Below are 508,063 nucleotides of genomic sequence, written 5' to 3' on the forward strand. Positions count from 1 at the left end.
AGATATTTAGCATATTTGGCAACAACTGATGCTGCTAATAAATTCAGGGATATAATACACGTACATTCAAAGTTTCGTTGGCAGACATTCTTAAAGTACAGTTATAACACGTCTTTATAAACTAATATGCTGTTTTGATTAGCAGTCCTAAAGAGTCTAGATCTTCAATTATATTGTCCAAGAATAAAACGTTTTTAAAAAATTTAAATAAATACGTCATCATTTTAGTAGATTTTTTATCAAGTCATAGTCGGCAGGCGCTTCGCTTTGAAGAAAATCTTTATATGAGATCCTTAAAGTTTCCCTGCACTGAGAAATAATCCTGGATCGCCATACTTAAAATACGTAGCAGACACTATTATGCTAGTAGCCGGCACCATGTTGTATACAAGCTCCATAAGTAACATGGTGTTGCTTCTAAATGGTACAGTAAGCTGCACCATTACTAAGTATACGGCATCTATTTTACGTATTCTGCACCCGTAGGAAGAAGAGTTTTGCAAGCACCTTCAGGAGGTAAGTAGCTAAAGTACTTACTGAGGTAGTTTTTCTCACTGTGAGATATGTCCATATTTCTCATAATATGCTGAAAAAAAAAAAGGGAAGCCCTTGGTACCTGCTCCCTCCCGGAGTCACGACAATTGTCTATCTTTGCCTACCGTACTTACCTATGACAGATGCATAGACTGAACACACACACACATACACTTATGATCTTATTATTTGACAGCCTCCGTTGTATGCGCGGTGGATTTACAAGACGGAGGTCCTGGGTTCGATCCCCGGCTGGACCGATTGAGGTTTTCTTAATTGGTCCAGGTCTGGCTGGTGGGAGGCTTCGGCCTTGGCTAGTTACCACCCTACCGGCAAAGACGTACCGCCAAGCGATTTAGCGTTCCGATGCCGTGTAGAATCCGAAAGGTGTGTGGATTTTCATCCTCCTCCTACCAAGTTAGCCCGCTTCCATCTTAGATGGTATCATCACTTACCATCAGGTGAGATTGTAGTCAAGGGCTAACTTCAAAATAATAAAAAAAATCCCTTGTTCGTGAAGAGGTTGAAAAATGGGAGGATGATACAATAAAACAATACATCCAATCACGCATATCATTTATTAAGTCGAATGCAGCTAGACTCCCCTCTACACCTCATTAGTTATACATAATTGACAATTAATATAAATAATTATTCTTATGTTAAAGGTATAAAAATAAAATGTAAAAATCGCTATCTACAATGACGTCACCGGTGTATTACAATGTTCAAGTCACTAAATTGCGTTGTAATATAAACTTGATGGAGAAACAATTATCTATTTGACAGTATATAATTATAATTTAATTAATATACAATTACAAGTAATTATAAATTAATTACATTATGTTATATTATTTAAAATTTCATACACTAGAAAATTAGCAACAACTTTTAGATACATACGTAATATTTTTGTTATAAAAATTTATACTATATAATATTTATTTTAATCGCAAATAGTATGTTAAAATTTATATCATTTAAATTCAATATAATATTAATCATTTAAAAAGCTATGCTTGTGTCAACATAATATAAATAGATACAAATATATCAATACAATGTATAATTAAGTTATTTTAACAGATTTTAAATTTTACATGTTTATTTCATTGATTAACTTAAAATAAAATAGTTAAATAAATACTCAATTTAATTTTATATAACTTTTAAGTATCAAAACCGTATAATATTATCATTTAAGTACATTACATTTATTTATATCCCAAAACATCAACGCGATTCATTCCTTACAAGTATCTTGAAAATAATAATATATTTACCTTTGAATTTCAGCTATATTGTCAAAATAAATTATAGTAGTCAGGGATTAATTGAACATTTTTTAAAACTGAATTCTATAAAGTTAATTTTTCGTGAGTAGCTTCGTCTCGATGAGACGATCAACTTTTAAATTTACGAAAATTTTTGATTCTGGTAGCTAACTGAGTAACCAGGAAATAAAAATTTCTGATCGTCGAGACGAGTACGAGATAATGTACCACACAATTTATTGGACATTGTGGCTGTTAAGTTGTAAATAATAACTAAACAACAGTAAAAAAAACAGCTGGTTAATTACAAAATATAAGAACCAAGTTGGCTCCTCCATGGGTAGTTTATCAAAATTAGTTACTAACCAGACGTTTTATTTACTGTTGAATAATTGAGATGAAGCTACTCACCAAAAATTAACTTGATAGTAATCTGTTGTACGAAATGTTCTACGGATCCCTGACTATAGTATCTGCAATACTTACAATGTTATTTTGGCATGATCTAATATTATGTTGATAATCATCATATCATGATCATAAACCTATATAACTAATATCCTATTTCTGAATAGACCCAAATTATGTCGTTTCGAGGATTAAGCATGTTCATTGTTGACTATAAAGGTCAGAAGTTATTGATAATAATAAGAACGATAATTTCCCGAAAAATAAATCAGTGATTTTTCAAGAGTGACTCAGAGTCCAAGTCAAACCAAGAGTTTGGAACTAAACTCGAGACTTGATTGATTTTTTTATTTATCGTCAATTTAATAATTCAATTCTCAACTGATTTCAAGTGCCGATGCAGTCAGTAGAATTCATAGACGTTGCATAATTCACCCGCTGAGTATCAAATTCTCAAACAAATAGAGGTTAAATTCGACACTCAGTGGCTACGAATTCGTCGTCGTCTATGAAATCCATTGTAAGACGGTATCGTGCTTAATTGGAAGGAGTACCTACCTTCAGATTATTTTTCGAGTTTTTTATACACAATATCGTACCAGAAAGTTAAATCAGTTGGCGTTAAATTCTCGTAGAGTACTCACCACTAACCCTACCGCCAGACCGGATTTTAGTTAATTTAGAAATCAATAAATCCTATTTTCATAGCGGAAATCAAACCTAGGGCATGTTGTAAACCAAGACATTGCCAATTATTACATAATTTATGTTTATTACCAACTGAACCAGAAAGTTAACCGTTGGTAACACTAGTGACTAACGATATTATATTCACAAAGGACACTATCCGATTACATTATATTAGTATTGTAGGTATCTATCTAAACATCAGTTACAATCCCTATCAGTCTGTGAACAACAATAATGCTACATAATGGACTCTTAGCTCGTGTGTAGAATCCTTAATACGTATTATAAGATATATACAATATAATATCGTGTCAACTTAATATTCTTTAAGTTATTACAAACATCAACAGTTTAATGAAAAAGGTCACGAAAATTTGCTTGTCCTAATTTTATTATTTTTTAATTTTAGCGTAACATGTACAATACAAGATATTTCATTACGTTAGACCTTATAAATTACATTTCTTACACAGTTTTTGGAACTGGATTAATTTATAAATTAATTTGGAAAATGAAACAAAATTAGATAGTGAGAATACCTCTGTATTACATATACTAGTAGTATATATTTGTAAGTAATATAAATCAACTATAAAATTAATTAAAAGAAAAATGTTTTTTAATAGAAATAAAAGATCTTCTCTGATAATTTTTGGTAAATCTTTGGTAAATTGAAGTTAAAGTTACTTAATGAAATTATATATCTGTTTTTAATTAAGTCAGATTTTGATGATAAGTAAGTTTCAGTCTAAATATAAATCAAAAATTCGTCAGTAGGTCAGTAGGTCTGTATGGACGTACCCTTAGACTCGACTGCAATATTCTGATCGAATAAAGAAACCCAGTCACAATTTTTCCCAGACCCGAGAAAACGTTTACAAAACTCAAGGCAACCCTAAATCTCTAAACCGCTCTCTATTGGCTGTTACAAATAAACATGCTTATCTGTTCGTATACACTATACATATTTTAACTTTATGCCTTTACACATAGCACGATCTGTTATACGTTCATTTTATATAAATGTTGTGGCGCTTTCAGTATGAAACACTGTGCTACAAATTTTAAAATGCAATATTTTTCGAAGATTTCAGTGCTGGAGATAGCGGGGTTTGGCTGCGATCCAGACCGAAATACAGTCGGCAATATCTCTGATCCTAATTCACAAAGTATATTGCGCTGTTGTATTTAACAACTGTGAGGTTTAGTATACGTCGCATCAAGGCTTCTGGCATCGTTTTTGTCCAGTGACGATCTTGGATGTGTCATTGTTTTAATTAACCTTTAATTAATTATACTCAATTCAAGTGCACGCTGTGCATGCAAATTAAATGAACCCGCATACCAGAAACTTTGGCGTGAGTTGTATGTACTTACAATTTATCCAATTGTGATTGAAATATAACACTGTCGGAATTGTTATACAACATTATATTATGTATTGGTATGTAAGTTAAAATTATTAAAGAACATTATATTTATAATGAATAATTTACTACCTACTTTTAAATTAAAGTCAACTTTTTTGGTGTTTGTTATTAATTGAAATTAAAAATAACTAAAAGAAGAAATTATAATAAATGAATGTGATAAAAATTCAATACGATCTTTAATTATTTATTCACATTAATTATTTATGTTTGTATTATAGTAAATATAATTTTTACATTAGTATATTAGTATACATTCGGTTCACTCGGTTCTTATTAATTTACAAAAACGTACGAGTATTTTCATTTGAAACTTTAATTAATAAAATAAAGTCCAGTATAACGTGACATCTAAATCAGGACATTTTTATAAATGTAAACTTATAAATTGCTGCAACGTGTGTCTTAATTTTAAAACAATCATATAATATGTAAATTGTAAGTAATTATTATAATAAACTGCCACATGTAATCAAATGACACAAAGTACTAAATTGTAGACAAATAATAATTTAAAAGGAATTCCAGGCGACTTGATCATTATAAACTACCTAAAATATATTAAAACAATATGCCATATTATTAAATTGTTTTATACTTTAATATTACTATATTATATCATTATAATCTAATATATTACACTACTATATTATAACAATCATATTTATTGTAAGTACACATTAGGTAATGCAGTAAAATTAAGTAGTTAATTTATAACAGAACTTTTCAAGTGTCCCAGTGTAATTTCACTAAAGGCGGGTTATGCACTAAATAGTTTTAGTCACGATACTACTATCACTTGGGCTCGAACTGTCCTCCAGCCTTTGGTTTTTGAGGTCCTGTAACAAATACATAGTTTTATTTCTTAAATACAACTTTTTTATAGAACGCTAAGCAAGACAGGGGTTGCTTGGTAGAGATTACTTATAGTAATAAGGCCGCATTTGCATGCTAAGTTTAGATTATTTTATATTAATTGTTTTAATGTTTTTATTTATTATTGTATTTTTGTGTGCAATAAAGTATTTCTTCTTCTTCTTCTTCAAGAATGTAGTAGGTAGGTATATCATTTAGGTTTATATATTCAAAATCCATTCACTATAATTCGTTTCCGTCCTTTGTCCTAACAATGACTGTTCTAAGAGGAGAACGCTTTCAATTACGAGTATCGTCTGCTTGTTCCATTAACGATTTTATTGGATTATACTAAAGTTAGTATCATCCACTATTTGTGTATACAATGTTTCTCTATAGTTTCATCGACTATTTGTATGTAATGTTTCACTATTGTTTCACCAACTATTTTTACGTAATGTTTTACTATATTACTTCTATCAACTATTTGTATGCTATGTTTCTTTATATTTCCATTAACTATTTGTATGTAATATTTGACTATAGTTTCACCAACAATTTTTTCGTAATGTTTCACTATATTACTTCTATCAACTATTTGTATGCTATGTTTCTTCATAGTTCCATTGACTATTTGTATGTATTTCACTATAGTTGACACTATAAATGGTGTCAAATGGACGTGATCTAAGAGAATATTTAAGACATGATGTGTGAGGCAAGGCATCGGAATACACATAATTAATTCCGTCTCGGTATTCAGAGATGTTCTAGATGTACCAGGCCATTATGTAGGGGTTCACTATACCTAAACAGTTAAACTAATAATATACAAGTACGTCTAAGCCGACTTTTACTGATAAGAAATAACACATAAATGTGCGTGCGGTCTTTATAAAAATATTGATATAATTGCAATTTCAAATCAATAAAATGCAAATCGAAAAAGTACAATTAGCACATGTAAAATGAAAAATAACTTAGGAAGTGTAAATAGAAACTGTAATCCGCCGAAAATTTAATTTACCTTGGAATAATTCAATTTGTGCCTGCAAACTTTTCAATTTTGCACGTTTTCAATGTTTCCTATATTTTATTGCATACAATATTTTTTACCGTATTTTATTTCGTATACCGTATGTATAAAAAAATCATATTTAATTAAATAAAATAAACTTTAATTGAGTTATTTGACCTAGCAATTTTTATTAGTACACTTTACTTATTTTCATATTAAAACCGAATTCGAATATTTCAAATAGGCTAAACCTTTGGAAATTTTGCATTTCCAAAGGTTTAGCCTATTTGAAATATTCGAATTAACCGAGAATGCTGAATTTTGAATATGACCTAGAAAAGCTGAACTACAAATTCTCGACGAAGATTTCCAAAAATGCACATAGTAAATCTTGGTCGAGAATTTGTAGTTAGGCTTTTCCGCCATCTTGAAAAAACGGTTGAATACAGTTTTTTTTTTATAATAACTCTGTTCTTCGACGAGACATAAAGATTCAAAACTTTTTAGTTTGTCTTTTACGCTCTACCGATCCGAATGGAATGTTTTTGACTTATCTCAATAACTTTCTTTCGATCGATGAATCTCAAAAATGATGATCGATAAATGATTAATGTAAAGAACCTTAATTATAGAGCTTAGCAACAAAAAAGTGTGGAAATAAAATGTTCGTATCTCAATGAAGAACCAAAGTAACTTTCAAGAAGGTAAAAAATGCACTCGATAAATCTTGATCGATAATTCGAAGTTGAGCTTTTTAGGCATTTTTAGGCCCAATGTCATATGTGCAGTAGACTGATAGCCAGACAAACCTAATTTTATAGAAGTCTAAAGGTTTTTCAGCATAAGTATCCTGCTTATAAGCGTATTTTTTCTCGGCATACGAGTAATGTGAGATGTCATGTCCCCGATTCACTTACTTTCCTCTCCAGTCCAGACTCCAGTCACTTAACTTCGTGGCAACCCTCCGAAAACACCGGTATTTTTTTCAAAACAAAGCACCTTGGGACTCAACGTCCATCGGCTCTTTGAACTATGTGGCCTGCCGATTGCCACTTCAGCTTCGCGACTCGCTGAGCTATGTCAGTGACTTTGGTTCTTCTGCGGATCTCCTCATTTCTGATTCGATCACGCAGGCAAACATTCAGCCTTTTTAAAATGTGGCATATCTGGCTCTCGTAGATATCCGGTCCATAGTAATCCTAATACTTGTTCGGCATTTTTAAATCAAGCCTTATTAAATTCTCTCGAAAAATAACACATTATTCACGTCCCAATATTTCAGAGGAACGATAATGTCTTACAGGATTTTTTATCGAAGAGAAATAGCTCGAAAATGAAGGCCTTAAAGAAAATTCGCTGAAACCATTCGCACGTGAAAAGGTTTAGCTACACCGTGACATGTAAATAGCCGGCGTCGGCATGTTGTTCAACTTATAAACGATTTTATGCCTATGTTCTTAAAGTGTAATTTTCATTGTCTTGTTTTTTTTAATACAAGACTTTATTATTTTAAGGATTAAGATGATTGGTTTTGTATGTACACTTTTTTCTTTACATGTAATGAAATAGTAGTGGTTGAAAGTAATAAAAAAAAAATAAAAAACAAGCAATAAATCTTTCTAACCGACTTCAAAAAGGAGGAGGTTTTCAAATTGACCGGACATTTTATTTTTTTATATATTGATTTCGATTACTCGAAACGCCTGAACTGATTTGAAAAATTTTTATTTTGTTGTATAGGGTATACCTCCCCATGTGGTTCCATATTCATCATGTCAGGAAATGATGATGGAAACCTGGAGAAATCGAGGGGAACTGTCAATAATTGTATGGATGACTAGTGTGTTCGTAATTTTTTTTATTGAGAATTTTTATGCACTACAATTTAATGAAGGTTTGAAATCGATCTGATTATGGAGCCCAAATACAAACGAGGGAACTCCTCAACGATTTACAGCAAGCCTTGTGTTAGGGCTTGATTAATTTGTATTGCTGAAAACTTTCCACTTAGATGGGTTGTACCTGTCATTAGGAGTAGTGATGAAGACGAAGGACAGTTAAAGGAACTCCTCGTCGGTTTACGAATTTTCGAATTTAATTTGGGGAGGGAATGGTAGGGTGTTAATTCTGTATATAAAATTTTAATTAAAAATATAAAACCGAAACTTAAAAACCTAAAAACGTACCCACTAAACGGCTTAAATTAATACGACACCGGCTTAGCGTCGTCATCAAACTGATCAGCGGGTAGAACATAATAATATTATGTGATTTTTCGCTTTTTAGCGTTTTTAGGTTTTGCAGTCGGTTGTATTTTTTTTATTGTTTTTTTTTTATTTTCAAAATGTAAGTATGTTCTATATAAAAAAATCTAAATAATTCGTTCTGTAATCTACAGACTCATAGCTTATGCTTGTATTAACCCACATTTTACCAGATATTTTTCCGTTTTCCGCGACTAATGACTTATGAAACTTTAATAAGGATATAAGTCTGACTTCAAAGGGTCCGTACGCTTACCGTAATGTATAAAGCCTTGCCCTTCCAAATAACTTTTTTGTTTTACCTTTCTGTTTGATTCGAGGATTTTTTTAATATCTCCTAATACTCTTAATAATTACTGTGACAAAATGGACCCAAATTTTTCCGACTTTCGCTTTTATTTGGTGTTATTATTCATCCATACTTTCACAAACATAATCGCTCAGTCAGTCTGGCTAGTAGGAGGCTTTGATCGTGGCTAGTTACCACCCTACCGGCAAAAACGTACCACTAAGCGATTTAGCGTTCCGGTACGATGTCGTGTAGAAACCGAAAGGGGTGTGGATTTTCATCCTAATCCGAACAAGTTAGTCCGCTTCCATCTTAGATTGCATCATCACTTCATTAGTCAAGGGCTAAGTTGTAAAGAATAAAAAAAAACGAATAGCCACAGTCCTCATAGTATGAAGGGTCGAGCCCTAGATCTGTTTTTCCAGATCTAAGAATATTTCCAGTACGGAGTATTGCTTACGGATGATCTTTTATGGTTGATTCTAGTAACTTAAACAGCGAAACTAGTATAACAGGTGGGAATCAAATTCTAGATCCCGCGGACTTACTTCTAATTCATAGCTAAGCGACGCTACAATGTTTGGCTATTAGTAAATTCTTGTACTTACTCTAGATGTGGCCATCCGTTGTACAATGATTTCAAGTCTGTCTCCAGCAGCAGCTATGAGTGGAACTGTTAAACAGCAGTCGTAGTCTACTGTCCGCGTACCGTTCACCTGTAAAAATAGATACACATCTTAATTAAGTCAGGATTTAAATACATTAAAAACCAAGAAAAAAAACCAAGTGGTAAAAACATAAAATTCCAAAAAACCAAACTCTTCTAGTCACTACACAGGCGTTTTCGTCTTAATATAAGTGCAAAATAATTGTCAACTGTCGATTAGTACGAATGTACTGCTAATATGTTCGGAAGAGTATAGTTATTTTTGAAATTACAGGTACATGACGTTTAACATCTAACCTTCTGTTTCAGGTAGCGCCCTATAGGACATGCACCCTTCTTTTCGAGGAAATTTCTTTTGGACCACTGGGAAGAGAATGTCTGATTTGATGATGTATTTGCACTTACTAAACGATCTCCACTTGACTCCAAAGTTAGCATAATACTGTGAAGCATTTCTATTAGCCAACTCTATAGCTACTCTACGAAGTATTGCGCTACGATTGGTGAGATACATTGGCAACCTGTGACTGGTTTTATAAGTAATAGTTTTCCGCTTGTTCCATTAACTATGTAATAATACTAATATTATAAAGGCGAAAGTTTGTGTGTAAGTGTGAAAGTGTGTAAGTATGTTTGTTCCTCCTTTACGCTGCGGCTACTGAAGCGATTTGGCTGAAATTTGGAATGGAAATAGATTTTACTCTGGATTAACACATAGGTTACTTTTCATCTCGGAAAAATCCATGGTTCCCGCGGGATTTGTGAAAAACTTAATTCCACGCGGACGAAGTCGCGGGCGTCCGCTAGTATTTGAATAAAAGTAAGAAAATTTTGAATATATACCTGCAAAATCCTATCATAAGGCCTCAACAAACCAACAATGTCGGCAGGGCCGCCCTTCCTTATCCGATTGATGTACACCCCCCGCTCGTACAATCCGTCCGAGACTGAGAAGCCGTAGTCGTCATAAATGGCGTCTTTGTACAGGATCACGTGATGGATGGAGCCGCGCGCGGGGGAGAGCGTGTCGCTGCTGTAGAGGCCTGGAACGTATTGTGATGTATTATAATGTATCGCATAAAGGGATACAATACACATTAATAATAATGTCTTTGTGAATACAAGATGAATTCATAATACATCTGTGTGCAAAAAATTCGACCGCGATTTATCTTTACGTTCAAATCTTACATATACACAGAGGCACAATTTATCCGCCCACTTTAATATACTCGCCTCATTTTAAAATAGGCGTATAATTGTGCTGTGTTGTATTTTTTACAGCTATCTCACCAATGTTTAAAATAGGGCGAATTTTGTAGACGGTTGATAACAGTTTCAACGCGACGTCGAGGTAGAATGGTGACTGCTGACTAGCCACGGCCAAATCCTTCCACCAGACCAGACTTGAGCCAATTAAGATAATATACAATCCTAAATTAACCTGAGCTGGGAATTGAACCCAGAACCTCTGTGTAAAAACCACATCATTATAAACCGCACCATATAGGCGAGATGTTGTCAAAAAGGTTATATTTTATTGGCATTCTTGTTTTTTCTTTAAAAATCTATGCATAGCAGTGCAACATTATGTTTCTATAAATATCGTTCTAGATCGCGATTCGAACATTTAGATGAAGTTCTTAATTAAAACTTGTAAATTCCCAAATGATTTGGAGACAGAATCAAATCTTAAGGCCGCTGATAAAAGTAATCTAAAATTCATTATAATATTCATTTCATTCATTACAATAAGGAAAATTGGAATATAAATTTAGCCGAAAATATAATATTTCTGATATCAAATATACAAAAATTGTAACTTACTTGGCACGTCATTTTCATAAATAGGACTCGTGGAAAATTGAAAACTCGTGCCCGGTATATTAGGTTTGTGGGGTGATTTCTGGGGCGTCGTAACGGTATAAATACCGTTATTCAAATAGTCGTTATCCCAGTTCGGTCGGCGGATTTTCGGCGACACTATACCGTACGGCCCCATCTGCACGTAGTCGCACTTGCACGAATTTTTTTCCACGTTGTGTAACTGGCAGTCTTTCATGTTCGTAGTCAATATTTCTATTTGTTGGACGTCGTCCTCTCTTGTGATGTTTTGTTTGTTCTTCAGCGTGTTCTCGGGAATGATGTGGGTGTTCTCGTAGTGGAAGGTCTTGAGGGAATTGTTCAGTGAGTAGTTGGGCAGGGGTAGGTCGTGGACGTTGTATTGCGCGTTGAAGCTCGACGCCATGAGTTTGTCTTCATCGGTAGGCGAGTATGGATGCTTATCAATTATTCGAGTTTTGTCTGGCACCGCATATTCTATTACCTCGGAATTACCTGGAAATTGAACACGGAATGAAATATACATAAATGAAAAGGTAACGACGATTCACTTTGGGATAACGAATTTGTTTCCATAAATATCAAATGTTTTATCTCCATTTCTATTGAAGTTTATTTTCTTATACCTACGCAAAGGTACGAAAATATCTCCCAAAATCTATGTTTGTTGAATCTGGGTTTCTATAAGACAAGAATGAACAGGCATTGTACAGGCAAACTTGTTCCACCTTAAATCAGTATCAGTGGAAATTCAACTATACTAATATTATAGGAGATAAAGTTTGTAACATTGTTGGGGGTAATCTCTAGATCTACTGAACCGATTTTGAAAATTCTTTTATCACTAAAAAGATACTTTATTTGTGAGTGTCACAGGCTATATCTTGTGCCAGTATTTTACGGGGACGGAAACTACGCGGGTGAAACCGCAGGGCGTCGGCTAGTCGCCTACAAACAGACCAAACTTCGCAGGGCATGCAAGGAATACGTCCTATACCTAAAATACCAGTCTGTCTCAAAACTGAGGCGTGAGTGTTATGGTATGTGTGTGCCATTGTGCCAGTAAGCTATACGGTTTGCCAATGATTCTGTGGCAACCGTATAGCTTACTGGCACATGCTCTTCAGACCGGAACACTGTATTGCTGCTTGGCGGTAGCAATAATCATGGCCTTATTACTTCCCCTTCCCAGGTCACAAAAAGCTCCACTACCCATTCTGCAGTTTATTTTTTAAATAACAAATAAAGAGATACACTTCACCGGAATAGCAGTTCTGAGTTAACATTTGATTGCCATAGCAAAATCGAACTATGGGAATATAAAAATCAGGCCGTATTTTAAAAATCTCACAAAAAAGACAACAACGTATTTTGTTGACTATATGGGTATCGGTTACAAAGCTTCAAGGAGAAGTTGATTTACAAAAATAATGGATCCATTTTGTAATAAAAGTCCTTTATAAAGCGTATATACTCAGAGATATTATTACCTATTCAAACCTGGACGAAAATGAAGAATTCATGAGCTCATCTTTCATCTTATATTGCCGGCGAATGCATGAAGAATTTCGGAAAAATTTCATTTGCAAGTATTATTCGGATTACAGAAGAGTCAGTGAGCGATAGAGAGAGATATTATATAGTCTCTAAATGAAGAATAGGGAAATCCGTTTACGAACTACTGTAACGATTGACGTTAGCGCCTATACTGGGTGATACAAACTTATCACATCAAAAAGTTTGATATATTCGTATTAGTCTATTTGAATGGCTTGTTCCAGGGTAAAACTTTTGGAGCTTAAACCCACAACGCTGCTAAAACATGAATATAAGGAGACAATGTTTAATGAAGTGACGATCAGCCCAACTGAATTACCTACCGGTTTCTCGGAAAAAATTAAACTTTTATAGCTTGAATGAGACCTCAAACTGCAAGTAGAAGGAGACAAGAGGAGAGGAAGGCTACAAAAGAGATGGTTGGAGAGTGTGAAAGAGGATATTTGTGTAAAATGAGTAGATGATACGAGTAAGTTGACGTATGATAGAATAGAAGCGAATGGAAGAGATTGACATATTTTGCAGACCACAATCACGTGTGATGAGGAAAAGGAGATGATGATGATAATGAACATACAAAGGTACATTCGTCGTTACGATGAAAAAAACAATGTTAGTAGATCGAAAAACAAAAAAAAAATCACTGTCAATAGATGTAGTGGATAGTGTTTTGAATCGTACATCAACTGCCTAGTAGGTACCTACAAATAAATGAGAAAAACAGGTATCCAACAGGATTCTATCGACTGATATTAATTAATCTTTGTTATTATGTCTATATCTATTATTATTTTATCTCATGAACGGCTCTTGTTGCGATCCCTACAATACCGAATGGCTATGGTCTTGATTAAAATAATCCATCATCACAATAGCAGGCAATGGGAGATGGAACACGTGTTATCCTCTTGTAATTACAACAAATATACAAAAGGGTAAATGACACGCAACCTTTTTTAATGATAAGTCTTAATATTCTGCTAAAAATCTGAAATAATATTCTAAATAGGACATAATGTTTTTTTGTTTTTCAATAAGGCTATCTATATCTATCTACTAGATTTTAGAATTAAGGTGAGGTGGTTATCGTGAGTGTTATTCATAATAATTGATTATGAACCCATACGGGGCCCTTAGTCATGAGCTGGTTCTTGCAACGCAGCACGATGTATTTAGTATTTCCAAGGGAATGGGAATTGCGCGGGTGAAACTATGGGGAGGGAGTTTATAAATAAGTCTCTCATCACGAAATTTCGAAAATCTTGACGTACTGAGGTAGTTTATAGTTAGCAGACATCCGGTAAAATGGATTTTGCGACATGGCCGGATTAAGAAGGTAAGAGGACGGATGAAGTCGAGACCGTCCGCTAACATTTTATATAATAGAATAGTTTTCAACAGACTTCAAAAAAAGGAGGAGGTTTTCATTTCAACGCGTAGGTATGTTTTTATTTTAATGTTTGTTACCTTATAACTTCGTCATTTATTAACCAATTTTGAAAATTCTTTTTTTTTGTTTGAATGAGTAGGTATACTTCCCCAGATTGGTCCCATATAATTTTTATGAAAATCTTTAGTACTTTTGTGTTAAATCAAAATAACTGAAATGCGTTTTTGAAGTACCATTTTTATGTTAAAAAGATTATTATCAAACATACTTATATACGACTCTTAACTTGGAGACACCCATATTGTAGGTGGTAGGGATAACGGAAGCTGGAAAGAATAGTTACTCACCACAGTTAGCACTGGTTCGTACTGGCGTGTTCTGGTCCCATGACTCCACCGCACTGTCGTTAGACAACCCTGGACTAGACGTTGAATGACTGGAGTCTCTTACACTAGACTCCGCACAATCTGAGGAACCTGTGAAACAGTACAAAATTTATTCAAGATACTATTCTCAGGTGAATTGAGCATTATTATCAGCAGGGCTATTCTGTAATGATGATTTGTCTAATCCCAAACTAAGGATAGACAGAGATCGTATTTCCTAGCTGACACTTTGATTTTTTTTTATTCCTTACAATTTAGATCTTGACTACAATCTCATTTGATGGTAAGTGATGATGCAATTTAAGATGGAAGCGGGCTAACTTGTTAGGAAGAGGATGAATATCCACAACCCTTTCGGTTTCTATACAACGCGGAAACGGAACGCTAAGTCACTTGGCGGCACGTCTTTGTCGGAGGGTAGCCAGATCAATAAAGAAAACCTCAATCGGCCCAGCCGGGGAACGAACCCAGGACCTTCGTCTAGTAAAGCCACCGCGCATACCACTGCGCCACGGAGGCTGTCAAACATCGTTACAGAATTACAAAAAAATGTTACAGAACAGCGCTACAACTATTTTGATAGAGCAATCTATACTAATATTATAAATCTGAAGATTTTGTTTGTTTGTCTGTTTGGGTGAAACCACGCGACGTCAGCTAGTGAATTTATAAAAGCACTAGCTGACGCCGCGCGGTTTCACCCGCGTGGTTCCCGTTCCCGTAAGAATAATGGGATAATATATAGCCTTTCTCGATAAATGGGCTATCTAACACTGAAAGAATTTTTCATATCGGACCAGTAGTACCTGAGATTAGCGCGTTTAATCAAACAAACAAACAAACTCTTCAGCTTTATAATATTAGTATAGATTAGGTATTACGAGCATAAATCGATACTAGCATAAAAGCAAGTTACAAAAACGTTCGTATATTTGAATAAAGTAGCACAAGTATTAAATTTCATATATTAACTTCTTCGCAACATCTTGAACAGTGTACTGTTGAAGTTTGTCGGTTGTTGTGCCAATATCGCGACGTTGGTTGACTTTTTGTAATGAAAAAACTTAAATTGTTTGACCGCGTGTCCCAATGACTCCCAAGTAATCACGGCTGCCTCGTAACTTTTATTACCCAGCGAAATGAAAGTCATTATATCAAGATTACGTTTGATAACACCGAGTTGGCAATCAAATATGAAAACGTAGTACGCGCGCTAAGTAAAAATTATTGATTAGAGGTCGACTATTCTGTTCTTCGACGTGTGAGCCTTGTTAGCCCAGTGGGTATAATCTGAGCTTTCGACTTTGAGGGCGTTCAAATCCGGTCAGGGATATGCACCTCTAACTTTTCAGTTAAGTGCTTTTTAAGAAATCACGTGTCTCAAACGGTGAAGGAAAAACATCGTGAGGAAAGCTGCATACCTGAGAATTTTCTTAATTTTTTGCGTGTGTGATGTCTGCCAATCCACATTGGGCCAGCGTAGTGGACTATTAGCCTAAATTTGATATGAGTCAACTACCCTATTATTTACAAATTTACTGATATAAGAGAATTAATAAAAGTTTTCACAGTTAAATACTAATCAGGTTCCAGAGCGTAGCTAAATAAATTGCATTGCTCGTAGTAAGTACTAAAAGCCACCATTTTCACAAGCTTACATTGAAACCTATTTACCTGTTACTTTCCTGCACATTTGCAGCTGGACCCGCATTCCACTCTGCTGCAGTAATTTGATTGCTTCAGACAACGGCTTGTTTAGCACACTTTCACCGTTTATACTTAACAATTCGTCACCTATTGCTAATTTGCCACATTTTTCTGCAAGACCACCTGTGGGCACACCAAAGTTAGGTTTGAATAAGTTCATAATGAGTAAACTTGTAAAACTAGCAGAACATTGATGTCACTGAAATGATTTATACAATCGCATTCAATTCAATAAAGTTCTACTGAAAAGCAGTTATTTGTCGACGACACCGATTATACATTCATATGCCTTTAATTACACAGGCGATCAACCGGAAAATAACTAGGAGTATGTTCCTTGCTAAAATAAGCATGGTATAATACCATCCAGGGTGAGCCAGGAAAAGCTGTTCTGTCCCGCTGAAGTGTATATTTAAACCGTTTCTACACTGATTTAGGGAAGATTTTTTTTTATTTTTTACAAGTTAGCCCTTGACTACAATCTCATCTGATGTTATGTGATGATGCAGTCTAAGATGGAAGCGGGCTAACTTGTTAAAAGGACGATAAAAATCCACTCCCCTCTCGGTTTCTACACGACTTCGCATCGGAACGTTAAATCGCTTCTTAAACGTCTTTGCCGGTAGGCTGGTAACCAGCCACGGCCGAAGCCTCCAACCAGCCAAAAAAATTAGATAGATAAACTAAATCGATTTGAAAATTTCTGTCACCAATAAAAAGCTAAATTATCAAATATTGCTGTGTTTTTTACCCGTGAATGGGAATTCATTGGGTATTTGCTAGTAGTAAATAAAAAAAAGAACTTACCTTCAATAAGACCACTCAAAAGTATAGGCTGTGTAACATCCTCACTACCAGCAATGGTCAAACCGAGTGGTCCATTTTCTTGTCTAATTATTTCGACCATAAAAACTGCAGTATTACCATTGTCACTACCATGACTTCTTTCACTCTCTTTAGCACTATTATTTGGACTATCCGTATGGTGGCCGGAGTCTTCTCCACTGTGTACAACCGCTTTAGTTTCAATATTACTGAAGCTTTGTAAAGTTAGCTTTGCGTTGTGTTTGTGGATGTTGGACCAGTCCTCTGTGAGGTCACGTTTTCGGATCTTCAAAGTTATAATATCTTCGGGGGAGTTTTGGAGGATATTGAAGGCTGTGTCCTGTAAAAGTTACTCAATTATAATTTGAAACTTTTTTAGTCAAATTAAAATTTGCCAAATTGAATTGGAAACTTTGTCTATGTCATTTGAATTACACCAGAATATTAGTTCATATCATTTGCTGTCAGGTAGGTACGCACCGAATGTTTCAGTTACAACTATTACACAGACTGGCTAACCTTGCAGACTGCAAATCTGTTTTACTTTAAGCATAAATTTTCTATTGATGTTTCCTTCAGTCTATTTTATGCGCACTTGAATATTTTTTCTGCAAACGTGGAAGTTACACTATAGCTTAGTTTAGGTATTTTTTTAATTCTCTACAAGTTAGGCCTTGACTACAATCTCACCGGATGGTAAGTGATGATGGAGTCTGAGATGGAAGAGGGTTAATTTGTAAGGAGTAGGATAAAAATCCACATTCTTTCGGTTTTTACACGATATCGTACCGGAACGCTAAAGCACTTGGCGGTACGTATTTGCCGATAGACTCCCAATTAAGAAACCTCAATCGGCCTAGCCGGGAATCGAACACCTCCGTCTTGTACATCCACTGCGCACACCACTGCGCCACGGAGGCCGTCAAAAAGGTATGTGTAGATACAAGGACTTCGTCGTATTAGCGTATTAATGACGTGTTAATAAAAGCTATTAAAGGCACATCCAAAATAAATTCATAGGTAATTTTATTATTCATTAGCTCTTCAAATCCATTGTCCCAACATTTGTGAATTAGCCAGAATGCGCCTGAGTACTTTAGAATCCATCACAGATTTCAAATCTAAGAACCCCAAGTACATACGAAACTGGGCGTGGACAGATTCGAGTGATTCGAGCCATAATCATATATTTTTAGGCTTACGTATAAGTAAATCTATACTTACTAATGATAAGTTATGTAATGGTTGTCCGTTGATTGCTAGGAGCTGGTCTCCGGGAGCCAGGGCGCCACTGCGATGCGCTACGGATCCCGGCTTGATATCTGATATGACCATCGGTTCTTCGTTACTAAGAAGTTTTTGTTTACAACCTGTATGAATATAAACATAATATTAAATATTATAATATTAAATATTACTGTGACATTATTTTAAACAAGCTTCCAGGCAGCTTGATATTTCCGACACATCCAACATTTCAACAATTATCGTCATATTTCAACTAATTTACACAAACCCTCAACAAATCACACACGTAAGCCTTCCTCGTGAACCACTCTATCTATTAGGGAAAATTACATAAAATTTGTTAAGTATTTTAAGTTTATCGTTAGCAAACAGACGGAGAAATAAGCAGATAGATTAGTACCAGTAGGTTTATCGGTATCCTTAAAAAATATGCCCAGCCCACTGGAATGGATCTACCTTTTATTAGGAGATCGTAGGTTTGAATCCAAACAGGAAGATTGCACCTCCAACTTCTCAATTATGTACATTTTAAATTATATATTACTTGCTTCAAACGGTGAAGGAAAAACATCGTGAGTAAGGAAGGAAAAACACCTCAGAATTTTCTTAATTCTTTACGTGTCTGAAGTCTGCCTGTCCGCATTTGGACCACACCCCTCTCATTCTGAGAAGAGACTCGAGCTCAAAAGTGAGTTGAACATGGGTTCTTAATGATGAAATAAATATTAATTATTGTACCTGTAATGGTAACTCCAAGCCCAGCCGTCGTTTTCGCTAGTTTAACATTGAATACACCACTGGACGCTTCTATTGTGTTCGGCATACTAAACTCTACGTTAAGGGTCAGATACTTTGGATTGTGCGAGTCATTTCTTCTCTGAAGTATTTCATTCGCTACGTCCACTGTCAGGTTCTCGTGGCCGTTTATTGACATCACTCTGTCTCGTGTTTGCAGGCAACCGGACCTAAGACAAACAAAAATATTGTTTTATTTGTATCATTATTTAGCTTATTTTGACGACCTATTAAACATATATTAAAGAAATTTGAATTCCAAACAAAAACAAAAATGTAAAAGAGCCAAGTTCTACACATGTATTTGGGATATGTGTTAATGACGATCAAGTGTTTAATTTTGTTATTTTTTAATTATTTTATTCGATATCGAAACAGAATGGCATGTTTATTTATATAGGGCCCTATTTTATATGTTACATTTTAGAGTACCTATACCATTCTGCAGTCTACACAATTTTTGTTACATAGCTCTTGTAAAAAATAGTAAACCCAAAAACATTTTGAAATATCAAACTGGTCAAAAACAAACAAAGGGTCGAGTAAAAACATCATTTTGAAGGGCGACAATTTACTTGTATTAACAGTATTGACTACATTGCTGCTGAAAAAAAAAAATCACCGATGTAATAGATACATGTATCTATATATCAGGGACGATTTTTTTATAGAATAGTCTTCGCGTCATTCCAGCTATATGAAACTTACCGATAGGCAGTCGATTGAGGGGCAACGTGGGAAATGATTAACGCAGCGTTCTCATCGTGCACCGCCAGTCCGCTGGTCTGTCCAGGGGGTACTTCTAGTTGGATGTTCAAGGATTCAGTCCGACAGACCCCCATGTTCATATGGTTCTGCTGACCATCTGAAAGAAAAACATTTTCAAAGCGATGGGACCACTATACGAATATGTCCAATAATAAAGGACTTGGATTTTTTTCAATAACATTTTATCTCCGTTCAATATTAATGTAACAATATTATGTTATAAGCTTAGTGTACCCACTTGTAAAAAATTAAAAAAAAATCAAAAAAACTTCCGTAGGTCTAGATAGATTGATATTAAAACAAAAAACCGGCGTGTTGATCGTTTTTGTACAATATTTATTTATCTAATATAATCCAAATACATTCATAGGCTTTTGAGTTCACAATTCTAAATAAATAAAATATTGTAGATAGTTATTAGTTAGTATATAAAATTTACTATATAAATCACGACACAAATAACTTTTTACGCGACTAATTTTGTTCGCGAAGTCCAGTATAAAATTTTGTTGTTTAACTACCCTCACGAACTTTAATTTACAAGAGTTCAAACCAACACCCAAAGCCGCCCTGATCCCTAACTAAGTGTACTAAACTACAGATTTTAATGAGAACACAGAGACAGGGGGCCCTAAGCTAATATTGTCCCGCCCCTAATCCGAGGCCTTGTTTCCGTAAAAAAAATATTTGCCTATTGAACCGAAGCGTTGAGGTTTACAAACACGGCTTTTATGCTACAGTAAATTGACTTAATTGATTAATTTTGTTGTTTCTTTTTAACAGATGTCCTACAAAATGACATTTTCGTTAACTGCGATTCAAAGACACCAGTAAAGAGAGTTAAGATGCACAGCAGTGTTCAGTAAAGTTCGGATGAGAACATAACAAAAATAAGTAATATCTAAGAACCCATACAATACAAATACATAAATATAAATTCTAAAATACAAATACACTTTAAAATGTACCAGTATTTAATAAATACTGATACAATCATCATCATCATCATTTTCAGCCGATGGACGTCCACTGCTGGACATAGGCCTCTTGCATGGACCTCCAAGCATAACGATCTCGAGCCGCCAGCATCCAGCGGTTTCCTGCAATCCGCTTGATGTCCTCTGTCCACCTAGTGGGGGGTCGACCAACACTGCGCTTTCCGGTGCGGGGTCGCCATTCCAACACCTTGGGACCCCAACGTCCATCGGCTCTTCGAACTATGTGGCCTGCCCATTGCCACTTCAGCTTCGCGACTCGCTGAGCTATGTCGGTGACTTTGGTTCGTCTGCGGATCTCCTCATTACTGATACATTTTAAAGTAATTTCCAAAAAAAAATATCTTATACGATCTCAACTCATATTCGGTTCACTGTTGAGTGAGCTGCTCTCAAAATGAGAGGGGTTAGGCCAATGTCCACCACGCTGGCCCAATGTGGATTGGCAGACTTCACACACGCAGAGAATTAAGAAAACTCTCTGGTATGCAGGTTTCCTCACGATGTTTTTCTTCACCGTTTGAGACACAAGATATTTAATTTCTTAAAATGCACACAACTGATAAGTTGGAGTTGCATGCCCGGACGGGATTCGAAACCACACCCTCCGGAATCAGAGACAGAGGTCATATGCACCGGGCTATCACGGCTCAAATATCAACATTCATATACATCATATTATATTTGGAAACCATTATAAAAGGTCATACCGATAAGAATTACTGTTCTAAGAAGTTACATTTACCATAGTCATCTTGTATTCCTAGTTTAGGCATGGAGCTCTGTCTATAGTTTCTTTGGCGATGTTTCTTCGGATTCAATGTGGAAGCACCGGACATCGAGTTTTCTAGAAAATAATTGACAATTAGTAATTAAAATAATAAACATATATCAGATATCTTAATTCTTATATCAGAATGGTATGAATAAGAATTTAGACACACCGACCAGGAGTCTTGCTAGTAGTAGATAAGTGCTCTTATTTTCTATACCCTGACTAACGGCCAGTTACTTCATCGCAAGTAACAGTCAAAGTAACGTCATAAATCAAAAGTGACGGTCTTATTCACTGAAAAATAAAATCTTCTTTACTAATTACAACTTTTACTGTTACTTTAGCTTTATATGAAGAAACTGGCTGTAAGACATAAAGACATTAACCCGATAGGGCTTTAAAAAGAGATCAGGATTGACGGCTTTGTTTTATCTCGGGACGTGTCAACCAAATTCAAAGAGCTATGGTCTGGTAGGAATTTCATTTAAAATATATAAATGCGAAAGGTCATTCATCACAAAATCTCGAAAACCGCTTGACGTATAAAGATGAAACTTGGCAGGGAGGTAGTTTATAGTTAGTAAGTATCCACTAAGAATGCATTTTGCGATAGGGATTAAGGAGTTCAAAGGGCGGACAAAGTTTTTTTATATTTATCTAATGCCAAATTAAACAGTTACTGATTAAACATATTAAATAACAGTGTCCAGCCATTAAACATCTTAATAATTTTGCTCCTTTTTAACCGAATTCAAAAAAAGGAGGAGGATCTTATTTCGACGCGTATGTTTAATAATTTCGTATTTTTTGTTGATACTTCCAGATTTGCCCCATTTCATTTTCATGAACATCAGTTTAGTAATTTTGTGTTAAATCAAAATAACTGAAATACGTCTTCAAAGTCGGACCCATTTCTATGTTTAAAAGTAGGTTTCTATAATAATATTAAAAAGGTTGAATAGTACTGTAGCGATTTGGCTGAAATTTGGAATGGCAATAGAATTTACTCTAGATTGATACATAGGCTTCTTTTTATCCCGAAAAAATCCATAGATTCCCGAGATTTGCGAAAACCTGATGATTTTGATGGTATGAATATTTATTACTCTTTCACGCCTCGGCTACTGAACCGAATCACCTGAAAGTTGAAGTATAGATAGACTGTAGTCTGGATTAACACATAAGCTACTTTTTATCCTGAAAAAATCCATGGTTCCCGAGGGATATGTGAAAAACTAACGCGGACGAAGTCATGGGCGTTTGCTCGTTATTACATATTACTGTTTTCGTTGGAGTGAAGCTTAAGCATGAGTAGGTTACCACGTCTAGCCCACTTTATTAACAGAATCTCCAAAGAGGCAGTATTATCCACGTCGGGAAAATTAAAGCTTATTAAACGAAAATGATCGAAACTTTCCGAGCATAATCCTATTATGATGGAGCACAATATTGGCTACGAGGGAATACTAAAGACGGGGAAAGAAATATTTAATATCATTATCCCATAAAAGACAGACATGGCATTGTGGAATGTGTATCATAGGAAACAATATTACTTTTCTATCACAATATTGCAAAAATATGTCCCAATATGCCTATATAAGAATATATAAATATTCTCTAGTGTAAGAGGTTCAAGTTCTATTCCCAATTAAAGCTTTTATTAGCAACTAGCTGACGCCGCGCGGTTTCACCCGCGTGGTTCCCGTTCCCGTAGCAATACGGTGATAATATATAGCCGGTAAGTTTGCATTGCTCGATAAATGGACTGTTTAACACTGAAGGATTTTTTCAAATCGGATCAGTAGTTCCTGAGATTATCGCGTTCAAACAAACAAACAAACTCTTCATCTTTTTAATTTTAGTATAACCCCGCGAAAATCGAAAATTACAAGTCGTATTTCACTGTAAGGCTTTCGAATTGTTGTAAATTTATCTCCATCCCCCCTTCGTAACCACCCCCCTTCCATCTAACTTCCTAATTTGTCATAGGTCTTCGTAGCGTTCGGATTTGTTAAGTTTATTGGGATCAACAACAACTATGCGAATAATCTGTTTTTGGGTTCTACCATTTATTTTCTTGCAGGTGTTCTTAATTACTTTTAGCTTCGAAGTTAAGAAACGTAGTTCGGTAAGTTAAATCCAATTTCCTTTTTACGGCAGGCGTCCACAGATCCGCTTCGTACGTATCGGACGCATCGCATCATACGGATTATAGTATTATTTGTGTAGAACGTCATACAAGTGCGTCCACTGATCCGCATCGTACGGACTGCATCGAAAAGATTTTATCTACCGTAAAATTAAAAATCCGTTTGATGCGATGCGTCCGATAGGTACGAAGCGGATGAGTGGACGCCTACCATTGACCCCCAACGAAAAAAGGTAGGGTAGGGTAGGCGTCTGTACGTTTGTGGAACTTGACGGGTTTAACCGATTTAGACACGGTTTTATTTATTTGGAAGCTGGTTTTCTAGTAATTGTTCATATTATTTATCAAAATCGGTTCAGTCATTTATAAAATACCAGCGTGATTTCGTCCGCTCTTAGACCGGCCCTGTCACAAAATTCGTTCTTAGCGGACGTCTACTAACTATACTCAGAGGCACAATTGTCCGCCCATTTTAATATAAGATTTTTGAAAGTTACCCTCGATTTCTTTAGGATCCCATCATCAGATACTGACATGCTGACAATGGATCATTCCGAAAGTCTGCCTTACCCTTTACCGTATACCCTTTCGAACAAAAAAATATTATTCAAATCGGTCCAGGCGTCTTCGAGTAATCGAGTACCATACACAAAAAAAAACATAAGACTCGAATTGAGCACCTCCTCCTTTTTTAAGTCGGTTAAAATGACTCTTTAGTAGTGAGCCGTTATAATAGGCTGAAATAGACGGCACAGTACACACCTCTCGTGAATCTTCCTCCATGAGCAAGCACATGTCTCGGAGCGATGTGGAGCCTGGTGAAGCCGGCCTCGCAGTTCTCTAGATAGCACATGACCTCCTCGGCGGTGTAGTTGTTCCCATCTATCACGTGGTCGTCGAAGGCTAGCAGCTGGTCACCGGGGTGTAGAGCCCCACATCTGAAAAATATTTTATTTTATAAAAGTGAACTACCACACGGAAACCAACAGTCGGAAAATAGAATCTGCTCCTTTTTGAAAGTCGGTTAAAGGTAGATAAGGTTGTGATTTACTTTTTCAATCGGTGTCATGCAGGATCGGATATGGAAGGGAGTAATTGAAATTAAAATAATCTCACTTTTGTATTTAGAGCCCTAACCACTGGTTGCTTGGGCAACGGATAGATTTTGTTTTATAATTTTTATTAGTGTTGTGTATTTTATAAAAAATACTTATTTGACTTTTGTGTACTTCTTCCCTATTCCTACCCTTTACTACCCTACTCCTATCCCTACCCTACCCCCAGTGGCGTGCACTTCATAGAAGCAAAAATGCACTGCCTCCCCTAAGAACTCAATACAAACCTATGTTATACCACAGAATACATAGTTCAACAAGGAATTTTCTAATTTCCACTTATAGTGCGTACCCTAGTTAAAACCCTTGTGCACACAACTGCCTACTCCCACCCTACTCTGAAAAAAGTGTTAATATACGACATATAAAAAAGAGAGAAAAAATGGTGATGCTCCAAATTTTATGCTGGGAAACTCTGAATAGTTAGGTATTAAACAGTAACCTAATTCGGCGTAACTGACTAAAACCAACAGTATTCCTATTATGCCAATCATCACACACACACAAAATACCAGTTGGAACACACACACACAAAACATCAGTTGGAAAGCTTATTTGCATGTCATTAGATGAATTTCGACTGCCAAATGCAGGTTAGTAATTGGATCTAACTAAACTGAACTTTAATTTAGTTATACTCTACCTTCGTTAGAGTAATTTAGTTATGAGAAAGGTTAAATTAGTTGATTTAACTATATTAAACTATTTTGTGAATGATACCTAGTCATAAATAATTAATAATTTGTTTATTTTGCTAAAACCATTCGAATTCAACGCAACGGAATCAAGCCGACAACCCTTTTATCCTCTAAGATTAATAAATAATATAATATGACGATATTCTGTAAAATAACGCCTGCTTCTATTCAATAGATTATCAAAAATAGAAAAACCAAATTCAATTTGAAATGTCTTAAACATACCTACTAAAAAAATTGATTATTTTTATTAATGTTTACAAAATGCTTTTAAACTAAGCTTGTTTGAAGGAAACGAATTACAATTGGATTTTAATAAATTCGAATTAGATTTAAGAAAAAAAATTAATAAACCCAAGCGACAAAACTGTCTTGACTGACATGGATTCCATTTCCATGGATATGAATGTTTGTTACTCTTTCACAACTCGAAGTAGAGATAGATTATAGTCTTGATTAACACTTAAGTTACTTTTTATCCCGGAAAAATCGATGGTTCCTGAAGGATTTGTGAAAAACTAAATTCGACGCGTACGAAGTCGCGGGCGTTTGCTAGTACAATATTCAACTACTTGAACCTGGGACTTAGCCCGTAGCCACAAAGACTCACCACAGAACCAACGAGGCAGTTCAACATTATAATTAGTAGTGTTGCTTAAGTAATCCTGTGTTGAATAATAAACGATGTTAGATAGATTAAGGTGTCAAGTTTCCAATTAGAATACGAACATGTGTTAGAATACAATATAGTTAAATCAATATGTAATTATATCAATGTCCATACAGTGTACCTATTAATTGTAATTAAGTTATGATTTAATGTAGTCATTAATAGACCAAGCGCATAAGTATATAATGATTTATTTATTTTGCTATTTTTGTGTCGTTTTCGACCTTTGCTTCGTCTTTTATAGACCAAATGGTAGGTGGGGCAACTCAGTTAGCTACCAGAATCAAAAGTTTTCGTAAATAAAAAAGTTGATCGTCTCATCGAGATGAAGCAACTCACGAAAAAATGACTTGTTAGTAATCAGTTTACCTTTGTATAACATAATTCACTCACCTGTCACTTATACTAGCGGGCAAAATACTATCAATATAAATTGCGTTACACGTTCCAACCCTCTGGTAGGTGTCCGACCCTGAACTGTACACGTCGTCGGAGTACCTCTGATTGGTCAAGAACAACCCCAAGTCCTCATTGCACGGCCGTTCGATTTCGATCAGTAACGGTCCGGTAGCCAGTTTCACTGACTCCATGATTGACACATCGTACTCTATGGTTAGGCTGGTCACTTGCGGACAATTTTGGAGGATTTGGTGGACTTCTGATAGGGTTTTGTTTGTTAATGAAATCTGAAATATTTCGAAATTAGATTAATTTCAAAATTTAATAATAATATTATAAAGTCGTTAAGTTAGTGAGGTTGTAGGGGGTAATCTCTGGATCTATTGGACCGATTTTGAAAATTGTTTTTCCAATAATAAACTGGAAGTTCTTCCTTTATTGATAGCGTTATTAACTTGCTAGATATTTTACTTCTCATTATTACTATTAATACAAGATAATCTCTATATAAGACACAATTCTTTTTCTTTTTGTTATTCAAGAACTTTTTTTTATACAAAAAGGATGTTATAATAGACAAAAGTGTCTATACTACAGCCTTTCTTGATAAGTACTGTTAACTAACAAACAAATTAAAAATGAGGGTATAAATCACTAGTAATTTCACACCTAATAATAACTAAAATTAACTTGTTCGTAAATTACTAAAAATAAATTTGACTAATAAGCTTAAACAATTAGATATGGTTAATGTAACATTTTAAAAACAAACCATACATACTTAAAAATAAATAAGTTATGAAATGATAGACGTTTTCTACCTTCATTTCTAATTTCTTTGTTGGTAAACAGTACTTATAAAGAAAGGCTGTAGTATAAGTATATTGCGGAAAATATTAAAAAGTATTTTAAGTGTAAAACCATAATGTACCTATTATTTTATTCAGAAGAAAACTAAACTTGCATGAGTATTTCAAATAATGAGACTTACATGATCAACCTTTAGTAACCTATCTCCAGGTTTTATCCTGGATGTGTTATACGCCGCGCCCCCCGGCCTCACATGCGTGACCACCAGGGGCAGGGCATCCAACGACCTGCTGTTGAGCACCAGGTCCGCACTGGGGGCCGAGTTGTCGGGCAGACCCCCTCGTATGGTGACCCCCAGGGACCCGCTCACTTTCTCAACTGGAACTTCTGCTAGCTTTGTTGTGATGTATAGTGAATTTTGAGAAGCTGAAACAAAGAGATTTTGTTAAACATCATTGAATACGAATCCATATGTACAAAAAAAATCGGTACAGATAAACGTGAAAAAACTGCCTCTGAACTAATAGTCACTGAGCTACAATGATTATTATTATTAAGCCTATGTGGCTTCTGATCGTGAGGTAGCTTACTGGGTATGAAATACTGAGCTTCTTTCTTTCTTCTAAGAAATTTTCAGTAAAATAACTCAGTTAGAAAGTTGTTGTTGTTGAAATGGTGTGACACATTATGCCCCAGAGAGCACGTTACGCCGTCGGTTTGAGACACTATCATTAACATCGGACGAAAGTGATCGTTAAATATATTTATAATTATAATTAAGTATGTATAACACTATCGCCCCGACCACACACATCAGAGCAGTGTAGTGGTTTTAAGCTAAGCTACGTATTATCTACTAGCTGACTTCGCATGTTTCATCTGCGTGGTTCCCGTTCCCACAAGAATACGGGGATAATATATAGTCTATAGCCTTCCTCGATAAATGGGCTATCTAACAGTGAAAGAATTTTTCGAATCGGACTAGTAGTTCCTGAGATTAGCGCGTTCAAACAAACTCTTCAGCTTTATAATAATTAGTATAGATAAGGAGGGAGGTCTTGTCCTGTAGTAAGTCTTTAAAACAGGCTGATAATGATGATAGATCATAGACTTAAATAACATACAAAGTTTTTGTATCTATTCTAACATACGATAGTAATCATGTTAGCAACGTAAAACTTGTCAACAAAGCCCGCATCCTACAGAACGTCTGCGGAACACAATGCCACAGGACCGCAGAAAAATAAAGGGAAGTAAGCAAACAAAATTCACGGAGTAAAACCCTAACATCCTGTCAAAAAGTTACCAAACCCAAAAGCCGCACAAACAGACATGTTACACACAAGTTAATGCGTTTTATTTTGAGACTTTGTTGGCGGTCTCCAGCTTGTTGTGGGATTTTTGTACGTTTCCTTTTATCAAGTTTTTTCAATGAAATATCTTTTCGACGCGTGATAGTGTAGTGATGCAAGATGCGTGTCTAAGATGGAAGGTATAGAATGAGAAAATAGACATAAAATGAAAACTAGCACTTGCGTGATAAACAAAACATCGTTATAGAATAGTTCTCCAAGTGTCTTCGTATGGGTGAAGTCTAACAGTCAAACTTATAAAAATACCATTTTAAAAAAAATTATGTTGGAGGGGGGGGCAAAGAATAAACGCTTTAGGCTGCTGCTACAGAATTTGGTCGAAATTAGAAATGGAAACAGATTTTACTCAGGATTAACACATGGTTACTTTCATCCCAGAAAAATCCATGGTTCCCGCGGGATTTGTGAAAAACTGAATTCCACGCGGACGAAGTCGCGGGCGTCCGCTAGTTCGTAATATTTTAAGTAATTACTAACCATAATTAGGCATGTAATACTCCACTTCCAAAGACGCTCGTTCCTCGACATTGTCAAGCAGTCGCAGCACCTCCTCATTGGTGAGCCGCGCGGTGGAGATGCCGTTGACACTGCAGATACGGTCCCCCGGCGCCAGGCGGTCCGACTCGTGGGCCACGGACTCTTTGGTGAAGCCCACTATTGAAGGCACTACTCCTGGCTCGGAACGACCTGTGGGCAAACAAGTTTATATTTAGTTCATTCAAATGAACACGACTACTTTGCAATTTGACGGCCTCCGTGGCGCAGTGGTATGCGCGGTGGATTAACAAGACGGAGGTCCTGGGTTCGATTAAGGTTTTCTAAATTGAAAGCTTCGGCCGTAGCTAAAAAAGGGGGCGTATCGTCGTGTATTCATAGCAAAATACGCCAAAAAACACTCGCTACGCATGTCAAATGAAATTAAATTCATTAAGGCAGCACTTTTAAAATGTCTGAAAAATCAAGTCTCTCAGTCTCTAGTAAAGTTTGAGAAGGGAATGTCTTTGTTTGCTAACCCTTCTCAATTATTTATTAAGTTAATACTATGCAAATTCTCAAATTACTTTGTGCACTCAATAAACTTTAAAATCATAGAAATATGTATGACCGAGCTTCTGAGAAGTCTGGTTTACAAACAATTTTTTTTCGGATTCAATGCGTTATATTGTACCAACTCGCATAGGAGCAGCGTGGTTGGTCTGAGTTACATTTCCCTTCTTCTATAATGAGAGAGGCCTGGCCCTGTAGTAAACCGTTAAACATTTACTTAATCGAGGTTACTACACAATTGATGAGTTCCATATTGATAAACATGCTTGAAGGCCATTGGATTATCTTCACACAAGAAGTAAAACTAAAAGAAATTTTAATGATGTTAACTATTATAAATTATTGTAATAATGTATGTTTTTTTTCTTCAAAAGAGCAACTGTTGAGTTTCTTCGCGGCTCTTCTCAGCAGAACCTGCCTTCCGATCCGATGGTAGTGTCTTTACAAAGTTGACGTTTTAAAAGTGCTTGTAAACTATGCCTACTTGAAATAAATGAATTTTGAATTTGAATTTAAAATAGGCTATATCTTAGTATTTGCGTCATAGTACATACCCTACTAAAATTGAGTCGAAATGTTTTATTTAATTAAAGTAACGGGACATTTTTGTTAAATAAATCGTAAAAGAAACTAGATCAACCGTTCACAATGTAATAAATGTGCTTCATAAAAGAATTACGATTGGCCGTAAATAAGAAATAAGACATAAAATTGTACTTTGTGCCCGTATCGCCTTAATTTAAACTGTATTTTACGCTGTTTTTAACTTTAAGGTAATGCAGAGAGTAAAAGAACAATTTCGAGTTATCGTAGAGATTGTTATTTTCTTTATGAATCTAGGAGAACATTTCTTGATTACTTTAAAAAACAGTTTTAAACTAAATTATAAGAAGAATTTTATTTCACCACTGGCTGATCTGGTGATGAAGGATCAGGCTGTCCAGCGGGGAAATGCATTATTCTTGCCACCATTCAACGTGGGCAAGATTTGCATAGTTATTAGGATAATTCAGCTTAAGTTATTGTTTATATATATATTGTATATATTGTTTCACAATAAAAAAAAATATAAGACGAGAAACTAAATGCTTTTTAATTTTAGTTTCTAGTTTAGTAATTAAGAAATGTGCAAATAATTTGACCACCAAAGTTAGAATTCACCTGCCCAATCCTGCCCACATCACAACAAATCTAGCCACAATAATCAAAATTATAGTTGCCTTTTTTTTCGGACAGGAAATATCTTTGTGAGATACTTAGTAATGTGGCAGGGACATGGACAGACAAACATTCAGCTTTTATAAAATTAGGAATGTTCTCACTTTAAATTGTCGTTTTTCAAAGAATATTATTAATCCAATCATCTTGTATATTTGCCTGGAAAGTTTTCCAGGAATTTTGAAAATGGGTATATTTCTAAATTAAGTATTACTAATTATCAGTTTGAAGGCGGTGCCAATCCAGTGATGTGTTTTAATTAAAGCTGTTTCTGAAAGAACCACAGAAATTTTGTAGTTTAAACGGGTTTAATTAAAACATCATTGGCTTGGCATCGCGTTCAAACTAATCAGAAGGTAGCACATATACAAGAAGTTATTTTTTGCTTTTAAATTTAAGTTAATTTTTGAGTTGGAAGTCGGTTGAATTTTTTTTATTAAAATTTTATGTATGTACATGATTTTGTCGCCCCGGTATTTTATTACCTACACCTACTATTATTATAAAGAGGTAGTCTTTGGTGTTGTATGGAGTAATCTCTAGATCTACCTACTAAAACAACTTTGAAAATTCTTTTACGTTTTTCTTTTCTTTACGAAAGCCACGTTATTTGTGAGTGTCATAGGCTATATTTTGTCTCCGTATTCTCATGGGAACGCGAACTACGCGGGTGGAACGCGGAGCGTCGGCTAGTTCATTATAATTTACGTACGGTACGTCATTTAGTAAGTACCTACCAATGGCGCGGCGAGTGGCAAAAATACGAGGTGGCAAAATGAAAATTCGAATCAGCACCTCAAAGTCAAAGTTTTCTCATTTTCAAAGCTCACAAATCTTTCCAAGTTATACCCATTTTAGCCATACCAAATGAATGTATTATATACAGGATGCTCGGGAGTATTTCCCATAACTTCAAGTTGTTGACAAGTCCACATATAGAAGACGACCTACATAACTAATATTTTTTTTTAACTAAAGAATAAAAACTTTTTATGTTTTCATACAAAGTAATTCAAATAGTTTGGAATATCCATGTAACACACCTTTATCTATCCTTGCATTTTAAAATACGCAAAACTTGCCTATTACATAATCTACTATATAAAAATAAGTCGGGTTTTCCTTCCTGACGCTATAACTCCAGAACGAACTAACCGATTTCCACGATTTTGCATTCGTTGGAAAGTTCTCGGGCTCCGTGAGGTTTATAGCAAAGAAAATTCAGGAAAAATTTCAACGTAGGGTAGTGTAGGGGTAGGGTAGGGGTAGGGTAGGGTAGGGGTAGGGTAGGGGTAGGGTAGGGGTAGGATAGGGGTAGGGTAGGGGTAGGGAGGGGTACGGTAGGGGTAGGTGTAGGGTATGGGTAGGGATAGGGTAGGGGTGGGTACAAGTAGGGTAGGTGTAGGGTTGGAGTAGGGTATGTAAGGGTATGGAAGAAGTGCACTAAAGTCAAAGCGAAGCTTGACCGGGTCCGCTAGTATTACATAATTACAAAGATGCATATAAGGGAAACATTTTAAGATCTATTTACAAAAGAAATATTGTATGTGTACCAGATCACTCTTTCGGGCAGCAGTGAACAAAGTGAAATTAGCCTTAATGATTGCTGACCTCTGATAGGATTATCATAAGAAGAAGAAGGCATTATCAGAAGAAGAAGAAGAAGAAAATAGATACAGATAAACACATTACGTTATTGATACTAATATCTATTTATTATCGTGTCGTACAGTCAAGTTTCATTTCGCGCAAGGGTTTGATGAGGGTCCTAGAAGACGTGCCGTTTTGCATAGCCATCACATATTCATGTTTTTATGGAGGCAAACAACTTTATTTATTCAGCCTATATATTGTTACCCCTTTGTTTTGAATAATCAGGAAGCTCATGAGAGGGTATATAAATATTTATTATTTAGGTGTGCTCATTCTATCCAGGTCAATAGCTCGACTTAGTTCTAAGTCCAAGAATTTCTATGATGACACTTTGTTTTACTTTTGATTTTTCATATTGAGTTGTTAATCGACTTATAAAAAGGAATATAAAAACTTATCATTGCAAAAATAATGTCACGTGGTCACCGCCGACGTAAAAAGGTGTTTTTTGACATGTTTGTTTGTTTTTGATATCGTAGTTTTAAATCAATAAATAGAATGGAGCTCAATACAACCCTTCACCTTATACTTCCGTACTAATATAATAAAAGTAAAAGTAAGTCTGTTTGTCTGTTAATGGCTAAACTGAAAAACCATAAGGATAAAATTTGAAATAGAGTCCAATAAAATGGAACTGGCTGAATTTAGGCTACTTTTCATCCCATAAAATCCATGGTTAACGCGGGATTTTTAAAAACCAAATTTCACGCGAACGGAGTCTCACCGAGCGCTAGTTCTTTTTTATAAAAATAAAATAAAAAATCCTTTTCGGTTTCTAAAGATGTGACATTTCCAATCTTCTTATATTTATGTAGCTGTTCCAACAAAGTAGTACTTAAAAAGTAATTATAATTCAGTGGAAAATTTTCGGGGCAAAACAAATTGCTGAAATATTTCGCTCAGCCTTAAATTTCGTACACGTCTAGACAGGTTTTATTAGAATCTGCGAAAAATACGAAGGAAATTTCGTCAACTGAGAGAGACATTTGGTATTTTCGTCAAATTAACAAGACAGAGTAAAAGCTTCTTAATTACATAATATCTTGAGTACAAGTGAGTTCAATTAATATAACACAAGCATTCTTTGTTTTATTAAATACCCGTTTTGTTTAGGTTGATTTGCGAACGATAATGGAATTTTCCCACGGGAATAGAACTTTGGACTGGTTAGGGAATTCTATAGTTTTCTTTCCTCTAGGGATGATTTTCATCAACGAAATGAGGGTAATCGACCAAACCACGAGCAAACCACATTTCGATAGCGCAGACCTGCCTAGAAGTCAGAAGATGAAACCTTGACAATGGCTTGGCACAGACACTTACTTGCACTGGGCGGCCACGGCCACGGCCTCAATAATAGTTGCTATCATAGACCTTGTCCAGAAAGGGCGAATTCGTCGCGAATAGTATCGCACAAATTCATACGGGCGTTGTCGAAGTACTAGACATTAATACATCGCGTCCACAAGCATCGCACGAATTCCCGAAAAATACTACACTACGCCAGACTCTCGACTCGCGCGTGATTCGCGCGTATTGCGCGTGAGTCGAGATACTAGGGACGCCTTGTTGCGTCCAGTTAACGCGTGAATTCTAGAGCGAGTGCACGGTCAACTCCATGTTTTGTACTGAATTCCTCCTCAAAGTTCGCGCGTTGGTACGCCCCTTGTGGACGCAACGGTCTCGCGTAATACGCGCGAGAGAATCGCGGCGAATTCGCTCTTTATGGATTAGGTCATAGATTTACGAGTCGGTACAAGTATGCTAAATTGTGCACACCAAGATTAAATCAAATTAATACGAGAAGTATAAGAAGTGACGAATCGCATTACCTCGCATGGTCTCCGCTTTTCAGTTGAATGCATTCGAAATACTGCTTACGAGCTTCGCCCGTGTCGTAGGTACATTGACTGGCCGGTCGCTTGTATTCCAGCTTTTTCGTAACTACCGTCAAGTTGTTGAATACTGTATCTACCAAGATTAGGCACTATAATTAAAATATTTACGAACACATAGAAACGACATAATTGGTCATATACACCTACTTACTGTGCTACTATGCTGTGTGTCTGGATTTGGTTTCAGATCAATTTTTCAATCTCTCTCAAAATTCAATCTCAAAGCTTCAATTTTTGAATTGACGCTAATCTTCTTTGCTTCGGTAGGTACCTACGCTTCGGCTGCGATTAATTAATACCCTAAATCTACTAATAGTTGGGTATTTAATATTTTAATTTATTTATGTATATTATACCGCATTTGAAAAATCAGATTCCCTACTAATGCGGACTGAATTTCTTAGTATGGTAGCCGAACAAAGTGTAATACGAATAGGACATACCTACAATATGAGAGTAAATTCTCATGTTCATATTACTTTTAAAGTCGAGCCAAATTTAAAATTGAAACCATTATCGAGTAACGAATTGAAAACGGATATCCGAAATGTAAAACATTCTCCACAAATCGATACACGTTGAAATGCCATTACATGTCATACATTGCTTGTTATACTCGACCGAATCACGGTTATTGCGAGACCATTACGTCGTGAGCACGCTTTGGACGTGCACCAAATAACGTTATGTTTACACGCCGATTTACGGCGATCAATTGCCCCTGCATACCGTCCAATGCTTATTGTATTGGACGCAATCGCTAATATTACGAGGCTGTTACATTCTGAGCCAGCTTTGGATGTGTACCAAATAGCTTTGTCGAACGATGCATAAAGCCGTTGCGACCACAAACTGGGCCTGAGAATAAAATGTTGCCTCAATATTGCAGTTTTCCTTCTTAAATGCTTTAAAATGAACCAAATACGACGAAATTGTTAAAAAAGTATTACTTACAAATAGTACCTGAGTTAAAGAAGAAATTATGTAAGAGAAATCATGGAATCTAGTGCCCATTTAATTTTAAACACAATTCAAAATATTCAGTTATTGGTCTCAGATAATAATTATGGACGTATATTTTTAAAACATCACAGCATTTGATCAAACCTATGTTTATAAGTTGAACCATAAAGACAGTCCTCTGTGCAGGTGGAATTATAAACAAAAAAGTGTCAGACGTACATAACTGGTTTTGACAGCCTCCGTGGCGCAGTGGCATGCGCGATATATAAATCGGAGGCCTTAGGTTCGATCCCCGGCTGGGCCGATTGAGATTTTCTCTATTGGTCCAGGTCTGCTGGTGGGAGGCTTCCACCCTACCGACAAAGACGTACCGCCAAGCGATATAGCGTTCAGTTACGATGTCGTGTAGAAACCGAAAAGGGTGTGGATTTTCATCCTCCTCCTAACAAGTTAGCCCGCTTCCATCTTAGATTGCAAGCATTGTCACTTACAATGAGAGAGAGAGAAAAAGAATGACAAAAGAAGAGAAGAAGAAAAGAGTAAAGGGGTAAATAAAAAGGATAAATAAATAAATAAAAACGGATACGTAGGTAAATTACCTAATATAAGAAGATTAGCGAAACATTCTCGACATATTCAAACGATACTTAACTTAACCACGATATAATAATCGCTATGGGAAACTCGGCTAATAACAACGAATGTCAGCAAACAGCGGAGTTACGCTGCCGACCGATATTAGCGCTAAATGAGCGCTAATAGGCCATTTGCTCGCTAACAGGCCATATGGCCCGCGAGCTGTGATCGTAATTTCATTATTCCACGTATTGTGTATATTAGTAACGCGTTTCAATTTTAGTTTGTTCTAATAATTAAGTAATTATCATTATTATACATTGTTAGATAGAGGCGGGACAAATAGTTCTATGAGCCAAAGGATATGAGGGCCAACTGGCATGGCAATCCTACATGGGAAAATCTCATACAAAGTGGACCGACGACATCAAGCGGGTTACAGGAAGTCGCTGAATTCCAACGGGTCAGGACGGTCGAAATCTAGCTAGCTGTGGACGTCCATCGACAAGCAATAAGCCGAAATTTTGAGAATTTGCTATCAGACACTCGTTAGAAGGTGGTGCTGGTGAAACCAGCCGTTATTTTAGTATCATAATCCTATTAAAGTATACCAACATTGTACATTCCTACGTGTTCATCTGTCTACAACAATTCGAATACTAAGTGAAGGTTAAATAAACTAGCAATATGTTAAATAGTCTATTCGTAAAAAATAAAAACAATTGAATTTTTGACAAATAAAAAAAAAATTGACTACAAGTCCAAGATTCTGATCAGTTATTTTTGCTTTGTATCAGATAGAAGAGCCTTTTTTCTTAGATATCGATTCGTCTTAACAATTGTATTTCTTTCGAATGGAAAAGAAACTCACTGGCTCACATTTCTATTGAGCACAAATTACAATGACTCATGAATGACATAATAGGTTCTATCTCTTCCCGATGCAGCCTGATTTACACAACAAACGTTATAGTCGAAGAGCTGTCGATATTTTACATAAGTGGTCATTTCATCGTCATTTATCAGCACATTTTGAGTTATCATCATTATCATCATATCAGCCGATGGACATCCACTACAGAATATAAGCCTTTTGTTTGATTTCCAAACATCACGATCCTGAGCCGCCTGCAGCCAGCGAATCTGCGAATCGTCGACCAACACTGCGATTTCTAGTGCGGGGTCGCCATTCAGCACCTTGGGATCCCAACGTCCATCGACTCTTCGAACCATGTGCCCCCGTCCATTGCCACTTCAGCTTCGCGACACGTTGCGCTATGCCGGTGAGTTTAGTTCTTCTCCGGGTCTCCTCATTTCAGATTCGATCACGCAAAGATACTCCTAGCATAGCTTGTTCCATCGCCCGCTGTGTGAGAGCCATAGTTAGCGACAAAGTCTCAACTTGTTCGACAAAGTCTCAACACGCACTGTTCGAAGACTTTTGTCTTCAATTGTTAACTATAGGGCCAATATATCACTATAGAACAGATATCTGTGGCGTTAACACAGTTTTTAAGTAGACACTTTACATAAAAATTGTACTAAATCGAAAACTCTATTTCTAATACCTCGGTGGTGAGACAAGAGTACAAACAAGTTTCCAAATCCATACTGCTTCCGAATTTTTTTTGAAATAAAGAAGACTCAATACTTCGTAGCTCAACCCTGTACTTGAAGCAGGTTAATCAAAAGCTGGTAGGATAATCAAAAGGATCTGGATCAACAAGGCAATTGTATAGCGCAGACTATACATATAAAAGTTCTTAAAATGTGTGTCAAAGTGTTGTAAAGTACAGCCTCGAAATTTCCCACGAGCTCTGACGCTACTATCTGACACACATCTTAAAATATTCAGGTCACAACCGCATTTGCATTTGAAACGATACCCAGTTGATGCATTGATTGCAGTATAGCATATCTATCATATGGAACCAGTCGTAGCTGTATTAGTAGTAGCTACGATTGAGCTTTTGTCACGTATCTATTGAATCATTTAGCATCTATGGTCTTCGTTTCTATGGTGAAATGCGAATTTTAAAAATGGAACGATAAAGCCAGTATCAGTTGTTGATTGTATTGTTCCCTTTTTACTTCGATTCAAGTCGCAATTTCACATCTATATCGTGCATGTGTATTGTAGTGAGAATATCGATGCATAATATTATGATAATAAGTACACTAAGAAGTACAAATGGAAGCTATCGCCACAGAAAGAACTACAAATTGGAAAATCTAGTGAAAGGCGTAGATATGATGCTAAATACCTCAAATTATGATAAAATGGAGACACAAGTAAAAAGATTAAAGGAAGACCTAAAAGAAGATCGCTAGATTGTATGAAAAATGGGAAAATTAGCTGTAAAGGAAATATTTTAAAGAAAAGATAAAAATGGAGAGAGTGAAAAAGGAAAGAGTCCAAGACCGACATAGGGATGTAATTCCGAAGGAAAACGAAGGAGAAGAATATTATGATGATAATTAATACGTATTTATTAGCGGGCCCTTAAAAATAAGACTGAGAGCTTCGGCTTCATAACCGGGTCTAACAAGATAAAGAAAAAGTGATAATCCTATACGTAGCATAGCGTAGATGGAGCGTAGACCTATCACACTATTTTAAGGCGGGTCGGCAGGTTTTCTTTAATATTTGTTGACTGTACGTACAATGATGAAATTGGCAGGGAGGCAGTTTGTAATATGTAGGTATTTGCTAAGAAAGGATTTGGCAAAAGAGTCGGATTAAGGAGGTCTAAGAGTGGACGAAGTCGCGGGCATGTATAAGGGATTTCCAGGCGTCTGTTAGTGATAGTATTATATAACGTCATAAGTAAATACGACTAAGTGGGTACGTAGGTGGGTACTGGATGGGTTGATAGATTTTCGATAAATTGTAAATGAAACAGAACAAAGGAGGCGAAAGTGGATTGTCTAACGCCGATCGCAGTTCTATACCAGAATGCATTAGAGCCAAGCACGTTTTCGAATCTACAGAACAATTTAGAAACACTATTTTATTCTTACAGTCGTAAGACTGTCTTGGTGAATACACATTTTTTTTTTCTCTACTGGGTTTATCTGCGGTTAAACTAAAAAGTTCCATGAAACTTCGCTTTTCAAGTAATTTCTCCAGTGAGAGCATTTAATTTTCATTTCATTTATTTCATATTCAAGCAATACCGTACTTTTTACGTTATCTACATCTATACTAATATATAAAGCTGAAGAGTTTGTTTGTTTGTTTGGTTGAACGCGCTAATCTCAGGAACTACTGGTCCGATTTGAAAAATTCTGCATTTTAATTTTTCATCAGGTGAGATTTCAGTCAAGGGTAATTTGTCATTGAATAAAATAAAAATAGTAGTACTATCTTAGATAAGCTCTGCTATAAACTATTTTTAACAAAAAAATTGAACCGACTTAAAAATCGCACAAATAAACTAAAAAGCGAAAAATAACATCGTATGTGCTACATTCTAATCACTTTGAAGGCGGTGCCAACACGGTGATGCATTAACTAAAGCCGATTAAATCCTAAACTTTTAGGATTTACAGAATGAAAATAACGAAATGGCCCTAAAGCGTCACAGTACGGGCCATTTCGTTATTTTCATTTTAACACAAAACCACTCAACCAATTTTCATGAAAATTAAATGACACCAATCTAAAAGCATACTCTTTCAAACAAAAAAAGATTTTTTAAAATTTGTTAAGAAATGACGTAGTTATGCGGTAACAAAATTGAATAAAAAATAAAACATACGCGTCGAATCCGCTCCTACTTTTTTCATGTCGGTTAATAAAGAACGTTATCATCTAAAAACCTTTCCGCATTTATGTCCAATGGGAAACTTGAAAAAGATCAGGATTTAAAGTATTGTGAGATACGTGTAAATATCCCAGCAAATTTCACATTTCGCGCGAGTAAATAAAAACATTCGTAATTAACAAAGTTACCGCTCATTATCGTAATTACTCGATTTAATTGCGCCAAAGTTCACTTGTTTAATATTTACAACACAAATTAAATACAAAATTCGTTGAATTATCAGCCTATAAAGCTGTTATAAGTACCTATTATGTGTAAATATTATGTTATGTTATCATCACGAAATATCGAATACCGTTTGCCGTAAAAACTTGGCATGGGGGTTGTTTAGTTAGTTGGTACGTCTATAAATATCCGGATTTTGCAACAGGACCGATTATGGAAGTCTAAGGGCGAACGCCCATTAGTCGAGTATGAGTATAACTGCCTTGCTAGTTTGCCAGTGGTTACTTTAGAATGAAGTCTAATGAATGAGTTCTAAAATACTAAGTAATTTTCCGTAAATATTCTGTCTCGAGTTGGGAATTTGCGGGGCCTGTTAGATCATCAGGCTCGGGTTTATTTATTGCAGTCTAACATTATAACCCTAACCCCGCCAATCGGCAACAGCGTGGTAGGTCAAAGCTGCATGTCTCCTTTTCTGTAATATGACCTGTACCTAATGATAGTGGTAGTTAAAATAAAAAATATTGATGTGAAACATCTATAGCCGCACGTAAAACCAATTTCTGGCGTGACGACACTAATATAATAGTATAATAGTATATATATAGTCTATATGCAGTAGTGTGTACAGTGTGGCGACGCGTCGCCATGCGCAATCGCTTGTGCGATTCTCTTCCACTCGATCCGGCGTTAAGCCATCTCTCTCGCTACACTTAGCTCGGATACCTATACTATATACTCCGCAGTGTATACAGTGTTGTTTAACTTTTACAAAATAATGTCGATGTTTCACATTTGCCAGGTGTCCCGTGACGGCTCACATTTTTTTTATTATTAGTTTCTTATTGATTTTAATTTTTAATAATTTTAAAAATATTTAGATAACGTAAACCTTGTCTTGTCTGAAGTCTGCGCTAACCTTCAACGGAACGTGAACTATCTTTAATTCAAGGAATCCACTTAGCCAATGTTCTTTCTAAGAGAGCATTTACAATTTAAGCTGATCGACTTTAAAGCGTTTAACTCTTATTTATCACCATTTGGTTACTTTTAAATGCAAATACAGTTAGCAGTTGTGGTCAATTACGTTGGACAAAATTAAAATGAAGAAGACATTTGTGGATTTTATGATTAAATAAATAAGTTTTTATACTTTTAAGGTGGAAACATGATATTTCCAAAAATATAAAAATAATGTTTTTTTTACAAAATCGATCGATACACGTCTAAAAGCCTCAATAGCTCATCGGTAAGAGCGGTTGGACTCATCACCGAGGGGTGGTGGTTCAATAATCACCCCGTTGGTCTATTGTCGTACCCACTCCTAGCACAGTCTTTCCCGACTAGTTGGAGGAATGGGAATATCTATTGTTTTAAACAAATAAAAAAAAATGTTAAGGTAAACAACCAGAAATACGTGCAAATAAAAAAAATATATAAATTCGTTATTATTGATCCAAACTGAACATCGATCACAGTATTTTTAAACAGCACTACGCTGGTACCTACATTAAAAGATGATAATAAAAAAATCTTTAAGCTACTGCCCACCGGTGATTCGTTCTCGGTAGATTCCGGAAATCCGACAGCAATCAAACCGCCGAGAAAATGTCAAAAGAAAAGATAGACGATCCTATTTGATTTATACGTATGCATAACGTTGACATCTCATAGTACATAAATATCCAGAGAAAAACAAATTCCCACAAAACAAATATGTGAGATCTGACTATTTTTTTTTAAATGCGTTAAACTTAAAAAATCCTATGAAGCCGATTTTCATACGATATTTCGTAATCCTCACCTCACCGTCTTTAAACTTTTGTCTCTAAAAGCTCAATATTTATGTCTATTTGGTAAAATTAAAAGCGAAATTATTTTTTACATAAAAATTGTATACAAAAAAAAAGTAAATAAAAAGTGTTTACAAAAAAACGTTCATAAATCCATCAGAGCTTATTGTTTTTACATAATTCTCAACTTAATATTTTATTATGCTTACAAAAGCACTTTAAATCCGCTTAGACGGGCCTAGGGTGTTGCCGAATTTTATTTCGTAGAAGAATTATATTTATTAATTTTCAACAAATATTAACAAAAAATACCCTGTAGTATTTTTTCTCGACAAAAGAGTCTAGCGGAGGGACTGATATTAGAAACACCCAGGGGACTTACCAGTAAAATCACAATACGCTATTTTCGAAGAAAACTCACAAATATATTTATACAGTGCCTTTTTTTATAGTTCCATCATAATATACTATTTGAAAAACACTTACAAATGTTATTGCTAATATTTATTATGTTTTATCTGTTATGGTATTATGGCCTTTTAAGGGTTTGGTTTCATGATCAATGATCATGATCCTTGAATAAGAAACCAAATTCTAAAAATATCTTATAGTTTTGTTATGTCAATCTGTGTGTCCGTCTGCGATAGACGAACTCTTGAGACTTTTAGTATGAGAATCTTAGAAAACTAATTTAATCTTTTGCATGATTATTACTAATGACAAATTGGTTCATCCGTTTATGGGATGCGGTGCCACTGACAGATATACAGAGCAGTTAAGAACCCCTGAAACCTCACTCTCCTCCTAACAGAGGTTCTCTTGGCTGGAGGGGTTAAATAGTTGATGAATTGAATGCAGTTAGCTGTTGTCTGTATGTAGGGCGATAGGAAGTGACAGGCCAGTGGACTGACGTCACTAGGAGAGCGCTTAGTTTCAAAATTCTATATTCGTTTTGCTTACGAATATTCAAATTTCTCGAATGACTTAGTGCTTTTGCTTTTAGTCACTCGACAGAATCAATGAATAACATTAGCGGGAAACATAAAGTGAGTGAAGATACAGAATTTTCCAACGTAAATTCGAGTCTCTCAGATGAACAAGATTAGCACTAAGTATGAGAACCCAGTGTTCATTGCGTAAAGAGTGCAAAGTATAATTTCCTAACCATTATACTGTTATTTTTACTGTAAACACTTATGCTGTGTTTCAGCATTCTAATACATAATTCATTTGTAAAATGTATAATTATAATTCTCTCATAATCATTCTTCATCTCATAAATATGTGATTCTCTCTCCACTTATAATTTTTAAGTTCTCGTTTAAATTTTTTCTTTTGGTTTTTGTTAAAATGTGTAAATTCAAATTTATATTTTGTTTTTTTCTTTCTATTTGTCAATTTTAATTCCTATTATTCGTACGACCTATACTTTTTGCATGCTGTGGCTACCTATAAGTAAAATTATATGTGTTATGCTACCCTTATTTGTAAAATATTTTTGATGTGTTCATATAATTTTGTTGGTGGTCCAAATAAATAAATAAATGCCCCCCGGCCCGCGCGGGCCGGGGGGCATTTATTTATGCCGGCCGGCATGTAGTTTATGATGTTGCCAAGTTATACAATACAGTTTACCTCCGCCAACAAGTCAAAGTTTAAGTCGAAATTCATTTATTTCAATTAGACTCAACAAGCACTTTTGAAACGTCAGGTAATTACATAAACTGAGCCTAATTTATTTATTGTTACTAGATAGTGGTAAAAATCAAAATTGAAAACTTAAAATTAATGTAAGTATATTAAGACTTATGTCCGTCTGGTATTTCACAAAGCCAAAACAGAGCAATGTTGCGTGATGTTAGCAAAAAATAGTAATTGTAATGAGCCGATTGAAAGAAAATACACTTTATTGTACACCACAAATAATACAATACTACGGATACAAAAAAAAATACAAAAAATTGACAACAGGCTACCTCGTAGATAATAAGAAACAATGAACATGTAAGAAACGAGCTAATAAGCTACCTAATGAAGAAACTTAATAATAAAAATCATAGGAACAATCATACAGAAGTAATAGAGAAAAGGAAATAAAATCCACAAATAACATAAGAAAAGAAAGTAAATAGTTAAATAAGTCCAAACTACAAAATAAAACTACTTGCAATAAAAATCGTTAAACATAAAAAAATATATAATTGGGCCCGTTTTTTGGAAAAAACTCACTTTGTGGAAAAAAAAAACCAAAGTTTCCTTGGCTGAAATAACTATTTAAAAATAATTAGAAAGTATAAAATCAACGCCTAAGTAATTTTTCAGCACATGGTACGACGAAACTGCACTGAAGGTAGGATATTTTGTATTTTGTACAAAAATCAATATAACTTAAAAACCGCAAAATTTCGGCTAACATATTTTGCGTTATTTTAGTAGGCCTTGATAATTTATTATATGTTGTAATATTTACGGAATACCCTGTATACAGGGTCATTGGAAACGCATAGCGATCCCTTCAAGACTCGACTGACTCGACATTGATAAGAAATGTATCCAAATTTTCTTTTTAACTGGCAGTATCGATTTGCCAGTGTTCGCGTAATCTCCTTAAGCTCACCTATCGTTCGCTCCAGGAGTGTGAGCTGCTGAATTAAAGATAGCACACGTCCCGGCGTCGGTAGCGAGTGATTCACTAACTTGACTTACAAGTGCTCACTTGAGAATTTATTCTCTTTGCATTGCCTAAGTGTACAACTCGAAATGAAACGTTTAGAACTGCTTCGTTAGTCCAATGGCTAACTATGTGACTCAGGGTTCGAGTCCTGGATCGGGCACTGTAATACTGAGCTTTGCTTTCTTCTAAAAACATTAATAATTAAAAAGTCTATCACGACTCAATTCGAGGTATAGGGTTGCTACAATTTATTTAGTTTTCTTCTCACTCGCTTGAAATTGCTAAATTTGTAAGTTTGTGGTTTTATCCAGCTAGTAAAGACGATCATGATGATGATGAAATATCCTTACATAATTTATTTTGAAGTAGCATCAACAACGTTTGACGACCTCCGTGGCACACTGGTGTGCGCGGTGGAATTACAAGACGGAGGTCCTGGGTTCGATCCCCGGCTGGGCCGATTGAGATTTTTTTCATTGGTCCAGGTCTGGCTGGTGGTTGGCTTTCAGCCGTGGCTAGTTACCACCCTACCGGCAAAGACGTACCGCCAAGCGATTTAGCGTTCCAGTACGATGCCGTGTAGAAACCGAAAGGGGTGTGGATTTTCTCCTCCAGCCCGCTTCCAACTTAGATTGTGATCAATGGCTAACTTGTAAAGAATATAAAAAAACCATTTCTTGTCTGGAATATATTGATTACTACGAAGCGAAAAAGCTCCTTTTTTGTATCCTACTTCTTATTTCCTGATTGTTAAGTATATTGTGTGTTTTGTGGTGTACAAATAAAGTGTATAATTAATTATATTTTAATGACAATGCTAATTTTATAATGGGTAATGGACCAATACCGTGAAAGAAATATTAATAGCCCACTAAATTCATACCTAACGTTGTTTAAACAAAACAATAATGTGCAGTGTGTTATTAATTAATAAAATATGAATATTTGTATGAAAACGCGAATATTTTAGGTAAATTAATTAAATTATGTGTAGCAAACATCTGTATTATACACTTGTTGATATAGTTATAAAGCTTAGTACAAAATACTGGAGCAATAAATAGCATATAACATTATTTAATTTCATAATTAGATAATAATATAGTATTATTTTGTAACTAATGGTCAATATTCAATAATTATTATTATTTAGTTTCCCGTGAATGAAAATACATTTTGATGTTTCTCATGTATAAAGTGCATCTAAAAAGAGTCATTAGTTTTTTAGTACAATTTAGTACTTCATTTAAATCAAAAGCTCAGGAAAATTTAATTTAATTTAATTTTTTATGAAAAATATGGGTATGCATAAAGTAAAGGTAGGTAATCATGTTTCACTCAAAGGTTTATTCGATAAATTCAATCTTTGTTTCATTTAGTATTTCACTTTTTGTTTACGTAAAATGCTATTACGTATACGAATTTCAATGTTGCTATTTAAATAATATTTCAAGTGATTTCATTAATTACGGTGTTTTAGAGAATATCTAATTCAATAATGACAGTCGTATTTTCGTATAGTTCAAAATAGGTTTAAGGCTGGTTTTAGAGTCACGCTGATAAGACGCTGAACGTCGGCGCTGACAGACGAAATGTATGAACTTCTAGGGAGCGTTTCAGAATAACGCGTAGCTATCAGCGTATGCGGTGATCGACGCGCTACGCGCTGATCAGTCATCGCCGACGGTCAGCGTCCGGTCAGCGCGACTCTAAAACCAGCCTAACTATTTCGAACTATACGAAAATACGACTGTCATTATTGAATTAGATATTCTCTAAAACACCCTAATTTATAAATAAAAGCTATAAATACGACAACTTAATTATTCTCGACCCAGTCAACCCTTATCACACCTAAACCTTGCGACCTTATACCTGGGCCACGACAGTGTCACCGAGACATTCGAGACATTTACTTGCTACTTGCGTCTTCTCAATGCGTCAACATAAGCAAGTCCTATAAAGACTGAAATTTTCGTACATTTTTTTTACATAATATTATAATGTTCTTAGTTAACCAACCACACACGTATGTGTCAAATGGTTCCCATATAAAGGATTCCATAGAAAATTAGCGCTGCAGCTTTCTGTTACGTTATAAAAGACCTTTTTGAGTTTTTCACATCACTATGTTTTCTTTTTCCCTTATTGTAGCCCTTGACTACGGTCTCACCTGATGGTAAGTGATGATGCAGTCTAAGAAGGGCTAACTTGTTAAGAGTTGGATGAAAATCCACTCCTCTTTCGGTTTCTACACGATATCATATCATTATAGGAATCAAAAATATAGGAATAAAAAAGAACATTATAAGAATTTATATAGTACTGTGCTTCTTCTAAATCCTAATAATCCAGACATTTAAGCTTAAATTAGGTAAGATTCTCGGAACTCGAGATACCCAGCTGTAAGGCTGTAAATACTTGTATATAATCACCCTAAAAGTTGCCTCAAAACCTACATATGGCAGGGTGTACGCAACTATTCAATTTCAAGGTCAAAGGTCACAAAAATCGATTTGTTGCTCTTTTTTTGTAAATATCTTGATTACTACTATCATATATAATGAGTTTTTTGCTATTTGTATTTATCATCAATATTGTAGAATACAAAACTCTCTACAAATTTTGTTTAAAATTTTTTTTTATACGGTGAACCGTTTTCGAGATAGAGGGCGGAGAGCGCGCGGTAACCTTATTAAACTTAATAAACCTGTGCAGCTTTCAAATATTCCTCCAACAAGTGCAGCTGCTCATCAACATTTCAAACGTGTATATTGTCAAGTTCAAACTTGGTTAGGGCATGATGTGGAACCCCAGGTATGGGGTTGAGCAATGCAAAACGATTTTCCCTACATCATGACAATTTTACCACCTGCTCCAGAAAATTTGCTAAATACAATTTTCTGTACTGCAAGAGTACAATGCATGAAATGCGGATGCATGAAAGCAGGCTTGCAATGCTCTTTAGCTTGTGACCAATGTAATGGCCAAACTTGTCTCAATGCTCAACCATATCAGAGAGACATTAAAAGATGGAACCTTTGACCCCGAAATCATGGAAGAACTTGAGACAAATGTAGTTGAAGACGATAATGAAGGCTACTTTGAAATTTACCAGCAGACGGAAGATGACGATGAAGAGGAAGAAGATGATAAAAATTACAAATTGTAGTTTTTGTACCCTTTATTCGGGTTTTTTACTTTTAATAAAAATAAATGCAAAAAGTCCAAGAAACATATTACGAAACTTTTGTCTTGCATATTTCAGACAGTAACTTGATACGTGTTACTGTCAATAAATCTACAAAATAGTCTCTACTAATATAGTCAGTCAACCAGACCTTCTGTTTTTGACGCTAAGCGTTGACGCAGCACAAAGTAATTTTTGTTTGAGCGTCACGCAATCCTGTGGCCCTCGTGTTGGACCACAGATAGAAATAATTGAGCCCAAATTTTAGTAGTTGACCACTTGGACAGTTATCTAATTCATTGTTTAGGGATACCCGTTCAGTTAATGTTAGTTTCTCGAAATTAACGTGATACTAATTTTATGGAAAACGGGTTCAATTAAAGCCGGGTTTACTTTTATACGTATAAACTAAGTTTACTAATATTTCAAATACCTACAAATCTTTCCTTTGCTCAAGAAGCGACTGGATAAATGATGATGCAGAGCATGGTAACTTAAGATAGAAATAACCACATATATTATAGAGATAAAAATATTACAAGCACCATGACACCACTATGTATGTGCATAAGTTTGAAAAACTATTAGCAGCTTAGCTTAGCTCAGCAATTATTTAGCTGAAATCGCGCGCGTGGTTCCCGTTCCCGTAAAAATATGAGGATAATATAACCAATTCCTTCCTCGATAAATGGGCTGTCTAAAACTAAAAGAATTTTTGAAATTTGACCAGTAGTTCTTGAGACTAGCGCGTCAAACAAACAAATAAATTCTTCAGCTTTATAATATTAGTATGGATATGCTGCAATTGTAAACGTGTGAGCGCTGATTTAATGACGTAATACTGAACTGACCCAGCCTATTATTGGCCTATTATGTCTCTGAGCAGTTTTTTTTTATTAATTTTTTTTATTATCTACAAGTTAGCCCTTGACTACAATCTCACTATTGGATAGAAGCAGGCGTTACTTTGCGGAAGTTCATCATGATTATATAATGATTTATTTATTTTGCTATCATCCGCGAAAATTCGGCGAACCCATGCGACAACGTCACCCAGGTCCGACAAAATACTCTCTACGTACGTTTCACCCCGAAACCGGAGCATCCTCAGGAGATGTTGACTCTACAACGTGCAATTGCACGTTGTAGAGTCAATTTTCGCGGATGATAGCAAAATAAATAAATCATTATATAACAATCTCACTTGTTGGTAAGTGATGATGCAATCTAAGATGGAAGCGTGCTAACTTTTTAGGAGTAGGATGGAAATCCACACTCCTTTCGGTTTCTACACGACATCGTACCGGAACCTAATCGCTTGGCGGTACGTCTTTGTCGGTAGGGTGGTAACTAGCCACGGCCGAAGCCTCCCACCATCCAGACTTGGACCAATTAAGAAAACCTCAATCAGCCCAGCCGGGGATCAAACCCAGGACCTCCGTTTTGTAAATCCACCGCGCATACCACTGTGCCACGGAGGCAGTTAACGAAAAACAGTTTTTTAGTACCGATCAATAAGTTTAACGTTAGTATGACACTCGTATCCCAGTGATAGTTTCATAGTCGGAGCTCTGAAAGGATTATCGGCTCGTGTAAATTAGTTTTTTGATTCAATGGACTTTTGGTATTCTGTAAACGAATACACGTTTATTATAGTTGACAGAGGATGGAATAATTTTATGTTCTTTTTCAATTTCATTTTAATAAATATTTGTACCAAAACTCTTTAGGATTACCTTTTTAGGATTTACAAAAAATTCTAAAATATTTTAAATTAAGTTGTATATTTAAATAGAAAAAAAATAAGTAATTTTTTTTTTGCAAAATAGTTTTCCAAGCATCTGGCATACAAAGAACCGACTACACAACGTAATAATAATATTAAAATTTTAACTTCAATAAAGTGCAAAAAAATAAAACAAGCTTTTTTACTTTTTTACACTTTTTGAAGTTAAATTTTAAAGTAAAAAATAATACGACGATAATAAATAAGACGATATAATAATAATAGTATATCGTCAGTATATCTTTTGCAAAAAAAAAATGAAAAAGTGTTTTAAGTTTTTAATGTGCCTCAATCACCTGCCGAAAAATGTTGACCAGCTCTCGGTCCACTTCTTCAGAATCTGAAGTAGTATTCAGATTACAGAAGTGTATTCAGAATCTGAAAATTCAGAAGAACAGATTCACATACAAAACCCACCTATTCAACGTATGTATGTAGTTTAGTAATTTGCACCTAAAGCCAAATAAATCTACACTAATATTATAAAGCTGAAGAGTTTGTTTGTTTGCTTGAACGCGCTAATCTCAAAAACTACTGGTCCGATTTGAAAAACTCTTTAAATCAAATCAAATCAAAATTAATTTATTTCAAGTAGGCTCAATTTACAAGTACTTTTGACACGTCAGTTGACTATTTGTAAAGATTCTACCACCGGTTCGGTTCTGCTGAGAAGATACCGGCAAGAAACTCAACAGTTGCTCTTTTGAAATGAAAAAGTCATACAGTACTATAATTTACAATTGATAACAATTACAATTTCCTATAGTTTTACTTCCTGTGTGAAGGTGGAAGCTGATCCAATGGCCTCCAAGCACCTTTATCGTTAAGGAACTCATCATCTTTCAGTATTAGATAGGCCATGGCCTACGGAAATAAGAACCATGCGGGTGAAACCACGCACATCAGTTAGTACCAAAATAAAATTTTAAACTTCCTACAACTACTGCACATGTATAAATACAGTAAATTAAACACAAGTAAACACAATTAGCGTTCAGTAAAAGTTAATTTCATTTGCAATCGTTTCTAACTTCATTAATACAAAGCCTGGACATACGAGTACAAGCACAGAAACTTATATTTTCGTTCCTTTCACGATACAGATTCGCTGGTTTGAAATAATTGGATTCAGTGTGCATTTTATCCGTATTTTCACATGACTGAATGCGAAAATAAAAACCTAACAAGATTATAGTCTAAGAGTTAATAATATTAACACAAAGTAAATTAACGCTGAAAAGTATTAGTTATTTAATACACTTATTTTTATTGGCTTTTCCGTAGTAATAGAGATGGCTTTGAATTCAGAATACAAGTTATTTCAAATTTCAAAGCGGTTGTGTTGTCTGGGCTATTGTTGGTATTGAAAAAAAAAACACAAATTTTACTTTTTCTTAGTCTTAGTCTCTCGGCGGCGGTCGATGGTGGTCGCCGACTGCAGTCAGCGACGTCTTGGTGGCAGCCAACGGCAGTCAACTGCAGTCGGCAACGTCTCGGCAGCAGACAACGGCGGTCGTCTACTGCAGTCGACTCTCGGCGACGGACGAAGTCGGTCGCCGACTGCAGTCGACTGCGGTCCTCGGTAGCAGTTGCCGCTCGTGTAAATGAACCCTTAAGGTGAAAGTATTTTTCTGATGATCAGTCCATGGTTTAAAATTATAATGACCGGCACCGACGGCTTTCCGTGCTCTACGAGACACGGTTGTGTATGTAACTCCTCAAGTGTAGACAATTTCGTTGAAAATGTTTATTGTGAATTTCTTGGAATAAAGAAACATCCGAAACCAAGCTATTGATAACCCTGCCTGTATTAACTCCTATACCCCCTCCCTCCCCTCCTATTTAAACAACAAATTAAAGTTTCAATGCAATTACAAATTTTGAAGGCGTCCGTGGCGCAGTGGTATGCGCGGTACATTTACAAGACAGTTCGATGCCCTGTAGAGCCTATTGAGGTTTCCAGGTCTGGCTGGTGTGAGGCTTTTGCCCTAGCTACCACCCTACCGGCAAAGACGTACTGCCAACCGATTTAGCGTTCCGGTACGGTTTTGGGACATTGGGACTCGTTGAGCTATGTCGGTGACTTTAGTTTTTCTACGGATCTCCGCATTTCTGATTCGATCACGCAGAGATACTCCGAGCATAGCTCGTTCCATCGCTTGCTTTGTAACTCTGAGCTTTCTTAAGAGGTCCATGGTTAGTGACCAAGTCTCGGAACCATAGATCATCACTGACAACATGCACTATTCGAAGACTTTTGTATTCAGGCACTGACAAATTTCGGGCCTGCGTAAGGGTGACTCTATTCCTAAACAAATTTTACATACACTCAAGTCAAATTGACAGCAACAGTTTCAAACAAAACTTGACGCCAGCTTTAACTTTTGCAACAACAGACATGTCGTTAATCTTTATTAAGTCCTCCTCGCCCATAAACAAGTTTAAACGTTACACAGTGTTAACTGCAATCTTACAGAATTCTTATTGGCGAAGTTTTAAGAGCCCATAAATAATGGCGAAACTTCCTTCAACCGCGCAAATATGGCTATTAAGAATTTCTTAAATATAGTGCTTGAAGTTTGAGTTAAACATTACTCCCTACTAATGTTCTCTCTTCACAGAATTTTAAAACGTATATTTTTGTTAATAGACCAAGCAGATGGCCCATCTGACAGTAATAACCATTTCTCTGACGCAGTTGGTAGTGCTGTGGTTCTCAATAGAGAGGTCCAGGGTTCGATTCATTGGCTATCTCTCATCAAGAGATATCACAAGTAATACGTAATAGTATCACAAACAATGTTTTGGTATACCTGATTATTCTGCATAATCCAATGCTAATATATTATTTTAGCAAATCAGGTCAAACATTGGCTAAACACGTTGTGTGATTATTTAATAACGAACGATCATTTACAACTGCCTATTTGCTAAAACCTAAATGCTTTATTAAATAAAAGCAAAAAGCAACGCGGATTGCTAAATACAAATACGTTCCAAATATTGTAAAGAACTGGGCCACTGGGTCAACAAAATAGAATTACGTTTTGATCATAATATAAATCGCTTCTTAAAATTGTACATCTAGCTACCACTAGGTACCTAATTTCCCTATTTTGTTACTTAGTCGTGTACCCATGGTGTAATCTTTGCACAATTTGGACTCAGTTTGTGAGTAATTTATAATGACAATTTTATTCAAATATTTAATAATGATGGAACTATAGCGAACTGTTGTCCAGACAAATTTTGAGTGTTAAAGCAACGCAAGGCCAAAAGCCAGATTTGATTTGCCGCAAAATCGCTGTGTTTATCAAACTTTTGTCTACTCTTAAGCGTGTTACTTTTCGACTATTAGGCGACGTAATTAATAAATATATTACCGGAAATAGTTTGCAATTAATTAAAGTAAAACATTCGCGTTTCAATTAATTTTGATCAATACAGAATGGTTACGTGGTTTCGCGCGTAATATAATCACGGTTTTGGAAGCGATATTTTGAATTAGCTTACCTATTGTTATTAATTATTGAAATTTAGCTAATTTCTATCTATAAGTTGTTTATAAGTAAAGCCAGTTTTTCTGGTCGATTGCAAGCAAGCAAACTCTCTGGTAACGGAGAGATTTGGACCTAAGACTGACCACACAGTTTCTATCCAGAATGGTTGGCTTGGAATGTTATAATGTATGACTCTGTACTCAGTGGTGATGACCGATGACGTGACCTTAAAGACGTCTTTTAGCGTTCTTTGAAGCGTTAATGCCAACGACTTTTTAACTAGCTATTAGTTGAGGTAAATACTAGGATTGACAGCTGTTTTCTCCGTTTAATTTTTACTGAGAAAATCGTTAAAGAAAGAAAGCTCAACATTTTATATCTGGGACTTGAACTCAGGACCTCATTATCTGAAACCGAATAGACATACCACTGGACCAATGAGGCAGTCATAAAAGGAACTTCTGGCTGTTACTGAGACTTTCTCAGAAAGAAGAAAACTCTAATAAATCATCTTTAATCGTACTCGATCCATGAATCAATTTCATAATATCGGTCAGCTAGACTTATTGACTTGACCAACAGGCATGCAGTTTACAATTTTAGTTGGAATGATTATTATTAGAAAACTAGCGGACGCCTGCGACTTCGTCCGCGTGGAATTTAGATTTTACAAATCCCTCTGGAACCATAGATTTCTCCGGGATAAAAAGTAGCATATGTGTTAATCCAGACTATAATCTATCTCTACTTCAAATTACAGGTGATTCGGTTCTGTAGTCGAAGCGCGAAAGAGTAACAAACATTCATATCATCAAAATCATCAGTTATCGCAAATCTCGAGAAACCATGAATTTTTCGGGATAAAAAGTAGTCTGTGTTAAATTTCAGCCAAATCGCTTCAGTAGTAGCAGCGTTAAAGAATAACAAACATCTAAACAAATATCCAAACATACATCCAAACATTCATACAAAACATAAAGTTTAAAATATTAGTAGGAATGATTATTAGTATTAGAAAATAATTTAATTTTAAAACACAATGAATCTTGACTCACTCCATGCGTGAGTCCTATGAGTCAGTCAGTGAGTTGGTTAGTTACGATAGTCACGCGAAGTCGCTTATTAGCATATCGTGACTTTTGTTGAGTCAATCAGTAAAAGGGATACCACCCCTTTCTTTTAGTAAATGAAGACTTTTTTATTGCTTTATCCATGATAGCCCAGTGGATAGAACCTCTGCCTCCGATTCCGTAGCGTAGGCTGGCGTAGGTTCGAATCCGGTCCGGGGCATGCACCTCCAACTTTTCAGTTATTTGCGTTTAAAGAAATTAAATATCACATGTCTCAAACGGAAAAGGAAAAACATCGTGAGGAGGTATATTAAACTAGCCAACGCCCCGCGGTTTTCACCTGCATAGTTCCCGTTCCCATAATAATATGGGGATAATAAACGTGCCTTTCTAACGGTAAAAGAATTTCCAAAATCGGTTCAGTAGATTACCCCTTATAACCTCATGAACTTTACATCTTTATAATAACGTTATGACGAAGATCAACCTCTCAATTAGTTTGACCCCCTAAGCAAGAACATTTTGAGGCTGTATAGATTTCTGAGCCAGTTAATATATTTTTTTACAAGTTACCCCTTAACTACAATCCCACCTGATGGTAAGCGATGATGCAACCTAAGATGGAAGCGAGCTAACTTGTTAGGAGGATGATGATAATCCCCTTTCGGTTTCTACACGACCTTGTACCAGAACGCTAAATCGCTTGCTAGTACGTCTTTGTTAAAACTTCCCACTAGCCAGCCAGACCTGGACCAATTATAAAAACCTCCATCGGTCCAGCCGGGGTCGAACCCAGTCTTGTGGATTCACCGCGCATACCACTGCGCCACGGAGATCGTCAAAAATGATAAAATATAAAGGTACGACTATATTCCAATACTATAACTTAAACAATGCACTCTTTGACAATCTCTTTCCACACGCACTACCAGAGTAAACATGCAAAACCAATCTTGTTAAAGCAGAGATGAAACTCGATCATTTCCTTCATTTTTCAATCCGCCCGCGCCTGCATTTAGCCCGGACAGACGCTGTTAGATGGATATCCCCCGGGCGAGGGCTAGATCTGAGTTACCAGCAATTTCCCCTAAAAGGGTGCAAATTGAATCTCTCCGCTGCGGCTGTTCAATTTAGATGGATTATTGAATATGCACAGAATTATATCTAGACTCTACACTCAATAGACCTATACGATAGTATGTATGTTCTACGTAGTTAAGTTACACTTTGGTTTGGACTATGCATTTTATTGAGTTTTAACCGCGTGGTAATCAAAGTAGTGAATATGTCACTGACGCGTCGAAACTGAGGTGCACAGTGAGGTTTTCTTAATTGGTCCAGGTCTGGCTGATAGGAGGCTTTGGCCTTGACTAGTTACCACTCTATCGGCAAGGATGTACCGCCAAACGATTTAGCGTTCCGGTTCGGTACCGTGTAGAAACCGAAAGGGGTGTGGATTTTTGGATGAGATTAATCAAGGGCTAACTTGTAAAGAATAAAAAAAGGTAAATCTCAAAAAGTTAGCCTTTGTTGTTAAACAAATTGAGCATCAAAACCAAAAATTCCGAAGTCATCACAGTCCACATTGGCTACTATACTTACTCACGTATGTTAGTAAACTTTTAGCCTTCCTAAAATGAGGTATGCACAATTGCACATGCATACGTTCAGTTTGGTGCCTGATCTGATCTTACTAAAAGTCAAAAAGTGAGATGGTCACGAGCCTCACACATAAGGAACACGACTTATACATGGGCATTTTATGCCTATATTATTAAATATGCAATATATTATGCAACTGCATTAAAAGTTTGTTAATAAAGTTTCAAAAGCTGATTACGTCATATATTTTCTACCCATTAAATTAATAACAGCGAACACTTTGTCAGAGCTTTTAATAAAATACATATCGTTCATCATTTACGCTGTGCAAAAGTCTTTATAAAATATTCCTCTTTGCATAAAATTGCATTGAACATTTTTGTTTAAGCATTTTGCAATAAAAATGTTTAATATTAAAAATGCATGAAAAATTATTGATGATTGATAAATGATTTTATACAGCATTTGACTACTTCAATAGATAGTGATATCATAATATTGGAAAAGTAAATCGCATGGCAAACCTTATTTTATCAATTCAGGATTTAGACGATAATCTTTTATTTTTATTCATTGGCCGGTTTTTTCATAAACGGGTTTTGAACTCATCACATTATTGAGGGAAACCCACTGTTAAATTGTAAATAATAGTTATTTAACAACGCCTTTCTGTCGTTTTGAAATTCCCAAGGTAGGTACGTTACTTGTTACGCTACACATCAAAGTGAGTTAATGCATTCAGTCTAATCTGATTTTCTATTAAAAAAATCTTACAGAGATCTTGAACTACTATAAAACGTTAATTTGCAGGTTTCATTTATTCAAGGAAAATTTCTGACTGAATACTTTGCAGTTTCAATTCGATTTTCGGTTAAAATCAATTGAGGAATCAATAATTTGTAGATGCCCACGCAAAAACTAAGCAGCCATTCTGTATCTTTATGTTTTCCAAGTAGGCTAGTACGTAACTTTGAAAATATATATTTTCCCAAAATACTTTTCCTACAACTATCACGCTTGACTCGTGATTATGTATTTTATTTTTATTTTGGTATTTATATTTGGTAAAACAAATACTTTATTCCCTTTGATCAACATACATGTTCAATTCTTTTGTTATATAAAAGTTATTAATAAATTCTAGTATCAACATTTTCTGAAAAATAAAATACCTATCTATATTAAAAAGTTAACGTTTAGATTATTCCCGCCAAAACAGTTAATATGAAAACTAATAAAACAATAAAACAAAAACGCAGCTAAACAATAAAAACCAGAGAGTAACTGATACAAAGGAATTTTCCACATTTTCGCATTTTGTTCGAACACATTTCAAAAATAAATTCTCACAAAACAAACGCGTTAATTATACATTTTTTGTGTTAAAATATGTATTTGAACGTTGTTTTTAATTAAAATTCGTGCGTTACAAAAATATTACATATTATAGAATTCATAGAGCCTGTTACAAACGATACATTGACAACATGGGCTTATAAAACAGAACGCTCGGATAGTATCGACCTAATGCACTTTTTTACTAAATACGCCTCGTGCGTTATTGGATTTAGTTTTACATTTGAGAATCGTCATCATCTTTATCAACCCATATTCGGCTGCTAAGCTCAAGTCTCCACTCAGAATGAGAGGGGTTAGGCCAATAGTCCACAACGCTGGCCTAACGCGGATTCGTAGACTTCACACTCGCAGAAAACTAAGAAAATTCACAGGTATGTAGGTTTCCTCACAATGTTTTTTCTTTACCGTTTTTTATTTGCTACAAGTTAGCCCTTGACTACAATCCCACCTGATGGTAAGTGATGATGCAATCTAAGATGGAAACGGGCTAACTTGTTTAGAGTAGGATGAAATCCACACTCCCTTCGGTTTCTACAAGACATCGTACCGGAACGCTAAATCATTTGGCGGTACGTCTTTGTCGGTAGGGTGGTAACTAGCCACGGCCGAAGCCTCCCATCAGCAAAAATCTCACACAACTGAAAAGTTGGAAGTGCATGCCTCGGACCGGATTCCAACCCACACCCTCCGGAATCGGAGGCGGAGGCCGTGATAGCCCAGTGGATATGACCTCATAAGCTCATAATAAAGACTATTTCGGCCAATTTCATAATAAAATATTCCATACAAAATATTCCATATTCCGTATACACAGGTTATTAATGTTCCTCTTTAAATTGACTAGTATTCCAATATGGTTCCGTACAATAAATTACGTGTATGCCACACGTTAACTCACCCTTCACGCGTGTTTCGCGCACGCAATTACCCATTTCGCATAATTATGCCGATATTGGCGCTGTTATTTAAATAAGCTTATGTTTTGATTAACTACCTCGTAGGTGCAGTGGTAAGCTTATGTCACATTGTACCACTATGTCCTATTTCAAGACTTTTTATTTTTATTTTTATTCTATACAAGTTAGCCCTTGATTACAATCTCACCTGATGGTAAGTGATGCAATCTAATATGGAAGCGGGCTAACTTGTTAGGAAGAGGATGAAAATCCACACCCCTATCGGTTTCTACACGACATCGTACCGGAACGCTAAATCGGTTGGCGGTACGTCTTTGTCGGTAGGGTGGTAACTAGCCACGGCCGAAGCCTCCCACCAGCCAGTCCTGGACCAATTAAGAAAACCTTAATCGACCCAGCCGGGGATCGAACCCAGGACCTTCGTCTTGTAAGTTCACCGCGCATACCACTGCGCCACGGAGGCCGTCAAAAAAGACTTATTCAAGAGATAAAAGTCCTGGGTTTGATTTTAAAGTATAACTATTTTATCGTCTACACATTATTCAGCATAAATTCATGCTAGAGTAGAGAAGTCGGTGTTTTTACACCCATAGACCTCGGAGAGCACGTTAAGTTTCGGTCATAATCTATACTAATATTATAAAGCTGAAGCGTTTGTTTGTTTGGTTGAACGCGCTAATCTCCGAAGCTACTGGTCCGATTTAAAAAAAAACAGTTTTAGATAGCCTATTTATCGAGGAAGACTATAAGCTCTATAATATTATCCCCGTATTCTTACGGGAACGGGAACCACGCAGGTAAAACGCGCGGCGTCAGCTATTCATTATTGACATGACGCCTCGACTTATGAAACGTCTTCGCTGCCGTTTGCGCTGCAGAAACGTGAGAATAATTGACCGTCAATGGCTGACTTAATCATTACCGAATCAAACATCCTATGCCCGTCAACCCATTGGAGTGGCGAGCGGGTGGGTCTAAGGTCTAAGGTGCAAATCCAATCTTCTAAAAAGGAAATTTGGGCATGGGCAAGCATTAATTAATCAGGAAAATTTCTTAATTATAAATCTATTCTTCACATAAATACACGCAAACTTCAAATGAAGCAAGTTTAGAAAGCGAACACCTAACTACCAAATTAATTTCCCAGTTATTCGTGAGAAATTAATTATTTCAGAACCCCCTCAACCTTACATTTCCAAACTTTATTTCGCTAATCACTTATACAACACACAAGTTAAACGTCTTTACCAACTTCAACAGTAGTTAGTACAATCGGTTTTGGGCCGTCAGCTGCGTTCGGTTAATTTAGTACCTACGACTCCTGTGTAGGGTGGCAAGATAATATGAACATTCCTGAGACACAGAACTCTATATTTTATAAATGCAAAATGTATATTTAACCTAAAAACTCAAGCGAAATCTACTTTCTGAACCACCAACAACGGCAGAATAGTCACCTCAAAAACAACAACATTGACTTGAAAAAAATATTTCTACTTGCTTACTTTAATGCAATTTTATTTCTATTCAAATGCGAGTTGTATTTAATGTAAAAATATATAATTATGTAGCTGATAGTGTATGTTATTGTGATAAGGTATTAAGCGAAGCTGACGCATTTCATATTTGTTGCGGTACAAATAGCAGAAGAGACCTTATGTCCTGGACTGGAAACCACTTACAAGAAAAACTACGTAAGAAGGCTGGAATCTTTTTCATCTGAGAAGTAAAGTTAATAATAATTAATATTCATCATTAGCTAAGCTTGTATCAATGATATATCTCTTGTGACTGTGTTACTCTCATTATAAAAGAGTAAGTATTAAAGAGTTTACTGTGATGTTGTTGTAGGAAGCTGCCAGCAAAACGCAAGATTTTTGTACAAAATAGTATAAAGATAATTTGGATAAACGTAGGCAATGAGATAATATCTGTTAAAAAGAAAAAAAAAATATATCGACAAATAATATCGGAGTTCGAAGATTGCTCTTTCTTTCATCCCAATGAAAGAGTGAGCAATATTTTGATTCCTGCTATTATTTGGTCGAACCTTCTCGTCTCGTGATATTATATCAACTTGCGCATCTTGGCTACTGGCATGATCAAACGAAAACCTAGTACAAAATTAAATAAATTTACATCAAAAGAGACCTACTTAATAGTTGTATCGTGTGGTAACCCTCTGAGCCTTTGGTTCAAAATCGAGTGCCTAATTCACATCTAAACGGTTGAGCAAATTCAATGCACGAACAGAGTCAAATATCTGATTTACTAGTTCAGCTAAATGGTTTCCTAGCAATCATAGTTTAACAGTTAACTTAAACAGGTCTTGGAGAAATAGAGAGATTTCATGTTTATTACGTCCTGATTTTGCAAAATTGCTTGACTAAGCCTATTTAAAATAAGCGATTTTCATTTGAATTCATTAAAGAGTTTAGAGGAAAAAAAATATTTTGAAATGCGATTTATAATTTTATAGTAAAGGTCAAGTAATTCAAGTAATCAATATATTTGATTCTTAAACGTGGTCAGAATAATTACTTCATAAAAACTTTTACTAAGAACAGATTTAAAAGCCTTGTTTTTAAGCACCTATTTTAACTTTTCGAGATGAAACTATTTACCGTCGTTTAAAAAAAATACAAATCTCCGCCAGGGATTTTAATAAAGGCTTTAAATACCTACACAATAATTTTACAAATTACGCTATTAAAAACCGTGAAGACACAGCTAGTCCAGTAATAATCGCTTTATTAAACACTAGCGGACGCCCGCGACTTCGTCCGCGTAAATTTCGATGTCAACTTTACTACTACCCCTACCCTACCACTACCCCAACCCTACCCTACCCTACCCCAAACCTACCCCTACCTTAACTACACCCTACCCCCATCCTACCCCTACCCTCCCCGTACCCTATCCCTTTCCTACCCCTATCCCACCCGTACCCCTATCTTACGCCTATCCTACCCCTACCCTACCACTTCCCTATCCTACCCGTACCTCTACCCTAGTTTAGGGTAGTGGTAGGGTAGGGACCCTACCACTACCCTAAACCCGGCCCTAAACCTACCCTACCCCTACGCTTCCCTACCCGTACCCTACCCTACCCTGTAACTTCTCTATCTTACTCCTACCCTTAGCAAAATCGGTCCAGTCCTTCGAGAGTGGTGGTATGACCAAGAGAAATGGAGACCTCTATGCTAATAATATAAAGAGGTAAAGTTCGTGTGGTTGTAGGAGGTAATCTCTGGATCTACTGGACCGATTTGGAAAATTGTTTTATTAATAGAAAGCTACGTTATTTGCGAGTTTACGATGTTTGATCCCCATATTCACACGGGAACGGGAACTACGTAAATGAAAGCGCCGGTCGTCATATAGCGGAATTTCTGCGTCTTTTAGAAATTTTGTATTATCTCCGAAACTATTTAAGTAATTAACATACTGTAAAGGGCAAATCTTATCTCCATAATATTTTTGTGATTATTAAATAATTTATTTTGATAAGGATTTAAGTTAAGTAGCATAAATAATGACGCAAACCTAAGTATATAAAATTTATAATTTTTAAAACACAAAAGGTACTATATCTGCTAATATATAGAAGATAGATATATAGTGTCGCAGACTTTTTTGTAGAACTTTTAAAGATACATAAAGTCTCCATACATTAATTTCAATTTTAAACAATAGTTAAGGCAGCGCATGCGAATAAGTCTGTTTAAGAGGATTTTCAGTCCGACCTGTATGACAAAAACTGTGATAACTCGGCTAATATATATGATACCAATATAAAATATAGCCTATAGCACTCCCCGATAATGTAGCATTCTACTGGTGAAAGAATTTTTAAAATCGGACCAGTAGTTCCGAAGATTACCTCATTTAAAAAATGTGACAAACTTACAAACTTTACCTCTTTATAATATTAGTATAGATAAATACTTATACATCAAAATCTATGACAGGAGTTGGCCTGACTCTTATTAGTTTCACAATCAAACAACGGTGGTTGAAGTAGATACTGACAATCGAAGATGTCAGTAAATGCCGCAGTGGTATTCCAACCTGTCAGTTAATACCCTCGGAAGGCTGTTAGACGCAATAATGAAGATAAAGTTTGACGTAATGGTAAAGCAACGCAAAATTTGTCAAACGGTTCTTCAACGATTAGCCAACCGGTACGATGCAAATTCGCCCAAGTAATCTGAAAAACCTAATCTTTAACAATTTATTATATTATATTGACAAAGTTTGCTTTTTCTTTGTATCAAACGATAAAAAGAAAAAGCAAACTCTGTCCATATAACCTATTTTTGGTAATAAATTTATGTGCCAACAGAGAAAGGGAGGTTTCGCGAATTTAGGTTTATAAAACTGAAAACTGAATTCTGTACAAACTTCAAACGTAGGGTTCCCACACTCTTTATTACATATGGAGGGTAAATTTAAGCTGGGAAGGAATGGGGAATTTGCATTCTAAAAAGGTATTTGCAATATGGATGGTTTTAAGCTAGGAAGGATTGGGGAAATGTTTCCATTATAAACAGGGAAAGTTGTGGTCAGGAGGTGAAAATTTTGGGTTAGGAGTTAGGACAATTAAATTGAAAAAAAAAACTAAAAATTAGCAAAAAAATGACTACTAGAAGAAATTAAACAAGCCACCTACGGTGTTCAATTGTAAATTAACAATTCAAGGAACGACTAAAACAAACGAAAAAAACATCAGCAATATCTGTCCAACCACTACGAGTAGGATGAAGATGAGGGTACATATATTTTTCGATCGTGTCTTCATATAAATAGACAAACCAACATGTATTTCAAGCTGGAATAAGTTTCTATGGACACTGAAAAGACGTTAGCATAATATTTCACGTTATTCAAAGAATATTTGTTCAACGGAAGAATATGCAGGACACTGGCTGCGATAGTCACAAGATGGTTTCAAATCCCACCGGTCCTACAAATTCGATGTGCATTTTAAAACTTATTTTGTTCAGTTTGTATCCCACGAGATATAAAGTAAACAAAATAAGTTACAAATGTCTTCAATTTTCAAATACATGTTCCAAGTTATTTAAAATAAAAAAAAAATATTCAATAAGTAGCAACGTAGGGTAAAATGTTATGAAATAAAATATACTGACTTAAAAAAAATTAAAAATGCGACAAAAGCCAACAATAACACTAGACTAAATCCTGATCGGTTTGAAGGCAAGGACAATAAAATCCTTAAATCACTTATCATCATCACCTACCACTCCACATTGGAGCAGCGTGATGGGTATAAGCTTCATATCCCCTATATAAAGTTCTGAGCCCTTTAATGAGCCGTTAAAAGCTGATAATCATGACTAGATACTTATATTTATTTAAATAATTATAAAATCGCGGTCGTTCGCTCATTACCTCTATAAAAAAGGTAACTTTAGTAAGTAAAATAGCTTAGATTATTCGAGATTAGCTAACACGTAGCCATTATACCTGAGAAACTTAATTTCAAAGCACAGCTCCAACAAAAGAGATGCCAACTAACTACGGGGGTAATTTTAAAAAAGTTCACCGTATTAAGTTTTTTAATTTCGCTAAGTACACTATGCAATTTCTAGTTAATCTGGATTATCATAATTCATTTTCGCACTGGCCGTAAAAAATAACTGGCCGAGGCAATGGTTGGGTGCAGACTTCATTACCATAAGCCCAATTACTTACAATTCGTCCTAGACCGAGAGCCAGTGATGGCCAGACATACCTGATTTTAGCTGGAATTTTGTCGGCCCATGCTCCTACCATAGGCAAGAAAGGTACCCAATTATGGAGTTAGGACCGTGGTGACTATGGTATGTAGTAGGTTTTAAGGCTCTAGATCTTCTATTGTCCAAGTTTATGAGGTTTTTTAAATATTAAAAAAATCAAAATCAAAATTGATTTACTTCAAGTAGGCTCAGTTTACAAGTACTTTTAAAACGTCAAAATCTCTACCACCGATTCGGAAGGCAGGTCCTGGTGAGATGAGCCGGCAAGAAGCTTAAAAGTTGCTCTTTTGAAAAATTAAATGATACAATAATAATTGTTAACTTTCTATAGGCTAACCCGGCGAGAATCGGCTTGCATGAACATGAAAAAATTACTTTATATACTTGAAAAATTGAGGATTCTCCTTGAAACCTTCGAAAGTCACCACAGTCCAAACTCAATCAATGACTAAGGTACTTATGGTAGAAAAATAGCCTGACTTATAACTTTCATTCTTCCAAAAATGTGATTTGTCTGTCTGTCGCTGGCTCTTAGTCTATTACAATTCGTTCCTTCTGAATGCGATACGGAGTCGCTGGGTGAGAATAATTGGATTCAGTATACATTCTGCCCGTATTTCTACCTGAATGGGCGTGAAATAAAATCCACTGACAACAAGATTAATTTAATCTGCCCAGTGCATTTTAATGCAAAAAATTCGTGTCTTTTATATATTACCTGTGTGTAATTCGAATTGCAGTTTCCAATAAGCGGTTTTTCAATTAACATGATTCGAGTGTTAATTTTTTTTTGTTCAGGTAAGGGTTGTCAACAATTTTCTATAATTTAGGGTATTCAAAACATACTCAATATGCGATTAAGCCCAAATTCGCACGAGAGTTTTTTTAACGGACGTTAAAAAAGCGTTCAAATATAGTATAAAGTTAAATGAAGGTCTATTTCCAACGCCCAAAAATGAAAATGCAACACTGCTCGAGAAAAAGCGTCGTGTTTTAAAAACGCTGTCGTATGAACAAGTACTTGAGAATGCATTTGGTGTATTTGAACGCTTTTTGACGACCGTTAAAAAAGCTCTCGTGCGAATGAGGGCTTAGCCTACGTATTCGACAAATTTGCCACCACAAGGAGAGTTACGTTTTAACTTCAGTGAATACCTTTTTTTAAAGAAAAGCTAACTCGACTCCATACACCGGACTCAAATATAAACATACAATTTCATCCCAATCAATCTAGCCATTTAAAAGGTAGTGTTAACTAGTAACTAAATATTATATGTCCAAAAGAGTTATAATGTATTTAAAGACATACAGAAATCAGTAAAATTAGACATTTCTTTGAGAAAGTTTATTACGAAACGAAATAATTGATTTATTTTGCTATTCTCTGCAGAATAGCTTTTTTTAGAAACGTCACCTAGTTATAACTAAACGGACTTTGCAATTTAATCGAAGAGTCAACATCAGAGCGTTCTTTGTCGGATGGATGACGTTGTCGCTTAGGTGATTTGTCAATTTTTCGCGATGAATAGCAAAATAGCTCAATTATTCTTTACATATAAAGAAACCGTTCAAACGTTTTCTCAGTGTTTGCTACAACTAGAAAAACTATTTTCCTAACTATGAATATAATTACTTTCCCACGAGCGATTGAAAAATCAGTTTCACTCTTTTTGTGGGACTTTCACACAACACTTGCACAACAAATTAACTGCTAAACACTCATCATATTCAAGCTATTGTTCTGTGTAAAATAATTGTTTTATTAGAGTTAGTTGCTTGCCTAGTATCTTGCAATATAAACTAATAATGTATGCAAATAAGCAAACCTGACGTTTTAAACGCCTAATTAAAGTAAATGAATTTTGAAAACACTTACGAGTATATCTATTGAAAAAGTTATAAATTGCTTCGTGCATTTACCTATAGTATGCGCATTATCATCTGAGTCGTCCGGTCATAAAAGTCAAAAAAGATAGGAATGTGCAGCGCGCCTACCTGCGCACCCTAATTATCGATAAACGGCTACCTGCGCACGTGCTAATGATGAGTCAATAATGATTTGGACGATTCTGATTGGTCGGTTTCTAATGTAATTGCATTGCGTATTTTTTTTGCTATAAATGTGTTTACTGCAATTAAATAAATACATTCATGTGTTACTCGTTGCGCACTATGGATACTAATATATAATAAATTTGGCAGAAGACGAAGATTCTGATGATGAAGACTCAGATGAAGATTAATTTTATTTAGTTAATAATTATATAATATGAAATATGTATTATATTAAATCAAATATTGTTAATTTTTTTAATTTTGTGAACAAGATACGATAATAAACTTTACTTATCGATAATATGTCTTTCATTGTTACACCCTTCACTAGACGGCTCCATAAGACCCATAAGTGCAAGCGAGATAGATATAGAGAAATGATTTATGGCCCTAAGACTCAGTTGTTAATGCTATTAGTATAGTTGGTTTAAGTATTAAATGTTCAAAATCATTAACCCTCAACTAATCACGCTAAGAATCAACTATTAATCATTTAATATGTATACGAACCTCGTTAATTTAAGGAAACAAATTAAAAGTTTTTATCCTACAAATATTACAAACGCGAAAGTTCGTTTGGATGTATGTTTGTTTGGATGCTTTAACACCGCTACTACTAAAGCAATTTGGCTGAAATTTGGAATGGAAATTTTACCCTGGATCAACACATAGGCTACTTTTCATCCCGGGAAATTCCATGGTTCCCGTGGGATTTGTGAAAACTGAATTCCACCATATTTGTATAGGGTATTAGCAGCGTTTTACCTGAAATAAAACGCATATTAAAATACTTACCTCACTGGAAACTTTATATTGAGAGTAGCATTTCCGTTTCCGTCGATTTCATACCAGTTTTCGTACTTTTATTGACGTCACGTCGGGCTATGTGGCGCCACCTGGCGGTGTCGGGCTCGGGAAGTTTCGTAAATCGCTGAGCGCGACTTTAGCTCATTGGCTCAATATATCACCAGGCAGGAATTACTTAAAGTTTCCAGTGAGGTAAGTATTTTAATATGCGTTTTATTTCAGGTAAAACGCTGCTATTAAAATATTGACCGTAACTGGAAACTTTATATTGAGAGCCTGTTTGTTTTCGCCTGGTGACGCCACATTATGGTATTATTTCGCCAATGTGATTATTAAAATAAAACTTTTTATAACAATATTATCTCTAATTCGATTAGGCTTTATTTAGAGAACAAACTAGTAACGAAGTTTGACTTACTGTGTCTGTGCATAATACAATATTCCATTTTGTTGGAATGTAGCAAAAATACATGTCTACGGTACAATGGTAGCCAGTAATAAGTATCTATTGTCTGTGGATATTATTTATTCAAACTGTCAACTCTTTGACATTCAAGTGTCATTATATGTCATCAGCCATTTACTATATTTTACAAATATTAATAAATAGAACAGTTAGCAGTGCTTAACGTGTTTTCGTTCATCTCGCGACTCCAACTCTCAGCACATTCAAAAATAAATCAATGAACTATAAACATACCATACATTTTTTGAATTGGAGTTCAATACTTTTAATTTTAGGGATCATATAATTGATATTCACACTAAATTATTTAGGAAAAACACTGCTGACCGATATAGTCGTTATGAAGATTTCTTACGTGACGTCTTTACTCATTCTGCTATAACCATATGCGGGGCGGTTTTTTTTAAAAAAAAAAAAAAAAAAATTTATTACAAAGAAATTAATATTAATTCTTGCTGCATTTAGTCGTAGTGGATAGTTATTTTATTTAATAATGAAATAGACTTATTATTTCCTAAAGAAAAATTATGATAGTGATTATTTTATTTACAAATAATTTCCAGCCAGAGTAAATACTTCTATCGGTTTTTGAGCCAAATTGCGGCCAAAATTGAATAAAATCATCAGATTTTATACTATGTTATCCCTATAATAAGTAATGTTAGGTCATATACACGCCTTTCAGAGTGTACCCACAAAAATATAACTATTGAAAAAATAACTTATTAAGAAGTTACTGACATTCCAAACTGGTGGCATGGAATTTTTAGGCTTTATTAACAATTTGGTATGAATTTAAGGATATACTTTACAAAGTTATTGATCTCTTAAGTAGGTTACTTGAAGATTCTAGAAACTAAAACTGAGTCAGTTCTTAGACATTAGGTCATATAATGTACTAAAACTTTTACTTTTACACAAGCCGATTTTTAAGTTTTGACAGGAAATTAAAAATAATTTCAGGTGTTCCCATATTTCTTGAAGACTCCCTCTAACAGTTTTGTAACTGCTAAGTCCGTTGTCGTGATTATAATAAATTTGTCTTCATTCTATAGAATTATCGGTACTGCTAGCACTCGGAATCTGAGAGAGATCCAAATGACATAAGACTTACTCTTATCAAGGCTATTAAATATATTCCTGTCAACCGATTCTGATGATTCTCTGAGAATCAGTGTAAGTGGTGGCGATACCATAAAGCAAGTGGGAAATTCCCTATACACACTGTACACATCGTATAAAACAACATGAGCGTAAGTTACATCTCGGGATACGTACAAGTAATCATGGACTACGTGTACCTTATTTAATGAGTCAGATCAGAATAGATCAGTCACCGACATACCCTATTTCACAATCACTTTTTCTATGCTACAGTAATGAAAGCGCCAAGTATGGAAGATGGCGATGTTGTATAACAAGTGATTTGCATGCTTGTTGTTCCTGCCGCGTATACTATTGTGTACTGTTGTGAACTTAGTGATAGTCTAATTAAGGTTACTAGACAAAGATCTTGCAATTTTAACTGTTATATTCTATATTTAAACTCATTTCTCTTTTCCTCCGTAATATGTAACGGCAGTCATTTTGTCCAATTGAATGTTGCTTAGGAGGTGAGTTTGATTCTAGGGACATATACGAGTAGTATGACATACATTTCCTTTTTATTGGAATGCAGTACCTATTCCTCTCGTGACCATGAATACCTCAGAGGGTGAATGTTTAGTAACGCTGCCCAAGCGTGGTCAAAGGCATCTGCTACTAACAAAAACACTGGCTGAGGGTGTCAGTGAAGTAGGTAGCTAGCAGTCTGATTATATTAAACAAGGTCATTCATTCATTCAATGGTAACGGGCAAGTTTTCGATATAGTCTACATCTACGCTTCGTATTATTTTCTTAGTAAATGATAAAATTGTCTATTCTTAATTCTACATATCTCTTACAAAACATGCTGCGAATTCGATAGCATTGAGAAAGTATTTGAGAAAGAGACATGCATAGTTCAAATGACAAGGAAGTAATGTCCAACAATTAATTCCCTGTATACAAAACGTAGGAAGCACCTTTGGGATTTTATTACATACACATGCAAGTAGGCTTGTGTCTATTCTTCAAACTGAGTTTTTGATGCTGTGCGTATTTAGCAAGTGGAAATGAGGTTAAATATTGGTCCGGCTTCAGTATTAGCAACGGAGCATGGTGCTTTTATGATCCTTTGTATTTCATTAAGTAGACAATTGTTGATATTTCTTCCAAAACAGGAGTGTGGAACGATATTCCATATAGATTAAGAAAAACACGAGGTTATTCGAGAGAACGGTAGGAGATAACCTCAGATTAACCTCTGTACGTTTCTGGTGCCACCATTTTCTCCCATTGAAAAAGGTGGTGAAAAAGGTGGCTAAAAAGACCGCTTGAAATGAAGTCTATCTCAAAATACTTTATGTTTTCTGGATGCATTAAACTTTAAAGCATACATAATACCCATGATGGGCCTCGAGCCCCTGAAAAAGGATTCATTTAGAATCCTTTGTTTTAATAGAAATTTATATGTTACCGCTTATGCGTTTTTCTACATTTGCTAGGTGACGGAGGGTATCATAATATGTTTTACCTTTTCGTTTGTTTCTAAGTTTTATGAAACCTGGAGTATGGTTATAAATTTTGCAAATAATAAACTGTATACATCCAGTAATACCTTTAGAAAACTTTGATGTATTCGGAAAAATAAGTTTCCTGCCTTTAACCTCTATACCAAAATGTACATGATGTTTTAATCTGACGCTTTCATTCATCAGATTTTTACGCCATTGTTACAAAGTAATTAATTCACCCATTGGTTACAAATCTAGTTGGCCTATTCACTATTTTGGTCTTTATTATCAACCTATATCAATTGGAAAAATGTCATTTACCTACTGTGGGATATTCACGAGTAAGCAATAAATGACATTTTTACATAGAAACTCAATTTTGTATATGTCAACTAGCAAACGTAAAGATAGTGAGTCAGCCTGCAAGGGCTTTAGGACATTAGTTTCTTGTACATTGCTGATAAACACCCTGCGAGAGTGGATTATAATGATCATACAAGCAAGGCTGCGCAAGCGTTCCAAGCGATGGAATCTTAACATTTTTCATGCATTACCCTCGCGAGGGGTGGCGATCACACACACACGACATCGACAAGGGTATTTGAATAATTTATATAGATAGATAAGATATTCGTATCCATACATCATTGATAAACACCCCGCGAGGGTGGATTGTATTGATCATGCAAGCAAGGCTGTGCATGAACGTGTGTGCATTACAGATATGTATATTCCGTGTTGTATGTTCCACGCGATGGAACATTACTCTACATGCATACGCCCGCGACGGTGGCGATCAAGGACACCGGTATTTGAATAATTTATATAAAGAGATAAACACCCCGCGAGGGTGGGTTGTAATTATCATGCAAGCATGGCTGTGCATGAGCGTTTGCGCATTGTATGTATATTCCGTGTTGTGTGTTCTACGTGATGAAATTTCAACACTATTCGTGCCTTGCCCATGCGAGAGGCGGCGATCCTCAGTATTTGACTGGAAATACGTCTAGGAATGTTAACACTTTCTATAACCTCGTCCCCATGAGGGGCGGTAATCTATTAGTCCGGTATTTGACTGTGCAAATACGTCTAGGAATATTTAAACTTTCTATACCTTACTCAGTAAGTTGGTTTTGCAAATACGTCCAGGAACGTTAAAAAACTGTGTATACCTTGCCCCCGCGAGGGGCGGTAATCTATTAGACCTATATTTGACTGCAAATGTATCCAGCGACGTTAACAGTGTCTACGCCTTGCCCCTGCGTGGGGTGGCGATTTATAAGGCCAGTAATTTACATCCAATCAAAATTCCTGTGCTAAATTCTGGCGGGATTTGTGAACCTTTTTTTCAATGCCGGTTTGAATTGGAGTAACAATATGTTTGAGTAACTTCCAAAAACTCTTTGTCTAACTTGTCTTCGAGCATTCGTAATTTATGTACTCCTCTGAAACGAAAGCCATTGGCCACGCGTTCGTTTTGCAGTATATATGTTAGACAACAGTCTATTGCTAGAACGTTCACTTTGGTTTCTGAGTTCACATTTTTAGGAAGCCCGCTGGGCCCCGCCACTTTTAATACTATTTTAACTGTTGAAAAATAACTACAAAGAAAATATTATTACACGCAAGTACGAAAACATTTGCAAAAAAGCAAGACTTTCAAACACATGAAGTAGTGATCCGAACGGAAAAACCGTTAAAATAATGATCACGTACTATTTTCAAATGAAATTTGAAATTTTTACATAATTTAACGTCAAATATAAAAAAAAATAAGTAAATTAACTAATAACTTGCAAAATGTAAAATGTCAGTAATTAATTAAAAATAATTGTATTAGTAATCAAAATAAAAACTTAAGTGACTTATATTGTTATCTTCAATTATCCGAAATAATAATAATGACTAAGTTGAATTCCATTCCGTTAATTATTACTTACTTACAAAGTTAACATTCCAACTAAGAATCAACTAACTTATGCAGTTAGATCGCTTAGTTCTAGCCTTCAAACGTTTAGTTTATATAGTAGAAGTTGTAAACCAAGTTCACAAGTAACATACCTAAACCTATAACTTTCCTGTTCTCTAATAAACAAAGAATCATTAAATTAATCTATACAATTATTATGGAGTAAGAGCCGTAGACATCTATACTAATATTATAAAGCTGAAGAGTTTGTTTGTTTGTTTGTTTGATTGAACGCGCTAATCTCAGGAACTACTGGTCCGATTTGAAAAATTCTTTCAGTGTTAGATAGCCCATTTATCGAGGAAGGCTATAGGCTATATATTATCCCGGTATTCCTACGGGAACGGGAACCACGCGGGTGAAACCGCGCGGCGTCAGCTAGTATAAACATATACATCGATGCTGAGATCATGTCATAGCCAAAAATACCTCAGTTTATAAAGGCTAAAAGTTTGTTAGCCTGTGCTCCTACCCAGTGGTGTGCTTAAGGCTTTTAACAAGGCTACAAGCGTACAACTATAGTATAAACTGAAAATGTATTTTCCAGTAATAATGAATGCTTAATGAGTTCTGAGGGTAGACAGTGCCTTTTGAATGTATGTAAGTACGGTAGCCAATTATAGAATCCGGATGACTGGGAGGGACTTAGGAGACTTAGAGTCAAAATACTCATTTTTAAAGGAGCATTTAACCGTATTTATGTATAATTAAAATTATAATTCATGCTACGTAAATATTAAAAGAAAAAAAATATTTATAAATATACAAAGTAACCGTACTACGAGTATATTCGTAGCAACACAGGGGATTTTTCTCGTCATAAGCCAGTTACGACCTGACGTGACAGTTCGTAACGAACATGTACACGTCAAAACCACCGAACAGGACAGACTGGTGACATAAAGGTTTTGAAATTTTGGCTTTATTCGCAATGCTATGCGGAAGACCAGCCTTAATAGGCCAGTCGATTCAGAGAAATAACAAGCGATAAAGCCAAGAAAAGCATCTGTCAACAGCGCAAGTTAAATGGAATTCGTAAAAGAATAATTTATGATAAAAGGAGTTTCAGTATGAAGAAAGTAATAATGGCTCATGAAATGAAAAGAGAAAAAGATGAAAAAGTAGCTAAGGCTAAGTTACAAGACATCGAGTCACTAAGCGGAAAAGAGCAGCTTTATGGGACAAAGAAATTCAATTGAATTTGTGTAAGGCAGTAATAACATTTTTCATGTTAATAATAAAAAAAAATACTGCTTGGAGTTAGGCAGTCAAATATTTGACTATGTCTTCCTAGTCCAAGGAAAAGGAAGAAAAAGGAAAGGAAGGAATCAAGGTTTCTAGGTACAATATCCCTCTGTTGTACCATTCTCTCAGTAAAAGATAACATGGTTACCAATTTAAACAAATGAGGTCGATGGTTTTTTAAGAAAATTTCATGTAGGTATATATACTGCCTTATTCTCTATTCTTTCTTTATTCATAAAAAACACATGGAAAATTGTTGCAAAGTAGTAGAAAGTGACCTAAAAGGTTAAAGTAATAAAACCTATAAACCTGCAACTCCTAACAATTCTTCACTCCAAACGTAAGCCACTGTGACTATGTGAGCGAGCTAAGCCCTCGCCGACATGCACACAAGCGTATTTATAGTAGCGTAGCGATACGTCAAGGGCTCCCAATTCGGGGCACATTAAACGGTTTACGAATACTGCGATTACACACTATCTATGTGTTATAAATCTATGCTTGTAAGACACAAACCCAGCATGCAAACTTAAATTTATAGTAAATTTTGTATAGTTGCCTTATTTTTTCAGTTAACAGATGTGGCTTTAACTCATGAGGTCCTGAGTTCAAGTCCTAGATTGGGATATGAAATATTGGTACCTTTTTTCAAGAAACTCTCATTAAAATTGTGAAGAGAACTTGAACTTGAAGAGAACGGGGTAATTTTTATTTTGTAAATAACTATTACAAAAGCTAACCTTATCAGCTCTCAGCTTGCCAACCCGAATTGGAGCAGTGTGGTAGGTTTAAGCTCTATAACTCCTCTCTCAAAAGGATGGAAGTATGCCGTTAAAATAGGCTGATGATAAATAAATAAATAAATAAAATAAAATAAAATAGCCTTTAATAATGAAGATTTTGTACATTTAAATTATGTCCTAATCTCATTGTGCCTCATGGCAAAGGCCTCCTCCAGCTCCCGCCAGTGTTTCCTGTCCAGAGCTACTCTTCTCCAGAATGGGCCAGCTGTAAGCTTCAGCTCGTCTTTCCACCGTCTATGCTGCCGTCCCTTTTTCCGTCTCCCATTGCGAGGGCACCATTGTGTGACAAGGGTACTCCACTTTTCTTGAGGATCCCGAAGCATATGACCTGTACATCTCCACTTAAGCTGGTCCATCCTGGTTAAAATGTCGGTAACTCTGGTCCTTTTCCTTATATCAAGGCTTCTTATCCTGTCTCTTTTCTTTACTCCCACCATGCTACGCTCCATTGCCCTCTGGCATTTCTGAAGGCCTGTGGGCCCTGTTTAGCGCCCAGGTTTCAGGCTGATGATGATATATTGCAATTAAATGAGAACTTATACATGGTAATTGCAAATAAAGCCAATAATCCATAAAATGGGATACATGGAACGTAATAAAATACACAGAAGTCGATGATATAATATTTCATCCGCAGAATTCAATCAGGAAAGTAAGTGGCAATACTTTAATACTTTTATCTCGCGTATATCGTTCTCATTTTCCTGAAGGTGTTGACGCGTACATACAAGGAGTACGGGGGCGGAATTTATTCGGGCATATTTTGTTAGGATTTCAGGGCACGTCCTATGGGTCGTTTGTCATGGGCCAAAAAGTTGGGCTAAGGGTTTTTGGGCCGCATGGTCGTACGGCCTGCTGGCTCTTCCGAATCCCTTACCTTTTGTACGGACTTTATGCACCAATAAATATGATAACGGATATCATACTAATATATTTTTTTATTCTTTAGTTAGCCTATGACCCACGATTATGGTTGCACGTTATCATTGGTTACTTGAGAAAATATATGACCAAACATTAGTAATTATCAAATCGTTAATTCTTTTACACAAATGCACAGTTTTTAATAAATTGTGTAATTGATTTGTGTCTGTCGGTCACATTTGACCATGAATGTCATGTTTTACGGTATATTCTGGGTTTGATTCCCAATTCTTGATTGATTATTTTAAATATCATAAAATATTTCGTATATAGTATGTCGTTATTTACCGCTAGATCAGAGATAAATGTTTGAGTATGATTGTGATGGTAAGTGATAATACAGAACATGATAAAAAGCCTTTGCTGAGAATGCTATACTGTAAACTTAATGTGATGGAAGGGTATCTACATAATAATATCATTGCAGTGTGCATCGAGTTGTGTGCAATTTAACATCGAATCGATAATACTTTTTTTAAGTAAAATAAAAATATATAAACCATAATTATAACACTTGGCACTTGGTAACCAATCCCAGAAAGACACCGTTTCGTGGAATCACTCAATGACAAAAAGCAGTAGGTACATTCGGCCACTGAAATATTTATAGCCCACTAAATAAAAGTTGAGGAATAAATTCATTCAACACTCGGACGATAAGCGGTTTTCACGACATTAGCCAAATGCGTCACCGCGCCGTAAAATTATTTCCAGCTAAAGTACAGGTTGTATGTACAAAGGCAGGTAAACAAATTGTTTGCGACCTAGGGAAATCCACTTTTCCCAAGCGAATACAAAGTAATAAACAGACGCGTTGCGATCGATAGATTAGTGATTACTTTTATGACAAGCTTTTAGTCGATGTGACTAAAGTGACAATCTACGAATGAGTCATCCAGCCGTAGATTTCCAATTAAAATTCACGTCGTAAAGAAAACATTACAACCTAGGGAAATCCACCTTTTCCCTAAACCGAGGGACAACTTTTCATTGATGCCCTTATAGTTTTTATCTTGAACATTCTGCCGTACGTTTCTTCTCTCGGGCCCGCTACATTCTCCGGCTACGGGTTGTTACAAAGCTACTGACATGTACTGACAGTACCTGGTGACTGAGGCAAAAATGAAAGATACTTGGTCAATGATCGATAAGTATCTTTATCTATGTATGTATAAGTTTGCCTACCTTTGATACGATTGGCTAACAAACTCTCAGCTGTTCAACACAATAGGCGACAAAGATTTATCAAACACGACGCCTGCGACTTCGTACGCGAGGAATTTACTTTTTCACAAATCCCTCAGGAACCATGGATTTTTCCGGGATAAAAAGTAGCCTATGTGTTAGTTTATACTATAATCTATCTATACTTTAATTTTCAGGTGATTCGGTTCAGTAGTCGTGGTGTGAAAGAGTAACAAACATTCATACCATCAAAATCATCAGTTTTTTGAAATCTTGGAAAACCATAGATTTTTTAGGACTTTGTGTTAATCCAGATTAAAATCTATTTCCATTCCAAATTTCAACCAAATCGGTTCAGTAATTGCGGCGTTAAAGAGTAGCAAACATCCAAACATACAAACTTTCGCGTTTATAATATTAGTAGGATTTAAACATTTCTTAAAGATTTAATTGTTGGCCTTGGTTGATTTATTATAATTATACTACAAGCAATATAGTTAAGAAAATAAATCAAAGATTTACGTCTGTTCGGGATAAAAAAATGACAAAAGACCAGACGCGAAAAAATATGACAGTGAGGTATTCTTAAAACTGAGTTCCGAGACTTCCTCTATTTGTTTACGTGGCCCTGCCGTGCCATAATTAGGGCCAGTTACGACACGTTCTAAATTTAAACAGCCCTCAATGGGTTTAGAAGAGATTTAAGAAGTGACTTTGTAATTGAACGGTGTCAAGTCAACATCTTAGAACGCACATAACAGAGAGAGAGAGAATCATATGCTGGAAGTATGTTTCAATAACTTTGCCATATAAATTTTTAAATTAAAAAAACTAGAAATTCAAGCGAGCAAAATTGGCGAGCCTCCTACGTCATTAAGATAGTTAATTAATGAGCAATACTTGATCTTAATTAATATGTGGGATTAAAATAATGCAGTATCTGTTGTATAATTGGCTAACGCTTAAGTAGAATCACGAATAGAATGGCTGGTATTTTTCAAATACACACATAACATTAAATTAATATATTGAGATATACGAAAGCCAGATCTCTAAGAGGGGTTATTAGGTCAACACACGAGGAGGCGCTTAGCATTGACTGCTGTTTATATTTAATTTAAAAAGGCACTCATTACAGAATAGTAGGCCAGCTTTAAGTGTGCGCTGGCCAGCGGAAGTCGTGCATGAAATCAGCTAAAGAGCGTACCACTTATTTCAGTTTTAATAGAAAAAAATCGAATGCAATGACGTGATGAATATAACCGTTGGCAAATTAACTCTAATGCAAGCAATTAATTAAATAATTTGTAAATACAATGTAGAATATACTAAATATCACGGTATAAATGTAATTAAAAAGATTTGTCATCCGAGTATGTTTGTCTGTATAAACTTGTAAACTAGTAATTTCGACTTGTAACTTAAACTATGCTTTAAAAGTCTAAAACAATGAGCCGCTGGAGAATCAAGCGTCTCTTATGCCTGAAGCAATGCACGGATAGCGTACCCTTAATAATCGCTATTGGTTTATTTTGTAGAATTTATTTGACATTTTGTTTATTTATACATCTTAATATATAAACTGTTATTAGTGTATCTATTTTGAACATATTCGAGTACCTATGTGTATGTATTAACAAAATTAAACAAAACGTACAACGAGAGAAATATTGCTGTGTACTTTATGAACTGCTTTTGAAGTAAGTTTGTTTTGGTAAGATCTTATAAAATTTAAAATTATAAAACATTTAGCCCTCATTCGCACGAGAGTCTTTTTAACGGACGTTAAAAAAAGAGTTTAAATATAGAATGAAGTTAAGTTAAGGTCTATTTACGACGCCCAAAATTTAAAACTCACTGTAACGGTCATCACTGCTCGAAAAAAAGGTTTGTGACATATGAACATATATACATATGCATTTGTTGTATCTGAACGCTTTATTAACGTCCGTTAAAAAAACTCTAGTACGAATAAGGGGATTAGGGTAAACAATCATAATATTAATAAAAACAATCTATCATCTGAATAATACTCAATAAACGCGTCAGATTAAATACTAGCTAAAACATGTGTTTGTGGGTTGCAACTTTGCAACCTTTCCTTCGTAATCCCAAAATCTTATTTTCGGATCTTCTACCAGTATATGCTATATCGAAATCACACATACATTAATCGTATTTTAAAATAAAGCTCTAAACGTAGGCGTCCACAGATCCGCATCCTATGCATTGGACGCATCGCATGAAACGGATTGTAGTATTCTTTGTATACAAAGTCATACAAGTGCGTTCACTGATCCGCATCGTACGGATCGCATCGAATGGATTTATCTAAAGTAAAATCAAAAATTCGTTTCATGCGATTCGTCCAATACGTACAATGCGGATATGTGGACGCCTACCATTACAAACCTTAGAGCCGCAAGCGATTTCGTAGTAAGTCTTAAGTTATCAAATACAGTACAACGAACATGTCTACACATGCCACCGAACATGCTTCCGGTGATGTACTCGACATCTCCAACCATGTTACACTGCTCTAAACAACGTCGGCTGTTCCCCACCCTTTTGATGTTAACAACTTTGTATGCTAATCATTAATCTCCATAAAAACGTTTGTTTGTTTGTAATTTTTTTTCTAATTATTTTAGTTGAAAATTTTATTTAGATAAAATTGTACAGTTAAAACTGCGCAGTTTAAACTGAGGGTCAGTAGCCCGCATTACATGGCTTGTGTAGGAACTTTGATTATCATGTTTTTTTCATTATTTTACTATGTTTAATTTAATTTCTGAAATCTCAAATCTAACTCAAATCACTATAGAGGAATAAACTTCCAATTCGTTTTATTAACCGACTTCAAAAAGGAGGACGTAATCAATTCATTGAATCTTGAGAACTGCACCATAACGATTCAAAAGTAAGAGAACAACAGCAAAATGCAATTCTTTATAAATACATACATTTCAAAGAACAAAATGGAGTTATGTAAGAATGGAACCTATAAACAAACATCAAAATTAAAAAAAAACATGATGTTTAATTTAAAAAGAAAAATTATGTTTAAAATTCTAGAAACCCTTAACATTGTAACACTGCGACGCACGCAAGCACATGGCGGCCCTATAAAATTAGTTGTTTACAAATACATTTACACTATTTATATCTTCAGGAACTCATAGTTTATTGATAGTAACAGTAGAAACATTTATATCAAATGCAAATTGGACTATTAAAGAAGCTCTCTCTCCGCGTCGTGTTCCCCATTACTGAGGGTCGTGACCCCTATCACACATTCACGACTTTTTCCCGCACGATGTCACGCCATGCGGCTCGGCTTTTCGCGACTTGTACTTTTGTATCGAGAGTGGTGCGGATTTGATCTGACCAACGCATCGGGCTACGTCCCTGAGGTCTTTTCCCTTCCACTTTGCCAGTGATAACAAGTTGATCTAGGTTATCTCCTTCTCTCCTGGCAATGTGACCGAAGTACTCGAGGATCCTGTGAAGACAGGTGGTTGAAAGTCTTTTCGAGATGTTGAGTTGTTTCAACACCGATGCATTGGTCTTATGCGCTGTCCAGGGAATACGGAGCATTCTTCGCCGGCACCACATCTCAAAGAAGCATTTAATATCGAAACGCTAGTTTGTGTCCAATCTTCTAGAAATGATTGTCTTCAACATTGTGATACTACGACGGTGCGAGCACGTGGCAGCCCTATAAAACGAGTTGTTTACAAACACGACCTATTTATATCTCCAGGAACTAATAGTTTATTGAAAGTAACAAAATTCTAGTTACATTCTTTAAAATGTAGTTATCATCCACTTATTCTAACACACGTAAATATTATGCCTAGTTATCAGATTTCTCAATGATAATAATTTCATTATTATCAGCGGGTGGACGTCCACTGCTGGACTTATGCCTCTTGCATGGACTTGCAAACACAACGGTCTCGAGCCGCCAGCGTCCAGCGGCTGCTTGCAACACGCTTGACGTCCGCTGTCCACTTAATGGTAAGTCGACCACGTCCATAGACTCTTTGAACTATGTAGTCTGCCCATTACCATGCTATGCTGAGGTATGTCAGTGACTTTAGTTCGTCTGCCGATATTCTAATTTCTGATTCGATCACGCAGAGAAACTTCAATCTTAACTCGCGCCATCGCCCGCAGAGTGATTTTGAGCGATTTCCAGATCGATTTTTTACTTTTATGAAGTAACAAAAAACATAGTTGTATTATAGGAAGATGAATGAAATTAGTTAGTAATTCTCAAGTTATGGCCAAAGGAAACGAGCATTAATTTTTTTATATATTTCTAGCAGAGTACCACAACTTGTCTCACTTTGAACCGTTCTAACTTTCTTTCTAAAGTTATCAACAATTATTATACATCAATTATCATACATATAATTGATACATCGTGGATCACTCTATCTATTGTTAAAAATCAGACGGAAATCCTTTCAGTACCTCGGCGGACAGACTGACAGACGACGCGAATGATTTTCTTTCATAAAAGTATAGTTATAGAGAGTAGGAAGGTATTTGGCAGCAATTCTGTCCCAAGAACTCCACTCACACGCGTAGGTACACATAACAAGGACACCGCACCCTAATATAAAGCGAGACGAACTTAAGCATTCGGCACATCCCATTAACGAGTCGTCTAATCCGAAGTTCGCGGACCAGCTCATTAGACGGTGTTTACTGCCAACTTTCCTGTCTTTGATGTTACCGCCACAAAGTGGGGGTCCTTAGCGCCTTGGGTTTCACGCTTGCGTGGCAATTAATCTTTTCTAACCAAATCTATTTGATCTAGTCCAACTTTTACTATAGAACATCCAGACAAGGATGCATCATTCTATTAGGTCCTTTTTATTCCACGTTCTGAGTTGTGACTCATACGAGGAATGACATGTTCTTCTTAATCGTGCACTTTTATGAGAGTAGTCGTAGTTGCTACTATTTGCGATGACAAAATAATTTTCTACTTTTGGGGGTAGAATGTGCTGTGGGAACATTTGACTATTCATTTGAAAGTTATTGGTCCTTGAGCCGAGGAAAAAAATCATGACTTGCTCATTCAGGCTCAAATTTTATATTAATTATTTACTAAATACCGTCTTTTATTCATTTACTTTAAAAGCAACTTAATCTGAAATCATAGAAACTGTCATACTAAGAAATCATAATGAAATTTAAAGTCAAGCACTTCTTTAGAACTATTCACAAAATTCAATCATCAATGCAATTCGGTAATAATAACAGCTGTCGTCTTATCTGTTTTCTTTTTTTAAAATTTAGATTGGATAAAAACAAGATTAAAAAAATACTTTTACATCTAATAGGTACTTCTAAGAAGATAAAATTTTCTATTCTAGCTTTGAAGCAATTCAAAAACCTTACGTCTTTGATGTTTCCTCGACAATGTGGGTGTCTTGGGAGGCTTAGAGTGCGACCTGACACTCCTGTAGCAATGGACCTCCTCTTTCCCCTTCTTCGCCAGTTTGAAGCCGGAGAACATTTCACAACAACACAACACACACAACACAGATCACTGAGAACACAGACACACACAAATCCATCTTCATATTGTGTTGGGTACGTGCGTGCGCGCAGACGTTTCAGACGCGATTCCATACGACGTGCGTTGTTTTGTCGGCACGCGTTCGTTATATATAGAACTCCGTCGGTCGCTACGTCCGTTAGATATTTTTTTGTTATTAATAAACAAGTAGGCAAAGTGATGGTGAACTGGATTTTTGGGTTAAGCTTGCGTTACATTTTATTGTCATACGACTATTAGTTTTGATAATATTTTATTTATTTTTCTGTTTGTATTTTTAGGGTTTTTATATTCAGTTTTATATTACATTTTTACGATCGGAATGGAGATATTTTATGTCACAGCATAATATAGAGACTAGGTCAGAGGATAGACTTAATTTTAAACACAAATTTTTGTTTAACTCTAGATAGCTGCCTGCTATGCCATAGAATTTAAATTTAAATATATTTCAGTTTACTTTGCAAGTGTTTTTGAATCATATAAAGAAACTTGAGATAAAAAATCACTTTTTAAATTTTCTGTGCGTATCGGGTAGGTCTGAAAATCGGCCTACATCTATTTTTCATACCCCTAAATGATAATGGTGAGCCATCCCAAATTTTATTTTTCTTCATGAACATCCAATTTATAATATCAAATTAATAATAACCGTAAGTTTCGTATTCCGTAAAGCCTATTATCCATTATCCATAGCATTCTCTATGATAACCACGAAGGGTTGTCAATAAGCACCAGGTGATATTTTTTACCTTCAATTTATTATTTTATCAGTTAGCATTAAAAAATAGTGAATACGAAATCACGTGACTTAAAAGTTAATAGCCTGTTGGTAAATTTCGCATATGTCCACTAACATACGTCAAAGTCAGTGAATTGGCCTGCAGGTGTTACAATAGCACATAAGTCATTACACATATAAAATCAGGGCAGTAGCTAATAACGGCACAATATTCCCTTCATATCATGACGTCTCAATAAAAGAACTGAAACAGAAACGCGGCATGCCCGAGTAATAAATTCATACAAAAACGCAGCGTACGAATGTTTGGTTTACGGTAGTGTATAAATGTTGGGATAATAAAATATGATGGACGACGTAAGGCAGCCTTTCATGTCTGCTCCGAGCAGCGTGTTTGTTTGGTTATTTAGAATAATAAATAATTAATACACTAGATAAATATACGCACATAGACAGAGAATAAAAACTTTCAAAACCAATTTCAAAACTGTAATTTAAATAGTTCAACCGCCCGCATAGAAGCCACGTGGTTAGTTTAAGCTTTAAATGGAAAGTAACATGGACTTATTTTAGTGATTGGTGGTACAGGGCCAAGTCGACCAACCAACCCGTTGGGCGGATTCAGTCAAGGCTGCATATATTCACTAATGATGGAGTGTTACCACATTGCAGTCAATCTCCAACAGTGGAGGAATATTGCTGGAATGACGACGACGACTACTATTCTGCCAAAAGAGAACGATTAAGAAGAAGAATATTTTATTCTCGTATTTCCACGGGAATTTGAAATACGCTGATGAAACCGCACGGCATCTGCTAGTTAAAAATAAAAACGTGCCACTATAAAACCACAGTTATTCCGTAACTATTAATTCGCAAATTAAAACAATACCAAAATATCTTGGACTGAAGGAAACTAAGGAATGTCTCCTTGCAAAAGGAGAATTCCGGTAACATTTCCCGGGATAATTTAGTTTCGTCTCGACGCGGAAAATCTTGCTCCCAGTCAACTCAAGACCGAATTGTGTAGACAAGTCGGAGTGATGGATGATGCTTGGACTACTGAAACACCACAGTATCACATGAATTACAATGAGATTTTTCACCTCTTTGATAATACCTTCACTAAAGCCATATTCTATGCACTGTTTACCAACAAAAAAATTTGTATTTAACCGGATTGTGCAAGCTTTTTTGATTTGACTAGTTAGATACAATCTTACTGATAAGAGCTTACTGTTCTAGTGCGGTACCGTGTAGACTAATATTCATCATTATCATTATCAGCCGATGGACGTCCACTGCTAGACATAGGCCTCTTGCATGGACCTCCAAGCACAACGGTCTCGAAGCTTCAGGATACAGTGGCTTGCTGCAACCCGCTTAATATCATCGGTCTACCTAGTCGAACCAAAATTGAACTTTACTCCTTAAATTGGGTTTAGCTTCAAATCCATCTGCAAATCAGTTTATACTTTTGGAAGCTAAAATGCCTAGAGAATGTTACGTTCTAAGTAAATAATATTTTGTGTCTGAATTTTTTATTTATTTTCAATTTCGTTAAAACTTATGCGGGCTACAGTTTTAACTGTACAATCAAACGGTTTAGTTAAATAATTCATGTGCAAACTGAGAAAAAATTTACAGTTTTTTCTAATGACTTTGATTAGGATTTCGATTAGATAAAACTGTACAGGTAAAACTGCACAGATAAAACTGTAGATTAAACTCATCTGAATAAAGTTTAAAGAAATATTTGATATATATATAAAATAAATTGACATAACAGGAATTTGAAACAACAAAACCATTATTAACATATTCGAAAATCTCAGGGATCCTGGAATCACTTCTGGCTAATCCTAAAATTTCAGAATCGAATTCCTGCTATCATTTTGTCTATAACTGACTTTTATTGGTCTACAAAACTTTAATACTAAAAATAACTAAGCAGATACCTCAGTATTGCCCAGTTGAATGTTCGTTCACTTAGAAAAGAGATTAAATTATAATATTTCCAAGTAATTTATCAGGATCACAAGAAAACCTAATAACTGAGCATACTTTAATAATAAAATGTTTTATTGAATAACTAAACTGAAAGAACTTGTGGAATTGGAAGAAATACCTTATTTTTATCAACAATTTTATAAAAATTTCGTAAAATATTACAACTGACGTTAAGTGACGATACGCGCTGACTTCTAAAGATACAGGTTTATTTAACCCACAGTCCTGACTGCTTTTTCACGACATCATAATGTCATCCAGGCTTCGATTTCCAGTTGAGGTTACATACATCATAATATATAAATTCGAAAGGTCCTTCATCAAGATATCTCTAAAACCGCTTGACGTACAAAGTTGATTGAATTTGGCAGGGAGTTAGTTCATAGGTAGTAGAGGTCCTACTAACAACTGATTTTGCGAGAGGGCCGGATTAAGGAGATCTAAGGGCGGACAAAGTCGCGGGCGTCCCCTAGTAGTATTATCATTATGCCTCATTTCCGAAGAGAAGACGTTATTCCACCTGCTGCGATCCTTGCATGTATATACCTTGCTAGATCCATTCATCATCATCATCAATCCATATTAATAGGTTTACTACTACTGCCTACTACTCTTGATCTGCCTCTAAACATGTTTAGGGTTTGATTTGATTCATACATCCTCTTTACCATACCAAACCATACCAAGTAGGTATAACGCCACTAGATAGACTAGACAGTAAATAATTGTTTGAAATAAACTCGGAATGATTCTCATCATGTAAAAGTAGAATGAAATGGTTCTCATAAAAGGAGATTGGTACCAAACCAGTAAGAGGGTTTCAAAGTTATAGTTTCCAAAGACATACCATTTCCCGCTAGCTGAAAAGTTAGTACAAAAGTCGGGATGTACATAAACTAGTCACTACGGTCATAGCCGTAATGGGAGATCGTTAAGAGCGTAATTAAAGCCTACCGCACGTCCCGTCCATTGCCGTCCCAAAGCACTGAGTGAAACGGAAGGTTGTTTGGCAACATACGGACTTGGATTTGCTGCGTTTACGCTTCTAATTGGAGTAAAAATATCGGGATTATTAGATTCGGAAATGGAGTGCAGTTTAATGAATAATAAATAATCTAAATATATACAAGTTATTGAGGACAAAAATACTTATTTATAATGAGTTTAGCAAAAAATATAAATATATTGAAATTATTTAAAAATAACTGAGCCTTTCTCTCCTTCAAACAATCGTAAAGAGTACGTTTGTTAAGTGTGAAAAAACAAAAAACAAACGGATGGGACTAGAAGTCATGATCTTTCAGTGTAAATCCAGGCCCCTAACCTCATCCTATTGAGACTCTTATTCGGTAGGTATTCGAAGAATTTATTCTTTATATTCAGTTTCGGTTGTACTATTTTTATTATCCTATAAAAGGAAATTATAACTATCCGTGCACTGTAGCATAGTTCGGATGACAGTTATCTTATGACGTTCATAATGCGTATTATTGTCGTGAATTGCGGTAACATTCAAGAATTAAATTAACTGTCACCCGCACCATGCTTTATAATTCTTGGAAATGATAATATAAAACGCCACGTTTATTCGTCCCCCGTATGTTTCCTAAGCAGCCTTACCTGCGAGTGTAATGTCGGTTCGACCACGGCCCCCGTGTTACGGGTAATGAATGCTTTTATTGCAGCATTGTAAAGCCAGCGTCAAGAATGTACCCCTAAGTGCTTAGGTAAATGTTGCTGAGTGAATGGAGGCGTACTCTTTACACGGGATACCGGAAAATGTATGGTGAATGTAACATTTGTAATTCTGATACGTATTTTTTGTATCATCATCATCATCATGTCAGCCGTAGGACGTCCACTGCAGGACATAGGCCTTTTGTAGGGACTTCCAAACATCACGATCCCGAGCCATCTGCATCCAGCGAATCCCTGCGACTCGCTTGATGTCCACCTGGTGGGGGGTCGGCCAACACTGCGCTTTGTAGTGCGGGGTCGCAATTCCTGCAGCTTGGGACCCCAACGTCCGTCGGCTCTTCGAACTATGTGCCCCGCCCATTGCCACTTCAGCTTCGCGACTCGTTGAGCTATGTCGGTGACTTTGGTTCTTTTGCGGATCTCCTCATTTCTGATTCGATCACGCAGTGATATTTTTTGTATAAAGCTCTAATATTGTAAGATCACGCCGTTCAACTTTAATCATAACTTAAGCTTGAGTAGAGGTGTCGCTTTTTGCAAACTAATAATTTATTTATTTATAACTTAAGCGACAAGGTCACCCGGACTGACAAAACGTCCAACTTCCAAGACATCCCAGTTGATCATTGTAGGACTTAGGAGTAAAACATTTAGACTTTGGAATTGGTGAATATTTTCGGTTTAAAATTGTATGTAGAGGATAATGTCGGAACTGGATGACGTTGGCGCTTGGATTCATCGGGTTTTGTCAGAAAGTATCGCAATAAATAAATTGTTCACTAACTTAACTATTGCAGTATTTATTTAGTTAAAACGAAAATTCGGTCCTATATTAACTATTTATTATTTATTATCCTATGATCTACAAAATCTAATAGATAGGCCTCTATGACGCTCAATCCATGGCACATCGTAGGCAAACCATTTTTTTTTATTCTTTACAAGTTCTTGAATACAATTTCACCTGATGGTAAGTGATGATGCTATCTAAGATGGAAAAGGGCTAACTTGTTAGGAGGAGGATGAAAATCCACACCCCTTTCGGTTTCTACGCGACATCGTACCGGAACGCTAAATCGCTTGGCGGTACGCCTTTGTCGGTAGGGTGGTAACTAGCCTCCCACCAGCCAGACCTGGACCAATTAAGAAAACCTCAATCGGTCCAGCTGGGGATCGAACCCAGGACCTCCGTCTTATAAATCCGTCGCGCTCACCACTGCGCCACGGAGGCCGTCAAACCACCATACCTTATTATTACCTTGTACACATTATGTTTCTGTGCTGTTATGAAATAAAATATACATTTATAAATATCTGCTACGAATTTAAACCTATTGTTACGCTTTCAAAGCACCATTTACTAGTTCATTTCAATGAAAGAGATTTACTTTGACTTCCCAATACCCACTCGACTGAGAAATAAATATTATTTTCCCATCACACGTGTTAAATTACACTCGATAACCTCCCCGAGGATACTTGTACGTATAAAAAAGATATATTTAATCGGAAAACTTGGTAACGTGTTAACCCTCTCAAGCGAATATTCAAATATTTTTCCGAGTAACAGCTTTTAGGGTTAGACAGCCAAACAGAAAACCCTTGGGTATAATTTCATCATGGCATATGACACACGCCATGATGAAACTATGCCCTAGGGATTTAACTATATCTACCCAATACTAGGGATGATGAACGTCCCTATCAATATATTTTATCACCACTTTCTGGATAATGGCTTATTATTGTAGAATAATCACAATTACAATTATTTGCTATTATCCTGCTCTGTAAGCAGCTATATTTATAAAAATAATAGCAAATACTATAATAGATAATTTTGTTTTTTTTAAGTTATTTTATCCAGTAAATGGCTTCTATGCTAGCGATATAATTTTTATTTAGGACCAAGTATCCGAGAATTTAAACAGCTCAGAAAATCACTCAATCAATCAATCAAACATTCAATAAAATCGGTCTAGCCGTTTAGAAATTCAATGACATAACATACATTAAATACTTGAAAACAAAAATAGATACCTATTTAGGTATAAATTATTCATGAAATGTGTGTTCTATCACTTTATAGTGTATACTTCAGGTATTGTACGTAGTTATTATTGTTGCCTGAAAAAAGTAAAAATATAGAGGGTAAATTTGAAAAATCTTACAATTTTGTTGTTTCTACCCTCACTGTTCTCCAGCTTTTATATGATACGACGTAAACCATGACGTCGCTAACGAAGTTTAAGACTCGGTAATTTTAGCTGCTGTAACGGCACCCTAATATCATAACCTTACACAAATATAAAAGCACTTGCGCTATACCATTTCTTTCTTTATTCCCATGGTAATAAAGGTTAAAGCGAAAGAATAGGGTTGTTGACAATTTTATCGCGCAAGCTTCGAGTGCTTGTCGTTCGCAAAACCTGCTATTTCCACAAGTTTTTGAGCTTTTTTTCGTAAACAAACTTCCGGCGTTTGCTATGTTAATACGCCTGATGAGATTTCTCCTGTGTTACTCAAAGTTCGCATAATGTACTCTGTTACAGTATGTTTTTTCTGTATATGGAGTAAACAAATAAAACTATTTCATAACACAAGCTAGCTATTGCTTGCATGAATAAGTTTTTTCTATCCCTCGAGAACAAATACATTCTAGATCGGCCGTGGATAGTTACCACCCTACCGGCAAAGATGTACCGCCAAGCGATTTAGCGTTCCGGTACGATGCCGTGTATAAACCGAAAAGGGTGTGGATTTTCATCCTCCACCTAACAAGTTAGCCTGCTTCCATCTTAGACTGCATCATCACTTGCCATCGGGTGAGATTGTAGTCAAGGGCTAACTTGTAAAGAATAAAAAAAAAATCATTGGTTAAAAGACCGAGGGGTGTTTTTAATTTTATGAACTGTGTCTAACTACTTTGACTATATATCACTAGTCCAAATGGCTATGTAGAACTTCATAATTATCAACCCATGTTCGACTCATTGCTGAGCTCGAGTCTCCTCTCAGAATAAGAGGGGTTAGGTCAATAATAGTCCAACGCGCTGGCCCAATGCGGATTGGCAACTTCACACACGCAGAAAATTAAGAAAATTCTCTCGTATGCAGGTTTCCTCACGATGTTTTTCATGTTACACATGATATCTAATTTCTTAAAAATTGGAGGTGCATGCGCCGGACCGGATTCGAATCCACACCCTCCGGAATCGGAGGCAGAGGTCATATATGTAGAACTTAGTTGAAATTAATGTACGCTTACTGTCTGTATGTACCTATTTCCGCAATCTCATGTCCAAATGTCTTTGTACCGAAGATTCAGCCCTTTTATGTGTCGACTCATTCCCTAATCTCGAGTCGAAGCGCACAACAAAACATCGTACCCAACGATCCGGTACACTTAACTGCCGTTATTCAAATCCTTCATACCACATATCTTGAACTTTCCTCCCCTACAACGTTTACATAAACCTGATTTATAAGTGCGCGCGCTAAAACAGTCCGCCGTTCTTTTAGTCCAATGTGGAGCGCATTTACATAATATATTTCGCGTGTAATATATTGTGTTTTATTCACAAAAGAGGTCTATACGTTACGTAATAATGCAGACGTGTATAAAGGGCATTAATGTATTTTTTTCGTACGCGTTACATGAAAAAGACAATGATATACTGTTTTGCAGGAATGTAATGGAGAGATAATGTTCGAGGAATTTTGCAATATACATTTTTAATAACAGACCTGGTATCCCATTGGATATGACCGCTGCCTTCGATTCGGAGGGCGTAGGTTTGAATTCGGTCCGGGGCATGCACCTCCAACTGTTCAACTATGTGCACTTTGAGAAATTAAATGTCACGTCGTCTCTAACGCTGAAGGAAAAACATCACGAGGATACCTGCATATCTAAGAATTTTCTTAACTCTGTGTAAAGTTTGACAATCCGCATTGAGCTAGCGTGGTGAACAGTTAAGACCTTTTTATTCCCTTTCATTCTGAGAGGAGACTCGTGCTCAACAGTGAGCCGAATATGGGTTGTTAATGATGAATACTCTTACGGACATATGTCTTTCAGCGACAGCAACCAGTCTTAACTGCCTCGTTTGTCCAATGGTTAGTATATAAGGTATCAAATCACTAGGAACGGAGTTCATATTCTGGATCAGGCGATAGGTATGAGATGCTAGAGATTTTTTATCTATACTAGAGAGTTGGGAAGTTGGTGGAGTTACACCCCAATAACTCGCATAGCAATGAACTAAGCATTGTGCTTAGGGTGACTAAGCACCCGTGCAGTGCGTTGAAGAAGCCTGGTGGGTCTAAGCTTAATAATTACGCCCTCTCCTATAAGAAAGCCTGACCTTGTAGTGACCAGTCTAATCCAGAGTTGAGTGAGTCCCTTTAGTATTGTTCGTAATAGGTTCAATTTCAGCGGGCGATGGAGCGAGCTATGCTTGGAGTTTCTCTGCGTCATCGAATCAGGAATGAGGAGATCCGCAGACGAACCAAAGTAACTGACATAACTCAGCGAGTCGCGGAGCTGAAGTGGCAATGGACAGGCCACATAGTTCGAAGAGCCGATGGACATTGGGGTCCTAAGGTGCTGGAATGGCGACCCCGCACTGGAAAGCGCAGTGTTGGTCGACCCCACACTAGGTGGACCGAGGATATCAAGCGGGTTGCAGGGAGCCGCTGGATGCTGGCGGCTCGAGATCGTTGTGCTTGGAGGTCCATGCAAGAGGCCTATGTCCAGCAGTGGACGTCTATCGGCTGATAAGGTAAGGTAAGAGCAACTTACCATTAAAAATCCAATATTGCTGGAATTTATACACTTTGATTAAAAATATAGATAGATAGATTGATATATTCTTTATTGCTCATAAAATATATATAAAAACTACAATATCCTTCAAGAAATAAAAAAAAATGGCAGAAAACAAAGGCGGTCTTATCGCTAATGGCAATCTCCTCCAAACAACCCGCATTTTAAGATTCAAGCTAAAGAAAATAGATAAAATAATTATAAATACCTAAAGGAAAACTAATGTCTGTCGTTAAAATATAAGTGTGAGTAGTTTTACAGATAATGTTAAATAGCACACAATAGCTAACAGATGAAAAAACTTCAACCTATAGCTCTTTTAAAAAAATACTTATATGTTTTTATTATTTACATTTTCCTAATTTTCTATAATCTCTCGAGTATTGTACCTAATAAAAGCTAAATATCGTATTTCATCTTGGAGTACTTTGTTATGCCACGTTTCATCACGTTGTTTATTAAATTGGAACCTAAGCTTACTTGAGTTGATAGAAGATCTATTAATATAATTCTATTAAAGATGCCTCTTAAATTCTTAATGGTCCAAGTAAAGATACGAGTACCTTTAGGCCTAAGATGCGTGCCACATTTATGTCGTGAAGTTATTTATTTATTTTTATTGATTTACACACTACAGTTTCAATGATACACAACGTACACGTAATTATTGAATGATGATTATTGAATGTCAACTTTGACATTAACATTCATTAAAATATAGATTAAATTTAATAATTTATTTTATTTATTTATTATTCAACAAACAACACATTGAAATTAAGCCTAACCATAGTGCAACACAAACCACAGTTAGTTTTACTTCTTCTTCTTCTTAAAGTGCCTCTCCGACTAGCGAAGGTTGGCAGTCAGATTCTTGAACTCGTCTCTATCTTTCGCGAGGCGAAATAATTGTGCGGCGCTCGCGATCCCGGTCCACTCTCTGATGTTTCTCAGCCAAGATTTCTTTCTGCGACCAACGCCTCTTCTACCAGCAACCTTTCCCATCAAGATGAGCTGTAGAAGCTCGTATCTCTCGTGTCGTAGCACGTGCCCTAGATACGCGACTTTTCTCGTCTTGACGGTCTGCAAAAGTTCACGCTTCTGATTGACGCGTCGCAGAACTTCGGCATTCGTCACTTTGTGAGTCCAACTGAGTTAGTTTTACTGTGCACTGGTTATTATTGCATAATACAATATTTAGGAACAAACAGAACAAACACAAACAGAAGAGGATAAATAAACAGATTAACAAACAGAAGAGGATAAATACCAAGAATAATCATTATAGGGTAGTTAAATAAAAGTGTGAGTGAACCGGTGCTGCGACGCTACACAGGCTGTCCCAAAAAATAATTCTTTAGTTTCCGCTTATGTACGTTCGTGAGTATATTGGTGTCTTTTAGAAGATTCTTTACCGCATCCGGAAAATCGTTAAAGATTGTTGGAACAATATATTCCAGCCTTCTCTTACCATACCCATTTATTAATTAATTATATCAAATATCGACTACTAAGCAACCACTATTCTACGATTATTAGTTCCAATCAGTAAAATGGCAAGTGCAACTGTCACTGAAATGTCATTTTACTAGTAAAATTTTACTAGAATAATAATTTTAAAAAGATCTATGCATCAGACTCTAAATGCGAATGATTGTTAAGTACGTCAAACGTCAGCCAAACATAAATCCAAATCAAACTGACACCAGAGATCCCCAATCACAATGTATGCACTAAAATGTAAGGTTGTAATAAATCGAATTCAACCAATAAATTCCCAAAAGGCATACGAACAAATCGTGATCGTCCCGGAGTCGTCACGTCGTGAATCAAACAGCGCCGGAAGTCAACCGGGGGATCTGTGGCGTGACTTACGACCCACATCCGCCCGCCATATTTGCTTTACTCACACGACTTCCGGTATTGGTTTTGTAACCGATGGTAATGCTTTCTAATCGTTACACGATTTGCGTGGGAGGCTTTATTATCCTTTGTGTAATATACTCTTAGTATCTATTTAATCATTTCAACTAAAACTATTACTTACTCAAATAAACTTATTTACTCTTAGCATTTATGTGGAACCATCTGGAAACATGGCAAATAACCTTCCTTATGAAACACTAGAAGTAACCCGCAACTGTGTGTTTTTCCGCGTTCGCGTGTCATTGAGTTTGAAGTAGCCTATGTTAATTTAGGGTTTAATCTATCTCCATTTTAAATTTCAGCCAAATCGCTTTTATAAGCTACGGTGTAAAGGTACAAACATACAAAATTTTTGCCTTAATAATATTAGTGTTATTTAGCCTATTGATAAACAACGCATGAAAACTTTTATTGAACATCAAGTCAATGTTATGGGCAAAAAAAATGTCTGTCGAAACGGCTAGTATAATTGAAAAGCGAATTTCCATTCCATTTAATTATCCAACTAATAGAAACAAGAACATATAACCCAATCCATGCAGATTATTGCAAATAAACTGGTAAACCGCAAAATAGCTCTTTGTTAACGGATTTAAAATAAACCGCATATTGTGAATTATCTATTCCAATTTATATACAAACTACATTTCGCTAAGCCCCTAATCCGACGAGACAGACGGCTTCAAAACAAGTCAATGCTCTCATAACCAAAACGTCATCCAAACCTCAAAACGATTTAGAGCTAAAATTGAAAGATTTATATTCAAACTCCTAAACTTTGGACGTTGATTTACATTGTTTTCATCCTAACTCCCCAGTCTTTAGTGATAGGATCTTCGGAACGACTGTTTTCGAAATTTTCAAAACGATTTCACCGCTCACCTATCGCTTACCGACAGGAGATTGGCACTTGCAAATAACATCGACGTTTCGGTTGATAGCGATCTAAAAATTGAATTACGGTAATATAGTTTGACGAGTCGCCCCTAAAACTTGCTATCAAATATATTTGACTCATATAATATAATAAAATCCTACTATTCCTATTCCTGCTAGTCCTACTAGTATTATAAAGGCGAAAGTTGTTTGTAAGTGTAAGTATGTTTGTTCCTCTTTTACGCTGCGGCTACTGAAGCGATTTGGCTGAAATTTAGAATGGAAATAGATTTTACTCTGGATTAACACATAGGCTACTTTTCGTCCTGAAAAAACCCACGGTTCCCGCTGGTAGGGGTAGGGTAGGGTAAGGTAGGGGGTAGGGTAAGGGTAAGGTAGGGGTAGGGTAGGAGTAGAGTTGGGTAGGGGTAGTTGAAAGTTATATCGAGTTTCATGCGGACGAATTCGCGGCGTCCGCTAGTAATATTATAAATACGAAAGTAAGTTTGTCTGTCTATCTGTTTGTCTGTTACCTTTTCACGCCCAAATGGCTGAACCAATCAAGATGAATTTTGGTATAATGGTAAATGAGACCTTGGAGCAAAATATAGGGTACCTTTTGACCTTAAAATAAAAATAAAAGGCGGTGAAATAGGGGTTGAAAGTTTGTATGGAAATTCCTTCAATTTTTGGAGTTACAGTTTTAAAAATTTGTTTATAAATAATAAAAAAAACGTAATATAACATTATTGAAGAATTTTTCAAATTCAACCTCTAAAGTTTTTTCTGTTTTTTTATCACTGTTCGACGTTTTTTTTTATTTTATTTTTTTGAAAAGACTAAACAATTATTTGTCTTATTCTATATAGTGGTGACGTGGTCGCGGGCGTTTGCTAGTTTACTCTCATGTAATATTAATATTCATTAATTATCAATATTCCTGTTCTAACGGCCTCTCTCTGGTAGGAGAGGAACTTAGGATCGCAACGCTGTTTTAGTTTGGGTTGACGACTTAAAATAAGCTATTGAAGATGATAACCTATGGACCTTATTAAAAAGCTCAAAGCCATTCAGCGGGCGATGGAGCGAGCCATGCTAGGAGCTCTCTGCGTGATCGAATCAGAATTGAGGAGACGAATCAAAGTCACTGTCATTGCTCAGCGAGTCGCCAAGCTGAAGTGGCAGTAGGCAAGCCACATAGCTGAAAGAACGAAAAGCCGATGGACGTTGGTGTCCCAAGGTGCTAGAATGACCCCGCACCGGAAAGCGCAGTGTGGGTGGACTTACTGGTGCACTAGGTGGACCAAGGATATCAAGCGCCGTCATCCGGCAAGAAGCCGCTGGATGCTGATGGCTTGATACATTTGTTCTTGGAAGTTCATGCAAGAGGCCTATGTCAAGCAGTAGACGTCTATCGGTTGATAATGATGATGATGTTGATTGATGACCGAATCACAAAGCGTAATCAAATCTATAAATTCTAAAGACTCAATTATAAAGCGACACAAATTGCAACTTTTGACATAGTCATTAGTCTGGTCGTGATACTGATTTTTTAATTTTAATATTTTCCACAGAAAATGATGAATGAATAAAATTAGTTTTATGAGTGATAAAAGTTACTATTCATCGACTCGGTAATTATGCTATACAATTTTTCCCGCTAACAGCGAAAGTAGGTCACATGCGGGCTAGTTTTCAGAGCTATCTGGCACGTGAATGTTTTTCAGAAAATAATTTATAAAATGTTTTTTTTTTCCAAAAGATTTATGAATAAATATTTTATTTACGATGAGTATGCTTGTGTCTAACAAGGCAAAGCTTGCGCGTGTAGTTCATGGTATCTATAGATATTGATTTCATTTTTGGCTGGTAGGAGGCTTTGGCCGTGGCTAGTTGCCACCCTACCGACAAAGAAGTACCGCCAAGTGATTTAGCTTTCCGGTACGATGTCGTGTAGAAACCAAAATGAGTGTGGATTTTCATCCTCCTAACAAGTTAGCCCGCTTCCATCTTAGATTGCATCATCACTTACAGCCTCCCACCATAAATGAGCTATCTAACACTGAAAGTATTTTTCAAATCGGACCAGTAGTGGCTGAGATTAGCGCATTCAACCAAACAAAGAAACAAACAAACTCTTCAGCTTTATAATATTAGTATAGACGTATAATATTTATATTATGGTAATTATGGGTAATTATTTATCATCAGTGGCGTCCACTTCATAAAGGCAAAAATGCACTGCCTCCCAAAGGACTCAATAAAACCCTATGTTGGACCACAAAATATATAGTTGGACAAGGAATTTTACAATTTTTACTTATAATGCATACCCTAGTTCAAAACCTTATGCACGCCACTGTTTATCAGTTATATAAGCAAAACAAGCTACCCTTACATTTGGACTAGATAGCAATGTGTTTTTTGTCCAAATATGTATGTAGACGAGACATACAAATACTTTGTGACGTCACAACAATCACAGTATCCCTCTACGCTTCTCTAGTACAAAATTGAGCTATGTTGACCCTATAAGTTTAGACATATTGGTCCCACGTATAGTGGACCACTTTCTACCGTAATCCCTGAGGGACCACGCGGAGTTCGGGCTATAAATCCATCCCATTGTAATATACGAGTGAATAATTCTCTCCAAGAATAAATTGCCCAAAAAATTGCCCATCCCACACCTCGTTAAGCAAACAGCGCGGAAAAACAAGCAATCTGATCTTGTAATATTTGCGTCTGTGCTAAGAGATTGTTTTATGTTATAGATAGGCTATTTGCAACCCTTTGTTTTAAATATTGGTTATCTATTTACCATATTCGTACATTATCAGCATCATCATCATCATCATCATCATCATCATCATCATCATCGTCTTTTTTATAAATAATGATTAATGTAACAAATCTTCTAGTTTTAATATCAACGCATAGTAGATATTGAGTCATCATGAAAATATACAAGTCGGTTCTTTATACAGCAGATTAGCATTAAGCGAACTTTTTGATAGATTTTCTCTGTCTTTATAGAGAAAAATGGCCAATAGACTTCATCTTCACCGTGTGCAGTTTTCTCCTATCTGTGTAGAAAAAATGTTTATATTATATCCTTGTTAGTGTGTAATTTCTCGTGCGTTATGCACCCGGGGGTGAGATTACAAATATGTTTGTATGTTTGTTCTGCGGACGATATTTATGTTAAATGTAGTTTTTAGACTTAAGCCAAATGCGGAACTTTCTATGAGATTTGATAAATTTTACTTGGTTTTCTAAAACTAACTGTTCATTTTTTCGATTAAATAAAACAACACTCTGGTAAAATATTATTTGGAAAAGCGTTAGCCATCTTTATGTACTGTAAAGTAACAGTAAGTTTATCTTCTATAATATAATAAATATAAAATTAGAAACTAGAACCGAATGTCTCTGAGTACAACTCCCGAAAATTACATTACGTAGAGCGAAGAAGAAAAGTGAAGAAAATAAAATTCAAATTTTTATCTTTTTGTCTATTCGCGCTAATCTCTAGGACTACTTAATGGTTACACGACTATACAAATGAGGTTGAAAGTAAAAAATAAATGTTAAAGAAAACAGGATTTTACTTATCTGGGCGGGAGTCATGGGTATTCGCTAGCTAGGAATAAGTAATGCGATAACCTCATTAGGTAACCTCGCATAATCCCCGGGTGTAGCTGATTCTGCAGGTAAAGCCGGGTGCAAACCTTGTACTAAATACGGGGCAATGGAATTCCATTATTAATGAAATTCCATTTTGGCCCCAAAAAAGCTGTAGGTACACAGAAGGGATAAGCAATGTAATGACGCCTGTAAAGTCGTTTATCCCTGGGATTTAATATCACCAGTTTATTGTTTACCTGCCGACGTGAGCGCTCGGCTCTCTTTTATTTGTGGGTAAAAAATGTACCCGCCGGGCCTAAAGCTGCCTTTCTACCGTGCGAGCGAGGGGATGCTAAGCATGCAACTTATTCGTATATGCGTGTACTATTATTAACCCTTTACATACATTACACTTTAAAAATGTGTTTTATCACTTTACGAATCATCCATACCAATATATGGGAAATAAATGGGAAATTTCATCTGTATTTAGCCATTCAAGGTTAACCGATGAACAGTATTATTTGTTTCGTATCAATGTCCGGAATCCATCTTGAGAGAAGCACCCGTCTTTCCTTGCCGGAAGTCAGCTAATATCACCTCTCCAATGGTGGCGCCCCCTTGCCGCAACCTAATACCTATGTACAAGTGACCGTAGCGAGCTGAGTGAATGTTCGCCATTAAGCGTCGTTTTTTCACGCCGTTCACAAGTCAGCCATTGTGATCACGGAAAAAACAATTTATACCTACATATTAGGTGCACATTTTATATTTTCTGTGAGAATAAACCTCTCCGAAAATGGAGAACGTAAGTGATTTTGTTAAAAGTGAAATGAAAACGTACACGTTCTCCATCGTCGAGTTCCAGCGGCAGCGGCGGTAGTGATCCTACGAGAAGTCGCAAAGCAGAGCATGTAAGGCTTTGCAAACCGTGAGTTACGTACAGTTTCAATTGTATTACAACATTTTATCACATTTTCAACAAATCCTATGAATAGAAATAGTGAAAATACGTGTACAATTACAGACAAAGCGACGGTAGTAACGATTGATCTAGGCTTAAGACGTCTGCAAATTAGTACGAAATTGTTGCTACTTTATAAGAATCTATTTACTAAGGCGAGTGCTAATCCTCATGAATTTATTTAAACATCGTTTTAAATACGAGTATTGAAAAACTATATATTGTTGATATGTTCCTTTGTTACGAATTTTCTTCACTTAAAAGAAAAATGTGGGTACCCACATTTTATCATTCACACCCGGAGTTAGTACGAAAGAAAACGTTTAGAGGTACATAATTATGAAAGAATTGCATTCAAATATACTGGAATGTTCTTTCGCAACTTTGTAAAACTTCTCAGGTTGCCAACTAGTTGTTTTACAAGAAAGCGTGACAAATATTAGTAGACTTTAGACTTATTACTCTGAAAGGTCATCTATCCATACAAGTACAAAACAATGGTAGGTGAAATGATTTTATCAATTTATTTTTACGTGAAATGAAAATTTTAAATATGATGTTTTGTATAAAATTCCTCCCAAGTGCAAAGCGATTTTCAAAACAAGGGGGCGGGGGCTAAAAAACTTACCCTTGATACACTTAGTTCCAGAAACAGAGCAAAACTGTCTTGTTTCTTCAGTGTGACATTTTAAGAACAACATCTATTATACTTACCGATAATTCAAGCTAACGTAACGAAAATATTTTTACATTTTAAGACGGACGTTTGAAAAAATTTGAGATTTGAAATATGTGGTGGTATATTTTTAAATGGTGTTCATATCTTCAGACCATATCGTATACCTATTTCAGTTTTAGTTTCTACTCATGTAGCGTTTCAGAAATAAAACGTACACTGTGTATGTATACTAAATACCTATTAACTTTTGCTACACAGGTATACGTACGTATGTTTATTTTAGAACTGGCGCAACACAGCTTTGTCCATTTTGGTTTTGGTACCAAGACTGAACCAAACATTCCGACCAATCCTAAACTTGACTTAACTTAACGCAACTGATGGAAAGAGAAAAACCGCTTTCGCCTATGCAACCAATTTTGCACCGCATATTTCTAGGGCTCGATTAGCACTGAAGATTAGACAAACAGCAGCTACTTCAGCTGGCCCAATTGACATTAGGTCCATGAGCACCTAAAAACCTTTGCAATAACAACGAATTAGGTTGCACGATTACGAGAAATCGAGGAACAAGTGTACCTTTTCTAGAATACACCCTTTAGATTGTAAGTCGGTCCTGGTACTGACACAATACCTCGGGTTTGTCGGCATAACTTGGATACAAGCAACGTAAAGTCTTTGTAGGAGTCGTATGTGCTTAACGCTATGCAAAACACTTGAGCGACATCTTCTTAAACGTAAGAGGTAAAGCAATGCTAATCTCATATGGACTGGACTGACCCTTTCACAATAAGGACTGTAAACATTAGGATGGATAACCAGCTCCAAGAAGTCTGTGCTGACTCCGATACTTTGCCTAGAGTTTCCTTGGGACGCAAGACGCAACGCAAAGTCCCCTTGTCGGAGTCGAAGTGCTTAACGCTACGCAACAGCGCTTCAGCAACAGCTTCTTAGTCGCAGGTGGTCTCTCTTTCCAATATCAATCTCTTAAAGAGAGGCTGACCTTTGCGACCTGTGTGTGTTGGGCCACAGTCCTTCGAGCAGCTAAGTCAACAGGTTACGTTTACAACACGCCTGTTGCACTGCCTAGGACGGATAAGCAGGCTACACAGTTGGACAATGCAATACTACAATCGACTGCTGCCGATAAGTCAACATAGGTGTAGCAGGGCGACTATTCCTATACCGTTGTGCCCAGATATAGATTGATAGGTCAAGAATACCTATAAAACACATGGCAAAATAGATCCGGCAAAACACCTATTGGCCATGCCAACACACACTCATATTGGCTTTTAGATGTGGATTGAAAACGCAATTCAATGACATGAAATTCACGATGTCTTGGACGAATGACTCGCATGGTACGCACACCACAAGAAATTGTACTGCGATACTTTAGCAGCATTGTCGATTGCAAAGTGCTTAGATGCTTCTTCAGATCTATAACCGATACGTGGATTGCTTATATAAACAGAACAGAATTATCTAGCAGTCACATCAGGTCCTAACAAAATTAGACAAATAAAATATTTATATAATAGCTCAATATTTCCTGGACAGGTTTAATACAGAGTTGTCCTCTCGAGTCAGCAAACTTAGTCAGAATGATTTTTCTTTTTGACGTGCGACAGCTATATTATTTCAAGTGTGAGACACGCCCAAAACAAGCGTCTTGTGTAGGAACTACTCATGCTGAATGGCCTTTCAAGAGCAGATGATCAAGACTAGTAAGCCTTATACACAACAACACGTTATGTGTACTAAAGAAGCACAACTGGTTGTCTCTTCCACCAAACCTCATCGTACATGGCCACCGGAATCATTCCAATCATTTCGAGCGAAAAGCTATTAAATTTTAAATTTTTAATCTGGCGAACACACTCACACCACAAAACAAACAGATGCACATGCCCCAGTGATTCAAGATTATAACTAGTGAGCCTCACCGATTTTGAGTGACTAGAAACGTTGATCGATTGACCTGATCAAGGGCAGCAGTTATCAATATCCAGCCGGCGCTACAATCATATGATAAAGCCAGTTTGAGACAGATGTAAAGAAATGGTGTATCCCACAAACCATTGAATTTATATTCTACAATGTTGGACAAATAATTTGCTATCTGTCTTGGATGGCAAAAGTATGCCAATACAGAAATCGGTACCTAATATTAAAAAAAAAAAAAATAATAATTCGACTAGTAGGTGAGATGGGCTTATAATAATGCTTCTTCACGTTGGTATAGATACCCAAAGCTATTTCAAGATCCGAAGAGAAGTTAATTTGGTATCCTAAACTTACCACCGTATTATATAGTTTCACATGATCCTGACAAAATCAGTAATTTCTACACCCAGCTTAGCAAGGGCTTCTTCACCGTTGAACATGGATTGTCATAATTTTATCAATCAAGTTACTAGTACAATGAACAGCAGTGACGTGCACCTCATACATGCAAAGGATTCGCTTCTACCGGACTCATTTACCGTCATCATAATCGGCCGGGCCTGCCTACTTATGGGATATGGAGCTTGAATCCACCATGCTGCTACAGTGAGGTCTCACTACGAAGTCATCAACTATTGGAGAAGAAATATTGCACTTAAATTAAAATTCATTCATCGCCAGAATGATGAATCTAATGATATTAAATTACATTTCGATGTGGCACAATCTGTCTGATGGGTTGTGGTAAGTAGATTATTTATAGGTACATATCCTAGTTCCTGGGCGTGTCACTGTTGGCTAACATATTTGAACTCTAATAAAGTGCAGAGTATCATTAAGAAGCAACTCGTATAGAGTTTTGAAATATAATCGGTAAAAAATCCAAGTATGGTTTATGGGTTTAGGCAACTGCTTTGTATTGCTGTAACTGAATGGCAAAACATAACTAATTTATTAATATTAGGAGCCATGTTACGCATGCATTTTGATCAATAATAGGCTAAATAAAATTGTTTTACAAGATCTGTAAAGCAAATCTTTCATCAGATTCTATCCATTTCTAGAAATCCGGACGGATTTGGAAGTCAGATTTAAGTACATTCTTTTAAAAATTACTAACATCTAGAATTCTACAAAATCACTGATTATGAATTCCAAAATAGGTATACATAACTGGATTACCTAGTGCCACTATCAAATTCCTTAATTTTAAAGTCCTTAGTTTTAAAAGTCAATATACATATTAAGAGTATATTTGTTCTTCAAAATTGAGAATTTTCATTTATTCAAAAATACTTTTCAGTATAATTCACATTAAAGCGTCAACCTTGCGAGCACCAGGTGATAACAAACACTTCACTCAAGATGGATTCCGGACATTGATACGAAACAAATAATAGAGAGTTTTAACTACCAATAAAACTTACCTATTATTTTTTCATCAATGTCCGGAATCCAGGTAAGGCCTACCTGGTGCATCATGAGTATAATAATGGCGAACATTCACTCGGCTCGCTACGGTCACTTGTACATAGGTATTAGGTTGCGGCAAGGGGGCGCCACCATTGGAGAGGTGATAGTAGCTGACTTCCGGCAAGGAAAGACGGGTGCTTCTCTCAAGATGGATTCCGGACATTGATGAAAAAATAATAGGTAAGTTTTATTGGTAGTTAAAACTCTCTATTTTTATAAATTTCGGTTCAGTGATACATAAGACCTTAGAGCAGGCTACTTTTTAACTGACTTCAAAAAGGAGTCAAGTTGATAGGTATGTTTTTTTTACCTTATCTTAGAAACATCCATGGTGCCTACGAGATTTATGAAAAACGGAGATTCACCGTGTATTTTTTTAAGTTTGTTTAATATTATTGTAATTTTTAAAACTTTAAAATAAAAATATTCATTTCAGTCTTTTAAACGTGATAGCCACAAAAAAATATTCTAAAAACGTACTAGTAGATATTATATTATTAAAAATAATATTTAATTTTGACTCTCCTTGCGACGTAGAATTTTTCATAATTTACCTGTAACAAAGAAAACAATGCATTAAAAGTTTTGTCCCTAATATAAAAGTATTAATTATTATTTCATTGTAAATAAATGAATGAAATTGAATTACGAAATATTCTGTGAACATCACCAATAACTCAATCGGTATTGATACACCCTCTCGAGTAACATGTGAATTGGTTTTACGCCTGATGACTTGTGTGGTCATGTGATTTTGAAAATTTTAACTGTGTTTCATTTGTGCTCAATAACATTTGTCTAGATTACTATTCTTGCTATTCTATTGGGGCCAAATTCGATGGACACTGTGTAAATTAAAGTTACAAGTAAGTTTACGCAGGTGCAAAAATCTCGGAAACCGTGTTGTTTGATTTGAGCACCTTCAAAATAAAATTAACTACAAAGAAAAAAACAAACTAGCACAAACTTAAATGACTTTCCATTGCGCACGATTTTAGTACTCGTACAATAATTGATAACGCATCAGTATACCCCCACACTATAAGTAAACTAGTAAAAAAAAATTCACCCCTACTTTACATGTAGGGGAGATACCCAAAAAAAATACTTTTCAAGATTTATTTTACGTGTTTATTCACATTTTTAATGTAGGTACACGCTCCAGCTAATTTAAGATGGTCATGGCGCAACTATAAGGGTTCTTTGTGGACTACGAAACCCTATAAATAAAAATATAGCATTGCTATCGTAACGCGTTTAATGTAGCTACACCTCAAACTCCGCCTTCATAAAATACCACGTACCGCCCCTCCACCTTGTCTACCATTTACGCGTGGCAGTTATAAAGTTACATTTTTTTGCGAAACCTGTCATTTATGGAAAACGTGTTTGATACAAAGGTTACAGGATTTCTGCCTGAAAAAAATAATGTGATGGGAAAGAAAATTACTTACAATGAGCAAAATATATACCTACTAACAACAAACCGTGGTATCTATACTGATATTGTAAATAGGTAAAGTATGTAGTTTTTTTGAAAAATCTTTTACCACTAGAAGCCCACGTTATATGTGAGTGTCATAGGCTATATTTTATACCCGTATTATCACGGGAACGGGAACTACGCGAATAAAACCGCTTGGCGTCGGTTAGTATTGGCACTTGGCAGGGCTTTCAAATATTTATTTACAACATAATAAGAACGATTTATGACAAGTTTAAACTAACTTCGAGCCACCTGGGAAATATATTTTCGTGTGTGTTCACTCGTATATTTCGGAATGCTGACCAAGTTTTTTTATGGGAATTATAAGCAAAAACGTGTCCACCTGTACACCTGAAGGTAGAATATAATACGATCACCTAATTATATTAACCATTCGCTGCCCGCGAGTATTTTATCGGTGAGCCCGTCTACGTTGAAGAAGCCGACAGTCAGGGAATGCGGTTTTAATCTACCGTTGTGAGCCATTTAAAAAATCTTTATATTCTGCTCGCTCTGTGCTCGCCTATTGCCCTTAGTGGGTTTTTTTTATTTTACATGTCACGTAACGGATACGATGGACGACCGGTCGTCCATTTAAGAGTCAAATGGACAAACTTGTCACAAATGTCATTAAACTGAGAAATTACATTCTACAATGATACGAGTGCGAATGTTCATCCAAAGTTGAACAGGTAGCTTCAATATTATGCAAGTTTGTTGACTCGCGGAACTTATGCAATGAAACTTCATACATACAAATACCTTACCTGCTTGAGAATCTCAATTCTCATTGCTTCGCATTGAACAAGGTATTTAATTGGGATGCGGAAGTTCGCGACTACTAATTATCTTATTGTTTTGCCATGTCCCGTCTATCCATCCGCGGTTCATCTCTATTATTAGCCGAAAGCTTTTGGTTGGTGAGAGGCTTCGGCTGTGGCTAGTTACTATCCTAACAGCAAAGACGTACCGCCAAGCGTTCCGGTACGATGTCGTGTAGAAACTGAAATGGGTGTGGTTTTTCATTAACAATTTAGTCCGCTTTTATCTTAGATTGCATTATCACTTACCATCAGTTAAGACTTTAGTTAAGGGCTTACTTGTAAAGAATATAAAAAAAGCTGAGTCTTAAATAGCATACGCCAACAAATAAAATTAAATCTAAAATTTTGTTTTGGGTACTTTCCTAGTGGAGATAAAACATCTCGTTTATTCGATAGTAATTGGAAAGGTATTTAAAAATATCACAAGTAGCACAAAATCGACAATATCCGACTTCCATTCCGTTTGTAACCCTCAACAAAACATACATTTTGTACGATTAGTAACTAAAGTGTTTTTCAGATAGCATGGGTACGGTGACAGTTCGCTTCACTCTTGAAAGTTGCCGCGATTTACGTTATTAGTACGTATTATGATTATGAGCATCATAGGGCAACTATCACCGTGCCCATGCTAAAAAACACTGTACTTACTACTACCTGTGCTTCCCGAATTTTTAGAATATAGAACGATGCAGTCGTAATTATCTTGTTTTGATTAAATGCGATTTGATACGTCAAAGATCACGTTCAAAAAGCGAATTCCAGCTAAATCACCAAAGTTATAGTGGGAATAAAACTGCATCCCGGTAGATTGAAAGAGCAGCCCACACCAAGCGGCCCATTTGCACCGTGAAATTTACTGCATCTCGAAACTGTACAACGGTTTTTGAAACACTGGAATGGAACTCCGCACTGATCCAATGTCCCTTTTGTGTGCGTTCGCTGTATGCGTTATTGGAAAAGAAAGAACAAAAAAAATATGGTCGTGTCGCGGACCTATTAATTATTTACCCTTTTTGTATCGCGAAATAACCCAGTTCTGGTTCTTTTAGCATAGCGAGTACAATGGTGCTTAAAATTTTAATTGAAATAGGGATTATTTTGTATTAATATATAATGAAAAGCCGTGATAGCCCAGTGGATAGGACCTCTGCCTCCGATAACGGAAGGCGTGGGTTCGAATCCGGTCCGGGGCATGCACCTGAGACTTTTCAGTTGTGTGCATTTTAAGAAATTAAATATCACGTGTCTCGGTGAACGGTGAAGGAAAACATCGTGTGGAAACCTGCATACCAGAGAATATTCTCAATTATCTGCATGTGTGAAGTCTGTCAATCCGCATTGGGCCAGCGTGGTGGACTATTGGCCTGACCCCTCTCATTCTGAGAGGAGACTCGAGCTCAGCAGTGAGCCGAATATGGGTTGATAATGATGATATAATGTAACACGGCTTAAACTTACGAAATGCACCACGTCGCAGTTTGGATCGTGCCGCGTTGCAAGAACCAGCTCATAACTAAGGGCCCCAAATGGGTTCTAAACTATTCGGGCATATTCCGACGTAGTATCGATGTGAGTTTTAGCCGTGTTTTTTAATTAATATCAATAACACTTACAATAGTTTAAATTCTAAAAAAAGGGATTATTTTATTTTATATCTTATTCTTATTCCAATTCAAGATAAAACTACATGGTTAAAGTATTTTTTCCTATTCCCGACTAAAATGCTCATGAGCTGGGAAACGTCAAACTGTCGTTTGCTGAAAAACAGCATTCGGGCTAGTCTAAAGAAATTACTTTTTATTTTAAAAATCAGTTATATATGCTAAAATTTGCAAGGAATGGCATTTTTTACTTTTTCATTTTATAAAATTACAATTATTTGCGATGTTTGCAACCTTTACATTTTTGTGATGATACATGGTGGTTCGATTTTTGTTTTTTCGTGCCATTTCCCGAGCTCTCACCACTTCCTCTAGATCACGTCTACCACGTAAATAACTCATCATTCAGCTGAAATCTTACCATCAACAACTCTTTCACAGACAGTTAAGGATTGTTTCCATTAGCGCTTGCAGAATATATATATTTTAGTCTACAACTGCCACCGCACATAATAGAGGCAACTGTCTTACGGTTTGCGGTTAGAATTAACTGCGCCAATTATATAACACTACAATTTATTTCTGACCAGTATAGTAATCATTAATTTATACTTGTCATTCAAATAATTAACCCATGAATATATTATCATTTTACAATTAATACATCAGTTAAAAATAATAAACTATTAACAATATGTCCAATGTGTTTGTGCTATTTGTTTGCGCCTGTAATGTACGAATACGTTAATTTAATTTTAGAAAAATCCATACTTTTCTTCTACATTTTTAAAATAAGCTTAATTTTTTTTATATAACTTTCTAGTGTCGTTTGCGGTAAGCACTTGTGGCTTACACTCGTTTTGCAATTAGCTTTACCGCTTTGTTAACACAAGCAATAAATATTCAATTACCAATCATTCAAATTAAATACGACCACCATTCGACGCAACTTCTGCGGTTGCGGTATGTAGTCAATAGCCTACTATCTTTTGTTTATACTTTTGAAATAGCGATATATGCCTTTGATCAAACGATGTCTAGTTGATGAAGACTATAGACTCTACTACTGCGGTCGCGGTCTGAAACTGCTTTTTTCAGTTCAGTTTTCCAATTTCAAAATCATCTTTATTAGCCTTTTTAACGGCGCCATTAAGTATAGCCAGGCCTCTTTCCTTATAAAGAGAAGGGATACAGAGTTTAAACCACACTACTCCTAGATGGGTTGGCGGGCTTAGGGTGATTATGTTTATTTAACGGCCATTATCAGACGTTAATAATAATGACCCGGATGATTTACGAGTTTTTCAAGGGCGTAATACCAACAACTTTCCAACTCCGGACTGAGAATTCAACTGAAAATTACTTAAAAGAAAGAAAAACTCGGTAAATACTTGCTTACAACCGTTTAACTACACGCGTTGACTAGTGGTGATGGTGACAACTCGACTTCTGCCGTAGCGATTGTAGTTGATAGTCCTGTCATCGAAACCGTACCTTTAGTCTCGTTTTTAACACCTCCCAAAATAGAGGCGTGCAACCGTTGACGTATAAACGCGGCGAGCAATAACCATTATTTCCCAACCACAATTTCGCACAGGAAGTCGTTACTCAGAGACACCGCCGCCATTATGGTCTGAAATTATACAAAGCTAATTACAGTTAAGAACCGCTTATAAAGGGCTGGCTCTAGCTCTTAAATAGAGTTATTTGCACCTAGTAAACAAAATTAAGGAGGCTCGTAGGGCGGTCGACTAATGAAGATGTCGCACGTTTCTAAACTGCGGGGACTTCCCCATATACTATTATTACGATTTTGGGTTATTGTCTGAGTAACTTTGTTATAACGACCCTTCGTGCCTCTTGACTACGATGAATTATCTAAGAAAAAAGAAATAATTAATTTTTACTTTTGACTACAATTAGCGTTACTGAAAGAACTGTCGAAAAACTAAAATTAACAACTTTAACTAATACTGCGCTTTACAAATTTTACTTTTGAAACTATCAAAAGAAAGCGCTTTCGATGTTATTTTTCCCTTTCTATACACACGTAGCACATACAATTTTTGTGTTTTTTAAGTCGGTTAAATTATTTTTTTTAAGTTTTTATTAAATTGTTAGATACAGACAGATGTTTTAATTTTTCAATGTAGATATTTAAATTTCATACAACGAAACCCTAATCTGGCTCACTGTGGACACTCCAAGTTTTAATGGGATATTAAACTGAGCAAAGTATGATTATTATGAGTTGGTCACGAATTTTTGGGGGCCTTTTACGTGTTATATTTTACTTTCCGCTTTATGAAAGATACACAGACATTATTCAGATAACATTTTGAATCTTATTTATAAAAGGAGGTCCTGTATATTTATTGATGTATATTGTATTCACTTACATATACATTGAGTTGAGATAAATTATCAAAGACTACGGATAAGTAGCCTTACAAAAAACACATTAGGTATATGTGAAAAGTGAATTTAATTATAGTCTGTAATTTATATTTATTAAAACGAATTTAAATAAGAAATTTCAAACTCACGCCTCCGTTAAGCAAAATGTCTCGATTACCTATTAAAAATTCACCTTAAATATAAATTTTGTTACGTCCAAAACATACCTACTTTTAAAGCCCTAATATTATTATGAAAAGGGCGCGCTCGCCTGATGTTGATATAGAATTTCAGAGACTTTATTAAAATTTATGAGAAGTTTTGCATAGCTTATGGTTGCTTCTCACGGCATGAGATGCGACAAACAGCTTCCTACAGTTCTGGAACTTTTTGTTTATGAATAAGTACTTTCTATAATTACCTTTTTTATGCTCTACAAGTGAGCCCTTGACTACAATCTCACTTGTTGGTAAGTGATGATAAAATCTAAGATGGAAGTTGGCTTACTTGTTAGGTGTAGAATGCAAATCCACACACACCCCTTTCGGTTTCTACACGACCGGCTGAAATAAGTCAAGAAGTCCTATAATTCTGATCATTCAGATCAGAATTATAGAAAAAAGAATAAAAGACAAATTGAATTACTAAATTTGAAACTCAAAAATTATAAAATTAGACATAATTATTCGGACGTGACAAAAACATGTATAATTTTATACTAGCGTTTTTATCGTTCTAAAATTACAAGTACAAGTAAGTGGCTCAAGTATGTCTCTCTGACAGAGAGTTACATATTTGTACCTTTTGCCGTGGAGACCCTTGGGCAGTTGGGTGGGAGTCGCAGTGCCAAAAAATTTTACCGTATCATTTCACCGCGGCTAGTTGCCTCGACTGGTGACAGAAGGGCTGGCTCATTTTTTGCGCAAAGGATCAGCCTGGCTGTCCAGCGCAGAAATACAGCCAGTATCCTTGCCACCATTCCACGTGGGCATGATTTTTATAGTTATTAGGATAAGTTAGCTTAAGTTCCTTATTGTATTCTTTCTCAATAAAAAAAAAAGTACAAGTATGTATTTACGGCAGCTAATGGATTATTTTCTATTAATACTTATAGAATTGAGTAAGCATAGCAATGGTCATAGTAGTAATGTACGTACTGTTTTACATATGTTATATATAAATTAATAAGTTCACTGAACGCCTAAAGAGCGATATGTAGAATATAATCTATATCCATTGCAGCTCAAACTTTTCAAATAGTTAAATATTAAAGTAACACCACAAATGAAGCCATGGGCAATGTTTTTTTACAGATTAACTAGCCAACGAAGCATACCACCACACTATAGTCAATTTACAAAATAATAATTCCTAAATTGACCCTAGTTAAGCCTCAAACCGAAGATTATAAGGCCAACTAGCGGGCGCCCGTGACTTTGTCCGCGTGGAATTCAATTTTTCACAAATCCCGCGAGAACCATGGATTTTTCCGGGATGAAAATGAGCATATGTGTTAATCCTGAGTAAAATCTATGTTCATTCCAAATTTCAGCCAAATCACTGCTAAATTGACAAACTTTCATACCCTATTTTATCCCCTTGGGGGTAGAATTGATCATAATCCTTTCTTAGCGGATGTCTACGTCATAACATCTGCCTCTATGCCAAATTTCAGCCCGATCCGTCCAGTGATTTGGGATCACTATGTCAGTCAGTCACCTTTGAGTTTTACATAGGTATTTAGATGAAGCATTGTTTATATTAAAGACCGTCACATTCTGAAAGAGGAGGTTCATATAATCAAACATCGTGAGAGACCACCCTAAGAGATTTCATACGGATCGAGTTACAAAAGTGTCTACTCTCTGAGGCAGAGTTTAGTGGAGGACCGCGTGTGTAGTTAAATATGATAATGGAGACCATAATTTTTAAATTAAATTATAATGTGTTTCATGTCTGTTTCAGATTAGATAAAATGTTTAGCGAACTCAAAATTTAGGTACTCGTAGATACGTATTTTATACTTTTGTGTTATGTTTTAGAAATTTAAGGGGCAAATATTTAATATTAGAACCGAGTATTTCAAAAAGTAATAACAAATCCCTTCGTGACAGGGCTCGTAGTTCATTAAGCTGGTCTAAGAAAGTACTACCACCATGCTTATTGTTGATAGCAATAAATTGACACACTTAATTATGAGGACACCTAATCTTTATAATTAGTCTAACCATTACTAATAAAAATAAAAAAAGTCTCTATTATCGTGTAAGATTGTATCTCCAGAGATGGGCGGTAATAACTGCAACACGGTGTTTCACTAAGGCAGTTTTATCGAATATAATTTAGGTTGTATATTGATGCACAATGTCATATTATTTTATATAGATTTTCTTTTGTTTTTTGTGTTAATTATATACTCGTAGTTAGACAATCAAATTTTCACAGATGATGTATTTCTTTCGTCGTTATAAGAACAAATACTTAACAATATAATACAAGTAAAATAAATATTTAAGCCTCCTCCCACACAGCAAATTTTATGCCGTTTTTTAAAAATAATTCATTCATCATCATTTAGAAGTATTTAGATAAAAATCTTAGTAAAATGATATTATCATTGGCATAAGATGTAGAACGCAAGATACCTTACAATATTAGATTTACCACATAATATGCAAAGGGGATTGCACCGGTGTCGGCGCTTGGTGCTCGGATAAATTTTGGTTTCCGAGACTCTTCCCCCAAGAGCATGCATTTGCATATGCAGCACGGAGGATGCACGTAGACGTATATTGAATCAACTTTCATGCCTTTTTGTTTTCGTTTAGATCCGAACACGTTCTACCTGAATGTTTCGTTTACGAGTACATTACAGGTCTTACGTTCGATGTTCTAAAGTCTTTTCTGGCACACACTGAGTGTTACGTACTTACTCAAAAATAAACCCTTGATCACTTTGTTGTCCGTCTTTCTATCCGTTTGTCTGTCAAGGCCCTTTATTTCAAGAGCACTTGGAGGTATCAAATCTACAGTCCCTTAACCATAACCATTTGACTCCTAAATGGACGACCGGTCGCCCACGCTATCCGTTACGTGACATGTAAAAAAATATAAAGTAAACTAAGGGCAATAGGCGAGCACAGTATCATGCTCCGCGCGATAGAGGAATATAAAGATTTTTTAAATGGCTCACAACGGTAGATTAAAACTGCATTCCCTGATTGTCGGCTTCTTCAACGCAGACGGGCTTTTCGATAAAATACTCGCAGGCTGCGAATGCTCGGATGCTGTGAAAAAAATCGAACTTCGTTGTCGTAAAAAAAACAATCGGCTTTTATACCGTAAACAACAGATATTTCGACCTTCTCAATGGTATCCATTGTGCTAAAACTATGAAATCTGCCAAGTGCTTAATAGCATTCTACTATTTTTCATTTGATTGTTGAAATAGTAGTTTAACAATGAAGAGCGCGTATCCTGAGATACAGGTTTTTCAAAATTAATTTAGGGTCCTCAGTACTATTGTAAAGAGACTTATTTTTTAACAATAAGTAAATTTCATTTTCATTTTTATAAAAGAAGAGATTATAGAAAAAAGTCTGAAATTATACCATATGTAATTCAATCATAAACATCGACTTTATATTAAGAACGTAATCAATCATTGTGTTTAAGCAAATATGTAAATATTTGCGTGTAATATATATTTTTAATGGAACCCTTGGTGGGCAAGCCCAACTCGCACATGTTTGGTTTCTATTTTTACGTTTTATTAAGGTATTTTAGATTGTGAGCCAAAGTTGAGGGTCTGAAAACTTGGAACCTGAAAAGGGTGCAGGTTTCAAGGTTCCACAGCCTCAAGTGCCAAAATTGAAAGCTGCCAAATGAAGCATATCTTTTATATTTCTCTCTCTTAAAAGTTCTATTAAGTTTATATGGACGCTGAAAATTCCTCTAACTAAATACATTTAAATATCAAACGGTTTGAATGCGTTGATCTTAACAAGTTTGTCTAATTTGGTTCATCAAATCAAGGATTGCACAGAGCTGTTAAATAGAGCTTAATTTAGCCCCTTGAGGAGCTTGCGATCTGCATTTAGCAGCAATATAGCCTTGCCTGTATCCTGTTCAAACACACCTAGGCGATATACTCATTGCCGGATGTATCGCTGCGTTATACGAGTGAAATCCTCGCAGTGATAATAAAACTAGATTTCTTATATACTTATAATGGAAAAAAGGCATGGTTTAATAGAATACCGCTTTTAACTCTACACTTCTACTATACTCGCTAGTTCTACTACAATGTTCCTGTGCTACCATTCTGACATAGTTATTAATTACGTGCTTAGGTTAGGGATCTAATGAACCACATGATTATGATAATATGATCATCATAAAATAATATAGTTGCTTACAAATATTTATTTAAACGAATACTCCAAATTAAACATACAACCGCTATTGTCAGAACTAGGCATATTTTTTATTATATCAAGTAAAGCTCATCTATACAACTTATATTGATAAAAAAAGGAAAAAAAAAGTTATGCGTAATAATAATATTGTAACTTTGAAATAAAAATACATAAATACTTATATTTTAAATACGTAAATAAGTCTGCCTATCTTTGTCTTTCACGGCTGAACGCTGAACGAATTTAGATGCACTTTGGTAGTGATAAATAGGACTAAGATTTTTTTTATTCTCTACAAGTAAGCCCTTGACTACAATCTCACCTGATGGTAAGTGATGATGCAATCTAAGATAGAAGCGGGCTAACTTGTGAGGAGGAGGATGAAAAATCACACCCCTATTGGTTTCTAAACGACATCGTACCGGAACGCTAAATCGCTTGGCGGTACGTCTTTGCCGGTAGGGTGGTAACTAGCCACGGCCGAAGCCTCCCACTAGCCAGACTTGGACCAATTAGGGAAACCTCAATCGGTCCATCCGGGGATCGAGCCCAGGACCTCCGTCTTATAAATCCACCGCGCATACCACTGCGCCACGGAGGACGTCAAAATCAGAGCGTAGATTAACTTTTTATTCCAGACAACATTGATGATTAACAGAATTTTACGCGAACAGAATCGTGGGCGTTTTAAACGGCTTGTTAAATTAGTAAATATTCATTTAGTCACTGCAATCATCTAAGATTATTGTATTTTTTATTAAACGTTTTAATATTTATACACAATATGAAAATCATGGTCATGAAAATAAGAAACGTTGCGTTTTCTACGCTCGTGAAGACACTGCCCTATGCAGAGCACAAGCCTTGTGTAAGTCGTAATTGAAACTGTTCCCTTTGCATATAAAATGATCCGCAACTCGTAGCATTGTTCTGCGATATTAAAGTGCGTTTGCATATTCAAGCAACATACATTGTGTGTATTATTTCAATGCAAATAACATCAAACAGCTGTATTGATATTAAAGTACAGCGTAAACTACACTATGTTAATTATTTTTGAGTAATTTTCATAACTAATAATGGTTTATTTTTATTATATTTTATTGTTATAAAGAACTAAACGATTGTCACATTGGTTCAGGGGTAAGTAACTAGGGATCAAAACTTTAGAGTCTGACTCAGTCCAACCGCTTGTACGTGAAAAGTCGACGGTGCTAATATAAAACACGAGTAGTTTAATTCTAAAATCAAATCTAAGTTTAAATCTACATCTAATAAAAAAATCACATAAAACATTATGGCGGAAAATTCAACCCTGTGGTTGATATCGACCAGAACATAAAGCACAAAGCTGCGCTTCTTATATCCGTAATCGCAACCATATCCTAACGTCCAATGATACCAAACTCAAGTGGCCAACCACATCGCAAATACATCGTTGAGTCGAAATCAAAGACGTTGGTCTTGATCTGTTTGCTAACAACGACTAGTCACAAAACCACTACGTGACCACTTCGTAACTACTAGAGACAGAGTTGATGATATCCTATCATCATAATCATCATAATTATCAGCCGATGGACGTCCACTGCAGGCCATAGGCCTTTTGTAGAGACTTCCAAACATCACGATACTGATATACGATTGCCACTTCAGCTTCGCAACTCGTTGAGCTATGTCGGTCACTTTGGTCCTTCTGCGGATCTCCTCATTTCTGATTCGATCACGCAAAGAAACTCCTAACATAGCTCGTTCCATCGCCCGCTGTGTGATATCCTATAATATGAAAGAAATAACATTTATTTTAAAATTGTGCACATTTACCACTTTAAAATAAATGTTACTTATTAGGACTAACCTAAAATTAAGTATGTACCTACCACAAAATAAAAAATAATAAATAACAAAGAATAATATAGTTATGATGAAGATTTAGCTTTAGTTATAGTACATTTTGTAAGTGTAAATTGATAGAACTGTTGTGATACTATACACACGTATCAGTTTTGATCACTGTTTGATCATTTTTGTAGATAGTTTGTTGTGGTAGTGGCACGTGTGAATTTTCCCCTCAGATGTTTCCTTGTCATTAACTAAGCCGATGCTCGCTTTTAACGTTAAACATGAACTGGGCTTGTCATTAGTTTCAGACCGTTCGTGTTACACTTTGTAAATTAGTGTAGAACACTTACTATTAAAGTTAATAAAGACAATAGGTACAACTCTTTGATTTTTTATTAAACCATAGAGTTACACCTACTGTCTTAATTTATATATTATGTATTTATTCTACTTTTATAATGAAATCATTACATTATCAAAAACAGTTTGCTACAACGTTTGACGACATTTTTAATTAATCTTTAACTTATCCACAACGGGGAGAAGCTGAGATCGTTGACTGACAGTCTGAGTTTTACGATATTTTTTGAAGACTTATGATAGATTTGTTTGTTCATTTTCTTGTTTTTTAAGCTTGTTGGTAACAGAAAAAAAATAGTTTTACGAAGCCAATTATTTAACTAGATATTTATTCATCACTTTTATACGGGGGTATACCTGGGTTTCCTGGGCCGACGTATGGACTGGTGACCATTCCCCTTTGGTGTTATCAAAAAGTTATTCGAAAACGCAGTAAACTGTGTAATGCTTTCTTTGACACAGGCGTGAGTAAACGCTTGTAGCTTATAGGATCACTCGTTCTAACGACCAGCGATGTATCACCTAGTGCCTGTTCGAACATTGTTATTGTATTAAAACGTACGCCCTAACAGCCTGCGGGCAAGTAAATAAAATTAGCGCGAGTTCATCGGCGATAAACTTGTTCCACCAAATTGCCGACGTCACATCAAGGTTCCCGCGGGAGCGAATTTGAAATTCTGATGCGGATCCCTTGTTTACGACGTTTAAAAGGCTCGTTTTTATTTCGTAGGCATCGTTTGTCATTTCGATGCTATTAATTTTTTACAACTACCTCGGTACCTTCGGCTCTGGATCATAAGGACTGGGCACGACTGAAAAATACTAAGCTAATTTCTTTCTTCCAAGAAATATTCAGTAAAATTTCTCAGTTGTTCACCAAGTTGGTGGTACTACCACCCTTGTCCAGTATCATCATATTTTCTGTCTTCCGCAATACACTTCACTTCACTTCCGAGGCATGCACCTCCAACTTTTCAGTTATGTGAATTTTAAGAAGTTAAACATCACGTGTCTCAAACGGTGAAGGAAAACATCGTGAGGAAACCTGCATACCAGAGAATTTTCTTAATTCTCTGCGTGAGTGAAGTCTGCCAATCCGCTTTGTGCCAGCGTGGTGGACTATTGGCCCAACCCCTCTCATTCTGAGAGGAGACTCGAGCTCAGCAGTGAGCCGAGTATGGGTTGATAACGTACGAACCCTAATCCCGGCAACTCGCATTTTAACAGCGAGGAGGTCTAAGCTCCATAACCCGTCTTCTATAAGAAGGGAGCCCTTGTAGTGTTTAATATTGTCTGGTAATTATTTCATTACTATTTAAGTACTTCATCATAATTAAGTTTATATGAACTTCGATTTGAAAGCAAGAGTTGGCCTGAATTCGAGCAGAATCGCTGGTTCCAAAATGCGAACTTGAAATGTGTCTTGCTCTAAATAAGTGGTTGAAAACGGTGTCACATTTGAATTTCAGATGTAGTTCACTCTGTTAGTCTGTTTGTTTTGCGTCTGCGCTCAGTGTGATTGTGTTTTGAGCACAATTGTTACTTGTGACAGAAATGTCTCTCATCACTCCTCAGAATACAGAAAACCACCAGAAGGAGTGATAGCGCAAAGAAGTGAAGCCATTTAAACTACACATTTTACGATTACTCACTCTGTGTTTGTCGTGTTGTTTGACGTGCTATACAGGTGACAAATTTAATTAAATTAAGCCGTCTTGTGCTATTCCTTCGTGTAAAAATGCCGTTGGTAAAAAAAAGAAACTGAATAGGATCACATTTCACGTGTAAGTAGCACAAATAAATATTCTTATGATATAATAATGAATAATTTTTACGTGAATTTAGTTGTCATAGAAACCGATGACTTCATTTTGTAAGTGTTGCCAATGTAATTGTTTTGATTTTCCCTACTTTTAATTTCAATTCAAGGATTTATTATTTATGTAAAATATTAATCAACTAAATAGGTAGGCATAGGTTCCGGCAATTAAGTTGAAATAAAATTGTGGTAATCAGCGCAGATAAAGAAAGTGTAAAATAATCTTAAAGCTTTAAAATTTTACAAATAACAATGGCGTGCTATATTATAATAAGTTCGTTCGTTCTTGTCTGTTTGTGTGTTTGTTTGCACATTTGTTTGTTTTCGTGTGCCTGTTTGGTCTTTTGTTTGTTTGTGTACCTACTTGTTTGCTTGTTTGTTTGAGCAAGAGGATTAAATAAAATATTTTTATCTTCAAAACACATTCTTAAAAGATATTAAACCAATTAAATGGCCTTATTTATACTTGAATTTTAAGAGACATAAAAATTAGAGAAATAAGACGAGATAATAATAACTGTGCACGCGATTGAAATACATATTTATAATAATAATATAATATAATTATATGGAATATATAAAATTATTATTGTAAATATGTATTTCTTTAGTTTGTTAGTTGATAAGTTTTATAATTATCGTCTTATTATATCTATTATTTATTTGTCCTTGTCTTAAATTTTTTAGAGTTCATTTTCTTGCTGACTCTTAGCAATCACTAGAAAACCGGTCCCACTGTTTTTATTGTTTACCATACAAGTTAACATTTAATGTGATGAACTGTACACTTATTGTTTTCCTTTTAACATTATAAATTTTTACCACAAAATAGGGAAAAATTTAACAGCCTCATGTACTAGCAACATTACGCGGGTGAGAATTGCGACGAGTGCAGGCTGTTGTGTACAATTTTTGGACACACTGCGCACTATAGAATGACATCTAAACGTGGCTTCTGGTGGTTTTCTGTATTCTGAGCATCACTCTATTAATGGTGTTCTTAAACATGTTCTGTGTATTTTTATACTTTCATTCTTGTTTTAAAATCAATTAAGTATTTCATTTATTTCAATTAGGTTTAGTTTACAGGCTCTTTCGTTGGAAACGTCCAGTTATGTCATGATGGTGGTAATTAAAGTCGAAAACTTAAAATTAAAGTCACAAGGGTTCAACAAACAAACAAAGCCAAGGTTTCTTTTTGTTTAAAAACACACCTTCAATAGTGTGTTGATAATAATATTAAATGAATTAATAGTTTTTTACCCGGCCGCAAGAAGGGTTATGTTATTTCGCATATCTTGTATTTATGTATGTATGTATGTCTGTATGTATAATTGTATGTATGTATGTTTGTAATATTCTTTATCACCTCATATCTTCCAAACCGCTGAACGGATTTGCGAAATTAAGATAACGTTAGATTCGTCTTAATAGATTAGATAGATTATAGATTTGTGATTTCCTAAGAAGTGGTAGTAAAGTAGTATTGTAGTTGAAAAAATTATTTTAACTTTAGAATAATAATTAAAATAAGAGGGAGGATGGGGGATTTCCAGTCGCACGCTACGTTTCCGTTTGTGTAGCTAAAGCTACGAAAGCGTAGCTAACAAACACATTCAAATTTCAAATTAACACTTCTAATTAATATAAGTTGGGATTTTTATCTTATTACTGGGTCCCACATTGTCTTCGCATGCACTGTGAGCTTCTCAGAGTGAATACAGTTAAATACACGAACAATTAGAAGGCCCCACACGCCTCAAACGTGCGCAGTTTCCACCCGGATGTAACTATTGTTCCCACACGGTAGCCGTATAACCGGATTATAGCTACCTGCTTAACGAGACCGGGTGTAGGGGTACACTAACTATATTATTGCATTGCACCGCAAGTTCACTCCGGTTACGTAAAGGTGGGTACAGATTGGTGCAATGCAACATGCAATGCAAGAATTTGACGTCCACATTGCTGCAATGTATCACGAATGCTCGTGGTTTGGACGCCTCGCGCGCACGAACTGCGCCTGGGTCGCGCACGCTCCGAGCGTTACAACTCATGCGCGGTTCGATCCGAGATTTGTCGGTTTTTGGTACGAACACAAAGGGGCGCGCAGTGTGCGCAGGACTGAGCCGACTGATTCGTAGTCAATGCGCGTACCGCGCGCGCCACACGTCCAAGGCAGCAGGGAACATGCAATGTAAGGCAGAATATTACATTACACGTTGCATTGCACCAATCTGTACCCACCTTTAGGTTACCTACCTACGAGTACGTACAATAACATAAATACAATGTTCTGGAGCTTGACAGTGTTATTTACTCTATTTAAACAGTTAAAGTTAAAACATAACAGATATTTTTTAAACGTATAATAATAATTTTAGGGTGCCGTAAGCAAAGGGTAAAACCATCCATCCATCAGGCTGTCTCGTGGACCGTGATTTTTTAATATTTTTTTTTGTAATAATATTTCAACTGTCTAACCTGGTAGTTAGACGATTGAAATATTATTCAAAGATAATGTATTTCTGTTGCCCTTACTACAACATATACTAAAAACAGAATAAAATAAATATTTATAGGGGCGCTTTCATACAACAAAAGTGATAGGTAAATTTTTTGCTGTTTCTATTGATATTAATCGTAGGGAACCCTTTGGGCCGGTTTTGAAGCCCGCCCTGCTTATGTTGACCACACAAATACATGTAGAAAATATTTATACATAAATAAATACGAGTATCCTTAGATAACAAATAGATCCTTAAACTACACGATCATTAGAGCCTCAATAGCTCAACGGTAAGAGCGCTCGGACTCATCACCGAGGGGTGGTGGTTCGAACCATGCCTCGTTGGTCTATTGCCGTACCCACTCCTAATACAGTCTTTCCCGACTAGTTGGAGGGGATTGGGAATATTCGTCTAATTTGAAAGATATAGCAAATATTCTTTTTTTAAAAAAAGAAAGGTACTACGCCAAAAAATAGTTGAGCGTATTCTTCACGGTCTAATAAAATTGCAGCCAACCAACCAGTGTGTGTAAAATTAGTCTACTCGGGCGTAAGTATCCCTACCCAATAGCTGTATGACCGGATTAAAGTGGCATCTGCTTAACTAGACTGGATAAACGCTAACTTTTTTGTAGTACTTTTATTTACGTTAGTCTAACATAATAGCCGTAAATAGGATCCGTGGAGTTTTTTTTAAAAATTGATTACTATCAAGTTAATTTTCCTTGAGTAACTTCATCTTGATGAGACGCTCAACTTTTATTTTTACTAAAATTCTCCATTCTGGTAGCTAACTGGGTTACCAGGTAATGAAAATTTCTGAGCGTCGGAACGAGAAAATGTCCCACACAATTTGTAGGACATTATAGCTGTTAAGCTGTATCGTCATCAACCCATATTCGGCTCACTGCTGAGCTCAAGTCTCCTCTCAAAATGAGAGGGGTTAGGCCTTAGTCCACCACGCTGGCGCAATGCGGATTGGCATTTCACACACGCAGTGAATTAAGAAAATTCTCTGATATGCAGGTTTCCTCACGATGTTTTCCTTTACCAATTGAGACACGTGATATTTAATTTCTTAAAATGCACATAACTGAAAAGTTGGAGGTGCATGCCCCGGATCGGATTCGGACCCACATCCTCCGGGATCGGAGGCAGAGGCATATCCACTGGGCCATCACGGCTTTATAACGACACTCTAAACTAATAATAATTAGCTAACGTACTTTTCTATGGTACTTAGCACAGGCTCATTAAGGAGGTTAAAGAAAGAACACACATTGTCATAGAAATTACTTCATGAAACAAATCTAATTTTCTCTAAATAGAAAAAAGAAATTATCCACTTCACTTTGTTTATAAATAACAACAAAAAAAAAACAACTTATTATACAACACGCAATCCAAGCAATAACATTTCCATTGTACTCTTCGTCCGTATAATTTGACCGTACAAATCCACAGTTTGCTCGGAGGTAACTATCGTCCCGTCTAACCGGATTATATCCGTACCTGCTTAATGAGACCGGGTGAATGCTTAAACGTATTGCCTGGATGTAATGGCAGGCGTCCACAGATCCCCGTCGTACGCATCGCATCAAACGGATTTTAGTATTATTTGTATGGAAAATCGTGCAAGTGCGTCCACGGAACCACATCGTTTAATACGATGCGTTCGATACGTACGATGCGGTTAAGTGGACGCCTATGTTAATAGTTAGGTATGCCTCGAAAAACCTTACACATTTGTCAATCTATTTATTTTTAAATTTTAACTTTAACGGTGTTTTCGTTGGGTTGCTCGGGTCTGAGTGACTGGCGTAGCTGTGATAGCCTTGTAGAAATGACCTCTGCCTTCGATTTGGGGGGCGTAGGTTCGAATCCGGTACGGGGTATACACCTCTTAGTACACATAATGTGCACTTTAAGAAATTAAATATCACGTGTCTCACACGGTGAAGCAAAAACAGGTGAGGAAACCTGCATACCCGAGAATTTTCTTGATTCTCTACGTGTGCGAAATCTATCAAACTGCATTGGGCCAGCGTGGTGGACTAAGGCCTAACCCCTCTTATTCTGAGAGGAGACTCGTGCTCGTGGAACGGGAACCATGCGGGTGAAACCACGCGGCGTCAGCTAGTAGTTGATAGAAGCTTAAGTCCCCCGTGTAGAGTCCACTATTACACAGTAACTCAGACAAGCAAGCCTCTATCCAACACAGGAAACAAAAGCCTGAAATACGGTTCACTGTACGAGTACGTGCAGTATCTAACTCGATTCAGGAAATGCAAATGCTTCCGCTCAAGGAAACCTTCTGGGACACCAAAATTTATCCAGCCACTAAAATCTGCTTTGAAATTTCAACGCTGCGTCAACGATGCGCGATTTCTAGTTTGTAGAATGAAATTGATTTTGTAATACGTTTAAATGGTAACTTGACAAATATTTATATCACAGTAATTTTGAGTACCTACTTACTAAGTTGCTCTTCTCGGACCAAGGCGCGTTTGGAACCCTCGTAACTTTAATTTTAAGTTTTCGAATGATTATTATCACCATTATCTTAAGTTTAATATTATTACCTGACGTTTCGAAAGAGCTTGTAAACTAAGCCTATTTGAAATAAATGAATTTTGACTTTGGATTTTGACTTTGACTTTGACTTTAAGAATTTTAATAAAATTGGGATTGCATATGATATGAGTAACTTATGAATTACGAGTAGAATATTTTTAATCATAAACTATCTGACCCAGCAAACGTTTTTTTGCCTTATTTTGTAAAAAATAAGTATCAATGTAAAATAGTTGATTGCCGATTCTCAGGCCTAGCATATCGGCATCGGCATATCGGCACATAAAAATCCTAAAAATCCGTTTCATAGGACCTAAGTAACAAACATCGCGAAACGAGAATTTTATATATACATATTTTATATACGATTTTTATTATCATTGTTATATTATGATTTATTATGAATTTTATATAGGTATGTAGAATTTTATATATACTAAAGTATAACTTAAACTTTAACCCAAAATTATGCATAGTCAATAGGGTAAGTAAATATGAAAGAGTAAAAACTTTTTTTTTTAATATGACCAATTGCTGTTCCTCTTCAACTAGTCGGAAAATACTGCGTTGTGAGTGGGTACAATCATAAAACGCCAGATTTGCGGATACGCCAAAAGCAGATACACCTGGCGGGGTACGAGGGATGAGTCCGGACCCCTTACTACTGAGTTATTGAGGGATTTTCATTTCAATAATCGCAGCATCTACACGAATCAAACAGCAGAGCACATCTGGATAAAAATCAAGTAGGTAAATTATTTACTAGTCGAAATTGAATCAACATCGGACGACCACTATGATAAATAAATTACACCCACAGATGTCTTAAAACATAAACTCCAATTTGAATATTCTACGCCATCAGCATATTTTGTGTCGCACGGAACCGACGTCACCTCAGGGAGTTAACACTTTTGCAACTCTATCCCTATAAAATCGGTAAGCTATGCAAAACTAGTCATAAATTTTAATAATGTCTCCGAAATTCTATACCAACATTGGCGCGAGAGAGCCCCTATGATAATATTATGGCTCTTAGAATGTATCTGGGATGTAGAGGCTTCTTTACTTTTGGAAATCTATGTATAATGTAGATTTGGTCGTGACAATGGAATTTTAGGCTCGTCATATGAAGGGTCGGTGAGCTAGATACAACATGCTTTGTATATTTATAACTATACAGAAAATAACAATAAAAATAAAAATATTTATTAACGTAAATACATATACAGTACATTAGTTTTATTAATTGCTCATTGAACACAGGCGTGCGTTTCATACATGCATTAAAGTACTGAATACCCTTAGATATGTTTTTAAATAAAAAATATTTAAAGTTATATAAAAAAATAATGAAAATGCAGTTTTACCCAGTTTGGTTAATTGTTCGAGTGCCATAACCCGATCGACAGCATTACGCACGCCATAACTATACAATTGTTATATAATCTACTATATTAGTTAGTCTCCAGAATACAGTACTACCACTACTGTGGTACTACCTTGTTGGTCGAGAGGTTAACATAATATGCGTCTTTGGATCTTAGATTTTACTGAATTTGTTTTTGTACAATTTTGTTTTTTGGGTGTAAAAAGTGTTTTTATTGTTATTTTTTGATTTGTGATAATGATGATGATGATGGTATAGAGTATATATATATATATATATATATATAGATAAACGCAATGAGTTATGCGTATTGCGTAACAACATCGAGCCTTTTAAAGGGCGAAAAACAAGGGAACCACATCAGAATTCCAAATTCGCCGTTCCCGCGGGAACTTTGATGTGGCGTCGGCAATTTGGCACAACAAGTTTATCGCCGATGAACACGCGCTAATTTTATTTAAATCCCCTGCGCTTGGAAAATGGTTGCCACAATTGTAATCTATACAATACTCGAATTTTAATATATTTTCAGCTGACGGTGACGGTAAAAACTCGCATTTACAAATAAATTTTTATGCTCAAATTAATGAACTTAATTAAAATAAAAAGTTATGTATGAAAAAATATAATAGCTGGCTAAGTTAAAACACGTGTCACTGTTTGAGATTCACTTCGTTATATTTGCAAAATGCACTCTTATATTCTTTAACCCATATGATGCAACCATCCATAATCTACAGTCGGTATTATACTGATTCAAATGATGTAGTTATTTAATTAAGTTTATTTATTAAGAGGGGTGTAAGGGTAAGGTAGCAGTCAGTCTCCCCAACTGCCAGCCTCACCTGCTCGTGGTGCACCCTGCAGATGACGAGGCTCTGGCGACTGACTAATGGCGGTATAACCATTGACAATGGCTAGATTTTTTAAATGGCACAGACCGGTGTCGGGCAGCAGCGACACCGGTGCGAGAAATCTAGCACTGCGCTGACCAACCCGCATGCCCAGCGTGGTCCAACAAAATATGTTTGGAAGTCCCTACAAAAGGCTTATGTCCTGCAGTGGACGTCCATCGGCTGATAAGATGAAGATGATGATTTAATTAAGTACCTACGTAAACCTACAACATAATATGCATAGTCTCCTAAGAAATGACGGCCTCCGTGGCGCAGTGGTATGCGCGGTGGATTTACAAAACGGAGGTCCTGGGTTCGATCCCCGGCTGGGCAGATTGAGATTTTCCTAATTTTTCCAGGTCTGGCTGGTGGGAGGCTTCGGCCGTGGCTAGTTACCACCCTACCGGCAAAGACGTACCGCCAAGCGATTTAGCGTTCCGGTACAATGCCGTATAGAAACCGAAAGGGGTGTGGATTGGATGGGGTGGTTTTCATCCTCCTCCTAACAAGTTAGCCCGCTTCCATCATAAACTGCATCATCACTTACCATCAGGTGAGATTGTAGTCAAGGGCTAACTTGTAAAGAATAAAAAAAAAACGGGTTTGTTTTCAATAGTAGTTTATGAAACAACAAAACAGTATTAAATGCTTGAGCTATCATGATTTAAGTCAAGCGTATACTGCCATACAGCTTGCTATGTACATATGAACAAATAAACAATGGAACCACTCCAAAACTATTGCTCTGCAATTATAATACTACAAAAGTTAAAATAAAATATTAATACTGCAATAATTTTATTTTATATACAAAAGCGATCCATTATTTTTATATGAAACGAGTGGAAGTTCGCGACTTCGTCCGCGTGGAATTCAGTTTTTCGCAGATCTTGCAAAAATCCAGGGTATTATCTATCTTCGTTGTAAATTTCAACCAAATCGGTTCATTAGTTGCAGCGGTATAGAATAACAAACATCCATATAAACTTTCGCGTTTATAATACTAGTAGGATGCCAATGTGAGTTTGTTTGTTATTTTTTCTGGAAAGCTGCATTATAAACAAGTAACATAGACTATATGTATGTGCTTCTAGGTAAGCGCGCTCCAACTTAGACCGAATTAAAGCTTACCATCAAGCTTAATTGTTGTCAAGCACTAACCTATATTGCATAAAAAAATGAAAAAATATGTCATCACCGTTTCCCAATAGGAACAGAAGCAAAGCGAGTAAAACCGCAGGGTGCCCTCTGTTACTAGGTAATAAGGAATTCTAATATTTTATTATTCTAATTTAATAACAATTTGGGGTTTAATGGTAACTATGAGAATAAATAAACGATTTTTAAAGCACTTATAGTGAACACCAGCTAATCGACAGTACACTGGAGGGTTAAGTGCAGTAAAAGCAAACTTTAGTCCAAATTCAATTACCATTCGTTCCCAAGTTTTAGTTTATCCCAGTTTTTCAGTGGGGAAATCTTAATTAACGCCTCGTTCAGCCGCGGACCGACAAAGGGTCTCTTTTTGTTTGCGGAACTCTAATGGGTATGACTTTTTGGAGCTTTTATTACTCCACGCCTCGTGTAATTGCACTAAGCAAATTATGTTTTTTTTTATTATCTTCCGTTAGCTATTTTAACAACGTGATCTCGACTAACACGTAGGGTTAGGAATAAAAGTAAAAAAGAAAATATATCTTTGATGCAAGCAGATAGTTCATAAAAAGACGAAGAGTTTAAGTCCTAAGCTAGTATAGATTATTATTGTCATATAGTTATTCTCTAGTAGTATTATTGACCTGCAATAACCAGTTACACCTCATTTTAGAAATGCTGGAAGTTTGTCCTTACATAAATACTCCTTTCATACATAAATAAGCCAAAAAAGGACTGTGACTTTGGAAGTCACAGTCCTTTTTGGCTACCGTATTTAGCAAGTTTCAAGCATCTAGACCCAAGTATAAACCGTAATTTTTTGTTATTTTCTAAAAGACATCATGAGAAATCATGTCTCTACTCAGTTTTGACCGTGTTGGCTTTGAAAGCTAGCAGATTTTAAACTAAACCCTTTTTGGTGTAAAAAAAAACACGAAGAAAAATGCATAAACAAACATTAAAATGTATAAGTTATTGTGATTTATACATTGACAGGCATATTCTACACAATAAAACCAAAATAGAATCTTGTTACAACATCATCTTTTGATCATAATTTTCAGAAAATGTCTCTCTTATAAATTCCTGAGTGTCGATGTTTAAATTATTTTCTGAAAACTTCTCATTCTGCAGGGAAACATGACAAGGAGGGTACTTCAAAGAGACTTCACTTGGACGTTTTTGGAGGGAAAATATTTTCATGTATGCAAAATACGGATAAAGGTGCTTTTCCACTAGACGTCAACGAAAATGAGGAACAAATGAAAAATATTCTTGGATAGAAGCAGGCGTTACTTTGCGGAAGTTCATCATGATTATAATATAATGATTTATTTATTTTGCTGTCATCCGCGAAAAGTCGACGAACCCATGCGACAACGTCACCCAGGTCCGACAAAATACTCTCTACGTACGTTTCACCCCGAAACCGGAGCATCCTCAGGAGATGTTGACTTTGCAATTGCACGTTGTAGAGTCAACATCTCCTGAGGATGCTCCGGTTTCGGTTGGTAGATAAATTTCATTTATCTACCAACTCCAACGTCCATCTTGGCTCTTTGAACTATGAGGATGAGCCCCTTCAATCGCTAAGCAGCTGCTGCTCTGTCTGCTTTGCTACTCATTCTTTAGTCCTTCTGTGATTCTTTCTATAACTCTAATTCCATCACTCAACGATACTCCGAGTACAGATCGCTCCATCGCCCGCTAGTACTAATTAAAGTACTAATCTACCCAAGGCAGACATCCAGCGTCCCTCAGCGGGTAAGAATGACGCATAATAAAAAAAAATGTCTCCGGTGGGTACGTCAGCTTAAGCCAGCGATTCGGGGTGTTCGCAGCGTGTCGCGGGTAATGGGTGTATAAAGAGACGTTTGAGAGTACATAAGAGAACGCCGTCTCCGGCCGCTCATATGTGGCGGAATCGAGTTACATTGCCCGTTACGTGCCAAGTATGACAACTTATGCGAAAGTATCGAAAATTAGAGTTCGATCGCACTCAACAGAGTATCCTTAGGCTTGCCACACACACACAATTGGATTGTAAACTAGCAAAACCTTACATTCATTTACGTAGTTCCCATTTCGGAAGAAGTGCGGGACTAAAAGCCTATGTTCTTTTTCTTTTCCACTTTACAAGTTAGCCCTTGACTACAATCTAAGATGGAAGCGGGCTAACTCGTTAGGAGTTGGATGAAAATCCACACCACTTTCGGTTTTAACACGACATCGTATCAGAACGCTAAATCGCTTGGCGGTACGTCTTTGCTGGTAGGGTGGTAACTAACCACGGCTGAAGCCTTCCAGCCAGACCTAGACCAATTAAGAAAATCTCAATCGGCAATCGGAAAATCTAATGCGGATTGAACTCATAAGCGTGATACAAGACAGACTACAGCCTTCAACTCCGCCTCATCGGCACTATGGTTACTCTCTGATAATGTGGCTTTATACTAGTGAAAGAATTTTTTAAATAAGTCCAGTAGTCTTTGAGTTTATTTGTTACATACAAAAATACAAATCTTTTCTTTTTATAATAATACCTACCTATACCTAAATGTATAAGCGTAAGGCTTAAGCCGTACCGGAAATCATTATCAACCCACACTCGGCTCACTGATGAGCACGAGTCTCCTCTCAGAATGAGAGGGGTTAGGCCAATAGCCCACCACGCTGGCCCAATGCGGATTGGCAGACTTCATATACGTAGAGAATTAAGAAAATTCTCAGATATACGGGTTTCCTCACGATGTTTTTACTTCACCGTTTGAGACACGTGCACACAACTGAAAAGTTGGAGGTGCATGCCCCGGACCGGATTTGAACCCACACCCTCCGGAATCGTAGGCAGAGGTCATATCCACTAGGCTATCACGCCTAAGGAAATAATAATAATATTTGATTTTAGGTAGCCATACCTAACATAACTAATATCTGATTTAATTGACAATATCATCTTAATACTCGTAAAGGGTGTCCGCAAACGAGCAATAATATTATCAATATTGACCAACATAATACGACCAAGGACTCGAACCCAGGACCTTACGATCCGAAGCCAAACCAGCGACCAGAAAACTTAATCGCATGTATTTAAAATATAAACTGCGTAACCATAGACATTGTAAATCTGAATCCGCGCTATATAAAAGGTAAAGTTTCTGTTATTTTAATGCATTTTCCATTATAACTGCAAACGCAAACCGACCGCAATTATTATCCGAGACTGGCGGATCAGTTTTATAAAATAAACTAGTAGTAATTCCGACTATTAAAATGCAGCTGGGAAATAAATTTATTAATTAAATCGTTGTTGTATTATTGGTGACGAATTGATGAAATTCTGCGCGGAATTAAGTTCTCTTTCGAATCTGCACGCAAGATATAATGATGATGAAAATATTTCAATCAAGGTAGGATTAAAATCTTTTCGGATTATGTGAAATTGTACAATGAATTAACATGGAAAATTTTTGATTCTGCTCTTTAGGTTTCGAACGTACCTACGTGCGTACAAAAATGAAACCCATATCAATCGCGTTATATTATTAAATTCTATATGTTTCTCTGTCTGATAATAATATTTGTAAGTGAGCTTTAAATTGTATAATCACGCAATAAAGAGATCCCTTATTAGTACTAGTAACGATGGCCCAACATTAAAATAGCTGAATGAAGAAATGGGAAGTCCAAATTCTGAACCAATGATTGAGAATTTCTCTCCGATCTCATGATGTACATAAAACGGGTCGGTCGTTTGTAAACGTATGACGTTCATGAATTTGTAATAAGATACAGGATAACCGATAAGCCTTCCGGCGAATCAAAGTGGTGGCTCATGCATACAAATTCCTTCCTACGGTGCAAAGATTAAATTTATTGAAGAATTTGCGTTTTTGAACTTTTCTTGAGCAGTCCATTGGGCCATAATATTGTATTGCGTATGCAAACGTTTGTATGTAAAAAGTGCAAGTAAATGTTTTGTAATATTTGAATAATTACATACTCGTATATCTAAACTAAAACTAATAATATTGTACTAATAAATAAGTCAACAGATGTACAATTACATTTATCTTGAAGTGGGAACATCCTCTTCAATGTTTATTTTATTCAATGACGCCTTGACGCTACGACCTCACCGAATGTTAAAGTCTCCCAACTTCATCAAGTATTAATAATTATATACTGGCTAACAATGTCACCTAGGATACATAATAATTAAGCTATCATCTACAGTATACACCCTGTATAAGATATTTTTCAAAATCTAACTGGTAGTTCCAACTATTCAGCAAACATACAACCTCTTGGACCTCTCGTCTCAGACTCATTCTTACCAGATTGCATTTAGTTGCATAGGAAAGCGGAAAATATGAGAAATTGGAAAAACAACAAGCTATTCATTAGACCAACAAGGCATTCAAAGTAATATTGTGGAGAAAAGCAGACCATTATCAGACCGGACTTATAATTAAACATTTCTATAGTCTCTCATTAAGCAGCTTTGCATCTTGTTATCAAGACGTTCCTTGACTTAATAACTTTCAAGATAATGAAGCAATACTTAAATATCTAGCCAGCAAATTAATTCAGACGGTCATTGGTCTTTTACTTTTGGCTGAAGAAATATACTTTTACTTAATCATCGTCATTAGACTGTTATAATGACCAGCCGGACAATTCACTAATTTTTACGTATGTTAACTACCTAATATTTTTTTTTCATTATTTTCAAGTTAGCTCTTGACTACAATCTCACCTGATGGTAAGTGATGATGCAATCTAAGATGAAAGCGGGATAACTTGTAAGAAGTAGGGTGATAATCCACATCCCTTTCTGTTTCTACACGAAATCATACCGGAACGCTAAATCGCTTGGCGGTACGTCTTTGCCGGTAGAGTGGTAAGCCTCCCACCAGCCAAACCTGGACTGATTAAGAAAATCTCAATCAAAAAAAGGTATTTTTTGGAGTTTACTGCTTAAGAATCGATTTTTCATATACAGCGGTATGAAAAAAATGTGGGCAGTAAAATTCGATGAACGAATGACAGCGTTAAGTTTATGTGCGCAACCTATTTATTCTGCGCACCTTTCAGCGTACTACCGCCAACAGTCGCGCCCGTACGCATGTGCAAGCTGTAGGGGGGAGCGCACGCCGCGGCCTGTTGCTCCTAGTTTGCGCACCTTTCACTTTTCAGGCGTGGGTATTCATAGTACAACAGGGCAACATACGCCTATTTAGACTGCTGATCTGAAAGAGTAAACTCTCTTCATGCGTTGGAGCTGAAACACACTTCTTACCTTAAGGCAGTTTCCTAGCTATTTTTATTAAAAAAATATTTTCACTTTAAAAGAAAATCTTGTGAAAAATTCATTGTATTTAGAATTGTGAAATTTAGCATCACACTAACCAATGCCAATTTTTTTAATATAAATTTCTATTTTCCGTGCGCGTGGGGGGTATCTTTGTATAACAATAAATTTTCTGTAAACACAGATATCATAAAAAACATAAACAGTAGTTTCCTCTAACGAAGTTTGTAGCAAAGACTCTTCGTCCATTTGTTTGACAAAACTTGGCACTGTTCTGCGAGTGATAATTCTTGCTGTCACGATAACTTACTGCCTGGTTTACTTTTCCTTCACGAAACTGTGCTGGCATAATTTTGACCGACCTAAAAAATGGGAGGAGACTGTCTTTTTATGCGTTTTTCCTATAATTATGTGTAGACGTTTATAGGTTAGCTATTTTTTTTTATTTTCAACAAAGGAATCACCACAAAGATACTGAAAATATATGTCAACTCAATAATTTCAAAGGATTTGTCATTGTATTCAGAATAAGGCCTCACGCAGACGACACATAATTCGTTCAAGCGTTCTGAGTGCTGCGTTCTGCGTAACGTTGGTAGCTTAATACTACCGCACAGATCGCGCTGCAAGCTGTCAGCGCGGAACTATGAAATAAATACACTACAGAATACGCGACGCGGAACGCAGAATACAGGTTTTTTTTTATTTTTTATAAGCAAGCGCTTAGCTGCAATCACGCCTGATGGTAAGCGATAATGCAACCTATGATGCCTATGATTATGAAACGCGCTTGCCTAGAACATGCCTATTCATTCTTGACTTGAAGATACCCATATTGTAGGTGGTGAGGAAAACTGAAACTAGGAGAATGAGTATTCCACATTATTGCAGTGCGTATAAGGAAAGACGAACTAAACCGCTTAGTACTCGTCCGAGGAATTAAAAGGCTGGAGTGACTAAGTAACTCCAACGTGAGTTCTGCGTGCAAGAACCAGCACAAACGAACGTCCTACGTAACCAATTACGGAAAAAGCCCAGAAAAGAAGAACACGCAGAGCTCACAACGCCTGAATGCATTCCGTCTGCGCGGGGCCTTATTCTTCCTAAAATCTAAGAATTTTCTTTTGTATGTGTAAGCACCTACGCTAAGGACTCAAAATATAACTTTTATGCATACAACTATCCAAAATCAAGTTAAAAAATCGTTCAATGAAACTGTAAAAAGAAAGAAATGTGCTCTCAGGAAGATAAAAGTGTAACAAAAGTGAACATTTTCGATACTCTTGTATTTCCAAGAGTAAATCCTTACATTTCCTATCGACATACGTGTGAAAGGTTCACCGAGTTCTTTCCCAATAAAGAGGCCCGCATTCGGTCAACATACCGCATAAATATTAATCCTTATGCATTCGTAATACGGCACAGTTTCGTCTGATATAAGTTTCGTATTACGATAGCGCTGCTATCTTACAGATTTTTAAATGCACTTTATCGTTATTGCAGCAAGATTCAATTTTGTTTGCCAAAATCTGTATTAGGTTAGGACTGCATCTGAATTTTAGATCGAAGGGCCAGTTTGGACGCGTGCCAATGTTCGTGGTCTTTTTTAGTTAATGCATAGATTGGGTGCTAGTGATTCTAAGGCGTGGAAAATTGAGAGGGAAGAGCTTTCAAATAGAATATCTATTCGGTGTAAAGGATAAAAGTGGTGGTGTTTAACGAATAATATTATCTCTATCTACCTTTAGAGCGCAATAGCAATTATGTGTATTGGGTTCCGTAGTCCACAAGTTGTATTTTGCTTTCAAAATGGAAGGGTCGTAATTACTCGTAATATTCAATTATGCATACATCATCATCAATATCAGCCGATGGACGTCCATTGCTGGACATAAGCCTTTGCATGGACCTGCAAGCACAACGGTCCCGAGACGCCAGCATCCAACGGCTCCCTGCAACATATTATGCATAAATAACGTGTTTTATATAAAACGGAACGGATAACAAGTATTGAAAATATTGTTTCATAGAAAATACCTATTATACGAAAGTGAAAGAAATACACTTTCGTATACTTATAGGTATTTGTATTTGAAATCATGTCCCGTTGCCGTTGCATATGACAAGAAGTAAGGACACAGAATACTGTGGTAAGGACGCCCAAGTCCTAACTTCTTGTCATATGCAGCGACATTTTGTGTTTTTAAATATATATGTCAGAAAATGATTTTAGTGACTTTACCGTAGGGGCTGTTGCTACGATTCTTTCCAAACTGGAGCACATTTGCTTGATCGCCATTTGACGTATAAAAGACTAGCGGACTCCTGTGACTTCGTCTGCATGTGAATGTCGTTTTTCCCCGTTTACTAGGGTACCTACCTAACTAGAGTTACTAGAGGACAAGACGCTTTTTTATACTTATAGAGAAATGTTTCTGTCTGTTCTATGCCGTAAAGACATACCGCTTTTGGTCATTCCGATTCTTCTTCGGATTTCAGTTTCGCTCGTGCCAATTTTAGTGATGCTGGATCCCAGATGTATTAGATCCCAGTTTTGCACAATTTCTAAATTCAATAACCTAACTAGATTCATTAGGAACCATTCAAAACTTATATGATCCCCAGAAGCACGGGCTAACATTTGGACCAACGAAACATCATCATCATCATCATCATCATCATCATCATATGAGCCGATGGACGTCCACTGCAGGACATAGGCCTTTTGTAGGGACTTCCAAACATCACGATACTGAGCCACCTGCATCCAGCGAATCCCTGCGACTCGCTTGATGTCGTTAGTCCACCTGGTGGAGGGTCGGCTAACATTGCGCTTACTAGTGCGGGTTCGCCATTCCAGCACTTGTCGTGCACCAGCACGAAACAACGAGGTAGTAAAATATAAAAAAATGGAAAAGCTGAAATTCGTAGTGTAGGAGGTAACACATAATTACGTATAACAGAAGATTATGTTCTACCGTCACATTGGTTATAGGCACGCCTGTTACGTCTGGACTGTGAAGCCAACTGTGAATACAATAGCTCTGTTGATACGGAGACTACGGTCTATGATACGTTTGACTGTGTGTTTGAACAATGGTCTAGTAATGGAAAATTAAATTAATTACTATCCGACTGACGAAGGTGGGTTGTTTACCGAGCGAAAGAGAGTATATTCTTGATTTTTAACCAACTTCCAAAAAGGAGGAGGTTCTACGTTCGCCTGTATGTATGTTTTTTTTTTTATGTATGTCCAGCGATAATTCCGTCATTTCTGGACCGATTTTGAAAATTCTTTTTTGGTTTTGAAGAGTTTGTGTGCAGGGTGGTCCCATTTTTTTTTTGAGAAATGTACTAATATTATAAAAAAGAAAAGTTTGTTTAGTTGTACGCACTTAGAAATGAATCAAATTGATTTTTTTTTTTTCATTTTGAGGAAGCCTATATGATATTATAACATGACGGCCATTAGCAGAACATCAGTGAGAAGAACGGGAATTGAGTGCTTCTACTTCATGAGTTACGCAAAAATCATGTATCAAGGAATAACCATGTATTTTAAAAAGTTCTAAATGGCCGAAAGCGCCATGTCTTAGCTGCATACGTGAAAAGACAGAAATATCTCTTTAAACACTAAAAAGCGTCTTTTCCATGCATTGATCTTTCCACTTATGCAGCTTAGACTTGGAAGATCCAATCAGCTGATCGGTATTACCACAGTACTGACATCTAACATACATGTAAGTTTCTCGAAAAGGCTGGACCAATTTTTATGAAATTTTGTGTGCATGGGTAGATCAGAGAACCGGCGAACATCTATTTTTCTTATCCCTAAGTGATATTATTTATAAGGCAAAACAACGTTTGCCGAGTCAGCTAGTAGATAATATTATAAAGTTCTGAAGCTACCAAATATGTTTTCCATACAAAGTTTGTGAAATTCTCATACTATATGCCTTCCAGATTTAAATATCGACTATACATTGGGAGCGGGCCAATACACTTCCTTTATCGATGTTGTCATAACGCAGTTGTGTTTGTTTGGAGATGTTCGGGTAAAATATCCCCGTAATAGGAAATAACGGCCTGGGATACTCTGAGAGATTGGGCTACGGGTGAAGGAAAGATGAAAGGAAACTGTATGGTAGTCAAAATAAACGCAATTTGTATGCAGATTACGCGCAACAAATCATTGCCAACAAACTTAAACGTGGTGTAACAGAGACAAAATGAAAATATCAACCAAGTCTGACATGCAAATATGGCATTTGAACCGTGGTAGATTTGGGACTTGAGAGGAAACAGGTTTCATGGCTACAACCATGCAACTATAAATATTTTCTTCGGTATAATATCTATAAGACTCAGCAAGCGATGGAGCGAGTTATGGTGGGACTTTCTCTGCGTGATCGAATCAGAGAAGAGGAGATCCGCAGATGAATCAAAGTCACTGACTAAGCTCAGCGAGTCGCGAAGCTGAAGTGGCAATGGGCAGGCCACACAGTTCGAAGAGCCGATGGACGTTGGGGTCCCAAGGTGTTGGAATAGCGACCCCGCAACGGAAAGCGCAGTGTTGGTCGACCCCTCACTAGGTGGACCGAGTACTTATGACTGAGGAGTTGCTGGCGGCTTGAGACCTATGTGGTTGGAAGTCCACGCAATAGGCCTATATCTTGTTATATCTACTGTGCCTATATCCAGCTGTGAACTTCCATTGGCTAATAATGATGATGATGAATATCTATAAGAAATTATGTCCAAAACACGTGGCCAAACTACTACTAAATAATGATAGCTAGATTGCAAGGCAACCTATAACTCGCAATATAAAATATTTTTAACATACTAAAATGTTATTTATAACACTTTTCATCCATTAAACAAGAATTGCTCTCATAAATAATATTAGAAACCAAAACGAAATAACAAGCAACGTTTAAATAATAGTAATTGGGAAACGAAAGGGAATCGGTTTAACTTTGAGCGAGTTAAATTCGGGGATGAAAAATTACGAAGTACGTTCCCGTCAACGATTTATTATTCTATTATGACAATGCAAAGAGGAATTGGGTCTCGTGGAGGCCTGCTTTGCCACCATAATTGGAAACGCGGTAAGGCTTTATATTCTTTCGCCTTTTATGCAATTACGTACAGCCGGGTTTTTGGTTTAAAACTATACAAAGCTTCGGAACAGCTATGACAGTCTATAAATTGAGAGCCTTTAGTCAGATTTTTGTGATTTTATAAAAGCTGCAAGTCTGTTAACCATATGCTTTTACCATAGATAAGGCAACTAGAGCTTTAGAACCTCAATGGTTCAATGGTAAAGCGGTCATCACTTCATATCACGGAGAGGTGGTGGTTCGATCCCGGTCTCGTTGTGCTATTGTTGTAACCATCCTTTCTTGAACGAAGAATTCTTGAAACCTCCTTCTGTCTAAGTGTGAAACGTAATTTTTATATATATGTAAAAAGAAAACCTCTTTAATATTATTTCTTTTTGGTAATTTACTTTTTTTTTTCATGACATTGTCACATTTTAAATATTCGAAACATTATTATTGACTTAACAGCAAAACATTAAAATTTTTATTAAAATATAAAGTAGATGTAAATAATAGCTTTGAATGTTGTTTTTATATTTTATTTATAGGTAAGTTTTAGTTTAGTATTTAATTTAATAATTTAATGTAAAATATTGTAAATAACAATTATATTTTATTTATAGAAACACAAACAAGCTTTTATTACTACTATCACATTCATGTGAAATAATTATCATTATAAAACAACATTTATGCAACTATTTTACGAAAAATGGAGAAACTGAGGTTTGATTTTGAAGTAAAACCAACAAGTGATGGAAAATCAAACGCAATATGTGTAACTTCGATTGCCACACCTGATGGTAAAACTTTCAGTATACCAGAGGAATATCAGCCGGTAAATCTCCACCAAACAATTTATAATACTCCAAACTTTATTAAGGTAAAAAAATCCTTGAATAAAAGATACCAAACGAGGAAAGTCTGGATAACCTTAACTAAGGAAATAAAAGATATTTATTTGGATGCGGAGCAAAATGTACAATTTTATGATTATTATCTCGAAGAAATTCTAAACTATTCTGAAATTATACCTAGTAGTTCACATGGAGTACTAGAAAAATTGTTAGAAAAAATGCTTGAAGAAAGACATAACAAACCTGAAAATCAAAATTTAGGGAATATTGCAAAAGATTTCATCATTGAAAAATTCAATGGTAGAAACTCAAAAGCTTATCAATGGCTAAAGGATTTTAATAAAGAATGTGAACGTTTTGACATAAAAGAAGATATAAAGAAAATTAAAGTTTTAAAAAATTTTAAAGAGCAATCTAGTGTCGATTTGTATAGTTGTATGATAATGAAACATACAATAGAATCAAAATGGGACAAATGGGAAAAAAGTTTTTGTGAAACATTTGCAAACAAAGAATTGTCACCCATTAGATATGCTCTGTCCTTTAAATATCAAACAGGTTCATTACTTGCATATGGTTTAAAAAAAGAAAAACTTTTACTGGAAGTAAGGAAATCAATTGATACCGAAACACTTATTGACCTTATAGCGGTTGGATTACCGAATTATGTGGGGGATCAGATTGATCGAGCAGCTTTAAAAAGTACTGAGGATCTTTATTATGAAATTGGGAAATTGGAACACCTTGTAAGAAATAATAAATATGATAATAAAAACAGTATTTGCTCTGACACTAAATTAAATAAAAAGGAACAAACAAAACCATGCCCCATATGTGTGAAAGAAAAAAAGGGGAAACGTTACCATTTAATAGAAAATTGTTGGTTTAAGGATAAAGATAAAACAGGAGTTGTTAAAACTGTAAATAACTCTGAATTGGAAGTTGAACTGAATGAAGAGAGTCCAAAAAACTAGATGTGCCACCATTAATAAAAGTAAAGTTACTATTGAATGATACGTTAGATATTTCTGGAATTTATGATTCAGGTTCAAATGTATCATTGATTAATGCAAAATTGTTAAAAATACAGAAAAATGAAAATTCAAAGAATACACAAATAGTAAGCTTGAAAACTATTAATGGTGAGAAGAAAACAAAAGGTATAATAAAACTTAAAATAAAAATATACAATATTGAAAGAGTTATGGATATCTTCATAATAGATAATGAAAATTTTAATTATGACTTTTTGATTGGACTAGATTGTATTAAAAACTTTAAGTTGATGCAAAATGAACAACTAAAAATCGTACAATTTAATGATCCAAAAGAAAATGAAGACATAAATAAATATGAAGTGAATTTCAATGAACATATTGACACGGCAAATTTTGAAATATTGGTAAATCATCTTGATTTATCCCAACAATCAGAAATTGATAAGTTGGTAGAAAAATATAAACAAGTGTTTGCTAAGGATAAATATGATATCGGCACTGTACGGGATTATGAAGCACATATTGATTTAAGTGTAGATAAATATTGTTGCAAACGTCCTTACAGATGTACAGCTGAAGACAGAATAGAAATAGAAAGCCAGATATCAAAACTATTAAAAAATAATTTAATTGAGGAATCTTATAGCCCATTTGCTGCCCCAGTTACTTTAGCATATAAAAAAGAAGACGGTAAGAGAACAAGGCTATGTATAGATTTTAGGGAATTGAACAAAATTGTTATTCCCCAATCACAACCATTTCCGTTGATTGAAGATTTAATGATCAAAGCTGTGAATTGCGAATATTTTTCTACTTTTGACATAAATTCAGCCTTTTGGTCAATTCCTTTGAAAATAGAAGACAGGTACAAAACTGGCTTTGTTACACAAGAAGGACACTTTCAATGGACGTGTCTTCCGTTTGGATTAAAGACTGCGTCAGCCATTTTTCAAAGAATATTGGGAAATATTATAAGAAAATACGAACTTTCTGGCTTTGCAGTAAACTTTATAGATGACATTTTAATTTTTTCTAAAACTTTTGGAGAACATATATTACACATATCTAAGTTACTTGAGGCAATACTAAAGGAAGGCTTAAAACTGAAATTTTCAAAATGTACTTTTGCGGAAAAATACGCAAAATATTTGGGTCACATAATAGAAAATAATTCAGTAAGGCCTTTGAAAGATTATTTGTCTGCTGTAAAAAACTTTCCACTTCCAAAAACAAAAAAAAATATACGCCAATTCTTAGGAAAAGTTAATTTTCATCATAAATTCATACCACACAGTGCAATTATTTTAGATCCATTACACAATTTATTAAGAAAAGATGTGAAATTCATATGGACTGCAGAATGTTAAGAAGCATTTGATAAAATAAAAACATTATTATGTTCAAAACCAGTTCTAAATATTTTTGACCCAGAACTACCAATATACATTTATACAAACGCTAGTATAAAGCGTGTAGGAGCGGTTTTGAAACAAAAAGATAAAAATGAGGATATAAGACCAGTTGCTTATTTCTCAAAAAAGTTAACTGAAACTCAAAAAAAGAAGAAAGCTATATATCTAGAGTGCCTAGCAATAAAAGAATCTATAAAATATTGGCAACACTGGCTTATGGGAAAAGAATTTATTGTATATTCAGATCATAAACCATTAGAAAACATGAACATTAAATCAAGGACTGATGAGGAGATTTGATGTATTATTTATCTCAATATAATTTCAAGATAAAATATAACCCAGGAAAATCCAACCAGGAAGCCGACTGCTTAAGCAGAAACCCAGTTTTAGAACCACACGAAAACAGAGATGATTGTTTAAAAGTTGTAAATTTAATAAGTCTACAAGATATAAAGAATGACCAATATAGAAATCAAGACCTACAAAAACAAAAACTTATTAAGAAAAATGGAATTTACTACAAAAAGAATAAAAGACGGGAAAAGATTATATTATCAGAAGAGATGAGCATAAATCTTATACAAGATGTTCACGTTAGTTATTGTCACATTGGTAGGACCAAGATGATAAATAAATTAACACCATTTTATACAGCAAAAAATTTCATCAAAAACATTAAAGAAATGTGTGATGAATGTGAAACTTGTATTAAAAACAAATCAAGGAAGAAATCAAAATATGGTTTAATGTCTCATTTAGGTCCTGCAACACAACCTTTTCACATTGTATCAATTGATACCATTGGCGGTTTTGGAGGATCTAGAAAGAGACAGAAAACTAGCTCTGGAAAACACACTAAAATCTCACAATTATAATAAAAAAATATTCGACCAGAATAGGCAAGAATATAGATTGAAAATAGGAGATAGAGTATATGTAGAAAACGGAAATCGTTTAAATAGAAAGAAAACCGATGAATTAAGAATTGGACCGTTCAAAATTGTACAAAGGATTTCCAATTCAATCTATGAAGTTGATACCGGCCACAAAAAAGCGGAATCAAACTTTTATCATATCACAAAACTGTATCCTGTTCTTAATGAGAGAACAATTATAAATTAGAGAACATTATTTAGATAAAGTTCTTTTTTAAGGGGGGGAGATGTAAAAAGAAAACCTCTTTAATATTATTTCTTTTTGGTAATTTACTTTTTTTTTCATGACATTGTCACATTTTAAATATTCGAAACATTATTATTGACTTAACAGCAAAACATTAAAATTTTTATTAAAATATAAAGTAGATGTAAATAATAGCTTTGAATGTTGTTTTTAATTTATAGGTAAGTTTTAGTTTAGTATTTAATTTAATAATTTAATGTAAAATATTGTAAATAACAATTATATTTTATTTATAGAAACACAAACAAGCTTTTATTACTACTATCACATTCATGTGAAATAATTATCATTATATATACAGGAAGAAAATTTTTTTAGTGCGGATATTTTTATATTTTGTACATAAACAAAATTTAATGATCACGTATTTTTTCTTTTTTTTTTAACTCAAAAATAACAAAATTATCGTTAGCTAAAGTTATTTACTTTTGAACAGAATTTTAGGGTCTCCCTATTGTGCGTTTATTTTATTTTCGTTTGATACCTAAAGGACGTCACCAGATCACTTTTAAGCTGAATATATCTTGTTTAGTAATAATATGTACATTATTTTGTTATTTTAGAGACATAAATTAAAAAAAAAAATTACATAAAATGTATCGAGCTGTTTGTAGATTTATATTCTATTAATGATACAGAACCACGAAAAAAAATATCCGCACTAAAGACCGAATCACCCTGTATAATATATAACTTAAAACCGTCGATATATTATATCGGTCATAATGAGAGAAATCATTATATTTGAAATGACCCTAGTTCCTAGACGTAGCTTCATGGCAAACTTTCGTTGCATTAACAACCCATATCATATGGTTTGTTGTAATGCGATTGAATAAGATGAGTCAGGCATTAGTCTAATGTAACCCGTCGCTGATTGGCAGACTTCACATACGAAGAGAATTGAGATCATTTAATAAGCAAGGTTTCCTTCACCATTTGAGATACGTGATATTCAATTTCTTAAAATGCCCATAACCGAAAAGTTAGAAATGCATGCCCCGGACCGATTTCGAAACTACGCTGGCCGAATCGAAGGCAGAGGTTACATCCACTGGGCTATCATGGCTCTTTCGTTAGAGTCTGTTATTGATATAATATCGGATGCCCAAAACTCAATTCGCGTGAATTTCTGTATTACGTATGAATCAGGTTTTATCCGGCGTAAGTAACTTATGTTCTGCTACAATGTCCAATTTATCTTTAAACCAAAATTGTAAATAATCGGTTCAGCCATGAGAATTTGACAGGCAAATGGACGTTCGCATTTATAATATAGATTTTTTTCTTTTTTTTTTATTCTTTACAAGTTAGCCCTTGACTACAATCTCACCTGATGGTAAGTGATTTTATAAGTTAGCCCTCGTCTACAATCTCACCTGATGGTAAATGATGGAGCAGTCTAAGATGGAAGCGGGCTAACTTGTTAAGAGGAGGATGAAAATCCACACCCCTTTCGGTTTCTACGCGGAATCGTACCGTAATGCTAAATCGCTTGGTGGGACGTCTTTGCCGGTAGGGTGGTAACTAGCCATATCCGAAGCCTCCCACCAGCCAGACCAGGATAAATTAAGAAAATCAAAATCTGCCCAGCCGAGCATGGACCTCTGTGTTTTAAATCCACCGCGCATACCACTGCGCCACGGAGGCCGCCATAGTATGGATAATACTAAATTAGTTGACCTTTTCGAACTGATAATCGATTATTCTATACGACTAGGTAGCTAAATCTGATGATCTAGCGCGATGCCATTTCAAAATCTTCCTCACTCTAAATTCAATAAATACAAATACACAAACAACCTCTCCAGTTTCATCGTATTAGTACTATTATTAAAGTATAAATACAGACACTCGGCTCCTACAGTTTATTATAAGTACAGGTTTAAATTCAGAAACAAAACAATTTCCACCCATATTAAGGCGAATTTCCTATTAAATTCGCCTTGGCATTCAAGCTGGCTTAGAGTAAAGAACTTCCAGCAAACAGTATAAACAGCGCTCCTGAGCTGCTAATCTGCTTAATAATGAAGCTGAGAGACGCCTGCAGTGAGCTGATATATACGACGAAATTAGGATAATGATATATTGAGATATCTGTAGTAGTAACTAGAATACCTACTAGAATAGTGTGCCAAATTTCCTAGAAGGGATTTACTACTTCTATTTTTAATCTCTCATTTATGTTTTTGTCCATTTTTTATAATTTTGTTTTATAATTTATAACAATGTCAATATAAAAATAATACTATACAAAACACTTAAAAATTGGCAATAGGCGGGGCACATAGTTCGAAGAGCTGATGGACGTTGGGGTCCCAAAGTGCTGGAATGGCGACCCCGCACTACAAAGCGTAGTGTTGGTCGACACTCCAGCAGGTGGACTGACGACATCAAGCGAGTCGCAGGGATTCGCTGGATGCAGGCGGCTCTGTATCGTGATGTTTAGAAGTCCCTACAAAAGACCTATGTCCTGCAGTGGACGTTCATCGGCTGATATGATGATGACTTAAAAATTAAAAAAAAAAAAACCCTCCCGCGGCTGCGGCACATTTGAGTGCCCAAGCAACCGGCGATCAGGGCTCCAGAGTAGAAACCTCCTCACAATACACGCCGTCTCAAGAATCACTGCCTTCTGTATCAGACTCTTGATCCAACAGTTAAGTGAAAGCTTCTAAAGATGTTGGACGAAGGTTTTTGTTATAAGACCACCATCCCGCAATAATGCAGCGTGGTAGAGTCTGACTCGATTCCAGAACCTCGTCATCTGATAACACATACTCGTAGGATGAAGTATGTGAACTCTGCCTATCCGCATTGGGCTAGTGTGGTGGAGTTAATTAATAATACTACATAACAGGCACATTGTCCTACAAATTGGGTAGTATGATATCTCGTTCCTACGCCTAGAATTTTTTATTACCTAGTAGCCCTTCAGTTAGCTACCAGAATCAAGAATTTTCTTTAATATAAAAGTGGAGCCACTCATGATGATGAAGCTAGCCACGGAAAATTAACTTGATGTATAGTCCACCCCAGCCCAGGACTCGAACCCTGGATGTAGTGATCAGAAGCCATAAGTAGTATTGGGGCTATCGCAGAGTCCGAGATCAGTAACAAACTCAACTATAACGGTAGTTCCAGACTATAGCCTGACTCAACGCTATTTTATATTCTGATCCTTTTAAACGATCTGGAGAACTAAATGACACAATTACATCTGACTTTGTTTTATATAAAACTAGCGGACGCCCGCGACTTCGTCCGCGTGAAACTCGATGTAAACTTTCAATACCCCTACCCAACTCTACCCCTACCTTTTCCTGAATTTTCTTTGCTATAAACCTCATGAAGCCCGAGACTTTTCCAACGAATGCAAAACCGTGGAAATCGGTTCGTGCGTTCTGGAGTTATAGCGTCAGGAAGGAAAACCCGACTTATTTTTATATAGTAGAAAGATATATTATAATTAATATATTAAATAATATATATTTAATATATATATAAATAAATATATTAAATATATATTCATAGATCACATTCGTCAAACCGGATTACTAAAAACAACAGGTGGCGAAACATGCAAAAACTGTTGTATTGTTGTTGCCGAAAATTCTAAAAAAAATGCATTGTATATTTTGAAGCTCGTCGCGTTTCCACAACTTTCGCGACGGAGCGGAACGTGTATTTAAAAGTTTAAAAAAATACGCGACGCAAATTGGCAATTATAGCAGTCGGTGCGAAATTTGCATGCGATAACGCCGGGGACCGCAAAAACTGCACGAATATCGCAATTTTCGCGAATCGGACAGCCACTTGATTTGTAGCCGTAGGAATCCACAATAAATCTTTTGCTTTCTCACACGTCGTATGGTCTAATCGCTGCTGCGATGGCGGTTAACATTTTATATTAAAAAACGGAAATCTGTTTAACTCTCAGACCAATCATAGAAGGACCAGAATCACACCCAAATTCACGAACAAAATTGTCTGTAATTTTATGAGGAAAACGAACTCAGATTTTTGATAATTTATTTTATACTAAACCAAAAGTTGTTGACCATTTTCTACTCCATTCAACTAAACAAAAAGGTACCACTGAACACGGTTACAATTATGAAACATCGATTCTATAGAGACAGTTTTTATAATCGCATTAGATCGTTGATCATATACTTTAACAGAAAAGTATCTAACGTCTAGCGAGGCAGGTCCTATCCTATAATTGGTCTGAGGTTTAGCTAGATCAGTTAAATTATATATAAACTGAAAGTTTGTCAGATGATAGCGAAGACACAGCTCAGTGAGTCGCAAAGCTGAAGTGGCAATGGGCAGGCCACATAGTTTGAAAAGCCGATGGACGTTGGGGTCCTAAGGTGCTGGAACGGCGACCCCGGCATCATAAGGTAGACTAAGGACATCAAGCGGGTTGCAGAGAGCCGCTGAAAGCTAGCAATTCGAGACCGCTGTGTGTGGAAGTCCATGCAAGAGGCCTATGTCCAGCTAACCTCTATCTATGATGATGATGATGACTCCTAATAGATAAGGTACTATGAAGTTTCGATCGAGATGATGTTAGGATGTAGCAGGTTTTAATCGTTCAGACCCTCAACATTCTAAGTTTAAAACGTATTTTTTTATATTTCATCATAGAATAGAAATCGTGTCCCCCAGTCTTGTGTCAACAATCGGCTTCAAAACCTAAAAACTTGAATAGTTGAGGACCCAAAAGATCCTTGGTCCTGTTGAACTGATGTCGTACTTCGAGCATATAATAATATATTAACAAAGAAAATAAGAAATATTGTATGTAAAAGAGAATAATCCAATAACTTTCTATTAACTAAACGGCCGGAGGCTAATGCATTGAACATTAGCCTATGTTTTTGGAATAAAAGAAAGCTTTGTAACCAGCTCAAAGTCGGCCTCTAACTTTCTTGTTACAAGAAGGTCTTGTTTCTTGAAATCGCTTCTCTTTTATAACTTGTACCTGAGTCTGAGGAAATTCCCATTGTTCTGTGCGGCGATGGCGAGTTTATTATTAAAGCATTATTAGATATTCGAGGACAAGGCGGGCGTGCGCGGAGGTTTTACTTCCCAGAACATTTTCTTGTTCTAACATTGATATACGAGTGTTTTGATATATGCGTCCGTGGCGACCTGCGCAGAACGATTTTTATCTTTTACCCACATGAAAAGATGAAATGCGGAATGCGTTATTGATGTTGGTTCTTTTACGATTGGAACACCTTTTAAGGGATAATTCAATTTATGGCAAAGAATCATTGAGCTTGACAAAAAATGCAACTATCTATAAATGAGTAGATTGCATATCATTACTGAGTTTAAGAAAGGAAAATACCGATTCTGAGTGTCGATTGTCTACTTACTGTTTCTTTTTATGCATGTATTTGCTGACAACATTGAAAAAACACTGTTCAAGATCAAACATTAAGGTTCTATAGTGTCTATTCATCATATTCCGCACACTGTTGAGCACGAATCTCCTTTTAGAATGACAGGGACTTAGGCTAATAGTCCACTTAATAGGCCCAATGCGGATTGCAGACTTCACACACGAAAGAAAATTCATATGTATGCAGGTTTCCGCACGATGTTTTTCCTTCACAATTTGAGACACGTGATTACATCGAAATAAGACATTATTGCATTCATAAAGTTGCCTTTCAATTAAATAGAAAATTGTTAAATTATCACGCAACACAAAACCGAAAAGAGAAAATCATAAAAGAAAAAGTACACAATAATGCGAACTTCGCTCGCAAACAATTCACAACTCAATTTTCTTACGAAACCCGGCAAAGGACAAGTTTGCTTTGAAAACTAGGATTTGTTTATCACTACCAAAAAAGCGTAATTAGATTTTGACTTTCATATTTTTCGACTGTTGGAATTCATACTCGTATTTATTAAAATAGTAGCTCGGGTCAAACATTGTGCTACTGCTGTGCCATATGCATCAAATATATAAAATTCTCATGTCACAATGTTCGTTTCCATACTCCTCCGAAACGATTCTTTGTAAGCATATTCAGTAATCGGCTACTATGTATTTTTCTAACCCCTAAGTAATAAGGGGTGCACCCCAAAAAAATGTTTTTAGGATAGGGGTGGGATTTGGGTAGGGTAGGGTAAGTGTAGGGTGGGTGTACGGAGTAGAATAGGATAGGCAGGGAATGAGTCAAATTGAAGATTGACAGGGTCCGTTAGTTTCTATTAACCAGATATTTTTTTATTAATTAAAATGCGTAGAACTTAACAGCCACAATGTCCTACAAATTGCGTGATACATTATCTCGTTCCGACGCTCACAAATTTTTATTTCCTAATAACTCAGTTAGCTACCAGAATCAGAATTTTCGTAAATAAAAAAAGTTGATCCTCTCATCGAGTTATAGCTACTTGACAAAAAATTAACTTGATAGTAATAGTAATTAAACAGTAATAGTAAAAAATAGTAGTTAAACAGTTGTACAGAATATACTACGGATCCCTGACTATACTCGTAGTAGTATCACTCTCTTACTCGTCTCGTACTTCTAAGAATGCTCCGGTTTTGGAAATAAACGTGCGTGGAGTCGGATAGAGCTAGCGCGTAGCGTTACCTTAACATGTTCAGCTCATCTTCTAAAAATTGTAGTTAAAGTCACATATAGGCAGACATAGAACCTCTTCTTTTTAACCGACTTCAAAAAATACCTCAATTTTATGGTAACCATACGTCGGTTTTTCGAAAAACAAATCAGTTATTCATTATCCATAACGAAATTCCATAAATTCGACTGTTTCTATTAAATATCCATAAAGTTCCAATTTAAAATTGAATATTTCCTCGACAACATCAAGGTGTTTTATAAGAATATAAGAATAACGTTTCATATTTCGCAAAAATATCGTTTCAAAATATCTCCGAAGCAACATCGCTCCCCGGTTTGTTTGCGCTGCAGATCCATTTCGCAATATATTGGGATTCCGTCGCGTTCAAAATGGCAACCGTTTTCACTTGGGTGCCCTTTTTTCGATTTGTCTAAAGACTATTTATTGCGTAAATTTCATCATGCTACCTTTGGGAAATATTAGAACGATATTTAAATTCAGTTTTTCCAGTAATAACAGAATTTATTACAACCTTCTAATTACTTTGACTGACTGACTGCAACATCACTTACCATCAGATGACATTGTAGTCTAGGGCTCACTTGTAAAGAATAAAAAGCGAATTATAAAAACATTCTTACCGAGTAGGCTCTACTGTTTAGAACTGAGTTTTATTCATTTACTTAATTTTTTTTTCATTTTGAATAAGCAAGCGCTTAGCTGCAATCATGCCTGATGGTAAGCAATGATGCAGCCTATGGTGGCACGCGCTTGCCTAGAAGATGCCTATTCACTCTTGACTTGAAAATACCCATATTGTAGGTGGTGGGGAAAACTGAAGCTGGGAGAGCATTCCACATCTTTGCAGTGCTCTCTGCGATGCCTAGCTGTCCTATGGTAAAAAAACTTCACTGCTATTTGCGCGTATGTTACTTGATTATAAAGATACTGAAAAAGAAAGGCTTTTTAAGACATTATGCAAAAGTTAATAATGTAATTATGTATTATAACAAAAGCATTGTCTTTACCATAAAGTTTACTAATTTGCTTAAATTAGGTAAAGACGCTTAACATTCTCCGACAGGATGTTCTGGAGACCTTTCTAACTAAGTTAGTTACTTTTAATTGAATTTTTGGAGAGTTAAGGTTAAGAGTAAAGTCACAATATGCCAGACGTTGACACAAGATATTTACAAACAGATTTTTTTTTAAAACTGATTGCTTTTTCATGAATGGTGATCGGATTTTAATGAAAGTTTACTGTAATAGTTGTTATTTACCAGCTGTTTTTTTTTTTACAGTTGCTTAATTAATAGTTATACAACTTAACAGCCACAACGGACTACAAATTGCGTGGACCGACGCTCAGAAATTTTTGTTACCTGATAATATGCTTTAAGTTCAGCGTCTCTTCTCAAATTTGACCACACCAGATAATTGATACTAGGATTTCCTTACGCAAAAAAAAACATTTTTTTTCTCATAGGAAAATCTTCGTTGATGCATTCTCACCCTAGAGATACAATGTAGGGCTCCCTTATCGCTGAGACTTGCAAAATAAATCAATTATTCATTGTTCATAATAAATATTCACAAGGTAAGTAATTAAATGCCTGCTCCTATTTAAAAATGGTAAAAAACATTGGTGTTTTGCTGATCGTATTGCCTGAGAACGAAAAAGGTGTAAATAACACAGCGCTAATGAAATTAGTCTTCTTTATACCTTCGGCGTTAGCAAAAAACTTTTCTAATTATACAAAGTTTTTCACTTACCACTGGCGAGTTGTTCGTGTTAATAGTTTCGGACAGTTCGCCTCACTACATGGAATTACTAAATAAAAGAGTAGACATCGAATGTGTTTACACTGTATAAAATAACAATAAATATGTAATGAGGCGATAAAATAGAGTGAATTAATGAGAATGAACACATATTTTATGACGTGACAACGTCTTATAATTCGATGGAGCCGGCTGCACACTCGAAAAAAGATGACGTCATGCGTCGTTCCCTCGCTCTACGGTTGCCAACTTTTTTGACGAGGAATAAAATATATTCTGGTCTATGAAAATTATTAAACAGTATTTTAGAAAAATTAACATTTTCTTTTGAAAAAATGCAACCATTCCATCAGTATTTTCTTATGACGTCACGTTCAACTATCGTCAGTAAGCCGACTTTACAGACAACCAATTTATTTTTAATTCATTTGACTAGTTACTAATAATATCCGATTCTTGAATCGGATATTATTAGTAACTAGCGGACGCGTAAAATTAAAATTTTCACAAATCCCGCGGGAACCATAGATTTTTCCGGGATGAAAAGTAGCCTTTGTGTTAATGCAGAGTAAAGTCTATTTCCATTCCAAATTTCGCTCTTGCAGTAGCAGCGTTGAAAAGAAATAATAAAAACATCCAAACTAACATCCATACAAACTTTCGCGTTTATAATATAAGTAGGACGTATTTTTTTCAAGTTACAATTTGTGTTTTTTTTTAAAGTTAGCTTTTGATTACAATCTCACCTGATGATAACTGATGATGCAATCTAAGATGTAAACGAGGTAACTTTATATGAGTATAATGAAAATTCAAACCCCTTTCAGTTTCTACACGACATTGTACCGGAACTCCCACCAGCCAGACCTGCACCAATCAAGAAAATCTCAATCAGTCCCCATCCGGGGATCGAATCCAGGACCAGGTTTTGTATATCCACCGCGCCACGAAGGCCGTCAAACCGTTTATTGGATGAATTTTTAACTTTTTACAGGTTTAGGTTTGGTTAGTACTATATTAGTTACTTAAACTTTAGAGCGAGTATCGACCTATATTTTAGTTAGTGAATATTTTGATGAACAAAATGTCAACAGCACTATTATCAGAGCACACCAGACGTGTCTCCGTATAAACCGATTAGCGGCTTAGCTACTACGCCTTGAATGTTTTACTTATCAAGTAACTTCTGGATACAGTTATACTATACTAGCCCGCGGTTTCACCCGTGTAGTTTCCGTTCCTGTGAGAATACGGCGTATGACACTCACAAATAACGTGACTCTAATGGTAAAATAAATTTTCGAAATCGGTTTATAAATATGAATAAATTAATAATAATTAAGATGTCAAGAATAATAATGTCAAAGAATAAAATGAAAATTTAATTTAATGCTAATTACGAATTTTTAAAAATCATGGTATAAGAATAATAATGTATATATATACTATATTTAAAATAATTATAAACGTACCCACTGAATTTAATATTTGAGTCAAACAACTCATAAATACTATAGCTACCCACTATCCGCGACCAACACACGATCAGTTTTATCGAATGTCAAGCCGTTAGCGCTGCAGGCATGTGGGCGTATTGGATGGTCAGTGGCCTACCAAAAGCAAAAGTTATCTAAACGCGAAATGAAGGGACCAAATAGAGGTAGATGAAATCGCAGATAAAAGCTTCTGTTTTAATTATCATTAATAGAGTATAATTTACTCAAAATATTTACACTGTAACTTGTTTCACTATGTGTTTACAAAACAAATTGCGTGATTTAAAATCACCCTGATAAAACAATGTTGTCGTAATGAGTTTGAAACGTGGATTAAAACTAAATAATCATTGACACAGCACAGATTATTGTTGATTAATTTGGTATAGCGGTCAAATGGTGATCATTTATATTAATTACTATAGCAATAACATTATGCAGAATGGTAATTATTCAGAAACGAGTTAATAGGGTAACAGTAATATTTGACAAAATTATTAACTGACCGACCTGGTGGACTTTGAAACGCCTAATAGGTATACTGAACGATATCCTATCTTATGTGAACTATTAAATTTTCATAGATAATCATTTTAACCCATATTCGGCTCACTGACGTTAAGTGTAGATGTGACATAAGAACGCGCTTGCCAAGAAGAATCAATTCAATTCAATTCATTTATTTTGCTGAGAACACATACAATCTAATGTATTTAGCCATTTGTGGCATACAACAATTTATAATACAAATACTATTGACAAAATATAAAAAAATAAATTCAATAGCAGATGATCAATCAAAAAATAAAAATTAGAAAAAGTTAAAAATTACAATCTGTGCAGGTACGAGTACTTATGTCAAATAATAATAATTAATAATATAATAATAATAATCTTTACAATGTCATTGGATACACATAATTAATAAATATAAACAAAAAAAAAATGAATATTAAAAATGTCACAATACATAGTTTTTTATTTGCTTTTATAATTAAAAAAATCTCTAGTTGAATAAAATCCATAATTAATGAGCCACTTTCTAAGTGCAGGTTTAAATTTTTTATAGGGCAATAATTTCATGTTTTCGGGCATAGAATTAAATATTTTAATACCCATACAATGGCAACTTTTTAAGTATGTTGCAGTTCTGGGAAATCTGCCCAAGACTATTTTTTGGGGATATCTTAAGTTTCTATTGCTTTGCCCAGGTTGCAAGAATTAGGAAGCACTGATTTCGGAAGAAAGTTCCATACTCTAGCCATGCGTATAATAAACGAAGAAGCAAACCGCTTCGCACGAGTTCTGGGGATATCAATGATATAGGAAACCTACCGTGTAAAAATGTGACAGTGGTACGAGCTTAAATAGCTCCTGCGCACACTCTCCTTTACTGCGCTCTCCGATTTGTAGACTTTATTAACATTAAGTGAGATCGCAGTAATGAATAGCTGAAAAAACTAAAAAACACACTTGATACCATGGGCGTGGATTTAAGTCACGTGACTTTTTTGTATTCCTGACAGCAAACCCTTTCATTTGATATCCATATCATGGGGTGGATTTCAAACATCCAGTCCGCCATCTTGGGGAGGCCGCCTTATTAGATTTGTAATGACGTTTCTTAGCTAGTCACGTATTGTGATCAGAACTAAGAGGTGCAAAATTTCATCCTAATCGAAGACCGGAAAGTGGGTCAAATTAAGATTCCAAGATTTTCTTACATACATAGTTGTGTTAAAAAGCATTTTCCTTTTCGGGGCCGAGAAATAAAAACCAATTACCCACTCTAAGCACAGCCTAGGAATAGTTAGGCCCGTTAATCAAGGGATTAAGAACAGGACAGCTGTCGTGGGCCACTGAGACGAATAAACCTTCGGCTTTGTCAAAAGGCCACGGCTTCGTGGGACACTCATTTATTTTATCTCTAGTATACTCAGTAGTATTATGTTTAACTATCCCATTGGTGCAATTTGCCGTTTTCAAGTAATTTAATCCATCGTTCAAAAATAGGTGACCCTGGATGCTAACAAAGGAAATCAATTGACTATTCTGTACATTGGTGAGTATATAGTCCCAAGCGTAATAGCATTTATTTTACTTCTGTATAGATATTTTTATAAGTCTACAATATCGAATGAATCATGTATCACAGTATGAGTAGTTTCTACACTTATTTTGTCAAGGTAACTCAGGTAGTCAAGTCAAGCATCTATTTGAGGTTAATTTCCAGTTAAAAAATCCTTTTTACCTCAGCATACTAAATTTTCTTTCCATTTTCTTCTCATTTTCGAAGGCAACATTTTGGTAAAAACAAAAAGAACATGGCTGCCATAAGCCGCAAAATATATAGCCTTAATCAATATCACCTCGAGAATTCGCCAAAACATCGTTCCGAGTTCCCTAAGCACCTTTATAAGTCATACTTTTTTAATAAAAAACACTTTTCCGCGCTAAGAGATTTACTCCAAGAGTAACGTAGAGAGGCTCTAGGGAAAATTTTCGTGCTGAAATATTGATGTAATGACAAATTATTATTTTTTTCTTTATAAATTACTAGCTGCCTCTCGCGACTCCGCCTGAAAATTGTGTTCTTTTCGAGATAACTTTGTTTCATAATGTAACTAGCGGACGCCCGGGACTTCAGTTTTTCACAAATCCCGCGGGAACCATGGATTTTTCCGGGATTAAATGTTGCCTATGTGTTAATCCAGGGTATTATATATCTTTATTTTAAATTTCATCCAAATCGGTTCAGTAGTAGAGGCGTTAAAGAGTAACAAACATCTGAACATACATCCATTCAAACTTTCGCGTTTATAATATTAGTAGGATAGGATAAGAAGTAAAAAAGTGATTGCAGATTAACTTGGAACAAAAAAAATCGAGCCTGAATGAACACATCCTACAAGCCCTGTGCTAGATAACCTGATGCATAGGTAAAATCATAGGTATACCTCAGGTTACCCTGACAATAATTGGAGATATCTACTCGCCTATTATATTGCAACCATACATTTACAACAAACACAACAATAACGTGGTAGTATAAGCATACGTTAGTAGTAAGAGTACATCCCCTAACGAGATTTTCAGCAAAAATTTGGATTTAGGAATAGCCGAAATTAAGGAGGGAGGGAATAGTAAAGCATTAATTTTGTGTATGAAAGTAATTTTTTACTTGTACACTAAAAATGGAAAAATAATAAAATTTTAATAAAAAAAAAATACAACATACTTCAAAACTACCATTACCAACTAAACTAAAAAGCGAAAAACATCATACTATGTTCTACTTGCTGATCATTTTGAAGGTGGTGCTAAACCGGTGTTGTGTTAATTTAAGCCGTTTCTGAAAGAACTTCATGAAAAAGATTGTCTGAAAAACCTTAATCTTTACGATAGTCTTACGAGTACATGCTTGAAATGATTCATCACCGGGTTAGCACCGCCTTCAAAGTGATCAGGAGGTTGAACATAGTAGGTATAATGTTATTTTTCGCTTTTTAGTTTAGTTGGTACCTAGTTTTTAGGTTTGAAATCGGTTGTATATTTTGACGTGACAACGTCTTATAACTCGATGGAGCCGGCTGCACACTCGAAAAAAGATGACGTCATTCGTCGTTCCCTCGCTCTAATATTGCCAACTTTTTTTTACGAGAAATAAAGTATATTCTGGTATATGAAGATTATTAAACAGTATTTTAGAAAAACGAACATTTTGAATACTACCAGTGGCGAAGGATGGAAAAGGATGAAGGAAAGCTGTCCCAAGGAAAAGGAAATTCATACAGCGTGATATAAACTCCAGTTTCTCATTTAACATTTCTCAGTATACAACAATGAGTATAATATATGGATTTTTGAAGGTAACCCAGCGGGAATCGGCTTTTATGAACTCTTCGCCGCTAGATACTACATACTCTGGTCTATTAAAGAAAACGCCATTCTGTTTCTAAACAAAATTGATTAGAGCCGGATTAAATGGAACATCTGTGTTGATTGTACCAGATAATTGAATTTGCGGTGATAATTATCGCGTCCCCACGCCCGCTGATTGTGATCTACTACTGGCATTTTACTGGCATTTTTCTGGCATTCAGTTGGCAGAAACTTCAATAATAATACGCTATTTTATAGCATCGTTGAATGAGCGGCCTAGTTCTTGTTTATACTAATCAATAATTGGATGTTTTTGAAGTTTTAATTTATTAGAAATTATTGGTATAAGAGTAATAGGTAATATCTTAGTCATTTTGTACTAGCTTTGGTAGATTGTTAACCTATTCTATTATCATTGGCGAGTGCGATATTTATAAAGCTTGGACCGTGAAGACTTTGGGAGTTTTGAGGTTTTGGCAATATATCGATTTTTTTTATATATATTTTTTTTATATTTTCATTTACGCGCGGATTCAGACCTTTGAAATAAACCACAGTTGCCTAACGTACTTATGGGAGGAAATTCAAAATTACATACCCTAAATCAAAGAACGAATATTTTCTTACAAAATCGTCTCTCCTCACTCAGTTTGATTTGATATTTCCAAAATTTTTTTTTGATCCATTTACTTGATATTTAAGAAAATCCTGACTTGAGTTAAATTTCAGTATTCTAGCCTGCTTCGGGGTATGTGTATGTGTTGAGCATTAGGACAACGGCCTTCTTACAGTGTCACAGATATAGTAGTGTGCTCAGCGATAATTAGATCGCCTCACACTACGTCTGATCGTGCCTCACACTACGTGTCGTGATAATGACCCTCGAAGCAATGTCTTGGATTACAGCGATGATGAATGAGGGACGCTCGTGAAAGGAACACTTTCCCTTTACGGTTTGGTAGAAGTTGTGAGGGACAGCGAACATTAATAACGGACCTCCTCAAAATTACTTTAATTATTATTTGGAAAACTTTCTACTAAACCCCATTGAAATCGATTCAATATTCTATTCTGAAATGACGTTTTTAAAGTGTGAGTTTCTAATTTATACCGCGCTTACACAATATCATAGATATTTGTAGAAAGAGGTAGATACGGATTTGAAGGTCATAATGTCGAGTTTTAAAAACATACTTACAGACTATCATAACTGGATGGCATTCGTCTGTTTTGCATAGAAAAGGCAAAGAAAATTTATAGATGAGTGTGCGATTTTCAACAAAAATGCCTTTCTAAACGACGAACCAGTCTTAAATGAGACTTTTGTACTTGAAATCATCTCGCTTCTTCAATGCAATGAAGCGAACTTAATAAGGATCAAGGTGATAAAGTTTACTGTATATAAAATTTAATGATTACTATCTAACTTATGTCAATCCGTACGTCCATCAAAATAATTATGCTCGTCTTTATAATAATTATCAGTGGTCTTAATAATAAAAATTTTAATAAAAAAATACAACCGACTTCAAAACCTAAAAACGTACCCACTAAACTAAAAAGCGAAAAATAACATCATAATATGTTCTACCTGCTGATCAGTATGAAGGCGGTGCTAAGCCGGTGATGCATTAATTCAAGCCATGTGAGAATATCTTACTGATTTAGCTTTTGCACACAGTGTTGTTTCATGTGGTCCTGTCAGAAATGGCTTAAATTAAGACAACACCGGCTAAGCACCGCCTTCATACTGATCAGCAGGTAGAACATATTATGATGTTATTTTTCGCTTTTTAGTTTAGTGGGTACGTTTTTAGGTTTTGAAGTCGGTTGTATTTTTTTATTAAAATTTTTATTATTTTTCCATTTTTAGTGTAAAATTTAATCTCAAACGAATACATCAGACCCCTAATGACAGTCACAACCCATCTTGGTACGAAATTCTCAGCAATACAAATTAATCAAGCCCAAACACAAGGTAGCTACCGTAAACCGTTAAGGGGTTCCCTTAATTGACCTTGGTCTTCATCATCAGACCCCTAATAACAGACACAACTCATCTAGGTAGAAAGTTCTCAGCAATACAAATTAATCAAGGCCAAACACAAGGTAGTTACTGTAAACTGTTAAGGAGTTCCCTTAATTGTCCTTGGTCTTCATCACCAAACCCCAAAATGATAGTCACAACCTATCTATGTGGAAAGTCCTCATTAATACAAATTAATCAAGCCCAAACACAAGGTAACTGCTGTAAATCGCCGAAGAGTTCCCTCTTCTGTTTTATGGCTCCATCATCAGATCGATTTTAAACCTTCATAAAATTGTAGTGCTTAAAAGTACTAAATGGAAAAGTATACGAACGCACTAGACACCCATATAATTTTCGAAAGTTTCCCTCAATTTCTCCAGGATTCCATCATCAGATCTTGACATGATAGCAATGGGACCAAATGGGGACTATACCGTTTCAAACAAAAAAAGAATTTTTGAAATCGGTCCAGGCGTCTTTGAGTAATCGGTGTACATACATAAAAAAAAAAAAAAAAAAAAAAAAAAAAAAAAAAAAAAAAAAAAAAAAAAAAAAAAATACCGACCGAATTGAGAACCTCCTCCTTTTTGAAGTCGGTTAAAAAATAAAAGAAGCTTTCGCTTAACTGTTGGATCAACAGTCAGATACAAAATTCGATAGTCCTAGAAACGATAGATTTTATTAGTGTTTATACATTAAGTATTTTATATTAAACAAAAAGTTAATTTTAAAAAATTTATCGTCTTCAAAAAACTTTTCTTTTGTGTCGTCTTTTAAACTGATTTTGAGCTTTTGAAAACGAGCTTACTTTGAAATTGTTCCACTTTCAATCCGACCAATAAACATAATAGTACGTAGTAGTAGTTATTTTTTGTATTTTAGTGTAGATAATGCCTACAATATCTTTGAAGTCGGTTCATTTTTACTGGCAAAGGGATTTTATAAGACCGCAGAACATAACAAACTGCGTACATCCAATGCCAGTTTTATTAATGTTCCATAACTCAAGCCAAACCCTAATTTTCCGGGCAAAAGGTGTCGACATCCATCTCAGGGCTTATCCGACACCGTAATAAACGTCTATAGGGAAATTAAAACATGCTTAGCCACTCTTTTATGTGGACGCATAATTTTATGGCCCCTCTCTTATATTGTTATTCATGACAACATCAGCTATCAAAAATCTTTTATGATAATAGAAATCACACTTTTCCATTAAACATAAATTCCATAAAAATGCTTCAAACATAAAAATCAAAGCCATGTATTTCAGTATCGACAAGGCGCATTTGGAACCCTCGTAAATTGAATTTTAAGTTTTCGACTAATTATTATCACCATAATGGTGATATATTATAATGTTAATACCTGATGTTTGGAAAGTGCTTGTAAACTAAGCCTAATTGATAAAAATGAATATTGACTATTAACTATTGACTTGTTTGCCTCAAACGGTAAAGGTAAAATATCGTGAGGGAACCTGCATACCAGAGAATTTTCTTAATTCTCTGCGTGTGTGAAGTCTGCCAATCTGCATTGGGCCAGCGTGGTAGACTATAATTGGTCTAACCCCTCTCATTCTGAGAGGAGACTTCAGCTCGGGAGTGAGCCGAATATGGGTTGATAATAATGATAGTGATGACTATTGACTATTTGCTAGAGTAGTATAATAATAATTCATGTAAAGAGAAAGTATCGTTACGATTTTACCATTGCACTTCAAGACATCGCATAGATTTTCATTTATGTTGTCGATCCTTAAAAGTCGTGCAAAGCAACGCAAAGGTATGGAACTCGCTACCGAAGTCCGTGTTTCTTATCTAAATGGCAAAGTACAAATGAAACCACGGCACGCTAGAGATGCAAAGAACAAAAGTTCGAATTAAATATGTTCAGATTCGAAACCAAGATCTGATTATACGAAGTCACACAATCTAACAATTGGACCGATAAGGTCATCAATAAAATCTTTTTAACAAAAAAATTAACCGACCTCAAAATCGCAAAGTCTTTAGTTAATGCATTACCGTGTTGGCACCGCCTTAAAAGTGATAAGAAGATAGCACATACGATGTTATTTTTCGCTTTTTAGTTTATTTTTGTGATTATGAAGTCGGTTAAGTTTTTTGTTAAAATATTTTCTTTTTCTGTTTTTATGTTTTTAGTGTGTCCTAGCATTTAATTTTCATAATAATTACTGAACCGACTTTAATGAAAATAAAATGGTACCAATCTGGAAGTATATTCTTTCAAACAAAAAAAAATTAAAAAAATGATTAAGAAATGACGAAGTTATGCGGTAACAAACGTTAAAAAAAACAGACGCGTCGAATTGAGGACCTCCACCTTTTTTTGAAGTCGGTTAAAAACTAAAACAATTTCTAAAAATAATCATGAAATAGTATTTGAATAAAAAAAAATCAATCATAAACACGACAACCGAAAATTTGAATATCAAAAGTTTAACACTTACATTTCAACTTGGTACGAGTGCCATCCAAAATTTCTGGAATTGGGGCATTACAATATTCCGAATATCTAAAATAGGCTGTTTCTCGAGCCGAGAGCGTTCGAGTTGGGACGATGCGAAATTGTGAAGAGTCCTCAACGATCCGCGGAGTTTGTTATAGCTGACGGCCAACCTCTTGAGCTTAGGCTCTGTTCACGGCGAGCGCACTTCGCTTGAGACTTCGATCCTAACTTGTATACTTGTCAACTTATTTCGGTACTTACACTTGAAACTGAAAGCGAGTGCTAAGTTTGACTGGTCAACTTGAGTATTTCGATATGAAGTCTTTAAAAAGGTTTTTAAATTTATTGCGATTGTTTACCTCTGAACCTAAGCATGTTCAAGTGTATCTAAATAACTTACCTGATGTAACGAATGGATGAGCCACCTAATACAATTGCTGTTAGTGACATAACAAACAAACAAATAACAAACCAACTAACCCTTTTACTCCAGATTAGTTTTTATCAAGGCACTAGCCTGCATTTTTTAGATTATCACACAAATATTAAATTTCAGGTGACTTTTCTTGGTAGATTATAACTTTCTTGCTTGCTCTAGGATGAGATATTTTACAAAGAGGACTGTTACATACATTGTTTACATATTATTGATTTGAAATCATGATCTCATACAAAATCATGATTTCAACTCAATAATATGTAAACATAATACTTAAGTTTTGGCCCATTTTTTGTTCCGCTTTCATATCTCTTTCTTTTACTTCTCTCAGGCTTTCGTTTCTTTTTTTTTCTCTCTAGCATGTAACGAAATTTTCGTCGATAAAAATATACTTCTTATTTCTATTGATATTATTTAGAGTTTAAAAAATTGCTGTCTAAGAATTTTCGTGTTAAAAACTACGACACAAAAGTCTAAAATTAAATGTAACACGTGACCGAACCTTTACGTTCCTTCAATAACGTCATGTACGTCGAGAAACTATATACTCGAGGAGGCAGTTAAGTTCACCTACATTCTAATTAAGTGATGTTTTGTAGAGGCCTTGGGAACCTCGTTTCTAATTATTATGTAGAGCGCATTCGCGGAACTATACTATAATTAATATTATGTAATGTTAAATTGGGTCCCAATTATTAATTCTACAATATTATAACTAACAACTTTGTTAATGTTACCCTGGATATATCCACCTAGCTCACTACTATTATCAGTTTTTTAGTGGGCTTCAGGGCTACGAATCGCTTAATATGTATGCTCTTTAAGGCAGGAGCTTTTACATAACTAACTTCCCAACTGCTGAAGAATTTTCATTAAGAATTTTTAAGTAGAAAAAGAAGTCTGATATATCACCAACCCGAAACTAGAACCCAGAATCTCACATCAGCTGACCATTGGACAAACGAGCCACTTTTAGCTCCGCTAATATACCGCGTAAAAATCATGAGGATGCATGACTGAATACCTCGTGTAGGTGTATTAACTAATATAATATTCTTGTGTAACAGGGAAACCACGAGAAGATTAACATGTCCTTACGAAGAAAGTATAGTTGCGGGTTAACAGAGAAGAACACTCTCTGTTGTCGAACTTATGTAGCAAAGAAGTTATTGATAACGATCATGTTTAAGGTTATCGCTATCGTTTCACTTATTAAATAATTAAGTCTTGCAGATAGTTTTTGGTCCAGACAGTATCTTATGCAAAAAGTAGGTGTAGAAAACACTTTAACGCATATATCTGTGCACAAGTGAACTTTCTGTTCTATATCATAGTCCGATTGCCCGGACCGTTACTGATTGTCACTATTTTCCTTGGTTTGACTTAACAATCGAATCCTAGAACTTAATATTTGTACCAAATGGACAATTGGAATGGTAGTAACACTTACGTAGTAACTACTAGTCTGCTACTGCGTTGGAAATTACCTGAAATAGAAATAAAATTTAAATAACAATATGTACCTAAAATATAGTTCATGGCAAATAATAGGGATGATGACAGTTTCTTAAATTGTATATAAATTAAGAGTATACTAATAGCAAAGCAATTTTGTAAAAGTAACAGGGTTCAGGGATCTGCGATCATTACTTTCGGATCTACAGCGATTTAAAGGGTCAGATTTGCGGCGCAGCCGCGGATCCCTGGAAAACGCCCCATACAAAATGGTACGAACTTATGACGTCGTAGGCAATTAATGATCATTAGATTTGTATGGGCGTTTAAACAAAATTACTAATATCTTTGTTATTTGTGCGTTTATGTTTATAGTTCATTTATTAAAAAATGTCACATTTAATGTAAGGAAGCTAAAACTGTATGAATTTTCATCTAATTACGATAAAATATTTTTAGTAGATTTTGAAATTTTATAATCTTATTTATTTTGCAAATATCCATATTGCATGGTCCATCTTTGCTTTTTATATATAAATTAGTTAACATTGACCTTATTTACCCGAATGTATCATAAAAATCAATATATTCAAACCTAGTCATCATCCCCATTATAATTCTCGTTTTACAACATGTTCGTCTTCTGTATTTCTGATAACTTCGCGTAATTCTAATGAAACTTTGGTGCATTTGTGCGCAGGTAAAACTGACCGCAAGGTCTTCAACTTCTACAAAGGCTATAAATTATGTACCCCTGCTCTTAAAGGGGTAATCCCTTTCAAATTTGCGATTCGTTGACCTATTTCGGTAACTTTAGACTATGACCTTGAATTATTGAGGCGTCATGGTATGACGCCTCAATAATTCAAGGTGATAATTATGACATAATATGCATATTATGTCATAATTATCAGCGTATTTTAACGGCTCCAAAAAACCCGGCCTCCCTCCCAACAGAAGAGGGGTTGTTATATATATATATATATATTTATTAGAGGCGTGCACAAGTTTATTGACTAGGGTAGACATTGTACGTACAGGTTGAATAAATTGAAAAAATCTTTAGGTAATACATTCGTAATGAGATCTCAGGATAGGCAGTGCATTTTTGCATCTTTGAAGTGCACACCACTGATATGTATGTACCAATGGCGAAGGATGGAGTTTTGACGAAGGTAAGCCGTCCCAAGAAAAGGAAATTCATACCGCTTCATACAAACTCCGGTTTCTCATACATACACATATACATATACATTAATTACAATAATTAATATGTACCTATGTATAGATTATTAAAACGGTAACCCAGCGGGAATCTGCCTTTATGAACTCTTCGCCGCTGGTATGTACTTGAGTATCAACATACTGTACAAGGTAGATTCGTTCCCGTAAGCGTACTATCGTATCGTTAATCTGTATCTCACGAGGCTATCAAATCCTCAACATCAGCTTACGTAACAAAAGTCAAGAGGACGATTCCCAGCGTCGCCGAAACGCTGACGCGGCGACATCGCGAGCTCTCACCTTGAGTGCACTCGACGTCGCTCGCGCCGCATCACTCGCCTCGACGTATTGATCAAAGTGGGCTATTTTGAAACGGAGACATAAAAGAAACTCGATTCCGTATCTCCCATTCGACAGTTTACGAGTGCGAGTTACCCATTGTGATTCGGTTTACGACTTACGAATTATATCGCCAGTTTGATGACTGTGTTGAATGGATCGCAGCGTTCATACTTAGGTGATATTCTATTGGAATGGTAATTTTGTTTTAGTGTCGATGTGTGTTTGAAATTGCTTGAAAGTCAAAACCGTCAGCTGTATACCAATCAATCAACAAAAAACGCCTGCAGAGTGTATCCACATTTGCGACTTTATGCGTCCAGCTGATTGCCAACATGCGTCTAAATGCTCACATCTCGGTTCTATACGCGTAATGTTGTGTCATCATTATCAACCCATATTTGGCTTACTGCTGAGCACGAGTATCCTCTCAGAATGAAAAGGGGTTAGGCCAAGATTGGCACACGTAGAGAATTATGAAAATTCTCAGGTATGCAGATTTCCTCACGATTTTTTCCTTCACCGTTTGAGACACGTGTTTTTAATTTCATGAAAATTGTGAATTTTTTCTCACTTTATTTCTGGTTTTTCAATTCCTTAAAAATTATTCAATTCGACAGATCCGTACAGGATCGTTTTTGCGAAACGTGTAACAAATCGTAGTTGCAAGTCTATTAATCTTGTGAGAAATTCAATTTCTTTGCATTGCGCTTTCTTGTTGTAAAAATAAAACTGGTTTCGTCCCCGCTCGCAGTTCTGTAAATGTTTCGTACAAACCATCGCTACAAATTGAATCACTTGTACAATTGTACAATGTAAATGCAGTGAAAATATTTGAAGGATATATTTTGTTACAGTGTGATGAATTTATCTCTCGTGCAATGGCAGCGCTTGCAATATTAGAAACACTAGGATTTGTTTGCTCTAGTAATCTCTGAATAAAATATTTGAATTATCATACTAATATAATAAAGGCGAAAGTTTGTGTGTAAGTGTGAAGTATGTTTGTTCCTCTTTTACGTTGCGGCTACTGAAGCGATTGGGCTGAAATTTGGAATAAAAATAGATCGGGAAAATTCATGGTTCCCGGGGGATTTGTGAAAAACTGAATTCCACGCGGACGAAGTCGTAGTCCGCTAGTTTCACATAATTTCCTAAGCACATCACTCGAATTTTGTTTGTTAAAAAGCAAACGTTTGTATAATGCATGTAACTATAGTAGAGCCTTAGTCCGAAAACACACGATGTAAAAAAAACACTAATTATCATAAATAGGGTTGTCAAATTAAAAAAAAACAAACATTTTTTTTTATAAAAGTGAATAAAATTTGGACAATTGTGACACACCCATCCACTGGTGCCGTAGCTAGTTACCAGCAAAGACGTACCGCCAAGCGATTGCCGTTCCAGTAAAATACGGAGGCCCATCAGAGATATCGGTAGAGTAAGCATATATCTTTTCAAAATAACCGGCTTCCTTATTAGACTGCATCGCACTAAACTGTTACATAGGTAAGCAAACATCCATTTATTATTTCAAGCACCTAACCTTTATATAAACATCAGATGAGCTCGCAGTCAAGGGCTAAGCCCTCATTCGTACGAGAGCTTTTTTAACGGACGTTAAAAAAGCGTTGAAATATAACAAATGCATTCCCAAGTATATGTTCAGACGACAGCGTTTTTAAAACACGACGTTTTTTGTCGAGCAGTGTTGCATTTTTAATTTTGAGCGTTGAAAATAGACGTTCATTTAACTTCATACTATATTTGAATGCTTTTTAACGTCCGTATTACGTAAACGACAAAATTGCTTGGAAATGAAATGTATTACATGACAGGCTACTTATATACCTATTGTTAAATGGTGATAAACTAAAAAAGGATAAACCTGGCTGAGTTTGTTGTGGGATCTTTTCGGAGCAAGGCGCATTTGGTACCCTCGTAACTTTAATTTTAAGTATTCGAATAATTATTATCACCATTATCTTAAGTTTAATATTATTACCTGACGTTTCGAAAGAGCTTGTAAACTAAGCCTATTTGAAATAAATGAATTTTGATTTGATTTGTTTTAAAAATGTTATGAGGGTTTAATATAGAGTAGAGACAAAGTGTGTAGAATATCAAAACAGACAAATCAACACCATAAAGATGAACACGTACACATATCTGCAGCACTTTATAAACAATACCCCGCAGAACATTCCGAGCGGTTGTAGAAAATCAAAATGACTTTGTCCTATTCAGCTAAAGAATAAAGGATCGTTTCCCGCGCCGTTGTATTACCACGTAATTACATTGTTATTAAATTCTTTTCGCAAATTAATAGAACAATGAACCCCGACCCAGACGGGTGAAATGCCTCACGGGATGAATGCATTTTTTCTTTATTTAGTCAAGTGTTTCATGCCCAAAGAGACGGAAACATTAAGGGTCTCGTTGATCCAGTGATTTTTCAGACCCTATGATTATTAAGGGCCCCAATAGCTTAACGGTAAGAGCGGTCGGACTCATCACCGAGGGGTGGTGGTTCGACCCCGCCCCGTACTATTTTTGGTCTATTGTCGTACCCACTCCTAATACAGTATTTCCTGATCAGTTGGAGGGGAATTGGAATATTGGTCATATTTAAAAAGATATGGCAAATATTCTTTATTAAAAAAAAAAACAAAAAAAAAAAGTATCAGGAGGTACTGAGTGCGAGTCTAATAGGCAGTGTTGTGCACTTCATAGCTGCAAAAAGTCTGGCTTCCCCGAAACAGAACAGATGGAAGCGTGCGTACTTGGATACATACTTATGATGGTTTTTACGCGGCATCGTTACGGAACACTTAATCAGTTGATTTACGTCTTTGCCTATACTGTGGCAACACCAGATCTGAGTCAATTTAGAAATTATAATATTTAAAAATGGTTTTGGCGCTCACGTCATAAAATTTGCGTCGAACGAAATGGGCAGGCCACATAGTTTGAAGAGCCGATGGACGTTGGGGTCCCAAGGTGTTGGAATGGCGACCCCGCACCAGAAGGCGCAGTGTTGGTCGACCCCCCACTAGGTGGACCGAGTACATCAAGCGGGTTGCAGGGAGTTGCTGGCTGCTGGCGTTTCGAGTCCATTGTGGTTGGAAGTCCATGTAAGACGTCTATGTCCAGCAGTGGACGTCTATCGGCTGATGATGATGATGAAGCTGATTTGAACAGGGAATCGAACCCAGGACGTATATCTCTTAAGAACGACAGCACTATTAGCATTAAAATACCTAACTTGTCGCATATAAAACAAATAATCTAATTAAAACTTTTGAACTTCTAAGAGTTTAGTACAACTTTGTTCGACTTCAGTGATTTAAAAAGATTCATTGTAAAAGAATTCGACAATCGAATCGAAGCGCATTCTAGTCGATTTTTTACAGATTCGGTTTCAGTCTCCGAGCCTAACAATGACACAAAAGAATCCCCGATTTCGGATTTCATTCATCTGACGTTTTTATTCTGTTCTATTGAGACGTACTTTTGAGTCAGCATGTCTTTTGAAATGTTATAACATAAAAGTATCTTTAAAAAATATCGTTTTTTGTTCCGGGTATAAAAACTATGGAAAAGCCATGAATTCATAGATTTTTATATCAATAGGTACTTTGTTCAACAAATAGATATTTTTTAGCCATTGCACTGCTTTTATCGCGGGCGTTGAGCGCGGCGACCCAATCCAGAAATTCCGTCACGAAAATAAACCTAACACCCAAGCCATGCATCAAGTGAACAACACATTTCGACGTTATCATATCGACTCAACTGGACAAGTGGTGTGAAACGAAGGGGCAAAACTTATTAAACCAGAGTTCGATTCCAGCTCAACGTAAGGATATTTTTTTTTAATAATTTTGAAAAAAAAAAATTCAATGAAAAAAATCTGTGCAGTTTTAAAACTGCACGTCTGTTTTATTATTCTTTAGCAACAAAAAAAAAACGAAAGTGACATAAGTAACTTTTAGTTACTCAACTCTAGTTTGGCTAGAACATCTCATGATTGTACGTTCGCAGAACGTTCAATGGACGTCATGCGGACTTTAGGTGCGTCAGCTTTCGTTTCAGATAGCTGTCGGAGCGAGAGGTTTCTTTGAAGATTAATCACCTTAAACCAAATACGGCCAGAAAGGTATTTTTGTGCAGAACGTTTTATTAAAAGTGTCCTTTGAAATCTGTAATAACAAGATTTTCTTTTAAAATCTTGTGTAAGGAAAATTAATTGGTAACATTAATTTTAAATAAGATTTTCTCATGTTGTTATCAGTGAGCATTATCATATAGCGTCATATTGTCATAGATAGAATATATAAAAAATATTCCCAAGCGTTCCACGATACTAAATTAATCAATTGATACATCAAACCTTCAAGGTTTTTGACCAATTAGAACGTTCCAATTCCAATTTGCCAAAAACCTAAAGGTTTGATTCAATTAATTGATATGAATATTATAAATTAGTTTGAAAATGTGATTTGACTACATTATGCAAAAACGCTTTATAGATATTGGTCCATACATTTAGAAGCTACGATGCTACAAACAAACATACAGACACGCAGGAACGCGTCAAACTTATATCATTCCTCTTCTTCTAAGTCGAGTATTACCAATAACACTTCAAAGAAATGGGGATGATGGCTTGTTTATAGAGCATATTTAATTTCAAATGATCAACATTATAAAAAAACATACATAATAAATTCAATATAAACATACATAATAATATCGGAAAACAAGGGTTTTAACATCAGAATCGGTTATCTGCTTAACACAATTATTGAATGAAAGTCTGTCAGGTTTAACTATTCCCACTAAGTTACCAATAAACCCTGAGTAGCAGAGAATGACCTTGAGTGGAGTCACGCACTTGTGAACGATGTGTGTAGGGTTAAAGGCGCCTTTGAAAGATATCTAATACTCCCCTTTACCACTCAAGTTACTATCCCCGCCTAACCGATACGATCGAACGCCACGACAAGAAAGAACTAGACCTTTTTTTTCTGTCTGAGTAGGTGCCGATAGCTCCCTGCGGAACCACTATGGCGTCACCGGGGGTATGGGCGAGCGCAGAAGCATTGCCTGATGTGACCCGTAGGCTGAAAGAAAGATAGAGGTCGGAACGGCTTTCTAAGGGCGTCTCCTATGAGACTCGGATCTCGGCTTAGAGGGCCATTCGGGAGGTGAGCTAGATCGCCCGAGCGGTCGCTTATATCGCCAGCACTCGGTCTCCCAAGACTCCCCACCTAGCATTAGACTATATCGACTCATGACGACACGAGCCGATCGACCAAATAAATCACTCGCGCCTACATATATAAATATTATAAGTCTTATATAAAAAAATTAACAAAAAAGTTTGAAAAGGAAAAAGATTCCCCTTACCAACAAAAGCCTGAAAGTTTAACCGAATTTTATAAAATTGCGACGAGAAAGTTGGAAGCGATTGAAGATCTCAGACATCCGGACACATCCCCGACGAGCTTGTGATGTTTCTCTTTTAAAAGAAAAGTATTTAAACTTTGTTTTAGGTTCGAATATAATACCCAAAAGAAAAGTTCGGTTTTAGTGTTAATTGAAAAAAGCTAAAGAAAAATATTGTATTAGGAACAACCCTACATAATACATAATATACCCGCTAATGATTTGTTTTCTTTTTTTGTTTGTTTTTAGTTTTTAATATTGTATTATTAATTATAATAAGCAGTGCACAGTAAAACCATGGGTTATGTTGCATTATGGTTAGACTTCATGTTACATAATTAATAAAAAAATCGTATTACTTCACTATAAAATTACCAGATATTTGAGTTGAAAAATTATTATTATTGACATAAAGTTATTATTAGAGATATAAATAATTATTTAAATAACTATATATAGCGTAGGTAACTATTTAAATAACTATGTGTAGGTTTTATACAGCACACAGACAGACTCATACGCCAACTGTGAAACTGCTGAACAGATTTTCATACAGCTTAAACAAATGAAGAACAGTGTGAAACCACATTAGGCTCTATTAAAAACACGAACATCTCAAGCTTCCAGTACACAATGGTTTGTGATGGGCCATGCTTTCCAATGCACAACTGTAGGCCACGATCACTTGGTGTTCACACGATGGCGCATGGCTCATTGCTGCCTGACAAAGCACTTGCAATGGACTTGGATGACCGCGACTATTTATTTAATACCTACTGCCTACAAGTACTATAGAAGAGTGCACCACCACAAAGTTATTAAAAAAATGGCGGATAAGGCGATAGTGGATGCTGACTATTCACCGTAATAGTATGTAATATCCCGATCAGCGGTCGGCGGCGAACTAAACAAAGGGCGATTGTGTGAACACCAACGATACGCCACGATTCCTTTGAAGTGTGCCCGAAAAACCGACAACTTGCCAATTGCCTTGCCTTGACTTGCCTGTACACAATGGCGATTGCCTGTAGTGGGCCAGCATAAGCTATTGTGTACTGGACCCTTTAGCATTCAACAGATTCATGCAGCGCAATTCACCATGTCCATCATTGCATAGAGAAACTCCGAGCAAAGCCAGAGTTGTGATTCGGGTTAAGGAAAATAGAATAAAGGAGTTCTTATTTTATCAACAAATCCTTCTCGACTCTTATTGTTCTCCGTGCCTCAAAGCCCAATGGTAGGTTCCATACTAGTGCAGCTTTAGATACCCAATGCCAAAGTCTAAGCGAGTTATAGAGATAGTCACAACATAATATAGGTAGAATAAAGAAATCCGATAAAAATTCACAATATAGGCATAGCAAATTCTGCATTAAATAAAGAGAAAATAATGAAAAAGATAGCTTTTATACGAAAATTAGTCTATACACCTACCTACAAAATTAATTATCAACTACTACTACTTCAATTAACTAAGTTTTGTTTTCCAAATAAGCCTTCGAAACCAACAAAGTAGATTATTGCCAACAAAGCTCCTAAGACTATTAATTAATCACTAGATAGCAAACAAAACAAGTGTCGTAGAAATACGTCTTCGGTCGACTACGAACTACGCTAGCGACACCTACAGGGTAAGTATCAAAACTTGAGAAGTTAGAAATATACCTATTATGGGAATACTGCTTTTTTTCTTTCTTATAATTTGTCTTTTTTTTAATTTTAACAATGTTAATAATATACAAAACCTGAGAATAAAAAAATACGCGTGGCACTCGCTTTTTATCAATTTATGCAATTCTAATTTATTTATTTATTTTTAAGAAAAATAATAAAAATAAATAAATAAAAAATTACTTTACGATGAGCTGCAATCGAACTCTGGTTTAATAAGTTTACCCCTTAGTTTTACACCACTTGGCCAGTTAAATCGATATGACAACGTCAAAATGTGTTAACTTGATGCATGGCTTGGCTGCTAGGTTTATTTTCGTTACGGAATTTCTTTTTTCGGTCGCCGCGCTCAAGGCCCGCGATAAAAGCCATGCGATAGCTTAAAACCTTTAGACACGCAACAATTTTTTAAAACCAATTTTCCTAACGTAAGTCACTTCTGTGACTATGTGAGCGTAAGAACTAAGCTAATTACACTCACCGACACGCGCACAAACGTTTTGGGGGCACATAAAAAACGCTAATAATTAATTTATAAAAAAAAAATATTCAACCCTCCCGCTGCGGGACATTAATTGGGTGCCCAAGCAACCTGGTAGCTGGTAGTAATGGTAGTGGAAGTACTAGTACCTCTTGCTTCGAAGACCACGTTGAGCCGTCTTGTCTTAAATGTTAAATTATCAGCCTAAGCCTGCCAACACTTGTTGGTGACAAAGCGCATATTAGCAGCGTGGTGGATCTCAGCTCCATAACCCCTCTCCGATAAGAAGGGATGTGATGATCTGTATTAGTACATTGGAATAAGATGGTAATAACAGAATAAGGTGGTTTAAACCACTGCCAAGTCTAGGAGGAGACTAGACATAAATCAAGTTAAAAATCTAATCAATCTGAATTGATCAAACCCGGGATTCGAACACAGGACCTTTCAATTCAAACAAAACCAGTTCGAAATAGCAAAGACGTTTTCACGTCTTCAACATGATTGGCTAGTTACTACTAGAATTGGATTACTTAACTACTTATAATATTTTTCCCACGAAAATTTCTTCTTTGCGTCGTTGCATAACCTCCTCTACACTGTTACTATCTCTTATTGTTATAGTAATAGAGTTCATATCCCATTAACTCAAACGACCCGTTAAATTGGCTCACACTAACTTGCGGGGTCTTATTACTTGAGTCGTAGAATACAATTTTGTTACCACGTAAATTGCTTTTTCAGGGTTCCGTCGCAAATTAATAAAAACTTAGCCCCATATAAGATTACGAGTATATGGGCTTGCTATATTTCGCACAATATCAATAATGTTTATTTGTACAAAATTATATTATGTTTGCATTATATTTTTTTGGGACGTTGGGGTCCCAAAGTGCTGGAATGGCGACTCCGCACTAGTAAGCGCAGTGTTGGCTGACCCCCCACCAGGTGGGCTGACGACATCAAGCGAGTCGCAGGGATTCGCTGGCTGCAGGTGGCTCAGTATCGTGATGTTTGGAAGTCCCTACAAAAAGGCCTATGTCCTGCAGTGGACGTCCATCGGCTGATATGAAAATGATGATGATTATATTTTTACCCAACTACAAAAAGGGTTATATTATGAACTGGAAAGCTTAGTGAATAACCCCCAAATGTAGAATGGCAACATAATATGTCCCAGAGGAAGTTTATGGTTACAGGCGCTGCTGCAGGATCGATGTGGAAATAAATCACCATTTCAAGAAAGTGTGTCCTACAATCGCTTAAAAACACAGCTAATACTGTCCTTGCGCGACAAATTGAAATTAATGAATTATTATTTGGTTGTACACAGACATACTTCTTAGTGCATTTTGCTTAGGGTTAGAATAAAAATACATGGATGAATTGGTGATGTAACTGCTTTATTGTTGTTTCTGTCATGCCCAGGCAAAGAAATTCATGAAAGTTTTGCATAATTTTCTTTAAAAAAACAATCAATATCTATCATTAATCTTTCAATTGATTATTCAGTCACGTGATTTAGTATTCAATATGAATTTATTGATAACTGATCAAAATAACGAACCAGCGTGTTTGACATTTCGTTTAATGTTGGGCTTTAGTAATATGAAGTGTTATTGATTTGATGTCTATTATATTAGGTTGCTAATAGACCAAAGTTACTGAATAGGCCACCAGGTAACCAAATGTCTATGATGATCCAGCGAACCCTGGACCTATAGTTGTTAGCCCGGCCCGTTAACGTTTGAGTTGTTAAAGAGTTTAAAAGTTAAGCTTGTTTTTAAAACTATAGTAACATTTATCTGATCGACGGAACCCTCAGAGGATAAAGTGTAGTTGTTTTACCCTGTTTTTTAATAACGTAATTATTACGTAAGACAATAGTGGAAACGTTCCCTTATCGTAGTTTCTTAAGCTTTTTGCGGAACAAAGGAAGTCAATTTTAACTTTTGTACAACTAGTCGGGGAACGAATCTCAGGTGCTTTCTTATTATTCTAAAGCGAACACATTGTGGGAAAAGTATAGTCTTTGGTATAGAGAATTTTGTTTTTAGTAGATATTATACTCTATTGAAAGTTTAAATATAAAGTAATCAATCTTAGATTGCATCATCACTTACCATCAGGTGTACAAAACTAACTTGTAAAGAATAAAAACCAATGGAGCTTACCTTACCTCGCAAATTCAATGCGAGTTTGCAGGCGTTTCAAATTAGTTCTTTATCAACCCATATTCGGCTCACTGCTGAGCTCGATTCTCCTCTCTGAATGAGAGGGGGTTAGGCCAATAGTCCACCACGCTGGCCCTATGCGGATTGGCAGACTTGACACACGCAGAGAATTAAGAAAATTCTCTTGTATGCAGGTTTCTTACTTAGGTTGTTCTCCTTCACCGTTTGAGACACGTGATATTTAGTTTCTTAAAATGCACACAACTGAAAAGTTGGAGGTGCATGTCCCAGACCGGATTCGAACCCACACCCTCCGGAATCGGAGGCAGAGGTCATATTCACTGGGCTATCACGGCCGGCTTCAAATTAGTAGTATTACATAATACCTTTTCTTTTTGAATTTGAATGTTACGAGAACTTACGATTTATCGTATCGCACCCTATCTCGTACAACAAAAACAAAAATAATAATATGAAGAAACAGTAATATTTCCACACGAGAAGAAATAAATTGTACGCAAAAATCCCCCACTACTGAGCACTTATATCTCCACATCAATTTACGATGCTCCCGTACAATGATGGATGCAAGAATATTAGGGTGAATTTATAACCAACGTTGTTTCTCTGTGAATGAACGCGTAATGCGTGCGATACACACGGGCGGTACCGATACTGAACATTTATTTTTATTATATATTTTTAGCAGAAGCTTCAAATGTGGATTAAAAAAATTTGAAAACCAATGTTGAACAAAGGTCTCACAATATTTGTCAGGACAACTTAAATCAAATCATCACCAAAATAAGACCCTAGAATGGCAGAGAATAACCTTAAGTGGAGTCACGTACTTGTGAACGTTGTGTGTAGGTTTAAAGGCGCCTTTGACAGTTAACAAACACTCCCCTTTTCCACTCAAGTCACTCTCCCCGCCTATCCCCAAGTAACCCATAAAAAATTACTATTACATAATAAATTACTGAAGCCGATCGTACGACGAGCGCCTTGTATCGCAAGTTGTTCCCGCCATTTGATCGCTACTCTTCTCTAACTCCCTACTCTTTACGGAAAAAAGTCGCGCCACCTAGCGTCGGCAAGTGTCAACACGAAATCGAGCGACGTCATATCCGTCTCAGACTACTATTTCTTACAATCTAATAATAGATATGTCAGTCTGTCTGTCTTTCTGTCTTCAATTTTATTTATTGAAATGCGGACACGACCTGCAGCAGTGAAGGCAATGAATAAGAAGAAGAATAATAGATCTACAAATTCTAAATATAAAAACAAAAAAAAAGGTTAGGGCCGGCCGCATACACTCGTTTTTCTTATTCGTTCAGAAAACAAAATGCATGAAATCAATATAAAATACATTGTATGTACGTTTTTTAACGAACGAAACAAAATTCGCGCGTACGTAACGAATGTGAGCTCAATCGATAATATACATTTCGAATGAAGAAAAATGTAGTCTGCAGTAGTCTCACGGAATTCCAAATCGAAATAACGCAACAAAAACGAATACGGTAAGCGAGTGTATGCGGCCGGAATAAAAGTTATATCTGTCAAACAATTATCTCCTTGATCTCGTGGTTATCCTATGCGGTTGTAGATTCACTAGTGCAAGTCCCGGTTGAAAATGAAAATTGAGTATTATTTGTCCAAAAAAATCTCAGTAGCAAGCAGCTCGAAGTATGGACGTCGATTGTTTAACACTATATTTTTGATAATTTTTGTACCTTTTTGGACAATGAGATGTATCTAATAATGATTTGATAATCACAGTGTATGCCCGACATAATTGACAATGAACGAAATCACCCCGTAGTTTAAAAAAAATCATATTTCACTAATTTTGTGAAAAAAAATGGTTATTTAGAATCGTCAAGTCAAATTAATTGTTTTTTTTATATTACATAATAGTAAATAATAAGTAGTGTAGTGTAGAAGGTGACCCAACACCTATAGATATATCAGTAAAAACAAAAATCATACCTTATGGTTTTGATAAATAGCTAGAACCAACAGTACAAAGGTTACAGTTGCATATTAAAAACATAACATTAAATTAAAACATTGTTCACTACCAACTAGAAGCACAATATTAATTCATGAAACAACTTTACCGGGACCTTGTAACAAGTATATGCCAAAGGTGAACCTTATAAAGTGAACCCTACAACATTAATACATCAGACGTCTCGTATTTATTTACCATTATTAATGTCCCAGTATTTTATGTCAGGGATAAACATTAAACTTAGTCTCACAGCGGGAGAAAAGAAAACATTTGATATTCTGTACACACGTTTAACGTATATTTTACATGCCCTAAAGGCTCACCGCACGAGACAGAAGTCTGTCAGTAACAACAAATGCTGTGCAGACATAAGACTCTTCATGATATTTCAAAAAAGACGAACGCGCGTGCCTTAACGTCCAAGAACTTTGGTGGACAATTCCTTAGTTGAGTTACGAAATCAAAAAATAGTAAATTTACTCTTAGCTGTCAGTCTAATTAAATGGTTATACCATATTCATTAACAAAAAGTCATGTTAGTATTTGGTTAGGCAGAGAAATTATTTGTTTAGCACTAACCTATTTACATAATAATCAGACTCTCTATTTTTATAATTTTTCAGATACAATTTCGTTAGTACAATATGCATTTACATGTAGCTATTATGCATACCCATTTGTAATCCCTACATTTTGTTATAAATTAATTATGTATCTACAGACAAATTTCTATAACTTAAATGCAATCGTTGTTGCATTTAAGTTTGCTAGAGAGTATGTCCCATTTTCAGTAACGGTCAGACGTATGACTGAATTAAACACAAATTGTGATTAAATCTGCCTAATTTCTGCCCGTTATGCTGAATAACGTATACAACCAGACCAGAAAATGGGACATACATAAACATGAATCTATATCGACAGTCGGGCTAAAATACCGCTTAATTATTGTGTAATAAAATAAGACGGTCGGTATACACAGTCGCGAGTCTGCAGCCCCCCATAATAATGGAGCGTTCGCATAATAAATGATCCTAAGGTAAGGTCGCTCTTTCATTTTTCGCACGCTCGATTAATCTTCCCAGTAAGGTATGCTCGTAGAATATCGACAAATGTTCCGCGACTTTATTGGTTTTTGCGCTATTGATGGGCAGGAAGACTGTTAGACGAATATACTGGGCTACGTGCTGTGTTTGGGCAATTGTGTGACGTGTGTGACAAATACATTGTCAAGGCGTACTTCTTCTTCTTCTTCATTATCGGTTAGGTAATATATTACCATATAACAACGAAATACGACGACAATGAAATAATTAAGAAGTAGATATACGAGTATTCTGCCTTCGATTCGGAGGGCGTAGGGCGTTGAATCCGGTCTGAAGCATGTACCTCCAACGTTTCAGTTATGTGCATTTTAATATCACGATTTAAGTGTCTCAAACGGTGAAGGAGAACATAGTGAGGAAACCTGCATACCAGAGAATTTTCTTAATTCTCTGCGTGTGTCAAGTCTGCCAATCCGCATTGGGCCAGCGTGGTGGACCATTGGTCCAACCCCTCTCAAGAGATGAGACTCATGCTCAACAGTGAGCCGAATATGGGTTGCTAATGGATGAATTTATTACTTTATAACTAATAATGAAATAATGGAGAAGTAGGTTCCAAAATTTAACATTAGAACTTTAAAGAAATTCTTATTCAATAACCAATTAGTTGAAATAGAAATAAACTTGTATGTGTTTTGTTATTGATTAACATATTATATCTATATACATTATTTTGAGTAATCAATACTTCCTAACTAATATAAACATAATATTGCGAAAGTGGGCCCAACCCTTCTCATTATGGGCGGAGAAAAAATTCTTCTCCAGGAAACTAACATTATTACCGTTTATTTTATCCCCTCATTTTAACGGAAATTTGAAATTACGCGGGTGAAACCACGGGGTACTTCTTGTATTAAATAAAAGTACCTCTGGCGTACTATTCTTTTTTATTTTATTCAATTAAAATAGACATAATATTTATACATACATATAAAAAAGTTGACATACTCGTAGTTTCAAAGAGTGAAAAACAACCGTCAAGATTACCAGACTTTCTCATTTGATATTATTAACATTTGAATTATTAGAATTTTTCGACACGGTGAAAGAAATAAACAGTTCTTATAATTAATTATACCTAGAATAAGCTGAAGAATCGATAGAGTATCATCATCCGAATGTGAATGAAATGTCAAGAAGGTTCATTAATGAAGACACGTGGAACCTAGTTTATTACTATTCTCGTAAAAACACTGTCGGTAATTTTCATCTTATTTAAAAACAAGGCGAGCAGTCTCTTTGTTATAATATGCACGAATAGACACCGAGTGTATCCAACTTGGAGTACGCTTCGTTTAACTAACTTCCAGTATTGTAGTCCAAGAGCTAGTGAATGCCTTGTTAGGATGCTATAGATGTCTAAGGATAGTTTATTTTGTGTAATTATTATTGTTGTATTTACTATACAGAGGGCCTAGTGGCAGTTTGATACTGTTACTATCGCGTTAACGTAAACGCGAATGTCTAAGGAATTGAAACAGCGCCATCTAGTGGCACTACTACACAACTGTTTCAATTCCATATAAATTTGCGTTTACGTCAACGCGATAGTAACAGAGTGAAAATATTGAAAACTCCCACTATGCACACTGAAGGCACTCGTAACAGTTAATTTCAGTCAGAACTTCCAACAGGAAGTTCTGACTGAAATTAACTGTCGAAAACTTCAGCATTTTGGGCACTTCACGAATTAGGAGAAATAGTGACCTTTAAAATATCAAAATATATACATACGTACACAGCCGAAGCCAAAAATATGGTAGTAGTAGCTTTACGGTTGGATTTTTATTTTGAGAGAAGTTTTATTAAACACTTTGATATCAAAAAAGGGGTATTTTGTTCTAGTAGATACTGATTATCATAAAATGTCAGCTCTTTCTTTTATTGGAAACTTTTTCTGTAAAACTGATCTAAAACAATTGTATAAAAAAGCTCTACGAATAAATCGTTTGGCATTTCTCAGTTTACCTTTATTTCACGCAAATAATTTCCACTCGGAGAGCTAAAATATCTTTTGTTATTCAATTTAAAAGGGCACCGAGTAAATAAATATTATTCCGAGATTTTCTGTGAATTTGGTTACCTCGATAACGTCTACGAATATATTATTTGTATGAGGTTCTTGACAATTGAATCAGGAAACGAAATTGAATATTAAAATATTAGACTTGATAATTAGATATTAAAATATAGAACGTTTGTGAAATTTACTACTACGTGTTTTATAATAATAATAGTTTGTATTTTAATTAAATGGCAAATAATTTTTAATATGGTCTTTATAAATCTTAATACTTATATATAAATGCGAAAGGTCACTCATCACAAAATCTCGAAAACCGCTTGTTGATGCAATTTGCAGGGAGGTAGTGTAGGTTTAGTTAGTAGGTCTCCACTAAGAATTGTCACTGGCGTCCACTGGTATAGGTATATGTATAGGTAGTGTGATATGTAATGTTTCTAATCTGTGGCATCAAATCTGAGATATTTTACTTTTTTAATTATTATTTTGAGACGTCAATAACAGAAATAGATTGATTCGAATACCACGAGATCTTACATAGAAACCAACCAAGTTCTAGAAGATTGTCACTTGAGCTTTGTAAACTATACAAAGCTCAAGTGACAATGTTTATTATAATATTGCAAGCAATCTGCACCGGCAAACGGTGTATTTAAGGCCAAATCCCGATAGGTGAACATAGAATATAAGACGCAGAGCGGCTGGTTAACCCGCAGCAGGAAACTGGCCACTCATAATGATGATGATTTTTGGCATCAACTTCTGTAGGAAAATTTTTATACGACCGAACTTTATACCACTGAACGAACAAGCGGTGTTTGGAACAAGCGATATTTGACTGCTTATCCGTGGTCACCTGCTCTTGTACTATAAGTAAACATCAAAAGTTTTAACGTAATCCTAAACAGTGCATTTAAATTCTACGAGGAGCTGCCAGAAACTTGAGCGTGCCCGGCTACGTCCGTGTCAACTCACTCCACACTGTTTGTCTGTCAAATTTGTCACACACAATCGCGAGTTTAAGATAAAACGGTGGTGACAGTTTCAGCGGGTAACTTTACTGCGGGAATATAATATCCTAGGGAATAGCGGTTCTAAAATGAATATTTAAAATTGTATAAAATGACTACCTAACTTTTAATAACCTTTTGTTGGTGTTTACTCCCTAACAAACCATTTTCATTTGAGGTGCCCGGTATGAAAATTTGGGGGTAAAAATCGTTCCAACAATACCAAAAAGCGGAGCGGAGATCAAATCTTAGACTTTTCATATATGAGTCTGATTATTTAATGTGAAAATTTAAGCTTCAAAATTATTAGGTGGAGTTAAGTGCTACGAGGTAACGATCCATCGAACAACTATTTAAATTTTAAACAAAAAATTAATGTGTTTATGTGACTTTGTTTATTTAGATTGGAAATAAAGAAACAAGTTAGTACAAGCCAGGCAAACGTCCGTCCACAATTTAGCTATAGTATATTCTCAATAAAAGTAAATTTATTTATTTATTTATTTGGTCCACCAGTGACTGTTGCAGCATTTACACAAATACAATCTAAAAAAAATACAAACACAAAGCTCTGCACAATCAAATGAAGGTAGACACGGCATGCACATTTCCGTAATATAAAAATAAATTAACGATTATATAAAATCAATTTACATAAGAAAAAAAAATTACATAAATAATTTGAGTTGAATAACACTGAAACATTTCGTAACTATCTCTACAATGCAACGAATTAAATTAATATCGCGGTCAATGCGGCCACACTCGAACTTTCCCAAGTATTAGTAATCCCGGGAGGACTATTGAAACAGCCGAACAGCACTGACATCGGACTATTCAAATAACCGCACACTAGCGCCTGAGGACTATTCAAATAACCGCACAGTCTATGGGCTCTCTTTAAATATTTCATTAGCGCGGCCAAACCATTTGTAGTGGAACTCATTAATTTGATTACACTCTAAAGGCTAATTTATGCTAGCCTGGTGATTATAAATCGCATTATAAAGTTTTGCCTTTGTTTGGGGTAAACTCTAAAAGTGGATTTTAGAGTATTTGTTACTGACGCAGCGCCTTTGTGGGCTGAGAGTCTACGATAGTCAGACACACCACATTTTATAAAGGTTGTCGGCCCATACTTCAGAGCAATTATAGAAGGACTAGTATCGCACCCATATTCTCGAACAAAATTGTCTTTCTTTTTTTGAGGAAAACACCACATTTCGAACGCGTCAGTACGTTTGCGGTCAGCAGATCTCAACGTCCAAGTCCCATAAAAGAAAATGAAGAAGACGACAAGACGTACTTCTTCTTTATTATCGGTAAAGTAATATATTACCTTTTAATGAGAGAGAGTGGGATTAATTAAACTAATAGTCCACCACGCTGGCCAACTTCACACACGTAGAGAAATAACAAAAATCTCAGGTTTCCTCACAATGTTATTCCTTCACCGTTTGAAATGCGTCAGGAGATATTTTATTACTAAAAACGCACAAACTTAACTGAAAAGTTGGAGATACATGCCCCGGACTTAATTCAACCCTATGTCTTCCGAATCAAAGGTAGACGTCATATCCACTTGGCTATTACAGTTCTTATAGGCAAGAATGGTAGCCAATTATGAAGTTTGTAATTATCTAGAAATACCCCGTGTTGTATTGAGGCAACTTCAAAGGCCTCGCTGCTACCCGAGTCCCACAATAGGCAACTGTTAACGATGATGAATCACAAGTAACAAGTGCTATTATCTGTAGTAACAATTATGTGTGGTTACGAATTTGGGGGCCCGTCAATGGGAACTAGTTTGAAGCGTTTATTTAATTAGTGAATTGCGGCGCGGGCGGTGATAATTCGGTTTGGCTACTTTTGATGTATGCGCCGTAATTTGGTGCTCTTTAACCCTTTGGGAGTTTGAGCCCGTTTTTGGGTTAATATTATTCGTCTATATTGGTTAGAACCTCAGACCAATTATAGAAGGACCTGTATCGCACTCATAGTCACAAACAAAATTGTCTGTCATTTTCTGAAGAAAACGAGCTTAGATTTGGTATATTATACTAAACTAGAAGTTTTTGCCGGTTTTTTTACACAATTCAATTACATAAAAAGGTATTTTTACGGAGCTCTTTAACCGACGAACACGATTACAACTATTTAACATCGATTCTATAGAGACAGTTTTTATAATCGCATTAGATCGTTGATCATATATTTTGACAGAAAAGTAACGTTTAGCGAGGCAGGTCCTATACAATAATTTGTCTGAAGTTAGAACTTCCTCGTTGGACTAGTAGTTAGTCTATGTGGCTTGGGTCCCAAGGTCTTGGGTCCGACTCTTGCTATTTTCTTTCCGCTTTGTCAGCTCAGAGTGCGGACGTTGGTGGAGCCTCGGAAAGTACTTTAAGCCGTCAGTACCGGTCGTTATCTTTAACAACAGCTGATAGGTAGAGATCGTAAAATAGTTTAGCACTATAGCCGTCGAAATGTAACATTTCATTTATGGTGACAAGTAAAACTTGTAATCAATTCTCCAGGACTACCAATACAGCTGCAGGTACAATTTTGTAATAAAAATGTATAATAAATAACAAATTTACGGATCAAGTTATAAAAAAATACGATCCAAATGTCCTTGGTAATATTCCGATATAAACCAGGGTTAGGAGCGGGTAAGGTGAGGGTTGTTTGCATCTTGGAATGAGCACTACTTGTTGTAGAAAATACTATGGGCCTCCACTTTTGGTAAGTGACTAATAACTTATTCGTGATACGAGACGTGATAGACCAATGAATATGACCTCTAACCTTCGATTCGGAGGACGGAGGTTCGAATCGGGTCCGGGGCATGCACCTTCAAATATCACGTGTCTCAAACGGTGAAGGGAAAACATCATGAGGAAACCTACATACATGAGAATTTTCTCAATTTTCTGGGTGTTTGAAGTCTGCCAATCCTAATTTGGTCAGAGTGGTAGACTAAGGCCTAACCCCTCTCATTCTGAGAGGAGACTCGTGCTCAACAGTGAGCTGAATATACATTGTTGATGATGAAGTTTTGTCTTTACTACTTGACAAAAAGTATAAGAAAGTTGTGGTTATGTTAATCAATAATTAGGTATAAGAAAGTGGTGAAACTAGCCCTAAAACACTGAGCAGTGGGAGTGTAGCTTTGTGTTTGATATTAGTTTGAATTGCGTTAGTTTATTGTTCTCTCATACTGTCCCAGTCCACGCTTAAACCTTTTTTGCAGCAGCGTTTCCGAGAGACTTGAGTACAAAAACTCTATAAGTCTATATCGAGGGTTAGACGAACACGACGAACGAGAAAAAGAAGGGCTTCTCCTGTCAGTCTCGGACCTTGGCTTAGAACGTTGGAGTGGCGCCTCCAGCATTTGTGTCTGTAATTTTTCTTATGCTAACAATACAGCAGCGTCACTAGGGTGGAAGATAGGCTCTACCAAAGTCGAGCTTTAGGGCTAGAAGAAAGCGACGAAACGGAAAGAACTAAGGGCAGCTCCTTCGCGTTCCTTCTAAGTCTGGTTTTGGACGTTGAGACGGCGATGCTATTGGCCAACAACAACAGGAGCTGATAAATGATGTGAAGTGTTTTGGATTCCGATAGTTAATCTAAAGGCACCATTTTTTTTAAAGAAGATAGAACCATGAATTCATTGACGTTGTGAGGGTCACCCCAGGTTATGGTTCACCCGCTGTGTGTCGAATTTAAACTCTATGCGTTTGAGAATTCGACACTCAGCGGGTGAATGGTCCCCTGGGGGTGCCCCTTACGTCTATGAACTCCACTGTAAGAATCTCTAGAGTAGGGTTGTCATGGTATTTTTATGAGAAGATTTTAACTTGACTTCTTGTTGAGACTGGTACAGGTTTCTAAGAATTTATGGATGTATTCTCAATAGAGAACCTTATTAGTTTAGTACTACAGAACTCACTGAAACTCGCGGATTTTTCCTTTTATTACATTCACAGTACAAGTCTGAAGTGTGGAAAGCTACAACTTATAAACATCAAAATAATTTTGTAAATTCTACGTATTTTTTTGACATGTTAGTCTTAGACCGCGGTCTCATCTGATGTTAAGTGATGGTGCTATCTAAAATGGAAGTGGGCTTACTTGGACGATGTGTATATTTACTCAAGCCATCATCTATCAGCTTCAATCATCACACCGTAACGTTAAATCGCTTGGCGGTACGTATTTAACGGTAAGGTGGTCACTAGCCACAGCCAAGCCTTCTTCCAGACTAAATCTGAGCTAATTAAGCAGATATAATATCCTACATTGAATTTTTTTTTAATTGAACCCAGGATCTCTCTATTGAAACCACAGCAGTACCAAATGTCCCAGAGCGGTCGTCGGAACCAAAGTTACAACTTCGAGGTGATTAATACTCTCACCGGCCATTCATTACACTAATAATGTTTATCTTTTGCTCTTACAAAAGGATACTTCAGCGAAATCTTAAGAAAAGAACCAAACAACTAAGACCGACTTTGAAACTCGGACATTTGCACTATAAGCTATTAAATACACGCTTTTATATTAAGGAGGATAAAGTTTACAATCGAATAGCAAGAGTGATATGGATGTTCATGTAAGCACGTTTCCTTGATCCTTAACTTTATGGATTCGGAAACTTTGTGAACATGTAGGTACAGTCACTGAAGGATAATGTTCGAAAATCTGTTTGCTCTCCACAACTCTCTGGTACAGCCGACTACATATATTACCTGGGACTTTAGTAGACAGGTTTTAAATTCCAGCTATATATTCTTGTTTACCCTTGCCTTTTGCTTGTCATGCTAATATAAACGAGTTATCACTTCCCTTGCTCATAAAATCTGTGATTGAAGTGTACCATGACCGGTGCAAAACATGATAGCTTTGAGTGGAAAAGGTTTATTGGAATTTAATCCTTAAGAATCGATATTTCATAAATAGCCCCCGCTATGAAAAAAATGTGGGCAGTAAAATTCGATAAACCAATAACAGCGTTACGTTTTTGTGTACCTATTCTGCGCACCTTTCACTATTCAGGCGTCAACATTGAGGCGTACATAGTGTGTGCTGCGGGGCAACATACACCTATTTAGACAGTGATCTGAAAGAGTAAACTGACTGACTGACTGACACACACTTTTTTATTTTTAAATGTGACAAAACAAAAAAATATGACTATTGCAGCTGTTGTAGTAAGTGTTCATAGAATTTTTAATTAAATGAAATTTTACATGTTATTATTAATTTCTCGCATTCGCAGACTACACGACACAAAAATTCCAATAAAGTAAGTAAAAGTCAAGTAAGTACCTCTGCCTCCAATTTCGTAGGGTGTGAGTTTTTTTAATTCTCTGAGTGTGTGAAGTCTGCCAACCCGCAATGGGCCAGCGTGGTGGAATATTGGCCTAACCCTCTCATTCTGAGAAGAGACTCGAGCTGAGCAGTGAGCCGAATATGGGATAATGATGAAGTAAAAGTCGGTTTCTATACATTTACTTTTCGGTAAAGCTCGGGAGTAAAATTACCTCGTATTTTTTTTATCAATCTTACTCGGACTCGGACTTACTCATCGATCTGTGCTATATATACCTCAATTTTTTCTTTGATTCGGTTTGATTCGCTTTATTCACATTGTTGCAATTCAATTTCTTGTTAGACAGACAGAAAGGCTAAAGTTATTTTATCATACCTAAGGAAGACGCATCTACTCCCTTTTGTTATAGCAGGTAATTAATGATACTTAATTCTGTAAAAATAAACGAAGAAATAATACTCTAACATAATAAAATTAATATGATAGCTAGTTTATAGTTATTAATAGGTGAAGAGAAAACTTTCATCATATTGCGTGCACCGAGGAGTTTGGAATTTGGTATAGGTAGTTAAAGTTTTAATGAGGTAAAGTAGTACTGAGAGCTGTGTATATACCATATTTATGTACGAAAAACAATGGCTTTAATAGAATATGATCCTCTTGTAGTGAATCTAGGAATACGATACGCCTAACAATGCATTTTCCTGTATATCTATCTGAGTTTATGGCTCTATTTAAGTTAATACTAACTTTTGCCGTCAAAATTGATATTGCAATTGCAAAAGATACCTATCTAATATTTCTGTGAGCAATATAAAATTTGTCCAATCTATTAACTTTATAAGATGCTCCTCATACGATCCGCAGTAGATTTTACACAGAAATCCAAAGTTTTTTGTGGCTGCACTAACAATACCAATTTTATGTCAGATCATTGCGTTTTATGATCATAGATTTATCCCCGCCAATAAAACGGCACATCTCAGGCGGACAACTATTACTCGAGGCGGAATTAGGGCACTTACATCCAAAGCTATTACTATTACTAGGGTAAGGGACGGACGCCCTCGAGTGTGTTGCGAATGTGATGAAATTACTGTAAATCTTAGCCGAACTTAAGGGTCATCAGAATGTCATGGGTTATATGGGTTGCAATGGTTAAACTCTAAACTGGTCGACCGAGCTTTGCTAGCGTTTTAGGTGTTTTAACCCCCACGCAAAGAGAGGAGTGTGATGTTATACTCATAATTTTGACCGATCTGTCTTTCTGTCTGTCTGTATGTGGCACCATAGCACTTAAACGAGAGAACCGATTTAGATGCAGTTTTTATATTTGAAAGCTGGTTTTCCAGCAATGGTTCTCAAATACGTTGATTCAAGGTCAGATCAGATGTTTCTAAGATGAGGGTGAAAGTAACACAAGCACAATAAAATTCAAATCAAATGTATCCGAGTGGGGGAAATCTCATGTAACATGACAACCGGTCATAAGCAATGTATTATCTTACAATATAAGTAGCTCGGTTTGTCGCCAATAGCTTTTTTGTTTGTCAAAGCAAAGCTTGATTGGGTCCGCTAGTATGGCAAGCTGGTAGAAATCGCCTCAGATCATTATGATTTGCTTAGAAAACGTACATAACTGAAGAATGATGTAAACCAGTATAGAATGTAAAAGAACAAACTACGAGTATGGAGCCATAAGGTCCAAAATGTCTTCAATAAAAATTTGCACAGATACAGATTTTACTCCCCTTAAGTCCAAAGAAATGGGATCTACGCAGGTAACATAAAAGGGGTACAGTTAGTAATTAATAAAGCCTTGTAAAAAATAAGCTTCAAATAAAGACGTTGACGAATTTCAGCCAGTCAAACAGTTCTTAGAACCAGACTCGAATGTTAATCGTAAAGTAATACAATTTCGCTGTTACCAATAAATATAATATTACAAATTTCATAAACTCTACAACAATGGGTCTAGAATTTGATCGTTCATACAATTTCTCTGAGTCTGGTATCGATGAATGGTTCATATTAATCTGTACTGGATTGACATTTGAATTACAATGGGATTTCATGCTCTGGCAATTTTGCTACGAGGAATTTAGTCAAAAGGCTCTACCTCTAGATTATATGGTTTCAGTGAAACAGGTATGGATGCATAAATCTACTGGATGCAAGTATTGTATTGAATATTACAGGATGGCCGTTATTTTGTCTATAGTTTATAGTACAAGAGCCAGAAATATAATGCAAATTTTATAATGAAAGACAATTAATTCGCAAGTCTATCGTCCAATAATGAGCAAACACTCCCCAAGATCTATCACACGCTTGACCGCTTACAAATCTCACCTTCGTCATACCCTAATTCGAGACCACAACATTTAATCAGAATATAACCCACGTTCCAATGAAACGGATTATACAGAGGCGGTTTTGGAAACTATAATGTGCTAAAGTTCGTATCCGTATAATATCAGATATATTCAAAAACGGCTGGATCGATTTTTATGATCTGTGATTTCTTGGATTTGCCTCTGCTCCGAATCATTCATCATCATCATTATCAGCTGATGGACGTCGACTGCTGGACATAGGCCTCTTGCATGGAGCTCTAAGCACAACGGTCTCGAGCCGCCAACATCCAGCGGCTTCCTGCAATCCGTTTGATTTCCTCGGTCCACCTAGTGGGGGGTCGACCAACACTGCGCATTCTAGTGTGGGGTCGCCATTCCAACACTTTGGGACCCCAACATCCATCGGCTCTTCGAAATATGTGCCCTGCCCATTGTCACTTCAGCTTCGCGACACGTTGAGTATTGCCGGTAACTTTGGTTCTTCTGCGGATCTCCTCATTTCTGATTCGATCACGTATAGCATATACTCCATATAGCTCGCTCCATCGCCCGCTGTGTGACTCTGAGCCTTCTTATGAGGCCCATAGCGACCAAGTATCGGAACCATAGGTCACCACTGGCAACACGCACTGTTCGAAGACTTTTGTCTTCAGGCACTGAGGAATTTTGGACGAAAAGATATTGCGACTTTTCCCAAATGCAGCACAGCCGAGTTGGATTCGGCGGTTCACCTTCTCGAAATTGGAGCTACCTAACTGGACCATATGTCCTAGGTATATGTATTCGTCTACGTCCATAATGTAAACAATATAATAGCATCTTAAATTAAGACATTCACCCATTCTCATGCGGATGAATATATTTATCGAAACTATTAAAGTGTATAAGTAATCCTATTCACATTCAAATATAGTTTCTAATCTTGATGAAATTCGTCGGGGTCTCAAATTAGTTGGGGATGATGGAGGTACGACCCGCGGGGCGACCATGCGTGCGGCGGATCTTCGCAAGTATTAACTCATTATTGGACGGCAGACTTGCGACTTGTTTGATGTTTGGGAATATTTTGACGTATAGGGTCTGGAAAATGTGCAGTTTACAGTTTACCTACTAGACAGCTGGCTCATTTTTTGCGCAAAGGACCAGCCAAGTTTTTAATAATAATAAATATATAAATATAATAAATATACTTAAACAATACACATCACTATCTAGCCCCAAAGTAAGCATACAGAGTAGCTTGTGTTATGGGTGCTAAGATACTTGATATTATAATATTAATATACAATTATATACTACATATAAATACTTATATAATGTATAAATACACACAGACACTGGAAAACACTCTCACTACCCACTGCGTTACGCGGCCGTCAGTTGTCTTACGCGGAAAAACCGCCAGTGCTCTGTGTATCTAGTGGGAGTTTTCAATATTTTCATACTGTTACTACCGCGTTAACGTAAACGCGAATTTATATGGAATTGAAACAGTTGTGCAGTAGTGCCACTAGATGGCGCTGTTTCAATTCCTTAGATATTCGCGTTTACGTTAACGTGATCGTCACAGTATCAAACTGCTACTAGGCCCTCTGGCCACCAGCACAAGTGGGTATGGTAATATGTATTATGTATAGCTATTAGGATAATTTAAATTCAAGTTATTAATTTGCAAGAATTGAAATTACATAACATTTAAAAAAATTAATAGTGTGCAAATATTATAGGCACATATTATTATTATAATTGAAAAAACAATTATCTACATACTAAATAATGATTAAAAATACCAACAGTTTCAAAATACTTGATTATGAATTAAAATTACAATTACAAATTGGAATTATGTAACTGAAAATTATGAGATTTTAAATTAGCTTAAGTTTCAATATAGGTTGTACGACTTTCACTATCTTACACAACAGTTTTTTATTAACTTTACATTAGATGGACAATTAGTCTTTCAAGTCTACCTCTAAAATAATATTTATTAAATAAGTAGCAAGGTTCGGTATCATGGACTGAATTTACTTGGCTGGTGGAAGGCTTCGGCCGTGGCTAGTTACCACCCTACCGACAAAGACGTACCGCCAAGCGATTTAGCGTTCCAGTACGATGTCGTGTAGAAACCGAAAGGGGTGTGGATTGTCATCCTACTCCTAACAAGTTAGCCCGCTTCCATCTTAGTTTGCACCATCACTTACCATCAGGTGAGATTGTAGTCAAGGGCTAAACTTGTACAGAATATCACGTTTTGAAGTTGTAGTTTCATTTAAAGTTGTGTTTGAAAAAAAAAGGAATTAGTATTTTTTTCTCCATTAAAACAACTGCACACTAACAACTATTCTGTAATTTCGTACCTCGGTTTACCAGTTCAGTTTTTTCCAGTTCCCCGGGTAAACTTTTTAACACTCTAGTAATGTTATTTTTTAACAAAACATGTATTTGTATACGAACATTGTTAGTACAAATGCACCGTTAAACGGGGAATCATTTTGCTGTAATGAGTTTTCAAAAAGAAAGAGGAGAGAAACAAAGAGTTATACACTTTTTCCATGACAACAAGTGCTGGGAAAACAAAGCTTGGCTAAGTTGTTTTGCAGTTTTATTTAGTTTTATAAAATGTGCAGCTATCGCTCGAGTTAACATAAATGTTTTGAACTGGGTATTTTAACGTAAATGGTAATATGAAACATTTAAAAGAATTCTTCTTCTGATTGTGCCATCTCCTATCGGAGGTCAGCAATCATTAAGAAAGAGTGATCTGGTACTCATATTAAACCATTGGCGTAAGTTCTTGATCCAAGATGTACGTCTACAACCAGACCTTCGTTTCCCCTTTATCTTTCCCTGGATAATAAGCTGGAGCAGGTGATATTTGGAGTTTCGCATTATATGACACAGGTATTCGAGCTTCCTCCTTTGGACTTGTTGCAGAACTTCTGTTGGCTTTCCCATTTTTTGCAGCACAGTAGTATTGCGTACACGATCCCTCCACGATATTCGCAGTATCCGCCTGTAAACCCACATCTCAAATGCCTCAAGCTTACTACACATCGCTTTAACTTTAAGTCAGTATTTTGAAATTATGTGTGCTATATAATTAATATCATAATCACCTACTTTAATATTTGGTTTTTACTTTTTAAGTTCGAGTATTTGTTAAGCATAGATTGTTAGTAAATATAATTTTCACTTCTCAAATGTTTCAATGGCTAGTTCAATGTTTTGACAAGTTATAGGAACTTGTCCCTAGCTTTCATCAATATCATCATCGTCATCGTCGTCGTCGTCGTCGTGGTCGTTGTCGACATCATCGTCGTCATCGTCGTCATCATTATCAGGGTCGTCATAATTCATCATTATCAACCCATATTCGGCTCACTTCAGAGCTCGAGTCTCCTCTCAGAATGAGAGAGGTTAGGCCAATAGTCCACCACGCTGGCCCAATGCGGATTGGCAGACTTCACACACGCAGACAATTAATAAAATTCTCTGGTGTGCAGGTTTCCTCACGATGTTTTCCTTCACCGTTTGAGATCAGGGTCGTAGTTTGTAGTATTACCAACTTTTTTTCGAATAAATCTATATAATAGGACATCATAGTTAGAAGCTACATAAGCTAATCACTGAGCTGAGACAGTTCCTTGTTTAAGTCCCGAAAAACCATTTTCCTCAACGAATTGAATTATACAAACAAAAACGGAATGACTAATAGCTGTGGCGATGCAAAAGGCAAGTTAATTCTTTACAAGATTTACCGTTGGTCACGTCAAAGAAACCGCCGCTAAATCCTGCACCACTAACGTGTAATTTTGGTTTTTACTGTGAAACGTAGTCCTTTATAAACGAAAGCTCTGTTTAGTTGGAAATATTAATACGAACCGGGCGAAATCTTTTACATAATATTTTATTCCTTCAGACAGAATGAGATTTACTTGCAACAACGGAGGTACGCGTCTTTGTTCGCTTCCGGAAATCGGTGTAAAATTTCAACCCCTATTTCCTGACCCCTACCCCTTTTTCAAAAATATAACACGATTTGAATAAAACAATAATTTCTAATAAATTAATTAATTCCATACAAACTTTCATCCCCTATTTCACTCCCTTCTGATTTTATTTTCGCAACAAAATTATCTTATAACCTAATGCGTATTATGATCTTAAATCGTGCCAAGTTTCATTTGAATTTACTCAATACTTTTAGCGTGATGCCTGATCAACACGAAAACTGGACAGACAGACAAAAAAGTATATAGAAATAAAAACACAGAACAGACAGAATTGTACAATTGAATTTGACCTATTACAATTATTATAAGTATAGATAGATCATTTTTTGATACTAACAAGTAGAAACGGAGAGAAAATCAGCAGGTGTTTTTTTTAAAAGAATGCTTTAATAAAACTTTAAATTTCATGTCGTCCTGTGTTGTGTGCAGATGGGAGAGTGAATTGCTTCCTAGAATCTTTGTTAATAAAAACCTTATTAACTTTATAGTAAACTCGACAGAATAAATTTTCAATATCCTTTCGAATAAATTAAAAAAACTCGGGAATAACTTTCAAATATCTGTAATTATACGTGGAATGAAAGCAGCGAGGTGGGTTTCAGCTCCATATTTCGTTTCTTATAAGGAGGTCTGGCTTTGTAGTGGTCTATTTAAATGACTGTACGTATACATACATACGAATAATTAGCTAATATAAGAATATCTTCTATACTAATGTTGTCATCTATTCTTCTATACTAATGTAATAAACAGGTAAAGTTTGAGGTGTTGTATGAGGTAATCTTTGGATCTACATAACCCATTTAGAAAATTATTTTACCACTAGTAAATTACGTTATTTGTGATTGTCATAAGCTATATTTTATCCCCGTAATCACGGGAACGGGAACTACGCGAGTAAAAGAGCGAGAAAAACTACGGAGCGTCGTCTAGTAATCTATACTAATATAATACAGAGGAAAGATTGTTTGTTTGTTTGATTGAATAGGCCCTGAAACTACTGAACTGATTTGATTCGTTTCACTGTTGGAAATCTATATTAATATATATTATATATATTTGACGGCCTCCGTGGCGCAGTGGTGTGCGCGATGGATTTACAAGATGAAGGTCCTGGATTCGATCCCCAGCTGGGGCGATTGAGGTTTTCTTAACTGGTCCATGTCTGGCTGGTGGGAGGCTTTGGCCGGGCCGTGGCTAGTTACCACCTTACCGACAAAGACGTACCGCCAAGCCCTTTTGCGTTCCGGTACGATGTCGTGTAGAAACCGAAAGGGTTGTGGATTTTCATCCTCCTATTAACAAGTAAGCCCACTTCCATCTTAGATTGCATCATCACTTACCATCAGGTGAGATTGTAATCAAGGGCTAACTTGTAAAGAATAAAAAAAACCCCCCCGAATGCTATAGGCTATATTTTATCCCGTATTCCAACGGGAGCCACTCGGATGAAACCGCGCGGCGTCCGCTAGTAAGGAATAAAATTATTAACGCGCTATGAGGGAAACTTGACGACGGATTTACAACGTCAATTAGTACCCCACCGGCGAGGGGAGCTAATTTTATACTGGGACAAAAATAGTTGTGTGTCTTTGACTGAGTCGGGCTTTTGTAAGGACTTTTAGATGGCAATCATAGAGGTGAAACTTTTTATGAAAAGCTCTTTGGTCTGTTAGTGTTATTTGGGCGTAAAATGCTTGTGAGATCTAACCATTAGATACGAGTATTTATAGAATCACTAGCAAACTCAGCAAACGTTGTTTTGGCCTAAAAAAATCGGGGTGGGCCACCCTTATCACTTAGGAGTATGAAAATAATTAAAATTCAAAAAAAAGAATTAAAAAGAAATATTTCAAAAGAATAAAAAAAATATATAAAATAATTGTCAAACATTATATCCATGTGAATAATTATACATAATTCGTACGGTTTACGTACGAATAGCTTTTTCCAATGTTGGCTAATTCTCAGACCAATAAGCACACAAAACTGCAAAACAATCGATGGAGCCGTTTCGGTGGAGTTATATATTTATGATGTTTAATAGAATTTAGTGATGATGTCAAAGTTGCAGTGCGCTTATCTAGAAGATACCTGATTTTTTGTCTTGAAGGTGTTCAAACTATAGCAGACAAGAAACTCAGGCGCCGGAGGGCCTTGTCACACTTTTGATGTAGAAGTAAGAAATAAACATGCAAAACACTAATTTGCACAAACTAGTTGCCCGGATTTCCACCACGTTAAAGATGGGTCATCTTACTGTTCTTTGGTAGAAACGGAAATGAGGAAGAAGGTGGTGGAGTTTCTGTAGAAACTCTTCATACCTTTAATAATCTATCAAAAGTACAAAGCATACATATCGTATCAGAATACAAAAAAAAATAATAAAAAGAAATCAACCCACTTCGAAAACATAAAACGTACTAACTAAAGTAAAAAGCGAAAAATAAAATCATATGATCCTGCTGCTATACTGATTGATTACCTGCTGATCAATTTGAAGGCGGCAGAGGACTCGAATGGCGAACCTACTCCTTTTTCTGAAGTCGGTTAAAAAAGGCTAAGATTACTTTGGTTTAGGAGCTTCTAATGCCACCTTCCGACTTCATCGGAACCATATTATAAAATACATAAGTTTACCAAATTCGATATGATACTTAACGAACTTCAAGAAATGTGTAGAATTTATCTTCCAAGATTAATCCCACACAGGGCAAGTTAAATAAAGGAAATAAGGGCTTACAACAACAAGTATCCTTAAGGTCTGCGTAAAATTTGACCCCTATTTACTTGTATTTACAAGCCTCGAGCATTTTATGACTTTAAATGTTTGACTTAGAGGCAGTGACGGAAACTTTTCTAATTAACAGAACTTACAGAGTAAGCAACACTGTGTTTAATACAGTCGTAATAATATCCAATATCAACTGAAATCTAAAGTCCCCCTGCGGGCGTTTCTCAAAGTTCATCAAATCAAATACACGTTAGCGAGATTTGTATATTTTGGAAGCGGAACGTGTAAGTCTTGTGATTTTCAGGAAACTCTACAAAGTCTTAACTTATTTCTTTTATTTATATTTATTCAGCTAATTCATTAAAAAAATCTGAAATCAGGAAGCTCAAGAAGCTACAAATGATACCGCTATGCGCCTCAAAGCTAAAGTGTGCATGATTAGTCACATACTGATACTCATACTTAAGTAACGGATGGACTTTAAAGTCAGAAGGTGTTAGAAAGGATAAAGAAAGTTGGTCAACCTTCGATTAGGTGAACTGACGACACAAAATGTGTGGCAGGATGCCAACATTTGATGGTTTGAAGCAGTGAAAGACAGTTGTGTTTTAAAGGCCTAAAAGTCAGAAGTGACATCAGTTAATAAATAAATGATAATGATGATAGGATGACAAAATTTACCTCACTGACAAATTGTCAAAGAATCGCATTGCAGTGGTACAGGATCGAACATGCTTTTCAAATAATTTGGTCATATGTGTGTAAATTCTTTGAGGCGTTCGTCAATTACCCATATATACTACTACTAGTATTAATACTCGTTAAGTGTACAAATCGAAGTAATCATGATTTTGAACCAAATCTTTACTTTAATTAAACCTCTTATTCATTTATTATTCTGTTAGTGTAATTATTACTCGTAATACATAAAAGTAGAACTATTTTACTTTCAACGAAAATGGAAATGAAACCCAAATACGAACAGTAAAAAGCAAATAAATCTTACATTCTAAACGGAGCTAAGGTATCGTAGGCAATTAACGCCCACTTAATTTCAAATCAATATATTATTTAATGAAACAACTGTATTAAAAAACTGCTTAGAAAAATAGTTTTATTGACAAAAAATAAACACAAAAAAGTAATACTTAAGTGCTATAAGTCGTATAAAATTATGTAAACAAAGAATTTTTGAATACCCTGTCATGGGCGTTATTGAGCATACGGTTTTTAGTAACGCCCACATAGTAATTTACAAATTATCTTAATAAACAAAAATATTTTGACTTATAGCCGTACAAAACCAAAAAGTATATTCTGTTGTCTTTTATTAGAAAGAATCATAATTGTCATAAATGACCTACAAATACTACTATATTTAAATTTTGTAACACGTCCAACATATCTCGTATTTTCTATTTAATCATCTTTAACAAAAATATCTCACTTCTAACAAGTTTAATAATTATAGAAAATCAACATATATATTTTTTTTTCATTAAAAACAAATTATTAAAAAATGCTTATTGGGCGCTATAAAACGTAGATGGCTAATGACGCCCCAGAACAGTGCGCCAATTAACGCCCAGAATTAAGTACAAAGCTTAATTAATGAGATCAATAATAAACTTATTATATCCTAAGAACTAATCAAAGTACTTATCAGTAATCAGTCTTACAGTCATTTGGAATTGTAGTACGTTTTATATTTATTCGCAATTTGAACAAATTAAATATTCGTCATGTATAGAGAGGCCCACACACTCACACATGGTACCACTTCATGCAAAATTTACATTGTCTCATGTCCAATTTTGTAGTTTCATGACATGCATAGCAGTACCAGTCTTCCGTATCGTCTTTTTTTTTTATTTATCTTTTTCTTATTTTGTTGTTTCTTATCCTTTGTTTTTATTACTTTATTTTTTGATTTAATCTTATCTTTCTTGTTTTTCTCTTTTTTTTTGGTTTTGGTATTCTTTGTTTTATTTTTATCTTCATCGTTTTTGTTAAAGAGATCTTTAGTAATACGTTGACCTTTATAATTGATAGCCTTCTTTCGTGGACGTTTTGTTTTAGTTATAGAGTAATTAGGAGTAGGCAAAAATTCATGAAATTCTGTTCTGTTACTCTCTTTAAATTGAATAATGGTATATTATCTTCATCTAGTGAACCAGACTCATCATCATCAGAATTTACTGTTTGCTTTTTAGGTGTTGTTTCTCCTTTATTTATGACAGTTAAATTTTCATTTTCTTCCTCTGATAAATAACCATAAACGTCTTCAACTGAATATTTTAACTTATTATGCGATGGCTTGATTATGTAACTATCTATGTCAGACGAGTCAGAGCTGTATTGTCGGCACATAGGTCGTTGCAGACCTGAACAACTGGGAATATCAATATCATTAGAGCTTTCTTTGTTTGCAGGCGCTTCTGGTGGTGCTTCAAGCACATATAGATTTTCAGAAAATATGGATGGTGAAGCACATAAGCTATGGACTGAATCATGAGGTGTATTATTATGCGGAGCTTTTTCCAAATCATTTTCAGAAACATCAGTAGATGAGCTATAATCAACAATACTAGAAATTTTTGCTGCCCTTAATCCTGTTGATTTAGGCAAAACATTCTGAATATTTTGACACTGTTTAGAAGAAATCTCTTTAGGTGGCGTCACAGTCAGGTAATCGTCAGCATCAACATCAAATCTATCAGGAGTCGAGTCCCGCCTGTTTGATGTGTTAAAATCAATATTAGGCTGATTTTCATCAGAGTAAGTGTCAATATTAGAATCAGATTTAGGATTCTGCACTTGTTTGTTTTGATTTTGAGGATATGGAATTTCAGATAAAACTGATGGAGCAAATGCTTCTTCCGGGATTGCTTCAGGGTTATAGGGATACAGACCAGTCGCTTTGAACCCATTCACTATATTTGTATGTGTCATGCATTTGGGCCACACTTGCGAAAATATTTTATTGAAATCGGCTTTGTTTAATGTCCTATCAACTTTGACTGACAAATAATTCATAACAGCTTCATCCCAGTGATGTTCATAGGATTTATTTACCGATTTGTCTAACGGTTGCAGCTCGTGGGTCGTATTTGAAGGAAGGCAATAGAGAACTACGTTATTTTTATCAGCTTCTTCTAGCGCCTCAATTGACAAATGACACTTTGCACCATCAAAAATTAATAAACATTTATCAGCGACTTTATGTTTTGCCAGGTGTTGTATAAATTCTACAAATAAGTCTGAAGTCATGCTACCCTTCGGTGCCATTCTAACTAGCGTTCCAGCTGGTAGATTTTCTATAAGATCTGGTCTTTGTCTTTGGCCTTTGAAAATTATCATAGCTGGAATCGCCGTACCTATAGCATTCACACACATTGCTATGGTCACATTTTCTGCATGTTCCGGAGCAATGAGATGAACCCTTTTACTCCCTTTTGCTGCCAAAACTGTGTGCTGTTTATGCACAGTTATTCGACATCCTTTCTCGTCCATATTATATAATCTTTCTGGATGTCGCAGTATATCTAATTCATTATATAATTTGCGGATACTTTGAAAATGTTGTTGAACAATAACTTTATTTAATTTTTGTGCACGAGCTGCATTCATCATTTGCGGTTTTCGTTGGCTAATAGATGGATTTCTTTTCAAAAAGGATCGCAACCAGTCGACACCGGCAATCCTTTTCGAACTATTAAAATTATTTTTGATGTCATGTCTCTCGCAAAATAAGAAAGTTTGTTTTCGAATGAATTTAGGTGTTAGTGGAATTCCTATGCTTGCAAATCTTTTAATCCGCGAAACTAAATCTTTTTCTTGATTATTCGTTAAAACAGGCTTTCTGCCCAAACGTTTCATTTCTTCACCCGTTTTTAAATGATCTCTCAAAGTTCGCGGAATATTATACCTTGCTGCTGCTGATCGCTGAGTCAAATGTCCTCTTTGCACAGCATTCATGGCAGCTTTCATGGTATCTTCAGTCCACAACTCCCCTCTTTTCTTGCGTGTGGAATTAAATGGTGTCATTTCCCCGATCTGTAAAAAGCAGATCATTATGATACACAAAAAATACCTTGTTTATATACGCCCACACTATGGATAATAGCGCCCATACAGGCTATTAACGCCCAAACCTGACTTTACGGGGCGTTATTACCCAATTAGTACCTTCTATTATTCTCATATTTTCACACATAATAACAAACAAATCAATGAAATCTTCAATGAAATATGGAATAAAGGTATCTTTAATAAAAGCTAATCACAAAATAAGAAATAGATAGGTAGAAAAATAAACTGAAACTTACCGATTTGTCAGAGTATATTTTATAATAACAGCGTGCACTGTCGGCCTCCTTGCGGTGCGGTTCGCAACTGAGAATAATCGTGGCGTGATCCATGCCGCGCCGCGTCTGAGCTCTCTTATTGGTTTAATCTATGTGTGCGTGAAATGTGTCGTAACTCACGTGACTTTAACTACGATTATTAGCATTCGGGCGTTATTACACATTGGGCGTTAATTGCCATACCTACCTTACAAGTATACTCGTAGTCCATCGATACCAACGTTCAAATGTAATACTCGATTGGAAACTTGGCGAACAATTGCAATAACACAATATTATCTCCGTTGATCTAAATGGGTCTACACGCTCCAGGCATTCGGCGAAGTTCGAGCAATAGATACAGTCAGAGAACATTTGCCTGCAAAGGCAGGTGGAACTTAATTCGCTTTGATACTGGCTCTTTGATGTATGAAACCTAAGACGTATGAATACATACATGTATGTAGTTAAAATGGGTTTGTGATGATTTCTTTGGTATCTGTTATCTATTAATACTGTAGTAGGAGAGTAGAAGCTTCTTCTTGGTCTATGTGGTTTTTTCTGGCTCGGGCTAAATGAGATTCTGTGTCCCCCCCCCCCTGACCGGAACACAGCAATGCTGATTGGAGACAGAAATAGCATGGCATAGTACTCTCCCAGACGAGCTCTCACAAAAAAAGCACCAGTACAAGTATTCCGTGTATGCAATAAACATTTGGTACGCGTGATCGCACCTAAAAGTTGGATATCGATTAGCACCGCATCTGTCGTCGGTATCCAATAAATATGTAAATTGGGGCCGGATTAACCGGGCAGGGGAAGAATTTGCGCCCCGTGTAAACTGGGGGCGGGACTTTTTATCAATATTAAATTCGCCTTTGACTTAGATTGGGGGCAAGTAAACATACTGAGACGTGAGCCACTAGACCTTTGAAACTGATTTTTCAAAATTTAATTCTTTATTTGAACGGCATGTATGTCTGTGATATATTATTGTCTTGTAGTAGGGCCATGACTATAGACGAATATTTTACCAATCGATGGAGTCACCGTGCGGGTGCCGGGTCCGTCGCGTGGTAGAGAGAAAAACTTCGAGCAAAGTCCAGGACTTGTGATCTGGATGTAGGGTGAAGGAATTCCTTGACAATCCATTAACACTCTCTTCCTCCGTTCGTGTTCTCCTTGCCTAGCCAAATTTGGTAAGATCCCATTACCGCACTAACCGAAAAGACGTAAAGTAGGTTACAATGTTTTGATACTCGCATAGAAACTTTGAAGGTTTTGATATCTAGTCAACTTATGGAAGTAAGGGCTTCCTTTCTTCTAACAATTCTCAGTAGCGACCTGAAGGTGGTCATGTTGGAATCCTGTGCTTTGGAGAAAACGTTAAGAAAATTGACCATTTATGTTGCTTTTCTAGTTTATCTAAAGATAAACTAGAAAAGCAAAAAAGCAGAAAAGTTTATCTAAAGATAAACTAGAAAAGCAACATAAATCGGGAGTATATAAATTGCAATGTTCTGAATGTAATGCAACATATATTGGTCAAACCGGTCGGAATTTTGATACACGTTACAAAGAACACATATCCGCTGTTCGAAATGACCGTCCACAAAGGTCGCACTTTGCAAAGCATCTCCTAGATACTGGCCATAAGCTGGCAGATAATCATATGTATGACATTTTACACACTTGCAATAAAGGCCTACGACTATGCGTTTTGGAACAATTAGAAATAATAAAACATAATAAGTCAGGAATTACCTTATTAAATGAACAAATAGAGTTATCGAAGTCACCACTAATAAAAATGTTTGAATGCGATGCGAGATAAATCGCTTATATTATGAGTATCTTGGCAACGCCCACCTCTTGCCCCACCTACTTTTTGGTCTATAAAATATGAAGCAAAGGTCGAAAACGACACTTTGCAATTGCACGTTGTAGAGTCAACATCTCCTGAGGATGCTCCGGTTTCGGGGTGAAACGTACGTAGAGAGTATTTTGTCGGACCTGGGTGACGTTGTCGCATGGGTTCGCCGAATTTTCGCGGATGATAGCAAAATAAATAAATCATTATATAATCATGATGAACTTCCGCAAAGTAACGCCTGCTTCTATCCGACAACTTGTTAGCTTGACTTGATGACTTCCCAAAATAGATTGACTAAAATCAGAACAACGTCAGTCGCAAATTACGTGTCAAGTGTGCGACAACCCTGTAATATTCCGATTTTCGAATTCACAAAGTGAGTATTTTGATTCCAACAAAGTTGCTTCGTTGTTTGAATTTTCCAGTGTTATTGTATCTTTTAAATACGTTTGACTTTCAAGTTATTTTTAGAGTACACGTGGATCTGTAAGAAGAATTCCTAGTTATTTAAATTAAAAAGCCTCAATGGATAAACGATTAAAAGGTGGACAGTTAAGATTGGTTCTAGTTTCAAACTCCACTGAAGTATTTTCGTATTAACGCATACTGTTTGAAGGCAGTGCAGTACTGCCTGCACAAAACGGTATGCGTTAATCCGTATGGCAAGCAACCAGAATATCTAATAAAGCTCAGAGAACCTCCATCCTAGTTGGAATGTCAAAAGATCATCCGAGCTGCTACTGAGAAATCTAGGATAGAGAACCTCAATATTTCGTCACTGGAACCACGAATCGAATCCAGGACCTTATATATATTTTTATGTTATCGAGGAGGATGAAATCCCTCAGGACTTCGGCTAGTTGGCCAACCTGCACGGACTAAAAATAACCTCCTCTGTACTCCGTGGTCAGCGTGGAACCGCTTGGCATTTCTTCGCACTGACCTTTCTGATATTACCGTTAGCTCTCTCGCTATTCTTCTCTTCTTTTCACCTTGGCTCGGAGCATATGGGAGTACTTTGCCACTCGTCATCGCTCGACAGCATGCGGGTTATAAGGTTTGCCGCGTTTACCTCGTCACTTGTTCCTTTGGCCGCAGCTCATAAGTCTGTGCAACCTGAGCACTCGAATAGTGCGTGCCTAGGAGTATCTTCTTCGTCGCAAAAGTAGCATGTTTCGTTGTGCGCCTTTCCAATGGCGAGAGACTATTGTATGTTGACTCCACAAAGTTTGCAACAAATTTTATTAATTATGCCTGCCTTCCAAATACGAACCTGTACAAGGTGATAGTACAAATATTCAAACTAGACATTTAAAAAATCCTTGTAAATTTTGTAAATTTGCCTACTTGAAAAAAATTAATTTAGAATTTTTTTTTTATCTATACTAATATTATAAAGAGGTAAAGTTTGTAAGTTTGTAAGTTTGTAACAATTTTTTGAAATGGGGTAATTAATCTTCGGAACTACTGGACCGATTTTAAAACTTCTTTCACCAGTAGAATGCTACGTTATCGGGGAGTGCTATAGGCTATATTTTATATTTCTATCATATATAACTACTGAGATATCGCGGGTTTTCTCTTACAGGTCAGACCGAAAAACTTACTTATTCGCATGCGCTGCCTCAACCATTGCGTATAACTGAAATAAATGTATGGAGGCTTTTAGAACCTTTAAAAGTTCTACAAAAAAGTCCGCGACACCATATATCTATCTTTTATATTTTATCAGATATAGTACTTTTAGTACTTTAATAAATTATTTAAATTTTAAACTAAGGTTTACGTCATTATTTACACAACTAAACTTAAATCCTTATCAAAATAAATTATTTAATAATCACAAGGATATTATAGAGATAAGATTTGCCCTTTACAGCAGGGCTAGCACGGGCAAGGGAGAAATTTATCCACGGGGAGAGGATAAAACGTTTATCCCCCACACTCGTTTTATCCACTCACCGCGCATGGGCACGCCGGTGGATAAACGGAGGGAAAGACTTGTCAACCCATTTGTATATATCTTATAAATTGGCATTAGGTATATTAATAGTCCGAAATAAACGTAAATTTAATAATATTTGGTTATTTTGTGCATATTATTTATCTGTTTTCTGTTGGCATTGTTTTGTTTGGTGATTGTTTTTTGCGGTGGTTTGTAGTAGGTATCTATAGTATCTATCATACTAGCGGACCAGGTCAAGCTTCGTTGTGACATAAGTGCACTTATTCTCTATCCCTACTCTACCCTTCTTTACCTCTACCCCTACCCTACCCCTGCCCTACCCCTACCCTACCCCTGCCCTACCCCTGCCCTACCCTACCCCCACCCTACCCCTACCCTACCCCACCACTACCCCACCCCTACCCCACCCCTACCCTACCTCTACCCTACCCCTACCCTACCCCACCCCTACCCCAGACGCCCCGCGGTTTCAATTACGTGGTTCCCGTTCCCGTATGAATATGAGGACCAAACATAGCCTATGTCACTCGCATATAATGTAGCTTTCTATTGGTAAAAGAATTTTCCAAATCGGTCCAGTAGATCCAGAGATTACCCCCGACAACCACACAAACTTTACCTCTTTATAGTATTAGCATAGAAGTCGCTTGGGAAATTATAGTCTTTTGGTCATTGCACCACGCACAAAAGTCTGGACCAATTTTGCTGAGGGTAGGGATAGGATAGAGGTAGGGAAGGGGTAGGATAGAGGAAGGGTAGGGGTAATTTAGGGAAGGTGTAGGGTAGGGTAGGGTAGGGTACGGATAAGGTAGGGGTAGTTTAGGGTACGGGCAAGGTAGAGGTAGGGGAAGGATATGGAACGTATAGGGTAGGGGAGGAGTAGGATAGGGGTAGGGTAGGGTAGGAGTAGGGTACGGGTAGGGTAGGGTTAGGGTAGGGATAAGGTAGGGGTAGGGAAGGGTTAGGGTTAGCGGTAGGGTAGGAGTAAGGTAGGGGTAGGGTAGGGGTAGATTAGGGGTAGGGTAGGATAGGGTATGGATAGGTTACGGGTAGGGTAAGGTGGGGGGAGGGAAGGGTTAGCGTTAGAGGTAGGGTAGGAGTAAGGTAGGGGTAGGGTAGGGTAGGGTAGGGTTGGGTAGGTTTACGAGCAGGGTAAGGTAGAGGTAGAGAAGTTTACATCAATTTTTACGCGGACGAAGTCGCGGGCGTCCGCTAGTATAGTATATATTGGCTTACGCTTGACCACAATCAAGCCTGATGGAAAGAAATGATGAGGTCTAAGATGAAGCGCGCTTGCCTAGAAGATGCCTATTCACTCTTGCCTTGAAGGTACACAAATTATACGTGTCAGGAAACACAGACGCCAGAAGAGCATTCAATTTTCATTGTTAGCTTTTGTTGTTTTGTTACTATTCATTGTAAACTTGCATGCAATTGAATTGTTTATGTCGACGCAGAGTGTTGAAACACTGGGTTTAGAATGAACATTTCAGAAGTCAGTTTTGCTATTAAAGCCTGCGGTCGGCTCGTCTGATTTATGTTCCGTTCCGAGGCTCAAATGACATAATCATCAGTTTAATTGCGAATATGAACTATCGTGGAACGGCTCGTAATTTGCGTAATGTACTGTGATCCTCGGGTATTTTAGTATGAGAGTAATGAACTATGAAAGTAGGAAACTTATACAATGTAATTGAACGAAAGCCTGTGGTGGTACCAGACTTTCCTCATTTAATAAAAGGAGACAGTTTGTTAGGTCAAACCCTGTGGTAGGTAAACTTGGTAATATACCGTTTAATGCACCCGATTAAAGTTTGGTCTCTTGCAAAGGGACATTGCCGCTTGCTTGACATCGCCGGATGGATGTCGAAGCTTTTAGTGTCTGGCGATTAGGTTTGATTAGAATGATGTGATGATGAAATTACATTTTATATTTGAGGTTCTGGATCCCTAAAAACTGATAGCTTCCGAAGCCACCATGACCAAAAATCAATAGAAGCATGTGCTCACTAACTTTCAGCGTAGTCCATAAGAATCAACAGAGAGGTGAGACATAAATAAACAAATACACAAAATATAGTGAAGCCAAAAGTAACATCTGTAACGGAAGCGATGGGTTTCTGAAGAAAGGGAAGAGGCTTTGTAATTCTTTCCGTTTCATGCTAGGTAAATTTTGGTCTACAAAACGTTAGTAGAATCACAACAAACAAGTATCTAAACTACTGACTATTCTTTATTGTTTTACATGATAGGTTGAAAATAGCCTACCTACTTGGTGCCAAAATATTTTTTTAGTTGAATCAAGACTCCATATCTCAAAATCTTGAAAGCCAGAAAAACGAACAGGACTACAACAAAGCTTACACAAATACACGATTGCACCACAGAGGTCGTCAAACACATTAAAGTACGATTAGATATAATAATACCATAATATAATTATCGAACATTACTACTTAATGCGAATTCACGATAGTAGGTATAACAATTCATTATAGAGCGTGCTATGACCTAATTACTACTTTGTATACCTAACAACCACGTAAGCTGCATTGTTATTGTGAACAACTTACAGTAAAATAAACTTTCTATAAGCTTTTATTTAATTTGCCCTGTTAGTATTTACATACATAATAACTTTGAATAATTTGTTTATTTTCTTTAAAGATTTCATAAAATATGATTTACATAGCAGTATATACCTAGTCAGGAGAGTTCGTTAACGACACTCCCATGATATGCGGGCAACGAGGGGAAAGACAACGCGAGTGTGAAATTGTGCTTGCGGGGAAGAGAAGTGCATCAGTCGTCGGCCCGCGCGCTCCATCGGAAGTGTTACGAACGAAGTTGCCAAGCTATAAGTTGAACACGGCGTTTAATTTTAGGGAATTAGCACACCTAGTCGGAAAGAGATCGGAGAGTGGGGCTCCTGTTTCCGTAGGAATACGGGTATAATATATAGCCTATAGCCTTCATAGATAAATGGGCTATCTAACACTGAAATAATTTTTCAAATCGGACCAGTAGTTTCTGGCATAAGCGCGTTCAATCAAACAAACTCTTTAGCTTTTTAATATTAGTATTGATATCATCATCATCATCATATCAGCCGATGGACGTCCACTGCAGGACATAGGCCTTTTGTAGGGACTTCCAAACATCACGATACTGAGCCGCCTGCATCCAGCGAATCCCTGCGACTCGCTTGATGTCGTCAGTCCACCTGGTGGGGGGTCGGCCAACACTGCGCTTACTAGTGCGGGGTCGCCATTCCAGCACTTTGGGACCCCAACGTCCATCGGCTCTTCGAACTATGTGCCCCGCCCATTGCCACTTCAGCTTCGCAACTCGTTGAGCTATGTCGGTGACTTTGGTTCTTCTGCGGATCTCCTCATTTCTGATTCGATCACGCAGAGATACTCCTAACATAGCTCGTTCCATCGCCCTCTGTGTGACTCTAAGCCTTCTTATGAGGCCCATAGTTAGCGACCAAGTCTCGGAACCATAGGTCATCACTGGCAACACGCACTGTTCGAAGACTTTTGTCTTCAGGCACTGAGGAATTTCGGACGAAAAGATGTCGCGAAGCTTCCCGAATGCAGCCCAGCCGAGTTGGATTCGACGGTTCACCTCTTTCTCGAAATTGGACCTACCTAACTGGATCATATGTCCTAGGTATATGTATTCGTCTACAATTTCGAGTGCAGCGTTCTCAACTATAACTGGGTGGAGCGATACATGAGCATTACACATTATTTTTGTTTTGCCCATGTTCATTTTCAGGCCCACCTGTTGAGAAACGCTGCTGAGGTCATTGAGCATGGTACTAAGGTCATCCAGAGTCTGTGCCATGATGACTACATCATCCGCGAACCGCAGTTGAGTGATGTACTCGCCATTGATGTTGATGCCAAGTCCGCTCCAGTCCAGAAGCTTAAAGACGTCTTCCAGTGCGGCGGTAAATAGCTTCGGAGAGATCACATCTCCCTGACGCACTCCTCGCTGCAACTGGATTGGCCTCGTAGTCTGATCCTGAATACGGACTGACATAGTGGCGTTTTCGTACAAGCACTTCAACGCTTGGATATACCTGTAATCAATTCGGCATCTCTGCAATGACCTTAGCACAGCCCAGGTTTCCACCGAATCGAAGGCTTTCTCATAGTCCACAAACGCTAAGCAAAGTGGCTGGTTATACTCGTGAGTCTTCTGTATAACCTGCCGCAGCGTATGGATGTGGTCTATGGTACTAAAGCCTTTTCGGAAACCGGCTTGTTCGGGAGGCTGGAAGTCGTCAAACCTATTAGCGAGACGATTCGTAATGACTCTCGAGAACAATTTGTAAACATGGCTTAGCAGCGAGATGGGTCTGTAATTCTTCAGCAAGGTGTTGTCACCTTTTTTGAAGAACAGAACCACCACGCTCCTATGCCACGCCTCAGGCGTCGTGCCCTCGTGAATGACGGAATTGAACAATCGCTGAAGGACTTTAAGTATCGGTTTTCCACCCGCTTTCAGGAGTTCTGCTGTGATTCCGTCCTCACCTGGCGCCTTATTGTTCTTCAGGTGTTTGAGAGCCACACTAATCTCGTATAGGCTGACGTCCGGGATATCTTCGGTATAGTGTCGGGTCAACTTGGCTCTGGGGTCTTTAGCCAAATTGGCAACAGGCTGCTGAGTAGTCGTGTATAGCTGTCCATAGAACTTCTCGACCTCACTTAATAACTCGGGCTTGGAAGAAATTAGATTACCGTGTTCGGTCTTCAAACGCGTCAGCTGCCTCTGTCCAATAGACAGATCTCTGGCGAAAACTTTCGAGCCTCGATTATTTTCAATCGCATTTTTAATACGCTCGGTATTGAAATTTCGCAAGTCGCTGGTTTGCGACTTAGAGATCTGTCTACTGATTTGTCGGTATTTTGACGCATCTGCTGAAGACTGTAATCTCATTTCTTGCCTCTCTTCCATGAGTTTAAGTGTTTGGTCCGAGAACTTTTTGGTTCTTTTCGCACGGTGGGTCTTATAGAACTTAGACCCAACGGAATGGACAGTTTCCACGAACCTGTTGTTCAGATCGTCCACAGTTTCGCAATTTGCTAGGCAATCAAAGCGGTTCTGCAGTTCTAGTTGAAAGGACTCGGGGTTTTGAATATGGGCACGAGTAGGTCGGAGCGTAGACTTCACCAGTCGATACCGTTCCAGCTGAATGTTGATATTCAACGTGCCTCTAACCATTCGGTGATCGCTACCGGTTTTCACCCTATGGATCACAGAAACATCGTTGAATATTTGCCGTCTGGTAGACAAGATGAAGTCGATCTCGTTTTTCGTGGAACCATCGGGGCTCATCCAGGTCCATTTCCTGTGTGGTGGCTTCTTGAAGAAGGAGTTCATCATAAAGAGGCCCTCCTTCTCCATGAAGTCAGCCAACATTTGGCCCCTATCGTTCCGTTGCCCATATCCAAATCGTCCCACTTTCAACTCTGAACCGCTACGTTCGCCCAGCTTTGCGTTAAAATCCCCCATCACAACATTGTAATAAGAGTTTGAGGCATGTATGGCTTTAGAAATATCCTCATACAATACCTCTACCTCCTCGTCGGGATGTGTCGAGGTCGGTGCGTAAACCTGTATAACCTTCAACGAATACCGTTTGGTAATTCGGAGGACCAGGAACGCTACCCTGCTCGACACACTCTCGACTTTTACAACATTGTTCACGAGGGACTTGTGAACGATAAATCCGACACCACCCTGGGACTGTTGGTCGCCCTCCCGGTAGTAGAGCATGTTGCCGGATTCAAGGATTATCGAGCCCTCCCCCTCTCTTCGGACTTCAGACAATCCTATGATATCCCAGTGCAACTTGCTCATAACTTCTTCCAGCTCGATGACCTTTTCGTCGGACCTCAAAGTGCGTGCGTTGTATGTTGCCAGGTCTAGTCGTCGGGGTTGGCAGCGGAATCTCTGCCGGAGATTCTTAACACCCCTTGCCCCGCCGTTACCATAACCGCTGCCAGAGCCAGGAATAGCGGGGCTGCCGGGGACTAGGGGCTGTGTTTTGTTTTTGCCGTCCATACAAAGTTTTGCCCAGTACTGACCACGCTGGGCATGCGGGTTGGTCAGCGCAGTGCTAGATTACTCGCGCCGGTGTCGCTGCTGCCCGACACCGGCCTGAGGCATTTCGTAATCTAGCCTGTGGGAATGGATATACCGCCATTCGTCGGTAGTATTGATAAGTTGAGATTAAAAACAAAATAACAGAGAGCTTTACTAAATATGCACTGGCCTTAAAAGACTTCCCATTGGAAGTACGCGTATATTTATATAAAATATTACCGCGGATGTTTTCAGTAAGTACCTCAATCACTCAACCAACTACCTAGCTTTACCCGTGTCGGAAGTACTAAAGTATCCCTTACTGGCAAGAAGTTTTTAGACGAACATCCTCTATCCTGTGATCCTTCTTATTTTTTATTTATCATCCAGTTAACGTTGCTCTGTGATATCCCATAATGTTAAGTGGTATATGCAGAGAGTCGTAGCTACCGCCGTATCAATGATACGGGGCCCCCGAACTACAGGGGTCCCTTACGTGTGAAAGCAAACATTAGTAAAATGTAAGTAATCTACAATCTCTTTTTTCCCCTGGTAAAGCATGTGCCCAAAAGTTGGAATCATCATACATAGGTTAAGTCACTAAGATATTTATTAAGCAAGCATTTTTGTTTCTTTTGTGAGAAATCTTGACCATTCATTTGGGCCCCCAACAAATTTTGATACAGGGCCCCTCGAAGGCACGCTACGCCATTGTATATGCACGTTATGCAGTTGACTGCATAATGTGTCCTGCCAACTTGAAACGAGTATCTATACAGTAAACTTTTTTTTACAATAATTACACAGCTTGGACACATACATTGTCGTAACAAAACAGTAAATCCACTGGTTGAGTCTTGTACTTAATATAAAATCGCTTTAACGTAGAAGAACTCTATAAGTGGTAGCTACACCAGCCTACTAACTTAAATACTATCAACAGCAAATATTTTTAAAACAAATACAAAAAACCTAACAACTAACCATAAACGAATAAGCAATAACGTACTTGCTAATAATGGTACTCTACCAATCAGCATTGGGCCAGCGTGGTGGACTAGTGGCCTAGCCCCTCTCATTCTGAGAGGAGACTTGTGTTCAACAGTGAGCCGAACATGGGTTGATGATGATGATGAATGGTAATAAAGTGTACCATACGTACAAGTATTTAAAAAACCGCGAAAAATATAGGCATTGGAGATTTCTTACTATAACTTCGCAAGGTATGAAAAAAGCTATTATTCCATAACTTTGTAAGAGTAAAAAGTTAATGACCGTAAACCGTACAATGGTGTATTCAATGTACTCTTAGCTCCTAGTGACCGACGTATAAACCTCGGTGCCCTCGGAGGAATGTCGCGGTCAAGCAATTTATGGCGCCGAGCGATTTATGGGCACACGCTTTGATGTTACGCATTATAATACTGTGTTATTTGGAGAGTAGACACATTTATGTATTTCCTATGATGTCATTTTAATTTAAATTGATGAACGTCTCATTTTTTAAAGAATAAACAGAAATATGCCTGTCCGTTTTCTAACACGTGCGGGACTCTGTTTAAATACTTAGAAAAATAAGCTCCTTAAATGCTACTTGTACAGAGCTTGCAAATCACTAATTACTACGGGTCAAACATACTTAATTTAAGTAGTGCTGTGTACTTATAGTAATGGTGCAGCTTACTGCTGCGCTTAAAAGCAACACCATGTTACTTACAGAACATGGTGGCGGCTACAACCGTAACAGTGTCTGGTTTGCTACGAATTTTAAGTGTGGCGGTCCAGAAAAAAAATCTTAGTGTAGGCAATGACTTGATGAATGATTAGACTTTTTGAATGAGTAGACTTCTAGTGATGTGACATTTACCTGCCATCTTCAATGATTGACTTTATGCTATTCATTCATAATTTCATTAAGAGGTCACTAGCGGACACCCGAGACTTCGCCCGCGTGGAAATCAATGTAAACTTTCAAGCCCTATTTCACCCCCTTCTTATTTTATTTTCGCAACAAAAAGTAACCTTTAACCTTCTCCGTATTATTGTCTTAAACCGTGTCAAGTTTCATTTGAATTCATTCTGTAGTTTCAGCGTGATGCCCGAATAACAAAAAAACACGGACAGACAGACAGACAAAAAATCGAAAAAAATATTTTTAGCTTCAGTATCGATTAATGCCCCCCAGCAAAAATTTTCAAAATATCTTCAATGTACAGAATGTACAGAATTCGTAGTATAAGTATAGATTCTAGATGGCGCTAGTAGTAGTCTATGCCACGGTAACGTTTGTTGTTACAAATGCTATAAATAAAATCTCGAATTGGAATAAATGTATAAAATTCAACCAGTTTTATTATAAGTATAGATATAGATAGTTTTATTATAAGTATAGATTTACCTGCCAGTTTAAGGCCGATGCGCTTCCCCGGCGGCTTGAGCAGCTCGATGTGAGTCCGCCTCAAGCCTCGCTCCGTGCACAGACCCGAGTCCGTCGACAGCGAGGTCTGAGATTTGAACACTGGAACAACGAACATTTTGTGTTATTATACCATAAAAAAATACGTGTCTCAAACTGTCTAGGAAAAACACTGTGGAGAAACCCATGAAAATTTTCGTGCCAGCGTGGTGGACATTAGTTTAACCCCTTTTTTAGGGGTTCGAAGTCACTATCGTCCGTAGGTAGTACCCCTGGGTAATGCTAAATTAGTGAGATTTCTTGAGGTGGTAAACTTTGGTCGTGGCTTGAAATACCACAATGCGATCAAAGCCGATTGTCGCAGATAACTGTCTCGATTAATCGTGTTCCGACGCGTTGGTCGTAGTACCCGTCATAAAGAATTGGGATTTGGGCTTGTATACATATATGGAACCTCTTTTTTTGGAGGAATAATATTATAATTCATAGTCTGATCAAAGACAGCAGGACTCCAAATCCAACTCACTAATCGAATGGCTTATGCTAATTATCATAATTTAGTTAATCAATATCATAAACGAAGGTATTACGTAAGCTTCGTAATGGTTAGCTAAATGAATGCTACCGCACTTTATTTCCTGAAAATAGTATACAACACACACCGGTAACGGAAAACCGATAATTTCTAAATCAAAAACTGCACCACATTGTTATTTGCAATTGTTTCACGTTACAACTGCATTTTTTCCGCACTCCATTAATTTAAATCCGCACGCAAAATTGTCCGAATGGTGATATTATTTTAAAAGTTTACGCTCTGGTACTAAATTCCGCACAGCTTCGCGGTTACATCACAATATGTCTATACACAGTAGCACTGTTTTGGAACGATGTTTTTATAACTCCATAGATGTTTGACGACCTATTTGGCATAGTTAGTATATCATCATCAGCTACTACGCATCCATTGCTGGACATAGACCTCTTTTAAGTAGCACCAGCCTGATAGATCAGACCGCTGTAAGTCAGCAGCGACGTTGAAGTCTGGCTTTTTATCGCTAACCTACATGACCAGCGTTGGTACATATTGGTTAAATATTTAGTCAGCTCAATCAACAGTCAGTTTAGAATTTTATATTTACTAAATCGTCTCAGGTAATCGTCTGGTCTGTTCTGGTGGTAGACATCGGCTGTAGCTATTTACCATGACGGCCTCCGTGGCGCAGTGGTATGTGCGGTGGATTTACAAGAAGGAAGTCGTGGGTTCGGTACACAGCGAACTTGTAAAGAATTAAAAAAAAAAAAACCGCCATAGACGTACGGTGCCGCGTAGAAAATCTTAACATGGGTAGAATAATTAATATTATGAAGGCATAGCATCTTAATTCGTTTTAGGCAGAGAGAGATGCCATTACGAACATCCCTGGTCGAGTCCACAAAGATGTGGTAAAACCGGTCTAACACGTAATAATTAATCAAAAGACTAATAATATTCCACTACCACGGAAATCGAATTTTCAGTTCAAGTGGAGGACTTCAATTTTTAAAACGTACTCGTAGTTATGACATGAAATGTTAAAACATAAAATTTCTAACAGTAAAAGGCTTTGAAAAATGACATTAAAACATTCCAAAAAACGAACTGTTTTAAACCGCTTGCCGTGCCTAGTCCATTAGTCCCAAACACCGCACAACGTAAAAAAGCCGCAGCTATATTGTCGAATGGTGCTATTATTTTAACAGTTTATGGTGAAATTCACAGCTGCCTCTGTGTATATGAGGTATCTGTATAATTAAGAGTATATTATACTAGCTGACGCCGCGCGGTTTAACCCACGTTGTTACCATTCCCGTAGAAATACGGGGATAATATATAGCCTTCCTCGATAAATGGGCTATTTAACACTGAAAGAATTTTTCAAATCGGACTAGTAGTTCCTGAGATTAGCGCGTTCAATTGTAGTACTCGTAAGTACTACTTAGTTTAGGAACTCATGCTCTGCCTAGACCACAAGATGAGCAACACAGCCTTGATTTCACTATTTCTAATAATATTCAAAGAGTTTTAATAGAATATTATAAACAAAGTAATTTATCATCATCATCATTATCAGCCGATGAACATCCACAGCTAGTTATAGGCCTCTTGTATGGACCAATATTCCAAGCACAACGGTCTCGAGCCGCCAGCATCCAACGGCTCCCTGCAACCCGCTAGATGTCCTCAGTCCAACAAGTGGCGGGTCGACCAACACTGCGCTATCCGGTGCGGGGTCGCTATTCCAGCACCTTGGGACCCCAACGTCCAACGATTCTTCGAACTATGTAGCCTGCCCATTGCCATTTCAGCTTCGCAACTCGCTGAGCTATGTAAGTGACTTTAGTTCGTCTGCAGACGCGGGAAACTCCAAGCATAGCTCGCTCCATCGCTTGTTGAGTGATTTTGAGCTTTCTAATAATAAATTAATTATCATAAGCAAAATCAACAATGGGTATAAGCGGCGGTCACCATTCCCTTTGATAATAATACATGTTAATTAATTATCTAAAATTATACCAGCAGTTCACAGCATAATTAGTTTATTTCCTGTCGTAATAAACTAAGCAAATTAAACTGGCCAGTTTGCTTTGTAATTCCGCTAAAACAACACAATGTTATATGGCATAATAACTTCTGAAATAATAGACCGTCGCAGCCTGGCCGGCCGTTGTAAAGCGGAATAGTTTGAAATAACAACCTTGCCTGGTAAAAATAAACTCGCTTTGCTTGTCACTCGTTCATTCACAAAGAATTCAATCGACCTCCAAATAGATTAAGATTTTTTTATCAGTTCTATGGGTGTTCTTTTGTTAGTACCCCTACATGAAATCGATTTTAGTATTTCAGTAACGTTTTATATTGTAAGTGGTGACTGCCTAAGGTTAGCATGAGAGATTCGAGTTACCCCGTCAAACATTACTGTGGGCATCGGATCAAGAGGTACTGGATTCGAGTTTCTCCGTCAAAAATTATTACTCCAAACCACCTACCAGCATTGAAGTAACATGGTGAGTTTAAGCTCCGAATGCCTCCCCTCTATACGATTGTGGAGTCTAGCAGGCTAATTCACTAACTTTGACGTATGTTACTTGACATATATACGAAATTAAGAATCTAAGTAACAAATGTCATCCGGTGCCTACAGACAACCCTACGTGGATATCATACAGTGGGTAGATAACATTTCTCTATTGATTTAATGTTTATTTTAATTTGTAAATAAAGATTAGTGAATTAGTGAATAGTTCAGCTGTACCTTGCATTAGGCTATTGAAACTAGTGATCAATTAAAGATATATCTGTACTACAATAAAGTTTTATTACTACTCACGTTATTTGCGTCGAAGAGTGTAATGTGCGAACAGCGCAGTATTTTGTCTCTTTCCAATTTTAGATGGACCATTTTGTTATAGCAAATTGCTTTTCTGTTTTTCTTTGAATGCCATTCGGAATGATTAATTATATTTGTTATAATATTATCGTCTGTCAGTTACAAAACCATCCCTCAGCTTTTATTAACTTTTTATTGCCATTTTAGAATTTAAATAAAATACTTTTTTGTGCCATATTAATGGTATTTTAATTATTTCTGTCTATGTGTCTGTAATAACCTATTATTTTAAGTGAATTTCTGATCATCTTCAAGGTGCTGTAACTTTGAACCTGCATCTAAAAGCGCAGTGCTATTTAAGCCCTAGGTGTTAAACAACACCTTTCCACCACCATAGCATCGACATTAAGGGAGTTACAGACAAGCGTATCCATGCAGGTGACTCAAGATCACATTTATAAGAGGTCTAGGGCCAGCTGCTGGCTTATTCACTATTTTGGTGTTTATTATCAACCTGTTAAAATAAACAGTCATCTACCTATTGTATCATATTCACCAGTAAGCACCGGATGACATTTGTTACATAGAATCTCAATGTCGTATATGTCAACATACGTCGAAGTTAGAGAATTAGACTGCTGTTATGGTCGCTTATCGGTTGATAATGACAATTAAGTGAGGATAATGAATAATCAATTATATAATTAATGTTATAACACGTTAACTATAAATTAAGTTGTACAATAATAAATTTAAATTTTATTTGTGGGCTACATTTAAATTAAGTTTCAATCGATTTGGTCAATTTAATTAATTATTTATAATCATATAAAATTGATTGCTGTAAATTACTTACCTGAACCGAAAAACGGTTGTCAGAAATACAATCGTGAAACATTCTATTAATGCAAATCTACTAATTTTTTTTTTTATTTAAATGTTGTTTATTAATTTAAATGACATGTTGATTTTACGTAGTACGTAAGTGCTACTATAAAGGTGAGTATTGGATATTATTTCTTCATTATAACTTCAATTTTTAACTTCACCATAATTTCTAAATTGTAATAAAACATAACATGTCGTTAGCTTCCGCATTATCTATGATCTGTCGTTAGAATCATACTCCGAATGTCACTGCCAATTTTTAAAAATATAGTCACCTTTTTTACTTAAAGCTTTTTATTTCGAAACAATAGAGTAGGTACATTATAATATAATAATAATAATAATTTTTATTAAAGGTAAGGTCTACATATTACATATTGATATAAAATAATAATAATTAATAATACAAATAGGTTTTAAAACTTACATACTAACTGGGAAGGTTAAAAGACTCTTCCCAGGCGTCATTCTAGTCCGGAGTATAAACTCTTTCTTATTATTGTCTTGATGCACAGATAGCCAATATGTAAACAAAGGGCTGGGCATCCCGTCGCAAACTGTCCTGAGGATGCTGTTACGCGCTGTTCTGAGTCTCTCCCAGAAGGAGGCCACGCGTGTTCTCATAACAGCATAAAAGTCAGGCACTCTCGACTCGGCAAACATGCCAGAGGCACTGCAATATCTAGGCAGACCCATCAAGATTCGAAATGCATCATAAAAACAAACAATTCTTGCATAGATATCAAATGCATAATAAGACCATATTATAACAATATTTCCGTAATATCCCGAATGAATTCGTGAAAATTTTCAACGAAATAATTTATAACAAGTGTACAAAATAATGATTTCGAAACCGTTCCTTTGACTCGCAGACAGAAATTAGCCGACATTCCTCGACGAATCATTTATCAAGGCGGGAAACAAGAAGTACACGAGTGAATCGCGAGACCTCGTTGTTGCTGTGATTTTAGGTCCCCATTGCAAGCGGTTCTATAAGTGGAGCGTATTTATTTTTACAATCCTATTTAAGAGTGTGTAATATGTAATTTGGTGGTTAAAAATGGAGCCTGATATTTGGGTAAATGATATTTCAAAGTGTTAGCTTCGTTATGACTATACAAAATACACAATTTAAACTTTTCTTGAGAGTTTATTTTTTTGAAAAATACATGTACTGCTCACATTTTGCTTTCAATCTCAGGAAAAGCAAACTTATTTTCTTAAATTTTTGTTTTGTATAGACAATTAGGTATATATCTTGAACATGGCCATTTTGTTTTTCGTTATGCTGTTTAATTTACTTACAATTAGGTAAAAATGGTTTTGGCACTCACGTCATAAAATTTGCGTCGCGCGTCAATCGCTCCGTGCTTTTCACTCACGTGAAAGTCATAATTCGGCGTCTCGTTTGCGCTTCGAATTTTATCCATATCGTACCGACGCGCTGCGCGCTCTTAACTAGTTCTTTGATTATGTGTTGGTGATATCCTTGACGCTTAACCCATTCCTCAGGTTAAAATAGATGTCAATTTTGTTACTTACGTATTATCGGTGACACCACAATAGGTAATAACAATATGGTGAATTTTCTGATAATGGAGGCAGATAGTAAAAGGTAAGGTACTTCTAAAGTGAACAAAATGAACTCATCGAATTTTGCATCATTTGATTTGTGAAATAACAATATTAGCTGAGGTTAAAAATGTAAAATCTCTGTAAATTTATTTTGGCTCATGTTTGGTCGTACACCGAGATACATAATTACCCTGTGTGTGTGTTGCGATGAAACAAAACGGTACAGCGATACGTAGACAAACATAATTAATTATTTATCTCGTTATCTTGTGGTATCTTTTAGTCCAACTGGTCGTTATCATTTACATCTGACGATCGTTACGGAAACGTAAGAACCCTAAGCCCGTAAACCCTTATTAGGGCAGCTTAATAGATAAAAAGAGATGTGTGATCCTTCAGTATGTGCAATTATCACGCAGTAGCAATATTATAATCATCATCATGGTCGGTGATGATTATGATCACTTCTTAAATCATAAGCGTAATTTTGAGTCTCATTCCCGCTAGAACTGTAGCCACACTTTCAGCAAAAAGCACAAGAATCAAGCTATCCGTCGGGATGGAATTCAGGGCCGTTACAGTAAAACAAGCATTTTACGTTTCCGCTGTTTATTTATACGTCAATTATTTACTGGGATTGAAGACGGAGTACACCGAAACGCACTTTGCTGAATGAAAAACAAAGTAATATATTGTCGGTATTATAACATGGATTGTATTATTGGGATTGGTGAAAGACTGCGGTGACTTACATCTGGAAGGTTGGGTGTTCGATTCACAAAAAGAAAATAAACTTGATTCTGATTTTGATTTTAGTGTGTGTAAATTATTAAGTAAATCATCATCATCATCATTGAGGGATTAGGCCTTGGTTTACCACGCTGGCCAAATTTGGATTGCGTAGAAAACACACGTAGAAAATTAAGAAAATTCTCAGGTATGCAGGTTTCCTCACGATGTTTTTCCATTTTGCCCATTGCCACTTCGGCTTCGCAACACGTCGAGCTATATCGGTGACTTAGGTTCTTCTGCGGATACCCTTATTTCTGATTCGATCTTGCAAAGATACTCCTAACATAGCTCGTTCCATCGCCCGCTGTGTGATTTTGAGCCTTCTTATTATATAAGTAAATACTCATTGAAAATGGGTATTTATAGTATGTCCAGTAAATTTTTTGTATCATCTAAACAATTCTTTAGATATTACACATTACCTATAAAGTAATACAAGTTCTATAAGCTTGCGTAACAAATACCTTGTATGTAATATTACGAAGATTTCCAAAACCCACCACATTCTTTACAAATAATATTAAAAATAATATTCTTTATACGTATGAAAATAGAAAGTATTTTCGTCTATATTTTTTCAGCGTAAATAAAACAACAAGAGCCGGTCTCAAAGAGTCACGTGTCTCATGGTAATGTATTACGTGACCTCATGGCTATTGGACCAATATTGTATTGGTATCCGGCTTCCTGACTCTTATATATATTTTTTTATATTGTTCATCTCAGTACTTACATTTCTCATGTAACAATACGGATATTAATATTTAGCAAATTAGTTTTCAGATGGTTTTTGTACTCGTAGTATAAGACGATATTACTTGCCTTTCAGTTACCTAGTTTTAGGTATTCGGAAAGTTAGAATGTTTTTTGGAGCTTAAAGACCGTATCGGCCTCGACGGCCTCCGTGGCGCAGTGGTACGAGCGGTCGATTTGCAAGACTGAGGTCCTTGGTTCGCTCCCTGGCTGGGCTGATTGACGTTTTCTTAATTGGTCTAGGTCTGGCTAGTGAAAGACTTCGGGCGTGGCTAGTTACAAACTAGCCACGCCCGAACTCTACCGGTAACGAGGTGCCGCCAAGCGATTTAGCGTTCCGGTACGATGCCGTGTAGAAACCGGGTGTGGATTTTCATCCTCCTCCTAACAAGTTAAACTGTAAAGAATAAAAAAAAGGATATCTTATTTAACTTCATTTATAATTTTCAATTATTCACATTTAATTACAACTCGAGCTAAAGGGTTATGAAAAACAGACAGACGTAAAATAATGTGATCTATAATTTATTTGTTTTTTTTTTCGTTTTGATGTACATTCATCATCATTATCAACCCATATTTGCTGCTGAGCTTTCTTCTCTCAGAATAAGAGGGGTTGGGCCAATTGGGTCTACCACGCTGGCCCAATTCGAATTGGCAGATTTCACACACGCAGATAATTAAGAAAATTCTCAGGTATGCAGGTTTCCTCACGAGATGTTTGTCCTTCACTGTTTGAGACACGTGATATTTCATTTCTTAAAATGCACACAACTGAAAAGTTGGAGGAGGCAGAGGTCATATCCACTGGACTATCACGGCTATAATATAATATATATTTTGATGTACGGAATCTTAAAAATTATATAAAAGTTAATAGTGAAAATGTCAAGGCCCTGACCTAGAAACAGAACAAACAAACGTCGCATCTACGAGTAGTATTGTATAACAAACACATGAAACCACTCTAACAAAAAACTTACAATAAAGTATGCAATGTCTCAGCTGTCACTAGAAATATAATACAAAGATTGGAAGAAACAAAAAGGAATGGCTTTTCCGTTTCCCGTCTTGGTCTGGTCTGCTAAATAAAAAATGCAACTTTTTGATGTCACGTAACTTGTAGTTTGGTAGCAAACAGAACAAAGCAAGTTGTTTGTGCTTACATAATTTCTGTGTCAAAAGGAGATGATAAAAGATCCCTGTATTTTCATGTTTCAACCAACTTTTGACGGTGAACGAAGTTTTGCAACTGAAGTTACACATTTTTTTTATTGTTTTTAACTCCCTACGTTAAAAGAGGGGTTATTAAACGCCGTCCCTGTACCACTCGAATTATTTCTACGTGCTAAAGTTCCTTTGTGGCATCGCATCAAACGGGTTTTTAATTTTACGGTGGATAAAACTCATTTGATGCGATCCGTACGATGCGGATCAGTGGACGCACACGCACTTGTATGACTTTGTAAAGAATACTAAAATCCGTTTGATGTAATGCGTCCGATACGTACGATGCGGATCTGTGGACGCCTGCGATTAGTTCAGGTACACACAGAAAACCAAATTATTTTTCTAGAATAGCAACCTATAGCAGTTGAACCACTTTTCATCTTTCGTAAGCGAACCTTATAATTTTCTTGCCCTATAAATATATACTGAAGTATTAAAATTTGTTATCGTGAAAAACATAAAAATGCAGAACATTTAAATTTTCTCGATGTTACATTCCTTTTTTACTGTTAACCGAATAATGGGCTAAATACAAAATCCGATTGGATTTAAAAGCGTTGACAGCCAATCTTGAAAGCGAAATGAAGATGGATTGAATATAATATTACATTATTATATGAGCCGAGAGGAAATCGACTTTCTATGCCCTATTTCTTCATTTCTAGGGTTCCGTAGTCAACAAGAAAGCTTTTTAATTTGCCATGTACCTCGGGGGTCGTTGGATAGGTCTTTCAAACATATTGTAGAATTTTGTTGTGGTAGATAATTATGATTCTTGGATCGGTTTTGAAATATTAAAAAGTTAATTTATAAATATAGTGCTAATTTTTGTTAAAGCTGTGTTCACCCCTGCCCATCAAAATTATTATTTAGAAAAAAATCAATGTAGTAGTATATAATACCTACATATAACAAAGTTGAAGGAAAAACTCTGGTACGCTTTACAAGTTCAAGAGTTATAGTCGTCCAACTATACGAGTAACATTTACAAGGAGAAGGAAAATTTATCACTTGAAAATAGTCATATAAATTTAGTAGAACCATATTGTTGGTTCCAGATAAATTTGTTACAATTCACAAAACCAGAGTTCCACATTAGAATACTTAGAATCAAACAAAAACCATTTTTCTGAGGTTGGCATTTATTACGCGTAATTACGGAACCCTACAGTTTCCGTGATCCCACTCTTGGTAGGTTTTTCTATCTCTATGTTATATAATAATAATCTAATATCAAATATAGAATCTCGAAATACTCGTAGACAGATCTATAAGATCTATAAGATGCTATTATTTATTTCTAAGTAATCTGTACCTAATCTTATATTCCGTATAATAGAATGACGAATAAAATATATAAATTAAAACTAAGAATTACGCAGTATATTACATTTAAATTTTTATTAAATAAAATAATTATAACAAATACACCGCTCTTACCGTTGAGCTATTGCGGCTAATTGCCGATCACTTGTTTGCGAACTTTGCGAACAGTAGTATCACAGTATAACCAGTAGGTGGACTTCATACTAAAGGTCGAAACGCGAGCTATACCTACGCACCTCGTACGTGGGGTGATCGTGGGGTGAAGACCGTTGCGACTGTGCCGCGGTGACGAACGCAGTGTATTGGATTTTTTCATTATGACGACTAGGAAAAAAGTTATTATTTTTATAAAGTTTGATTAATATTTTGTATTCTAAAGGCATAATTTAAAAAATATATATATAAATAAATGCTTAAATGATAAAATTGTGTAAATAGGTTAATGATGTAAACGGTAATATAATATTATTAAATAATTATTTATTAACTTCTTCATTTAGGTTGTTTTCTTTGATTATTATGTAATACATAGATTTAAATCTTATGACATGTATGTTTTGTATACCTGTATTTTAATGTAATAAAGAAGTTACGTAAAGAAGTTGTTTGAATTTAACAACATTATTGTGTTGCTCATACTTTAATGTATTTGAATAAAAAGAGTAAAGAGCCAGCTGATATTAATATACCTATTCAGATTTTTTTATTAAACTACTAGCGAACCCGGTCAATCTCAATTTGTTTTTCGTAGTTCCTTCCCCACATGCTAAGTCAGGATCAATTTTATATCGTCTATTCTATAGTGTGGGGGTATCGTTATCGGTATTTTTGTGCATTACATAAGGGATTAAAGTGCTAACATAATCTACGGAACCCTACACTGCGCGTGGCCCGACACGCACTTGACCGATTTTTTATTATTTGGTCATCTAGTGTGGTGGTAATACCTAGATGGCATCACCAAAATAAATATATGAAGGTCCTTCAAGATCATTGATTAGTATCAGCCTTATTTAAATCTACCAATCAAAAAACAACACGCATTTTATTGATCACTTCCTATTTTACTACAATTTACAAAGTATTGTATTTGTTTATTTAAAAAAAGTATATTTACAATCACATAACTAAATGGAAACACAAAGTTGGCAAATGTAATTAAAAAGCTGGAGGCAGGCAGCCCTATCACATGTTTACGGAGCGCGCGGCTGTAGGTATTTATTTCAAAAATACGGCCGAGTTATTATACTGCTTGTAATATATCTACTGTGGTAGTATTCTGTACAAATGCTTAGTTAATCTTTGACTTACAAAAGTACGTGTAAAAGCCTACTTGAAATAAACGGATTAATATTTTTAACGGTACTTTTATATAAATATACAATAAAAATCATAGAGACATTGGACTGGTTCCGGGACTACCAGGCGGATTTTTATTTAGTAATAATTAAAAAAAATTTGTTTTAGTAATAGCACATGGCTGCACACGAGTGCTACGTACCGCAAAGGGACTTAGCGTTCCGGTACGATATCGCTTTGAAACCATCAGAGGTATAAGCTGAATAAAGTTGTAACTCTTTAATTCTTCTTTGCCAATTTAGCTCACTTCTATCTTAGACAGCATCGTCACTTAACATCATTCAGGTTAGATCGCAGTCCAGGGTAAACTTGAAATTGAATAAAAAAATTTAGATAAATACTAATAGGTGTTATGTTTTGTCTATGCTCAGAGGCGTAGCTAGGTAACCAAGGGCCTTGGTTAGGTTTTATCAAGTAAAAATATTAAATACTAGCGGACCGCAACTTCGCGCGATTCTTCGGGATGAAAAGTGGCCTATGTCACTATGTCCGTCCCAAATTTCAGCCAGATCGGTTCAAAACAACCATACAAACTTTCGCGTTTATAATATTAGTAGGATATACAAATAAATAAAAATGATAACTTACTCATCATCTGTTATTTTTCGTTTTCGCAATTTTTCAAGTTCAGTTCGATCGCCATTCTGGTAAGGATTCCAGGGCCCCCTGAGCTTGAAGGCCCCGGGGCACTACGCCATTGTCTATACTACAATATACTTTTATGGCGTACCCTCACCCGTTGCCTTCTGCCAACCGGGACTCTTATATATTTTCTTTACTATATTACTTATGTACTTTTTTACATATATTCTTCCTGTAGTATCAAACTGCATTTAAATCCGTTGAATACTTTAAAAGATCTAAAAGCGAACATACACCAGAAGCAACTTCATTTAATATTATTACTTATATTACTACAAACGTTACATATGCATGTAACGATGGGAATGTTTCTTTTACTTTGAGGAAGGAATTAGGTATATGTATCTTGTTATTTTTGTTTATGAATACTTAGAATTATTTAAAGTTATGAACAGTAGGTAAAACTTTCATCGCCTATTCAACCCTTTTACGTGAAATATTTTCAGAAATCCTTTCGCAGTGCGTCTCTAGGGCATCCAAAAACATTTCCTTGAAATTTCAAGTACCTGTTCCCAAAAGAATTTGCTCAGTAAGTCAGTGTTCTATTCAATCATTCTCAAACATACCTACAAAAAAATAACATAAAATTAATATAGATATATAATTACTTATAGGATCAATGGTCTTAATGGTCAACAAATACTATTTTTTTTTCAATGCTACTATGTCTGACAAATTGGTCCATGCGTCAGGTGACCCAAGAGCTGGCGCTAATTTGACCCAAAGCCTTGCTATCCAGAGGGGTAATAGCGCCAGCGTATTGGGTACCTTGCCTCTGGGTGGACAATTAGATGTAAGAGCGGTCGGACTCATCATCGAGGGGTGGTCGTTCGATCCCCGCCCCGTTGGTCTATTGTCGTACCCACTCCTAGTACAGTCTTTCCCGACTAGTTGGAGGGAAATGAGAATATTGGTCATATTTAATAGATATGGCAAATATTCTATAAAAGAAAAACTTAATTACACTAAATTCAAGAACAATTATTTTGATTTCATAAATAAAATAAAATTTTAATTAAAGTTTAATGTGGTTCATTCATTCGAGGTTTTAACTTAAATCTAAAGTTTTACTACAGTATGTTTATTAGGGCATGAAGACCACAGAGCGTACTTTAAATTAGGTTTTCACATTTGAGTTGTTTCAACTTAAAATCTATTCCTCAAGCTTTTTAAGACTCCTATTACTAAAATCGGAACAAAAGACACATTTCTTTATAAATTATCATTATTATCAGTTACAGTTAGTTGAACAGCCTATTCACTTAGGTATTTGGCCTTTATTATCAACTTATTAAAATAAACATCAAATCAACTGAGAAATGTCATCTACCCACTGTATGATATCCACGAATGATATCCACTGATTATTAATTAAAATCCTATTCAATGGTATATCGCATGTTGTTATTGATATTTAGGCAGGCCGGTTCTCCTTTATCCTAGCTGATAATCGAACACAAGACCTCTCCATCAAAAACCAGAAGTTTTCCAGACAGGTCGCCAAACATCACACAAATACATCCAAGTTTGTCGGGAACATAATGGCACGCCAAAGTTAACTTTACGCGATGAAAGTTGCCAACGAAAATTCCTGTGATATACCCGTCGTGTGCTATCAAACTCTAAATTTTCAACATTCGGTTTTAATTTATTCCGCATAATATTTTCAAAAAACTTCCTCGGAACTTCCCACTCAAGCCACTCGCAGGATAATTCTCTACTAAACCACTGCGGAGTTTTAATACACCACTTTACTGGGAAATTGCTTCGGGCAGGATATTTTCAAAATTTGTTGGTTATACCATTAAATGTTCGAGACTCAGGGTGGAGAATTTTATAAGAATTTCACAACTTTTGGGATTTGTGGCCTTAAAAGTATGTTTATACTTTTATTTTTATCCTCTGACACAAAAAGAGGGTGCTACAAGATTAACAGTTATAGCTTGGTAGCTTCGTTCGCAACACTCGGTCGGGGGGCATGTAGCGATGAATGAAAAACCCACGATTTCACACCCGCGCAGTCTTTCCCCCTGTCGCCCACATATCATGGGAGTGTTATCAACAAACTTGCCATCGAATACCGTGTATATTGTCTCTATTTGTCTGGCTATTAATGATAGGCGTCCACGGATCACATTCAATGGAGATTATTTACCGTAAAATTAAAAATCCGTTTGGTGCGATACGTCCGATACGTACGATGCGGATCTGTCGCCTGCCATATGGATGCATTTTTGGTTGGTTCTCATATGTTTCATCAAAATCAGGTTAGTATTTAATAAAAATGAGAGATGAAAGTGTATGTATAAATATATATTTTATATTTATTCACAAGTTACAACAGTTTTTTTTACCATACCATGTTTCAGTTTTGTGTTATACTACAGATATTTAATAAAATGCAATGGAAATTTTTAATCTATAATTTATGAGTTTCAAAGAAAAATATTGTTGCGAACACCGGAAGCCATTTGCATTTCCCTGTAATCTTTTTGCTATTCTAAATTTGTTTTTAAAGCTGTTAAATTCAGTCACGTCGGCGGCATTAAGTGTTGGAAATTGAAATTACGCGTTGAAGATTTATAAAAGTCATAAAAACGTCACGCAAGCCCTTTGTGGAGTTTACAGGCGTTTGTTATAACTGGAACATGTGTCTGGTGAAAATAAACCGCGGCTTACGTTATATGACTTTGGACGAATGGATGTTTTTGGATTGATCGTTTGGTAGAATACATGAATAGTTTAAAAAACTAAAAAAACACGCTTGATACCCATATCATGGGGGTGCATTTCAAATAGCCTGTCCGCCATCTTGGACGTCTGTCATATTGTATTTAAGACACGTGACTATTTTTTTCGTATTCCTGACAGCAAACCTTTTCATTTGATATCCATATCATGGGGGTGGATTTCAAATAGCCAGTCCGCCATCTTGGGAAGGCCGCAATATTGGATTTTTAATGACGTTTCTTAGTTAGTCATGTATTGTCATCAGAACTCAGAGCGTGTGCAAAATTTCATCCTAATCGAACACCGGGAAGTGGGTCAAATTAAGATTCCAAGATTTTCTTACATACAACAGTTACAAATTAAGCTAATTTAAGCGTGTTAAAAATAACGTTTTTTCAAACCTCCACGGTTAACGCTACTCAAGAAATCCGTGGGTGGGATTATTGTCGTACCTACTCCTACAATTTTTCTATTCAATTGGAGAAAAATAAAAATATTGGTAAGTGTATTAAAAAGATAATATTAAGACGAATTTATACCCTTTTTCTAAAACTAAACATTTTTTGTTTTATATAATCCTTTCTTTCTTTTCTAACGATTTAACCGGGCGGAAATTATGTTAATTTCTTACACTTTAATTTGCATAATAATTCACAATCAGGTGAGATCTCGGTCAAGCGAGAATCTGTCAAAGATAAAAAAATCGTCCATTAATTTCTCTAATGTAAAAGCTGAACCGCGTCTAATTTAATGCTGTTAGCCCGTGAAAAGATGAAAGGGAAGTTAAGGGAAAACCAATTTAGAATATTCCGCAAACCCCCTACTCAGCGGATATCTAAGAAAAGAATTAATAAGCGTTACCTTTATTCTAGCTCTCAGGATCAAACAAGTTATTACCCAGCTAAAGGGTCTTTGAAGGAAATTATTTAAAGGTTAAGCGATGGTTGAATAATATGTAACTATGTACATATTGGATTTCGTATAAGTTATGTGTAAGTAGGTACGATTAACGACAAATATTATAATGCTGAAGAGTTTTTTTGTGTATTTCAGTGTATAATTCTCGTGTCGTGGTGTTTGTGACCAAACTCCTCCGAAACGGTTGGACCAATTTTTATGAAATTGTGTGCATTTTGGGTAGGTATGTGAATCGGCCATCGAAACAGTTTTCATATCCTTAAATGATAAAGGTGACCCCTGAATATTTATTTTTTTGTCAAAATTTATTTTTTTATTTTATTATGATGTGGCGTTGAAAAATACTTACATACAACTTTAAATCCTTTGATCCTTCTACCATCAATCCTCATTAATTTTTAGTAGCATTAAGACAAAATGACGTTTACCGGGTCAGCTGTTTTTGTTATATAATTAAGAATGAATATTCCGGTTCCGGATATCAAGCGGGTAACAGGGATGCAGGCGCAGGATGCAGGATGAAGACGCCTCAAGAAGGTGGTGTTTGAAATTCCCTACAAGAGACCTACATCCCGCAATAAGCGTTCTTCGGCTGCTAATGATGATGATGATGCTTGCTCTGAAGTGTAAGTGAGAGATTACAACTTTACATTCATGTTTTTATATTAATAATCGGCGTAATTAGCAAACAGATGACATTCACTACAAAACCATTAAGCAACGCGTTGCAAAGCATGTAATATTTTTATTACTTTTGGTATTCATCTTCACTACCACATTAACTATTCAACAAAAAAATCACATTAATATAACATGTCTAATCATTTAAAAGCTACGATATTACAGACAGATACCCACGTCAAATATTAATTGGGGGTCGAAAACAACTTTATCTATGTTTGTAACAAGATTAATTCACTCCACCAAAACTAGATGGCGCTAACTGTAGATTGACCCGCGTTATCGGTTGTCGCTGGGCGAAAGGCATCCAACTCAAGTCTCATTATGATTAATCATCAATCATCAAATCTCTTACCATTAGAATGAGTAGTGTAATAAGTAGTGCTTCCACCTTTGATGGCACACTATTGAAAGCACCACTCCGTTATACAGAATGTATTTAAACTTTATAATCGGCAAATAGCGCTTCCACCGCTGATGGGACGCTACTGAAATACCTCAACAAGTTGTAGTAATATAGAATCAATAAATAAATTCCTCTACATGTTGTTGCATTTTTAACCATCATATTTAATGACAGTGATTTTTAGCCCACAGAGCTGATATATTATACTATGTGTTAAGTACATTGGAAACTCAATCAAATTTTTCATATAAATAGAATGTAAAATAGGCAGCACTCTTAAAAAGATATTTTCTTTTGTACAACGGGCATGCAAAAGTTTCCGTTGGTTCCCCACAAAAGATAGAACACAAAAAGACCGGCTCGGGAAATGTCGCATGTCTTCCTAAATTCTGGGTTACTGGTAATATTTTATAATATTTTAAAGCGGCGGGCGACATATTATTTTCTTTGTTAGATCACATCGTCTGACTCACAGTCTTTAAATGTTTATCCAACATTCAACAAATTGTAAGAACTTGAATACAGCTTAAGATTAAGCCTGGCGGAAAGTTGATCCTTAAAATAAATTACAGACTACAGATTATATTACAGTATTTTGTTTTTATACTGTTACCAACGTAAACAAAAGGGTTTTATAAGTTTGAATTGCCAGTCTGGGTGTCTATCTGAGACATCGTATTTTTTAACCAAATAGACCGATTATGACGTGACGACATTTTTTAAACATTGTATTAGATACTTTCTAATATCAATCGTATAATTATAAATACGACTGTAAGTTTGTCTGTCTGTCAGTTCCTTTTCACGGCTAAACCACTGAACTGATTTGAATAAAATTTCTTATAGAGATAAACTGGCCCTTGGAGCAGAATGTCTCGTCCCATTAAAATCCATGGTTCCCGCAGGATTTGTAATAAACTAAATTTCAAGTCGCAAGTCGCGGGCTTTAGCTAGCAAAAATAACTAAAGCGTGACAATATTACAATTAAAAATAAATCGCTTAGTTAACTAATTAAAAACAGTAATATTCTTCCGCCTACTAACCTAAAAGATTAAATTTCAAAAATGAAAAACTTTACAGAATATAAAAAAAATGATTATTCCTCAACGAAACAAAACAAAAACCACAGCTCCAAAACTTTTGTTTTTGTACAACACACGTTATTTTATGAAAAAATATTGTTTTAAATCCGCCTACCTACTATTAAAAAGTACAGGCTGACCCAAAAAAAAAACATAAGCCTACAAAGTTTAAAAAAATATTCGGCGTGTAATTTAAGCCTCATTTTAGTCTTGTAAAAACAAGCAACAATTTTTGAGGCTAAGCCATGTCCCAAGTTTATACGATACTTTGTTAGAAGGCCGGCTTTACCTTCGATACATTTAATTAAAGTAGAGGCTCTGTCCCTCACGTAACCTATAAAATGAAGCCTGCGACTTTATGAGCTTGTGTACTGATTGAAAAATGTATGTCGTATGTAACGGCCGACGGATGACGTAACACGACCGGGAGGTTAAGATAATCATGGTAGCTATAGAGTAGCTATAGCTATTCTGTTTCGTAACGACGAATATGTTTTGTATGTAGTACTACCACGAATGCCTTCGTGTGTAAACTAAAATAACGTCAACACAACAGAAACGTGTTTTTAAATTGCGGATATACAATCTACATGCATATTGAAAACGAAACATTATTTTAATGTGATTTGAAATAAGGAAAATACAAGAAAAATGTAGAAAAACAATACAAAAAACCTAAATTTTAAACTTTTTCCGGCCTAACTTTGATGAAACCAAATTAAAAAGAAGGAAGTTTCTCATCAAAAATTACGTCGCCATTTAAAATATTCCAAAAAGTTATCAAAATTATTTTTTCATTTATATTTTTATTTCGTTAGTATGTGTTGGTTTATGTAAAGTAAGAAATTAACTTTTTTTTCACGAATATTGTAAATACGGTCGGAAGCCGGATATCAAAAGTGTTTTAACAAATTGACATTTAAAATCTGATTTACATGAAAAAAAAATTAAAATGCTGTCTTTCGAGGTGTTAACTACTTTGTAATAGACAATGATTTGGCACTTTATATCAGATGGGCTAGTTCCAACAACTTTTAATATAAAAACATATTTGTAAAAACTTTCGGAAAGTTATCCATTACCCCGCACAATAAATCAAACAATAAAACCTCAGGAGAGTTCCTAACTTACGATCAGAAACGGACTACAAATTTTGTATTTTGTAGTACAAAATACCGATCGCTTAAACAAATGGCTACGAATCTACATCTATACTTATAATAAAACTGGTCGAATTCTATAAATTTATTCGCAATTTTAGATGTTACTTATACCATTTGTAACACCAAACGTTACCGTGGCATAACGGAGCGCCATCTAGAATCTATACTTATAATACGAATTCTGTATATTTTGTACATTCTATAAACTTCAAAATTCACTTATTTTCAGTTAGTTTACAAGCACTTTCGAAATGTCATAATTTAATTTAATCTATTGGTAATAATAATCGAAAACTTAAAATTAAGGTTACGAGGGTCCTAAACGTGCATTGGTCCGAGAAGAGCATAAACAAGAGTACCTAAAAACCTAAATAACCCAAATTAACATATACCAATTCCATGTACTCTATTCTCTATGCTTTTTGAAGGCCCTTTTTAGCGCATTTGGTAATGGTATAGTTTTCAATGGAGATTCGGAGATGGTTTTGGTTCGGTTCCAAGCTCTGGTCAATTTAAGATTTTATATCTTCTAAATTGGCTCATACGTTTGGTGGTAGACATCGAAGGGCTTAGTGGCAGTTTGATACTGTTACTATCGCGTTAACGTAAACGCGAATTTCTAAGGAATTGAAACAGCGCCATCTTGTGGGACTACTGCACAACTGTTTCAATTCCATATAAATTCGCGTTTACGTTAACACGATAGTAACAGTATGAAAATATTGAAAACTCCCACTAGGCACACAGCTGTTGTCAAGACGAACCGCCAGGCGATTTAGCGTCCCAATATGATGTCACGTAGATACCGTTTAAGGTATAAGTGGAATAAACTTGGGTCTTTAAAATAGTAATCCCTTCTAATTTTATGAATTCGACATTGTCTTCTTTATTTATTACGCATTATTTACTACTGATTATCATCAAAATTTACCTTCAGGTTATAAGGAAAAACGTAGGTACTGCTCCCGGGGGATAGAATAAACGTTTCCGAGCCGTATTACTTCAATGATATCATCAAATATGCACCTTTATAATATAATATGGTGTCTTGAAATATTTTTTTAATTAATAATTTTTTTTATTAATCACAGGGCAGTATATACAAAGACAAAATATAATATTTATTATAATAATATTATAATACGTTGGTGAATTAAATTTAATATGAAATTTAGCATAAAACTCGCATATTTCACAAAATAAACAGTTGAACGGGAAGCGGCTACGAAGATTTATGGAAATGATGCTATTTTTCCAGACTCTCTCGCGGAGAACTCTTAATGGAGACGGGAGAGCCGTGGGTTTTATAATTGCGCGATAGAAAGATGTTTCAAACGTATCACTCAGAGAAATAAATTTTAAATACAAAAAAAGTGATATTGTATTTGCTATTTTTTATTTAATAATTGTTTTATATTTTTTAATAATATTGTGTGTTTTATATGTTTTAATAATGTAAACAAAATTCAAAATGCCTATAATACAAAAAACTAAAAAAAAATCATCCTTTCCGATGCGGAATATTTGATTACGCAAGCAACCGGTGTTCAGGGTTCCAGAGTGAGGAACCTCCCAAGATCCTTGTTGATCCTATTATTGTTCCTATTACACTACTATGTTAGTGTATTGATTTTGATTTTTATTAATTTGGTAAGGTTTTGCTTCTTACCCGACTACGGCGAAGCCAAAAGTAAGGGCATTTTAATTTTAAGATTTTGGCAGTCTATGTTATGTATGTATGCTGGAGAAACGGAATAATATTACAAAAAAAATAAAGTTTAAAAACTATAACTCGAATATGTAAAAAAGGTAGGACCGATTTTTAAATAGTCGGGTTATAGTTATTTACTAGCGGACGCCCGCGACTTCCGCCGTCCGCTTGGAGTTGAGTTTATCACAAATCCCGCGGGAACCATGGATTTTTCTGGGATGTGTGCCTATGTGATAATCCAGAGTAAAATCTTTTTCCATTCCAAACTTCAGCCAAACCGCTTTAGTAGCAGCAGCGCAAAGGAGGAAAAAAGTTACACACAAACTTTCGCATTTATAATGTTACTGTGAAGTGAAGAAGTGAAGAAGTAGTATAGAATTTTTCTGTAACTCGTAGAAAATTAAAAAAAAAACTTCTAAGCAGAAAAAATCCGTAATAACCTATCCTACTTCCTACTAATACTATAAACGCCAAAGTTTGTATGGATGTATGTTTGTAACTCTTTAACGCCGCTTTACGTGGATTAACACATAGGCTTTTCTTCCCGGAAAAATCGATGGATGGATTTGTGAAAAACTGAATTCCACACATACTAAGTCGCGGGCGTCCGCTAGTTTTAAAAAAAAATTCAGTTTGTCTGCGTACGAAGTATAAAGAAGGCTGGCCGGGCGAAATTGCCGAATCATTGCAATCTCAGACATTGTTTCGTGGGTTGGCACAATATTGGATTCCGGAGTGGTAACGAAAAAAAATTCATTGCCAAGATGTCGCCGAAAATATTTGACTTTCATATAAGCAAAAAAATATTTCTTCGATTTCCATGGTTTATAATAACTTAGTTTCGCATCTTATGTTGAAATTGTTAAGTTATTTATTTACAACTAGCCGCGCCTTGCTATGTTACCCGTGAAAAGTATTTACAGAGTACATGTATGTATATTTAATTTTAATTACCTACTTCAAAAAAAGGGAGTAGATTCTCAATTCACCGCGTACGTTTCATAGCTCCGTCATTTATTAAAAATTATGATAATTTTTTTTTATTTGTTAAAGGTGCATTTGCGCAACTTGATCGGATCCGTTTAACATCAAATTCATTGCATTATTTGTATCACACTAATAATTTTTCTATGAATTTCAGATTTATTTGACATATTTTGTCAAATTATGCAAAAAAAAACTGTAAGTTTCACAAAGTTAATACATAGAATGAATTTACCGTCAAACGTATCCTGACATTGATGTTCACATACAAAAACAGTGCGCATTTTCAAAGACAGCCAATGTCAATCAGTGAAATACCTACGCATTTGTAAAGATGGATATGCATGAAAAAAATGAAATCAGCTCATATTCCCCGTTGACCAATATTATTTCGTCTTAGATTCATATGGAGTTTTTAATAATAAATACAAGATTTTAAGTACATTTTTCTTTTGTATCGTTCTGAGGAGTGGGCGCGATTTCGAACTTCTTCTGTCGGCTAATTTGGTTCAGATATTTAAATGAATTCTTTAATTTTATAAGATCTATTTAATAAAGCTATAGTAAATAGGAGTTGGATTTCTAATTTCTTAATCCTATTTACTTATGTAACTTCTTGGCTGAATAAACTATCTACTGAGTGTATTAGCCTACCTCCGAGCTTAACCGCAAAATCATAGCACTGAAATAGGAGTTCTGTTCTGTTACACAGGGTGTTGCGGAGAATTTCCCGTAATTTCAAGGTGTTGACAAGTCCACTTAAAGGAGCCGAATTGCATAACTATGTTTTTTTTTTTAACTAAAAAAATACCTTCTCGTGTTTTCATACACAGTAATTCAAATAATTTCGACTATCCATGTAACAGACCCCTTTATCTATCCCTGCATTTTAAAATACGTAATCATAGTGGTAAGACTGTCGATATCGACAAGATATTGCTACTGGCACTTTGAACTTCATTAGTAAGCTACTTCATGATATTTATCAATGAATAAGTTTGGCTAGAACATACTTACCATAAGGATGTGAAATAGGGGATACAATTGAAGATCTATTTATAAAAGAAATATTATTTACTCCGAAAATATTCATTTTCCTTAGACATTGTCAATTAATTTTTCCTATAGAAAAATTAATTGACAATTTCCTACTCCTCGGGAGTATTTCCCATAACCCTACAGTTATGGGAAATACTCCCGAGCACCCTGTATATTGACTAAACGCAAATGCTTTGAACTATAACGAACTGGCTTATACCAGCAAACTGATAGTCGTAGTGGAGTTAACAAGCAAATCATTATAATTATCGATTCTCGAAAATGGCTGTGTACATTTATGCTGCTAACGTGGTGTAACTATAAACGTCAAGAAGTCTGGCTTTTTAACCGACTTCCAAAAAGGAGGAGGTTCTAAGTTCGGCTATATGTATGTTTTTACGTTTATTCCTTCCATATCGGACTGTTTACGTACTCTGAATAGGTTTTGGCTTAATGGTAACTAATAAAATAAGAAAAACTCGCTTTTAATTTCAATGATTAGCAATATCAAGCAAAAGGAGTTAAGCCTTTTTGGCAATTGTTATTGCAGTTGTTATTTTATAAATTTTACAATTATTTTCTGGATCTTGTTCTTCCTGAGACTTCACATCATCTCTAATTTTTAATCATATCTTCATTTAACATTTAACCATAATTTCATGTACAAACAAACAATACTCAACGAAGCAACCAGATGATTCCTTAAAAGTGCACAAATAATAATTATAATTTTATCTCTATCCCAAGCCTTTTCAGGAAATACAAAAAGAAATGGCGATCATAACACAAGTATCGAGACGGGTCAAACTCGATAGTCAAAAAGCACCGAGTCCCTCGTCGAAGCAATTCGTTCGGTGTTAACTGAGCATAATTGGGTCTTAGCGAAACAATAGTAGAGGACGAAATAACAAAAGCGAAGAATAAAGGGTGTTTTGTTTTTGGGGCGGGCTTTTTGTTAAAAACTGTGGAATTCCTGAAAGGATCCCTCGTTGGATACATTGAATTAAATCGAGCGTTTCACTTATTCGAAAATTTTCGTTTCAAAAGGATAACATTTACCACTTTTGTTTTTGTTTTTTGGACTGTTCCGTTTTTGTGTTGGAAAACTAATGGTTTGGCGGAGAAGAATGGATTTATACCCTATTTCATTACCTATTTCATGAGACAAATAGACACTTATTTTAAGTAGTAACCGAGTTTATTATTGTCATATTATAAATATGATGAAAGAACCAATATTCATTTCATTTAGAACCATCGCGATTTCTTATTCAACGACAAATTGACAAAAGCGGTAACTTGGTAAAGGTCTTAGTAAAAAGTACGTCAATTGCTTGTAATGTTTATAATGTTTTTTTGTATTCCTTGTATGTACAATAAAGATTTTTGAATTATTTAATACTTATTATTAAAATCTTTAGTTAGCTTGGATAAAAATTCAGTGACATTGAAGCCTACAATGATAGTGAGCAAACTTTTAATAATAGGTACAAGTGATAATTACCTTCAACCAAGTTTAACAACAGAACACACATCAATGTAGAAAATACAAATCTTACAAGATTTCTAATCTACAATGTTTAAAACACAAGCCGGAGTAACCTCAAATATTTCACCAAAGAGCTCCAGCCATAACAAAGTAATAGTCGCTACACAAACACAATAGACGTAGTGTAAAATCTAGATGTTTTAAAGCGTCTTAGTTTTATCCTGCGAGCAATTATGAAATCCGCGGGCTCCCCATTAAGCGCCGCTCTCACGGAGTCGGGAAAAATGGCGGCCATTTTCATAAATCTTCGTAACCGCTTCCTTTTCAACTGTTTACTTTACTAAAATATGCTGAAATTAACATTTTATGTTACGTTTGGACCATTTTTTGTGTCTGCTTAAATTATAATATAGGTAACTGAGCTAGGCTTTTATTTTTCGCTTTAGTTACCTCTGTAGTTATAAGGCCGCGGTGTGCTAACTATGTTATTATTTTTTAAGGAATAATTAGCTTGAATTTATGAACATAGCTAATTAATTCATTTTTCTTTAACTGATGAACAACTATGTCGGAGAAGCTACCAAAATTGTACTATGGATTGAAATTAAAAATCTTTAATTTTATGTAATATATGACATTACATAAAATAAAGATTTAACTGTCATATATTACACTAAAAAATTATGTATTTTTTAGTGTAATATATGACAGTGCAGACTTGATTTATGACTACCTTTCATCATGTACATTTCACATCTAGTACAAGTATATATCAGATGTGGTACTTGCAGTACACAATAAAGATTTCCTGGGTTCGTTTTCCAGTTTTGATCAAATTAGGGTATTTTAATTTGTTCTGAATTGGTTCAGGTCTAATCTGGTGATAAGCACCGATCGTGGCTAGCTAGCTTATCGCAAATCAATTTAGCGTTATGGCATTATACCACGTAGAAAACGTCAAAGGTATGAGAATGAACTTTTACGTTTCGTACCCCTGTTCCATCTTAGAGTACATCAACACTTAACATCAGGTGAGATTGCAGTCAAGGGCCTTGACGGTGAATATAAAACCAGTTCTCATTGAAGCTGCAAACAGCCGGATAGATAGCAAAGTACCTTAAATATTACAAAATGCGGTAAAAAGCAGTAATGCGAGTAAAAATGCATGTTTTTATGCATTCAGTCCTCCACAATTACATTATCTATAACAAAAATTAGTGTGATAATGGCGGATTGATGACGCTTTCAATGCAGTAATCGATTTGACGTTTGCTGTCAATTATCATGTCATAGTTGCTTTATGGGCGTCATCTTGATATAATTCAAAAACTTAGGTTTTAATATTATTTATTTTTTTTATTTAGTTACATTTATTCACTTTAATAAATTTTAATAAGATCCTTGTATTTTTTAAATTTTAATGATACGGTGTACAAGAGTGGACCTGAAATGGACCATCTCCTTTAATTTAGTTTAAATTAAACCTAAAGTTATGTATCCTGTGTGAACTTTAGTTATTGCATAAAAAAACAAACAGACCCTCTTCTTTCAGGTTGGTTAAAACAAAGAGACATAAATCAGAGTTAGTGAAGCCTTTATCTGGCAGCCAGGTGTGGCGCTTAAATACGTAACTAACTAAAAAGTTATTCCATTTAAAAGCTTTTTAGTAACACTATTCCAAAATTTACAACAACTGAACTAAGTGCATTAAGAGTTATTTTTTCTAGAACTACCCCCCAGTTATATCCACCTTAATTTGAAAGCTTTTAGATGTAGAGCTGATTGCGTAGCTTAACTTCTCTCTTTTAGTTGGGCTTTGTTTCAGTTTAATTAAGTTCAGAGTTAGATAGAGCTTTAAATAGAGTAACATACGGGTAGCATAGGTTACAGGAACAGTTGGCTACAATACATTATCATGTAAACTCGAAAACTGTACCTATACTTAAGCCATACCTATTTTTAATTTTATTTGTAGTACTGTAGAAGTATTATATTTTTTTTTTCTGATTGTGTAAGTGCCGGCTCTTTATGGGACCTCAGCGGCGTCACCGGGGGGTTTGGGCGAGCGCAGAAGCGCGCCTGATGGGGCCCGAAGGCAGAAGCAGGTAGATGGGCGGAACGACTCTCTCAGGGCGTCTCCTCTGAGACTCGGGCCTCGACTTAGAGGGCCGTTCGGGAAGGGTGTTTTGGCCTGAGTGTATCAGTCCGGGCGCCCCCGAGATCGTGAGTTAAAAAGCCCACGTCTGGGTGACGTCAGATATCGGGGACCTCGTCTTCGCCGGCGAAGACGCTGAGTAGCTTGTGTTTGTGTTGCCTGGGAAGCATTGTCGTTCGTTATGTCATCGTCAGGATCGTAAAGGACGTTTTTTGGGCGTCTAGATCTACAATCAGCGTTGATATCGGGGAGTATTATATGCTTTGCTTGAAGTTTCACTGCGCGATCGAAATGAGGAGATCCGCAGATGAACTAAAGTCACTGACATAGCTCAGCGAGTCACGAAGCTGAAGTGGCAATGGGCAGGCCACATAGTTCGAAGAGCCGATGGACGTTGAAGTCCCAACGTGCTGGAATGGCGACCCCGCACCGGAAAGCGCAGTGTTGGCAGACCCCTCACACGAAGACATCAAGCGGATTGCAGGGAGCCGCTGGATGCTGGCGGCTCGAGGCGGTTGGCGGCCGACCGGACAGACAACATCAAACGAGTCGCTAGAATTCGCTGGATGCAGGTGGAGATGGAGGTAGCTCAGTAACGTGATGTTTAGAAGTCCCTACAAAAGGCCTATGTCTTACAGTGGACGTCCATGAAAACTATAACCAATCTAACGAGGATGATGCGAAGCACGATGATTTTGTCATGAGGTTTGGGTTCAACTCCTGTGTCGTGCTACGCTGTGCCACTACTAAATTTGAGCCAAAAAATCTCAGCTAGGAATTTAGAAGTTTGTTTTACTTTTGTAGTCAAAGGTTTTAGTTAATCATGAGCTTGTTCGTGCATAAACACGTTAGTTTAGGTGTTTTTCTAGTGGTATAGTTTAAAGAGAGCCGTGATAGCCCAGTGGATATGACCTCTGCCTCCGATTCCGAAGGGTGTGGGTTCGAATCCGGTCGGGGGCATATGCACTTTAAGAAATTAAATATCACGTGTCTCAATCGGTGAAGGAAAACATCGTGAGGAAACCTGCATACCAGAGAATTATCTTAATTCTCTGCGTGTGTGAAGTCTGCCAATCCGCATTGGGCCAGCGTGGTGGACTATTGGCCTTACCTCTCTCATTCTGAGAGGAGACTCGAGCTCAGCAGTGAGCCGAATATGGGTTGCTGACGATGATAGTTTAAATTCTTACCATCTAGCTCGTAGCCCTGCCCCCACTGCGGGAGGCCGTGCGGATAGCCCTTGGGATCAGTTTTGCCGATCGATATCTTGAGGCTCTTCCACAGCTTCATCTTGCGCACATATTTACACGTCACAGGACTCCATCACCACGCAACACTACACTGCTGCACAGCCACTTAATCTGTAACAATTACATTTTCTTCTTAATACATACTCATTCCACACACATATATGGAAATACTAGCGGACGCCCGCGACTTCATCCGCGTGGAAATCAATGTAAACTTTCAAGCCCTATTTCACCACTTAAGAGGTTTAATTTTAAAAATTTTTTAATCACATTATATTTTGTATTTTTTTATGATTTATGAAAAAAAATTAAATCTTTAACTCTAAAAATGAAGGATACTTCAACCCCTATTTCACCCCCTTCTTATTTTATTTTCGCAATTAAAAGTATCCTATAACCTTCTCCGTATTATGGTCTTAAACTGTTTGAATTCACTCAGTAGTTTCAGCGTGATGCCCGAATAACAAAAAAACACGGACAGACCGACAAAAATCAAAAAAAAAAAATATTTTTGGCTTCAGTCGCGATTGTATACCCTGCAACAAAAATTTTCAAAATGTCTTCAATGTACAGAATGTACAAAATGTACAGAATTCGTATTATAAGTATAGATTCTAGATGGCGCTGGCATCCGTTATGTTACGGCATCGTTTGGTGTTACAAATGGTATAATTAAAATCTCAAATTGCAAATAAAAGTATAGAATTAGACCAGTTTAATTATAAGTATAGATAAGTATAGATAGATATAGATAGATATATATAGAAGACTAGCGACGCCCGCGACTTCGTCCGCGTAAAAATTGATGTAAAGTTCTCTACCCCTACCTTACCCTGCTCGTAAACCTACCCAACCCTACCCTACCCTACCCTACCCCTACCTTACTCCTACCCTACCGCTAACGCTAACCCTTCCCTCCCCCCACCTTACTCTACCCTAACCCTACCCGTAACCTATCCATACCCTATCCTACCCTACCCCTACCCTACCCCTACCTTACTCCTACCCTACCGCTAACCCTAACCCTTCCCTACCCCTACCTTATCCCTACCCTAACCCTACCCTACCCGTACCCTACCTGTACCCTACCCCTACCCTACCCTACCCCTATCCTACTCCTCCCCTACCCTATACGTTCCATATCCTTCCCCTACCTCTACCTTGCCCCTACCCTACACTACCCCTACCTTATCCGTACCCTACCTTACCCTACACTTTCCCTAAATTACCCCTACCCTACCTCTATCCTACCCCTTCCCTACCTCTATCCTATCCCTACCCTCAGCAAAATTGGTCCAGCCTTTTGTGCGTGGTGCAATGACCAAAAGACTATAATTTCCCAAGCGACTTCTATGCTAATACTATAAAGATGTAAAGTTTGCGTGGTTGTCGGGGGTAATCTCTGGATCTACTGGACCGATTTGGAAAATTCTTTTACCAATAGAAAGCTACATTATTTGCGAGTGTCATAGGCTATGTTTGGTCCTCATATTCATACGGGAACGGGAACCACGTAATTGAAACCGCGGGGCGTCATATAGCGGCATTTCTGCGACTTTCAGAAATATTGTATTATCTCCGAAACTATATAACTAATTAACATACTGTAAAGGGCAAATCTTATCTCTATAATATCCTTGTGATTATTAAATAATTTATTTTGATAAGGATTTAAGTTTAGTTGTGTAAATAATGACGTAAACCTTAGTTTAAAATTTAAATAATTTATTAAAGTACTAAAGGTACTATATCTGCTAAATTATAAAAGATAGATACATGGTGTCGCGGACTTTTTTGTAGAACTTTTAAAGGTTCAAAAAGCCTCCATACATTTATTTCAGTTATACGCAATGATTGAGGCAGCGCATGCGAATAAGTAAGTTTTTCGGTCTGACCTGTAAGGGAAAACCCGCGATATCTCAGTAGTTATATATGATAGAAATATAAAATATAGCCTATAGCACTCCCCGATAACTTAGTATTCTACTGGTGAAAGAATTTTTAAAATCGGTCCAGTAGTTCCGAAGATTACCCCATTTCAAAAAATTGTTACAAACTTACAAACTTTACCTCTTTATAATATTAGTATAGATATAGATATAGATAAATATAGATTGACCTTAGACCCACTACGCTAATGCATTATGGCTGACTTAGATACAACACAGTAAATAATCTAAAATGTTAAAGTTTTAATTCTTGAAACCTTCCTTTAAACTAAAAGAATATTACAAGAATTATAGTTTTTGGTATTACGTATATTTTGACGTGTGGCAGTGGTATGCGCGGCGGATTTACAAAACGGAGGTCCTGGGGTCGATCCCCGGCTGGGTCGATTGAGATTTTCTTAATTGGTACAGGTGTGGCTGGTGGGAGGCCTCGGCCGTGGCTAGTTACCACCTACCGACAAAGACGTACCGACAAGCGATTTAGCGTTGTCGTGTAGTAACCGAAAAGGGGTGTGGATTTTTATCCTCCTCCTAACAAGTTAGCCCGCTTCCATCTTAGACTGCATCATCACTTACCATCAGGTGAGATTGTAGTCAAGGGCTTGTAAAGAATAAAAAAAAATTATAGACTTTACAGGCATGGAGAAACTTCAATTCATCAATGTATCGCGATAAATCGACCATTACGTGAACACTTCACCTTTTTCTGTTTAGCCGTACGCGGTTGAAAAGGATACTCGAGTAGAATTTAATTTGGTGCAAACTCTTCTATCGGCGGAGTAGCTAGGACTTGTGTAGCGAAATAGCTAATGCGATTTCTCCAACGTCCAACTGCAGAATACTAAACACTGCATTTTCCTGAGAACTTGCCTCGGTTAAAATCTAGACACAGATAGCTCCGGAAATAATAGGATTTGGAAACAAAAAAGATTAAAGTAAATTAAGTAACGAATCAAAATGTTCAAAATAGCTTTGAATTGTATTCGGTTATTGTTTTAGATCATTTGTTTACTGTATTACATATCTCATATTAAAGGAGAAGTAGGAAATCAATTTTATCTAATATTCAACATATTAAATCACTACCTGACGTGACGTGTGGTTCCCGTTCCCGTTGGAAAACGGGGATAATATAGCCTTTGTCGATAAATGAACTATCTAATACTAAAAGAGTTTTCAAATCGGACCAGTAGTTTCTTAGATTAGCGCGTTCAATCCAACAAACAAACAAACAAACAAACTCTTCAGATATAAAAAATATAATAGTCTTAATAATAGTCGGTTTAGATGTCTAGCGGACGTGGACTGGTAACAGTACCTATAGCTTATCAACTTCGTTCGTAACACCCCCGATGGGCCGCGCGGGCCAGGGGGCGTGTAGCGATGAATGAAAAACCGACGACTGATGCACCTCACTTCCCCGCACGCACGATTTCACATTGCAGTTAAATATTTCAAACGGTGAAGGAAAACCATGAGGAAATCTGCACACCTGAGAATTTTCTTAATTCTCTGCATGTGTGAAATCTGTCAATTTGCATTAGGCCAGCGTGGTGGACTACTGGCCTAACCCCTCTTATTCTGAGAGGAGACACGTGCTCAACAGTGAATCGAAAATGGGTTGCTAATGAATTAACTATGAACTACCTCCCTGCCAAATTTTAACTTTGTTCATAAAACAGTTTTCGAGTTAAGGTCACTATGTTAGTGATAGCAACTATAGTTTAATATATTCATAGATCTACATTATATATCGCTCCAGGGATTTGTTGAACTCTATACGTAATAACAACTCACGGTATAAATTATTTTACACGCTGAAATTTCCATAATCAAATAAAGTGCAAACTTTTCATGGAGCGTAGATTATTTAACGCGAAACTATTCGCACTCACACCGGAAAGGGAATTGCAAATTAGACGTGGAAGCTGGCACTGTGTCACTACTAACTAACCACTGTAATACTCATAACATAATATTTTAACTAGTTTTTAAAGCAATTCACGTCACTTATAAAATCAGTTGATACATAGTGAAGACTGAAGAGTGAGTTAACGTTTTTACCGCATACAGAGGCGTCTCTAGTTCACGTAACAACCATTGCCTTGCAACCATCACCCTAGCGCCCTCTAGTGTCTAAGCGCGCTGAACACTATTAAAATATAATATGTACAGACAACACTTCAAGTTACCACAAACTGTATCTATAGCAAACAAACACCTTGTAAGTAGTTACATATTTGTCTATTTCTATTATTATATCTATTTGTGTAGGAAGATAATGAATGAGCCGTGATAGCCCAGTGGATATGACCTCTGCCTCCGATTCCGGAAATGTTCGGTTCGAATCCGGTCCGGGGCATGCACCTTCAACTATTCAGTTGTGTGCATTTTAAGAAATTAAATATCACGTGACTCAAACGGTGAAGGAAAACATCGTGAGGAAACCTGCACACAAGAGAATTTCTTAATTCTCTGCGTGTGTGAAGTCTGCCAATCCGCATTGGGCCAGCGTGGTGGACTATTGGCCTAACCCCTCTCATTCTAAGAGGACACTCGAGCTCAGCAGTGAGCTGAATACGGGTTGATAACGACGATGTAGGAAGAGCTCTAGATTCCATGCATAACGTAGGTATGCATACAGGTGTATTTTTTACTTGAGGTTACGTTAGGTTACACCGCGCCCAGGTCCGAAATCTTATCCCACGCGGCGAGTGGCGCTTGGGCACCCCTGGGATCGCGGCGTCTGGATGCAACACACCCCCTGCACTACAGGTAAAGACGCCTCTGACTGCACAATCACCATAATCATTATCGTCAGCCGATGGAGTCCGAAACTTAACAAAGACCATACTCGTAAGGACTTTTAAACACAACTATCTTGAACCGCCAGCATCCATTGGCTTCCTGTATTCAGCTTGATTTCATCAGTCCATCTATAGCTAGGCAAATGTGTTCGTAACACTCCCGATGGTCCGCGGAGGCCGGGAGGCGGATAGCGTTGACTGATAAACTCACAACAAATGCACCGCACTTCCAGCCTCTGCCCCGCACACACGAATTCTCACCCGCGATGTCCTTCCCTCCCCGTCGCCCGCATATCATGGGAGTGTCATCAACGAACTTGCCAAGCTATATTTATTTAGTGGTTAACTAACTAACTTTCTGATTCTTTTTTTTATCTCCTGACGCAAAAAGAGAAAAAGAGGAATGTTGAAAGATTGACGTGTCTGTATGTCTGTCAGTCTGTCTGTGCCACCATAGCTCCCGAACGGATGAAGCGATTTCAATTTAGTTCTTTTTATATTAAAGGAAACTTATTTGCGAGTTTTCTTAAGACATTTAAAAGTTGTGGGGGTTGAAAGTGGGGAAGAATAACCGAATGTTTTCAAATATACTCGAGTCTCAAATGAAAGCGCACTGAAAGAAAATATTGAATTGAATTGAAATTTTATAATTATCTTTATTTCCTACAATGTAAAAGAGTTTTTTTGAATTAGAGTCAACTATTTGTCTTAAAAATTTAAGAAGATATTATGGCAAGCACTCTTTTGAAAAAGTTATAGTATTCAGCTGAAAACTATTATTGTAACCTGTTGCAATATTGTGCTTTCATTTTTAGAGAAATGGTGTCTACCCCTGAAAATATAAATTGAAAAATAACTGGAATACTCCATTTGCTCTTAACAATAGCGGCGTGAGAGGTATTTTATTTCGGTGGAAAGTATTCGTTCAGTTCGGGCGCAGACTGCGGATTGTGGACCGTTCGTTGGGAAATTGCTAATGTGATTTCACCAAACCAAGGTGCTGAATACCTAAGGAGTAGAAGGATATTAAATTTGCTGAATTTGCTGATGATTGGAAACACAAAGGTCACCAATACTATATCTATATCTATGTTTATAATAAAACTGGTCGAATTCTGTACATTTATACGCAATTTGAGAGTTTACTTATAGCATTTGTAACAACAAACGTTAGCGTGGCATAAAGGAAGCCAGCTCCATCTAGAATCTATACTTATTTGTACATTCGAATTTGTACATTCTGTACATTGAAGATATTTTGAAATTTTTTGTGGGGGGGCATTATTTAATCGATAGGTACTGAAGCTAAAAATATTTTTTTCAATTTTTTGTCTGTCTGTCCGTGTTTTTTTTGTTATTCGGGCATCACACTGAAACTACTGAACTACCTAACTTGGCTTGGTTTAAGACCGTAATACGGAGAAGGTTATAGGATACTTTTTATTGCGAAAATAAAATGAGAAGGGGGTGAAATAGGGGTTGAAAGTTTGTACGGAAAGTCCTTAATTTTTAGAGTTACAGTTTCAAAAATTTGTTCATAAATCATAAAATAAAATACGAAATATAGCGTAGTTCAATAATTTTAGAATATCTGCTTTTTTTTTAGAGTGATGAAGACAGTTTATTTTTTTTGTTAAAAAGATTTTAATTAAAAACATATCACATAACATAGCATAAAGTATACATTGACAAAGGTCAGAAACATGACAGTTTCTGCAGAAAGTTCTACTTATAGTAGATAGTAGACCCGGAACAATCATTAATAATAATTGGTTGATAATAGTTTTCACAGGAATTTTTAAGCAACCTACCTACTTGCATAATTTTTACCATTTTAAATTTTAAACACATCATCCAATAAACAGATGGGTTAAGATCTATAATTCGGACCTTGAACCTCGGACCTTAGAACTTACGTCAAAAGCTTTAGTTAAAAGTTAAAATATTACAGTGTTAGCTACAATGTAATATTTCAACTTTAGTAAGTTTTGTAAGTTAATATTAAAACAGAACGATCAATAAGTAGGTTGCTTTATTCAGAGCATGACTAAGGTCGGCATAAGGGTGAATCAGCTTTTGTATTACTTTGTCAAGACAGGGCAATATTGTTGGTATCTATTGAATCATGTTGAATAATTGTTTTCTTTCAGTAATTAACTAATGTTGGTATAACGATAAGTAAAAATTAAGAAATAACAAAATTTCCTAACCACAGAACATAAATAAGCTGCGCTTTTCTTAACTATACGAAATACTACAAACTCTTACGGCCTTATTTATTAACATAGATTCGGATTTAAGCCTCAAAGTTCTTAAAAGTAAAGTGGACTTTAATCATTAGTGATTAGGTCCACTTTTCGTGAAAGTACATTGAGGCTTAAATCTTTAGCCATGTTTATGAATATGTTGGTTAATAGTGCGCTGTTTCTTATTTAAAAGTTTCACAGATTTAATAAACAATTCTTTTCCAATTATGCGGAAAATTATCTCTTCCTAGGTATATTTGGTTTCTTCTAGCACTCGAAACCTGTTTACCTTCCAAAACCGCTACGGTTCAAATTCCATTGTACCGTATGTACCTATTAACTATGGTAGAAGGATAGGAACTTAAAAACTTCATAAAACAAATGTTGAAATTTCCTCTAGTTATCATAGTTAATGTTAGGGGTAAAGTTTGTGAGTATTGTTAGGTAGTAGGTTGTAATCTCTTGATCTATTGAACCGATTTTGAATAATCCTTTATTAATAGAGTGCTACATTTTTACCAAGTAACTTATCCTGTATTTTATATTCCTATTCCCATGGAAACGAATACTACGCGAATAAAACCGCGCGGCGCCTGCTAGTATTAAGAAAAAATATGTTGTCTGTAAGGTCAGTTAACTGACGATAGTTGAACGTGACAACGTCATAAGAAAATACTGATGGTATAGTTGCATTTAAAAAAAAAATGTTCTTTAAATAATCTTCATAGACCAGAATAATACTTATTTTTTTGTAAAAAAAGTTGGCAACCCTAGAGCGAGGGAACGACGCATGACGTCATCGTTTTCCGAGTTTGCATCTGGCTTCATCGAATTTATAAGACGTTGTCACGTCAAAGAAGGTGTGGACCAAAGTTGATATGTAGGAAGCTATTGTACCAGGCGCACATAAAAACACGGTAGGTACAAAAAAAGAAACATAACATAATGTGCAATATCCGTCCGTCGCAGCTCAGTGGTTCAATACAATGCTACGTGTCCCCTTTACGACGAAATCGTTTTATCTGCAATCACTCTACCGACTGTCTTATAAATCTTATAATTGTTAATAGGCTAAGAGCCTTCGATATGATTTTATGAAAGACTAGGGGACGCCCGCGACTTCGTCCACGTTGTTTTTTACAAATTCCCCAGGAACCATGGCTTTTTTCAGGATAAATAGTAGCGTTTATGTTGCTCTATTACCTTCTCTATCTTGCAATGAAAGATTAAAAACCATTCAGCAGTTCCAAAGATTAGCCTGGACAAACAGAAACATAGACAGACAAACAGATTTTTTCTTTACAAGTTAGCCCTTGACTACAATATCACCTGATGGTAAGTGATGATGCAGATGATGAAGTGATGAAAGCGGGCTAACTTGTTAGGAGGAGGATGAAAATCCACACCCCTTGCGGTTTCTACACGGCATCGTACCGGAACGCTAAAGCGCTTGGCGGTACGTCTTTGCCGGTAGGGTGGTAACTAGCCACGACCGAAGCCTCCCACCAGCCAGACCTGGACCGATTAAGAAAATCTCAATCTGCCCAGCCGGGGATCGAACCCGGGACCTCCGGTTTGTAAATTCACCGCGCATACCACTGCGCCCCGGAGGCCAAAGTGTTTTAGTATCGTGTTAAAAGCTAAGAATTAAAATCGCACCATTCTAGGCATTCTAGATTAACCATGACGTCATGGCTACAACAAACAAGTGCAATTGTAACATTGTAAGTAAATAATATTACTTAAACAGTGCTTTATAAAATTGGAAAATTTACACACCATGATTATGGTAATACACTGTGACTTAATAATACTTTTTAAATACCATTTGTATACGTGTAATAGGCAAATGAAATTTCATTTCAAAGCCTGGAAACACCAAAGTTGCTCCATAAAGCCAACACCGTATTGAGAATTGTATGGAATAACTTAAATCAATTTTGAATAACTTAGGCAATTACAGTAACTGTACATTACAAGTTAGCCCTTGACTACAATCTCACCTGATAGTAAGTGATGATGCAGTCTAAGATGGAAGCGGGCTAACTTGTTAGAAGGAGGATGAAAATCCACACCCCTTTCGGTTTCTACACGGCATCGTACCGGAACGCTAAATCGCTTGGTGGTACGTCTTTGCCGGTAGGGTGGTAACTAGCCACGGCTGAAGCCTCCCACCAGCCAACAAATAGCACTAGCAATTAATAACGCATGAATTATTTAAGTAGTTCACTACTAATTTTCCAATAGTATTTAAAATTAATAAACTAAAATAATGTAGATTCTAAGCAATAAAAATCATCGTCGTCGTTATCAACCCATATTCGGCTCACTGCTGAGCTCGAGTCTCCTCTCAGAATGAGAGGGGTTAGGCCAATAGTCCACCACGCTAGCCCAATGCGGATTGACAGACTTCATACACGCAGAGAGCTAATAAAATTCTCTGGTATGGAGGTTTCCTCACGATGTTTTCCTTCACCGTTTGAGACACGTGATATTTTTAAATTTCTTAAAAGTGGAGCAATATTTTTTATAATAATTTTTTTTTTTATAATAAAAATATTCACACGCATTATTAGCACTAACGACCGAAAACAAATAACAGACAATATAAAAATATTAAATAACACAGAAAGATAGTTAATTATTGGTTTTGATAGATACCCAGATTGTTTTTTTGAAATTTTAATTAAAAAAAATAGAAAATTAATGGAAATTTTTGAACTAAATGGACATTTGATAATACGTGTCAACGACATTGAGTGATATGAAATATAAGGCGCAGTTTGAAACAATATTGTTGAAAAAATTGCCGGATTTGATTACGTTATCAACCCATATACGGCTCACTGCTGAGCTCGAGTGTCCTCTCAGAATGAGAGGGGTTAGGCCAATAGTCCACCGCTGGCCCAATGCGGATTGGCAGACTTCACACACGCAGAGGATTAAGAAATTCTCTAGTATGCAGGTTTCCTCACGATGTTTTCCTTCACCGTTTGAGACACGTGATATTTAATTTCTTAAAATGCACACAACTGAAAAGATGGAGGTACATGCCCCGTACCGGATTCGAACCCACAAACTCCGGAATCGGAGGCAGAGTCATATCCACTGGGCTATCACGACTCTCTAATTTCGGATTCAGATTATTATTAATACTAGTTTATAAAGACATAGATAATAATATGAAACTAAAGTTATAAAATTGCTTCCTCAAATTTTGATGATTTCCTCGGAAGTGTCTTGTAGCACGGATAACCAGAGGCTAATCAATTAGGCTACCTATCTCGTTACGGCGACAGAGATTATAGTTGCCTAGCAACCGCCCCTGTTTCATATAAACTGTGGTACACTAGCCTTAGAGACTTTTTAGCCTAGTTTTTCAGGAAGACGGTTTAGTTTTCAATGCAATAGTAACAACACAAACGCGTTTGTGTGTAAGCAAAAGGAACGTATTGTGAGTGATACAATGCAAGGCGTGTGACATCGAAACCCGTTTATCGAAAAACCGTTGCTTAGCAATCACTACCACCAGCCTATTTTTACGTCCCACTAGGTATATGAATCCTACTACAGTGCTTCTATGCGGAATTTCTACACTTTAACTGCGAAAAGTGACTCATCACGAAATATCAAAGACAGCTTGATGTACAACGTTTTGAATTGGCAGAGAGGTACTTTAAAGTTAGTAATCTATACTAATATTATAAAGAGGTAAAGTTTGTAAGTTTGTAAGTTTGTCACATTTTTTAAATGGGGTAATCTTCGGAACTTCGAAATTCGATTTCAAAAATTCTTTCACCAGTAGAATGCTACATTATCGGGGAGTGCTATAGACTATATTTTATATTAGTATGATATATATTCGCCGAGTTAACACAGTTTTTGTCATACAGGTCGGACCGAAAATCCTCATACGCAGACTTATTCGCATGCGCTGCCTTAACCATTGTGTAAAATTAAAATTAATGTATGGAGGCTTTATGTATCATTAAAAGTTCTACAAAAAAGTCCGCGACACCATATATCTATCTTATATATATTAGCAGATATAGTACCTTTTGTGTTTTAAAAATTATTAATTTTATATACTTAGGTTTGCGTCATTATTTATGCTACTTAACTTAAATCCTTATTAAAATAAATTATTTAATAATCACAAGGATATTATGGAGATAAGATTTGCCCTTTATAGTATGTTAATTAGTTAAATAGTTTCGAAGATAATACAAAATTTCTAAAAGACGCAGAAATTCCGCTACATGATGCCTCGCGCTTTCAATTACGTAGTTCCCGTTCCTGTGTGAATATGGGAATCAAACATAGCCTATGACACTCGCAAATATCGTAGCTTTCTATTGGTAAAACAATCTTTCAAATCGGTCCAGTAGATCCAAAGATTATAATTTTAGCATAGAAGTCTCTATTTTCCTTTGTCATCGCACCACGCTCATAGGGCTGGACCGATTTTGCTAAGAGTAGGGGTAAGGTAGGGAAGGTATAGGGTAGGGTAGGGTACAGGTAGGGTAGGGGTTGTATAAGAGTAGGGTAGGGGTAAATGTAGGGTGGGGCAGGGTGGGGTAGGGCAGGGTAGGGGAGTGTATGCCTAGGTTAGGGGTAGGGTAGGAGTAGGTCCTACCCCCTATCCTAGGAGTAGGGAAAGGGAAGATTACGGGTAGGGTAAGGTACGGGTAGGGTAGGGGTAGGATACAGTTAGGGTACGGGTAGGGTAGGAGTAGGGAAGAGATCGATACTGAAGCCTATTTTCTATTTTTTGTCTGTCTGTTTGCCTTTTTTTTGACCGGGCATCACGCTAAAACTACAGAATGAATTCAAATGATACTTAAGACGATTTGAGACCATAATACGTAGAAGGATAATAGGATACTTTTTGTCGCGAAAACAAAACTCAGAAATGGGTGAAGTAGGGGTAGAAAGTTTGTACAGAAAGTCCTTAATTTTTCTAAGTACATTTGTAAATGTAAAATGATAAGTGGACTATTTATTAGTATAAGTTATAAAACTTGCAAAATAGAATGTGAAATAGGGGTTGAAAGTTGACATCGAATTTTACGCGGGCGAAGTCGCGGGCGTCCGCTAGTAAAGGATAAAGGAGGTCTAAGAGCTCACAAAGCCGCAGACGTCTGTTATATACTAATTAGCGGACGCCCGCGAATTCGTCCGCGTGGGATTCAGTTTTTCACAAATCCAGAGGGAACCATGGATTTTTCCGGGTTGATAAGTAGCCTATTCCAATAAAGATTTCAGCCATATCACTTCAGTAGCCGCAGCGTAAAAGAGGAACAAACATAGTTACACACTTACACACAAACTTTCGCCTTTATAATATTAGTGTGAAGTGTGATTACTGAGATCGGTGACTTCACGTGATCTTCGAGGAACGGGTATACGGGGACATATTATATCGATTTTAAAATATTTTTTATATTATATTCAATCGTAGAAATAAGCTATTTCATGACTTGAATTTTCATTCTGTGGCCGAAGTATTAACACGTACAGTCTAAATACAGTTAGCTCTGTCATACCGAAATCGTGTTAACTTAATTGTTACAAATTGTCTTGTTCAACATGATTCATGTCTGGATCGACGCCAATGGAAATGCATTTCATAAAATAATTTGCGCAATGCATGCATTAGAAGTATTCCAGAGGATGTGGGTTCGAATCCGGACCGAAGCATACTCTTCCAACTTTTCAGTTATGTGCATTTTAAGAAATTAAAACGTTGTCTCAAAGGTTGAAGGAAAATACATCCTGAGGAAACCTGCATACCAGAGATTTTTTTTAATTCACATTGGGCTAGCGTGGTGGACTATTAGCTTAACCCCTCTCAAGTTGCAAAAGTTTGTTATGAATAGAGAATAATTGATTTATTGAAGTTTGACTTACCAATTGACGAAACTCGACATCTCGTGAGGAAGTTCCAATTTCAGAAAGAAACGTACTTAGAAGGATTTGCTTAGAGTTCTATCGGATTTGGGGGACATAGTTGCATGGATTTAAAATAATTAAATTATTCTAAAATATCATTATTAAAGTTTTCTTTATAAACAACGCATAGTTGAGAAGTTGGTGACGTTACACTCCCGTGCCGAAGAGCACGTATGATATCGGTCCGTTCGTCAATGATTATTTATAATCAATCTGATAGCACCCCTACCCACTTACATTTCTTTTTTTTTTACAAGTTAGCCCTTGAACACAATCTCACCTGATGGTATGTGACGATGTAATCTAAGATGGTAGCGGGCTAACTTGTCAGGAGTAGGAAGACAATCCACACCCCTTTCATTACACGGCATCGTACTGAAACGCTAAATCGCTTGGCGGTACATCTTTGCCGTACGTCTTTGGAGGCTTCGGCCGTGACTAGTTACCACCCTACCGATAAAGACGTACCGCCAAGCAATTTAGCGTTCTGGCACGATGTCGTGAAGAAGCCGAAAGGAGTGTGGATTTCATCCTACTCCTAACAAGTTAGTCCGCTTCCATCTTAGATTGCATCATCACTTAACATCAGGTAAGATTGTAGTCAAGGGCTAACTTGTAGAGAATAAAAAAAAAACGCGTACGAAGTCGCGATCGTCCGCTAGTTAAAATATAATTTGTAGGAGCGAGTTATCTATCGCATTTGATTACACACTCGCCACTGGCACGTCGCCAGCCGCCGTGAATCATGTGTGTCAATGAAACTTAAGCCTCTCTAATAACAGAGTTTGCAATTATTTAGAGAAAAGTACCGGTTAGTGACAGACAGGATGCGACTCTCCTCGTTAATGTCGCCAGAGATATAATTACCATAAAGATGGCAAAACATTAATTAGATCGAACAAGTAACTTTGAGACTAGTGATGCTATTATTACCTACTTCGTTAATGAGTTATAAGAATTTCATGTTATTTTTGGAAGGCAGAAGAATAATACTATATTTATTTATTTTGTTATCCGCAGAAAGTTAAAAATAACGCTTTATAATTTTAAAAGTTGGAAGGTTTGAGCTTTTATAAGAAGGCGAATGTGTGAATTTCATAGGCTCTCAGACCAATACTTTGTAAGATTGAATATGTCTGCTTTAGCCGTATAGGTTTGTTAGGTACTTTCAAACAAAACAATAATTAGCACCTAAACACATTTCTTATTAATAGTATAATAGTATCTATTTTTAATTATTAATTATTTGGGTAAATGTTTAATTTTTCACATCAGAGAGCTAATACTACGCAGCTTATAATTTATTAATGCTTAACAATTTATGAAACTTTGGTAAATATTGGCATTAGCTTCGTTATTTATAACGTTCACCAAATTTTATGCAAAATACGTCTAATTGTACCATCCTTTATAATAGGATAGCTGACGCCGCGCTTTTTCACCCGCGTGGTTTCCGTTCCCATAGATATACGGGGGTAATAATATATGTTATAATATATAGGGGCTATCTAACACTAAAAGAATTTTTCAAATCGGACCAGTAGTTCCTAAGATTAGCGCGTTTAATCAAACAAACAAAGGAACTCTTCACCTTTATAATAAAGATATCTTTATTGTACATACGCAAAGTTATTTATTACGAGTTGTATATTTTGTTTTATAGAAAGAAAGACATATTTATTCAATAAATATAAACACATCATAGAAATCAAACAGAATAAATACAATAGAAAAATAACAAGTATAATAATATTACGATCAAATTATTGAGTGTCCCAGTTTTTCTAACTAGTTAAAAACCTCGCTACTAATACAACAAGATATTGGACTCGAAAAAATCTCAATAATTCAATAAAAGAATAGGCTACATCTTCATTGCGGAAAAACGAGGAAACATTAAAATTCTATGAGCGGCGAGCAATTTATTCGCACCAAACACGCTTGGCTCGAAACGGACATTTATAGGTCGCAATAAAACTGATAACATCTAAGTAATAGCGCCATCATATTGTCCTCTTAGAAGCACATCTTATATTTTTATGATAATTTCGCACACCAATAGAATGTTTCCACAATCTGTTTAGGCTAATTTGTAACACATAGTGAAAATAATATCATGTAATAAAAATGCGTACATTAAGTTAAGAACATGTATGTATTATGTACACTATTATATTTCATCGCTTCATTTTTCAGATATAAATATTCACCAGGTAGTCCCCTTAACTTACAGGTAACAAATGCACGCTTTGAAAGACACTTAACTGACTCAAGTTTTTTTTTTTTTTATTCTTTACAAGTTAGCCCTTGACTACAATCTCACCTGATGGTAAGTGATGATGCAGTCTAAGATGGAAGCGGGCTAACTTGTTAGGAGGAAGATGAAAATCCACACCCTTTTCGGTTTCTACACGACATCGTACCGGAACGCTAAATCGCTTGGCGGTACGTCTTTGCCGGTAGGGTGGTAACTAGCCACGGCCGAAGCCTCCCACCAGCCAAAAAGTGAAGTTTGTTTGTAACCGCACTACCAAAACAACAAGTGCAATAGTCAAAAACATAGTTAAGATAAACTAGTGAACTGGATTTTTCTATCCATCCAGATATTTCCTCGTCACTAGAGCCTGTTTAGATACGGGTCATGATGATAGTCAGAGGTTAAGAGTCCTTAGTCGGCAATATTTTTGTTTCGTTATAATTATTATCTCTGTGCCTCGGAAAGCATGCTAAAATGTACATAACGTCTCAAAAAATATTTTTTTGACAAAATGAGCATATAGGAGTAGTAAATACCTTATATACTATACTAGTATTATATTATACTAGTTCTGACACTAAAAACTCAATAAATAAATATTTTATAATCTGGCAAGTTCGTTGATGACACTCGCGTGATACGCGGGCGACGGGGGGAAAGACTGCGCAGGTGTAAAAACGTGCGTGCGAGGAAGTGAGGTGAATTAGTCGTTGGTTTTACATTCATCGCTACACGCCCCCCGGCCCGCGCGGACCATTGGGAGTGTTACGAACGAAGTTGCCAAGCTATAAGTAGTGGTATCTATTGTTGATCATTATAATTCAACTAACTAATGCATGGAATCTACTCTTAGAAGAGAGTTGGCAGAATTAGTCTGATGACGATGATCATGAAGATAATACAATAAAAATAGAACGTTAGTTTTTAAAGGCGATGTATTTTCCGTTGATGTCAGCGATCCTATTAATTAGGTCAAGCTAATATAAACGCTTTCTTGAATGCCTCATGCCCGGAAAGTAATACTTAAGCACGAATCTATTAAGGAAGTAAACAAGTTGCATACTTAGAGACACCGCAGACTTGAGTATAGATAAGATTTCATTGTGCTAGTCGACACCATATGCTATCTTGTTTAATTAGTATGCAAGCCTTTTTTTTATTAACCGTATAAAAGAGGAGTATCAGAAGTAAGACGTGTTTGTATGTCTGTGGTATTGTAGCTTCTAAACAAAATGACCTATTATGATTCGATTATTTTTGTTTGAAATCCGTTTGAGTTTGAGTTTAATAACTGTAACAGAAGCTATGCTTTCTTTGGGGATTGGCCAAACCTTTGACTTATTTAGCCCTAAAGTTAGCGTAGCTTGCACAGATATAAGAGGTAACTAGATTTATAAAGTGTCAATTCTTTGTATTGAAACCAGCGTACCCAGGGGCGTGGTCTAAATGGTTGTTTAATATTTAGTGAAAAATTAAATATTACCATGTCACCCTTACTTTAGAGTTGAATATTATTCATTCCTTTTGTTACAGAACAAAACAAGACTGCTAGTACATGCGCTGACACGCTTGCGGTGTTCCGCACACCCGGGTGTATTTGCCCCATTGCTACTTCTATTGCTAAAAGCGTTAGCTTTTAGCATTGGTTGTCTGTTCTGTGGTAGCTTGTGTTACGGGTAACAAGGTAGCTGATGAATAACAAATATATAAGTATATAAGCTAAATAGCTTGTTTTGTTGTTTGTTTGGTTGAACGCGTTAATCTCAGGAACTACTGGTCCGATTTGGAAAATTCTTTCAGTGTTTGATAGTCCATTTATCGAAAAAGGCTATAGGTCTTATATTATTCCCGTATTCCTACGGGAACGGGAACCACGCGGGTGAAACTGCAAAGCGTCAGCTAGGTGTATTCACTCAGATGCTGAAGAACAGCCATGCTCAATGCAAAAACATTATCCTATTGAAGGAATCGAATCCACGGCCATGAATGTAGAAAGCTGTAGCACAGTGGCTAATACCCACTGCACCATATGCAGTCGTCATTGTACAAATTTATTGAAAGAAACTAATCATGTATCTTCTCGAACAAAATGGAACTGTCATCGCGTGAACAGTTAACGCTTTCCGAATGCCGTTAAAAGGTTAAAACACTGATCAGAATGATTTCACGCCGACCGCAAGTTTGACGTAAAGTTGTACCGAAATACCCTTCACGGTGGGAGGGCGGCGGAGGAGGGATAATTAAATTACGGAGAGATGGTGTCAGATGGTCGACGAAAATAGATGCGATGATAGACACGGAAGGGGTTAGGGTGATCGGTCATAAAGTTGGCTAAAGTTTTACTAATATTGAGTTTTGGATTTTCATTATAGTAAGTAAATTCGTCATTTGCAGCCATTTTAACAGCCTACTGCTGAGCCAGACTTCTTTTTATGATAGTAGAGTATTTAGAGAGAGTAATGTATTTAGACCCACCACGCATCTACAAAGCATGTTTTAATATTTTCAATCAGTATCAGATCAGAAGTCGACAAAAAAATGGATGCCATTTTTCACGGCGTCTCGCTGTTCTGTGGTGAAATGGGGATGGAGGAACTAGATTGTAAAGTTTCTGTGCACACTCTCCAAAGTATATCCGGTAAAAGACCGATAGACAGGCGACGATGCGTCGGTGTTGTAAACTTTGCAGTTTCGTCCGTGTCATATATGGAATTGACATTCTTTGTAAAAAATATCATCCGGTGTCACTGACAACCCTTCGTGTATATCATACCGTTGGTTGATTACATTTAACAGTTGGTTTGGTTATAATAGGTTGTTAATAATGACCAAACTAGTGAATAGGCCAGCAGCAGGCTAATTTGCTATCTTTAATCTATGCTAGTTGACACATACGAAATTGAGATTCTATGTAACAAATGTCATCCGGGGCTTGATGGTAGATATCATCAGTAAATAAATGACATTTTGTCAATTTTTTTGATGTTTATTTTAATAGGTTGTTAATAAAGACCAAAATACTGAATAGGCCAGCTGGACGTCATGATCCTAAACCACTTAAGCCACCGGAATAACAAGAATTACCAAGGTGAAGTCTGTCATGGTCGTTATTATTACCATCTGGTAATGATCGTTGCAAGTCATTGAGAGCGAGCAATGATTTACCCTTAACTTATCAACACGCAGCTTTACATTTTAGCAGTGCAGTGGCTTAAACTTCCTGAACCTCTTATCTGGTAAAGAGGGAGGCCTGACCTAATAGATTGATAATGATGATCGAGATTCATAACTTTCTTCGTGGACAAGTTGCAGTTGGTAGCTTTTTGTAAATGACAGTGATAATACAATTATGAGAGGTAAGTGTAGCGAGATTAGCAATGAAAACAATTAAAACGTTTTCACAACACGTTCCACCTCGTTTAATCCTCGTTGGCTCTAAAACTGCATACGCGTTGGAAACCCGTGAGCGCCTTAAGTGGCCGGTAATGGTCGTTGAAAAGAAACATTTTACATTAATAAGTGGTGCAGTTTTATTTTTTAAAACATTTCACTAGTGTTACGGTGCGCTAACACTGCTTTATGGAGCAATTATTGTTCTGCAACACGTATCAATGTGGAGCAATTAATACAGCAATCTGAAGCAATTTTAATAAAACTTAGCCATTATTTCGGCAATATTGTTTATTCCGTATTGCTCCATGTGGTCGACATGTTACGACTGTGTCGAATATTGACAATTTTCTTACTATAATTTTCGTTAGTATAGCAGTTGATCTATTATGTACGTATTCAGTGGTATGTTCATCTCATCAGTTCTTCATGTTGCACGTTATCTACTATGAGAAATCGTCAATCCAAGTTGCAACGAACCAAACTCTAAAACCAACCTTTAATTTGTACAGAAAAGCATATAATAAAGTATGTACGAAAACCTTTTGTATATCACTCAGCGCTTTAAACGTAAGGCTAGTGTGACTTGCTTGAAATTTTTCGTTTGTTGCTCCTATCCACAGTTGCTGTCTCACCAAAGTGTTACCAAAAGACCTCATACTTTCAGCTCTGCAAGTAGGTCACGGCCCTGGCAAAAATGTACGTTTCGCTCGCCAAATGCGAAAAAAATACTTCACTTTACTAAATTGTTGAGAAAGTACAACTGTTTCATACTTTTAATATAATGAAAGCCCTTTAATAACGGTGGGTAGTTCTTCTTAGCAGCTCTAGAAAATTCTAAGCCTACCACAGATGTGACTGTTCTGTATATGATAACTTATAAAATGCGCTTAATGCATAGGTATAGTTTTAACAATAAATATTTTTATCATATTCTAATGTTCCAGTACAATAAAATCTCCATTCCAGCCAGGTGTTCGTTAATTGTTTACTCTTAGAATGCTTTGTATAATAGTCAACAACTATTATACAAAGACAACAACTATTATATTATTATGCTAACGAACAAAGAATAAGAAATTAAAAATATGGAATAGACTATCAAAAGCTTGACTCCACAAAAGAAAATAAAAGATAATTTATATTTCAAAAAAGTATGTAATTTAAAAAAATGTTTGATTGTGTTTATTGATGTAAGGGTAGGGGACTTCAAATAGACGTCATAAAAAAGATTCCCCTATTCATAAACATCAAAATCATTACAATAGCACCCTTCCATCAGTGAGATGTAGTCGACGTAATAAAAAGCCTAATAAAGTTATACCGCCACAAATTACTGTAATAGCCATATTTAATCACAAGTACCCCGCAAAAATATGTTATTACAACGGAAATGTTTTCACACGATAATAATCTTTATGGCATTAGTTATAAGTTACAATATCGCAAGAATCGCTTATAACAAGTGCAACAGCGTTGACGTTTAGTGATGGAGTGAAATGTCAAAAAATGACTAAAAGGAACGCAAGCAAAATTGGTCATTAATCGGATGACTGTAAGAGTGGTTTATGCTTGCAGGTTAGAGAGGGATTTCAGCAGTATCCTAACAATTGACCCCCATCGTATCAATTGAGCGTATTTAAGATGTGCGTAGTGATCTCCTTTGATGGCCCATTACTTTAGATAATACGCATTAGTTAAGCCAATATTCAGTTTGATAGGTATCATGCCTGTAATAATGATGTCAAAAGGGTTTGGGTTACTGTGGGTGAATCGATTTTACCAATTTTATGTCATATTGACCATAGAACCCTATTTTATAGATTCCACTCTGTAGCTATGATATTAATTAAAAATTTTAACTCTGAAAAAATTCGAAAAAATGTACCTCGTCTACGTGATTTTAATGGAAAGAAAATACACATTCAACTCAAAAATCTACCAAAAATGTGCAATGCGGGAATATTTGAATAACTGCATACTTTTAAGCGTAGGTAAATTGTTTGGGCTTAGTATGGTAGATATAGCTAGGTAATTTTTACCTCTCATATTATTTTCATTTACCCAAACTTTTCTTTAATTATTAACAATGCTTATAAAAAAACTAATAAAGATTTGTAAAAATAAAGTCACTGCCAAGTCACTCTTTGCTGGGTTTTTCATTATTTTTTCAGATTGAGGAAGCTTCTCTGTATACGATCGTTTATCCAACAATCAAGCGATAACTTCCTAATGGCCATAGCATTTCGCTATAACACCATTGACTATAACGAGGTATACCTAGGTATTTTTATCTTAAAGAAACAAAACTAAAAATCTAAGATCCAGAAAACGTTTTTCTGGGTCCAATTACAGTCACAAACCATGCAGAGATTTTATCATTACCTATGTTTCGCAATATGATATTAATTTATAATCGTTCGTCGTTATCAACCCATATTCGGCTCAGTGCTGAGCTCGAGTCTCCTCTCAGAATGAGAGGGGTTAGGCCAATAGTCCACCACTCTGGCCCAATGCGGATTGGCAGACTGCACACACGCAGAGAATTAAGAAAATTCTCTGGTATGCAGGTTTCCTCACGATGTTTTCCTTCACCGTTAGAGACACGTGCTATTTAATTTCTTAAAATGCACACAATTGAAAAGTTGGAGGTGAACGTCCCGGACCGGATTCGAACCCACACGCTCCGGAATCGGAGGTAGAGGTCATATCCTCTGGGCTGTCTCGGCTCTCATTTTATAATACGTTTTGGTAATTTTTACATCAAGTAAAACAATAATATCTTGTTAGTCTAAATTCAAGCATTACATAAGTTGAATAATATAAAACCGGTAGGTGGAGGAAAGTTTCATTTCTGTGGACTCAGTAAAACAGTGGGTACTTTAAAAGTGAGCGAAACTGTAAGTGTATCTCCAAAACTTTGCTACCTGAACAAACTTGCTTCAAAAGAGTATTTATTTCAGTGAACGCTCTTTAAATATTTTGCGTTCGTAAGTACTGCCGTAAGTACTACTTTCGGAATATTTTCTGCTATTAAGCTAACCTAGATTTAAGAGATTTAGCTCTAGTGCTGCTAGGTATAATTAAGGTCCGATTTTGGCTTAACTTAAGTGTATCGGTAAAGTTACTTAGGGAATTGTTTGCATAATAACAGAACTTTTTTTTCTATTATTATTTTTCTTGTATCGTATGTTTTTTTGTGGTGTACAATAAAGTATATTTTCATTTCATTTTCATTTCAACTTTCCAATTGTCATTATAAAGTTCAATCTCCTGAGGATTTTAAAAATAATAGTGGATAGTGTTATTTTAGGCAAGGGTGTTTCGTTTTATGGTCACCCATATTTGCACTTACTAATATCATGGATCCGATATTCCGGTTTCCGATATTTATCTGCTATTTTTTTTTGAGTTTGGGTTGCGTTGCTATTTTTTTTTTTTCGAATGCTTACAATATATGTACCAAATTAAAGGGCTCATTATAAGGATTTGAAAATGGTATAACATGTTTTCTGTTTTCTAATTGCATTCTACACTTCAAAATCAAATCAAAATCAAAAATCATTTATTTCAAGTAGGCTCAGTTTACAAGCACTTTTGACACGTCAGTTGACTATTTGTAAAGATTCTACCACCGGTTCGGAAGGCAGGTCCTGCTGAGAAGATACCGGCAAGAAACTCAACAGTTGCTCTTTTGAAAAAGTCATACAGTATTATAATTTACAATTGATAACAATTACTGTTTACATTTGTTATAGTTTTACTTCCTGTGTGAAGGTGGAAGCTGATCCAACGGCCTCCAAGCATTTTTATCATTAAGGAACTCATCAATGTTGTTCTGTGAACTTCTGGTTACAACTTGTTGATTTCTTTTTAGTACTTTGTTTATTTATTTATTTGTAATTAAAACTCAAAACTATTCAGAAATGGAATGACTTTAATGTATAAACTATGTTTTGAAGGACTTGCATATTAACTTGCAAGTTTATTACTTACAAGTTCGGACCACAGCGAGCGAAGTACGGCGACGTCACAGCAATTCGCGTCACACAAGAATATATCGACTTGTTGGAACTTGCATAAACTTGCCTCACAAGAACCGCACCTGAATCCGGTCTGAATGGAACTAATTCAAATTTGATGTTTGATAAAGTTTCCCTGAAGGCAACAACTGAGGTATGAAGTCACAACTCGAAGCAAAGTCTTGCGTGTTAACTAAACCGTAGCATATACCGTAGTAGAACCTTTGAAATAACTTTATCAACCCTAGCATTAGACGCAGCGGTTTGAGGGTAGACTGCAATTGTTTGGAATATTGAATAAAACCGATTTATGTATGAATGGAGTAAAGCAACACAGTTTACAAACAGCCTTAACAACAGAACACTGTTATATGAACTTTGTCGTGTAGAAACAGAAAGGGGTGTGGAGTTTCATCCTCCCTCTAACAAGAAAAGAAAGGAAATAGAAGTGACTGAAACTGAAAAATAGGCAATGTATAGGTTGAAAGCAAGCTCACAAAAAAGTTTCATAAGGAGAGGACAAAGAAGGTAGACCCAGTTTAGGACGTTCTAAATAAAGACCATGTCAAAAGCTCTAAACCAACGAACTTTCTATGAAAGCATTGATGAGATAGGAAGAAGAAAGGGTAATTTGCAGGAATAACACATGAAAGGCTTGGTCTCTGCCTGAACATTTTGCAACTTGGCAATTCTAAACTAAGAAGTAATATTTCGATCAATTGCATGACTTTTTAAATGGTTTAGACGCGGACTCGTAAAGAGGTGGTTTAAAAAAAAGCAGTATTATTATGCTATGCAGCTTACATTTTATAATTAGACCAAGTATACACTACACATATTATAGTGTCGAGTGCTGATTTGAGATATTCATTTCTTTCATCCTCGGATGTCCCGTTCGCGCATTAGGATGATAAATCACATCTGTTACTCCAATAATAACTTGGCAGACTGCTGTGTTTGTACGAGGCTTCCACTTATTTTTATTACATTTGATATTTACTTGTACAACTTTAGACTAAGCTAATGCAGTCTCTTTTTTACTGACTACTTAAAAAAGAAAGAAGGAATGATAAATTGTTTATGAATACACATATCATAGTAAAAATTAAAATATTTGTGACAGATTTTGTGCGAGAAAATGCTATGACTGGACGTCGGAGCGAGTAAGTCATTAGATCGGTCGGCCCGAGACAGTAGGAAGAGCCGAGATAGTAGGAAGTGTTCCGTGAAGTGGGTAGTAGTCGGAGCGTGCTGGTTATATAGGCGACTATATTATTTTTGTCGTAACGTTCGATCCATCCTTAGCTTTTGTTGGATAATCCTTCATCGATTATTTTGGGATAGGCGGGGAGAATGACTTGAGTGGAGAAAGAGTGTTAAATAGTTTTAAAAGACGTCTTTAACCCTACCATCCATCGGTCACAAGTCCGTGACTTCGCTCCAGGTTATTCTTTGCTACTTGAGGGTTTATTGGTAACTTGGTGGGATTAGACCTGATAGGTGTCCATTCAATAATTGTGTTTTGCTCTTTAAATCTGCTTTTGATGTCAATCCGTCTCCGACACATGCATCGCCATATTTATGTCTGCCAGGCTCTCTGAAAGGAACAGTTGCCAGCGGAATAACAAGCAAACGAAGTTTAACACTAAGGATCATCGCACACAATTATTAACTCGGAAAGATTCGACTATCCTGTGGCGATTATGTTACGATTCCAATTAGGGCTGTTCCGCTAAAGAGGTATATTCGACTACCTCTTTCATAGTTGAGTGTGTGTTGCTACCCTTATAGTGATGAGTGTATTTTATGTATTATTTGCTAATGAAATCTGCGAGCATCATCGAACTTCTACCAACGCAAACAACAATCAATCGCAAATCTTGATTAAAAGTTATAGATAATTTTCACCCAAATTGGGTTTTATTAACTATTAATATATAATCCTCCATTACTTTATCAGTATATAAACATTTTTTTTTAATAATAAATGAAATATAAAGCTGAATTCTTAATAAAGCGGACCATTCGAGGCCAGTAGGTATCTCCTCGTGAAACGGGCAACTTGAAAACGATCCCAAATTGCCTAAAACGAAAGAAACGTTTCATAAAAAGCAATTTAAGCAATAAAATGTTTAAGTAATTCCTGGAAACCCATTTTGCGTTGATAGAGACGCAGACATTAATCATACAGAACAGAGAAGGACAGCGATATCGTTGACGAATCTGCGTCTCTGAAACATGTGTTGTCGCCATTTTATATTTAAAACTCCTTTGAGCTGCCGATAATTGTCTCATGCTTCTCAGAATTCTTATTAACTCGAGGTAACACTCGAGCGAGACTTTTATTAGAAATATCAAACGCTACTTTAAAAGTATCTACCGGAAACGGAAATTCTTTGTTACCGATAGTTACCGATTAACCTGGTGAACATTTGTAACATTTTCTTATAGATAAGATATGTCTTCAAAACAATAAGACTATTAGTCAAAACTCTCTTATGAACTATTATTTTAAATCTTTCAATAATTTTGTGCAGACCCAGCCTAATATCTTTATAATAGTAGCCAATAAATAAAAGCAAAAAAAAAGGTTTATTCCCTCCACCCTATGAATAGTTAAGGTTGGATCTGCCTTGCAATACCCCGATTCAATATTTTATCAGAATCAAACTCCAAATAAGCAATCGTGGTATCTTTTATTCATGCTTCTCTTGAAACGCTCAACGGGCTTCGTTTATTTGAGACTTTCAATATTATTTTTATACAGTAGCCTGTACTAGAATAATAATACTGTAATCATAATAAATTCCGAATTAAATGAAAACAGAAAGAAAGAAATTTTCGTTCTATAAATAATTTAGGACAAAGGTCCACGTGTAAAATTCAAAACTCGTTTTTTTCGTGCTTCATACTTGTAAAGCACTTTAGAAACATCAAGATTGTCGGTTTATAGTAAATATTTATTTATTTATTTAGCATCCATGCACTTACAAACTAATACATAAGCTTAGCATGCATGTTACATGGGGCCCTGTCAGAGCATTGCTAAAAATAATAATGTTACGTGCAATAATAAGAGATAAAATATATTACATTTCATAGGACAAAATGAAAATAAGATAAAAAAGTTTAAGTAGAAACTTAAGCGGAACATTTATAGAATTAAATTAGAATGTTAAAAATTTTAAATAATATAAATGTCAGGTATAGTAATGTCATAATAATAGATTAATTAACGCTAATAAAATTAAATAAATATATACACTCAATTACAATTGTCAAAATAATGGGACAAATAAGCTATGTCTAAATTTAAAAAAAATGTCAATAAATTTTTAGTTATTTATAAATTGATAGTTTCAAAATTTGTAGGCTGTCGTGCTCTTGAGGTCTTGGATAAATATAGTCAGGTTTTAAATTGTAAAAACTCATCTATTTTGTAGAAACAGTTATTTATAAGCCATTTCTTAAGTTTCTGCTTAAATGTCTTATCATTATTTTCCTCTGTGATATATTTCGGGATTTTATTATAAATTTTTATCGATCGGTATAATGGTCCACTGTTCGACATTTTAAGTTTATAGTTAGGGTATATCATTTTATTTTACAAGTTATATTCTAAAAATAACTCAAAAAACATAACCCTCCGTCAGTACTCGGGGACAAAACCGCATCAATTTGGTGAAGGTCTTTGCCGTTTTATAAATAGTCCCTCCATAGCAGCATCAGGTATTATCTATCAAACAAATGAAGTGTAAAACCCGGCCCGCAGTAGCAGGCGGTATCTACATCGCCCTGTGGCCGGCCAATTTGTACGGATTACGTATTTACGGCGTATCGAGGACCGGGCGGACGGTAAAAAATATGTAAAGCCAAATTGGCTTTCAAGTCCTCCTATTTATTATTGTGTGTGAAAGAAAATTCAGTGCACGGAAGTAAACTATAGTATTTATGTGAACGGTCGTAAAGACCCTTGTCATAGTTTAAAATATGGACGGTATCCTGTCTGTAGGGTTGGCGTCCTATCGGCCCGGCGCCTCTTTGTGCGGAAAACTAGATGGAATAAATTCGAGTTTTCCTTTTTCTGTATTCGGACAAGTAGTTTCATATGTGATACGTCTGTCTGTACTTCCATTGTTTGTCTTACTGCCTGTCTATTCATTAGTTATAGCCCGTTCAGTCTACTGGCAATAAATATAAAATCGATCGAGGTGATATTTGGCAATTTCATCATCATCATCATCATTTCAGCCGATGGACGTCCACCGCAGGAATAAGGCCTTTTGTAGGTACTTCGAAACATCACGATCCTGTGAATCCAGTGAATTCCGAACTTGGCAACTCGTTGAGTTATGTCGGTGACTTCGATTCTTCTGCGGATCTCCTAATTTCTGATTCAATCACGCAGAGATACTCTGAGCATAGCTTGTTCATCCGCTGTTTGACTCTAAGCCTTCTTATGAAACCCACAGTTAGCGACCAAACCATAGGTCACTGGCAACATGCACCGTTCGAAGACTTTTGTCTTCAGGCACTGATTCATAATATACATTATACGTGGTATTGCTTCAACGTACTATATTATTTCAATTTTATACAGTCATCTAGTCATGTTTCATTTGTCTGAAGAAATGGGTAAGCACACTATCCATTTATGAAACATAAAATTGACCAATTTTCAAAAGAAAAAAAGAATCTGTTTTAATATAAGTACAGATAATACTTTGAATTAACACATAGGCTACTTTTTAATCCGAAAATTTCATGGTTTTTGCAAGATTTGCGAAAATCTTGTTTATGATGGTATGAAAGTTTGTTGCTCTTTCACGCAAAAACTTCTGAATGGATTTGGCTGAAATTTGGAATGGACACGATTTATAGTAAACTTAATTTTACACAGACATAGCCGCGGGTATCAGCTAGCTTTGATATAAGGTTCCAATGAAGATAGGCAGCAAATTTTATTAATATAATTTTTATTTAATATCAATTTTAGTATCACCGTAAAACATCAGACCTTGAATATTGGAAACCATAACCTGATCATAATTCTAAGTTAAAACTTTGCCACGGCACTAAAAACTTTACAAATTTAATTAAGTCCCGTCTGAATCGAACAAATTTAATGCCAGCTCGAAAAGCTGTGAACGATTTAAACAAGTTCAAAAGAGAAAAGACTTGTCTCATTTGTTAGACAAGGTTAGCATCGTACTATGAATAAAGAATTTCTTGCAGATAATATATAGGTATCGTGAAAAATAACTTGGTTTTTACAAGAAATTTTAATATAGGAGGCTAACCCACCTAAGATTTTACCCACGTAGTTTTCGTGAGAATACGATGATAAAATATAGCCTATTGCATACACTCACAAATAACGTGACTTTCTAGTGGCAAAATAATTTTCAAAATCGGTTTAGTAGATCCAGAGATCACCTTCTACAACACGAAAAACTTTACCTCTATATAATATTAGTATTTATTAATATTTATGGATATTTTTTGTAGGCTTAGACATTGTAGACAATTGCAAAATGAACTCTAACGGAAAAATTAAAATAATTGATAAAGTTAAAAAAATCACAGTAAATTTAAGTAATTGAGACAAAATTTAGCGATATTTGAACATGCTAAATATCCTAAGGATTAAGTTATTTAATAATACTACCACACTTGAGTTTCATGCTTGTTTTATTTAGAAAACTAAACCATAGACAAATGAACAACGGTTAGTAAACACTTGATCTATACCTATGCTTGATATTATAATTTTAACTGAATTCACGACTTATTTATTACTAGTATTAGTACTATTTACTTAATCTTATTTAAGATAAAAAAAATATGGATATTATGAACATAATAGGTTTAGTAGTAATAAACGTTTAACTCCTACGTTAAATATAAGAAAATAACAAAATTCTCTATTCTTACAAAAATACTAGCAGGTAAAAATCAACTCACGAAAAGCTTTCCAAAAACAAACGCCTAATGAAAGAAAGATCAAGACGAAATACCGAGGTATCTTACGAGGAATATTGGGTAAAGTTCTTTTCATACCAATGGACTAGGGATGTACCGTTCACGTACGTATAAAAGACCAGGATAATTTTAGTCATCATCATCATCATCATATCAGCCGATGGACGTCCACTGCAGGACATAGGCCTTTTGTAGGGACTTCCAAACATCACGATACTGAGCCGACTGCATCCAGCGAATCCCTGCGACTCGCTTGATGTCGTCAGTCCACCTGGTGGGGGGTCGGCCAACACTGCGCTTACTAGTGCGGGGTCGCCATTCCAGCACTTTGGGACCCCAACGTCCATCGGCTCTTCGCACTATGTGCCCCGCCCATTGCCACTTCAGCTTCGCAACTCGTTGAGCTATGTCGGTGACTTTGGTTCTTCTGCGGATCTCCTCATTTCTGATTCGATCACGTAGAGATACTCCTAACATAGCTCGTTCCATCGCCCGCTGTGTGACTCTGAGCCTTCTTATGAGGCCCATAGTTAGCGACCAAGTCTCGGAACCATAGGTCATCACTGGCAACACGCACTGTTCGAAGACTTTTGTCTTCAGGCACTGAGGAATTTCGGACGAAAAGATGTCGCGAAGTTTCCCGAATGCAGCCCAGCCGAGTTGGATTCGACGGTTCACCTCTTTCTCGAAATTGGACCTACCTAACTGGATCATATGTCCTAGGTATATGTATTCGTCTACAATTTCGAGTGCAGCGTTCTCAACTATAACTGGGTGGAGCGATACATGAGCATTACACATTATTTTTGTTTTGCCCATGTTCATTTTCAGGCCCACCTGTTGAGAAACGCTGCTGAGGTCATTGAGCATTGTACTAAGGTCATCCAGAGTCTGTGCCATGATGACTACATCATCCGCGAACCGCAGTTGAGTGATGTACTCGCCATTGATGTTGATGCCAAGTCCGCCCCAGTCCAGAAGCTTAAAGACGTCTTCCAATGCGGCGGTAAATAGCTTCGGAGAGATCACATCTCCCTGACGCACTCCTCGCTGCAACTGGATTGGCCTCGTAGTCTGATCCTGAATACGGACTGACATAGTGGCGTTTTCGTACAAGCACTTCAACGCTTGGATATACCTGTAATCAATTCGGCATCTCTGCAATGACCTTAGCACAGCCCAGGTTTCCACCGAATCGAAGGCTTTCTCATAGTCCACAAACGCTAAGCAAAGTGGCTGGTTATACTCGTGAGTCTTCTGTATAACCTGCCGCAGCGTATGGATGTGGTCTATGGTGCTAAAGCCTTTTCGGAAACCGGCTTGTTCGGGAGGCTGGAAGTCGTCAAACCTATTAGCGAGACGATTCGTAATGACTCTCGAGAACAATTTGTAAACATGGCTTAGCAGCGAGATGGGTCTGTAATTCTTCAGCAAGGTGTTGTCACCTTTTTTGAAGAACAGAACCACCACGCTCCTATGCCACGCCTCAGGCGTCGTGCCCTCGTGAATGACGGAATTGAACAATCGCTGAAGGACTTTAAGTATCGGTTTTCCACCCGCTTTCAGGAGTTCTGCTGTGATTCCGTCCTCACCTGGCGCCTTATTGTTCTTCAGTTGTTTGAGAGCCACACTAATCTCGTATAGGCTGACGTCCGGGATATCTTCGGTATAGTGTCGGGTCAACTTGGCTCTGGGGTCTTTAGCCAAGTTGTCAACAGGCTGCTGAGTAGTCATGTATAGCTGTCCATAGAACTTCTCGACCTCACTTAATAACTCGGGCTTGGAAGAAATAAGATTACCGTGCTCGGTCTTCAAACGCGTCAGCTGCCTCTGTCCAATAGACAGATCTCTGGCGAAAACTTTCGAGCCGCGATTGTTTTCAATCGCATTTTTAATACGCTCGGTATTGAAGTTTCGCAAGTCGCTGGTTTGCGACTTAGAGATCTGTCTACTGATTTGTCGGTATTTTGACGCATCTGCTGAAGACTGCAATCTCATTTCTTGCCTCTCTTCCATGAGTTTAAGTGTATGGTCTGAGAACTTTTTGGTTCTTTTCGTACGGTGGGTCTTATAGAACTTAGACCCAACGGAATGGACAGTTTCCACGAACCTGTTGTTCAGATCGTCCACAGTTTCGCAATTTGCTAGGCAATCAAAGCGGTTCTGCAGTTCTAGTTGAAAGGACTCGGGGTTTTGGATATGGGCACGAGTAGGTCGGAGCGTAGACTTCACCAGTCGATACCGTTCCAGCTGAACGTTGATATTCAACGTGCCTCTAACCATTCGGTGATCGCTACCGGAATCTTTTCACCCTATGGATCACAGAAACATCGTTGAATATTTGCCGTTTGGTAGACAAGATGAAGTCAATCTCATTTTTCGTGGAACCATCGGGGCTCATCCAGGTCCATTTCCTGTGTGGTGGCTTCTTGAAGAAGGAGTTCATCATAAAGAGGCCCTCCTTCTCCATGAAGTCAGCCAACATTTGGCCCCTATCGTTCCGTTGCCCATACCCAAATCGTCCCACTTTCAACTCTGAACCGCTACGTTCGCCCAGCTTTGCGTTAAAATCCCCCATCACAACATTGTAATAAGAGTTTGAGGCATGTATGGCTTTAGAAATATCCTCATACAATACCTCTACCTCCTCGTCGGGATGTGTCGAGGTCGGTGCGTAAACCTGTATAACCTTCAACGAATACCGTTTGGTAATTCGGAGGACCAGGAACGCTACCCTGCTCGACACACTCTCGACTTTTACAACATTGTTCACGAGGGACTTGTGAACGATAAATCCGACACCACCTTGGGACTGTTTGTCGCCCTCCCGGTAGTAGAGCATGTTGCCGGATTCAAGGATTATCGAGCCCTCCCCCTCTCTTCGGACTTCAGACAATCCTATGACATCCCAGTGCAACTTGCTCATAACTTCTTCCAGCTCGATGACCTTTTCGTCGGACCTCAAAGTGCGTGCGTTGTATGTTGCCAGGTCTAGTCGTCGGGGTTGGCAGCGGAATCTCTGCCGGAGATTCTTAACACCCCTTGCCCCGCCGTTACCGTAACCGCTGCCAGAGCCAGGAATAGCGGGGCTGCCGGGGACTAGGGGCTGTGTTATATTTGTTCGGTCCATACAAAGTTTTGCCCGATACTGACCACGCTGGGCATGCGGGTGGCTAGATTATTCGCGCCGATATCGCTGCTGCCCGACACCGGCCTGAGGCATTTCTTAATCTAGCCTGTGGGAATGGATATACCGCCATTCGTCGGTCGCCAGAGCCTCGTCGGTCCATCTGCAGGGTGCACCACGAGCAGGTGAGGTTGACAATTGGGGAGACAGACTGGTACTAGCCTCCCCCTTACACCCCCATAATTTTAGTAGCATGTTTAAAATTTAAATTCATTTAGATAGAGACTAGTTAACTGTCTTCAAAAAAGAAGTTCTGAAATTCATGTATTATACTCGTACAGTGTATGTATGCATGTTTCAATGATTTCATTATTTATGTAAGTGGAAATTTTCCACGGATTATAGGTAATAATACTTAATAATGTAGATTACTTTTTCTTAAAATATATCAAAAAACTACTTAATATTTTCTTTCTGCCAGCTATAACGTGTTGAATTTCTGGATGGATGAAAAATAAAGTAGTAGTTAGTAAACTTCGCTAGTTAAAGAGCAGTAGTGGACCAAATTACAGCAATGAAACCCTACACTGCGGGTAGCTCAACACGCAACTGCCATTTTTTTTATTGTCATTAAAAAGGCCGTGAAATTAACAAAATGAAAATAAATATTAGTAATAGGAGTTTTTTCCTGGTAACTTAGCGAACAGCCTATATGAGCACGGAAAATGTCTAGCAGGTGGAGATCGAACCTATCACCTACTGGATACGAGTCGGCCCTTTTAACTATAGATATATTGTGTTTTCAATGTAATAGTACATCACAAGTCTCATTCTCAGGCTTGTGAGTCGTACTCAACAGTAATGATAATGATGACACACGCTATCGATACCGGGGCATCGTCTTGTAATAATGTGTATTTCCCATCCCTAAAATAGTATTCCAACGATAATACATTTCTACATAATGTGTTCGTTAAGGATTGTCCGATATTATCTGTCGCGAATAACTAACGACATCAGACGGTATAGAAGTGGTTTTTCAATGAAGACAAGAACTATTCAATATTGTATTATTCGGAGAGTTCTGTATAATATAGGCACCATTCACTAAATTGTTGGGATCTATATTTTCAGGGAAATGGTTAGTAGCTATATTATTTTTACAAAAGAATCAGATCATCATGTATTCCATTCTGTTGGAAGTCTTTTTCTTGCTTTTCATATTCTTCTATCTCTTTTATGACCTATTAGAGTAGATGACCAAAGCAAGTTATCTTCAAGAGGTTTTACATCGTGCTGCAGACTGGAGCATGACCCAGAACACACCGATAGACCGTCAATATCGAGATAGGCCGCCAGATTTTTTTGTTTTTTTTTACTTAACGTTAACGTTTTTTTGGCATAGATTTTTAATAATTGAGTATTGTCGTATGAAATATATGGCCTTCTGGTGTCAAGTCCTTTTAGCGTTGAGCTATTGAGGCTTATCTTTGTATTTACAAAATGTGGTTAAGTTAAAAAGTACAAGGGCAATAAGACGGAAATCGTGTTAAATTATCTAATTCACCACTCCTTGAGTTCGTTAAGAAATTGTTAAAATTTGCTCGATGTTAATTAAATTTGTGGAGTTTCAGCAATGTAGCGAAGTTTTAATGATAAATTATGATAATGTTGTGAATTTTCTTATTCTTAGGCCGCGGAACGGAGAGAATTATAACAATTAATGAGAAATTTCTTCTTTTCCAGTAAGCTCGGTAACTAACCCAAATTGATTTATAAAAATATAACATTACTGAAACTTTCTACATACTAGCAACTGAACATATCTTAATTTCTTGTGCATTTTTAGATTGCCTGATCTGCGGTCTAAGCTGAAAAAAGCGCTGCATCAAGTAGTAGAGGTATTAGAATTTGTGTTTGGGAGGCGATTCTTCCTCAACCCTCTCTCGGAATCGCAGTTAATTTTAACGAGGTTTTATGATTCTGTTTTTTTTTAAATATTTTACTGGTTATCGCTTAGAAAGAGCTACATACAGTTTCTGGCTTAGTTAGACAGTTTGGTTTTTCCTTAAAATTAAATTCAGGACTTTGTTGTCAACAGGGTGATCCAATCGATCCCGCTCTTTTCAGCATCCAATAATCTTGACTTTAAATGCAAAATGTATGTATATAGGACTTATCCAAAGTTATTAAGAAATCGGACGTATATAAAGCCATATTCGCCTAATTAGACCGGTAACCACACCTACCTGTATCAGACGCAAACAATGCTCTTTGGTGATAGAAATAAGTATGATTATGGTACTTCCCTAGAGTCCTTTCAAACAAAGAGAACTACAACTATATATTGTAAATTAACCTATAAAAATATCAGCAGTCAAGCGATATTTTTTCAATTAAAAAAAAAACACCGTGAAGTATTAACGATAGATCACTTAATTGCCGCAACCTTTTATGAATTCTTCGTAAATGTAAATGAAATTCCATTTAAAAGGAGTAAAATGCTTGAAAGCGGTGAAAACATAGAGGAAGAAAAATGAAAGATCAAAGCTTGCTTAGAAGTGAAGTGTGGGACATAAATACTGTCGACTTGGTGGTAAGGGCGATATTTTCATGGATATATTTTTTTTTTTTTGATGAGTAGTAGTTTAAAATGACTAAGAACTATTGAGAGATTCCTAAAATACCAATGATGACTTTTCGTGTAAACTTGAAAAAAAAAATATTTTTGAATTTAAATTTCATGAATAGCAAGATATTGTTATTTATTAGACATACACTATTATGCCAAAAAAGTCTGCATTGGTCAGATCAAATATTACACTTTATCTAATTCACCGTAGCTTTGATTTTTTGGGAAAATTCAATTTCCAATTCAATGTAGTGCGAACGTTCACAAAAGAACATTTTATTTGTATTTTTATCATATAAATTTCATCTACAGGTCAAACTTCAAATCCAATTGGATACCTTTTTCTACAGAAGTCGATTACAAAGCTTTCCCACGATCGAAATTGCACTTTAACCCCCGGCTAATAGAGTTCAATACCATTTGTAAATCGCTTCTAAATTACTTTAATTCAGCTTGTTGCCCCATCTTAATCCCTAAGGACTGGCTCCTTTCCCCGAATCGCTTCGATGTGATTTTCGACTTTTATCCCCGAGTTTTATTTCCGCCGCCATATTGGATAGGACATTACTACTGCTCTTAGTTAAACAGCCAATAAAAGACGGGATTGTCTGAACGCTCATGTGGCGTTACTTCCTCTAATCCTATCATGTTACTACCGTGGTCACTTTTGTTCCTATAAGTAATATTGAAATATCAAGGTAATGGACTTAGGAGTTAGGAGGAGAGTCTGCAATAGCCAGACATAGGTACACCTTTTCATGAAGGTCTAAAGTTTTTTTTTTATTCATTGACGAGGTCTTTACTACGATCTCACCTTATGTTAAGTGACGATGCAGTCTAAGATGGAAGCGGGCTGTGTTAGCTTATGACTCACATAACGTCATAACTAGTAAATACGTACAGTAGCTAATTTTAGCTACCGTTTGGTCAGGAGAAAGCTCTGTGACTATTTTTTTAATTCTTTACAAGTTAGCCCTTGACTACAATCTAACCTGATGGTAATTGATGATGCAGTCTAAGATGGAAGCGAGTTAACTTTTTATGCGTAGGGGGAAAACCAGCACCAGCCACTCTTGAGACTTTAGTGGCTTCGGTAGTTTTAAAAGATCCAGACCCTCAACTGTCCCTCCCTCAACCCTTAACATAACGGTACAGACGGATAAACTTACAGCTTTCACAGAATGATAAATAACACCATAAATAACTAAAAACATTCTACTAAAATTTAAGTTTTAGGTACAAATACATTAATATTTTAAACTAATAACAATTCCGTTATAATCGATGTTTATCGAATCGGTCGAAATTTAAGAAAATAAAAACTTTCTAATATCTATACTAATATAATAAAGCTGAAGAGTTTGTTTGTTTACTTGTTTGATTGAACGCGCTAATCTCTGGAACTACTGGTCCGATTTGAAAAATTATTTCAGTGTTAAATACCCCCATTTATAGAGGAAGGCTATAGGCTATATATTATCCCTGTATTCCTACGGGAACGGGAACCACGCGGGTGAAACCGCGCGGCGTCAGCTTTAGCAGTTTAGTCAAATATAAAAAAAAACCCAAACGTTTCTGTATCGTGTAAACACGAGACAAAAGTTACAAGTGCACGAACAATCAATTCCCGCCCTGATCAATGTGTACCAATTCAAACTGTTCTCTTGGGAGCGCCGAATGGTCTTCGAAACAAAACTTCACCTGTGTAGTTTACAGTATCCCGGGTGTTTGAAATCCCTAGGGAGTAACTGATATAATTCTGATTAAAATTTTGGGTTTATAAAACAGAGTACCTACACTATGGATAATTATTCCAATTTGTTATGTATGGACATGAAAGCCATGCATTAATTGGAATATCCAGTAATTCATTATTTAATTTTGAGTGAAAAACAACTCACAGATTAAAAGTTAATGAAGTTTGAAATTCCCTGAACACATAAAAGTGCGGTCCAGAGATTATTATCAGGAGATCGGCGGAACAAAGGGAAAGCGTAGCCGTTACACTATCAAAAACATCTGGACTGCCCAAAGCCTAGCTTTAGGGTTTTATGTTCTGGTTTATTGGGTAGAAAACACGGATTAGGTAAAATACAGTTTGGATATGTAGCTGATTGAAAAGATAAATTTTAAATAAGCGTATATCGTAGCACCAAAATAGTTGTTGTCATTGTATTTTTTAATAAAGTTAAATTTTCAGATTTAATTTTCAAGATCATTGCAAATATTCTTAAGATGCTTAAGCATTATTATTGTACTATTATCATTATATGAAAACAATATAATTTATAAATATTAGAACTGTGCAAGTGTTTTATCCTAAGCTAGCAAATTTTCCTTTATATATTATTGCGAGCATAACATAGCAATTGATATTAGGTACATACCTACTACTGCCTATAAATAATTGACGAGTCCCTATATTATTCAGGAATTTATTTATTCAAATAGCATATCAACAAACGACAAATGTGGATTATATTTAATTTACACGATATTTGGCTATCATTTATAAATTGTTTCATGCATTGATGTATATTTTTAATTTTATGTACCTTAACATTACAAGAAAAATAAAAAAAAATACAAAATTGTTCTAAGACAATCTTAATGCAGCAATCTCTACCAGTCAACATTTTTAACTGAACTGTACGATCAATATACTGTGGTCAAAACCATTGAGTCGGCCTAAATGTTTATTGAGGTGCTCTCGAAACCTTTCGGCTCTTAGGAGGTAGAGATTTTCTTCTTTGGATGTAATACATAAAAATGAAAAATCCACATAAGTATCAAAAATTACGGGACGGATTCTAACCACAGCGGTTATTTGCCTTGTCGATCTGTGCGAAAGTGGGTTCAACAAGAATATGGGTTTTAGGGTTCCTACGTTTCCCTTCAGCTTAGTTTAGTATACCGATACTCGTATTCCAACTTGGATCGATTTAATAATTCGTTCTTCAGCGAAGCAAAAAAAATACCCATCCATGCTCGATGGATCACATTCCTCACTGAGAGTAAAAAAAACTTTAATCTTTTAGTTATCCAATAGTGTTATTAAATTTCTGATAGAGACAACAGATAATAATTTTTAAACTATACCCTTTAATTAAACTATTAATAAAAAACAAAAGTTCGTATCTAGTACCCTTAAAAAAATATAATTAGTAGTAGACGAACCCAATTAAACGAGTTCCTTTATGACATTTTTCCTACACTCGGTTTTGTGTTTCATCCCTTTGAGGGTTGAATTTCAAAGGCCCTTCTCCCCCTACCGTAAGTCAATCACGCATACATGTCAAGTTAGCAATAGGTCCTAGCTAGATATATAGATCCCTTTAGCAACAAAACTTGTCCGGGTACTGACTTCAAGCTTATTTCAACCTCAAAGCAGCAGTGCTGAATTTCGAAAGATTTTCAGGACGATGCTTTGTAAGCCTAGTATACGTCATGGTTATAACTTGTGATGAGAGAGAGAGAGAGAGATATGATGCTCTCCTTTTTGTCGCGATGGGATGAATGATATAGCGATATTTAATACAAATATAGGCAATTATCAGTAGCGGTTGAAATCGTTTCAACCGCTACTGATAATTACTCATAAACTGATAAATACTCATTTCGAATGCTTTATTTAAGGTATGAGTTAAACTAATAATATACAAGAAGACATCATCATTATCATCGTCATCATCATCAACATCATCACCGATGGACATAAGTACTTTGCCGAATATAGACCTCGTGTAAGGGGGTCCAAAAAACTCGGTCTCGAGCCGCCAGCATCCAGCGGCTCTCCGTAACCCGCATAATGTCATAAATCTACAGTGTGGGGGTCGGCTTTTTCCAATGCGGGGTCAGTAATCCAGCATTTTGGGATGTTCATAGTAACAACATGAAGACAAAGTTATTGCAAATTATCCCAATCTTTAAAAAATACAAATTAAGGCTTATGTCCCTAATGTTTGTATGCTTTTAAATAATGACTTAATAAAAGGAACAAAAGAGGAACGTAATGTGTATTTTGAAATATACTTTTGTATTTTTCTAGAGCCATTAACAGTGGTGGCATTGCGAGCTTGTCACATTTATATCCCATTTTTATGGCGTAGCGTAATTTAAGTTACATGCGCTATAATTTCACAGAACAAAACATAGGTTTACAAGAACAAAATAGTATGGTTTTTTTATTTACAATTTTATATGAGCTTTAGTACGAACTGACATCCTTAACCCTCCTTTTGCCACAATCGTTTATGACTCTCTTGATGTTTTATCAGATGGTAAGTGAAACTCCATACCTGGACCAATTCAGAAAATGTTAGTTTCTCTCTTTTCTCTCAAGTGGCTAGTTACCGGCAAAGACGTACCGCTAAACGATTTAACGTTTTGGTACGATATCGTGTAGAAATCAAAAGGGGTGTGGATTTTCATTCTCCTCCAAACAAGTTAGCCCGCTTCCATCTTATATTGCATCATCACTTACCATCAGGTGAGATTGTAGTAAAAGGCTAACTTGTAAAGAATAAAATAAAAATAAAAAACATCGTAGAACTTGTTGCCCTGTGAAGTGTCGCTCTGTATATGACACGATGGTTTACCACTCACCGTTAGGTGTTACTACCACTGCTTGTTCGTCAAAACGACCAGTTACTTTTGAAAAATATTTTAACAAATTTGAGTCGCCTACATCTATGCTCCCAATTAATACGAGTATCTTCGATCTATCTGGTACGGGGTCCGAAATTACTTTGTACGAAATTACAAACCGAAATTGCAATTTCGAATTCAGGTTCCGATTTCAGAACATTGTGACCCAAACATCCATCGGCTAGTCGAGCTATGTACCTCATACCACTTCACAAAGCCTAAGGCAAGCCGAGACAGTAAATATTGCATAGTTATTGCATATTAGGGTGGAGTGTCAATGTATGGTAAAAAAAAATTATGTAATTTTTATTTTATTTTTCATAAAACGCAATTTTCTAAAATCTGTCTACTACTAAACATGATAATAAAAAACGATTTATTTAGAGGAGAGTTGTAAATAAATTATAATTTTATGAATACAAATGTTTTACTTGACAAATTGCTGTTTGGAATTAATACAAAAATTGGAAAATATTAGAAAATTATGAACTTTTATGTTTTTTCTGAATATTTTCCTCAATTTTTAATGTGTTTCTGATAAACAACACATGTTTCAATAAATCAACAGTCGTTGGTAACAGTGAATTACTAAATAAACGAGGAGATCCAAAAATAGAATAATCTATTACATTTCGAATCCCTAGCTTATCTTTTTCATTAATATCAGTCGACTAGACGAGGATATAGAGGATATAACAAAATATCGGTAACTCGGCTTACTCACTCTTATAAACTTTTATGATTTATTTAAAAATCAGTAGAGGGCTAAAAAGGGTTGCAATATGTTTTTTATTATTTTTAATAATAATAATAATATAAACATTTATTCAGCCAAAACAACACAATTAATACTAACTTAATACTAAGGCTTCGGCTGAATGGGGCGCTGCCTCAGCTCTATGCTACAGCTATGTAACTGTAGCTTGTAGGTGAGCTCACGGACTGATCGGGAGAGCGTTGCGTCATTTATTGGTTCCAAATTTAAAATAGATAAACAATATACTACTATGTATCCACATATCTATAGTAAGTAAAATTAGATTGGAGCGAAGGACAAACATTAATATTATATGCAAAAAATAAATAAAAAATAAAATAAGATTACTAAACAACTACAATAAGGACAAAAAAATAAATAAAAAGAAAAGCAACTGTCCTGCAAAATATTTGGTTATTGTTTCTGTAGAACTAAGAAATGTTCTTTAATTATTTTTTTGTAAACAGAAAGAGATTTAGCTAGTCTAATTGGTGGTGGTAGGTCGTTCCAAATTTTGCAGGCTGAGTACAAAGTCCCCTTAAACGAATTTTTCTCATAACATTTGCAAGAAGACGCAACTTTTAGGAGGTATTCGAAAGTGTTAATTTACAAAAACAAATCTCGCTCCACCCTATTGTATATTGTTGTGTCCCAACAAAATGTAGGTCGTATGAACAAATTATATTAGTCTAGGATCCGGGGAACATTTTACAATTGATTACTATCAAGTTACTTTTCTGTGAGTATTCGTCTTGATGAAAAGATCAACTTTTTTATTTACGACTGTTCTCGATTTTGGTGTCTAACAGGAGGTTGAATTTTTTTTTTAAATCCAGTATAATATACTGCGCAATTTGCAGAAAATTTGTATATATCGAAGTTTGTAGAAAATGTGGTATCTAAGTAAAAATTTTTATGACCTCCACCTTCCACCCAAATTACTTCAATAATAATAGGTCATACAAGTTGCGTGGTACGTTATCGCGATCCTTCGCGCAGAAATTTTTATTACCTAGTTCCCCAGTTAGTTACCACGAAAGAGAAATTTCGTATAGTCGGATGCAATAGTTTATGACGTCTCGGAAATTAGCTGCGGGTCATACATAGACTTAGACGCGTGAAGGTGCGTGAGGCGTCTGCGTCTAAAAGTAGGGTTGCCAACCATACTATAATCAAAAGTAATAAACTATATTTCGGATCTACGTACTGTATACTGTTGAAGAAATATATAGTACGCAAAAATACTATATTTTCAATCTAACAAACAAAATGTTCATTTTAAAACTTCATGAACATCGTCTAGCCTAAACGAACTTGTCTATCTTACGGAATTCCAAACATTATACGAACAATTACAAAAAAAAATTACTTTTGTTTTCAAAAATTTAAAAATCAATTGTGAAAAGCACATGACACAAATTGATTCATGAATTCAGACAAATAAATTTTGAAAAATGCAACAAGAGTAAATAAATAAGTATTGTTTTTTAAAAATAAATGTCGATATTTGTTTTCGATTTTATTTAAGCGTACTATATGTTTTGATAGCTAAATCTGAAAAATATATTTTCTGAAAAAATGCTGGCAACCCTAACTAGAAGGGAGACGCAAGCGGGCCACGTTACTGTGCGCAGTTTAAAAATAAAGCTACTTATGAAAAATTATCTTGACAGTAGTCAATTGATTTCGATTTTTAAATGTCTTTATCATATAATATATTGTAACAGTGTTGTTAGAACAATAGATTTATAAATATTTCTTATTGCTAACATGCTATGGTCATTTGTTTGTACAGGCTTACACACCTTTATAAACATTTAGAAAAATGGCAGGAAAAACAATCAGGACATAATTTACAAAGTAATAAACTATTATTAACTTGAGACATGCAGGTACCAACCTACCACTGCTAAGCGCCCGTTTGTTTCAAGCACTTATAATACATGTACATTTCTATTAATTATATTATTACACAGAAGTAATTTTGCAGATGGTAACTTATTCTACTATGGTATTTATTGTATATTATTGAAATGAACTTAATTTTTTTTTTTTTTTTTTTGCGGGTAATGCACAAATATATTGAGCGAACGGATCAGTGACGAGCGCGCCACCGGTCGCTTGTTATTACTTATTGCTATGAATCACCGAGAAAATAGTGATGGGGCAGTCTATATTTATTGTATGTCGATGCGTACGATAAAGTTTTGAGTCTACTACGACCTATTGACGAAACCAAAATGTTAGGATGAATGGGGTTATTATGTACATAAAAATTACGAGACAATTTAAGGATGTAATCTTTTAGCAACGGATATTTTAACTGATCATGTAGTTTTTTTAAATTAGTTCTAAATGGCGTATTGTATGAAATTTTTAATGCCTTGTTTTGAATAACTTGTAATTTGCAGTATCTTGTTTCAGAGATGCTACACCAAACAGGGGCTGCATATGTTATACATGGTCTCACTAAAGTGGAATAAGCTTTTAATTTTGTTTTTGCACTCAGCTTAGATTTGCGACTTAAGATTGGGTGCAGTGCGTTGATAGCTTTAGTCCCTTTGGAGATTAGACTGTCAATATTTTTACACCAATTAACCTTATTGTCAATTAAAACACCAAGATACTTAATATGGCGCTTCCAGGGGATAACAAGGTTCCCTATTTTTATTGTCTTGGTGGGAAGAGTACGTTTTCTGGTAAACATTATGCTCTCTGTTTTATCAGAGTTTAGTTTTAATTTCGTTTTAAGTAGTCAATTGTATAAATGTTCACCGGATCTTGCACTAATAGGTATGAAAGCGTTAAACCGAAATCGTATTTTGAACTTCACCACTATCAATATCACAAAGGCACTCAAAACTCAACCCGTGAACTATGAAGTCACCTTCAACCCGAGCCGAACTCCTTTGTTCAAGATCAGTCTGATTTGAATTAGAAAATTGGACGGGGTGTATTGAACGAGGCAATTTATTTGCAAATATTGTGGGGTGCTTAAACGTATTTGGTATTACCTATACGATAAACCCAATACATTAAAGTATATAAAGGTAAGACCGCACCAACTTGAACACTGACCTCTATTTTTTAAACTTAATTAACTTAATTTTTTTTATTGAGAAAGAATACAATATGGAACTTAAGCTAACTTATCCTAATAACTATACAAATCATGCCCACGTGGAATGGTGGCAAGAATGTACTTATGTACCTCTATGTATTTGATATTATCGTTGACGTAATACTTTGCTACCTTGTTGAGGTTGCAGCTACTCAAAAATTTAAATATTGAGGGCGACTTTTTACTTAAGATTTGGATCATCTAGAAGAAACGAAATGTAGAATCAGACAAGGGAAAAATGTCCAAAGTACTGTGCGATCCAAAAATTTCAATCGCGACAAGATTTTGCATTTTAAAAAGTTACATTTGGGGATTTGCACTCTTCTATATGGCTGTGAAACGTGGGTCCTGAAAAAGGACTGCTGTCGAAGTTTGCAAGCATTTGAGATGTGGGGATTAAGGGAAATGCTTAAAATCATTTTGTCTCAAATGCTCAAGCGCTGGAGAGAGCAAAATGCAAGCACTGATGTCAACTGTAATGAGGCGAAAGGTTGCATGTTTCGAACATGTGCAAAGAGGACCCCTCTACGAGTTTCCCAGGTTGATCCTCGAAGGATCTTGCCTTTGAGTCGAAAAAAAGGCATCAGGACGACAGCGACGTAAATGGGTTGACGATATTATGGAGTACACCAAGAAAAATTACAGCCAGCTTAAAAAAAATTCAAGAGATCGGAAAAGATACGAAGACGTATAAAGGCGGCAAGAGACTTTCGCCAATCATCTTTAAGAACCTATAGTTGCTACCTACTACAGGGCTAGGTTTAGACCCACCAAGCGGATCTGCGGTTTAGCAAGCTTAGTGTACCACCAACTCTCCAACTTCGTGTTGATAATTTTTACTAAGAATATGTTGGAAAAAATAGTTCAATATTTTATAGCCCGATCGAAGACTCAATTCCACAACATTGTGATGTCAAATCACATAAGTTAAGCACTAAAACTGTAACTTCTTTTAACACATTAAGGCTAGTCTACTACTAATACAAATAGGCTAATTCTAGAACTAGTTTACACTCGCTTATTCTTCACTGTGCTGTACAATGTGAGGATTGTTTATAAAAACATGTATTAACGAACAGTTTTATAATGAGCAACTTTTGCCTTGCCAATCCTTCTTCGCTAAGAAACATTTCATCCACGTTATAGTGAGCAAAGATAGGAGAAGAGATAGTAGATAATTTCGCGAGATAATTTCCGCAAATTACAGCAACTTCTGGTGTGTGACATGCGAACGAAGTGCGGTCACGCGATTTATTTCTAAAACATAAATCGTCGCTGGACCAAGCGCCATTTTGCATATTATTGCGGTGCGAGCGGTTGGTCATAGAATGGGATAAATCATAATCCGTGCATACATTAAAGCCAGTAACTGTATAATCAATATGATGTTCCTTCTATTTGTGATGTTGTGATTGTGGCCTACACTGGCGGCGAGCTATTGTTTATTTGTATAGCCGATAAATTATTACGTATAATAATTACGTTTATTAATATACTAGCGGACGCCGCGTGAAATTTAGTTTTTCACAAATCTCTCGGGAACCATGAATTTTTCCGGAATGAAAAGTAGCCTATCTGTTAATCCAGAGTAAAATCTATTTCCAATTAAAATTTCAGCCAAATTGTTTCAGTAGTTCGCTGCGATAAAGAGTAATAAACATACACACTTACACACGAATTCTCACCTTTACAATATTAGTGTGATCCTACTAATATTATAAACGTATAAATATTATAATTGAAAAAATTACTTGTAATCATAAAAACTTTAACCATCTGTATTGATGTTCATCATATCAGGTTCCACGGGATGTTAGCAAAAACATTACATACATTGCATACAGAACTCGTCTTAAATTTAAATATAACAAAAGCTTTTTATACTGACATGCCGGTGATTACATTTGGGAACAAAAGTCAACGCACAACATCGCGTATCAGTATCACTACGCGAAAGCTCTAAAGGATGCATTCCTATTGTGGACACTAAAATTGTTGAAGCATAACAGCTATCCGGGCATGACACGTCTCTTGATACTGTACCACAGAACCGCGGCACACAATTTTCAACTTAAAGACTAAAGACATAGGATTAATTGTCATTTATGTCTTTCGTCCCGTATGTATTTTATTGCAGCAGTGTTTGCTCGTCCCTTTAGTGCAGGATTTAGATGTTGGTTAGCCGTTTAGAGCCCGTATAGCTCAAAGTTGGCGCTATTTTTGTGGACGCGGAAGGTGGCGGTTTATAGCCTCCGGAATCGTGTTGGATTACCTAAAGTGACTTAATGGTGTTTGGGATAACAGATCTGTTGACGGATGTTTGCATGTATGGGTGTGACTTCTAATTGGAAATCTAAGCAAAGTGTTTTAGCCAAATGTGTAAATGGAATTGTTTTATATTTTTACGTCCTGTAACTTGTCTCAATGGTCCAGTGGTTAGCTTAATGACTTTGGATCGAGAGATGGGTACCAGTCCTGTGTAAGTGTTAACCTTTTTTTTAAAGAAATGAGTTTGAAAGTTGGAATTTACACAAAATCAAAATATCAAAAATCATTACAAGCACTTTTGACACATCAGTTGAATATTTGTAAAGATTCTACCACCGGTTCGGACGGCAGGTTCTGTTTAGAAGATACCGGCAAGAAACTCAACAGTTGCTCTTTTGAAATGAAAAAGTCATACAGTATTATGATTTACAATTGATAACAATTACAATTTCTTATAGTTTTACTTCCTGTGTGAAGGTGGAAGCTGATCCAACGGCCTCCAAGCATCTTTATCATTAAGTAACTCATCAATGTTGTAGTAACCTCGACTAGGTAAATAAACACATTCCCCTGTTCCTCGAAGAGCACGTTAAACCTGTCCCAGTAATTATCATTAACATGTGATAATACTCGTAGATGGTCATGTGACTCTGAGCCTTCTCCTTAGATCACCGACATAGATCAACGAGTCGCAAAGCTGGTAATTTGCAGGGCACATAGTTTGGAGAGGCATAAGGCATTGGGGTCCCAAGGTGCTGAAATAACAACCTCGCACAAGAAAACGCAGTGCTAGTCGACCTTCCACCAGGTAGACTGACGACATCAAGCGAGTCGCAGAGATTCGCTAGATACAAGCGGCTTAAGATCGGAAGTCCCTACAAAAGGCTTGCAGTGGACCTCCTTCGGCTGATATCATGATGATAGATGGTTGCATATTCAAACAATATCACCCTAATCATGCCAACCCGCGTTGTAGTAGTGTGGTAGAATCTAAACTCTATAATTTCCCTTTATGATGGGGAGCCTGTAGTGTTGTGATCCGTTAAAATAAACTTATTGTAATATTATTTTAACGGATCACAACACTACAGGCTCCCGATCATAAAGGGAAATTATAGAGTTTAGATTATAGACAGACAGACAAATAAATTATTATTATTAAAAATTTTACTGATTGCATTTTTGGCATCAGTATCGATCACTAATCACCCCCTGATAAGAATTGACCTCTCTAGAGATTGATTATAATAGATATAGATTTATTATAATGTTGATCTTAAATCAAAAAGTATAGGTTCAATGCAAATAAGTCTAGACACTAAAACACACCAAATCCGTTCAACGCCCGTTTAATTACTTCTGTTCCAATGTTTCCACAAATAGATCTACAGTGTTAACTCGTAGTGAAATATATTATTACTGTACTGGTCAACTGTGTAACGAAATTTGAACTTTAAAAACGTATGTATAAAATACACATTTCTTTGAATAAAATGCCAACGCTGTAACCACAACCCCAAGATGAGGATAGACAAAACTATGGCAAAAAAACTATAATATAAAAATATTGGTGGTGTACGTGATTATCAGTTTAATTACAGTAAACCAGCCAAGTGCGAGTCAAATTGGCACGATAAGTGTTCCGTACCATTAACTATAAAAACAGCTAAAAATTAACCCCTTAAATATTTATTTTATTCTGTTTTTTTTAGTATTTTTCTAAAAGAAATAGAAATACATCATCTATAAAAACTTCAACTGTCTCACTGTATTAGTACTGTACTGTATCACGATTCATGAGATACAGCCTGATGACAGACAGACGTACAGCGGAGTCTTAGTAATAGGGTCCCGTTTTGCTTTTTTAAGGAACCCTAAAAAGCTTTTGTCTCATCCGAATACAAATTCGTAATTACTAATTTCAATAGTATTTAAGTTAACTAAGTTTCAGTCATTTAATAATGCAGCAAAACTATTTTACAGCACTTTAAAAACTTTCCGCACCGGAATTCCGGAAGTCATAACACTTAACAAGCCGCACAAATGTAAATTTATTCCGGAATTATATAAACTGTTATTATATCTTTCCATAATGGCTGTATGAAAGTCGTAATGCTCAGATTCTTACCCTGATATAACCCGGGGGACACTTTGTTTGTTAAGGTTTTCATTTTGTGATTTTTCTGCACTAAAACACTATAGAGACACATTTTTTAGTTATCTATACTAATATTCTCAATATCTAAGTAAAGTTTGTGGTGTTGTAGTAATGATATTAGAAGAAAAATGAGGTAGTTATTCTTTACAAGTTAGCCCTTGACTACAATCTCACCTGATGGTAAGTGATGATGCAATCTAAGAAGGAAGCGGGCTAACTTGTTATGAGGAGGATGAAAATCCAAACCCCTTTCGGTTTCTACACGACATCGTACCGGGACGCTAAATCGCTTGGCGGTACGTCTTTGCCGGTAACTAGTCACTGCCGAAGCGTCCCACCAAAAGGACCAATTAAGAAAATCTCAATCGGGCCAGCCGGGGATCGAACCCAGGACCTCCGTATTGTCCACCGCGCATACCACTGCGGCATGGTTATACGCGAACCGCAAGTGGCACGCTAAAACTATGCTAATTAGCAAATCTGAGCTCAGTCGGCACACTATCATCGCATCTACCTATCTTTTTTCTTCTAACATAATTATGTTTTAGAGGGTAATTTCTGGATCTCTATTGAACCGGAAAAAAAAAATTACCAATAACAAGCTACGTTATTTGTGTATGTCTTGAGCTATATTTTAATCCCGTATTCTCACGGGCACTGGAACTACACGGGTGAAACCGCCGGGCGTCGGCTACTAAACAATACTTATTGTCAAATGGTGATAAATCCAGGCTGAATTCGTTAATTTCTTTTCTCGGATCAAGGCATTTTTGCAACTTTCTCTTATTATATAGTATTTGTATAAAAAACGCACAGACCTGATTAATTATTTTTAAATTAATTAAGCTCTTCTCCAATGGAAATGGGATCAAAGGATAAATTTTTAATTTTCTGTGTCACGGTATTAAAGCCCGGATATCAGATATGTCTACAAAAGATATCTATGAATTAAGTGTTCAACATGTTTTATTTTATCCTCGAAATTATTTAAAAGTAGAACTCAATTCGTGGTATTAACAAAATTAAGTTTCACAATGAAGGTGGGTTAATTGCTTAACACCAACTCTATCACAATCGCCTTCCTTTTGAATTACTGTTACGTATTTAAAAGTTTTTCAATGAAAAATTCGGTAGCGCAATTGAAAAAATTTAAATAAAATACATGTAATAATAGCAAATTTAATAAATAGTATATTTTACATAAATGTTACTTCAGATAATAATACAGTATCTGCATTAACATTTAGTAAAAAAAATTAGTACAACTCGGTAGAATTAGCCATTTAAAGCAATAGGTAATATAGCATAAAAGTTGTTGGGTGGCTCTGGACCAAGTCAATTTTCAAATTATTTTGCAGAATTATTATAAAACCGATTCGTAAAATATAGTACGGATATGAATATAGTAATTAATAGACAGTTATTTATTTGTCACGCAAAAGTAAAATGATATAGGAATTTCACCTGATGTTACGAATGTTATCTTGTTATAATGATTGCAAGTGCGTTAAGCAATTGATACCAATAGCGAGGCTCAAAGGAGATTTTAATTTAATTACTGGGCATAAAAAAATTCCAATGAAATTTTCGAATCCGGTTAAAATTTGTCAATTATAGCTTACTTTGCTTTCAGGATTGAAAATGAAATTTGCTACGTGTCATAATTATATTTCTTGATTATTTTCATTATATTGATTCGTTTCTTAATTAAATTATTATGAAAATCATATTATAAAATATTTGCACAAATAAATGTGATCTGTGGTATAGATTAAGACTTATCTAGGTCATACTGTTACCCGATAATATTATAAAGAGGTAAAGTTTGTGGTATTGTAGGGGGTAGTTAATTTCCGGATCTACTGAACCGATTTTTCCGACTAACGGGAAATGAGAAAGAAAATATTCTATTAAAAGATATGTCAAAATTATACTTTATGAATAGAACGCTTGACAGCACAGATATAACATCTCAAACTATCAAAATTACAGGGTGATGGTGAAAGTATCTAATTAACTTTAGTCTGACAAGTTCGTTGATAACACCCCCATGATATGCGGGCGACAGGGGAAAAGTGTGAAATCGTGCGTGCGGAAAAGTGACATACATCAGTCGTGGGTTTTCATTCATCGCTACACGCCCCCCGGCCCGCGCGGAACATCAAGAGTGTTACGAAAGAAGTTGCCAAACTATAGTAAGATTATTTAATACCACACCAGACACGGTAAGTAATGAAAAGTAAACACAGAATGGCGTATGCTAGAAATTAATCTACCCAGGCCGCTAATGGTTAAACCAGACCGACAAACGATCCCCACGGTTGTAACTTGAGAGACGGTGGGTAGAAATTACTGTTTAGTTAATTATCTTCTTAAAGTAGTATAACAATAAAACCATTTCGTGTAATATTTTTAACCGACTTCCAAAAAGGAGGAGGTTTTTTTTTTTTTTTTTTTATGTATGTCCAGCGATAATTCCGTCATTTGTGGACCGATTTTAAAAATTCTTTTTTTGTTTTGAAGGGTTTGATTCCAGGGTGGTCCCATTTTTTTTATGTCAGGATCTGATCCTGACATAAAAAAAATTATGGCATCCTGGAGAAATCGAGAGGAACTTTCGAAAATCGTAGAGACGGCTAGTGCGTTTGTTAGTGTTTCCATAAGGTATTTTAAACCACTACAATTTTATGAAGGTCTGGAGTTGGTCTGATGATGGAGCTGATACACAGAGTATGGAACTCGTCAACGATTTACAGCAGGTACCTTTTGTTTGGGCTTGATTTCTTTGTTTTGATGAGAACTTTCCACCTAGATAGTTTGTGACCAGTTTGAAGGCGGTGCCAATCCAGTGTCGTGTTTTAATTAAAGCCGTTTCTGAATGAACCACAGAAATTGTGTAATTTAAACGGCTTGAATTAAAACATCACTGGCTTGGCACCGCCTTCAAACTGATCAGAAGGTAGCACATAGGTAAGATGTTATTTTTTGCTTTTTAGTTTAGGTTAATTTTTGAGTTGGAAGTCGGTTGAATTTTTTTTATTAAAATTTTTTAATTGGCAACAGTTTATCTTTTAACATCTACTCCACATTTTTTACCTCCAGCGTTAATTTAGAGTATGATTACTACAATAAAAATTAATAAAAAATAGACTATACTGAAAAAAACTGTCACCTATGGATTAAAGTGCTATATTCTGTATGTGTGTGATGGATTATAATTATTTTTCCAGTCGAATAATATTTATGTTGTTCAACTGCAAAAAAATAGGCGAATGATGTCACAGGAAATATTTTAAGTTACAGTTCGTTATAATATAAATATTCAACACTAACGGACGGCCGCGGCTTCGTCCAGCCTTAGACTTTAATCCAGCCCTTACCTACAGTAGTATCGCAGTATAAATGGAGTAACTTCTCTCGTTTTCCCAAAATTTCCCTTCACTGCTCTGCTCCTATTGATCGTAGCGTGATGAAAAGTATACTATAACCTGTTCAGGAGTATGAAGAATAATTGTACCAAGTTTCGTTAAAATCCGTCGAGTATTTATTGTTTCTATAACGAATATACAGACAGACAGACAAAAATTTTACTGATTGCATTTTAAGCATCAGTATCGATCATCAATCACCCACTGATAGTTATTTTGGAAATATATTTCATGTACAGAATTGGTCTCTCTACAGATTTATTATAAGTAAAGATTTTGTTTTCTTTTAAGAAAATTATAATTAAGTAATTTACATGAAGCTTTTTCTGAATTATTGTTAAATAGATTTCCTTTCGTACAAATAATTTTGTATTGTATTATATTTTTGATTTTGAACCTTAACCACGGTCGGAGGCCCTATCACAAACCCCCGGCCGAAGGCCGGTTGTACAATAAAGTGAGCGGCCGAAGGCCGCGCATCGGTCGGAGGTTCTATGAAGACCAATTTTACAAATATTAATTGATAGATGACTGATTTTTATTTTTTCACATACTTCGTGCATAAAAAAGTGCATAAACACAGTAAAATCTTTTTCCATTCCGGATTTCAGCCAAATAGCTTCAGTAGCCGCAGCGTAAAGTAGGAACAAGCATACTTAGTACATATCAAACTATCTTTATAATATTAGTGTGATTATTTCACTGTGAGAAAAATCTAAATTATAATAAATTTTACTTTAAAAGATTTTTTGCGATGGACTCTACTGCTATACACCTGGCGACTTGCAGCAAACACAAGACTAATTTAGTTCGAATGTTTTACGTAATAGAACTAACAGATACGTCGCATCTACCATAATTATGAATGAAACTAAACTTGTCTCGAATAAAATGTAAGCTCCAAGTTAGATTGAATGACCAAGTTAAAGTTATTTAAAAGATTTGGCAAAATCATTTATTTATTTTTATTTATTTATTTATTTTCAAATAAATAAATTTTGATCATGACGCAAAAATGAAAAAAAAAACTGGAGGGAACAGTTGCCTTGACAAAGTTTAGTACAAACTCGAAGTAAACGATCTTGTAGAATACAAACAGGCTGGCGACCTTTGAGCGTTGTTCTAAACTTTAAGTTTACTAAAGTTATAGTTTAAGTAAACTTGTTTTGCTTTACTTTACCTATTTTCTTCCAAGATAAAAATAGTCTCGGTGCGGGACATCAATCGCGATAACATGGAACCGACGAGATAAACTTGAAGAGAGAAATAGACAAAATTCAACCAATGGCGATTCAACCAGGAATACCGCTGTCTCTTTCATTGCGTTGGGAAGACAGAGATGGGACTACCCTCCGCTACCATTGGAGAAAATTATGTCTATATTTCTCGTCACTGGTAGCATGTTAGCACCTCTGTCAGTGGTCGTTACAAAATCAAACATTATCATAATAAGCTAACCCCTATCCTATAAACAAAATCGGCCAAATAAGTGTGTGTCGGGCCACGCCCAGTGTAGGGTTCCGTAGATTAAATTAGCACTTAAATCTCTTAGATAATGCAGAGGAATACCGATAACGATACCCCACACCATTGGATAGACGATAACAAATTCAACCTCACTTTGTATATAGGGAAGGAACCCCAAAATAGTACATACTCATGCAAACTTACAGCTTTATAGTAATGGTATCTGCACTAAATCGCGCACAGACGGACGGACAGACAGACGGACATGGTGAAACTATAAGAATTCCTTGTGCACTGCGGAACCCTAAAAAGCCTAGCCTTAATTTTCTAATTTTCTTTTTTATTTTTTTAAAAGAATATTTGCCATATATTTTTTTTTAAATTACCAAGATTCCTATTCCCCAACTAGGTGGGAAAGACTGTGCTAGGAGTGGGTACGACAACAGACCAACGGGGCGGGGATTGAACCACCACCCCTCGGTGATGATCTCGCTCTTACTGTTGAGCTATTGAGGCTTTATATGCAAAGCTCTTCAATTTGACTGATAATGATGATAAAAAAATTCTGTTACACAAATAAGCGTAACGTATCTCTTATATTATATCGGTTATGTTATTTTTAACAGTCCCGTAACAAACTTAATAAAAAGTCATTAAAAATTCTGGCTCGCAATCCGCAGAGTGTAAAACACATTTCGCTCGGCGTCACGTATTTTTTTTTTTATGTAAATCAGATTGTTACCAGCAACCGGAAAAATCAAATTTACGGCGCGCGCGAAATGCAGTTCGTTGTGACGAAATCACTCTTGCATTTAACATTGTTTTTTTTTAACTGCGGACTATAGACAATATGAGATTTTTTTTTCTTCAATAGGCTTGCTCAGCAGCCAGCTCCTTCTGGCTCCACATAAACAATCCATGAGGCGTTCGGCGCCATGGGTGTTATGTTAAGTTTTTGGAGCACGCTTGGTTGGTTGAAGTGACAGAGAGGACCAACATGTAACGGATCTACGCACAACGGTCTACTTTAATGTCAAAGTCCAATGTTTTGATGGCCTTCGTGGCGCATAGGTACTCACAGTGGATTTACAAGACGGAGGTCCTGGGCCGATTAAGGGTTTTCTTAATTGGTCCATGTCTGGCTGGAGAGAGGCTTCAGTCGTGGCTAGTCACCACCCTACCGACAAGCGGTTTAGCGTTCCAGTACGATGTCGTAAACCAAAAGGGGTGTGGATTTTCATCCTCCTCCTAACAAGTTAGCTTACTTCCATCTTAGACTGCTTCATCACTTACTAGGTGAGATTGTAGTCAAGAGCTAACTTGTAAAGAATTAAAAAATAAAAAAAAGTGTAGAAAAGGCCCAAGATAGAAGAAGAATACAGACTGGTGTAGTGTGTCTTAACACTGGTGGTGGTAAAGAACACAGTTGGTGGTCTACAGAAGGTCCTAAAATAAGATCATACAGCATGACCTTGATTGTCCTGAATGCGAGATGAAAATTAACGGTGAGCCGTGATTGTTTCGGCATTTCTATTTAAATAATATCATCCTTCATATACTTACCTTAAATTAAAGAAATAATAACCATTTTTTAGGGATCAATATTTCATATTTTTTATCTGAACCTTTGAACTTAGACTAGAACTAGGAAGGACTAGATATAAAGGGCAAAAATTTTGTATCAAAAATTGTACGCTTATGAAGACACAGTATTCTGGTACTTTGTACCTCGCTTTTATTTTCACGTAGAAACTGCACTTTATTTTACCTACAGCTATCATAAAGGCTACCTGAGAAAGCGCAATTGCTTGGCTTGGGTACGTATATAAAACGGATAGGTCTATAAAAATGTCATAAGCCACATACTTATGTACCTACCAACTAATTCAGCATTACCCTATGTTTTACTTATATGTACCTAGTAGTAAGGTACACAAACTTTATCATACGAAGAAAGGTCATTTTTACGAGCTTGCCCAAAGATCCTTCTATTTACGAGTACTAACAATAGTTCTTTTCATGCTCTTTAATATCTGTCAAGACGTAAAAATATTCTTTTTTAGGGATCGGTACCTCAAAAGGAGAAAAACGGAATCTAGCATCGCTTTGTTTTCCGTCTGTCTGTCAAAACTTTTTATCTCGAAAACGCATAAAAGCATCGATTTAACCATAATATTAATACTCTTCATATATACCTACGTCGTGTAAACCGAAAGGCGTGTGGATTTTCATCCTACTCTTGGCAAGTCAGCCCGCTTCCATCTTAGATTGCATCATCACCATTAGGTGAGATTGTGATGAAGCGCTAACTTGTAGGGAATAAAAAAATACGATTTTTCGTCCGTCAAAGCTATGAATAACTCCAATTAAGTTTACATTAAAAAGATACGTATTTTGACACTCTGAAGGGAATAAATAATTTATAGAGTAGGTATATTCCGTTGACCTAGGGCTAAGTTTAGCAAGTAATGTCATCTTTTACTACACATCTGTAATTAAATAATAAATATCTAAGTTTATTCTTTATTTCATGTAAATAATCAATTATCTACAAAAATGTGTACGGAACCCGCAATGAGCGAGTCCAACTCGCACTTGTCAGATATTTTTAAACCCCAATAGATAGCGCGACGATGCAAAACCGTCGTAAAACTGATAATAAATTTTCGCGGCAGTAAAAATTTCCAGTCATGAGTATAACGATACGACGCGAAATAACAAATACAAACTGTGGAAATGAAAACTGGAATAAATTTGCAACTATTGTAAAACCAACGAACGGTGGAGCGTGATTGTATCTGTTCCCAATTTCTTACAAAAAATACAGGGTGCTCGGAAGTATTTCCCATAACTCTAGGGATATCATCATTATCAACCCATATTAGGCTCACAGCTGAGCTCGAGTCTCCACTCAAGATGAGAGGGGTTAGGCCAATAGTTCACCACGCTGGCCCAATGTGGATTGGCAGACTTCACACACGCAGAGAATTAAGAAAATTCTCTGGTATGCAGGTTTCCTCACGATGTTTTCCTTCACCGTTTGATACACGTGATATTTAATTTCTTAAAAAAATATATATTCTTTACCGAAAAATAATTAAAAATTTTCAAGGAACATGGTGTTCTAAAATTTTCGGGGTAAATAATAATTCTTTTGTAAAAAGATCTAAAAATGTGTTTCTTAAACGCACCCTTATAATTATGACGTAGCCAAGTTTGACGCATTTTAAAATGCAGAGATAGATTAAAGCGTGTGTTACATAGATAGTCAGAATTATTTGAACTACTTTGTATGAAAACATAAATAGTGTTTATTTTTTAGTTAAAAAAATATTAGTTGTGCAGTTTGGCTTCTATAAGAACAACCTCGACAACAAAGTCGTGAAGTTATGGGAAATACTCCCGTATATTTTAACAAAGGCAACATACAAAACAGTAACTCTTTTTTAAACGGCCTTATTGGACCAACTTAAGTACCTATCTATAAATTTTTGGATATTACTTTGTTCAAAATTAAATACCAAAATGCATTTATTGTAAGTAGGCTTAGTTGACAAGTACTTTTGAAATGTCAACTTTAACTATTTGTAAAGACTGTATCACCGGTTCTGCTGAGAAGAGCCGGTAAGAAAACAAGAGTGAATAAATTTTGTTTTTTGACAATAAATGTCGATATTTTGCTTGTTCCTTTAAGTACTATATTTTATTGAAGCGTAGGTACTAATAAAAAATAATAAAGGTAATTTTTTTATAGCGAAATCTGAAAAATACTATATATTTCTGAAAAAATTATGGAAACCCTAGTCTAAGCTCCAATTAAAGATGGCCTGGGTCAATAAAACCTGGCTGATGATGATGAGGAGCCGTTCAGAAAATTTCAGTCACAAATACAGAAGAATTTAAGTTAAACAGATAATATTATGATGTTATACGATAACAATCTCTATTATGCTTTTTATTACATAAAAGAACTTCAAGCAACCAGTAAGTATAAATTGAATCACACGTTTAACTTAAGTTTTTACGACTTTTTGGAAACAAGAGATTGTTATCTGGAAAATAGATTTTTTTTTATTCTCCATAATGTCTTTTGAGCAATAAAGATCTGAATTCCCTTTGACCCCTGATTGATCGAGGGTTGGGGAGGGTTCCGTGATAATGTCCCGCCGTCATAAAACAGAAAGGTGACGGTAATACTTTTGTGTCGATAAAACACTTTAGTTAAAACGACCAGACATAAAATGTCAACATGGACTCATAAAAGTGAACGGCGGGAATTCATTTTCAAGTTGCGAGTAAACAACAGATGTATCTACTGGGTGTTTTTGATGAAAACAACAAATGAATATTAGTTGTATTGTTTTTGACAGCTCGTCCGATGAAGCACTGCTGCCTTGCTAATTTATGCTGCAGCATTGCTGTTGGATCTTGTTGCATCAGGTATGGAGATGGTTGCCAGTGAAGTCAGAAGCACGATTTACTAGAACGCTGAATCGATTTTGCGTTTCACATATGAAAGCAATGACTGCAGATACACTGTTACTTATCATCATCTGACTGCTGAGCATGAGTCTCCTCTTAGAATGAAAGGTGTTTGGCTAAGAAACCACCACGCTGACCCAACGCGGATTGGCAGACTTCCTAGAGAATGAAGAATATTCTCAGGAGTCCAGGTTTACTCATAAAATGCACTTTTTACTTTTCTTTATTTTTATACAGTAAATGAAATTATCATCTAGGTCATCGATATAAATCGTTAGATGGGCCCCTCAATGCTAAAGAACGCACAATTTTATGTCATTACCCTACATCTTGCCTTAATGCGTAACAAGCGTATACTGTGAGTGGACGTGGACTTTAAAAATATTTACTGTTTTTTTTTTTTATTTTAATCCCTTAATTATGCCTTCGTGTTCATTTTGGAAGTGTAAAAACACAAGCCACAACATGAATAAAGAGAAATGTGTTACGAGTGATTACATACTCAATGTGCGAAAAAAATGACAATTCCGCGACGCTTTGAGGCCCATCTAACGATCTACGATCTAGGTACTATTTTTATTACAAACCGGTGCTTGTACGACATTAAGCGCGTCTCCCAAACCTCACTGTATGGTTATAGAGGTTTTGACATTAAATCTCATTACTAGTAACCCAAAGAGCTATAGTGATGTGCGAAATTAATTGAACATTACACAGACACAGTATGAAATGTGTAAAATGCGTTTGGCAACAATTATGTGTTTGATTGCGTTGGTCGGCTGCGAGGTGGGTCGGCGGTCGAATGGCGCGTTTGTCGTTATTGGTGCGCTGCCAAAGCTGTTACCGACACGCCAAAAACAGCGATAAAACCCAACAGCTCAAAAATATTAATTATTTATATACTAGAGGACGCCTGCAACTTCGTCCGAGTGAAATATTGATTTTGTTGTACACATTTTCAGGATTCTATCTCCATTCTTAATTACAGCCAAATTAATTTAGTAGTTTAACAGAGAGTTAAACTACTAAAGACCTTTTGCCGTGGAGACCCTTGGGCCATGGAGTCGCAGTGCCAAAAAATTTTACAGAATCATTTCACCGCGGCTAGTTGCCTCCACTGGTGACAGAAGGGCTGGCTCATTTTTTGTGCAAAGGATCAGCCTGGCTGTCCAGCGCGAAAATGCAGCCAGTATTCTTGCCACCATTCCACGTGGGCATGATTTGTATAGTTATTAGGATAAATTAGCTTGGTTCCTTATTGTATTTTTTCTCAATAAAAAAAAAAACAAAAGAAAAAATAATTTAGTAGTTTTTGCGTAAATTAGTAACAAATATGCATATAGGTACAAGTCCAGAGAAGTGTCTTAGTCAGTAAAGAGTCTTATGGACTTATAAAGAGTTAAAGAAAAAGAGATCCCATTGTGGAAGTTTTTATAAGAAAACAAGCGGAAGCACGCGACTTCGTCCGCGTGGAAATCAATGTAAACTTTCAAGCCCTATTTCACCACTTTAGGGGTTGAATTTTAAAAAATTCTTGCATCACATTATATTACGTATTTTTTTATGATTTGTGATTTTTTTTTTAAGCTGTAACTCTAAAAATGAAGGACTTTCCACACACACTTTCAACGCCTATTTCACCCCCTTATTATTTTATTTTTGCAATAAAAGTAGGTATCCTATAACCTTCTTCGTATTATGGTCTTAAACCATGCCAAGTTTCATTTGAATTCATTCAGCAGTTTCAACGTGATGCCTAGTCAACAAAATCACGGACAGACAGAAAATTTTTCAAAATATCTTCAATGTACAGAATTTGACTTGTTACAGTATTATTATAAGTATAGATTGGGTTTATGCCGAAGCACTTTACTTGTATACCACAACCGAAACACATCACAAAACCTGAGAATAATATTAATTATGTAAAATTAAAATTGAAATTGTACATTAAGACGTTCAACAGTAAGTTCAATTCTATCGTAAAATATAGTAATCGTAATCGTATTTTTTTTTTTGGATTTTAAACAAAACTTTGCAGATATCAGAGCGCAAAACTCCTCCTCTAGTCTAGATATAAAATACCAAACAATTCTAGTGTGATTCCAGCGTTACAATAAAAACATAATAGTGCAACAAAGACGTGCAAACAGAATGAATCTCAAAATCTCATCGCAAATATGCTTTCCAAGCAATATTTCCCTCTCACCACTGCAAAAGTACAAAGTGATAAACATTCCCTTTGGGAAATAGCCAGCCGCGCCAAACAGACTGCTATACACTGCTTGAATTACCAACTAGCTTTTTCTTGACGAATAAATCCTTTATGTTTTGAGTAATCTCACTGCAGTAATTTATATTATTCCAACACAAAGACTTGATGGAATATATAGACGGAAACCTTGTTGGAAACGAAGTTACAGGTATAAATTAATCGTAAGGACTCATTCTTTAAAACTGAACGTACTCAACTAAATGTAACATCACAAATTAGTTTAATGAGTTTTTATTGTAATGAAAATAATACCTACTCGTTACTTGAAACTTTACATACATACAATATACTGGCGGTCCGATTCAGAAAATTTCGTTATGTGATTACCCACTAACTTACTCAAAATTTACTGAGTGTCGAAGAATTACTTTCAAAGTAATGTTCAGGAACAAATCTTGCTTTTATTTTTGTGTATAAAAAGTACACACAAGCTTCTATTTAAAAAAAATGCTATATTATACTTCAAAAAAAGCGATACAAGTTCAATTTAAAAAGATTTTTAAAAGATACCTAAATAGAAACATTTTTTACATTTCTCATTACAACCAACGATTTCTTTGTGCTCTTAACTATTATGTTAATTGAATGGCAGCACTTAGGTTCATTTAGAAACACATTAGCTCTCGAAACGTCCGTCTATTGTTTTTCCAGTCTTTGTACTACGCTTGAAGGAAATATATAAATGGGAATATAAATATTCGTCGCGTGTAGCGTGCGAAATGAACATTGTCATTTATCAAGGATTTTGACGCAGCTTCTAGGTACCTCAGCTGCATATACTGGCAATTTTTATCAGACTTAGAAAAAGTTTTCTAGTACTATGTATATTATGTTAAGAAATATTCTTAAACTTTTGAACTCAATAGCTCCACGGTGAACGTGTCGGATTCACACCAAGAGGCCATAGGTTCGATCCCCGCCTCCTGGATTATTATCGCACCCACTCCTAAATCCTAACACAGTCTCCGTCATTAGTCATATTTAAAAGATTTCATAAATCATCATCATCATCATCATTATCAACTCATATTCGGCTCGCTGCTGAGCTCGAGTCTCCTCTCAGAATGAGAGGAGTTAGGCCAACAGTCCACCACGCGGGCCCATTGCGACAGTCTTCACACACGCAGAGAATTAAGAAAACTCTCTGATATGCAGGTTTCCTCACCATGTTTTTGAAACACGTGATATTTAATTTCATAAAATGCACCCAACTGAAAAGTTGGAGGTACATGCCCCGAAACGGATTCGAACCCACACAATCCTGAATCGGAGGCAAAGGTCATATCCAATGGGTTATCACGGCTCTACGAAGCTTAATCAACCTTAATTAATAAGGTAATTTAAATTAAATTAATTGAAAAATGCGATGGATCGCAATAATTTTGATATTAAGGGACGATGCTATCTAATAATTACGGTTAGGTGACGAAATTGGACGGCAGTTAATTAAACCCAGATCATCTATAGTTACTAATATAATAAAGGAGTAGAAATCTACTGTAGGTATGTATGTACTTTGAATTAAATTAGCAAAAGTTGAGTTGGGACGATAAAATTATAAATTGTTTATAAATTAGGAGTATGCTAATAGTAAAGCAATTTTGTAACAGTAACAAGGTATCTGCGATCATTACTTTCGGAGCTATAGGGATTTAAAGGGTTAGGTTTGCGGCGTTGCCGCAGTACCTACCCTGAAAACGCCCCATACAAAATGGTACGAATTAAAGACGTCGTAGGTGTATAATGATCGTTACATTTGTATGTTCGGTCGAACAAAATTAATAATATCTTTGTTATTTGTGCGTTTATGTTTATGTTTACAGTTCAAATATTGAAAAATGTAACATTTAATGTAAGGAAGCTAAAACTGTATGAACTTTTATCCCATTACGATAAAAGATTATTAATAGATTTGAAATTTTATAATTTTATCTATTTTGCAAATATCCAGTTAGTTAACATTGACCTTATTCACCCGAATGTATCATAAAAATTAATATATTCAAACCAAGTCATGATCTCTATTGCAGAACAAAAAACCATATTTGACGAATGAATGAATGATCGCTTTTATTCGATTTGAAACATCCACCTTAAAATCGGCTCGAATGCCGTGATGCCGTGGTGCATGTGTGTAAACGCACACATTAATACAATGTACGGAGTACGGACACATATACTTACCTACTTACATACCTACTAGTAGACTGTGCATGTTTCATATAAAGTACATAATTATGTACTCTGTGCCTATAGTATCCTCGCAGCCGAGAGCGTTCCCTGACAGCAAACTTACTTTTTTTTTAAATTTCTCCGTCTATTTTTTCGCACTAATCTTCGGAATTACAAAAAAGATTTTTATACAATTTTCACGTAAATTAAGGCATGTCCAGTCTGGATTATATTCCATCAATATTGGATATGAGGAATAAAAGGTAAGCAAGTGTTCAAATTTAATTTAATTTAATGAAACTTTACACACGCAGTGATTTTTCTTAATTATCTGCGTGTGAAGTCTGCCAATCCGTATTGGGTCAGAGTGGCTCAAACAGCTCAAACAGTGAGCCGAAAATGGATTGATAATTATAAAGTCTTAAAAAAACTGAATTACATGCAGATGCAATCGGGTTACCTCGTAAAACACCTAGTTGCTATTATTTAAGATTGAGTACTATTAATAGCTAGAAATCGTTTAAGCCTGTCTAATCTCAGAATATAAAGAAATTTACCAAATAACAGCTTTACATTAATACCCAAAAAGGGACTGTACAAAAGAGGTCATCGAAAATATGAATAAAAGAATATAATCTTCACACATTTGTTTGAAACTTTAGCGTTGAAGCGAAAGAACCGCTGTATTATCACGACTTGAACACTTCTCAGTATAAAACTCCGGAGACCTCGCTTTATATCAAAGTAGAATACAAGGGAATATAAAAATTCTACGAGTAGAGGAGGGAGCCAACTCTGTGCATATAAAAGTTAAGCTCACTTAATACAAAATGCAATGGAGTGAATGGATGCATTTCACGATTCAAAGCGGCTTTCTTATAAGTTGTTGTATTGAAAGAAATTTTCTTCGAAAAAAGGTTCTTAATTAGCAGACTGCTATTTTGTAAGGTTAATTGGGTACTTAAATATTTTTATAAAGAGTCTATTTCTTGCTAAGTATCTAGAAAAGTAAGCACCAGTGCCTCTTTGTGGAAATTTAGATGGCGTTAATAAAACTGTGAAGCATGTAATTATTTGATACCATATGTTATATGCCGTATCTATATAGATCCGTGATAGCCCAGTGGATATGCTCTCTGCCTCCGATTCAGGAGGGTGTGGGTTCGCATCCGGTCCGGGACATGCACCTCCAACTTTTCAGTTGTATGCATTAAGAAAAATTAAATATCACGTGTCTCAAACGGTGAAGGAAAAATATCGTGAGGAAACCCGCACACCAGAGAATTTTCATAATTCTCTGCGCGTGTAAAGTCTGCCAATCCGCATTGGGCCAGCGTGTTGGACTATTGGCCTAACCCCTCTCATTCTGAGAGGAGACTCGAGCTAAGCAGTGGGCCAAATATGGGTTGATACTGATGATATATTATACGTACAATAAAATTTAAAATTTCTTAACCAAAACAGGTACGTTATGAAACTCAGGGTAGGCAGTATATTCTCTCTTACTTAAACTTATTTTTACAAGGTTTTTTTGTTTGTTTGTTTACCGAATTCGCCTGCAAGGCGCTCTAACGCTATCGCTATCTATATTGCTTCGACTTTCCACACGAACTTTCAACCCCTATTTCACCCTTTTCTCTATTTATTTTAGGGATAAAAAGGAGCCTATGTATTGCTTCAAGGTCCCATTTATCATAATACCAAAACACATTTTGATCGGTTCAGCCGTTTAGCCGGTAAAAGGTAACAGATAGACAGACAGACAGACTTACTTTCGCATTTATATATTAGTATAGATTCCTCTTCAAAGTAGAGGGTAGCTGCAACTTAGACCCATAACACTACTCCAATGAATGTTGGAGGGCTTATCATGATGTATATTTTTAATAAATAAACTGTCCGCGGTTTACTAGATTGCTATCAAAAGCTACTTGTAGTTGAGTAGGAAAAATGTTACAATAAATTCTCGTTTCATTAAGTAAATAAAACAGAACAGTACTGTATTTATTTACTTCATAGTCCAAAACGAGCCGCTTTGGTTTATTATTGTTTTGGGGTACGATATTATTTTGGGGTGCGTTGGATTTAATTTAGTGGTTTCCTTTATAATAATAAAGGGGATTTTACGGAGGGCGCGCTGGCCTATCTTGATTTTGAAATTTCCTTATCTGTGATTTAGTTGCTAGATATGCTTTTACTTTTTTTGGAACAGGAGGTCTATTCTGTAAATATGTTTTGTATGACTCGCAAGTACGAGTTTCGAATTTACCTCTGTCTCTCTCTTTCTACTGTATCATGTTAGACCGAGGGAGACAGATATCAATCCAAAACTCGCACTTACGAGTTATACAAATTATCGCTACAGAATAACCCTGCTGCTTCATTGGGGTTAGCCTATGTTGCTTTAAATCACGAGATCCTAGGTTCTGAGCTTATTTTTTCTTGTAAGAAATTTCAGCTAAATTTTCAGCCTGGAGTTAGGAAGTTGGTGGTATTACACTGCTTGGAGAGCACGTTAAGTCATCGGTTTAGCTTCATCATTAACATCAGCTGTTAGTGGTCGTTAAAGGAACGTTAGCAATCTAAGCCCATCAACCAGCTTTGAAACAGCGTGGTGGGGCTAAGCTTCATAGCCCCTCTCAGTGGGCCGTTAAATTAGGGTAAAATATTATTATGTATTTTATTATATTCGTATTTTCCAAAATCTAACCGTTTCTCCGAACTGCAGGCGGAATACGATTTATGTGCTCATATGTCCATTGGGATTACTAATATGGCCTAGTTATGCAAATTAATCAAATGCATAAGTTAATTGATGGCTGCAACATGTTTGATGGTAATAGACGAATACAACGCATTGTGGAATTAAATTTAAAATTCATCACCGTGATCATCAACAGCCAATAGACGTCCATTGCTGGACATGGACTTCTTGTAAATACTTTCAAACAGCATACCTTTAAGCCGCTAGTATCCAGCGCACTCTTTGCCTATTCAAGGGAGCCATAAAGATCCTTTGTTTATGTAAAGCTAATGACAAGAAAAAAAAGTATTCAAGATCATTGCAGTATCTGAATCTAAATAGGAACCAAATAGTGGTGTGTCGTAAGGTAGAGTAGTAAACAAATACCAACTTTATAAAACACTGCCAATGTTAACGAATGAAGATCATATGGTAAAAGCTAGATCAAACATCCTCTAATCACACGTATCGAAGTAAATTTTGAATTATAAAATTAATGTACCTACTACGAAAAACAGAAACTTTAAGCACTCCAGTTCATTGAAATAGCTGTTAAGAATAGACTAGGAATAAAACAAAAAAAAAACGGTCCAAACATCAAATTTATTCAATTGTGCAGGTCTTTAAGATGTTTAAAGATCACATTTCAAAACTTGACAAAACAACTAGAGTGAATTGTTCGCAATCACACGTATCCAAATAAATCTTGTAAAATACCAACCGAAAGCCATCTTAATCGTAATTCATAAATTGTTAAATACCCTCCTTTATTCACAACATGGATGAGAAAGTTTATATTTTTTCCATCTCTTCCTACTTCATAATATTTCCGCAAATTTTATAACAAAACTCATTCCGTTCTCGAACTCTTTACTTATTCATCCGAGTCATCACACATTCATTTATATTTTTGGGGGCAAGCGAAAATAAATCGTTTTTGATAAGTGCTCCACTGAATGGCAACATAAACACTTTTTATGGAGGGCTTATTTATTTTTGCCGACTTTTCCTCTCCTCACTGAGCTAATATTTCTTGATACTGCGAGCGGAATTAAAATACCTACTTTCTCTGACGAAATATTACCAACAGTCTAACTTAAATTCCTTTGTAACTTCTTAACTTTTTTCGAAGTCATATTCATCTTGGCCAAATTTTAAAAGTCTCATATTATGATCTCTCTGGGATTCTTTCAATATCAACACTGCATCTTGCATGCGATATTATCACAACTATCACTTATGTATGTATACTATATAGTGTGTATGTATAGGTACTCGTTGTTATGTATTTAGGGACTTTGATTTAATCCAAACTCAGTAATTTTCTGTGAGCTTAGTTTACAAGTTCTTTTAAAAATTTAAGTGTACCAGTATCTATCAAACAGATTATTTATAAATTATCAAGCCATTCAGGCAATATCACTGTTTTAATAAATCATCATTACAATAATTTGATTTATGAAATAATTTCGAAGAGTTAAGCTGATCAGATTCACCAAAAAGATCTTTGTCTTATTGCAACTTCAAGTAATTATTTCGAAAGTCGGCGATACGATATAAAGTTCCACCCTCTTTTACAGTCAGATATCGTATGGAATTCCCAGTATATCGCCCTGGATTCCACGCTACTAGTCGATAGGAATTTTTATCAATATCTAAGAAATGCGGAAGCTATGGCTCTGTTTATCTACTTTCATTACATATATATTAAACTCGTATTAAGACTAGCTTTATGTTGTGACTGCGTTTGAAGACGGGCATTTATCATTTCCTAATATAAATTTTCAAGTCAGTTCAGTTATTTTTAAATAGGTCATCCTTTTAGACGTAAAGAAGATGGTCCAATTGTATGGAGCCCAGGATCAGTCATTGTACCCTGGCGGAAATAAAAGAAAATATTTTTGTAACTATTTTTGATTATACAAATCTACGAATTTACTTTAATTCTTTCGAAATAGGTAATATTCATTCTCTCCCAAGAAATGCAACACTAATATGGATAACAATGGCGGATTGATGACGTTTTCAATGCAGTAGTCGATTTGAAGTTTGCTGTCAATTGTCATGTCATAGTTGCTATATGGGCGCCGTCTTAATGTAACTCAAAAACTTGGGCTTAAATTTTATTTATTTCTATTTATTTAGTCACATTTATTCACTTATTTAGTTTTAAATAAAATCCTTGTAGGTATGTTAAAAATTTTAATGATACAAATGAATCTAGCCCAAATCCCGAAAAAACCATAGATCTCGTGCGGACGAAGTCGCGGGCGTCCGCTAGTAGGTAATAAAAATAATAAATTCGACATTTATCGAGAAAGTTTCCAAATGATATAAATCGAATTACAATCCAAATACATCATGGAATCTAGTAAAATTGCCCATAAATCCAGAACACGTAACTCACAAATTACGCAATAGGGATTAAAGTAACGACACATTACGAGGATGTATTCGGAACCAACAGTAATCAATAGTAGCTCGTGAACATGGATATTATTTAGTTGACAGACGCAGAGTGGAATGACTACTGGAGTAAAATCTATTCGTCTTGAGACGCTGCATACGGCACTGGGTTAGGACGTCAACGGGGCAGCAACATGGGCAGACTTGATGTTAATAATTATGAAAACTTAATACAATTATGTAGTAAATTCGACGCCTATGCCGTTTATTAGACGACAGCATTCAATGAAATGGATGATAATTAAATGAATTAGAAATACTCAACTTTTAGCAATCTGGCATATTGAAAGCCGTTGAAGATGACTGAACGAGACTCAGCCAAGTGATTCAAATTAGTAACCATCTGGAGAGTAACCATGTCAAAGAACTTAATAATTGTAAAAATAAGAAAACTTTTTATGGTGGTTGAAGTATAAAAATTACAGGAAAAAAAAGATAAAGACAGACACTAACATGTAAGATTCTAGTGGGTAACATAATTTATTGAACAAGGCACATGGAATGTAGTCTACCTCACGGGAAATCAAAAATTACTGAACACAAAGAAACTTCACAGCAACCGCATATAAACCATAATCTAGCAAAAGATCGCGAACTGGATCAAACAGAACAGATATTGGAAATAATTTATTATCACTATATTTCAAACTGCACCCACAACTTCGGTTTCCTAACAAATTTAATCTAGAAATCTAGACCAAAATCTCTCGAACTGCCAAAACCACTTACACCATTACCCGATAGTCGCCAATGACACGAAACTGAAAACTTCTATGCGAACTTCCTACAAAATTACTTCATTTTACTTGAAATTCAGTCCCGAGTCAGGCGAACGTTCAACTTTGGGAAACTTTATCGAAAGCTCGTACACTTGCATTCTCCCTGAATTATTGTTTAACAAGCTGGCCCGCCCAGACTTTGCGCTGTTGACAATGCTAAATTTTATATGCAAACATTATGATCCACCTGGTCTGCATAAAACCTTCCTCAGTGCCTGCAGACGAAAGTCTTCAAACAGTGCGTTTTGACAGGGATAACTTATGGATCTGAGACTTGGTCGCTAACTATAGGTGCTATGGGCCTCATAAGAAGGCTTAGAGCTTGGAGTTTATCTACGTGATCAAATCAGAAATGAGGATATCCGTAGAAGAACCAAAGTCACCAACATCTCGACCAAGCTAGTCGCGAAGTTGTGGTCCCAAGATGAACTCTGTTTATGTTCAATATTCGAGTAGGTAAAGATCGGACAAGCCAATCCAAAGTTTTTCTAATAATAATAGGATTTTTGACAAAAATTGCGTGCAAAATAACTAATCTATGTACTAAAAATAATTTTCAAAATTTTGTCCTGTTTTGATTCTAAGGATAGATAACAAAAACATGATGAAAAACGAAATCTAGTCAATTCTTGCTTTTTAGTCCAGTCAAACCAGACATTTCAATTTACAAAAATTGTCAGGTGAAAACTGATTCGACGCTCTGTGTCAAGCGAATAAATTGATTTTGAAGCGGTTTTAATGCGGTTACAACAATCGGACCGACTTTAGTTCACACAGCTATGTTACAGTCAAGTTATAGTACGCCCGTAATATACGACCGATATAAAAGTGACTATCACATTCATTGTTCTGGCTCGTTGTTTTTATTGGTGACTGTAAAATGTTCGGTGCGCGATATATACGACCAAACGGCTTTAGTGATTGCCGTACTCTGTAGAACAAATTGGTATAACTTTTATATATGCGCGACCTATTTGTTTGCAATGATGATGCATTTAATTTTTAATTAAAGATGACTTTCTTTAACCTCCACGGATTTTTAGGGTTCCGTACCCTAAAAGGAAAAACGAAGCCCTTATCTATGTCTTTCAAGACCCATTGTTTTGGAAGGCGTGGTGGTATCAAGATGAATTTTAACCTATACTCAGGTCTACAGTTCCACAAAGTTGTGAAAAATCACATTTTCAAGTTAACGTAAAAAAAAATACGGACGTTTATTCAACAGAAAACGCATATTTTCCGTTCGCCTAGAAGTATACAATTTGGCAAGTAACATCGTTTTAGACTACAAATATCTACAAGAAAATATCTAAAACTATTGGTAATCAAGTCTTAAAAACATCATAAAAAATATCATATATAAAATTCTATAAAATTTATTATTATTTATATTGATCCTACGTACAGAACCGTCGATGGGCGAGTCGGACTTGCACTTGTCCAGTTTTTATAGAATGATCAGTTCCTAAAAGGTCTTTAGACTAAGAAAATCTATCCCATTCAAAAGCCGTATTTCCATATTTTTAAACGAAACAATTTTAGGTTTAGTTTCAGTTATAAGTCTTATAACTACAGCCCCGAGTATGTAGTTCCTAAACGCGCCTAGTTTAGGACATAGAACGTAATCCACCACATTGCTTCAATGCGGGTTTGTTTCACTCTATGACAATCACTACCAGATGCGGGACCATTTGAACTGCTCATAAGAATGTGTTCAAATAAAGTTAAACCCAATAATTCGGAACCAGTCTAGAACCAAAAACGATCTTATCACGTAGATTAACCAATTGAAAACAAAAAAACTTTAACAAGTGCGAATTGAGCAAGCGTGATGAGGGTTCCGTAATGTAAGTTGGTGCGCACAATATAGAGATTTACCATGATATTTTTCAATCATGGAATTCTCGTATGTTTTCTTGTAATGTATTCGTACTACAAGTAGAAAACTAATTCATGTATTTTTTTTTAATTTTGGGTTTTAATTTCGTCGATATGGGAGGAATGATTAAGTTTCTTTAATAACTTGGAAACTAGTAATTCTAAAATTACTAAAATATAATATTGTGATAGTGATCTTTTATTTTATTTTTAACAAGCCTTTTTATGGTAAGTATCGAGTTAGCAGTTTTCTGTGACTAAGCTCTTCCACCGTTCTACCACCACTAGAGCCGTGATAGCCCAGTGGATATGACCTCTGCCTCCGATTCCGGAGGGTGTGGGTTCAAATCCGGTCCGGGGCATGCACCTCCAACTTTTCAGTTGTGTGCATTTTAAGAAATTAAATATCACGTGTCTCTATCGGTGAAGGAAAACATCGTGAGGAAACCTGCATACCAGAGAATTTCTTAATTCTCTGCATGTGTGAAGTCTGCCAATCCGCATTGGGCCAGCGTGGTGGACTATTGGCCTAACCCCTCTCATTCTGAGAGGAGACTCGAGCTCAGCAGTGAGCCGTATATGGGTTGATAACGAACGAAGCTCTTCCAAGCGCACAATGCAGTTAGCAGACAATTTTTTTAATTATTTTCTATCTTGCTCCATTTGTGTCTGACCTCTGCATTTGAAAGCACAACATAGTACTAATTTTCAACTAAATCAGTTAGTAGATTTGGAGGACATTGGACAGTCACAGTCGAGCATACACCAGTGATCTTCTATAAGTGCTGATAGACTTGTGCATTCACTTGTAACGAGCACTCGTGCGAATTTTATATCACAAAAAAGTACGAGAACATTTTAGCGAGCATTCTATCGAGCGTTCTGGCGAGCAGATTTGCTCGATCGAATCGAGCGTTCGTTAGAATTCTCAAGATGTTTGTAGCAATATTTGGCTCGATGCTTAGCTCGGCTCGTTGTTCAGTTCGACAAATATAAAAATGCTGGCGAATGCTCGATGTTCTGTTGCAAGTGACTGCTCAAGTCTATCAGCACCTTAAGGATGGCATTTTTTATGCGTACGTACGGATCCCTAAAAAAGCTAATTTTGGCAATAGTTATCTTGATAGTTTCGGCAATACATCTCATTGCTCATTTCCCAATATGCAATTAGCTGACAAAGCCACATCTATCACTGGCCCGGCCGCGTCAAACTCCTGAAATGTGGTTAGTGCCGAGATAATAATGCGTGACTTGATTGATGCGAAACAATTATTTGCTGTTCCATTCACTTCGGTTAGTTGCCAACTGGAGATGTACAAGCTTGTTTAAGTTCAAGTCGTTTTATGCGCAAAATCCACCATCTTTTGCCTATTTTAATGGCTCATTAGGAGTGAAGATTTTGGAGCTTAGACCCACCACGCTGATTTATTGTGACGACATACCTAACATCTCATCAACTTTCTTAGTCTAGGGTACTACTATCACTATAAATATACAAGTATTTCCCAAATCACTATCACTAAGCACACATTTCAGCGTCAAAATTCACAACAATGTCCACTACCTTAACTCTACAACGTTGAAATAGAGATGAATGAATACGTTACATCTTTCTTTAACGTTTCTTTTTCTTTTTGTGCAACGCCTCGCTTTCACATTAACTAAAATGTATTGAATTAGCTATAAAAATATACCTCTAATCACTGAGTTTAATAATTTAGAGTTATGTTATAGAAATGTAAACCCATTATAATCACCAAGCAAACATTTCAGCGTCAAACCTAACAACAATGTCCACTCTCTCTACAACGTTGAAATAGAGATGAATTAAGACGCTACATCTTTTTTAACATTTCCTTTTCTTTTTGTGCAAAGCCTCGGTTTTCCCACTGAATTAGAACCCGTGTTAATGATGACGCGCGTTTTGTATTCTCACGCGGCCTATTTAACTGCTTGAGGTTTTCCTCTTTATATTTATCTTATCACCCTAAAATAGAAATGTCTTGTCATCGTTTTATATAACTTTATTATGAAGAAATGTTGAGATTTTAAATAAAAATATTCAGTAAAAAGGTAAATGTCTTATTTACCTTTTAATACATCTTAATGTTGATAACAATATTTTTCAACCGACGAAAGACAGAGGTTATTTTTTATGTATGAACATTTGTAGCTTTTTACTGAGTAATCCGATTTTCGCACCGGCACCTTCGAGGTGATCAATAGGTAGAAAATATTATAATGTTATTTTTTCCTTTTTGGTGTCGTGGCTACGTTAATGTTTTGGAGTCGGTTGTATTTTTTTTTAAATCGAAATTGAACTGAGTGACCCTAATGGCCAGTCTTTTAAGCTTTCAAAAGCTAAGCTAAGCTAAGTTTGTCAGCCCATGCTCCTACTGAATAAAAGTACAGTATCTAGACATATGCATATGCAGTGCAATGTTGTTTGACCCCCACTAGGTGGACCGAGGACATTAAGCGAGTTGCAGGGAGCCGCTGGATGCTCGCGCTTCGAGACCGTTTTGTTTGGAAGTCCATGCAAGAGGCATATGTCCAGCAGTGAACATCGATCGGCTGATAATGATAATGATGATGATACCCAGACAAAAGACAGTTTCGTGACAAACCTTCGAAAAACACCATTGAAACAAAAAACTTTAAAGGTATCTGGCGACAAACTACCCCCAGAGAGGTTGTATACTGAAAACCATTGCATATATTCAGCGAAAGTTATTTTTTTTTTTAATTTCATTTCACGCTTCTGCACTTTTCTAAAACAGGAAGCATATGCTCGCGAAAGGTCTTTTTCTCATTTTGTCGGCTGTAATTCTGTCTGTTCACTCATTAGCTAATGAAATTTCCTTTGGGAGGACGTCTGTCTATAAAAGGAAAAAAAATACTGTTTAAATACGATTCTGACTTGCAAAGTTAACTAAGGATTCCGTGACAAGATATTTCTAAAGAACTTCTTGTAGGCAGTGTTCCGTGTATTTAGTTTATAATAATTATTTAAATAATTTTGTTTTGTTTGAAGCAAGCTCGTAGGACTAAGTATCTTCTCAATAAACTTAAATTAGATACCCTGGGTATATATGGGATGGGTCTTACCCATCATAATGGGTAACAATTTCAGGGGTTTCCAATTAGTAAATTAGTTCGCCTTCTTTGGGAGTCCGCCATATTATTAGATTTTAAATTACATAAATAAGCTAACCATAGATTTGAATATATATTTTTGAGGGAACGTGATGTCTTCGTTTTTATGTCTATTAACTTCTCTGTCTACGTAATTACCCTTATTCCAAACAATCTATTTGAATGAAATTTTATGTATTGTTTAAACGCAGTGTTAATCTACCTATACAAGATGGATTGAAGACATCAAATGAGTCGCAAAGAGTCCCTGGGTGCAGACGGCTTAGAAGCGTAGTATTCAGAAGTCTCTACTAAAGGTCCTGCAGTGGATTTTCACGTGGTTCGGTTTGAAACATAGGATGGTTATGGTTTACTTAGGTAGATGAACTTGCTATCTGTTTTTCCATTACCGAATACGGAACTCTAAAAACACAGATGGTATCTATAGATTAGCTTAGCTTAGCTGCGAAGAAATAGTGTAAATCGTATTTTATTTTAATTCAACGACAATTTAGCGCTTGACTGAGATATTTCTTTTTAATATAAGGCGACTCCGCATGTTAATATTGAAAAGAAGCTGGTTTTATTTGTTGTTCATGAATTTGCTAAAGTTACTTATTGCTCCTTCAAGAGTGCGTAAATTAATAATTAATTAGAGATCAAAAATCTTACTATAAAGACTTAGATGCCCAACGAATAAAGAAAATATTTTTTGCAAAATCTTGGCAAAATGCGGCATTAGTCAGATCTCACAAAAAATACTTCCATCTTTCCAGGATTTTGATTGAAACCCAGAACCTCATTGCTACTGTACTAGCAAGGTAGTCTATGACTTGGTGCCACTTTGAAATTAAAAAAAAAGGAAAAAAAATATAATTTCTATTTTCACGCGTTCGGTGTTACTAACTCTGATATCGAACATTTCGTGCCCTCGGAGAATTTAAACACCACTCGTATTACATTGGGCTCTCAGCTATTTACAAAGAGGCGGATTACGTCCCCCTGCCTGATAAATATGTATTAACGGTAAACTTTATTTCGTGCTGTATTACACCAGGGCTACCAAACATTTTTATTACGTACAATAAAATCGATTTTTCTTAAAAAAAATCATTGAACTATAACTGCCCCTTTCATTATTAATATTAGCCTATATAACTTCTTATTTTGAAGTCAAGCTTTTAAATACTGAGATTGTCTTTCCTTTAAGAAATTTTCAGTAACATTGCTCAGTCCTTTGCGAGATGGGAAGTTGTTGGTTGTTAACCTCTTGTCTTGGAGTGAAAGCTTCTATGGCGCATTGGTATGCGCGGTGGATTTACAAGACGGAGGTCCTGGATTAGATCCCCGGCTGGGCAGATTGAGGTTTTCTTAATCGGTCCAGGTCTGGCTGGTGGGAGGCTTCGGCCGTAGCTACTTACCACCCTACCGGCAAAGACGCACCGCAAAGCGGTTTAGCGTTCCGGTAAGATGTGTAGAAACCAAAATGGATAGGATTTTCATCCTACGCCTAACAAGTTAGCCCGCTTCAATTTTAGATTGCATCATCTCTATCCATTAGGTGAGATTGCAGTCAAGGGCTAACGTCTAAAGAATAAAAAAAGAGTACGTTACGCCGTCAGTTCCGGTCCCTATCATTAACATCTGATTGTTAAAGAATTACTAGCTCTCACCTACGGATCGGGCTAGCAATATTGCCTTGGCTGTAAGTTTTAACTTACCGCACTTATATCCTAATGTTACATACATTCATCAGTTATTTGGTCGTCTAATATGTCAGATGAAAGCTTATTTTATGCTTCATTTATCTGCATTAGGTTGCCTTTGATCTAGTTCATGGTTTCCTAGATTTTGTATGAAAAATGTGTCTGTGTCTATCTGGTCGCACTTTACCTAGGCAACCTATTTACAATATTCCACTGTGAACATTATCTATCATTTATTACTTATCACTAATAAATAGATAAGTGTAGGTATATATTTATAATGCCGGATCTTAGACCAATATATTTCTCAATATTAATAGAATAATAATTCAGATATCTCTATAGACGAGGCGTAGGCAAAACTCAACGGTCTTTTGCGTTAACGCGTCTCGACAACCTTAGCCTACGCATTAACGCACCCCCAAGTGAACCCAAGTGTCTGAAGTGTTATAGCTTTTCAGACGCCGCCTTCAATGTTTAGACTACTCAGTGAAACGATTTCCATCGCTTTGTTGTGAGTGTGTGATACATTACTATACAATGTACTGGTATTGTACATACTTATACTGTGCAATCTGCAGTATGAAACGTGGAAAATACAATTGTACTTGTATTTGCTGTCTATCTGTCAAGACCCTTATCTTGGAAACTCTTGCAGGTATATTAGAGTTTTTAAATTAAGATGAAATCGAGGTAACTTGTTAGGAGGACGAAAATCCACATCCCTTTCGGTTTCTACACGAAATCGGCCCAGCCGGGAATCGAACCTAGGACCTCCGTCTTGCAAATCCACCGCGCATACCACTGAGCCACGGAGGTCGTCAAAACCATTCTCCAATTCTACAGTCGCTTGAAAAAAAGATACCAATACTAATATAATCTAACTACCTGCACAAATTGACGGTAGGTTACCCACACAACTGCAGTTCACACTTGGCATCGGTGGCGAAAGGACGTCATAGTAATTTATCTACCTTACACATTGATCAATGTTATTATTTGATATATTAAATAATACAAATTAAATTAGTGGACATCGCAATAATGATGATAATATCAAACATTATTTTTAAGCTTCGTCGTGTCTAAATGAGAACTCACTCGATGTTAAGTAATCTCAAAGTTATGCCAAGTTATCCTTACAAACCCGGTTTTTATGGCGAAGTTCAGTAAAGAGTCGTAACATTAAACTGCTTGTCATCAAGTTAAGTTAGTTCACTTCTTAAGAACTAAGTTTGTAGATCTCCGCATGCGGAACATTGATGGCTGATTAGAGTCAAGTGACAGATTTGTCAGGGCTTGATAGCTTGTTATTGACCCCGGCAACTAAGTTGAACCAAAATGACGACAATTTTACAGAAAAGTGTTACGCATGCTCCGTGGTTGCCCATTAAAAAATCTGTTTTATTTAAAGAATCAACATTAACCCTTTATTATTATTTATAGCACATATAAATAAAACAAGTAACCATTTTATACAGGCTCCATTTAATCATTGAGTTTTAAACTAATACTAGACTATGGCTAAAGAACAAGACAAAGTAATAAATATCATGGTCAATCTGACAACTATGTATATACAGATTATACGACAAACCGGACATTATTTACAAATTAAAATCATCGCAGCTATACTTAGCCTAATCATCTGTACAATGTACATCGTCTTTACCATTAAAGTGGTTTTCCATTGTTAGTTGTATCGCGTAACATCAAATTATTACGCTGTATGTTAGTATTGATGTTGATAGAAAACAAAAAGAATGGATCTTTAAAAAAAAACAAAAAAAAAAAGCAATAAACAAAATCTAATTATAGTTTATTGCTCAGTGTGAAAATTTTAAACTTTATGAATACAATAATCAACATGACGTTTATAAGCGTAGTTTAAAAATGGGTAATTAAGAATATTATTCCACCATAAATAGAACTGAATTATAATGCACACTACCAACAAACTAAGAATGCGCATTGAATGAAGCGCAAATCACAGTTTTATTTGTTATTGACTATTCAATTCATTGTAAGATACACTCCACTAGGAGTCAACAACGACATTCGGCTATTCAATTGAAGAGTTCGGACGTTCGCGCCGCCACGCACCGTGAGAGTCAACCATTAAACGATCGACAAACGAAACTTCTTAAGAAGTTCACAAACTTTACTCTATGACAGGCACTTTGATGTTATGAGCCTTTACTACTTTGGGCCATAAAAGCGATGCTTGCGAGCGCTGGGTACGAATATAAGAGATATTTACCCTTTTACTTGTGTACCTACCGTTCAAATATTGGTATACTTGTGTTATGTAAAAGACGTACAAAAAGTTTCAGGAATCATACGAAAGATGTATTATATTTAGTACACAGAAATAATGTTATTGTTTTTGTGTCTTATTTTTCAGTTATTAGGTCAAGTGACACGTATAGAACACGAACTTTTGAATGGAAACAGTTTCCCAGTACTTATTAAGAGGCCATAAATGGTGATGAAAGAAGAATAAAACTAAATATTATTCCATGTTTTTATGTGCCTTAAGTCTCCAAAACCGATCAATTATGTAGAGTAAAAAGTCAAAATATTCAGACGTACTCACAGGAGAAAACCTGAATTCGCTTCTAATACTAAAATATCAAATTAAAAGATTCCCTTTACTACAGAACCATGAAAAAGATAATCCACCTAGCTGAAAAAGCTATTAAAAATATGAAACAATCCGTAAAAATAATTTCGAAAACGAATTTGGAAATGAAATCGGAATAGAGCAAGCGAAGCGGGACAAGTTATTGAATTGCAGTTGAGGTATAAAAGTTTCCAACAAATAAAATAAACGATTTTAGACAGAAAATGCTACGGTCAAAGATTGCTTTATTGAAGAATGCAGCCAGTGTTCTCTTGGCTTTTACTGTATGATTCGTACAAAGTCAACTTTACGGTCAGTTAAACGAATCTACATAGTTGCTTTTATGTCCTTTAATAATATCAGGATGTGTACGTAGAGTAATTGTTGCTCGCAGCTTCGCTTGGGATACTTTCATTGCAATATATTCTGGTTGTTAGATAAAATAATTAAACATCAAAAATACTGAAAGCTTGCAGAATTTTCTGTGCTGTGAGACTATAGGGATACATTTCGAAACAAAAATTTTATTTTAAATAAGCTTAATTTAGAAGCAAAAAATAATTCTTAAAAGACAAATATTTTTGTTTTTCGGCGTTATTTTAAGAGTTAGAAAGGTATTTACTTAATAATTCTTCTTATACTTGTAAATATCCGAACAAATAAATCAATCAATAACTGCTTTTTGTCAAAAAATCCAAGTTATTGAAAAGATAGATCAGATGAAAACAAATATAAATCTTCGGAATAAGCGCGTTATCATAAGTAAGTTACATTATTAAAAATATTGTTAAACTTTACAAAGTAGTAACTAGCAAAGTAAACAACATAAGAGTGATAAATCCATAGAGACTTAATGTTATATTCCTCATATAGTAGAATCGAAGACGAAGCCAAGAATGCTTGTTTACTAGTCACACACAAATGCTTTTGCAACCTAATGCTGATTGTGTAGACATAGACAAGTGACCCGCGCAAGCTATCTAAATGCAACGAAGCTGGTAACCCAGTTTTCGCGTCCACGGCAGCCAAGTCTTGATAAGTGGGAAGGAGAAAATCTGAACATAAATTTTGATATTTGCTCAATTTACCACGTCTCCAATTGGAGGCAAGCGGCTGACTTAAATAACCACCGGGTTACGAAACAGGTATAAGTTATGGCTTACTATTATTTTTATATAAAAGGCGGAAATAAACGTCGGCATAGGTTATATTGTATACTCTGCTTATTCTAGATTAGTGAATTGTTGATTTATTAGTTGATGGAGTAACTTAAAACCATCACCTACCACTATTTTTATTTAATTTTGTATTTTTGTGTGCAATAAAATATTTCTTCTTCTTCTTATTCTTCTCATAGCTACTGGTTTACTAGTAGTTGGTAGCTTTTTAAAGAACAAGTTGACCGCTATTAGGTGTTAAACCTCATGTATAATTTACAATTTTATTATCAAGGGAAAACGTAGGCCTGGACGTAGACGGACATCTTGGCTCAAGAACTTACGTCAATAGTTCAATATGAGTACCAGATGCAGATGCACGAAAAGTAATAATTCATATAGTATTAAATAACGTAAAATTAGTCTTAATTATTGCTATCCTCCGATAGGTGATAGCAATAATATTTAATATATAACAAAAGATGTAGATAATTTACAAGCACGCCTTCATTCAATAAAAATTTTGTGGTATTATGTATGTATACAAAACTAGTAAAATAAATTTATAATCAATTAAATATACATAAATTGCTTCCGCCGCAGAATATATAATAGCATAAGCTATCACGGAATAACGCCAGCTCTTATTTAATTTTAAAACGAAATTCACCGTTTTGATACAGAGCAATTATAAAACAAATTGAAAACAATAAAATACAAACATAACGAATCTTTAAACACTGCAGCTGAACTGTGGGTAATAATGAAATTTTAATTAAAGAGAAAATAAACTATGGACAATATTGATTTCACATCTGCTGTATTTTCAACACTCTCAACTTCGAAGGAGAAATATCAAACAAATCTTATCACAGCGTTCTGTAATCTTTTCCACAGTTTCGTTCCAACACAGCACAATAATAAAAGCTTAGTGCGATGAAAAATATCACGTTTGTTCGCGTTGGAACTTCAGAAATTAGAAATTGTTGACGACGCGACGCGCGACCTTAATCTTCTGGTTAGCTCCAAGTTTGTTGCGGCTTTCTTTGTTGTTTTCTATTTTTTCCTGTGTATCTTGATACCGGTCATAATTTTTATACTTTTTTATGCATACTAAGTAGAAATTACTTTACGTTTCGCCTCGACTTACGAAGTTTAGTCATCATCACGTATATCTTTGGCCAAGCAAAAAAGTGTATAAAAAATTATGACACTGGGTTTATTATACTTATAAAATTTGTATAAACCACGTGATTTTTTTGATACTTTTAAAAGCGGTTATGCGGCACAAATGGTAACGTGAGTTATTTAAAATAATATGGTGTCATTTTACTTATTTATTGATTTTATCTATAAGGCTTTATTCAAAAACACAAAGGGCACATAATTTAACTTTTAAAATAGGCATACCTATGCCGTATGTAATGTATCTACCTACATTACATCTACAAAAGATGATTCAAAAACCGACATCAGATAGGCTTAAAGTTTGCTTCACTAAAACTCTACAGAAAGGGTCGACATTTGAAACTTAGAAAACAAAATATTTCAGATTAGACAAGTACAAAGTGTTAATCAAAGTTAAAATCAGGATCAAAGCAGTAAGTTTAAACATAAAAGCTGATAACATTTCTCTTTTATGCATTACACTTTCTTTAAACTCTTTTTAAAAAGATTAATCGCTACCATGCTAGTATATTTGTTACGCTCTGATAAACCATTGAGTTTAATTCAACGTAAAGATTAATTGATACATTCATTGCTGTAATTAATGAAAGCAGGATAACCAATACACACAATTGTTAAAGTCATATAATTAATGTTAGTATTGAAATTGTTTGTACTCGTAATTAAAATACCGCTACTTTTAAGTGATTTTCTTCTTAAAAATTTTAATGAATTGTTATTAAATTGGTCTCTTAGGAAGCACACCTAGTGCAATTTAATATAAAAGATCTTCTGATTCTGTCTTCTGAAGTGTGAGATCTTCTGAAGTCTGATTTGCCTAATAAATAATTAATCACTAGTCTAAAATACAAGTAACTAAATTTAATGTAATAATATATGAAACGAAATATTTTGTTATTCAGAATTGTCACCGAACCTGTATAACATATCAAAAAAACGGTTATAATATGAGACGAAATATTACCCATCTGATAGTAAAATTTAGTTAAAAGTCTAACTTTATCACTTACGCTAGTAAACCCGTATATTGGTGCAGCATGGTGGAGTCTAAGCTACATAATATGCGGATAGTTATGTAGCTTAACCCACCTAACCACTTGTTTTTTATTCTTTACAAGCTAGGCTACAATCTCACCTGATGGTAAGTGATGATGTAATCTAAGATGAAAGCGGGCGAACTTGTTAGGTTGGTAAATCCTCCCACCAGCCAAAACTTACAATGGCGTAGCCCTGGAATAAACCGTTAACATGAACTGACAAGAATGACGTAAGAATGCATTCATTCTAGAAAAAAGAGTGAACAACCAATTTTTAGATTGTGCAAATTGTTAGCAATAGCTAGATTAAATAAAGTGGCGAATATCGTAAAGACTACGTGATACGTCAGACTCGCATCACGTAGACATGATAAAACTACTTCCATGTATTATTCAGGGCGGCATGCTGGAAATCGTCGTGGACTGAAAGACTGTGAGATATTGGATACAGTGGCTGGATACAGCGCAGATGATATAGAAAAATATTGCAATAAACATTTCGAGACTGCTCTTATAGCATTTTGTATTTTATCTTCCGTTTTTGATTTTAATGGTGCGACGCTACCAGACTCGACATCTTCAAGATAAATGGACTTACATAATGATATAATACCTGAACAGTTCGGTTTTATATCACCATATCACCTGTCATTGCTGAAGTGGCCATTTTGCTGTTTGATATTACCTACAGATAGAGAAGAGCAATATTTTAGCCATACTAACGGATAGAAAACAACATGTTGAGAAATGTTTATTATATGCACATTTATATTAATTTGTAATACTTGACGGATATGCACCTGATTGTTAGTGGAAACCCACCTCCCTACTATAAAGCAACTCTTTGCATTGAAAGCGTGCAAATACTTGAAACGTCGTTCATGATATAAAAAAGGCCCCTCAAATTTGCCACCCCATATTATTTTGATGTTGAACACATTGTTAGATAGATACCTACTCGTATTATGAGTCAGCTAAATCGCGTGCGTCTATTAGAAGTCCCCTATAAACTAGCACCACTTCTGTAGATAATATTAAGTAATGCTTTATCCCTAGTACGCTTTGTAGCTTTTTATTTACTTATTGGTTTATATTAGCAGCGAAAGCATGCAACTGTAGGATATTTCAGCCTTTAGGCTTATTTCTGCGGTTCAAAGCGAATTCGATTTTATTCGCGTATTCGTACTTGGGATCATGATTCACCTTTCCACCGCACGTTTCCAGGAATTCTCATTTAAACCTCATGCTGTCATTCAAACTAACGTTAGCCGATATTTCGGTTCTATTGAAATTGAATTTTACTGACACTACCGCATTTTGATATTACGATATAGACCACGAGTATAGTAAAAAGATAAACGACTCTACACTCAAAAGTTCAAATTATAATTATGATTATTCTAATACTACGATATTTAACATCGGTCGAACACCAGTCAATATGCATATGAAGTATTAATAAAGCTTAGATATACAACTTTTTATCGTACTTCACATTATTTTAACTGGGCTTTTCCTTGTATATCATATAGATATAACCCTTTAGGCAAAGTTACAATATGTAAATTTCATAGGCATTGGAGTTTTGGATTGGACTGGCACATTCGGAGAAACTCAGACAACGGAGCATAAAAAGAGCAATAGAAGCAGAAATCTTGTCATGTCATAAAGAAACTCCTCGAACCTAAAAACCCCGGTCACAAGAAGGCTCTGCTTGGAGTTTCTGTCATATGATGCACCCGCGAGGTAAATCCAATGCTAAGTCAATGTATCATACTAAATCAATGAAATAGTAGATTTAGTTAGACTTTTCTCAAATTTCTCTGTAACTAAACTTGTACGAGTATGACTATGTATTAAGTCGAGTAATATTGCTGACTCTGATATCGTGGGTATGGTCGCCCGTCAAATGACGGGCATTATAAGGTTTACCCTATAACTGAGGTAGACAAATCAGGAGAATAATTTAAAGTGCTCCTAGAGAGGTAAACTTGTAAAAAGATTGTTGATTATAGACGATAGTTCTTCCCTTACTAACAGATAACAGCTGTTATCATCAAGTAAATAAGAATTATCCTGACTCTTAACCCTTTAATTTTATATCATGTATTCAATGATTTCAAATGACGATGCAATCTAAGATGGTTAAAGCCTCTTAATTGAAAACCAAGAAAACCAACTTAAGATGTTGTGAAAATTGACTTACGCAATTTAAACCATAGCGTACCCCCAGAAAAATCCATATAAGCCGTGTCTATTATTATAGGTATTTTCGATCCCTTCCGATAACGCGACCTGGCTACTCGGTACAAGATTGATGAGGAGCGACCCAAAAGTGCAAATTCAATTTCGTCCCATCCAAAACGGATAACGTGCGAACGAGACTGATGTAGGCGTACTATAAGAAAGCTCTTGGCCAGAATCAACATATCTAATACATATGATAGCAAAGTCCTCCGCCGCGACTGTCTTTCTGTATGTATGAACAGACATACAGAAATACAGCGTTTTTACATCATATCATATTCGAATAGACATGTTTGCGATAAACTCTGTCTTTCTCGAAGACTACGAAACACATTTTCATGCGGTATCCACATATAGATAGGGTGATATGTAAAAAAGGTTTTAGTATACAATTTGTCAAGATTTTGTGTAAATGGGAGAGTTAGTGTTGTTGTCCCCGTGCCTAAAAAACACGTAACGGCTGTCATTATAATTAACATACTGCAAAGTGATCTTTGCAGTTTCAAACGTATTTACTAACCCTTATAATAAGTAATTATAATTAACATACTGCAAAGTGATCTTTGCAGTTTCAAGCCTATTCACTAACCCTTATACTCGTAACTAGCGGACGCCCGCGACTTCGTCCGCGTAAATTTCGATGTCAACTTTACTACTACCCCTACCCCTACCCTACCACTACCTCAGCCCTACCCTACCCAACCCCTACATCTACCCTACCCCTACCCTACCCTACCCTGCCCCTACCCCCACCCTACCCCTATCCTACCCCAAAACTACCCCTACCCTACCCCTACCTTACCTACACCCTACCCCATCCTACCCCTACCCTCCCCGTACCCTATCCCTTTCCTACCCCTATCCCACCCGTACCCCTATCTCACGCCTATCCTACCCCTACCCTACCACTTCCCTATTCTACCCGTACCTCTACCCTACCACTACCCTACCTCTACCCCTACCCTACTACTACCCTAAACCCGGCCCTAAACCTACCCTACCCCTACACTACCCCTACGCTTCCCTACCCGTACCCTACCCTACCCTGTAACTTCTCTATCTTACTCCTACCCTTAGCAAAATCGGTCCAGTCCTTCGAGAGTGGTGGTATGACGAAGAGAAATAGAGACTTCTATGCTAATAATATAAAGAGGTAAAGTTCGTGTGGTTGTAGGAGGTAATCTCTGGATCTACTGGACCGATTTGGAAAATTGTTTTACCAATAGAAAGCTACGTTATTTGCGAGTGTCATAGGCTATGTTTGATCCCCATATTCACACGGGAACGGGAACTACGTAAATGAAAGCGCCGGGCGTCATATAGCGGAATTTCTGCGTTTTTTAGAAATTTTGTATTATCTCCGAAACTATTTAAGTTATTAACATACTGTAAAGGGCAAATCTTATCTCCATAATATCCTTGTGATTATTAAATAATTTATTTTAATAAGGATTAAAGTTTAGTTGTATAAATAATGACGTAAACCTAAGTATATAAAATTGATAATTTTTAAAACACAAAAGGTACTATATCTGCTAATATATAGAAGATAGATATATGGTGTCGCGGACTTTTTTGTAGAACTTTTAAAGATACATAAAGTCTTCATACATTAATTTCAATTTTACACAATAGTTAAGGCAGCGCTTGCGAATAAGTCTGTTTAAGAGGATTTCAGTCCGACCTGTATGACAAAAACTGTGATAACTCGGCTATTATATATGATACCAATATAAAATATAGCCTATAGCACTCCCCGATAATGTAGCATTCTACTGGTGAAAGAATTTTTAAAATCGGACCAGTAGTTCCGAAGATTACCCCATTTAAAAAATGTGACAAACTTACAAACTTACAAACTTTACCTCTTTATAATATTAGTATAGATAAGTAACATGATGGGTTTATGTTCCAAATGTTTATCTCTGAATTAAGTAAAAGAGTGATCTGTGTCATAAAATATATATCAATAGCTAAATAAAAAAATATGTAACACACGGACCATAATTAATGTTGTTTAAATAAAGACAAAACGTAATATTTTATGACTTGTAGCTTGCAGTAAGCCATACAAAGGGTTTAGAAGTTGTTAAATCTCTCCCACTAATGGGAGGTCTCAGCTCAGCAGAGCTACGTTAAGGAGCTTAGCGCTCTTAAAAGGCCCCTAAATTGTGTTTCTTTTGCATAATTTTGTACGCAAAGCCATTACAGTAGAGAGATATTTTATTATTATACTTGATTTTTAACTCCCGACGCACCCCGACCCCTCTCTGTCTGTCGTTCTGTCTGTCTGTTTGTCTGTCTGTCAGTCTGTCTGTAGCACCACAGCTCCCGAACGGATGAAGCGATTTCAATTTAATTTTTTATATATGTTTGATGAAAATCGGTTGAGCCGATTAAAAGCTTTGAGGTTGAAAGTGGGGAGAATAACCAAATGACTGCAAATATACTCGAGTGGAGTGGGAGAATATTGATGATTTGATTGAAAGTGTAATTAATAATTTCATGATCTTCGGCGATTTTTAAAAATTTCTGTCTTTTTTCTGTCTCCAGTTATAGAGACGAACAGCCAAGTGATTCCACAAGGGTTTCGTTGTTTTCGAGATGCGAAATCTAAGAATGTGTTATAAATATGTTTGAGAAGACATCTTACATTTCTTCATTTGAGGTAAGTCCTACTTCAGAAATTCCGAGATGATCTTTCACATATTTTCATAAGAAAACGGAAAAGTCGGACGATGACGCAAATGAAAAGTAATAGGAGCTTTCTTCAGCGGGTCTTGAGGCGACACAAAACAGAAGTTTTAAGTGACAGTTATTACGGACTGGGTTCTTTGCGCCGGGTCAACAGAGTGACAAAGAAATTAAATAGAAAACTACTTTTACAAATTTATTTTTATTTGTAGAAGTTTTTTTAATTAAGTAATTTTTCTCTTGACTTGTGTAGTTAACAACGTTTTATGAGTTCCTTTTTAACGACTCAATTTAATTTTAATTTAATCCAGTGACCTAATGGCTACGTTTACCAAAACCCTAGGTTTCATATTGTGAATCGGGATAAGAAATATTAGATTTTTTCTTCTATCAAGAAATTTTAGCAGCCCAGAGTTAGAAAGATGTAATATTTTAACCCTTTTCCTTCTTCCTTTTATGATTTTTCAATTGTCGGTCTCAGCCTTTTTGATATTTTCTACGGTATATTATTAAGGATATATGCGGGGCATCATATATCTAGACGCCATACTTAGATTCGTGGCACTCTCTCGGCAGCGGCCCTTAATGTTTAATCTTTGATGGTTTTATTTCGATTTTTGCGAATCTAAGTGACTCGGGACATGATTTTTATATTATACCAAGAAAAATATAAAAAACAAATACGTCTTATTACTTGGACCCTATATTGGATATCCACCTAAATCCAAATTCCATAATTACCTACTGAACCCATGGAACATGGGCTGGCAAACTTTGTGCCTTCTGCTCTTTCTTCGCAAGTCAATTCGTCAAGAGTTGCCTGGTAGAGATTTCTTATGGCAATAATTCCGCCTTTGCATGATAATTCTTAGTTTAAATTATTCATTTCTAATATTTCATTTGTTTCTGTATTTTTATTTGTGATATACCTAATATTTCTTCTTCTTCTTCATATTCATTCCTTCATAAAATGAGGTACGTCTAGCTATCGAAGGTCCTCGTTCTTAAGTAAAATGTCAATGTTTTAATTGACTTCGAGTCCATAAATTGCCCAGCATTACCCGGGGTATAACAAACTTCGCGTATATAACGAAATCTGTTTCAACAAAGTGTCTCAAAACAAATTATTTCCCGACATTATTGTCCCGGAGAGCTATTGTTCGACAGAACCGAGTTTAATAAAAAGGACTGAGCGCCGACAAAATGCAATATTCAATGGCTTTAGCTATATTAAACTATAGTAGTTATATACGGTATTAGTTGTTGAGGAAAAGCTTGGCCTTTCGTCTTTTGATGAAACGATGGAGTGCTATATTGATTTGTTGCTCGTTGCAGCGGTTTTGACTTTGATTGCAATTATATTCTACTGATCGACTGTAAGGTCTTTGTACTTGGATGTATTGTGTATTTACCGAGTTGTTCTTTAAAATTTAAAGCTTAGTGTAGTGTACAATAAGTAAAAGCTAGATCCATAAAAGATTAATAATTTCAATTGCAAGATAAAATGCAGCAGCAGTTACTTAAATCTATACTAAGACTATAAAGCTGAACAGTTTGTTTTTGTTTGCATGCTTAAAAGCACTAATCTCAGGAACTACTGGTCCGATTTGAAAAATTATTTCAGTGTTAGATAGGCCATTTATTGAGAAAGTCTATAGGCTATAATATATTATCCCCGTATTCCTATGGGAACGGAAACCGCGCGGCGTCAGCTGGATTGAAATAAGACGCCCCAGGCACCTAAAATCACCCATATTTAAAAGACAAATATCGTCCAGTTATGGGAATCAAAACACTTCTTCGGATTTTTTCCTGATTATGTGCCGAGGGCTCCTTAATGAGATTTTAGCGGCGTCACCGGGGGGTTTTGGCGAGCACAGAAGCATCGCCTGATGGGGCCCGAAGGCAGAAGCAGAGCAACAGCCATCCACCTACTGCGCCAATCGGCTGTGAAATAATATGGCAGCTCCACATTAGTGCCGTCAATTCACGCGCGAATTCTCGCCAGAAATGGGCGTAGAATCTACTGCAGCAATAACTTTGTTGCTTCATAGTCCGGAGTAAACTGGCGGAGGGCCGTGAATGTGGATGTGTATGCGTGAACGCCGCGCAAAGGAGGCGCGAAGCCGCGAACCCTTTGTCGCGGGACAAAATACCGACTCTGATTGGAGCACAGGCGTGAACGTGCGTGAACCCTGCGAATACCCTCCACATTCACGGTGCGCCTGTTCACAAAGTGACTGCACTAATGTGAAGCCGGCAATACTTTTTATTTTTATTATTCTTTACAAGTTAGCCCTTGACTACAATCTCACCTGATTGTAAGTGATGATGCAGTCTAAGATGGAAGCGGGTTAACTTGTTAGGAGGAGGATGAAAATCCTCACCCCTTTCGGTTTTTACACGGCATCGTACCGGAACGCTAAATCGCTTGGCGGTACGTCTTTGCCGGTAGGGTTGTAACTAGCCACGGCCGAAGCCTCCCACCAGCCAGACTTGGACAAATTAAGAAAATCTTAATCTGCCCGGCCGGGGATCGAACCCAAGACCTCCGTCTTGTAAATCCACCGCGCACACCACTGCGCCACGGAGGCCGTCAAAAACTAAAACTCTAAAATACTCTTAAAAGTTTGACGTACTTAACTCAAACGTTAATCACATACGCTGCAATGTACGTCATAATGTACTACTAGAGGAGCCGAAGAGGGGATTTTTGCAGTTACTCGAGCGCGGCAGATAAACATAAGGGACTATACCTTACACTTTGTCGAGTACCTCCAACGAGTATGAGCCCTTAATATTGGTGGGTACGTTTAGGGCAACCAAAAAAAAAAAACTAACTTCATAAATACTAACCAGCACGTCTGATTAAGATAAGGTAGGTCAGTTGATAGCTAAAAACTGCACATTTCGAAAATCTGACGATTTGAGCGTAACGTAATGGAATGGGAGGGTTTCAAAGTTACAAAATTAAACCCTTATATTTTAGTGCTCGAGGTACGAGTGCGATTAATTTTTTACTTATTTTTAAGGAAATAATCTCCTAATTAATCGCTAAAATTTTCTTACAATTTCAGTATGCCAAAGTAATAAAAATTGTTTTTAAAGTCTGTCGTTTTTTTTTCCACCGTTAAAAGCGGAAAAAGTAAATAACCATTTATTCTTCCTAAATTTAATCTACCAAATGTAATCAGTCTCAATGACGCTCGAGTAACTGCAAATTTAGCATCCCTGGCTCCCCTACTATACGTGTTTGTCTGTATGTGAGTATTTGACAGACATCAGACGCTGGTCTCGATACTTATGCCTTCTAGGTCAAGTGCTTCCTTACATTACACATAAGGAAGCGTTCGCAGGCGGCCTACTGTATCGAGTTACTGAGAATATCAATTGGCTGAAACATTTATACTAGACGATTTACTGTTGTGATTTTAAATGGAATCAAAAATATTTTTCGAAAAACTATTATGATATTCTGTTTACTTGTTAAGATCTGGTTAGTAACAAAGCCTACTTAACATAAATGAGTTCGAGGATCGTGTCGCGTTGCAAGAACCAGCTCATGACCCGGGGCCCGTATGGTTTCAAAACTAGTCGGGCATACTCCAACGCTGTGTCACGAGAGTTTTAGCCGTGTTTTATTATCAATGAATGAGTTTTGATTTTAATTTTGATAAAATTTGTTAAGATAAAATAAAAAAATAAAATAAAAATAGTTTATTTCGTTAACATCAATCAGTAACAAATAATTAAAGAGTCTTCTTTTAAGAGTTTTTACACTCCTGTGACAGAAGACTCCGCTCTTAAGTTGATAAATAGTTAAAGTTGTTATTGGTCATAATAAAAAACCAATAACCAGGTACCTTATAATTGGGCTACTAAAAGAACTTAAAGACGAAAGCAGCCTTCTGGAAGTATCACATTATTTTTATCATCATTGTTATTCAACTCTAGTGTAAATTAATGTCCAAATAATGTCCATACTGCTTTATTATTTTATCTACAAATTGTCTTCACAGTAGTAAATCGCAACGATAAATCGGCATGTATAAAGTGTAGGTATTTGATAATACTACTTCACTTCAAGTGTTATAAGACTTAACAACTATTGTATCACTTGTGAAATGATTCTGTTAAATAATATTAAGTACAAGGAGCTTTGAAAGAAAAGTAGTTACTACTTAATCCAATCTGTTGGACTAAAATAGTCAAGACATCAACACAATCATCCATGTTAAAGGGTTCATACAATGGAGCCAATCGCCAAAACTTCAAAAGCATTGTACAGAAGACTCATCGAAGGAACCAAGACCACTTCTCTATAATGCCAGTTTAAGAAGACTAAAATTATTCGACAAAAACTGTTTTTTTTATTCTTTACAAGTTAGCCCTTGACTACAATCTCACCTAATGGTAAATGTTGATGCAATTTAAAATGGAAGCAAGCTAACTTGTTAAGAGTAGGATGAAAATCCCTTTCGGTTTCTGCATGACATCGTACGGAAAATTAAATCGCTTGGCGGTACGTCTTTATCTGTAGGGTGGTAGCTAGCCACAGCTGAAGCTTCCTACCAGCCAGATCTGGTTCAATTAAGAAAATCTCAATCGGCCCAGCCGGGGGACAAATTCTACATGGACAAAGCCACCCGTTTGTTAGTAACAAAAATCCGTTATCCACTCGTACTTGTTAGCAAAACAAACTGTGTTAGAAAGGGGGCACAGCATGCGTTGCGGCGCCGCAACGCAAAGATTTCACCGTATCAGCGGGCATACAAGCGGTGCGGCACCGCAACTTTGTTATGTCGCAGCGTTGGACAGTTTGTTAATAAAGTAATGTTGTGACGCATAAACAACTGAGCGGTGCCGCTCCGACGTCGCAACGCATTCACTCCTCCCCGCCTCGTCTCAGTGGTTGCAAGTCCGGTGCGGCGCTGGAGCGCATCGTGCGACATGCCACAGATATTTCGACCTTGTCCAGAAGGGGCAAATTCATCGCGAATCGTATCGCGCGAATTCATAGGCGCGTTGTCGAAGTACTAGACATAAATAATTCGCGTCCACAAGCATCACGCGAATTCGAGTCGAGATAGTAGGGACGCCTTGTTGCGTCCAGTTAACGCGCGAACTGCACGTTCGACACCATGTATCGTACTGAATTCCTCCCTAAATGCTCGCGCATTGGTACGCGCCTTGTGGACGCAACGATCGCGCGTAATACGCGCGAGAGAATCGCGGCAAATTCGCCCTTTCTGGACTGTTCTATGTAAGACGACACAGCAAGACCGCTCCGACGCCGCACCACCGCCGCTTCGTGTGGCCCCGCTCTTAGAGGAATAAGTATTTTTTTACACAAAACAACATGTATTCCATTATTTACACGTCGGGACACGCCGGGCTGTCGGCCCGCGTCAGCGACAGACCGACGACTTGCGAGCGACTTGATTGACGGCTATAAATGAAAAACTCTACCCCTTTTTTGCACCTTTTAGAAGTACAGGTGTATCTAGTACATTTTATTTATTTTATTTTTCGAGCTGTTTATACCTAATAGCCAGTGATGTAGAAAATAAATAACGTAATACCGTAATAATGAATGTTATTGTACGCAGAATACTTCTAAAAAAATAATTATTTATGATCTTAAAATATGCTGTTTTATTCACTATTCCTCTATTACATCATTAACATACAAAAGGTATAACTAAAGTAATAAAATAGGCATATATCAAAATAAATTATAACTAAATCCCTGAGGCGTTTTCCTTGTGGAGTGTCTGGGCGCTTCTGCCGGAGACGTAAAGGTATCTAACGGTAAAAAGAGTCAGGAGTTGAACTATAGTCCAGCAATTTCGTTGACGACACTCCCATGATATGCGGGCGACGGGGTGAAAGACTGCGTGCGTGTGAAATCGTGCGTGCGGGGAAGTGAGGTGCATCAGTCGTGGGTTTTTCATTTATCGCTACACGCACCCCGGCCTGCGCGGACCATAGGGAGAGTTGCCAAGCTATAGCACCAAGAGAAACACCAAATAGTATATACCTACATACGAGTAAGATATCTATTGTAGAATCAAGCTAACTTCATTACCAAATATCAGTTTTAAGTAAAACAATCATAAAACTTCACGATTATTTTACATTAAAATCATTATTTCGGCTCAAGGATAGTAAAGGATGGCCCAATTATTTCCGCAGTTATTTTTTTACATCAAAAGAGAAAATCAATTATCGTCCATCTTTTCCCTTGTATCTTTGTTCCTGTTCCCTCATAACTCGGCGCCATCAATCATTTATAACGAAACAAATGTGTGTTTGCCTCGCCGGGAAGTCTTTAGTTGGAACTCTTTTTATACCAGGAAACAGTTCTTTTTGCCGACATGTAACTCAATTGTTTTTTTTTTATGTTCCACAGTTGTATTGTATCTTTTAATGCTTTTAGTGAAGTAGATTTTGATAGATTTTATGTTTGTATCTCAATTTTTATGTCATGTTCAGAAAAAAATTGAGTCTACATCTAAAATAAGTACGAGTACCTAATTAATATATTCATGAAGATTCGAACGAATTAATAAGCCGATAGTACTTAACGTTATTTTAACGAAAAACTAGTATTTACGTAATTCTGTTGAAATAATCATGTTAGATGATTGTAGAAACAAAAAATCATTACGATTTGATGTAAAATGGTGCAGTGATGGTTATTTCGTTGAAATAACTATTTTAGATTATCACTAAAACGAAAATACGATGAAAAACTATGTAGTGACTCATTAATTGAATGGTACACCGAGATACATAATAGGTCCGCTGACCACTGCATTCATCAGCACTCAAGCTTTGCCAAGGACCAGATTCAATGTATTACAAATTGTGTTAAAAGATTGGATCATTGTTAAAACTTTTGTTGTGATGAGACCTTAATCCACTCCATAATACAAGTTGCAACACTATTAAAAATAACAAATAAATACATTGGGAGTTTAAAACGTAAAACTTAGATCGCGGACATAAAGGGAATTTAAAACGCTAGCAAGTAAGTTGAAGTTAAAGATCAGGGATAAAGTATCGAAATACTCGAGAATTGAACGGTGTAGCCGAAGGAACTCAAAGGTTATTGTGTAAGCGAAGCCATCTCTTTGAAGGGGAAATGCTTCAAGAGCACATCGATCTCCTAATGCTGTTTAGTTGTTATAGGAAATTGTTTCACCCTTTTTCACATAAACATATTTTAGACGAACTATGTTTTACGGATAATGTTAATTAGGAAGTTTTAAATGAATAGGCGGCTCATAGACACACAGCGGGCGATGGAACGAGCTATTTTAGCAGTATCTCTGCGTGATCGAATCAGAAATGATGAGATCTGCAGAAGAACCAAAGTCACCGACATAGCTCAACGAGTTAGTTAGAGTGAGCGAAGCTGAAGTGTCCACAATAGTGGATCTCAACACATACACTGATAGTACCTATTTACTTACATCATACTATCTTATAATATCAAAACATATACATTATTTATGAATTAAAAAAAACATTATATATGTTTATAAAATTGTGTAAGTTGTATTATGTTGGTATTCGCTTTGTGGTCGCGATACATTTTGAACATGTAAAAATCCTGAGAAAAGAAAACCTTTACTTTAAGTTTTTAACACTAAACTTCACTACAGTTAGAAATTTACAAGAAATCAATATCAGGTAAGTAGGGGTTGCCATGTTTTACCCAACACGGGAAAACATGGCAAGGGGTCTACGACACAAAAGTTTGGGGAACTCTGATTTAGACAGTCGATCTAAAAGAGTAAACTCGATTTGTGCGTCGGAGCTGACACACACTTTTTTTTCTTACCATTTTGAAATAATATTGTAATTGAACTAATTCGATACTCATAAACAGCACAACAATTTAAAGAAGCTCAAAATTCACGGCATAATGTGACCTAATACTTTTTGTCACTCCGAGTGCCTATTTTAAATCGCGCATCTCTACTTTTTATAGAATAATAAAAATTTTAATAAAAAAAATAAGGTAACTGCTGTAAATCGCCGTGGAGTTCCCTCGTCTGTTTTATGGCTCCATCATCAGATCGATTTTAAACCTTCAAGAAATTGTAGTGAAAAAGTTAAAAGTACTAAATGGAAAAGTTTACGAACACACTAAACACCCATATAATTTTCGAAAGTTCTCCTCAATTTCTCCAGGATTCCATCATCAGATCTTGACATGATGGCAATGGGACCAAATGGGGACTATACAGTTTCAAACAAAGAAGATTTTTTGAAATCGGTCCAGGCGTCTTTGAACAATCGGTGTACATACATACAAAAAAAAAATACCGACCGAATTGAGAACCTCCTCCTTTTCGAAGTCGGTTAATAAATCTAATCTATGGGAAAATAGACCCAACTCTTCTAAATCACAGGTGTTACGGGTCGATGGCCCTCCGAATTAATTTAGCTCTTAGTAACTAGGTACCAGAATTTAATTTAACCTAACAGTTAACGAGTTAATTGTTATATATCAGTAATGAAATTCACAGTTTGCAAGTCTGTCTAAATTGTAATAGTTTACAGAAATCAAGCGCTTTGAACAGTTTCTTTGATATACTCGCACACAACGGGGCGAGTTGATTGCTTAAGCTTAGTGGGTGGAGCAACTTATTACTTGAAACTTCTATTACATTTGTAACTGCGTATTTGATATCTTACGTTACTTAAATCCACTTTGGTTCATTCGTTAATTTGGATCATGAGGTCCTGAGATGAAAAAATTATAAAAAAATATAACCGACTTCAAAATATCAAAATTACAAAAATATTTCTACGAAACTAAAAAGTGAACAATTACATCATTTAAGCTACTTTGTTATCAGTTTGATTGAGGTGCCAAGCCAGTGGCGTGTTAATTAAAGCAGCTTCTGACAGAAATAGAGGAAAGACTATTTTCAGGCAGTTGTCTGAAAAGCCTAAATATTTGCTATATAAACGGCTTTAATAAATACATCACTAATTTGTCACCGCCTTCAAACTGATCACAAGATAGCACATACGCGTCTTCGAGTAATTGGTGAACATACATAAAAAAAATAAAAGGTTCCGGCGAATTGAGAATCTCTTCCTTTTTTAAAGTCGGTTAAAATGGGGTTTACTGTCTTCGGAGTTTGACAGTTACACCTCATGTGCATCGGAAAACGCACCAAGTGTTCCAGTCTTTATCACATAATCGTTCCATAGTTGAAAACAATTGCATTCGCAACTACGTCTAACAAAGCAGTAATTAGTCTCTGGATCTACTGAACTGATTTTAAAATTTCTTTCACCACTAGAAATTCACGTTATTTGTGAGTTTCATAGGTTACATTTTATCCCCGTATTCTCACGAGAACACGAACTACGCTTGTAACAGTGGGGCGTCGGCTATATAAAAATAATAGAGCAAATAATATGTCCAACACAAAAACTATTCATTAAAATTCCGATACAAAGTACGTATTCTAATTGAGATAGTTGGAACCCGCTATCAGATTCAACTTCCTCGTCATAATGGCACCACAAAAACATTTTCCGCGGCGGAAAAGAAAGGAAAAACTAATTTCAATAAAACGTAACGGCGAAAAACGTGTCGGCGGGGCATTTGGAATTCAAATCATCTAGCTGTTAGACGGAATGACGAAAATATAAAATAAAATGTTACCCTTAATTATATTTCTTCCCGGAGGCGCTTTCCCTCGGAAGTTGCGGATGTAATAAGTCCAGCGCCTTGTTTGATATTTACTTGCTCGCTGGGTTCATTGCCTCGCGTTTGTCAGTATAGGCGGCGTTTCATCCGAGGCAAACACGCCTCTGCCTCGCGTTGGGATGCCGTGTATTCAAATAAATCAGACTCGAATGGTCTAGTGGTTGACTGGAGTCTGTTGCTGCTTACGGAATGGGATTGGGACGTGAATGATTAATTACTACTAAGTAAACATGGACGGGTGATGCATCGGCTTTTTCGTCCATTTTGTTTAGCTATATACATGCATCACGACGTTTTTCTCTTTTCGCTACAGGCCCCAAAATTTGATCTCTATCCTACCTAAAACTGGCTTTCGGTCTGCACAGCACGGGGATGTACTCGTAAACCAACTAGAACCACTACTATTTATAATATATCAGAAGGAAAGAACACCTACGAGTATTATTTCATATTCTAACCCAGGACTCGGACTCCAGTGTCTGATGATTCCAGTTACGCTTAATTACAAAAAAATTGTTCGATCTAACTAAACGTGAATGTAGAAGAATAGTAATAAAAGAGCCGTAATAGCCCAGTGGATATGATCTTTGCCTTCGATTCGGAGTGTTGAGATTGTTAGTATAGGCGGCGTTTCATCCGAGGCAAACACGCCTTTGCCTCGCGTTGCGATGCCGTGTATTCAAATAAATCAGACAGACAGATGGTCCAATGGTTGACTGGACTGTTTAAGCGTACGGAATGGAGCTAGGACGTGGATAATTACGAGTAAGTATGAGAGAACGAAATTTAATGCACCGAAAATTTGTCGCCCTTTTTGTTTAGTTAAGTACAGAAAGTAAGTGAGTATAAAAAGTCATACAAGTGCGTCCACTGATCCGCATCGTACGGATCGCATCGAACGGATTTTATCTATCTTAAAATTAAAAATCCGACCTGGTTTCGACAGGCACATGGTTGTACTTATAGAACCACCAACTTGACAACCAACCAACTTAACTGAACATAGAGTCAATAGTCAATATTCATTTATTTTAATTAGGCTTAGTTTACAAGAACTTGGCCCCTCCCCCCCTCATTCTAAGAGGAGACTCGAGCTCAGCAGTGAGCCGAATATGGGTTGATGTCATGTTACAAGAACTTTCGAAACATCAGGTTTGGCTGGTGGGACGCTTCGGCCGTGGCTACTTACCACCCTACCGACAAAGACGTACCAAGCGATTTGGCGTTCCGGTATGATGTCGTGTAGAAACCGAAAGGGGTGTGGATTTTCATCCTCCTCCTAACATGTTAGCCCGCTTCTATCTTAGACTGCATCATCACTTACCATTAGGTGTGATTGTAGTCAAGGGCTAACTTGTAAAGGATAAAAAAAAAACTTTAAAATATTATAAGATAATGGTGATAGAAAAACCTATAAATTAACATATTCCTACCCCAGGACCTCAAAATCCGTATCTGATCAAACATACTATTGGACCAAAGAAACGGTTAACGATATAAATAAACGGTCTGTTAAATACAAAATTCATGTCAATTAAAAATCAACAGAGTTGTACAAATATCCTTGGTGAAGCCCGGGGGCATTTTACTTAATTTTCGAAACGAACTCAGTAAACTACTTTCGCAAACTAAATCCAGTTGGAAAGCTCAAACTTCGCGTTGAGTTTGATCGCTGATTTTAAAAATTCCTTCATAGAGCGATATCAAAATGTTCGGCGAATTTTTGTGCAATGCCACGGACTTGATGGAAGTTTTCCCTTTGTAACAGTTCTGCTGCGGTCGTTTCTGATAATTTTTGCGATGAATTAGTCGTATTTGACAGAACAGTTGATATGATAGATAGGGATCCGTAGAACATTTTGTACAACTGATTACTGTTATTAATTTTTCGTGCTCATCGAAATGATGAGGCGATCAACATTTTTATTTACGAAAATTCGTGATTCTGGTAGCTAACTGTAAAAAAACAGCTGGTTAGTATCTTTTAATAACCTCTTTATTGATACAAGTTGGGAGGAAGGTAGTTTATCAAAAGTTTTTTACTAACCAGATGTTTTTTTACTGTTAATTAATTTAACAGTTATACAACTTAACAGCCACAATGTCCTAACAATTGGAAAACATTATCTCGTCCCGACGCTCAGAATTTTTTATTTCCTGGTAACTCAGTTAGCTACCAATAGTCCACCACGCTGGCCCAATGCAGTTTGGCAGACACACACACGTAGAGAATTAAGAAAATTCTCATGTATGCAGGTTTCCTCACAATGTTTTTATTTAAAGGTGCAGAGATCATATCCACTGGGCTACCTTTTTCTGTGTTATAGTAAAATACATTTACATCATTATTATAAGCCTATTTTAATTTTTGGCTTCTACATTTGTAATTCGAACAGTTGAAGTGCGGAAATACCCTTCCGGCGTCTGTGTTTCCTGCCGCCAGTACAAACACTTTCAAGACAAGAGTGGACAGGCATTTACTAGGCAAACGCGCCACAGATCTCATTATCTCATTATGCTCGTAGTCCAGTGCAAACCTATTTAACATAAAAACTCTCTATTACAATCTCACGAACGATGGTAAGATTTTTGGTTCCCGATTTTGGCTGTTCCTTTAGATATATTCTAAAATTTTTCATAAAACCATTCCATAAACTTCTTTGCATACGATAATATAATTATTATTTATTAAGGAGATGCCCGTAACTCCATTCGCCTAATTGTTTTCGGGATAAAAAGTACCTTATTCTATATCCCAGCCAAATCGGTTTACTAGTTGCAGCGTGAAAAACTTACATACATATACACACACAAACTAGAATAAGAAAGAAAGAAAGAAAACTAAAAAGAGGATATTAGTGTGATGATTCTTAACTTTACAATCGAAAATATATACTACAATTATATGGAAGTAAAGATTGTGGTATTGTAGGGGGTAATCTCTGGGTCTACTGATCCGATTTAAAAAATCTTTTACCACTGGAAAGCCACGTTATTTGTGAGAGTCATAAGTTATATTTTATCCGCGTATTTGTACGGGAACGGGAACTACGCAGGTGAAACCGCGAGGCGTCGGTTAGTAGGTTACTTAGTCGTCGGTATTCAATAAAACGAAAGTATTTAGGATAGATAATCCACTCCACCGCGGTACTAAACCCATAACCCTCCTATATTTGTGAGGGAGATAATAACAAACTTTAATTAACTAAATTTTCGCAGTCCCCGACGGCCGCACTTTGTTTTCGAAGTTGCCTAACAAAATATTGTTAATAAAATGAAATATGTACCTTGATATTATATTAGTTTTCTGAACTAATAATATATGCAGGCGCCTAAATTTTCGTTAACGATTAAAATTTTGTGCAAATTATTTTCATTGTTGTTTGTTGACCCAAACTCTTTATAATATTATAAATAATGGGCCTAAAGGTGCTGATAGACTTGAACATTCACTTGTAACAGAACATTGAGCATTCGCAGTTTTTATGTTTGTCGAACTGAACAACGAGCGGAGCCTAGCATAGAGCCAAATATTGCGAACATCTTGACATAATTCAAGCGAACGCTCTAGTCGATGCAAATTCAAGCAAATCTGCTCACTAGAATGCTCGCCATAACGCTCTATAGAATGCTCGCTATAATGTTCTCGTATTTTTCTGTGATACCTAATGTGTAACATTCGTTCGAATGTTACACCTTTACATGCTAATCAGTAACTTCTAAACATGATTTATTCACAAAATGTTAAAACTATAATATAAGTCGTCGTTATCAACCCATATTCGGCTCACTGCTGAGCTCGAGTCTCCTCCCAGATTGAGAGGGGTTAGGCCAATATAATATACTGTAAGTACTACATCATAATTGTCTGCCTATTTTCACCTGCCTGTTTGTCTTATACAAGAAGAAAATAAGAAGCTTTGACTTATAGGAGACGAGATATTGAGCTTTGACTTATGCGATCGGTGCTGTGGAATTCCTCGGGGAGTTTAGAGCTTTGACCTAAAAGAGAAGGGATACGGAGCTTTGACTTATATGAGAGCGGATTTGGAGCTTTGAATAATTAAAGGAGAGGGTAAAGAGCTTTGAATTAAAGGAGAGTTTTGACTTATAGGAGAGGGAACATGGAGCTTAGACATATAGAGTTTTGACTAATAGGACAGGGGATGTAGAAATCTGACTTATAGTAAAGGGGGTATAGATCTTTGACATATACGAGAGAGGATATGTACGTAGCTTTGACTTGTAGGAGAGGGAATGTAGAGTTTTAACTTATAGAACAAGTGATGTAGAAATCTGACTTATAGGAAACGGGGTATGTATCTTTGACTTATAGAAGAGAGGATACGGAGCTTTGACATATAGGAGAGAGGATACGGAGCTTTGAGTTATAGGAGAAGGAATGTAGAGCTTTATAGAAAAGGGGATATGGAGCTTTGAGTTATAGGAAAGGGTACTTACAGATTTCCTAAAACAAACTTGAAAGAAACTCAATTTTTCATAGAACGACTCTCAGTACAAACCAACCAGTATCTTTAATAATGCTATTATATAGTATAAAAATGCCTTTTTATTTAGTCCGACCCAAGTTTCGATTCAAAGTCCTTTAGCCAAAGCAATTTAGACTTTACAGAAACGATTAAAGCTGTAACTTCTATATTTCCACAGTTATGAAAAACATTACCGCTAGAGGCAAGTGTTCAGTCTAAAAAATAACGTTTTAAAAAATTCGAGGTGAAAAAATAGTTGTACATTTTCCGTCGAAGGGCGTTCGTTTAGTAATAACATCCATTCACTCATTTATATGACAGCCGTGATAGCCCTAGTGGATATGACCTCTGCTTTCGATTCCGAAGAGCTCAGGTTCGAATTTGGCACGGGGCATGCACCTCCTTCAGTAATGTGCATTTTAAGAAATTAAATATCACGTGTCTGAAGGTGAAGGAAAATCATCGTGAGGAAACCTACATACCGAAAGTTTCTTAATTCTCTACGTGTGTGAAGTCTGCCAATCTGCATTGGGGCAGCGTGGTAGGCTATTGGCCTAATCCTTCTCATTCTGTGTGGAGACTCGTGCTCAACAGTGAGCCGAATATGGGTTGATAATGATGATGATGATGACGACTCATTTATAACTGCCTCGTTGGTTCAGTGGTTAGCCTAAGCGGCTTTTGATCACGAGGTCCTCGGTTCGAGTCCTTGGTCAGGCTATGAAATACTGAGCTTTTTTTTCTTTGATATAATTTTTCATTCTGAAGTTGCACAGCAACCGTGCCTCGGAGAGTATATTAAGCCATTGGGCCGGGTCAATATAATAGTAATCGTAAAATAGCCGATAGAAACAGCGTAGTGGGTCAAGGCTCCATATTATCGCTCTCCTATAAGGAGAGAGTGTGGGCCACTAAAATAGGCTAATAATAATGAATCGTCTAAGATCACTAGCCTATAATGGCCAGATCTTCGTCATTTTATAAAATCTGAACGTTCATCAGCCCGGTCTCCTACCATAGGATAGTACTTATACTTACCTACAGTTATTGTTTTTATGGTTTTCCCAGCAATTTTCAAATTTTGTCACCTTTTAAACCTTACCTACACCTTCACGAACATTTCAAGACAAAGATAAGTCAAATCCGTTTAGCCGTTCCCAAGCTTTAACGAGACTAACGAACAGCATTTCATTTTTAAATAATATATATAGAATAGATATATGTAGATGAAGGTCTGAATAATCTAAGTAATTAATCTGAGTAACTAGCTCTTAAACTATTATTGCTAGATTACCTACCTACCTTTACTTTGGCATCATACCTACTCATACTGACTGTATTGTTTTTTATAGAAAAAGCTTTAAAAGCTTTTAAAAAGTTTTAAAAATTAAATAAGGCAATTTTATTATTTCTTCCAGGTCGTCTCCCAATATTTTTTAAATATTAGGTGTCTACTAAATATTAGTAGGTACCTAATAAAAATAAAGAAATAAATAATTACTTAAAATATGTTTAAATGGGTATTGTATAAAAATATCGCAACTGAAAAATTTCATAGTAATGTGCCTTGATTTAGGCGTAAAAGAGCTTTATGAAAAGCTTTTTTTGGTAATACCTACATTAAAACAAGCCAATATTTCTGTGAAAATAACATTTTACCCAGTTAAAAAGAAAATTAATGTCAACAGGAAAATTCAAGAATTGAAATCAATATTTCTGCTTTGTCAAACGGAATCACAAAAGCTTTCCGCATTATACAGACTCGGCTGAATCACAAAACAAAACACATTTTACTTACGGTCATAAAGAAATTCCTTTTCAGATGAAACACAAAAAAAATCCCAATAGAAATAAATGAACACTTCACCAATACCTGTCACACACTCGAAAAATACACCACGATGCACTTTGTAAAAATGACAGATACTATTTTCGTAATAAACTTCGGGAAGGGACACGCGCGCGTCCTTCCCTAATGGCAGCCAATGCGCTACTGAACTGAAATGTTGAACTGCTGAATGATCCGGTCCAGCCAACGAAATTTTCTAGGCAAAGATTCAGTCGTGTACAGCCAAAGCAATAAAGTTTTCGGGCGAAAATAAAATCGCTGTACATCCAAGGTGATGTTTTAACGATGCCTCATCTGATCCTTTGATGTGTATTTATCCTTATAAGCTTTAATCCCCTACGAATGCAGAGATTTCGTGAGATATAGCTCGGGATTTCTCATTTAAGTTCGATGTACCCTTGTAACTAATTAAATCTTAAAATAAATATGCTGAAAATAGTCACAGATAGACAACTGCATGCGATAGAAGTTCAAGACGGTGGATATTTGTGAAGTATAATTTTATACTCGATTCTCTACTAATACAACGGTCATAATATTATCTTTTTAGTATGATTTTTTAACGTAGGTAAGAGACCGCTCGAGACCCTTTTGTTTACAAGTACATGCGAGAGGCCTAAGTACATCGACTTTTAATGATTATGATAATGATGAACCTATAATAATAATTTTACTGTCAATCTCTATCAGTTTAAAATGCTCTCCAACTTCTCTGTTATTGTTCTGTCTATGGTTTCTTCTATTATCCTCTCCCATCACTAAAGTCACATAATTGGTAGTACACCCACCTATGTATGTGTAGAGTAGGTATTAGTATAGGCACTAGGTAGGTATTTGCTTCCTTGGAATAACGTTGTCAAAGCCACGCTGTGCTGTTACAAGAATTTCTCGGAAGAAGATACATCCAAATACCTATAAGGCCAACTTCTCATAGCCATTGTAAAGTCTCAAGCTATGGATATCACGATCCATAACAGTTTAACCACTGAACCATAAGGTACACAATTAATACAACCAAGTATGTGTAGAGTAGGTAGAGGTAGGTGTTAGCTTCTTAACGTCGTTAGAGTAACGCTGTGCTTTTACAAGAATTTCTCGGAAGAAGATATTATATATGTTGCGCTCAAAGATCGAAAACGCTCAGTGAGCGAAAAAATAGCTCACAACGCGTTGTGGTCATAGTAAAATATCCACATGGCGAAATTCGTGTTATGGCTTTAATGAAAACGCGCATGACGCGTTGTGGCAATCACAAAACACACCAAATTGCAAAATTCGTGTCTTGGCTGACATGCTATTCGATCTCAAAGCGTTGTGGCAATAAGTAAAATAAGTATTTGATTTTTATTTATTTTTACAGGAATTGTTACTGTGGCATTTTGAGTTGCATTTTATATTTTTTGAGCGACCGTCGTGATGTGGCCAAAACAATGTATGGTCAGAACGCGTCATGGCTTTTCTTCATTGCCACAACGCGTTGAGATCGAATAGCATGTCAGCCACAACATGAATGGTCTTTCTGTGAATACCCACAACGCGTCGTGCACGTTGTCATTAGAGCCATAACACGAATTTCGCTATGTGGATATTTTACTGTGACCACAACGCGTTGTGAGCTATTTTTCCGCTCACTGAGCGTTTTCGATCTTTGAGTGACACATATAAAAATACCTATTACGCCAACATTCTTTGCCCTTGTCAAGTCTCAAGCTAAGGATCTCATGATCCATAACAGTTTAACCATTAAACTATAAGGCAGTTACACAATTAATACAACGAAGTATGTGTAGAATAGATAAAGGCACTAGGTAGGTATTTGCTTCCTTGGAATAACGTCGTTAGAGCGGTGTGAGGGTCAACAGACTCTTCGCCTAACGAGCAGTGCTCTCGCTGCCGTGTATTATAATTTTATTACATCTGTTTGTTGTTTCTATTTTGAAAATTTTTTGATAGTCTGTGTGTGTCAGACTTGTGGTTATAAAGCAAGTTAATTGACAGCCAATGACAATGCCAATCTTTGGCAAATCAGCTTTTTATTAACCCCATTAACCCTCTTTGGATTCAATTGTATTTTCAAAAAATCCAAGGACTGACTTCTACATTCAACACAAAGTTTATGAGGAATTAGTTAAACAAGAACCACATCAAAACAAACATAACATAAAATTGAAAATTTTGAAAAAACCCCGAAGGTTATGAAATTATTAATTACACTATCGATCAAGTCATCAATATTCTCTTTCAGTGCATTTTCATTTGAGATCCCACTCGAGTATATTTGCAGACATTCGGTTATTCATCCCCACTTTCAACCCCCAGAACTTTTAAACGGCTCAACCTATTTTCATCAAACATATATAAAAACATTCGCCCGTAAGTCATCTTTGAAACCAAAAAACTAAATTCCAATCGCTTCATTCGGAGCTATGGTGGTGACAGACTGAGAGACAGACAGACACGTCAAACTTATAACACCCATCTTTTTGTGTCGGGGGATGAAAACAAATTTATATAGACATTATTTTTTGGAAAATTGTCAAAGCTACTTGTCTGTGTCGTTTCCGGTAGCTATTATAACTTTTAACTTTTTTGTATAACATTGAAGCTGTGTTTGCGTGAATAGAAATATTTTCAGAACCGCTTCAACATTGTATTGTGTAGTAAGAAAACAATGGTTTAGTCTTAAACTAAGTTGGGAACCGTGTACGAAATTTCAAAGTTACCTAATGCTAGAGTTTCGCATACAAAAGACTCAAGTGGGTCGGAGTGCATCCCTGGCAAGTATAACTTTAGCAAAAAAATGTAAAGCTTTTGGTAAATGTTGTTCATGTTTTGTTACTTAAGTATTTTTTTTAAACACCAACTACTAAATTTCTTTAAGGTTTTGACATATTATTAACTACCACGACTACCCATCGGTAGTCACAAAAATAATAATCTTAATGCAAAATTGCAAAAAATATAGTTACCTACTCGTTTTATACCTACACTAACGTAAAAGTATGATTTGATTTTTTGTTTGTTTGTTTGTAGCGATTAGATTCCGAAATTACTTGACCTATTTTAAAAAATATTTCACTAATGGACAATTGTATTATCAGCGAGTAACATGGATGGCGGGGGTCTCCTAATATGAAATAATTTAGTACACTACTATAATATAAAAATTATAACCCGTTACTGATTTTAATTTTTTACACTAAGATCTGAAAAAATACTAGGCTTCTCTAAGTTAGCTAAGTTCCCTATGTTAGCTAAGTTCCCTATATTAGCTAATTTCCCAATGTTAGCTAAGTTCCCTGTGTTAGCTAATTTCCCAATGTTAGCTAAATTCCCTAAGTTAGCTAGTTTCCCAATGTTATCTAAGTTCCCTAAGTTAGCTAAGCACCCTGCATAATAGTATGAATACAGCAGAAACTTGTACACATCTTATTCAATTTCAAATAGTTAATTATATAATTTCAATTCTCCACTAATCCCACATAACTATTTAGGTTTCCGTTTAAGATTATAGTTAGAACGTCTTTTGTGCAAACTTGAAACTTTCTTACATGTAGGAGCTGTGTTCGAAACTAGATAATTAACTAACTTCGTTGTTAAGAAGCTATTCTGTTTCAAAAGGCTTTTTGTATCAAGGCAACTACTACCGCGGTGTAATAAAAGAATTCCTAACTCGCTCTTGCCTGTGACTTCACCAAAAAAAGATTTTTTTTTTATTCTTTACAAGTTAGCCCTTGACTACAATCTCACCTGATGGCAAGTGATGATGCAGTTTAAGTTGTTAGGAGGAGGATGAAAATCCACACCCCTTTCGGTTTCTAGAACTGGAACGCTTAATCGCTTGGCGGTACGTCTTTGCCGGTAGGTTGGTAACTAGCAACGGCCTCCTACCAGCCAAAATATTTTTTTAATTTTAATAAAGGCGAAAAGGGGAGGCTCCGCGACTTATTGAGTTATAATGTATCGTTCTATAAAAAAAGTTGCTTTAGATATTCTTAAGAGAAAGAAATATACAATATGCTTATTTCTGTAGTTCGAATCCAATTCTTTATTATCTGTAATCGATACTAAACCACTGGACCAGCGAGGTACATCATTATTAAAATGTTAAAAAGTAAAGTGCTAAAGAAATTATCAAAACACATTAGCATGAATTTGTTTATCAATAATCTTGATAAAATATATAAACACTTGCCCCCTTGATTGAAGCAGCATTAGCGTCCGTAAATACATTGCATAAAAAGCACTACGACTTCAATATTGGTTCAAATATTGGACAAAAACATAAATGTGTAAGGGTTGGCGCAAACATGACGAAGCGCAGAGAAGTGGTTTTTTTTAGTTTCTACTTTTTATTTATTAATTACTAGGAGTAGTGCCCGTTCTTGTGAGAATACGCGGATAGAATACAGCGTATGACACTCACAAATGACGTGGCTTTATATTGAAAATAATAGTATACAAAATCAGATTAGTATAAATACAGAGATTACCCATCTTCCCTATACCCCCTCCCTACATCATTATAGATAGTTTGTGTATTTTTCATGTTGTATATAATAGGTATTTGGACGGATAATAAAATGGAGATCATAATTTAAGATTCTTGAAAAATTTTAATTAACTTTTCTTACTGTATAGTATAATATTACTGACTTATCAAGGGAGTGTGATTTTTAAACTTTGAGCCAATTTCTCATATCTTGTTATTGATTACTTAATGTTGTAACCAAGATAACGATTACATACAAGTGTAGTAGGTTTATGGTACGGACATTTAAGTTTAAGCATAAACGAAGCGATTTTTCTTCTTTCTACAGCTTTCATACATGTTTTAAAAAGTTTCGCTATCATTCGTATGCCCATCTTACATTACTTAGCGTAAACAAGTCGTAATCAAGCTTGTCCTTGTCATCGTATCAAACAAAAACAACAGCATACATTTGATCAAACATTGGGCCAGCGTTGGGAATGTGGCAATGAGCAAACTTGGCCCACCTCCAAGCCCAATGAATCATCGCACGCTAAAACCACTAGCGATTTGTCAGCATTACAAGTGCTCGCAACGGCTTGCTTAGAAATGTACCGACATGTGTGGAACAGCGGACGAGCTTTTTAAACTTACACATTTGATATGACAGCTGCGTAGGCTAAAAATAGCAGCGCAAAAAGGTGTAAAAATACGCACCCTGTATATCCTTCATTCTTATCTTAGCCACTGAACATATTAATGTACTAGCGGACGCCCGCGACTTCGTCCGCACTTAGACCTCCTTAATCCGGCCCTCTCACAAAATCCTTCTCAATCTTCATAAAGTTCTTAGTAGACGTATAAACCCATGAACTACCTCTACTGGTTTTTGAGATACAGTGATGAATGCGCATTTATATATAATATTAAGATTATTAAAGATATTTTCATTCTTCTTTCTTTTTTATTTTAATAATATCACCAACATTACGTATTTATTAGAAATAAATGCCAAGTAGAATGTGTCTCCGGGAGTTTGCACCCCAAACTCAACGAAATTTAACTAAAGCTATCCAGTTAACTCGAGAACAGTAGACTTCTCTCAATTCTGAGAAAACGGTGAACGTTTTAATGACTGAAACTTTATAATTGAGTTAGGTAATTTTTTGAGTTCGGAAATACAAACTTTTCTTGCAGCCGACTTCTAATAATAATTGAGCTGACTAGAGAGAAAATTTACCCACTTGGTTAGGATTTTCACTTACTTTAGTCGGGGGCGTCTTTTTTATATATTATAAAGATAATATTATAAAGCTGAAGAGTTTGTTTGTTTGTTTGTTTGTTTGATTGAACGCGCTAATCTCAGGAACTACTGGTCCGATTTGAAAAATTCTTTCAGTGTTAGATAGCCCATTTATCGAGGAAGGCTATAGGCTATATATTATCCCCATATTCCTACGGCAACAGGAACCGCGCGGGTTAAACCGCGCGGCGTCAGCTAGTATATTATAAAGATAAAGAAGACGCCCCCGACTTTCTCCGCCTGAAAACTCTAAACAAAGACATTCTTTAGTAAACTATAATATTACATGTATACCTCTTGAATCACTATTGCTGAAAACTGTATTAAAATCTATTGCGTGAAGATCTAGGCGTACAACAGCGAGAGCAACTTAGTTTTTTTTAAATGTAAAGATTATCAACATGCATTTCGCCTAGACCAGTTTTGATGAGTTTACATTGTTCAGTTTAGGAGCTCCTTTGGCCTCCTTTCTTCACGAAACCAATACCATTATCTATGTATTGTATTTAAATACGATTTATAAATACTAACTTCATCTTCGTCGTTCCACTCAGGACAGAGTGGTCCAGCGTATTGGTGACCTGCCTTTCTTGTGACTTGTTTTTTGGCCTGATTCTTATTCTTGGCCTTGATTCTTGTGCCTGATTTTTTTGCCTTCAAATATTACGTCCACTACAAGTCGGTCTAACGACGTGTTTTTTCGGCCAATGATACGAGTAGGTACCTATGTTCAATGAAAGTGTGGTCATTGATGACTTTGCATGGTTGAAAAAGACACTATTTGTTGTCGAGTTCTTAGACATGTTGCTTCAAAACTGTGTCGGATACGCTAAGCATTATTGTCTATAAAAAAGTTAAATACTCACTTTTAAAAATACACATTCATACAATACAATACAGAACCTTTTTTTTAAGTCGGTTAAACAGCATCATAGTTTCTCGGTGTCATATCTAACGACTTAAATCTTCGACGGTTGCCAACACCACAGTCGGTAATCACACTGGCTGACTCCATTACACGAAGTAGAGGCTGTTACACTGTGTTACTTAATCATTGAGATGCAGTCGCCTGGATAATCGCCAAAGCTACCTTTTTGTGGCTGTTATGTCCTAATGAATTATGTATAGGCTTGGCACAGAGTTCTTCTTGCCTTTAGGTAATAAGATCGGAAATGTTTAGTGCTAAGCCACACTAGTGACGTTTTCTTATTTTCTAAAACTATAGCACTTTTTTTATAAAAAATATTTTTTGAAGTAGTCAGATATAAAAATAAAGTAACAAAACAGAACAGAACAGACGTGAAATGCACAAAGTTTTTATGGTTAATCACGGTAACGTAACCCATATTCAAATTCCATAGTACTGGAAATTGTAAAGAGCTTTAACCGTTTTTTTAACAAAACGTAGTCGCTGGTATTCGCTGGATGCAGGCGGCTCAGTATCGTGATGTTTGGAAGTCCCTACAAAAGGCCTATGTCCTGCAGTGGACGTCCATCGGCTGACATGATGATGATGATCACATGCGGTTTCCATAGTTTCCTTATTGGAAGTCAGTCATTTACAAGATATAAGGACTGGGGAGTGAAATTGGGGAAGAAAAATCAGATCAGTTTTACATTAATAAGTACCTACATAAATGCACGTAAGTTGAATGAAATATCTGTCTGTGATTTCAAAATACCTGTGTTTTCTGAATAGATAATAATAATTTGTCTGTATCTCTGTTTGTCCTAATTTGTCTGCTTGGCTAATTCCTGGAATGGCTGAATTGATTTTTAATGGAACATTTACTAAAAATAGAAAAGGTTATTGAGCACACACTGAGAACACATTAAAGGCATATTTTTATCCCGGATTTCCTTTGGGTTCTGAAATGGATTTGGCGAGATTTTTGAAAAGTAGAATTTCACGTGGACGAGGTTTAGTTTTAAAACAAAAAGTTTTCAGTTAGACTAAGGCCGTAAATTTTAGAAACGCACGGCTGGAGTGCTGAATATACATATTTAATTAACTAGGATTTTTGGAATTTTTCCCATTACTCGCTTGGTCCATTTGAATTTTAGATTGCATTTTGCAGGTTTAATATGAAATCAATTTAACCCGCAACTATATATAATTAATACTTTTTTAATTATAAAAACATTTTAAGAACATTTTTTTAAACTTTATGATTATGGTGTATAAATCTCAGAGGGTTATTATTTTCAATATAATATAGGATTGTTCGATGGCACATGTTTTTATAATACAGATAATATTTTGTAATATTCATTCTCTATTTTAATGTTTCAATAAAATATTTGAATAATGTAAACTTTAAAAAAACTTTTTAAAAGTATAAGGATATATTATAACTATTTTGTCCTTATCATATCAATATTCTATGTTTATAGTACTTTGTTTAGATACTAAATTGGCTTAGTGAATTTGGTTGTAAAACGGAGATAAATATAATAATTATATTTATAAATATTGAATAAATTTAATAAATTAAAACTAATATTGAATAGATTTATGAAGCTTATTAAAAAATGAAGATTGAAATTCATTCATTTTACGTAATTCATTTTATAGAACATCTCGGAATACGCGTTTGTATAATAGGTACTTCAAAAGTTTTGGAAGCTTTCGAGAAAGTTAAAGACTTTCTTATTTGGGAATAAAAAAATGTGACAGGTTTAGCCTGAAATGTCACTTTGGTAAATGGCGGTGTAATATAAAAATGTCCGAAAAATACAGCAGTAAGTCACTATAACGAACCAAATTGGTAGGTATTAAAATAGAACGCTTAATCGCTTGTAATGTGGTAGGTATTTTCAATCAAAGCATCTGAATCGGTTAGGTATAGGTAGCTAAAATTGAGGACTTTTTTGACCAAACTGTACCTACTCATCAAAAATTTAAATAGAAAAGGAATTTTGGAATTATCACCGGATGAATGCCAAATAAGGGCTAATTTGCGTTTTCATCTTTCAAAATTAAGTGCTTAAATTACAAATTATAGATTTTGATACACTCTTCGATGGTTCCGTACCTACCACAAAGGGGGTAACCCTTGTAGGATCACGAAACATTGTTCTCTGTCTGTCTGTCCTTCCGTCTGTCTGTCAAGACAAAGCATGAAGGCATATTGTGACGTGACAATGATGGTACCATTTATTTTATGGCAGAGGATGCATCTCGAGCAGGTCCCAGGACTTGTGACCTTAAGAGTAGGTTTAAGGGATCCCTTTTTAGCATGCATCAACACTCACCTTACCCTTCTGACATGTCCTCCATGTCCAAATTAAACAATTTATGATAAACAATAATTACAACATAAAACATTATCAATAATTACAACACAAAACATTATTGTACAAAATCACTAACGCGACTGGCAGCATGACGGTGTCTACGCTGCCTAACAAACAACTGAGCTCAAGTCATCAAATACCCTCTTATTAATACCAACACGAATTGACGTTACCCTCTACAAGACATAGATAATGAATGTTGATACCACCTGTAATCGAAGAACTTGTAACAATATACTTGAATTTAACACATTTTAATGAGGTTTCAATTTATCAAAATTTTTTTGACAATATACTGAACGACACGATTCGAACGGCTCTGTTTTCTTAAACAGCATACTAAACATTTTTTGCTACCTCAAATCTCCAATGTAAGAAAATCAGGTCATCCATGCAGGTCATAAATGCAATCGGTGGAGGAACATCTGAAAAGAATTCTAATATTTATTCCATAAAATTGTAGACTTAAAATACAGGGTAGTTTTAGTCAGCAAAGTTGAAAATGGCAGCAATTAGCAGCGACACATGCACAATGATCGCAGTTGCGCGCTGCGCAAATAAATGCTATTAGACCGTGTATGTCTCGAGCTGAGACATACTTCAAGTTGCTGTCCAAGTTACAAGAGAATCGCCTGTTTCGCTATAAACGTGAGCGGAATAGACTAATTGACATTTTTTTTTAGTTCTTCTTTTTTTTTACTTTAACCTGATTATATGAAAAATTTAATTTTTAAATATTCTTTTCACAATACGAAAACGCCTGTCGGCCATGATGGTCTATATTTCAACTGTTTCATGACGTCACTTAACAAATCCCTTACAAATAGAGCATTTGACAAAAACATTTGTTAACAATTATTTGGATGTTTAGTACATCAAGTTAGTGACGTCACAAAATGGACGACAGCGTTTTTGACGTTTGGGAAATTTGAAAAAATACGTTATATTTAAACTAAGTTTTGTAAGAAATCCTTAACTTTTATTAATTGATAATATCGATATATTTCGGACTCTTATTCCATGTACTACACGAAATTAATCTTGGTCGTTTTAAATTTAATATTGGTGCGCTTCTTATCTTGCTTCCACACTACCTACAGGTTGACACTATAGACTCTATAGATTTTTCCAACAAAAATACGTTTTGTATGTTTAGTCAGCAAAATTGAAAATAGAAGAATTTGCGAGCGGCACACAAACGATACACGCAGTTGTGCGTTAAGGAAATAGATGCAATTTTTTTCTATCTTTGAAAGTTTTGTTGGCAGAACTTGATTTTTCAATCAGTTTCATATTTTATCGAGATTTAAAATAAATGTTGAGAGGAACACAAACTAGCGTTTAGTCTAATTCAGAAGTGTTAATTTGGCCAAAAGTAGTTAATAATAATAATAATAATAATAATAATTTATTTATTCATGAGAAAGTACAGAAGGTTTACAGAACTTGCTATAGACATACATACTTTCTACCTTGACAGGTGTTTGAATATTAAAAATAAATATAATACTAACTATTAATTCCAAAATTCCAATAATTAAATATTCAATCGGTGAACATGGTATAAATAAAAATAAAAAAAAAATACAAGTACAATTAGCATAATTTGACGAAGCATTCTTAACATCAAATATAAATAATTAATATACTATCAGAATCCATTAAAATTAAACAATGTCAATATAAATGCTATGTCAGGTGTAATGCAACATTAAATCAATCAATGTCATATAATTAAAAAAATGAAGTCAAAAATTAAAAATTAATGTCAGAAATTAAAATTAAAATTGTCAATAATTTATAAGAAAATCATAACTGATTATATTTATTGTTGCATTCAGAATTTGTCATTTAAAAAGTCTTTTACACAGTAATAATTTTTATATAATAATAATTTCAATAAATATTTTTTAAAAGACAAAAATGACATGTCATAACTGTGCGGTGGCAACTTATTATAAATACGTATAGCTGAGCAATACACATTATCCCTATACAAGGCCAAGTGTTGGTAGGGTACACATAATTTATTTTTGAGCCTTGATTCTGGGTTTAATTCTGATTTAAACTTGAAATATTCGGGATTCTTTTTTATTAAAATGCAGATTTCAAATATGTACAAACATGGAAGTGGTAGAATTTTTAGCTTCTTAAACAAAGGCTTGCAGCTATCCGTCCAATCAGCATTACATATAGCCCTAATGCAACGTTTCTGTGCCTTAAATGCTAGATGCGCTTCAGTTGAATTACCCCAAAGTATCAATCCATATCTTAATAAGGAAGAGGCGTAACCATGATATGCTAGAATTGCTGCATCCACAGATACAACTTGCCTTATGCGTCTTAAGGCATATACATATTTGTCAATTTTTAGAATAAGTTGTTGAATATGAGCCTTCCAATTACAATACTTATCTAATGTAATACCTAGAAATTTATTTTCATCCACTTCCTGAATGCACGTATCATTTAGTTTTATATCAATCTTTTGTAGTTGAGATTTATAAGTTTGAAATCGCATTATATTCGTTTTGCCCATGTTAACATTTAAATTATTATTTTTAAGATATTCCACCACACCTGTTATTGCACCTTTTAATTCACTTTCAATATTTTGATGTTGTTTACATTTAATTAACAGGGTGGTGTCGTCTGCGAAAAGGATACATTCATGATTTGTTGTATTAGGCAAATCATTAATGTAAAGGAGAAAAAGTAAGGGTCCAAGAACACTGCCCTGTGGTACTCCAAATCTATTTTCTCGATAACACGATCGAAATATTATTTTAGTAGTACCGACAATGTTACAAATTTCAACACATTGTTTCCTATCCCTTAAATACGATTCGAACCAATCATGTGCTGGTCCTCTTATGCCATAATGTTCCAGTTTCTTGAGAAGAGTATTATGTTCAACAAAGTCAAACGCTTTGCTCATATCAAGGTATACTGCTATAGGAGCTACACCTTCATTAAGGCTTTCTGTCACACTTTTGATTAATGAAAAGCACGCTAATGTAGTAGACTTATTTTTCCTAAATCCAAACTGTTCAGTTTTCAAAATATCACAAGTCGACAAAAAGCTGTATAATTTATTGTACATGACCCTTTCTATAACTTTGGATATTATTGGTATCAAAGTGACAGGTCTGTAATTATTTATATCCATTTTGTCCCCTTTTTTGAAGAGCGGTTTAACTATAGAGTACTTCAGGCGTGAAGGATAATGCCCTTGAACAATACTCAAATTTATAATGTGGCTTAGAGGAGGAGCTAATACAGAAGCTGTTTCTTTCAAAACTCCAGTGTTAATATTATCGTAACCAGTAGATGCTGTATTCTTTAATGCTTTTATTATTTTGTATATGTCGAAGTAGCTTACAGGGCTTAAAAATATACTATTAGGATTAAAAGGAATGTCAATCTTAAAATTATGTTTGTCCGATTTTTTATTAGTGTTATTTACTACATTAATGTAAGAATTATTAAATTTTTCACAAATTATTTTAGGGTCTGTATAAATTTCATTATCATGTCTAATTTTTAATAAGTTATTATTTACATTAGTCTTATAATTAAAGTTGTTCTTTATTATCTGCCAAGCTGACCTACAAATGTTATTGGACTGTTGTAATTTGTTGTGATTGTTTATACGTCGCGCAGTCCCTATACATCTCTTAAGTATTGAAGAATATTTACGGTATTTCAACTTATAATTTTTTTTCATTGCTTTAGATTTCGAAAGATGATATCTTAAATATAAACTTCTTTTACGAATACAACATCTTTTGATATTTTTAGTCATCCATTTTTGCTCTATAACTTTATTTGAGACTTTAACTGTTATTATTGGAAAGCATAAGTTATAAAACAAAATAACCAGCTCATGAAATTTATTGAATGCTTTTTCTGCATCTGATTCCTCATAAATTTCATTGAAACTCAAGGACGACATCACTTTTAAGAATTTTTGTATATTGTCTTTTCCAAGATCTCTCTTTTTTTCATACCAAAATTGCTTGTTAGATTTATAATTTTCACCTTTAACCCGTATTGATGTAGTGATAGTTTGAGCATTTTCATGATCGGATAAACCTAAGCAAAATTGTTTTGATTCTACTGATGGTAAATTACTGACTATCAAATCAATGCATGCCTGTTTTCTCGTAGGTGTAGTGATGTGATTGAATAAATTATAGTTTGCTAACACTGACGATAATTCCCTCGAGTATTTAGTTTGTTTTAACATATCTATGTTCCAATCTCCACATAAAATCATTTGTTTTTTACTACCTCTATTTGTTTTTTTAAGAAGTGTATCTAATTCCTTTAAGAAAACATCAGCCAATGCTGTAGGTATCCTATATATGCATATAATTATCAGGTTAAAATCTATCAATTCAATTGCACATGCTTCAAATTCATATAGCTTGGAGTTTGCTATAGTGATTGGTACGAAGTCAATATTATTTTTTAAGAGGATACAAGAGCCTCCTCTCTTCGATATACGTGAAAAGCTATTAGCTAATTTATAATTGGTAATTCTAATATTAGACTCTGATCCTTTTTTTAAAAAAGTTTCTGAAAAACAAAGCACATCAACATCGCCTATTTGTTTTCTAATATCTGATAATGTCACCTCAATATAATCACGTTTTGATAATAAACCAGCTATATTTTGATGAAAAACTGTAAGTTTCATTTCACACTCATTGTGGACGAAAAAACTGTGATGAGTTTACAGTATTATCTGATTTTTCTTGTTGTTTATTTTTAATTTTTGAGAATAAGAAAGGTATGGTACCTTTTTTTAAGTTTTTAGTATTTTTTACTGGGCTTATTTTATTTGTATTTTCATCATTAGTTTTTTTACTTTTAATATTAAAATAGAACGGTATTGTACCTTTTTTATTAATCAATAGTGAACTACAATTTTTGTTATGTGAATTATTGGTTTTATGGTAACTCTTGTGCACTTGTGTCAAAGGTTTATCAATAAAATTAGTTTTATACTGTAGATACTCAATTTCCATATTAATTTTAGAGCTTAAACATTCTAAGTAGTTTGTTTTTGCATAATTGTTATATGTAGACATAGGTGTATTGTAATCAGAAACACTAATAAACTTGCAATTTTTAAATTGTTTTGTTATAAGCTGTATATGATGGTTAAGGAGCCTCTCGTTGAGGTATGGATTACTAATCACCCCTACTACAAAAACTTTATATTTTCCTAGTTTAGTTAATGCATTATATAATTCTGTTATAACTAAATATGGATTAGTGTCGTTGGACCCTACACCAAGAATTACAACATCATTCTCCAATAAGCCATTTGTTAAATTATTACAATTATTTAAGGAATATTTACATTGCGCATTTGGTTTAATAAATGATGAAATAGAACACATATTTTCATCCCTAGTGACGTGTCTAGTTTTTCGCAGTGTGGTTGAAAAGTCTTTTAGTAGCTGATCTCCAATAATCATTATTTTATGACAGTTTTTGGTATTCTCGATATTGTCACTCTTTTCGTTAATTATTGTGGCTAAATCTGGCACAAACTCAGTATTATCATCAATTATACTAGCAAAAAGCCTTTTTTTTTGTAATTTTGCCGCATATTTCTCCGTCATGATTGGTGACAAATGCACCCTAAAATCTATATTTCTTTTACGAGGCGTTGAAAACCATTTATATGAATTTTCTACTGGGGGCTTTAATCTCAAATCTGTAGGCTGTACGTTAATATTGCTATTTATTAATACCTTCAAAGTGTTGTTTTCAATTTTCAAGTGACTAATATCATCCTTTATTTTATTGTACTCCAAAGATAATTTTTCCAATTGATACTTAAGACTATTTAAATCTTCCCTACAAGAGCATTTCAGAGCTGAGTCACCTAAAACTGTTGATTCACATAAACTATCTTGTGGAGATGTTGATGCCAATGATAACTCCGACTCTGTGTCATACTGTTTCCGATATCTTCGCATCGTTATATTCTCCATTTTTAACAACAAAAAATAAAAAACAAGTACAAATAAAAGAGTGCCAATTCCAATAAAAAAAGAGCAATTCAGATTAATAATGGCTTCCAATAATATTTCTCGTCATTAGATTTTCATATTAAATATAAGACAAACACTTAAAATTAACTTTTTACAAAGAGTTACATAATTAACATGAGAGAAAAGAGAAAAATAAATAAAAAATTGTAACAATATTTTGAAAATTAATATGAGATAATAGAAACGAAAATATTTATATGTTGTAAAAAAAAAAATCAATAACTACTAGCTTCATACAAATGAAAACCTTATAAAACTAAATTGATAATACCATAATACAAGAATAAAATCACTTAAATATAATAATAAAGAATAATAAATAAATTAAAAAAAAAAAAAAAAAAAATACTTGTCATTAGATTTTCATATTAGACATAAAACAAACACTTAAAATTAGCTTTTTACAAAGAGTTACATAATTAGCATGAGAGAAAAAAAAAAATTATAACAATATTTTGAAAATTAATATGAGACAATAGAAACGAAAATATATGTATATGATGTTCAAAGAAAAAAAAAAACATTATATAATAACTTTATACAAATGAAAACCTTATAAAACTAAATTGATAATACCATAATACAATACTAAAGTCACTTAAATATAACAAAAAAAAAGGACTAAATAAATAAAAAATAAAAAAAAGAAAAATAAAAAATGTCTTTTGGTTAAGCAAGAATCGAACTCCGGTTCAATAGGTTTTATACTCCAGTCTCCAACCGTCCAGTTGAGTCGATATGATGAAGTCGAAAAGTGTTAACATACGTGTGCGCCGCCAATTGTCAGCATGTCGTATCGATAAATTATAGCTCCATCTACTGGTATTTAGAGAAACTATTAAGTCAAACGACAGGTTCCTGTTAGTAAATCAGCGTCAGTGTCTCCTGTGATTTGTTTACATAAATTAGTGTTCAGCCAGTAGGTGGTGTTACGCGTAACTCGATCGATAACGTTATGTGAGCGTATTGCACCAATTCGTCACTGTTTTCAAAATTTAACGGTGGTATTGAACTCAAAATGTTGTATTTAAACTCTATTCCACAGTTTTCGATATAAACACAGTTTATTTATGCACACCTCAAAGAATTATAGGATATGGAAGTTGTTTTGTTGTAATATTTTTATAAACAAACTAGTAATATGTGCAATATAATAATAGACACTAGTCATATTTGTTTACACAGTCAAATCTTTTTAGCGAACTTTTTACCGATTTTTTTATTTCACTTCACTGACTTTTCACATTCACAACTTTTATAATCAACTTTACGAAAGATTTAATGAAGATTTATATTTTTATTTACATAAAAATGCGGAGCCCGTTTAAATGTGTGTTGACAGGGCAACGGTGGCGCCCTCTTCTTTATTTTTAATATTAAAATTTAAAACCACCGACCGATGCGATGCGAATCAAATCAAGTTGTTTAGAATAACTAAAAATAACAAACGGGTTTCGGCAAATATGTTGAAAACAAATTGTCATTTTTAATTTAAAAGAAATATAAAAATGAAGATAGAATTTAAAAAAATAAATGTTTAATTTTCAGAACTTTAAGAACAATACTTTAGTTTTTCCAAAAACTACGTTTTGCGGGAAACATTTCACAATTAAAACTTACTAATTAATAAGTTTTAGGCATAGGTTTGTGATTGGAGCTTGCGGTGACGTGATATATCACATTACTGCAAACGATAATCACGCTGTTGCATCTCTATGAATGACGTCACTTGCGAATGTGTTGTGTTTCGGTGGAAAAAATTTTACGTAGATATATTTTCATTTATATTGAATTTTTTACTGGTTATTATTGACGAGACAAAATAAAATATAGCATAAAATACTTCCATAATTCAGTTTATACACTGTTCAAAAGAGGCAAGTAGCCTACTCAGACATTTACTAGTTAGACAAGTGAATAAATTCGCTGACAGAAAAAAACTATTACGATACGTAAATTTTAGTTTAGATTAAATTCTTTTTGCACCACAAACAAGAAATATTTGCCGTGAACCGCGAACTACAAATAAAAAGACACCGCAGTGGGTGTGTGCCGCTTGTTTGTTTTTTTTTTAATGTTAAACTTACTATATTAAAGTAAACTCTGACATAGAGCTGTCGGTAGGAAAGTATTTTTAGAAATTATAAATTTGGACTTTCAGAGGGGAAATGGAAGGAGGAAATTGGTATTTTCTTTGTTCTTTTGTGGTGGAAACATTTATAATTTATTTATGTTTGTTATTTTGGTCGGGTAGTAAAACAAAATGCACGTAAACTAGTTTTGTCTTGAGTTTTTATTTTAATTCTCGTGTTTAAGAAGTGAATAATCAAATATTATTGTGTATAATTGAAACAAATTAACTCAAGAAATATGATAAATATTGAATCGTAGTTATTTAAAAATATTTCTTACTCCTTCCCTCATTGCTTCAGTGGTTAGGCTCTGCGACTTATATTATGAGGCTATTCCTGGGTTTGAGTTCCTACTGGAGAAATATCGAATTATTTTCCTTCCAAGAACTTGTTGTTCACGCTGCATTGTACGAACAATCTCATGAACAAGCTCATGACTAAGGTATGGTTACTCCAAATTTTTTTAAAACAATATTTGCTTAATAAAAAATATAGTTTAAAAACTATAACCCGGCAAAGTAAAAAAGGGGTGTCTAAAAAGGACGAAACAAGAAAATATTTCTGATAGTAATATTTTCTTGTTTCGTCCTTGGTTCGTCCTTGTTTCGTCGAAAATATTTCTGATAGAAATATTAAATGGTGAAACCGTGGGCGTCGCTTAGTAGCCAATATAAAAACAGTTGTTGTTTTTAATTTTATTTTCGTTACCCGTAAAGTTACAAAGTCGTGTCAACGTACAAGCGATGAGGCGTGGCGTTTATTTATAATGAAAAGGATTCGTGTCCTCGCCGACCTCGTTCCCCGCCCGGCGAAACTTGAGCTAATTACCGGAATTATCGCGATGTGACTCGCTTTGTTATTACGCCGCCTGGGTTTTACATATTTTGAGTGACTGCAGATGTAAAACGAAGTCTTTTTTTATCAAAATTAGCATCATTATTCATATTAATATCATATTAGCCTTTTGCATGGACTTCCAAAAACCACGGTCTCGTGCCGCCAGCAACCAAAGGCTCCCTGCAATTTGCTTGATATCGTCGGTCCACATAGTGGGGGGTCGACCAACACTGCGCTTCCAGGTGCGAGTTCCAACGTCCTTTGGGCCACTATAAAATAAATTGTTTTTTTATACCTATAAGTATTCTAATAATGTCACTATACTCCCTGACAGATTTGACGTTTCAAAAGTATTTATACGAAGGTCTTCATTTGCGAAAGTTCATAATGGTTATTAATTAATTAATTGATCTACTTTGCTATTATCCCTGGAATATATTAAATTTTATAATAATAACTCATTATCATATATTCTAGCGGGCGCCCAACGATTTTACCGGCGTAGTTTCCATTTCTGTAAGATCACGGACATTAAATAATACGAGTATAATCTATGTTATTTACTCATTGTCGATTGACAATGAGTAAATAACATAGATTATCTTTCTATTGTAATTTTACAACAGTTTTATAAATTGATTTAGTGGTTTAACGTGATAATGTAACACACATACAAAGTCACTTTCGCACTTATAACATAAAGTAAGTAAGGGTGAGTCACATTACTTGCTTTAAATTGTCATGTGTAAGTCATTAACAAAGCTCGGTTACATTGCACAACTTTATTGTAAAGTTTGCATGAGCAAGTTTAGGCATTGCGTAAACACCCTCATATATTTCGCATGATAAACTCCGTAATGGTTCTCTCTAAACAAGCTAAACGAACCCGCTGCGTTTATAATCCTGCTTCTATACTTCCTTGTCCAAAAAGTAATTCTATTAAAAATTAGATTTTCATGTATTTTTAATTGCTTATTTGATTACACCACTTAACCACTCATCAAATTGTTAGGTCATAAACGTTAATTTCCTAAATAATATTACAAATGTGAATGTGAGTTTTTTGTTATGCCTAAACCACTAAACTGATTTAAAAGTTTTTTCATTAATGGAAAGTTACATTATCAGTGAGTGACATACGATATATTTTATTATACGGTGCTACGCGGGTGAAAGCGCAGTGATTCACTAGTAGGTATGTTTTACGTAATACGAATAGCTTAACTTCGATTAGTGCAATAATTGTTGATATTACTGTTCCACATGACGATAATCTGGTTATAGTTTCGATAGTCGTTTCAGTCAATGGTCTTAGAGAGAACGCTGCCACCAAAATCTTAAGAAGCTTTCGCCTAACTGCTGTATCAATATCGGATACAGAAGGCAGCTCATCTTGAGACAGCGTGTATTATGAGGTGAGGAGGTTTCTCACACTGGAACCCTGATTTTTAGTTGCATGGGCACTCTGGGGTTTGAATGTTTTTTTTTATAAATTCTTAATAGTGTTTTGTATTAAGTATATTTTATATTTTATTATCATTGTATAAAATTTGAAACAAATAAATAAATGAGAGAATATATAATAGTACTGGTCTCTGTCTACTAATACAAAATCTAAATCAAAGTCAAAGTTAAAATTCATTTATTTCAAGTAGTAGTTGTAGTAGTAGCTTACAAGCACTTAAATATTTATATTAAAAAAAAGATTAATTTATAATTTTACTACAAAATTAATTTCCCTGTAAACTAGTTAGTAAGCTTGTCAAAATATTAGGCCCTATAGCTTGGTAAGTTCTTTGATGACACTCCCATGATATGCGGGCGACGGGGAGAAAGGACTGCACGGGTGTGAAGTCGAGCGCGCGGGGGGCTAAGGTAAACACTGCGCGGGTATGAAGTCGTGAGAGCGGGGCATCGCTAGCCCAAACCGGCCCGCGCGGGCCTTTGCGAGTGTTACGAACGAATTTGCCAAGCTATAGAATCAGACCCTGGACTATTCGTTAAAATGCAATTACTGAAATTGTCATGAAAGCTAAGGTACCCGTATAATAACGATGTAAGAAAAACAAGGTAATTTTCAAGGCAACGCCTTCCATTACCGGCCCAATATTGATCATGTTTAGTCAGCTGTGACGATATCCGACGCAAATCACGCAATGTGTGACGGTGCAGAAATATCGATGCATATTTTTTGACTGTCGATAAATCATTCATTCATCGTTCATTTAGCATCCATCCGATTTCTCAATTTTGTATTATGTTTTATTTATGAGGTTAATGTCGAAGGGAGGTCTTCGACTTTTCTTTTAAAGCTGTTTTTTCTTTGTATTCAAATAAATACCTAAAATAATAATAATATAATATTTAATATTTATTGATTTACTAGTACACATAAAAATAATTTTACATAGGTCTGTGATCTTCACACTAGTATTCCCTGTATTGTGGTAATCACTTTCTTCCACAGTAGTGATACAAGAATATAACAGTTTATGAAGTGTGTGCCTAACAAGTTAAATTAGGTAATAAAGTTAAGTTAGGTGGTAAGTTCTTAATGATAAGTTTATATAATTCATATTAATTACAATATATATTATGTGAATATGCGTGTGTGGGGGTGGGTTTGTGTGTGTGTGTGTTTGTGGTGTGTGGGGGAGTGTGTGAGTGTAAATACTATAGATATACCTAGATAGATACAAATAAGTGTGGTTAGTGATAGTTACCATCCTACTGGCTCAGACTTATAGACAAATGCAACGATTTTCTTTATATTTTTTTTAAATGTTAGCTATCAAATGCGACGCAATCTCTTTCTTCGTAAGTCCTCTCGTCAGGGGTTGCTTGGTAGAGATTGCTTGTATCTATTCCAAGTAAAGCCGTGATAGTGCCGGAGCCGTGTGGGTCCGAATCCGGTCCGGGGATGCACCTCCAATTTTTCAGTTGTGTGCATTTTAAAAAATTAAATATCACGTGTTTCAAACTGTGAAGGAAAAAATCGTGAGGGAACCTGCGTGTGTGAAGTCTGCCAATCCGCATTGGGCCAGCGTGGTGGATTATTGGCCTAACCCCTCTCATTCTGAGAGGTGACTCGAGCTCAGCAGAGAGCCGAATATGGGTTGATGATGATGATGATGATTCAGAGTAAGCGCACTTCCATCTTAGACTGCAGCAGTGCCACTAAACATCAGATGAGATCGCAATCAAGGGTTAACAAGGGTTGAATAAAATGTAGCTATAAGTTTCTAGGTATAAATGCAGCAAATAAAAAAGCTACGAAAAGTACCTATCTAAATAAAAATTGACTTACATGAACTTGCCTCTTACAATAAATTTTAAAATTGATTGAACGGAATGGAAACACATTAATCTTTTTTTCGAAAGTTTCCGAGATTTTTATCGAATTAGCTTCAAGCTGCAATCAAGACTCAACCGAGGGTTAATAACTACTGGAAAGATCTTTTTTTATTTATTCTTTACAAGTTAGCCCTTGACTGCAATCTCACCTGATGGTAAGTGATGATGCAATCTAAGTTGGAAGCGGGCTAACTTGTTAAGAGGAGGATGACAAACCACACTCCTTTCGGTTTCTACACGACATCGTACCGGAACGCTAAATCGCTTGGCGGTACGTCTTTGTCGGTAGGATAGTAACTAGCCACCAGCCAGTATCGAACCCAGGACCTCCGTCTTATAAATCCACCGCGCTTACCACTGCGCCACGGAGGCCGTCAAAATCTAACTCAAATCAACTTCTTTATCAATTTGCAACCTATGGTATTTCGGTACTTCTTTTTTTTATCCTAACTAGTTAATTGAATTAGTTATACTTACAGTTGGTAACTCGTCGACTCAAGTAAAACTTCGTCGCCTCACGCCTGTAATACAATCGTTATCATTCTAAGCCCACCAACCCGCATTGAAGCAGCTTTGTGGGCCTAAGCTTCACATTCCCTTTCCTACATAGACCTGCAGGGTTATTATGTAACTCGGTGTACCATTCAAATAATGAGTCACAACGTTTTTCAACTTATTTTCGTTTATGCAATCATCTAACAATAAAAAAAATAAGCAATATAGAAATGATAGCAAGAAGTAGTAAAACTATTTAACAAAAAATCGTTATTTACGTATTTTCGTTGAAATAAATATGTTAGATGATTACTATATTAGATGATCACAATTTCGAAAATAAGGTGAAAAACGATGTAGTGACTTAATATTTGAATGGTACAGCGAGTTACATAATAACTCGGATAACCTTACAATAATGATGAAATCGTGAGAGAGTTCAACATAGTAATTAATAAAATGTATAAATAAGTCGTGATGCTTTGCTTTGCTTGGTCTCTGCGCCAGTATGAATTGAACTTTGTAAGTTTGAAGTAAGTAACTTTGAAGTTGTAGTATACAAAGTTAAAGTTAGGCAAGTATTTAAAGTATACTATTCTTTTCTATTTATCCGAGATCCACGTCAGCATTATCAAAGACCCGCTGTCAGCACTACTCGGCACTAGACGGTGATTATAATTCGCTTCTGAGCAACAAAGTACAGGATTTTTTAAGTAAAAGCATCAATGGATATGACATCATATTGTACACTCGTTTTTAAGTTTTGTTTTTTTACATATACCTACATCCTACATCGATGATTTACTTTGATATAATAAAGGAGTATAGTTTTATTTATCCAGTTACCATTTATTAAGGCATTCATATATTTTTCATTCTTTTAAATAATATTATATTACATTCTAGTGTAGTGTAGTGTATTTAGAACACCACAGTTCCAAACCGATTTACTGAATGTGATAAGAGTAAATTATTTTATCACTCCAAAAAACATTGCATAAGTCTTGAAAAATCTCCGGATTTCTTTATTATCTGCCAGTTATAAGAGCGACTGCACGTATAATAATTATGGTAATCACTAATCTAAATATATATAACGCAAAGGACTGACATAGTGACGTATCAACGCACCGCCCAAACCACTGGACGGATCGGGCTGAAATTTGGCATACAGATAGATGTTAGGATTCCGCTAAGAAACGATTTTGATCAATTCCACCCCCAAGGGAATAAAATAAGGGATGGCAGTTTGTATGTAACTTTGTCAATTTTTTTACCCGATTTGGCTGAAATTTGGAATGGAAATAGATTTTACTCTTATAGGCTACTTTTAAACCGATTTGGCTACTTTCATCCCGGAAAATCCATTGTTCCCGAGGGATTTGTGAAAAACTAAATAATTATCACGCGGACAAAGTCGTGGGCGTCTGCTTGTTAGACATAACTGTGCGTAGCGTTCAAGTATTTCGGAAAATATTGGTCTATTGTCTTGAATGATTGTTTTGTTTCCTAGAATTTAACACACTTAAATTTAATTCACTTAATATACTTCCGTACGTACAATAAAGTAAAGGCTTGTTAAAATTTATTATTATCAAGTATTTATTTAATTAATTTCGTAATTAATGAAAATCGTACGAATGAAAATCTGGGCCAGTAAGCTCAACAGAGGGAAATGTTAATTAGAGGGCTGACAGGTATAAAAAGCTGAGGCTGGAGTGAAACCTTGAGTTGGAGCCGATTCCCATTTAATTGGGCCCGTTGATGACTTCGAATTTAATTAATGGCATTATTGTTTTTGCGCGGTAAGCAACGGGGCTTATGAGTGAGATCTGCTTAAGGGTAGCCATTTCGTATGCGCGGACCATTGCTCTCCTTTATGCCCGACTGCAAGAAGGGTTATGTTTTTCGCTCGTATCTTGCATGTATGTATGTAATATTCTTTATTACCTCATATGTTCCAAACCGCTGAACGGATTTCGGTAATTAAGATATCTTTAGATTTATTAAGATGTCTTAATGACTCAAGTGTTCTTAGATAGGTGAAATTAAATAAAAAACCAACACGACGACTGTGAGATGCTATAGACTCGAGGTAAAAAAATGGTTTTCAAAAAACGCGATATACGCAAGGCATATGACTAGGTGCGAGCAGGTTGAACAGTCGGGTTTTTTATTTTCTTAATTATTGACGTATTATATTTTACTGATTGTCCAAAAATTGCAGACTAGAGATAAATTCTCGTATACCCAAATGAAAAACAAAAATAGTATGCAAAAATATCCAGTGACATCAAAATTATAAAATATTCACATTCCCAATTATTATTAATTTTGTCCATATAGTGTGGTATGTATTATTATTTATGAATCATCCCCTTTATCTCTTTTATAGGAACGTTAATCACGGACTGCGGTGTATCCCGACCTACTCATTCGTTGCGAAAATTATCATTATTAAGCCCCTTATTCATTACTAAAGTGTTGCGGTTAAAAGAATGAATTTCTAGCTACTCTAACATTTGTTGTAATTTCACCAAAAAGGATAATCAGTCGGAAACTTGGCGATATATTATTTAGACAACGGAAACAGTTTACAAAAAACAAAACTAATTTTTGATAAGCAAAATTAATTGGACTTGCCTACCGTGGATTCCGTACCAGTCGAAAATTAACCATATTTAAAATGATCTTTATAAGCTTGTGCCAATTAAGTCTTTTCATATGATATTCTATCATATATGTCTACCTTTAGTCTTTTCATATGATATTCTATCATATGAAAAGACTAAATACCCGTGGTAACTCGGTGACGTTAACTCTTAAAAATTCGAACCGAAGTTCCTAGCATGAAAATCGTGTCTTTTTTGTGATTTAATCACAAATATGTTTATAATTTTTCTAAACTTACCTACTACAGGTATAGGGAAACATGTAAAAAATATATTAGACCGTATTACTTACCAAATGTTCTATGTCAACAGAAAGTTAGTTTACGGCATAAACGTGGAACGCAGAATACAGAAATCGGAACGCGGAATATGCCTTCTCAGCCGGTGGTAGAGTCAGTACCAGTGGTCGATAATAACAGACAAACCTAATGTTTAATAAGCTCCTCCTTTTTCAATGTCGGTTAAAAATACTTCTAAACTTTCAAGTAGGCTTTGAAATAAATTAATGTTGATTTTTTTTCAATTTATTTCTTTTTATACGAGCTCTAAAAGTACCTACCTATTTAAAATTTAAATTTATTATGTACTAATAATGAATACGAGGCTTTTCATTTCCCATAGGTAATATTTTATTCGACGGGGAAAATTTGTATTTTACTTTTATTTGTGTGAAGCAAGTAATTATAAATCAAAAACACTATTGTATGTCGACCTTATTCGAGCAAAATTGACTTTTTAATTATGACTTTATTAAAGCATGTCAATAGCAATGAAAATAATAAATAAAATGATAGTTATAAAATATTTTAATAATTAAAATTGCTATAAAACTTTAAAAATTTGCTAAAGCTTGGCCTGTACCTATTATATTATGCCATGTTATTATTACACAAAGTAGTGAAGTTTCATTATTTTTTATATCTTAGTATATAATGTCTAATTCATAATAAGTGTTGCATTTGTTTTTCTTGCTGACTCTTCTCCGCTGAACCTTGACCTTACGAACCTGAACCTTACGAATCGGTGGTAGAGTCTACCATTAGTCAAACTTGACGTTAACTACTTCTAAACTAAGTCAGTATGAAATAAATTTGTTATTTTGGAACCAGAAATTGTTTACGCATTTTTTGTTGATCTCTAAAAGATCACCGTGAACTTCTATAAGACGTAGCAGTCCCTTTAAAATTTCAAGGTTCAACCTGAGTTTATTAAGAATGTGTAATTTTATGTATAAACAGATTAAAGGTACAGTTGCGGCGGCTAGTAATAGTGGTGTGTGCTTATTAGTTATAGTGTAAATAAGAAACGTAAAAAGATGATATTAAAGGCAGCACGTTTGACTGACGTCTGATATCCGACGGAAGACAGGCCCGGCGGAGTGGAACGTAGCTAGAATGCAGCCAATCATAGCACGCGATACCTTTGTACGGTCAGCAAAACAGTTGTTGCTAGCTAAAAACATTCAATAGGTACGAGTGCTTTTTTTTTTTTGAGCTATTTTTAATTATGACTTCCTCCACTTATTTCAAAATTATTGTCTCCTTTAATAGTTTTAAAAGTAAAAGTTATTATATAAGTCAGCAAAGCAATTGTTGGTGGTAAGTGATTAAGTGCAACAAATGTTGAAACTTGCTTGCGTAGACACATCGTCTTTTGTTTTGTTTGTGTTTGAAGGGGGCGTTTCATAAATCTTTGCTATACGAATTGAAGAACCTTACGGATTTGAACGCGCCCAATGAATATCAATTGCGGTCTTTAACGGCGATGGTGGATAGTGTTTTCAAGAAAAAAAAAACAGGATGTTTTTAAATAAATGCTGTCACTTGGTAGATTTATCTGTTTAAATTCTTTTACGATTCGCAACACACAGGTAAAGGCGGAATGCCCTTAGCGTGCCAGTTACCTGCCACCTACAATCTTAATATCATGCAAGAATGAACAGGCACTTTCTAGGCAAGTGCGATCACCATCTAGACGTTATAATTGTTTACAGGCATGATTGTTGTCAAGCTTTAACAATAAAAATTTCGTCGTCACCGAATACACAGTGAACATTTTTATTTAATTTAGCTGAAGTGGCAATGGGCAGGCCACATAGTTCGAAGAGCCGATGGACGTTGGGGTCCCAATGCTGGAATGGTGACCCCGTGCTGGAAAGCGCAATGTTGGTCGACGCTCAACTAGGTGGACTGACATCATGCAGTTTGCAGGGAGCCGCTGGCTGCTGGCGGCTCCAGACCGTTGTGATTTACTTAGTCGAGGGTACTACAACATTGATGAGTTCCTTAATGATAAAGATGCTTGGAGGCCGTTGGATCAGCTTCCACCTTCACACAGAAAGTAAAACTATAAGAAATGTAAACAGTAATTGTTATCAATTGTAAATTATAATACTGTATGACTTTTTCAAAAGAGCAACTGTTGAGTTTCTTGCCGGTATCTTCTCAGCAGAACCTGCCTTCCGAACCGGTGGTAGAATCTTTACAAATAGTCAACTGACGTGTCAAAAGTGCTTGTAAACTGAGCCTACTTGAAATAAATGATTTTTGATTTTGATTTTTTGAAAGTCCATGCAAGAAGCCTATGTCCAGCGGCCTACGTCCATGGGCTGTTGATGATGATGATGATTTAATTCAGCTACATACTAATAGTAGTAGCAGTAAGTTAAATAAAATGTTGTAAATGTCAAGTAATTTTTTTGTCAACGGTATGAACTAGTTACAGCGGATCTTCTTTCCTATGTCAATGCCAATTTATAAACATATCCTATTAACTCTTCCACAAAATTGCGGACCACTAAAATTAAATATTCGAGCATGAAATAGGATACTCCTAGCCAGGGAATTAAGTTAAGAGCCCACAGAACATTAAAGTACCTAATAATTTAACTGAGGTCGTGTAATTTAATATTCATAATATCTATGTCAATATAGACAAGTTCCTGTTTATACTCTAGGGACTAACAGTCCCCATAAACAAGGTTTTTTAGGGATATCAGTTTATTTATTTTTATCTTAAAAACGTATAGTACAAAAATAGCTGGTAGTTAGGTAAACTACGTCCTTTTCCAATCTACTAACTATAAACAAATGGGCTAAAGATACTTTATAGTCAAAGTCAATGTTCATATTATTTGAATTAGGCATATTAAGCCTTTTAAGGCAAAGCAATCACTTTTGAAACGACAGGTTATGTCGTGAAAATAAAATAATGATAATTTAAGTTGAAGACTCAAAATTAAAGTTATGAGGGTTCAAAACACGTCTTTTATAATTTAGTTTGTCTTCTTTTGGAAGGTTTACTTGGGATGTTGAGGTGCGTTTGAGCATTAGGTATGTGTAAAACTGAAATGACGTTCTTTCACGAAACCAACCTCCAAACAAAGTCAAATGGGCTTTCCCCAATATAGATGGACTATAAGACAATTATGTCGTAACCATGTCTTGGAACTGATCCTTCATGGTTCTGTAGACCATTTCATGACTAGTGAACAGAAATTGATTTTATTGTCACGTAAAACGAACAACAATAAATCATTACATTTAATCTATACCCGTGTTCATCTTTTTAATCCCAATTAAGTATGTCTAAAGAAAATTGGACCAGGAATATGACTGGAAATTTCCACAAGCGTACCCAACTACGTTATAACAAAATTTTATTAATAGGATTTTTATATTACTCTAGACTCACTTTCCTCGTAATCACGTGAAATCAAAATTTCAATCTAATTTCGCCGCCATCCGACGCCATTAAAACACTCAACGGCAAATTGAAAGCAATTTCATCCGACATTAATAAGGTGTAAAGATAAAAAACGTGGATATCTCGACTTCAATGACCTGCGTAAGTCATCTCGGACGAGATGCGTATCGATGATTTATTTGAGAGACATGTAACAGAGTTACTGAAGTGCATACTAAAGAAAATATTCTTAACAATATTCATCATTTATTTTATTAACAGCCGATAAACGGACTGTTGGACATAGGCCTATTGCATGGACCACCAACCACAACGGTTTCAAGCATCCAGCGGCTCCGTACAACCAACACTGCCCAGCCCAGGATCAGTCATTTTACCCTAGCGAAAATAAAAGAAAAATTTTTCTAAACTACTTTTGATTAACTTGATCACTTGACTCCTAAATGGACGACCGGTCGCCCATCGTATCCGTTACGTGACATGTAAAAAAATATAAAGTAAACTAAGGGCAATAGGCGAGCACAGTATCATGCTCCGCGCGATAGAGGAATATAAAGATTTTTTAAATGGCTCACAACGGTAGATTAAAACCACATTCCCTGACTGTCGGCTTCTTCAACGCAGACGGGCTATTCGATAAAATATTCGCGGGCAGTGAATGGTTAAGCAAGTCTAAGAATTTACTTTAATTTTTTCGAAATAATATTCATTCTCTCCCAAAAAATGCAACACAATTATGGGTAATAATGGCGGATTGATGACGTTTCCATTACAGTAGTCGATTTAACGTTTGCTGTCATTTGTCCTGTCATAGCTGCTATATGGGCGCCATCTTAATATAACTCAAAAACTTGGGCTTTCATTTTATTTAGTTAGATTTATTCACTTATTTAGATTTTAATAAAATCCTTGTATTTTTTAAATTTTAAAGATACTGGGTGCAAGAGTGGACCTGAAATTGACCATCTCCTTTATTTCTTTAGTAAAAATGAAATATAGATCACATTCAACATTAATGTTACATAGCTCCGTCTTTAGAATAAGCTTTCTATTAAAAAACCTGCGTCAAAACAATGCATTTGTTTGAGTTGATAAAGTCAACATTAAAGTCAAAATTCATTTATTTCATTGAAACTTATTTTACAAGCACTTTTGAAACTTCATATTCATCCTTCTATCTAACACCGGTCTAATAATGCTATCTCATAGAAGATTTTTAGCCATGAAATCGGATTCTTTGAAATGAAAATACTGTAATTTTTGAATTACGACACTTTTGTTATAACAGTGAGACAGTTTTATGACTGATCTGTAACTAAGGGAGGGTGACATCAAAGACCCCATTATGTTATATGAGGGTGAATAATACACATGAAGTTACACATTTTTACACCGTAACTAATTCACGATTGATCTCTATCAATGAACGAATTAACTTAGGGGGAAATAATTATAGGAAGGGAAATGTTTTATATTTATTTTGCGATAGCGTGTTAACTTCGACCCCATGTTTTGCGAATCACGAACGGTACGCGGTACTTGAAGGTCAGTGACCTTTTAATTTTAAACTGACGTGTCAAAAGTGCTTGTAAACTGAGCCTACTTGAAATAAATGAATTTTGAATTTTGAATTTTTTGAATTTTTTATCTATATCTTACGTCTACACTTAACGTAATTACATCTCTCGAATCTGAAAATAGTTAAAAAAAAAACCATGTTTTTTTGTCTGATTGTATGGTCGTTGTCTGATAAAGACAAAAAATAAAGTGGTATGCTGTATTCTAGCCTTGACAGCCCAGTAAATAAGACATCTGTCTCCGATTCCGGACACCTACAACTCGTCAGTGCGTTTTAAGAAATTAAATATCACGTGAAAGAAAAACATAAGGAAACCAAAACGGCATACCAGAGAATTTTCTTAATTCTTTATGTGTGTGAAGTCTGTCAAACCGCATTGGGCCAGCATGGTTGACTATTGGCCTAGCTGAGAGACAACCATGCACGCCACTGCTACGAAGTGCCTGTAAGTCCATAGTATCTGTATCTCTTCGTACTATCTACCTTGGGCTATGGGAGAGGCGCTGATTACTGCCGTGATCGATGGCGCGTCGCAAGAACAAATGACTGATTGATCGATTACACTCCGCATCTGCCTCGGACACGCGCCAACTTTCACTTTATTTCTAACTGATCATTAACACTGATAGAGCAATCTAAAATACTAACTTTACTAATGTATTTAAGTTACCTTGTTAATAACGTTAATATCACGGTAATTTAATAGATATGGAAAATGCCAGTCTCAGCGAGCGATGGACCAAGTTATACTAGGAGTATTTCTGATCATGATAGAATCAGAAATGAGGAGATCCGAAGAAGCACCAATTTCACCGACAACTCAGCAAGTTGCGAAGCTGAAGTGACAATTGGCAGGGCACATAGTTCGAAGAGCCGATGAACGTTGGGGTCCTAAAGTGTTGAAAAGGCGACCCCGCACTAGAAAGCCCAGTGTTGGTCGACCCCACACCAGGTGGACTGACGACATCAAGCGAGTCTCAGGGATTCGCTGGATGCAGGTGGCTCAGTATCGTGATGTTCGGAAGTCCCTACAAAAGACCTATATCCTGCAGTAGACGTCCATCGTCTGACATGATGTATATCAGGCCATAATGATGATGATTTTCATTCTATACTTATTTTTTGTTAAAGCCCCTAATTTTTCATCCTTATGCAAGAAGATTATAGAGAATGTTTAACTCTTCATTTTATATAAATAACTCTATAATATATACGCGGCCTCTCAGGCCTCACATCGCTACTAATGCTACAAAAGATGCACGTCGGTACTTAAAGGTTAACAAAAATTTCACTTTGTTTATTAACTTTTTAAATGTATTTAACTTAATCTATGTTACTGTTAGTAACGTACATTGGTAGTCTGTTACATGAATTAAGGTTTTTAGGAAAAAAAAAACTGAAATTTAATTTTTTCTTAAATTTGTATATTAATAACTCTGATAGAACTGAATTAATCTAGCTCTCATTTATTTAATTATTCTATTATCTATATCATCTATTAATTTATAATAACCATTGCACAATAAAACCAACTGTAATTTATGTTGCTTAATTTCAATACTTATTTTGTAGTAAAATAAATAAGTCTGCATAAGTATAACTTTAAACAGTACTGTAGTCTGGCAGCCTATATTGTGGAACATTCATCAGAATACAGAAACAATACAATACAGATTTCTGATAGAGATGGTAAATGCACATACATTTGTAGTACCTTACGCCTCTCATAAAGAAAGAAGACTCAAAGCAGAAGAATAACATTCATCTAAATAAACCTTTTTCTAAATAACAGCGGTTCAATATGTTTTTAGAGAATGGAGGAGTATTAAGTTTTTGGATACGACTTCATGATAAGTCGCATAGTGAAATTCATATGTAGGTACATTCATTCACAATCGTTCATCCTCAAATGTCTTTTATTTACCTAATGTAAAAATCAACGACCGTCATAAATCGCTCTGCTAGAATGGTAACTGCTTCTTTTTATTTAATTAATATTTGTATACAGCCTTACGCTCTATAACGTTAACTTAATCAGTAGCTATACAGCCAGATTTAATAGTATTTAAGATAATATACGGATCGACAGCAAACTATACGATCTTGAGGTTAGTTGCTTTACATCAAACTTAGAATGGATTTTGGTTTCGACAGATCAACCATTAATTATGTCTAAGTTGACCGCTGAGGGTCGCGGAGGAAATTTACTTATTATACAAACATTTATCTTGAATAGCACTCAAAACAGCGGTCAAAGGGACGTTTCTTGCTATGCTTCTATGGAAATTACCTACAATACTGACCACAAATACTTCGATAAACTAACAGTTTCATTTAGCAAGGGCAAAATGTTGTTAACCTAAATATCAATTCGTATTGAATTGAAAGAATTCATATAGAAGCATAGGAAATGCCTTTATTTGAATGAATAGGATAATTGACTCTTAAAAAATTCAATATAAACAATATTAATTTCGTGTAGAGTACACGGAATCAGGGTCCGAAATATATCTATATCAATTAATAAAAGTTAAAGTTCTTATGAAACTTAATTTAAATATCACGTATTTTTTCAAATTTTCCAAACGTCAAAAACGCTGTCTTCAATTTTGTGACGTCACTAACTCACTTGATGTAAATAAATAAATAAATGTACCATACGTTAAATTAATTGTTAACGAATATTTTTGCCAAACGCTCCATTTTGTATAGGATTTGTTAAAGACGCGTCATGAAACAGATAAAATATAGACCATCATGGCCGACAGCGTTATGACTCGTATTGTCAAAAAAATATTTAAAATTAAAATTTTCATGTATTCACGTTTTCATCTTTTATATATAACTATTGACGAATTGAAAAAACTCAAGACGATATGTTCGTATAAATCCTGAGCAGACAAGATAAAGATGTTATATGGAAAATGGGATAATAAATTACAGTCTTACTTTCACTTATTTATTTACACTTTTTTCGAAATTTTTATTAACAATCTATTTACAAACATTTCACTAAACTAGCTGTATCATAGTTTAGTTTTATTTCAACCAAACAGTACTTAATCAAACTGCAAGACGTGAACAGTAATAAATTAAGTGCAAAACAAATCTTCGCATTCGCCATTATCTGCAAGTTAAAACTAACTACCCTCATTTGTAACATGCTAACAGTTGTCGATACTCAAGAGTTACGCCTCGGGAAACTGGAAAACTGTTATTTAACTCACTGTTTGTGTACGATGTTAGTTCTTCTGAGTTTAACTTTCGTTACAACAACAACACCGCCGATTATTCAACTTAAAAACTGCTACTGAGATAAAAAAAACAATCTGCGTTTTTACTTATTTTTGCCGGTCTTTTATGAAATTTAAAATCTGTAGCTCTACTAGCTCGGAAACGTTTTCTTTTTACGATGAAGTCTAAGCGCAAAAGTACATTTTATACCCGAGTGTGGAAAGTTGATCTAGAAAATGACAATTATAGCAAACATGTGCAGCGCTTATTCAAACCGCATTTGGCACGTGACATTAAACTTTCCTCTATTCTCATCATAACTATGATTAGTTTTTAAAAGAGATATATATAATGGGGATGTTATAAATAAGTTTAAGTAGTATCCTATCTGTGAACCTGTGTGTTTGTCTATGCCACATACAAACACACAGATACACAGATTTATTTCTAGCATCAAAATAACCCTGCTTTGGTATTTAGTTATGACGACACAACGTTTATGGCATTTTTGTACTAGAGCTCGTCCGGTATAGTACTACCACAATTCGTATTTCTTCCACCAAGTAACATTACTATATTTTGGTCTGAAGGTTATATATCATAGTTGCAGGTATAATTACTGACACATTGGTTGTATCATCAATTCATAAGAGCAGGGCCTAAGGGTAATAGTACACAAATCAACTCGGGATTGTCACCGTATCGTCTCCGTTCGTAGACGAGGCGATACAATGACGATCCCTTTCCGAGTTGATGTATGTGTCATGACTCTAAAGACGACTCGTTGTTGTTATTGTGATGGAACTTTATATTATTATCAATACAAACATACGAAGCACGATAAGATCGCTAGATAACAAGCAGCGCATAATTAGTTAATTATTCAAGTGCATGCCGCTGCATGTAATTATTGGATGTGTGTGTAATTAAATTCTACTTCCAGTATTAAATGCAATTATTTCACAAGTTCATTAATTTTATTTTAAAACTAGCGAATGCCTGCAACTTGTTCCACGTGAAGTTCAGTTTTCACAATTTCCGCAGGACCCATGTTTTTTTCCGGATGAAAAGCCTATTAATGTAGCCTAGCAATGTGACAGTAATTTCGTAACAGCAACCTTACATTACAAAATGTATGAGCTCTCATTGAATTTCTGGACGGATAGAGGTCTGTCTTCATTTCATACTTCCACCAAGGCCTCCAACAAATATGATTTTTTTAACAAAATAAGATTACAGATCTTAAGGGGATATACAAAAATACAAAGGTAACAAGAAAACTGCTATTCTGGCGTATTACCGCGAGCTTTGTGACCGAATTTTACTATCGCGTTTTACGTTTGTAGTCCCCTCCACATCACACGACACGACTTTTTTTCTGAATATAAAAGAGAATTATCATCGTATAATAATCATCATCATCATATCAGCCGACGGATGTCCACTGCAGGACATAGGCCTTTTGTAGGGACTTCCTAACATCACGATCCTGAGCCGCCTGCATCCAGCGAATCTCTGCGACTCGCTTGATTCCGCCCGTCCACCTGGTGGAGGGTCAACCAACACTGCGTTTTTTAGTGCAGGGTCGCCATTCCAGCACCTTGGGACCCTAACATCCATCTGCTCTTCGAACTATGTGCCCCACCTCAGCTTCGCTACATTTTGAGTTATGTCGGTGACTTGGGTTCTTCTACGGATCTTCTCATTTCTAATTCGATCACGCAGAAATACTGCGAGCATAGCTTGTTCTTTCGCCCGCTGTGTGACTCTGAGCCTTCTTATGAAGCCCATAGTTAGCGACCAAGTCTCGGAATCTAAGGTCATCACTGACAACACGCGGTGCATTCTATGTTGCCAGTTTGTTGATGATGAATTAGAACCAAGCCTAGTTAAGCCAAGAGTCGTAATTAGTCGTATGTGGTAAGTCGTATGATTTTAGCATGTCATACATTCGTATTAGTAGTAGATTAGATAGCGGATCGCATATTGTAGAGCCGCCTCTCCGATCATTCCAAGTCCATAAAAAATTGGATTCAATTTGTGAAACAAAATCCACAAAAAAATATCGAAAAGGAGCGCAGTGGGGGGGACGAGGTTAATCTGTACAAGTCAATGCAATTATCCCCCACGGTATATTCTTCCTTGTAGGGCTGCCAGAAATAACTCTAGATGGTGACTACATACGAGTAGGAACTATAATAATCTTTTATCTAAATACTTATATGATAAAGAGGTAAGATTTTATTTGTTGTTTGTTTGTTACGTAGTAATAATAACTACTAAGTAAATTTTTAAATTTATTTTACAAATGGAAAGCTACATTATGAGCGCATAACATATATTTAATTCCCGTATTCACACAGGACTGGGAACTGTGTGAATGTTGATTTTATGCTTGTTTTAATAGGTTGCTATTAAATACCAAATTAGTGAATAAGCCACCTGATGTGTTGATCAGTCATCTCAAGGAATTGCTCATTTCAACTTATTAACTTGTTCATTTAAAAAGTATTATTATACATAGCTTTTTTTACAGCTACAAGCTGTACACGTAATTCAAATTCAAATTCAAAATTAGGCTTAGTTTACAAGCAATTTTGGAACGACAAGTAATGTCATAATTTAATTTAATTTAATGGTGGTAATTATAGTCGAAAACTTAAATTAAAGTTACGAGGGCTCCAAACGCACCTCGGTCCGAGAAGAGCCCATAACAATCACAGTTTTTTTACATTCTGTAATTGCAGACTAGATGAATATGAAACAATATAATTATGAAATTCCAGGAATTCCCTGAGTTTTATACAAGAACTGGCAACCCTGCTTTTATCCCTAGACATTTCCATAACAATTTCCTTTTATAGGCCGAGGGAGAAAAAAAAAAGGTTATTATTTCATACTCATAATATCAAATCTGATAATCGTCGGAGCTGGGGGAAGATTCTGTCACAGGAAATTACGCGCTGTTAACGTTTCCTCACAAATTCGGGTATTTCCTATTAAAGAATAATAGACAACTTTTTTTTCTCGGTGACGAAATAGCGTTTTTTCTCATATTATCTTGAATGACTTTTCGATAGACGCTTGAAGCCCCACTAGGTGGACCGAGAACATGAAGCGGGTTGCAGGGAGCTTGACACATAAAGCTTAGAATCTGCTCTTAGACTACGGCTTCTCCGATATCAGAAGTAGTATTTAGTCTGCTCCGCCGACATATACATACAAGATACGCGCGAAAAACATGACTCTTCTTGCAGTCGGGTAAAGCATCAGGTAGTAGCAGTAGAATTTTTATAATATAAAAAAAATAAGCACATTGTTTCCAAGTGGTCAATATTCATAGATAAAATTTGTGAGAATATTCTCTGATGTATCGCATGTCAACATAAGTTATGAGTCGCTCGGCATGGTCCCGTACAAATGGGGCGGACGAGCCAATGCATACAAATCTATCGAATTAGAGATCCGCACGCTAAGAAATTAAATATCACGTGTCTCAAACAGTGAAGGAAAAACATCGTGAGGAAACCTGCATATCTGAGAATTTTCTGAATTCTCTACGTGTGTGAAGTCTGCCAAGCAGCATTGGACCAGTGTGGTGTACTATTGGACTCGTGCTCAGCAGTGAGCCGTATATAGGTTGACAATGATGATGATGATGACGCTCATGCCAAAAAATGTATTTGTATTTAATAGTGCGTCACATCCTTAAACTTTGAAGTAGAGACAAATTCATAAATTGATTTAGTTTGAGAACAAAACCTAGGACCAGTTACAAAATACACAACTTAGGTAAATTCTTTGTCCGCCAACCTACGGAACATAGCGTGGTGTTTTCAAGGTTGATATCCTACAAGACGTTTCTGAGAAAGATCTGCCTAGTACGAGTAAGAATAAGAAAACATTATTATTGTCTGGTTTTTGTATTTAATTCTCAGAACTGAGTAAATCTTAGACCCAAAAATATAAGTTTCTAGATTCATTATGCTAGACTCTTCACAGAAACCTTTGATCTAACTTTGAATAATCTTGGACAACTTTTACTTTATTAACACATTCATTAATTAATTCTTAAAATTTGAATTAATATTAAAGTTGGGTAAAAGTTTATTCGAACGAGACGAAAGTCTTCGAATAGTGCGTGTTGCCAGTGATGACTTACGGATCCGAGACTTGGTCGCTACCTATGTGCCTTATTAGAAGGCGCAAAGTCACTCAGCGGGCGATGGAGAGAGCTATGCTTGGGGTTTATCTGCGTGATCGAATCAGAAATGAGGAGATCCGCAGACGAACCAAAGTCACTGACATAGCTCAACGAGTCGCGAAGCTGAAGTGGCAATGGGCAGGCCACATAGTTCGAAAAGCCTATGGACATTGGGGTCTCAAGGTGTTGGAATGGCGACCCGGCACCGGCAAGCGCAGTGTTGGTCGACCCCCACTAGGTTGGATCGAAGACATCAAGATAGCCGCTGGATGCTGGCGGCTCGAGACCGTTGTGCTTGGAGGTCCATGCAAGAGGCCTATGTCCAGCAGTGGACGTCCATCGGCTGATTATGATGATGATGATGATGAAAAGTTTATTCAATAAACATAATATACGTACTATGCGTATATACTAGATACGCATAGTACGTATATTATGTTTAGAGTAGATACTGTCTACTCTAACTACTTCGCTACTTCAATGGTAAGCTTTTGTGTCTTCGGACAAAATAATATTGCTACTGAACCCTAGCTGACCTATTAGTCTAGAAAATACTCTCAGTGGTTTCTGATCTTGAGGGGGAATCCCAGGTTGAAATCCAAAAGGCTATGAAACATTTGAATAATCTTTTCTCCCTTCGAAAGAAAGTTCCAGTAATGGAGATGGGTAGTCGGCGGCGTTATACCCTTATGTTCCGATCAGATCATGTTAATCTGTCAGTCCCAGTTATTATAATGGTGATTTCTTTTGAATACTTTCATATATCGCACCAAAATACATCAAGTATGCGGTCGTAGGTACTCGATTAATATTAATATCGTTCGTTTTCGTATCGTTATTGTACTATTATTCCCACTCCTAATAATCTTTATGACTAACAAGCTGACGCTGCGCGGTTTCACCCGCATGGTTCCCGTTCCCGTAAGAATACGGGGTCTTATAGCCTTCCTCGATAAATGGGCTGTCTAACACTGAAAGAATTATTCAAATCGGACCAGTAGTTTTTGAGATTAGCGCGTTTAATCAAACAAACACATTCTTCAGCTTTATATATTAGTATAGAGTATTGATAAGAAGGAAAGGAGAATACTTATAGATTATTCAAAAAAATTATGTAAATTCTGTAGAATAACAGACGAGAATTTAGAAGTATTACTTCTAATCACTACACTACATAGACCATAGTATCTTACTGTATCACCAAAGAAGTAGGAAAACGATTTTAATTCAGCTGTTTGTTGCCATTGTAACAGTGCAAGTAACGGTCAAGTAATATAAGGTTGTTAATGTTAACATCATTATAATTGTACCAAAAATGCTACAAACGGTATTATATTGTTATTCCAATTAGTCGGAGACGGGAACAAACATCATTAAATGAAAAGATTTGTTGGGGAAAAACCTATAAGTTTAACTGACATCTAAATTGGTGACATACTCGTAAGTACATTGCGACAACATATTCCAATTATTAAAAGTAACTAAAACAATCTGACAAAGTTATCAAGTTAACATTGGACAGACCAAACCAGACCTGACCAGATGGTAACTAGAAAACTATCGTCTATAAACAGAGCAACACTTCAAACCTATCGCCTATAAGCAGAGCAACATTACAAAACTATCTCCTATAAACAGAGCAACACTTCAAACCTATCGCCTATAAACAGAGCAACACTTCAAACCTATCGCCTATAAACAGAGCAACACTTCAAATCTATCGCCTATAAACAGAGCAACACTTCAAACCTATCGCCTATAAACAGAGCAACACTTCAAACCTATCGCCTATAAACAGAGCAACACTTCAAACCTATCGCCTATAAACAGAGCAACACTTCAAACCTATCGCCTATAAACAGAGCAACACTTCAAATCTATCGCCTATAAACAGAGCAACACTTCAAACCTATCGCCTATAAACAGAGCAACACTTCAAACCTATCGCCTATAAACAGAGCAACACTTCAAACCTATCGCCTATAAACAGAGCAACACTTCAAACCTATCGCCTATAAGCAGAGCAACATTACAAAACTATCTCCTATAAACAGAGCAACATTACAAAACTATCTCCTATAAACAGAGGAACACTTCACAACTATCGCCTATAAACAGAGCAACACTAAAAAACTATTGCCTATAAACAGAGAAACACTTCAAAACTATTGCCTATAAACAGAGAAACACTTCAAAACTATCGGCTATAAACAGAGGAACATTTCACAGGATATATTAAACACGAGCTACTACGTGCACGTATTATTTAATTTCTTGAAATGCATATCGCTCCACATAAAGATGCATTCGAGCTGAATTTGAACCTACGACTTCCGAATTAAGACAGAGGTCATCCACTGGTTTTAAGAAATTAAGTATCACATGGCTCAAACGATGATGGACAAACATTGTAAGGAAACCTGTATTCCTACCTGAGAATTTTCCTAATTCTCTACATGACTGTGTGATGTCTGATGTCAATTCGCATTGAGCGTGGTGGACTAACCCCTCTCATTCTGAGAGGAGAGGATTCTGCTGCTCAATAATGAGCCAAATATAAACAACCAAACAATGGATTAAGATTATTTTAGCAGAGGTGATTATAAAAATAAGAAAATTAATGTCGAACAAAGGTTATGATTCACAACATTTGTCAGAACAAATACTATTGTACAGTAACAGTCGTCTGTATGACGTTCATAGTACTACAATCGTGAATCGTGGCTGTCACCCGCACCATCCTACATGAAACGAACTGTTGTAATGTTTATAATATTAAGATTACTTTTGTAACTCACTGTACACTATTATTTTGTATAAGACTTTCGTATATGAGTGTACTTTTGGTGATAATGATGTTATTAACGATTATTACTAATGACTAATTACCGCTAACTAAAGTCCAGAGATGTTTATTTACTTTAACTAAATGATGTTGTTATTGTCGTGCTTATAAGCTCCTCCACCCAATATTGTAGTTAGTTACTTTCTAGTTCTTTTTGTGTATAGTAATACTTAGTACTTTCATACTATAATAAACTGCTTAACTCTTAAAAAATGTTTTTTTCCTTATTTATTTTTTATTTTACGCTACAATTTACAGCATGTTGATTGTTGACATAAGAATACCTAGTGCGAAGACAACTTCAGACCTGCTCAAAGGACTCTGAAACAACAGCACTGAGACAAGAATGGTGAAAATGTAACACGTTAGCGTAAAAGCTGTATACATACTTAATGCCCCTAAAAGCGAGCACTGAGGGAAACTTGCAAAACAAACAAAGAAATATTTAAGTCGTAAACTTAGTAAATCTCTTCTACTTGGGCGACAAACGTAAAAAAGTTTTTCACTTATAAATCTTATTTTATTTTTACCAGATATTTCTTAACTATTTGTAAATATTGCCTATCGATGAACAGTTCATCATCATCATTATCAACCCATATTCGGCTCACTGCTGAGCTTGAGTCTCCTCTTAGAATGAGAGGGGTTAGGCCAATAGTCCACCACCCACCCAATGCGGATTGGCAGACATCACACGCGCACGCGACTGCACCAATGAATAAAACGTAGCGAAGCGCATCTCTAGTGGATACAGCACCCTTATGGTAAATAAAATTGACCAATGGACGTATCATCATGCGAGTCTTTTACGGCCTCCGTGGCGCAGTGGCATACGCGGTGGATTTACAAAACGGAGGTCCTGGGTTCGATCCCCGGCTGGGCCAATTGAAATTTACTTAATTGGTCCAGGTCTGGCTGGTGGTAGGCTTCGGCCGTGGCTAGTTACCATCCTACCGACAAAGACGTACCGCCAAGCGATATAGCGTTCCGGTACGATGTCGTGTAGAAACCGAAAAGGGGTGTGGATTTTCATCCTCCTTCTAAAAAGTTAGCCCGCTTCCATCTTAGACTGCATCATCACTTACCATCAGGTGAGATTGTAGTCAAGGGCTAACTTGTAAATAATAAAAAAAAGGAGTCACTAATTATATTCTTGCCAAGATTTCCAATTTTCAAAACTATGCATGTGCATTGGAATAGTTCAAACCCATTAAAAATCTCACACTTTAACGGCCAAGTAATTTGGGACGCGACATAAATAATCTAGGCCAAGTTTTGCGAAGTCTCCGACAGTCGACGTTAAAGTTTGCTCCGAGTTGTAGATACTCGGCTGAGATGTGTATCTGGTGCGAGTACGCTTCGTTCAGATTCTCATATCTTACGCGACTCGCGATGGACGATTTAAAATGTCTGCTAAAGTGTTCGAACTTCTCCTTTCGAAATGTTACCTCTTAATGTTTTCGCGATCGAACTTCGCGCCGGTCAATTCTATATGAAATTAAAACTTTTTAGCTGGAAATATACCTAATAGAAGGAGAGTTATTTATAGAAAATATAATAGAAGGAGAGATTTCATTTGGCAGTCCTAGTTTGTCAGTCACCTGGCATAATTGTATTCAATCGCGAGCGTATAACAACACACTATTATTATAAAAGCGAAAGTGTGTGTGTAAGTGTGAAAATGTGTAAGTGTGAATATATGTTTATTCCTCTTTTACGCTGCGGCAGGCTACTGAAGCGATTTGGCTGAAATTTGGAATGAAAATAAATTTAACTCTGGATTAACACATAGGCTACTTTTTGTTTGTTTGTTTGTTTTTGTTGTTTTGAATTCTACGCCGACGAAGTCGCGGGCGAAATGAGCCGCGATAGTCTAGTGGATATGACCTCTGCCTCCGAGACTAGGCTTGCACCTCCAATTTTTTAGTTATGTGCATTTTAAGAAATTAAATATAACATGTCTCAAACGGTGGAGGAAAACATCGTGAGGAAACCTCCATACCAGAGAATTTTCTTAATTCTCTGCGTGTGTGAAATATGCCCATCCGCATTAGGCCAGCGTGGTGGACTATTCTGAGAGGAGACTCGAGTTCAGTAGTGAGCCGAATATTCGTTGTTAACGACGAAGTCGCGGGCGTCCGCTAGTCTTTCATAAAAAACTAAAGTTTCAGATAGACACCGTTTAAAAATTTGTAAAAATATCGTTTTTTTTTAAATTTTTTATTAACAGTTGCGGCATTGTTTTCACTGTAAATTCAAAATACAATACTAAAAATTCATTAATTTCAAGTAGACTTTTGAAACCAATCTATGAGATCTTAATAATAATAACGGACATCGACAGCTTTCTCTTCTAGGCAGGGTACTACCAACTTACCAACTCCTAGCTCAGAATTTTTACTAAGAATCGTGGAAAAAGTAAACGATCAATATTTCACAGGTGACCCAAGACTCAAACCCAGGACCTCGTGATTCGAAGCCCCAGGCTAACCTACGAGGCAATGATAAATACTCGTAGTATGTTTTGTGAACATTTTAACTATGTTAATAAAATTGTTTATAAATAGCACTAAAATAATACAAGCAGCACCAGCAAAATAACTTAATTATATTTAAACATTAATTAAACTACCCCATTACACACTGAAATTATCGTGAAATGTTCATATTTATTCATTTCCTTCCAAATATATTATTTCCAGTTATTGTGAATATAACGATATTATGGGCGAAATTGCATTGCATTTATCTGAATACTTCGTCCATTTTACCATTTCATATTTGACAGTAATATTATGTAAAAAATCTTTACAATTTAATTTACACGAAAAAATATATCCTAACTAGCATAATTATAAAATTAGAATTTTATTATGCTAGATATACATAAACAGCTAAAAGTCACCAGATTAATGTCGGAAAATGGAAAATGAAACTACAGCAAACTCAGATAATAATTTCGTGTTTTAGGTATGATCTTAGTATTCATTAAACTACTGCAGGCTTTCACAATTTTTTTTTGTATAAGGTTTTTTATGGTGATGAATTTATATTAGATTCCTTTCTGATATTACTTCGTTTATATATTTTGTAACAATTTAGAGACGTGTTTAGTTATAGTGCTGAAGCAGTACTCATGCAAGTTTCTTAGTTTGACTCGATATAATTTACACAACACACGTAACATAAAGTAAATATGTTACGTTACGTTAACACGACCTCAGGAAAATGGAAAATATAAAAGCATTAGAGATTTTATACATTCAAAAACTTTCTGATTCTTGGATGAACTCTATGAATTAACTGTATTTCTCATTCACAAAAAATATTTTGATAATTGAACAGATTTGCCACACACGGACAAAACTAATCATGTTAAATATCCATACCAAAAACAATCGACTCAAAAATAAGCTTTATTAATTTTACTAAGTGCAACGTGCAAATAGGAATCGATTCGGACATCACTAAAGCAATGTGTCAAATAAAACATAGTGCAATGGCTACAGTACCAATATCATTATAAATTCACTGAATCGATTTAATCTCGAGCTGAAATCGAGACGAGCATTATCGGTTCCATTTTATCGATGATCTCAAAAACCTATTAGGATTCCGCCAACGAGGTTACCTTTGAGCCAAAGGTGAGATTTAAGATGTAGACGCAGCATAACTCTTTGTGAATAAATCATTTTGCAGTACGATCCATTTTGAAGTAATACTTCTCTACAGCTGTACTATGACCGCCTTGCATCCATCCTACATTAATTTATTGCTGTGAGTGCTTTTGGTTTTTAAATTAAACGTTATCTATACTAATATTATAAAGCTGAAGAGTTAGTTTATTTGAACGCGTTTTTCTCAGGAACTACTGGTCCGATTTAAAAAATTAGTTCAGTGTTAAATAGCCCATATATCGAGGAAGGCTATAGGTTATTTATTATCCCCGTATTCCTACGGGAACGGGAAGCACGCGTGTGAAACCGCGCGGAGTCAGCTAATAAATTAAATAAGAGAAGTATTGGTAAGATAATAACTTAATACTCAACAATACAAATTCAATGTCACAGTTGATAATTTTCGTCTGAAAAAATAATAATTAATAATTTAGTACCTTTATTTCTTCGGGTAACATAATTACGTCTAATTTTATCTTACTTTGATTCTGATGGACTTAACCGATTAGTAGACTAAGAGATATATGAGATTAGTAGAGGGTTTCGATTCTCAGCTATGGTCTATATAGAATTTATTTTAGTATCATTAGTGAGCATGCTAGGATAAATCCTAAGCGGTATCTAACTGAATATAAGTCCGAGAAGAGATTTATTAAATCGTACAAATGGATGCCCAGTAATGATCACACTGGGCAGGCAGGGCGCAAGGCTAGACTTCGCACCGTGTCATTTGTAAAGTCTAGCCTGTGGTTACACCACAATCTGTTACCGTTGTCGGTCGCCAGGGCCTCCACGGTCAATCTTCAGAATACGCAGTCAGGTGTGACTGACTAGTACAAACCTGACACTATACCACAGATTATACTAACCTTCTATGTACGTGCCTTCGTGCAAGTTAGCTAAGAGAAGGGACCCTGGCATGATATCAAGTAAAAGTAAATTTTTTTTTTATTATATACAAGTATATAGATAGCCCTTGATCACAGTCTCACCTGATGGTAAGCGATGATACAATCTAAGATGGAAGCGGGCCAAGGATGTAAATCACACCCGTTTCGGTTTCTACACGACATCGTACCGGAACGCTAAATTGCTTAGCGGTACGTCTTTGCCGGTACGGTAATAACTAGCTACGGCCGAAGCCTTCCACCAGTCAGACCTAGAGCAATAAAGAGAACCTCAATCAGCCCAGCCGTGGATCGTACCCAGGACGTTCTTCTTGTAAACCCACCGCGCTTGCCACTGCACCACGGAGGAAAATATCAATTGATATCTATACTTATATTATAAAGCAGAAGAGTTTGTTTGTTTGATTGATTGAACGCGCTAATCTCAGGAACTACTGGTCCAATTTGAAAAATTATTTCAGTGTTAGATAGCCCATTTATCGAGGAAGGCTATAGGCTATATATTATCCCTGTATTCCTACGGGAACAGGAACCACGTGGGTAAAACCGCACGGGGTCAGCTAGTAGTTTTTATAAAACACAAGGATGCACACTAATAGCGTAATACATATGACATAGTACTCATGGGAAATCAATATTCGTACCTATGAATCTAACTGTTCAGTGTGAAGGTGGTTTGTGGGATCAGACAGAAATCATACAATATCAGAATTTTGTGTTCTATTCCTCTTTTAGTGTCATCCATTTCAATTTATATTAAGTAAAACTGGTAAATGACACAAGTATGCCTCTCTGACTGAGAGTTACATATTTGTTCCTTTGGTCGTGGAGACCCTTGGGCTATGGAGTCACAGTGCCAAAAAATTTCCCCGAATCATTTCACCGCAATAGTATTTTGACACCATTCCACGTGGACATGATTTTAGGCCAATAGCCCACCACGCTGGCCCAATGCGAATTGGCAGACTTCACACACGTAGAGAATTAAGAAAATTCTCATGTATGCAGGTTTCCTTACGATGTTTTTCCTTCACCGTTTGAGACACGTGATATTTAATTTCTTAAAATCCACATAACTGAAAAATTGGAGGTGCATGCCCCAGTCCAGATTCGAACATACGCCCCCCGGAATCGGAGGCAGAGGTCTATCCACTAGGCTATCACGGATGTCTATACGGTAAAAATACGGTACGAATAATGATAACTATCTATTAAGTTATAATGTACTATTCTACATGTGATTCAGCCGATCTATATGAACAAAAAAAAAGTTGTGTAGTTTTAAGTTTACCTAGTTATGAATTAAAAAAAACCATAAACACATCATAGATAACAGCTTGAAACTGTTATCTGAAAACCATAAAAGATGTTACGGGTTTTAATTTTTTATGGCCATTTTTTGACACATTTTTTGTTTCGCCGTTCCTCGCATACGACACTTAATTGGTCCCAAATTTATGACACTCACTTCTCTATCAATCTATTTTTGGGAACATCCATTTTTTCATGCTATAGAAAATTCATCTTTATGCGTAGGACTGTAGAGTTTCAATTTGTTTATCACGTGTGTCACAAGTGTGACCCAGTGTCATTTTTTTGTTTATCAGCTGTTCATAATAAATAACATCTCCATTATTTTGGACTGTTTTAAATAATATTTTTGTGATGCATTAAATTATTTTATGGTAACTTTTTATAATATATAGCAAACGAAGCTATTATTCCTGTCGCAATGACGTCACTGTCTAGACTTACATATTGTAGAAGATCCGTTTACGTTTACGTTAAAATATCTATTGCGAGTAGGTTGCCTAAAAATTTCCTGGCCAAACTATTGATAACCATATAATTTATTATGTATATATAGTGATAAGTGATGACGTAATCTAGTATGCAAGCGGGCTAACTTGTTATAAGGAGCATATCTAAGTATGAAGCTCTTTAATATTTTTTATTTTTTTTAGGTATTGTATTTATGCATATTTATGAAGTGCACACTAATATGCCTACCTTAGTTAATAACCATATGCACGCCACTGACTTATAGCTGTGTAAGTAAACGAGCATATGACTTTAGCCACTTTTTCTAGACCTTAGCCATAGTTCGGTATCATCGAAGCTGTGAATTCCAATCATTCATATATGCAAGTAAAGTCACGAGCATCCGCTAATGTTAATATACCAGTGATTTATCCACGTTTGTCTGTCACAACGTTAATCTCCGTCCCGCAGGCTGCAGGGACTAAGTAAACACTGAAAAAACTTCAATGTGTTTTGATACGCCGCTTGCTTATTTTCTTTCAAAACATATTAATTCGGCTTTCGCTTGTGGTCACATTAGCGACTTTTTGTTTTGCAACTTTTTGTAGTGATATAAACAAATCTCATCCTAATCTTGCCAACCCATGCAATTTGCCATTGCCAATCCATATCCCTTCTTTATTGTGCCTGGACCTGTAAAATAGGCCGATAATGTTCGTTCGTTATTAATCTATATTCGGCTCACTGCTAAGCTCGAGTCTCTTAGAACGAAAGGAGTTAGGCCAATAGTCCACCATGCTGGCCCAATTCAGACTAGTAGACGCAGAGAATTAAGAAATTTAATTTCTTAAAATGAAGATTGATGACACGTGATATTTAATTACTTAAAATGCACACAACTGAAAAGTTGGAGGTGCCATATCCACTGGGCTATCACGGCTCTTAATATTGAATAGATTAAATAAACGAACGACAAGTCTCCAGTGCGGTCATCTCCTTATTAACCATGTGGTGTTCGAATTATTATTCGTTGTTTTTTAAGTTAATCACTCGTCACGTGTATCGGTTTTTAATTTGTTGTTAACCTTGTCCCATGGTTCATGAGAACTTATTGTCATATACTCCATGGGAGACAAAATAATAATTAATTTAAGTGAAACTAGTTAGGCTGAAAAAAATCATCGTTTTCAGCTCATTTATCCGGCTCAGTATAAGGCCGGGCTTCTATCCTTACAGAAGAGAGCATATGGAGCATAGGCCCACCATGCGGGTTAGCGGGTTTAGGGTGATAATATTAAATTCATTATCGACCACTCTCTCTCCGCGTCGTGTTCTTCATTAGTGAGGGTCACACATTCAAGACTTTTTCCACGCTGCTCGGCGTTTCTCGACTTGTAGAGCTTCGTGCATTTTTGTATCGAGAGTGGTATGGATCCTCGAGGTCTTCCCTTCCTTTCTTGCCAGTGATAACAAGTTTATCTCCTTCTCTCCTGGCAACGACCATCGATCACTATCAGATGTTAATGATAATGACCGGCCCGACGGCTTAACGTGCTCTACGAGGCACGGGGTGACACCACCAATTCCCAATTTTAGGCTGATTTTAACAGTAACTTATAGACCGAACCCAGGATTGATGATCTGAAACAACATAGGCTTACCACTAGACCAACGATTATAAAAATATATTTTATTTATTAACTGATGTTCACCGCAGTAGAGTAGTAGGATAGTAGTAGAGTATACAGTATGTATACTCTACTACTATAGATAATAGTCAGTAGCCAGTGGATTATTTTGTTTTGTATGGAAGACTAGCTGACGCCGCGCGGTTTCATCCGCGTAGTTCCTGTTCCCGTAAGAATACGGGAATAATATAAAGCTTATAGCCTTTCTCAACAAATGGGCTATCTTACAATGAAAGAATTTTTCAAATCGAACTAGTAGTTCCTGAGATTAGCGCGTTCGAACAAACAAACTCTTCAGCTATATAATACCTATTAATATAGATATAGCGCCCTATTTGATGCTAAGTGTAAGTACACACACAGAACATAAAGCACTTAAGTTGCGTCTTCCGTGAGGTACCTACACACAAACATAATGTGACAAAAAAAATATTGGGGATCCTCCTGTTTTGGAAATCGGTAAAAGCGTCAATAAAATTTCATGATACCCCCTAAAGTTTTAATAATGCCTCTCAAGAAGTAGTATCTTTGAACAAAATCTCTCTAAATTACGGATATTAACGAGATAAGAGAGTGCTATATCAAATCCATTAGACGCGTATCAATTTGCTACGCTTTTTTTTCACCCTCGCTTAGAGAAGGGTGTTATGATAATTTTATAAGAATTTTATGGATCGCAAAAAATAATCTCCAATTTGATTATTTATGTTTAGGGTACTCTTACACATAAACATACCTTGTTGGCCCCGTAGTCAGAAGGTTCGGCTAAAGATAATGAGGTCCAGGGTTCGAGATCTGGATCAAATGCTATTGTGTGATTGTGATAGAAATAGATACCTGACTACTGAAACCCAAAATCAAAATTCATTTATATCATTTAGCCTCTGTTAACAAGCACTTTTGAAACGTTACTTGACTATTTGTGAAGACTCTGGCACCGGTTCGGAAGGCAGGTTCTGCGGAGAAGAGCCGCGAGGAAACTCAACAATTTGCTCTTTTTAAAAAGTCATCTTTTTGATCCTTTGATTTAGCGTTACAGTGCGGTGTCGTGTAGAAACCGAAAGGAGTGTGGATTTTTATCCTACTCCTAACAAGTCAGCCCGCTTAGAGCTACCAAGGAAAAAGTCCTACAATATTAGGCTGTTTTTAATCTGAGGCATACCATGTTAAGCCTCGTGATATATTTCATCATCGTGACGTTGATATATTTGCATACACCCTAATCTTTTTATCGCCTGAAATAAAACATCGTAATAAAATGAGCGAACACAAAACAGTTATCTGCACCTAAAATCACACTACGGGCGATAAACTTGAGATATGGTCTCCGTTTGCACGCACCATTAGATGTTATGATTGTCTCATGGTTTTCTTACCTTGTAGCTTTTGTTAGAAATCCTCTTTGATACCCGCTTGCCAGCAAAACGAACTCTGTCTGTGTATCTCCTTATTTACCCTTTTCAATTCCATTGTATTTAAAAAGCAAATAAAATATTAATCACTTATAAAAGAAGAGGATTTTATTGGTAATTATCTTCTTTCAGACAACAAAACAGTTAGATAAATATTATTATTAACTAGCGGACGCCCGCGACTTCGTCTGCGTAAAACTCGATGTTAACTTTTAACTACCCCTATCCTACCCCTAACCTACCCCTATCTACCTCTATCCTTCCCCTACCCTACCCCTACCCTATCCCTACCCTATCCCTACCCTACACGTACCTTTCTGGTTGATTTTTTACACCTTGTGTTCGAAAAACCCAAAAATCTTACGGAACACTATTTTAGGGTAATATAGCTTTCGAATGGTGAAAGAATTTTTAAAATCGGTTCAGTAGTTTTTGATCCTATTCATTACAAACAAACAAACGTTTTCCTCTTTATAATATTAGTATAGAAGTATAGATTATTCGACTAATAACATCATCATCTTCGTCATATCAACAGATAGACGTCCATCGCACGATATAGGCCTTTTGTGGGGAATTCCATATGCAACGGTCATAAGCCACCAGGGGCGCCTCAAAACCTGAGACACGTTTATAATGACCACCACCTGGTGTAGAATCGATCAACACAGCGCTTTCCTAAGCAAAGTCGACAATGTACTTAGTAGAAGTGTTTAATCTTTTAGTAGTCTTTTAATAATCTTTTAGTAGTTTTAGGGGATCATCATCATCATCATCATCATCGGTCTTGAGCCGCCAGCATGCAGCGCAGCGGCTCTGTGCGACCGCTCGATAAATCGATGTCCTCGGTCCACCTAGGGGGGTCGACCAACACTGCGCTTTCTGGTGTGGGGTCGCCATTCCAGCACCTTTTGACCCCAACGTTCGTCGGTTCTTCAATATTATTTTATAGAGGTAAAGTTTGTGGTCTTATAGGGGGTAATCTCTGAATTTACTATTTAAAAAAATATTTTACCTCTAGAAAGTCACATTATTTGTGAGTGGCACAGGCTATATTTATCCCCGTATTCTCACAGCATTACGAGTGTGAAACCGCGGGGCGTCAGGTAGTGTAAACATATAACAAATATTAATTTTCCAAAGTGAAAATAAAAATGTTATGAATTGACGACTACGCGCAATAATCCTGTATACAACAATAGGCTATAAATTAACGCTAACGACTTTTCCCTGGCTTAAAAATTAAGGCCATTTTATTTGTTTTTGTAACAGAAAAAAAAAACAAATTGGCTACCGCCATTACAACGTTATGATTTCTTACTTTATTTGATAAAGCTTTTGCTTTGGCGAAATATAATTCGCGCAGTCAACACAGTGCGATTGACGTGGGTAAATTAAAATCAAGCGTGTTTTAAACCATCAACTTTTAAAAGTATACGTGTCTGTCTGTGTTAGTTGTGTGTGTTGTGTGTTTTTCTAGGCAAAGTTCTTTTACGCGGCTTCTTACTATGGACTGAACCAGCAGCAATCGACTCGCAACCCTGCAGCCCAAATAAAGTACCAGGGTAGCAGAAAAATAAAGAATTTAGATCCCATATCTTCTTTTTTATGTGCCTCTCCATTACTGAAGCTCGGCGGTCCATTTCCTAATCTTCTCCTTGTCCATGGCTATGTGGGAAAGTTCTCAGACTGTTTTTATGCCAGTCCACTCCCATATATTACCTAGCCAGTACTTAAATACTTTTTTTTACAGTAGACTCAAACCGGTAGAATACGTATCACAATGCTACAACCAATTATTAGTACCAAGGCAACAGAATAATGAAGAATTTATATCCATATCTTCTTTTATAAGTGCTCTCCGACTGTTTTTATGCCAGTCCACTCATACGTAGCCAGGACTTCAATAGTTCTTCTTACAGTAGATTGAAGCTGCAGCCAAAATAAAGTACCAAGGCAGCAGAATAATGAAGAATTTAGATCCCGTATATTACGTAATTTTCCTGTGTACGTAATTAAACGGCATTATTAACCGACTTCATTTTCTATAACAAGTTAGCCCATGACAGCTATCTTACTTGTTGTAAAGTGACAATGCAGATTTTCGTGGAAGAGATACAAGTTCAATTTACCCATATGTACTATTTCTTATCTCTATAAGACTATCTTGTGCGCCAAATTTCTTTATCTTGTGCGATTTTGCGTTCCGGCACGATGTCGTAACCGAAAGGGGTGTAGTTTTTCATTCTCTTCCTAAGAAATTAGCCCGCTTCCTTCTTAGATTGCATCATCACTTATCAGGTTAGATTGTAGTCAAGTTATTTTTACAATCAACAGGCAGATTATTCAGTTCCAAGTCTCTGAATCAAAGAAGATGGATTATACGACGAAACTATATGAGACTAGGCATTAGGCAACACTAAGTTTACTAAGCCCACTAAAACAGTTAAGTAGTACTATCAAAGACTAGAATAAAGTCCAAAAATCAGAAGCGACACTTAATTTACAAAAAGTTACGGAACCCAAGAGTAAACACATAAATCCCATCTGCGGCAGCTACACAAATAAGGATGTCATTCAAAAATTGCTATATTTAGAGTTCTCTGAAAAAAAAATAGCCAACTCATTCCCACTTTATTATGTGGTTTGACAGATAGTGTGCGGCGCTACGTGAAAATCAGATGTTTTATAACTGCAACTACAATTTTTTGCCACACAAAATTCAACTTTATTACTCTTAATATAGAGATTGGATTTTGCAGAGCTTACTTTATAGTATGCAAAGTTAAGTTTGCATTCGACTGGTCCATATTCAAACCACGCACGGCTGGCATAGCTCCTGAATGGATATCTTGCGAAATGATATGGCTCTCTCGGTGCCAATAAACCTTGATTTATACAAGACTGCATTTATTCTTGAGACGGTCATGATTTTAGTTGCTCGCTTCAGATTTTGCAAAACAAACTTAAAATATTACTTCTTAAATCTTCATTCAAATTTATCATGTTCCGAGTAGATTTATTTCAAAAGTGCATTAAACATACCCGTTATTCTGTTTCTTGTCTTAGCTTAGTTATAATAGCTTCGCCATATCTCATTTAATACGATGCAGGAAGTCTAGAACTTGACTGCGATCCTGATGATAAGCAACGAAGTAGCTTACAGTAGAACGGTCTTGCCTAGACGGTGCCACTTAACTTGAAGGTGGTAAGGAAATCTAGAGCTAGTTGAGCATTAAGCCTTCATGGATAAATTTGCCACGGTATCCGCATTTGCAAAGACGTACCGCCAAGCGATTTAGCGTTCCGGTACGATGTCGTGTAGAAACTGAAAAGGAGGTGGTTAGGAGGTTACATCCTCCTCCTAACAAGTTAGCCCGTTTCCATCTTAGACTCCATTATCACTTACCATCAGGTGAGATTGTAGTCAAGGGCTAACTTGTAAAGGGTAAAAAAAATCTTCCTATTTTTTTTTTTTTCGCTGGACACTATAGCGATTCACACTAATATTCTTTTTGCAAAAGTCTGTTAAAACATTTTTACGGCTAAACCGATTAAGATGAATTTTGGTACAATGACAAATAAAACCTTGGAGCAGAAATTTGGTTACTTATTATCCTGAAAAAATCCACGTTTCCGGCGCGATTTGCGGAAAACAGCATTTCACGGGCTTTCGCTAGTTTTCTAATATTATGAACCAATAGTGGTGCTTATGTGGCAATGAGAGGGGCACATAATTCGAAGAGCCGATGGGCGTTGGGGTCCCAAGGTGCTGGAATATCGACCCCGTACTAGAAAGCGCAGTGTTGGTCGACCCCCCACCAGGTGGACTAACGACATCAAGCAAGTCGCAGGTATTCGCTGGATACTGGCGGCTCAGGATCGTGATGTTTGGAAGTCCCTACAAAAGGCCTATGTCCTTCAGTGGACGTCCATCGACTGATATGATGCTGATGATGAATCAACAGATCCCATTTAATATTAAAAGACTGTTTATTTTTCTTCAAACACAAAGGCTATCCGTTTGCCTACGATTCATTTAAACCAAGCGTGCCACTCATTTCTATTTCATTAACACCTCTTTCAGCAAACTCTTTAATCTGAAATAGACCTTACTGCTGAGTGTTTGAAACACAATTTTCTATAACATGGATAATAGAGGAACGTTCATATTCCTTCAGTGCCTAGCGGAGCGATTTAAAAAATATCTAATTCTATTTTATTGTGACTGTTTGCAACAGTGTTAGGATTGTTGTTGATTACTTCCGGTGCGGTTTGCCTGTGCTCATGACGTCACCAGCGCCGTGGATGAGATGGGCTGCCTACAGTCCAGTACTTAACATTGTGCGTCTGTTCATTTTGATTGTTAATAATTTGTTAACTGGATTTGTTACGCTTACGAGTAAATTCATCATTATCAACCCATATTCGGCTCACTGCTGAGCTCGAGTCTCCTCTCATAATGAGAGGGGTAAGGCCAAATAGTCCACCACACTGGCCTTATGCAGATTGGTAGACTTCAGACACGCAGAGAATTAAAAACATTCTCTGGTATGCAGGTTCCCTCACAACGTTTTTCCTTCACCGTTTGAGATACGTGACATTTAATTTCTTAAAATACACACCACTGAAAAGTTGGAGGTGCATGCCCCGGGCCGGATTTGAACCCACACCCTCCGTAGTCGGAGGCAGAGGTCATTTTGCTTTCAATCTCAGGAAAAGCAAACTTATTTTCTTAAATTTTTGTTTTGTATAAATTAGGTATTTATCTTGAACATGGCCATTTTGTTTTTTGTTATGTTGTTTAATTTACTTGCAATTAGGTAAAAATGGTTTTGGCGCTCACGTCATAAAATTTGCGTCGCGCGTCAATCGCTCCGTGCTTTTCACTCACGTGAAAGTCATAATTCAGCGTCTCGTTTGCGCTTCGAATTTTATCCATATCGTACCGACGCGCTGCGCGCTCTTAATAGTTATGGTTGTACCGCTACCCGCTCCGCGTATCACAGTGCACACGCCGAGTCTATTGACAGTTTGAGATCAAGTATGATAGCAATTTCCTGGACGCATCGAGTTTTAATATTAATACCGCCGCATCGCTTGCCGCGACAATGGGCAGACTCGCTTTGTGAACCAGATGATACTTCTCGCTTTGTTCATGAAACACCTTGAGATTCACTTTTAATTAGTACGACTGACCGAAACTTGGTTGAAGTTATGCATTTAATATTTGTTGAAATTCGACCTTATTGGTGCAATGTCCGTTAAATTGTTTCAAATAAAATATACCTCAATGACGTCCAAGACGCATTGGCAAATGTCTCATATCAAAATTCTGATTCTGAATTTTCTTTTTACCCCTTTCATTGGTAAGCTAGAACCAGAGAGATTTGCAACCCTTTAGATTTACTTGTAAGGCACTACTTGTACATATGTATTATGTGGTTTTTGACAAGTTAGCCCTTGACTACAATCTCACCTGACAGTAGGGTGATAATGCAATCTAAGATGGAAGCGGGCTATCTTGTTAGGAGTAGGATAAAAATCCACATCCCTTTCGATTTCTACACGACATCGTACCAGAACGCTAAATCGCTTGACGGTACGTCTTTTGCCGGTAGGGTGGTAACTAGCCACGGCCGTAGCCAGACCTGAACCAATTAAGAAACCCCAGTTAGTCCATTCGGAGATCGAACCCAGGATCTCCGTCTTGTAAATTCACCGCGCATACCATTGCGCCATGGAGGCCGTCAAAATCAGATATTGACTTCGAGATATGGGTGTTTCGCGGGGATCATCGATGTTTCCTATATAAAAAGTTATTTTTATAACTTTCGGAATAATAATATTAGTAGCATTAGTAATTAAGTTAGCGAAAGGTCACTCACGATCACAAAATATCGAAAACCGCTAGACATACAAAGATGTAATTTGGCAAGGAGGTAGTTTATAGATAGTAGATGTCCGCTATGAACATAATTTGTCGGATTAAGGAAATCTAAGGCGGACAAAATCGCGGGCGTCCACTAGTTTTCAATGTTAGTGACAATAATCTAGATCATCATCATCATCATCATATCAGCCGATGGACGTCCACTGCAGGACATAGGCCTTTTGTAGGGACTTCCAAACATCACGATACTGAGCCGCCTGCATCCAGCGAATCCCTGCGACTCGCTTGATGTCGTCAGTCCACCTGGTGGGGGTCAACACTGCGCTTACTAGTGCGAGGTCGCCATTCCAGCACTTTGGGACCCCAACGTCCATCGGTTCTTCGAACTATGAGCCCCGCCCATTGCCACTTCAGCTTCGCAACTCTGTTGGTCCATCTACAAAGGTTTGCCTGATACTGACCACGCTGAGCATGCGGGTTGGTCAGCGCAGGACCAGATTTCGGACACCGGCCTGTGCCATTTAAAAATCTAGCCATTGTGAATGGATATACCGCCATTTGTCGAAAGACAATAATCTAGATATGGCAAGGATATCAAGGAATTTCAGCCATTATATATTCCTAACGCAGCTCTGCGCCGTGCTTGCAACGTATTGCGTCACTCCACCCGCATCTGTGTCTAAAGTAATCATCTTAGATGCTGCCGATCTGAATGTTCGCCTCACTGAGCTGTCACTAAGAGATTAAAGTGCGAATACAAAGTGCAAAGAGACAGCGAACAGCAATAAGCAATCGTTCGAGTAACGGGAAAGTTCAATTTGGATCAACTTCAGCAGGTACTTGCACTTCCTTCGATATCTAATATTGAATTTGAAAGCAGATAAAAGATGCCCAAAGGAATATTATTTATCGACATATTGGACAAAGAATCAAAATGAATTTTAGATTATTTATAGCAAATTCCAGTGTCGGAATTCAAGACTTGGTCGCTGACTATGAGCCTCATAAGAAGGCTCAATCACACAGCGGGCGATGAAGCGAGCTATGCTCTGCGTGATCGAATCAGAAATGATGAGATCCCTAGAAGACCAATGTCACCGACATAGCTCAACGAGTCGCGAAGCTGAAGTGGCAATGGGCAGGCCTATTGTTCGAAGAGCCGATGGATTTTGGAGTCCCAAGGTGCTGGAATGGCGACCCCGCACTACAAAGCGCAATGTTGGTCGGCCCCCACCAGGTGGACTGACGACATCAAGCGAGTCGCAGGGATTCGCTGGATGCAGGCGGCTCAGTATCGTGATGTTTGGAAGAGCCTACAAAAGACCTATGTCATGCAGTGGATGTCCATCGGCCGATATAACGATAGCAAATTCCGACTTACTACTAAAACCGTGTTCTTTCTGTCTATATATGAACATTAGTATTCTTTAAGTAGATATGGTAATAGTGCAATAGATGGAAAACGAACTTACTCGTAGAACTTTCGACTAAAACTTAGGATTTTGTTTTTTAACAATACTCGTATTACAAGCGGCTAAAGTTTTTTGTTGCTTGGGTTACTGTCTAAACGAAGCTTGACCGCTAGAATAATTATGAACCACACACCAGCCAAGTTCTAAGCCCTCATTCGCACGAGAGCTTTTTTTAATGAACGTTAAAAAGGTGTTCACACGATAGCGTTTGGAGAACACGACGCTTTTTGTCGAACAGTGTTGCATTTTTAATTTTGGCTGTTGGAAATAGACCTTCATTCAACTTCACGAGAGTTTATGAACGTCCGTTAAAAAAACTTTCGTGCGAATGAGAGCTAAGAGTTGAAAAACTAAATCAAAGCATTTAAATCTGAAGGCTAATTTGTGTTAAGAAAACATGGTCTCTTGCCCAGGAGTAGGTAAGAATTAATCGTTTTAATCTAATTTTCATGTGTAAATATTAATAATTTTGACCCTTATTTGTTTTTAACCGACTTGGCGCCATTTTCATATTCATGTTTTTTAGGATAAACAATACGTAAGGGATTATAAAATTATTATCAGCGTATTCCCCCGAGGCGAGTCCGGAAAAATTTGCCCAATTATTTTTTTCCTTTGATAACAAATGAATTTTATCCGCCAATAAAACAAAATTGAAAATTCTCTCTGTTTGTGACTTTTTAACAAAAACGCGCGTTAAGCGTTACAACGAATATAAATTATATTTCATGCATGTAGCAGTTGAATTTAGAGGTAAATATCCAAAAAGATTATATACATATGTATATGTAATATGTATTTTTACTCTGTGTAAATAACTTATCTAAATCTAAATATACATACAAAACTCAAAGGTGACAGACTGACATAGTGATCTATCAACATGCAGCCCAAACTACTGGACGGATCAGGCTGAAATTTGGCATGTTATGACGTAGGCATCTGCTAACAAAGTTCATTAGAGAATTTTCACAATATCATATAATGGTAGTCCGGGATCCGTAGAACATTTTTTACAACTGATTACTATCAAGTTAATTTTTCGTGAGAAGCTTCATCTCGATTAGACAATCAACTTTTTTATTTAAGAAAATTACCGATTCCAGTAGCTAACCGAGTCACTAGGAAATACAAATTTTAGTTTAATAACCTGTATCAAAACGGATACAGCTTGTGGGGAGGGTAGTTTACCAAAATTTGTTACTAACCAGATTTTGTTTACTGTTGCTTATTTAATAGTTAAACAACTTAACAGCCACAATGTCCTACAAATCGCGTGGTACATTATCTCGTTCCGGTGCTCAGATATTTGTAATCCTGGTAACCCAGTTAGTTACCAGAATCAAGAATTTTCGTAAATAAAAAAGTTGATCGTCTCATCGAGATGAAGCTACTTACGAAAAAGGTTGATAGTAATCAGGTGTAAAAAATGTTCTACGGATCCCTGACTACGGAGAGTATACCTATATAAAAATTTTTGGTTTATTGAGAATTTATCTCTCAAATCTGGTAATAGTTTCCCATCTATGTTGTGACCACCAACACGTGGCTAATATTTTCTTGCGTTTGCTCCATCACTAGTACAACAAATGAATAAACCACAGAGGTCTGAAGCCATTGAGCTCTCGATTCACATGCACCGCGTCGTTTAAGTTTAATTATATTGCAAATTATCCCATTCGAGGCGACGCCGCAACCAATACCCTCGGTAATGTGATAATAATCGGCCCAGTCAATACTCAATCAGTATTAACACGTTATGTATTATTCATATTATATACCCTGTATGCACAATGGTACATTGGTAAATAATAAACCTCAATACTCATAGTGTTAATAGCTCAATAGTTAAAGGAACGGATCGCATCGAAAAGGATAGGAAAATCCTACAGTTCGTGCGCTGTAGCATGGTGCTGGTGGCAGTTGCCTTGTGACGTTCAGAATACTTACTATTAACGTGAATCGAGTTGAACTTTTAAAAGTGAATTGAACTGTTACCCGCACCATGCTACAGCGCACGTCACGCATATTGAAGATCTCTACGGTTTGATTACCGCCCGCTGGACTAATTGTTGTACGTAATAGCAGAGTAAAACAGAAATACTAATAGGCTGTTCATTAAGGAAATATTGTTTATTAATAAAAACTTGGACTCATTTTTAAGAAAAATAATATTGTAGTTTATGTAAATGCGCTTAAAGATTTTGTTTTCTTTAATAAAGAATGTTTACGATAAATATTTAAATATAAATCACCTCTTTCGCTCCAAATAAGGTCGAAGACTACTTCGACTTCGACTTAAGCTTTTGAGGTTTAAATTATAAAGCGCTATATAGATTCTAAATATCAGCCATATAATCAACACAGCTAGCAACAGCTAAAACATTCGTGCCAGTTGCCAACCAGCAAAGTTGCGAAGTCTAAACGATAGATTCCGGGACAACAGTGGTTGCTATCGTCAAGTTAGAGCGACGCTCACTAACTTATCTGAAACGGCTTCGAGTTAGTTGGCTGTTAGTCTAATTTAGTGCTCCCAGCATGATGTTACAAGTTTACTGAATTAATTAGACACTGCAGTTAGAAATTCCGAGTTGTCAAGTACATTCATTTCTAGTATAATAGCCGAAGAGGTGATTTTTGGTATAACTCACGCTTGGCAGATGAGCATAATGGAAAATACCTGTTTAGTACCTCGACTGAGGCCCTCTCGTCTTTTAAATATTGGATAGAAGCAGGCGTTACTTTGCGGAAATTCATCATGATTATATAATGATTTATTTATTTTGCTATCATCCGCGAAAATTCGGCGAACCCATGCGACAACGTCACCCAGGTCCGACAAAATACTCTCTACGTACGTTTTACACCGGAGCATCCTCAGGAGATGTTGACTCTACAACGTGCAATTGCAAAGTCAATTTTGCAATTGCACGTTGTAGAGTCAACATCTCCTGAGGATGCTCCGGTTTCGGGGTGAAACGTACGTAGAGAGTATTTTGTCGGACCTGGGTGACGTTGTCGCATGGGTTCGCCGAATTTTCGCGGATGATAGCAAAATAAATAAATCATTATATAACCTCTCGTCTTTGATGCTCGAGTAGATCCACATTTCGAATCATGGGATCCCCTACCAGTAATAGTAGACGGCACCTACTTTTACTTGTCCAAGTGTACAAGTTAACCCTTGACTACAATCTCACCTGATGGTAAGTGATGATGCAATCCAAAATAGAAGCGGGCTAACTTGTTAGGAGGAGGATGAAATTCCACACCCCTTTCGGTTTCTACAAGACATCATACCGGAACGCTAAATCGCTTAGCTGTACGTCTTTGTCGGTAGTGTGGTAACTAACCACTGCCGAAGCCTCCCACCAGCCAGACCTAGACCAATTAAGAAAAACTCAATCGACCCAGCCGGGGATCGAACCTAGGACCTTGTTAATCCACTGCGCATACCACTGCGCCATGCCTAAGCCGTTTTGACAGGCCGTCAAAACGGCTTAGGTATTTGTAACAAGTTTGATTTGCCTATTGCTTTCATTTTCATTTCAAAACTTTTATTACTAGGTACCTACATTGCTTACATAACAAATTATTCAATAATATAGGACATCTACTTTTGACTTTTGTTCTGCTAAATAATTTAAAGTTAAAATGAAAGGCTTTGTAACAAAAACTTTTATGACCTCACACAACAGAGATACTACCATGCTTTCTGTGATACTACACTAAACATTTCAAAGCGGTAGAAACTCATGCCCATACTCACTTAAAAGTGATCGCATTGAAGGCACATAGTATAGTATAAGTAGTTATGTTTATTAAAATATGGCTAGTATATTTTTTTGAAATCCCTAATTTTCTAGTTACAAAACCTACGCGACCTTCATGAAGCCAAACCTCAAGATATAAAACGTCTGCAAAGTTTAACATCCTACCAAATACCCATCCCGGCCCTCTGAGACCCTAAATCACGAAATTTGGGAATGAATAATGGAACGCCTTTATGAATTAACCGGAGACGTATCGAGTTGCTGCTACAAATGACGGCTGGGGTCGGAAGGCTCCGCGGGGTTATTAATCTGATGGAGGCTTTAGTTTGTGCTTTTTGGAGGTGTAAGTAATGGTTTTGGTGCCAGGGATAGATTTTACCTATATTCTTAAGAACAGGGATAGTTTGGTTAAGCATTTATATAGTTTTTGGCATAAGCACATCAACTAAAACCAACTGCTTTATGGCAATTCCGCACTCAATTTGACAAAATATAAATAAATTTATCATCACTACCTCTCGAAAGACTTTTACTTTTGAATATCTTTAATGGCTGTAAGGTATAAATACTCGAGTCGCCTGTATCCAGCTCCTCACTGCAGTTCATTAGGTCGTCAGGCCAGAAGGGGGCGACTAAAACAACACTTTTCTGGGGTCTTCAATGTCCCAGCACCTTGGTCCCAGCACCTTGAACCACAACATATATCGGTTCGTCTGTTGAACAAAGCCTTGTCCATAGCCACTTCGGCTGTGGGACTCGTTGAGCTTCGTCAGTTACTTAAATACTCTTGCTTCTGCAAATCTAACTAGAGTTTGTCTGTGTGGAATTTAGTTTTTTACAAATCTCTCGGAAGCCATGGATTTTTCCGGGATAAAAAGTAGCCTATGTGGTAATCCAGACTATACTCTATCTCTACTTAAAATTTCAGGTGATTCGGTTTAGTAGCCGAGGCGTGAAAGAGTAACAAACATTCATACTGAGGATATTCAATCTCAGGAATCCATGGTTTTTTTCAGGATGCCTATGTGTTAATCCAGAGTAAAATCTATTTCCATTCCAAATTTCAGCCAAATCGCTTCAATAGTAGCGGCGTTAAAGAGTAACAAACATCCAAACAAACATACATCCATACAAACTTTCGCGTTTATAATATTAGTAGGATTTGATGACGCAGAGATACTCTGACCACAGCTGGCTCCATCGCCCGCCAATTCCCTTCATAATGACTGTAGTGTTCGTGTATATATACACCAGTAGTGGGGTAGTGTTCGTGTATATATACACCGGTAGTGGGCGAGAGCGGCCAGTCTATGGCTGGCATCGAGAGGAGGCGGACGTGTGCAGCTGGCCATTATAGTGTAGTGGTGAGACGGTGACTTACTGCTATTACGGTAAGGACAAGGGACCTTACAAATGGCGACGAGGTGAAAAAAAAAAAAAAAAAAACTGTAAGTAGTTATAATTATTATCCGTAAATTGTTGTGTTCTGTTACTTGGTAATTGGCAAAATCGCTTGCCCAGACTACGGACCCGGTTCTTGCCTGCCGGTCTGGTTTGCAGCGATTGAGCTTAAACTAAGTCGCTGTGTAGACTATGGTCTAGGTTACAGCGACTAAAAAGAAAAAAAAAAGAAAGAGAATAAGTAAAAAAAGTGAAATGAATACAGCAATGCGGTTAGTCAGTTTTATTTTTGAAAAGGACAGAAGGTCGAAGTAATAATTATTCTTTTAATACTGTTGAATAAATTTAATGTTGTTTATCAAGACATTGTGTGATGATAGATAATCAAATGACATTGCATTTTATGAGTGTACAAGTGATAGACACGTCGTAGCGTGGCAATTTCAATAGCTAAATTAGTTACCTTCGTTGAGTCGAGCGATCCGTAAGCCGGGACAGTATCCCGCAGCGATAGCTGGAATAGACATATTCCGTTTTGTGGAGTACGCCTTGCCGATTTGCCTGCTAGACTGTCAAATTCACTATACCTGAGCTGGTACGGCCAGTACGGTAAGACAAAAGTTGTTGTGTTGTTTGCCAGTTGGAGTGACGGTCTTACATACATTACGTATTTACTAAATGACGTATACAGGAATTTAAATTTATTTATCGTCACATCAAGTATTACCCTCAAAATTAAAGTTTAATGGGTATCGATATTCGTGCAGGTCACATTGTACAAACTTTATGATAAACGTCGGGTATGGCCATAGTAGTTCTAGTGTGAATTAGCGTTTGAATAAGCGATAGCCTTGTCTCAACGTTTTATAATGAAGAAGGCGGTATTCGTGAGCTTCAACGTTATTTAATGGTGGTGTTAAGAGTCCAGTATTACAGCGATAGCAATACGGTGCTACAGTACACAATTAAGTGAAAGTAATTAATTGAGTGAACAAATTAGTGATTAGGTAAATCGCTAGAGATACTGAAAAGTAGTAAAATTAATAAAATAAGGAGTCGGTTATGCCATTTAACGGCGGTCAATCTCGGACTGATTTATTAATGTTTTATGTTTACCCTCATAACATTTCAGCTAATACATTACAAACGTGATCTAAAACTAAAACCATGGTTGATGGTTTGTATAATTTGAAAAGGTATAGAAGTTATAAACGTTAAATGGTCAAATGTAACTTTTACGATGTTTTACATAATTTTAATGTTTATCAAACGTAAGCATAATAAATAATAAATACTCTTGGGAAGTATTACCCAAGTTACATTGTGTGATGTTAAATACATCAAAAATATCCAATGGATAGCCAAACTTCCCAGTAGCGTGCACTTCATATAGTCATTAAAGTACGGCATACCCATGCCACTGAGACCTTCACATATATAATATTGGCAAGACTAAGCTAAACTTATAAGGAGTTTAATTACATTGCGAATAGTGCAGGAGTTGGCGTAATATGAAATAAAACGCGGTGGCAAGTCTAATAACTATTTAATTACAACCAACATGACAATAACAATGCTTTCGTCTTCGTCTGTTGATACAGCTTGGTGTTCTGTGTCAAGCGCATAAGTCGCCCGCGTCGATAAACATTGGCATACTGCAATTTGGCATACTGCAAAATTCACGCACGGGTTTGTGCGTGAATTGAATCTATCGTGTGAAGTGTGATAACAAAATATTGTGGGTGCGGCGTGTAAATGGATATGTAGTGTTGGTATGTAAGTATGTATGTAAGTGTGACGATGGTGTGGAAAATATTAAATTAAATATTTCAAATAATAATAATATTATAAATAAATAAAATAAATAAATAATGTATATAACCTACTCGTACATCGATCTTTGAGATAAGAAGGAGATTTGATGACAAAAGGTTGTGTAAGTTTTACTAGTGAAAGATAAGAATAATCGAGAGATTTAATTGGGATTTAGGTTGAGCAAAGCTAGTGATTTAATAAAATGTTGGTATGGGGAGTGTTGTGAGGTTGTTGTAGTTGTGTCGTGGTCAAAGGGGTCACTCCACTGCGTCGTGGGTGTTGGTCCTGAGCATGACATGGGCTATGCTGTGATAGAAGGGGACGTTCAACTTGTGGTTAAGTGTTGTGAACGCAAAATGGTGTAAAGGATCTCATAATAAGAGACCATTCTGAACGAATGTGGACATGGAGATGTCACTAAGAGTTGCTGTTCGATGGTGAGGTGGTGCAGAATTGTTCTGTCATCGTGCACACTCAAATAATAATAATTTGTCATTGTATTAGGGTATTAATACTAAATCACTGTGTTAGTTTGAAGTTATTATAGCCAAGGAACATCCGACAGTCAGGCGGCGTGTTATGTGAGCGACATTGAGGGAGTCGCTAAAAGTGTAGTTGTTTTACATTTGAGTTATTTAGTATCATTCGATTAAAGATTTGTTGTTGAACGTTGAATTGAAATTTGTTGTCGTTTCACCCTTATGTGTGTGTTATGGGGTATTTGATAGAATTCTTAATTGATCAAGCAGATGCCATTGTTTAACCTGCAAGTTTGTACAACTTGATGAAATTAATTTTCTTATTTTCAAAGAGTTTTTATGATGGTGCTCGCAATGCGTTGTGAAGTGAAATTGCACAGGATCATCATTTGGTCGGATTACATTAGTCATTTTGCAATGTAGGTTGGTGGAAATACTTTCATCAAGACCTAGCGCAGTTAAGTTTAAGTTTTGACGCAATTTAACTATGTATAGGTGCATGATTGAGTTTAGCAGGTGTTAGCAGTGGACTGTGAATGGCAGGGAGAACAGTCCTATATATATATATATATATTAGAATGAGAAACAATAGCCATTGGTTTAAAGTCAAACAACATTGAGGCTAACAACGAATGAGCGGGTCAGCGTAAGTTTAAATTTCACAAAACCATTTGTTACAATTAAATATTATAACAAAGTAAGAGCATTGCGGCAAAGTTAGAATTATCTGTCAATTATTGTGACAGCTTTTGACGGGTACTTAATAATACTTGATTAATGAAAACTGACATTTGTGACAGGTTCAACCAAACGTATGTTCGAAAAATCAACAGATTTGCTTTATATGTCGTCTTCTGCAAAAAAAAAAAAAAAATTACAGAAAGATAGTCAAAATGCAAGATTTTGCACCGCTATGTAAAAAAAAAAAGAGAGAGAGAGGAACTGTTGAGTTCTCTGTCATCATTGCTTCCAAAGTAATAGTATTAGAAGTGCCGTCCAGTGTATTGATAAATCTGACTGCATTAGTGTCACTTGTGGAGCAGGGGGTTCAATTAGTGGTCGATTCTACGATGCTTACAGACTTTCTTACGAGTGTCATCTGTAATACGGAAATTAGTAAAAACAAAAGGTTGAGAGTGACTTACTAATAAAGCTATAAAATAGCGATTGCACAAATACAGATTATACCAGTGTACAATTTATTTTAGCATAATAAGCTGTGTGAACGCTCGGTGAACTTGGAAACGTCAGCAATACAAATAAAGTAACTTTCAACAGTCTACCACACACGTTTGCAACAAAAGTATATTGAATTTGAATAAGGAACTCTTAAAGTATAAAACTCTCATCTGGTTTAAAAAAGTTGAGTTCCTACACAGCTTTTGCCTTAACTGGAACTATGTGGTACGGACATCTCTAAAACCAAACAAAAGGATGTTCTTATTTTGTGATGTTAGTAAACATACTGAAATTGTAACTTATGCCTGGTTGAGTTACGTTCCGTTATGCGAAAATCGCTGTCTTAGCGATGTCTCATAATGCTCAACAGACTATTTAAGGCGGTGATGGCGTAATTAATTTTATCAAGTTGCAGATAAACATGTGTGATGTTGCATGCTCATGCAGACTCATGCTCATGCAGGCGAGTGCTCATGAAGGCAATGCTGCAGAAGTTTATGCAGAGCGCGGAGGACCGTGTTGTTCGCAGTGGCTCTGGTACATGCTGTGGCAATGGGCGTGATGAACTCCAGACGTATGCGATTTATCTATTTTGCAGTAGGCAGTTCTCTGCCCAATGATCACACAGTTAACTGATTTGCCAGTTCAGTCCAAAAGTCAAGTCGGGCCAAAAGAAGAAGGAATCGGAAGAAGAAAAATGTATTTGGAACTTCGGAATTTCATTAAATTGAAATTGGGTTAAAAGCTACGGAATTCCATTAAATTGGAATTGGATTAAAACCTTCGGAACTCCATTGAATTGAAATTTGCTTTGGAATTCCATTAGATTGGAATTTGCTTCGGAATTCCTTTAAATGGGGATTGGCTTCGGAATTCCATTAGATTGGGATTAGGTTAAAGGCTTCGGAATTTAATTAAATTGAAATTGGGTTAATACAACTTTGGAATTATATTAGATTGAAATTAGCTTCGAAATTCCATTAAATTGAAATTGGGTTAATAAAACTTCGGAATCCCATTGGATTGGAATTAGCTTCGGAATTCCATTAAATTGAAATTGGGTTAATAAAACTTCGGAATTCCATTAGATTGGTATTAGGTTAAAGGCTTCGGAATTTAATTTAATTGAAATTGGGTTAATACAACTTTGGAATTACATTAGATTGGAATTAGTTTCGGAATTCCATTAAATTGAAATTGGGTTAATAAAACTTCGGAATTCCATTAGATTGGAATTAGCTTTAGAATTCCATTAAATTGGAATTGGCTTCGGAATTCCATTAGATTGGAATTAGGTTAAAGGTTTCGGAATTTCATTAAATTGAAAATAAAACTTTGGAATTCCATTAGATTGGAATTGGCTTTGGAATTCCATTAGATTGGGAATAGGTTAAAAGCTTCGGAATTTCATTATATGGAAATCGAGTTAAAAATTTCGGAAAGGAAAAAAAGAGGGAGAGTATTGGAAGAAAGTGGAAGATACTTTCGACAACTTTAATCCTGAACCACATGTGGTTGGAAATCAATAGGTAGAGAGTATGGTAGGAGTAAAGGAAATATAATAATAATTAAATTTGTTAAATAGGAAGGGATGTAGTGTTCGTGTATATATACACCAGTAGTGGGGTAGTGTTCGTGTATATATACACCGGTAGTGGGCGAGAGCGGCCAGTCTATGGCTGGCATCGAGAGGAGGCGGACGTGTGCAGCTGGCCATTATAGTGTAGTGGTGAGACGGTGACTTACTGCTATTACGGTAAGGACAAGGGACCTTACAATGACCCCCATAGTTTTCAATTAAGCGTGGCTCAAAATTGTGACACATTTCTGTCAAATATACTGGCATATACTTGTCTTTGGATCCTCAAATACTTAATCGTAGTAAAGTACGATCACAAAGTAGACACGACACTGTTATTGCGAGTCCCCGAGCGCCTCAGTGCAGTGTAGTACATTGTTGGCGAAACCATAAATTCAACTGCATTGCCACAGTTAATATAATAGAACGCAAGCCTGCGACAGCCAGACATACTATGAAGATTTAAGGTTTGTAAGCCTATGCTATGTTAGGAGTATCTTTGCGTGATCGAATCAGAAATGAGGAGATCTGCAGAAGAACCAAAGTCACCGACATAGCTCAACGAGTTGCGAAGCTGAAGCGGGGCGGGGCACATAGTACGAAGAGCCGATGGACGTTGGGGTCCCAAAGTGCTGGAATGGCGACCCCGCACTAGTAAGCGCAGTGTTGGCCGAACCCCCACCAGATGGACTGACGACATCAAGCGAGTCGCAGGGATTCGCTGGATGCAGGTGGCTCAGTATCGTGAGGTTTGGAAGTCCTTACAAAAGGCCTATGTCCTGCAGTGGACGTCCTACGGCTGATATGATGATGATGATGATGATGAAGCCTATGCTCCTATTATAGGTAAGTTATACCATGGAGGTATAACTTACCTATAATGGAGTAATACCAAGGAGCATGACCGGGGTGGCATTAGTATATGATAAGAGATTTCAGAACCGTGATAGCCCAGTGGATATGACCTGTGCCTCCGACTCCGGAGGGTATGGGTTCGTATCCGGTACGGTGCATGCACCTCCAACTTTTTAGTTGTGTGCATTTTAAGAAATCAAATATCACGTGTCTCAAACGGTGAAGGAAAACATCGTGAGGAAACCTGCATACAAGGGCATTTTCTTAATTATCTGCGTGTGTGAAGTCTGCCAATCCGCATTGGGCCAGCGTGGTGGACTATCGTCCTAACCCCTCTCATTTTGAAAGGAGACTCGAGCTCAGCAGTGAGCCGAATAAGGGTTAATAACGAAACTAATTAAGTAGTTTGGCCGTGGTATATGATTAGAGATTTCAAGGGACGAGATTCTAAATTTTTCAGATTGAACTGGGTCTACTCCATATAAAAATGTACTAAGTAGTCAATTGCCTGTGATCTCCACACTAGGTGACCTGTAACGTGGAGACCAGGTAAGATTTACCTGTGTTTTTGGAAGAAGCTAATCGTACGTAAACCGTATCAATTATATATAATCATACGGATATAATCTTTTTTTTTTAATTATATAAATTAAAATAAACCAATTCGTACGGTTTACGTATAAAAAGTACCTACGTGTGTTTTTTTTTCTATTTTAAATTGTCGACATTTTTCTATTTATCTGACTTATGGCGTTGGTCGCATCTTGGCCTTTCATAAAATGAGGTATATGTGGCTATTACAGGCTTTTACTACATAATGTTGTACGCTAAATTACTACTCGTACCTAATTACTGTATGTCTATAAATAGGACCAACGAAGCAATTACACTATCTATAGAAATGTGTTTAATGATGTGGTTTCTAATAGTGAGGTCTGGAGTTCGATTAGCTGAGTTTGTAGTGGGCTCACGAACATTTGGAATGTTTGGAAGGCATTTGGAAGCCTCGTAACTTTAATTTTAAGTTTTCGACTGTTAATTACCACCATTAAACTGGTGGTGTGCGGCTGGCTATGTGTGGCTGGTGGGAGGCTACGGTAGTGGCTAGTAACCACCCTACCGACAAAGACGTACCGCCATCGTTTCATCTTGGATTGCATCATCACTTACCATCAGGCGAGATTGTAGTCAATGGCTAACTTGTAAAGAATAAAAAAAAAATTAAACCATTACATAACTTGACGTTTCAAAAGTGCTTGTAAATTTTGATCTCATTTGATTTGATTCTACTGGTTGTGTAGAGTAAATGGAATGAAGTTATATTAGGTGGCTTACAGAAATCGTCACGTAACGCAAAAGCGTCAAAAAAAACACCAGGTTATTATTATGGGAGATTGATACACTTTTTTTTATTATATACTATTTTATGCATACACAATCTCAAAGTACTAGAAACACAGAACAGAACAGATACTGTTAGGAGGTTTTATTTATATTTTCTCTGCAGAAACTACAATGTCTATGTAAAAGTAAGGCTGTGCTCGCGTGACATTTTTTATACTTATCGGAGAATATATGTCTCGACTAGGTTCTACGCTTTACGTCAGGGATGGCAAAATACATAAAGTAACACTATCAATCGCTATCGGAATGATCACTAGACATAATACTACAGTTCTACCCTCTAAGTACAATATGATCAAGGATACCGTTGATACTATCAGATGGAAACAAGGATAAACTATCGTATGGCAGGTAGTCAACCACGAGCGGTATCTCGGACTGGCCACCAATAGTAGTAGGGTTAAAGACGTCTTTGAATTACTGGTTAACTAACACTCCCCTTCTCCGATCGTGTTGCATCCCAGACATGTAACTAACAATGCAATGGCCGGAATTTACGGATAACTCACTCACTCAACCAATTCACTCACTCACTCGTTAACTTATACATCACTATCATTATTTCACTGTGCTTAAAAAATGGAAGACGACTACCTATTTCATGTCTCCGCGGCGATATACTTAATTTTGAATAATAAATTAAAATAATTTGTTCCTGACGGGGCACCACCGACAGCCATATTTTTTTTTACTCTCCACTTGTCCAAAAATAATGTTGATAAATAAGCTCGTCAACATCATCGTTAAGTGAATAATAAACTGTTATCCTAAAAAATCTTCTAAAGCCACTATAATATAAAACGTAGAATTTTTATCCTCAGCAAAAACGTCGCTTTTGATAATTCAAATTAAGCTTGTGAAGCCGTACTTAAATAAAGCGTAATTAGACTAAAACAAGTACCTATTTGGAGAAATTACTCTTTTGGTCCCGCAAACAATCGTGCTAATTTTCTTCACAGTTGACCAAAAAGATGTTCTTTAGACATTTAAAATTTCAGTGAACTTAATTTTGAGTTATTTAACTGCTTCGTTGGTGCAATGGTCACCCTTTGTGGCTGTGTGTGGATCATGTGATTCTGGGTTCTAGTCCTGGGCTGTTTGTGTGTGTATTTCTGAGCTGAGCTTTTCTTAGTTCCAGCTCCCATTTACACTACCCTACAATATGGGTATCAAGTCAAGAGTGAATGAGCCTCTTTTAGGCAAGCGCGTTCCACCATAGGATGCATCATCGCTTACTGTCAAGCATGATTGTAGCAAAGAGCTCGCCTATCTAATGTAAAAAAAAAACGGTAAAAATTCTCAGCCTTCGTTGGGAGTTGAGAAGCCTTCGATACCAATCTCTAACTATTTGTTATTTGACATTTTTTTATTCTACGTACATTAGTTTATTTATTAATACCTATTATATTAAATTATGCTAATAGTAGAGCATTTGTATATCTACATAACATATAAAAGAAAATGCCAAAAACTTTCCAAATGACTGAAAATTTGACTGAACTATTTGGAATACTCTGAGCAAATTCAAAACAATATTGTCGAAACAATTGCTATATTTCAAACAAATTGGTAAAGGTTACATTTTCCAGTAATTGTTTCAGATTGATTTAATACAATGTTGACGAGCAATAACTTCTGAATATATTTCCCGTGTTTCACCGTTAGGGTTAAAAAGAACATGAAATTGGCGATAATACCTATCATAACACAACGCGGCTTAACGCTATCGTTCGAATAATTCAAAACCGAAATGATCGCATAATCGGCTTAATGCTCGTAAAATTAAGCGACCCACAAAAACAGGGCATGAAATTCAATATACAACCCATTTTATACAGTACAGTGTTACACCCCAGAACGACGACCCCTTCACGATACGTGTGAAGGTATACGCACACTGACAGCTTACATGAGAGCTTCGTGTAAAGGTATGCGCTCACTGACATACGGCACGAGAGCGACGAAGACTTCTTTATGTTATTCATGAGCTACCACTACCACCAGCTCGGTGTCCGTCATGCTAGATTTGCATTTTCAGTAGACGGTCCACGATATATTTCATGACGAGAAAGATATATTGAGAAGAAATAGAAGCGAAATCGAAAATTCTTTTGTTGGAATGACGAAGGAGAAAGTGAAAATTTCGATATCGCCGCTTTGGGTAACAACTTATGTATTTCTCACGTAGAAATATTAAGTCGTTGACACAAGCTAGGCCTTTAGCAAGCGTTTGGATGCTGATGCCTAAGATCAAGCCAAACGTAGAGGTTTGGAGCTTGTGGTAAGTGCCAAACATGTGGTTCCGGTAAAACTCAGTCGGTAACAAGTACACAACAATTAAACAAGTAATTATACAAAAACGTTCTCGAGTGACATGCTTGATGTCACCTAATAGGGGGGTTAAACAACACTGCGTTTTGTAGTGCAGGTTCGCCATTTCAACTTCGAAACACAAACGTCAAAAAAAGATGTAGTATAATAATATTAGACCACCTAGATACTATATAGAGGCCATATAAATAGACTAGTGGACAACCACGAATTCGTCCGCCCTCAGACCTCTTTAATCCAGCCCTATCGTTCCGTTCTTAGTGGATACCTACTAACTATAAACTACCTCTCTGCCAAATTTCAGCTTTTTACATCAAGCGGTTTGTGATCGTGACAGATTGTGCAAAATCATGACAAAAAGTACGAAAAATTTTAAAATCGCTATTGCTATTGCTTCCATACATACTTCCAACCCCATTTCACCCCCTTCTCTTTTTATTTCAGGGATAAAAAGTAGCCAACGTTCTGCTCCAAAGTCCCATTTAATAAATAATAATAAATAATAAATATACTTAAACAATACACATCACTATCTAGCCCCAAAGTAAGCATATAGAGCAGCTTGTGTTGATGCTAAGATAGTTGATATTATAATATTAATATACAATTATATACTACATATAAATTCTTATATAATGTATAAATACACACAGACACTGGAAAACACCCATGCTCATCACACAAATATTTTCCAGCTGTGGGAATCGAACCCACGGCCGTGGATGCAGAAAGCAGGGTCACTACCCACTGTGCCACGCGGCCGTCAATATACCAAATAATACCAAAATTAATTTAGATCGGTTCAGCGGTTTAGCCGTGAAAAGGTAACAGACAGACAGACTTACTTACTTTCGCAATTATAAAATTAGTATTGATAGTTATTATTTCACAAAATATAGGTCACACATTTCCAAATTAACATACACAGAGTGTACCTAATAACGAACTCACCGCGATGTGCGGATTGAAATTAAGCAACTTAACGGAGCATTTTAATCGAATTTGGAATTTAGTTCAAATTACAAAGCGAACTCTGAATTTCAAGTACATTCGGCGGAATAAGCAACTCGAGTGAAATATATTATAATGTTAGGGTAGCTTTCCACGGTGCGTGATAGTGCGAGCCATTATTTTGTTATCTAAGGTTTCACTCGCGTAATTCTCATTCCCTTGAAATGAATGAATGAGCTGTGATAGCCCAGTGGTTATGACCTCTTCCTCCGATTCCGGAGGGTGTGGGTTCGAATCCGGTCGGGGGCATGCACCTCCAACTTTTTCAGTTGTGTGCATTTTAAGAAATTTAATATCAAAACGGTGAAGGAAAAACATCGTGAGGAAACCTGCATACCAGAGAATTTCCATAATTCTCTGCGTGTGTGACGTCTGCCAATGCGCATTGGGCCAGACTATTGGCCTAACCTCTCTCATTCTCAGAGGAGACTCGAGCTCAGCAGAGAGCCGAATATGGGTTGATAATGATGATGGTGATGACAGCTTAATAGTTCACGTACTAGAGTACTACACGTAGAGTTGGATTGTACCACCCTACCGGCAAAGACGTGCCGTCAAGCGATTTAGCGTTCCGGTACGAGGCCGTGTAGAAATCGAAAGGGGTGTGGATTTTCATCCTCCTCCTAACAAGTTAGCCCGCTTCCATCTTAGACTGCATCATCACTTACCTACCATCAGGTGAGATTGTAGTCAAGGGCTAACTCGTAGAGAATAAAAAAAAAAAGTAAACCGACTAGAAGCAGATGGGAAAGATAGAAAACTGACTAAAAGGTGTATAGATTGCTATAATGAACTTAGGTTGACAGGCGATTCTGCATAAGCTGCAAATAAGGCGAAAAGAGCTTCGCCTTTTTTATGGCAGCGCCTGCCCCGTTTCCAAAAAATTCATGAATTATTTTTTCTCTAATAAATACTTTCTTTTACAATATTTTCATTATTATTTATCTTTACGTAATCTTATCTTTATATAAATAAAACTGTTTCATACTTTACCCGACAATAAGAGTGTTATTCTGATACATTTTTTTTTATGGCATGCCATAGTTTTCAAAAATGCAGTAGGTACCTATTTCCTGTGTCCCAGCAATGTTTATGTTACTCACTATTTGTCACTCGCCTTGTAACCTGTTAAGTCACTCGCCTAAAATGTAACTTTCAAAATAATGAAATAATTTTTAATAATAGTTAGTGGTTTAGTGGTTGTTAAATGTTAACAAACAAACTAGCATTCGCATTCGTAATGTTAAGTTAAAGGCTTCTTAGTAACCCTACTATAACGGCCTACTTCTCACCTTATACAAAAGGAGATTAAAAACTACCCATTAAGCTATAGAGGTGGCAGGCTAGTCCAGTCAAGCTAATACCTAAAATATGTGTAAGTTAAGTTTTTAAAGATACCTATGATCTACAACAGAAAGCGTTAACTTTTAGCGTTGTCTGTTCTGTAATATACAATTTTTGTCAAACATTATTATCCTTAGCCCGGTCAAATTAAAAAAAAAATCGTCATATTTTTTCGAGACGTGAATACATAAAAATTCTATATTCAAAAATAATACTTTTTTTGTGACGTGAATACATAAAAATTTCAATTTTTGTGTATTCACGTCTCAAAGTTAAAAAGTTTATTCCTTTAGACATTGCGACGTCACAAAATGGATGACAGTGTTTTTAAAATTTGGAAAAGATTATAAAATACATAATCTATGTAGTCCTTAACTGTTATTAATTAATACGAGTATCTATATATTTCAGACCCTTATTCCATGTAATACGAAATTTATATTGTCTATTATGAATCAACTACACTGTTGTGTGGTTCATGAAAAGCTACCGTTAGTTCCTCCATGGAAATTTCCAAGCCTTAGGAATTGAAATCTCTTGTAGCCTAAGCCTCGTTTTAAACAAAAATCTCTAGAGCTTCGTGTACTCGAAGGTTTCCTAATAACATAATTATTGTTCTTTACGCACAAGTTTATTAAATAAAATTACCAAATTAATAATTAATGTTATCTTGATGAACTGGAACATATCTGAATTAGGTAAACTTATTTCTATCTGGCTTTTTATCTAACTACAAACTACTTACAAATTATTATAGACGAAAACCATTACTTACCATAAGGATATAAATTTAGAGAATTTCTTGTTATTTATATCATAAATTTCTGAATAAAACGATGTCCGTTATTTTCGCTAACGCTAAGTTTTCTTTAAAGTACGAAAATTAAAATTGAAAAAAATTTTATACTTACCTTTACTTCAGTCTATCTATCTAAATCGACTTTTAATTTTTTTAAATTAAAGTAACCGAACATAAAATGAATTAAATTAAAAGATAAGAAATAAATAAGTATACCGTCGTTTGTTTTCCTAAAGCTTCGTGGTTGTTTTCAGCAATTTATTAACTTCTCTGGACCGTAACCAATTTGTATCAGAAAGTCAATAGCGCCTCAGTTCAATAGTGAAGGACTATAATTATTCATTTCTGCGTGCCGTGATCCCGAGAAATCAACTTCGGACGAGAGAACCAAGAATTTATCGACAGAGAATAATGTTATTCCGAAATTATATAAACCAACTGATTCCGACTGATGATTGCATCAAAGCGCTTAGCAGCACCTACTACTCAGGTCGTATTCATTTTTAAAGATATTTAAATAGTTTATTAGCATTTAGTACATAGAAAAGAATTATCATATTTTTTCGGACCATGAATTACATAAAAAAAAATTTCGAGAGTCCATACGCTATCCGCTATGATGACTATATTTTAATTGTTTCATGAAGTCACGTGAACATCAATTCATAATATTGATTTGTTTATTAGTTTTCTTGTTTGTTGAGCTTGATAATGTAAACAGAAAAAAGTAATACAAGAAAATAAAACAGTTTTAAATGTTAATTCGCCGCTTTGGTACACCGGCAAACATTTTTCCCTAGAAGAGTGATAAACAAAGTGTATTTTTCTTCAAGAAACATCATTTTATTGAGCCAATTATTTAACCAGATCCTTATTTATACATCATATTATTATCATCTCCAAATACTTTTATACGATGGTATATCCGGATTCTTTGGGCTGACGTTGTATGGGGCGGTGGGCATTCCCCTTTATATGAAGGTCTGCTCCAAAAACGCCTTCAACTACAAAAGAGAGGGAGACTTGTAGTCGACTGTTAAAGCTGGCTAATAATAATGAGGTAGGTACTAAATACCTACCTTCTTTTATCTGGTAGTTAGGTATGTAATAATAATTTTATGACTAGAACAATGGTCCTAACTTAGTAGGTCTACGAGAGACTCTAAATTCCATTTCAGTCCGTTCTCCGTTGCGCACTATTTTAAGACTAATATTTTGATAATTGACAAGATAATGCCCTGAGTAAAAAGTGAAAACGACATCTATAGGAAATCCAATACACTGTTTGCTGCCATGTATGAACGGCATAAACAATTAAATTATATAGTACTTTGAGTTTACGATAGATGGCGATTTGGATAATAAAAGGCAACCTGGAGATCACTTTCTTTCTCTTCTATTTTTAAGATTGGTATGTAGTAGATGACCAAAATTAAGAAATCAATATTACTTTCAATATTACACAAAGTAATATTGATTTCTTAATTTTGGTTCTTAATTCCCGCAGTTTCTTTGATGGTGAGATATAATAATAATCTGTCGCCATCTATCATAAAGTTAAGGTACTAGGTTACAAACTTGCCAATCAACGTGGTTTACTGACTGTACCATCGGTTTCCTAAGCAGTACACTAGTATTCGTATAGATGGCGTATTTCTGTATATCACTTAGTTCCTTAACATGTCAATAGATGTCGCCTAACTCAAATTCAAGTATTAAAAAAAAAGTATACTTTTCTTTGCAAGTATTTTAGATTTGTGTTTCTTTAATTTATTGCTGTAATAAATTATTTTATTATATCTCCGTTCCCGTTATAACTCATAACATGAAATTTACTAGCACTAGTGACAAGATTTGCGAAATCACACCTTGACGATTCTTAGTAATTTGTGAGTTGTGACTCAATTGCGATTTAAATATCAGTAGGCCCCCTGTTTTACATTTTTGAGGTTACGTACATATTTTCAAGGATTAAAGAGCCTCTTATTTACGGTCACAAACGACCATTAAAATGAACATAAACCAACCGAAGTACATAGTGGTCAGGTATTCAGTACTCTTGACATCGATGACATGTTTAAGTAATATCGAAATTTTCACAGAAGGACTAAAAGCCAATGATGACCAGACCTTCCACATTTTATAAAAGCTGAGAGTCTGAAAAATAGTAGAATATTAACAACCCATATTCGGCTCACTGTTGAGCACGAGTCTCCCCGCAGAATGAGAGTGATTAGGCTAATGATCCATCACGCTGGCCCAGCGATGTTTTTCCTTCACCGTTTGACACACGTGATAATTAATTCCATAAAATGCACATAAATGACAAGTTGGACCGAAATCGAATCTGGGCCTTTTTAATCGAAGGTAAAGGTCATATCCACTGGGCTATCACGGCAATCTCAGATGAAATAGGGCTTACTTATTAGGAGGAGGATGAAAATTCAAACTCCTTACGGTTTCTACACGACATCGTACCGGAACGCTAAATCGCTTTGCGGTACTTCTTTGCCGGAAGGCTAGGGTAACTAGCCACGGCCGGCCCCCCACCAGCCAGACCTGGACAAGTTAAGAAAACCTCAATCGGCCCAGTCGGGGATCGAACCCAGGACCTTCGTATTGTAAATCCACCACGATGGACGTCCACTGCAGGACACAGGCCTTTTGTAGGAACTTCCAAACATCACAATCCTGAGCCACCTGCATCCAGCGAATCCCTACGACTCGCTTGATATCGTCAGTCCACCTGGTGAGGGATCGACCAACACAGCGCTCTCTACCGTTCTTACCATAGGCTGAAAAACTTTCAGCCTTCCAACAATGAGGTAGGTAAGGCTATTGCAGGCGCTCGATCTATAGAATCATACTACTAGTATCAATGGTCGAGCTTTAAGTACTAAAGTATGATTGCTCTCCACCGCCGAAAAAAAACATTCTCAAAATAATTACAAATGAGGTCACGATCAACCGATCAACTAAATCCCGCAGTTGACCGGTTAGCCCTGGGAGCCTGTCTCATTTCACCGCTTGCGAAAGCGATGCAAATTCAAATCCGATAGCCACATGTGTTTCAAAAAGTCGTTCTTACGTAAAGGTCAAAGTTTTCTTTCGAAATTGTCCTTGTGCGATATCGCTGGTCACCTTGAATAATTTTATACTTTGACTATGATCATCATTATATTCAGGGTTCCGCAAGCTATGAGGGACCGAAATCTGTCCGTCTGTCCTTCCACGATTGGTCTCAGAGTGTATGAGTAGATACTAGATAGCTGTAATATAGCATAGATATAATATGTAAATCAGCACGCCGACAAAGTCATATTAAAATAAAAGCTCGCTTGTGTTTTTTTTTTGTGATAGTATGTGGGGAATTGGGGATGTTATTTTTACTCGTATAACCCAAAGTGTCTTTGAATAGGTTTTTTTTCGATTTACGAGATCCGTTTCTGAAATATCACAGTCAAAAAATGTTTCCCGTGTTTGTTTAAATGTGAAAATAATCTCGGGAGTAATATTTCAATGAAATTAAAAGGAAAACTTACTATCACAATTATGCAAAAATTGAGAGAGTTTTAATTGTATTTCGCATGGCTGATATACAACTACGGAATCCTACACTCCCATCATGGTCAGACACGCACTTGGCAGATTTTTTTATGGAAACATTTGACTTACCAAGCAGATGACCCATTTACGTCCATTACGATCCTGACTATCACTTATCCACCGACAATGCTTCCCAGGCAACACAAATACAAGCTACACAGCGTCTTCGCCGGCGAAGACGAAGTCCCCGATATCTGACGTCACCCGGACGTGGACTTTTTAACTCACTCGCGTCTGGACTTAATCACTTAGACCAAAACAGCCTTTTAGAACGACCCTCTAATCCGTGGTCCGAGTCTCATATGAAACGTCCTTAGAGAATCGTTCACCCATCTATGCTACTTAAGCCTTCGGGTCAGGGGCGGGCTTATCAAAGATACGGGGCTCCTGGAGTAGGTACAGGGGCCCCTTATGTGTGAAAGCAAATATTATACAAATTTTTATTAAATTAAATTACCACCAGATTACTTAGTTTTACTAATACTTACTAATGTACTTATGTATGTATGTATTTAGTTTTACTAATGTAATCTACAATCTCACTGAATCTGGTGGTAAAAAACTGCTAATCTAATAAAAGATTTTCGGGATTTGCCGCTCGTTTATTGGGCCCCCAACAAATTTTGATACAGGGCCCTCAAAGGCAAGCTACGCTAACGCTTCGGGCCCCATCAGGCGATGCTTCTGCGCTCGTCCAAATAACCCAGAGACGTCGCACGGCACACTTACACAAACAGAAAAAAAGTAAATACCTGATGGTAAGTAGAGAAACATCACCTATAAACAGAACAACAGTAGGCCTTGCCAGGAAGATGCACAACGTAGTGCTGTACTTAACATAAAGCATATGAGGCCTAACTCGTAGATGTTAAGCCTATGCACAAACAAGTTTTATTAATAGTATCTACCAACAAATTGATGCAAACGCGGGTAGCTATAAAATTTTAATTTATATTTACTTTTTGCGCGCTTAACCATGTTTTGAATAAATTTATCTATGAATTTTTACATACAAAACAATTGCAAATTGAGATTTTAAGTAGGAAAAATATTCAATGGTGTCTGTTTACATTAACTTTATACAGTTTATCTTTTCTTTAATTAAGTGTAATTAAAATATTAATTCTTATCTCAATACCTATCATAGTTTTATACAATATAGGATGATTTTCTGTGAGAAGCGCAATAATTTTAATTTTATTTTTTGGTCAAAAATAAATTCGACCGCCATGATTTTATGGACCGTAGAATAGCTGTACCAATTATGTCTAGGGTAGCCACTGAAAGTGCAGACACTAGGCGTAAGGCTAAAAAGACTTTGAAAAATCTTTTACCTATATTTTCTTAGTAATTGTTCCTAAAAAATACTGTGAGTTATTCGCTGATTTTTCTCTAATAGTAGAGTACCGTTAGGTTTATACCTCGAAATCCATGGCCAGTCAATAAATCTTTATATTATAAACTTTGAAAATGTGTTTTTAATACTCACATTTTTTTTATTATTATTAGGTATATACTTATAATTATTTTTTTATTGGAAACAGTTACTTCGAAAATTATATCATTCAAATTTGGAAAAACAATTCCAACCCTAAGGGTAGGAAAACAGGGCTTCATTGATTGTTTAATTATTAATTGTATTATATTTAATTATTATATATATATTATATTATATATTTTTTTTATATATTTTTAATTATATTATATATTTTTTTTGGAAAGAGTTTATTCTGAAGATGGGCCCATATAAATTTTGAAAAACAATTCCTACCCAGGAATACAGGGGATGATTAATTTTTTACCCATTAATTATAATGTAAAACCAAGCATAACTTTTTATTGAGTGGTCTGATATTAATAATTATTTTTTTATTGGAAAAGGCATATTCCAAATATGGTTTCAAAACAAACAATCCAAAAACGTTTTAATTCTTGCATTTAATTTAATTATATTCGAAAAATGAAGGTATAATTAACTAATAATATTATCCACATTTGTCCTCGTGTAATTTAGTTTTTTTTTTTGATGTTTTTTCCCACATTGTTTACTGGATTAGCTTAATTTGCATGTGAACACCGTTTAAATTCTGTTTAGTGTTTCCGGAAATATGTGTGAAGAAACGAAAAGACAAAAAATTCAATTCGGCGATAAAGTGGTTAATTAAAATTGTTATATAAAATGAATGAATTACACAAAATTTACCCGGCTGAGCGACGTAAGGGAATGTTATTTGTTATAAAATCCCATGTATGTTTGTGTATTGCACTATAACAGCCAGTTTCTTCATGTAAAGCTAAAGTAACAGTAAAAGTAGTAAGTAGTAAGTAGTAAGTAGTAGACTTTATTTTTCAATGAATAAGACCGTCACTTTTGATTTATGGCGTTACTTTGCCTGTTACTTGCGATGAAGAAACTGACCCTAACACGCGTGGGCCGAATTTGTTGATAAAATGATCGGTCAATGGACGTAGTATGTCTTTCTATACAAAGAATACTAAAATCCGTTTGATGCGAAGCGTCCGATGCGTACGGTGCCTATCTGTGGACACCTTTATACGCAATTCGATTTGGACTGAGAGCTTGCAATATTCAGACATACCTGAATTACAAGTATATTATTATTTGGGTTTCTTATATTATATACAATGTCGAAAAGGGGTTGACATCAGAAGCGTATTTAAAGGGCAAAACACTATTATTAAATTAAAGTCTGTCAGGTCTAACGATTCCCACCAAGAGTGTTACCAATCAACCCTCGAATGGCAGAGAATAAATAACCTTGAGTGAAGTCCCGGACTTGTGGCTGAAGTATGTAGGGTTAAAGACATTTTTTTAAAACTAGTTAACACTCCCCTTCTCCACTCAAGTAATTCTCCCCGCCTATATCACAATAATCCATGAAGAATTACCCAACTAAAGGTCTGGACGGATCGAACGTCACGACAAGAATGAGCTAGGCTGCCAGCCTGCCAGAGCGGTTTCCCACTACTTCCGACATAACTCACGGAACATCTCGTACTATCTCGGCTCATGACGACTCGAGCCGTCCTATCTAATGACTCACTCGCGCCGATGCGTTTGTAGTAGTAATGTAGTTCAGAGCGCCTGTTAGCATAGGCCTCCTCTAGACTTCTTCGCTCGTTTCGATCCCGTGCTTACTGTCATCAGTTTTATTTAATAATCTGCCCATCTTGTCGGCTGACGTCCTTTGCACCGTTTCCGTCTTTATGGTACTAGTCAGAAACGGTTGTACTCCTTGCCTTGCCTCGAATCTTATGACCGGTGCATTGCCACTGTAATTGGTCGATTCAAATATCAGCTACTTCAGTTTTTTCTTTAATAAAACTGCTTCTGATATTGTTCTGTTTTTTATACATGGCATTCATGTTTTTTTACAGCGTTCTAGCGTTTGTCTGTGGACTTTTACGAGTACCTACCTACAGAACATACAGCGCTTAAGTAGGTACCCATGTTTTATATCCGTAAGTACGAGTAATAACTGGATTTTCATGTAATTATTAAGATTTTAAATTATAACCGAACCGTATCACATTTCCCATAGTTAAAGTTGATGTACCTAATAAAAGTCTTAGTGACTCTTCAGTTCCTTTGTTAATTATATTATTTACTGTTATGTTTTGTTTAAATTTTCAAGCAGTCGGGTTTTTTGTTTTGTTTTTCTATTTAATAATTCATGTTTAGTTTTTGTGCGACAGTATCACACGTTAAAACTCGATTACGACACTTAGAGGCGAACAACATTATTTAAATTGTATTTATTTCCCTGATTATTTAATTAATAATACAGGGACATTGTTTCATGTTTAATAAAATATGCTTCTAGTAGGTATATATTTTATTTATTTACATTTTTTAAATTCCATTTAAGGTCATACTGCTCATAATGGGGAAGGGAAAAATATCATACATTATATCATGTATATTTTTAGTAATCTTGTTATATTTATTTTTGTATCCTTTTTAATTTTGGTCCGTTAGTTTGCCTTATTTATGTTCAATCATTCATATTCGTTTTTGCATTAAACGGTCATGTAAATATGGTAGGTACAATATTAAAATTATTTATTATTATAATAATTATATATTAGCGGAAGCTCTTTTTTATTTCAGTTTATTTCGAATGATAAGTAGGTACCTATCATGAAGTAATAAAAAGTCATTATGGCTGCATCACCCTAATGGGAAGGTTTCTGTAAACTTTTTACAACCGAGTGGTGCAGTGAGCAGTAAGTATGTCTTTTGTATACAAGGATGTGGGTTTGAATTTCACTACAGAAACACAATTGTATGAAGGCTGGGCGTTTTTCAGTGTCTGGGTGGTACACATATACATTTGAATGTATGTGTTCTCAGCAAATAATAGAGTTGATACTGTATTCTATGTAAATACTTAAATACTAATAGAAGTACATATAATTTTTATGTCATGTAATGTAAAAAAATGTACGTAAATTGTGTTAGTAACCAACATTAAGTTTCATAACCATTTTTTTTATTTTATAGTTTTCATTTAAATTGATATTAATTATATTTAAACTAATAACAGCTGTTTTATTGAAATGCAAGCCTTTTGCTACCTTTTTTAAGAGGAATATTTCATGTTATACCCCATTATATGATGACACTTTTACTGTTTAAGCAGAAATACGAATTATTAGAGATTCGCAGGGAAGCAGGTGGCTCAGTATCGTGATGTTTGGAAGTCCCTACAAAAGGCCTATGTCCTGCAGTGGACGTCCATCGGCTGATATGATGATGATGGTGATGATGATGATGAATTACGAATCCTTTCTCGATAAATGGACTATCCAATATTAAAAAACAATGTTTACTTGAAGATCCTAAAATTAGCGTATTAAACCAAATAAACAAACAAACTTCTTAACCTTATAATATTAGTAGGTACCTACCTAAAGATGAATAGCTGAAGGATATAGATCGACAGATTTGGCTACAAAAATTTCAAAAGAAACCTTGGTTATTCGCAAGATTTTGGATATAATTGAAAAATAGATATCATTGTTTGTATTTATTCGCTTAGAAATTTTAAATTGCTAAACGTATAATTAATTTGATAATAATATGCTATTAGATAAAAAATTCCACGGAACTATTTCAAAGCATTGGAACCACAGAGCTAAGAAAACCTGGTCTGCGGTTGAAACGTGTTAAAAAGCGATTAACGATTCTTCCGGATCCTATTGGTAACGTAAACAAAACATTTTCTAGAAAAAAAAATAATGTCATCGGCAATTAAAAATAAATATAAATACCTCATAATATGGGAGACTACCGGATAGCTACACTAATATTATAAAGAGAAAAGTAACGAAGGCTCTGAAGTGAAAAAAGCCCCTAGTTATACTTTTGTTTTGTTTTGAAGCCGTGATAGCCCATAGTGGATATGACCTCTGCCTCCGATTCCGGAGGGTGTGGGTTCGAATCCGGTCCGGGGCATGCACCTCCAACTTTTCAGTTATGTGCATTTTAAAAAATAAATATCATGCGTCTCAAACGGTTAAGGAAAAACATCGTGAGGAAACCTGCATATCAGATAATTTTCTGAATTCTCTGCGTGTGTGAAGTCTGCCAATCCGCATTGGGCCAGTGTGATGAACTATTTAGCCTAACCCCTCTCATTCTGAGATGAGACTTGAGCTCAGCAGTGAGCCGAATATGGGCTGATAATGATGATGTAGGTACTCGCAGTAGATACGAGTAGATATGTATATTGATTAGTATGAATATTGTGTATAGTAAAGCTTCAAAATAAATTGCTACTGATAGACGCTCAACAAAAAACTAAACAAATACTGGCTGAGTTTGCGGCTGTTTTTTAAACCAGATCACGAAACCCACTTTAGTGTTAAATTAATAAATTTGTGGTTACAACCGTGACTTTACAACTATTTAAGAAAGGATTACGTATTGGGACATCACAAGAACCGCACTTGAATGAAATATTTATAACTTTGATTTAATGTTATTTCAACTAATAGAGTAAATAAGGATCTACGATAACTAAGGCTCCTCTGGTACATGGCGACCACGATATTTATTGTTGGCTGTGGTCGCAAAAGCTACGGTTGGGCTGCGGCTAGATTAGATGAGGCCTTGACCACGTCTGGTCATGATTTCACGACCAGACGTGGTCAAGGCCTCATCTATACAGCAGCCATTCATTCAGGCCATTCAGGTCATTTGACCAATTAGGCTGCTGTGTTATAATCACTCATCATTTAATAAGTCTACATAGAAATCCTATCCTACTAATATTATAAACGCGAAAGTTTGTTTGAATGTTTGTCACTCTATAACGCCGCTACTACTGAAGCGATTCGGCTGAAATTTGGAATGGAAATAGATTTTACTCTAGATTAACACATAGGCTACTTTATATCCCGACAAAATCCATGGTTTCCCGAGATTTGCGAAAACTGATAATTTTGATGATGTGAATGTTTGTTTCACGCCTCGACTACTAAACCGAATTAGCTGAAATTTGGTATTAAGATATATTATAGCACTATCCGTAAAAATCTATGGTTCCCGAGGGATTTATGAAAAACTAAATTCCACGCGGACGAGGTCGCGGGCGTCCGCAAGTAACTTAAAATAAGAATACATTTTGATAGCCATGCTTTGGTGGTTTTAGGGGGTACCTACCACTGGTTCAACAAACCTTACAACCGTCATACTTTTAAAGCGTTATTTTTTTTTATTAACTAGTTTCGTAGCAAACCTTCGATAAACACGGCCAAATTTTAAGGGTTTCTAGATGCAACGCGTCTCTTAACAAGGTTATATTTCCCATAACCCGAGTATTTTGTAAAAAAATTAAAAAACCTACGTTTTATATTTGGATATTAACTTAACTAACACTGTACTGTACTAAAACTCACGTGATACAACATCGGAGTATGCCCGATTAGTTTTGGAACCTTACGGAGCCCTTAGTCATGAGCGTTTTTGCAGCGCGGCACAATCTAAACTCCAACATACAAAATCAGTTTCAAAAGTGCCGCTTTGCAGGAACATGCAATTTATTTTCCAACATTGTTGGATAGTTGTGATCAACACGAGCTTAAAGTATTAGCAATAATAGGGTTTGACGGCCTCTGTGGCGCAGTGGTTTGCGCGGTGGATTTACAAGACGGAGGTCCTGTTTTCGATCCCCGACTAGGCCGATTGAGGTTTTCTTAATTGGTCCAGGTCTGGCTGGTGGGAGGCTTCGGCCGTGGCTAGTTACCACCCTACTGACAAAGACGTACCGCCAAGCGATTTAGCGTTCTGGTACGATGTCGTGTAGAAACTGAAAGGAGTGTGGATTTTCATCCTCCTCCTAACAAGTTAGTCCGCTTCCATCTTAGACTGCATCATCACTTACTATCTTGATTGTAATCAAGTAACTAAATAAAGCTAACTTGTAAAGAATAAAAAAAAGTAGATAATGGAAAAAATGTAAAATCGGTAGCTTTAGTTCTAGTTACGTCCACCGCAGAATACATGAATGAATGTTTCCCACAAATACCCGGTTGATACCACAGAATATTAAATAAATAGTGTATTCATAATTTTCCGTATTGGCGTCACATTTATAGAATGTTTACGTCTGTTATAGTACCTACCTCAATATTTTTTTAAATGTGTTTTTTTTTTTATTCCATACGTTAAAATATTTATCATAACTGCCTCGTTGGTCCCGTGGATAGCCAATAAGGCTTCGGCCCTCGATGTCCTGGGTTCGAGTCAGCGGCGTGCACTTCATAGATGCAAAAAAGAACTGCCTACCCACCCTGTTGGCTAGTTGTCACCTTACCGGCAAAGACGTACCGCCAAGCGATTTAGCGTTCCGGTACGATGTCGTGTAGAAATCGAAAGGGATGTGGATGTTCATCTTACTCCTAACAAGTTAACCCGCTTCCATCTTAAATTGCATCATCATCATCACTTACTACCGGGTGAGATTGTAGGTAGTCATGGGTTAACTTGTAGAGAGTAAAAAAGAAATGAAAGTTATTACTAAATGTACTTTATATTATTACTAGCTGACGCCCGCGACTTCGTCCGCGTCAAACTCGATGTAAACTTTCAACTTCCCCTATCCTACCCCTAGCCTACCCCTAGCCTACCTCTACTCCTACCCTACTCCTACCTACCCCTACCCTACTTTTCTGGTTGATTTTTTACACCTTGTGTCCGAAAAACCCAAATATCTTATGGAACCCTATTTTTTTTCAAAATAAAATTTAGCCTATGTTACTTGTGGACATTGTAGCTTTCGAATGGTGAAAGAATTTTTAAAATCGGCCCAGTAGTTTTTGAGCCTATTCATTACAATCAAACAAACAAACATACAAACAAATTTCCTCTTTATAATATTAGTATCGATTATTTATTTCTTTTTTCTTTTCTTTTTATAATATGACCAATATTCCCATTCTCCTCAAACTAGTCGGGAAAGACTGTATTAGGTGTCTGTACGACAATAGACCAACGGGGCGGGGATCGAACCACCCCCCCTCGGTGATGAGTCCGACCGCTCTTACCGTTGAGCTATTGAGGCTCTACTCGTATGTATAGATACTACATTTTCCATGTTAATTAATTGTACGTTTTAACAAAAACTAAGACTTATTGGGTGCATTTCAAAAAAAGGGTGCAGTTTTTATAATGGATGTACCTACAAACCCATAATTAAATAAACAAAATAGTTCAAGTCTTCTTAATAATTGCTTACACAAAAACGTGACTAAGCATCATTGCATTGAAGTTAGGACGACATTACAAATCGTATTTTATATTTAAACTAGCTGACGCCGCGCAGTTTCACTCGCGTGGTTCCCGTTCCCGGAGCAATACGGAGATAATATATCCTATAGCCTTCTTCGAGAAATGGGCTATCTAACACTGAAAGAATCTTTCAAATCGGACCAGTAGTTCCTGAGATCAGCGCGTTCAATCATGCAAACTCTTCTGCTTTATAATATTAGAATAGATTTTTTATATAAACTAACAAAAGCAACAACCATATTTTTTCGGGATAAAAAGTAGCCTATATGTTAATCCAGGGCATTATTTATCTCCCATCTAACTTTTAGCCAAATCGGTTATAGTCAGTCGCGGTTGAAAGAATAACAAACATTCATCCACCCATACAAACTTTCGCGTTTATAATTATAATTATAGGATATTAAAATAAGTTAAAATTATTCTATATAAGGTATTAACAAGTTTTTCAATACATGTTTTATGGCATTCAAGTACAGAATAACCAGGAAAACATAATTAACTAGCCAGTTTAACTAGGAAACTACTTGAATTTGGCATTTTGTTTCGCTAACTATTATCAATCTTTATTGTTTAAAGGTGAATAGCCAATAACGATCCCTATCATATTATTTTACGAATACATAAATAAGTAAAGTTCGTTTTTCAGTTTCTACAGATGTCCATTTTAGGGTTCCGTAAATCAAAAGGAAAATTTTGAATTCATAAAGCATCACTTCGGTATAATTTGTCTGATACAGATAAGATTCAAAGGTTAAGTATGTCCTTTATATATTTTTTTCTTTGTTTAGCATAAATATATTAATATTAAAAAAAAAATTTTAAAAATAAAAATTACTTGACTGTATAAAATATAAAAAATTAAAAGAAATAAAAAAAGTTGTAACCAGAACTGTTAGTAAGCAATTTGAAAATAGTTGGGACCAAAAAAATGATTTTAGTTTACCTACGAGTATATTAACTGGGACCCGATTATTTTACAATTGTTTGATACAATTCTAGTTACAACTAAGTTTATTTCTTTACAGTGTTTATATTTTATGAAGTCGGGTTTTTTATTTTTGTAATTAGGTATTTAATAAATGACACTTAAGGACATTGAAACGGTTTATTCATCAAATCTGGGCCCAACAATGTATGAAAAATTGTCGATCTCTTTTGAAACTAACTTCCTACTAGGTACCCACCATGTTATAATTGTAATAACTTTAGTTCTTTTTATTTAATACAATATGTAAATAAAATTCATTAGCAGTACCTCAAAAGCTGCACGAGGGTTCCCACGTCCATTAATCATGGAAGGTGACCCTCGTGCCATCATCTATTTAAGCAATAAAAAATATTTATACGGAACCATCGCTACGTGGTCAGACTCGCACTTATGAAGATTTCTAATTCTAAAACTAAATAACATAAATTTCAAAGTTTTCTGGAAAAATAGCATAATTTAATTTAAAATGAAAAACTCTTACTCTGATATTATTAAGTATAGAAACAGTTTTCATATATATTTACTGATATTATAAAGCATTGAATAGGCTGCGGAACTACTGAACCGATTTGAAAAATTCTTTCACTTCTGGGAAGCTACACACTACTACACTATCCTAGAGTTCTATAGCCTATTATTTTATTCCCGTATTCATACGGGAACAGGAACTACGCGGGAAAAACCGCGCGGCGTCTGCTAGTCACTTGCTCGTATAATTTGACATCAAAATCATTTAATTCAGGAAATGTCGCAGTACTAGTTTGGTAAAAGAATGGCGGAAAGACGGGTTAATTAAATCAACACAGAAAAATTACAATCACGATCACAATCCGAATCTAAAGTGATCAATAAATTAGTAAACGATTGGACGGGTTTGGTACTTCACTGATGATTTTGAGAATTTTGTTCCGGGAAAACTATGAAGATTTAATAAAACAGTTCAGTGACCTAGATGATAGTATACATCATTGTATATAATTTGCTTAAAGATGTAAAAAGAGGTATTGAAACCTGCATCTGCTTAGTAAGGTAAAAAATAAGACAAAAAATTCAGTAAAATATCTTCAAAAGGTAGGTGTCATACTTAATGTATTAATGATTATATCTATCTACATTAATATTACAGGGAAAAGTTTATGTTCGTTTGTTTATAGGCTTTGAAACCATAGAACATACAGAAAGCTAAAGTTAACGGTAATAACTTGTTCGAAACCAAAGGACAATTTTTTTAAATTCTTTCATCAATGGAAAGCAATATTATCAGCGAGTAAGTTAAGTTATATTTTATCACCAGTATCAGTGGTTATCTCTGTCTTCGATGCGGAGAGCGTAGATGGCAACACGCACTGTTCGAAGACTTTCGTCTTCAGGCACTGAGGAATTTTGGACCAAAAACTGAAATACGGAAAATTTATTTTCCCGCAGGATTTCAAGCGATTCACGGTGTAGTCTATACTAATTATAAAGCTGAAATGTTTGTTTGTTTGGTTGAACGCGCTAATCTCAGGAACTACTGGTTTGATTTGAAAAATTCTTTCAGTGTTAGATAGCCCATTTATCGAGGAAGGCTATATATTATCCTCATATTCCTACGGGAACGGAAACCACGCGGGTGAACCCGCGCGGCGTGAGCTAGTGATAAATAATTCAGATAATTTAAGGAACAGCGTTCGACACAACAAAGGGTTAAGGTTGTATTTCACAGGACGACACAGCCCATATCGATCGAGATTACGAAACGTGTGACGCTCAACTTTTATCGTCCGTGAGATCCGCGCGAACCTTTATCATAGTAACTTTATTATACCTGCGCCTGCGCCGACCAACCTCATTCTGTGCTCGAACGCCGCGCGCGCCAAATCGACCTGCCAAGGGAGGCGGGTCGCATTCGATTCCAAATTCAAATTTTCGTACGCGATTCGTAGATTAGTGATTTGGTAATCGATCTTTGTGACGAATTAAAAACTCATTTAAAATTTTTGTGATTGTGTGTGTGGAATTTACGATTTCAAAATGAACGGTGAGTTCTTTTTTGTATTCGGATGTTTTCATCCTACCTTCATTTAACCTTTTAAACCTATATATCTATTAAAAATAAGTCAGTATTGCTTCTACAATATATCAACAATGTTGAATAGAAACAGCCGTTATTTTTCAGAAGTTCATAGTGATTAATGAATAATAAAACTATTTTTCTTGTTCTCTACGAAAAATGGACAACAACACCACCCAGACAAAAAAGCTTATTTACTGCGAAAAACGCGAAAAAAGTGAAAAACATTGACACAGACGAGAAAAGTACATAGGTCCTCTATGTACTTTTCCCGTAACAAGAGTTTCCGCAGTATCATCGATCGTAGATCGTTAGATGAGCCCCGAAGCGTCGCGGAATTGTCATTGGTTTCGCAAATACTTACGAATGAAAAGTTACAACTTTCTCATTATTCGTGTTGCGGCTTGTGTTTTTACACTTCCAAATCTCGAAGGCATAATTAAGGGATTAAACGAGAAAAAAAAAGTAAAATATTTTTTTAGTCACAGCATGCGCTTGTTGCATACTAAGTTAAGATGTGCGTGTATTTCTTTGAGTAATGACATAACATTGTGCGTTCTTTAATATGGAGGGGCCCATCTAATGATTTATATTGATGCGCAGAACATGTTGCTGGTTTTTGGTTTAATCTGGGTACAGTACGTTTATTGCAGCTTGGTTTTACGCCAACGATACCAAGATAAAATTATTGTTCATTGATATATTTTGTTAAGTCTCAAAATGTATTTTGAATGCGGATAGGTGATGACCTAAAAACAGTACCCATAGATAAAATATTCTTTTTAAATTTTAAGCATTGTTAAAATTAAAAAAAAGTGTTAATAAATAAATATGAGATATTAATCTACAGGTATTTATATCCTTGTTATGATGTAACTTAAAAAAAAATAAACAAAGAAAGAAAATCTCCCTAACCGGGATTTTTGCATTATAAGCCGGTTGTTAACTGTTTTTGTATTTGATTATTACCATCATAATAGCCGCTTCACTTATAAAACGGCAATCTAGACTTTTTAATTACCGAGGAAAATCCTTACAATCGATGAGTTATTCAATTAATTCTAAAAAAAAGAATCTCCAAGAAGTTATTAGTCCTTTTATTTGAATGTATTGAGGTCAAAGACAATCTTTTAACATTAATGAAAACTTTATTCCAATATGAAAATAAACTCGTCTTAAAACTACCTGGTTCCCGTATATTTACGGGAATAATATATAGATAAGAATAATTAAATAGGCGTTTGATAAACAAATCGAGAATATTCCACAAAACACTGTACTACAGTCATACTCTGAACTTTTCTATTTTCTAATAGTCGTCGTCGTCATCAAACCATATTCGGCTCACTGCTGAGCTCGAGTCTCCTCTCAGAATGATAGCCAATAGTCCACCACGCTGGCCCAATGCGGATTGGCAGACTTTACACACGCAGATAATTAAGATAATTCTCTGGTATGCAGGTTTCCTCACGATGTTTTCCTTCACCGATTGAGACACGTGATATTTAATTTCTTAAAATGCACACAACTGAAAAGTTGGAGGTGCATGCCCCGGACCGATTCGAACCCACACCCTCCGTAATCGGAGGCAGAGGTCATATCCACTGGGCTATCACGGCTCTTTCTAATAGTAGCTATACAAAAGCCATCCTCGATGTGCAATTTTTACCAACAAATAAAAGAGTTAAAATCGCTTGTCATTTCACACCTAATAATAATTATAATTAACTTGTTCTTAAATTAATGAAAATTTAGAATTAGCAGACGCCCGCGATTTCTTAAGCCCTTAGACCTCTTTAATCCAGCCCCTACAGTAGTAACGCTGTAAAAATGAAGTAACTTCTCCCGTTTTCCCAACATTTCTCTTCACTGCTCTGCTCATATCATCGCATGATGAAAAGTACCTATACTATAACCTGCCCAGGAGTATAAAGAATAATTGTACCAAGTATTGTTAAAGTCCGTCGAGTAGTTTTTGTTTCTATAACGAACAGACAGACAGACAAAAATTTTACTGATAGTTATTTTGGAAATATAGTTCAGGTACAGAATTGACCTCTTTACAGATTTATTTTAAGTATAGATAGATAACATTAAAAAAAACAGTGCACATCGAGTATGGATTTATTTTAAACTAGCTGACGCCGAGCGATTTCACCCGCGTGGTTCCCGTTCCCGTAAGAATGCGGGGATAATATATAGCCTTCCTCAGTAAATGGGTTATTTAACACTGAAAGAACTTTTCAAATTGGATCACTAGTTTCTGAGATTAGCGCGTTGAAACAAACAAACAAACTCTTCAGCTTTATAATATTAATATAGATAATTATGTTTACAAGCAGTCGCCACGCGGCTTCAACCGCATAGTTCCCGTTTTTGCAGGAATACGGAGATAAAATATAGCTAAGACTCACAAGTAACGTAACTTTTTATTGGTAAAAGAATTTTCAAAATCGGTTCAGTAAATACAGTGCTTACCCCTAAAACCTAGATTTTTATACACAAACTTAGATAATATACTTATTTTTAGCGATTTAGTTGAACAGAAGGTCTAGCTTAGAATAGAAGGTCACAGTCAAAGATAACGACCTTTAGAGCTGCATATTTTAAAAATTGCTAAGGAATCAAAACAGAATTACCTACAAAATTTGGCAAGCATTTTTAAAACAGAAATGAAGGAAAAATCCCAAAGTTTGTAAATTTTTGATAATTTCTGAAATAATTTTGCTCGAAAAATTATTATAAGCTCGACTAACTCCGCAATCAAAAGTTGATTTTGCTGAATAAGCAGGCGAAGTATATGAAAAAGAAATGCTACAAATTTATTTCATCATCATTTATCAGCCGATGGACTGCAGGACGTAGGCCTTTTGTAGTTAAAAATTATTTACTAAACTTAAAGAAAATAGTAACTTAAATAGGTATATTTTGTATAAAACATAAGTATGTTTTAAAATTTTCTCTTAATTAACTACTTGAATAATAAAAATGTCATCCATATTGGTAGTTTTTGATCGCAAAATTACTCAAAACATTACCAATTGATATATTATTATATCATCATCATAATCATATCAGCCGACGGACGTCCACTGCAGGACCTTTGTAGGGACTTCCAAACATCACGATACTGAGCGGCCTGCATCCAGCGAATCCCTGCGACTCGCTTGATGTCGTCAGTCCACCTGGTGGGGGGTCGACCAACACTGCGCTTACTAGTGCGGGGTCGCCATTCCAGCACCTTAGGACCCCAACGTAAATCGCTCTTCGAACTATGTGCCCCGCCCATTACCACTTCAGCTTCGCAACTCATTGAGCTATGTCGGTGACTTTGCTTCTTCTGCGGATCTCATCATTTCTGATTCGATCACACAGAGATACTCCTATCATAGCTCGTTCCATCGCCCGCTGTGTGACTCTGAGCCCTCATATGAGGCCCATAGTTAGCGAGCAAGTCTCGGAACCATACGACTAGATCATCACTGGCAAAAGGAACTGTTCGAAGACTTTTGTCTTCAGGCACTGAGGAATTCCGGACGAAATTGGACCTACCGAACTGAATCATATGTGTTAGGTATATCGAGTGCAGCGTTCTCAACTATAACTGGGTAGAGCGATACATGAGCATTACACATTATTTTCGTTTTGGCCATGTTCATTTTTAGGCCCACCTGTTGAGAAAATCATCACGGCAGAGACTTTATCATTACATCACTAACATCATCCACGAACCGCATTTGAGTGATGTACTAGCCACTAATGTTGATGCCTAGTCTGTCCTAGTCCAGAAGCTTAAAGACCTCCTCCAATGCGGCAGTAAATAGTTTTGGAGAGATTACATCTCCCATATGTATATATTGATAATCAAATTTAATTATATTTTTTTGGTAGAAAAAACACCTCTTTTTATTAAATTGCTTAAAGATCTACCAAGTATAATAACAGCATTGAGTAAAATTTACATATTTCACAGTCAGGTGGGCGTGAAAAATGGTAGACTTTATAATTGGTCTTCTATGAAATATATAAAAGTTATATTAAATTGCTCTTGATTATGATATTGACGTTTGTAAAATTTTAAATTCAACAATGTTACATCAAAAGTTAAAAGTTTTCAGATCTTTGATCTTTTAGGCATTTATTATTGGGTGTAACGTTCTCTGTAATTATGTGTGGGGCATAAAGATATGAAGGAAGGAAGGATTATATGGATTAGTTGGAAATGTTTCACGCTATCCATACCAATATTATAATCCATGCTTAATTATAATATAGTCAAATTAGATAAATCTGTAGTCTGTCGGTCTGTTATTTTTATTATTGTAATTTACTGTTAATTTTTGGAATACAAATAAATTGGACATTGGCGCAGAACTAAGACTACTTTTTGTTGCAAATACATAATATATTATACATAGAAAGTAGTGAAGCAGGGGTTGAAAGTATGTGTCGAAAATTTCTTCATTATTCAATTTATATTAATGGTCCACAAAGTTTTTCCTTTTTTATCTAGAGTTATTTTTCAAGATATATTTTCGAGATTTTTTTTCTGTTATATTTCCGGCAATGGTACATCGAATAGTATTAAATTGTAAGTTGTAATGGGGTTAAAATAGGGATGAAATGTTACACTGATTTTCTTTATTAGTTACGAGCCGCCGCCACGCGGCTTGACCTCGCGGTAAGGAATTTTCAAAGTCGATTCAGTAATACTAGAGATTACCTTCTACAATACGACAAACTTTACCGTTTTTAGTTCCGTAGTCCACAAGGAACCCTTAGGAGTTTCGCCATGTCTGTTTGTCCTTCCGTCCGTTCATCTGTTTGCAGCTTAGCGCAAAGACAAAGAAAACTGTAACTTAGCATGAGTATGTACATTAAAAATGTGAACAAAGTCGTACAATAAAATTTTGAAAAATATTTTTTTAGGGTACCTCCCTACATGTAAATGTACATGTAAAGTGGGGTTAAATTTTTATTAATTCGTTTATTTCATATTGTGGAGTATCTTTGGATAGGTCTTTGAAAGATGTAAGGGGTCTTCTACCAACATTTTTCGATTTAGCTTTATGTTTGTAAAAAATCAAGCTTTTAAGAGCTAATTTCTTGTTCGAATACGTAAAAAATTCACGAAAGTAGGATATATAATAAAAATATAAGGACTATAAAAGCTAAGTAGCAATTGCTATTTTTCTTACAGTATTGTTTGTTTTAATCAAATATCGGAGCATCTTAAGGTTATTGACGTTCTTTTCATGCCTACTTGAAATGAAATGAATTTTGAATTTTTTGAATACATTGAAGGTCGGTTAAGATTATTAATTATATAATTTTAGGTAGGTACTTATTAGTGTAGTTCATTAGTGTACTATAATTACCTACGTTTAATATTAGAGAAATAATTGGCACTTATAGTACCAATTTGAATTTCTCTCGGCTCTCGTAAAATAGTAAACATTGAAAAGTAAACAACTTTGTAAATATGGCACGAGTAGTATATTAGCACATCGTTACGTATGGCAACTTAGTATAAACATGTACCTATAAACAATATGGCATGTGACTTATGTTTACTAATTAACTTTTAATACCCTCGTTATCGATACAAGTTGGGAGGAGGGTAGTACACCAAAAGTTGTTACTTACCAGATGTTTTTTTATTACAGTTGCTTAATAAATAGTTAATAATATTTATTAAGCAACAATATAACTTAATAGTCACAATGACCTACAAATTGCGTGGTACATTATCTCGTTCCGATGCTCAGAAATTTTTATTTCCTGCTAACTCAGCTAAAGTTGATCGTAATCGAGATGAAGCTACTCACGAAAAATTAACTTGATAGTAATCAATTGTAAAAAATGTTCTACGGATCCCTGACTATTGTTATTATAAACCCTCGCCGCGATTGACTGTTTGACCGCATAAAACTCGAACATTATAGATAGGATTTTCATACGGTTTTCCCCTGTGTAAGAAGTGATTCAGACGGATCGTTGAGTATGAAATTCATTAGTGTTATGAGTAAATGTTTCTGTTTTGCTAACGTTAAGCTTCGTACAAAGTCTAACCAAAAATGTCTTCCAAAAATAGAATCTATAGCAAATTATCTTGTCTGCATCCTCACTTTACATCAGCTGGCCTATTCACTATTTACTTTATTATCATTATCAGCCTATTGAAGTGGATAACAAAGTGTGCATACTAATGATATCCACCGTAAGCATCGGATGACATTTTGTAATTTGTATCATAATATGTGCATGACATTTTGTCAATTGATTTGTTTTTTTATTTTGACGGGTTGATAATAAATACCAAAATAGGAAATAGGTCCACAGGTGTGAGCGTATTGTTATAAATAAAAGAATAACATAGATTTTCATTAGCCGCGGAAACTCGTTATAATTTTCCAAGCGGTAGAGCGGATGCAGCAGGTAGCTCTGTTTTCCAAGAGCGCATATTAATTATTATAGGTACACAAGACGACTGTGACGCAATATGTAATGACCCTTTGATATAATACGTCTAATTGTTTACTTCTTTAACACTCTATTTACCTTTGTAATATGAAGAATTTTCTCGAAAGAGTTACACCATGGCTTTCTTGTTTTATGAATAGAAAGCATGGACGCAACTTACATTCATTCAACAATTCAACATACCATCTTCCGAAGGTAGAATCATTATCATTATTCGGTTCACTGTCGCTCGAGTCTCCTCTCAGAATGAGAGGGGTAAGGCCAAATGGTCCACCACGCTGGCCCAATGCGGATTGGCAAACTTCACACACGCAGAGGATTAAGAAAGTTCTCTGGTATGATTTCACGCAGCGTCATTATAAAATTATAGGTCTGTTTTTACATTAGTAGGTACCCATGTTGAATTAACACCGAAGTGTTAACTTAAAAAATTTAGAATGTTGTTAATTGTTAATATGTACTCAAGTGTTAATCAGCTTTTGTCCAGCAGACTAGTATATAATCAATGTCAAGTGAAGATTTATTGAAGATGCTAATTATATTCACTTTATCAACTTAGCACTATTAATTTTTTTAATTATCAACTACATCCAAACAAAAGATCGTTAATAAAGTATTGCCATCTACTTGTCATTGAATAAAAAAGTTTACAAAACACATTTTTTATAAATATAAAATAAACCTAAATATATTGAAATGATATCTTATCTTATGATTATAATAGAATGAATTATAGTTAAATTATTTTAATATAAAGCAAGTATGCTGTGCTTAATCGAAATGTGATCATCGTTTAACAGGTCGTTTGTTTTTATTTTTAATATAAAAATATAGAAAGTGGTCTTTGCCAGTCAGTTATTATTAAAAAAAAAACCAAACAAAGCCCATATAGGTATCAAGTTTTTATAATTCAATGTATGAATACGAAATCATAAAAAATGTCGCTCAACTGGAATGTAAGTTGGTGTACGGGAAAACACAAAACTATTATAGCAGGTTTTTGTAGGTATCCACTAATACTATGATTTAAATACATATAATACTATTGTAGCAGGCTGACCCAGACATTGTTCTGCTATATGGGTATCTAATAAAATCGGAAGGCTTTAAATGAGCTGTGGATATGAAGGTAAAAATACTAAACGACGTGCTTTTCGAGGCACGGAGGTGTACCAACTTCCCAACTCCAGGCTGCTATTATAACGAATTTTTTTGTTGGCCTGACCATTTTTATATGGTTTGATTCGAACCCTGAACCTCATTGTCCTGAACCAGCTAACCACGGGGCTAATGAGGCAGATGCTAATAATGATAATGATACGGATCTGCCAATATTACCTGCACATTTTGTTTTGATGATGGATTGATGTTTTTGTCTTGGCAATAGTTGAAAGGATATAGCACAATCATGATTCGTTGTTTATTTTAAGATGAAAGAAATTACAATGTGATCATCTCTATTAAGTATGCATCAATCATTAGTGTTACAATACATTTTCCGCTGACTCATTTAACTAACGTAATCGTATATGAGTCGTACCGTATATTACGGGTCACTGACTAGTCGTAGATCCTCGTAAATGAGTTGTAACGTTACGGGGCTTAAGACTTGTATGATAGTAGCAACAGTTGACAAAAAACGTGTGCGTTTCGAGACAACAGTGATAGCTAAATTTAATTAATAATACTCTTTTGTCGAAGATGTGTTAAGAATGTTTTGACAGCAGTAAGTAACATAGAAACTTTTAAAATGGTCTGTGGTCGTAAATCAGTCCGAAGTTTGCTCTGTCAAGTGCAAATGTCAAACGTGCCAACTTCAGGGGTATCACTATATGGGAGAATAAACGTATACGTTACGTTATCAAGCGGTTTACACTCCCATAAATGATGTTATCACTTAAAAAAATAAAAAAAAATTACTATAGTCACCAAAAATATTTTTCGTTACTCACTAGATTCTTAAACTTATTGCTCACAAAAAATTTTATGGATAATAATATGAGAAGAGAGAATAATCCAAAGTTGTTGATATTTCTTTCTAATAAACTAGCGGACGCCCGCGACTTCGTCCGCGTGAAACTCGACGTAAACTTTCAATTACCCCTACCCAACTCTACCCCTACCCTACACCTACCCTACCCCCTACTCTACCCTACCCTACCCCTACCCTACCCTACCCCTACCCTACACCTACCCTACCCCTACCCTACCCTACACCTACCCTACCCCTACCCTACCCCTACCCTACCCTACCTTTTCCTGAATTTTCTTTGCTATAAACCTCACGGAGCCCGAGACCTTTCCAACGAATGCAAAACCGTGGAAATCGGTCCGTGCGTTCTGGAGTTATAGCGTCAGGAAGGAAAACCCGACTTATTTTTATATAGTAAAAAAAAATAAAGCTACAAAAAAAGGTAGATGGTTATTTTTTTATAGCATGTCTATTTTTACTCGTATGTGCCCACTTTGTAGATGACCCCGTGATCTGATACATGCTCGGAATTGCAATGATTATGATGGTGTCGTTAGCGCTACTGTGCGAAAATACGCATACAAATAAAAACTCTGTTACTATGTGTCAAGAGTTTATCGTTTTATGCTTATTTTAATGGCCTAATTATAGACCAGGTCTTATTGAAGAGAGGATATGGAGCTTAGACCCATCATGCTGCACCAATTTGGTTAGTGAGTTTAGGGTGATAATATTACAATGACTTTCGCATTTATAATATTGTTATACAAGTGTTGGTCTAAAATCCTGCATTAGAAATATCTACCCTCTATTTATTAGAGACAAGCGGACGCTCGCGACTTCGTCCGCGTGGAATTCAGTTTATCACAAATCCCACGGGAGCCATGAATTTTTCCGGGATGAAAAGTAGCCCATGTGTTAATCCAGTGTAAAATTATATTACCATTCCAAAATTCAGCCAAATTGCTTCTGTAGCCACTTACACACATATCCATATACACACATATACATATCCGTGCGAAGTCGGAGCGGGCCGCTATGTTTTTATAAAGAACTGAATCTGCCAAAGCTATACAATACAACTCCTAAGGTTCTTCAACTTCGTGATAACATTTGAACCGGTTTAAACAAAATAGCGAGCAATTTTGTGGTATTATAAAATGCAGCAATAAAAATATTTGTAATTTTTGTTTTTTGTTTGCAGTATCTTCCTGCATCAGAAACTTCTTTCTTGTTAAACTAAATGGCAACGTATTTTAAACATGTCATGATAAGTAAGTTTACGATTTAACTTATCACCACATAAGGGTGTTTTTCCACCAGATATGTGCTATGCAGTTATGCTGCGAAAATGTGAAATCTACGCTACGAAAATATACGCTACAATACTAACAGTGGAATTCATAGAGGTTGTAGGGGCACCCCCAGGGGATTATTCACCCGCTGAGTGTGAAATTTTCAAACAAATAGAGGTTAAATTCGACACTCAGCGGCATGGTTGCCGGTGTAATTACAGGAACATGAGACCTTTCAGGTTGCTTGAAATGCCGCCCTGTGTTTTTATTTATTCTTTACAAGTTAGCCCTTGACTACAATCTCACATATGATGGTAAGTGATGATGCAATCTAAAATGGAAGCGGGCTAACATGTTAGGAGGAGGATGAAAATCCACACCTCTTCCGGTTTCTACACAACATCGTACCGGAACGCTAAATCGCTTGGTGGTACGTCTTTGCCGTCTGTGTCTTTCTTGTGTGTTCTTGTAAGGGCGGTATTTCGAACATGCCTTACGAAGTATTGGACTGTTTTTAGGGAACGGTTTTCCTCTTACAATCATGTGGGCTAACTGTTGGTTTAACAAGGCTATATAAAAATATTTTTTGGTTATAAAAATACATATAACATGAATTATGCTTATTATGTAGAAAATATAGATAACTAGCTCAAGGCGGTAAAAGGATTATATTTTTCAACTTAGAGGTCAGAACTTAATCACGTAAATACCTATTTAAACAGCCCCTCAGGCCACTGGTAAAGAATAAAATTATTTTTGACTTTGAACTCAAAACAGTATGTTATATCAGCGTCATTAAAATATAAAATATTTACGGCCTCCGTGGCGCAGTGGTGTGCGCGGTGGATTTAGAAGACGGAGGTTTTTGGTTCGATCCCCAGCTGGACCGATTGAAGTTTTCTTAATTGGTCCAGGTCTGGCTGGTGGGAGGCTTTGGCCGTGGCTAGTTACCACCCTACCGACAAAGTCGTACCGCCAAGCGATTTAGCGTTCCGGTACGATGTCGTGTAGAAACCGAAAGGGGTGTGGATTTTCATCCTCCTAACAAGTTAGCCCGCTTCCATCTTAGATTGCATCATCACTTACTATCAGGTGAGATTATAATCAAGGGCCAACTTGTAAAGAATTAAAAAAAACAATAAACAAAATAAAATAAATTATGTTCCCGACGTCGCAAGATAATTACCATACGTGGTCCGAGTTCAATACACGCGGGGCGACCTTGTGGATTTCAAAATTGCGTGTTGCGAAAGCTTTGGATCAAAGGTTCTATTCTGTTTTGATTTATCGTTATTATTACTGTTATTATACCTATAAACTTAAATATGTACTAAATTTTCATTATTATAAGCCAATAGAGTAAGCATTATTACAGATGCTTTTTATAGATTTTCGTAAAATAACAATAGATGACGTAAAACGAACCGTAACCACTGAAAGAGCAAATTTTTTTTTATTACTAGGAAAGATAATTTTAATATCCATTTCCAATTCCATAAATGTAATATGACCTAAAAATTCAAATTAATATTGCTCAGGATATTTCTGCGTGATCGAATCAGAAATGAGATAAAAGAACCAAAAGTCACCGATATAGCTCAAAGATTTCATCGTTTTCGTCGTCGTCGACTCATATTCGGCTCACTGCTGAGCTCAAGTCTCTTCTCAAAATGAGAGGGGATTGGCCAATAGTCTACCACGCTGGCCCAATGCGGATTGGCAGACTTCACACACGCAGAGAATTCAGAAAATTCTCTAGTATGCAGGTTTCCTCACGATGTTTTCCTTCACCGTTTGAGACACGTGATATTTAATTTCTTAAAATGCACACAACTTAAAAGTTGGAGGTGCATGCCATGGTTATATCCACTGGGCTAGCACGGCTCCTAAAGGCTTGCAAAGTGAAAATTGGCACATAGTTCTAAGAGCCGATTGGGATCCCAAGGTGATAAAATGACGACCCCACACCAGAATCAAAATAATTTTATAGCGAAAAGCTTCGACCAACATTTTAAGAACCTTTCACTTAACTGTTGGATCAAGGGTCGGATACAGAAGGCCGTGATTCTTGAGACGGCGCGTACTGTGAGGAGGTTTCTCACTTTGGAGCCCTGATCACCGGTTGCTTAGAGCACTTAATAAATTTTAATAGTATTTTGTATTTTATATTTATATTAATATTGATAAAAATAAAAAAGGACTAATAAATATATGAGACTACAAAAATAATAGGCAGTAGTGTTAAGAAGTCTGTACAAAGGGCATAAGTCCAGCAGTGGACGTCCCTGGGCTAATAAATGATGATGAATGTCGTTTTATAATTTCAACTTTGTAAACTAGTTTTTTTAAATATCTGTGACATATTTACAGTTTATAACCAGCATAGTTTAAAGTAATATTAGCATGGCGTTCTTTTTTTATCGCAAAGAGCGGTGTAAAAAAAAATTAAAAAAAAAAATATATAAAAAAACATGACGTTTGCCCGTTCCGTTATTACTTACGCTTGCTCGACTTCATAATTATTGTACCGACAGTATTTTTTAACTTATAGTGGTTTTTTTATAGGCTTAATGCCTTATGACTACAAAGTAATCTCTAAATCTTTGCTCATTTATTTAATTAATTAAAAATAATAGCGGAGCATTAACCAAAATGTTACTTTTTTATTGTTTTGTAACCTCCTGTATCTTCCGATGAAAGTGCTATTAAATTAGATTCTAGAGATATTCGTGTAAATAACTACAAGGACTTACAGAAAACACAGTTTTTTTTATAATCACAGACACTTAAATTTTAACAAAATGTATATATAAATGTAGAAATGCAAGCGGCTCAGGATCGTGATGTTTGGAAGTCCCTACAAAAGGCCTATGTCCTGCAGTGGACGTCCATCGGCTTATATGATGTTGATGATATGTATTAAGTCTCACCTACTTTTAAATAAGTTTCTTATATATCTCTGTGATTTCGTATTACACTCTCAACTCAAACGAATTAGCTTGTTGATAACAAAAAGTTGAACCAATCGATCATATATTTTTTCATTCAAGCATTTATTCAAAAAAGTTATCATAAATACGTCTAATTCGACACGGTCAAATTCGCAGGCGTACGCTAGTCTTTCATAAAATGTGGGAAAACCTGCAGACAATGGGCGTGGCAGAGAGTTTTCGACATAGTGACATTGACATTAATATCGAATGCCTATCAAAACATTCGGTAAACGTCCGGTGACCCTGAATATTCATCTGGTTCGGATCTACTTCGACCGACTGTGCCAGTTGTGATGAAACTCCCGGCGACAACACGAATAAATCATAAATATGCAAATATTTTATGTTAATGTATCAATTTCTTCATAAAATTTATGCGTACAGTTGTTGGGTTTTTATATTCTTACTTTCATTTATTTGCTCGTGTCCGATGAATATTGATATATTATAACCTCGTATACAATATTGACCATTCATTATTTATTTACATTCGATATTTAGTATTGTATTAAGTTTACATTAAGTTTTTTGTTTTTTTTGTCGTTTAAATTATTAAATTACTAGCGGACGCCCGCAACTTCGTCCAGCCTTAAACCTCCTTAATCCGGCCACAGGTATTATCCTAGTACATTCACTAGTTACTTGTAATTTGTTATTGTTTGTTAGCGATGCCCCGCGCTCACGACTTCCCGCGCAGTCCTTCTCACAGCCCCGCGCAGTCGTTTCCCCCCATCGTACGCATATCATGGGAGTGTCATTAACAAACTTGCTTAGCTATAGCATACAACTGCTAGAGTACGAACGCTACTTCATCGAGGAATCCGTTGACAAAAGTCAATCTTAAATGATTGCTGCGGTCTTTTTAAAACTTTTAATGGGGAAAATATTAGTATAGCTGGTCTCAATTTATACGGACGAATCCGCGGCGCCTCTGCTAGTCGTCGTCGTTATCAACCCATATACGGCTCACTGCTGAGCTCGAGTCTCCTCTCAGAATGAGAGGGGTTAGGCCAATAGTCCACCACGCTGGCCCAATGCGGATTGGCAGACTTCAAACAGGTAGAGAATTAAGAAATTCTCTGGTGTGCAGGTTTCCTCACGATGTTTTCCTTCACCGATTGAGACACGTGATATTTAATTTCTTAAAATGCACTCAACTGGACCGGATTCGAACCCACACCCTCCGGAATCAGAGGCAGAGGTCATATCCATTGGGCTATCACGGCTCTCTTTTGCCTCTGCTAGTGTGTAATAATTATTAAATTAGGGCAGTAAAAAGTGAACCCTTTAACACGACCGAAGAAACATGCAGCAACTAGTGTACTCGTAAAATAAATTAGCAACATCAATTAATATGCAACATCGTTTAGATAGAACGTTAAATATTTAAATTGCACTTTTTGCCTTGTCTGATATCATCCTCTATGGCTAATATCCCCTTTAAAACCTGACTTTAAAACACTAGTGACTTTTATTCATTAGAACTGATTTTTATTCATTAGAACTAGTTTACTTGAATTCAATTTTAATTTAATTTGTTATTTGATGAAGCTTTTATTCAAAACCAGAGAATCATCTTCCATAGATACGATTGATAACTCAAGTATTTTGGTCTGTTTAATTTCCTTTTTTTTGTATCCACAATATCTAGAGGGTGAGATACCTACTATTATTTTATTTTTATTTTGTAACTAGCAGACGCCGCGCGGTTTCAACAGCGTGGTTCCCGTTCCCGTGAGAATACCGGGATAATATATAGCCTATAGCCTTCCTAGGCTATCTAACCCTGAAAGATTTTTCAAATCGGACCAGTAGTTCCTGAGATTAGCGCGTTCAATCAAACAAACAAACAAACTCTTCAGCTTTATAATATTAGTATAGATAGATGGTGAAATGTCTGTGATTGTTTCGTGATACTTGAATTACCCAAGAAACCACATACCTTCGAACTTTCTAGAAATCACTTGTTTATGACATTACATGTGGTTAAGAGCTAAAAAATAAAAAAAATTAAACAAAAAAACTTCCGATAATCTACTTCCGAGTTATGAAAAATGCCTCACTAAGAAATATTTTCAATTGAAAAAATCTGTTTACGGAATTGGCATGAGACTTTTTCTCGCCAATGTGAACATACGGAACTAAAGTAAAAATACGTCGATTTTAAGCCGTTTACTTACAAGGAAATAACCGTACCATTGGTAAATGTTAAAATTGATTGAGACAATTTTAATTTCCTGATTGGTTAACATTTCATAGAGGTTACGAAGACCTTTACATATTATTATTAAAAATATAAACAGAAGTTAAAGATATTTGTTGTAGTATGTGATTTTACCACAAAAAAAACCAGCCAAGTGCATGACGGACCACGAGTATTGTAGGATTCCGTAGATTAAGTTAGCACTTTAATCCCATAAGTAATGCCCCAATTGATAAATTGCAATTGCTAGTTAGCTGTTATAGTTTTCTTACAATTTCATTATAATATATCCTACTTTCGTGATTTTTTCAAGTATTTATAAACAACCTTTAACCGTTAAGGGACACTTGACTCTAACAAAAATTAGCTCTACATTTTACAAACGGACCCCTGAATATTTCTAAGATCTATCCAACGATACACTACAATATACTATGACGGACAGACAGACATTGCGAAAATATAAGGGTTCTTCATGGACTACGGAATTATTTTATTTTTAACTTGACGGGACAGTATTGTTCATTGTAACATTAATTAATTAAATTTTAGATGTTTATATTTCTAATAATTCATCATCATCATATTTTAACGGCCCATTACAGAGCAAGACGTCCCTCCTTAAAGAATAGGGGATGCTAGAACCCACCAAATTGCTCAAATACGAGCAGGTTTAGTGTGATTAATCTGTGACTATCAGGCCTTAATGATAATGAACGAGAACGATGGCTTAACTTGCTTTCCGAGTCACTAGGATATAACACCACCATCTTAAGAAAAAATAGCTTAGTTACTTATAGGTCGAACCAGGACTAGAACCCTGGACCTCGTAATGCGAAGCTACAGGGCTATAGCTTGGTAACTTTGTTCGTAACACTCCGGATGGGCCGCGCGCGGGCCAGGGGGCGTGTAGCGATGAATGAAAAACCGACGACTAATGCGACCGACGACGACACTTTCCCGCACGCACGATTTCACACCTGTGCAGTTCCTTTCGTCGCCCGCATATCATGGAAGTGTCATCAATTAACTTGCCAGACAATATCCACCATTGAGACAGTCCAATATTTCTAAAAGGAGGTATTAAATTCTACTCCTATGTTTTTTTTGCGCCTATTCCATTACAAAGTCTAAAAAATTCAAGAAGTTCAAAGACCTCATCTCTGATTGCTTCCCAAAAAAATTTTTGCTATGGACTTACACCGATGAAGGTGCTAGATCAAGCTAGATTTAAGTAAATACTTGAGCCTGCATGTCATGCTTGTGTGTTGTGTTTACATTTACATTCTAATGTGTTTGCTTGTTTACATAACAGATGTTTGACTTCGTTTTGCATTTACATAAGGGGTAAAGCAGACAAACACTTTTTGCAACTGCGTATTCATATCCAACTTACAAATCTGCGCTTTTCTTAGTATGTTTATGCTGTCAAAATTGTCTCATAGACGTAAAAATCCACTGTCTATCACTGAAGAAGGAATGATTAATTTTGTACAATTTGTTCTTACATATTGACTACCCTAATTAAAAACCTTATGCACGTAAAGGGTTGTTCATTATTTCTATATTCGTGAGGCAGCTTTGACAAAAGATAATTAGGTAAAATCCGTTTTAGTATCCGTGTTGGTTTTAGGTGGACCGAACAGTGATGCAATATTATACATTGTAATGTGTTTTTTTAATGCACTTAGATTTAATTACTTAGTTACATGAATGTAATTAGTGTCTGTGTGTTATTGTGTGAACCTATAATTGTTTGAGCAATAACTACTCGAATGTTAATACATGACAATGTTGACATAAATGATTATATCAGCTGTGGATTCTCTTAGTTAAATAAATAAATTACAGGCTAATAACAGTGACATACCTACTTTCTAATAGATTTAATAGACCTTCCGATAATTGATACGTTGGCGTATCCATATTTAATTTTGAGTCTGCACATTATTACTACTACGTATTTAAAATTGAATTGAATTGAAATTTAATGGGTAAGTTGAATAGTTTGTTTTATAATTCGAGCGACAAGTTAGTATCACGTATGCTTCGGCCCTAATGGTTGCAATGTCATTGTCATACACGTAATGTATGGTCAGTAGCTTCCTCTGGTTCAGGCAATTGTTATAACTGTGAATATTTTTAATCAAGGTCTTTTACATTGCGTTGGATACAGCAATTAATAAATAATTAATCGTTATAAATAAAAATGATCGTGTTTTTTGTAATCGTAACTTTGTAAAGTCAACAATGAATAACAACATGTGTTTTGAAGTTTTCTGCGAAACAACAAGGTTGGGTAAAAATCAACGTATTTTTTTTTATTTTACATTGTAAAGGCTTCTTGGTAAGCAAAGATACAGCCAACGGTGTTATGCGCATATCTAAAAGATGCTTTTTCACTTTTGCCATGATGATTGAAGATGCTCACGTTGAAGGCGGTAAGGACAACGGAAGCTATTGGTCATTCCATAACTTCGTTGAAGAGTTTCTTTGGAAAACCGATTACCGCGTAGTCACTGTCAGAAGTATGGGTCGAATAAAGTTGAGCCTACCAAGTAAGTAAGACAACGGAAGCTATTGGTCATTCCATAACTTCGTTGAAGAGTTTCTTTGGAAAACCGATTACCGCGTAGTCACTGTCAGAAGTATGGGTCGAATAGCCTTGATAGTCCAGTGGGTATGACCTCTGCCTCCGATTCCGGAGGATGTGTGTTCGAATCCGATCCGGGGCATGCACCTCCAACTTTTCGTTTATGTGCATTTTAAGAAATTAAATAACACGTGTCTCAAGCGGTGAAGGAATCTAGTTGAACGATAATGAACTATTTAATACCATTTAAAAAAAAGTGTCAACTAGCCTGTTGCTCTGCTGATAGAATACTGTATTGTTATTCTAGCAAAGGAAGTGAAACATCCGATAGAGTTCAAATGCTTCATGTTTATTTACATCGCATTAAGGCAATGGTAATGACTTTGCCTCCCGAGCCTCGGTCATACTGATGCCATCTTTATGTTCAAGGTTTCAAGTACGTCCTTCAAATATGAAGCTAGTAGATGCCCGTGACTTTTTATAGCTTATAGCTTGCTGGCCTATTCACTAATTTGGTCTTTATTTAAAATAAACATCAGATCAACTGAAAAATGTCTACCTACTGTATGATGTCCACAAAGGGTTGTCAGTAGGCACCGGATGACATTTGTTAGTGCAGGATCTCATTTTCGTAGGTATATTACGTCAACTAAGTGTTCATTTAGAAGAGCAGCACGTTGCCAACGGCAGCTGGCAACTGCAGTCGGCGGCAGTCAACGACAGTCAACGGCAGTCACCGGCTGCAATCGACGGCAGTCAACGGCAGTCGACTGCAGTCACGGTAGCAGTTGCTACTCGTGTAAATGAACCCTAACATAAGTCAAAGTTTATGAATTAGTCTGAGTATATGGTTTTAGTTTCAACTTGAAAACTCCACGAGTCTCTGAGTTTAAGGGTCCTCCGAACAATTCACTAACTTTGACGTATGTTAGCAACCTAATATAATCAATAATAACCGCATTTTCGAATTCCGTTAAGTCTATTGTTAACAAAATTTACAATGTTAACAGGTAAATGTCATCTACCTACGATACGATTTATAATATCCACGAAGGGTATCCGTAGGCGCCGCGTGACAATTTTTAACCTGTAATCCTAATTTTGATCAGTTAGCATTAAATACACAGTGAATACAAAATGATGTAACATAACATAACTAGTTACTAACAACAGCTAGTTTGTAAATTCCGTGTTGTCCACTAATATATTTTATTTTTAAAGGCGTTAAAATCCAGAGTCGCCTGTGGTAGATATCACTACTTAGTTATAAAGGGTCCCTTTTGTATGTTGCTGATTGTTTTTGTTACCGTGAAACGAAGTGAAAATAAAATTAATTGTACCTGGGTGCTTGAAATATGATACAAGAATTAATATTGATAGTAATGATGAGTTTCCATTGACCTTACGAATCACAACACAACAAGAACCCTGACCTCTTGCCCAAGCTCACACATTCAATCTACTCACGGGTCAAAGTGAATCACTAAATTGCTTAATTTTAAACAAAATACACTTAACTACGCAGATACTGCTTTAATACCAGATTTGGCAATCGTGATTGTTCTTTTCAAACAAAAACTTTAACAAAAGATAGACTTAGAGCCGCTGAACAAAGTAATATAATTTACGTAATAGTTTACAAATTATGAGTTGATAAATCCCTTGTTTGGGTTACTAGTCAATTCTTGTATAGTATATTATAAGCATAATATCTTATTTTTAATATATATAAGTAGTAAATACATAAATTATAAATAAGTATCTTATTCTTGAATTATTCCTATTTTAGAATCAAAATAATCGTTTTTAAATTATTTTTAATTATGAATATAAAGATAAAATAACATAGACTGACATAGCCATCAAACGTACCATAGAAATCAATTAAATATCAAAGTATACCCACTTAGTACTATAAAGTTTTTGTTTTGTGAGAGTATCTAGAGTTATTTATCATAAACTATTATCAAGTATTTTTTTATTTACAAGAATATATCAATATATTAAGCACTAGCGGACGCCCGCGACTTCGTCCGCGTGAAACCCTACTTTTACACCTACCCCTACCCTACCCTACCCCTACGGTAGGGTACCCTATCCTATGCTTACCCTACCACTACCCTACCCCCACCCTAACCCAACCCGGCCTTTACTCTACCCCTACCCTACCACGCGACGGCGACGGAAGCTTGAAAAATGGAATAACTTCTCCTGTTTTCTCAACATTTCCCTTCACTGCTCTGCTCCTATTGATCGTAGCGTGATGAAAAGTATACTATAACCTGCCCAGGAGTATGAAAAACAATTGAACCAAGTTTTGTTAAATTCCGCCGAGTAGTTTTTGTTTCTATAACGAACATACCACGCGACGGAAGCTTAAAAAATTGAGTAACTTCTTCCGTTTTCCCAACATTTCCCTTCACTGCTCTGCTCCTTTTGATCGTAGCGTGATGAAAAGTATACTATAACCTGCCCAGGAGTATGAAGAATAATTGTACCAAGTTTCGTTAAAATCCGTCAAGTAGTTTTCGTTTCTATAAAGAACATACAGACAGACAGACAGACAGACAGACAGACAGACAGACAGACAGACAGACAGACAAAAATTTTACTAATTGCATTTTTGGCATCAGTATCGACCACTAATCACCCCCTGATAGTTATTTTGGAAATATATTTCATGTACAGAATTGACTTCTCTACAGATTTATTATAAGTATAGATTAAAGACAGTATATTTCTAAATATTACGTACTTAGGCGAACACAATATTAAACGTATTGTCAGTATCGATTGAAGTATTTTAAAGCTGTCAAAATTATCGCCTGACTCTCAGACTACGTAACCTCTTCGCACTAGGTAGTTATATTGATCTTGATACTGTTGTAATTCAATTAAATAAAGCTGAAATACATTAAGATACCACAAAGAAGATGACCTTATTGTAATTGTCTATTGTTTTTATAAATTCATTGCAATTACCGAAAACAAGTTCTTTTTTTTATTCATTTCTTAATAAGCAATAAGGGTACGCATAGGTGGCGTAAAATTAACCAGTATATGATTTTACTTGAATCTTCAAGAAAAAGAAAATCTGCGACTTACGGCCAGTTTCTTCATCGCAAGTAACAGTCAAAGTAACGTCATACAGCAAAAGTAACGGTCTTATTCACGGAAAAATAAAGTCTTCTTTACTACTTACTACTTTTACTGTTAGGTACTTTAGCTTTACGTGGCTGTCAGTCGCTAATAATGGCCTTCATAACAAGACTCAGACTCACTCAATGTATTCTATCCAATGACACCCCAGACTATGGATATAATATATAAGTAAAAAAAATCCCCTGTTTACATGTAGGAGAGGTACCTACCCTAAATTTGTTTTTTTCTAGATTCTGTCGGCGCGCTTAATTTACACACTACAACTTTCTAGTGCTAAAAGTATATGAGCTACGCGGACGGACAGACAGACATGGTAAAATTTCAAGGGTTACGAAAGCCTAAAATGCATAATTGTATAATGTAGTTTGTTTATCAACAAAGACACGAGACCGCGGCGGCCTTGCAAACGCTTTACTAACAATTAATAATAATGTCACTTGTTATTTACAACACGCAATAGCATATTTTATAATTTTGTAAATTCATCTTTATTATTAATTATAGTGGCAATAAAAGTTTGTCCGAAATATTACCTAATGTCATTATTATTAATAGTCGTGTTGTATTTTAGCTAAATAACGAAAAAAAAGTAAAACAAAATACTTCCCAATGAAATTGATTACACAGACAACAATAATTTTGCTTGAACTATATTTTGTTTTTAGTTTATGTATATTTTTACAATGGCCTCTTGTAAAAAATCATTTGCTCTAATGTAATTTATCTGCTCAGAGACAGGTAGGCTTCGGTCGAATTGTTTTACAATTTACAAACACGCAAAAAAATTATAATCAAAAAAATATTTTTTGTGTATTAGTGAAATTTATACTTCGGCTCAAGACATTCACATTTTTTATAATATTTATACCGAACCGAAGTATAAATTTCACACAAAAAAAATTTTTTTTTAAAACCGAAACATTTTTAATGATTTTAAACTTATGTACGTACAGATACGGGTACGGATCTCGTACTATACGAGCTGATGATCCCTAAATAAAAAAAATCTTCAGTTTTGTATTTTGTCAAACTCTTGTAGGTATCTATCATGTACCACTATATAAAACGTCAGATAGACTTGCAAAGTGGATAAACTATACCTCGTATCTACTGATACGTCCTAGATTAATAATTTTCTCTACTATACCCATCAACCTACATCAATTTCAAAAGCAGAATGATACGCAGTTTAGAGATATATTAATATCAAAGGAAAATCCGACAAACACAAATATGGAGTGACTGCAAAGATGCATGATTGCACTGCGGTGTGACAGCGAGAATTTAAAGTAAATAACTTCAGAACTGACAATATTATGTTTGAAGGGAAAGTTAAGAGTGATCTAGATATTATTCTAGTTAATGTAAACATTAAACAGATACAACAATAAAGAATTAACAATGAAGAATTGAATATTGTAATACTTGAAATAAAAAATTAAAATAATTCTAATCTTAAATCAAATGTTCATTTAATTCTAATAATTTTGTAATTTTTACTCCAAACAAAGTGATCTTTGTATCTTTATTTCTGAAAGTGGCTTGATTAGCAGAATTGTTGGCTAACTAAAAATCTGATTACTACAAACTACAGAGACTAATCTTGTTTGAGCTATTATTACATAGTTACCAGTGTATGATTATATGCCAAGCAGTGTAGTCATTTTTGTTATATTACTAGAAAGGCAAGTATTATCTACAAGGTAAGTGTTGATAGATTTCGGAACAAGTAATTTTTATCTCAATAAATATTTACCGTAAGATTTATTAGAAAGACTCTAGGTAATCAAACGTACATGGCTATGATTAGAATCTAGCGGCTGTATCTGAAATTGATTAATGTTTATCACCTTTAAGGTCAAAGCTACATCAAGTATTTCACGGCATAGAAGAATTATATCTTTTCAAAGTGAAGGCTGTGACTCGACAACTTTTTGTTTCGGCCAATAAAACAGTTTTCTTCCAACTGTAGTAGCTGGAGAATTATAAGATTTTGATACTAAAGCTGTCGCAACATTATTGTAGATTGACTTACAAAATATAATATGGGAGTACTTGTAAAATGGTCTATGACAAAGTATTAGACATTACAAAATTTGCACGTTTCGGTATTATAACATGCATAAACCGTCAGAGGAATGGGTTTGTTAGTGGAATTTTCATTCGATCTCAATAAAACAAATGCTATACAATATGTTGCTTTAGGGTTCCTGGTCTAGGGGTAGGGGTAGTTTAATCTTGCTATGAAAGCAGCAAGAAATTCTGTCTTTTAGTTCTGGGCGGCGAAGATCAGATAAAAAGACTGGGATTTTTTTCCTACTCTTCTTAAATCAACAAATCCCATTTTTTTTTTGATACAAACACTATAATTATAGTTACCTATACTTTTTTGCTATAGTATTGTTTGCCTTTTATAATTATCTATCTAGTATATATTTCTTATTTACCTTTATCACGATCATTACGATATTTTTTTCCCGTCTAAAAGAAAACCCTTATGCTATTATTATTACGGAAAATAATAATTAATTCTTATTATGTTGAACATCTTTGATTACCACATCATTGGGTCTATATAAATAAACAGTCATGATATTACTATTATACAACCTTATAATGAGCATTAAAACGTTGTGTTATTTAATCAACGTTGTTCGAGTTATTTTTTATGTCAACTGTTACGCCTGAGTGGATATATCTACAATCAGGTATGCCAATTACATATATAAGCCTATTTTATCGGCCCCATTATAGGGCAAAGCGCTCTCCATATAGAAGAGGGCATATGGAGCTTCGAACCACGACCCCGCTTCAAGTTGGGTTCGCGAGAAATTTGAAAAACTGTGAATGTGTTTTCATCCAGTTTTTACTAATAGATAAATCATGAGGACAGTTAAGATATCCAATTTGTGAAAGTTCTGTGAAAATTGACAACTGTTAGAAGTGTAGAATAATACTAGCTAGGACTTTTCATTAAAAAAACTGCATAATCACTTTAATATTAACTGTGATATTTAGTGTAGAGTGTTAGTTTCGTACTACTCCATAACTGTATGAGGTTTCCAAAACTAATTTAACTTAGCGTTTTACTTGCCATAGAATTTTATCGTGAATATCAGACCTATTTATAAAATGACATCCAGCGTTATAGAAATCGATTAAGTTGCCGACTCACGCGAATGATTTACTAAGTGAACCTTCCGATTGAATGGTTATGAATGAACGACATTTTCTATTGGTATGAATGCTCCAGTTTTACCTACTACTTACATATATTATATTACTAGCAGATTCCAGCGTGTTCTTTCGTTTGGAAAATCCTTGGCTTTTAACCAAGTTGCACTTTGAGTCTCTTTCTACAAATGCTAATGAAAACTAAAAAATATATGGAAATTACATTTCTAACTGACAGGTTGATCATGTGACCTATCGATAATGAATTTCATACCCATATTTTTTTTTCGAAACATTAGCCTTTGTAGAAAGAGGCCTGACATTATATGCATTCCTTCTCCCCCACTCCCTCTTAAGTATGCCTACTTCACTCCTCATGAATCTGTTGTATGACATCTTAGAGATGTTGTAACATTCGTTTTCCGTTGTACTTGTCTCTCATTTTGGCTGGTGGGAAGCTTCTGCCGTGGCTAGTTACCACCCTACCGACAAAGACGTACCGCCAAGCGATTTAGCGTTCCGGTACAATGTCGTGTAGAAACCGAAAGGAGTGTAGCTACCTAACAAGTTAGACCTAATCCTAACAAGTTAGACCGTTTCCATCTTAGATTGCTTTATCACTTTCCATCAGGTGAGATTGTAGTCAAGGGCTAACTTGTAGAGATTAAAAAAAAGTGTACAAATGCTGCTTCAGCAAAACGAAAATCATTATTTAGTTAATGGCTTTAATGCTCAATCTCTAATAAAAATATTGTAACTAGTATCTCGTGGTTTAAAAAATTACAAATTTTCGAAATAATGCTAAATTACATGACGGTCTTACTAAATTAACGGGAAAACCGACATTAGCGTTTCGGTACAATGACGCTTTGCATGAGATTAAGTATGGGTTTAACAAACCAAAGTAACTTTTTCAGTTAATGCTTAATCTCAACAACAGGGCCATTGTCCGGTCCGTACAGTAACCTCAGTTAAAAAATAAAATAAAGTATATATTTTTAATAATACTTACACCGTTACTTGGATGATATCCTATGGCTTGCGATTAACTTTAATCATATCTGTTGGAAGGCGATGATGATATCTATCTTTAATGAAGCCTCCATAGCTCAATGGTAAAGGGAGACTAATCAACGAAAGCTCGTGGTTTGATCCCCGCCCGGTGGACTATTGTCGTATCGTCATAAAACATGATGTTGTTGGAGGGGATGGGAATATAGGTCATATACAAAATATATGACAAATATTCTTTAAAATAGATATATATATATTATATATTCATGTCTTGGGGCCTTAGCCAAGTGGCACGTCGATTCTCTTTCTACAAACGCTAACGCTTCGAAACTAATAAAATGTATGGGAATGATAGATCCGATCAACAATTTGATCACATGACCTGCCGATAATGTCATTCCAATATATTTTTTAATTTTCGACGAAGCGTTAGCGTTTGTAGAAAGAGATATTAGGCATCTTAGCTTTCTAGGCATTTTATAGGTTCTCGATCAAAGGCCTAATTGCTACCAAACGCTAGCTTACCTTTATGTGTAAACACCATATTTGTAGATAGGTGAACAGCGAAAAAGTTTCATGAAGTTCAGTTGTATTCTGCTATCTTTTTTCCGACATTCGGTTTTCTTAAGCAACTCTATATCATGTTGCGATCGATGACTAATCTACCAGCGGACTAGAATTAGAAGTTTATTTCATAACTAAATAAACGTATAAAGGAGAATAGTGTGAACACAGACAGATAAAGGCGTATCTAATGACCATAATCTTTTTAACATTAAAAAAAAAAAACATACATACAGCCGAACATAGACCCTTCTCTTTTTTGGAAGTCGGTTAAAAAATGGAACCGACTTCAGAGACGTATTGCAATTATTTTGATTTTAACACTAAATTACTGAACAGATTTTCATGAAACTGAAATGAGATCAATCTGGAAGTAAACTCTTTCAAACAAAAAAATATTTTTTTTAATTGTTTAATAAATGACTAATTTATGAGGTAAAAAACGTTTAAAAAAACATACGCGTCGAATTGAGAACCTCCTTTTTTGAAGTTGGTTAAAAATAGCTAACGGGAATGCAATCAATAAATAAATTCTCTGTGGTTTCAAAGTAGTCGTTTCTTGTAACATAAATCCGGTACCGAAATGAAGTGGCATGATATTTTAATCGTCTACTAATTACGTGGTACTTTACAATACTGTGGCATGCTGCAGATAAGTCAGTAATATGCTTATTGTGTACTGGGCCATTGTTTGTTTAATACACGGTCTTAGGGTCTGAATACAAATCTTCGATCCAACATTTAGGTACTTACTCGTAAATGATTCGCATCTTTCGCATGTTACTCGATATATCTACGTAAACTAATGCCATACGGTGCGGTGCGGTGGTGATATAAATTTTTTGATTGTAAAAAAGTATACGTCTTACTCTACTTTAGTCCCAGTGTTTTCTGGCTGTTATGGTAAAAATAACTCAAATTATCTTGAATTGTTCTGTGGTAAACCTATGGCTTTCCATCCTAGATTTGTATTTACACTTAATAAACATTTCTTTAGTTTTGTTCCTAAATTGTTCAGGTGGTTGAAGCATCAGACAACAGTAGTGCTTACTTAGGCATTGTGGTGTATGGCATAATTTTTAAATAAACGTTTTTTCATTCTTTCTTATTTTTACTAATAATTCTAAGGCGCTTCTATTGAATCCATTCAGTTTGTATGAATAATTAATGTATCGGAGGAATTATGTGTCAATAAGTCTCCGATAGTTTCTTGAATTGATATTCGCCTTCGTCGACGAAATTTTGTGTTTCCACTCTAGGGTGATGCACCTACTTCGAGAATGATATTTTCTTACATATAACCTTTTTTCATACTTTACATATTTTCTTTTTTTAAAATAGGTACTAACTAGCAGAACTCCATAGTTTAATCCGTATTCTCATTCCCGTGGGAATATGGAGATAAAATATACTTAATGTAATTTCCTGATAATGTAGCTTTCCATTAGTTCTCAAGAATGATTCAAATCAGTCCAGTAGTTTCAATGCCTATTCAATGCAAACAAACGAGCAGTCAAATTTTTACTCTTTATAATATTAGTATAGATTCTATGCACGTTAGAAGTAAGTAACTCTATGGGAAAAATACATCGTTGTCAATGAATCAATTAAGATAAATATAGTTTTATAATGTAGCTGTAGGTATTTTAAAAAAAAAAATGAAATTCATCATTATAATATAAGTAAATAAATACGTCAATAGGAAATAGTAGCAGACTTTTTATACTTAACGATTACTCAATAAGGATCATAGTAATTAGTCGGGTGGAAATGTATTATTATAATCAATCAATCAATCAATAAAATCAATCATTATTATATTTGTTTAAATAAAAAAGGTATTTTGTATGTTTAATAAAGTAATACCTATTATTAAGGGATACCTACTACGAATAATGACGGGTTACAATATTATAATTGTAATCATTGTAATTGAACATTTTCTTATTGCATTTTTTAGTAGGTATATTCAACGCATTTATTGTATACCAGCTAATGTAACTGTACAATTGCAAATAAATAAATTGAATTGAATTGAATTGCATATAGGGGGATACCACAAATGCGTGCTTGCAATTATTATTGTGTTTGAACATTATTTTCATTATTTTTTTAGTAGTTAGGTGTACAAGGTGCTCGGGAGTATTTGCCATAACTCTGAGGTTATATTCTTTACAAAAATTCACTTAAATATGTTCCTCTAAAATTAATATTTTCGGGGTACCTAAATAATACTTCTTTTGTAAATAGATCTTAAAATGTCTCCCTTAAATGCATACTTGTACAGTTCGGCTACTTTAGGGATTCGTCAACACCTTGAAGTTATGGTACCGCCTTCATACTGATCAGAAGGTAGCACATACGACGATATTTTTCATTTTTTAGTTTAGTATAAACATTTTTGTGATTTTGAAGTCGGTCGTATTTTTTATATCTTTTTTATTGTTTATTACTTTTGTAATGTTTGCGAGCGGTATTTTATTTAGCCTTTATGTTGGCTAAACCATAGTTTTACGAGAAGGAGAAAAGTTTGATCTTAAAAGCATTTGTTAACTAGACTAGTAGTTTAAATACTACACTCCTAAACTACAAGTTGGCATGATATAGGAGTGTAGTACCTATACCTAAACTGGCCAGCGTTCATTTTATATGACACTTGCTATATATTTATTTGACTACATAATTATAAATTATGATTACAAAAGCAAAAAATATGTTTTATATTCAATTATTTCAAGCAAAAAAATGTATAAAGCTTTTTTTTGTAGGTAAGTATAATTGTTTTTGCAAAGAGATCATTATAAATTAAACCAGTTACGGTATTGTATATCTGTATATGATTATTTTGTCATTAACCTTTTTGTTTGAACTTGTAGTTAGAAAAAGTTTTTTTTTTTTAACAAGTAGGTTTATTCGTTAAAAGAAGCTGTTTATAAATAAGTAACATAGTTCTTCATTATAATATGCCGAATATGATTTATTTAATTAGTGTAGTTATTGTGTAAATATTCTATTTCAGGAAGACAATTAGGTTTTAATGTAATTTCCAAAGCGTATGTGTGTGAAAATTAAAGACACGTCATCACAATCGAAACGCATTGAAACTTACAGTAAATTTTAGAGTTCTACAGGAAGCTGGATGTGACATTAAAACCCGTTTACCAAAACCGTTGTTCAGTGAACTGATCAGAGAGAGATGTAAACAAATTATAAACATCTAAATTGTTCAGTTTTACAACCATAAAGTTTTATTTCGTATTTGGCACTGTTTTTTGGAGACTACACTACTGAACCTATTTTGTGGAAATTCGATGGGATCAACCTATCTTTGGCACTTGAGAGTTCCCTTTTAATTAAGAAAGAAGAAATCTTTTCGCAAATAAATAAGTTTTATGGTAAAAAAACAATAAAAAAATCATCCTTCTGATATCAGTTAAAAATTAAACAATCCATATCCAATTTAACAATTTGACCTTACATAAATACCTACGCTTTTGTCCAATAAAAAAGCCTGTTCTCATAAACATTTCTTAATACACCAATACCAGTAATTCGATAAACCACTTTCTTACGCGAGCGTCCTTGTCGATACTCCAATACATAATTGTACTGGTACAGTCATCCACTGCGACGACATCTTTATAAGTAAAGCAGTACGAAGTTGTTACGACTTATGTGCTGGGTTGTACTAAGGCTACCTTCCCAAAGGCCATCGATCATGGCACGAAAGACATTGTTATGCTGTTTTAGACTGATATAATCACCTGGATGCCTTTGACACGAATTAACCGTTAATTTATTACGATGACTATAGACGTATTCAACCTTTAATAGATCGACTTTCGTATGAAAAGTCTGTTCGATGCACAGGGCACATCCTTTACTTGTCGGTGTTAAAAGTGCTTTTTGCTTATTATTAGAAGCAATAGAATATTTTTCATAATTATCAACCCATTTTAGCGATCCCAGAGCATTTAAACATAAAAAAGTAAAATAGCAGATACAAAAAAATACTTTACATTATGTATAAACATACATACATTTTCGATCTTCTAATATTCAAAATTAGAAATCATTCATATTTTACATTAAAAAGACTACATTATCAGCTAGTAATTTAATCTACATTTTATCCCCGTATTCCCACCGAAACAGTTACTACGCGAGTGAAACTCTTCGGCGTCTACTAGTACTACCATATATTATGAAATAAGACGAAATACGAGTAATATACTAGAATAGCTCGTTTAATTATATTAGAGAGATACATAGTAAATACCGAGAGATTACGATCTTTTTTTTGTAATTAGCCCTATAAAATAAATGAACTAAGAGCCTGTGATACCCAGACATGCTTCATTCTATGAAGGCTTTTAATTTGTCAGCCTATGCTGCTACCATAGGTAAGTAAAGTATAGTCAACTATTTTTACTTTAGTGACTTTGGAATATATCAGATTTCAACAGTCCAAGTACTTTTTTAACCGACTTCAAAAAAAGAACGAAGTTCTCAATTCGAGTGCATGTTTTTTTTTATTTTTATATTTTGCCAGTTGCCAGTCACTAGCTTCGTGACTACCATTAAATGCAACCACACTGTGAATGATCAAACTTTAAGATTCTTAAGCAAAATGTTGCCTGAAGTTAATGTGCAACTGTCCCGAAGAAATTAAAATGTAATTTATTATATCTATTATATATAGTAAATTATTATTATTATTAATTTAAAAGTTTTTTTTAGTAATTTACGAGATTCTTATTTTCGTTACTTTATTTTATTGTAATATTTGCATTAATACAACGGTGAGATATTGTTACTTTTAACAACATCTTTTTATGATAAAATGTAATGTTTCTTGCAAATAATTATCCTTATTCTGAAAATATCAAAAACAATACGTTTTATACTTGGACAATAATTGTAGATTCACTATCTTTGCAATGCTAGTTGTTATATACGAGCACATTCCATAATTAGCTGCCATATTTACCTACTAGCTGACGCCGCGCGGTTTTACTCGCGTGATTCCCGTGCCCGTAAGTATACGGGGATAGTATATAGCCTATAGCCTTCCTCGATAAGTGGGCTATCTAACACTGAAAAAATTTTTGAAATCGGACCAGCAGTTCCTGGGTCATTCCACGTCAAATCGACCAATAGTTGGACTCGACCCCTTTCGATTTGGATAAATTTTGGTCAGAAGTTTTCTTTTATCCTATAACGAAGTTCTGCCGAAGAAAAAAAATTAAAAATTTTTTTTTCAAAAGTTACGCAAAATCCAAAATTTCACTATTTTCCATATTTTTTAAATTTATGTTTTAAAAATCTCGAAAACTATTGCAATTAAAAAAATCGCTTATGGTAAACTTCAAAGGGGATACTTGGGGCTATTAAAAAAAAAAAATCCAAAAAAAAATTTTGAAAAATCTCCAAATTGTGAAATTTTGAATTTTTGAAAATTGTCAAAATTGACCGTCGACAATAAATTTTTGGCTCAAATTTTTTTGTGTACTACCTTGTACCAATCTTAAAAGATCCTGAAATTTTTGGAACTGTGTTTTTTGTTTTTTCAAAAATATAAATTTTTGAAATTTGTTAAAAAAAAATTTTTTCTTAAATTTTTTTTTTTTTAATCAGTTTGGCGAATCGCCTAATTTTGATATTTTGAACAGTTGAAATTTCATTTAGTGGCATAATGATGAGAAAAAAAACATTAATGACATTTTTTGGGATCATTTTCAAAATAAAACTCGTAAAAAAATGATAGTGACACCTGTATTATCATTTGATGTTAAAGTAGAAGAAGTGGTGACATCTGTGGCGTGACGTTTGAATCTTTACGTGTAAGATAAAGTTAACCTTTCTGATTTTTATTTCGAAGACAGTCATCATTCTAAGTAAGTGTCTAGAAATAACTCTTTCTTCAAATTCTAAACTTATAACAATTATCTTATCAAGTGTTTAATTTGAGGACATTATCTAGTTAAAATTTTAAGTGCAGAAAAAATAAGAGATTAGTGATAGAAAATAAAAAGTGTTCGATTGGATTATTTAAGAATGAAATAAATTTATTAATTGCAAAGATTTTTCTGACGAAGATCAGATTACTCTGAATTCTAAAAGTGGTACAGACGTTAGTTTTATTTGCTCTCAACATGACAAACAGTATCGTATCAAATATACTTCAAATCAAAAATCTTGTGCTGATCCCTTTAAACTTCATGACAGTATAGTTCGTAAATCTTTGAGACCAGTCAGTTTAAAATTGTTCGAACAGTGTAAGATAAAATCCCAGACATTTCTAAAATAATTTATTTTTCGGATGGTGCAGCATCTCAATATAAAAATCGGTACAATTTGCTGAACTTGCTGCATCATGAGGAAGATTTTCAAATACCAGCGGAATGGCATTATTTTGCAACTTCACATGGAAAAGGTCCAAGTGATGGTTTAGGCGGAACATTAAAACGGAAGGTTGACAGAGCCAACCTCCAATCTAAAGCTGACGACCAAATTCAAACACCTGATGAGCTATTCCAATGGGCAAAAGAAAATGTTCACAGAATCAATTGTGACTTTGTTTCAAATGAGCAGATTCAGCGTACTCAAAAAAAACTTAACCAGAGATTTAAAAATGCTCTGCCAGTACAAGGAATCCGAAATTGTCATGCCGCTATTCCCATTTCAAGTGATGTGATGAGAGTAAAAACCTCATCCTCATCTGAGGAAGGAAAGGATTTCCGGTTAAAAAATACAGATATCTACGAGTTCGTTGAAGAACCAGATAATAAAAGCAGGTAAAAATCTGAAATTTCTGTGTTAGTACTTTGTCTATTTTAAGTTTGGATTTAAAGATTTAAGTCATATTAACATTTTTCAGGTTAAGAAAAAGAAAAGGAGCAACAACAGTAACTGAAGAATTGAAGAAAAAAAAATTTTCGTAACAGAATGTCAAGTAAACTTACACGTAAAAAGCCCTATTAAATAAATTAATAACCAATAATAAACAAATATCATTAATGTTTTTTTTCTCATCATTATGCCATAAATGAAATTTCAACTGTTCAAAATATCAAAATTACGCGATTCGCCAAACTGATTAAAAAAAAAAAAATTAAGAAAAAAAATTTTTTTAACAAATTTCAAAAATTCATATTTTTGAAAAAACAAAAAACACAGTTCCAAAAATTTCAGGATCTTTTAAGATTGGTACAAGGTAGTACACAAAAAAATTTGAGCCAAAAATTTATTGTCGACGGTCAATTTTGACAATTTTCAAAAATTCAAAATTTCACAAATTGGAGATTTTTCAAAGTTTTTTTTTTGGAAATTTTTTTTTTAATAGCCCCAAGTATCCCCTTTGAAGTTTACCATAAGCGATTTTTTTAATTGCAATAGTTTTCGAGATTTTTAAAACATAAATTTAAAAAATATGGAAAATAGTGAAATTTTGGATTTTGCATAACTTTTGAAAAAAAAATTTTTAATTTTTTTTCTTCGGCAGAACTTCGTTATAGGATAAAAGAAACCTTCTGACCAAAATTTATCCAAATCGAAAGGGGTCGAGTCCAACTATTGGTCGATTTGACGTGGAATGACCCTCCTAAGATTAGCGCGTTCAATCAAACAAATCTTCAGCTTTATAATATTAGTATAGATAGTAGGAACATAGACTGGCAAACATTCAGCCTACATAAAATAAGGTAAGTGTGGCTATCGCATGCTTCTAACATGATGGTTATCAATTTATCAACATTTTAGTTGACGCAACTAAGTTTACGGTTCTCTGCATACATTAGGCGCTATTAGGTTTTTTATTCGCATATTGAAATAGCGAAGGAATAACGTTATTTCATACGGTATTTTAACCAGTTTATGTCACAGAAGGTTATGAGGCCAGACTGATGGACATTTTGCATTAATTTCGTTTTCTTTCAGAAACTCTGTCCCCAATCGTTAATTATAAAATATTTAACAACCCGACTACGTAAAAAGGGGTCTAAAAAGAACGATATAAGAAAATGTTTCAGATCGAAATAGAGAAATTCATAGGTACAAAAATGCTCATGGTAGAGCCTTGGTCACATAGTATATAATATTTTTTGACGTAACGCTTGCATCCGGAACCACTCGACCTGTAGCTAGTTAATACAGCAGCTAAGGTCGTATACCAATCAATACTAACCTGACATAATGATGACCATCAAATTCCTCTTGACCATCACAAAAATATTTAAAAATCCGCCAAGTCACGCATCATAAGTACAATAATTGCACACTACAATTGTAAGGTATTGAAATGCGTCGACATTGACCTACCGCACCTCGGTGTAATGCCGATGTGCGTTAATTGCGTAACGCAAGTCAAGTGACTCATGAATATCTTACGAATTTAATAGCCCATGCTACATGGTTGGCTAGGCCGTCATATTTTTAAACCATACTCCAAGAAAGTCACACAGCGGGCGATGGAACGAGCAATGTTAGGAGTATCTCTGCGTGATCGAATCAGAAATGAGGAGATCCGCAGAAGAACCAAAGTCACCGACATAGCTCAACGAGTTGCGAAGCTGAAGTGGCAATGGGCGGGGCACATAGTTCGAAGAGCCGATGGACGTTGGCGTCCCAAAGTGCTGGAATGGCGACCCCGCACCAGACGACGACATCAAGCGAGTCTCAGGGATTCGCTGGATGCAGGTGGCTCAGTATCGTGATGTTTGGAAGTCCCTACAAAAGGCCTATGTCCTGCAGTGGACGTCCATCGGCTGATATGATGATGATGATGACTCCAAGAAAGAGTTTGTTGTTTATTGAATGGAAGCAGGAGTTGCATGGCAGAAGTTACGATTTTTGAGCATAAACCAGGGGCGTAGCTATCAATGTATCAGCCGTATCAATAATACAAGGCCCTGGGCTACAAAGCCCCCTCCCCCCTGCTACTAATATAACAGGGTGCAATATCACCAGCTCCCAAACTCCGGGCTCCTGCAGCTCTAGGCTCAATGTTTCATAGACCTAAGCAAAGCAAGTTAATTGTAACGAAACCCCTTACCCTTGCTATTGAGTCTTGCATTGCACTAATTGGTCACATTTGTGCAAGCTCCCTAACAATGGACATTTCCACCATAGTTACTAAACACTACCGTTTAAGTGTTCGTGAATGCGCATTGAAAACTGACACTTACGTCTTAGGCTGTTGATATCAATTTTGTGTGAAGCGCTTTGAAATAGTTTTTTTATACGTTGGTTAACGTGTGAATAATAATTATGAATTGAGCTGTTGTCAATTATGCGTTATGTACCAATAGTACGGAATAATGAGCCAGTCAAACAAGCTGTCACTGACTTCCACATATAGGGAAAAGTTGTTAAATCCGAGTGTTTGTATGTGTTTTTACCTAGGTAGGGAGATGGGTATCAATTTATCGATGGCAGGTGGCTTGGTTTTTGCCGACTCTTCCAACAATTATTTATCTGAAACAATTATATTCACAAAAAACAACACAATAGACACAAAATCCTAACAGATTATATTATGCCAAAACTTTCCTTATGAACCTCTATTCTTGCTTATTTCGAACCTTTCTGTCTTTTGGTAAATACCACATGGAAATCTGTTCAGTAGCCTTTTTTGCGAACAGACGGACAGATGCGGCAGAGGACTTTATAATAAATATGTATAGATAGATACTCGTTGATTATGGTTTATACCTACTTGGACGGTTGAGGGTCAGGAAAATTTAAACCCTCTACTTCACAAATCCATAGTGCTCCAATTTCCATAGCTGTTTATTGTACTTTCATGACGTGGTATTAAGTATAATAGGCTTATGAAAAATTTTCAGCTTTTATAAAATTAAAAAAAAATTTGTCTACCACAATTCTTGCTTGAATAGAACGCATTATATATTTTTGTCCCCAAATGATCAAACAGACAAATTGCAGACATAAGTAGTAAGTATTAAGGAACGCAAAATTGTCAACAATATTAAAAGGCAACGTTTATCTAAGTGATGTCCTAATTTTGTGTCCATGTTGTTTTACGCCAAAACAAATGTAGATGTTTAAACAATTGTCCTTGTGTTGGTAGTGCAAACCTTTGTTCAAAGTTGTTTGCAGCCGAAACCATTTAAAAATACGGATGCCATTTTACAGCATCTAATTTAGGAAACTTTTATTAGTAATTTTAATAACTTAGGATTATAATACGGAAAAAAACCACCTCCACCCACCAGGTGGACTGACGACATCAAGCACCATCCAGCGAATCCCTACGACTGTAGGGATTCGCTGGATGCAGGCGGCTCAGTATCGTGATATCTGGAAGTCCCTACAAAAGGCCTATGTCCTGCAGTGGACGTCCATCGGCTGATATAATGATGATGATGATGATAACACGGAAACGTCTTCGAAATATCAATAGTTAGAATAAAACTGAATTATCTTTTATAGCTTCAATCGGAAACTTCGTTCACTCGGATTCAATATTTTGTTTAAGTAGATCATCATCAATAACAACCCATATTCGGCTCACTGCTGAGCTCGAGTCTCCCTTCAGAATGGTAGGGGTTAGGCCAATAGTCCACCACGCAGGCTCAATGCGTATTGGCAGACTTCACACACGCAGAGAATTAAGAAAATTTTCTGATAGGCAGGTTTCCTCACGATGTTTTCCTTGACCGTTTGAGACACGTGATATTTAATTTCTTAAAATGCACACAACTAAACAGTTGGAAGTCCATGCCCCGGAATCTACGCCCTTTGGAATCGGAGGCAGAGGTCATATTCACTGGGCTATCACAACTAAAGGCGTTAATGATAAATAATGATTGGGACCGACTAAATGTGTTCTTTGATGTATCTAGGTACTTACTAGGGTGTATCACCACTCACCACCAACTCCAGGCTGGGAACTTTTACTCAGACTTTCTTGAAACAATCTAAACTAATATTATAAAGCTAAAAAGTTTTTGTTTGTTTAATTGAACGCGCTAATCTCAGGAACTACTGGTCCGGTTTCAAAAATTCTTTCAGTGTTAGATAGCCCATTTATCGAGGAAGGCTATAGGCTATATATTATCTCCATATACCTACAGGAACGGGAACCACACGAGTAAAACCGCGCGGCGTCAGCTAGTGCTAATATTTCGTAACCCGTTCCAGTGGCGCTGAATTATCTTTAAAGCTATATATATCTCGTGAGGATAAATAGACAAAATTTCAACCAACGGCGGCTTAGCAGTCCCAGTCTCTTTAGACCCAACGCAATGTAAGAATTTTTCCAGCGCGGCGGCAGCGTAATTGGGTGACTTTCGTCTTTTTACAAGATTTTTGTATTCTCGAGATACGTCGATTGATCGCATATAGGGCCACGGACCCACTTGAGCCCAGAACCTCACTAATTTATCTGGCATTAATCTAAAAAAAAATATGAAATTACTGTATTTTAAAAAATATTTCGCGTGCCAGAAGCATTACGTCAGGTATAACACTTAAAGAGTTAATAATATTATCCACAAATATGTGGTTTTCATTATGTCCATTAAAATATTAAAATGGTGATCTTCCATTTATTATTCTAAGATTATGATAATGCAGAGTAAACATACCTCCATCCTTATTGTACTTACGTAAACAGTACAGTACTTGATTAGAGGTTAGGAAACAAAAAACCTTAATAATATGATAATAAGCTTAGGCAGAAGATTTCGTAAAATAAAAAAAATATGAATTTAAATGAATATTTCGATATATGAAATAGTAAAAACTACCTAAATAATAAATTAAAACTTGAAAAATAACAAGTATACCGACCCAACTAAGTGTAAAATTAAAATTAGCACCGCGGTTTCATCCCCTTAAACCCCGTTCAGATTAGAATCAGTTTTAAAATGTACGAATTTGGACTATGATCTTCCATCTTAATCCATGTTATGTTTTTTTGTGGTTAGAAATGGTGTAAATAATCCGATGTTTATTATAAACTAGCTGACGCCGCGCGGTTTCACTCGCGTGGTTCCCGTTTCCTTATGAATACGGGGATAATATATAGCCTATAGCCTTCCTGGATAAATGGGCTATCTAACACTAAATGATTTTTTAAAATCAGACAGAGATTTTGGAGATTAGTGCGTTCAAGCAAACAAACAAACTCTTCAACTTAAGTATATTACTGTGTTATTACGTGTACTAAATAATATAAACTTTAAATATGTATAAAAATTAACTTCAAATTGAAAAAAATATGACATTTAAATCCTTAATAGATAATTGATCGGTCCGCATATTCTATTTTACGTTCAAGTCATGCCAAATATATTGCCATTGTTTGTAGTCTACACATATATAGGTTTTATGAAGTCCTTGGATAGATGCTAATAAGTTTCCTTATCTAAATTTAATGCAAGCTGAATTTTATTTCCAATAATGAACAACATATCGATCATTAAGTCGACTTACGTACACAAAAACATAGTTAGCATAATCCCGAAAAAGTTTCTTTTCGTCAGGGTCACTTATCTCCGTTAAATGGTTTTATTCAAATACCAAAAAATATTAGAATTTAATAAAAAAAAGGCTGTCCCAATGCGGATTTTCAGACTTCACACACGTAGAGAATTAAGAAAATTCTCTGGTATGCAGGTTTCCTCACGATGTTTTTCCTTCACCGTTTGAGACATGTGATATTTAATTTAATTTATTTCTTAAAACGCACACAACTGAAAAGTTGGAGGTGCATGCATCAATGCAAGAACGTACCTACCTATTATTATTATCATCTGTGCCTGCGAGTGATTGGATAAATGAGTTTCGTCGGCAAGTGGCATTTCTGTTGTGTTTGACGTACCTTTATATTACACACACAAAGGCTTATGTTGTGATCTTATCTATTACAAGCCGAAACCCCGCGGTTTCACCCATCAATCTCGTTTCCGTAACAATACAAGGATGATAGCCTGTGACACTCACTAATAATGGCTTTCTAATAGATTTTCAAAATCAGTTGAGAAGATCCAGAGATTACCGCAAACTTTCTTTATATACTCTTTAAACTACACCCAAAAATCTAACCGTTTTGGGAATAGCTAAATGACTATAACAATTTCACCAAACTCCTTTGATTTTCATTAACAAATTTTAAGAAATGGATCAATTACGAACGTTTTATACAGAATCGATTAAAGTTTATTACTCTGGCTTTAATTTTAATATCATAACCTTCTGAAAAAATAAGAGCGTCTGTCGCAATATACTAACGACTCATTAGATAAATGGCTGGAATCTTGCGGCGTTGCATAAAAGAGAAAGCAATTTAAGTCGCGGGAATCTGAAGGATAATTACCTGATTTCACAATAAACTAATTTACTTGAATTAACTTTAATATCAATATATTTTTTTGAATGCCAGTTTCCGAATGTCGGTCGCCGTGGCAATGTCTGTTCCGATTGAGATTCCAATGTCTTGACACGTTCGACGTCCTTGACATAGCAAAAACCTTGATACTCTTCATTGTGTGAACGTGACTGTTACCTTTTTATTTGTATAACTCATTTTAGAAATACAAGTGTTTTATTTACTTTAGTTTTGTGTATGATACAACTTTCTTTTCAAATATAGTGTTACATTATATCAAAAAGTATTCGTAGGTAAGTGTTACCCTAATATTGTCGAAGGAAAATTTAGTAACTCCTATAAAATTTCCTTATTAGAAATTCCACATAAGAGTTTCTTATAATGTTAACAATTGATTTATGTCGTCCAGTTTTTGAGAACATAATGAAGATATAACTTACATGGTTCACTTTCCTTAAATGGAATACGTAGGCATTTTATAAAGAACACTTTAATTTGAGCAAATATTAATTTGCTAAATTAAGGGAAACCTTATTCTTGTTGGAACCGATCAAACGTTCTTGTCAAATTTGACTTTTTCATTAAGCAATGTTTGACAAACGCTTCAAAGATTAAGCCGCAAATTATTATTATTAGTTTGACAGTTTGTTGAAAGTAATTCTAAGCCTCTTTCAAGTTTTTGTGACAGTTAACTGTAAGTAAAGTCTGTCTGTGTGGACTTAAAGTTATTTTAATATCTTAAAGGAACTTGGTCGTTTGCCTGTTACCTATTTCCGGTACCAATCTTTCTGAAATGAGAAAGGGCAGATTCTTTCCTGGAAACTTATATAGGATGTTTTTTACTGATTTTTACCCGACTGCGGCGAAGACAAAAGAATATATATATAAGTTTTGAAAGTCTATGTATGTATGTAGACCACGACTCTACTTTGGCTAATTTTGTACCTTAGCAGTTCTTGATTTCTATCTGAATTATGTTTTTGTTTCGTCCCTTATAGACCTTTTATTCACGTAGTTTTTAAAGTTTTTAAACTTTATTTCTTATAAACAAGTAGGTACGTACGCTTTTGTATTACGCGCTTAGTAATTACTTTATTCTTATTATGTGTAACTTCTAGTTTAACACCTAAATAGATACTTAATGTAATTTTTGTTATTCTAAATACATATTTAAAAGTTAAAAAATATTGCAATGTGTGGTAGGTATTTTTCATAATTTGTAGGTAGGTATATTTTTTTCTGAAATTTATTTGCTATAATTATACTTTTAAAGATTTAACTTATTATATATTATGATTTATTGTTTTTTTAATTACAGATGTTATCGTAAAACAATCATAATAAAACTCATCATTTTATTCTTTTTATTTTTACGGGATAGGTACTTTACCTTTTTAATTTTTTCATATTTATACAAAAATATGAAAAAATTAAAAAAGGTAAAGTGTATTTATTATAAATATTTATTATGTACTTAATATCAAATTGTTGAAATGTTCTCTTTATCGTTTCAGGAGCGTCTTCAAGCTACAACATGTCGATCGTGGATTCCTACAAAAGTTTCATGGAGAGGAATAGTGGTAAGTTAACGATTCTAATTAATTGTATTTTATATAACTATTAATTTCCAACAAAGGTGTGCACAAGTTTTAACTAGGGTAGGAATTATACGTAATTATTGTACAAAATCGAAAATTACGTGTTATATACAGGTTAATAAGTGGTAGGGTAGGTGCCAAGGACTCCTTACCTCGCTAGGTCTGTAGGCTAAATCGTGGGATTGCGAGGACGATACTTGAACTTGCATGTTCCTGGGGATGAATCGTAGGAATGTGTGGCGAACTCCTTAGTTCACCTACTTTAGGTTTGGCCATCTACATTCACATTCCATATTTATTTTATATTTAGAATTCTCTCGACCGTAGGATGCGTGGATAGATTATTTTGCCCATTCATTACTTGATCACCAGTTTACCAGTTCACCGTTCTACTCCACGTCATATATTTGATACTCCTTTTATTTTATATTTATAAATCGTCTTATTATTATATCTATACTATATTTTATAAATTTTTGCATACTCTAATCAGTTGAATGTATATGTAACTCAATAATTGTAAGATCAAAACATGTACCACATTCTAGCAAATAAATTATTTGATTTGATTTGATCAACTTATAAAACCTCAATGGCGATAAATGCCAGTTCGCCATTTGAACTTGCTTATTCCGGAGGTTGAATCGTGGGATTGCAAAGGCGTTAGTTGAACTTGCGTATTCCCAGGACCGAATCACGGGATTGCAATTCCGATAGATAGTAACTTACATAATACAGGTTCCCCTACCTGACGTCCCAAGTTATTGTAACAACAAAATAATGCTGCTTTGGTACAGCCATTCTTAAACAGCGGAAATAGTTTGCCGGACAAGGCTCTACTACTAACTATACATAGGTCCGTGTCAGTGTAAGAGAACCTAAATGGTTAGCGTCCACTGATCCGCATCGTAAGTATCGGACGCATCGCATCAAACGGATTTTAATATCCTTTCTATAAAAAGTCATACAAGTGCGCCCATCGTACTGATCGAATCGAACAATCGAAACGGATTTTATCTACCGTAAAATTAAAAATTATGATGCGGTGCGTTTTTTTCATTTTGGATTAGTTTGCGCTTGACTACAATTATGCCTGGTGGAAAGCATTGATGAGATCTAAGATGTAGCGCGCTTGCCTTAAAGGAGCACAAATTGTTGGTGTCAGAAAACACAGACGCCGGAAGGGCATTCCACATCTTAGCAGTCCTAATAATTAGAAACGTTGACGCAAAACGTTTCGTGCGGGTTGACTGAACGTCGACAACAAAGGTATGCCATTTTTCACGACGTCTCGCTGTTCGATATTTTTCACAACGTCCGATACGTACGATGTGGATCAGTGGACGCCTGCCATAACACAGCGTTATTTGCATTTTTAATTCACCACGCTCTTGAACCAAATAGTGTCATTAATTCAGCAACTCTGCACTCATCTTGTGACACCTAAAGTGTAAAAATAAAACAAAAATGCGACAACCGACACGCTTGCTATGTAAATTAAATTCACTATTCAAGTAACGATACTTGTCATGCATACTTGTCATGCAAAGTGCCTCGGAGAGTACGTAAAGCCGTCCATCCCGGTCAATGATCTTTCAAGAACTTAACATAGTTGTACCAGTATATCCATTGAAACCCGCCAATTCGCATTGAAGCAGCTTGGTGGGTCCAAGCTCCATATTCACACTTTTATAAGGAGGAAGGTCTGGGTCTGATGATACTAAACCAAGCGTTATTTTCATGAAAGTTTCTTAAAAAAATCTCATTAGCGGTAATTTTCAACAAGTAAACTTTTTAGTAAGTATAACTTTAGATATGAAAATTAAATGAGACCAATCTGTAAGTATATTCTTTCAAACAAAACAATAATTTTCAAAATTAGTTGGAAAAATTTGACGAAGTTATGAGGTAAAAAAAAACATACACGTTAAGAACCTCCTCCTTTTTTTGAAGTCAGTTATAAAACATTAAAATCCACTCACTATAACTGTCATTTTGAATTCATATATTGAATTTCATTCTACTATATCAGATAAAATCGAATTCAACAACACAAAGGCACAATACCCGCTAGCTGTTGTTAAATTAAAAATAATTTAAATTTAAACATTATTACTGCATAAATATGCAAACAAAAACTTCTCAGGTGCATTTACATTAAACGACCGAAAGCTCATTCTATCACCATTGCCTGAAATACTTCAGAGCTAACAGAGATAGAGCGCTCTCTTCTAAGTGTTTCTGTTGTGCTTCCATGGAATATTTTAAAAAAAGCGAACAAAAATGCGTTGATTTGTTAGTAACACAGATCTAAGCATTTCTCTAAAACACAAAAACAAAAAGTCTTAAGATTTTTATAACACACTACAGTTATTGTTCTTGGTTTTTATTATATTCTCGGTGATATTATTTTGGTATAAAAACTAAAAATCAGTATTTACTTTACAGTAAAAAAAAACAAAAAAAAATATTTTGATCAAGCTTGGTTCGTTTTTTTTAAACCCACCTTTAAATTACTTACATAGTCTAATCTCATGATGGGTTTATCCAAATTTAATTAAGAATAATATTTGTTTTAAATATGAGAGCTTGTTTAATTTGAATGTATGAATGTATAATTTTTAACTAATTAATGAAACTCAAACAGCGACAGATAAAAATAATTAATTGTTTCAAAAATATTGTAATTTTATTATAATCATTTTAAATTATTGCGATTGACCTAATGTTATTGTGAGAATAATTTTATTTTCTTGTATAAAATTATAAGAGCAATTAATTTAGAATGTTTTTTATAATTCCCATAAATATTGTTCTGCCAAAAGGTTCTGCACCCCTGCAACACGTGGGGATCATTGTTTAAGTTTATTACACCTGCCTAAGCCATGGATGCCTAGTTAGAGATATTACCTCTGTCTTCTATTCAGATAGCATTGGTTCGGATCCGGTCCATAGTATGCACCTCCAACTTTTCAGTTGTGTGCATTTTAAGAAATTAAATATCACGTGTCTCAAACGGTGAAGGAAAAACATCGTGAAGAAACCTGCATACCTGAGAATTTTCTAAAATCTACGTGTGGGAAGTCTGCCAACCCGCATTGGTCCAGCGTGGTGGACCATTAGCATAACTCCTCTCATTATGAGAGGAGACTGGTGCTCAACAGTGAGCCAAATATGGGTTGTTAATGATGAAGGAATGACGATGATGTATAGGTTTGAATATATTGATTTTTTTGATACATTCGGGTAAATCAGGTTAATGTTAAAAAAAATTATACATAAAAATCAAAGATGGAAGTCTGGATCATTGCAAAATAAATAAAATTATAAAATTTCAAAATCTATCAAAATTAAATACAGTTTTATCTTCCTTACATTAAATGTGACATTTTCAATAAATTAACTATAAACATAAGCGCACAAATAACAAAGATATTAGTAATTTTGTTTGAACGCCCATACAAATCTAACGATCAGTATGTACCTAAGACGTCATTGAATCGTACCATTTTATATGGGGCGATTTTCAGAGATCCGTGGCAGTGGCGCAAATCTGACCCTTTAAATTCCTGTAGCTCCGAAAGTAATGATCGCAGATACCCTGTTACTTTTACAAAATTGCTTTACTATTAGCATACTCTTAATTTATATACAATTTAAAAAACTGTCATCGTCCCTATTCAACTGTAGATCAGAGCCATAAATTTTAAGAAAACACTGCGTGCTGAGGTGTGGACCTACCGCGTTGATTTAAACTCGTTTGGATGCTGTACACGTATTGTGCAAATGTGTAGTACTCCATGATGAATAGTAATCATGTATTTGCACATTAGCCATACTCGGTGGCCACTTCGAGTGCCTAGGAAACAATTATCTTATCTATTCATCACAGTTTCAAGCATTATTATCTTCTAGATATTTTTTAAGAATATATTTGCCGCATCCTGTACTAGCTGACACCGCATGGTTCTCGTTCCCGTAGGAATACGGGGATAATATATTCTATGATGATGTGATGAATGCCTTCCTCGATAAATAGGCTATCTAGCACTGAAAGATTTTTCCTGAGATTAGCGCGTTCAGTCAAAAAAACAAAGAAACTCTTCAGCTTTATAATATTATAGTTTGGCAACTTATTTGTAACACTTCCGATGGTCCGCGCGGGCCGGGGGCGTATAGCGATGAATGAAAAACCCACGACTGATGCACTTCACTTACGATTTCACACCCGTGCAGTCTTTCCCCCCGTCTCCTGCATATCATGGAAGTGTCATCAACGAACTTGCCAGAATGGAGTGGGTAAGACACTAGTCCAGTGGGTGAAGATCGAACCCATGATCCATTTATTTACCGTATAGCTGTTGAGGAGGAAAAATTATTGCCTACTCAATCCAATGTTATTTAGAGTTTTTATTATTAGAAAGTAGATGATGTTTTTTTATTAGAATTGTTTTTGTTTATTACCGAAATGATATTATTAAGATGATATTTGTGAGTTAGTCACACAGCACAGCAGAAAAAAACAGCCATAATAATTATGTTTGCGATTCTAAAAATTTTTTATAAAAAAATCCGTGACTTAATAAGTATTTTCTTTGCGGTTGACTTATAATGTTTTATTACGTTTTGTTTTCAATTTACCCTAAATTATTGCACTATTTGCGAAGATGTAAGCTTATATGTATTTACAAGCTAAAAGAAAAATCTTACTATAATAATTTAATGAATGTGCTCTTTGAGACACCAATTTTTGGAGGAAAGAAAGCCTCAATATTTTATCCCAACTCAGATTTTATCCTTGGAACTCATCATCATCCGCCTAGGCTATCCAACTTGATAGTTTCTGGTCATGTAATACATACTTCTACCAATGATGTTAAATACTGTTAGATGTGTTACTAGGTAATGTAAAATGAGGCGCTCAAAAAAAGGGAATTTCCACATCTCAATGTTAGTTGTTGTCAACAACGAACGTTATTTAAACAAATAATGCCTAAATATCGTCTACAATGTCGAGTTGTGTGTTCAGGGAGTGTAAAAACTATTCATACATGAATAAATAATAGAATTAAAGACAAAATTGTGCATGAGTGCGCTCCGTTTTGTAGCCTATTATCACTTCATTCACTCACTCACTTCACATCACTTTTTGCCGTGATTTTATAGGGACATGACCGATCTATACCTAGTATAAAATTATCACTGACTTCTACCTACTAATATTATAAAAATGCAAAGTTTCTGAGGTTATAGGGGGTAATTTCTGTATCTACTGAACTGATTTTGAAAATTCTTTTACCAATAGAAAGCCACGTTATTTATGAGTGTCTTAAATAACTTGGCTATATTTCAACCTCGCATTCCCATGGAAACGGGAACTGTGCGGGTGAAACCGCGGGGCGTCGTCTAGTAGATAATATTTTATGCTCAACCATCGAATCCTCAATGCGATCATAGTGATGTGGGTGTAATAACACTCTTGATCGAAAATGTTGATCCTAGTCTTTTGGTTTTGTATAACACCTTTATGCGCATTAGATTCGTATTATAATCCAACGCAACCGTTATAAATAGCGCTGACAAAGTTATACAAAACAATACAAATACTGTGCGATTCTATTTGTCAGAGTAATCACGCTGTGACTCGATCGGTGTCTGCAGTGACATCTTAATGACATAATTGTATCGAATATATTAGGCATAAAAATGTCATTATGCGTACGAAGTTAAAGCTAGTACAGATCGTCCGATTCTCCGCAGCGACATTAGCAAAAGTCGAGCCCTACAATACTGGAGTTTATATTTTAGTGTTTTTACTGTTCTTTTATAAACCAACAAACTTCTAGAAGTTGGTTCTAATGCTACGTAAGTAAGCACTAAAGTCGTCTGTTGAAAAAATGTTCCTATCAGTCTCATGTTGTGGTGGTGGCTTATAGTGACGTAAGTGTTTTACCGTTTTTAACGTAGGGAAATTCTCATGGATACCTTCTCGCCGCTGGGGGGCAAGAAGGTTATGTTGGACTTCAACTGAGTATAAGCGCACGGTGTTCGGACTCTGCGGCTGATGACTAGGCTATATTATAAACGTTCTGCGTTTATATGCTGTCCCGCTGCGGCGAGTCGTTTTGTCTGATAACGGTTTTATATTATATATTACGCATACATACAGCCAATTCGTTCTTCCGTGTTATTAAGTTTCGTAGTTCCAGAAAGGTTTGTTTACGTCGGAATTATTTATACTATTTATAACATAATTTATGCAATTTATAATTCATAAACATGTGATATGTGAGAATACGTAAATAATATTAAATAATTAGTGAAGTAGGATCCTAAGTAATTATTTTATTATCAACTATGTGAAATATTATATAGTTCAATTTTACACTGTTAGAAATATTATGGCCCTGAAGTTGGAATATTTATATGAACACGCAATACAAAGAAAAACAGAAAAGTTCAAGTTTTAGGTTTTTTTCATGGGTTTCTAAATTTCGATGTTCCTAAATCACCACGGCATGGAACATTGATTAATTTATTAATGTTAATTCAATATAGGGATGGGTATTAATAGGTTATTAATTCTATGTATGTTATGTATTAGTATGTTTCTTATAATAATGTTGGCAATTCCGTTGACAGTTTCGTTGCTCCAGCGATTGGCTTGGGATCACCAGAGGTCCTAACACGACCGAAAGACGTATCTAGTGAAGATAAATAGACAAAAGTCAACCAATTACGGCGCTACCGGAAATATCGTTGTATCGAATTCATTGCGATGGGACAGGGATACGCCACCATTGGTTAAAATTTTGTTTACCAAAAAAAAACTCTTCACGAGATATGTTTTTGGTAACATGTTAGCACTACTGGTAATGGGTTCGAGTCCTATTTTCAGTAAAGTCTCATCCCGGAATAATTATTGATGCCGGTTGGTTCAGTGTATGCATTACATTCTGGACTTTATGGGAGAGGGGCCTGGCACTGTAGCGGGTCCTTAAAATGGGCTGATAACAATAATTAATCAGTGGCGGATTTGTAGTCTTGGCCGCCCAGGCCCTAAAGTTGGCTCTTTCTTAGCACCCATCGTATAACTTTGAAAAAAAAAATGTGTTTTATCAAAATACGAGTATACGATAATTGCACAGTAAATTGAAACATTCAAATTGGTTTTTAAATAAATAATTATAAAATTAGAAATTATTTTAATTGGTGCAAATTGGTTATTACTCATTGCGAATTCCCACATTTATGGTCATGAATGGCCTCCCCTAACATATGGCCGCCTTAGGCCCGGGCCTACTGGGCCTTAGGGCAAATCCACCACTGCTGATAATGATGATAACTCCGTTGTATTTGTTATAACATAGACACAATAGCAGTGATTGCCAACCTTAGGTGTAGGTACCTAATTATTAACAATTTATGCTAATGAGATATGAACGTTGCGCGGTGTCGCAAACTGTCGTTACACTCTATAGAATATTCACACGAGCGAACATTAATTTGGTTACTTTAGTAAATATTCCATTGTGAAATTGACGGATGAGTGTTGCAACTTGTCGTTTTGATGGACTGCAGTAGCCAGACCTACTCTTATGCTGGAAGTTCGAAATAATAGCAATATGGTAAACGTTCCCAGCAGAGTGTAGCTCGGTGTATATAACCTCTGCCTTCGATTTAGTGAACGAAGTTTGAATCCGGTCCGGAACATGCACCTCCAACTTTTCAGATATGTGGATTGTAAGAAGTTAATGATCACGTGTCTCAAACGGTGAAGGAAAAACATCGTGTGGAAAACTGCATACCAGAGAATTTTCTTAAATGCCTACGGGTGTGAATTGGGCCAGCGTGGTGGACTAACCTAACTCCTCTCACTCTGTGCCTACCCCAGTTAGACACCTTATGTACGCTACTGCCACAGCGCCATGCGGACGTCGTTGTCACACAATCTCTCCGTATGGCCTAGTTAAAAGTTCGCTTTTGACTGCAATATTACCTGATCTTAAGTGACGATGCAGGCTAATGGAAGCTCGATTACTTGGAAGATAAACAAGTTTTTTGTACTCATACCTCTGAGAGTTTATATGTGATATCGTAGCGGAATGCTAAATCGCACACTGACCATGAAATCAAAAATAAAAGAAACGTGCTTTTCGGGACGCTCAACAGAAGTAATCTAATCAACAGAAGGTAAAACTTAAACCTGATTCCGTATGCGTGACAAAATCGGAACAAACAGAGACAGAGTGACACTGTTACTTTACTTGGCTTTGGCTGTTCGGTGTAACCTGCTCGCTCGCCGGTTTGCGAGGTGCAGTCCAGAGGCGAAGCTGACTCTGTTTAGAGCATACTGTCAATGCTTTTAAACCAGTCAGCTTTGGGTCAATTGCACCTCAAGGGCACGTAGCAGCATCAGAGTGCAGTATAATAATGCATACCGCATTCTGATGAAACTGCCTAAATACTGTAGTGCATCGGGTATGTTTGCCGACGCCAAAGTACAAGATTATTTCGCGATCATCAGATCGCTAATTGCGGCTTTTTGGTTCCGTCTCCGGAATTCTCGTAACGAAATCCTCAGTGTATGTACCGAGTGCCCTGAAAACCCTATTCTAAAGTATTGGCTTGCCGTGCATCGCGACAGTAATAGGAAATAATAAATGTTTGTTTTTCTAGAGAAATGTTTTAACGTACCAAATTATTTAAATAAGGTACTTTACTGTAGATTTACTATTATTTATCTGTATATTTTAAATGGGTTTATAGCCTGAAATAAAGACTTATTATTATTATTATTATTATTATTATTATTATTTACGAAGCGGCTTACCCTCCCATAAGATATTATCACTTCAAAATATTCTTTATCGTTCCAGACCCTCGGACGGAGAACTGGTGGCTGATGTCAGGCCCAGGCCCGCTGCTAACGCTGCTGGCCTCGTACCTGTACTTCTGCACGTCCGTGGGTCCGCGCTACATGAGGGATCGCAAGCCTTACTCACTGAAGAACACCATCATCTGGTACAATGTGTCGCAGATACTCATGAGCATATTCTTGGTGTATGAGGTAAGCTTTACAAAAAAGAATATCTTTTTTCAAATGACCCATTCCTCTCCAACTAGTCGGAAGTGGTCAAATGACCCATTCCTCTCCAACTAGTCGGAAGTGGTCAAATGACCCATTCCTCTCCAACTAGTCGGAAGTGGTTACTACAATAGTCCAGTGATGATGATGGTGATGAGTTCGACCCCCTTTGCGTTGAGCTATTGAGCTATATCTTCTACATCATGGTTAGGTTTTCACCATCTTCTGATAAGTGATAGCTTATTCACAAATTCTGTCTTTGTCAAGTAACGTGACAAAACATACGTATATACTAGGGGCGTAGCTACTGCCATATCAGCCAATCCACAATATTTCAATGTTCCCACACTCGAACCCAAAAAAATTTATTACATCTTGTGTAGTAAGTTTGTTACAACAATCATTTAGGTACCAATTTTACTTTTGTGAAATCAAAAACTCGAGAGATTTTTAGGGATTTGCCGCTGATCTACTGGGCCCCCTAACTCCACTCCAAAACACGCCACGCCACTGGTTTATAACATCAGACACCTAACAGTAGGTGGTGATACTGGCTTTTAGTCACCTCAGACAATTTTATCGGCCTTCTACATGATGATTTTTGACTTTGTAACCAGTCGACAACGGAGGGAAACTAAAGGAGCTCAGAAAAACAGAAGCATGTTTTCCTACTTATCATCTGACTCTCAGTAGTTGCGAAGCTATTGATTTTTAATAGGTACCAGTAATTTGAGACAATAAAAGATATTGTGCGCTATGCAGATTTAGGCTTCTTAAATCCACTAATCTATCCAAATTGTTTTATTTTAATTGGATCCTGTTCTAAACTTGTTATTTTTTAAATTCATTTGCGTCACGTTTGGATACTTTTTTAGAGAATGTCGGCGTAAAAACGGCACTTTATTGTTGGATTTTTATTCAACTTTTGAAATATTTCAAATTAAGGCTGACTTCTCACTAAAAGCTTAGCGCGAATTTGTTTGATATTTTTGACTAAACAAAAAGTTTTGGCCATCGCCAACCAAACAGTAATTTTAAAATTAAAATGTATCTTTCATTATTAATTATAAATAATAACCTATAAACTTTGGGTAGATACTAGGGTTGCCAACATTTTTTCAGAAAAATAAAGTTTTTTTTTCCAATTTAGCTATAAAAAAAATATAGTACCTACGTTTAAATAAATTATCGTATTTTAAGGAATAAGCAAAAAATCAACATACATTTTTAAATACAACACTTATATACTGTTGTTGCATTTTTCAAGATTTATTTATCTGAAATAAGAGAGTCGTATATTTTTATTAAATTTTTGAAAACCAAATGTTTTTTTTTGAATTTGTTTATTTAATGTTTGAAACTTATCAATTCAGTAACATAGACAAGTTCGGATATACTAGACACTATTGCATCTGTCGAAAAGATAAAGATTTTAAAAGAAAATTTTGTTTTTTAGATATCAGTGTTGGAAATATAGTATATTTGTGAATATTATATTTCTTTTAAAGCCATAGAATTCATTATACTTATTATTATTTATTGCATATATTTTGTGAACTGCCTTATCTATTTACGTCATTCTAACACAAAATATGGAAATGTTTTGTGTTATTATTTTCTGGTTCACTCAAAGTTGTAAATAATTCATTTCCAACTAATTTTTATTCATAAGCCCTTAACTTGGATCACTCGTAGTAAATTATGATTCAGACATTTTTACATAATGAGATGAAAAATTATGGGCGATCTTAACTGTATCGTCATACAGATACCTAAATGTAGTGTTTCAAACAAAAAGTTGTAAAAGTATTGTCAAAAATCTAATATTTTGCAAGTCGGTTTTTGGTTAGCTGCTGGATTAAACAGAGATGCGTACAAGGCTTTTAATAAGGGTGAGCACTGTATAATTATGCAAGTTGTATAAAATTGAAAATTATTTAAATCGGTTTATGATAAATATAAAGCCATAGAATTTAAAACTCGCTTTCGAAGTAGGTTTGTAATGAGCTAATGATAGGCAGTGCATTTTTAAATCTATCAAGTGCATGTCAACAGGACTAAAGGAGAGTCAGCAAAACAAAAACACATTTATAAATTTATCATCTGTCTCTGAGTAACCGTTACAAAACACCTCTTAATCTATAAATCTGGATAATTAAATAACTTACAGATGCTTTTCTAATACGCTGACTATCATATAGTGTACACTTAAGTATAAATACTTTCGTCCAGTCACCTTATTTCTACATAAACCCAAATTGTCTTCCGTCGTCATCACCAAAATCTCGGAAACCACTTGATGTACAAAGATGAAATTCGGCAGGGAGGTAGTTTTTGCGATATGGCCGGATGAAGGAGGTCTAAAGGCGCGGGCGTCCGCTAGTATAAAATACTCGTATACATAATGTATAATTTATTTTTTGTCTATTTCAGGGCTTAGTTTCGGGATGGTGGAGCGACTACAATTATTCTTGTCAACCAGTGGATTATTCAGATGACCCTAAAGCGCACCGGGTAAGAAAATTTATATACGAATATTAATACCTTGATGACATAACTTATTATGGACTTATCCAAAAATATTGTCTAGTACTTTGTTGAAAGAAACTTCTTCCGGAACTTTCACAAAAAAAATCATAGAATATTTGAAAATTTCAGAAATCTAACTATGGACGTTTTTTACTAAATCACGTTGCATCTGATGAACTATTTTTTCATGAAATTTAGCACAGAGATATATACTATATATAGCATATATAGCATAGTAGTATATATAGTATAGTCTCGTATAGTACAAAAGTTACTGTTACGTCTAAGTTACATTAATTATGCGAAAATGATGCGAATGATGATGATCATGACTATTAAATCATTTACAAAAGAACATATTTATTTGGCTTTAATTATAGCATGTGGTAATAGATGAAAATAAGCTTCCTTACACTTTAACAACCATAAATATTAATATTGTAATAAATACTCATAGTACATTATTATTATAGGGCTTTCATGCAAAAAAAAATCCAATATAATAGAAACAATTCGGATATGTAGACACTACAGATTTTAGTTAATAGGTATGTCAGTGCTAACTGTAGTACATATGTTTTGTGGTAAAGCCAAAACTGAAATACTTTAAATTACCCGCGGATATTAGCTAGTCTGACATATTCAAGTAATTGTAATTTTAAAACGGCTGTATGATATAATGATAATTATTTTTAAAGGTTAAAAAGCCAAAATACAAGACGTAACAAAGATTTCAGTTAAAGTTAAGTCTAGTCAAATTTATACTACCTACTACGTTGAATTACCATGTTTAGACTTAGGAAGGTCATGCGAACTTGTAAATTTATGATTTAGATTCTTTTTTACTGTTAATCCTGTTTCTACAAAAATAGTATAGTTATCATTTTCCTTGTTTAGCATTTTTCAGAAGCCAAAAGGAAGAGTAATGATTTTGGCAGTCTATGTATTTATGTTTCTCCACATAAACTATTGAATCAATTTTAAAGATTGAGAAGTCAAAATTTTCGTAATAATATAAATTGAGACAAAGGCTATACATTTTATAACAATAATATAATATGACGGAATTTAAACCTCAGATTCTTTGATTTAAAAAAATAAACTGAGATAATTGTCATTTGTTTGGTATAAAAAGAAAAGTTTTGGCAAGCACATTATAAATATTTATATAATATATCATATAGTTTAAATGAAAATATCTTTAAAACGCGATCGTAAAGTTCGCGCCGTCCAGTCGTTTCATATCAGAATGCGACGATGTAAGTAGGTTCTTGTAGATATTGCAACGCTAGTGTAGTGTAGGGCCGATCGGGAAATGGAAAAGTATTAAATAAAAAATAAAGTTTAAAAGTCCGACTATGTAAAAAGAGGTCTAAATTAGGGTTTTAGTTGTATATATACTTTTTTTTTCATTAAATATATCTACAATTATAATACTTTAAATAGTTAGTTTTTCACAAATCCCGCAGGAAATATGGATTTTTTCTTTCTTGAGATAAAATGTCTATATCTTAATCTAGGCTACACCTAATCTATCGCCATTTCAAATTTCAACTTTTTTCACATTTTCAAACTCCATTCAAAAGTGATTCAGTAGTTTCTGCGTGAAAGAGTAGCGACCATCCATACAAACTTTCGCGTTTATAATATTACTATTTGAAAGCTTCACCCCATTGGCTAGTACAGTTACGCAAGCAACCAATAAACTATCCGAGACAATGGCGAATAAAGAATAACCTTGTACATCACAGATGGCGGCAGCAGTTTGGTGGTACTTCTTCGCTAAGATCGTAGAGTTGCTGGACACTGTCTTCTTTGTTCTCCGGAAGAAGAATAGACAGATATCGTTTCTGCATCTCTACCATCACACGATGATGCCCATATGTGCATGGATTGGCACAAAATTCCTACCAGGTATGTATTTTTTTACCCCCTATCTATAGATGTGCCCTCTCCGATATAGAGGGGGGCCTGGCCTTATAGTAAGTCGTTAAAATAGGCTGATAATTAGCTAACTGTTGGACATAGGCTTCTAGTAAAAACTTCCAAATATCACGCTTTTGTGTCGCCTGCATCCAGCGACTTAATATTGAAGTCTGATATTGCGCTTTCACGGATCTCGATCCATCTTAGGCTCAGAGTAAGGACTAGCCTAACTCTGAGCCTCATCATCATTATCAATATATTCGGCTCACTACTAAGCTCGAGTCTCCTCTCTGAATGAGAGGGGTTAGGCCAATAGTCCACCACGCTGGCCTTCACACACGCAGAGAATAAAGGAAATTCTCTGGTATGCAGGTTTCCTCACGATGTTTTTCTTCACCGTTTAAGACACGTGATATTTAATTTCTTAAAATGCAGACAACTGCAAAAAGTTGGAGGTGCATGCCCCGGGCCGAATCGGAGAGGTCATATCCACTGGGATATCACGGCTTTTAATAATTATAAAATACTAGCGGACGCCCGCGACTTCGTCCGCATTAAACTCGATGTAAACTTTTAACTACCCCTACCGTACCCTTCCCGTACCCTACCCACCCTACCCCTACCCTACCCCGTTTTAGAATTATTATTAATATGAACTTTATACAATAACAATAAAGCTCAAATTAACTACGTTTAAGTTAGAAAACATTTGTATGGGAAAAAGACAAAAAGGGCTATTTTTAAAAAGGGCTATTTTTATGGGTTTTCCGGCAATTATTCGAATTTTTCTCGCCGTAATAACCATCCTAGAACTTCAACAAACATTTTAAAAAAAGAATTGGCCAAATTGGTCCAGGCTTTGTTGAGTTATGCGCTTACCAACGCATTTTGCGATTCATTTTTATATTATAGATTAGTATCAATTACAAATACTGGGAGTAGTTATAAAATATTGTTTTTTTTTTATATTTTCCAGGTGGTCACGGCACTTTGCTTGGTGTGATAAACTCTTTCATACACATCATCATGTACACCTACTACCTGATCTCAGGCCTTGGTCCCCAGTACCAAAAGTACATTTGGTGGAAGAAGCACCTCACCACCATGCAATTGGTAAGTCTGATTTACTTCGTTTTAACTATATTCCTAAAATATTTCCTTAAATCCCTTTCCTGTTTTGACTATTTCCTCTTATACTGTTTACTAGCAGACGTCACGAATTCAGTTTTTCGCACATTTCGCAAAAAAATCGCGTGGAATTTTCGGGATAAAAGGTAGCCTATGTGTTAATTCCGGTTATTATCTATCTTCGTTTTAAATTTCAGCTAAATCGGTTCAATACTTGCAGCATTAAAGTAACAAACACTCAAACATACATCCAAACACGCATCCATACAAACTTTTGCGTTTATAATATTAGTTGGATCATTTTCTATTAATATTATTTTTCATCACAAATAAAGGTATATTTTAATTCTTCGACATAAATATAGTGTAAATGGTCTTGTGAGTTATTATAAAATACAACATCAGTTAAATGATCAATTATATATTTACAATCATTGATGTAATAATTACATTAATCAATTTGCATGTCAGATGTAGTCACGATAAATTCTGTCATACTTTTTATGTTATATTCATAAACAATTATTTATTAATTATAAAAAAATATGATTGAATTGTTAGTTAATCTGAAGTCATCATTTAAACAAGTCTTTTAAATGCTCAAAAAAATCAGTTGTACGAAACATTAATGTATCATTTTTTTATTTTCAGATCCAGTTTGTGATAATCTTCTACCATAACTTCAGCGTTATGTTCTGTGATTGTAATTATCCCAAGTTCATCAACTTCTTGCTGTCTCTCAACGCTGGCTTATTCCTTTACATGTTTGGAAATTTCTACTACAGAAGTTATGTGAAGGGTGTTTCCAAAAAAGTTGAAGCGCCCAATCACGCGATAGCTAATGGAAAACCTGCAGTTGCAAACGGCACATCTATGACCAATGGCATTGGTCCTACGATAGTAGCCAATGGAAAAGCGAAAGAATGCTAGCGAATTGCTCAATTTATATAATAATTTGAATGTGATACTGAAATGACAATGTTAATATACAGAATACTTGTGTTATAAAATCCAAGGTGTGTGTGTTTTATAGAAGACATTTTAAACACCCATTCTAGGTGAGCTTCTAGTATAGTGCTCGCCACGGATCTTTGTGTTTGTGAAGTTAGCTGCGGAATGAGTATGGATGCGCAGTCGCGCCGTTTGTACCGTTTTTGATTCATTGCGCAGTCATTTGTTGCTAACTTCACAAACACAATATCTCGTGGCGGGCACCGTAGATGGTGCTATAGATGGGTGATAGTCTGGTATTTTTAAATATACAACGCTTAAGTTTTAATTATTTTAAGGCTACTCATACTATTGTTTAATTCTAAGATTTTTTTTACAAGCTTGAGTTTTTCTTTTTCTATTTATTTTATTGTGTGTGTACAGTTTCTTCTGTGTTTTCTTACTTTCCTCTGTTTGAACGACAACAATTTTTGCAAAGATAATTTGTCATATAGTGGTTTCAGACTAGCGTTATATATGCGCGTATAAGCTAGTTTTTGAAAATGCGTGCTTGCGTTTTCGCTAAACGCGCACCTTGTACGAGCGATGAAGAACTTCTCTCCTAACTCATGATTTCTATGAGCGCTAACTGCGAGAGACGTCCGAGTTCGAGCAAACACACCTGAATAAGCCAGCAAACGCGAGTCGGGTCTTATGAGCGGCGAAATGTACGCGCGTGTAAGCACGCATGTCGAAAAGACCGTATGCGCGTAGAAAAAACGCTAGTCTAAAACCACCCTTGTTAATTTTACAAGATTTTTCTTTTTTTAGCCTATGTATGAGGACACAATGTTATGCCTCTTACTGTGATTTATTTTCATAAAGAATTGTTTTATAAAAGTAAACCAATCCTGGCTAAGTGTAATGTACATCCATTACATTTCGTGCCCTTTATTAGTATACAAACAAATTAAAGGCCAACTTCTTTTTAAGATAATTAATTTAATTTAAGATTGCCCTTCTCCTTGAGCAAATTATTACAGACAATTTACAATATTTGGGTAACTTGGTTTTAGAGCCGATCGCTGGGTCAGCGTGGTGGGTTAATGCTCCAATTCTCCTTTCCTTTAAGGCAAGGCCCTGATATCCAATAACGATGATAACGGTGATTTTAGTAAACGTAGATACGCAGATTTTATTTTGCCTGTGATATTTGGCTACAATTTATTATAAATAAAGTTTAAGATACGTATTACGTACAAAATTAGTTCAATTCTATTTTAGTACATCTATATTTACTATATATAATAAGAAATATTTGTCTTAAACATAGTACAAACTTAAAATTGATGTCTAAAATATACAAAAATACCTTAACGAAGTTTTGATTATAATACATATTAATTATTGTTACAAATATTTTACAAATCTATGCAACTATTTTTGGTACAATTACATGAAAGGAATTTGAAATGTTAAATAAAATTTTAATTGAAACTTAAATGAAAAACTATTGAAAATTTGATTAATAACTGAAGTTGTATACCGAAATTCTACAAGATTTATAATAATTACGAATACAAGACGTATTACATTTATTAGAAATTTTTATTGACCATTTTAAATATTATTTATAATAGTAATATTATTTTATAGACTTGATTGTAAGTTAGAAATATGAAAACTATTTTTCATTTGGGTTCAATTATACGAATTATATTTAAAGATACCTAGTGTAAAAATAGTTACTGTATGGTTTATATTTTTTCGTTATTTATAAATACAGGAATATACAAATGTGACATTTATATTTAAATTGTGCCAATAATTATACTTTTATTGTAATTCTGTATTACCTTTTTTTATTTTATCGCAGAAAATTAGTAAATTGTTATAAAAACAATATATTTTTACTAGAATTATATTGTAGGTATATGTAACTATATGTATATTATATCATGTACATAATGTTAATTGCTTATTAAAGTATGTCTATAATAATTCTAAGTATGGCTATATAAATAAGATAATGTACAAATAATAATGACCATTTATAATAATTAATTATGACCAAGCCCAAATGGGCGGTGTTTGGTGAAATACAAGATATTGGGTACAAAAAATATCATTATATCATGTCCGTACTCTGTACCAGACAATACCTTTATAAGACTTGTTATAAACATAAGGACAAATAAAATACGTTTATAAATAAAATTTGTAATTTTATTACTTTGGCCTTTATCTACATACAAGACAAAGCCCGCACCTAATTCGGGTTTTCACAAATCCTACGGGAGCTTATAGATAAGTAGTCTTTTTATTGGCCAATAATTTATAAGTTTCAATTGGTTCAGACAAACATACAGAAAAAAAAACAAGTGTGGTTTTAGAATGTAGACCACACGACTGCAGTAAATCTTCATTCCCTCTCAACGTCCGTTCGCCTTGCCCAATTACACTTTTCGTAACGCCACCAGCTTGCTCCCCAAGTCAAGCGTGCGTAAAGAAATTGTTTTTGGTAAATAAATAACTAGATAAAAGCAATTGATATAATCTTTTTAACATAAAAATGGACCGAGTTCAAAGACGTACAGCTATTTTGATTTTATTTCAAAATTACTAAACCGATTTTCAGGAAAATGAAATGGGACCAACCTGAAATACTCCTTCAAACACAATAAGAATTTTCAAAATTGATTAGTAAATGACGATGTTATGAAGTAACAAACATTTAAGAAAATATATATACCCGTCGGAGAACCTCTTCCTTTATTTGAAATCGGTTAAAAACACAGCTATCTTGAAATCACTGACAGACATCAATTTTATTTATTTGTACCTATTGAATACTTAACATATTCACAGGCTATAGTGTTTTTCAGATAGCATTCGTTACATTACACTCTTGAAAGTTTGCCGCGATTCACGAAAATAGTACGTATTATGAACGTCATACGGCAACTGTCACCGTACCAATGCTATCTGAAAAATACTACATAATAATACATTAGACGCTTGCATTTCCTTCTTCAGAATTAAAAACCTTCACATTGTTCTTTAAAGTTAAGTCATTTTCTGGGATGACTTTCGTCTCTGTTTGACATAATTTTCCTGTCAAAATCTTCTGTAGCAACTCCGTCAGAGGTGCATCCACTAACAACCAGAAAGGTATGGCTGCTAAGTAAGACAACACTATAAACGCAATGGTGGTTTCCGCCTGAAAAGAAATTAAAAAAAATAAATTTATTTTGAATAAAGCTGCATTTAAAATGCCCTGCAATGGGGCTTTAAAAATGATGGATTGATAGTGATGATGATACTGTACATTTAATTTGTACCAGGAGATATAGTGGTCAAGCGTGAACCTATTTCATACAAGAAAATGTCATTAGTTTCTGAGAAAACCTTTGTGGTTGATAAAAACCCTTGACGCTCGTTTAACTCCGAGAAAAATGTAGCCTTAACCAAACCACAGAATACTACTAAATTAGGTAGGTACTACTTGTTCTATAATATACCTATATGCATCAATCAATCTGACAGTAACTTATTCTAATATTTATTACATTAAATTATTTTGTACGCATATCAATATGATATGATTGAATTGTTTTTTTTTGAAATTTGAAGACATGGATGTGACTAAGTCGTTTACATAGGTCTAAGGTCCCATGAAGTTGTAAAATAATCAAACTTCTAAATTTACGTAAAAAAAAAAAATCCGCCAATCACGCATATTTTGACGACACCCTCAAGGGAATCAAATCTTATAGAGTACTTCCCATTGACCTACATTTGATAAGTAACATCGTTGTAGACCACAAGTACAAGAACTATACATAAAAAATAACTATATAAAAAGGATAAAGTTCGGCAAAATTTGCAATTGTATTCCTGAACCGTACCAAAACCCCCGGTGGGTGAGTCCGACTCGCATTGGCCGGTCATTTTTTAAGGATATGGTAATGTATCTCACCACCAATAAATATGTAAATGGCATCAGAGTCCTCAGGCTTCCAGTGGCAATTCGTATAAAGGCGACATGTAATAAAAAAGCACAGTACGACAACTTTGCTGGAAGCTTCCAACCGTCCCATTCCAAAATAGGTCTGTATACATCTAAAATATAATTAACAGATATTTTATTATAACAGCAACTAAAACATACTAGACAATAATTATTTCAAAATGCCATATACGGCATACTTTATAAACAAAATATTAACAAAAGTTATCCCAATTGATTATGAAAAATTAGACAAGTTGTCTAATGAAGGTGAAATAATAGTCATGTACCAAAAACGTTTTAAATTTTTGATGAACAAATGCAACATTAACTGAACACACAATCATCAGTCATTATAAGTGTTAGATATAGATACTATGTTGACAGAACTTACTTTCTATTTCAAAAACGCATCCAATAACCAGTATTGCCAATATAACTCCATAAATAGGTTTGATGAGACCAGAGTAAATTGCTTTCGTATAGACGGACGTATAAATACCATCTATATAAAACACACTCCCAACTATAATTGTACCGAGAATAGCAGGGACAGTTAGCAGGAACAAATGACGATATTTCTGAAAAATAAATTAACTATTAAATTAAATAAGTACCTTAAACTGTCGTCATCAACCCATATTCGGCTCACTGCTGAGCTCGAGTCTCCTCTCAGAATGAGAGGGGTTAGGCCAATAGTCCACCACGCTGGCCCAATGCGGATTGGCAGACTTCACACACGCAGAGAATGAAGATAATTCTCTGGTATACAGGTTTCTTCACGATGTTTTTCCTTCACCGATTGAGACACGTGATATTTAAATTCTTAAAATGCACACAACTGAAAAGTTGGAGGTGCATGCCCCGGACAGGATTCGAACCCACACCCTCCGGAATCGGAGGCAGAGGTCATATCCACTGGGCTATCACTGCTCTGATATTTCATATATACGCTAACAACCTATTAATACATTAATGTCAAACATTTTTGAACAGCGTGAATGATGTAATAAAGACATTTTAAAACTAATCATCCTTTTAATCAACCTTTCGCAGAGGTAGCCCCGAGTAAGTAAGTAATATATCATTAAAAATTTTAATTTTGATATAAATGATTTAATTACCCGACGTTTCGACAGTGCTTCTAAACCAAGAATTTTGACTTTTTAATTCTTTATTAAGGATAAAAATCCACAGTTGTATAAAAGTATTAAGTGTAAAGTCATAAAGTAAATTAAATTATACTAAAGTATAAAAATGACAAGCTATAATAAAAACAATAATTAAAATAAAATAAAATAGAATAATTCGTAACAAAATTGCACGTAGTACACATTTTTTTTTTGACAAAACTAATTTTATGGATTTTTTTGATTATTTTTTTTCATTTATTTCAATTAGGCTTAGTTTACAAGCAATGTCAGAACGTCAGGTAATAATAAAGCTTCAAATAATGAAAAAATATTACCTACCTTATATTTTTGTATATTAACTTCGTTCTTTTGTAGACGATAGATTAGAAATCCCAAAGCTATTCCTAATACAAAATTAGCTATATTCGTATGGCCTCTTTTGTAGACATGATGAAAAGTTGGGTTATTCAAAAATGATCTTACAGCCCTAAAACATTGAAAAGGCATGCATTTAAAAATCATTGACTTGTTTACATTAAAACTAATGTTATCACTTCAAATGTATAGGAAATGGCTCCTTTTAAATATTTCGGAGGCTCGAAAAGAAGAGATCGTTAATCTCACGCAGTGATTTCGGAGGTATTCCGTATATATTAGTGTGACCGAAAACTACTACATAAATCATTAAAATTATTATTATTCAATCCTTTTTATTTCTTTTCTCCTTCTATAGGATCAAGTATTGGAGGGACATCGGTATCTAGAACAGTTAATTTTATTTTCACAACATATTTAAAGCAATCGTATAATAATTTCAAGAATTAAATTTATTAGTTTCTAATTTTCTGTGTGATTAACCAAATAAATCACTTTCAAAATAATGTGTAAGATTATTTTGATAATGGTAACTTTCTTAATGAACCAATAATAATTCACTGAGCTCTCTTTAACACTTACTCTGGAGTCATCATCACCACAGCTTCCAAATTTTGAAAATAAGTATGCGCCATTGGTGTTACAACCCCAATAATGAAAAGAATCGTCAGTGCCACCTTTCTATATTTAGGGCTTTTTATTATTACAAATGTACAATATCCGAGGATGTAGAGCTGCATATTAGCTGCTAAATACCTAAAACAAAACATGTATTATAATATTTTTTATAATAACTTTATTGCACAAAAAAGAAAATAACAAAAGAAAACATAAATTTTTAGGCAAAAGGCGACCTTATCACTAATAGTGATCTCTTCCAAGCCTTTCCTAATATATTAATATTTTACTAGTAACAATAAAACTTGACAAATGTTAAAACAATAGAAATGAAAAAGAATTAGGTACAGCTAGCTATCTTATGACAACATGACTGAATTTTTTTTAAATCCAACTATATTCGATGATCGAACCAAATACCGATGGGATAGGCCTTTACGTTTAAGCAAGTGGTGTCTTTTGTCTTAGTACTAATGAAAGCATTTCTAAAAATTGGCAAGAGTCAATTCACTGCCAATGTGCGTTAAGAAGAGAAGACGTTTTGGTACATTAATAGAAAGTTAATTAACAGTATGTTACAGTACAGTACAGTAAATAAGTGAATCTACATCGAATAGGATTTGGTTCAAGTTTTAAAATGTTTACGAACGTGTTACAGAATAAACGTTATATGAATTAGATTACCAAGCTTGTGGAAGGCACTGCGTAGGGTCGAGATAGTTGTTGATGTATAACACATGCGACCATCCATCTGCGCGACAATCTTCTACTTCTCTGAGTACTACTAGCTGAAAAAATATTCGTTTATCAGAACGTACATATTTCTCAGAATGTCTTTACGTGATTAGAAATTAGTAAATCAATAAATGAATTAAGTTACTGATTCAAAGACCCTCTATAGCAAACCACAATAGAAACATCAGAAAGACAAATAGAAAAGGTAGAAGTTACCTTCCAAAATGGTCCGGAGCTTGTGTATCTTAACCATGTTGCAGAAGTTGCTAAGACTACCATGTACGATGGTGTGAGTCTAGAAACAAAATTTACATTTTGGGTCTGGGTGGGCTTAACGAGTATAACTTCTTGTTCTTATAGTATTAACACCAAAATGATTGTAAGCAACAAAACCGAGAGATAAAAACCGGCCAAGTGCGTGTTGGGCCACGCGCAGAGTAGGGTTCCGTACTTTAATCCCCTATGTAGTGCACAAAAATACCGATAACCATACCCCACACAATGGGATAGACGATGAAAAGTTCATCCTCACTTTACATGTAAGCAAGGAACGCAAAAAAATAGAAGACCCTCTCACAACTTTTAAAGACCTATCCAACGATACCCCACACTAGGAAATAAACAAGTAATAAAAAAATCATCCCCACTTCACTAGTGAGGGAGGTACCCTAAAAAATAATATTTTTCAAAAGTTTATTATACGAGTGTGTTCACATTTTAATGTTCACACTCATGCTAATTTACAGCTTTCTAGTAGTAACAGTCTCTGCGCTAAACCGCGGACAGACGGACATGACGAAATTATAAGATTTCCTTATAGACTACGGAACCCTAAAAACCGATGGATGGACACAGACTGACAACAATATATTATATTATAGATATTTTTTCCAAATTTATATGAGACCAACTTTGGGGTGTAGCTTTTTGGGTGACACTTTCCAATAAAAAGATAAGTATTACCTAAAATCGGACCACTTGTTATAAAGTTATACCTGGACATGGACATACATGAAATAGACTAGAGGTTTAAAATGATGAATGCATACTTACTTGGCCCACGTTATAATTAATATTTTCGGTAACAATGTCCATTTGATTTCACGTTTTTCTGCTAACATTTCAAGCTTGTAAGACAGCAGGCATCCCGACATTATGAAGAACGTTTGAACAACGATGGTGCCATTTAAGAATATGTAGTTAGCCATATTATTATAGAGCTGAAATAAGAGAAATAAAGAGTTTAATAGATAATTGGATACGATACATCACTAGGGCTTGAACGAGTATCTCTAACAGCCTCAGACCAATTACCTTTGGACTTGTACTCACATTCAAATTCACCAATTACGTCTATCGTGTTCTTTTTTTTTAACACCATTAAATATATCCTGTGTCCTTACTTGACACACAACTAACTCATAATACACACGATTCTGTAAATGCAGTTTGTATAAACATAGATCGTGATCATATTATACTTGTAAGGCAGGTCCTATGGCAATTGGTCTGAGCCAGCGACTAATAATAACAGTTGCTTAACAGATATTTTATTCGTAATAATATACTCATTGTGTTTACGCAAGTTAAGCCGTCGACCCGCTCACTATCATTATCATTTCTGTGGTCGTTAATGAATTTAACATTATCACCCTAAGCCCGCCAACCCATAATGGAACAGAGTGGTGGGCCTAAGTTCTATATACTCTTTCTCATAGAGAGGGATTCCTTCCCTATAGTACACCGATATAATAGGCTTATAATGATGATGAATATACTCATTCATGAGTACTCAAACCCAGGACCACTGGACTAGTTATATTATGAACCATTGGACAAGTTATATTAAATTATATTTACATTCTCAACAAATAACACGTTCTCCGGCGCGATCGCGAATGGCAACAGAGAGTGGCAGTGTATAACTCCCAGAGTTGTCATTGCTCTGAAACAAAACAAAATCAATTTAAGAAAAAAAAATCCCGTTCTCCTCCTGCGTGTTGTGGCAGGGTCCCCTTTTGCGTGGCTAACAACGGTCATCAATCACATGCAAAAGGTATAACCATACCATATAAGGACCAAAACGTACGTCGCGATGCGACCGACGTGACGCGTTGAAGACAGTCGCGTACCGTCATTCGCGGGCTTACAACACAGACGCAATGCTTTTAAATTTAATGCAAAACATTGTTTATGTGAGCTGTGAAACTCGTGACTGTAAAACACACGCAACGCTGAACTTTTTGTGAAATATAACTGAGTAAGAGCTGTGATAGCCCAGTGGATATGACCTCTGCCTCCGATTCCGGAGGGTGTGGGTTCGAATCCGGTCCGGGGCATGCACCTCCAACTTTTCAGTTGTGTGCATTTTAAGAAATTAAATATCACGTGTCTCAATCGGTGAAGGAAAACATCGTGAGGAAACCTGCATGCCAGAGAATTATCTTAACTCTCTGCGTGTGTGAAGTCTGCCAATCCGCATTGGGCCAGCGTGGTGGACTACTGGCCTAACCCCTCTCATTCTGAGAGGAGACTCGAGCTCAGCAGTGAGCCGAATATGGGTTGATGACGTGACGTAATAACTGAGTGAAATCCTATAGTGCTTAAACCTAAAAAACCTAAACCAGCCAGCCGGCTCCTGGATGAGGTCTGCAGAACACCAGACAACAAGGTAAGCCCATAGGCTTGTTATCTGTTCTACTCGTGTATCGTTTTGGTGAAATGACAACTAGATAGGTACCTATACGCCGGGCAAATCCCGCCTTAACTTGTTACAAGCTTCAAAACGCACTAATTCCCCCCCAAAAGTGGCACAAGTCGATGTCGGGCAAATGACCAACCCATGCCTAGCGTGCTCATTTATGGGCAAATCCTTATTTATGAACTACAACAAATTATTATTATCATGACAAAATAAACACCAAGATGTAACAATGAATCCCATCCTCACCTTAACCCATGGAAGACTTTTAGCCTCTGCTCACGTGGGCCGAGGTCGGCGTACGGTCGCATTAGTCTTGAGAAATTGTGCGGAACAGAAAAACACAACAGCACGCCATTACCTGAACCTGAAAGCAAATACATCTAATTATGTCAACGTTAATTGGTTCAACAATCAATTCGTCCACTGCTGGACATAGGAATTTCTGAGAGCGCGCCACCACACACGATCCTCGGCCTTCCTCATCTAGCCACTTTCCACTACCTTCTTGATGTAGTCGGACCGGAGACGAATATCTTAGCAATTCATGGATTCACCGTGCGGGTGCCGGGTCCATCGCGTGGTAGAGAGAAAAGCTCCGAGCAAAGTCCAGGACTTGTGATCTGGATGTATGGTTAAGAAATTCCTTGACAATCGATAAACACTCCTCCCTCCACTCGTCTTGTTCTTCCTACCTAGCCAAATTCGTTAAGATCCTATTATAGCAGCTTTGGAAACGCGTTCTAATATAGTACTAGCTGCAGTTCAAGAGAGGCCAAGGTCTTTAATTCTATGGCACCTACTTCTAAGGCGTACAGACTAACGATATAGCCATTTTTAGTTAGTTCATTTGTTAGGTCATAATATTTATTCACTTTTAATCTGTGGTCCTTCGGAATGTTAGTCTCCTACGGCGCAGTAAGCTCTACACTGTACTACTCGCTTCTTTATGTTCTTCACTTCATCATAAAGTGAATTTATTGAATTCAAGTGAAACTGCCAGTAGAATTTATTTTAGTTTCATTGTAGTCAAATTTCATTTATTTACGGTTAATTTACCGTTGATGATATGCTCGAAAAAAGAATAAGACTAATTAATACCTATAATAAGATAAGCACTAAGATATAACTGCCAAGGTCAGAGATCAAGGGAAGTTACTTCGAAAATTATGTATATTCTTTATCATCATCATTGTTATCAACCCATATTCGGCTCACTGCTGAGCTCTAGTCTCCTCTCAGAATGAGAGGGGTAAGACCAATAGTCTACAACGTTGGCCTAAAGCGGATTGGTAGACTTGACACACGTAGAGAATAAAGAAAATTCTCTGGTATGCAGGCTTCCTCAGGAAGTTTTTCCTTCATCGTTTGAGACACGTGATATTTAATTTCTTAAAATGTGCACAACTGAAAAGTTGGAGGTGCATGCCCTGGTCCGGTTTAAAACGCACACCCTCCGTAATCGGAGGCAGAGGTCATATCTACTGGGCTATCACGGCTCACATTGTATTCTTTAGAATAACGAGATATCTTAGTAATGGCCGTTACAAGGACAAAATAAGCGAATTTTGTAGCTATTTAGGCTTAATGCGCCCTTCGCGTAATGAGGAAAAATGTATTCTGCGAGGGGATAATATTATAAATTCTCTACATAGTCTCTAACAGTTACATTATATGTTTTTACATAGACGTATATGATCATTAATAACCTATAATCGGATCACTGTTTAGCATGAGTCTCCTCTCAGATTGAGGGGGGTTAGGTAAGCTAATAGTCATTGCAATGCGCATTGGTAGACTTCACGCACGTAGTGAAAATTCTCAGGTATGCAGGTTTCCTCACGAAGTTTTTAGTTATTTTAATAAATTATAAAAGTTCAAATTCAAAAATAAAAGTTCACCTGCCTGGTTTATTCTGTCCTCTGACAAAAATGGCGTCATACAAGCTTCCAATAACGTTCAATGTTAGCAGAACGAGTAAGAACACACCAACTGCTAAGTCGCCACTATCTTTTTGTCGTTCTTCTCGCTCGTTACAATACAGAGGTGCAGTCACCCTACATTTCAATTCATAGTTGTTCCACAGGGAATCATTGAGACATTCTTCTATGACTAGCTTTAGTTCTGCGTTCTCAGTGTCTGTGTTACTGTAAGTTATTGGCTTAGTGGTGTTTTGTAGGAATCTCTTGCACGACCGTGTTACACAGACCCCGTGGCGTAAAAATGTATGATTGAAATGTTTGTTGTTGTACTCTGAATAGTTCTGAAACAATACGATAAAATAATGGTTTATATCGATCAAGAGAACAATAAAATAAATAAATAGATAATCACATCTGTTATCAAATGAATGAGTTTTGAAGGTCTCCGTGGCGCAGTATATGCGCAGTGAACTTACAAGACAGAAGTCCTGGGTTCGATCCCCAGCTGGACCGATTGAGGTTTTCTTAATTGGTCCAGGTCTGGCTGGTGGCTTTGGCTGTGGCTAGTTACCACCCTACCGACAAAGACGTACCGCCAAGCGATTTAGCGTTACGGTATGACGTCGTGTAGAAACCGAAAGGGGTGTGCATTTTCATCCTCCTTCTAACAAGTTAGCCCGCTTCCACCTTAGTTTGCATCATCACTTACCGTCAGGTGAGAAGATTGTAGTTAAGGGCTAACTTGTAAAGAATAACAAAAAAAAGAGTTATTTATCTGTGGTGTAAGTTTAATAAATTATTGTTATGGTCTGTTTATTAACTCGGTAGAATTCCGACATTTCTATTTCCGGTTCCATTAGTCAGTCAAATTTAAATTTCAGTTGTCACGAACCTTTTTTTTCTGTTTTTTTCCAAACTAAAAATCATTCTTAATATATAAATTGATTTCACCTTTTATTACAAAATTATTTAGTAATTAAAATAAGCAAAATCCAAATAAAACACAGTTTAAAGTATAATTAAAATAATTTATTTTGCTATGTTAGTAAAAGTAAAAAATAAGAATTTAAGCTTTAGAATAAGAAAGAATAAAATTCGAAATAATAAGTTTCGTTTTAGTTGAACTTGTCATTGATACCTGAAAAACGCCCATACAAAATGGTACGAACTTATGACGTCGTAGGCAATTAATAATCGTTAGATTTGTATGGGCGTTTAAACAAAATTACTAATATCTTTGTTATTTCTGTGTTTATGTTTATAGTTCATTTATTAAAAAATGTCACATTTAATGTAAGGAAGCTAAAACTGTATGAATTTTCATCTAATTACGATAAAATATTTTTAATAGATTTTGAAATTTTATAATCTCATTTATTTTGCAAATATCCAATCAATCTTTGCTTTTTATGTATAAATTAGTTAACATTGACCTTATTTACCCGAATGTATCATAAAAATCAATATATTCAAACCTAGTCATCATCCCCATTATTTACTCAGGTATATTTTTGTTTATATTTATTTATTTCATTATATGACGAATGTTTTTTTTGTGTAATAAAGTATATAGGTATACATATAAAATAAACATATATATAACAAACATTGCATTTATTTAGGTAGGTAAAAACATAATAGCCGGTTAAATTTATAATGTGTATTACTGTGACCGCATTAAGATAAGTAAACGAGATAAATGTTCTAAATGTTCAAAATTAAAACAATATTACCTACATATTTAATAACATACTACATAATATCTTTGCAAAGAATCTTAGCTTACCGCTATGCTAATTACTATGCCAATGTATTTAATAAAATTTAAATTAAACTCTGGTAAGTAAACATTTTTCAGACGACCTCAATCTCCATAATAAAATGATTAAGATCATTTACTAAAAATATTAAAAATAACAATTCATAATTTTAATAACATAAAAATACTAGAAATAATAAAAACGATCGTAATCACGAAGCAGAAATGTAACTAAATGCTAAAATTTTATACAGATAGTCTCCCTCGTAACTCGGTTACGAGGAAGATTACTTTTATAAAAAATTTTCGAATCTCCGAATATAGGTAGATACATATTGTAAAGTACATATTATGTCGATAATGTTATTTTAAATAATTATGTTGGAAACAAACAACATGCTGATGACAAGCAAAATAAATGGGAAGCCATTAAAAACAATAAAAGTATTGTCCAAGTGTCAGTCATTACAATAAATCAATCTATATTCTCTTCTATATATAAAAATGAATTGCTGTTCGTTAGTCTCGCTAAAACTCGAGAACGGCTTAACGGATTTATCTTATCTTGGTCTTGAAATGTTCGTGGAGGTATAGGGAAGGTTTAAAAGGTGAGAAAAAATCAAATAATTTCCGGGAGAACCCTAAAAACTGCCCTTTTCTATTTCCTATACAAACGTTTAAGAGTCAAGCGGTAGGGGTAGGGTAGGGGTAGGGTAGGGGTAAAGGTATAGAAGGGTAGAGTAGGGATAGAGAATAAGTTGACCTTGACCCTTGACCGGGTCCGCTAGTATTAAAATAAATTATAGATGGTGTGTCACAAACAGTACGGTGTCATCCGCGAACGGGGCGATGTGCACACCTGGTTAGTGGGTATATCACTCGTAAAGAGTGAATATAGAACACCCTTAATGTAGATCTATAATAGCCCGCCTCCAGAATGCAGTAATACACTTAGCAAAGTGGTTTCGCAAATGAAGATAGAGGTAAACCTACAGAAGTACAGCCGTGCTCTTCAAAGAAACTTGCACGCCATTACTTCGATTTGACCTTCTAAGTTCATTGCATATCCTACTTTTGTGAATTTTACACGTATCTATAAGCAACCGTTTAGCCGGTAGAGTGTGGACGTACTTGACGTTTATAAAACGTAGCTATTAAAAGCATAATATTATTGTACAAACGGATACCTAAATCGAAAAATATTGGTAAAAAAAACCCTCACATCTTTCAAATACATATTCAACGATATTTCACACTATGAGATAAATGAAGAAAAAAAAATCATCCCCACTTTACATGTAGTGGAGGTACCCTAAATAAAAGTATTTTTCAAGATTTTATTTTACATCTTTGTTCACATTTTTATCGTCCATACTCATGCCAAATTACAGTTTTCTAATAGTAGTATTATCTGCGCTAAACTACATATGTTTTCTGTGGCTAAACTGCGGACAGACGGACGGACAGACAGACGGACGGACACGGCGAAACTATAAGGGTTCCTTGGGGACTACGGAACCCTAAAAAACAACGTCGAAGGTTTAATCTATCTTTATCCATATCTATATATATATCTATACTTTTATTAAATTGTAACAGGTCAAATTCTGTACATTGAAGATATTTTGAAAATTTCGATTTCCTGTCTGTCTGTTCGTGTTTTTTGTTGACCGGGCATCACGCTGAAACTATAAATCGTTAGACCGATATTATAAAGAAGAAAAGTTTGTGTGTTTGTGACGATCAGTACCCGAATTCATGAAAAAAAAATTGTCTGTCATTTTCTGAGGAAAACGAGCTTAGATTTGGTACATCGAGACGCACGTTAGTGAGTCAGACAAACGGCTGATAAGCAACAGAGGTATCTTTACACGAATTTGATGCCTCTTTTATCTACTTAATAACTCAAAATCTATTTAACTTGAAATTTAGTTTACAAATGAAATCCCTTATTACAGTTATATCCCAGGGCCCCCAGATATTACTTATTTTTTGAGTAACGAAATAGATGGGATAAAGTAGTTTAGTATATATTTCAAACGTGCGGATGCTCAAAAGCTTGGATCGCGGGCCAATTTACAGGTACCAGGTGCTACATGTACCTACGTAAAAACCTAATACACTTTTATTAAAGTCTGAAAGCTGATTTTTATAAATGTTTAATGGAATGTTGTTAATCAACACTGCCAGACATTTTCCGCCAGACGCTTTAAAAGATTGCAAAAAATAATCTTAATATTACTTACGTTCTGAGGCGTCATCTTTAAATATGACGTTTGGAGAACTGTTTACAGCCAGACCAATTCTAGGGACCAAACTTTCTCCAGACACAATTAAGTTGTCGATCTTCATCATCATCGTTGATGTCTCATCATGAAGCCGGTCTTGATACTGAATACAAAAATCATCATCTTCATCACGATTAGTAAAAAAAAATAAAGTAGTTTAGATTTGAAAAGCTAAATATTTATATAAATAACTTGAGTAAAAGAAAAGTACCCGAGTCGTTTTCAAGCGAAAAAGAAACTAAGGATGATCATCATGATGATGATGATAATGATGATGATGATGATTTTTGTATTATTTTGGATTGGCTACATGATGAGACATTAAATGTCAATGGTGATGATGAAGATTAAGAGATAGCAAAATAGTTATCAATAAAATAATGATATATATATGAATAGGTTTATCTTTCTAAAACATTAACTACGTATATACATATTTTTCTAAATATAGACAGTAAAATCCTTCTGTTCTGAAGCCAAGAACTCTGCGTTAGAATTTTTGCATTTTGCATACTGCCATCACTTCAATAAGTAACTACACGTCAAAATAATGTTTAATTTACTGCCACCATCCACTGCGCCACACAGGCGTCTGTATAAATATAAAAATAATCATGGCTTTTAATAATTTGTGTGTAGAATACAAAATGTAGTACCTAAATATATTTAAAGGACGTAATGGCATATGTTTTCTGTGGTAATAATGGTACAGATAATATAAATACAACCATGGCGGACAGCGTTTTCGCCCTTTTCAAGTCTCAATAATACGATATATTTTTTACAATCCAATAGAACGATTGTGAACGATTTAAAACTGTTATAAGAGTGTAAATTGTGTAGCTTGGCTACTTCGTTCGTAACACTCCCGATATTATGCACGAGGCGGGGGTGCGTGTAGCGATGAATGAAAAACCCACGACTGATGCACGTAACTTCCCGCACATCATGGGAGTATTTACTGTGGTATTATCAACAAACTTGCCAGACTATAGCCTGTTGGCCGCTGTACGTATCTATATACGGTAGGATAGGCTAACTATCTTTCAAAGTTAGGAAACTCTGATTATCGAAGGCTCTCTTCTAACATTTTTATTAGTTCTTTACATTATGATTTGTGTGCATACTGCCGCCACAATATTATGATCATCACGTTTAGTATCTATACTAACATTATAAAGCTGAAAAGTTTTTTTGTTTGTTTGATTGAACGCGCTAATCTCAGGAATTACTGGTCCGATTTTAAAAATTCTTTCAGTGTTAGATAGCCCATTGATCGAGGAAAACTATAGGCTATATATTATCCCCGTATTCCTACGGGAACGCGCGGCTAAGTATTTTATACAAGCGGACGCCCGCTACTTCGTACGCGTGAAGTGTAGTTTCTCACAAATCCCGCGGGTATTGTGGGTTTTCCGGGATAAAAATTATCCTATTTAATGCTTATTAATCTCTCTTGTCTTACAGTGAAAAATGCCATTAAAATCGATCGAAAGATTAGCCCGGGCAATTAGACAAAACAAAAAATTTAAAATAGCTTGTTTTGTTTTCATATCTTAAATAAAATCCTTAAAATACCGTCGTGCATATAACAGAAATAATTTTAAAACGATATATATTATTAATTAAAGGTACAACTTTCCCACAATTGTTATTGGCGTAATTATATCGTATTATTCTCAGTTAAAATTTGCTATAGCAGTAAACAAGGAATACACAGAACCCTCACAATACAATGTGCGCCTGTTCCAAGGTTGCTGTTTATCTCCAATACTTTTTAATATAGTTATTAATATTATAATAGACAAATTAATCAGCAATGAAAAGAAATGGGGTCGGTTTAAAATTAATAATAAGTATACTGAGTCAATCTTAGCTTTTGCTGACGATCTTGTTATATTAACGCGTAACACGAAGCATTGTCAGCAACTATTAGATGAAGTTGATGAGTTCTGTTCGTGGACTGAAGGTAAAGCCAAGTAAATGCTACTACTGCCTATGTCTGGGGAGACGAATCTATACTTCTATTCTAATATTTTAAAGCTAAAGAGTTTGTTTGTTTGTTTGTTTGAACGCGCTAATCTCAGAACCTACTGGTTCAATTTGAAAAATACCTTCAGTGATAGATAGCCCATTTATCGAAGAAGGCTATATATTATCCCCGCATTTCTATGGGAACGGGAACCACGCGATTGAAACCACGCGGCGTCAGCTAGTATATAATATTTTGACAGGAAAGTGGCAGGCTTGTAGGTGGTATCTCTAGATCTACAAAACCGATTTTGAAAAAATCTTTTACCAATAAAATGCCACATTATTTGTGAGTACATATTATCCCCTTACTTCCACCAGTACGGGAATCACGCGGATGAAATCACGGAGCGTCTAGTAAATACTTACTTGCATCAAGCTGTACAGTTCACTTGGAGTGTCGGAGACCACATTTATGTCTACGGTACAATACAGTCCATCTGGATTCGTTAGACAATGATCATAGTCATCAAAGTGGAACACTGCCGGCATGCGGGAATAGTCCGACCCTGGAATTGTATTATAATTTACTAGAAATCGAAAAGAGATTAATCGACGCCTCGTCGAATCGGCTGGCAGGCTGGCAGTATAGCCTTCTGGGCACTTTACCAATGAACATCGATACGGATAACCTCTACGACGCCTAAGTCTTTAGATATTGTCTTTCTTATATTTCCTTTTTCTAACAAGCTAATATTAGCTTCACTTGTAACTATGTATGTGCGAATATCTTGGAATCTTATATTTGACCCCCTTCCCGGTATTCAATTAGGATGAAATTTTGCACACGCTCTGAGTTCTGATGACAATACATGACTAGCTAAAAAACGTCATTAATTACAAGTCCAATATGGCCTCCTTAGCCTGCCCAAGTTTGCGGACTGGCTGTTTTCAAAAATCAAAATCATTCATCAATCATTTATTTCAAGTAGGTACAGTTTACAAGCACTTTGGACACGTCAGTTACCTTCTTATTCTACCACCGGTTCGGAAGGCTGGTTCTGCTAAAAAGAAACCGGCAAGAAACTCAACAGTCGCTCTTTTTAAAAAAAAATCATACAGTATTATAATTTACAATTGATGACAACATTACAATTTCTAATAGTTTTACTTCCTGTGATGGAAGCTGATCCAATGGCCTTTAAGCGCCATTATCTTTAAGGAACTCATCAATGGTGTAGTAAAAAAGTAGTGTTGTTATAGAAGAGTACACCCGAACCTACAAAAGATTTTTTTACTCTTTGGAGACGATATGCAGAAATAACTAACTTATGCCCGAGTCTAGTAATGGGTTTAAATCTCCTTTTCGTTTGTAAAAATTAATATTTTGTCTTACATAGACTATACTGTTATATATATATTGACAGGCTACTGTTAGTATACCTATTTCTTTAAACTTTTGACGAAGGGACTCGCGTGATTTTAATTGATATATTGCTCGAATTGCCCTTTTTTTGAAGCACAAATATAGAATGTATATCAGCAGCCTTGCCCTACAACAAAATATCGTAAGACATTACGCTGTGAAAGTACGCAAAATAAACAAGCCTAGCTGTACAACATCAGTAAACTGTCTTATTTTTCTCACTGCAAATGCTAGCTGAGCTAAGTTTACCGTGTTAAAAGCGTGTTCTTTAGTTTTTTTTTAATTATTATATTATTGTAATTTTTAGTAGAGGTTTAAGTAGTTAATGCACTCAAATAATTTTAGTGTAAATAATTACGAATTACATCTGTTTTAATCCCTAAAAAATTATAAAATCTGAGACCATTTACTAGATAAACTGGTCAAATACCATCATAATGATTTGAAGTAAATAAAACGCATCATAATAAATTATCAGTTGTTGGACGTCCACTGCAGGACTAGGCTAGGTAAGGACTTCCAAACAACATTGTTTCCAGCTGCCATCATGTAGTGCTTACCTGTAACCCATTTGGTATCATCGATTCATCTAGTGGGGTATCGACCAACATTTATGATACCTCTTGCCCCGGTGTTATAGTGTAGAGGTGCCCGGAATGCTAAATTTGCAGTTACTTAAGCGTTATGATTCCCATAGACGATTAGATTTGGCAGATTAGATGATAGAAAAAAGAAATGGTTATGTATTTTTTTCGCTTTCAGCGGTTACAGACTTTAAAACCAATTTTTATAATTTAGCTTACTGAAATCATTTGAAAACATGAGATTCAGGAGATTATTACATTCAAACTAAGTAAAAAAATTAACCGCGCCGTGGCTTGATAACAGAAATATAAGGATTTTATTTTGTTTGGAATCCTCCCATTCCATTACGTTACGCTCAAATCGTCAGATTTTCGAAATGCATACATTTTAGCTAGTATAATAAAAGAGTATTTATGAAGTTAGTTTTTTTTGGTTGCCATAAACGTACCCACCAATATTAAGGGCTCATACTTGGCGGAGAACCGTGCCGTGATAGCCCAGCAGATATGACCTCTGCCTCTGATTCCGGAGGTTGTGGATTCGAATCCGGTCCGGGGCATGCACCTCCAACTTTTCAGTTGTGTGCATTTTAAGAAATTAAATATCACGTGTCTCAAACGGTGAAGGAAAACATCGTGAGGAAACCTGCATACCAGATAATTATCTTAATTCTCTGCGTGTGTGAAGCCTGCCAATCCGCATTGGGCCAGCGTGGTGGACTATTGGCCTTACCCCTCTCATTCTGAGAGGAGACTCGAGCTCAGCAGTGAGCCGAATATGGGTTGATGACGACGACTTGGTGGAGGTACTGAACAACGTGCAAGGTATGCGCACTTATGTTCATCTGTCGCGCTCGAGTAAACTGCATAAATCTACTCTTCGGCTCCCTTACTATTATCACAACCGCTGGGAATAACATGGATACTGTGTGTATTCTACAGTAGAGAAAGAGATTTATAAATTGGTCTAGTAGTTTTGAGTTTATTGGTTACATGAAAAAAATACAAATCTTTTTATTTTTTAGCGGTTTAACTCATTCGAAATATTGTCTGTCTATGTAGCTAGGATGTGGTATGGCATAGTAACCAAACTGTCTTACTTTGTAATTATAATGTCTGTAATAAAATTCCTCAGATATCGCAGATTTTTTTATGATTCCGCTAATAACAATAGAATGTCGAATAATTATTGATTTATTTTGGCGACCCCGCACTAAAAAGCTTAGGCTCGTGATGTTTGGAAGTCCCTACAAAAGGCCTATGTCCTGCAGTGGACGTCCATAGGCTGATATGATGATGATGATGATGATGATGATGATGATGATGATGATGATGATGATGATGATGATGATGATGATGAATAGATTTGAATCTGTATAAACTTACCGTTAAGTTCGTATATCAGGGCATAGCATTGAGAAATTATCAAGTTGACTATAATAAAAGTTAACTTTTTCATTTTAATATTTAAGTATAAAAGTAAAAGTAAAAATTTTAAATACTAACAATGACTGAGAAACCACAACTCATAAAGCGCGACACCAACATTTTTTAAAAAGTTCATTAGAATGGAAAAGTTATACCTTATTCCATTGCAATGAAAAAAAAAAAAAACTTTTAAATCAATAATACCACGTCCACACAGTACACGATCTTTAACTTTGTGATAATTTTATCTCGTTGGACCTAGTTCACATGCGATCATTATTTGGCAATGCTTTTTATGTATAATTTTGCATTAACACAGTCAACATTGTCGAGCAGTTCAAAACTTTGATTATATTGTATACTAGCGGACGCCCGCGACTTCGTCCGCGTGGAAGTCAATGTAAACTTTCAAGCCCTATTTCACCACTTCAAGGGTAGAATTAAAAAAAAATTTGAATCACATTATATTTCGTATTTTTTCATGATTTATGAACAAATTTTTAAACTATAACTTTAATAATGAAGGACTTTCCATACAAACTTTCAACCCCTATTTCACCCCCTTCTCATTTTATTTTCGCAATAAAAAAAATCCTATAACCTTCTCCGTCTTAAACCGTGCTAAGTTTCGTTTGAATTCATTCAGTATTTTCAGCGTAATGCCCAAATAACAAAAAACACGGATAGACAGACAGACAAAAAATCGAAAAAAAAAAATTTTTTATCTTCAGTATCGATTATATAATGCCCCCTGTAGTATTTCTGATTATTTGGCTCGCCTACGCACCACCACGGGCTACCTGTCCGACGGTCTGACACCGACTGCCCCCTCTCTTCGGCCTGCCCTAATGACGTATACGCTCGAGACAAACACCACTATAAATACATACACTACATCCCTTCCTTATTTTAATATATTTGATCTTTGTATGTATAATTGTATTCCATGATAATTAAACCACTAGGTCTGTACAGCAGTAATCCTTATTAACTCTGTAACATTATAATTTGATATCATAAACTCTGCACTTCTACACATCTACTAATTTTGTTTGTTTGATAAACTTAGATTCAATAATCAGCTATAAATTTATTTCATAATTATTTTCACAACAATCACATACATATTTATTTTAATTTGTTACCATACTCCGCTTATCTTCCTTATTTCCATTATTTCTATCTTCTGTATGCTCTACTTCCTTCTCTTTGTCATTTAGAACTTGCCACTGTCCCTCAATTCTTTTTAAATGAACTACATTTCTTCTTGATATTTGTCCCGTTAAATCATTGCGAACTTCAATATCTCCGCTAATACTTTTCTCTACGGTATGGGGGACAGGATTATAATTTAGGCTTAGTTTGTTATCCTTGTGTAATTTTTTTAAGTACACCTTATCTTCTGGCACTAAGTCACACTCTTTAGCTTTTCGCTTTTCATCTGCATACTCTTTTCCAAGCTGTTTCTTTTGTTTATCCATATCTCTCATTTCAGAGTCTTCTAGGTGACGAGTTAGGTCGCTAACTATTGGAATTTTGTCACGAAATTGTCTTTTGAAGAATAATTCTGCAGGCGGTTTGCCAGTTACACTATTTGGTGTACTGTTGTACATGGTTAAGTATTCCTCCAAAGCCTCTTTCAAATTGCTTTTTTCTGCTTAACAAATCTTCAGACGTTTTAAAATATCGCGATTCTGACGCTCGACCTCCCCGTTTTGGTCGGGAGTTCATCACGCCCATTGTAATCCAGTGCCACAGCATGTACCAGAGCCACTGCGAACAACACGGTCCTCCGCGCTCTGCATAAACTTCTGCAGCATTGCCTTCATGAGCACTCGCCTGCCCGAGCATGCGTCTGCATGAGCACGCACCATCACACATGTTTATCTACAACTTAATAAAATTAATTACGCCATCACCGCCTTAAATAGTCTGTTGAGCATTATGAGACATCGCTAAGATAGTGATTTTCGCATAACGGAACGTAACTATCAACCAGGCCTAAGTAACAATTTCAGTATGTTTACTAACATCACAAAATAAGAACATCCTTTTGTTTGGTTTTAGAGATGTTCGTACCACATAGTTCCAGTTAAGGCAAAAGCTGTGTAGGAACTTAACTTATTTAAACCAGATGACAGTTTTATACTTTAAGAGTTCCTTATTCAAATTCAATACACTTTTGTTGCATAAATGACGTGTGTGGTAGACTGTTGAAAATTAGTTTATTTGTATTGCTGACGTTTCCAAGTTCACCGAGAGTTCACACAACTTATTATGCTTAAATAAATTGTACACAGGTATAATCTGTATTTGTGCAATCGCTATTTTATAGCTTTATTAGTAAGTCACTCTCAAACATTGTAAGAACCTTTTGTTTTTACTAATTTCCGTATTACAGATGACACTCTTAAGAAAGTCTGTAAAATAAAATAGGTACAGCATCGTAGGATCGACCACAAATTGAACCCTGCTCCACAAGTGACACTAATGCAGTCAGATTTATCAATACACTGGACGGCACTTCTAATATTATTACTTTGGAAGCAATGATGACAGAGAACTCAACAGTTTCCCTCTCTCTCTCTCTCTCTCTCTCTCTCTTCTTCTTTTTTTTTTTTTTTTTTTTTACATAGCGGTGCAAAGTCTTACATTTTGACTATATTTCTGTAATTTTTTGGTGCAGAAGACAACATATAAAATAAAGCTGATGATATTTCGAACATTCGTTTGGTTGAACCTGTCACAAATGTCAGTTTTCATTAATCAAGTATTATTAAGTACCCGTCGAAAGCTGTCACAATAATTGACAGATAATTCTAACTTTGCCGCAATGCTCTTACTTTGTTATAATATTTAATTGTAACAAATAGTTTTGTAAAATTGAAACTTACGCTGACCCGCTCATTCGTTGTTAGCCTCAATGTTGTTTGACTTCGAACC

At 35.7% G+C, this 508,063-nt stretch overlaps 3 protein-coding genes across 7 annotated transcripts; 1 reads left to right on the top strand and 2 right to left on the bottom strand.

Moving 5' to 3' along the window:
• Window positions 1-1,093: 1,093 nt before the first annotated feature.
• On the bottom strand, window positions 1,094-337,849 carry LOC112044095 (glutamate receptor-interacting protein 2). Of its 2 annotated transcripts, XM_052882351.1 has the most exons (18): window positions 337,673-337,849; window positions 236,794-236,964; window positions 209,289-209,408; window positions 29,415-29,624; window positions 27,746-27,990; window positions 26,749-27,041; window positions 24,635-24,810; window positions 21,691-21,792; window positions 19,891-20,047; window positions 19,126-19,352; window positions 18,364-18,509; window positions 17,122-17,479; window positions 16,282-16,437; window positions 14,569-14,697; window positions 11,260-11,769; window positions 10,276-10,475; window positions 9,374-9,481; window positions 1,094-5,178 (listed from the first exon to the last, which is right to left on the bottom strand). In XM_052882351.1, the coding sequence occupies exons 2-18, from the start codon at window positions 236,891-236,893 to the stop codon at window positions 5,107-5,109; spliced, it is 3,309 nt and encodes a 1,102-aa protein (XP_052738311.1). In that variant the 5' UTR covers window positions 236,894-236,964; window positions 337,673-337,849; the 3' UTR covers window positions 1,094-5,106. The 2 variants fall into 2 exon arrangements, with proteins under 2 accessions (XP_052738311.1, XP_023935604.2); XM_024079836.2 differs by lacking the exons at window positions 209,289-209,408; window positions 236,794-236,964; window positions 337,673-337,849 and adding an exon at window positions 81,403-81,639.
• Window positions 337,850-427,753: 89,904 nt separating this feature from the next.
• LOC112045745 (elongation of very long chain fatty acids protein AAEL008004) lies at window positions 427,754-486,388 on the top strand. Of its 2 annotated transcripts, none has more exons than XM_024082050.2 (7): window positions 427,754-428,132; window positions 468,487-468,552; window positions 477,450-477,640; window positions 480,092-480,172; window positions 481,939-482,101; window positions 483,090-483,226; window positions 483,893-486,388. In XM_024082050.2, the coding sequence occupies exons 1-7, from the start codon at window positions 428,126-428,128 to the stop codon at window positions 484,169-484,171; spliced, it is 924 nt and encodes a 307-aa protein (XP_023937818.2). In that variant the 5' UTR covers window positions 427,754-428,125; the 3' UTR covers window positions 484,172-486,388. The 2 variants fall into 2 exon arrangements, with proteins under 2 accessions (XP_023937818.2, XP_052738414.1); XM_052882454.1 differs by lacking the exon at window positions 427,754-428,132 and adding an exon at window positions 467,073-467,265.
• Window positions 486,389-487,038: 650 nt separating this feature from the next.
• On the bottom strand, window positions 487,039-505,367 carry LOC112045746 (nose resistant to fluoxetine protein 6). 3 transcript variants are annotated; one of them, XM_024082051.2, is made up of 13 exons: window positions 505,079-505,367; window positions 502,112-502,251; window positions 495,648-496,005; window positions 493,992-494,109; window positions 492,902-492,986; window positions 492,095-492,261; window positions 491,258-491,336; window positions 490,991-491,094; window positions 490,271-490,444; window positions 489,653-489,800; window positions 488,575-488,761; window positions 488,151-488,293; window positions 487,039-487,391 (listed from the first exon to the last, which is right to left on the bottom strand). In XM_024082051.2, exons 1-13 carry the CDS (start codon window positions 505,149-505,151, stop codon window positions 487,182-487,184), a joined length of 1,986 nt encoding a protein of 661 aa, XP_023937819.2. In that variant the 5' UTR covers window positions 505,152-505,367; the 3' UTR covers window positions 487,039-487,181. The 3 variants fall into 3 exon arrangements, with proteins under 3 accessions (XP_023937819.2, XP_052738489.1, XP_023937820.2); XM_052882529.1 differs by having other exon boundaries at window positions 505,276-505,294; XM_024082052.2 differs by lacking the exons at window positions 502,112-502,251; window positions 505,079-505,367 and adding an exon at window positions 499,670-499,776.
• Between the last annotated feature and the right edge of the window lie 2,696 nt (window positions 505,368-508,063).

This window comes from Bicyclus anynana, chromosome 7 (assembly GCF_947172395.1).
Source record: "Bicyclus anynana chromosome 7, ilBicAnyn1.1, whole genome shotgun sequence".
Classification (NCBI taxonomy): Eukaryota; Metazoa; Arthropoda; class Insecta; order Lepidoptera; family Nymphalidae; genus Bicyclus; species Bicyclus anynana.

Excerpts from the sequence above, each read along its gene's own strand:
- LOC112044095 (XM_052882351.1), bottom strand. The coding sequence starts at position 236,893 with ATGAAGCTGTGGAAGAGCCTCAAGATATCGATCGGCAAAACTGATCCC. Across the intron at positions 19,353-19,890 it reads CCTCAATCGACTGCCTATCG|GTCCGGTTGCCTGCAAACAC; the intron begins GTAAGTTTCATA and ends TGTTTGTCTTAG. Across the intron at positions 5,179-9,373 it reads AACGGATGGCCACATCTAGA|GACCTCAAAAACCAAAGGCT; the intron begins GTAAGTACAAGA and ends TATTTGTTACAG.
- LOC112045745 (XM_024082050.2), top strand. Across the intron at positions 477,641-480,091 it reads GCATATTCTTGGTGTATGAG|GGCTTAGTTTCGGGATGGTG; the intron begins GTAAGCTTTACA and ends TGTCTATTTCAG. Across the intron at positions 480,173-481,938 it reads ATGACCCTAAAGCGCACCGG|ATGGCGGCAGCAGTTTGGTG; the intron begins GTAAGAAAATTT and ends TGTACATCACAG.
- LOC112045746 (XM_024082051.2), bottom strand. The coding sequence starts at position 505,151 with ATGAAAAAGTTAACTTTTATTATAGTCAACTTGATAATTTCTCAATGC. Across the intron at positions 492,987-493,991 it reads AAAGTCTTCCATGGGTTAAG|AGCAATGACAACTCTGGGAG; the intron begins GTGAGGATGGGA and ends GTTTTGTTTCAG. Across the intron at positions 491,095-491,257 it reads GCTCCGGACCATTTTGGAAG|CTAGTAGTACTCAGAGAAGT; the intron begins GTAACTTCTACC and ends ATATTTTTTCAG.